The 539,678-nt window shown below is 42.7% G+C and overlaps 5 protein-coding genes and 1 non-coding gene across 6 annotated transcripts; all 6 read left to right on the top strand.

Moving 5' to 3' along the window:
* Window positions 1-86,565: 86,565 nt before the first annotated feature.
* Window positions 86,566-333,151, top strand: SDK1 (sidekick cell adhesion molecule 1). Its single transcript, XM_038762450.1, has 37 exons — window positions 86,566-86,608; window positions 89,372-89,488; window positions 91,570-91,737; window positions 92,989-93,091; window positions 99,541-99,717; window positions 106,338-106,474; window positions 118,619-118,766; window positions 120,828-120,968; window positions 126,811-126,992; window positions 146,127-146,242; window positions 146,736-146,928; window positions 152,251-152,349; window positions 159,449-159,640; window positions 163,358-163,479; window positions 195,357-195,466; window positions 198,645-198,795; window positions 199,456-199,693; window positions 210,465-210,580; window positions 211,248-211,437; window positions 214,995-215,093; window positions 228,347-228,541; window positions 236,408-236,609; window positions 240,014-240,117; window positions 242,025-242,095; window positions 253,116-253,251; window positions 255,009-255,068; window positions 259,262-259,363; window positions 280,203-280,318; window positions 287,248-287,434; window positions 290,087-290,224; window positions 293,212-293,373; window positions 296,084-296,209; window positions 305,361-305,525; window positions 310,867-311,004; window positions 315,064-315,184; window positions 320,991-321,120; window positions 329,523-333,151. Exons 2-37 carry the CDS (start codon window positions 89,425-89,427, stop codon window positions 329,793-329,795), a joined length of 5,172 nt encoding a protein of 1,723 aa, XP_038618378.1. The 5' UTR covers window positions 86,566-86,608; window positions 89,372-89,424; the 3' UTR covers window positions 329,796-333,151.
* On the top strand, window positions 248,895-249,032 carry LOC119943148. The gene has a single exon (XR_005455624.1). It is a non-coding gene; the product is annotated as a small nucleolar RNA SNORA7 (small nucleolar RNA).
* A 22,408-nt stretch (window positions 333,152-355,559) lies between the features above and the next one.
* LOC119942201 (cytochrome P450 3A24-like) lies at window positions 355,560-388,156 on the top strand. The gene is made up of 13 exons (XM_038762853.1): window positions 355,560-355,736; window positions 359,342-359,435; window positions 363,175-363,227; window positions 366,969-367,068; window positions 369,035-369,148; window positions 370,300-370,388; window positions 371,594-371,742; window positions 373,011-373,138; window positions 373,942-374,029; window positions 378,496-378,656; window positions 383,501-383,727; window positions 387,341-387,503; window positions 387,954-388,156. Exons 1-13 carry the CDS (start codon window positions 355,666-355,668, stop codon window positions 388,026-388,028), a joined length of 1,512 nt encoding a protein of 503 aa, XP_038618781.1. The 5' UTR covers window positions 355,560-355,665; the 3' UTR covers window positions 388,029-388,156.
* Window positions 388,157-399,959: 11,803 nt separating this feature from the next.
* LOC119942257 (cytochrome P450 3A24-like) lies at window positions 399,960-432,516 on the top strand. The gene is given in 14 exon segments (XM_038762939.1): window positions 399,960-400,122; window positions 403,618-403,711; window positions 407,470-407,521; window positions 411,308-411,385; window positions 411,388-411,407; window positions 413,374-413,487; window positions 414,639-414,727; window positions 415,933-416,081; window positions 417,350-417,477; window positions 418,282-418,369; window positions 422,837-422,997; window positions 427,835-428,061; window positions 431,672-431,834; window positions 432,283-432,516. Coding segments are annotated over 14 exon segments (1,530 nt in total). The 5' UTR covers window positions 399,960-400,051; the 3' UTR covers window positions 432,379-432,516.
* An 11,672-nt stretch (window positions 432,517-444,188) lies between these two features.
* LOC119942256 (cytochrome P450 3A24-like) lies at window positions 444,189-483,799 on the top strand. Its single transcript, XM_038762938.1, has 13 exons — window positions 444,189-444,380; window positions 448,192-448,285; window positions 452,083-452,135; window positions 460,968-461,067; window positions 463,059-463,172; window positions 465,179-465,267; window positions 467,182-467,330; window positions 468,625-468,752; window positions 469,577-469,664; window positions 472,556-472,716; window positions 479,704-479,930; window positions 483,113-483,275; window positions 483,725-483,799. The coding sequence occupies exons 1-13, from the start codon at window positions 444,310-444,312 to the stop codon at window positions 483,797-483,799; spliced, it is 1,512 nt and encodes a 503-aa protein (XP_038618866.1). The 5' UTR covers window positions 444,189-444,309.
* A 15,699-nt stretch (window positions 483,800-499,498) lies between these two features.
* Window positions 499,499-538,809, top strand: LOC119942017 (cytochrome P450 3A24-like). The gene is made up of 13 exons (XM_038762671.1): window positions 499,499-499,771; window positions 502,943-503,036; window positions 508,186-508,238; window positions 515,508-515,607; window positions 516,618-516,731; window positions 521,845-521,933; window positions 523,141-523,289; window positions 524,544-524,671; window positions 526,957-527,044; window positions 529,164-529,324; window positions 536,603-536,829; window positions 537,982-538,144; window positions 538,576-538,809. Exons 1-13 carry the CDS (start codon window positions 499,701-499,703, stop codon window positions 538,669-538,671), a joined length of 1,533 nt encoding a protein of 510 aa, XP_038618599.1. The 5' UTR covers window positions 499,499-499,700; the 3' UTR covers window positions 538,672-538,809.
* Window positions 538,810-539,678: the final 869 nt, after the last annotated feature.

Below are 539,678 nucleotides of genomic sequence, written 5' to 3'. Positions count from 1 at the left end.
TATATTGTACTCTCCCAAATGCTATGTAGAGTGTTTTACACACAGTAAGCGCCCAATAAATGTGATTGAATGAATGAATAAGTCCTTATTTCTCCGATTTGCCTTGCCTTCTGCACTGCCTATGCACTTGAGTCTGTATCCTGTAAACACTTTGATATTCACCCAACCCTCAGGCCCACAGTAATTATGTGCATATCCTTACACTCTGCCATTTCCCTGATCTATAGTTTGTCTGTCTCATCCTCTAGACAGTAAGTTCCATATAATAATAATAATAATAATAATAATAATGGCATTTATTAAGCACTTACTATGTGCAAAGCACTGTTCTAAGCGCTGGGGAGGATACAAAGTGATCAGGTTGTCCCACGGGGCTCACAGTCTTAATCCCCATTTTTCAGATGTAGTAACTGAGGCACAGAGAAGTTAAGTGACTTGCCCAAAGTCAGAGACCATGTGTTTCAGTCCTACTATGTTGCATTCTGTTGCACTCTCCTACAATACTATGCACACACAGTAAGGAACTCAGTAAATATCACTGTCTCAGGAGCTGGGCAACTGGGTTTGTTCAGGAATGGCATGAGTTCTTCACTAATTCTAATTTCTCTTTCTCTTCCTAAATCCTTTCTGGAAAGGAAAAAATGTGGTTGCTCTTTTTGGTATTCCAAATGTGTTCTAAGTCAAGTCAAAATATAACTTCCTTTTGTGCTATCTCCTTTTTTCTTTGTCAAATCCATAAAATTTTACATTCATTAATAATGTGGTTGTTAAAAGGTAGAGATTTTGAAATAACTGGCTATCTCTAATAAATAGAACAGGAAATATGAACCAATCTCCTTAATTAGACAAATCAATCCTCTTTCAATCTTTAAAGCAATCTTCCTTTGTTTTAATAATCTTTCAGTACCACCAAATTGTTATTCCCCATGATTTATGTTAAATTTAATCAGTTCATTACTGGAATTAAACAAAGTTGAGCATTATTTCTCCTCTTTATAAAGAAAGAAAAGAGTTACAAAAAAAAATTTCCCCTACCTGAGGTTTATTTTAGTGTCTGACTCTCCCACTAGTTTCTAAGCTCTATGAGGGCAGAGACAATGTCTACTAACTCTGTTGTACTCTCCCAAGTACAAGACCTTTTCCTATAGACTGTAAGCTTGTTATGGGTAAGGAGCGTGTCTGCTAATTCTGTTGTACTGTACTCTCCCATTCATTAATAATAATAATAATGGTATTTATTAAGCATTTACTATGTGCAAAGCACTGTTCTAAGCGCTGGGGAGGTTACAAGGTGATCAGGTTGTCCCACGGGGGGCTCACAGTCTTCATCCCCATTTTACAGATGAGGGTACTGAGGCACAGAGAAGTTAAGTGACTTGCCCAAAGTCACACAGCTGACGATTGGCAGAGCTGGGATTCAAATCCATGACCTCTGACTCCAAAGCCCAGGCTTTTTCCACTGAGCCACACTGCTTTTCATTCAGTCATATTTATTGAGCGCTTACTATGTGCACAGCACTGTACTAAGTGCTCAGGAAGTACAAATTGGCAACATATAGAGATGGTACATACCCAACAACGGGCTAACAGTCTAGAAGGGGGAGACAGACAACAAAACAAAACAAGTAGACAGGTGTCAATACTATTAGAATGAATCTAATTATAGCACCCCCCCCAAGCACTTAGTACAGTGTTCTGCACATAGTAAGCACTCAATAAATGCCATTGATTGATTTCAAGTGCTTGATTCCAAGAGCTTAGTACAGCACTCTGTACACAATAAGGACTCAGTTCTCACCTCTGTGTTGAAGACCCACAAATCTATTTCTCCAGCTCCAGTCCTTTATCTCACCTACGAATGTGCATTTCCTCCTCTCTCCAGGATATCTCCTCCTGGACACCCCACCAGAACCTCAAATTAAATGTATCTAAATTTGAATAGTTTATCTTCCTCCTTAAACTCCCTTTTCTATCCAACATTCCCATCACCGTCAGTGATGCCAGCATCTTCCCTGTCCCAGAAATCTTCAACCTTGATGTCATCCTCAATTCCTCATCAAATCTCACATTTAAGCTACTGCTCCATTTTGCTGGTTCTGCCTAACCCCAAATTTTGGCACCCACTCCTTGCTTTCCACTTACATTACCACCACCTTGGACCTACCTCTTAGAGTGCAGCTAGACTATTGTCTCAACATTCTCTTTATTTTTAATGGTATTTGTTAAGCATTTGTTATTTACCAGGCACTGTATTAATCTCTAGGGTAGCTATATGGCTTAATGTAAAGAGCCAGGCTTGGGAGTCAGAGGTTGTGGGCTCTAATCCCGCCTCCGCCACTTGTTTGCCATGTAACTTTGGGCAAGTCACTTCACTTCTCTGTGCTTCAGTTACCTCATGTGTAAAATGGGGATTAAGACTGTGAGTACCACGTGGGACAACCCAATCACTTTGTACCCCCCAGTGCTTAGAACAGTGCTTGGCACATAGTAAGTGCATAACAAATGCCATCATTATTATTATTATTATTATTACATGCTGATCATCTGGATGCAGACCATGTCCCACCTGGGGCTCACAGTCTTACTCCCCATTTTATGGATGTGGGAACTCCTGTGTGACCTTGGGCAAGTCACTTCACTTCTCTTGGCCTTAGTTACCCCATCTGTAAAATGGGGATTTAAACTGTGAGCCCCACATGGGATGTGGGCTGTGTCCAACCCGACTAGCTTATATCTGCCCCAGCACTTAGCACAGTGCCGGGCATGTGGTAAGTATTTAACAAATACCATTAGAAAGAAAAAAACGAACAGGCAGAATCATGGCCACGGAGCCTGAGCACCTCTTCGTGGGTGCAGTAACTGCACTACTACCCTTCTTCCACCCTGAAGAAGACAGTCAGGAAGACAAGGAAGACAGGAAGTCGTCTTCAGTCAAGAAGACATCAGGCAGAAACTCCTCACCCTCGGCTTCAAGGCTGTCCATCACCTCGCCCCCTCCTACCTCACCTCCCTTCTCTCCTTCTACAGCCCAGCCCACACCCTCCGCTCCTCTGCTGCTAATCTCCTCACCGTGCCTCATTCTCGCCTGTCCTGCCGTAAACGCCCGGCCCACGTCATCCCCCTGGCCTGGAATGCCCTCCCTCCGCACATCCGCCAAGCTAGCTCTCTTCCTCCCTTCAAGGCCCTACTGAGAGCTCACCTCCTCCAGGAGGACTTCCCAGACTGAACCCCCTCCATCCTCTCCCCCTCCTCTTCCTCTCCATCCCCCCCCCACCTTACCTCCTTCCCTTCCCCACAGCACCTGCATATATGTATATATGTTTGTATGTATTTATTACTCTATTTCACTTGTACATATCTATTCTATTTATTTTATTTTGTTAATATGTTTTGTTTTGTTCTCTGTCTCCCCCTTCTAGACTGTGAGCCCACTGTTGGGTAGAGACCATCTCTATATGTTGCCAACTTGTACTTCCCAAGCGCTTAGTACAGTGCTCTGCACACAGTAAGCGCTCAATAAATACGACTGATTAATTGATTGATTGATTAATACAGTGAGTAGTTGGCTCTACAAGTTCTTGGTTTTACATCTCATAATGCCAAGGAGAGTACCTCATTTGTACAAAGCAGCTCCTTGCTTTAAAGCGTTATCTAGATTGTAGTTGCTAGGTGCAAAAGACAGCAAAATAAAGAAATGTACTTAAGGGAAAATAGCCATCACCTAGGAGAGCATTTGGGGCACGCCTGATTTGTCAGTTTTTAAAGACACTGTTGAGTTCTGGAATTGGTTCTGTGGAAATGATGTTTTAACTGAGCTATTCTCTTAGAGATCAACATTGTAAAAATAAAATTTAATCATTTAAAAACAATATTCTTAATTTGCTTCTGAATTACTCAGAGGCAGAGGGTTTCCGTTCTGGAAATTCATGTACAATGCGATTGAGGTGAGAGTTAAAAGCGTATAGTGGGCGGAAAGAATGCCACAGAAATTGTATTACAAAACAATTTAGACTGGGGTTAAAATGATTGTTTGGCTTAACAATTTAGACTGGAATTAAATGATATGTTATCTTAATTTAATAAGTGGATGATAAAAATAGCTTATCACTGTTGGCCAGTCATCTATATGGAATACAAAAATGCAGTGGAGTGTCCCTTAGGGGATATGGTTTATAGAAGGAAATCTCAATAAAAATATAGAATGGATTGCTACTCCAATTTATTGTAAAAACTCTAGTTTTGATACTGCTATGTGATTGTAAATAGATAAATGGGAGGTCATCCACTTTTTAAAATAAAAAAAATAGGTTGTCATTTCATGAAGAACCTGGATTAATCTGGAAAGAGACTGTTTTGGGAAGTTTTAGTAAGTATTTCACATTTAAAATAAAGGGTATACAGTTTAAAATGTCTTGAAGTTGTATGGCTTAAGTTGACTTTAGACTCAAAGGAAAAATAGAATTTTAGGTTTTACTAGTCACAAAACAGAATGGTAAGTGAAGTTTCCCTAGTAAACTGCAGTTGAGAGACCTAATATTGTCACTGAAGGAGAGGACAATTTGTCCTTTGGATATTTGTGCAAGTAGAAATGGTGGAATTTCTCAGATCATTTGGACTTTACAACTCTCTACTGACTTTTGGTCTACAGTATGATGTGGAATTTATTTTGATGGTTGGTTGGAGGCGTTTCTACTTTATAGAATTGGAATATTGCTGGTATTACAATCCAGTTAATGGCTGAATATACGGTCCATTGGGTAGCTGAGCTATTGTTGTTTTTCAGAGTGTACCTATCTCTTTAACTTACAAGATTCATAACTAGTTCTTTGTAAAAGGATTTTGCAAAAGCTAGCAAAAGAGGTTCATAATGGAATCAATTGATCAATCAATGTTATTTATTGAATGCTTACTTTGTGCAGAACATTATGCTAAATGTCTAGGAAAGTGCAGTACAACAGAGTTGGTAGACATGATCCTTGCCCTCAAGAGTTTACAGGGAGTGGCAGACACTAAAATAGATAAGGGATGGGGGAAATAGAAGAGTGTAAGAATATTTACGTAAGTATTTTGAAGCTGGGGTGAGAGTCAATGCAAAAGAAATCAATCAGTAGTGTTTATTGAGTGCTTACTCTGTGCAGATAGATCACTGTACCAAAGAGCAAAGGAAAAGAGGGCTTAATGGGGAAGGCTTCTTGGAGATGTGACCTCAACAAGGCTTTGAAGGTGGGGTGGATGATGGAGGAAGGGAATTTCAAACCAGAGGGAGGATGTGGGAGAGGGGTTGGAGGTGAGATAGAGGTACAGTGAGCAAGCTGGTGGTAGAAGAGCATGGTGTGTGGGCTGGGCTGTAGTAGGAGATCAGTGAGGAAAGGTGAGTGGAAATGCTGACAGACCCTTAATTAAAAAGACAATACTTCTTAAATGTCCAGTAAGATATAACTATTTTAGAAGTGTGAAATTTGGTATAATAATATGATAGATACTATTACATGGATTTCAGGGGACATAATTCATCTTGTGTTATTGTGAGTTGAGAGCTTGAATACTAGAGCATGGAGAGGATGTTTAGTTTTTGTTTCTCACCCTGAAGAAGAGTCCAGAAAGTTTTTTAAACGTCCAGTTTCCCAGACTGTGGAGACTCTTTTTTCACAAGTGTAAGTGAAATAACTCATTTCACTGGTGGTTAGAGCATGGGCCTAGGAGTCAGAAGGTCATGGTTCTAATCCCGGCTCCTCCACTTGTCTGCTGTGTGATCTTGGGCAAATCACTTGACTTCTCTGTGCCTCAGTTACCTCATCCTGGGATTGAGACTGTGAGCCCTACTTGGGGCAGGGAATGTGTCCAACTCAATTTGCTTGTTTCCACCTCAGTGCTTAGTTCAATGCCTGGCACATAGTAATTACTTAACAAATTTTAATTTTAGAGTCTTAGTGGCATTTTGTCCAACCTAATTAACTTGTATCTACACCAGTGCTTAAAACAGTGTTGGACATATCATAAATACTTAATACCATAAAAAAGTGAAAATTTGTAACCTAAAATGCTCCTGTTTGTCTTCTGTTATTTTATCCACATAATCAATCAGTGGTATTTACTGTGTTCAGAGCCCTGTACTAAGGGTTTAGAATTGTTCAATATAACAGAATTAGTAATAATAATAATAATAATAATAATGGCATTTATTAAGTGCTTACTAAGTGCAAAACACTGTTCTAACCACTGGGAAGGTTATAAGGTGATCAGGTTGTCCCACAGGGGCTCACAGTCTTCATCCCCATTTTACAGATGAGGTAACTGAGGCCCAGAGAGTTAAGTGACTTTCCCAAAGTCACACAGCTGACAATTGACGGAGCCGGGATTTAAACCCATGACCTCTGACTCCAAAGCCTGTGCTCTTTCCACTGAGCCACGCTGCTTCTCCAAGACATGATCCATGCCCATAGGGAACTTGTAGTCTAGTGGGGAACATAGAAAGCACAAGTTTTCATTCATTAGCAAAACTGCCGGAAGTATCAGTGCAGCTTATTTCGTCTGCTCATAAATTACATTCGAGAATATTGGTAGCACAGAATTTCATTAGTTACCCCATCCTATTCCAAGAAAATTCTACTGATGGTGAGGCTTTTTCAACAAAAAGCAGCAAGGCATAGTGGCTAGAGCCCAGGCTTGGGAGTCAGAAGGACCTGGGTTCTAATGTTGACTCCGCCACTTGTCTGTTGGGTGACCTTAGGCAAATCACTTCACTTCTCTATGCCTCAGTTACTTCATCTGGAAAATGGGGATGAAAACTGTGAGCCCCACATGAGACATGGACCGTGTCCAACCTGATTAGCTTGTATCTACCCCAGCACTTAGTACAGTTCCTGGCACATAGTACTTAGCAAATAACATGGAAAAATGAGTGGAGATGAAAAGACTGATACCAACAACTAACAGTGCTTTCCATACCCTACAAACTTAAAGATCATATTTAAATAGTTCAGAAGTGATCAATTAAGGATAAATATGTTTTGGAGGAAGACCTTTTGTGAGAAACACATAAACTTCCTGCATTGCATCTAAATCATATAACCTACAAGACTATTCACGAAGAACAGAATTCCCAGAGTGCTGACTTTTGGGAGAAAGGGCCTTAAAGACCTATGACAAATCTTTTTTATTGAATTTTTGAAGTTGCATTGTACTTTGACCATTTTCAAGTTTTCTTGAGCTGATATTCAATTTCAACTTCATTTTTCTATTTTTCTATGTAATTTTAATTTTCAAAAAATCCCTAACTGCAACTGTTATTGCAAAATTCATGACACAGACTTCCAATAAGGGTGAAGGCACAGAGGCATCTTTGTGTGGTAGATATAAACCCTAGATTTGTCATCAGATGTTCTCTTTATTTATCCCAAGTGAACTATAGTTTAGAATTATAATGTTTATAGTATGAAAATGTGCCAGTCACTTTAAAAAACAAAACAAAATAGCCTTCAACACCAATTAAGACTAGATTTTGTGAAGTAGGTTGGGTTATGTGACATTTGATTGGATAATGATTATATGCAACCAACAAATATGCTTTTTTGAATTCTGAAAAAATGATCTTTGGATAAAGATTGGACCTGACAACCAGGTGTTTCATTGTTTTAACTGTTTTAGTAATTTACAAAATGTTTCAGACTTATCCAGTGGAGGAAGATAAGACTAAGAGAATTATCACTATTATTATCATCATTGTTATAGATGGACTTTCCCAACAAAAGCTGTACATTGTCTAAAACTTGAGAGGCTTGAAAAATCAGGCAAGAGCTAGTTCTGTAATAAAGGAAGAATCATGCTGATGTGCATTGCCAAACAATTCTTGAAGTTAAGCTAAAAAGAACCATGCAGAGAAAGGAGATTTACATTAAAGTGGAGTCCTATTTTGAATCTGACCTTTTCACAGCCAACGAAATGAAAGAACAGTTTTTCAAGTGCTCTCTGAATATAGAACAATGAATAATTTCTCATATCTTTGATCATCTTAAGATTTTTATAATTTGATTTTAACAACAAAAGTAAAACCTTTAAGCTAACAACTTACAGAGCAGAGAAAGCTGGTCAGCAGAGTGGGGGAGATGTTATACGCTATCTAAAGAATGCAATTATCTGGGGAAAAAAAGGTTGTGCATAAGAGAAAGTCACAGGTGTGAATGCATTGCTACCATTGGCCAGAATAATTGCAAGCATATAAGCATATCTGCTTGATGAGCCTTTCAAAAGACAAATAGTTGGAATAATTGTCTAAACATTCCCATTCATGAAAACCACATTTTTTGGGGGGGAGGGTGGGAAGGAAGGGGGAGGAGGTCTAATGGTATTGGTTAACCACTCACTCTGTACCAGGCACTGTACTAAGCACTGAAGTAGATATAAGCTAATCAGATTGGGCACAGTCCATATCCCACATGGGGCTAACAGAATTAATCCCCACTTTACAGGTGAGATAACTGAGGCATGGAGAAGTTAAGTGACTTGTCTAGGGTCACACAGCAGACAAGTGGTGGAGTGGGATTAAAATCCAGATCCTTCTGACTCCTGGACCATGCTGTATCTGCTCAGCCATGCTGCTTCTCAACAGTTTACTCGTTCTTAAAAGTTGATCATAAGGGAAGGATAGATTACTAAGATTTTAAACCCATTCTCAGTGGAAGCCACCTTCTTGGGTCCTTCTGGGTCTTTAGAAGAAGGGAGTGGAGTTTTCCCTACGAATCAGTAAATCAGTGATATTTGTTGAGTGCTTACTATGTACCGAGTACTGTACTGAGCGCTTGGAAGAATACAATACAGCAGAATTAGCAGACATGTTCCCTGTTCCTAATGAGTTTACAGTCTAGAGGGAGACACAGACATTAATATGAATAAATAATTTCAATTATTATTTTAAATAATAATTTAAAGATATGCACATACATGCTGAGGGATAAGGTGAATAGCAAATGTCCATAGGTCACAGATCCAAGCATGGCATAGTGGATGGAGTACGGGCTTGGGAGTCAGAAGGTCATGGGTTCTAATCCCAGCTCCGCCACTTGTCTGCTGTATGAGAAGGAGGGGTCAGAGAGATAGGAGAGGAACAAAGAGAGTATAGTGTCAGTGAATCCAAGGTTGGATAAAGTTTCAAGGAGAAGGGAGTGGTCTACAGTGTCAAAGGCAACTGATCCTAGGAGGATTAGGATGGAGTAGAGGCTGTCAGATTTGGCCTTAGAGAGGTTACCCTAGAAAAGACTGTTCCTGTGGAGTGAAGAGGAGGGAAGCCAGATTGGAGGGTATCTAGGAGAGAACTCGAGGATAGGAAGTGGAGACAGCAGAAGTAAACAACTCTCTCAAGAAGTCTGGAGAGAAATATAGGAGAGATATGGGATGATGACTGGAGGGAGCCATGGGGTCAAGGGAGGGATTTTTTAGGATGGGGATATATAAGCGTGTTTGAAAGCAGTGGGGAAGAAGCTATTGGAATTTAAACAGTTGAAGATGGCTGTCTAGGAGGGGGTTAATGTTTTAAAAAGGTATGAAGGGATAGAGTTAGAAGCACAGGGAGGGGGAGGATTCAGAGAGGAGTTGAGAAATTTAATCTTGAGTTACTGCAGGGACTATAGGGAGAGTCGAAGAGGGTGGAGGAGGAAGTGGGGATTGGAGAGAAGCTAGGGAGAATTTAGGGAGATCACATTTTGATGGTTTCAATTTTGCTGATGAAGCATGTGGCCAGGTCATTAAGGGAAAGAGATGGTGGGGGCAGGGAGACAGGAGGTTTGAGAAGGGAGTTAAATGTCTGAAACACCTGGAGAGGGCAATGGATATGGAAGTGAATTCGGAAGAAGTATTATCAGGCAGTGGAGGGGGCCAAATTGAAGCAGATAAAGTGAATTTATGGTGGACAAGGTCAGAGAGATGTCTGGATTTCCTCCAACTGCACTCTGCAGCTCAGGCACTGGAGCAGAGGAAGTGTGTAGTGGAGGTGATCCAGGGCTGTGGGTTAGTGATATGACAAGAGAGTTCAGTAGAGAAAGTGGTGTTGAGTTGGCCCTGAGTTTTCCCAAATCCCAGTATTATGAAGCTTTAAGGGGAGAGGATTGAAAGAGTTTGGCTGTTGGGATATTTTTGTAGTGTACAGTTTGCCACTTGCTGCTCTGATGGTCCAAAATGGAATGACTAGTTTAAAGGCAAAAGAGAGAGAAAGCTTAGTGTTTGCTCGCCACAGAGGACTTGATTCACCAGGATGAGTTTTTGTTGGTGGGCATTCAAGGCCCATTTGGGGTGAAAATTTTGAACTGGGTGCCAACATGATTCCCAAGTAATTCTCAGAGATTGATTCGTAAGACATTGAGAATCAATTAAGGCTTTAATCAGCGAGCAGCAAACTTCAGATGGGTCGCAGACTAATTTTACCATCTGCCATCAACGGGAACCTAAGCTGAAAAAAGCAAACAATTAAGAGGATGCAATTATCTGTCCTGATTGCTGAATTAGAATAGTTTCTGTTTATCCTTTCCAATGCAAAGGGGATAGCTACCTTGAAAACCAATTCCAAACAGCTGCTGGTGAGCAGGGGACTTCATTGAGGATTGCATACATTTAACAGAGTTCTATCGAAAGAAGATTGATTTGGATCAAAGTGGATTCTCAGCATGGCTCAGTGGAAAGAGCCCGGGCTTGGGAGTCACAGGTCATGGATTCTAATCCCAGCTCCGCTACATGTCTGCTGTGTGACCTTGGGTAAGTCACTTAACTTCCCTGAGCCTGTTACCTCATCTGTAAAATGGGAATGAAGACTGTGAGCCCCACGTGGGACAACCTTATCACCTTGTATCGCCCCCAGCACTTAGAAGAGTGTTTTGCACATAGTAAGCGCTTAACAAATGCCCTCATTATTATTATTATTCTCGAGTTAGCTAGTTTAACCCAACTAATGAAAAGTTAAAAGTGTTGAGCACTGTCTTCTATGATTTGGAGAGCGATTCAGGGAGGGCGTAGCCTCTCTTGGTGGACAGTGGCAAATGGATGCACCTAGTTCCATAGCGTGGGGGTCACATCTTGCAAAACCCTGAATTAAAGAAAACTCACGTTGTATTACTTGACCTTTTTGACTCTGTGCATGGGCAAAAATATACGTGTGCATTTACACGAACAGTGTCTTCTGACATTGTGCTATTCTCATTCCAAATGGGTTTGCATTAATCGATGAATGTGTCCCAATTCCCTAACAACTTTCCCATCTAAACCCAATGAAAGTATGCAGTATGGAAGAGCTGAGCCTGCCTTACCTAGATGAGCATTGCAAGAGTATCCCTAGTATGATTCTGTCCTTGTTCCTAATTTTGCAGCGTAGGTGCTGACCAGCCAGCTAATTCCCCAATAACTTCTGTCCATTCAGCAGACCCTCTTTCCTCAAAGAGCTCCTCTGTTTCACTGCAGCAGGAGAGAGATGGAGTGGGCAGATGGAAGGACTTCTTGATCACCAGATGATGGTGGAGGAAGCTCAGAATTCTTTGAAAAATCCTTGTGCTCTGTGTGCTGTAGGCATTCACCTACTTTGAGACTGGGAACCCAACAATATGGCCTCTGGGGAGTCCCTCCCAGTTCCCTAGTTCTGTGATGGATTAGGAATGAACATCATTTCTTGAATATTTGTTTTAGTTTATCCAAAAAGGAGAATTGTTTCAGCTTAAAGAAAAGAAAGAAAAGTAAAACAAACTTGCTGTCAAGAACTTTCTTTTTAAAATTGTATTCTGATTTTTTTAAGACTAATATTACTCTTACTCCTTCTCCATTGCATAATCAGGGCCTATTTTGATTATCGGCAAAGTAAATATCATTTCTTGACATACCATTTGTTATCTTGTATATCTTCTCAGAGATGAGCAGAAGGTGCAGATTGCACAAACCCTCTCATAAAACCCTATTTTACAACTCTCAGGAAATTTCATTTTGAATATTTAACAGAATGTTAATCCTGACATACTTAGCTGCCATGATGAAGGATTGCAGCTGGGTTGTGTGTAAAGTTCAGGATGAATGCCCGGAACCATGATGAGTCATAGGTCAACTTCAGTAATTGGAAAGAAATGTAATCAAATAACCTCAGTATTACCCAGTAGGAGTGATGCCCTTCCTTGTTTATTAATGAACAATAAATAAACCTGTCACCAATCATTCATTAGGAAAAATATGCAGTATAATTTATTCCAAAAATTGGCATTATCTCAATGGGAAAAGTGGGTCTCATGGTAGCACCATGATTATTAATTCTCATTGAGTCAATGAGAAGCAGCATGGCTTACAGGAAAGAGCACAGGCTTGGGAGTCAGAGGATGTGGGTTCTAATCCCGACTCCACCATTTGTCTGCTATGTGACCTTGGGAAAGCTACTTAATTTCTCTGTGCCTCAGTTTCCCCATATGTAAATTAGGGATTAAAGACTATGTGCCCCAAGGGGGACAACCTGATTACCTTGTGTCTGCCCCAGCACTTAGAACAGTGCTTGGCACAAAGTAAGCGCTTAAAAAATACCATCATTATTGTTATTATGTAATGAGATTAAAATAGTCTATTTAGAGAACTAAACTTTAATAAAGAGAGGAAAGGAGTCCTATCAGAGTTTACTTTATCGACTGGATATCTGGTTAGTAATTTTGCTGTCTACTTTTGAAACTTAATTTACATTATTATTAGGTAAATTAAAAATATATCGACATATTCACAGCAGTTAATGCAATAGCTTCTGAAACAGAAGCCCTACTATGGTTTCTGCCCACAATGTGTAGATCCCTGAAATACATGCAGCTTTAATACTAGTTATTTTCAGTGCATACCACCTTAATAAACAATCATTCTGTGGTATTGAGTGCATACTGTGTGCAGAGCACTGTACTCTGCCTGGGAGAGAAAAATTCAACAGAGTGGGAAATGGTCTAGAGGGGAGCTTACACCTTGCTCATTAATTGGATGACTTGGCGGGGGGCGGGGGGGCTTTCAGCTCCTGAGGAGGACAGTCTGACCAGAGTCCCCAAGGGAAAGAGGACAAACAGAAGCCTAAAGCCCCATTCCAGTTCCAACCCAACTACTGTTGAAGCGCTCATCCAACATAACTAACCTAAATCACAACATTCATGCTAAATGGAGTCCTGAGTCTAATAGTAAACTTAATCCTTACCCTTAACTACCCCAAAAGGAACCCTAACCCTTACCTTCACCTTGCCCTGAAATCTAAACCCTGGATACTGGCGGGTTTGGCCATGGCCAGGAGAGACATACAGTCACATGAACACACTGTTCTTTTGAGAAGGTTTTGGGGCTGGAAAGGGGTCTCGAGAGGGATTTCAGGACAGTGGGATCCTGAGAGGACATCTGTCAGTCAGTGCATCAATTAGTAGTATTTTTTGATTTCCTACTGTGTGCATAACACTATACTAATTGTTTGGAAGAGTACAATAGAGTAAATTGACATGGTTCTTGCCCTCCAGTAGTTTGCAATCTATCAGGAGAGATGATAATTTACAGATAGGAAGAAGAAAGGAAAGGGGATAGATATATGATAATGCTTAAGTAATAGATTGTATAAGATGTATAACTATTCATAGCAGTCTTGAGTACAACAGAGGTTAAGTGGCAATTGGGGGATATAATCTGGGAAAATTAGAAAATAATTGGGGAAGGCTTCCGGGTTAAGTTATGTTATCAAAATGGCTTTGAAGAGGGGGAAAACTGTGCTCAGTGGGATTTGAAGTGGTGGGGAGTCCCAGGCAGGGGGAAAGTTGTGAACAAGAGATCAGAGTGGGAGAGATTAGACAAAGCACTGTGAGTGGATTAGTTTGATGGGAATGAAGAGTATTAGCCAGGGTGTAGAGGGAGAAGAGAGTGGATAGGTAGGTGGGAGAGAGCTAATGGAGGGCCTTAAAACCAATGATCAGGATATTCTGCTTGATCTCAAGAGAAATGAGTAACCATTAGAAGTTTTTGAGGAGATGGGATGTGTTCTGAATGACATTTTATAAAAATAATAAGGGCAGCAGAGTGAAGTATAGATTGGAGAGGAGAGAGGGTGGTAGTTGGAAAACCAATAATAATAATAATAATAATTGTGGTATTTTTAAGCACTTATTATGTGCCAAGCACTGTACTAATCACTGGGGTAGCTACAGGTAATGAGGTCCCATCTGGGGCTCCCAGACTAAGTGAAGGGGGCCAATGCAGCAGTCAAACCAGGATATGCTAAGGGCTTGGAGCAGCAAGGTGGCTGTTTAGATGGAGAGGAAGGTGCAGATTCTGGAAATCTTGTGGAGGATTTAGTAACAGATTGACTATGGGGTTTGAAGGAGAGGAAGGAGTCAAAGATATTGCCAAGTTTGTAGACTTCAAAAAAGGGAGGGTGGTAGTGACGTTCATTCATTCAATCTTATTTATTGAGTGCTTACTGTGTGCAAAGTACTGTACTAAGCACTTGGGAGAATATACTACAGCAACAGACATACTCCCTGCCCACAATAAGCTCACAGTCTAAAGGGGAAGACAGACATTAATATAAATAAATAAATCATGGGTATATACATCTGTACTGTGGGGATGGGAGGAAGGATGAATGAAGGGAGCAAAATGGGGTGATGCAGAAGGAAGTGGGAGAAGAGGAGAGAAGGACATAGGGAAGGCTTCTTGGAAGAAATGTGCCTTCAATAAGTAGGGGAGAGCAGTTATCTGTCTAATAGGAGGGAGGGTGTCCAGGCCAGAGGTAGGTGTGGACTTCTAGACTCTGAGCCCGTTGTTGTGTGGGGACCGTCTCTATATGTTGCCAACTTGTACTGCCCAAGCGCATAGTACAGTGCTCTGCACACATTAAGCGCTCAATAAATACTATTGAATGAATGAATGACGGTAGGTCGGTGGTGAGATAGAAGAGATCGAGGTGAGAAGGCTAGCATTAGAGGAATTTACTGTGAAGTCTGGGTTTTAGTAGGAGAGTAGACAGGTGAGATAGAGAGTAAGGTGATTGATGGCTACGTTAGATGGAAGAGAGGCCTTGGGAGGGAAAATTAGTGAAGGTCGGGACATATTGAACTAACAGGACGTCAACATAGAAATAACCTGGAGATTGGATGAAAAGTGAGGTTTCAGAGAGGAAGAGAGTTTGGAGCTGATGGGATAGCTTTGGGTTTGTTGATAATAATTGTAATGTTTACATTTATATCAATGGCTGGCTCCCCCTCTGGATTGTGTGGGCAGGGTACATGTCTACAAACTCTGTTGTTTGAACTCTCCCAAACACTTAGCACTCTAAACCCAGTAAGTGCTAAGTAAATACCATTGATGATGGTGGTATTTGTTAAGCACTTACTAGGTGTGTCAACAAGTGCTGAGGTAGATAAAAAATAATCACATCAGACACAGCCCCTATCCTACATGGTGCTCACAAAGTAGGAGGGAGAATAGGTGTCAAATCCCCATTTACAGATGAGGAAATTGAGTCACAGAGAAGTTAAGTGATTTGCCCAAGGTCACAGCAGGCAGATGGTAGGAGTCGGGATTAGAAGCCTCATCCTGTGAGTCCCAAGCCCATGCTGTTTCCACTCAGTTACTGTTACTTCTCTATGGGGGTGATAGTTGAACACATGTGAGTAGGTGAGCTAACCAAGAGAGTAAGTGTAAATTGAGAAACATCGTGCTTATGGCTTTTGATAGCTTAATTAGGAGGGCCTACTATTATAGGATCTTTTTCATATTGATGTTTGATATTTTCGCTGTCCCTTAACTTCAGCATTCAAACACAGGCTTGTGAACTGGTTCCAGAAAGCGATATCTTTCCCTTTTATATGGAGAAATTACTGCCACTACTTAACTCTGTAACCAAAGCTCCTCAACCCGGGATGGATGTGATTAGTCTGTTCGTAAAAATTAAACTGAAATATCACCCTGTTGGAAGCGAGAATACAAAGGGGAACTATAAAGCCAGTCGACATTTTTGATCAACACAAGAGCAATGCTAATTGTAGAGAGTTCAGTTTAAGGGTCAATTTGTTGCTACAGGCCATTAGCAGATGAAGCTTTAGTTATTTCATTTTTTCATTTTAGCAAAATAAGCGTAAAGGACTGCATTATCAATTGTGAAGCATGGGTCTTTCCTTTCTCTCACTTAGAATTAGGTTAGAGGGCAGAGGTACTAGGAAGTAAAGCTAAGAATAAGAGCCCGGATATCTGGTTTACATTCCCAGTTCTGACTTGCCACATGCCACTGAAGCTGGCCCTTAAATTCTTTTGTGTCTTCATTTCCCCTCCTGTGAAGCTGGGGTAAAGTGCTGCTCCTACTTGCTTTCACCTGGCTTCAGTCAGGGGGAATGAATTCGTGTTTGTTAAGTGTTGGAACTTCTCAGAGAAAATCTGCCTTTTGAATTCAAGGTGATGATAATGATCTGTCTACATAAGAATGTCCTAAAACTACTAGGCAGTCCTAGGGAGACAGGACTAGGTTATACTGCAAAGAGAAAGGGGTCTGTTTAAGTGTTAAAGTTTACTTTTAAATTAAAAACTAACATAGCCCAGTAGCCCAACCTTTAACAAATATAGCATATTCGTTTCATCTAATCCCAGTAGGAAGGAGAAGACAGCACTGTCTAAATCGTATTATCAGAAAGAAATTCCACCTGAGGCCTATTGTTCCTGGAGTAGTGCATTTAAAAACCTGGTTTGGTATTACCCAGCCATTTAAGCTCCATGAAAGAAAGGTTCTGTGTCAACATATATAATTAATAATAATAATGTAATAACAGAGAAGTAGCATGGTCTAGTGGATAGAGCACCGGCCTGGGAGTCAGAAGGACCTATAATTCTATTTATTTACATTAATACCTGTTTACTTGTTTTGATGTGTATATAAATCTATAATTCTATTTATTTATATTGATGCTATTGATGCCTGTTGACTTATTTTGATGTTTGTCTCCCCCCTTCTAGACTGTAAGTACGTTGTGGGCAGGGATTGTATGTCTCTATTGCTGAATTGTACTTTCCATGCCCTTAGTACAGTGCTCTACAAACAGTAAGCGCTCAATAAGTATGAATGAATGAATTACCTGGGTTCTAATCCCAGCTCCACTACTTGTCTGCTGTGTGACCTTGGGATGTCCCTTAACTTCTCTGTACCTGTTACATCATCTATAAAATGGGAATTAATACTGTGAGTTATTCACTCATTCATTCATTCAATCATACTTATTGAGTGTTTACTGTGTACAGACCACTGTACTAAGCGCTTGGGAAGTACAAATTGGCAACGTATAGAGATGGTCACTACCCAACAGTGGGCTCACAGTCTAGAAGGGGGAGACAGACAACAAAACAAAACACTTATAGAGGTGTCAGTACCATCAGAATAAATAGAATTAGAGCTATATGCACATCATTAATAAAATAGAGTAATAAGTATGTACAAATATACACAAGTGCTGTGGGAAGGGGAAGAGGGTAGGGCGGGGGGGGCAATGGGGAGGGGAGGAGGAGGAGAGGAAAAAGGGGGGCTCAGTCTGGAAAGACCTCCTGGAGAAGGTGAGCTCTCAGTAGGGCTAGTTAGGCGGATGTGTGGAGGGAGGGCATTCCAAGCCAGAGGTAGGACATGGGCCAGGGGTTGATGGCGGGACAGGCAAAAACGAGGCACAGTGAGGAGGTTAGTGGTAGAGGAGCGGAGTTTGCGGGGCTTCACTGTAGAAGGAGAGAAGGGAGATGAGGTAGGAGGAGGTGAGGTGATGGAGACCTTTGAGGCCGAGAGTGAGGAGTTTTTGCTTGATTCAAAGGTTGATAGGCAACCAGTGGAGATTTTTGAGGAGGGGAGTGACATGCCCAGAATGTTTCTTTATAAAAATAATCCAGGCAGCAGAGTAAAGTATAGACTGAAGCGGGGAGAGACAAGAGGATCGGAGGTCAGAAAGTAGGCTGATGCAGTAATCCAGTTGGGATAGGATGAGAGATTGAACCAGCAAGATAGCAGTTTGAATGGAAAGGAAAGGGCAGATCTTGGCGATGTTGTGAAGGTGAGACCGGCAGGTTTTGGCGATGGATTGGATGTGTGGGGTGAATGAGAGAGCAGAGTCAAGGATGACACCAAGGTTGCGGGCTTGTGAGACAGGAAGGATGGTAGTGCTGTCTCCAGTGATGGGAAGGTCAGGGAGAGGACAGGGTTTGGGAAAGATAAGGAGCTCAGTCATGGACATGTTGAGTTTTAGATGGTGGGCAGATATCCAGATGGAGATGTCCTGGATGAAGGCAGGAGGAGATAGGAGCCTGGAGGGAGGGAGAGAGAACAGGGGTAGAGATGTAGATTTGTCTCATCAACATAGAGATGTTAATTGAAGCTGTGGGAGGGAATGAGTTCACCAAGGGAGTGAGTGTAGATGGAAAACAGAAGGGGAGCAAGAACTGACCCTTGAGGAACCCCTACAGTAAGGGGATGAGAAGGGGAAGAGGAGCCCGTGAAGGAGACTGAAAACAAACAGCCAGAGAGATAAGAGGAGAACCAGGATAGGACAGAGTCTGTGAAGCCAAGGTTGGATAGCGTGTTGAGAAGGGGATCAATCAATCAATCAATCAATCGTATTTATTGAGCGCTTACTATGTGCAGAGCACTGTACTAAGCGCTTGGGAAGTACAAATTGGCATCACATAGAGACAGTCCCTACCCGATAGTGGGCTCACAGTCTAAAAGGGGGAGACAGAGAACAGAACCAAACATACCAACAAAAGAAAATAAGTAGGATAGAAATGTACAAGTAAAATAAATAAATAAATAAATAAACAGAGTAATAAATATGTACAACCATATATACATATATACAGGTGCTGTGGGGAGGGGAAGGCAGTAAGGCGGGGGGATGGAGAGGGGGACGAGGGGGAGAGGAAAGAAGGGGCTCAATCTGGGAAGGCCTCCTGGAGGAGGTGAGCTCTCAGCAGGGCCTTGAAGGGAGGAAGAGAGCTAGCTTGGCGGATGGGCAGAGGGAGGGCATTCCAGGCCCGGGGGATGACGTGGGCCGGGGGTCGATGGCGGGACAGGCGAGAGCGAGGTACAGTGAGGAGATTAGTGGTGGAGGAGCGGAGGGTGCGGGCTGGGCAGTAGAAGGAGAGAAGGGAGGTGAGGTAGGAGGGGGCGAGGTGATGGAGAGCCTTGAAGCCCAGGGTGAGGAGTTTCTGCCTGATGCGCAGATTGATCGGTAGCCATTGGAGGTTTTTGAGGAGGGGGGTGATATGTCCAGAGCGTTTCTGGACAAAGATAATCCGGGCAGCAGCATGAAGTATGGATTGAAGTGGAGAGAGACACGAGGATGGGAGATCAGAGAGAAGGCTAGTGCAGTAGTCCAGACGGGATAGGATGAGAGCTTGAATTAGCAGGGTAGCGGTTTGGATGGAGAGGAAAGGGCGGATCTTGGCAATGTTGCGGAGCTGAGACCGGCAGGTTTTGGTGATGGCTTGGATGTGAGGGGTGAATGAGAGAGCGGAGTCGAGGATGACACCAAGGTTGCGGGCTTGTGAGACGGGAAGGATGGTAGTGCCGTCAACAGAGATGGGGAAGTCAGGGAGAGGACAAGGTTTGGGAGGGAAGACAAGGAGCTCAGTCTTCGACATGTTGAGCTTTAGGTGGCGGGCGGACATCCAGATGGAGATGTCCTGAAGGCAGGAGGAGATGCGAGCCTGGAGGGAGGGGGAGAGAGCAGGGGCAGAGATGTAGATCTGGGTGTCATCAGCGTAGAAGTGATAGTTGAAGCCGTGGGAGCGAATGAGGTCACCAAGGGAGTGAGTGTAGATTGAGAACAGAAGGGGTCCAAGCACTGAACCTTGGGGAACTCCCACAGTAAGAGGATGGGAGGGGGAGGAGGAGCCTGCAAAAGAGACTGAGAAAGAACGACCGGAGAGATAAGAGGAGAACCAGGAGAGGACGGAGTCTGTGAAGCCAAGGTCAGATAACGTGTTGAGGAGAAGGGGGTGGTCCACAGTGTCAAAGGCAGCTGAGAGGTCGAGGAGGATTAGGACAGAGTATGAGCCGTTGGATTTGGCAAGCAGGAGGTCATTGGTGACCTTTGAGAGCGCAGTTTCCGTGGAATGAAGGGGACGGAAGCCAGACTGGAGGGGGTCGAGGAGACAGTTGTTGTTGAGGAATTCTAGGCAGCGCGTGTAGACAACTCGTTCAAGGAGTTTGGAAAGGAATGGTAGGAGGGATATGGGACGATAACTAGAAGGTGAGGTGGGGTCAAGAGAGGGTTTTTTTAGGATGGGAGAGACATGGGCATGTTTGAAGGCTGGTCCACAGTGTCAAAGGTCCATGTGAGACATGGACTGTGTCCAACCTGATTACTGTCCATCTATCTCAGTGCTGGGATAGATACCTGGGACAAAGTAAGGGCTTAACAAATACCATAATTAACTCTAAGTAGTATGATGGATATAGTTTGGGAAAGTGCAATTATTTTGTGGGGGGTGTTAAATATAATTTATTATCTGCTCTGTGCAAAGCACTGTTCTAGACACTTGGAAGTCTACATTAAAATTAAAATCCATGGTCCCAGCCCTTGAGGAGCATACATTCTAGTAGAGGAAGGCTGGCAGGCACCAAATGTTTACATACAGTGGGGAACAGGAGGAAAAATATTCATACAACTGGCAACAGGATCAATGAAATGAATGAATGGAGAGTGTGAATCAATGTAAGCAGAAGGGCTAAGAGTGGCTGGCAAGGTGATATTCATTCATTTATTCATTCAATCATATTTATTGAGCACTTACTGTGTGCAGAGCACTGTACTTAGCCTTAGTGGAAAGACCACAGGCCTAGGAGTCAGAGGACCTGGGTTCTTATCCTGGCTCTACCACTTTTCTGTTGTGTGACCTTGGGCAAATCACTTTACTTCTACTTTACTTGAGAAGCAGCGTGGCTTAGTGGAAAGAGCATGGGCTTTGGAGTCAGAGGTCAGGGGTTTAAGTCCCGGCTCCGCCAATTATCAGCTGTGTGACTTTGGGCAAGTCACGTAACTTCTCTGTGCCTCAGTTACCTCATCTGTAAAATGGGGATTAAGACTGTGAGCCCCCTGTGGGACAACCTGATCACCTTGTAACATCCCCAATGTTTAGAACAGTGCTTTGCACATAGTAAGTGCTTTATAAATGCATCATTATTATTATTCTGTGTGTCTCAGTTACCTCATCTGTAAAATGGGGATTAAGACTGTGAGCCTCAGGTGGGACTCAGACAGTGTCCAACCTTGTTCCTAACTACCCCAGTGCTTATTATAGTGCTTGGCACATAGTAAGCACTTATCGAAGTCCATTAAAAATAGTCCCATATCTATGATACACAATAAGTACTCTGTGCTCTGTGCACAGTAAATGCTTAATCAATACTGTTGATTGATTGATCCAAGATAAAACCTCCTTTTACTGTTTACTATAACTCTGTTGCCGTTCTAGGCATTTGATTTCCAGGTGGTCACCTGAATGCTAAAACCTGAAATAAGTGTTTGGGAAGGTACAATAAAAACAGCGTACATTTCCCCTGCCTTTCAGGAGCTTACAATACAATGGGGAAACAGGCCAAGGTATAGCAGGAGGAAGTGGTACAGATATATCAAGATAAAGTAGCTGGAAGATAATTGACTATACAAAAATATATAAATATAAAAATCAATCATATTTGTTGAGCACTTACTATGTGCAGAGCACTATGCTAAGCACTTGGGAGAGTACAGTATTACAGTTCCTGCACACAGGGAGCTTACAGTCTAGAGAGGGAGACAGACCTTAAAGTATGGATCGTTACACAAGTGCTGTAGTGTTGAGGATGGGGTGAATAAAGGGTACAAATTCAACTGTGTAGGTGATGCAGAAGGAAGAGAGAATAGAGGAATTGAGGGCAAAGTCAGAGAAGGCCTCTTGGAGGAGATTTGCAAATTAAAAAGTGCGTAGGTATGTGTAGGCTGAGAGAAGAATGAACCATTAAATGCAAAGAATGGGTGCTGGGATGATATGCCTGGGGAGAATATTCCTGGAACAGGTGAGACTTCACAGGGCTTCAAACAGAGAGAGAGCTGTGGTCTGGCAGATTTGGTGGAGTGGAGAGAATTCCAGACTAGGGAAACAGAATGAGCAGTGGGTTGAAAGGGGGAAAGCCATGAGTGAGGTGCAGCTAGATGAGCTTGGGGAGAGGGAAGAGTACAAATTGGGGTGTAAAGATAGCAAATATGAAGGCTTAGAACTGCTTGAAAACCTTGGAGCCAAAAGTCAGGAGTTAGAGAAGCAGTGTAACCTTGTGAGAAGCAGCATGGTTCAGTGGAAAGAGCATAGGATTGGGAGTCAGAGGTTGTGGGTTCTAATCCCAGCTCCGCCACTTGTCAGTTGTGTGACTTTGGACTTTAATTTACTTCTCTGGGCCTCAGTTACCTCATCTGTAAAATGGGGATTAAGACTTTGAGCCCCACTTGGGACAACCTGATTCCCTTGTATATCCCCCAGCTCTTAGAACAGTGCTTGGCACATAGTAAGTGCTTAACAAATACCATTAAAATAAAAGGAGATAAATAGCCATTGAGCATTTCTGAGGAGTGGAGAGATATGTGCCAAGCAGTCACACTGCAAGATGATCTGTGAAGCTGCAAGGAGTATGGATTGAAGGGGACATTTGGTGTGAGGGACATTAAACCTGATTCTCTGTTACACTGTACTCTCCCAGATGCTTAGTATAGTTTTCTGCACACAGTAAGTGCTCAATAAATAATTGATTGATTCTCCCATTATGCAGAAATTCACCTTGAGCAGAAATGTCAACCATTGATAAATTATAACTGTCTTCCACTTCAGAACTCATTGCCTTTCATGACACAATGTAACTCACCTGAAAACCTTTTTACATAATAATGGAATCAGACTCAGTAAACAGTTAATGATGGGGTCTTTAGTAGCCATTTTCAGAATAATATTTTTCTTAAAGGGTCCTTACTGGATTTTAAACCTCAGTTATATAGGCATTAAATGCTAAGAATAGCAAAGTAAAGGAAGATTTCAGGTTTTGAAACTCAAAATTTAGGACTACAGTAGAAAGAGAAGCAGCATGGCTCAATGAAAAGAGCATGGGCTTGGGAGTCAGAGGTCATGGGTTCAAATGCTATATACTGACCACCATTCTGCTCTGTCCTAGGCTATAACTTTTCACCAAGTAGGAGAAGCGCTTCGGGCATAGCAGTATTTATAGAGGAGGCATTTGAGGTAACTGGGGCACAGATAAGTTAAGTGACTTTCCCAAAGTCACACAGCTGACAGTTGGTGGAGATGGGATTTGAACCCATGACCTTTGGGTAAGTCACTTAACTTCCCTGTGCCTCAGTTACCTTATCTGTAAAATGGGGATGAAGACTGTGAGCCCCACGTGGGACAATCTGATCACCTTGTATCCTCCCCAGCGCCTTTGAACAGTGCTTTGCACAAAGTAAGCACTTAACAAATGCCATCATTATTATTATATTATAATCATGGACTGCTTTTTTTGAGATAAAATCATCCTGTTATTTTTTCTCCCTTTTGGCTTAGTTGCACTCGTAATCAGTGTTAAGTGACTATATCTGGCATGGGATATGAACCATGTAAAACTCACTGTGGGCAGGGAAAGTGTCTACCGTATCTGTAATATTGTCCTTTCCCAAACACTTAGTACATTGAGCAGCACACAGTAAGCTCTCAATCAACACAGTTGATTGATTGATGGATGTACCTTTCTTCCTAAAGTAATCATGCCTGCTATATACTGTATAGTTACCACACTGCCTCCCCAGTGAGCTCCTTAAATGCTTTTCTTGTGGCCCAAAATGACCCTACACAATGGGGATCCTTGGTCCTCTTGGGATAGACTGGAAATCTGGAATCTCCAAAGCTCTCTCCTGCTGCCTACTGGGAGATGCAGCCTGCAGTACTGCAGACATGGGGAGCACCTGAGACACTCCTCATAATGCCTTCCTCTTCGATGAAACGCGTTTACTGATTTGGCAGGAAACTTTGGTTGCTCTGGAAAGACTGATTTTAATTCTTAGATGATTGAATTTGTTGGGAAATATTGGGGAACCCCACATCAATCAATTGATGCTATTTACTGAGCACTTACTGTGTACAAAGCACTGTACTAAGCACTTGGGAGAGTATAATGCAAAACGTGGCAGCCAACTTTCTGGTTCTACCTCTTCACTTCTCCCTTCTATGTTAGTTAGCGATTCCGTCTGCATCCCAATATGGTCACCCAGGCTGTCATGTTGTGCGCTCAGTAGCTTTCACGCTGTCTTGATTTCTCTGGCTAATGTGCCATTTTTCTTCTCTTTTTTTTTGCCTACTTTACAAACAATGTTATGCCCGAAGTACTTCTCCTATTTGGTGAAAAGCTATAGCCTAGGATAGAGCAGAATGGTGGCCTGATTAAGGTGATTAAAACTATATACAGCATGCATAATTAACCTCTGCGCTGGCTGTCACAGCGAGCTGATGCATGATGCTGATACAGTATCTATCTGTGGCAGCAGGCGTATGCTACATGACCATTTTTTTTCTGTAGAATTTTTATCACTTGAGATAAAGAGCCCATAGAGCGAGAGAGATCAAGGTTGTATTAATCCTCCCAATGGCTTTATGATTCCCCTAGTATTCTTCTGCTAGTAATCAAGAAAAATAATGCTGCCTTAATCCTGGATGCCAAGGTCAATCACTGCGGCACCCTCTGATAGTAAGAATGACATTAGGGAAATAATGTTAATGAGTCTAATTCTCTCTATATAGCTCAAGAATGGAGGTGAGGGGATGTGTGGAGACTTTATAATGGTCAGGGTTGCCTCCTTTCTGGCAAAATCATTGGAATTACCGGTCGTATTGTAAAGTAAATGTCTGGACAGCTGGTCACAGCAGCAGGGCAGTTATATGAAGCCATTGGTGGTTGAAAATTGCAGGATGTGGCTAATCCCAATCAATCAACAGGTGAGGAAAGCATCAAGGAGACCACACGTGCCAGTCAGTAGTCAACCAACACACTAGGCCATCAGCAAGGGGGGCCAAGATGCAGGAACAGAGAATCCCTGTTAACATTGATTCCACTTCTTTGGAGTGCCACCAGGACCTTAAGGAAATCTGCAGTGATGCAGAGCTGTGCAGTGACATTTTAAACTCTGCACTATTTTTTAAGGACACCCCAACAAGTTAAAAAATAAAAAATCCTTTTGATGAAAAGCATCTGAACTAAATCATAGAAGGCAGTTTGGTTCTATAGACATCCACCTTCTTTTTTAAAAAATTGATTTCTGCCCAAACACATTAATTCAGGGAAGGTAACCTGGGCAGAAAGAAGGTGTGATGGCATTAATGATTATGTTGTGGGTGTCATTTTTCTTAACTTTATGTGCTTTTGAACTACATTGTTATCCAATTGAGTGGACTTCCTAAGGAGCTGGGTTTTTTCTTTTTCTTTTTTTTAATCCCAGAGAAGATTTTTTTTTTCTTTATTTGATATGAAAATCTTCCATCTTTTAGGTGGTTCATTCAGGTAGTTACATTATAAACTGTTGTACAATTTTCTTATTTTCCCTGCCTTCATTTTTGACATCATTGTCCTTTTTATCATTTCACGTGTATCCTTAGTCATGAATATAAAATGTTTAGTTTCTTCTTTCAGCAATTCCATAAAATTTTACTCCCCGGGTCAGATTTAGCTAGAATTCTTGGTTCTTAGTTTCACAAACATAGGATACTCTTTCCGTACATGTTAACACTGCCCCTGTCTCTCCTCTCCACCCCCTAATTCTTTACCTCCAAGTATCTAATAAAAGATATTCCCGAGTCTTTTCTTAGGGCAAAATCTGTTGGTGTTACCTCTGGCCTTTTTTCTAATTTTAATTTGTAGTTTATTCTTCATCGCCAGCCATTTCACATGTTTTTGTCTCTGGTTCATATTAAACTTAGTTGTGGAGGGTTTCTTTAGTCTCCTCAGTAGGAAGACTTTGCAAGAAATATTTCTAATTCAATCCGAAGTGTATAGTACAAACATGTTCTGGAAGAAAAGTGTTTAGTAAATACCATTGATTGATTGATTAACTGACTAGGTATATCCATGCCTTCTACTCCTGGAACTGGTTAAAAAAATTAAATCAAATGTCTTCCCGAAAGGATGGAGCCTCCAAATTTGACATTAAGAAAAAGGACTATAGCAGTGGGTAGAAATCAAAGGAATATGTTGGGAGAGGCCATTTGGTGGCAACACATTGGATAACAACAAGGCTAACCACCGTCATCACATCCTTTAAAAATATCCTTTCAAACTCAAAGCTATGTAGTCTAGAGTGTGTGGCTAGTTTATATAGGAAAATGTGTCATTTTGATTAAAAAAAAATTCTTCAAGCTATTAGTGTGTTTACATTGATTTTGAGGCTTAAATGTGCATTCTGATTTACTCCAAAGGTGGGAGAAGATTCCTCTGACCTGAACCCAAGCTTTGATTAGCAGGGTGTGCTACTTATAAAGAAAACTGTGGCTCCCATTGCTTTCTTGAAAGAAGTTGGTGGGAAGATAAGAACAATTTTGTTGGGACAAAGTAATTTGCCTCGAGCTTTCTGAATGATGAAGTAGTAATATTAATTAAGCAATAATGATCAAGGCCCTGGACATTTCCTAAGGATTGATGAGTGGCTGGAAGAATTTTGCCATGGGAAGTAAATGTCAATTGCTCATTAATTCTACAGAAATGCTTAGGGCCAAGGTGGTTATTGCTAATAAAACTCATTTGTTAAGTTATTTTTGCTTTGTTTATAACTAATCATTTTCCAGTGGAGCATTGGTCCTTTAGAGCAGTGAAGGAGCAGCTAACTAAATAGCATAGTTAGTGGTCTTGAAGGGTGAATAGTCTCATTAGTGTCTACACAATCCAATAGTCCTTCAGGTTTCCTTTGTCCAATTCTTATTATAATGCTCCCTTTTTATAATGCTATGCTCCCTTGTTATAATGCTCTTTGGCTACAGCACTGTGTAATTTTAGTATTTGGCATATATTTCTTACAATGTACTCAAGATAATGCTGCAAGGTATACTTTGATGTAACCACCTTCCTTCCTCCCTCTCCTGCTCAATTTTTGAAGTAGAGTAGTATTTATTGACTGTCCACTTGGGGCAATAATAATAATAATAATAATAATAATGGCATTTATTAAGTGCTTACTATGTGCAAAGCACTGTTCTAAACGCTGGGGAGGTTACAAGGTGATCAAGTTGTCCCACGGGGGGCTCACAGTCTTAATCCCCATTTTACAGATGAGGTAACTGAGGCACAGAGAAGTTAAGTGACTTGTCCAAAGTCACTCTGGGGCAATACACTATACTAGGTTTTTAGGAAATATAGATTAAAGAAGTTCACGATTATCAGCTCACAGGGAACTCACACTGTACCTGCAGAGACAAAAATAATTGCAACTAGCATGGCCAAAATGAATAAATGTATACATGAGTCCTGGGGATGGGTATGAATAAGTTCTTAAGAGCTGAAATTGGCTAATGTGTCTGTATGGATCAGGGGATTGGGAAATTGATTGGGGAGTACTTGTTGGAAGAAGTGGGAAGATAGAAGGGATTAAAATGCAAGGAGAGCCATGTTCTGTTGCAGTGAGGATGGAGAGGGCTCTAAGATGAGAAAATAGTGCAAGAGAGTGAGGATGGAAGTAAAAGAGAAAAGAGTGAGATAAAGCTCAAAAATTGTCTCCAGAAGAATGAAGGTAGCAAAGTTGGAGAGTAGCAGGTGAAGAGAGCCAATAGGTGAGAAGCAGTGTGGCTTTGTGGAAAGAGCATGGGCTAGCGAGTCACAGGATCTGGGTTCTAATCCTCTCTCCATCACTTGTCTCCTGTGTGACCTTGGGCAAGTCACTTAAATTCTCTGTGCCTCACTTACCTCATCTGTTAGATAACTAAGACCATCATGGGACATGGACTATGTGCAGTAGGATACAAACCATATCTACCCCAGCATTTAGTACAGTGCTTGGCATAGTAAGCACTTAATCTATAGATTGATCACATATTTATTGCACTCTCCCAAACGCTTAGTACAGTGCTATTCACATAGTAAGCACTCAGTAAATACCATCAATTGATTTAGTGTCATAAATAAATACGAATACCAGTAAAAAAAAGAAATGTGAGGTGGTGGCGAGGAGATTGTTTCTGATGCTGAGAGACACAGGAAGCCAGTGTAGGGGGTTTTGTGGAGAGCTGTGGACCAAGTAACACTTAAGGAAGATGATTCATACACAGTAAGGGTTAGATGAGGAAGTTGAGGCAATAGTCTAGCAGCCGTAAGAGCAGAGCTTGTACCAGAGGCCCTTCCCAATAAAGCTTTCCTTCCCTCTTCTCCCATTCCCTTCTGCATTGCTCTGACTTGCTCTCTTTCTTCATCCTCCCTCCCAGCCCCACCACATTTGTGTACATATCTGTAATTTATTTATATTAATGTCTGTCTCCCCCTCTAGACTGTAAGCTTGCTGTGGGCAGGGACTTTGTCTGTTTACAGTTGTATTGTACTCTCCCAACTGCTTTGTATAGTGCTCCGTACACCGTAAGCACTAAATAAATACGATTTAATGAATGAATGGATGAATACCAGAGCTTGTTCCTACAATTTAAGTGGAGAGGAGGGGTTGGCAGTTCCAGGAGATGTTGTATAGGAAGAACCAGCAGATTTTGCAGGAGATGAATGTGAGGGTTCAGAGAGAGTGAAGCACCACAGCTTTAAACTGCTGGGACAGGGAGGGTGGTGGTGGTGTTGACTAAGTTGGGAAAGTTAGAGGGAGGAGTTCAGTTAGCATAATAATAATAATAATGACATTTATTAAGTGTTTACTATGTGCAAAGCACTGTTCTAAGCGCTGGGGAGGTTACAAGGTGATCAGGTTGTCCCAAGTGGGGCTCACAGTCTTAATCCCCATTTTACAGATGAGGGAACTGAGGCCCAGAGAAATTGTGACTTGCGCAAAGGCAACCAGCTAACAAGTGGTGGAGCCGGGATTTGAACCTATGACCTCTGACTCCAAAGCCTGTGCTCTTTCCACTGACCCACTCTGCTTCATAAGATAATGGCAGATCTATTTAGCATAGGTAAATAATGTCAGCTCTCCGATGTTAGAGGAAGCTGACCTTTTGCTAACTAGGACTTGAAAGGTTGGGAAATTAAATATTTACATATGCACACAAAAAATCAAATTCAAACTTTCATTATTGGTGCATTTTTACATTGCAATTTGAGCATGTATCTTTGAGTTTTAATCACCTGACAAAATCTATATTGTTTTGATCTTTTTTTGCATCCTTGGGAATGTAGTAATGCACTTTACATTATATTTTATGGGAAACTACTTTGTTTAACACTTATTCACTTAATACTGTATTTTTCATGAAACCAAATAAGAACACCAACTGAGGAATTGCAGTACCAGAGAGTCAAGGCTGCAGATCGTCATTCATTTTCATTCATTCATTCTTCATTAAGGAGAAGCAGCGTAGTTCAGTGGAAAGATCCCGGGCTTTGGAGTCAGAGGTCATGGGTTCAAATCCCAGCTCCTCCACTTGTCAGCTGTGTGACTTTGGGCAAGTCACTTAACTTCTCTGTGCCTCAGTTACATCATCTGTAAAATAGGTATTGACTGTGAGCCCCTGTGGGACAACTTGATCACCTTGTAACCTCCCCAGCACCTAGAACAGTGCTTTGCACGTAGTAAGCGCTTAGCAAATGCTATCATTATTATTATTATTTTGGTTAAATAGTTGATTAACAAATAAGTTATTTTCTTCCTGTCCTAATTTACTCATTCGTCAGCCATCGCCTCTCTCGTTCCTTAGAGTTGCATGATTGACGTCCTCCAGTTCAGTTCATCCGTGAGATGTGGGGTTCCAGTTCGTTTCGTATGTTTCATTTTTCAGTCAGGCCACAAGAATACTGTGATGTAGGCTTGCAACCTCCTCACAGCAAAGTGTGATTGATTCTCACCTGATTGCATTCATTGGGCAAAATTGGGCAAGAGCGGCCCTAGAGATGCCCCCTTCCCCGGGACCAGTGAGTTTAATAATAATAATAATAAATTACAGTACTTAAGTGCTTACTGTATGCTGAGCCCTGCTCTAAGCACTGGGGTAGATACAAGTTAAGCAGGTTGTACACAGCCCCTGTCCCACATGGGGCTCACACTCTTAATCCCCATTTTACAGGTGAGGCAACTGAGGCCCACGGAAGTTAAGTGACTTGCCCAAGATCACAAAGCAGACATGTGGAGGAGCTGGGATTAGAACCCTTGTCTTTGACTCCCAGGCCCATGCTCTATCCACTACGCCACACCAGTCCTCTGGTTTAGAAGTGGCTGTGTATTTAACCCAGCCCAGCAAGATGACAGACAGGGCAGGTATCCTGGTTGAACTGGGCAATTCTGAATGTTTTCCTCTTGTCTCAATATCATTTCACTCTTGTCTGATTGCTTAGTTTGATAAATGTACTGAATTTGGAGGGACCAGTCAGCATAGCTGTGGCCTGATTGTCATTCATTACTGAACTGTCTTCTCAAACCTCACCATCCCTTTCACTCTTGGAATCAATAGAGGCTCCTCGGGTGGGAGACATAAGAATGAAGACTTTCCTCCCCTGATCCCCTTCTTCCCCCTCGCCACCTCCAGCCGATTTAGCTGCAGGGATCTGGGTATGTCACCTGGCATTCCATGAAGTGATGACACTCTAAGACATCACTCTATGAAAAGCCTACCATAGTGGTCCACAGGTGTTTGACTAATAGTTTAAACAACACTTATTAGGAAATTTTTGTATTCTGAAATATGATAATAATAATAATAATGATGATGGCATTTGTTAAGCACTTACTATGTGTGAAGTACTGTTCTAAGCGGTGGGGTGGATACATGGCTTATCAGGTTGTCCCACATGGGGCTCAAAGTCTTAATCCCCATTTTACAGGTGAAGTAACTGAGGCACAGAGAAGTTAGTGACTTGCCCAGTCACACAGCTGACAAGCTCACCTCCTCCAGGAGGCCTTCCCAGCCTGAGCCCCCTTTTTCCTCTCCTCCTCCCCATCCCCCCTGCCCTACCTCCTTCCCCTCCCCACAGCACTAGTACATATTTGTACATATTTATTACTCTATTTTACTTGTACATATTTACTATTCTATTTATTTTGTTAATGATGTGCATATAGCTATAATTCTATTTGTTCTGATGATTTTGACACCTGTCTACATGTTTTGTTGTCTGTCTCCCCCTTCTAGACTGGGAGCCCGTTGTTGGGTAGGGACTGTCTCTATATATTGGTGACTTGTACTTCCCAAGCTCTTAGTAAAGTTCTCTGCACACAGTAAGCGCTCAATAAATATGATTGAATGAATGAGTGACAAGCGGTGGAGCCAGGATTAGAACCCATGACCTCTGACTCCCAAGCTCTTTGCTCTTTCCACTGAGCCACACTGCTTCTCTGATGAAATTTTATTATAACAATTCCTATCTCTAGTAACTGGCACAGAACAAGGTATGTTGTTCTTGTTCACTTGGTTCATTCTCTGGCTTAGCTAATTCTGGATGGTTTAAAGGATGACAATTTTACCTTTTAATCAATCAATCAATGGAATCTGTTGAACACTATGTGCAGAGCACTGTAATAAGTACTTGGGAGAGTACAATATAAGGGATTGTTGATTGATTGAAATATAATGTACAGACCTGTTTCCTGCCCACAAGGAGCTTTCAGTCTAGAGGGAGAGACAGACATTAATATAAATAAATAAATTATGGATATGTAGATAAATGCTGTGGGGTTGCGAGTGGGGTGACTATCAAATTCCCAAAGATCAGAGATCCAAGTGCTTAGACAACACAAACTACTTTTGTCTTTAAAAATAGATGTTTAGAGATTCATCGAAAAAATCCAAATAGAGGGCAGATTACCTAGGAAAGTAGTGAGAGTATTTACCTTTATTAATGATTGGAGTGTGATTTTTTTCCTTTAATCTTTGGGAATATGTTGCTCCCATTTTGTTCTTATTCAGTTACTTGTTCTGAAAACTGGGGTGAAAAAGAATCATCACTTTCCTGTTGGTGTTTTCATAACATTGCCACATTCCCGGACGTTAAAGGCACTGACTTCTACTAAAAGTGAAAATGAAGATAACTGAATCATTACCCATAGAGCAGCTACTTTGGCTAATTGCCCTAATACATACAGTAGGTTTTACAAAGACTTTTGTGGATAGAAATATAGGGCACATTATGGAATAAATCAATGGTGATACATTAACAGACCGCTGCTTTATTCTCTATTCATTCAGTGAAATTCCTTGATAATGACATTTTGTTCAGCATATAGTTGGAAACACTAGTCATTTCAGCACAATGGAAATGACTTTGATAAATTATACATGAATGTGATGCTTGAAGTTATCAGACTGATCTAATTTGGGGTTATCAGTATCTGCAGAGAACTACATACTGTGCTGGGGTGTAAAAAATCCCCATCAGAAAAATGGTTTACACTTTGAATGTTGGCAGTATTTATAAACTGCAATCTGAAAAAAAAATGACATCATTTTACATTTTCTGTGAGCTACATAGAACACTGTTTAATTTTTCATTGTATGCCAAAGTAAACCTGTATCATGATATTCTGATAAAACTAATTGTTTGAACATCCAATTCTTCTTTTTAACAAAGGATGATTTCACTGCTGTGTATTCTTAAAGACTAAAGGGGAATGGATATTGACTATTTCAGAAATCATTTTAGTTATGTTTTCTACTAGCTAGCATGACATCTCTGTTCAGCAAGCCCACAGCTCTGAACAGTAATAAGTAAACCACAGGCACACAAAGCAGGATGTGGATAATAACTAGACAGCCTAGATTTAAATATAAACCAAATATGTTTCCTAAAATTTCCTGTAGCTTTAGACTATGCTTTTCAGTCTCTAAGGAGAGGGAGCTTGATGCTTAATCAAACGCTTAGAACAGTGCTTGGCACATAGTAAGTGCTTAACAGATACCAGAATTATTATTAAAATTATTAAATGCAGTGCACCTTGATGACTCTGAATAAGGATTTATTGTTGCTAAAATGGTGCCAAGGTGGCATTTTTTGAGCACTCACTGAATGCAAAGCACCGTACGGAGCACTTGGTAAAGTACAACAGAAACATGAGACATGTTCCCTGTGGAGGAGTTTACATTCTAACCGGGGGGTCAGACAAAATTATTATCATGATGATCCTAAGATGAGCCTTTGGCAATCTATCACAATGTCAAAAACACCATTAGGAAGTAGTCCAAGAAGCAGGTCTTTAAAGCAGGCTGCTAAATTTAACTAGTAATCTTCAGTGCGTTGAGTTGGCTTGAAGAAGGATTGAAGGAACCTCAGTTTGTACAAAGGTTTTCTCACAGTGGCCACTGTGACACATCTCCTTGAGAGCAGGGGTTGTGAATTAGCACCTAATAGAGTATTCTGCAATATCATTGATTAACTGATGCATCCATTATCTTTTATATGTGCCTAATTTTCATAGCAAGAATATCATTTTTCAGGTTGTACAATGCAACATAGAGGAGATAGAGCTTCAGGAGTATGCAGTAATCTCTCTTATCAGATAGAGTTGACAAAGTTAAAAGCTCTCCACAGTTGACCTCATAAAGATCTTTTAGGCCTTTGATCTGGGAGGAGCAATAACACTTTCCTTTTCCTTTCAGTTTGCCCAGAATTCTCAAATGCTGGAAGATGCTATGTGTTTTTCCAGGGATGGAATTTTCATTTTGCCCTAAGATCATTCCCACCCCCCTGGTCTGTCAATCATGAAATTTAAAAAAAAATCTAAATTATAGATTAAAATGTTCACTACATTCTGAATTTCAACATTTACAAAAGTATAAAACCTCATCCTACTTTCAGCAAAGGAATTGATGTTTTAGGAGATCAATGACGGTAGTTCTATCACAACACATCATTAGGCTCTGGGACTTTTTCCACAGGAGATTGAAATTAGGATTTCTTAGCAGTGTAATACTAAATGTAGAACAAAATTAGCTATCCTGTGTTTAGGGTGGTCCTAGGAAAGTGGCCATGAATGAACAAGAGAATGAGATTTTTTTAAAAAATGGAAAGGATCACAAAAGACAGTACCAAAATTTAAGTTTTAAGGCAAGATTTAAAATCACTGAGGCCCCAACCTACAAGGACTAGCTGAAGATCAGTCTTAGAAATCAGAGACTCAGTGTGTTGGCTTTGCAGGCTGCCTGAGTGTTTGAGGACATGACTTGGAAACAGTTTCTTTTTCCCCTCAGGTGTTATTTAAGATGAGTGGAGTTCTTAACCATTTGGAAATCTCTTCTGGCTGGGTCTTAAGGGAACAGGCAAGGAAGCCACAGTACACCTCACCAAACAAAACTGCCTTCATTCCCCTAGCTTCTACTGCAAGAGAACTAAGCTCTGCCCACAGTGGGTTTGGGACTCTCCCACTATTGGCTGAGTTCCATATAGCAATATGGCAAGCCAGACTGAGACCCCATTTTCCTCTCCTCCCCTCCACATCACCCCCCTCCGCCCTGCCCCCTTCCCCTCTCCACAGCACTAGTATATATTTGTGTATATTTATTACTCTATATATTTTACTTGTACATATTTACTACTCTATTTTATTAATGATGTACGTAGAGCTATAATTCTTTTTATTCCGATGGTTTTGACACCTGTCTGCTTGTTTTGTTTTGTTGTCTGTCTCCCCCGTCTAGACTGTGAGCCTGTTTTTGGGTAGGAACCATCTCTATATGTTGCCGACTTGTACTTCCCAAGCACTTAGTGCAGTGCTCTGCACACACTAAGCGCTCAATAAGTACAATTGAATGAATAAATGAAGTGTAGGCAAAACCCAGCCCCTTTGAACCATAGGGTTTATAGTTCATAATCCCTCCCCTCCAATCCTCCACCAGTTATAGGATTTCTTTGTGCAGAGCACAGTAATAAACACCTGGGAGAATACATTAGAAGAGTAGCTATGGCCCCTTCCCTTAAGTATTTTACAGTCTAGGGGGAGACAGACACTAAAATGAAATACAGTTTAAAGAGATGTACATAGGTACATAGTACATGAGAAGCAGCTTGGCTTAGTGGAAAGAGCATGAGCTTTGGGAGTCAGAGATTGTGAGTTCTAATCCTGACTCCACCGCTTGTCAGCTGAGTGACTTTGGGCAAGTCACTTCCCTTCTCTGTGCTTCAGTTACCTCATCTGTAAAATGGGGATTAAGATTGAGCATCAAGTGGGACAAACTGATTACCTTGTATCTACCCCAGTGCTTAGAACAGTGTTTGGCACATAATAATAATAAATAATAATAATTACACAAAGCACATAGTAAGCACTTAACAAATGCCATTATTATTATTATTATTATTATTATTTTTAGTGAAGCAGCTTGGCTTAGTGGAAAGAACACGGGTCTGGGAGTTGGGTCTGGGAACTCAGAAGGACCTGAGTTCTACTTCTGGCTCTGCCACTTTTCTGCTGTGTGACCTTGAGTGATCACTTCACTTCTCTGTGCCTCAGTTGCCTCATCTGTAAAATGGGGATTAAGGGTGTGAGCGCCATGTGGGACAAGGACTGTGTCCAAACTGATGAACTTTTATCTACTTAGAACAGTGCTTGGCACATAGTAAGCACTTAACAAGCACTACAGTGAATATTATTATTATGACAAAGGAAGGTGGGGAGAGCTTAGGTGTTGCATAAGTGCCAAAATGGCAGTAGTGGGAGGAAATAGGGTGGGGTTATGATTGATTAGTCAGGAGAGGTCTCCTGGAGGAGATATAATGTCATAAAGTTATTGACTATGACAAGAAAAGTGGCCTTCTGGATGTGAAAGGGGAGAGAATCCTAGGAGTATGAGAACCAGACGCAGTGAGTAGATTGGCTTGAGAGGAGTGAAGCTTATGACTTGGGGTGTAATGAGAGAGGGGAGAACAAGACAGCTATTTTAAAGGCCCCTGCTTCAACTGGCCTTGTTCTCTAAAATACATCTTTCTCTATTTTTATTTCCTCTAGCATTTATATATATATATATATATATATATATTACTCATTCGCTCATTATTATGATAAATAAAACTGTAGCATAGTTAAAAGCACCATAGCCTAATAAAAAGAGCACGGCCCTGGGAGTCAGAGGACCTGGGTTCTAATTCCGGCTCTTCCCTCATCTGATGTGTGACCTTTAGTGAGTCATTTAAATTTTTGTGCCTGTTTCCTCAACTGTAAAATGGGGATTAAACCCCATACCCTCCTACTTAGACTCTGAGTCCCATGTAGACAGGGACTGTGACCAGTTGGATTATTTTATATCTATCCCAGTGCTTAGTATAGTACTTTGAACACGGTAAGCGCTTAACAAATACCACCATTATTAAAAGCATGTTGTTCCACCTTTGTGGCTGTGCTGATCCTTAGGCAAATTCACTTCCAGGTCTTGGGGTCACACCAGGGACCCTCCTGCATTGTTTACTTCATGGCAATGTGCTTGTATGTTTTGTAGGGTGCAGATTGCAAATGATGTAAAATGAATAAATGCCCTGTATTACTAATATAAAAGTTGTTAGTGTTTTATGTCTTTTTAAATTGCTGCCTTCCCTTTCTTCCTTTCAAATTTTATGTCTGTAGGCCAAGGCTTGGGAGATTTATTATGAGATCCACCCCTGAATCTCTCTGAGTTGAAACCATTGCTGTGATGATCATTGCCAAGTATGGAAGATGATTTGTATAATTTAGGATGTGCTTTTACAAAGCTAATCCTGAATGTCATCATTCTAACCATTGGAATCACCTGGGGATGACTTTGCTGTGAGATTCTGGCATCAAGCTGGCCAGGTCTGGAAGCTAAATTTATTCTGCAGGTGTTCTAAAGGTTGTGTGTGCATACTCCAGTAGGGTCAGACTTTTGAGGCCTGGGGATTGGTTGGCTGTTTTTGTTGGTCAGCTTAGCAAAATGATGCTTACAGCTGTATTAGTGTGAGAAACTTGAGAGATGGCTGATATGATTTGAATGGATTTTCCCATTTTCCTAAGTAACTCCTGTAGACCTAAAAGGCCCGAAGCAAACAACTAGTTGTACCCCGACGTGTTTCCTTCTTATGGTTTTAATGTTTTCCTCCCAACATCACCACCATATCAGTGTTTGGGAAAAGCGGCAAATTTGTGAATGTTTGATGAATGTTTTAGACTATCCATCACCTGTGATTTCCCCTTATGTGGCAGTGAGACTCAGGTTGACTTCAAGTTATAGATTGCAGTTTTAGTGAGAAGTATTTATTTTGAAATCCACAAGCACCGTTCCCAAATTCCACTTCCTACTGTCTACTAGAACATAAAGTAGTCAAGGCTTCTGGAAGCACAAAGAATGAGCTTCTCCTCATTTTCAATAGAAAATAATGAGATTCACACACCCTACTTTCCAGTTATCTTTTAAGTGAAACCATGGAGATTTGAGAGAAACAGAAATCAGTATTTCCTCCCGCACTTCGCTTTTGGAAGAAAAAAGTAATATGATATTGTTTCAGGAGATGGTATTAATATTTATCCGTGACTGAATGGTTATGCTTATGTGAAAATGTGGACCCAATTTGGCTGTACTGAGCAAGGAACAAAATCTAAGTAGCATTTACATAATCGTGGCAACCAATTTATTTACAATAGCACATTGTTACAATGTAACTTTCTTGTTAAAATCTTAAGATAAATGGAAGTTAAGAATAATACGACAGAAAATTAAGTCCTGTTAGAGGAATAACTGTTACAGTAAACCAAGAAGTAGTGTGGCTCAGTGGAAAGAGCCCAGGCTTGGGAGTCAGAGGTCATGGGTTTGAATCCTGGCTCCGCCACTTGTCAGCTGTGTGACCTTGGGCAAGCCACTTAACTTCTCTCAGTTCCCTCATCTGTAAAATGGGGATTGACTGTGAGCCCCATGTGGGACAACCTGATTACCTTGTACCCCCCAAGCGCTTAGAACAGTGCTTTGCACATAGTAAGTGCTTAACAAATGCCATCATTGTTATTATTATCAGGGCCTTCAAGTGGGTAGAGATAAACAAATTATTGGGTTATACCTTAGAAACTGCTATCATTTGATATAATGGCACCCAGCTCTGCCACACTACTGAGAGGCAGTGTAGTAATTTTCTAAAAATGAAACATTCAGAATCAGGCATCATCACATCAACTGTCCAGAGTTAATTTGTTGACAATACAATCATCTACAAATTCCAGTCATTACATTCCATCCAGTAAGCAGAAACACAGTCTAACCCAGGCCTGACTATGTGTACACCAACCCTAAGACAACAGGTCCTTTGGGTCAATAAAATCTCTTACAGCCAATGAGAGGGTGATTCATTCATTCAATCATATTTATTGAGTGCTTACTATGTGCAGAGCACTGTACTAAGCGCTTGGGAAGTACAAGTCAGCAATATATAGAGACGGTCTCTACCCAACAACGGCTCACAGTCTAGAAGCGGATGACCCGATCATTCCTTCCTCTCCTCAAGTGGAAACTCTATTAGGTGGTATCTAGTCTGGGCATCCCGGCTTCGCCAACTGTCAGTTGTGTGACTTTGGGCAAGTCACTTAACTTCTCTATGCCTCAGTTACCTGATCTGTAAAATGGGGATTGAAAGTGTGAGCCCCCTGTGGGACAACCTGATCACCTTGTAACCTCCCCAGTGCTTAGAACAGTGCTTTGCACACAGTAAGTGCTTAACAAATACTATTATTATTATTATTATTATTAGTCAACCTACAGTTTTAGGCAGTTGAAGTTGTATAGCAGTAGTAGCATTTATTGAGCACCACTTGATGTGCTGTACTAGGCACTTGTGAAATTCAGAAAAATGAAGTGACAGAATCCTTATCCACAAGAAAGTTACTCTTAGAATTTCTTTTTCAAAAATATCAATGATTGAAATTTGTAAAAAAAATTTTCTTTGTCTCATTTTTACTGTCTTGTTTCCATTCCTTTCTAAATTGCCCTCTGTCTGGGGCTAATATTCTTTCTTTATTTTATGCCCCTCTTTCTGGCATTGCCATTATTATTGTATCAGTAATCAAACCCTCGGGGCTGCAACCATGAAGAATAATTTTACTGTTAGATGTGAGCTGGCTTTATGGGAAACATTGAGGAACCAGAAGTAAAATCCTTAAAAGGGCAAAAGAATTCTGTCAGTGGCCCTGAACTTGACCTTCTATAGAAAAAGAAATCAATGCAAGGACCTTACCAGGTCCAAAACAATCCTTAGTCCTGTGCTTAGAATGAAAAACATATTCAACATTCTGTTCTCCCTCCTGCTAACAGTGTGAGCCCCATGTGGTACCCGATTATTTCGTATCTATCCCAGTGCTTAGAACAGTGCTTGGCACATAATAAGTGCTTACCAAATACCATTATTATTATCATTGTATTTACTTATGTAATTGCCTCTTCCCCATAATTGATTCTACCATGTCTACCAACTCTCTTGTACTCGTCCAAGCACTTAATACAGTGCTCTGCATATAGTAAGTACTCAATAAATACTATTGATTGATCAACCTACCCCTATTTCTCTGGAGAAAAAAATGTCTTTTTTGATCCACATAATTATAGGCAGTGGAGGAGGAGGAGCAGAAGAGTGAAACTCTCACAACATAGCAGCCAGGGAGTTGGAGGAGAGAGAGGGAGTAATTCATTGGGTACTTGCTGGTACTTAGTGTATGCACAACTTGGTAGAATACAACAATAATAATGCAAGTCAAAGTTAGTCTCAGGTGCCTTCTTACTTTCCTATTCCTTCTCTCCTTTTCTCCATTTTTCATTTTAGCTTTTTCTCCTCTCTCTCTCTCTCTCTCTCACTCTCCAAATATACATATATATTGCCCATTTACCAACTCTGATGTATTGCATTCTCTTAAGAGCTTAGTATGTACTTTGCATACAGTAAGCACTCAATAAATGCTATTCATTGATTTTTCACTGATTGCCTAACAGTTTCAAGTGCATAGTATGCACACAGTAAGTCCAACAATTTCAGTGTAAATTCAGGTACTTGTTTTATCAAGAAGTATATCATCACTTGTTGTGTAGGATTTACATGTGCATTGTATTTGGGTTTCATATTTTGAAATGAGCTCAGTATGTTCAAAAGAAAAAATGTGATTGATTTGAAACAAGAATATTGAAAACGCATGTCATTCAATCTTCTACCTAGCTCTGCGAAAGCAGTTCAATTCTGATATGTAATATACTTAGAAATGTAAAGTGAGGAATCTTCTTGTGCTGACTGACAATTGTATCTACTTCACCAATAGTTTAAAAGTGGTCAAAGACAGTGGTATAATTGATAGGAAATAAAAATGAATCATATGAAAGATATGGAAATTTATGTAAACATCACTAGACCACTGGCCCAAAATAAACTCTATGATAAATAGTATTCAGAAAGTTTTAGTAAACTTCCTGTGGTAGTGGAAAATTGAAAAGTCAATTTTCATGTAATTTAATTTTCTTCGCCTTGTAATTTAAATAAAAAATGGTGTAAACTATCCAGGGCTCTTACAAATTTTACTGTATTTTCTAGCTTTTTGGTTTAAAGTACTGCTATAGCATAAGGCTAGTAAATGAGCCATGGCTCCTTAAAGCAAAGCAATGCAATATCCATGTTTGTGTGGATTATGGTAGAAATATAACGTTAAGAGAATTCAGGGACTCAGCAAATGTTTGTTGCTATCTGTTACAAGCCCAAAAGATTTACCCATATGTTAATTTGGGAAAATTTCATTCTTACTATCAGCAAAACCCCCAATTAAAAAGTTTCTCATTAAACTCTTATATTTGATGACCATAGACTGAAAGAGTTCCTTCTGTAGGTTTGCTTCATCTTGGCTGTTTGTGCTCCTGGGCCAGTGACAGCATACCTTCTAAGATTTACTTACAAAAGGAAATTTAGTATGTGTAGAGTCATGAAAACATTTCTCAAAATGCTACTGCTGGGAAATGAAAGATCTGGTTGAACTTTTGGCTAGCGATTAACTCTAACCAGGGTTTGGTTGTTGAATGTATGAATACACAGACCATGGTCCCAGTGCCTCAGTTAATGGAGGAGGTTAAAAATCGAAGAGTACAAAGTAGAGACTCAGTAAATGTCAACAGTCAACAGCAGGAGAGCAAACTCCAAGGAAAACTTCACTGCTATTAAAAATAGCTTTTCAGCCCCCTATCTATAATCTTCAGGAACAGAGCCATCTTAACCAATGGAAAAAAATGCATCAGAGGCCCACCCACCCTCCCCCATGAGCATTTGATCAGGCTCTCCTCTTTTCATTCATTCAGTCAGTCATATTTATTGAACACTTACTGTGTGTAGAGTACTGCATTAAGCACTAGGGAGAGTACAGTATAACAAACACATTCCCTGTCTACAGTTTCGAGGGGGGAAGACAGACATTAATATAAATAAATTACTGATATAATAATGATGGCATTTGTTAAGCACCTACTATGTGCAAAGCACTGTTCTAAGCACTGGGAAGGATATAAAGTGATCAGGTTGTCCACAAGTCTTCATCCCCGTTTTACAGATGAGGTAACTGAGGCACAGGGAAGGTAAGTGACTTGCCCAGAGTCACACAGCGGACAGTTGGCAGAGCCGGGATTCAAACCCATGACCTCTGACTCCCAAGCCCTTGCTCTTTCCACTGAGCCATGCTGCTTTACATAAGTGCTGTATGGATGGGAGGAGGGATGAATAAAGGAAGCAAGTCCGGATGACTTAGAATGGGAGAAGAGGAAAAGGGGGCTTAGGAAAGGCTTCAGTAAAGCTTTGAAGAGGGAGAGAGTAATCGTCTGTCTGATTTGAGGAGGGAGGGTGTTCCATGCCAGCAGGATTTGGTTGAGTGGTCTGTGGAGAAAGAAGAGATCGAGGCACAGTGAAAAGGTTAGCATTAGAGGAGTGAGGTTTGAGGGCTGGGTTGTAATAGTAGTGGAGCAAGGTGATTGCTTTAAAGCCAATGGTGAGGAGTTTTTGTTTATGGAGTTTTGTTTTCCACTCCTTCCTCTGCCGGGTCTACTGTTTCATTTCTATCTTCCCCAGCCCTTAGCACAGTGCTCAGCACAGAAATACACCAGTAAATCAATTTCCACTGCAGGGAATGTGTCTATTGTACTCTCCCAAGTACTGAATACAGTGCTCTGCAAACAGTAAATACTCAGTAAATAATGATTGACTGATTGCCTGGATCTGCTGAGGTGATATCAACTATTTATGTGACATTATGTGCCTACTGAGTGCTAAGCACTCAACTGTACTCTTGGGAGAAGCTTACAATATAATGGAGGAGGCAGACAAATATATATGTACACACAAATAGTGGGGCAGGAGAGAACAGGGATATTACAGGCAGTGGTATGTCAAGCTGAAATAGAATAAATAATTGAATATACAGAAAGATAGCCAAAAGATTACATAAAAAAAACTAAAAATAAGTTCAGCTGTGCTGGGGAGGGGGACATACACCATGAGGCTTCAGTTCAGGAGCCCTCCAGTGAGAGCAGGTGTGAACAGATTTTGATGTAAGGAGCCCTACTGAGCCTTAATTTCTACCAGTTTCGGCCCCCATTATTAAGGAAAGCACTCCTTCCATTTCTACCCTAATCCCTTTCCCAGCCTTCATCCACCTCACTTGGGCCTTGTAGTTTTGCCACCTAATTACTTATTTAGTAGCAGTTTCTTCCAGGAAGCAAAAGTGCACCTTTCTAGGGTGTACTGCATTGAGGGGAATCTTTTAGCTTTACCTTTCTTTGATTTCGTTATTAAGGAAAAATACAGATTTCATGTTGACTGCATTTTACTAGCTCTGTTAGATTGCAAAATCAGTTAACATTCTATTTTAAAATTTGTTATTCTGTTAAAACCTGTTTTGCTTACATTCAAAAATAGTCAAAACTCCACAGTCGATATGATGTGCAGGTGGGTAATGAGCAAAATGTCCAAAAGGAAAGGATGAATTATTACTGAAATGGCAGAAAAGACTCTTTTTTTTAAAACAAGGGACGTTTAGTGTAAATATTAACATTTAAAGAAGACAGGCTTGAGTTTCTGAACAAATGTGAGTAAAAGGAATATCCCCAATAAATCTAAATAAATAATAAAGGAACCACTCTTTCCCATTTTTCACAACCCTCACTAATTTTCACCCGCACCTATTTCTGATTTTAGAAAGTAACTTAAGCTCTACAAAGTATATGGGAATCAATCACTTGCCAATAGAGGAAGAGGGTGAAGAAGTACTAAGCTCATTAAATAAGCAAACATATGAACACCCAAAGTGTGTGTTCAAAGATCAAAAGAGAATCTAAAAACAAAAGTGTGTTTTTCTTTGAAGCTGATGTGGAATAATTGTGTGTGTTTGCAGTAGATGAATGACAGACTAAATGAATGAATTTCCTGTGCTATTCTGCATCAGCAGAGTCTGCATTTTATTTTTAGTAAAGTGAGTTAGTGCTTTGTTTTTCTCTTCAGGGTCCAAAATTGAGAACCATAGTATTAGAAAAAGCACCCAAAAACATTAGGATAGACAAAACAAAAACTGTTCTGTTTGGATGTATTATTGGGCCATCCTTGCATAATAGTTTGTTCAAGACATTTATGGAAATGTATGGATTCTTTGAGCCCATAGCGTAACTACTCTCCCCACCTTAAAAGACTTACTAAAATCACATCTCCTCCAAGAGGCCGTCCCCAACTAACCCTTCGTTTCTCTTACTTCCTCTCTCTGCATTGCCTTTGCAATTGGCATAGTGAATAGAGCACGGGCCTGTGGGTCAGAAGGTCATGGGTTCTAATTCCAGCTCTGCCACGTGTCTGATGTGTGGCCTTGGGCAAATCACTTCACTTCTCCATTCCTCAGTTACTTCTTCTGTAAAATGGGGATTAAGACTGTGAGCCCCATGTGGGACAGGGACTGTGACCATCCCAGTTTGCTTGTATCCACCCCAGCGCTTAGTGCTCGGCACATTGTGAGCGTTCAATAAGTACTGTAATTATTATTATTATATCCTGTAAAAGCTTGATATTCACCCCACCCTCAACCTCACAGCACTTTTCTTAATATCCTTAATTTATTTGTATGTTTGTTTCCCCTTCTAGATTGTAAACCTTTAGTGGGCAGGGAATGTGTCTACTAACTCTGTTGTATTGTACTCTCCCAAGCTCTTAGTACAAAGCTTTTCACATAATAAGTGCTCAGTAAATGTCATTACTTAATAAATTGCTTACCTGGCTACTAAGCTAGTGGGGTGGCCTGAGAAACTTTCTACAGTTCCCAAAATGCCTAATTTTCATCAAAATAATTTCTTCCGCACTAGCATTCACTCAATGGTTGCTTGGACGAAATGATCACTTCAGAGATATTGGATATTGGATATTGGAGATACCCAATTCTCCTAAAATGTGGGAGTTGTGTTTACACAGAGTTTTTCATAAAGGAAAACTTGAATGGTAGTACTTAAATTATCTGGCTCCTCATAAACTGTTTCTCTGGCACCATAGAAACCTGGATCCAAATAGACTCATATTGTTAGACCAACATTCCCTAGTTCCTTATTAATGTTCTAGTTATTACATGTACTGAAAACATACTTTCTGACAGGACTGAATGAATAGTCAGTTCTGTAATCATCTGTGTTTGCCGTATGTATTTGGGATGGAGCATCATGGACAAATTATGGAATGTTCTTCTCACCAATATTTGGACAGATAGCAACACAGTGTTGAAAGAAATACCAATGCCTGTGCAGGCAGTGTTGGGCATGGACTGAATACTAAGACATTATTTATTCATTAGGATTTATTGGGCACTTACTGTGTGCAGAGCACTGTAGTAAGCACTTGGGAAGTACAATTCAGCAACAAATGGAGACAATCCCTGTCCACAGCAGGCTCACAGTCTAGAATGGGAGAGACAGACATCAAAACAAGTAAACAGGCATCAGTAGCATCATTATAAATAGAATTATAGATATATACACATCATTAATAAACATAAATAGAATTATAATTAGTTTCTGTTGATGTGCGTTCCATCAAGAACACAAACTTAACATTGCAGGAGAATTGGCAGTACATTTATTCCTTTTTGTTTTAAACCAGTTTGTGTGTTGCACATCAATCAAGCAATAGTATTTGCTGAGTATCTATTGTGTGCAGAGTACTCTACTTAGTATTTTGGAGAGTGCAGTAAAATTAGTAGTCATGATTCCTGCCATCAAGGAATTTACAACCTACCAGGAAATACAAACACTTAAATAAATTACAGCTGGGAGGAAGAAGGAAAAGGACATTTGTATTTGAGTTATTAAAAACTAGGGTAGGTGAGCTGTATACAAAAGTGCCATGGAAGGTTGTAGCTAGCTAAGTTGTTAGGTTGCACAAAAGTGCTGGCGAGTTAGTATAGGGGATTTAAGTGGGGAAGATTAGAAAATAATTGGAAAGGCTTCCTGAGGGAGATTTGAGTTCAGAAAAGCTTTGAAAATGGGGAGAAGGTCTGGTGAAATTGAAGGGGGTGGAATTTTAAGTCAGGGGGTATGTGGAGGCAAAAGATCAGAGGCAGGAAAGATGAAAAAAAGTACAGAGAGTATGCAAGGATGAAAGCAGTGAAGGATGTGAGCTGGGTTGTAGTGGGAGAAGAGTGTGGATAAGTCAGAGGGAGAGCTGATTGTTTCCTGCCAATGGTCAGGAGATTTGGCCCAATGTGGATGAGAATGGATAACCATTTGAGGAGTTGAGAGAGGAGAGACTGGAGGCAGGGAGACCAGTGATTAGACAGGTCTAATAGCAAAGCCAGAAATGGACAGGAACCTAAACCAGCATAATAGCTGTTTATGTGGGAAGACCCAGATCTTGGAAATGTTCCAGAGCAAAAACAAACAAGTTTTGGTGACAGGCTGAATAGGGGAGTTAAAATAATGGGAAGAGTCCAAAATAATGCCAATTTTGTGAGTTTCAGAAACTGAGAGGATGATGGTAAGGGCTTAGTACTGTGCTCTGCACAAAGTAAGTGCTCAATAAATACCACCGATTGAGTGTAATTTCAGTGAACAAATCTCAGTCATGTAGAAAGTCATTTCTTCCAATATGATCCTGAACTCCCCATGTCTTCCCCACCAGCGTCTATCATGATTGGTTATTGGGAAAAATTGATTACCAGATGTTTAGAGCTCCAATTAGCTTAATATCTCTTCTTTTTTGGGCATTTCATTTGTTCCTCCATACTGAGTTGCTTGTCTGCTGAACATTTAACAACTGCTCCGCTATCTTGAGAAAGGCCACCTGAGTCTTCAGAGCTAATCTTTCTTTTATACCCATTCAGCTACTGCAGATGAAGTAGCCCATCCATATCCACACAAAGAATGAGAACTGTCTCAGTTTCCCTCTAGACTGTAAGCTCCCTGTGAACAGGGAACAGGTCTATGAATTCTATTGTACTCTCCCAAGCACTTATTGCAGTGCTCTGCACACAGTAAATGCTCAATAAATATCATTGATTGACTTATTTCCAGGGACCATTGCCCAGGGGACTGGAACTGTTCTGTGGAATTCCTTCCCTTCCCCACCAGTTGGGATCCATATATGCCAGACCACCACTCTCCCCACCTTCAAATCATTATTAAGGTCACATCTCCTCCAAGAGGCCTTCAATCAATCAATCAATCATATTTATTGAGCGCTTACTGTGTGCAGAGCACTGTACTAAGCACTTGGGAAGTTCAAGTTGGCAACATATAGAGACAGTCCCTACCCAACAGTGGGCTCACAGTCTAGAAGGGAGAGACAGAGAACAAAACCAAACATATTAACAAAATAAAATAAATAGGATAGATATGTACAAGTAAAATAAATAAATAAATAAATAAATAGAGTAATAAATATGTACAAATATATATACATATATACAGGTGCTGTGGGGAAGGGAGGGAGGTAAGACGGGGGGATGGAGAGGGGAACGAGGGGGAGAGGAAGGAGGGGTCTCAGTCTGGGAAGGCCTCCTGGAGGAGGTGAGCTCTCAGTAGGGCCTTGAAGGGAGGAAGAGAGCTAGCTTGGCGGATGGGCAGAGGGAGGGCATTCCAGGCCAGGGGGATGACGTGGGCTGGGGGTCGACGGCGGGACAGGCGAGAACGAGGCACGGTGAGGAGATTAGCGGCAGAGGAGTGGAGGGTGCAGGCTGGGCTGTAGAATGAGAGAAGGGAGGTGAGGTAGAAGGGGGTGAGGTGATGGAGAGCCTTGAAGCCGAGGGTGAGGAGTTTCTGCCTGATGCGCAGATTGATTGGTAGCCACTGGAGATTTTTGAGGAGGGGAGTAACATGCCCAGAGCGTTTCTGGACAAAGACAATCCGGGCAGCGGCATGAAGTATGGATTGAAGTGGGGAGAGACACGAGGATGGGAGATCAGAGAGAAGGCTGATGCAGTAGTCCAGAGGGGTTAGGATGAGAGCTTGAACAAGCAGGGTAGCAGTTTGGATGGAGAGGAAAGGGCGGATCTTGGCAGTGTTGCGGAGCTGAGACCGGCAGGTTTTGGTGACAGCTTGGATGTGAGGGGTGAATGAGAGAGCGGAGTCGAGGATGACACCAAGGTTGCGGGCTTGTGAGACGGGAATGATGGTAGTGCCGTCAACAGTGATGGGAAAGTCAGGGAGAGGGCAAGGTTTGGGAGGGCAGACAAGGAGTTAAGTCTTGGACATGTTGAGTTTTAGGTGGCGAGCAGACATCCAGATGGAGATGTCCTGAAGGCAGGAGGAGATGTGAGCCTGGAGGGAGTGGGAGAGAGCAGGGGCAGAGATGTAGATTTGGGTGTCATCAGCGTAGAGATGATAGTTAAAGCCGTGGGAGCGAGTGAGGTCACCAAGGGAGAGAGTGTAGATCGAGAACAGAAGGGGACCAAGAACTGAACCTTGGGGAACCCCCACAGTAAGGGAATGGGAGGGGGAGGAAGAGCCTGCGAAAGAGACTGAGAATGAACCACCGGAGAGGTAAGAGGAGAACCAGGAGAGGACAGAGTCTGTGAAGCCAAGGTTGGATAGCGTGTTGAGGAGAAGGGGGTGGTCCACAGTGTCGAAGGCAGCTGAGAGGTCGAGGAGGATTAGGATAGAGTATGAGCCATTGGATTTGGCAAGCAGGAGGTCATTGGTGACCTTTGAGAGGGCAGTTTCCGTGGAATGTAGGGGATGGAAGCCAGACTGGAGGGTGTTGAAGAGAGAGTTGGTGTTGAGGAATTCAAGGCAGCGTGTGTAGACAACTCGTTCAAGAAGTTTGGAAAGGAATGGTAGGAGGGATATGGGGCGATAACTAGAAGCCTAAGCACCCTTTTCCCCAGCTCGCTCTCTGTTCTACATTATCTGTGTACCTCAATCTGCTACCTTTGGACACTTGATCAACTCCACATCATTTATGTACATATCTTTAGATATTATAAAATATTTATCCATATTAACATCTGTCTCTTCCTCTAGACAGTAAGCTTATTATTAGCAGGGATCGTGTCTGCTAATTCTGTTGTATCATACTCTCTCAGGTGCTTAGTATAGTGTTCTGCAAATAGTAAGTACTCAGTAAATACCAGTGATTGATTGAGCCAGCAAAAACGACTGAGAAGAAGCACTCAGAGAGCTAGGAGAACCAAGAGAGGACAGTATCAGTGAATCCAAGGTTGGATAAAGTTTCAAGGAGAGGGGGTGGTCTATAGTGTCAAAGGTGGCTGAGAGGTTTTGCAGGGTTAGGATGGAGTAGAGGCCATCAGGCAAGAAGAAGGTCACTGATTACCTTAGAGAGGGCTGTTTTTGAGGAGTGAAGAGGGCAGAAGCCAGATTGGAGGGGATTTAGTGGAGAAGTGGAGATCATGGATGTAAACAACTTTCTCAAGAAGTTTGGAGTGAAATGGTAGGAGGGAGGGATAACTGGAAAGAGCGGTGGGGTCAAGGGAGGGTTTTTTAGGAAAAGGGAATGTGGCTTAGTGGAAAGAACCCGGGCTTGGGAATCAGGTCATGGGTTCTAATCCTGGCTCCGCCGCTTGTCAGCAGTGTGACCTTGGGCAAGCCACTAACTTCTCTGTGCCTCAGTTATCTGTAAAATGGGGATGAAGACTGTGACCCCCACTTGGGACAGCCCGATGACCTTGTATCTACCCCAGTGCTTAGAACAGTGCTTGGCACCTAGTAAGCACTTAACAAATACCAACATTATTATTTTACGCATGTTTGAAAGTAGTGGGGAAGAACCTGCTAGAAAGTGAATAGTTGAAGATAGCTGTCAAGAAGGGAAGGGCGGGGGTGAGTGTCATAAAATAATCAAGGGATGGGGTCAGAAACAAGGTGGAGGGGGTAGATTTAGAGAGAAGATGAGAGATTTCATCTTGAGTCACTGCAGGAAATATAAGGGAACATAAGGTGGAGGGATTGGAGAGGAGCAGGGGAGGTTTTAGGGACACCACACCTGATTATTTCAATTTTGTTGAAGTAGGTAGCCAGGTCATTAGGGGAAAGAGATGGTGGGGGTTAGGGATGAAGAAGGTTTGAGAAGGAACTTAAATGTCTTGAGAAGCTGGTGGGGACAGTGGATATGGGAATGAATTGGGAAGGAGGAGTTTTGTTGTTGGGCAATGGAGTGGGCCAAATTGAAGCAGATAAGAATGAATTTAAGGTGGACAAGATCAGAGAAATATTTGGATTTCCTCCAAAGTGCTCTGCAGCTTGGGCACAGGAACAGAGGAAATGTACTGTGGAGGTGATCCAGGGTTGCGGGTTAGTGGTTCGATACCGGCGAAGGGACAGGGGAGCATAGGAGTTCAATTCAGTGGAGAGAGTGGTGTTGAGTGTGTCAATTTGTGCATCAGGAGATGGTATTCATTCATTCATATTTGAGCGCTTTGTGTGTGCAGAGCTTGGGAGAGTACATTACAAAGATAGACACATTCCCTTCCCACACCAAATGGGGTAGGATGGCTGTAGAATACTGGAGGGGGTCAAAAGAACAGGGGTCTCTGTGGGGAGAAAGAACAGATTTGTGGGGAAAGGGTGTATGGGAAAGAGAGTAGATGAGGAGGTTGTGGTTAGATGGAGGAATTTAAGAATCGGTGAGGGTAGAGATAAAACAGTTCCTGGAGATTATAAAATTAAGTGTGTGACTAAGATTGTGAGTGTGTGAGGTGGGGTGGAGCAGGAAGTCATTGGAGTAAAGGAGTGAGAGGACGTAGACAGTGGAAGGATCATAGGGAGGCATCATCCTATTCGTATTGATTGCCTTTGTTTCATCTGGCTAACTTTTTGTCTAACTCTGAAAAGTGTTCTTATTTGGTGGGAAATGCTGAGCTATTTCAGGCCAAGAATGTTAAAGCCAAAATGGAAATGAATCGAATTGGTACATGCACTCGGTTAAACTATATCAAAATAATTCTGAGATGAGGTTAGGAAGTGAAAACACAAGATTATCTGCTTAGAGAATTTTTCCTCCTCCTGAAACTCACAAATGGACCTGTTTGCAATTGCTTGACAAAACAGTCTAATTGCTGTAGCTATTTTAAAGAAGAAAATTAAACATGACTAAGGCAGGGAGTTCAGAGTCCTGCTATTACACATATACAGTAATCTTTCTCAACTATAATTCTGTAATGATTTTTCACTTGAGGACTTAGTGCTATGCATATGTGGCAGCCAAATTGACGTGGTAGAGTGTAACAGCTCCAAAGGAGCTATTACAGTCGATTGGGTAATTAAAAGCTAAATGGAATGTTGAGAAACAGTCCATACAATCTGATTGGTTAATTTCTTTGCTTTTGTGGATTTAGATGAGACCTTGGTGACAATATCTTTTCTTTTTAAAATGACTTCAAAAACAGTGCAAAAAAAAAAGGAGAAGCACATAGTAAATTTATGTGAGGTTGAACACATTTTATTAAGGGACTAACGTGAAAACAGAAGTTGCATCCAATTTTTCAGATAGTGATGCATTTCTTCTCTTTGAAATATTCCAGTTTCTAAGTGAGCATCTGATTGGGCATTTCATGTAGCCTTCTAAAGGCGTTGTTTCCAACACTGGTCTTGGTTCCCAAACTTTGTATTCAAGGACTGATTTTCCAATTTCTGAATTATCAAGCCCCCCTGCCCTGATTCTCCTCTTTCCCCTTGCATGACCCATCTCTTTGCAATTACATTTTTTACAAGGACCTCAATCAGGGAGTGGACAAGGGAGGAAGTTAAACTCAACCCATTCAATTCTGTTGTTTTTTTGTTTTAGTTTTAGCAAAGAATGCGTTTCATAGGAGCAATGAGCTTTAAAATTATTGGTAGATTTCTTTAGTGCCCATTGGATAATTGATGCTTGTAAGCACATGAAGTGCAGTTTTATAGAAATAGTTCTTAATATCAAGGTGTATTCTCAATAAATCCTCTCGAGATACGTTGTACATTTTAGATGCCTAGAAATGTCTCTCTTACTTTAAAATTCTCCTGTGTCTTAGATTTGTTTTTTCCATGGAAGGTTCACATTTTGGGTGGTAGAATTCATATTTCTTTCTTCAGTCCCTGGGTTATAGATGAAAAAGCTAGCAGCTTAGCTTCAGAGAATCAGAAAATGAAACCATTCTGCCATTTTAAAGTGACACTATGAAAGCTCAGAGGCAGAAACTTCGTTCTGTTTACAGTCAAAGGAATGGTTAACCATCAGCCCCCAAAATAAATTTGGTAGTGTAAAACTGAAGAATCTTCCAAGTTGACTGAAAATTAAAATTCCCACTCAGGCTAACCTTCAAACTGGGCTAATTGATAATGTTATTTTGAAATTTGTGAGGTGGTACATGGGAGAATATGACTCAGCAGTGAATTGCCCATTCCTCTCTACATCAAGGAAAAATTCCTGATTCATTGCTGTTAATTCCAATGGGAAGCAGTATGGCGTAGTGGAAAGACCATGGGCCTAAAGGTTAGAGGACCTGGTTTCTAATATCCGCTCCACCACTGTCATGTGACCTTGGGCATGTCGTTTAACTTCTCTTAGCCTCAGGTATCTTATTTGTAAAATAGGGATTAAGAATGTGAGCCCCGTGTGGGACATGGACTGTGCCCAGCCTGATTAACTTGTATCTATCCCAGTGCTTAGTACATATCCCTGCACATAGTAAGTGCTTAACCAGTACCATTAAAAAAATGCTCTCCATCAGTATTCTCTCTCTCTCTTTTCTGTCTCCTCTCTTCTCCCATGACACCCCAGCTCACACTCTTCATTCTTCTCCATCTCACCTCATTCCCACATCCAGCCTCCTGCTCATTCTCTTCTTCCTTCAAAAATAGAGCTTTCCTGTTTTTTGAACTTCCACCTCCTCTAGGAGCTCTTCCATGATTATTTTTTCTTCACTGCTGGGTCATATTCTCCACGTTGCACCTTGGCACTATCACAGTTCCTCCACAATTATGCACTCACAATTCATATTGTAGTATTTGTGTACATTTAGGCTCACTCTACTATATAAGCCATTATTCATCCACATGTCCATTCCTCCTATCTGAAATTATTCTGTGTCTCTCACTCCTAGATTAGTAGCTCCTTGAAGGCAAGTGTCATATTTTCTAACTTTATTGTACTCTCTCAACCACTTAGTACTGTTATCTGCACATGACAGGCACCATGTAAAATACTCTACAATGCTCTAGTGCAAGAAGTTAAAAACATTTCTCACTAGCGGTGTCTGGGAATATGGAATATTGAGTGAATATTTCTGGGAATATGGAGGGAGGATACAGTGTTCAGAGTGACAACTTGTCTTTCTGGGGGTGTGCAGGTAATGGCAACAGCCATAGTAGAGAGCTGACTTTGGGGGCTTTTAGGAATTGAAGTTGGGGAATTCCAGCCCAGAACAGCCATCTAGGACTTTTTCTTATGCTGAAGCTAAATTCCAGCCAATTCTGCCTTACTTCTTGCTCCTTTCCTCCTATCCCCAATTTTCAGTACAGAGGTTTGCACCCAGTGTCTGTTGAAATGTTGAATAAATACCAATTATATTACTACTTCAAAAGGACTGTACTCCAGTATCTGTGTAATTTTGTGACACCCCAAGCTGGGCAGTTCTGATTTTTTTTAATGGTATTTGTTAAGCATGCTGGGCTCACAGCCTAAGTAGGCAGGAGAACAGGTATTTAATCCCCATTTTACCGATGAGGTAACTGAGGCACAGAGAAGTGATTGCCCAAGGTTACATAGCAGAGAAGTGGCAGAGTTGGAATTAGAACCCCGGTCCTGATTCCCATGCCCGGGCTCCTTCCATAGGTCATGCTGTTTCTCATAAACCAGCACCTCTCATTTATCAAGCCTGCTGGATACAAAGACTTTTACAGTTCTGCCTGGCAGCACTCAGGCTTTGCAGCAGATAGTCCTCAGAAACCCTGAAAATTCATTTCACATTATCATTTTAATTTCTTATTGACAATGTGAACATTACTTCTAGTATGGTTTTGGGATCTAACCAAAAAAGGAAGGAAATAATGAAAAGGGAAATAGTAAGTGTGCCTTTTGGCCCTTTCGAGAACGATAGAGATTCTGTTTTCAAATCTCATGATATTGAAAAAAGACGCACAGGGAACTTTTACTGGCCTGCTGACAGACTACCTGATGAGGCTTTTTTCTACCTCAGGCCCTTGGTGTCTTAACTATTTTGATCATTGTGCAAAATGTTCCTGAGAGGGTTTGGCATGCTAATTTTGAAGTTCATAATGTTATTCTGTATGGAATATTGAGTTTTTCAACCATTGCCCTTAGACTTTTATTCTAGGTCAAGATATAATTCTATTGACAAGTTTGTTTTTCCTCATCTGGGTATATAATGAAGGTGTGTGCTGTATGTGTGTGTGGGTGTGTTGGGGGGGTGAGGAGGTGGGGAGAGAGGGGTGCAGGGGGGGCAATTCAGGGCATGAAGAAAAGGCTACAGAAGGGGTGGGGATGGATATACAGGCATACTGGTAAATTATCTCCTTGTCCACATCCTGAGTTCTCATGGATAATTATAATGGCTGCAAATTGTACTCTGCTCTGCAATGAAAGTACTCATCTATAAGTGTCTTAGGTAGTCCAAGACCTACAAGTTTTGGCCACTGTGTTTGACATTGATAATTAATTATCTTGGCTCTTATTGCACTCCCATTCTCTCCCTATGTATTTTAATTATTTTTGCACATAGGAATCCAGCTACTTGCCCAGGGAGTTTGAATTCCAAAATGTTATTTTAGGAGTTCTGTTGGCGATGTAGTTTTTGAGGCCAGTAGTTTTGCTACCAGTAGCAAAACTGGGATTAATGGGTCCATTTCCTCTGCTATCATGTTCAACTCTAGGAATACTGCAGTGAGAACATTGGCTACATTTGTCAGAAAAAATGAGCCTTTAGTGTTGTGAGAATTTTGACCCTAAATATCATTAAAGATGTACTGAAGATCAAAAGGTTTGGGAGGTGAGGTAATAGGAAATCCCTGCCCCCTGTGAATTTGCCGAAGAAAAACCTGTTGATCATATTTTCTTTAGAAAGTACTGTCAGTGGTACCTAAGCAACATATTTTATTGCTCAAGCTCATTGATGAAGTTATTATTGGCAAGGGCTGTGGCATTTCTGCAATCATTAGAAGAAACTATCACTATTAATCTCCAGTCTTTAAGGTAAACAGGTTTAATCCTGAAGCAGATTGGAAAATAATGAGAATGTTCACTTGTACTTCATTAAGTGCATTATTTCTTCATTGGTTTGCCATCCATGCAGTACTTTTAGAGGGGCATGATTTGTTCCTTAAATCTGACAAGATGTTGCCTTATCATTTACAAAACTTTGCTTTTCAACTTCAAACAGCAAAGTAGGCTAGGAAAATGCTATCATCATATTACCAGCTTTAGCAGGCTACCTAATTTATTGTATTATTTTCCTTAAATTGGTAATGTTAACTCTGAGAGCAGTATTGCTCTGAGGCTTCAGATGAAGGTTTGTTTCATTTTTTGTTTTTAAATGCATGTGTGTGTGTTTATAATAACACTAATAATGATATTTGTTAAGCGAATATGCCAGGCACCGCACTAAGCGCTGGGGCAGATGCAGGCAAATAGAGTTGGACATAGTCCCTGTCTCATGTAGGGCTCAAAGTCTCAATCCCCGTTTTACAGATGAGGTAACTGAAGCCCAGAGAAGTGAAATGACTTGCCTAAGGAAACACGGCAGACAAGTGTCAGGGCTGTTATTAGAACCCACATCCTCTGACTCCCAAACCTGTGCTTTTGCTACTATTCCATGCTGCTTCTCTAATGCTGCTTCTAATTCTGGTTCTGCCTCTCATCTGCTGTCTAAACTAGCCAAGTCACTTAACTTCTCGATGCCTCGGTTTCTTCATTTGTAAAATGGGGATTCAGATACCTGTTCTCTCTCCTCCTTAGACCGTGGTCCCTGTATAGGATAAGGACTATGTCTGGACCTGATATTTTTATATCTACCCCAGCACTTAGAAGAGTGCTTGGCACATAGTAAGTTCTTAAAACATACTACTCTTATTATTACTATTATTTCAATCAGGGGTATTTACCAAGAGCTCTGTACTAACCATTTGGTGAATATAATAGCATCAGTATATACAATTCCTGCCCTCAAGGAGTTTTCAATATAACAGGTTCATGGGGTCCTTCCAGTGAAACAATCTAAGATCATGCAGAATTTGCCTACTTCCAGTAAAAAGTGCCTGCAGTGTCATTAAGTGATGCTATGTCCAGAGTAACATATATGATGATGTCTTGTGCATCCCTTTGGTATATGGGAAAGCCATCAGTGGCCACTGTCCTGCCACCGGTCTTCGATCGCCTTCCTTGCATTCTTCCCTGTGGGCAGGGAACACGTCTACCAACTCTTATACTCTCCCAAGCACTTAGTACAGTGCTCTGCACACAGTAAGCTCAATATATACAATTGATTGATTGATTCTATGACTAGGTAACTACTTGCTGCTCTCGGGCTTTATTGTCCATAATTTTCTGTTGTTATGGACCCAAATAAAACTTCTGAGCATCCTTAGAGCCATATGGCTTGGCGAAAGTGCTCTGAACAAGCTTTCTCGTATGTTTGGCTCTCTCACCGCAGACTTAAAATCCCTGCCCTGGCTGTTTTTTGTACCCAGTGCCCCATGATCCAGTGGAGTTCAGAGCTGACCAGTAAAGCCTGGATTGTCTTAGAAGGAAGAAGAACTAGAAGCAAAGGTTCAGTGAAAGAATGTGAAGATAGAGAAAGGGTGTGTGAGGGAGTAGGACAGAGGTAGAATGTGGGGATTACGGAATGCTGTGTGAAAGAATTATCTGAAATGGAAAATCATTTTTCCATTTCAGAGTGTCGGTGAACATCAGTGTTTTGGGAAAGGCTCATCTTAAATCTGGATTCATCTTGGTTTTCATCTTCTCTTTATCTGCCTTGTTCTCTGACTGGTGCATTCAACTAACACATTCTTTTATGTAAAGAGATAGTATATACCCACACCATACCATCTTCCAAAAGAGAAACATTCTTTTATCCTGATGCTAGAAAATTAGATGTCTATCCATTTATGGAATTATTTTCAAATGAAGAAGTGTGTATATGTTGTGTTGCTTTTGTCATTTATTTATACTTAAAAATTTTAGGAGTTTTATTTTTCATTCTCGTGGCTTTCTTCTTACTATAGTACAAGTATTTATTTTTCTACCATATGATGTTGGAGGCAATCTTATAAGATAAAGCAATTAAGAGATTGATCCACCATAAGCCTGCAAAGGAGGAATTCCAGGTTGTTGGGGTTTTTTTGAGTGAGAACAATTTGTTAGAACGTTGAGTGTTTAAAAGAGAAATTACACTTACTTGGAGATCATTAATACATACAGTCTGGTGTTATTAATAATTATGGTGTTTTTTAAGCATTTACTGTGTAATAATAATAATAATGGCATTTATTAAGCACTTACTATATGCAAAGCACTGTTCTAAGCGCTGGGGAGGTTACAGGGTGATCAGATTGTCCCCCGGGGGGCTCACAGTCTTAATCCCCATTTTACAGATGAGGTAACTGAGGCCCAGAGAAGTTAAGTGACTTGCCCAAAGTCACACAGGTGACAAGTGGCAGAGCTGGGATTTGAACCCATGACCTCTGACTCCAAAGCCCATGGTCTTTCCACTGAGCCACGCTGCTTTGTGTATCAAATAGTGTACCAAGAGCTGGTGTAGATCTAAGGTAATCAGGTTGGACACAGATCCTGTCCCATATGAGTCTAGGAGAGAGAACATATATTGAATCTCCATTTAGCAGGTGAGGAAACTGAGGCATAGAGAAGCTAAGTCATTCAATCAAATTTATTGAGCACTTACTTTGTACAGAACACTATAGTAAGTGCTTAAGAGAGTACAGTATGGAGAAGCAGCATGGCATAGTGGCTAGAGCACGGGCCTGGGAGTCAAAAGGTCATGGGTTCTAATCATCATCATCAATTGTAATTCTGACTCCGCCACTTATCTGCTGTGTGATGTTGGGTGAGTGACTTCACTTCTCTTGTCTCTGTGTCTGTTACCTCATCTGTAAAATGGGGATTGAGAATGTGAGCCCCACATGGGACAGGGACTGTGTCCACCCCGATTTGCTTATATCTCCCCCCCCCCCCCCCCAGTGCTTAGAACAGTGCCTGGCACAGAGTAAGCGCTTAACAAATACCATTATTATTATTACAATATAACATTTGACTAAGTGACTTGCCCAAGGTCAAACAGCAGGCAAGTGGCAGAGCCAGGATTAGAACCCAGGTCCTCTGACTCCCAGACCTGTTCTCTTTCTTCTAGGCCAGGCTGCTTCAAGACTTTTAAAGACTTTTAGTCCTTTAGGGAGGAAAAAAAAATAATGGAGAGCAAGAGAGGTATGAGGGTGGAAGGAGCATAGTTTAGACAGTTGGATGGTGAACTTTGGCCCTTATGGAATCTACTCGAGCCCTCCCCAATCTACAGTCTATTTCCTGTCAAGTCATTCTAATTCTCTGTGCATATGCTCTCCTCTTTATTTCATAGGTCACATAACAAACAAGAGGCAGAGCCGGGATTAAGACCTATGTTCTTCTGGCTCCCAGGGCTATGCGTTATCCACTAAGCCATGTTGCTTTTCACTCTTCAGAAGTAAGAGACCTCTGAGGATAAAGTAGCAATATAGATCCCCAAGCAAGTTTCTTTTATAAATGAAATACCATAAAAGATGATCTTGGTCTGCAAGATCTGTGTAATTGATGCTTCTTGGGTTGAACAATGACTTCTTTAGCAAGCCAAAAAAGCCTCAATATAATCCAATTTTCTAAACATCTTCCTCTTTTAAAAAAGAGTGGAGGATTGTCAAGGACATGGTTTGAGGGTTTTTGATCCATTTGCGGGGTGTGACTTTCTTATTTCTCCAGGAATTTCCGATGTGGGGTCGTCTTTCTTGGTTTTCATTCCTACAGACTTCTATCCACTTACCATTCTGAAGGGGTGAATCACCTTTACATAATGTCTGTTTCCCCCACTTGATTGTCAGATTTCTTGTAAGCAGGGATCATGTCTACTTCATTGTACTTTCCCAATTACATAGTGCAGTACTCTGTGCACAGTAAGTGCCCAATAAATACAATTGATTGATTGATTGATTGAATTCAAGAGAATGCTGTGGTTTTGCAGTAGGTGCAAAGTTTACCTTGGCTCAAATGCCTTCCTTTCACACTTCCTCCTTTCCTTCTCCTCAGCCTTTGAAGTACTTAACTGACATGAATAGATAGATTGAAAGCCCATTTAAACAATTGCTTTTTCTCTGTATGTTATTTGTTTTGGTGATAGCTCTTAGCACCTAAGCCCAAGGTGTCATTGCTGAGAAGGCTACAAAAGATAACCCTGAAAATTAATTATTTATATTTAAATACAAAAAATGGAGGTCAAAATATCTTATTGGAACATATTTGCATTACTATTTGATCATGCTACTGTATTCATTGTATTTTTATCACTCGTTTTAACATATTGATTTGGCCAAGATTTGGGCACTTGGGAACACATTCAAGCACTTTCCTTTACTTTCTATGGGAATTTTTCATTTAGCATTCTTTTTCTTGAAACCATTTTTATGGCGGTAACCAGGGAATCCCTGTCATTTGGGCTTTGTGTACTTTCCTACAATCCTTCACTCAAATAATCCATTTGAACCTTGTATTCCAGGACATTATGCTAACTGAAAGACCTTTCAACACAGTGAATTGTTTGCTCCACCCTTTAAGCATTAGGATTAAAATAGTGTTTTAATATTTCTTATCATTGGTTAATTTTGATCTAAACGTTTAAAAACATTCACGATAATAATCTTGCTAGTATTTTTCTGTCTTTCATTATAGACTTTGAAAAGAACACCTTTTTTATTGTATTTCGACTACTCTTCTGGAAGCTAATATCCTTGATTAGCTTCAGTTCACACTTGTTGGGCAGGATCCCAGGTCCATTTTTTTCCATGCTGAAATTACTCTAAACTAACCTAGTTGATTCATAAAATCTTTATTATTCCCTTCAGAAAACTGACATTTATTTGTGAATGATTTCCTCTTCTTTATTTAATAGTAATGATGACATTTATTAAGTGATTACTATGTGCAAAGCACTGTTCTAAGCACTGGGGAGGATACAACATGATTAGGTTGTCCCACATGGGGCTGACAGTCTTAATCCCCATTTTGCAGATGAGGTAACTGAGGCACAGAGAAGTTAAATGACTTGTTCAAAGTTCACACAGCTGACAAGCGCCAGAGCTGGGATTAGAACCCACGACCTCTGACTCCCAAGCCCATGCTCTTTACACTGAGCCATGCTGCTACCATGAACAATAATTAGGTTGGTATTTCTTAGTAATTGTGGTGTTTAAGTGCTTACTACATCAATAGTATGTATTGAACGCTTACTGTGTACGGAGCTGTGTACTAAATGCTGGAGTAGATACAGGATAATCAGGTAATAATAATAATAATAATAATAATAATATTAATAATAATAATTGACATTTGTTAAGCGCTTACTGTGTATAAAGCACTGTTCTAAGAGCTGGGGGGGATACAGGGTGATCAGGTTGTCCCACGTGGGGCCCAGTGCTTAGAACAGGTGTCACAGTTCTGTGTTCATATGCATTTTCAAAATGTTACCTATGTAGTACATTAACCAGCAATGTCTAGATAGGCAAAACTGAATCAAAATGGCCAGCCTGTCCTTTAGGAGAGAGGCAGAATAAGCAGTCATGGGGCCTCAAACTTCATAATGATTTTAAAGGTTTATTAAGTTGACATTTCTCCAACCATTTGTATGAGATCTGGAATTACCACAGAGGGAGCATCTGGCTCTTCAAGTAGCTTCTTGAGCTCAGGAGGTATTAAACATCAAATAGTAAACCAGACAAACCAACAGTTAATTTAGAGAAGCAGCATGGCTCAGTGGAAAGAGCCTGGACTTGGGAGTCAGAGGTCATGGGTTCTAATCCCGACTCCGCCACTTGTCAGCTGTGTGACTTTGGGTAAGTCACTTCACTTCTCTGTGCCTCAGTTCCCTAATCTGTAAAATGGGGATTAAGACTGTGAGCCCCACATGGGACAACCTTAATTCCCTTGTATCCACACACCCCCAGTGCTTAGAACAGTGCTTGGCACATAGTAAGCACTTAACAAATACCAACATTATTATTATTATTATTATAAAACACAATCAGTTTACCAGGATGGAGGAAAAGTGTATAGTAGCACAGATTTTCTAGGAGAGACATGGGAGTAGAATGCATGATATGAGAATACTCAAGTAGCTGTGGTCTGATAAATTGGAACAAGGTATAGGAAGCCAGGAGGGCTGAAGTAATAATTTTTAAGACATGGGGAAGTCCCATTTTAGATAATGAGGTATAGATGTAGGCTGTTCAGAGACATCAGCAGTGTCAATCAGTGGTATTTACTCAGTGCTTACTATGTGCTAAGCACTGTACTAAGCGCTTGGGAGAGTATAGTAGAATAGAGTTGGCAGACATTCTCTGTATCCACAAGGGGTTTACACTCTAGAGGCAGTCCAGAAGAAGGGATCTCTCCATGAGTAGAAGCTTAGGGAAGAAAGGGATAGCAAAGGAAGACTATAAAATAATGACAGTTCCTGCAAGTGCAGAGAAGCAGCATGGCCTAGTGGAAAGAGCCCAGGCTTGGGAGTCAGAAGACCTGGGTTCTAATGCCGGCTCTGCCATTTGTCAGTCAGTCAGACAATCGTATTTATTGAGCACTTACTGTGAGCAGAACATTGTACTAAGCGCTTGGGGGAGTACAATATAACTGACGTGTTCCCTGCCCACAAGCTTACAGTCCCTGCTGTGTGACCTTGGGCAAGTCACTTATCTGCTCTGTGCCTCAGTTACCTCATCAGTAAAATGGGGTTTAGACTGTGAGTCCCTTGTGGGATGTGGACAATGTCCAATCTGATTATCTTGTATCTACTCCAGCATTTAGTATAGTGCCTGACATATTGTAAGCACTCAACAAATACTATTTAAAAAAAATGTGGCAAGTGTACCACCAGGGCAAAAGACTGTCTTTACCTGCACAAAAGTAGATTGGATTGTCATTTATGCAGAGACCTTTGCAGTCTCACTTAAATGCATGAATAGGTTATTACTACTTGTAGTGTCATCAAATAGTGTCAGCCATTGGTATGCATACCTCACGTTATATAATTGCTGTTAAAATTCAGTTTGTTTTACACTATCATTAAAATGTTAAATTATGAATCCATCAAACCAAGTAAAAGGTAAATTGTCAGCCGGATTTTTTTGGAAATCAGTTATTGATTTTCTTTTTTTATGGTATTTAAGGGCTTCCTATATGCCCAGCACTGTACTAGTACTGGGGAAGATCCATATGGGGTTCACAGTTTTAATCCTCACTTTACAGATGAGGTAACTGAGGCACAGAGAAGTTGTGTCATGCCCAAAGTCACACAGCAGACAAGTGGGAAAACTGGGATTAGAACCCAGTCTTCTGACTCCCAGGGCCAGGCTCTTTCCACTAGGCCACACTTCTAACTGTTTCTAGAACATTATCTGATCAGCAGTTACCAAATGCACACTATTTTAAAAAATGTAGTTCAAACTGGAGGGTTACTCCTTGTCACCTTCCTTTTTCTCTGACGAATAGAAAGCAGCTGAACCAGGATTATTTGTACATTCTATTCATTTCTGAATGTGCAAGTTTTCAAACAGATAATACGTGAGAAGGAAAGAAATAGCTAGATTGTTTGCCAAATTGTCATATTATTTTATTTATCATCTCTTGTCAAGAAAGATGTCCAGAAGTGTATTCAGATAAAAATGGATGTGCATGCAAAGGTAAAATTGTAAATGGAAGGTACTGCAGCATTTTCTTCCGTTTGTCTTCCCTTCCTACTGTTGGACAGTCAACAAGATGAATCATGAGTCAAAAAGCAAGAATATACAATTCTGAGGGAACATCAGGAACTTCTGGAATATTATTTTGCCACAGTAATCCCCTTTTTTCCCATCCCTCTCATATTATCCCATTTATCCTTCTCACTAGCCTTTATCATAATGCCACATGATGGAACTAAGGGGTGCTTGCTTCCCAGAAAATACAGAGGTTTTGATTCTGTGCCGAAATGCTACCACAGCAAACCATAAACCTACTGACAATTCATACTCGAGATCAGATGGTTGATAGACTGAGTGAACTTTGTGGGGTTAGGAGGGTTTAATATTCATTTGGTTCTTGACAGTTTGCAGCAGAAAGAAAGAATCGCTCTTTCCCAGTTATGTTAAGAAACCCATCAGAAAGTGAAATTTGAAGTTTGCTTCTGTTTTCTACTCTGCTGAGCATCTATTGCACCAGTTCTTTGAGAAATCTAAGAAAATGTGGATATACTGATCCTGTGTATTTTCAGCTGCTACAAATTTTGATAGATGCTCACATGCCTCTGTTAAGGATTTTCAGGCTGAAAATCCTTTCAGTCTGATCGTCTTATTTTACGTGAATTAATATATTGTTTAAAGACTTGTGATGTCTGGGGTGATTGATGGAGAGTAAATGATGTAAAGTCACTTTCTCCCCCTGCTGGCCTTTAGAGAAGAACAGACCTGCTGCTTTGAAAACAGAAAAGCCAGTTCCCCTCATTATCATACCATCGATTTTGCCTCCCTTAAATAATCTGGAAAAACCAGTACATACTCCAGACAATTAAAAATCTGATATTGAAACAGATTGAAAGAATTCACCCAACTCCTCTTTTGGTAAAAGGACTTGGAGCCATTTTATTAAACACCAGAAATTCTAACCATATGCCATAGGATGTGCTTCTTGCGTGGATGGGGGTTGGGGAAACCTTTTTGCTGTACATAAGGAAAGATCAGGTCAGGGACTTCCAAACTGTTCTTTTCACATAGAGAGTTATGAGAGGGCAGGTTTAGAGTGTGAGGAAAAATTATATTTGTTGTTCAAGTTCTGCTGAGCAGTCACCCTCAGCTGTATGCCTAAGCAATGGTAGAAATATTTTAGGTAAATATATGTTGTGTTTCTACAGAAGCAGATTCTTTATATCCCTTAGATTGCAACCTGTAGGAATAGGCTCAAGGTTTAACACTCTCCAGGGTAAGACAATGGGGGATTTTTTTCTGCCCCCTGTAGGAATTCCACTTTGGGGAAGTGGCATGACCTAGAGAAAAGTCAGAGGCCCTGAGTTCTAGCCCTGGCTATCCTCCTTTCCTGGTATCTAATTTTGGGCAAGTTGCCTAATTTCTCTGGTCCTCAGTTGTCTCATTTGTAAAATGGGGAGTCAGTACCTGTTCTCTATCCTACTTAGACTGTGAGCCCCATTTGGGAAAGGAACTGGGTCTAACCTGATTATCTTCTCTAGAGTGTAAACTCTTTGTGGGCAGGAAGTGTGCCTACCAACTCTGGTGTATTGTACTCTCCCGAGCACTTAGTACAGTACACCACACCCAGTAAGCACTCAGTAAACGCAGTTGATTAGGACTGCTTGGAACAATGGGGTAGAAACCTAGCAACAGTACAGACACTTCTGGGCTTGGGAAAGATAAGTAAGTGGAGGATGATTTTAAAGAGCTGCCCTGTTCTGACCATCATCAAAAAGATGTTCCTAACCATCTCACATCTATTGTCCAAGACTACCACTTTTGTCCACTGTCCAGTCTGAGTCGTGCTCAGACCTTGAAAGTGTTAGTTTGGGAATTTTTTTTTAGTAGAAAAAACGGTCAGTTTACCACAGCCCTCCTTTGCCATTTCAGTTGGAAACTCAATAAGGTAGTTAAATGTGTTTGACCAGGGCACCCTTAGACTGATAACTCTTGAAGAAAAAGACTTGTCTTTTGTTGGTTTAATTCAGAATTTATACTTCGGGAGCATTCACAAAATTTGAAATAAGCAGCTCAGTTCCTCTGAATTCCATTCATTCAGTCAGCCATATTTATTGAGAGCTTGTATGCAAAGCACTGTATTAAGCGCTTGCACTGTATTAATCACTTGCACTTTACTGAGTTCTGTCTGTCTGTAAGTTCTGTACAAAGTTCTGTCTCTCACTGTCTCTTCTTCCCTTTCTTTGTGTCCCTTACCCTGCCATCTCATTTCCTTAGCTCCATTCAAAGGTGCGAGAGTAATTGGACACCTTTCATTTTGAGCTTCAAAATTATCTTAGGGTGGGGTACAGAACAAACTCAAAATGATGGCATTTATTAAGCACTTACTATGTGCAAAGCACTGTTCTAAGCGCTGGGAGGTTACAGGGTGATCAGGTTGTCCCACGGGGGGATCACAGTTTTAATCCCCATTTTACAGTTGAGGTAACTGAGGCACAGAGAAGTTAAGTGACTTGCCCAAAGTCACCCAGCTGACAAATGACGGAGCCGGGATTTGAACCCATGACTTCTGACTCCAAAGCCTGTGCTCTTTCCACTGAGCCATGCTGCTTCTCTACTCATAACTCATAAGCATTCAGTAAATCAATCATTGATATTCATTGAGCACTTACTGTGGGCAAGCACTGTACTAAGGGATACATTTCCTGTTAATCAGGGTGAACACATTTTCTTTCCTACAAAGGGGCTCACAGTCTAAGTTAAATAAGTGGATATACATCTAAAAAAGCACTATATACATAAGTACTGAGGATAAGTGATCTTAAATTTGTAATGGCAAGAAATGCCACAAACCCTGACCAAATAAAGTCACACACCAAATCTATTCTCCTTTTCTTGAATGTGGGGAAAAGGGAGTGCACAACTCCACAGAAAATGACCTTTTTGGTTCTTGGTTCATCATTAGGTAATGAGACTGTGAGCCCACTGTTGGGTAGGGACTGTCTCTATATGTTGCTATCTTGTACTTCCCAAGCGCTTAGTACAGTGCTCTGCACACAGTAAGCACTCAATAAATACGATTGATTGATTGAGTCAGGATGCCATGTGCTGGCATTCATTCATTCATTTGTATTTATCTTCACAAATGGTGCATCCCTCTTCTCCTTGTGGTGCGTTGCCTGGGATGGGGCAGCTAATCTGACTACATCCAGTCACCTGCAGAGAGCAACTGAGTCCCCAGAGGCCTCTCTGAGTTACATTAGAACTAGCTCTCTTCCTCCCTTCAAGGCCCTACTGAGAGCTCACCTCCTCCAGGAGGCCTTCCCAGACTGAGCCCCCTCCTCCTCCCCCTCTCCATCCCCCCCTCCTTACCTCCTTCCCTTCCCTTCCCCACAGCACCTGTATATATGTTTGTACATATTTATTACTCTATTTATTTACTTGTACATATCTATTCTATTTATTTTATTTTGTTAATGTGCTTTGTTTTGTTCTCTGTCTCCCCCTTCTAGACTGTGAGCCCACTGTTGGGTAGGGACCGTCTCTATATGTTGCTGACTTGTGCTTCCCAGGCGCTTAGTACAGTGCTGTGCACACAGTAAGTGCTCAATAAATACAATTGATTGATTGATTGATTAGAAATTGCCTCCACTGCCCAGGGGGCTTGATGTCCTCAAGATGCCACAAGGATCAAGGTGGTTGTGGATGGGTCTGTCCCAATCATTCATTACTTGGCAGTCAGCACAATGACATGACTGGACAGAAAGCAAGTCATTCCATTACCCAGTGAGCCCAGTCTCCAATCATAGTGTCTTGCTTCTGTTGTATTCTCCCAATCACTTAGTGCAGTGCTTTGCACTCAGGAGATACTCAATGGACATCAATCAATAAAATGGGTAGACATATATAAACATTTCAAGCTGTTTCTAAATGATTTCAGTTCATTAATCCTAAATTAATGCTATCTGTTTTAACTGCTTCAGAATACTTGTAAATATTTTAAATTTATACACAATTTGGAGGTTTGTCATGGAAAACAACTATGCAGCCATGAACATCATTACAGTGGCTAATTATACCTTAAGATTTCAAAAATATATTTTAGTGTAGTAACATTGAAGTATTGCCATTGTGCCATTCAAGCAACAGATTTAAAACAATTTCTGTAGATCAGTGACAAGGTTATTCTTTCCCTTTTACCATCAATGGTAAGACAGGATTATGTGTATATCTGGAGGCCCCAGGTCTCTGATTCTATGGCTAGATAATCTTTTCTCCTTTACATGCATCCTCCTCTCTCTTTGTCACCATTCTTCTTTTTCTCTTTCTTGTTCTTCTTTCCTCCTTCCCAACCCTCCCTATTCCCTAGGTCTGTATTCCTGGGATACTGCCATCGAGAAAGGAGTGGCCCTTATCGAACAAAAGCTTCATAAGGAACAAAAGACAAGGATGCAAAAGAGAAAGAGCTAGGCCCTGCAAACTTTAAACATCACACAAGTGACAACCATTTTATGGACACAATGTGGCCAGGACTATAGGTCCTGCATTGGCCTTTTCAGCCTCACACATGCTTATCAGTGAATTCCACTGTGAGTGGTGTCTTTGAATACAGAGGACAGCTGTCTGTGTGTGTATGTGTGTGTTTATTACAGGCAGGGAACATGTCTGCTAATTCTGTTGTATTGTACTCTCCCAAGAGCTTAGAACAGTGTTCTGCAGATAGCAAGCACTCAGTAAATACCATTGATTTCTATCTAATTTCTCCAGCTAATGCCCCATATGTTGACTAAATGTAAATTGCACTGCAAATGTTTCCACAGAAGTGATCATGGGGAAGGCATACTGTGATTTGTCAAGGAAACATATAGGTTGTATGAGAAGCAGCATGGCTTAGTGGATTAAGTGCAAGCCTGGGAGTCAGAAGGTCATGGGTTCTAATCCCAACTCCACCACTTGTCTGTTGTGTGACCTTGGGCCAGTCACTTCACTTCTCTGTGCCTCAGTTACCTCATCTGTAAAATAGGGATTGAAACTGTGAACCCCACATGGGACAGGGATTGTATCCAACTTGATTAACTTGTATCTACCCCAGGGCTTAGTACAGTGCCTGGCACACAGTAAGTGCTTAACAAATACCACAATTATTATTATTATTATTATTATTACTATTATTGGCATAGCATATAATTGTAGATATGGCAGTTTAGCCATGTTAAATTGTGTTTTTTTAATAATCTCTTTTGAGACTTGTCACAGTGCCTAAAATCAGCATTCAATACTTTTCTGTCTTCTTGACTTTACATATTTATCAGCCATTATATCCATATAATATGTCCATTATATCAGCCATTTATATTTAATACAGTTGTGGTAGGCTGTGATCTGAATAAAAACGCAATATACATGGGTTTTCTTAGACTATTTTTAGTTATTATTGAAGTTAATAATAGAGTAGCAGACACTGACCGTAATACCCTTGTTTCGGAGATGTTAATCTGCTCTTTTAACTTCAGTGCTTATCAACTTAAATCGCCAAGAGCAGTTTTGTAGGGTAAACCTCTAGGGGTCAGCCTGAAGTCTTTTGCTGTACTCTGGGGCTCCTGCTGTCCTCTGAAACACCAGTTAGCTGATCTTGACTGTGACAAGTGCTGAGGATGATTTTCTTGTTTTGCCGCAGCAGCTAAATCATGATTAATATCCAATTACTATCTCATTCACTGACCTTTGAGCATTTACTGTTGCCATCCTTACTCTCCCCTGGCTTTTAGCAAATATTAGCTTCTAGGGTCATCTCTCTTATCAGGAACTTTCATAAGTGATGGTCAGGCCCTTAATCTGATTGACATTCACTTTATAGTCTCTGCCCTACTGTGAATGACTGTAAGATTCTCTGGGCCTCTCAGAAATGTAAGATCTAGTCCAGCATTCACAATGATCTGTTTTGGAAGGAGAGAATTGAAAAAAAGTTCTCTGAAGAACTGGAAATCCTTGAATTTTCATACTCAAACACTGTATCTCCACATTTTGTTGACAGATTCTCAAATGCTGTAATGAGGAAAAATAGATCATGGGGTGCCTATTGGAGCTTTTATTTAAATATTTATAATTTCTTTATGGAGATACGTGATTGTTCCCAGTGTAGAGAAAGGCCAACAGATCTGTGAAAAACTATAGAACCTTCAGTGTGTCAGTTTCCTGTTCTGTTATGTGAGTAATGGTGGGATTTTCAATGGCAGAAATCTTGACTCTAAGGTATTTGGTTAGATGGTTTGCATTTTCATATTTAAATGAATTTCCATTTCTCTTTTCAAATTACTTCATTGAAATCCTTTTTCTAGAAAAGTTCTATTAGTCTTGAGATGAAAGATGCTTCTTTTTTTAAAATCATCAGGTGCACATAGAGGGATTTTGTATTTAAATACTACGTGGTTAACTTTACAAACGAAATTCAAGACTGGAAGGGTTTTTTTCACCGTCTATCTGTTGACTGAAGCATAAACTAAATTATTTACAGTTTGAGTCCTCACATCAGATAAGTAGAGTTGAGTTATTTACTTTTCTGATAAGAAAAGGGATTGAAATTGTTCTGATACCACTTAGTTAACTTCATGTATTTACCCAGAGGAATAAATCGTTCTAAGAACTGATATGAAATGAATGACCTCTTTTGAAATGGTGTGTAAGTTGTTGGATGGAACCAAAAACAAGTGATCTTAAATAAAAATCAGTAAACATCTTATTATAAAAAGTGGAACAGTTGGAAAATCTTCTTGAATGCAAAATTTGTTTGGTTTATTTGCCTCCTGCCCCCTCTTTGAGAACACTTCTTGCATGTCTTGATTGCTCAATGAGCAAAAAAATGGGTGTGTTTAATCAGAGGCTTTATAAACTATAATGGAAACATTGCAAATGACCATACTGGAGGTCCCCTAATGATCAATTATATGATAATTTATGTATGTATATATACACTTTGTTAATTATACATCGTTGAATTATATAGTGTTGAATTATATATTATGTTATTAGATTATTTATATTAATGTTGACTCCCCCTCTGAACTGTAAGCTCCCTGTGGGTAGGGAATATGTCTACTCCCCTCCTACCTCACCTCCCCCTCCTACCTCACTTCCCCCTCCTACCTCACCTCCCTTCTCTCCTTCTACAGCCCACCCTGCACCCTCCCCTCCTCTGCCGCTGATCTCCTCACCATACCTCGTTCTCGCCTGTCCCGCCATCGACCCCTGGCCCACGTCATCCCCCGGGCCTGTAGTGCCCTCCCTCTGCCCATCCGCCAAGCTAGCTCTCTTCCTTCCTTCAAGGCCCTACTGAGAGCTCACCTCCTCCAGGAGGCCTTCCCAGATGAGCCCCTTCCTTCCTCTCCCTCTCATCCCCCCTCCATCCCCCCATCTTACCTCTTTCCCTTCCCCACAGCACCTGTATATATGTATATATGTTTGTACATATTTATTACTCTATTTATTTTAGTTGTACATATCTATTCTATTTATTTTATTTTGTTCGTATGTTTGGTTTTGTTCTTTGTCTCCCCCTTTTAGACTGTGAGCCCACTGTTGGGTAGGGACTGTCTCTATATGTTGCCAACTTGTACTTCCCAAGTGCTTAGTACAGTGCTCTGCACGCAGTAAGCGCTCAGTAAATACGATTGATGATGATGATGATGATACTCATTGTTGTACTCTCCCAAGCATTTAGTACTGTGCTCTACATACTGTAAACCCCCAGTAAATACCACTGATGATGATGATGATTGATGATCAATTTGAAGTACGAGATTTCTGGGTTTATTGCATTATGATAGGATAAGACATTTTATCTGTAATTTTTTCCAGTCATTATTACTTTCTCATTCAGTATATTCACACAGGTTTTTTTTTCCCCCCCTCACAGGTGAGAGTAATGCATCTAGCCCTGTGGCTCCTGTCATTGTAATCCCTCCGTGCAATACCAGTGTGGTAGCAGGAACCAGTGAAATCACATTGGAATGCATAGCCAATGCAAGGTATTATAGGATCAATAATAATAATATTCATTTAGGAATTAATTTTGGATAGATGAGAAATACAAGACTACCCCTCTATTAGATGAAGTGTAACATGTAGCTTCCCTTCCTTTGCTCATTGATAAGGAATTTTGTTTGCCTTGCTATTCTGCTAGGATAAAAGTTAAGGAATTTATAAGCATTGTGATTTTCTCTCCATTCGTATATTGAAACAGAACAATTATCTGTAGTCTATGTAAAAAGTACAATGCAGAATCCACGTTAAAATAGAACCAGAGATGGAGAGGAGTTGAGAACTAGAGATAATAATAAAAGGGTAGATTGATTTCCTTTCCTCTATGAAGTCTGTCGTGTTCCCTATGTAGTTAGTGGTATCTCCGTAATTGAGTACTAATGAAAGTACCTCCCATGCAGCTGAGCCCCATAGTAGTATTTACTTTTAATGTCCTTTTCTTAGACAAACCAGATCATTAGCACTTAAGGTCCATTGCCACAACAATTAGCTATCGTTGTTCAATAGCCCTTGAGTTAAATGTAGCCTTGATGTATGGCTTTTAAAGATGTAGAGTTGTATCACGATTTATTTCCAAGTGACCAGTGTTTAGCCTGCCATGGAAGCGGGAAGATTTAGCTTCGTCCAGTTTATGTTGAATGTATTATTGCTGTTAACGTAATTCAGATTGATAATTGGTAATGATTTTTGTCCTCACAGACCTGTTGAGGAACTCAGCATGACCTGGAAGAGAAATGGGGTGAAAATAACCAATGGAATTCACAGCTTTGGGAGACGGCTTACTATCAACAATCCAACTTCCTCTGATATTGGAGTGTATATCTGTGAGGCAAAATTGAAAAATAGTGCTTTTGAGACCACAAGAGCAAAAGCCTTTCTTTCCATCATAGGTAATGCCCGAGGCAGTGAGCTCCAGTCTCAGTAAATGAGTTTATGAACTGAGATATAGAGAAAGCCAAATGGTTCTATCTTTATTTCATTCCTGTGTGTTTGGACTCCTCAGCAAATAGGACAGAGTGGGTGAAGTGGGATTATCTTCCAAATTAATTCAGATGTTCTTGTCTATGGATTTAAACTCATTAGATATACTTCAGAACAAACATTGACTTTAAACTAAAAATCCCAGGAAATTTCAAGGTAATACGAAAGTTTAGGAATCATGCAAGTGAAATCCTCAGCATATAACTTCATCCTATTGGCTGCTTCTTCTGTGAAACCTTGATCATCTCTTAGTTTGCTCATCTGATTTTAATGGTGCATTTTTCTCATGAGTTTGTAATAATTAGTTTTTATGCTCTCAGTAATTTTGGTGTGACATTGAGGCTTCCTGGAAAATAAGATGGAAACATAGTAGTGATCTGTAAGAAACAGGAAGTAGAAAGGCTTGACCATTATGTGCCGCGGCTCTAAATGCTGGGAAGAATCTGAGCTTACATACCTAATGGAACCTTAATATATTTTTCTATTTGATTAAAATCCCATTTAATCGTGATGATTGTATTTCATTCTCCATTACCCCTGATTACTAAAATAATTTCACTCTATTTACAGAGAAATATTTTTTAGTGGCCTATTTTTCTTTTTCATGTTCAGAGATGTCACAATCCAGAAATTTGGAGTTTGCTACTATTCTCTCTATACTGGATAGTGAAATATAAGCATCAAGAGAGAACTGATTAAAGAAGATTGCCTCTATTTAACACCACCCAATTTCACCCCAACCCAAGGAAATAATAGTGCTGAGAATAAGGAATGAAAAAAAAGGAAAAGCAGTTCATCGTTTGTTTACCCTCTATATTTATACCTTTAAACTTAGTACTCTTCTGTGAATTAACAACTACCTAAGAAAACTTTCTAATATTAGCCATATCAGAGAAAATGACCTTTTTAGTGGGTTGTCTTTCGTTTTCTAATCCCTGGCAAACGTTTCTATTTACACTAAAGACTGCAGATGAGGAACAAATAAATATAATGCTGTGCAAAGCTGTCAACACCTTAACATAAAGTGAAATGTTTTAAAAGCTCAGGTAAAAGCATTTTTTGAGTCACAAATCGTTGTTGATTCCACACTAGAGATCTGAGAACATCCTTTTAGGTGCTCTTCTCATCTGTATTCTAGCTGTTGGTGCAAATACTCTATTTCTCTTCTTCTGAAAGAGATGTTTCTATCAGAGCTCATGTTTAGTTATTTATGAGTATGGCATGGTATATACAGTTTAGCCATAATTTTAAATTTGGGATGAGTAAATCTCCAGTAGTGTGGCCATACTGTATTTAAACAGTCTGTGGAACTTTGAACAAAAGAAATATATCACTATAGAACTAGTTTTATTTAAAATTTCTCTTTTAATATTTAAAAAATCTCTCATATGCAACTTGGTTTGGGCTTTCCTTCTGAATTCCAAAGCATATTTATTTTATTCTGTAGAATTATCATCTCTGAGCACTATGACTTCAACACAAGCCTTGGACCATGTTTCATTTATTTATGTTGCTGATCATAGTCCTTTTTTATTCGTAAGATTTTATTGAAGCTAATTTAATTTTCTTACCATGCTGTCAAATCGTGGTAGAATCATGTCTCAGTTGCTTCAAATTGTTTTGGTTACATTTTAACAGAAATAAAAGCCAGCTATCACTGAGCAAATTCTGTTGCAAACACATTGCCTTCTTTTAGATTAGTAAATCCTATATTTTTTGGTGTTTTATTTATTTCAATTTATGGGGCTGTCAGTGATGGAGCTATAAAAAGAGCTGTAGTTGTGAGCATGGAGAAGAAAAAAAGCAGAAACAAATTGGCCACCAATTACTTTTATTTCATCCTGATTAAACAAGACAAATACCGTTTCAGGTGTTTGCTCAGCATGTCAGCATTGTGGGTTGCATTTCTTTGTTTATGAGGCTCAAACAGTAGAATGGAAGGCTAATTTCAAAGGGAAGCAAGACAAGGAGATTAGCAGCTTATTTTCAGAAATCTAATATTTTGCCTTATAATGCAAAATATGGAGTGGAACAATTGTCTAATTAGTGGGAAAGATACCCAAGTGGAAAATGGAGACAAGTTTCAAGTGAAACAGAGAATCCTTATCATTCTTAACTTTAAGGGAGTGTGTTGGACTTGGAAAATATTAAGATTGATTTGAAAAGCACTTAAGATGCCATGTTGGGTGTTTATTTTCACCTTTGAATAATGCCAAAGAGGCACCAGTCAGTTATTGAATGTGTGACATACCCCAGAACTGATCTTTATGTTCATTTATCAACAAACAAATCTAACGGCAAGTTTTGGTTACAGAGTTACATTAAAGGAAAGGAACTTATAAAGTGAAAGGGAATCCTGAATTGCAGTCACAATTACTCCTTACTATTATAACTGAAGCTTCTGTGAAGCAGTATAGGGAAATTACATTTGACTTCAGGAAGTTAAAATATCCGTGGAGCCACAAAGAGTGAGAGAATAGAGAGAATAATGAATCAATCATTCAGTGGTATTTATTGTTGTACTGTACTCTTCCAAGTACTTAGGTCAGTGTTCTGCATGCAGTAAGCACTAAATAAATACGACTGAATGAGTGAATTTATTGAGTGCTTACTATGTGCAGAGCACTATACTAAGCACTTGGGAGAGTACACTATAACAGTTGACATGTTTCCTGCCCACAATGAACCTACAGTCTAGAGAAAGTGTGTTGGTGGTAGGGATAGGGGAAGAAATTAATGGACATAGAAATGAAAGTTCACCTTTCTCTTGTTCTGTTTCTCAAGATTTTCCTCTCTCCCCCCAATCTTCCCAAAACAAAATCAAGTTTTTCTTATTTTACATATTTTGCACACTACTGCTCCCAGACAACCCCAGAATCCATCTTCTGCCTTTTTTTGTGGTATTTGTTAAGTACTTATTACGTGCCAGGCACTGTACTAAGCACTGGAATTGATACAAGCTAATCAGGTTGGACACAGTCCACATCCCACATGGATTCACAATCTTAATCCCCACTTTACAGATGAGGTAATTGAGGCACAAGGAAATTAAGTGACTTGCCCAAGGTCACACAGCCCACAGGTGGTAGACCGGGATGAGAACCCAGGTCCACCTGACTCCCAGGTCCATGCTCTGTCTACTAGGCCACACTGCTTTTCGCTGCATCTGATGTTGAACCAAAGTATGGTGATGGGGTCAGAGGCAGGGGTGGTAATAATGCTGGTATTTAAGCGCTTACTATGTGCCAGGCCCTGTTCTAAGCACTGGGGTAGATAGAAGCTAATTAGGTTGTCCCATGTGGAGCTCACAGTCTTAGTCCCCATTTTACAGATGAGGGAACTGAGGCACAGAGAAGTTGAGACTTGCGTAAAGTCACACAGCCAATAAGTGGCAGAGCTGGGATTAGCACCCACGACCTCTGACTCCCAAGCCTGGGCTCTTTCCACTAAGCCAAGCTGCTTCTCTGGTTTACCAACCTGGACCCGGACCGGGGGCGCCTCGGTGACACATAGCATAGTCAAATCATACCTCTGATCACCAAGGCTAATGAGAAAATTTTTTACTTAGTTTTGCCAATGTGCAAGGGCGTGACACATACATGCAGTCACTCATTCCAGTCCACCAGGGGTCCAATACCAGTCTGTGGTCCAAGGAGCCCATTCTGCCAGTGCTTCTTCTTGCTTCTAAGTGCTGCTGCCTTCTGCGGCCTTCTGCTGCTTTCGAGTGCTGCTATCCTGCTGCTTCTGCTCCAGTGCTGTGTGTTCCTCTGAGCTGCTTCTCTGCATGCCTCTGTCTGCATGTCCTCCTCACCATTCAAAATGACCACCTTGTTCTACGTGGCCATCATTGATTGGTCCAGACCCATTCCTGGGTAGAGCAGGGAGAGAAAGCTCTGCTTCCCTCCATGCTCCAACCCCACAGGCCAGCAATCACCTGTCTCAGGTATTGCCCATCAGTGCCTTCGCAAGTCCCTTCTTGTTGTTTGCGCGATCACAAACAGCCACTATATGTGGGCTCACCATAACAGCTTCTCAAACTTATCATTGCCTGGATGGCCTATCAAGTCGATGCTTCAAGTAGTTGGTAAAGTGGCTGTCTTCGAAACATCAATCTTTCCCAGCTACTGCATCTTCAGACCTCCAAACAGAGGTAGTTACATTCAGGGGGAATCTTGGGTAGTAGATCACTAAACTAAAATTGAAGTTCAGGGGGTGGAACTGGTGCATCTGGAAATCTGAGTGTGAGTTAAGAGCTCCAGGCTATCCAAGGTTTGCAGGAAATCTTGCCTAGAAAACAGGCTCTGCTTACCTATGTATATGTTCCCAGAACTCAGTACAATATTTTGCACATAGAAAGCGCTTTACAGATACTGTTTGCAAATACTGTCCCTGTCTTCTAGTCCTTCTCCTAGGCCTTCCACTGAATGTGCTCAAATCTGATGTTTTGCATTGATAATAATAATAATGATAATGCTAATAATATTAGTGATATTTTTTATGACTTTACTATGTGCCAAGCATTGTTCTAAGCAGGGGGGTAGATTCAAGGTTAGACACAGTTCCACATAGGGCTCACAGTCTTAATGCCCATTTTACAGATGAGGTAACTGAGGCCCAGAGAAGTGAGGTGACTTGCCCAAGGTCACAGAGCAGTCAAGTGGTGGAGCTGGGATTTAGAACCCATGTCCTCCGACTCCCATGCTCTTTCTACTAGGCTGTGCTTCATTGTTTCAACAAAGATGAATAGTGGTGGTTCCAAACTAAAGTTTTATTAGCTGCAGTTGTTATAAATATTTTAAAAGATAAAATGAGCATAGCTTGGCAGTGTGGCAGTTGTAGACAGATTTGTTGCTGATTAGCTAAGGGGAAATTTGCTATCACACCATTTGAGGATCAAGTGATTTAAGGAGTCTCTGTAAAGCTAGATGAATTGAAAATCTTGTCTTGTTTTTAAACTAACTCCAGTTTTTTAATATTTTATTTTCTAATAGAGTTTTAAAACTTTTACCACAGATTACAGATTGGAGAAATTTGGGAAATAAGTTTTTCAGGTTGATGAAAACCCACTCTGCTAGAGCAAGAGGGGAAGGGGAAAAGTGTATGGAAGGTTCCTAAGCCTATGTTCTATGATGAAGGGAAAACTAGCTCAACAGTCTGAGTCCTTTGTGGTAGCCATTATTCTGCACAATTCATAGTTCCATGTATAAAGCCTCTTGCCCTTCACTACCCAACAACCCCTTTCTTCCAGTTGAAAGAGCAGAAAATATTTCTGTTGGGAATACCCATCCTCAGCAATCTACCCTTCCCTTTTGCCAAGATATTGCTTAAAGTTTTATGTGCTTGTAGAAATTTACAAGTGGTAATAGACAGAGAAGTGGAATTTGGACATCTTCTACAAACAGAAAACTAAGGGTGGTGTTAACTACAGAAAGAGATTGGGAAAAGTTTTGGGCAGGAGAAAAGCATAGCTTAAGTATCTGTCAGGTCAATAAATCAGTCAGTTCCCCCTAATATTTTCCCCTCCCCACAGCACCTGTATATATGTATATATGTTTGTACGTATTTATTACTATATTTATTTATTTATTTTATTTGTACATATTTATTCTATTTATTTTATTTTGTTAATATGTTTTGTTGTCTGTGTCCCCCTTCTAGACTGTGAGCTCACTGTTGGGTAGGGACCGTCTCTATATGTTGCCAACTTGTACTTACCAAGCGCTTAGTACATTGCTGTGCACACAGTAAGCGCTCAATAAATACGATTGAATGAATGAATGAATGAATAGTGTTTCCATTCTGATTTGTACTGTGCTTTCTTCAGTTTCACCTTTTTGGTCCCTAAAAATATGCATTCAGATCTGCATCTTTTATGCACTTGATATTCACCCATTTTGCAGCCCCACAGCATTTATGTACAAATCCTTGCACCCTTGCTATTTCCACTGCCTGTTACTTATTTTAATGTTGGTCTCCCCGTTATACACCAAACTCCTTGAGGCCAGGGATCATGTCTACCAAGTTTACTGTATTGCACTTTCCCAAGTGCAGCTCTGTGCACACAGTAAGCACTCTCTAAATACCAGTGATTGCTTGATTAACTTTATTAGTTGGGAGGTAATATTCAGTTATACACTCACTAAAATAACCTAAATAGAAAGGCCCCAGTGAGATTACAGGTATCCTACCCTGGAAAAATTAATTAATATCCTTATCATTTTTATTATTTGAGAGTCCATGTCTGAATGATAGAACTGCAGGTTTATGAGAAGAAATGCCTATTCAGCCAAAGCAAAGGATGAGCTTGAATAATTAATCAGTAAATTTAATAGTTTGGGAATGACTAATCTGGGTAATCTCAGTAAAAGTGGACCTATACAAATCCAAATCATTCAGGTACTTATGCAGCTCTTCACCTTGGCAGTGTACTCATTCTTCCTCGTTTGCTTTCAAATATAGGATCTTTATTTTTATTCTGAAAAGCAGACTTCACAGAGTTAGAGCTAAGGGAAGATGTAGAATCAGTAAATAATAAAATCACAATAAAAGAAAACATAGAAGCAGCCTATGAATGTCTTTGTTTCTTGTAATGACAGTGAAACCAATACAACTTGAACACATGTAGAATTTGAACATACTACTATTTTTTTCTCTGCTCTAAATTCTTGGAAAAATGTGGTAGTTTGCTTTTCATTCAAAGTCTCTTTTTAGTAATGCCCCTGTTTTTTTGTTTCTATTTATGCATAATGGAGGTTTTCTCTCAACCCGGAAGATAAATGAGAAACATTGCTTTAAGTTATTTTAACAACCATCCAAGTAATTAATCTTTATTTTGGAGAAGTAGAACTGTTAAGGCTTTTTTCATTTGAATGAGCTGCACTTATCTTCTGATAAAGAGTCACTGATGTACGATAATACTTTATCGGACGTGCTTCGTAAGATGGTGTTTAGTTGAGATACTGAAGAGAACTATCCTTAAATATAATATTTATGAACCTCTTAAGATCACTGTACTATACTGTGAATTAGCACATTCCAAGTTTCAAGTCCATAAACTGGGAAAAGTAGCCATGGCACTAAGAAATTTTTTGTTTCTTCAAACCTTAGGTATTCAGACAAATTTTGTATAGGGTATCTTTAAAATATGGAGATTGTTTTCAGTTCACAAACCACACTATCTACAAGTCTATTTGAAACATGATGGAATGCCTTCATGAAAGTAATAATAATAATTGCAGTATTTGTTAAACACTTAGTATGTGCCAGGCACTTTTCTAAGCACTGGGGTGGATACAAGCAAATTCGGTTGAACACTGACTCTTTGCTACATGGGGCTAACAGTCTCAATCCCCATTTTACAGATGAGGTAACTGAGGCACAGAGAAGTGAAATGATTTGCCCAAGGCCACACAGCAGTTGAGTGGCAGAGCCAGGATTAGAAAACATGACCTTCTGACTCCCAGGCCCGTGCTCTATCCACCTCATCATGCAGTCACAGGAATAGCGAGGAGAATAGAAAATAGGAGGGATGCTAAAATTAGCTTAGTATCAATTGGACTAGGGGATAGGTGTCAAACTGGGCCTCTTATTCCACTCTTGGGAATTACCAGAGAATCTCGTGAATTGAGACTGTTTAACACTGGATTCCAGCCCCAAATAAATGGCAGTCTTGAGAATGTGGGTAATCCCAGGAAGTTGATTACTTTGTCAGTCTCTCTTTTGTCTCTTGTTCTTTCTCCTAGTTCTCTTTTAGTCTTGTCTTAATCATGTGTGTGCATGCGTGTGGTGTGTGCATGCCGGCCAAGTGCTTCTCATCTTTCTTTCTCATCTCTCGTTCTCTCTCATCTCCTTCTGTCTCATTGCCCACTCGTCTCTTTTTCCCTCTCTTTTGCTTGTCCTGGGAGATTTTTCAGGTCTGTAGGGAGACACTGTTCAGGCCCTCCCTAAGATAATGTTGATCCTGTGATTCTAGCAGTGCCAGGATAAAGTACTAGTACAGTTATCTCTAACCCTCATAATTTTGATTTCTTGAAAAATCCTGTTTCCTCTTCAAGGGTGTGTCATATGATCAGAATAACACAGGGTTTCCTATTTAGGTGGCAGGACTCAAAACACCTAATCCCCCTATTTCCTCTTAGTTCAGTGATTCAGAAGACATCATCTTTTCCAGTGACTGAGATACCGTGCCCCATGAAGTGTTATTGAATAGTGTGATTGGCACTATATCCTTCAATTTATGTGTGCCTACCAATAGGCTTAGATGCATAAAAATTTATTATATGTTCCTAATATATCCATTTCTTTTTGGAAATTATTCTTTTATTCTGTTTTAAAGAACCACCTTATTTTACTGCTGAGCCAATGAACCGTATTGTAGCTGAAGTGGATAAGACAGTGGACCTCTTGTGCCAAGCAATGGGTAAGTGTAAGAGGTTACTAAACAAGCACGTTGACAAGAAAAAATGACAACATTTTTTTCCTTTTGGAATTTTATTTGGATCTGTTTGGGAATCGTTGTGTATTACACATTAATGTATTTTAGCAATACAACTTCGGTATTTTAGTCATCTACAGATGATAGACCAAACTATCATTGATTCCCATTTTCTCATATTCCTTTCTTTAGAGAAGAATGATAGTTGTATCTTGAAGGGCTTAAAGATGTGTTTCACCTAATCATTTAGAAGAATGTCTTTTCCAATACCCTCATAACGGTCTCTGTTCATTGGTGAGGAGAGAGCCCAAATGCAGGTGTGGTAGAGACATTCTTTGAGAAGCACAGTCATGGATCCTTGTTCCCTGCTCAATTCCTGTGGCAGTTGCTTGAACATAAACAATATCACCTAGGTACGAGGCTCAACCTTTTCCTTTTCTTTAGATATCATTTTAAGTAGGAGTTCAGCATATAAAAGTGGTGAGTTCAACATCCCATTGTACTCAGCCCTGGTCAGATTCTATCTTGAGTTGTGTGAAATATTCAAGGTTCCACCCTACTTAAGTTCAGAGCAGAGGTAATTGGGATATGAAAGGAGAAGGGCAACAAAAATGATTTAAGAGGTGGACTTTGTGACCATTTGGAGACCCTATCAGCTCTATGAGTCTATGAGGTTATAAAAAAATCTTAAAAACAAATGACTTGGTCCAAGATGTAAATTTCACTTCTTGAGGGTTTTGGAGGGAGGTAGCTATTTGCCAAATCCAACATGTAGGAGAAAGGATTTTTTTAAATTGCTTTAACAGGAAATCTACTCTCCTGTGAATTGATTTTTGCATAAGTAGGCCTATTCTGTTTTGTCATCTGCTTTTTCATTATTTAGTGATAATTTGTATTTGCCCAGGGAGATTTTGGACAGATAAATTACAAATAGAATAACAATTTACAGCACTGAACTTTACACTAGCTATGTGTGTGTTTTTGAAAGTTATTTAGATTGTCTTATTCCTGGCAATGGATTTTTTTAAAATCTAGTATTAAAATGTGCACTGACATTCCTTCCAGGACTCTTATCAACAAAGGAAAGCTGTAACAAAAATCCTAATCATGGATATTGTACTGGAAAAATTGTTCTGGAAAACAATTTTTGATTAATCCTGCATTCTTTTGCAAGATGTTTCACAATTACACCCACTTGTTATTATTATAAATTAAACTTCAAAATGAGAATAATGATTTTTAAATTAACACTATTGCCAATGTTTACACACACATAACTTTATATGTGACTATCCTCTATTACTGAAGGTGATGCAGGATGCTCCCAGAAAGGGCAGCTGTGTGATCCAGTGGAAAGGTTTTTGCATGGTCCAAGGAGTCAGGGGACCTGGGTTCTATTCCTGGCTCTACCACTTGCCTGCTGTGTGACCCTGGAAAATTCACTTCACTTCTCTGTGCCTCAGTTTCCTCATCTTTAAAATGGGAATTAAATCCTTCTCCCTCCTACTTAGACCATGAGACCCATGTGGGATGGGGGCTTTATCCAACCTGATTAGTTTATAATTATACCAGCACTTGGAACAGTTTTTGATAAATAGTAACTTAAAAACTATTATCATTTTTGTCATTATTATAACATTAATGAAGGCATCCAAATAATTTCAATGAGCCAGAGATTTTTTTACTATGGGAATAGGCACTGCTTCACATGCAGTCCCTTTTTGCTCACCTGCCCAGAGTCCACCAGAGTGGGAAAAGCTGACTTCAGACTAAACAACCTCACCCTTCAGATACCTCCAAGGAGGCCCTGAGAGAGGTGCAATGTTGTAGTTAGTGCTGCAACCACTTAGTGCTGTGGTTTCTACCACTTGTCTGCTTTGTGACCTTGGATAAGTCATTCACTTTCTCTATGCTCAGTTTCTTCATCTGCCAACTGGGGATTCAATATCTGTTCTCCATCCCCCTTTGACTGTGGAGCCATGTGTGGGTCTAGGAATGTACCCAATCATATTATCCTCAATATACCCCAGCACTTGGCCCAAAGTAAGGACTTGACACCTCTGATCTGTGTTGATGGTGATAATTCACCAGTCAAATGAAAAGGGTCTAATGGAGCTTGGCATTGAATTCCTTCTGGTGAAGGTCAGGGTCCATCTCTATTCACAGATATGTATTTATAAGACTGTGAGCTCATTTTGGGCAGGGATTGTCACTATTGTTGTATTGTACTTTCTCAAGCGCTTACTACAGTGCTCTGCACACAGTAAGTGCTTAATAAATACAATTGAATGAATGAATATATATACACATACATAGAAAGATATAGATAGTTTAATGGTATTTGTTTGTGTTAGGCACTATACTAAGTGCTGGGGTAGATATCGGCTTATCAGGTTGGACACAGTTCCTGTCTCTCATGGAGCTCACAGCCTTAATCGTCTTAATCCCCATTTTACATTCACACACTTACTGTGTGCAGAGCACTGTACTAAGTGCTTGGGAAGTACAAGTTGGCAGCATATAGAGACGGTCCCTACCCAACAACAGGCTCACAGTCTAGAAGGGGAGACAGAGAACAAAACAAAGCATGTGTACAGGTGTCAAGTCATCAGAACAAATAGAATTAAAGCTAAATGCACAGATGAGGTAACTGAGGCACAGAGAAGTTAAGTGACTTACCCAAGGTCACACAGCAGACAAGTGGCAGTGTTGGGATTTGAACCAATGCTTTCTGACTCCTAGGCCTATGCTCTATCTACTACAACTGTGCTTGGACTTCAAATGGGCAGAAGTCATCTGTGTTCAGTAACAACAAAATGAAACAAAACTGATGATCCCAGATAAAGCAACTGAATTCATTTTTTTAAAAAACATAATTATGGAAGTTAAAGAGAGCCAGCCAGATTTTGGAAACAGGATCTCTGCCATTGAGCTTTGTGTTCTGAATGGTGGAATAAGATGATGCCAACATCTGTATGTTGCAAAGAGTAAAGAGGGGAAAACCTTGAGGTAGGGTTACTAAAGAGGAGGCCATGATAATAATCCAACCAGGATTACTCTTTATACATTCATTCATTCAAACGTATTTATTGAGTGCTTACTGTGTGCAGAGCACTGTACTAAGCGCTTGGGAAGTACAAATTGGCAACATATAGAGAAGGTCCTTACCCAACAACGGGCTTACAGTCTAGAAACAAGCTCACAGTCTAGAATGGGTTTTCCTGTTCTCTCATTCAGGTAAGCTTTGTATTTTCTAAAAGGATCACCTTTTTTTCCCTTTATCTCCATCCACTTAGCTGTGAGACTGTGCCAGTTTGCCATGCAAGGTTGTTCATTAGTATCAATCAATTAATCAATCAATCATATTGATAGATTGCTAACTGTGTTCCAAGCACTGTACTAGCTAAAGAGCCTATGATGTGTTTGGTAGCAATAGCAAGAAGCAGCAGTAAAAGGAACTATACCAAAGGCATGTACAGGAGTTTCTGATAACCGACCAACATCTGCACTGAATTAATATAATAGCCTCAAATGCAGATAGGTCATTTTTCAGTTGAAAAGTAAAACCTTTGCCTTGTCATGGTAATAATATTTTGACTTTCTTGTGATAAATGCCATTTTTATAAGGTAAACAACTTGTTGCTTTTAAGTTCTGGATACGGTACTTTAAATTGTCTTGTAGGTTAGATACCATACTGTACGGTGCCAAGAGTCATTTTGGATATACAGTTTCTTTTAGCAATAAGGATCAGCCTGATAGAGGAATTGTTCAGACACTATATATTGTAAATATTATCTCCAAATAAGTCACACTCTATACTTTTCCCCTTACTTGATCATGTTGGTTTTGTACTGCATCTACAAGGATGCTTACTGTTGCAAAAACACTTGTGAAATATAGAATTCATTTCAGTGGGTACTGCTGTTATATAATTGTTTCCTTTTAATTTTGACATCTTAAATAGAATTGTATATGAATCATTTATTATAAGTCAAAGTTGCATTGGGTACAGGTAGTCTGTTCTTTGGTTTTTCATTAATTGTGTTTTTATCTTGGGGAAAAAGCATATTGTAATGAAAAGGGTCAGGAAACCCAATTAGAACAAAGAAAGGAATTTGAGAGCACATTATTTCAACGTAATTGATGACATTCACTGGGTTTATTAAACATCAAAAAACCGGTTATACCACTTTATTTCAAAGGCTTTCAAGGTATTTAAAGCCTCTAATAAAATTTTAGAACAAGTGTCCTGGCTCCCAGCCTCCTACACCCTTTCAAGAATGATTTATTGCCACAAAATGTGATTGAAATAGATAATAGCATTTGATGCATGCCACTGGGATAGTATTACTTTCTACAAGCTTTACTCAGAGGTTTGAGCTCCTGGACGGAAGATGCTGAATAAGTGCTAGTTATTATTGCTGCTATTTATCAAGAAGTGGACAAACGTGGAGGGATTGCTTTTGGTTCTTAAATGAGTATGGTGCTGTTTATCTAAAGATAACAGGACTGGCTCTGGAGCCTTCAGGGCTTATGACCAGAGCTGCTTTTCTCCACACTACTGAAAGAGCAAAGATAGCAAGCGACATGCCTATAGGAATAGCAAGAGCAGCAGCATTTCAAATACAGATTATAACAAAATAAACAATGGGAAAAGTGTGTGGTTTGGGGGTTTTTTTACTCCTTGAGGAGGACTGTATGTGTGTATTTGGAGGTGGGGGCGGTGTTTGTGTGGAGGTCAGAGTTAGGCCAGAATGAAAGTATTGCTACATACACATGAGGCAGAAAATCCTGCTCAAGCTGGGGGAGGGCTGTGGGTAAGGTTAAGCAAGATCCAAATAAAATCCAACCAGATTTGATTCCCAGTCAGAATGGGTGAGAGTGTCTTTTGGTCTTCTGGTTTTGTCACGGGAGCCTGCTGTGAAGCCAACAATCTACTATGTGCCCACAGTAAATTTAGCCCAAGGTCCTACAGTGCACAAGTGATGGAGCCTGGATTAGAACCCCGGTCTTCTGACTCCCAAGCCCATGCTCATTCCACTAGGCCACACTGCTTCCCCAATTATTTTTCATATATCTCCATGTCCCCAGGGGCAAGAGAACACTCCTTATTAAAAGGTGATGATTAGGAATGCCTTCTACCTGAAAAATGTCTTAATATATATGTATATATTTCTGTAGAAAATTAATAGCAGACCACTAATATTTTTTTAAGGGAGAAACAAAGCCCGGAAAGATGGAAGAAAAAATAAAAGGGATTGCATTCTTCCTGTGGAAGCAGGAGAGAACCAAAGGAGCCAATGTAGACCCCTGATAGTGATGTCCCAAATGAAACAGACCCTTTGGACTGGGTCAGGTGATGCTAGGACCCCACAATCATGGGTTTGGGCCAGGACCCAGCCTGGCCAGATTAGTCTGAGTCAGACCAAATGATCAATCAATCAATGGCATTTATTGAGTGCTTTCTGTGTGCAGAGCACTGTACTAAGCACTTGGGAGAGTACAGTTACAGCAAAGTTGCTAGACGTGTTCCCTAGCCACAAAGACCTTAGGGTTGAGTTTTGGAAGCAGATGTTAAAGTAAATTATGGTTAAGTGCTGTGGGGCTGAGGGTAAGGTGCATATCAAGTCCTGATAGGGTACAGATCCAAGTTCTTTGGCAGTGCAGAAGGGATAGGGAGTAGGGTAAATGAGGGTTTAGTAGGGGAAGGCTAAATAGGGAATGGGGACATGTGGATTGAACTATTTTTAGAAAAATTATCTGGGCTGTAGAGTGAAGTATGGACTGGAGTGGGAAGAGACAGGAGACAGGGAGGCTGATGAAATGGTCAAGATGGGAATTTCTTGGCTCTACATTGCTCAGTTGTGACTGTATGATTTGCATCCTGTTTATTTTGACAAAAAAAATCCATACAAACAGTAATTGCAAATATATCGTATTTTAATGCAGGGGTACCTGTCCCTAACCTTGAGTGGTACAAAGACTCTGTTCCTATCAGCAAACTACAAAATCCTCGGTACAAATTGCTAATGAATGGCAGTCTACAAATCCAGGAGCTGCATCCTGATGACTCTGGCATCTTTCAGTGTTTTGCTCGTAACGAAGCTGGAGAAATTCAGACACATACCTACCTGGAAGCAACCAGTGAGTAGAGAATTTCATTTACACTAAATGATAGAGATGAACTCTTCTAGAATAACTTTATAGAAGGATTTGCAGAGGCTTTTCTTCCATAGCTTTGTGGGAGTAGATACATTGCTACAAAAATTGGCATTTTCTGTTCTTCCAACAGACTACAGTATATGAGCATAAAATACTCTACTTTTTTGAAGAACTATTTTCAGAAAAGATATTAAAGTTTGCAGTGAATAAATTTCATTTTTCCTCCTTTTTGGTCTTTCCCCTCTTGAACCATTATTGAAAATTATAATTCTTTAATTCCTTTTATTCTTGTAATTTTTATTAACTGAAATTCCTAGGTATATATTTCTCTAGAAAAAATTAAGATTAAAATATTAGCCACTCCTTTGATAGTTAAGGTGTTCTCTTAAAATTAATGAGCTTAGTGATTTCTGAATTACAGCTTATACTCCTGCCCCATGGAAATCTCAGGAATAAAGTTTGCAGCTCCAGTAAGTAATCAACCATGTGAGTTTTAGATGATTCCCCTAAATCAAGGTTTAGCAAGAAGCGATCTGGAGGCATAGAAGGGTAAATATTTATAAAGTAAAGTATAGGGTTCTCAGCAACACTAATTGAACTTTTCCCTAGTATCTTGTCTAGTTGGTAAGTTAGCAGTATCAGAGCATGAGGCCACTCACTGGGACAGAAAGGTTTGGGTACTTCTCTGGAGGTGACTTTCTGTGGATTTATGCAGTGAACTCTTTATGCAGATTATGCAGAAAACTCTTGAATGCTCTTTTAGGATCCCCTAGAAATATGACTCTCAATAGGATACGTGTTCTACGTACTTAGATCCATACCATTTGGGCATTTGTACACCCCACAGCACTTATATGCATATCTGTAATTCATTTTTTTATATTAGTGTCTATGTAAGTTCATAATCAGAGAACATTTCTACTAACTCTGTTACACTCTCCCAAGCACTTATTACAGTCATCTGCACACAGTCAGCACTCACTAAATACCATTGGTTGATTGACCATTTGTCCAGTTTTATACGAGAGTCTGTTTTTCAGCTAGTTTATCTCAGATACAGTATTGATAAGGCACCACATGTCTGTATTTGGGGTATTTGTGTTTAAAATGCCCTGTCTCCCTCTGCCTCAGCTCCTGGTGACGCTTTCTAGGTTCTGCATATTTACATAAGATACATCTGTTATTTCGGATTGGGCAAAGGAATGTACAGTTTTTTTGAGTGTTCTCAGTGTCTGACCACTCTATTCTAGAAGTGTCTAGGGGGCAGGTGTCTCCAAGCCCCATAGTCGTTTGGGGCATATCGATGTGGAAAAAAAAATTATAAACTCTGTGTTGTGTTTAGGAAATGGTATGTCAGAGACAAGTTTATTACTACTAGCACTTCTTCCAGTAGTAGTAAGGAGTGGCGGTTGAGCGGCAGAGATTTCCCTGATAGTCAAGGCCAGCTCAACTTCAGAAAACGCAGTTACTTTACATTTGGTACAGCATTCATAATGATCGGAAGAGTACAATAAGAGAAGTACTTTAGGATAGAAAGTAGTAAGTCCCTCGGGCAATTTCCTTTCAGCCCAGACCTGCTTTGTTCTAGGTGATCTGATACTGCTGATAAGCAAGGCTGGGGGTTCTCGATTAGTTCAAGGGGGTAGTTTCATCATGTTTAGGATATGTCATAATGTGCTTGGCTCAGATCAAACTTGACTACTCAATTTGAGTCAATCAAATAACTAAGTTTGGCTTGAGTAAACCAAATCATCAGGCACACCCAGAGTGGTCAAGCAGACCTAAGGCTGAAACAACTCAGAGGGGAAGGGTAATAGAAAAAGGGATGACAAATGCAGGGCCTTGACCATTGTGCTTCCACATCAGGTATCCTAGGTTTTCCAGGTTTCAGGGTCTTCCAGATGACTGAGAGGATTAGAGTTAGTTTTCATTTCTAGAAAAGCTCCAGAGACAGCCCATTCTGTGACAAGGCAATACTATTAGAATCCAGCAAAGAATTTTGGTTCCTTCTGGTCTGATTTTGGGGTGCTGAAAACCACTGAAATACGGCTAACAGTTTGGCCTATCCCAACCTTAACATCATTCAAGGCAGTATGGACTTCAGGCCTCCTACCAGCCATTCCTAAGTAGGGCTATATAAATCCCCACAGCTATGACTGAACTGCACCAACAAAAGGCAAGCGAAACAAGTTTTATTTCAGAACATAAATAGAAGGAAACAAGTACAAAATAGATTTTGAGCCCCCTGAGAGATAATCAGATTAGACACAATCTCTTTCCCATGTGGGTCACACTGAGATTGAAGGTTTTGATTCCCGTCCTGAGAATTCTAAAGCTTAATTTGCTACATGTAGTAAGTTATTTCTCCAAGCTACATTTTGGATCAAAAGGAAGGTTTGTGTGGCTATTGTTGATGGATAATTTCACCATTCTGGTGGTCACCTATGGCTTGGCTAACAAATGCCTAAACCAAAAGCCAGCCCTGCTTTGTCCTTTCAGGAACCCCTTAGCCTCTGTGTGACTCAGAGATTCCACTGGGCTTCTTAGAACACAGCCTACAGGCAGCAGTGCTGCCCCAGAAGGCACCATTGGCCTGGAAATTTTGTGATAGATTACGTTCTGCCAGAGGAAGTCTGTGTTTCCCTCGGCAGCTCTGAGGATGCCATCTCAGGGGGCTAGACCCAATGATGAGGAAAAAAAATTCTTACTCTGCTCAAGGAAGTGATGTACTTTATTTGATCCCAATCTAATCTGTTTGCAGTAAATGTGATGACATGCCTTTTGGAGAAAGAGAAGAAGAAAAGAAAAAAAACACTTAAAAAAAACCCTTACCTGAGAATAATATTACAACTTCATTTAAGTCTTAAAGTTAACCTTGTCAATTTTCTGATGTTTCTAAAGAAGAGGAGGGCAAATGGTTTTGTGTTTCTAAATTGTATTCTACTCTAAATAATTAATTTAAATATTCTTCCTGTCCCATTCATCTTCTCAATTGTCAATCCATTACCAACATGAAATTTTATTTTCCTTTTAGATCATAAACCAAGTTTGGTAAATCCTGAGAGATGAGTTATGAAAGTTTGCAGTGACTCCTGAAAGGTTTCCATTTTTAATTGCCTTACATGTCTCTTCGATTAGCTCAGTAAAGGAGTATGTGAAAAATACTTTTGAGTTTGAGCATCTCTCAGAGTTGATCCAGTGATTTATTTTTTTAATTTAACTTTTGAATTCAGATATTGCACCAACATTTTCTCAGCGCCCAGCAGATACCACAGTCACAGATGGCATGACAGCAGTTCTGACTTGTGAAGTTTCAGGGGCTCCAAAACCTGCCATAACATGGAAAAGAGGTATGTTTTTATGTTTTTGTGACACATTCTCAATTCACTTCTTATGTGTCACATCAATTTTTCCATCTTCAGTTAGGGACCCTTGAGATAATGGAGTGACCCAGTTTTGTGTTGTGTTTTGTTTTTAATAATAAGGAGGCACCTTATAGTGTCTGTTACCCAGTGTCTTTCACACAATGGGGGCTTTAAATGTTAGTTGATAATAATTAACTGTGGTATTTGTTAAGCACTTACTGTGTTTCAAGCACTGAGTGAAATACTGAGGTAGATACAATCAGATGGGGCAGAATCCCTTCCCCATGTGGAGTTCACAGCCCAAGCAGGAGGAAGAGCAGATATTTAAATGTCATTTTTCAGATGAGGAAACTGAGGCCCAGAGATGGTAGGTGACTTTTCCAAGCTCACACAACAGGCAAGTCTTAGAGCTGGCATTAGAACCCAGGTTAAGAGTAGCAGTGTGGGCTAGTGGGTAGAGCTCAGGCTTGGGAGTCAAAAGGACCTGGGCTCTATTCCTAGCTGTACCACTTGTCTGGTGTGTGACCTTGGGCACGTCGCTTAACTTCTCTGTGCCTCAATTATCTGTAAAATGAGGATTAGTGAGAATTGCGAGTCCCACATGGGATATGGACTGTGTTCAACCTTATTACCTTATATTTACCCCAGAGCTTAGATCAGTGCCTGGCACATAGGAAGCGCTTAACAAATACTGTAAAAAAAAGTCCTCTGAAGCTTAGTCCTGTGTGATGAAGCAAGAGGAATTCCTACTCTACTCTTTCAAACATCCAAAATAAAAAAAAAAAACCGTTCAGATTCTCCTTTTTTGAACTGTGTAAGCAATATTTAACTCATATTAACCATTCTTAGCATTATGGTATTGAACCATGAGCTAAAGCAGCAACAAGCAACCTAAAGCTTTCATATTTTGAACTGATGCAGCTGCCCAAGGTGCCTGCAGTTCACCCAGCACCTAACTTATATATTTCAGCATTAGGAGCTGAGTTAAAATGTACCCTAGAGCAACATACTGTCTTTTAACTTTTTGTAGCCTCCACAGGTATCTTGTCAGAGAATCAATGGCTCTATAGATATCTCTTCCTTTGAAGAGAGTATTTTAGAGAAGAAATCTTAGTATTAATTCATTCCATCTCATTTATTGAGGACTTACTGTGTGCAGAGCACTGTACTAAGGACTTGGGGGAGTACAATATAACAATAAACAGACCCATTCCCTGTCCACAACGAGCTTACAGTCTAGAGGCAGGGAGACCGACATCAATACAAATAAATAATATTACAGATATGTGTATAAGTGCTGTAGGGCTCAGAGGGGGGAAGAGCAAAGGGAGCAAGTCAGAGGAACTCAGAAGGGAGTGGGAGATGAGGAAAGGTGGTAGTCAGAGAAGGCCTCTTGGAGGAGATGTGCCTTCAATAAGGCTTTGAAATGGGGGAGAGTGATTTTCTGTTTGATTCGAGGAGACAGGGCATTCCAGGCCAGAGGCAGAACATGAGCTAGGGGTTGGCAATGTGATAGAAGATTTCAAGGCACAGTGAGAAGGTTAGCACTAGAGAAGTGGAGTGTGTGGGCTGAGTTGTAGAAGGAAAGAAGCAGGGTTGAGGTAGGAGGGGGTTTGGAGGTGGTGTGTTTTAAAGCCAATGGTGATGAGTTTTTGTTTATTGTGGAAGTGGGTGGGCAACCACTGGAGTTTTTTGAGGAGCAGGGTGACGTGTCTTGAACGTTTTTGAAGAAATGTGATCCGGGCAGCAGAGTGAAGTATGGACTGGAGTTGGGAGAGGCAGGAGGCAGGGAGGTCAGCAAGGAGGCTGATGCAGTAATCCAGATGGGATAGGATGAGTGATTCTATTAACACGGTAGTAGTTTTGATGGAGAGGAAAAGGTGGATTTTAGCTATGTTGTGAAGGTGGGACTGGCAGGTTTTAGTGATGGATTGAATATGTGGGTTGAATGATAGAGACGAGTCAAGGATAACACCAAGGTTATGGGCTTTTGTGAGATAGGAAGGTTGGTGGCATTTACAGTATAAATTTCTCTTCTTATCTTCCCTTTCTCTTCCATTTTCCAGGAGATCAGATTTTAGCCAGTGGCTCTGTCCAGATTCCTAGATTCATTCTTCTTGAGTCTGGTGGCCTGCAGATTGCTCCTGTCTTCCTCCACGATGCTGGCAACTACACCTGTTATGCCATAAACACTGAAGGATCTCTGAATGCGAATGCTGTGCTAACCGTGTGGAGTAAGAGCCTTCTTTTGGACAAAATCTGCCATTAATCCCAGCTTAATCACCATGCCTGTTTTACTTAGGAAATGTGAACATGCCTTTGGTCTTGCTCAGTTAATAGAAATAGAATGATGATTTATTGCAGCTAATTTTCAGAAAACCATTGAGTAGTTCCCTTAACATTTCTCCATTTTGCCAAGTAGATAAAATGTGTTTTTTGCAGATAAGGAAATGGAGTTTTGTGAAAAAGACTGAAATTTTGGAAAGCTTGACAGAATAAATCTGACACTTGATTAGCAAATGTGAAAACCTTTTCCATACCCAACCGAGTAGCTTTTTTTGTTGTTGTTTTTAACTGAATTACTGGGACGATTTTGAATGATCAATTCATTTAGAGTTGGTTCAGCTTATTTTTTTTGTGGATACTGATAAGCACCTTTTAAAAGTGGTCCATTATAAAATCCTTTCCAGATGATTTATGTGCCTCAGTTGGTCCTCAGGCAAGAACCCCTTGCAGTGCAAAACATTTTTTAAAAAAGCTGTAGGCCATATAAAGGAATACTAATGAACCGTTAGCTCCCGTAGTCTATTCAGTAAGATAACTTCACTGTGACTAGGAGCTATTCACATCACTCCCTCCAATCCGTGTTGTACCTAAAGGAAAGTCAGAGCATAATGGGACAGAACAGCCCCAGGATAAGTGGTTCAGGGCTCTGTCTCTTCACAGACCATTGGCTTGGAGACTTAATGTGACTACCAGAAAATACTGTTTTTTTCCCAAGTATCCTTTCGTAGTTCTAGTATCTTGCTCATATGAGTCCCATTAGAATTCCAAGTTATACAACATGAGCACAGTGAGTTAGTCAGTGTGTGGCTTGAGCAGATCACATGCTCTTTTGAGTACCATGATGCAGGAAGCAATATTATATGGCTTCTGGAGTGGGACAGAGTAAGGCATCCTAGGGAACAACCCAAGTCTAATTCCCAGTATAGGGGTGCCTACATCCAGGTGAATGGGTTGGTAATCCTTTTTTTCCCAGGGTAGGGAAAAGGACAAAAATAATTTTCGATCTGGCTCAACACCATTTTTAGAGTGCTCTTCCTTTGTCATAATGAAAACCAGCTTTGTGTTCCTGGGGATGTTGCAGAGTTCTTCTAATGACCCATTTTGCCAAAATAAAAGGAAACTTAGTCCTCTCAATGTTTTTCATATGATATGGCAGAAATTCCCAAATTTATATAAGCTGTGACTTGTGTTTCTTCCAGATCGCACTTCCATTGTTCACCCTCCTGAGGATAGTGTTGTTATTAAGGGAACCACAGCCACTTTACTCTGTGGGGCAACTCATGACCCTAGAATTTCCATCAGGTCAGTCTAATCACTTATTGTTTTGTGACATTAATATTTAAGATATTGAAATATTTAGTTATCAGATGAGAAGGAAGCATTTTAGGAACCTAGATTTCAGTAGCAGAACCCTAATTACTGTATCATAAAGTTGTAGGCTGCATCATTAATCACACAAATCCCATTTTGTATTGCAGTCTTATGTATTGTTTACATGAGGTATGTTCCTCTTCATGGCTTCAGTGCAGCTTTTCATGATTTCACTGCCAAGGGTAATTCAATATCCATAAAACAGACTTTTTAGGACTGATACTTAATGAGAGAAATAGAGAGCGAAAAGGATTTCACAAGTGTTTATAGTGGAATTTTAGAAAATCCAGGAAAGGTCTCCTGTGTTCCCCCAAACATTCTGATAAAGCAAGGGTGGAAAAAAAGAAACAAAAGTTGCTAGAGTGGAATTAAAAATGAGTAAGCGTTTTTAATGAAATTATCCATAAAATATTTCGAGAGGTAAGGACTTAGAAGAACCAAGAGATATAGTGCACAGTGCTAGTGCCAGTTTAAATTTGGCCCAGGAGACAACTATCCAGTGTTTGGTTTTCGTTCAAAGAAAGGTACAAGAGCTCCTGTCCTGGAATCAAGCCTGACTCTGCTGCAGGGTACACGGCAGGAGTGTAAGATGCAAGTTTGCAGACTGAGGCTGGGAAGGCATTGTATGGATCAGAGTTGGCCTAGGGTCCCCAAACCTTTGGGTCTGAGTCAGATTGGTACAGAGCCAAGTCTTGCCTTGTTTGGATGATTCATATAGTTTCCAGTCTTCCCTCTAGACTGTAAGGTCATTGCGGTCAGGGAATGTATCTGTTACATTATACTCTCCTAAGCACTTAGTACAGTGCTCTGCACATACTAAGCACTCTGTAAATATGATTGACAATTGCTTCTCCCCTTCATGTTTGAGATAACAATCAATCATTCTTATTTTTTGAGCACTTCCTGTTGGCAGAGCTTTGTAAGCACTTGGGAGAGAACAATATAACAGAGTTAGTAGACACATTCACTGCCCATAAGGAGTTTAGGGTATAGATGATGAGACAGGCATTAATATAAATTAATAATTTATAATGTATAATTTATAGATTCTTACATAAGTATACATAATTTATAGATATGTGGAGTGAATATCAGAAATCAAAAGGGGTGAATATAGGATGTAAATCCAAGTTCGAATGACGCAAAAGGGAGTGGGAGAAGAGGAAATGAGGGCTTAGTTGGGGAAAGCCTCTTGGAAGAGATGTGTTTTTAATAAGACTTTGAAAATGGAAGGAGTGATCTTCTGTTGGCTGTGAAAGAAGAGGAAGTCCCAGGCTAGAGGCAAGAAGTCTTGGTGAGGGAATGAGACTTGGGGGGTGATGGTGGAGCTGTCTAGAGTGATGGGAATATCATAGCAGGACAGACTTTCAGTGGAAAGATGAGGAGTTCTGTTTTGGACATGTTAAATTGGGGGTGTTGGTAGACCATCCAGATATAGCTGTCCTGAAGCAGGGGGAATAAATGCTTAGTACAGTGCTCTGCACACAGTAAGTGCTCAATAAATATGAGTGAGTGAATGAATATGAGACTGCAGAGAAGGAGAAAGATCAGGGCAGGGAAGTAGGGGCAGTGGATGTAGATAACTTGTTTGAGGAGTTTGGAGGGGAATGATAGGAGGGAGGGAGATGGGGAAGTAATTGAAGGGAGTCGTGTGGTTAAGGGAGGGTTTGGGTTTTTTTTTAAGATGGGGATTCATGAGCATGTTGAAAGCAACAAGGAAGAATACATTGGAGAGTCAACAGTTGAAGATGGCAGTCACTGGGGAGGAGGAGGAAGTGGACATATGCTTTGATAAACTGTGAAAAGTTGAGGTCAGAGGTGCAGGTGGAGGGGGTGGACTTTGAGAGGAGGTGGGAGATGTCTTGAGATACCACTGGGAAAGATGGGAGAGTCAAAAAAGGGGCAAGAGGAGGGAGGGACTGGTGAGGAATGGGGAGATTTTAGGGAGATCGCACCTTATGGTTTCAAGTATGGCTGAGTTATTTGGAATATATGTAATTTCACATTTAAAAAGTTGGACCTTGAGTTGCTGATAATGTTGCCCTTCTCCAGTAATGAGCCTGTATCAACATCCAAAGCATTCAATCACGTTGCTGCCTCCTATCTCAGCTCACTACTGTCATACACAAATCAGCCCTCACACTTCACTTCTCTAATGCTAACCTTCTCACTGTTTCACAGTCTTGTCCATCTCACTGCCGATCCCTCTCCCACATCCTGCCTGTAGCCTGGAATGCCCTCCTTCCTTAAATCCAACAGACAATTACTCACCTCTTTCAAAGCCCTATTGAAGGCACATCTCCTCCAAGAGACCTTCTCTAACTAAACCCTCTTTTTCTCCCACTCCCTTCTGCGTCACCTTGACTTGCTCCCTTTATTCATTCCCCTTCCCAGCCCCACAGTACTTTTGTACATATCCGTAATTTATTTATTTATAAAAATTGTCTGTCTCCCCCTCTAGACCGCAAGCTCACTGTAGGCAGGGAATTTGTCGGCTTAGTATTGTATTGTACCCTTCCAAGTGCTTAGTACAGTGCTCTGCACACAGTCAGCCCTTAATAAATGATTGAATTGAATGAATGAATGAATGAATGAACTTCCACTTTGTGCCAGGCTTACCTCCAGGTCTATAGACTGTAAACTCCTTGTGGTCAGGGATCATGTCTACTACCAACTGTATTGTACTACATGTACAGTGCTCTACACCCAGTAAGCACTCAGAAAATACCATTGATTGTAGTTGGAGACTTGCTGGAGGCTGGAACTGGTTTCAGGCTGGGATTGGGATTGTCAAGGTTAGAATGACCTCAGCTTTGATCTGGACTGTGGGTCAGACAGAGTTGGAGGGCCTCAGATGACTGGTTGGTTAGTGACTGGGGACAGGGTAGCTCTGTTGGAAAAAAAATAAGTGGTGAGAGCATTTGTTAATGTAGATATTTGCTCTGCTGACACTTTCTGTCAATTCTTAATTAACATACCAATCAATCAGAGATATTTCTTGAGTCCCCGCTGGGTACAGAGCACTGTACTTGACCTTTGTCTTACACTCTTCCTTACTGCTGAGGAACCAATTAGGAGGAGTCTAGTGGAATGGTCTAGTGGAAGGAGCACAGGCCTGGGAATCAAAGGACATGGGTTCTAACCCCTGCTCTGTCACATGTCTGCAGTGTGACTTTGTACAAGTCACTTCACTTCTCTGTGCCCCAGTTACATCATCTGTAAAATAAGGATTAATACTGTGAGCCCCATGTGTGACAGACTGTGTCCAATCTGATTACCTTTGTATCTACCCAGTGCTTAGAACAGTGCTTAGCAGAGAGTAAGCACTTAATACCACAATTATTATTATTTTTATTAGGAGCCTCCCTTCTCTGAAGTCACGAGCACCCTTCTCAATGACAACTCCTCTTAACTGTTCTTATGGCCAATTTAAATATATTCATTTTTTGGCTTTTCTGTATGTGTCCAGCTCTGCTGGTTCGGTTGCAGGGTAGTGGAACTAGGACTCTTCGTTATTGGATTTTTTCCTTTCTTTTTCCTGTCACTATGACCTAGGGGAAGTGGAAAAAGGGAATGATGTTAACCTTCAGGACAGAAAAGTGTAGTACAATACACTACAGCTACAATACACTATAGCAATACAATACAACAAACGCGGTGGTATCAGAAAGGTTAGCACATCTGTGGACATAAAGCATCTTTAGAGAAACCTGTTTCTTTTCTAATAATAATAATAATAACGGCATTTGTTAAGTGCTTACTATGTGCAAAGCACTGTTCTAAGCACTGGGCAGGATACAAGGTGATCAGGTTGTCCCATGTGGGCTCACAGTCTTAATCCCCCTTTTACAGATGAGGTAACTGAGGCACAGAGAAGTCAAGTGACTTGCCCAAAGTCACATAGCTGACAATTGGCAGAGCCAGGATTTGAACCCATGACCTCTGACTCCCAAGCCCATGCTCTTTCCATTGAGCCAAGCTCCTTCTCTTTCTAAAGAGAAGAAACTGGAATCAATCATTTGCATTTACTGAGCTCTTACTGTGTTCAGAGCACTGTGCTAAGCACTTGGGATGGTACAATACATTATGCTGGAAGACACAATCCCTCCCCTCAAGGAATTTACAGTCTAGTGGAGGAGTTTACACACCAGTGGAAGAGACTAATGGGAAGGTAGTCTTCTAGCCCATTATATTATTATTATTATTATTACTGTGGGCATGAGCCGGGGGGGAATTATCTGATTATCTTGAAATCAGTTCTTTGTACAGGGCCTGGCATAGAGTAAGTGCCTAACAAGTACTACACTTATTAAAGTAAGTTTTGCTTTAGTCCAGAACAGATACAGTTATTACCTCCTCACAATTAACAATGGTAACATGGAATTCCATTCTTGTGTACTTCTTCAGAAAAACTCTTAGCAGTGTCTTAAAATGTGATGCTAAAGATGAAGTAACACAATGCCGGAAGCGGTTCTTCAGGGGGAGTTTTCAGAAATAAAATACTATCATCACAGGTGCTGATGATAATTAGGCAGAGCCTTGAAAATAAACTCCAAAAAGCACCTTCCCACTAAAATCCCTTCCCACTTTGCCCTTCCCTCTGAGGTATTCTAGGAATAAGATAAAGTAAATCAATAGTCTTTCCAAATGACTGAGAATAAACCATTACTTGTTCTGGGCATTTGGGTGAGTAGCAATTTGCAATACTGGCAGAAGCATCAAGTATGGCTGGGCTATGAAAATGAAGCTATTCTTTCCTGTCTACAGGTAATTCTTCCTGGTTAGGAATAGGGAAAGCTGATCATCATATTCCGTTTACTAGTGAACAAATAGAGAGCTTCCATCTGTCTGTGCTATCTGGAGGCTTTTCCAGGATTAAAAATTCGCACTCAGACCAAATTTAATTAAAGTTTAAAGATCTGCCAAACATGGAAGTCGGGGGCCTGGGGGAAAGTGAGAGCTGATAATTACCTTGAAAATGCTGAGAGGATACATTGGAGAAATGCATGACAAAAAGAGAAGGACTGAACTGTTTTTTAAAGTTGTCAACTAGGGGACAAAGCTGTAGTAAGGACATTTAACTTGCTCTATTCTCTTTCCAGTGAAACATATAGCTAGTTCTCCTTGCTTTTCTTGGGTTTATTTTAACTAGATTTGCATGTGATTTAAACACATTCAACCTGATTATAGTAATGAGAATGGAATAAGTTCTTCATTTGTGGCAGGGGCATTAACTCTTTCTGACTATTAGGACACTTTTTGTTGTGGATTAGCTGATTAGCTGCTGTGGATTAGCTGATTTATTCAGTGGATTGGTAAAGACCATTCTTTCCTCAAGAGAGCAGCTTATTCATTTCTTACTGGGAGAATCAACCCATTATGTCTGTGTCTGGGTGTAACAGGGTAAATAGTTTTGAAAAATTTTTCAGGCACCTTGAAGTAGTAAGGGTAATATTTTGAAATCAAACTAATTTATGCCTACAAGTAAAGACAACACTTTTCATTCCATATGGCAATGAATAATCATGTCATCTCAAAATCACCTTTGCCTTCAATTGGCTCTAGGGAGAGGACCTTAGCAGATTTCTTTTTTCAAAGAAAAAGATTCAAAGAAGAGGGAATGTGGGGGTTTTTGACCTTATTTGGGATTTACTATATATATATATATATATATACATATATATATATATAAAAGATTAAGATAGGAGATTGAACTCAGCATCTGGGCAAGGTATTTTTTTGCCATTTTTCCAAACTCTTCACAGCGTTTAGGTTTGACTCTACTCAGATGCAAACCATCTTCGAGCAGTGTTCCGGGTGCTTGCATGTAGATTGACGAAAGCCTCTAGGAACTTGTGCATTTGTTTGTACTTAAGGAATCTTCCTGGCAGCTAGCATAAAAGAGCCAATGAAATTTCATTTTAATATGGAATAGGTGGGCTGTTTCAACAACTGTAGGTAGATTCTGGCTGGAGAAGCAGTGTGGGTCAGTGGAAAGAGCACAGGCTTTGGAGTCAGAGGTCATGAGTTCAAATCCAGACTCCACCAATTGTCAGCTGTGTGACTTTGGGCAATTCACTTAACTTCTCTGTGCCTCAGTTACCTCATCTGTAAAATGGGGATTAAGACTGTAAGCCCCCTGTGTGACAACCTGATCACCTTTTAACCTCCCCAGTGCTTAGAACAGTGCTTTGTACATAGTAAGTGCTTAATAAATGCCATTAAAAAAAAGCTCTCTGGTTGTGGATCTGGGGAATAATAAGATCTGATGTGATATTTTGGAAGTTTTTGAATTCCCGGTTCTGTGTGATTTTGTAACTGTAATTCTTTTTTACCCATCTTTGGATGCTATTCATATTTTGAATCATTTTGACCCCCAGATACTTTTGGAAGAAGGATGGCATCATAATCAAATCAGCCGGCAGTTCGAGGCTCACGATAGGCAAAGATGGTTCCCTTCTCATTAGCCAGACGTGGTCTGGTGACATTGGAGATTATACCTGTGAAATTGTTTCTTTAGGAGGAAATGATTCCAAAATGGCCCGACTGGAAGTAATGTGAGTATTGCAACTGTTCATTAAACTTCCTTTGTGATCTACTTAACATCTGTATTAATGCTTATAATTTTGCCATTAGAAAATTATCCTCGCTCTGAATTCTCTCCTTGCAGCTCCAGAGACCTGCACAGTGCATCAGCAAAGTTGCAGGGAGTCAAGCCATTTTCTCTCAGCCCATAACCCTTTCATAATCTCTGCTGGATTTGGGGTTTGACTCTAGGCTCAGCCACCCACAATTCATCTCTCAGGCATGCCTATCTGTGGTTCTTGTTGAAGGGGTCTTAAGGGGAGCAAAGATGTACTCCTAGCAGAATTTCAAAAATCAAACTCCATGGTCCCATCAGAACCCAGTTTTGCTCCTTAACCAAGTGGCCTAGACTTCAGACTGTGTAATTGTTGGGTAGAAGAAATGCTACATAATATTCTTGTTCTTTATACACCAAAGGAGATACTATGCTCTCATTCTCACCTAAGTGCATAGAGGATATGATTGAGTCTCTGCTTGAATACTACAACCTGTTCTCCTATAGGGAGTAGGAGGGAGAATAGGACTCTTTCTTTATCACTTATTATGTTTTCGCAGCACCTTGGGCAAACACAAAGTATGTATTCATGCATTGTCAATCAATCAACCAATCAGTCGTATTTATTGAGTGCTTACTGTGTGCAGAACACTGTACTAAGCGCTTGGGAAGTACAAGTTGGCAACATATAGAGACAGTCCCTACCCAACAGTGGGCTCACAGTCTAAAAGGGGGAGACAGAGAACAAAACCAAACATACTAACAAAATAAAATGAATAGAATAGATATGTACAAGTAAAATAAATAGAGTAATAAATATGTACAAACATATATACATATATACAGGTGCTGTGGGGAGGAAGGAGGTAAGATGGGGGGATGGAGAGGGGGATGAGGGGGAGAGGAAGGAAGGGGATCAGTCTGGGAAGGCCTCCTGGAGAAGGTGAGCTCTCAATAGGGCCTTGAAGGGAGGAAGAGAGCTAGCTTGGTGGATGGGCAGAGGGAGGGCACTCCAGGCCCGGGGGATGACGTGGGCCAGGGGTCGATGGTGGGACAGGCGAGAACAAGGCACAGTGAGGAGATTAGCGGCAGAGGAGCGGAGGGTGCGGGGTGGGCAGTAGAAGGAGAGAAGGGAGGTGAGGTAGGAGGGGGCGAGGTGATGGAGAGCCTTGAAGCCGAGGGTGATTGTATTGATTAGGAGTAGGAATCTTCCCAAGTTTAGGGTAAATATACTCATCAATCAATTAAATTTATTTGAGTGCCTGTTGTGAACAGAACACTGGACTAAGCACTTGGGAGAGTACAGTAGAATTACTAGACATGATCCCTGCCCTCCGGGAGTTTACAGTGTAGTCGGGGAAACAGCCACTAAAATAAATTACAGTTAAGGGAAAAAAGGGAAAGGAGTTATCTGCACAAGTCAGTGCTTCAGTAAGGGATATATATACACTTGGAAGATTAGAAATTAATCAGGAAAGACCTCCCAGAGGAGATAAGATGTCAAGGGTTTTGGAGTTGTGGAGAGCTCCAGTCCATCTTGATCAAGAGGTCAGTGGTAGGAGAGATGAGAGCAAGACATACTTAGTAGGTTAGCTGAATGAAATGAAATTTTCAAGCTGGGGTGTAGTCCAAGAAGACAGTATACAAGTGGTTTAGTATGAAGTTTGTCACCAACCTACCAATCTCATTCTGTTTTCTATTTGTCTTAGCATTGTTGGAGAGTGTACTAAGTAACCAAATTCGTTGACAGCATTAAGTGCTATGTACCTTGGCTGTGGAGGCTAGGGTGAAACCTGGGTTTTCTTCTGGCTCCCTGTCAAGCCATAGCTCTGAGCCAATTCTGCTAAGTAATTCTTATCCCACACATGTCACTTTGTGTATATGCCTCAAGAGCAGTGTTTCCAGCATTCAGCAGTTCTTCAATGACTGTCTGAAAGACTTTTAACGATACTTGTAGCCTGAAGAGTTTCTTAATGGATGGGAAGCATATACTAAGTCTAGTTTCCATGTTACTGTTGGAGGTCTCTCATTGCCGCCTCCAAACATGATAGCATAGAATAGTAACAGGACTGAACTACCATCCACCCCGGCTTGTGCAGAAGTCTGAGGATCAGAGCTCTGGTCGGCTTGTAGATTTCTTTGGGAAGACCTTCACATCCAGGAACTTAACTATTTTTCTTGGCTTTGACTGCAGTAGTAACATTAAAAATTGGATTTAAGGCCACAGCCTCATGTTTTAAGTGGTTCTCCGTGCTTTTAAATGCCTCGCCCTCACTGATGGAAGGCACATTTGAGAGATCATTCTAGTGTTCGAGACAAAGTTAATTTTGTCCGTGAAAAGGGTGGCTCTCCTATTCTCTTCTATCTTCAGGGAGACTGTGATAGTCTGGATTGGGGCCAAATCAACTAATCCCCACCTCCTTAGTCCTTACGTGTGCCTTGGTTTAAATATGTCACTTATTCAGTTTTTGCTTATGTTTGTTTTTTTCCAGTTGTATCTGTTTTCCCTTTATTCCCATTTTATCTATATCCTGTGTCTGCCTATCTCTCCCATTAGATTGTCAGCTTCTCGAGGGCAGGGATTCTGTCTTCAACTTTCATTGAATGCTTCCATGTGCCTAGAACAGAGGTCTGCACACAGTAAATACTGGAGATAATGATGACAATGTTGATGGAGAAATCCCAGCCACGGATAGTGATGTGACCAATGAATTGGTACTTCTCCAAAACAGTTTCTGTCAGATAGCCATCAGGAGTGTGGCTGTAGCAAGGAGCACCATCAAAACTGTTTCTTAGGAAAGTAACTCAGATTAAAAACTACTTGTAACAAAAACATCAACACCCCGCAGCTCTTTGGAATATAATAAAAAGTCTTACCCAAGTCTCTAACAGTTCATGGAGATCATGCCTTAAAACTTATGCAGAGTTAGGAGGCTAAAGGAAAAAGAGCCAAGGATACCATCCCCTCTAGACTGTAAACTGGTTGTTTGTGGGTAGGAATTGTGTCTACTAAGTCTGTTGTATTATACTCTCCCAAGCACTTAGAACAGTGCTCTGCGTACAGGAAAGTGCTCAATAAGTACTACCATTGTTGATGATGATGATGATGATAATGAAGGATATGAAGGCCTCTGCCAAAGGACTTCGACTTACTAATTTAATCTTGGAAAATGCTGTAAACTCACCTTCCCTTCCTCAACATCCCAGAAGCTAAAATAGACTATTTCTACCTATTTGTAATCAAAATCTCTCCATTTCTGCACAACCTTGAAGCCATAATTGAAGGAATTCTTCTATCAGGTATCCAGATGTCTGTATATTAACAGAAATATTTATGATGGAGGTAAAATAATCATAAATCATTCTCAACCCCATCAGATTCTCTCTGGAGCTATTTTCTAATATAATTTTTTGTTTAGTTAGATTACTATTTCATCTATTTTAGAGATCATCTGCTTTGACTCTAAAAACTAAATTCTAAGTGGGTCAATTATTGTTCTTGTCTTTGGACTCCATCTTCCATATGAAGACTTTCTATTTGTAAGTAAGGTATTGCCTATTTCCTCAGTAGCCTTCACATAGGAAAAAACTTGAAATTAATATCAAGTAAAAGCTATCCACTATGTCTCAGGAACTGAAAATATCTCCCACTCTGTGCCAGAGCCTACTGATTGGTACCCCTTATATTTTCCCCAAGTGACTCTTACAGATAAGTTTTTATGACACTACAGAGTTGAACAATGTATGGGAAGTGCTCCATCAGTTGGGTTTATCGGGTTTCCAGGCCGATAAATTTGAGGGCTTAGGTTTCTTGAGGCTCAGCTGTTACTGAAATCAGTTTGTTCTTTTTCCAGTTTGGGCCAGTCTTAAACGAGTTTTTTGGTAGATTCATTTCTGAAAAGAGAATGCAGGAGAAATAGTAGCTTGAGGATTTGTATCATGACCTGACCTCCTGTTGGATTCAATTTACTTGTTTTGATATCTGTCTCCCCCACTTCTAGACTGTGAGCCCATTGTGGGCAGGGATTGTCTCCGTTGCTGAATCGTACTTCCCAAGTGCTTAGTACAGTGCTCTGCACACAGTAAGCGCTCAATAAATATGATTGAGTGAATGAATGAATAACCTCTGAACCATGAAGAGCACTGTACCATGCCCTGTACAGTAGAACTAGTCCAAACCATCCATCCACTCCGCTCCATCCATCCATCCACTCCATCCACTCCAACCACTCTATCCAAACTGCTACCTTGCTGGTTCAATCTCTCATCCTATCCCAACTGGATTACTGCATCATCCTCCTCTCTGATCTCCCATCCTCCTGTATCTCTCCACTTCAGTCTATACTTCACGCTGCTGCCTGGATCATCTTTGTGCAGAAACGCTCTGGGCATGTTACTCCCCTCCTCAAAAGTCTCCAGTCCATCCAAACCACTACCTTGCTGGTTCAGTCTCTCATCCTATCCCAACTGGATTACTGCATCAGCCTCCTCTCTGATCTCCCATCCTCTTGTATCTCTCCACTTCAGTCTATACGTCATGCTGCTGCCCAGATCATCTTTGTGCAGAAACGCCCTGGGCATGTTACTGCCCTCCTCAGAAGTCTCCAGGGTTGCCAGTCAACCTATGCATCAGGCAAAAACTCCTCACTCTAGGCTTCAAGGCTCTCCATCACCTCGCCCCCTCCTACCTCACCTTCCTTCTCTCCTTCTACAGCCCACCCCGCACCCTCCGCTCCTCTGCCAGGAACCTCCTCACTGTATCTCGTTCTCACCTGCCCCGCCGTCGACCCCCAGCCCATGTCCTTCCCCTGGCCTGGAATGCCCTCTCTCCGCACATCCGCCAAGCTAGCTCTCTTCCTCCCTTCAAAGCCCTACTGAGAGCTCACCTCCTCCAGGAGGCCTTCCCAGACTGAGCACCCTTTTTTGCTCTCCTCCTCCCCATCCCCCCCGCCCTACCTCCTTCCCCTCCCCACAGCACCTGTATATATGTTTGTACAGATTTATTATTCTATTTATTTTACTTGTACATATTTATTATTTTATTTTGTTAGTAATGTGCATCTAGCTTTATTTTTATTTATTCTGTTGACCTGAAACCTGTCCACATGTTTTTTTTTTGTTGTCTGTCTCCCCCTTCTAGACTGTGAGCCCGTTGTTGGGTAGGGACTGTTTCTATATGTTGCCAACTTGTACTTCCCAAGCGCTTAGTACAGTGCTCTGCACACAGTAAGTGCTCAATAAATACGATTGAATGAATGAATGAAATGAATTAGTAGACATGATCCCTGCCCTCCAGGAGTTTACAATCTAGTAGGCTTAGACATTCATCAAAATAAAAGGTAGAATGAAAAGAGTCAAGGTTTCACTGAGGAATAGTGCATTAGAAATAGCGAATAGAGTGTTAGAAATTAATCGAGAAGACTCTTTTACAATAAAAGGGAACCCAAGACATTGTGGATTTGAACTATGATTTATATTGAAGTAATTTTTTACAGTGTGTATTGTAATCATTTGTTTAAAAAGTGTGTGCATGTGGGTTGAAGATTTTTGTGCTTGATAGCCCAAATCCTGAAGTAGCTTAATAAATTTCAGAAAGTAATGAGCACATTTAAAAGATTAAGTAATAAGTGTAATTATGGTTTTTGTTCAGACTGAGGTGGGTCAACTGTAACTATTGTCTGAGAAAGTATAAAAAACTGGGTTATTATTAGTTGAGGAGGTTGTCCTCTTTTCACTGGCACTGCTTAGGAACCATAGTATAAAAGGGCATCAATCCAGAACAATGAACATAATAATGAGCAAGGCCCAGATTTATGAAAAATAAAGGTTAAGAAAGTAGCTTATGCCCTGACTATGATTTTAGAGATTTGATGGTCCTATGTGATTTGGGTTTCAAACCATTAAAAATCCAGAGGAAGCATTATATATATCCAGAAGTAACAAATATTCCAAAAGATTACAAATTTTAATTGCATTCCAGTTTTATAACAGTTTGGATTTGTCGTTTCCCACTCCCACTGGGCTCCAGCAAGTATTTTCACTATATTCTCTACATACATGTTCCAGAATAACCTCCCTTTATCTAAGAGAAAAGAATTACCCCACACAACATAGCACCACATTTGTCAATAAGTCAAGTCATTCTGTTGCCTAGGAATACATATTGTAATCTTGATTAGTAATTCTATATGGTTAGTGTCAGAATCTTATTCTTACCTGAGTATGAAAAAATCTCTGTGAAATCATTTCACCAAGGGTTTTACTGTTTCATTTCCAGTACCTAGTAATAAAAAAATAAAGTTATTGACTAATTTGTCTTCGTTAAAGAATATTGTTGGAAAATTGGCTTTTTCTGGCATTAAGAAACAGTGACACTAGCAATTTGTGTCAAACTTTGGAATTTGAATATAAATTATAATTTTAGAAGAACAAAAAGCTATATATAGATTGGAGGGGGGGCATTTTAGAGGCTTTTGCAGAATGCTGAGTTCATTTCCAAATCTAAGCTTAGAGGGTATAAATTTTTTGAGAAAAGAAAAATTCATTGATTCTGATGTGGGGTTTTTCCCATTTTCTTCCTTTCATTTATTTCACAAGTGAACTGCCTCATTCACCTCAAAACCTTGTGGCCAGCCTGAATTCTTCACACAGTCGCACTGTGATTCTCTCCTGGGTGCGACCCTTCGATGGAAACAGTCCTCTTCTTTATTACATTGTGGAACTGTCAGAGAACAGTAAGTAGAGTAAAAATTGCCATCCTGAAAGATGATCCAGTTTCTTTTTGTTCTTTTAAAGTCCTAACCTTTGACTTAGCCTGCTGACCCAGGACAATTGATGTGGCATTGCTGTCCTTGCAGGTCTTCTAGTTATAAACTGACTCTTGGTTAAGAAAAGATGAAATGGAGCAGTGGACCCAAGGAGAGGGACCAGGGGAAGAGTCACCAAGGCCTCAAATGTAAAAGAGAGAGTGAGAATAAAGATAGGGAAATGTAAGGAAGTCTTAATTAAAATAGTTAATCATTGCCATGGCATAGTGGATAGAGCACAGGCCTGAGAGTCAGAAGGTCATGGGTTCTATCCCAGCTTCACCACATGTCTGCTGTGTGACCTTGGGCAAATCACTTCACTTCTTTGTGCCTCAATTACCTCACCTGTAAAATGGGGATTGAGACTGTGAACCTCTGTGGGGCAGGGACTGTGTCCAACCCAATTTGATTGAATCCACCTTAGTGCTTAGTACAGCACTTGGCACAAAGTAAGTGCTAAACAAATACCATTTTTTAAGTGCTTACTATTTGCTAAGCACTGTACTAAGCCCTGGGGTAGATGCAAGATAGAGCCTACATGGGGCTTACAGTCTAAGTAGAGAGGAGAACAGGTATTGAATCTCTATTTTGCAGACGAGGGAACTGAGGCACAGAGAAACAAAGTGACTTGCCCAAGGTCATACAGAAGGTAAGTAGTGGAGCTGGGATTAGAACTCAGGGCCTCAGACTCCCAGACCCTTGCTCTTTCCACTCTACCATGCTGCTTCTCAGTCCTGAAGAACTAGAAGTAGTAGTAACGGTAAGAGCGCAGGAAACATGATGCACTTTGCTAAAACCTGAGGAAGTACAACAGAAGCGCAAGATATAATTCCTTAGGTTTCCCATCCTCATTCCTCAAAAAACAGGGACTTCCCCAGAGAGTAGCCCTGTGCCATAGGAGTCCTCAGTATCAGCCTTTCCTTATGTTGGAAACCAGGTTCAAACATACATTTCCTCTTGCTACAAGTGCACTTTTCAATAACGCAATCTCTAGGTTGAAGTCCAATCATATACCGTCATTTTTCATTATATATTAAGGACTTATTTTCAGTTTGTGATTTAGGTCATGCCTTTAGTTCTCTCTGCTTTTGGTTGCTTTTTGCCCATTTCACTGCTCATTAGATTCTCCAACAGATAGGGGGCAGGTGAACAGAAAAGATGGGATACCCTATTTAGTCCAGTTTGTTGTTGGCAACTCCAAGGAGAAGGTTTTGGTTGGGAAAACTAGACTATGAGCTCGTCTCTGTACTGTGAGCTCACTGTGGGCAGGAATGTGTCTGTTGTTATACTGTACTTTCCCAAGTGCTTAGTACAGTGCTTTGCACACAGTGTGTTCTCAACAAATATGATTGAATGAATGAAAGAAGGCTGAAAATAATAATAATAATAATGTTGGTATTTGTTAAGCGCTTGCTATATGCCAAGCACTGTTCTAAGCACGGGGGTAGATACAAGGTCATCAGGTTGTCCCACATCGGGCTCACAGTCTTAATCCCCATTTTACAGATGAGATAACTGAGGCCCAGAGAAGTTAAGTGACTTGCCCAAAGTCACCCAGCTGACAAGTGGCGGAGCTAGGATTAGAACCCATGACCTCTGACTCCCAAGCCCGGGCTCTTTCCACTGAGCCATGAAGTGCAATACAACTGCACAGTAAGGAAGTTGGAGAAGCAGTAGCAGTAATTACAGAATATTCACCACATGCTTTAGCTGTGTGGAGATATCGTGACCTAACAGTTATTCCTAGATCTGATCTCTGGGGGGATAATTTAATAAGGAACTACATTGAAAATCAGTATTTTCATTCACTATAAATTCAGGATGAAGAACTACTCTAAGGTATTATATATCAGTGACCGCACTGTGTATTTATATAGAGAACATTCAGTTGAAAAGTGCTCATTTTTCCTGATGACATCCCAGAAAGGTAGATTGGAGTAGATATTTTTAAATTGACTCAGGCTGGGACCTGAGACTACTGCTTCCCAGCGTAGTGTAGTTTATTGGAAAATGTACAGTCTCAGTCCATGGTGTTTTTGGAGTGTTTACTGAGTGCAGAGAATCAATTGTGTTTATTGAGAGCTTACTGTCTGCAGAGCACTGTACCTAGCACTTGGGAGAGTACAGTATAACAATTTAACAGAGTTGGTGGACACGTTCCATGCCCACAATGATCTTACAGTCTAAAGATTCTGTCCAAGCTTAGTCAGATGCTGCTTTTGACTGTCAACCTCCAAATTAGCTTTATCCAGTTGTCACCACATGGTTTTACTTCTGCAAAGTCACTTTGGCTAGTAACTGGATCTAGATTGCCCCATGCATTTCCATAGCATCCCACTTTGAAAGGGTTTCCAAAGTGGGTATTAGCTTTGCTAGTCCGTAAAGGAAGTTCTGAATGGTTACTGTGCTAATGTAATTCAGATTTAATTTTCATAGACTGCATTTTTATTGTGTTTAGCTTTACATTGATATTTTCCTTGAGTTTTGTTAGTGTGTTCAGTCGACCTTCTGGGGAGGGGTTGGTTTATTTTAGAGCAAAAAGACTTTTCTTGTGCTGCTGGTCTCAGGGCTTCTTCCACATGTCCCTCCTAATATTCCTGAATAGAGGTAATGCGTGATTTCTCCTGTTGACACAGTAGGTTGCTTGTATAATAATAATGATGGCATTTATTAAGCACTTACTATGTGCAAAGCACTGTTCTAAGTGCTGAATTCACCTAAGTCTGTCATTTCTCATGGTACATTTTCTGGGCTGTTTCACTCATGCTTTTCACTTTGTGCCACAGGTGCCTTTTCACATATGAAACCTACCAATAATCTGAAACAACCCTTCTGTGAACTGATATACTTGTATTTGCATGGATTTTTCTCGCTGTCTCCAGCAAAGCATGCTGTGCTGCTAAGCACCTTGATCTCCATTTGCTATGATATAGTTAAACACTGATGGGTGTTGTGCGATTTACCTTGCCAAAATAATAGACATTTTTTTCTTGATACTTTAGAATGCTCTAATATTGCCTTCCTTTTCCGATTCTTTTACAGGTGTTTTCTGAATAGTTGCTAAGCAATATTTTCTTTCCTGTTCATTTGTCTTTTGGCTCTGATAATTGAACCTTACTTCTTAGGGTAGTTTGAATCCTCCTTGTTGCTCATATCAAATGGACTTAACCCAACATGGATGTTGCTTGGTTAGCAGAAATACCTGCTTCTAACCAATGTCCATCCTCCTTCCCCACCAAGGAGAGATGGAAGAGTCAGGGAGAGAGCAAATCTCAGGGATCTTTGAAAAGAGCTGAGGAGGGAGATGAAGTTGACAGGGCCAGGAAGAAAACTGGCTTTGGGAAGGACGCCAGGTCATATAGAAGCACTAGAGGGTATTTTTTGCTGTAGGAGCTCACTGAAGTGGTAAGGGGTCATGGCTAAAGGAGTCACATTTGTGAAAGGCAAGAGAGCTAAGTGTCTTCGACAAGGCTGGAGCCAGGTTCCAGTAAAACTCCATATAACGTGGCTCTAGAAAGCACAAATATGCCAAGATCCAATATACCTGTTACTCCCAAACCCCTGGAAGCCTGGTGCTTCACTCCTCTAAGACAGGGTTTGACATATCCAACTTAAACAAAACTAAGCAGGAGTTTATTTGGGAGGAAAAGAAACTGGAAAGGGAAATAAAGAAATGGTCACCTTTTAGCTAATGCTTCACAGCTTTGAGATGAGAGAATGACTGCAGTAGTCAAGTTGGATCTGAACTAGGCTTCAATAATAATATAATAATATTGATATTTGTTAAGCACTTAACTGCAGTGACAAGCACGGTACTAAACACTGGGTTAGATTCAAAAGAATCACATCAGCACAGTCCCTGTCCCACACAGAACTCACAGTATAATGGGGAGGAAGAATAGGTATTGAATCCCCATTATATAGATGAGGAAACTGAGACACTGAGAAGTTAAGTGATTTGCCCAAGGTCACATAACAGGCAAGAGAAAAGGTAGTATTAAAATCCAGGTCCTCTGATTCCCAGGCTCATGCTCTTTCCAACTGGCCACACTGCTTCTCTTCTTGCTAGGGGCTGGGAATTAAGTCTCAAGGCTCTCTTCTAGGTCCCCTTCTATTCTCCACCTACACTTACTCCCTTGGAGATCTCACTCACTCCTGTGGTTTCAACTATCATCCGTATACAGATGATTCCCAAATCTACTTCTCCAGCCCTGACCTATCTCCTTCTCTACAGTCTCACATTTCCTCCTGATTCCAGAACATCTCAACTAGGATGTCCTGCCACCATCTCAAACTTAACATGTCTAAAACCAAACTCTGTATCTTCCCACCTAAACCCTGTCCTCCCCTGGACTTTCCCATTACAGTAGAGAACACCACCATCCTCCCCATCTCACAAGCCAGTAAGCTTGGCATTATCCTAGATTCATCTCTCATTTAGCCGGCATAGACCACCTCACCAAATCCAGTCAGTTCTACCTTCTCAACACCTACAGAACCCACTCCTTCCTCTCCACCCAAACTGCTATTATGTTGATCCAAACACTTATATTTTGTCTTGACTACTTCATCAGCCTTCTCACTGACTTCTCTGCTTTCTGGTTCTCCCCAGTCCTTACTTCAGTCTGCTGCCCTGATCATTTTTCAAAAAAAAAAAAAAGGTTCAGTCCACATCTCCTCACTCCTCAAAACCTCTAGAGGTTGGTTACCCACTTCCCATCAAACAGAAACTTCTTGCCATCAGTTTGAAAGCTCTCCCCTTTCTAATGATGATAATAATAATAATAATAATAATGGTATTTGTTAAGTGCTTACTTTGTGCCAAGCACTGTTCTAAGCACTGGATAGTTACAAGGTAATCAGATTGTCCCACAGGGGACTAAGAAAAGTGATTTGCCCGAAGTCACACAGCTAAGTTCATTCATTCATTCAGTCGTATTTATTGAGCGCTTACTGTGTGCAGAGCACTGTACTAGATGCTTGGAAAGTACAAGTTGGCAGCATATAGAGACGGTCCCTACCCAACAGTGGGCTCACAGTCTAGAAGTGGAGGGACCAGGATTAGAACCCATGACCTCTGACTCCCAAGCCTGTGCTTTTTCCACTAAGTCCCTACTACTACCCAATCTACAAGCCGCGCTCCTCTGTCAACCTAATCTCTGTACGTCGATCTCATCTACCCCACCACTGACCCGTTGCTTGAGTCTACCCTCTGATCTGGAACTCCCTTTTCTTTCATGTCTGACAGACCACCTCTCTCCCCACTTTCAAAGACCTAGCCCTCAGTCCCCCCCAACTCTGTGTCCTATATGCACTTAGATCTGTACCCCTTAAGCACTTTGATGCCCACTCACAGAACTTATGTACATATCTTTATACTCTGCTGTTTCTACTATATGTAATATATTTTAAATTCTGTTCCCCCTTTAGACCGAAGGCTCCGGTGGGCAGCAGTGGTGTCTGCAAACACTATTGTTTTATACTCTCCTAAGTCCTTAGTATAGTGCTCTGCATACACAATGTGTTCAGTAAAGCCAAAGATTGATTGATAATTTTTCTGTACAGATACTCTCCAAATACTTAAAATCTCCCATCCTTTAAATTTCCTTTTTGAAAAATTTGACACTGCACAGAAGTGAAATAAAACCAACTTGCGGTCGCAATGATGGAAAACCTTGGACAATCTTACAGATGTCCTCATTTGGTTTGGCAAATGGCTGCGAATACCTCACTTCTCAAGAGACCAGGCATAGGCCCAACAGCTGTCTCTTACTAAGAGGTCATATAGAGATTCCTGTTTTCTGGCATTGGCTCATCCTAACTCTTGACAGCTGCCTCGGTCCGAGTGCTACTAGGCTACAGGGATGTAAGATGGTTCAGCTGAAGCCAAGCATAAGTCCTTCTCATAATGAAAAGTTTGGCTTTGGAAATAGCATCAGCAGCATGACCTCTGAAATTTAAGGACAGCCAAAACCCAACATAAATGAATATGTGTATATTTGCTTCTATACCTACGCACATACTGAACCTATTAAATGTGGTGAATAGTTTTGAGTAGGCTATCGAGAGTTGACTCAAGATGGAAGTAGATTTTGAGTGGAGAGTTACGATTTTATGAAATGGAGAGGGGAGAACATTGCAGGCAGATGGGAGGTGGTACTGGTGTGGGGCAAGTAGAGTGAAGAGGATGATCAGGAACTTCACCTGGGCAAAATGGAAGGCATGCCCTGAGGTGTAGTGGAGAGAAGAGGGCAAGCTAGTAGAGAACCTGAAATCCATTGTGAGGAGCTTAAGTTAAATGCAGGTAGCTATTAAAAGCCTTCCTAGATAATGTTGGGCTGGATGGACTATTGGCCTAGCCCATAATGGACTCCAGTATTCATTGTTTAAAGGTGGATGGAAAGGAACCAGTTTATGGAAAGAAATTGAAAAGAACAATGAGAAAGGAGAGAAGTGTGGGGATGAGAGGGTTTAGGGGCTGAATTGAAAGTGGAGTAAAAGTAGCAGGAAAGGGGGCAAAGGTGGATGGGGAGGATAGTTAAAGTTGAGGAAGGGGAGGGGTCCCTTGGGAGTCATCTCAATTTCATTGGTAAGACTATTGAGACATGAGGGATGAGTACAAGGCCTCAAAATGGCACTATATAATATATAATTGTGGTAAACAGCATGGCTTAGTGGAAAGAGAACGGGCTTGGGAGTCAGAGATCATGAGTTCTAATACCGGCTCTGCCACTTGTCAGCTGTGTGACTTTAGGCAAGTAACTTAACTTCTCTGTGTCTCAGTTACCTCATCTGCAAAATGGGGATTGACTGTGAGTCCCGGGTGGGACAACCTGATTAATTTGTATCTACCCCAGTGCTAACAACAGTGCTTGGAACATAGTAAGCACTTAACAAATACCATTATTATTATTATTATTATATTTATTAAGGCAGCATAGCCTAGTGGACAGAGCATGGGCCTGGGAGTCAGAAGGACCTGGTTCTAATCCTGACTCCATCCCTTGTCTCGTGACCTTGGGCAAGTCACTTCAGTTCTCTGTGCCTCAGTTCCCTCATCTATAAAATGGGGATTAAGACTCTGAACCCCATGGGGGACAGGGACTGTGTCCAACTTGATTAGCCTGTATCTACCCCAGTGCTTAGAACAGTGTTTGACACATAGTAAGCACTTAACAAATACCATCATTATTATATGCCAAGCACTGTACTAAGCTCTGTGGTAGATATAACATAACCAGGTCCCACATGGGGCTCATAGTCTAAGTAGGAGGGAGACCAGGTATTGAATCCCCATTTTGCTGATGAGGGAACTGAGGCACAGAGAAATTAAGTGACTTGTCCAAGGTCCCACAGTAGGTAAATTGCAGAATCGGGATTCAAACCCAGATCCTCTGACTCCCAGGCCCATACTCTTTCCACTAGGCCAAGCTGCTTCATGTCTACTCCATCACTTGGGACCACGGATGAAGTTGTTGCTAAAGGAGGAAGTTGTAACATAGAGTTATATGACAAGTAGGCACATTTTAAACGGGATAGAGGTCAGTGTGGCTTTCAGATTCCCACCAAGAATTCTCATCAGTCTGATCTCAGGAGTGGAGAAAGCTGATTTTAGGTGTAATTCAGTCCCCTTTCAGTCTGGAGTGGCCCCAAATAGCGTGGGCCAGCCCTAGGTCATCCCTAGTCTGGAAGACCCCATTCCTACCCCATCCCCCCAGTAAAACAGTTTGGGTGTTGACAGAAGAATGCAGTTTTAAGTAGGCTATGGGCTTACTAAAAAAGCTTAGCCACTCTCTGAATTAGCTATCGGAGCATGGCAAGACTTCAAATATATTAAACATTGGCGCAAATCCTGAGCCTGGTTCTTGGCCACACAAACCCATGGCATTCCTCTTCTTTCCAGATTCTGCTTTCCACTGGGGTCCTCGGCTGGCTCAGGATCTACAGAAGTTAGCTGGTCATGCTTTTCTACTTCCCCTTACCTGTAATTTATTTTAATGTCTCTTTCTCCTGATAGATGTTAAGTCCCTTGAAGGCAGGTATCATTTCCTTTATGGTACTCTTCCAAGTGTTCAATACTGTGCTCTGCACTAAGTAAGCACTCAATAAATACTAATGATTGATTGATTGACTGAGCTACCGGGTTTATCCATGGGAGAATAAAAGAGGAGAGTGGAGGGAGGCATACCGGAATCTCCCATATGTGAAAACCAGAATAAATCTCTATTTAGTAGGTCTTTTATGAGGCTCCTCTTCCACAGCACTTAGAGAAACATTTCTTAAGGGAATGCGGTCTAGAAAGAATAGTTTAAAAAAAATTCAAAACAGTCTTTAGTTGGTCATCCCTTTTTTGGCTTCAAGCATCTTAAATTGAAAACAGAGTAGAAAAGATAACTGGGCTTGTGAGAAGATAAGCAAGTAGACATTTCTCCACCAACAGCAGTTACAGCAGATGAATCAACAGGACAGTTTAAGGTAAATGAAAGATTAGCAGTTTTTTTCCAAGAACAATAGAAGCTTAGTTAATAACTTGAAGTGGTCAGTCTTTTGTCATCCAGTAAATTTCTGGGGACTTTCTAGATCAGGCAAGCAACTGTAATCTCCGGATGGTGGAAGGAGGTGTAGAAAGTTTTATGGATTAGTACTTTATCATCAGTTCTTCCACATTCTCCATCTTAAGGTATGTATCTTGAGTGATTCTTGTGTAAACCTTGGAGGAACTGTCCTTCAAGGGGGTGGGGGCTGTTCACTGATTGTCAGGAGACAGGTTATTTAAATTTTGACTGTACTCGGCAAACTCACTGAATCCAGCACTCTATGAACAAGAAAATCCTTACCAAACCACTTTTCTGTGCAGATCAGAGTGCCCAGGAGATGAATAGGGTTCATTTGTATTAGATTTCAGTTTAATCCCTCTTCCTGCCAGATCTTTTATCTTCCAGGAGGAGAGGAAAAATAATAAACAAAGTATTCTACTGATGCAACATAAGAACAAAGCAGAGTCCAAGGTGCAGAGGAGATTAATAGGCCTTGTTTTTGAATCCAACTGCTCACTAGATCAGACTGTTTGGGTTTAGCACTTTCAAGTGATGCTTAGACTAGTGGTAAACAAATGAAACTGAATTTCTCTGGGAAATAGACCAGTGGTGATTAGAACCCATAGGGATACAAGGTGTTCTTGTTAGTATCTGCTCTATCCTTTACCTAATTAAGTTGCTTTAGGCAGCTGATTAAATCAACACTTGTTCTGGTCCTCCTTTTTTCATTTTGTTTCTTTACACTTTGTCCTGAATCTGCTTGTTGTTTATCTGAAGCCATATATGGAATTCTAACCAAGGTAACTAGCAGTCATGTGGGGTGAGAGAACAGGTTTGTGTTTTCTGACCTTTTTGGGGGTCCTCACTTCATATATTCTGGAAAATAGTAGAATACGTACCTGAGGATTAATTAAAAGATGCAACTGATTTTGGGTCTCAAGGGAGCATACTATCATCTTAAAAAATTCAACTTAGCAAGAAACAAATTAGTGGTTCGATCTGTGTCAAATTAATCATTTGAAAGTTCATTCTCATTGTCAAGTCACTCCCTTGGTGACCTCATTAGCTCCCATGGCTTCAACTATCATCTCTACACTGATGACACCCAAATCTACATCTCTGCTCCTGCTCTCTCCCCCTGCCTCCAGGCTCGCATCTCCTCCTGCCTTCAGGACATCTCCATCTGGATGTCTGCCCGCCACCTAAAACTCAAAATGTCCAAGACTGAACTCCTTGTCTTCCCTCCCAAACCCTGCCCTCTCCCTGACTTTCCCATCACTGTTGACGGCACTACCATCCTTCCCGTCTCCCAAGCCCGCAAACTTGGTGTCATCCTCGACTCCGCTCTCTCGTTCACCACTCACATCCAAGCCGTCACCAAAACCTGCTGGTCTCAGCTCCGCAACATTGCCAAGATCCGCCCTTTCCTCTCCATCCAAACCGCTACCCTGCTCGTTCAAGCTCCCATCCTATCCTGTCGGGACTACTCTATCAGCCTCCTCTCCAATCTCCCATCCTCTTGTCTCTCCCCACTTCAATCCATACTTCTTCACGCTGCTGCCCAGATTGTCTTTGTCCAGAAATGCTCTGGGCATGTTACTCCCTTCCTCAAAAATCTCCAGTGGCTACCAATCAACCTACACATCAGGCAGAAACTCCTCACCCTCAGCTTCAAGGCTCTCCATCACCTCGCCCCCTCCTACCTCACCTCCCTTCTCTCCTTCTACAGCCCAGCCCGCGCCCTCTGCTTCTCTGCCACTAATCTCCTCACCGTGCCTCATTCTCACCTGTCCCGCCGTCGATCCCCGGCCCACGTCATCCCCCTGGCCTGGAATGCCCTCCCTCCCCACATCTGCCAAGCTAGCTCTCTTCCTCCCTTCAAGGTCCTACTGAGAGCTCACCTCCTCCAGGAGGCCTTCCCAGACTGAGCCCCCTCCTTCCTCTTCCCCTCTGCCTTACCTCCTTCCCTTCCCCACAGCACCTGTATATATGTATATATGTTTGTTCATATTTATTACTCTATTTATTCTACTTGTACATATCTATTCTATTTATTTTATTTTGTTAATATGTTTTGTTTTGTTCTCTGTCTCCCCCTTCTAGACTGTGAGCCCACTGTTGGCTAGGGACCGTCTCTATATGTTGCCAACTGGTACTTCCCCAGCGCTTAGTACAGTGCTCTGCACACACTAAGCACTCAATAAATACGATTGATTGAAGTAGTACATGGTTGCATATCCATCTCTGCAACAAACAGAAACTCCTGATTATTGACTTTAAAGCACTCAGTCAGTTCTCCCCTTCCTACCTTACTTCACACATTTCCTACCAAAGCCCAGTCTGCATTCTTTGCTCATCTAGCGCCAACCTATTCACTGTAGCTTGATCTCATCTTTCTCACTGTCGACTGTTTGCCCATATCATCCCTCTGGCCTGTAACTCCCTCCCCTCTCATATCCAACAGACCACCTCCTTCCCTGCCTCCAAAGCCCTCCTAAAATCACGTCTCCTCCAAGGGGTCTGCCCTAAGCCCCGATAAGCATTTCCCCTGCCTGCCTTCCCTTCTGCAACACCTATGCACTTGGATCTGTACTCCTTTTTTATGGCATTTATTAAGCGCTTACTATGTGCAATGCACTTTTTTAAGAGCTAGGGAGGTTACAAGGTGATCAGGTTGTCCCATGGGGGGCTCACAGTCTTAATCCACAATTTATAGATGAGGTAACTGAAGCAAAGAGAAGTTAAGTTACTTGCCCAAAGTCACACAGCTGACAATTGGCAGAGCAGGGATTCAAACCCATGACCTCTGACTCCAAAGCCCGTGCTCTTTCCACTGAGCCACACTGCTCCTTAAGCACTTGCATTCATCCCATCCTCAATAATACAGCTTTTGTACAGATACCCTCTGCCATTTCCCCTATCAGTAATTTGTTTTAAAGTCTCTCTCTCCCCCTCTAGACTGTAAGCTCTTTGAGGGCAGTGATCATGTCTACCAACTGTATAGTACAGTAAGCCCTCAGTAAGTGCAATTGACTGATTGAGAGTAGATGTAGAACTCCCAGAATAAGCCTTTGAAATTTGCAAGGGCTGAGCTCATTTGCCTGACAAATCCAGTCTTCCACACCTGCTTGAAAGCTGGATGGAAAGATATTCCAAACTAGCTATGAATTTCATTCAGCCAAAACCACTCATGGGTGTGGTGGTATAATGGACTGCCAACAGATGGGTTGTGAAATATACAGCCCATCTGTCTTTATCATACTCATTTCCTCTTTTATTAAAATGTTAATGAATATAGTTTTTACTGATTATGCGTTGACATGTGCATCATCCCTTTCTGAGGGACAAATGTGCAATCTACCTAACCATGGAGGCCTACAGGAAAGCTTTTCCCATTACCTTCCAAAGGAGGGTATTTAAAAAAAATTAATTTGCTTGAAAACATTTCTGGGTTGCTGAGAAAAAAATGTGCATGGCTGTATATTTCAAATGCTTGTTTATGAGAAGTTTTATCTTTATTCATTTCCTCCACTAGACTCTCCATGGAAGATGCACTTGTCTAATATTGATCCCAAGATGATGAGTGTGACCGTCAGTGATCTGACTCCAGCCCGCACTTACCAGTTCAGGGTGTGTGCTGTTAACCAGGTGGGCAAGGGTCAGTACAGCGCTGAAACAAGCAGGTATAGTAAAAGATAATCTCTTTAAATTTTCAAGCTACAATCTGGGGGTAATAATGCTTTTAGAAATCATTTTGATTTGAAAAATTCTGATACAGTTAAATCCATAAGAAACATTTTCTTCAAGAATGGAGAGGAAAAATAATGTAGAAGGGGAGAAATCTGTGTCCATTGGCTTATTTTCTCAGAAATGAGCCCGATTCTGGTTCTTATAAGAGGAATTATCAGCTGTGTTAAGGAAGATTATGTGAAATTTAGTGGGGAGGCAAAAGTTGTCTTCCCTCATTCATTGTCGTATTTATTGAGTTCTTACTGTGTGCAGAGCACTGTACTAAGCACTTGACATCTGGCAAGGACATCATGTGGGGACCTTGCAAAGCACCCACTAAGAATGGGTCATCCAGATTGAGGATAATAATAATAACAATTAGGTATTTGTTATCTGCTTACTATGTACCAGGCACTGTACTAAGTGTTGGGATGGATACAAGCAAATCAGGCTGGTCCCATGTGGGGTTCACAGTCTCAGTCTCCATTTTACAGATGAGTTAACTGAGGCACAGAGAAGCAAGGTAACTTGCCCAAGGTCACACAGTAGACAAATGGCAGAGCCAGGATTAGAACCCATGACCTTCTATCTCCTAGGCCAGTGCTGTATCCACTACACCGTGCTGCTCCTCATTTGGTAATGAAGATGTGGCAATGTGCAGGCACTCACAGTTCTACTCTCAAAAAAGCCATTGGGCTGTCATTTGGTATCTCCTTATCCTGCTCTCCAAGAGAGAGGCTTGTTGGACAGTAATGGAACAGGCAAAGGTGCAAGCCATCTTGATCCAGGGAGCGATTTCGGGAACAAAAAATTGGAAATAAATAAATTGGGAAATAAACAAATAGATTGGGAATTTGTTGTGAAGGAGATCAAGTGAAGAGGTTTTCAATGGAAATTGTGAAAGTGGTCATGATATGAAAAAGCAGGGATGGCAGAAGGAGGGAGAAAGGCAATACAATTGTAATGGGGAAAAAGTTATTAATGCCAATATTTTATTATAATTGTGGTTGAAAATAGACAACTTTTATAAAATGAAAGAAGAATTTCTTCACTTAAAAAGCAAATAAGGGTAGGAGATAGGTTCATTTATTCAGTCATTTATTGAGCACTTACTGTGTGCAGAGCACTGTACTAAGCACTTGGAAGAGTACAATACAACAATAAACAGACACATACATTGTTTCGCCCCTCCTTTTTCTGAGGGTGTATCATTTTGCTCTCTGGAGCACTGCATGGGAGATGGAGCTCAGTTGTTTTAAGAATGAAATTCACGATAGGAGACTCTGACGTGCATAAGCACCTACTTGTTGTAGAGTTTTGTTGACAGCATAAAATTAAAAGCCAGCTAACTGACTTTTTTGAGCATTGCCACTTTAGGTAGGGTGGACACAGGTGCTCCAGTATTTACAAAGCAAACAACTAAAAGAGTTTTATTTGGGAAGGGAAATAATTGCTTCTGAAACCACGAAAGCTAGCTAGCTCCAGAATGGTCCCTGCACTTCTCTCATCACTCAAGTGCAACTTTTGAAGTTCATTCAGTCGTGGCAGAGAAAGGTGACTTCATCGAGTTTCCAATGCACCCTCCCTGGAAACAAAAGCATAAAAGGCAGACTAGTTGATCTAAATGGCTTTTTCAAAATGTAGGAGTTTGATTTGAAAAATATTGAAAGAGCTGAAGGAAACAATTTGGAACAAGTCACAGTTTCTGGACCTGAGCTCAAGCTCATTCAGGCTTGTAATCTTTTTTAAAGGGCTGAGGTAATGTGGGTTATTCAGAGAGAATAAGGTTACCCCAGCTGTCTTCCTTGTGGCTTGCTTAACTGATTTTCTGTTATGTTGATTTGTTGTAACTATTCCATGCCTAGCAGCTCAGTTGATCAGCTTTAGTGTTTTTTCTGTCATCTAACTTTAGTAAACAGTGGTGGGTCACGGATTGTAAAACTATAAAATAAAAATGTATGTCCTTTGTTCTAAGCCTCGATGTCCCTTCCCCCCACCCATTTTTCTCTGCTCAGGTTGATGTTGCCCGAAGAGCCCCCCAGTGCTCCTCCAAAAAATATAGTGGCCAGTGGACGCACAAATCAGTCCATCATGGTCCAGTGGCAGCCGCCCCCTGAAACTGAACATAACGGGATTCTCCATGGATACAACCTCAGGTAAGGGGACTATGATCAAACAGGTAAATATATAAATGCAGTAGCAACCAGCAGAAGTTTAAGAAGCCATCTAATGCTCTTAAAATTTTGGGTGAACTTCAAACCTAACGTAACCCTTTCTTTTTTACCAAAACTCGGGTGTCTGAGGTGGAACAAATGAACCTGTAGGTAGAGGGCCATTAAATTAACCTCTCATTTATGGAATCTTATAACATCTGTCCCTCCCCTTTAGACAGGGGTACTATTTGGGAGTGGATCCAGGTTTGGTAGGATGTGGTTCATGGGCTAACTCCAGAGACACTCAGGGGAAGTTGGTTTGGAATCTACTTCCCTGCTTCCACAGCATGCAACACTGTGGCTGCAGCTATGGGGAAACATGCCACTGTTTTAGGTCTTTCCAAGTGCTTCTCTCAACCACGGAGGTAGAGTTTTGCAGGAGAAAGTGGAATAAATGCAGGCTAGCAAAGAGGGTGGGAGTCGCCAGGACAGCCACTGGTAGGCCCCCAAATGGGGGCCTTTTAACTGTCACCACAGCCCTCAACTCAGAGCTTGATATCCAGGTTTGTTCATTCATTTAATCATATTTATTGAGTGCTTACTGTGTGCAGAGCACTGTACTAAGCACTTGTATTCCAGGTCCATCCTCTTCTCCACCCTTCTACCTGGAGTTTATTTTAGTGTGTCACTTCTGCTAGATGATAACTTCTTTGAGGGCAGGGACCATATATACTAACTCTACCCAAGTGCTTAGTACAGCTCTTTGCACACAGTAGGTGCTCAGTCAATCCAAACAGATTGCGATCTCCTTGAGGACAGAGATCAGGTCTTCTAATTCTATTGACCTCTCCCAAGCACTTAGTACAGCACTCTGCAACAAAATAGACAGTCTCTTGATTGATGATGGATTCATCAGTTGGTGTTCCTCATCCCCTGTCAGTTTGCAGGCTTTCTGGAGGTAGGGATGGCATCCTCCTATGCCCCCAGATGGGTCAAGCAGAGATGGGCATAGGTCAGAGGCTGGCGGAGGAGAGGGCAGAGTGAGATTGGTTCCTTGGGTGGGGACAGGGTTGATAGGACAGAGAGGGTGCATGGGAGGGGCTGTGTGGCCAGAACTGTTATGGACCTAAACAGTCCTGGAGCCCTGAGGGCAACCCTAACGCTGTCCCACATGTGGTCAGTAAGGAAAGTAGCCACTGAGGTGTCAAGTCCTCCAGCGTCCTAGAGTAGACCAATGCAAATGGATGCAGATGTGAGTGACTAAGGTCATTTATAAGGGTGGGAGTGGGAAGAGGAGGGGGGAGGAGGAAGGCCTGCTAGGGTCTGGGTTCTGATACTCCCCCATAGCTCCTTGGCCTGAACACTTCTCCCCACAGAATGGGCCACTCATTGGATCGGAGGATCCTGCCCTCCGACATCACAGTTCGCATGAACATAGCTATAAATTACTCATTTATATATATGTCCATCTTCGCTCTTGACTGTTGGCTTGTTTTGGGCAGGCAACATAGGCACTTAGTACAATGCTCTGCACACAGTAAGCGTTCAATAAATACGATTGAATTAATGAATGTCTGCCAACTCTGTTGTACTTTCCCAAGTGATAAGTGCACTGCTCTGCACACAATAAGCGCTCAATAAACACCAATGATCATAGTGATGATGGCGATGTCAGCAGAGTTGGGTTCTGGAGTACACTCTCTTTTTATCACCTAGCACAGTTATAAAGAAGGTACTAGCAGAATTTATTCCTGAGCTAGAGGAACAGTATGTCCAGAGAATGAAATGAGAATCAGTAGGTTTTTTGTTCATTTATTTTAATGATAATTGTTAAGCACTTACTATGTGCTAGGCACTGTACTAAGTGCTAGGGTAGATACAAGATAATCAGGATGGACCCCCCAGCATGGGTCTCCCAATCTTAATCTCGATTTTACAGATGACACAACTGAGAAAGATAGAGGTTAATTGGCTTGCCCAAGCTCACATAGCAGAGCAGGAATTAGCACTCAGGTCCTTCTGTCTCCCAGACCCGGGCTTTATCTACGAGGCCACACTACTTCTCTGGTTCATTCATTCAATTGTATTTACTGAGCACTTACTGTGTGCAGAGCACTGCACTAAGCGCTTGGGAAGTGTACTTCCCAACAACAAATAGAAGCAGTCGGTACCCACAATAGGCTCACAGTCTAGAAAGTGTGGAGATTTCCTATTCAGTTATTAAAAATTCTTTCCTAGTGGAATAGTATATCCTGAAGAGAAGCAGTAAGAGTTATGCCCATTTAGAAATGTGCTACTCTCTGTCTCCTAGTAAAAGATCACCCTGTTTTGCTTAATGTCTCCTGAGCAGCATCCCTCCAGTACAAATGAAATTATCTTGTCACTTCAGATACTGTGACCTGTTAATCCACCCTGCTAATATTATAATAGCACCCTAAATAACTGACCAGAGAACACAAATAGGACTGACCAAAGAGAGACCAAGGCTGAAGATGATTTGGCACTTCAAAGAGCTACAAAGAGCACTCTAAAATGATGAACTGGGAGCGACCATGTGGCTTCTCTAGCCTGCACTTCGTGTAACTCCTAGAACTAAACCAAAGTTTCATAATCCTCCTAGAAACAGAGTGGTAGTCCAGGAAGAGAAATGCATTGTCAGGGTAGGGTTTTCTTCCCAAATTGAATTGTCTTGTCTTATGCCGTCGAGTTGTCTTCGACCCATAACGGTGCCACGGACACATCTCTCCCAGAATGCCCAACCTCCATCTGCAATGGTTCTGGTAGAGTATCCATAGAGTTCTCTTGGTAAAAATACGGAAGTGGTTTACCAATTCCTTCTTCATCATCATCAATCGTATTTATTGAGTGCTTACTATGTGCAGAGCATTGTACTAAGCGCTTGGGAAGTACAAATTGACAACATATACAGTCCCTACCCAACAGTGGGCTCACAGTCTAAAAGTCTTCTTCCACGTAGTAAACTTGAGTCTTCACCCTTGAATCTCTCCCATGCTGCTGCTGTCCAGCACAGGTGAGTTTTGACTTATAGCAGATTGCCTTCAGCTTGCTAGCCACTGCCCAAGCTAGGAATAATAATGATGGCATTTAAGTGCTTACTATTTGCAAAGCATTGTTCTAAGTGCTGGGGAGGATACAAGGTGATCAGGTTGTCCCACATGGGGCTCACATTCTTAATCCCCATTTTATAGATGAGGTAACTGAGGCAGAGAGAAGTTAAGTGACTTTCCCAAAGTCACACAACTGACAAGCGGTGGAGCCAGGATTAGAACCCACGACCTCTGACTCCCAAGCCCGTGCTCTTTCCACTGAGCCATACTGCTACCTTGAGCCATGCTGCTTCCTAAAAAGAGAAAGGAGTTGAACCTGGAATCTTCTGATCCGTAGTATGCCTCTACCTGACTTTCCCTCCTGTAGTAGCAACTGGTAGAATACTGGGAACTCTCCAGGTGTGACCCTGAGAGGAGCCAAATTGAATAGTCACAGTTTTAAAACTGAATTCACATAATATGCTCTTCCAGAGTTTAAGCCTTAGTGGGTGCTTAAAGCCAGTTCATTTGTTTATCTGTTATTTTCTCTTCAAATTCTACTTGTTTCCCTATTCTTTCCCCTCTCCGTTATTCATAGGTTGGATTATTCCATTTAGGAATTACCTATCAATCAATGGTATTTATTGAGTGTTTATTGTGTGCAGAGCAGTCTACTAAGCACTTTGGAAAGTACAGCGCAACAGAATTAGTAGATGCAATCCATTCCACAAAGAGCTTACTCGTCTCTCTTTTAGGCCATTTCACTATTTATTTGTACTGCTACCAGAGAGCAGGCAGGCTAAGAGAAACTTCAATTCATCAGTCACTCACAGTAATTCCCAAGTCTTGCACAGTCATTCAACAGCCTGAACCCTAAAGGGGCTTTTCCAGACTATCTTAGCCCCACCTCGCCCACACAATCTTCTAAAAAAAGGTTTCTCCTACCTGTTACATTGATATTATATGACAGTTGCAGTTATTTCTGCTCTGCTGTGCAGCTTCTGAAATCCCTTCTACATTACGTACAACCGAACTGGAAAATTTTAATAAATGTAATGATTTGGTGCCTAATTGATATGTTGTATTGATTATCTGCAGTTTTAGGTACTCCATGCGAAGGATTTCCTCCATTACCCTGAATAATTGAGTGATCACTGTATTGTAAGTGGGCTTGCAACTTCTCTGAAAAGCTGTATTTGCTTTGCTCATCTAGAAAACCCCTTGGCTAGATGAATAGCACACTAATGATATATCAACAAAGTAGAGGAAGTATAAAGCAGAAATATTTGTCAACCAATGAGATAAAAATAATTTCATTTTGAGCAGTCATGGAATAATGATACTTCATTTGCAAGTCATTCTTTTATTTGGCCTCCTCATTTCTTCTATCATGATTAGCATATTATAAACATTCGCTATACAGCTTGTTTCCTCCAAGGCACAAACAAACAGGCTCATTGCACCTTCTTGCCATTCAAGCGCTGTTTGCCCTTTACAATTACTTTTTTTTCTTTCAGGTATTTCTCACAGAGTGAAAATGACCTTTAACAAAAAGGGTTTTAACAAAAATCCCAAATGAGCCCCCTTTTTCTATTGCAACTGCAGAAAAATATTCCACAACCATTTCCCCACTCTTTCACCTTTTACATGTTTACTTCTGTTTCTAATCTTTTCCGGAAGCACTTTCATCACAGTGTTGCTAATTCATATGGTTCTGTCATAAGAAAACCCTTCCAGTTTTATTCCATTTCATCCGCCTCCACTCAGAGCAAGCTAGGTGCTTCTGAAAGTGAAATTAACTCTTCCAGACCACTGTGGCTTTGAAGAAGCAGCACTGCCTAATGGAAAGAGTGCAGGCCTGAGAATCAGAGGATCTGAGTTCTAATCTTGTCTCTGCCACTTACCTGATGAATGACCTTGAGCAAGTCACTTGACTTCTCTATGCCTCTGTTCCCTTATCTGTAAAATCGAGATTAAATACCTGTTCTCCCTCATTCATTCATTCGATGGTATTTATTGAGCACTTACTGTGTGCAAAACACTGTACTAAGTGTTTGGGAGAGTGTAATATAACAGTAAACAGACACGTTTCCTACCCTGTTTAGTCTGTGAGTCCCATGTGATACAGGGACTCTGTCCTACCTGATTATCTTGTTCCTTACCCCAGTGCTTGACACACAGTATGCCAATAAAAATTTCTGTTACTGGTATGCATCATTAACTCAGTAAATTGTCTTGCTGTTCTTTGTATTTGAAAAGCACCTTACTACCAATCTTCAATCTTGTCATCTGTGTATGTGTGGCTGCAAAGACTAATTAAGGACTGTATTTGGGAGACTGAATAGGGGTTCTTCATTCTTCTCTTCCTCTTCCTTCTCAGGTGCAAGCCATAGGAGGAAAACATTTTTCAGGTGGATTTACAGCATCACCCTGATAATAATCATGCCTGGAAATTTTTTTCAGGCTGTCAAGCTGTTTACAACACAGGTCATATTTAAAAGGCTATATTTATTTCTGTGACCATAAAATGGGGTAAAATATTAGTTTGTTTAGCCCCAAATGTGTAATCTCATCGAGCTCAGATTATATCCATTTTATCAGTCAAGCAGTTTGAAACCTAATCATGTTTAAGCAGGAGTTTTGATGGGCTTTTAAAACATTTTATTTTCATCTCCATTTAATTCTGCAATAGAAGTCAGGATGCTGCACCTTTAGAATTGAGACTCGAGTTTCAGGTATTTCCTGTAATTAATTCTCATTTGCTATATTTGCAATTTTTTTTTCTCTTCTATGTGTAGGTATCGCCTGGCAGGCTTACCTGGGGAGTACCAGCACAGGAATATTACCAGTCCAGAAATTAACTACTGCCTGGTGAAAGACTTGATCATCTGGACCCAATATGAAATCCAAGTGGCAGCTTATAATGGGGCTGGGTTGGGAGTATTCAGCAGAGCAGTGACCGAATACACTTTACAAGGAGGTGAGTCATACAGTCACATGTCAGCGTGGAACACAAGTCAGAAAACTCATACCAAATAAATGGAATGCAAGAGCTTGCATAATTTACCTTTTCTTGGAGAGAGGTAGAGACAGCAACAGACGTCTTAGGAGCTCTTGTGAGCACTAACTAAGAAGTAAAGAGAAATTGGCCCTACTGTTTGTTTCATCTTAAAGTGTCTGCTCGTCCTCAAAATATAAAATAGTTGTAGATTTCAAGAAGTCATTTCAGCTGCCTACTACAGCAAAAAAGATGGTACCGTAGGAAGTTAGTAATGATAATAAGACTTATAGTATTTGTTAAGTGCTTGCTATGTGCCAGGCACTATTCTAAGCCCTGGGATGGATTTAAGCAAATCGGGCTGGACACAGTCCCTGTCCCACGTTGGACTCGCAATCTCAAAACCATTTTACAGAAGAGGTAGCTGAGGCACAGAGAAGTGAAGTGACTTGCCCAAAGTCATACAGGGTTTAGAACCAGTGACCTGACTCCCAGGCCCATGCTCTATCCACAACACCATGCTGCACAAGTGAAGTGAATAGAATAATTTAGAATTTTTTTGCAATTCATGGGATTTAAGTAAAGAGAAATCAACTCAATTCACCAGAGTATTAAAACCCTAAGAAAAGTGTCCAGAATGAATCTCATAAAATATTTAAATCTGAAGTAGGGAAGCAGCAGGGGCTAGTGGAAAGAGCATAGGCAGGCGAGTGAGGGGACCTGGATTGTAAACTGGGCTCTGCCAATTTCTTGCTGTGTGCCCTTGGACAAGTCACTTAACTTCTCTGTGCTTTAGTTTCCTCAGCTGTTAAATGGGGATTCATTACCCGTTGTCTCTCCTGCTTAGACTATGAGCCCCATGTGGGACAGGGACAGTGTCCAACCTGATTAGCTCATGTGTACCCCAGTGTTTAGAGCAGTGCCTGACATATAATCAGCAAACATTCTAAAAATAATGAAAAAAAATATGTTCCCCATGTGGGAAAAGGGACTATGTCTATGACTAACTCGATTTGCCTATATCCACGCCAGCACTTAGTACAGTGCCTGTCACATAGTAAGCATTTAACAAGTACCATCATCATCATTATCACTATTGGAAGCCTTGGGTTCTAGTTCCAAGTCTGCTTGTAGGTGTCTAATGTGAGTGAAGACCACACATGCACTTAGCAATGCCCTGGATCCCCACCCATCAGTTTGCCTGTTGTGCTCCATTTCCAAGCACGACTGACAGAGATGAGAGGATGCAAATGAAGCTGCATAAGTCAGTAGTCCTATAACTGATTCCTCTGAGCAGGTTTTTGGCCCTGAAGTTTCTGGGTTGAAGATCATCCTGTATTCCTGATGGGAAAATCCATCTTCAGGAGAGCTGCAGGAAATGCTGGAGGAGCAAGCAGAAAAACAGAGCATGAAAAGGGATACACATTTAATTATAAATCAAAAAATAACTTGCTTAATAAAACATGGAACAGTTATTGATTATTCACGAGGATGCCCAATAGGTGTACTGTATTATTTGCTAACATATACTGTCACTGGAGCTAGAAACACCTTTCATACCATGAGTCTTACCATCTCTCTAGACTGTAAACTCATTGTGGGAAGGGAATGTGTCTACCGACTCTATTATATGGTCCTCTCCCAAGCACTTAGTACTGTGCTCTGCACATGGTAAGTGACTGATATGACTAAATAAGTGAATAAATATGACTGATTGATCTATCTTAAAAATAGCTCAAGCCATTTTATTTTTTAAATAATACAAGACCCAAATCTGATCTTCACGAATGAAGCTTAGAAACCAAACAGCTTTAATGTTAGACATTTGTCTTCAGATTTTAATAACTTTTATCCATAAAAATCTTGGGCCATCATATATTATATGTCTATATTGTGAGGAAGGTGCCCAGCAGTTTGGAACAGACATGACAGATCCAGCAGATTACTTAGTATCACAACTGTTGGTGGCTTTATTTTGAACCTAATTAAAGGGAACGTAGTAACTAGTATTTTGGGTGGCATTTCACCATCGACAGTTTTTATTGAGTGTTTTGTGCATGGTACTCCACTGGTCTCTGTGAAGCACTGTAAAAATCAATTGGTAGCATTGATTGAGTGCCTTCTGTGTGCAGAGCACTGTACTAAGCACGTGGGAAGATGCAAACCCTGCCCTGCCTTCAGGGAGCGTACAATCTAGCAGGAAGAATAAGACTCACATCCTCTAGTATAAGAAGTGGTCAAATACAGAAACACCTGTATTCAACTTGATAAAATATGAAAGTCCTAGCAAAATGAAACTTTCATAGAAAGATATTATGCCAGATTTACCAAAGGCAGAGCTAGCTGGAGTGGATGGGCTTAACCTGATTAAAGGAAGACTAATCTGGGAAGACCTTGTGGAAGTTTTTAGTATTGCTTTAAGGGAGGGTCATCAAGGTAGGAGCAATGACTCTCTCCTTTGGCTTAAGGGCAAGGGAGTGATATGAGGGGCCTAGGGAAATGGCTTGGGCAGAGCAAGATGTAAGAGCTGGGATGGGCAATTTGGTAGGAGCCAGTCAGTGGAAAGCCTGAAAGCACTTAGCCAGGAGTTTGGTTTTGATTCAGGTGGCATCAGAGAGTCACTACAGACTGTAAAGAAGCAGAATGACCGTGATCAGCTCAATTCTTGGGAAAGTTGGTTCTTGCTGTTGGCTGGAAGCCAAAATGCAGTGGGGAAGGGCTGGAGGCAGAACCGTTGGCAAAGGGGCTGTTGTAATAAGAGACAAAGGTGAGTGGTTTCATTGAGGAAGGATCCATATACTGCTTACTTACTCAAGCCTGAGAAATGTGGCTTCTGGTAATTATTACTGTAGGTTTCTGGAGGCCAGGGCTCCTCCTTCACCTCACCACTAAGCTGTCTGTACTCTCAGGACTCCCCTGAAGTGCCAAACCAGCACAGGCATAGGAAGTCTAGGGGCACAAGCGAACCAAGTTTGAAATCATTCCTGGTAATCAGGCAGAAGTGTGGATATCAGCATTCTTTTCACAGATGGAAATAGGAAACTAGTGCAGTGAGCATCTCTAATTTTTTCTGTTATTTCCCTGCCTCTGGAAATTGGTGCTGTTAGGTCAGCATCGAGCATTTGGCTGATCTTGTGTAGGGATTTGGCAAAACAATATTTGCAGTGGAAAATCCTTCTCTCCAAGACACACTCACCGTGGGTTGACATGATTACAGAGAGAGAAAATACTCCCCAGGAAAAATAATTTTACCAGGAGAGGAAAATTACCTCTTTCAGGGACTCAAATAGTATCCTACATTGAGGTGATTTCCCTAATGATCCCATGGTACATGAGAAGATTTAATTTCCCTGATCTGGATAAGTGTGTTTCTTTCAGAGAGCATTTTACTCACCTTAGGATCTGGACCCTAATCCTTACAAATTAAACTATCGATTCTATATGTGCATTCACCTTTTCTTCATGTGGCTTTTCCAGCTGTGTCTCATCTTCTTTGATGGATTAGTGCCAGCTTTCTGCGTGGAGATGTTTTTTCTCATTTGAACAAAGTATCTTACTGGATTACTTTTTTTCCTGTTAGAACCAAATGCATACACTTGTAATGTGTCAGCACTCTGCAGAGGATTTTATGTACATGAATATTTTTTTATATGCCCTTGGGAAGTGTCTGTATTTTCTTGTCCACTAATTTTAGTGGTTAATAGTTTTCTTTACTGAAGCCTGCACATGATTAGGTATTTTCCAGGCCTTCTTTTGGAGTGGCCATTGTTTTTCTGTCAAACACCTTCAAGTTCTTCATGCAGTCCAGAGGGGGGAGCTTCTCTGATGGAGCTTGTTCAGTTAATTGGGGTGCTTTTTCTAGGGTGAAAGAGCTGCAATTGATTTGACTCCTTACTAAAGTCCATGACTCTTGAGAGAAGTGTATTTACACTCCAAATGGTCTTGGTTGAAGTGGTTTTGTAGCCCAGTGACAGGGTCCATCCATCTGGAAACCCATTTATAACTGCAGTATCAGTCATGGTGAATTCTCTTAGAGCCAACCTGTAGTGCTGACCCCATTTCCCAGCTTCTATATTTATCTTGGGTAAAGAATGGAAAATGGCTCAGTGGATGGCAATAAGACACAAGTTAAAAGCAGCAAGGCCTTAGCTTAATGAAGCCTTTTCCCTTGAGGTACAGTTATGATGTGTTCATCATTCGTAACGTTTTCATTAACCTTCCATTCAACCAGACCACAGTTGAACAAATTGGAACAAGAATACTAATTCTGACCTTCAGTAAGTGTTTTCATCTAAGAGAGGAAGGAAACAGGGAGAAGAGCACCGAACAGTGAAAGGGGAATGGGAGAATCAGTGGTGAAGGGAAAATTATCAATCATTTTAAGAAAGGGAGGTAATAGAGAAGGGATGTTGAGTAGAAGGAAATACATTGAATAGTTAGGAAAGAAATGATCAGGAAGAAGAAAATTTTCAAAAGGAAGTAATGAAGGAAAACAAAAGGAGGAAAAGGAAACCCAAGTGAGTGGTTACAGAATAAGGAGAATAAACCTGGGAGAAAATATGTATTTAAGGTATGTTTTAGGGAATGGAAATGAAGATTACATTTTTGAATACTTTAAATAATTGGCTGAAATTATCATGGAGTCTCTATTATTTATCTTTGGGAATGTAAAAAAGAGTGATTAGCCATATGAAGCCTGGAATAGGAGATGGGGTAACTCTAGCAATTATAGATCTATCAGTTACACCTTCAAAATGGAAAAAAATATTGGGTCATATCAGCAAAACTATTTGCAAGCAAGTAGAAGATCACAGGATATTGGGTAAAGATCAGTATGTCTCAGTGAACATTGAATCTTGTTAGGCTAATTTACATTTTTCTTCGGTGACAAAATGACAAACCTGCAGGGCTGGAGAAAACAATAGATGAAATTTACCTTGTTGATTGTAAGACTTGTGATTGCCCTCTGTTAGGGAACCTGTGGTCTGGAGGTCCCTTATCATTGAGGCTCTATAGACCAAGAGATGGAGGTATGCTGACAGGAACTCCCTCTCTCTCTCCCTCCATTCCTTCCTCCCTCCTTCCTTCCCTCCATCCATCCATCTTCCTGCCCACTACAGCTGAGGAGAGAACTTCAGCCCTCCCTGGAGCTGGATGGTGTGCCATAAATGTCACTCCACAATTTATTTCTAGAATGTCAAGATCTAAAATACTGGCGGGAGGCCTGCGCTTCCCTATCAGTGAGGCCTAGAGCCAAGGTGGAGAGGGGACTCCAATCAGTGGTATTTATTGTGCACTGACTGTGTGCAAAGCTCTGTCCTAAGTACATAGGAGGGTACAATACATGGTATTTGAGCACTTGTGTGCAGAGCTCTGTACTAAGTGCTTGGGAGAGTACAATGCAATAGAATTAGCAGATATGTTCCCTGCCCATAACAAGCTTACAGTCTAGAGCACTGAACTAAGTGCTTGGGAGAGTACAGTACAACAGAGTTGGTAGACATATTCCCTGACCACAAGGAGCTTACAGTCTGGACATTAGTATGAATAAATAAATTATGGATATGTACTTAACGTGCTGAAGGGCTGAGGGCAGGGTGAATCAAGAGCGCAAATCCAACTGCAAGGGTGACGCAGAAGCGGACGGGGGAAGAGGAACTGAGGGCTTAGTCGGAGAAGGCTTCGTGGAGGAGATGTGTTTTTGCTCAGGGGGTCATGTAACAAAGGATTGAAAACCCTCACCATCCTGCCTGCCTGTACCTAGAGTGGAGATTGTCTTAGCTTGCAGAAGCCTGAAGTGCAGAATCTCGACATTCATCCACCAGAGCGTTCTCCTCCCCAACACCAGGAGAGCTTAGACTACTCTTTTAGTGTGAAAGACAAAGGCTCAGGACTTTGGGTGTGTGTTTGGAGATAATATGAATCCTTTAAACCAAGCGTGTTTGCTATTTGGCTCAAATAGGAATCATACATGCTTATCTACTCAGAAGGTTTGGTTTTGCTCCTTTTCATTGTTATGACTTTCCTTGTTTTGGGAAATGATTTTTTTTTCTCTCAGTGTATTGTATCTCCCCACTTAGATTGTATGTTCTTAGTGGACAGTGGACTCTTAATTTCATCAAATCGTGTTTATTGAGCACCTACTGTGTGCAGAGCACTGTATTAAAAGCTTCCTCCCCTGTACCTAGAACTGCATGGCACACATAAAAGTGCCTTTAATTATTATTCATTCATTCATTCATTCATTCAATCATATTTATTGAGTGCTTACTGTGTGCAGAGCACTGTACTAAGCACTTGGGAAGTACAAGTCAGCAACATATAGAGACGGTCCCTACCCAACAATGGGCTCACAGTCTAGAAGGGGGAGACAGACAACAAAGCAAAGCATGTAGACAGGTGTCGAAATCGTCAGAACAAACAGAATTAACAAATTAACAAAATAAATAGAATAGTAAATATGTACAAGTAAAATAAAAAGAGTAATAAATCTGTACAAATATATACAAGTGCTGTGGGGAGGGGAAGGAGGTGGGGGGGGAAGGAGGTAGGGGGAGGGGAACAGGAAGGAGGAGAGGAAAAAGGGGGCTCAGTCTGGGTAGGCCTCCTGGAGGAGGTGAGCTCTCAGTAGGGCTTTGAAGGGAGGAAGAGAGCTAGCTTGGCAGATTTGTGGAGGGAGGGCATTCCAGGCCAGGGTAAGGACGTGGGCCGGGGGGTTGACGACAGAACAGGTGAGAACGGGGTACAGTGAGGAGGTTAGCGGCAGAGGAGTGGAGGGTCATTATTACTGATGAGGATGATAATCTCATGAGATGATTTTGTGAGAGATAATTGTTGTTGATGAAATAATTATTGCATGAATACATATTTTAAAAGGACGAACATTTGTTTTAGATCAAACCACCTTTAGGAAGATGTTCAATTGCACTGAAGTTCACTATAAATCTCAGCCTGTGATGGCTTACTGAGTGGAGGTTTACCTAAGTTGTTTTTATCATTGTCTACTTTTCAAACCTTTATCCTGTAAATGATGAACTGCATTACTGTTACTGTGGCATCTATTGAGGGAAATTCCCTCTTTTCCCCTGCTTGCTCTCCCTTCTGCATCTTCTGTGCACCTCAATCTTTGACCTCTGGACACTTGATATTCTCCCCACTGCCAATCCTTTAGCACTTACATACATATCTTTAAATTATATATTCTAAATTACTTATTTGTTCATATTAATGTCTGTGCCCTCCTCTAGACTGTACGCTCATTATAGGCAGGGAACATATGTGCTAATTCTGTAGTATTGGACTCTCCCAAGTGCTTACTACAGTGTTCAGCACATAGTAAGCACTCAATAAATACCATTGAATGATTGATTACTCTGTGCCAAGCGTTGGGGTAGATATGAAGCAATCAGATCAGACACAGTCCCTGCCCCCATGAGGACGTAATGCAAGTATTGGCATTGTTTCCTGATGACAACAAATAGGAGGGGGAAAAGAGTTCAAAAAGTACAAATATTATAGTGATTATATGATTACACTAATTTGGGTAAGTCCTCATTTTCATCTTCAGAGGTGTACAACACATACATGTGTATGTTTTCCATGTACGTGTGTGTGTGTACACACACAGAGAGTTTGGTTGTGTTTTTATATAGCCCCCAAAATGCAGTCTAACATCCCTGCTTCCCCTTTATAACCATTATGGACTGCTCAAATATGTACTTCCCTTTATCCTAAACTAAATTTATCTTTTCTGTAGTGCTGTGTTAAAGACTCACTAAAGTTGATGATTTAGCCATTTTAGTTCCTAAATTTTCAATGCATGTATATATCCATACTTAGGCCCAAATAAATTATTTCATATATATATTTTCCTTATTTCCCCTTTCCTTAATCCTTCCCATCTGTCTACCCCGTTGTCTTGTCAACCAGCCCCATTTAATAGCTTTTATTCTCTGTGCTTCCTTGACCTTTTCTGTTAAAGGCATTTTAAAACGTGACATATTAACTTACAAATAAAGCAGCCGAGTTCTAATACATTTCCGGCAAAGTGAACTTTGCAGGGATGAGTAGAAAGGTTGTGCCCTAAACTTCAAAGACATGAGGCACTCGATGTGTGGTTTCAGATTTGCACTGTGGTTCCCCAAAATGGAATTTAAAATAATATGAAATTATCCTTGGGTTTCTTTCTAAATACTGAAATCAATTTGATTTCCAGCAAAAACTAAAGAATAGCATGGGTTTTGCATAACTGAATAATCTGTATAATTAGAAACTTCCTTGGTGCCAATTTTTGTTTCAAGAATTTTCCTATCACTCTGTGTGAGGCATTATTAGTTAGACGTATGCGATCAGTCCTTGAAAGCTAATGGAAATGTCCTCTAGTTTTCAAACCCAGTTTTAGTTAAAAAGTATTGTTCATTGCCCATGGAGGAATGTAACTGTGTCATATAAAGAAGAAATGTGATCGTGGAGCTCTGAAGTAAACCTGAGGGTGTAATACTATATACACTGTTCATATATAAAAATGGATTGTGTTATGGTTGAAAACTAAAATAAGCTACCATCCATTAGCACTCTTGTTCTCTCCATCTCTTAAATGCATTCGTTAAGATGCAGATGTTGATTTTTCTATGAGGAATCCAAAGATATGTCATACTATAAATCATCATGTAGAGCACACCAAAGTTTTTATTTTCCTTCATTGTTTTTATCACTGTTCTCTCTGTAACAGGTATTTTTGTAATATGGTGATTTATCCCAGTTTCAGAACATTACCTTCTAATGAAAGAGAAATACTTCATATTTTTAAAAGTTTGGTTATCCATATTTATGAAAGATTACTAAAAGCTCTTTAACATTCACTTGTGCTTTGCAAGCTTTCCTAGAATAAGGATTATAAATGAATGTTCCATTTGCAACCTCTATTCCTTCGAAGCTCAGTTGGCAGCACAAACGACATTTCACAAAAGGTACATTTCACAATCCCAGAGTTCAGGTAGCATAGTGACAATGGTCTATAATTGAACACTGAATGGTCTAGTGAGTCATTCAAATCAAGTAATGTTATTTACTGTCAATCATATTTGAGTGTTTACTGTATGCAGGGCACTGTATTAAGCTCTTGGGAGAGTACACTATAACAATATAAGGGACACGTTTGCTGCCCACACTGAAGCTTATAGTCTAGAGGGGGAGACAGGCATTAATATAAATAAATGAATTACAGTTCAATAATATGCAAAGCTGATTGTCGATACAAAAAGGTGCTGAATTGGTGTAGTTGTCTTCATCCCAAAGGAAGAGGGTCTAGTTGTGACCTAGACTCACCTGAGGTTGCCCCAGCCCTGAAATCTGAGCATCTCCCATTTGGCCATGAAAATATTGACCGTTCCTTTTAGCAAGGCCCTGGGGAAAAGTATAAGTTGTTTGACCATCTGGGGCTCAAGAAGTTGGGAAAAGGAAAGACATTTTAAGGTAAATTCAATAAAAATAATTCAATAGTTTCAGCAACTAAACCTGCCTGACATAACTCACTAAATCAATAAATTGTATTTATTGAGCGTTTACTGTTTGCAGAGCCCTATATTATGTGTTTGGGAGAGTAAAATACAAATGTGTTGGTATAAGATGATCCCTACACACAAGGAGTTTACAATCTAGAGGGGGAGACAGTCATTAAAATAGATTACAGTTGGATATTTACACAAGCGCTTTGCGGGTGGGAGAGGGGAGAAAATCAAAGTATTTAAGGGGAAGAAGCTCAAGTCCAAAGGCCACACAGAAAAGAGGCCTAAAACAGGAAAATGAGGACTTAGGAAGGCCTCTTGGAAGATATGTGATCCTCGTGGGGCTTTGAAGATGGAGAGTGATGGTCTTTCAAATATAAAGGAGGAAAGAATTCCAAGTCAGAAGGGGGATATGAGCAAGAGGCAAGCAGTGAGAAAGGCAAGAGGTACAGCGAGAAGGTTGTGTGGGTTAGGTTGTAGTAGGAGATCCGTGAAGTAAGAGGGGATGGGGAGAGCCAATTTAGTGCCTAAAGTCAGTGGTAAGGAGTTTCTGTTTGACGTGGAGATGGATGGGCAGTCATTGGAGGTCTTTGAGGAAAGGGGAGACGTGGATTGAGCAGCCTTTTAGAAAAATGATCCATGCAGTAAAGTGGCATAAGAACTGGAAAGGGGAGAGACAGGAGGCAGAAAGATCAGTGAGGAGGCTCTAAGTGTGTTATAGGTGGGGAAAGTTGTACTCTCATAAGTATTTAGTACAGTGTTCTGAAAATAATAATAATAATGATGGCATTTATTAAGTGCTTACTATGTGCAAAGCACTGTTCTAAGTGCTGGGAAGGATACAAGGTGATCAGGTTGTCCCACGGGGGGCTCACAGTCTTAATCCCCATTTTACAGATGAGGTAACTGAGGCACTGAGACGTTGTGACTTGCCCAAAGTTACACAGCTGACAATTGGCGGAGCTGGGATTTGAACCCATGACCTCTGACTCCAATGCCCAGGCTCTTTCCACTGAGCCACACTGCTTCTCTGTATTAAGTGCTCAATAAATGCTACTGATTGATTGAAGCTGATGCAGTAGTCAAGATGCTTGGATCAATGTGGTGACAGTTTGAGTAGAGAGGAAAGGGTAGATTCTTGAGATACTGAGAAGGTAGAATGGCCTGAATTTGGTGACAGATGAAATATGTGGGTTGAATGAGAGAGACAAGTCGAGGACAATGCCAAGTTTACTGGCTTGTGAGACAGGGAGAATGGTGATGTTTACTGTAATGGGAAAGTCTGGGAGAGGACAGTATTTGCATGTGATAGTAAGAAGTTTGGTTTTGGACATGTTAAGTGTGAGGTAGAGACAGGACATCCATATAAAGATGTCTAGAAGGCAGGAGGAAATGCGAGACTGCCAAAAAGAGGAGAGGTCAGGGTTGAGGAGGTAGAATAGGAATCTTCCATATATAGATGGTAGTTGAAGGTATGGGAGCAAGTGAGTTCTCCAAGAGAATGGGTGTAGGTGGAGAATAGAAAGGGACCCAGAACTGGGCCTTGAGGGAACCCCACAGTTAGAGGATGGGTGCCATAAGCAGAGCCTGTGAAAAGCCAAAAGGAGAAGCCAAAGAGATAGGATGAGAAACAGGAGAAGAAAATGCCAAGGTTTCCAGGAGTAGGAGGTGAGTGAGAGGTTGAGGAGGATTAAATAGAGTAGATGCCACATAAGATTAGTCCTCAGGCCCTTCATCCTAGAACCAATTGTCACAACCTCAGCAACCTTCCTAAAGTAGGGGAAGGCAGGCTTCTGCCCACCCACTCCTGCAGGCAGGGGATCATCTGCTCAAAAAAACAGGAAAGGAGGAAGGGGATGCCCAGTTGTCAGACCTGTTGAGACCCTGCAGAACCCAGCACTCTATTCTCTCTGAGTCACAGATCCCATCTCCAAAAGAACTCCTACAGCCTGCTTTTGGGGTGGAATTAGCCAGCCCAGATTAGCAGATTCAGCTGCTTGGATATCAGGACAGCCTGGAGTTGTTGACCCAAATTGCCCTTCCACTAGCAGCTCCACCCTCAATTCAAGAGTGACTGTAGCAGACTGGAACTGTGCCAAAGGTTATACCAATCTAAATATTTGGATTTTTGAGGTGGGAAATAGGTGTATTTTGATTTTGAAAGTTAGACTAATTGCAATTTTTTGGCTCTGATTTCTATTATGTATTCTGGGTAATTGTCACTCCTCATTCAAACTGAACTGAGAGCATGGACTAGTCCATCAAATTCTTCCAACATTCCCTGAAGCAGTGTAGGAAAGAGCTGAGAAAGAAGAAGAAATGGGCTTTTCCATTGTTTGTTTTTATTTGTAACCATATCATTGTCTCAAATAATATGGGGCTTCTGTTTTAAACAAAACTATCTTCTACATTTGGGAATGCTATTTGCTTAAGAAATGGGGGGAAAATCTTATACCAGGAACCTTATTGTTTTTGTAGATGAAGAAATTTTATTATGCTTGTAATATGGTAGTTTCAGTAAAGCATATGTTAGTGAATTGTCACTGTTCATATTTTAAGTAATGCCCTGTAAGGAATAGGGTATATAGCTTGGTGTGGGAAATGTTGAAGTATATATCTGAATACATCGGTTTTGAAAATGAAAGAGATTCATTCATTCATTTATTCAGTCGTATTTATTGAGCGCTTATAGTGTGCAGAGCACTGTTCTAAGCGCTTGGGAAGTACAAGTCTGCAACATATATAGATGAACTAAGGTAACTCAGATAGAGATAGGTGTACTTGAGTTACCCTAATCCAGTTTTAATAGTAGCAGATTAATTCAGTTCTGCTTTTCCTCCCCAGGGACAAAACCCCACCTAGGTTATTGAGCATCCATATTTGCACTAAAGGAATGTGGGGCATACCCAAAGGCAGTATAAAAACATTTCACAGAGTCTTTTTAATAAGTTAATGGAACTTGAGTTAACTAAATATAGCAGGAGACACTGTTAGTAATTTTTCTTAGTGGTATTTATTAAGTGTTTGCTATGTATCAAAAACTATTCTAAGCCCGGGGGTAGATAAACACTAATCACATTGGACACAGTCCCCATCCCTGCATGGGCTCACAGTCTACGTTAGAGGGATTTTACAGTTGAGGAAATGGAGGCACAGAGAAGTTAAGTGACTTGCCCAAGGTCACACAGCATGCCATTGACAGAGCCTGGGATTTATTCTTATTGCCTCAATTCAGCATGGTAGGATTGAAAAATCAGAAGTTGAGGGCTTGTGATTGGGAGGTTTAAGTCTTGGGATAGGTAGGTCTTTGATTATGCCAGAATGGCCTGGAAATTTGCCTGATGGACAGGCACTACCCCTTAGTGACAGCTTTTGCTCACCCTTTACACAATTACTACTTTACCTGCACCAAGATTGGCAATAAGGGGAAGACTATGTGAATCAGTCAGTGGTATTTATTGAACAGCTTATTTTCTGTAGACCGCTGTATTAAGCACTGAAAATGCAGTGCTCTGCACATGGTAAGCACTCAATAAATATGACTGATGGTTTGAAATGCTGAAGATCAAACAGGTGTGTGTATGTAGATTTGAGATTGACCTGTGAAAAATTGGGCCAAGTACAGATTTGCATAAAGAAAAATAAGAGAATAGAGACGAATAAGAATTACAATGTGTGGATTTCACTCCTATAGGTTTTAGTTGCAGCAGAGAGAAGGAAAGCAATTAGAATGCCAAGAGATTGAACTTTGAAAATGTCCAGGGTGATTGACAAACTATATGGAGATGGGTTTTATCTCTGCAAAAAACCATCTCCTGCTCTGTTGCCAGTTGCTTGTCTCTCATCCCAACAAATAAATTGTGGCTGTCATGTACTTGCGTGTGTCTAAGTGACCTATACAAGAATCTGCCATTTTAAGGAACAGAAACGTTCGAATTAATGTCCACTCCCTGTTTTGCTTTTCCACTTTTCACCTTCTGCCATCAGTGTCCCTGTCCCTTGCACTTTCAATCCCTATGTTTGCCATTCTGCTCCTTCTTCAGCTTCGAAGTGATAAAACCTGGTTAGTTATTATGTTAATCTGCATTTTAAAGAGCTTGAGGCAGTGACAGTACCACTTCTACAGTAGAGGACAATGGACTTGTAATAATATACCTACTAGTTGCAGTTAAAAAGGGACACAGGATTTCTGGTATGAGCATTACATATTTGAATTTGGGATATGAGGAGGAAGCAAAAATCCTCCAGACTATGCTGAAGGGAATCAATCAGTGACATCAATCAGTGAGAAAGCAGCATGACCTAATGGATAGAGCAGAGACCTGGGAAGGATCTGGGTCCTAATCCCAATTCTGCCACTTGTCTCCTGTGACCTTGGGCAAGTCACTTAACTGCTCTCTGTACCTCAGATACCTCATCTGTAAAATGGGGATTACAGTGTGTGAGCCCCATGTGGGACTTGGGCTGTGTCCAGTCTGATTCTATTGCCTCTACACCTATGCTTAGTACAGTGCCTGGCACATTGTAAGCACCAAACAAATACCATATACGTGAAATGCTTACAATACATACATACTCGTGTATATATAATATATGTAAATACGGAGAGAGTGCCTACTGAGTGCTAGGAACTGTAGAAAGTGCTTGGTAGAGTACAACAGTTGCAAAGGATCTTATAATCTAAGCATTTTTGTGTAAATGTAGTTATAATGGCATGTGTTGTTTGCATGTACAATTAGAGGTCTGAAAAATGCGGTGGCAATTTGATTGCCTTATAGAAAAGAAATGAGGAAGGAGGCAAAAAGAACTCTATCTGTACCCCCTTAGCACTTGATACTCATCCCACTCTCAGGACCACAGCTTGATGTACATATTCACTGTTGATGGCATTACCATCCTTCCCGTCTCACAAGCCCGCAACCTTGGTGTCATCCTCGACTCCGCTCTCTCGTTCACCCCTCTCATCCAATCCGTCACCAAAACCTGCCAGTCTCACCTCCGCAACATTGCCAAGATCCGCCCTTTCCTCTCCATCCAAACCGCTACCCTGCTCGTTCAATCTCTCATCCTATCCCGACTGGATTACTGCATCAGCCTCCTCTCCAATCTCCCATCCTTCTGTCTCTCCCCACTTCAATCCATACTTCATGCCGCTGCCTGGATCGTCTTTATCCAGAAACGCCCTGGGCATGTTACCCCCCTCCTCAAAAATCTCCAGTGGCTACCAATCAACCTACGCATCAGGCAAAATCTCCTCACCCTCGGCTTCAAGGCTGTCCATCACCTCGCCCCCTCCTACCTCACCTCCCTTCTCTCCTTCTACAGCCCAGCCCGCACCCTCCAATCCTCTGCCGCTAATCTCCTCACCATGCCTCGTTCTCGCCTGTCCCGCCATCGACCCCTGGCCCATGTCATCCCCCTGGCCTGGAATGCCCTCCCTCCGCACATCTGCCAAGCTAGCTCTCTTCCTCCCTTCAAGGCCCTACTGAGAGCTCACCTCCTCCAGGAGGCCATCCCAGACTGAGCTCCCTTCTTCCTCTCCCCCTCCTCCCCATCCCTCCCACCTTACCTCCTTCCCCTCCCCACAGCACCTGTATATATGTATATATGTTTGTACGTATTTATTACTCTATTTTATTTGTACATATTTATTCTATTTAGTTATTTTGTTAATATGTTTTGTTTTGTTGTCTGTCTCCCCCTTCTAGACTGTGAGCCCATTGTTGGGTAGGGACCGTCTCTATATGTTGCCAACTTGTACTTCCCAAGCGCTTAGTACAGTGCTCTGCACACAGTAAGCGCTCAATAAATACAATTGAATGAATGAATGAATATCCTCACATTCCTCCACTTGCCCTGTCTGTAATTTATTTTAATGTCTGTCTCTCCATCAAGACTGTGGGCAAGGATCATATGTACCAACTCTTTAGTACATCCTACTCTCCCAAGTGCTTAATACAGTGTTCTGTATACAGTAAGCACTCAACAAATACCATTGACTGATTGATAATATTCAGATGAAAAAAAGGGAAAGGGAGAGGAGACAAGTATGGTCTGCTGCCTTTGGGAGCAGATCGTCTCAGATTTACATCAACTGAACTTTGTTGTTCTTCAGATTAAGAGATGACATTTAGGACACACAGGTTTACAGTTCAGAGTGTTTTAGCAAGGTAAAACATATCTTTCCCAGTATCACCTCAGTAACCTACCAAGACTCAGGCAGGTATTTGTTAGTGAGATGATTGTGTACAATGCTCTACCCCCTGCTTGTGTTTCCACCTCTTTACCAATACTTAGCATAGACGAGACCTGTCCCTCCCTTGCAGAAAATCTCTAGCAAATAAAATACAATAAAGTGCAATGGAAAAAATAAACATGTAGGAAAGCAGATGTTTCAAACTGAAAAATATTTTTTCATTATAACTGTGAATAGAATAGTTTAAGCGTGTGTGAAAAGTTCATTTTATAAATAACCATGTTTTGTAAATTTATAATGTAATCAAAATAGGCTAGTGAATGGTAAGCCATATTGTGATAGTGAATGCAGATGATAAAACAATCGAGAATTAATAATAAACAGTGTTTACAATTTTTAACTGCTGCATGTATAAGATTATATCCCAGGGATAATTTTTCCAAAGAAACTACGGTGAAAAACAGTCTATGTCTGTAAGAAATAGGGGGAAATGAATGATGAGTTTATTCAGCCTTCTGTTAAGTCTGAAAATGAATGATTATAGTCATTTTAGGGAAACTGCATATTTAGGACAAATCTGGGAGTCAGAAGATTGGACTCTAGTCCTAGCTCTGTCACTAGGCAAGAAAATGACTTTGGACTTGTGACTTAGACTTTTCACTGCTTTTCAGTTCTCACATTAAATCTATTGCTCGTTAGCTCATCTGTAATATAGAAGTATGTTTGAATTGTATTTTCCAAGTGCTTAGTACAGTGGTCTGCGCACAGTAAGCGCTCAATAAATACGATCATATGAATGAAGTAATAATGGCTGCCTCTCCCTAACCTACAGCAATATGAAATGAAGATAAAATACCTGCTTCCTCTCCTTAGACTGCAAGCCCCATATGAAACAGAAACTATATCTGATTTGCTTATATTCTATGTACTTCAGTGCATAACAGGCTTAGCACATAAGTGCTGAACAATGATCACAATAGTATTAGTAATAATAATTATTATTGCTATTATTATTAGAGATAAAATTGAGATGATTGATGTGAAAACACAATTTAAATTTAAGGTAGTATTGTTCAGTGTAAATATAGTTTGGAGGATAAGACGACATCATACCATAGATCCCAAACCATGGTGTTGCGGTACAAATACGATTTAAAGTTATCCAAATTTTGATATGAGTACCTGGTGTAGGAAAACCCCAGATCAATTCATGGCTTTGGAAGATGAAGGAAAGAAAATTTCTCACAGTGAGTGCTCCCCCTTCATCCTAGTAAAATTCACATTAGCTAAGTAGCTTCCAATGCCCCCCTTTACTCTGAAGCCTCACTGAAACCCAAACCATGGTGGCCATTGTAGATTAAGATCAGGTGCAAGAATAAGATATATACAATATATATGTAATGATAGAGCGGAATATCAAGCTAGAGGAAAAACTCCTCTTTTACAAAAGTACCCCTAATCTAAGTCTCTGTTAGCACGGAGAGGTGTACTAGTAAATTACAAAAGGAATTTTAAGAGCAAATTGGAGTGATTTGTCTTCAAAAGTGAATGTATTCTTCTAGTTCTTTATACTTAACAGAAAAACATAAATAATTGTAAATATTTACATTAAGAATGTCATTATGATTGTTGCTTGTATTTCCTTTTATCTTTCTATTTCCATGTTTGGTTTTGGTAGAAAAAGTCAGGTGATTAAAGTAATAAAAATAGGATTTGTAATTAATACATTTTCATAGGAAAGTTTAAAGGAACCTATTGACTTTTCAACGATTGATCTCATTAGAAAGGATCTGTTTAAATACAGAATAGAAGAACTTCAGGGTAGAGTTAGTTTCCCTCTGGTCTGTCAACAAACAAAGTGTGTGTTGTGATATTTAGTGAGGCCCCCAGCTTGGATGATATACCCACCAAACCTTTGAAGCTGCTCTGGTACATTCTTGCTCCTTTCACAAGCATATGGTGCTTAGAACACCAGTGCTTAGAAAAGTGCTTTGCACATAGTAAGCGCTTAATAAATGCCATTATTATTATTATATGGGAAAATTTGGAAATGCCTCAGATTTTGAAGTATGCCTCCAACTGTCAAAGACAAGAAAGTCAACTGTGGCACCTATAGGGGCCTCTTGATGCTGTCCATCATTCACTGGGGTTCACCAGGATATTGCTCAGCAAAGCCAATCTTGCAAATTTGCCAATGAAAGGTGGATTAAGAATATGATGTGGAACCACAAGCAGTGTCTTTGCCACAAGTTAGAAATAGCAGAATTGCCAAGCACAACATCAAAGCATCTTTGTGCCCGTGAAGTGAAAAAACAAAACCACAGACAGAAACAAGCTGTGCAGTATCCGCTGCAGCCTACATATGTAATGAAAAAGGAAAGGGTGGTATGTTTGTGCGCACACACACACACAAACACACACACACACACACACACACACACACACTGAGTACTTTAAATCATGTGTTTTCCCCTGAAATACACATCACTATCAGTTACTCATATTGTTGTCAATATGCCTTTTTATTATTAATCATTGTTATTATAGTTATTTTTTGTCCTATAAGTGTGTTCAATACTGCATGAAAGAAAAATTTGTCTCTACCAAAAGGATCTAGATTCTGTCAAATTTAAGACCAAGACTGAACTCAGTGTAGTGGGGAGATCATTTTCTGGTGAAAATTGATTTTTAAACCTTTAAAAACATATAGTAACATAACCCTATAAGCTTTAAAAACATATAGTAACCTTAAAAGACTATTAACAGGCTAAACTTCACCACGTCACTCCCAGGATGGACGGTGGATCCCAAGGTGGTCTCCCTGAAGGGTGAAGCTCAGTAAACCCACTCCTCTCCCTTTCCCCCATAGGTAGTGAAAGTGAGTGGGCTGAGCTTCAGGAGGTAGCAGAGTAAGTAAGCAGCTTACTTTCAGATAGATTATGAAAATATCAATTCATTAAATTACTTGTGTGAGAATGTGATGATGTACACCTTTGTAGTTTTTGAGTGCATAGTATTTTAGCTTCTAAAATGTTATAATCCACTGAAGGATTTTCTTAAATGAAATCTTGAATTGTCTTAAAATCTCAGATAATTGAGAGCAATGCATTCACTTGCCATTCATTGAGAATCTGTCTTGAGTAAAAACTCATATGTGGAATAATGAGTAACTAATAACTTGTCCACTTTTCCTCCAACAGTAAAGGACTCCTCAACAGAGAATGAGAAATAACCCAATTACCTATCTTTTTAATGTCACTTTTGAGTTCCAGGAGCATAAATCACACTTCTTATTTCTCAGTACTATAATTCCCTGTGATTCATGAATGGCAGCTAAGTGTTTTTATTTCATTTTTCCTCTGCCCTGTGCCTTCAACCACTGACTTTCTGATTGCAATGTCTGGTCCCAAACAGTCCCTACGGCTCCACCCCAGAACGTGCAAACCGAAGCGCTGAACTCCACCACTATACAGTTTCTATGGAACCCCCCTCCACAGCAGTTCATCAACGGCATCAACCAGGGATACAAGGTATTCTATAGTTCAATTTCCCCTCAAGGCAGTGTGGTCTAGTGGATAGGGCAAAGGCCTGGAAACCAGAAGGACCTGAGTTCTAATCCCAGCTCCCCCATTAGTCTGCCAGGTGACCTTGGGCAAGTCACTTCACTGTGCCTCAATTTCCTCATCTGTAAAATGGGGATTAAGACAGTAGTTTGACAAGAAACCCAAAAGAAAATCCACGAAGTAGCACATTTGTAATTTGAGTGGCTTCAAAAGGTGATAATTATATGGTATGAACTGTTGCATTTACAAAAATTACTTAGAGAAAAAGTTGACAATTGTAGTGGCCCTTCAGATTGTGTGCATTGTAACTTGTTTTTAAATGAGGTGGCAAATTGCACTTGTCTGGTGTTCTCTAAGATCTGCTTTTGCTGGAAGTATGAAGCCTTCATAGTTATTAACCACATTGTGAGAAATGAAATAATCTCTATTTTCTATTTTTCAACTTCATTTTCCATCCCAGCTCATGGCCTGGCCAGTCAGCGTTCCTGAAGCTAGCATTGTGGTCACCATTGCTCCAGACTTTCATGGAGTTCACAACGGGTATATCACTAACCTGAAGAAATTCACTGCTTACTTCACCTCAGTTGTGTGTTTCACAACACCAGGGGATGGCCCTCAGAGCCCGCCTCAGCTCATATGGACTCATGAAGACAGTGAGTACTTGCAAGTTCAGCTTGGTTCCCCTAAATTCTCTTCTTTAGATCATTTGTACTCTGTGATAGCAGGTGTTTGGTGCTAAGAATCTATGGAGTACGTTCAGTGGAACAGTGCTTTGCACATAGTAAGCGCTTAACAAATACCATCATTATTAACTACATATTTGGTCGACCTGCCCATTTAGCCATTAAAACGGGAAGACTTGTAAGTGAAAGGAACTTGAGAGTGAAGAAAACTCTTGTTACTGGTTTCTGTCCATCGCTTTCACCACTCTAATTCAACCTGGAATTTAGGGCAAAAAGAGAAATGTGCTTAATGTAGTCAACTAAATGTACTATTTTGGTGGATTATTTCAGTACAGTTGGGGTGTGGATTTTTTTTAAGGGTTTCATCTGATTTTAACCTAATCAGTCCCCAAATCATTTTATTTTTAGGTTGATTGAGCCCCCCAAAACTTGAATTTTTTTCTAAATTATTATTTTTTGTTAATTTTCATTTCTACAGTGAAATTAATGGGAGTATTTTGGGAGGAGTAGAGCTGTTGTTCACCTAGATTACTCATTTAGTATCAATATTCAAATCTAAAATTTTTGTATTCTGCAACCTTCTTTTAAAAAGTGCATATTAAAAGTGATTGCATGCCAATGTTGCAATGCTTAGCACATTTGAAGGATAAATTGCTACTATTTCCACTTCCATCAATATTTTGGAATATTTTATGGTGTCTGATAGGCGGCGCATTTGGTATTTTTAAGTGTATCATTATTTTTTTTTTCCTGGATGGTTTCCATTCTCCTGATTTGGTGAATAATCTGCAGTTTCCTTGGGTAACTGGCACTTATGGTTAGTTTTTGCTTTTCTCTGGTGAGATTATTATCATTCTTTGTCTTACGCTATAGTGCTATGAGCCCCAAACCAAGAATTCTATATTAATGCTTGTTTACTTTAAATAATAATAATGGTATTAAGTGCTTGCTTTGTGCCAGGCACTGTACTAAGCACTGGGGTGGATACAAGCAAATTGGGTTAGTCTCAGCAACATTTGACACTGTAGACCACACCCTTGTCCTTGAAATTTTATCCAACCTTTAATTGACTCATACCCTTCTCTCTTGGTTCTCCTCTTTTCTCTCTGATCACTCCCTTGCAGTTTCTTTTGCTGCCTCCTCTGCCTACCACTCTCTGACAATAGGGATCCCTCAAGGCTCAGCCCTAGGTCCCCTTCTATTCTCCCTCTACACCCACTCCCTTGGAGAATTATTTCGTCCCATGGCTTCAATTACCATCTCTACATGAATGATTCCTAAATCTAAATCCCCAGCTCTGACTTCTCTACTTCCCTGCAATCTACATTTCCTTCTGACTTCAAGACATATCTACGTGGGTGTCCTGCTGACACCTCAAATTAAGCATGTCCAAAATTGAACTCCTTACCTCCCCACCCAAACCCTGTCCTCCCACTGTCTTTCCCATCACTGTAGACAACACCACTATCTTCCCTACCTCACAAGGCTATACCCTTGGTGTTGTCCTCGACTCATCTCTCTCATTCCACACACATATTTGATCTGTCACTAAATCCTATACCTTCACAAAATTTTTAAAATCTGTCCTTTCCTCTCCATCCAAACTGCTACCATGTTGATCCAAACACTTATCCTACCCCACCTTGATTACTGCATCTGCCTCTTCACTGAGATCTGTCTTTACCAACTCCAGTACATACTTCACTCTGCTGCACAAATCATTTATCAACAGAAATGTTCATTTATGTCTCCCCACTCCTCAAGAACCTCCACTCTTGCCCATCCATATCTGCATCATTAGCTTTAAAGCATTCAGTCAGCTTCTCCCCACACCTCACCTCACTAATCTCCTACTACAGCCCAGCCCGCACACTCCACTCCCCTTGTGCCAGTTTACTTACTGTGCCCCAGTCTCATCCATCTTGCCACCGACCCCTTTTCCACGTCCTCCCCCTAGCCTGGAGCTCCCTCCCCCTCCACATACACCAGACCCCCACTCTCTCCACCTTCAAAGTATTCCTAAGGTCAATTCTCCTCCAAGAGGCCTTCCCCAATTAAGTCCCCAGAGCATTCTCCCTTCTGCATCATCTAGGCACTTCAATTTGTGACCTTTGGGCACTTGATATTTGCCCCACCTCCAACCCCACAGCACTTATGTACATGTCTTGAAATTATGTATTATAAATAACTTATTCATATTAATGTCTTTCTCCCCATCTAGACCATAAGCTAGTTATGGGCAGGGAACATGTCTGCTAATTCTGTTGTAATGTACTCTCCCAAATGCTTTATACAGCGCTCTGCACATAGAAGCATTCAATAAATATGATTGATTGATTGATAATGACCATCTCCTTTAAGTTAGTGTTGTTGTTATGCTTCTTAGCAGAGAAGACAAAACTTCAGATCTGCAGTCAGGCAAAAGGGCCTCATTTAATTTATTGCCAAAACATACAAAAATGATAATTATAAGAAAGGATATTACATCAGTGCTGGAAAGATTTGGCACAATTTGTGCAATTAAAAAAACAATTATTGTGGTATTTGTTAAGTGCCTATTAGGTGTCAAGCACTCTTTAAGCACTGGGGGATAGATGCATGTTAATCAGGTAGGACGCGGTCCGTATTCCACAGATGGGGTCGCAATCTAAGACAGAGGGAGAACAGTTATTAAATCTCCATTTTATAGATGAGGAAACTAATGCACAGAGAGGTTAAGTAACTTACCCAAGGTCACTCAGCAGACAAGTGCTGAAGCTCCCTCCCATCAAGGAGCTTACAGTATGGTAAAGGAGACCATCTTTAAAATAAATTACAGATAGGGGAAGCCGCAGAATACGCAGGTGCTGTAGGGCTGGGGGGTGGGGTGAGTACAAAAGTGATCAAGGAGTACAGACCCAAGTGCGTAGGAGAAAAAGGGTAAGCTGAATAAGACAACAGTTTGAAAAAACAGTTACCCTAAAATTTGAACGTTTAAATATTAAATATGCAGTGTTGTCAATCAAGTAAATATTAATCTTATATACTTATCTGTTAGAGACCCTGCAGATTTTACATCATTACTGTTTTTTGCCAGGAGCTAAGCATTTTTTGAATGTAAAATTTAAATATAGCATGGGGATGGGACAAGCCCACTAGCACCGCAAGGATCTATCAGTAGGATGCATTGGCCTCTTATTGGTCTTTTCTGCCACACTAGCAACCATGGATAAGTTCTCACTATCAGTAGCCTCATCTTTGAAAATGAAGGGACAGTGCAGAAGGGGAAGGACAGCTTGGACTACAATAGAGTGGTCAGTTTTCAGGCCCAGCTGCTGTTCATTCCTTCATTCATTTTATCATATTTATTGAGCACTTACAGTGTGAAGAGCACTATACGAAGCTCTTGGAAAGTACAATTCAGCAATAGAAATGATCCCTGCCCACAATGGGCTTACAGTCTAGAAGACTCTTCTTCCAGTTATTTCTTTTTATATAAATGTTTTTCCTTTTGTATAAATGCTTTTGATTGTTTCTTATGCCTAAAAGTTGCTAGATTTTTGGGGCTTCTACTCAGGTTAGCAAACACCAAATGACATAGTCAGCCAAGCTGATGACTGTACTTTTCCCAGGCTACGTTTATGTTTTGACAATTCATAAAGATCCTTTTAAAATCAAGGCAAACAAATTTCTGTGTGAATGAATAGACAATGACAACTTTATCCCTTTCATCTTGTAAACTGAACCTACCTCAAATTTTGCAGCCAGCAAATTTTAAGTCAAGTTTGAGTTAATTGTGGAATTTGTCAAACACTTATTATGTGCCAGGCACTGTACTAAGCTCTGGAGTGGATGCAAGCAAATCGGGTTGGACACAGTCCCTGTCCCACATTGGGCTCATAGTCTTCATCCCCATTTTACAGCTGAGGTAACTGAGGCCCAGAGAAGTTAAGTGGCTTGCCCAAAGTCACACAGCTGACAAGTGGCGGAGGTAACATTAGAATCGAGGTCCTTCTGACTCCCAGGCCCATGTTTTATCCACTAGACCATGCTGCTTCCATTTGACCTCCAGAAAGTAATGGAGGATGGGTTTGTTATCCCGAAGTGTGTCAAACTTAACATATTTTTAGAATTTACTTACTGGGCTAGAACTTTCAAATTGGATGGAATACCTCCTTTCTAGTTCTGAATTTTTAAGCCCTGCATGGAGGAGAGTGTTTTTAAGGCTAAATCTGAGTTTAACTAAAATTACTTTTAAAAGAGCTTTGACTAGTAAGTGTTGGAGAATGGTCTCAGAGCCTCCCCAGGGGGATGACAAAGAATGGTCTCAGAGTCCCCCTCCCAACCCGGGATGACAACCAATCTATGTTTCCGTAACCGGCCCAGTGACAGGTTTTCCTCTGCAAAGCTCAAGAGGAATAGAGCTTGTGTGGGGGAAAGGAAGAGGAAATGGAATATAAATTTGCTATTTAGTCATTACCAACGAGTTTCAGTAGAGCCAGAGGACAGCATATTTGGGCAGGGATCCAGGAAGCGGAAGCAGAGAGAATACAGAGTGAGCAAAAAACTCTTTTCTAGTTCATCCACTGAAGAAAGAACAGCAAGCTGGATCAAAAATCAGTCAGGATGTCATCCTTGAAGATCAAAATGGAAGGAGATTGGCATGAAGTTGACAGTCATTCTATTTTACACTCTTTTCTACACCAGGGAGCTGAAATTTTTCAAGACTACCTAAGTTAATCCATAAAATACTTTTGAAACTTTCATCCACTTGTATTATATTTTCAGAGTTGGCTTATTTTAAAGTAAGATCTGTGCTAGGAGACTGCTCAAACATGAGTTGGACTGTTCATATCGTGAGTTTGTCTTTGAAGGTAAAAATCCCCCAGCTACATTTTGCTCTTGCTCTGAAATACCCACAACTCAATAATAATCCAGTTTCTCAAAGCAGGGGAGAAGGCTACGAGATATTGTTCTGGAAGAAACAGCATCAGCAATCACTTCGCAGAATCCACCTAGCCTGATTGTTCTAATTAGACTAGTTCAAGGAGTGAAGTTGTGGGTAAGTCGCCAGTCTCTGTAGTTCTTTTCAGAGTTCTGATGAAGACTGGACAAAATACTGTATGTGACAAAGCCAGAGAATTTCTTCACACCTTGCTTTCCCTTGCTCCCTGCAGCTTTTAGCGAGTTTTCTGCAGGTTTCCTTTAGCCCTCGGCTGGGTGTTTTGTGTCCGTGGCCCTCACCTCATCACACGAATTGGATCAGAAGTAAACGGGGCTCTCGGTTAACCCCTTTCCCTTTGTGATTGCTAGAGCCTGGAGCTGTGGGACACCTGAGTTTCACTGAGATTCTGGACACATCTCTCAAGGTCAGCTGGCAGGAGCCTGTAGAGAAAAATGGCATCATTACAGGCAAGTATCACCTGTTTCCCTGAGGGGGTGGAAAATGGAAAGGAAGGAGCGTTGCCATAGTGAAAATGGCTAGATAATAGGGCATTTAGAGAATGTTGCCTAAAGGGAATGTAGACTTCCGCTTACTCTTGAGGGTAATTGAAGTGTCAACCAGGGGCATGTGGCAGAAGGTAAAGATTCAGTTACCACAAGCTCAAGATTGTGACCACTCAAAGAGGAAACAGTAAAAGAAATCAGCTGCTAACTGGGGCATCAGACTTTCAGGTCCCTCATTTGGGCTCCACTTTGTGAAAGTTTCTTAAAACTCTATTTTCTTAAGACTCCATGGGCAGAAAATCACATCAGGCAGTGGATAGTGTTCAGAGAGAAAAAATACAGTTAGTAAAGTCCTTAACCTTTGACCCTACAATTTGGTTACAGTATGAGAGAAGGAATTAGAGATTAGATTCCACATCTTATTTTCAGTGTTCTCCTTGGTCAATCTGATATTTTTCAAGGGGTGCCAAGGTCTGATTAGCACACACTGCACCACTTCAGGTTATTTAGTGCGGCCCGACTCAATGTTGCCTGACTCTTGTGGCATCCTCCTGCCCCCATGGATGTAGACACAAATCTAGAGACTCCAATATCACAAAAGTCACTGGGCCAGCCCGGTGTCAGAGAGCAGCCTCAGGGCCTAGCAGCACTGAATCTTAATTAGCTTGGACTGACTCTTGGTCTGGAGATACCTAGAGTGGGTGGCCACTTCTTAACTTCTTCCTCTCCATATGGTTGTGATTTACTTGGAGGATGGGGCAGCAGTTTGGGTCCGACTCATAGTCAAACAGTGTGGCCTAGGGAAAGAATACAGGCCTTGGAGTCAAAGGACCTGGGTTCAAATGTTGCCTCCATCACCTGCCTGCTGTCACCTTGGGCAAATCAGGTAACTTCTCTGTGTGTCGTGTCCCTGATCTGTAAAATGAGGATTCAATACTAGTTTTCCTTCCTACTTGCAATGTGAGACCCATGTAGGACCTGATGACATTGTATCTTCCGCAGTACTTGGCACACAGTAAGCACTTAACAAATAACCACATTTATTATACCACAATTATATCTTCTCCTGAGTGGAGGAGGCAGAACTGTCCTAAATCCTGTGGTGTTCTGTAGACTTTCAGAGGGTGCTGAGGCAGTGATACTCAGGGTTAACATTTTAATGGTATTTTTAAGTACTTACTATATGCCAGACACATACTAAGAACTGGGTTAGATACAAGGTAATCAGGTTGGACATAGTACCCCATATGGTGCTCACAGTCTTAATTCCCATTTTACAGATTAGGTAACTGAGGCACAGAAAAGTTAAGTGACTTGTTTACGGCCACACTTCTGTTTTGAAGCCGGGACTAGAACTCAGGTCCTTCTGATTCTCAGGCCTAGCTGCTTCTCAGACTAGACTAGATCCTAGTCACCTGCCTTAATCCTCCATCTCTCTAGAGCCATTCAGGAACTCAGAAGACTTGGAATAAGGCTGGGGACTGGTATAGCAAGAATATTCCCCATTCTCTTCTCCTCCTGATCCATCTAGCTGTTATCCAGACGTACTAGTGGCTGAACATTCTTGTATTCTGTTGTCTCATGGGATTTTAAAGTGGTATAGGACCTTGTAGTGCACATTCCACTTTTTCCCATTTTAAAACAGGTTAAGTAGAAAAGTCTGTATTTAAAAGGAGCTTCTAACTCCAGGTCCTCTCTCCCTTCAGTGGAGGCAGCCCTTCACAACAAATAGGTGTAATGTTGCCTCAGTATGATAGGATATCTAAGCTAATGGAGAAGTGGTATCCCTGCTTATGGAGCCCAGAACATCAGGCTGAACATGCCAAGAAAAATGCCAAATGGAAAAGTTGAGAAAAAGCAACATTTTAAATGTTGTTAGAGAGTAGGGGGTGGGAGGGGAGAATAAGATAAGAGTTCAGTTGAATAGTGAAAATACAAATAGCCTGTCCCCAGAATGTGACCCTGCGATGGATATCAATCAGTAGTATTTAATTTACTCTTACTGTGTATGGAGCATTGTATGAAGGGCTTGGGAGAGTGAAATATAACAGACATCAAAGCTAATCCTCCTCGACCTCTCAGCTGCCTTCGACACTGTGGACCACCCCCTTCTCCTCAACACGCTATCCAACCTTGGCTTCACAGACTCTGTCCTCTCCTGGTTCTCCTCTTATCTCTCCAGTCGTTCATTCTCAGTCGCTTTCGCAGGCTCCTCCTCCCCCTCCCATCCCCTTACTGTGGGGGTTCCCCAAGGTTCAGTTCTGGACCCCGTCTGTTCTCGATCTACACTCACTCCTTTGGTGACCTCATTTGCTCCCACGGCTTCAACTATCATCTCTACGCTGATGACACCCAGATCTACATCTCTGCCCCTTCTCTCTCCCCCTCCCTCCAGGCTCGCATCTCCTCCTGCCTTCAGGACATCTCCACCTGTTTGTCTGCCCACCACCTAAAACTCAGCATGTCCAAGACTGAACTCCTTGTCTTCCCTCCCAAACACTGCCCTCTCCCTGACTTTCCCATCACTGTTGACAGCACTACTATCCTTCCCGTCTCATAAGCCCGCAACCTTGGCGTCATTCTCGACTCTGCTCTCTCGTTTACCCCTCACATCCAAGCCGTCACTAAAACCTGCCAGTCTCAGCTCCGCAACATTGCCAAGATCCGCCCTTTCCTCTCCATCCAAACTGCTACCCTGCTCATTCAAGCTCTCATCCTATCCCATCTGGACTACTGCATCAGCCTTCTCTCTGATCTCCCATCCTCATGTTTCTCCCCACTTCAATCCATACTTCATGCTGCTGCCCGGATTGTCTTTGTCCAGAAATGCTCTGGGCATGTTACTCCCCTCCTCAGAAATCTCCAGTGGCTACCAGTCAATCTGCGCATCAGGCAGAAACTCCTCACCCTGGGCTTCAAGGCTCTCCATCACCTCGCCCCCTCCTACCTCTCCTCCCTTCTCTCCTTCTACAGCTCAGCCCGCATCCTCCGCTCCTCTGCTGCTAATCTCCTCACCGTGTCTCGTTCTCGCCTGTCCAGCCATCGACCCCCGGCCCACATCATCCCCCTGGCCTGGAATGCCCTCCCTCTGCCCATCCGCCAAGCTAGCTCTCTTCCTCCCTTCAAGGCCCTACTGAGAGCTCACCTCCTCCAGGTGGCCTTCCCAGACTGAGCCCCTTCCGTCCTCTCCCCCTCGTCCCCCTCTCCATCTCCCCGTCTTACCTCCTTCCCTTCCCCACAGCACCTGTATATATGTATATGTTTTTGTACATATTTATTACTCCATTTATTTATTTATTTATTTTACTTGTACATATCTATTCTATTTATTTTATTTTGTTAATATGTTTGGTTTTGTTCTCTGTCTCCCCCATCTAGACTGTGAGCCCACTCTTGGGTAGGGACTGTCTCTATATGTTTCCAACTTGTACTTCCCAAGCACTTAGTACAGTGCTCTGCACACAGTAAGCGCTCAATAAATACAATTGATTGATTGATCTGTCTGAGAGGTTCGATGAATTTGACTTTTCTTTGGAAAATGATAGAGAAATTCCCATATTCAAATTATTTTTTGAAGCAAACAAGCCAGAGGAAGTAGATCAAAATACGGTAATTGTACAAGGTGGTTTTAGATAATAATAATAATAATTGTGGTATTTGTTAAGCGCTTACTGTATGTCAGGCTCTGTACTAAGTACTGGGGTGGATGCAAGTCCCTGTCCCACGTGGGGCTCACAGTCTCAATCCCCATTTCACAGGTAAGGTAACCAAGGCCCAGTGAAGTGATTTGCCCAAGGTCACACAGCTGACAAGTGGAGAAGCCAGAATTAGAACCCATGACCTTCCGACTCACAGGTCCATGCTTTATCCACTAGGCCATCAAGTTGATAAACAGGATGTAAAAAAATAATTGGGTCTAGATGGCACCTATCTTTGAGTTTTAAAGGAACTTGGTGAGGAAGAACCCCTGGCAAAAGCCTGTAATCTGTCATTACAAATCACCATTATTTAGATGACCACTAGATCACCTATGGGGCTTTCATCTGTGAGCTGGGTTTGCAGGTAATCCTGTGAATTGCATCAGAGAGACTCACATCTGCCTAGAAAATTAGTAAAAATGTATAATTAAGTTTAGGATCAGGGAGCCGCTAGAAGACAACTATAAGGGGAAAATAATGCCTCTGATCTGGTGGAGTTCTTTGAAGGCATTAATAAGGATTTGGCTCCAGGAAATTCAGTGTGCATAATGCAGTTTGATTTTTTCAATTTTTGGTAAGGTTCCATAATAAAGGCTTAAAAAACAGCCCAAGTAACCCAACCTAAGGGTATGTTCTTCTATGGAGAGAATTCTAGCTTAAATATAGGAAGTAAAGGGTGGTAATCAAAGTCCATTTTTCAGGGTGGAAAAGGATAAATAGTGGGGCTTGCTTTGGGAGGTTCAATGCTAAATCAGATTTTGTTTACCACATTCACAGTGATCTAGAAGAAAGAATGTCAGAGAAATCTCTGTTGTCAAATGACAATGCTGTGCTTGTGATAAATTAGTTCATGTGTGTGTTTATGTGGGATGCACTTTGAGATGAAAGGGGCAGCATTTTAATGGAGAAGTTATTTTGATAGCCTTTTCAAATTGTGCTCTAGTAATCCCCCTGATAAATGTTGTAGTTATATGGAATAACATTTACTCCTGTTAAATTCTTGGCATCACTGAAAATGCTTCAAACTGCAGTAGAGCATGACAGTGACCCTGCTTAGGTGTACTTTATGCCCACATTAGAATATTTTCTAAAGAAATTCAACTCGATATCTAGGGTTTGTGAGAGAACCAACAACAGAAGCCTTGGGAAAAAATCCTTATTTCAAGGGCAAGATTCCTCTGAAACTTCCTAGTAATGGCTTAACTTGCCATTGATATTGACACTAGAATCATTTGATTCGTTGAATAGTTGACACCTTATGCAGTCCCTTTTTAAGAGCTTAATTCCCGGTGGAAACTACTTCTTTATCAGTTTTGGCTGATTTAATTCACTGTGACGTCTTTCATTGTGGGCCATGGAATGAGAGGAAAACAGAAAAAGCAGCAAAAAGCAGCTAGCCTCCTTTAGCAAATTGTCCATTGCTCTCATTGTAAATTTCAGTGCCTTGCCCTCTTTCTCTTTGAACCCTGATTTATGAAGGCCAGGATGTGGACAGACAGTTTGTGATTGGATGTACTGCTCTCTTGTAGAGAATTTGCTTCAGATCAACAGGAAATTATTTGTGAAACTCCTCTGATCATTAGTCTTAGTTAAGCAGTAGCTTATAGAGAAGCGAGGAATGCCAAAGCATAACAAAGATTCTGTGACACCTTTTCCTCCCCTCGCTCTCATTAGAGCCAGCTGAAACATTAGCTGCCCAGACCCATTGGATTCCAATATACACATTTCAGGAAGAAACTCAGTAAAACAGAAGACCTGTTTCTCACCCACATGTCCCAAAGTTTTCCCCATCTGTGCATTGTTGGACTTAAAATTTTTTTCTTATTGAGCATTTCTGGTTTGGAACTTTTCACTTTGTTTTATTTTTGTCTTGCCTGATTGGATTTTCAAATGTGAAAATGATTTTCTCTTAAATTTTCTAGTAGTTTGTATTATTGGTTTTAATTCAGATGGAATGCAGTTCTCCTGTAATCTAGTAAGCCCTAAACCCCCTCTTGCTCCAGGTGGGGACAAGATGCTGAATTTTCAGGTATTTTTAGGGATGAAGGATTTCAGTGCATATAACAATGCCTTTCAAATACAGCCAACAAGAACAGCAGGATCTTTTTGCAATCAGATTAGACTCTGCAAATATGATGTTGAACTTCAAATTATTCTGGGGATTGCTTCAGATAAATTCCCCAAAGCCTAGGTGATTGTTTAAAGCTTATCCATAAACATCAAGAAAATTCTGGCTTAGCATGCCACGTAGTCTCTGGAGGATTAAAAAAAATGTGAAAATCATTCCAAGCGTCTCAATTATCTACAAAGACCAAAACAAACAGAAAACTTGGTATCATTAGATGATTTAATGAATTTATTTTTCTTTTTGAGCTAAGACATCACCTTAAAAATTGGACCGGAAACAGATTCTTGTCTTTTCCCAGTTTTTCCTGGATAAATTAATAAATGAACAAATGAAGTACCTTGTCAATTACTGTTGTCACAAAGAGAGAGTTGCTTTCCCTTAGAAGAAACAACACTGGATAATTTAAAGTATTTTGTAGCTTTTCAATATCTCTAAGATTGTACACAAGGGGAAAAAAAAAGGAGTGTTTGTAAAAGTGTTTACCTTAGATTGTATGTCCACAAAATCTTTCATTATTACCATTGTTATAAGCACACTTATGTTCATTCAACCTTCTGAGGGTGTTTTTATTTAGAATTTTCATTTGAGCCAGGTGTTTTATTTTATGATCCTTCTGAACCCCAAACATGGAGGAATCTGGAGTCAAATAAAGTGGGACTATGGCTCTCTCAGGAATGGTAAGATTGAATTGAGTACAGGAGAGAATAAATTTCACTAAGGAAATGATGGACAGGAAAAGAATGTGCAAAGCCAGAAGCAAAATTCATCAACTCAAATGAAAGAAACTTCTTAAAAGCAAAGTATTTTACAAATTAGAAAATTGCTATAAAAATGCTAAATAATAGTAACCATTGAAGGAAAAGGAAGATGAAAAACATAAAAGATAAATATGTCACTTGGCTAGTCGAAATAGAAATGCAGAATTTAAGGTAACCTTATAAATAAGGACAGGAAATTTTATAAAATCTGAATGTTTGGCCTATTTTAAATGTTTTCAAAAAATGAGTCAAAGGATCAAATCAGAACAAAGCGTTACTAGACTGTAAAAGCTTACTAGACTGTAAGCTCATCTCTAGTCTGTAAACTCATTGTGGGCAGGGAATGTGTCTACCAACTCTGCTACATTGTACTCTCCCAAACTCTTAGTACAGTGCTCTGCACACAGTATGCACTCAGTATATACAATTGATTGATTGAAAGGGTTACAGTTCTTTTAATGTTTCATTTTATCTTCTAGGTTATCAGATTTCCTGGGAAGTATATAGTAGAAATGATTCTCGTCTTACACACTCCTTAAATAATGCAACACATGAATATAAAATTAAAGGACTGTCATCTCTCACCACCTACACCATTGATGTGGCAGCTGTTACCATCAAGGGCATTGGGCTGGTAACCTCATCCACCATTTCATCTGGAGTTCCTCCAGGTTAGTAAATTTATTTTGTTAATGTTGTGAATCTAGCTTTACTTCTATTTATTCTGATGACTTGACACCTGTCCACATGTTTTGTTTTGTTATCTGCCTCCCCCTTCTAGACTGTGAGCCCGTTGTTGGGTAGGGACCATCTCTATATGTTGCCAACTTGTATTCCCCAAGCACTTAGTACAGTGCTCTGCACACAGTAAGCACTCAATAAATATGATTGAATGAATGAATGAAGGAGTGAAAGTTTATTATAATGCCCATTCATTGGGACAGGGAACATGTCTACCTACTCCGTTGTATTGTATTCTCCCAAGTGTGTAGTACAGTGCTCGTTACACAGTGAATGCTCAATAAATAAAATTGACTGATTGTGCAGTTTGTAGCATTCCATGTTCATTGGTATCTCAGCACCAGCACTTGCAACTTTGCTATGTTTGGTTTCCCCCTACCCTGATTTTAGTTTTGATTTTGATATCAATTTGGATGGGAGTTGTCATGTTCTCCAACACTGTTGGAAGGAAGAGAATAAGGGGGTCATGGGCTTGGATTCCAGCAGGAGGGATTTAGGTTAGACAAAGAGAAAACTTCCTTATTTTTAAGGACCATGAAAAGCCATAAAGACCCACTAAGGAAAATTATGAAATCTCCTTCAAACAGTGATCTTTCAGAACAACTATAGCTGCTAATAATTTGCTTGGGGCTCATTTTACTTTTCCCAGTCCTGAGAACACTGCTATCTGCTCAGGATAATTGAGATACACTTCTGCCTGGAAGCAGGGAGGTAAAACTACTAACTTTGAAACATCCCCACTACCCATCTCTCTGTTCCTTTAACTAACAATGCACCAAGCACTGTATGAATACCGAGTTAAAATGAGCAAATGAGGGACACTTGTCTTAGGTAAATGGTTGAATTCCAAGGCGTGGAAGGATGTTCAGTTGCATTTGCTACATTTTCAGGGCTGACCATCCATCATTTGAAGGGAAGTCTGAAGTGGCATTGGACAGTCGAATAATCAGATTAGGGATTTGATGATATGACTTTTTTCCATTCGATGCTTAACATCTACATCCCTTTTGTTGAGCAAGGAGATGCTTAAAACACCAACAGATGCAAGAAATATAAACGAACGTTTTAAAATCTTACTTTTGCCTTTGATTGGGCATTATTGGTCCCCAAATCATTACATGTATTCAAAGCCAGCTCTTGGAGAGGGTGAACTTTTGTTTATATGTACATATCTACTTTTGCAAATGTTCTTATAAACTACTATTTTTCCTAGTCTTAATGTCTGTGTCTCTCTGTAGACTGTAAGCACCATGTGGGCATGGATCACATCTGCCAACTCCGTTGTTCTCTCCCAAGTGCTTAGTACAATGCTCTGCACACAGTAAAAACTCAATAAATGCCATTGATTGATGGATTGGTGAACCCAGGGCCACCGGTTTGAAGGAGATGTCATTTAGGGTCCCTTCACTCCCCAAACATAGGAGATCCCAAGGGCCAAGGCCTGGGATGTCTACCTGCTGCTTCTTTCCTTACCCCAAGGGTGGCCCAGACTGGGGATGGAAGAGGAAAAGAGAAGACTTAAAGACCATAGTGTCTTGACCCTCCCAATAGTTCAGTTCTGTAAATCACCCACTTCCTGGATTGGGCACAGGAAAATTAGTTCTTCCATGATGTGGTTTAAGGGGTGGCTTAGGGACTGGAATTGCGGATAATTCCTTTCTTTTTGACCACCCAAACTTTCCATTTTGTAAATATTTTTGTCTAGCTCTCAGTTAGAAGGTAAAGTCTAGACTGACAGGGAATGTATCCTGTGCATCTATCGTGTTTTCCCAAGCTGGGTACAGTGCATTGTACCCAACAGGTGCACAATAAATACCTTTACTACTTCTTTCCTTCTATCTGGGACCACAAATCCAGTTTATCTAGGATCATCAAACTGCTATCAGCCCAGCAATTAGAGGTGAAAAGGGCCCTTGAAACCCTTTAATACTCACAGATGTCAATATCAGATTGATAATGTTATTTTATCATCCCTTTGTGAAGCTTCAGCCTGCAGGAAATTTGGAAATTGTTCCCCTGACTAACACATAATGCTTCTAAAAGCTTTTTATGCTATTCATTACATTTCCTTTTCCTTAATTTTATCCAATTACCCTTCATTAGTTTCCTTTGCATTACACTAATTCTGCTACTTCATTTTTATTAGCACCCTTCAGATTAATTACTGTAAAAAATCTTTTTAAAGTCAGATTGTCACTCCAGGCAGAATGATGTTGGACCAAATGTGGATTGTTACTCTGGTGCTTGTATCCTGCTAGATCAAGGGTGACCTCATGTTATAAGAATCTCAATGCCCCAAACCCAGCCATCCCCATATTTTGTGAACAGGATTACAAAATGCCGAATCCTGTACATTGGTTTGAGTCTTGGATACTGATCTTTTACCTGAGGCCACACTCTTCTCATCTACATCCTGTTGCCAAGGCAAGTAGGTAAAGGCAACAGGACATAGCTAGGCATACTGGGTTCAAGGCTCCTGGCCCAAGGCTAGAGCTTCTCGGTCAGGATTCTGAGCCATTGAAGTGATAGGAAGAATTGTGCCCCTACTGCCTCCTCATGTGACTGGGGGTGTATGTTAGCAAGCACAGTTCCCGGTCTAGATGTCCTCCTCCGTACCCCACCATCCCTCCTCCTCCGGTTCATCTGGGATATTCTGGAAATGAGAATCTTAGCTTCTTGCCCAATAGGAGGAAAGCTCCCACCCTCCTTGGGAACAGAGCCTAGCCAAGCTGTCGTAAAGGTGAAGGGGAGTGAGAAAGTTGGAGTTTGTTGTTTGCTGTGAGGTCCTGGCTTCCTGTTTTCCCTGAGATCCAGCCAGAAGGGTGGGGTAATGTATTTTGCTCTGCCCAAGCTTTCCACAGATGAAAAGGAAGTTAGAATGGGTTAATTTGGTCATTATCTAAATTCAGAGGTTATTTTAGAACAAAACCTAATTCCCAGTTTTCCCCCAAACAGAGCTCTCCACAACTCCTGTCCTAGCCACATGACTTGTTAATCAGATCTCCAGTTTGGCCCTGGCAATCTTAAAGCTCCAGGGCTCTAAGTATTACTGTGCAGATCTTGTCTTTAGTAGTCTCGATTGTGGTTTTCTCCCATTTTTAGTACCAATTAAATCCTGACTTTGATCTTGGCTGGTTTGGGAGTCTGTTCTAGTCATTGTCGCTGGTGTCTAAATTGGATCAGTAGAGCTCCTAATTCCATAATTCCTATAGTTTTAAATATAGAATAGCTGGTAATGGTCCTTATTTATGGTTAGAAAGCAAAGCAAGTCCACATTTTGATCCAATGAGTAAAAATCTTCACTGAAGTGTGATAAGCAGAACTACATGGATGTGTGTCAGTCAGTCAATCATATTTATTGAGCACTCACTGTGTACAGAGCACTGTACTAAGCACTTGGGGGAGTACAATACAATAGATTTGTTAGACACGATTTCTGTCCACAAGGAACCACCACAAAATATTTCTCATGAAGCCATGCTCCTCCTATTGCCCAGATTTCTGCTAGTAAATTTCTCACAGGTTAAGATGCAGGGTGTCAATATTTACCTCTATATGAACACAATCATTGATACATATGACATATTTTTCCCTATATTCCAACTTGATTTAAGTTTCCACTTCTTCCATAATTTTTTCACCTTTAGAACTTCCTGGCGCCCCATCAAATCTGGTGATTTCCAATATCAGCCCTCGCTCAGCCACTCTTCAGTTCCGGCCTGGTTATGATGGGAAAACCTCTATTTCCAAGTGGATAGTTGAAGGCCAGGTATGTGTTTCATTTGAAACCATGAGGTAAGGTTCCTAGTGTACACTTTTATCTTTCTTGGCATTGCAGCAGAGGGATAATTGGGTGACATCTTATCAGGTGGTAGGACTTGGGGTTAGTTTCAGACACAGGGAGAGTTGAAGTATTTGGGAACCTGGAGAAGGTTTGGGGGAAGGGCACAGAGTGGAGGCAAAGGAATGGAGACTCCTGGGACAACTGGGTGGATACGAGGCAAGGGAAGAGATGGGGCTGGGCTTCAGAACGGAGTCCATATTAGCTATCAAGAGTTTCAATACAGCACTACCAATGAGGAATTTATATTAGATCCATTGTCTTGATTAAATGCTAATTACACAGCGTACATGGCATATTTAGTCAAAATTGTGGGTGGTCTTGTGATAAATGAATTCCAGTGCTTAGTTAAAGGTGGTGATTTCTAATGTAAACCTTTCTTGTTGTTATTGTTAAAAATGTTTAAGTTGAGGCTGTAAAAGAAAATAAAGTCCCCACTGATGGAGTCTGAAGTCCATAATGCCCAGTTGAACTTCTTTCATCTGTAAATAGAAACTTGGTTTTTAATTCCATTAAGTTGGAATTGCAGGCTTCCACCCAGATTTTGGGGATGAAGCCAGGGTCAGATTAATGTAGGGGCTCAAATGTTTATGGGGGCCTCAGCCAACCCACAAAGTCACATCCCCTCTTGACCTAGCCAACGTAGCTGCTGCTTGAGACATTATGAAGGTGGAGTTCTTCTCAAAACAGCCTCAGCAAGGTAGCCCATGCCAGCTTATAGCTCTGACTCTTTATGGAGACTCCATCCTTTAAATTGCTGGGAGTGGAATCTGCATGTCCCCAGGAGCTCCTTTAAAATCCCAAGTACTTCAGCCTCCCCTCCTTTCAGATAGGTGCTAATCATCACTACCCCTGACCCTAACTCTTCATCTCTGGGGGGACTCTTGCTGGTTCTTGGTTGCAGAGATTATTAAACTGATAATGAGCAGGAGAAAAGTGTGTTTGATGTTCAAATAGTGTAGCAATAATAGTATTAAGCATTTACTGTGTGCCCTTACTAAACCCCTGGAGAGTACACAGGTAGGAATTAGACATGGTCCCTGCCCCTCAGGGGACTCACAGTCTAAGACCTGTCACGTGTGTGTGTGTGTGTGTGTGTGTGTGTGTGTGTGTTTACTCATTAGAGAAGCAGCTCAGTGGAAAGAGCCCGGGCTTTGGAGTCAGAGGTCATGGGTTCAAATCCCAGCTCCTCCACTTGTCAGCTGTGTGACTTTGGGCAAGTCACTTAACTTCTCTGGGCCTCAGTTCCCTCATCTGTAAAATGGGGATTAAGACTGTGAGCCCCCTGTGGGACATCCTAATTGCCTTGTAACCTCCCCAGCACTTAGAACAATGTTCTGCACATAGTAAGCACTTAATAAATGTTATTATTATTATTATTATTATTATTATTATTATTATTATTATTATGTACTGCTGCTGAAGTGTGACTGGGGAAAGATTACTCTACCTTCCCGACACCCAGTCCTGCAGCAGCCTCTTTTACTTTCAGAAGAGCAAGCCGCAGGCCAAAGCTGGGAAAGGGGAGGAGAGACATGTCTGGAAATGCCATTTGATCGTGGCAGGGTCCCACCTGTATCCTGTTCCCTCTTTTCCTCTCGACCTCTCCCCTTCACCCCCATCCAAATAAAAGAGCTCTTTGTTTCAGCTGTTGAGACCACCTACTGTTTCCCTCCAGTAAACTCCTTGTGGGCAGGGAACATGTCTATGGAATCTATTGCACTGTATTAATTCTTTCAATCATATTTATTGTGTGCTTACTGTGTGCAGAGCACTGTACCAAGTGCTTGGGAAGTACAAGTTGGCAACATATAGAGATGGTCCCTACCCACAATGGGCTCACTGTATCCCCTCAAGTGCTTAGTGTGGTGCTCTGCACACACGAAGTGCTCTGTAAGTATGATTGATTGATTGATCAATCGATCCTTGCCACCCCTTTGGTGGTGTTGTAATGTCATCAAGAACGTCTTATCTCCCCACCCAAACCCTGTCATCCCCTTGTCTTTCCCATCACTGTAGGCAATGCCACTATTCTCCCTGTCTCATAAGCCTGTAACATTGGCATTATTTTTGACTCATCTTTTGAATTCAACCCACACGTTCAATCTGTCATGGAATTGTCAGTTCTACCTTCACGACATCTCTAGAATCCACCCTTTCATCCCCATCCAAACTACTACCACCTGATCCAAGCACTCATTATTGCTCACCTTGAATACTGCATCAGCCTCCTCACTGCATCCTGATTCTCCCCTCTCCAGTTCCTACTTTACTCTGCTGCCCTGGTCATTTTTCCCAAAAAAAATTCAGTCCCTATCTCATTGCTTCTCAAAAACCTTCAATGGTTGCCCATCCACCTCTGCGTCAAACAGAAATGCTTTACCATTGGCTTTAAGGCACTCAATCAGTTATCCACTTCCTACCTAACCTCACTGATCTACTACTACCCAACCTGCATACTCTTCTTCTCTAACACCAACCTACTATCTGTACCTCGATCTCATCTACATTATCCTCTTGCCCACGTTCTTCTTCTGTCCTGGAGCTCCCTCCCCCTTTATATTTGACAGTCCACTACTCTCCCCACCTTCAAAATCCTCCCAAAGGCCTCCCCATTGTAACCCCTATCCACCCTTCCCTCAGCATTGATTATGAACTTGGCTTTGTACCTGTTAAGTATTTTGATACTCACTTCAGCCCCACAGAACTTACAGAAATATTCTTATACTCTACTATTCCCCCTGTCCCTAATGTATTTTAATGTCCGGCTCCCCCTGTAGACTGTAAGCTCCATGTGGGCAAAGATCATGTCTACCAACTCTGTTGCATTGTACTTTCTCAAGTGCTTCGTGCTCAATAAATATCATTAATTGATTGATTGAAAGATCACATGTGTGTGTGTGTGGTGGGAGGGGGTTCATAGATGATGCAGCCCAGGACCCCAACTTGTGTTAATTATGCCCTGCGTGCAGCATCAAGTAAATAAAGAAATCCAATATAATGAATAATGATTTGTCATACAAAATATGTAATTACATTCAGGCTCCCCCTACCCCCACCCCTTCTAGACAGTGAGCCCATTGTTGAGAAGGGACCATCCCTACATGTTACCAATTTATACTTCCCAAGCTCTTAGTACAGTGCTCTGCACACAGTAAGGGCTCAATAAATATAATTGAATGAATGAATGGTTTTGGACAGTGTATTCCTTCCCTGCAATGTGCCAAGGTTTTTGGTGAAGACCTTTTCAGTGATCCTGGATACAGTCTTTGTTTGCTTATAACACTAGCCCTCTTCATTCTGCTTTATGTTAAGAAATATAGATTTGTCTTTCATTCTCCAATATCAAATACTGCTGCCATACTGTAGTTTCATTGAAATGATTAATTCTCTTCTCCTGAGCAGGTTGAACTAGCTTTCAAATACATATGCATTTATCAGAAAATAATATTACTTAATTTTGTTAGCTAATAAAATTTTAACCTTCTGTAAAGTGGCAGAGAAAGGTTTAGGGAGAGAGAAACCACCTCATCTCACTGTAATTAGCCACAGAGTTTCAGTAGTTTGGGGCAAAAGTGCAAATATTTGTGCATTGTGGCTTAGTGGAAAGAGCACAGGCTTGGGAGCCAGAGGAAGTGGGTTCTAATTCTAACCCCACCACTTGTCTGCTGTGTGACCTTGGGTAAGTCACTTCAGTTCTCTGTGCCTCAGTTACCTCATCCTTAAAATGTGGATTAAGACTGTGAGCCCCATGTAGGACAACCTGATTACCTTGTGTCTATCCCAGTGCTTAGAACAGTGCTTGGCACATAGTAAGCATTTGACAAATACCATCATTGCTATTATTGTTTATGGTCACAGATGGGACAACAAGCACTTAGTCCCAGTAATCCAGTGGGAGACATTTTGCAGTGCACACCTTCTGCGTTTACTGGGTGCTGGTGCAGTGGATTGTCCCTTGGTCATTTTGGGAGAGCTGAGAGTGGGGTCAAAAAAGAGGCAAGACCAGAAGAAGGATGAGAGGATAAAAGAAAATAGATGGGACAGAAGAGAGAGGAGCAAAGTGGGAACATTAGATTGTAAACTTCCAAACAGAAACCATGTCTTTTACTTATGTTGTATGTTCTCAAGTGCCTAGTACAGCACTTTCCACCCAGTAGGGCTTCAGTAAGTAATCTTGATGGGAAGAAAAGAGATGAAGAATGAGAGGGAGAGAGGGGAAAAGGAGGGAACAGGTAGAGGGAAGAAATAGGGGAAGAAGAGTAAATGAAGGGAATCGGAGAGCATGCCACCAGTACCCCTTATCGCATATTTGGGGTATTTGTTGAGCACTTTCTCTGGGTGCAGAGCACTGTACTGAGCTCTGAGAGTACAGTGAAGTTGGTAGACACCATCTCTGCCCTCAAGGCTGTTACAATTACTGTGTACGCCTGCATCAAAGTGATGGTGGCTGTGACAACTTGGCCCAGAATAGGCCAACATACTGAGAGTTTTCCCAGTCATGTAAGTGCCACCAGAACCCAAGTGAAAGGAATAGACTCCACATGATATATAATTCTTCCCCAAGAAGGGACAAAAAACCATGGTGGCCATGAAAACATCCTTTCTACTAGCTACTTACTTATTTATGTTAATGTCTGTCTCCCCCTCTAGACTGTAAGCTCATTGTGGGCAGGAAATGAGTTTGTTTATTGTTGTATTGTACTCTCCCAAGCACTTAGTACAGTGCTTTGCATCCAGTAAGTGCTCAATAAATGCGATTGAATTAATTATTTCTTATCCCAGCACACCAGGGTGTCCTGTGTATGGCAAGCTGAAGGGTTCATAACCCCAGCAGAGAAAAAGGAGACCTTTCTACAGTGAGTTTTAGCAGGAAGCCCTGGGCCAAGAGGGAGGATGTGTTGGCTAAATCAATCAATCAATCAATCAATCGTATTTATTGATTGTCCCATAGGCCTCTAGTCCATAGTAATAGCCACATCTGTCACACAGTACTGCAGCTGGGTGTGAGCCTGCCTGCCACCAAAAATTGTGAGGGCAGACTGAAGAGTGGCTTTTTCCCCTTCTGCAGTTCAGGAGTCCACATCCTGTGCAGTGTTTTGGGAGAATTAAACACTGGAATTTTGGGGGACTTGTTAATTTATAATCTACTATGTTATGAAACACACCTCACAAATACAGGTAGCATGAATGTGAATAATGATAATAATGATAACTGTGATATTTGTTAAGTTCTTACTATGTGTTGAGCACTGGTACTAAGGTCTGGAGTAGGATCAGAATGATCAGGTCCTACATGGGACCTCACAATCCAAGTAGATGAAAGAACAGGTATGAATCCCCATTTTGCAGATGAGACACAGAGAAGTGAAGTAACTTGCCCAAGGTCACACAGCAGACAAGTGGTACAGCCAGGATTAGAACCCAGGTCCTCTGACTCCCAGGCCCGGGCTCTTTCCACTAGGCCACACTGCTTCTCCTAGACCACCCTGCTTCTCCTGAATCTGCCTGAAAGATGTACAACCAATGTCCATTCTAATCTTGTTTTCATTTTTCTGTCCCAGGTCCTCATCATCTTGACTTCATTTTTTTCCCCATTACATCTCACCCTAAGAAAAGTTCTCGTTTCACAGCAAGCATTTTGTAAAACCTGCATCAGCTTAGATTTTTATCAAGATTTGTCTTACTTAGATTTCATTACATAGATTTTGATGGCTTTAGTGAATTATAGAATGAAAGATCCAAATCAACAAGAAGCTCATTGAAAGCTCCAATGATAAGCTCATATTCTATCAAGCAAACACAGCGAGTTTAAATATAGGTATTTCTAATCTAAGAAGGACTTTGTAAATCAGTGACTTGTGGCATATTGTGAGCAAACATCTTCCAACTCATATTTTTAAGGCAAAAGCATTCAATTTTAATGTTATGAATTTTCATTGTCTTACTACAGCTTGCATACTATTGCAGCAAATAAGCAAATAAGATCACATTTACATTTTTGAATTTTACAGACCTTTCCATTGTAGAGATTTTCATGGTACAGTGTTTCATACAAAGAAAGCTGTGCTTTAGTTACAGTTCCCCCCCCCCCAAAAAAAAATTGAAAATTTTGCATAACAGTTGCCATTTCGTAAAATAACCTATCTGACAGAGGTTTTTGAAGTGAATGAAATAAACCTGGATTCTCTAGCAGTATTTTCTGTAATTAATAAGTGAAATGTATTCCTGTAAATAGTCACTGAGGAATCCACACAAACTATTTATATAAATTGGCAATTCTCAGCCCCTGAGCATTGCCATTGTGGATCCTTCCTGCTTTATTTATTCTTGCTTTAATCAATGCATTGTATTTTATTAAGCACTTATTCTGTGCAGATTACTGTACTTAGCACTTGGGAGAGTACAAAAAGCTAATAGACACAATCTGCCATCTACAGAGTATAATTATGGTATTTGTTAAGGGCTTACTATGTGCCAGGCACTGTACAGAGAAGCAGCGTGGCTCAGTGGAAAGAGCCCGGGCTTTGGAGTCAGAGGTCATGGGTTCAAATCCAGGCTCTGCCAATTGTCAGCTGTGTGACCTTGGGCAAGTCACTTCACTTCTCTGTGCCTCAGTTACCTCATCTGTAAAATGGGGATTAAGATTGTGAGCCCCACGTGGGACAACCTGATCGCCATGTATCCCCCCAGCGCTTAGAACAGTGCTTTGCACATAGTAAGTACTTAACAAATACCATCATTATTATTGCTAAGCACTGGTGGTAATACAAGTAAATTAGGTTGGACTCAGTCCTTGTCCCACATGGGGTTTATAGTCTTAATCCCCATTTTACAGATGAGGTAAGTGAGGCACAGAGAAGTGAAGTGACTTGCCCAAGGTCACACAGCAGACAAATGGCAGAATCGGGATTAGAACCCATGACCTTCTGAATCTCAGCACCTTGCTCTCTCCTCTAGGTCACAATAAGCACAGCCCCAGAGCATTTAGGTGACATATCCTTATACTCTGCTGCTTCCCCTATCTGTAATTATGTTAATGTGTGTCTCTCCCACTAGACTGTAAACTCTTTGAAGGCTGGGATAGTATCTTCCAACTCTGTTGTATAGTTCTGCACATAGTAAGCACTCGATAAAAACCACTGACTACACCTAAGTGCTGCAGGGATGAGGGTGAGTTGAGAGTCATTGACTCAGAGATGGTAGATGTGAGAGCAGATTTTTCTCCCAAGGGAATGGGATGAAAAATAGAAGGGGACCCAGAACAGAGCCTTGTGGGACTCCCACAGGTGGGATTGAGTGGCAGAGGAAGATCAGCAAAAGAGACTGAGATTTAGGAAGAGAATCAGGAAGAGGGCAGTGTGAAACAAACCAAGTTTAAGTAGTGTTTCCCGGAGAAGGCGGTGTTCCACAGTAACAAAGGCTTTCTTAGAGATCAAGGAGTAATGGGACAGAGTAGAGAATTTTTAAATGTTTGTGAGCAGATCCCTTTGGCTGGCACAGTTTGAAACAAGTTAAAAAAAAATAGTATCCCTTGTTTTCTCAAACCAATAACACTAACAAAACCAACACTTCTGCCACAAAGGCTATGAGATTTCCTTATGCAAGTTCATAACCACAAAGGGATTATCTGAAGGCTCTTTCTCTTAATCTTAATCTTAAAGGAAGCAGCGTGGCTCAGTGGAAAGAGCACGGGCGTGGGAGCCAGTGGTCATGGGTTCTAATCCCGGCTCCGCCACTTGTCAGCTGTGGGACTTTGGACAAGTCACTAAACTTCTCTGGGCCTCAGTTACCCCATCTGTAAAATGGGGATGAGGACTGTGAGCCCCACGTGGGACAACCTGATCACCTTGTATCCCCCTCAGCGCTTAGAACAGCGCTTTGCACAGAGTAAGTGCTTAACAAATGCCATTATTATTATTATTAATTATCTGTTCCACTCAGTTGAGGGAATCTCTTCTGTCCATCATTGAGAGAAAGACTATTCCAAGTGACCCATGATATCGTGATTGCTATTTTTAAATGCATTCATATTGAGGTGTTTGAAAGCTGGGTCCATATCAGACATGATTGAAGGCCCCAAAATTTTCTCTGACCAACTATGGTGAGTTTTATCAATCAGTCAATATCTGGTATTTATTGAGTGCCTACTGAAATCAAAGCCACGTGCTAAGTGATTAGAAAGCATACAGAAGCAAACCACAGCTTCCCTGACCACAAGGTGGTTACTGTGTCATGAAGAAGAACCTGAGAACCTTATTTTCAGATATTAGAAAAGTAGGAAAAATGCTTATCTAAGCACTTATTCTGTCCTGCCTGGACTACTGCATCTGCCTCCTTGCTTGACACCCCCTTGCCTCCTGTCTCTTCCCGCTCCAGTTCATACTTTACTCTGCTGCCTGGATAATTTTTCTATTAAAAAATCCTATTCAGCCCATGCCTCCCCAGTCCTCAAGAACCTCCAGTGGTTACTTACCCATCTCCACATCAGACAGAAACTCCTTACCATTAGCTTTAAAGAACCCAATCACTTTGCCTCGTCCTACCTTGCTTTCCTACTACAACCCAACCTACTCACTGTACCTCAGACTCATCTATCTCACAGACAACCCCTCGCCCACTTCCTCCCTCTGGCCTGGAACCCCTTTCTCTTTGTATTCAACAGGTTGTCCCTCTCCCCACTTTCAAGGCCTTATTAAAATCATATCTCCTTCAAGACGTTTTCCCTAACCAGGTCCTCATATCCCCTACTTCCTCTCCTTTCTGTATCATGTATGCTCTTGGATTTTTATCCTTAAACACTTGGTATTCACCCCACCCTCGGCTCCACTGCACTTCTCTACATATCCATAATTTATTTGAATGCCTGTGTCCCTTTCTATATTGTAAATTCCTTGTGGGCTGGGAACATGTCTATCAACTCTGTTGTATTGTACTCTCCCAAGAGCTTAGTATGAGGCTGTGCACACAGTAAGTACTCAATAAATCTCATTGATTGATTACTGGATCATGAAGGATTTTGCCTGATGAATGTGTGGTAGCACAAAATCGTCAGTACCTCGTGGAATGGAGTCATAATACCTCATCTGTACAGACCCTCAAGTATTCCTTTGAATTTATTAGGCCCAGAGTGCATCTCAGCATTGGCTGTGCTAGGTGGTTTTGCCTGGCTTTGCTCTGAGCTCAGGAGGGAACTTTTCTCCCCGGGTTTTCCTCCAGAAGGAAAAAATCCTTCCCTTCCCTCCCCTGTTGGTTGGTCCCTGTGTGCTTCCTTCAAAATTTACTACCTGCCCTCTTCCACCAGGAGGTAGCATAGCCTAGTGGAAAGAATGAGGGACCATTAAGCACTTAGTACAGTGCTCTGCACACAGTAAGCCCTCAATAAATACGATTGAATGAATGGTCAGAAGATCTGTGTTCTAATCTCAGCTGGGATTTTGGGCAAGTCACTTAAACTCATTGGGCCTCAGTTTTGTCATCTGTCAAATGGGGTTAAGGCACCTGCTCTCCATTTCCCTTAGACTGTGTGCCCCTTTTAGGACAGGGACAGGATCATCTTGTAAACACTTGAATGTACCCCATTGCTTAGCACAATGCTTGGCTCAGAATAGGCTCCGTATAAGTACAATGATCATTATATGATCAACTAGCGTCGCCTTTTTTACACTTTTTGCAGTGGCATGTGAATTTGCAAGGACATGGCTTTTTTCTGATCCATTGAGGATCTTGTAAGCCTTAAAGCCTAAACCTAGATACAGGTCTGGGTTATAGGAAGGAATCTCTGTATTTGGGGTTCATTCAAGTAAAATGGTGACATCCCCTAGCTGAAAGTCAGGGTATGCAGGAATTCTCAGCTTTTCTCAAGGTGTCAATACTAAACTAACCTAAGTAATGTTTAGGAAGGATTGCCACTTGGAAGTGCCACCCTGACCCTCTTGATTTCATTTTGCATAATAATGTATATAGACTAGCATAAATTAAATACACAGCAGTGTAGAGGTTCATTCTTAAAGAGTTGCTATCACTGGTGCATTGTCAACTTAGAAAGACATAACAAGTGGTATTCAGCAGGGATCAGTCCTGGGCCCACTGCTATTTAATATTTTCATCAGCGATCAGGATGATGGAATGGAGAACAGGCTCATTAAGTTTGAAGATGAAGTTGAGCTGGGAGGGGGACCGGCATTTTAGAGGATGGGATTAAAATTCTAAATTACCTTAGTAAATTGAAGTAGCCAGAAACAAACTGGATGAATTTCAGTGAGGTTCAAAACAAGGTAGTCCTGTAAAGGTGGTGAAACACACTGCACAAATGCAAAATGGGGAAGCAAATGACTTGCATAAATATAATAGAAAACTATTCAGGGGTTATAATGGATGATAAACCAACGTGTGTCAGTAGGTAGTACTGTTAATTTCAAAGAAAAGGTGCCTAGCAGAAAGATAGGCTGTAGGTTTGGGCAGTGAGACTTCAATCATATTCCTCATTTGTCCGACCCTTGCTAGTGACCTCGGCTCCACAGTTCAATAATGATGATGATGATAAAAATGGGTGTGGTATATTAAGCACTTACAATGTACCAAGAATTGTACTAAGCACTAGTTTAGATACAATAAAGCAGATAGGACACAGTCCCTGTCCCACTTGGGGCTTGCAGTCTAAGGGGGAGGGAAAACAGGTATTCAACCACATTTTACAGATGAGGTAACAGAGGCATAGAAAAGTCATGTAACTTGCTCAGTGTCACCCAGCAGCCAGCAAGCAGAGCTGGGATTAGAATCTAGGTGTCCCGACTCCCAAGCCAGTGCTCTTTTCACTCCATGCTAATTCTCCTAGTATGGGAAATTTGTATTCAGGTTTAGAGAGATAAGTAAATCTTTCGTGAAAACGTCAAGATCTCTGCACACAGAATGTGTTCAATAAGGACCATTATTGATGGATTGGGTGCAGTACATTGTGAAGTGCACATGAAGAGTTTTTTTGTTGTTTTTTTTTAATGCAGGACCCATTTATGGCCAAAGCTACCACAGCCAAGTGCTGATGCTCTGCCATAGCTCCGTGTATTTGATGACTGCAACCCACACATGGAAAAACAAAGATATTTTTCATTCTCCTTCCAGCTCTCCCCACAAAGCATTTTCTAACCATGCTTAAATATCCCAGAATCTGGATTTTGATCAGCTAATTGGGTCACTCCATTTCTTCACTGTAGACAAGTGCTAGGCACGGAAGATAAGTGTCTGTCCGTATTTCCATTGTAATAATCCCCTGCTTTATAGCTGAATGTCTTTTTTGTAATATAAAGGAAAAGTGGACATTATTTTTGAATAGTCTATCATGTGAAGGATGGAGAGCTGTCATCAGTTCTAATGACTCCTTCAATAATAATAATAATATGGTCAGCTGTGGAAATTCATAGAGACCGCCCTCTCCTTTTGTTCTACTATAATGTCCCTGCCTGGGTGTTTAGGTGCAATGATGATAGATGTGAATAAGATACCTACTTAGATATTTCTAAATGTTTATTGTTTTCTTGATTGTCCATAATAACACCTTTACAATGATTTCTTTCTCTCATTTCTGGCCCTGGGCAATAGAGAAAATCCGTAGAAGTTTAATGGTTTAAATTGGCTTCATTGTCCATTAGGGTATCATCCTCTTGGTGCCAGTGTGTGATTTTTTTTAAAAACACTACATCAAAGTAAAATGCCCCTATAAAATTGCAATCTCAAAAAGAACTTAAAAGAATTGTTCACAAAAGGGATTTTTTTATGGCAGTATAATCTAGGGGAAAGAGAGTGGGTCTTGGATTCAGGAGCCCTGAATTCTAGTCCTGGCTCTACCACTATCTTATGTGACCTTGGATAAACCATTTAACTTACCTGGGATCAGTTTCCTCATCTGTAAAATGGGGATAATTTCAGTTTCACCCTACCAAAAGAGGGCTTTTGTGATGATTAAATGAGGTACCTGACATGAAAGCACTTGGAACAGTAAAAGGGCTATACAAAAAAGGTATTAGAAAAATGTAGACACACACTATATATAATCCATAAACATACAAATTTCATTCATCAAGCAAAATCCACTTCTGTACCTTTAAACGTCCCTCTGTTCATTATTTTTTCAGGAATGCTTCAGGTCTGTGGCTATGTTTCATCGTAATAGCCTTATTGAATTTTGAGGTTTTCTGGGGTAATTTTGAGAAGCTGAATTTGCCAATATTTGTGCCTTATATTTATCTAATTGAGAATTTAGGGCATTCTAGGTATATTTGCATCTCTCTGAGTGTCTTATAAGAGAGAAAAAGGACATAATGTACCCTAAAACCCAGTTGGGAATCAAGATTGCAGGATTTTAGGTAAACTAATGTTCCTGCTTCTCCTATTGTTGTGCCGAGAATCAGCGAGTGAGACCCAAGTAGAAATTTAGAAGTGGATTTTATTAGCGCGCGGCTGCAAGGGGCCAGGGACCCAGATCAAGCAGCCCCGATCCCATTCTCACTGCGTCTTTTATTCAGTTACAGCAACATGGGAGGGAGCATTTAGGAATTTCAGGAATCCAATTAGGACCAACAGGATGCTGTAAATTCTCTGTTTTTACTGCCTTGTAAAGGTTGTTGTTATCTGCCATATGGCCTTGCATAGATAGGTGTGTAAATTCTGTTATCTTCTGTTGTCACTGTCTTGTCAGGATGTCATCTGACCTAGGACCTTACATAGATAAGTGTTACTTGTTTAATGGCCTTGAAGGCATCTGTTGCAGACAATACAAAAAGGAGTTGTTCTCTTAGCCTGCACAAAATGGAGTCAGTCATGTCAAGTCTGCTAGTGGACAACAGGGATGGCTTTTGTCAGGCAGGTCAGGGTGGGGGAGGCCTTGGTTAGGCAGGTTTTGTGGCGGGAAGTTTTTGCGGGCATTCTTCTTCCGTGAAGAAGGGTGTACAAAGGGATGGGAGGAAGGGATGTGAAAACAAAAATGGATATCAGACAAACCCGATCACAACATTCCCCACTTCTTATGGACAGAGTGTCAAACCCTTGACACGTTTGTGGCGACATCGTCATACCGGCCAACGGGCTCAGTTTGTAGGGATTGATAGTGGAGATCCCTAATGAGGAGCAGCTTAACCGAGTTGATGCGGGACTTAACAAATTCTAGGAGGCGATTCACTAAGCAGGGTCCGACGAGCAGGGCAACTACGAGGAGAAACAAGGGGCCAGCTAGGGCAGACACAAGCGTGGTTAACCACGGGGATGTCCGGAAAAGACTCTGGTACCAGGTTTCGGCCCCTTCACGCTCCCTTTGCCTGTCTGCTAAATTTTTCCTCACCCGAGAGAGGCTCTCCTGAACAACTCCAGAGTTATTCGCATAAAAGCAGCAGGCCTCTCCCAGGGCGGCACAGAGGCCACCCTGTCTCAGAAACAATAAGTCCAAACCCCTCCGGTTCTGGAGGACCATCTCCGCTAGGGAGTCAACCTGTCACTCCAGAGTGGAAATGGAGTGCTCAAGGTGGGTGAGGTCAATATCCACCTGGGTGCGGAGTTCTCTGTAGCTAGCCTCCCCCCGCACCAGTGCGGTAGTGCCCAGGGCGGCAGACCCCGCTAAACCCAACCCCACTAGAATGGGGATGAACAGCGGGGCAGCCCGCTTATGACAGAGGGACCAATCCTCCCGCAGGGAAAAGTGGTCCCACCCATCAGCACCAGGCAACAAGGACACTCTGGGGACGATGGAGACTAGCACACAGAGAGGGCCACTGGGGTGAGCAAGGAAAACTCGGGCTGAAACACATCGAGTGATTCCGTTCAAACACACCCACCAGGTGCCCGGTGGGGCGGGGAAGTAAGCAGAACCGGAGGAGGACCGGACCATCACATTGAGGGAGCAGACAGGCGAGTATGGGGAGGCATGGAGGTTCGTGTTATCCGAGATTAAGCAAACCCTAGAGCCCTGGACATCCCCAAGAGTCAACCCTGGCTGGTCCCATTCACAGTTGTCAGAATCGGAGGTGGTAGACACAGGGTTATTGATAGCCACTCCAACATAGTATGGAGGCTGGGCATATATGCATAGCCAACAGCTTAGGCCCAGGTCCGGTCGAGTGGAGTTGATCACCCCCTAAACGGCCTGTAAGAGGCCCATGACTGAAGGATGAGGGGGTTTCTGGCTGGAGGACCCCCCTTCACCTGGCTCTGGAGAGATAATTTCCCCGGCGGGTGTCTGAGGGGGTGGGACAGCAAAGGACGGGGCCCAAGGACTAGGGAGGATTTTGGGGGGCAGAGCTGATTTCCCAAGGGGGCCGATTGGCAAGTAGAACGTTACGGGGGATTGCTTAGCAATGGTAAAGATAATCCAAGGGTCCACCCAGGCCCTATTTCTGCCATCTAATCTCATGCCCCATGAATGGGGAGTATTCCAGAACCTACTCTCAGGGTCACGAAGGGTGAGAAACAAGGTTGTGGATACGGGGGTTGGGTCCTTTTGGATAGTCAAGTGCGGATCCATCCCCACGCGGCCTTCTTTGGCCCCACAAGCCTCCCCGCGGAACGAGGATACTACAATGGCGGTCACACAGGCACATTTCGGGCAGAAATGGGACGACCTATCCAGGCACCTGGCATCCCAGCCATCTGTAAGGAACCCCGGGCACATTCTTACTTCAGAAAACGGATTACTACAAGGGGAAGCGCCTCCGATCGAGGTGGGGAAGAGGGAGCATAAATCCAACCGGAAATACCGGCCATCATTCAAACCTTGGTTATGGGTCCATGTACCATCTTCTGCATAGAATGTCCAGAGTACCTGATCCCCCTTTTTCATCGTCCAGGTGTTTTTGGGTTTTGGGGCATGAGGGTTGAATGACATCGAGGGAGAGGGGGTCATTAGGGAGGTGAGGAGGAGGAAATGCGGGAGAGTCTTAGCTTTAAGGGGTCAGCCTGTGCCTCCACCTTCCATGTCGGGGCCGCAGCAGGTTTCACTCGACTGTGATGGAGCCAGACAGGAACAGAGTCAACCTTGATGGCTGTTGGCGTGGTCAGGATGACGGTGTAAGGGCCCTTCCACTTAGGCTCCAAGCCGGAGGCGGTGATTTTCTTGACCAGGACCGAGTCCCCAGGTTGGAAGGCGTGTGCGGGTGCAGAGGTGGGAACTGGCAGGGCGTTTCGGACAGATTTCAGGAGTGTTCCCTGTGTTTTCTGGAGACCCTGCCGGAACTTAATCAAGGAAGAATTAGTAGCGTCCGCCCTGAGTTCCTCCCTGATTAGAGGGAGGATTGGCGGGGGTCTACCAAACAGAGACCCGACTTATTGGGGGTACATCGGCTTCGGAGTAGGGCCAGTGGGAGGAGCATGACCCAATTTTCCTGAGTTTCAAGGACCAGTTTGGTAAGGAATTCCTTAAGAGTTCGGTTGGTCCTTTCTACCTGACCTGAACTCTGTGGTTGATAGGCACAGTGTAATTTCCATTCTATTCCTAAGGCTTTGGCTATGCCTTGGGACACTTTGGCTATGAATGCTGGACCATTTTCAGACCCGAGTCCCAGTGGGAGACCAAATCGTGGGAGAAGTTCATTTAGAATCTTTTTCACCACTACCATGGCTGTTTCGTGTTTAACTGGGAAAGCTTCTACCCACCCTTAAAAGTGTCAACAAATACCAGGAGGTATCGATAGCCTGCCGCGGGGGGTTTCACCTCTGTAAAGTCTACCTCCCAGTTTTCTCCTGGCTGCAATCCCGGCAATCTGACTCCTGAGGGAGCAGCCTTCCCCTGCTTCGCATTTACCTGCGCACATGTTCCACAACGGATGGTTATGCTAGCTAAGGGGCTGTCCAAGTGTGGGATAAAGTACCCATCTCTCAACAACAAGCCCATCTTTCGTGCCCCCAGATGGGTGATCTGGTGTAGCCACGTGATCCATTCTCTCCCTACTGCCTCAGGGACAAAAATTCTTCCCTCTGGAAGGCCCCACCATCCTGACCCGTCTCTAGTCCCCCGTTTTTGTTTTGCGAAGGAATCATCCGAGGGGGAGTAGTGAGGGGCCGGTGTATCATTAGGGTCAAAAACAGGGCATAAGGGGGCAACGCCGGGAGGGGACTTTGCCGCCTCTCGGGCAGCCTCATCCGCCGCCTGATTGCCAGTGGCCTTGGGTGAGTCCCCGTGCTGGTGCCCGGGGCGATGGATGCTGGCCACCCGGGCCGGCATCCAGACTGCGTCTAGTAAAAACAAAATCTCCTTATTTTTAATGGTTTTTCCCGCCGAGGTTAAGAGCCCTCCCAACAAGTTTACCCCGGCTTCGGGTATGATTAGGAATTTTTCCGAGAAGTTTGACCCTAGGTATTCTAGTTCTAAGGTCTCTGTAACAGGTACTGGGAAGTTCTGCCTCTGCACCCCCGAGATCCTAATGATTTCCCTCTCGATTCTGGCCCCGATCGGCAGTCTGGTTAGAGACGATCGGGTAGCGCCCGGGCCTATCAAAGATATAACATTGTTAATCTTGTTTTTCTCTGCCCACCTTCAAATTTGTCAAGGGCTCAGGGTGGGCTTGTTCTATGGGCTCCTGATCCCCCTAGTCTTCCCCCTCCACGAAGGAATTACTAAAATTATCTCCTGTCCCTTCTCTTTCTCCTTCACACACACTACTCTAACCTTCATACACATACAATTTCCTTCAGAGGCAATCTCTCCACCCCTAATTCCCCCCTTATGGGACACCTGCTTCGCAGGGTGTAGATGCCTGACCAGACAATTTCCTTCAACTGCAATTTTTTCACCTTCCCTTTTCCTTCATGTACCTAGAACTCTTTTCTTTTTCCCGCTGAGGACACTCTCTTTTCATATGCCCCTGCCGGCCGCAGGTGTAACAAGTCATGATCAACTTTGCCACCATCTGCACGATTTATATCATAATCTTTCTTTGCTTTTCCTGTTGTTTTGGAGTCTGCAACATCACTTTGGTGTGCCGGTTTTTCTCTTTTTTCCCCCTCTATCTTTCTTCTCATCTATTTCCTTCAGCACAAATTTACCCACCGACGGCCGCCAGACTGCGGCATACACAAATTCCCCATCATTCCGGGGTTCCCTCATAATTACATAGATGTTCAATTCTTGGCAAACCCAGTCCTCGGAGGATCCGTACTTTGGCCAGAAGACGTTCCCTCTGAGGTGGGCGCCAGCCCAAGTTAGGCAGTAATATGTAATTATTTAATAATAATTTTTATAATTAATTTCTTCTCTTTTCTCTTATACTTTGAAAGTTCATCGGACTGCCTTCCGGAATTTCCGGGAGGGACTTCCCACCACTCGGTTTTGACTGAGATTTTTCCTTTTCCCACCTTCGTTTCCTCAAGTCAAACAGACACTCCCGTCACTTTCTAGTATCTAGAGAACTTTAACCGTGCACTGACCACGGTACTAAGCGCTTATGGAAACACGTACAACGATAAGTAACCTCCCCCGTCCATATTTTGGAGGTCCATCCCAATACTCGAATCTGGGTACCTTTAATGGGGCCTATGCCACTCGACTCTCTCTGAGAGTCCAGGGCGGGCTCTCAAACTGCGGGACGTCCCAAAGGGCGCCCGGGTTACAAGGAGGGGGAAGATCATCCTCCTAGGACTCCTGGAGGACTTTTTGGGGGGGGGGGGTCCCTGGAAGGGGGCCCTTTTTTAGGTTGGGCAAAAAGAACTCGGATGCCCCTTTTCAGGGAGCAATTTTTCAACCAGGGAGGGGGGTGGGTAATGAGGTCCAGCCAAACGTCAATATAGGGGAACTGATCGGGGTGGCCAGGGGTCCCAGTCACAATTCTCCAAACCTTGTTTACAATTTGCTTATCAAAACTACCCTGAGGGGGCCACCCCACCCCCAAGGTGGGCCACTCATTCATGCAAAATAGAATGAGCTTCTGTTTCTTTAGGGTAATCCCATAATCATACCCATCCCGGTATCCTTTTTTAAAGTGACTGAGCATACAGTTCAAAGGCGTTTCTGGCGTGCTGGCTGAACCTCCCATTCATACAACACAGAGACACAAACAAACAACAACCTGGAGGCGAACACATCCTTCCAGTAGACATTGGAGAAGTTGCCCTGAAGATATTCGTCCCCGATCCAGGTGGAAACCTGCCTGGCAGTCTGTGAGCGAGGAGGTTTCAGACAGAGGATCGTAAAACAGAATTTCCTAAAGGCAACGCTTCCACATATAGAACAGATTCACAGACAACCGCGGAACCAGAACCAGAACCAGAATCGGGCAGAGACCCAACGTCTTGGGGTGCCCGGGGAATCGAGGCGCAAAGCGCTAACTGCCGCGTCCGGCACTCGTTCCCTCCAGAAAACAGAAACCAGGTTACCTCCGGAAGCAGTTGATCGTTGCCGATCCCAGGATCCACCAGGCCGAAATGAGGATCAGTCGGCGTCAGGGGACAGTTGAGACCTCTCAGCCTTGAGTTCCGGGGCCCTGGAACGTCTCAGGGGCCGGCCCCCCTAGAAGTCAGAGCAGAATGGTCTCCTTCCCCCGAGGCCGAGGTCCTCCCAGGTTGGGTCTCCACGGTGACACGGGACACCGTGCAATCTCGCTGGGGCCTCCAAATGTTGTGCCGAGAATCAGCGAGTGAGACCCAAGTAGAAATTTAGAAGTGGATTTTATTAGCGCGCGGCTGCAAGGGGCCAGGGACCCAGATCAAGCAGCCCCGATCCCATTCTCACTGCGTCTTTTATTCAGTTACAGCAACATGGGAGGGAGCATTTAGGAATTTCAGGAATCCAATTAGGACCAACAGGATGCTGTAAATTCTCTGTTTTTACTGCCTTGTAAAGGTTGTTGTTATCTGCCATATGGCCTTGCATAGATAGGTGTGTAAATTCTGTTATCTTCTGTTGTCACTGTCTTGTCAGGATGTCATCTGACCTAGGACCTTACATAGATAAGTGTTACTTGTTTAATGGCCTTGAAGGCATCTGTTGCAGACAATACAAAAAGGAGTTGTTCTCTTAGCCTGCACAAAATGGAGTCAGTCATGTCAAGTCTGCTAGTGGACAACAGGGATGGCTTTTGTCAGGCAGGTCAGGGTGGGGGAGGCCTTGGTTAGGCAGGTTTTGTGGCGGGAAGTTTTTGCGGGCATTCTTCTTCCGTGAAGAAGGGTGTACAAAGGGATGGGAGGAAGGGATGTGAAAACAAAAATGGATATCAGACAAACCCGATCACAACACTATCTCTTATGCAGAAACATTTACAAGAGTCAGTGCTAGAAATTTCTGTCCCTTGTCATTAGCAAGCAGACCTTGGGGTTAGATGCTGACTGAGAAATGGAAGAGGAGTATTTGTCAAGAATACCCATTGCCAATTCAGATTTGCTGCCATCACCATCTTGACTATAAATACTAAATTCCATAATCCTAGGAATATATAATTTCAGGTGGTTCCTTAATCGTATAACAAGGAACAGAGAAACCAGTATTATAGGTAAGATGGTTCTTCCAGCAACAGTGACCTGACCCAGCACTATCAGTCAATCATTTTATTAAGCACTTACTGTATGGAGAGCACTCTACTAAGCACCTGGGAGAGTACAGTACAACGGAGTTGGTAGACATGTTCCTTGCCCACAGTGAGCTTACAGACTAGAGGGGGAGGCAGACACTAATATAAATAAATATATGAAATAAATTATGGAAACGTACATAAGTGCTGAGGGGTGAATACAGGGTACAAATTCAAGTGCAAAAGCAATGCAGAAGGGAGTGGGAGAAGAGGAATTGAGGGCTTTATCAGAGAAGGTATCTGGAGGAGATGTACTTTTTGTAAGTCTTTGAAGGTGGGGAGAGTGATCATCTGTAGGATGTGAGGAGGGAGAGCATTTCAATCCAGAGGCAGAAGGAGGGTGAGAGGTTGTCAGTAAGATAAAGGAGATCAAGGTACAATGAGTAGGTTGGCTTAGAGGTGCACAGTGTGAGTCGCTAGGAAGTCAGTGAGGTAAGGTAGGAGGGGCCAAGGTGATGGAGTGCTTTAAAGCTTCTGGTAAGGAATTTCAATTTAATATGGAGGTGGATAGTAATAATAATATATTACGGTATTTGTTAAGCACTTACTATGTGCCGGGCACTGTAATAATAATGATAGTATTTGTTAAGCACTTACTGTGTGCCAAGCACTGTTCTAAGCTCTGAGAGGGATACAAGGTAATCAGGTTGTCCCACTTAGGGCTCACAGTCTTAATCCCCATTTTACAGATGAGGGAACTGAGGCACAGAGAAATTAAGTGATTTGCCCAAAGTCACACAGCTGACAAGTGGCAGAGCCATGGTTAGAACCCATGACCTCTGACTCCCAAGCCCATGCTCTTTCCACTGAGCCACGCTGCTTCTCACCGTACTAAGTGCTGGGGTGGACACAAGCAAATAGAGTTGGACACAGTTCCTTGTCCCATGTGGGGTTCACAGTCTCAATTCCCATTTTACAGATGAAGTGACTAAGGCCCAGAGAAGTGAAGTGACTTACCCAAGGTCACACAGCAGACAAGTGGCAGACTGGGATTAGAACCCATGACTTTCTGACTCCCAGGCCCTTGCTCTGTCCACTAGGCCATGCTGCTTCTGCTGAATGGACAATCACTGGTAGTTCTTGAGGAGTGGAGAAACATGGACTGAATGGTTCTGTAGAAACATGATCCAGACAGCAGAGTGACATATGGACTGGAGTTGGAAGAGACAGAAGGCAGGAAAATCAGCAAGGAAACTGATACAGTAACCAAGGTGGGATAAGATAAGTGCTTCCCTTAAGATGGTAGCAGTTGGGATGGAAATGAAAGGTCGGATTTTAGCAATTTTGTAAAGGTTGAACCAACAGGACTTGGTGACAGATTGAATATCTGGGTTGAATGAAAGAAATGTTGAGGATAACGTCACGGCTCCAGGCTGTGAGACAGGGAGGATATGGTACTGTTTACAGTGCTCGGAAAGAATAGGGAGGACAGGTCTTGGGTGGTAAGATAAGGAGTTCTGTTTTGGATATGTTACATCTAAGGTGTCGCAGTACAACCAATTAGAATTGTCCTGAAGGCAGGAGGAAGTGCTAGACTTCAGAGAAGGAGAGCCATCAATCAGTCAATCATTCAATGGTATTGAATATTTACTATGTGCAGAGCACTGTACTAAGAACTTGGGATGATACAGTATGAGGGAATTAGCAGACAAACTTAACAAATTTACAGTCCAGGGGGAAGGGGAGATCAGAGATAGAGATGTAGATTTAGGAATCATCCACACAGAGATGGTAGAAGCAGGTATGGGATCTGAAGAAAATGATGACCCCAGCTTGAAGATAGAGACATGATTAGAAATGTCTAAATGCTCCAAATTTCCTTGTCCTACCATACGTGGAAATCATATCAGTATAAACAGTATTTCCCAATCTCATAATGTGTGGAGCAAAAGTACAAAGAAGCCAAGCACATTGTACCTGCCTTCCAGGAGTTTATAATCTAAAGGGCAGAAGTACACATATATTGATAATTATGTGATCATTCAGAGTGAGAAAATAGATATGAATGATGTACAAAAGTGGATAAATAAGTCAAAAATGAATGAATGGAAAGATAAATTCTTAAGGCAGGGTTGAGACTGAATCGGTTTTAAGGTACTCAGTCAGCTCTTCCTTCCCCTCCTATCTAACCTCACTCCTCTCCCACTACATCCCAGCCTACACACTTCACTCCTGTAAACACCAGCCTGTATTCATTCATTCAATCGTATTTATTGAGCGCTTACTGTGTGCAAAACACAGTACTAAGTGCTTGGGAAGTACAAGTCGGCAACACATAGAGACGGTCCCTACCCAACAAAGGGCTCACAGTCTAGAAGAATAATAATGATGGAATTTGTTAAGCACTTACTATATGCCAAGCACTGGTTTAAGCACTGATGTAATCAGGTTGTCCCATGTGTGGTTCACAATCTTAATCCCCATTTTACAGATGAAGTAACTGAGGCACAGAGAAGTGAAGTGACTTGCCCAAAGCCACACAGCTGATAAGTGGCGGAGCCATGGTTAGAACTCATGACCTCTGACTCCCAAGCACTGGCTCTGGCCACTAAGCCAAGCTGCTTCTAATCTGTATACTGTATCTCTGACTCATCACTCTCTATTGAATGTACATTGTGTGCAGAACTATTCTGTTTACTTGTCCTGATTGCTTTGGATTGTTGCCCCCTTTGCTTGTTATTCTTTGCAATCTACTGTATCTTGTTTGTATTCCTTTTCCTAGATTGGAAATCCTGCAGTAGGCCAGGGATTGCCATCTAATTTGTTACATTACCGCAGGGTATGACACATAGTAAATGCTCAATTAATGTCTTAAACTAATGAATGCTATGGTGACTGACAGTATGTTCATTACTTGGAAGATGGGAGGCATTAATCGAGGAATACATCCTGGAGGAGGGGTTATTTTACAAGGACTTTGAAAGAGAATAGGCAAATGATTTGGTGGTGGTGGTAGTAACAATAATATGCATTAAGCTCCTACTGTGTGCTGAGCATTGTGCTAAGCACTGGGAAAATGTATACCAGTGGGAAGTAGACATGGACCCTGTTCTTCAACAGGCTCACAATCAGAAGTGGAAAGGGAAAGCTTTTCAGGTAAAAGTTTTAGGAATAATGCACATTTATAATAATAATATTAATGATGGCATTTGTTAAGCACTTATTATGTCCCAGTCACTGTACTAAGCGCTGAAGTGGATACAAGCAAATCAGGTTGGATACAATCCCTGTCTCTTTTAGACTGTGAGCCCACTGCTGGGTAGGGACTGTCTCCATATGTTGCCAACTTGTACTTCCAAAGCGCTTAGTACAGTGCTCTGCACACAGTAAGCACTCAATAAATACGATTGATTGATTGTCCCACCTGGGGCTCACAGTCAGAATCCCCATTTTACATGTGAGTTAACTGAGGCCCAGAGAAGCCAAGTGACTTGCCCATGGTCACACAGCAGACAATTGGTGGAGCTGGGATTAGAAATTTACTTTAGAGCTCAGGAAGTCTTTGAAAATTAGTTGTATGCAAATTTCTAGATAAAAGAATTGTAATTTCTAGTAAGCACTTACTATGCACTATTGTAGATTCAAGTTTATTAGATCAGAGAAAGCTCCTGGTCCACTTGGGGCTCGCATTCTATCTTATCCCCAGAGGTTAAGAGGTTTACCCAAGGTCATACAGGAAGTTAGTGGCAGAGTTGGGACTAGAACCTTGATCTCCTGATTCTCCCTGCTCTTTCCATAAATAAAATATTTCTCATTAAGAAAAAAAGCAGTCTAACATCTGACAGAAACTAAGTTTCAAAATGACTGTAGGTGGGCCATCCGCAAAATAGATTGAGAGCCATTTTGTTCTAATAATAATAATAATTGTGGCATTTGTTAAGCACTTACTGTGTGCCAGACACTGTGCTAAGCACTGGGGGTGGATACAAGCAAACTTTGCTTGAACTTGCAGTCCTGGCCAAGACTTGAGAGTGAAGAGTTTAATGTAAGAGGGGGCTATGAAGATGGGCTATGACTCTGTAGCTGAACTGATTTATCTGTGGCTGAAACATTTTGATTGGAAAGAATATGCTTGTTATTAAATATTCTGAAATTGAAATTGAAATGTTCAAAGACTCTAGGTCTGGCAGCTTTCATGATTAAGCTTTCAGGGAACATTTAAACAAAATTTAAATCTCAAAGTTAATCATTGGTAGTAATGGCTAAAGCTGACAGAATCTGTCATGCTAGATTCTGGTTTATGGGAACTCTGAGCAGTGAGGGGCAACCATAAGGCTCCCAAGCCAGGAATGGGGAGGAAGCTTTCAGTTGAAGGCACTTGTAATCCCATTTGCTTTAACTGGGATGGGAAGCTGCTGTTGGTTCTATACTGGCTTTGATAGATGCCTCTGGTGAAATTAAAATGGCCCCACCCACCACCTCTGGTGCAGAGTTAGTTTGATTTTGTTACACAGGGCTTTGCCAGCCAATATCAGCAATTGGTGAAACTACATGTTAGGTGTGTAAAAATCAACAACTTAATATACAGTTTAGAGTAGAAATTTCATGGAAGTAGAGCTGGATGGTGTGGGTGTGATGTCGTGATGGGGTGGTGAAAATTTCAAAGGCAAGAGAAACAGAGAAAGCAGAGGAGGTAGATATAAGAAGGAGTGGGAAGGAGACATAAGATAGACATAAGAAGAAGGATGGAAGAATGGGGAAAACCAGGGAAATAAAAGAAAGGGGGCCTTACTCCCTACCCATCTGACCACTCTTTTTTAGTCTCGTCTGCCTGCTCTTTATCCTCTCCTCGTTGTTTAACTATGGGAAACTTGCATTGCTTCATCCTAGGTCCTCTCTTTTCTATTGCTAGGCTCGTGAGCATGTAGAAGTTTAGGTACCTTGTCTCTCTCTCACCAGGGTAATTTTTCCCAGCATGTAGTACCATGCTTTGTGAACAGTAGGTGCTTAAAAATAATCTGCTACTACTGCTACTCATGATTTCATATGTCCCCTATCTGAAGGTGATTCCCAAATATACCTCACCATCTTTATTTCCCAAGTGCTTAGTACAAGGCTCTGCACACAGTAAGTGCTCAATAAATCTGATTGAATGAATGAATGAATCTTTGTCCTCACATTTGCTTTGTAATCTCATATCTCTTTTGTCCTCCAGGACATCTTCACCTAGGTAGTTTACCTACTCCTTAAACTCAATAATTCAAAAAGGAACTCTTCATCTTCCCACCTAAACTTTCTTCTCCTAGCTTCCTAACTTCCAAATCACTATCTAGAATACCGCTATCCTCTCTGCCCCACAAATCTCTCAATCATGGTGTTATCTACGACTCCTCCATCATTTACTTACTATATTACTGGAATCTATATCTTAGTAGTTTTTCCTCTATAATATTTCTCATATCCTCTCCCTCTCCACCCCTATGGCTACCATCCTTATCACCTCCTGGTTGGATTGCTATAATAGCCCTCTTACTGTCCTTCCTCCTAAAAGCTTCTCCTTTCTTCAGTTTTGATGAATTTCAGCTGTACATCATCTACTTAAATCACTATTCTTGGAACTTCCCTCCTTCTTGAAAACCTCCATTTCTTTGCACAAGAAACCAAAATAACTTATATTACTTTACACTCTTTTCTCCTGGTACTCCCCAGATCAACCTCTTTGGTCTCCTAAATTCACCTCCCAGCTGTACTTCTCAAGTGCATCTCCTCTGTCCAAACCATTGCTTACATCTTTCCCGCTGCTTGGAACTCCCTCCCAGCTCAGATCCTCCAAACCACATCCCCTCTTCATTTTAAAAACTCTCTAATCCGCATCCCTCCCCACTTCCAAACCCTCCTAAAAAAAAAAAAAAAAACAAGTGATCATCCAGAATACATTACCCAACTAATCCTCCCATCCCTGGATATCTAAGCCCTCAAATATATCTTTCTCTTGTTTTCTTGCCCTTTGTTTCTAACTTTTTCTTCCCTTTCTTTTTCTTTATCTCTTATTTTCTTCTTGCTTCCTTTCTTGGCTTCCTAGTTTGATTATAAGGACCCTGAAGGGAGATATATATATATATTTTACTTCTGTTATATATTTTCAAGTGCCTAATGCTTATATCTAGGACTCTCCACAGAGGTATTCCACAGAGGGACACCTAGAGCACAGGCCTGGGATTCAGAAGGACCAGGGTTCTAATCCTGGCTCCTCCATTTGTCTGCTATGTGACCTTGGGCAAGTCACTTCTCTTCACCTCAGTTACCTCTTTGGTAAAATGGGGATTAAGACTGTGAGCCCCAGTGGGACATAGACTGTGTCCAAATTGATTCTCTTGTATCTACCACAGCACTTAGAACAGTGCCTGGAACATTATAAGTTCTTAACAAATAATATTTAAAAAGTTCCCATGCATTTTCAAATGCTACATTAGGATGGTGATCAAGGAGGGCACTAGTCATGTTCCTCCAGACATCTTGTTGCAGGTGTTGGAGATAGATTAGTGGACTGGATGGATTGACCTTAATAGCAATCCCTGTAAAGGAACTTAAAATGTGACCAAAGTTTACCAAAATTTACCAAATTTTCACCTGGATGTTGTGGCACATAGTAATGGAATGAATTTAAAAAGATGACCATTAAACAGTGCTTATTGGGTCACTTTCGGTATGCAGAGAGCAATACTAAGATGTGTGGGAATTTAAAAAGGAAGTAGAAGGCATGGTTCCAAAGGGAACTTGACTACCAACTGTTATGTTGTACTCTCCCAAGCACTTATAACAGTGTTCTGCACACAGTAAGTATTCAATAAATACCACTGACTGATTGATTGAGGAGTAGTTTACCACCTAATACAGAAAGCCCAAATACCTATTAAATAGGGTACCGAAACACAGTAAAAAGCATAGAAACATATACATAGTTGATTGGAGCTCCCCAGAGAGAAGCTGTCTCGACATCACCCAACTTTGAAACAGTAGAGTATCAGTCCATCCCACATCTGAAGGTGGATATGGTTAGTTAATTAGCAAGAGACTCTAATACCTAGCTGGAAAGTCATCCTTCCATCTCTTCCCCTCCAAAAAACCAAGGGAGGCAGCTATTTTACCATTTGAAATACTCCGCTAAACCCAGATCTATGAGCTACTCAGATAGGACAGTTTAAAAATTCGTTAGGTTCTCAAGCTTCTACTTGATTTCCTGAGATTGCCAAAGGGCTAGAGTTGGCCTTGAGTGGAGCTGTTCAGCTCTGTGGCAGTTTGGCCAGAATTATGTCTCTACACAAGTTCCCAATCTGTTCACACATCCCCTGTGCCCTCCAGTGATCTTCATTTGGGGAAGCTTCATTTGGCTCAGACACAGGGGAGCTTCCCAAAGAACAAAAGGGGATTCTATATTTGTGGAACTAGCAATTTGTGCAACTTTTCCTGCTGACACCAGGATTTTGGATAAGCAGGGTGCCGCTAGTTTGGCAAGTTTTCATGGAAAGAGTTTGTGGAGTCTCTTGTCTTTTTTTTTAAGTTACGGATGAAAGAAGTTTCTATGCCGGTTAAGCTTTGTGTGCTCTTTCTTCCCTTCTTGTTATTACCTATTTGGCACTTTTCAGGTCACAGTGAGGTTAATAATTATTGGCTGTACAGCCATTTTGCCTGTGGCCTCCCAGGCTCTGAAGCAGGTCATGTGGCACCTGTTACCCAGCTGGCTTGAGAGTGAGAAACCTACGAAAATGTTAGACAACTTGAGACACAGCATCTCCTCAGAGACTGCCCCCATCAACTTCTTTGGTGAAGGGTGGCATTGTTCTGATAGCAAATTCTCAATTGAGATGAACTAGGGACCTCAGCAAAGTCTAGGACACAAGATTATGTCATAAGAAAAAGTTTCTCACAGTGATCAGAAATAGAAAGGGAAATGGTAACCCCAGGCCTCATTCAATGCTAGTTGCTTACCATCTTCCATGACTTTAGTGGTTGACTGATGTGGTCCATAGTGCTCTCTAGATGCCCTTGGCATCTCTGCTTTATGACAAGAATCTTCAAGAGCTGTTTATTCTTTCTGTAGTTTAAGAAAAAATTTCGAATTTCAACTCCCCACGGAAGGTAACAAAGGCTAAAATAACTTTACCTCATTGTGGATTATTCATCATCTGGGTAATTGGTACTGCTAGCCCTTTATCCTGGTATTAAATTCTAAAATGGCCCAATATGAGACATTTGTTAAAATTTTTGGTTAGTAGTATAATGATTCCTCAAATCTTTTGATCAAAATGAACTCTTTTTATATAACAATTTGAAACCTCTTCCTGCTGTTTTTTAAAGAGAAGTTGTATTTTGCAATTACTACCCTCCCTAGCTCATTATGTCAGAATTATTCAGTTTCAGAATGAATTTGGAATTTCTTTCTACTTTTCTGTAACCCCATGCCATCTCATAATGGAGATCTTCACAAAAGTGTTCCTTACTGGCCAGAATTTCAGTCTTGTTCATTTAAAAAGCACTGTTCTAAGCACTGGGGTAGATCCAAATGAATTAGGTTGGACACAGTCCTTTGTACTTCCTGGAGCTCAAAGTCTAAATTGGAGGGAGAAAAGGGGAACTGAGGCACAGGGAAGTTAAGTGACTTGCCCAAGGTCACACAGCAAGCAGCTAGCAGAGCTGTGATTAGAACTCAGATCCTCTGAGTCCCAGGCCTATGTCCTTTCTCCTAGGCCATGCTGTATCTGACGAGGAGTATACAGTAAAAGTAGAAATCAGGGTCTCTGCTTTTGAGAAGCATGCAATCGAATGGAGGAGGTGGCAGGCAGGGATAAAATACATACTGTCAGGCCATATAAATACATCTGGTAAAAAAAAATGTGTGTGTGTGTGTGTGTGTGTGTGTGTGTGTGTGTGTGTGTGTACACTAAGGATGGTTAGAGTTTGACCTGTTCAAAAGAGTGGGATTAGTCAGGAAATGCTACCTGGTGGAGAAGGTTTTTAAGGAGGTTATGATTATACTTGGGGATTGTCAGAAGCTTTTAGTATTTTAAAATTGGAATGTAGAGTTTGCAGAAAGTGCCTAGAAGCTGAAATCTTTTTTTAATCTACAGAACAGTTAAAGTACCATTAGCAATAATGCAAGCGTCCCAAACTGCTTGCCAGTATTTGAACTGCCTCCTTAACTGACAGGATCCATCCTGGATTTACTTGTCTTAATGATTGCAAGGCTCTGGCCAAGCTGCCAACATCAATTCTTGTTGAATATTGGAGATGATGATGTTACCTGGCTGTTAACCTGTTCATTTGGCAAGCAATAGACCATCAAATAGTTAAAAATGAAAAGACACCATCTGGGCCCAATTAAAACTCATGATATAAAAATGACAATTGAGAACTGGTTCTGTTCACCAGGTGCAACCCTAGCCTACAGAGGATGGTTAAATCCTGTCAAGGCTCTCTGTTTTAATCCGTCTTTATTTTTGGTTACATCTACTTCCCTCAAATTCAGTTAATCAACATTAGTTTAGGAAGGTAATGTTAAATATTTTTCATACTTCTGTGGTGATAGAAGTGGTTGCTTTGGCGCTTTTGATTTTGAGTCCCTAGATATTCAACTACTTTTAGATAAACTGTGGGTGAACGTAACAATCAGACTGGGGTCATGAATCACTTTATATTATTTCATTTGAGAAACTAAAGTGAGAGCGTGTATACATGTATTATTTAAGGTTTGAAGATGAAGCTATGGATGATGAGTATGTATGTAGATCTAGCACACTAATAATTTGGACGGCAAAAATATTTGCTGATAAGAGATTCATAGAATCAAAGATTATAAGGAATCCTGAAAAGTTGTGTAGTGTAACCCCCCCTACCTTCAACCAGGTTGTGACTGAACTTTGGAAGACCAGGGCAGCTGTTTATTTTGGCTTCTTCAGGTCCCCTTCACCACTGGACTTGGACTCTGAACTTTGTTTTTTATCTTGTTTTTGTATTTCTGTTATTTCATCTTCCGTATTGTGTCTTTCACCAAACCTCTCCCCACCTTATTTTTAGAGTGTGAGGCCCTGAATGGTCAGGAACCACATCTGTTTTTCACTTACCTGATCTTCTCCAGTACTTTAGCACAGTGCAGTGCACACAGTCAACACTAAACTATTATTATTATTATTATTATTATAGTAACTATTATTACTAGTTCCCCTAGACAATTGGGCATATGCCCTACTTTTAAAAGTCACTTTCCTCACTAAGCTAGTCTGTTCCATGTTCTCAGAAAAGATTTTTGTATATTTAACCTAGTCCTCCCGCATACTAAAGCTTGAAACACATTCCTTTTTATTTGGTTTTCAGTAGTTAGAAAATATAAGGTCACAATCTTTGGTGTAATAACTATTCATGTCCTTGAATCCTATTATTTAGTCACCCTCAGCCTTCTCTTATCTGGTAGGAATACTATCAGATCCTTTTCCTTTTGCCCTTTAGTTATGGAAGTCAGAATGGACAAAATACTCAGTGGTCTTATCTGCAAGAGATAAATTTCTGGTTTTGTCCCAACCTGCTCAGGGCAAACCATAGATTAAGCACTTGCCTAATGTGAGTGGTGACTGTGATGGCAAGAGATTACCATGATTGGGGCACACGGGGCCTCTAGGCCTGTCTGTGAGCCCATGCTAGGGAACTTGAAAACAAGATATCTTCCTGATTGATGATAGCGTTTCAGAAATTTCCCTCTCCTTTACTGGCACTTGCTCTGAGTTGTCTCAGGGCAAGCAAGACCCAGAGTTCAGACAAGCAGTTTGAGGAAGGAGGAGAAATGTTAATAGAAGACTTGATTCTCCCAGACAGAACTGGGCTAATTAGTAGGTAGTACTCGGTTGGCAAATATTCTGTATCCTACAGCTCAACTGAATGTTTTTAGTATTTCTGTGCTGAATTATACAAAAATGAACTGGTATAAGACCCCATTAGCATTACCTGGTTATTGACTCTAATGTTGTTTGTCCTTTTACGACACAGACAGAATCTGAGAAATGTTTGCAACCTGTCCTTAGCTTTTCCTTATTCAGAGTCATTGACAATCCACCAGATATAGTGAGAGGATTACCTCATGCTTCCTCTAAACCTATTTTGCATCTTTAAACAACTGCCCAGCAACTGCTCACTCTTTATCTGCTTATTATCCTTTATGACCTCTAATCCTTTTTCAGGAAGTCATTTTCCTTCTTGTATTTGCATTGCTTCTATTTGTATAGTGTCATTTTTTTCCTTGAGTGACCTACCTTGTACTCCTACTTATTGAACTTCTTTTGTTTTCTTCTGACCACTTCTCCAGTTTACCAAAATCATTCTGAATTCTGGTGTTATGCTCCAGAGGGCTGGCCTCCTGCCAACTCATTGTCATCTGCCAAGTTAATGAGCATGTTCCCTATTCCATCATCTAAATCCCAAGTGAAATGTGAACCTATACTGGGCCCCAAAACCTTCCCTACTCAGTGCTACTTTCAGAACATCATAACCTCCCTATCATAACCTCCCCCTTCATTATCCGATTCCTTGGCCCCAAAGTCACTCAACCCTCAAAGAGTAGGGCCAGGGGAATGTTGCGGGCAGGCTTCAAGGGCACTAGTCATCAGGGAATAACACCGTGGCCCAGAGGAAAGAGCAGAGGACTGGAAGTCAAGAGAACAGTTCTAATCCCAGCTCGAGCCCTTGCCTACCTTCTTACCTTAGGCAACTCACTTGTCTTCTCCGTGCCTCAGTCTCATCATCTGTAAAGTGGGGATTAATTATCTGTTTTACCTCCCAGTTAGAGTGTGAGTCCCACAAAGGACAAAAACTGACTAATCTGATTCTATCTACCTCAGCATTTAGCTCAGTGCTTGGCACATTGTAAGTGCTGAACAAGCATTACAAGTATCTTTATTATTATCATTACTTTTCTAAGATTCTCTTACAAGAGCTGTGCTACAGATAATTCTTCCTAAGAGGAAGGCTATGCTTCTGTCAAGGTGTGTACAGACTTTATCTTGTCGTGGTAATCTGCTGGGATTAGCTTGTATCCTCCCCTTTAGTGAGCTGTGGGGCTGACACTGATGGGGCATTCTGTGGGGAGATTTAGATTGTCTGCATGACCAGGAGAGTCCATAGGTCTGTGGCTGTCAAATTAAGGGATAAGGCTACTATGTCCTTCCAGATGTCTGCTTTTTCACTGGAATTATTGAGGTAAATGTAAATTTTGCAAGGAGGCTTTAGTTCCTTAGGGTTTGAGTAAACCTTTGTTTTTATTGTACTTTCCCCACCCAGGTTGGTGCAATAGGAGATGATGAAGAGTGGGTTGGCCTCTATGAGAAGGAGAATGAGCCTGATGCCCAAATGCTGGAGATTCCAAACCTCACTCCCTATACTCATTACAGGTAAACAGTGGGTGATCAACTACCACAGGACAAAGTTTTCCCATTAATGAGCAGGTGGTTAGAGCCTGCAAAAACAATGTGGTGAAAAAGGATGAGTTTACAGCTAACAAAAATCCACCTATCTGTATGTAAATTAGAACTTTTAAATCTCAATAAAAGCTAATCAATCTGTAAAGAGAAATGGTAGGCAAAATGCCTGATTGAATTTTTTTCCAAGAGAAAAAATTACAGCTGAAAGGAATGTTATTTTGATCAATACTAAACTGGCAAAAAAGTATCCTTTAGATAAATCTCCACTACTGTAGAGGACTTAGTAGATGAGAGCCTCAGGTAATCATAGAGTGACACATTTCTCAACAAATTCTGGTAAGGTGTCTCAGTAATTTACCAACCTGCCAACGGAATACTCCTCAAGGTACAAACGGAAGAGATAGTTAATGAATATCCTTTTGTTTGATGTTATAAAAAGGCTCAGAAGTGACTAACCTTACTAGTCTGGCACTTAGTGTGCCAATTGAACTTCTGTTTCTTGATCCTGGAACTTGTCTTGGCAGTAAATCGTTGCCCTTAACAAAGAGTAGAGTGGTCCTAAGCTGTTAGAAATGTTATAACTTCCCGTAAGATCAATGAAGGATATGAATTTTCCAGTTATCACAGATGTCGAGCTTGATAATGTCATTATCCTGCCAGGAGGAATGCATTTTGTAAGATCAGGAAAGAAGGATTAAAGGGGTGAAATTGCTTCTTTGTCAAGAGAATTTTCTTTGTAATATGCCAGCAGCTTGAGTGAAAAATTAAGATGCATTCTCCTTACTGTACTTCCTAAAGAAGATTAGGCAAAGAGAGTCTATACTAGGTACTTCAACCTTTAGATTATGCCAAATACTTTATTTTAGAATGTATGCCTCTTGTAGGCAGGGAGTATGTCTACCAGCTCTGATGTATTGTACTCTCCAAAAAGCTTAGTACAGTGCTCTACACATAGTAATACTCAATGAATACAACTGATTGATTGATTTTAGAGAGCTCAGTAAAATGGCAAGATATAGCACCTATAAAGTCTAATAGGGAATTAAATGGAATGCAGAGTCTGGACATCCTAAGACATTTTAATGCCATTTTGAGTCTTGAGGAGCATGTCAGATTGTCATTTTGAATGATTACCCTCTCTCATGTTTGTGCCTGGAACAGAGAACTGGGCCTGGGGTATCCCCAGATCAATGATTCTACTGCGTTACCCTGGGAAATCTGGTCCATGTGCTCTGTACATACAAATAAAGGAAAATGCAGCGTAGTTGTTTCACCCTATTGCTGTGAAATTTCCAGTGTGAAATTTACCCTGAGAAAATTGAGAATCAATCAATCATATTTATTGAGCACTTACTGTGTGCAGAGCACTGTACTAAGCACTTGGGAAGTACAAGTTGGCAACATATAGCGATGGTCCCTACCCAAGAGTGGGCTCACAGTCTAGAAGGGGGAGACAGAGAATAAAACAAAACATATTAACAAAATAAAATAAATAGAATAGATATGTACAAGTAAAATAAATAAATAGTGCAATAAATATGTACAAACATATATACATATATACAGGTGCTGTGGGGAAGGGAAGGAGGTAAGGTGGGGGGGATGGAAAGGGGGAGGAGGGGGAGAGGAAGGAGGGGGCTCAGTCTGGGAAGGCCTCCTGGAGGAGGTGAGCTCTCAGTAGGGCCTTGAAGGGAGGAAGAGAGCTAGCTTGGCGGATGTGGGGATGGAGGACATTCCAGGCCAGGGAGATGACGTGGGCCGGGGGTCGACGGCAGGACAGGTGAGAACGAGGCACGGTGAGGAGATTAGCGGCAGAGGAGTGGAGGGTGCAGGCTGGCTGGTGAAGGAGAGAAGGGAGGTGAGGTAGGAGGGGCCGAGGTGATGGACAGCCTTGAAGCCGAGGGTGCAGTGTGGCCTAATGGATAGAACATGGGCCTGGGAGTCACAAGGTACCTTGGTTCTTGTCCCGGCTCTGCCACTTGTCTGCTGTGAGACTTCGGGCAAGTCACTTCTCTGTGCCTCAGTTACCTCATCTGTAAACTGAGGATTATGACTGTGAGCCCCATGTGGGACATGGACTGTGTCCAGCCTGATTAGCTTGTATTTACCCCAGTGCTTAGTACAGTGCCTGGCACATAGTAAGCGTTTAGCAAATACCATAAAAAACAACTCCAGCTGCCTTGCTGTTGGAGTGGATCTACAGAGGGTCCCAGCACAGGCAGTTCTCTCCCACTGGAGCCTTCTGGTACCGTATGGTAGTTCTGCCCCATAGAAGCAAATCTATTCCCATGTTTATCTGAATTGTTATCAATTTATATATGCATTTTTAAAAGCAGGATCCTTCCATTGTAATTATAGTATAAAGAAGGAAAAGACTGTAAGCTGCAGGTGTGATCAATGAAGGAAATTATCCATGGCTATTGAAGAGAAATTTAACTTTCCAAGATCTCTTTTTATTGCAACACTAGGAAATCCTGCTAATGCTAATAAGCAGCCGTTTGAAGCCAATCACATGACAAGGAAGCAGCAATACCTGGTGGAAAAATCCCAGGGTTGGGAATTAGGAGACCCAGGTTCTAGTCTCAGTTCTGCCACTGGCCTGCTGAGAATCTTGGACAAATCATTTAATCTCTATATTCTTCAGTTTCCTCATCCGTAAAATGGGGAAAAGTTGCCAGTGCTCCCTCTTTGATTTTGAGCCCCTGTTGGAACAAGTTCTGTGTTCAATCTGATTATCTTTTATATACTTCAGCATTTAGCATGCTTGCTAAATGCCCTAATTATCCTTACAGAGCCCAGAAACTGAATCAAGAGGCTCAACTTCAGATCTGATATAATTAACACACTGTCTAATTGTTGAATTCCAACAGAGGTAACAGAGCACAAATGTCTGATGACAAACTGCTAGAATTGAACAGCAGAATTAGAAATTGTTAGATTGTGATGACTCCAGAGCCATGTATTGCATATTTTCAAAGAAAGCACTAAGTTGTTTACATAAATGAAATCTGCCGGAAAGAGGGCATCCCTGAGAAATGACCTTTTAGATTCATCTTGGCATAAAACTGAGTCTTACTTCTAAAATGACTTATCCTTTCCTTTATTGCGTTATGTTTTAGAATCACTTTGTTACATCATTTGACTTTAGGTTTCGGTTGAGACAAATGAATGTCGTTGGCCCAAGTCCCTTCAGCCAATCATCTCGTGTTATCCAGACTCTGCAGGCCCCACCGGACAGCGCGCCTGGGAGTATAACCGTACGAACTGCCAGTGAGACCAGCCTGTGGCTCCGCTGGGTGGTAAGTTGGAAAGAATCACAGAGAACAGGCCGTTCACAGAGCAGGATTGAGATCAGGAGGGCATTTGAAATGAATCAAAGCTTAGTGGTTTTTTGTCATCCTTTTATTCTCGTCAACACTGATCTCAACATCAGAGAGAAAAATCTTGCATTCGCAATTAGTCTTATAGCTCAGGCCTGTCCAGGATGATTTATTAGTCATCAGCAGTCTTCTCTTCCTCCTTGCAACAGAAACGATATCCCTCTGTGAGAATGCCAAAAATGTTACACGCCGATCAGCAAGTTCTTAAGCTGGGTTGACATCAAACCAATATTCAATATTTGAATGAGGGCCAGTTTTATATTTAATCAAAACGATCTCCCACAAAATTAAGACAAAATGTATTGAAATAAATGATGCGTTGAAGTTGGTGACAAGGCTACATTTAATTAACAAAGGATATATACTGGATAAAAAATTGGGTTCAAGAATTATGAGTATCTACCAAAAAAGACATGATCAATAAAGGTAAATAAAAAACAACACCAGAAACTAGTTCTTTCCTTTCTGATGGTTGAGATGCTCTTCAACCCCATTGTTGCAAAATGTCATTTGGAGTGCAGTTACAAATCCACAACATTGACCGATTTTTATTTTACTGTTATCATTACTCATATCCAGCCGCTTCCAGATTCTCAGTATAATGGCAACCCTGAGTCAGTAGGCTACAGGATTAAGTACTGGCGAACTGACCTCCATTCTTCAGTGCTGGTGCAGGTGATCAACAACAGGCTGGAGAGGGAATGTACCATTGAAGACCTAGAGGAATGGACAGAATATGAGCTGCAGGTCCAGGCATTCAATGCCATTGGGGCAGGCCCATGGAGTGAGGCATTGAGAGGTCGCACTCGGGAATCTGGTAAGTCTCAAGAAAATTCCAAGAGGGGGAATGGCATGAGTAGGTAGTCATAAATGAGAGGTTTTGTGTGGAACAATAAACATATTTGGTTGGATTCTTGATGACTCGGGTCAGGCCCCTCTCATGGGTGAAAATTGCCCCAAATTTCTGAAATGAGGGAAATGTTTGGTCCCCCACCACCTCCAGAACCTCTCCTAACTTGATAACATCAGCTGGAGCACAGCCAATTCCAGGGGAAGAATTGAGCAAGGTGGCAAGGGTAGAGAAGTTAATTCAAATCCCCAGAGCCTGGAAGGAGAAGAGAGATCATGCCCGCCTCCCAGAAGGGAAAAATGTAACTGGTGTTCATTCATCAGGTGGACTGTGTTTCAGTAGGGTGAGCTAACAAGAAAAATTGTGTGGATGATGTACCCACAACAGAGCCTCTAGGAGAAGTAGAACAGGGTTCCAAAGGTGGTTGGGAGCCTTTGGGTTTCACCTAAGAATAAATGCAAGGTCAGGGATTGTGTGTTTATTCCCGGATCAGGTTTGCGGTTCGGTTGTACAGCTACTGTTGCTGTTGAAATCGCTTTTTAAGTAAATACCGCTAATAACCAAAAAGACTCCCTGTTCAGTCCTTGTGTGCTGACCCTGAAAGTTGGAGCGATTCGCTCTCAAAGGGATGGAGCTGGGCATTTGTCATTTACTCCCAACTGCAGCTGCCACTCTCATGAGTACAGGAGGGTACAGGACCAGTAGGCTGTATTCCAAATGCTTTCCATGCCTTGTAGGGGACTCAGTCTAAGAGACATGGGATGGTGACTCTCACCAATAATATGGAGGGGGAAAGCAACTGACATTAGAAAAGCCAGCTAATTGATGGGTGTGATAATCCAGACATGAGTAAAGTGTGGATTGACTGCAGGAAAGTGTGGATTCAAAAAAATAGGGGTCACTGGCCATTTAGCTGACTTTCTAATTTTTTTCTTAAGAAATCAGCATTTGTATGTTAAAATTTCCACTTTCCACAGTCTTCTTCCATTACCAAAGGTGCAAGCTAATTAATAATGGGTTCTCTTTTCATAAATGGGCACACTGTATGATTTAAGTAATATTGGATAAAGGAAAGAAGGTTAATAGGTTGGATGCCTTTTAGGAGATAATTCCTTTCTTCCTTCTCACTTCCTGGCTGCCCATTTTGCTGTCCCTGATGGGCTGTCAGTGGCCTGAGGCATTTAGAAGTGGGAACCTTCCCTCTTAAATGCCTCTCTCTGATATATCTAATGAAAATAATTTTATTGTTTGGAACATTTTAAACAAAATGCCTTTTATTAAGGTTAGAGGTAGTATGACTTAGAATAATTCCAAAATAGGCATCAGAGTAGTACTTCTTTCCCTCTGAAAAAAAAAATTCAAAGGAATTTAGCACTCTAATGTTATTTCCTAAAATTGGGAGGTTAGAGAGGCATTGATCATCATTTGAAAATACAAAATGTGCTCAGATTTTAGCACTTCCGTTGGCAATATTCAAGGAAATAGCTTTAAAATGGAAGCTGGGGTCTTCTTGCCAACCAGGGGTCAGTCTTCTGCACATTTCCATTGCATGTGGTGAAGGCTGGCCTGTATGAGGGTGGTTGGAACAGGCCAGAATGGCTGGAATCTAAGCTAGTAGATTGACTTAGAGGACCGACTTCAGTTTGTTTTTGTTTTTGTTTTTCCAATGGTATCTGTTAAGCATTTTCTATGTGGCAGCCACTGTACTAACACCTGGGGTAGATACAAGATAATCTTGTTGGACACCGACCCTCACAATCTTAATCCCCATTTTACAGATGGAGTAACTGAGGCACAGAGAAGTTATGACTTGCCCAAGGTCACAAAGCAAAAACAGTTGTTCCTTCCTCACTCATATTAATTCCAGAAGTATTTATTGAATCCTTGCAGGATAAATCACACTATCATGGACATCATTTCCCTATCAGCCATTAGAAACAGGGATGTAAAATATTTTGTTTGTTGTTGACTGACTTTTCTACTATTAGAGAAGCAGCATGGAGCAGTGGATAGAGTACAGGCCTGGGAGTCAGAAGGTCATGGGTTCTAATCCTGGCTCCACCACTTGTCTGCTGTGTGACCTTGGGCAAGTCACTTAGCTTCTCTGGACCTCAGTAATCTCATCTGTAAAATGGGGATTGAGAGTGTGAGCCCCACATGGGACTGGGTCTGTGTACAACCTGATTTCCTCATATCCATCCCAGTGCTTAGTACAGTGCCTGGCATATAGTAAGCACTTACCAAATACCGTTATTAATATTATTATATTCTCCTTCTATCCTTCTTTGCTCCTTATAATGTTCACACTTTAATAATTTTTACTATGCAAATATTTAAAACTATTAAAAAATCACTGTCAGCTTGTGGGGAAATGTCATGTGTGTCTTTCTAGGGATTTGATAAATTAGGGCCCCAGTTTTTTTGTTGTTGTTGTTTTTCTTTTTCTTTTCCTTTCTTTTTTTTTAATAAAAGAACATGATGGCATAGGATGCATGCTCTTTTCAGAGGTACCAAGATGGACAGGTGGGGTGGCCACACCTTCTAGGAAACTGTCCATGGTAAATTGGAGAAGTGACAAAAAAACAGTAGAATAAACTTCAGTAGGAAAAGCTTAGGTACTTATGGAGGAGAAATTACACCAATCCAATTGTAGCCAAATGACAGCACAGGCCTTATGGTGAAGGGATCTAGGATTTAGAGAAGATTAGTAGCTGTGAAGGGCCAGGTCTGCACAATGAAGAAAGAGTACTTTTTGAAGATTATTCTATTTTACTTGATTCTTTTTCCATTGTCATTCAAGCAAGACGAGCACGAGCCATCCTTCCCATATCCAAGCTTGGCTGCAGAACCCTGACACCAGTTTATCCGTCTGATTCACAAAGGGCCTTTCAGATCTTTCCAACCCACATACTGTTCTTTCGCACCTGCTGCTGCTCCATATATCCCTAAGGCAGCCCTTTGATGATGGGAAGGTAGGGACTCACCCCAGTTCTCCCCAAGGCAAATTGCCTGGTTAACATATTACAAGGATATACTCTCATGGTCAAAATACCATTTCCACAAATTCAGCCTAACAATTTTCCATTCTGTAGTACAGGGATATCCTAGGACGGGCATGACTCAGAGGCTCATGCCCCACGAAGTGATGTCAGCAATATTATGCTGTCAAAAAAGCGAGCACAAAATCCAAAAGCATAAATGCAAATATAGGAAGCGTGAAGTGATCCTTTGGTCATTCATTCATTAAGTCATTCATTCAGTCGTATTTATTGAGCACTTACTGTGTGCAGAGCACTGTATTAAGCGCTTGGGAGTACAAGTCGGCAACATATAGAGACCATCCCTATCCAACAACGGGCTCACAGTCTAGAAGGGGGAGACAGACAACAAAACAAAACATGTAGACAGGTGTCAGAACCATCAGAATAAATGGAATTATAGCTATATGCACATCATTAACAAAATAAATAGAGTAGTAAATATGTACAAGTAAAATAAATAGAGTAATAAATCTGAACAAATATATACAAGTGCTGTGGAGAGGGGAAGGAGGTAAGGCTGGAGGGGGATGGGAAGGAGGAGAGGGAAAAGGGGTCCCTATTAAGCCCTATTATTGCTAGAGTGGTATTTGGTATTTGTTAAGTATTTACTATGTGCCAGGCACTGTACTACGTAGTGAGGTAGATACAAGAAAATTGGATTGGACAAAGTCCCTGTCCCACATAGGGCTCAGTCTTAATCCCCATTTTACTGATGAGGTGACTGAGGCATGGAAAAGGGAAGTGACTTGCCCAAGATCACACAGCAGACAAGTGGCAGAGCCAAGGAGTAGCACCCAGGTCCTCTGACTGTCAGGCCCATGCTCCTTCCACTAGGTCACATCATTCCAAATTTGAAATTCGAAATCGTTAGAGACTTCGACCACTTCCAGTCTCCGTAATTAATAAGCAGTGTAGAGTACTTAGGGCTTTTAGCCACAAAGATGATTAGGGAGTTACAAATAAGACATAAGAGAAAAGGAGAAAGACATTAGATTAACCTGAAAAAAAGACAATTTAGAACAGTCTTCAAGTTCATTAATGTGAGTAGCATTCATTGAGCACCTACTGGATTCAGAGCATAATACTAGACAAGTGGGGAATAATAATAATGATGGTATTTAAGTGCTTACTATGTGTGAAGCACTGTTCTAAGTGCTGGGGGGGATACAAGGTGATCAGGTTGTCCCATGTGGGGCTCACAGTCCTCATCCCCATTTTACAGATGAGGTAACTGAGGCACAGAGAAGTTAAGTGACTTGCCCAAAGTCACACAGCTGACAAGTGACAGAGCTGGGATTAGAACCCATGACCTCTGACTCCCCAGCCTGTGCTCTTTCCACTGAGCCATGCTGCTTCTACCCCTCTAGCTATGAGTAGGGAGAATGTCTATCAGCTCTGTTGTGCTTTCTCAAGCTCTTAGTACAGTGTTCTGCATGAAGTATAAACTTGATAAATACCATTGATTGACATCTTGTCTTATGCCTTTGCGTTGTTTCCAACCCATAGTGGCACCACAGACCCATCTCTCCCAGAACGCCCCTGTGCAATTCCTGAGTGCTGGGAGCTTGCAAGACACTGGAGAAAACACAAAGACATAAATTGATGAAAATATATTGCCGAAAGAGGTGGCAATGCAGTGGTTGCGTAGTCAGTATGAGCACGGAACTTATCAGATGATGATCTGTCCAGCACTCTGCTCCAAGCACATGTACTGCCATTTATATATCCTCAAGACACCACTCCTGAACTTGTATGTAGTCCAATGCTATTGTTTAGGTTCTTGAAGGCCTACAAAGCTGTTATGTTGTCCGACTTTGAACCTGGCTTTGAGACCTGGACTTATAATAAAAGACTCATCCGGAATCCATTAGGAGCCATACTCTACATCAAGTGACATAATGAGAAGCAGCATGGCATAGTGGATAGAGCACAGGCCAGGGAGTCTGAAGATCATAGGTTCTGGTCCTGGCTCCACCACTCGTCTGATGTCACTTCACTTCTCTCTGCCTCAGTTACCTCATTTGTAAAATGGGGATTGAGACTGTGAGATCCCACATGGGGCAGGGACTGTGTCCAACTTGATTTGCTTGTTGTAATGATAATAATAATAATAATAATATTGGTATTTGTTAAGTGCTTACTATGTGCCAAGCACTGTTCTAAGCACTGGGGGGATGCAAGGTAATCAAGGTTGTCCCACATGGGGCTTACAGTCTTAATCCCCATTTTACAGATGTGGAAACTGAGGCACAGAGAAGTTAAGTGACTTGCCCAAAGTCACACAGCTGACAAGTGGTGGAGTATATCCACTCCAGCACTCAGTGCAGTACCTGGCACATAGTAAGCGCTTAACAAATACCATCATTATTATTATATGACTGACAGTGAGGCTCACTCAAAAATGCAGTCAGCTGTGCAGCATTGAAGCAGATATCTCAGGAATACAGCCCTGCTGGGTGGAATATGTGAGTAGAATGGAAAACAGCATGTTACTCAAACAGCTGCTCTATGGGAAACTAAAAGAGAACATATGAAACCCTAAGGGGCCAGAAAAACATTTTAAAAACACGATAAGGCCTCTTCTCAAATAATATAATTTAGAAATGGATCAGTGGGAGACCACAGCAGAAATCAGGAGAGGGGTTGCTCTCCTGGAACAAAGGCTTTGTGAAGATCGGTATATAAGGTTCTTGTGGGCAGGGAACATGTCTACCAACTCTGTTGTATTGTACTCTCCCAAACACTAAGTACAGTGCTCTGCACACAGTAAGCACTCAGTAAATACCATTGATTGATTGACACAAGAAGGCAGAGTCAACATAAAAGAGGTATTCACAGATCCATTAGTACAGCTAGGTTCTATCTTTGTAAACAGTGTGGGAGGTATGCCATTCCTGCATCTGTGTTTATAGCCTCATTCACATACACGGAAAGCACCTCACCAGATGTCACTTTTGAAAATGAAGGCTAGTTATGTGTATGTTCTCAAGTGTCTAGTTCAGTGCTCTGCCTGCAGTAGGAGCTTACTAAATTCTGTTGTTGATGATGATGCTATTGATGAGGAAGACTTTAGAAATGAGGTTATAGCACAATGTTTTGTTCCTGTCTTATTGCAATACAGCATGTTTAAATTCAGGAATAGAGGGAGGTGGACTTTCCATGGAAAAATGCTCAGTTTGAGGATTGAAAAAGCTTCTATCGAGGCTGGAACTCAAACATAACTGTCCTTAGATAAAGCAATGAGGAGGTCAACCTATGAAAGAAGAGTGAGGAAAGGAGGTTACACAAGCTTATGGCTGTTAATCAGTATTTGAACAAGTGATTTCACCTTTCCAAGAACTCATCATTCTTTCTGACTGAGAAGTAGGGACCAATCTCGGTCTCAGTTGGAACACACTTGTCTGATATTATTACTTGTTTCAAAACCTCAGCTAAAAGAAGAGACGTAGAATTTGGCGGACATGAGTTATTTCAACCTGAAGTTGTTTTTGGCTGAGTTGTGTGAAGGAAACATTTTCACTCAAATGACTTAGTGAAGTTGTGATTATGATAACTGTCAAGCAAAATGTAAGCTCCTATAATAAAATGTTTAATTAAGAAGAGTTCCTTTCTAATTCTACAAAGTTTTCCAGGAAGCTGGAATACTAAAACTATTAACATGAAGAGACTTCTATAGAAGCTTTTGTGTACTTTCAATTTCATATTGTTTTGAGGCTTTGAAATACCAATATCCAGATCTAGTATTGTATGGGGACTATAAGTGCACTGCTCCCCAGTAATTTTACTGTCTCCAAGCAGAGCAGGAAAACTTTGATCCCATTGATGAACTGCTTGATTCAGTTTCCCATTTGACTAGAAATGTGATCTTTCTCCAGAGGAATTAATGAGATACTATCTCTAGAGCTGTATCTTTGGTGGTGCGACTGGGATGGCTGCCTAGCACAAACCCAAAGGTGTGGAAAAACTAGACAAGCATGAACTATCAATGCTCAGTAAAATTAATGTTAATAAAAAACTTTGAGGAGGGTGCAAGTTTTCTTTCTACCTCCAGGTAATTTGATGCCTCATTAGGGAATGTCTTTTATAATGTTATACTGTACTCTCCCAAGCTCTTAGTACAGCGCTCTGCCCACAGTAAGCATTCATAAAATATGAGTGATTGTAGTGTTGATCACAACAATCTTCACACAGAACATATTAATATTTTTAAGTATTTGATAGATCAATCAATTAATCAGTCAATCAGTGGTATTGAGCACTTACTGCATGCAGAACACTGTGCTAAGCACTTGGTGGAGTACAATAGAACAGAGTTGGGAGATAAGTTAGCTGGGCACAAGGAGCTTACAGTTTAGAGGAGGAAATAGACATTAATATAAATAAATAATTTATTACAAATATTAATGTAAATAAATAATTTATAATAAATATTAGTGTAAATAAATAATTTATAACCAATGATTGTCTTCAGCCATTATCAACCTCAGAGTTATCAGTTGAAAAACACTTATTGAATTCTCACTGTGTTTGGGGTCTGTAATAATACCCTAAACAGTTACGTAGTAGTAATTGAACTTGGTCTTCAAGGAGTTTAAAGACTTGTGGGACCCATTTAGTTCACTGCTGCATTAGTGATGCCCTGCATGTATCCTAGAGGCCTACCAGAATTAGTACCTCCATTCAAAGTTCCTAACATTACTTAGGGCCCATATAGAATCTGGCTGTATAAACAGGACAAGACTGCAGATGAAATTATCCCATCCCCATTAAGAAGTATTATTGGTACCGTTGACTATCACAACTAAGAGAAGGGGTAAAGGGAAGGAATTAAGACTGTGAGCCCCCCTGTGGGACAGGGACTGTATCCAACCTGATTTGCCTGCATCCACCCAAGCGCTTAGTACAGTACATGACCTATAGTAAGTGCTCAACCAATCCCATTATTTATTATTATTATTATGAAAGATATGCAAATGACAAACAGGAATATAGACGTTTATATGCAACCCACCAACCTAGCCTGCTTTCACTTAAGGCATTGCAAAGGGAGAGGGTGTCATTCATCCTCACTGGTACCAGCTGGAGCATGAGGCCCCTTTGTAAGACAAGTGGCCAGTGGCCAGGTGTACCAGTGCATCCTGAACTCAGGAAGAAGCAGGAACAGTTATGAGCTATGGGATCCAATGATCAGGAGAAGAAAGAGGTAACGTCTTGGTGGTATTTTGGAAAGCCCTTTGAAGGCAATGGGAAGTTGTACCACTCTACCCCGGAAGTATATATCCTCTTGACTTGGGCTTAGATCTTCCCCCAAAAGCTTGGCATGACTGGCGGGGATCTGAATAGGCTGTGGATAGGAGTAAATCAACCTTTAAAAAGGACTTCCCAACTAAGCCCTCATTTCCTCTTCTCCCACACCCTTCTATGTCACCCTTGCACTTAGATTTGCACTCTTCATTCACCCCACCTTCAGCCACACAGCACTTAAGTACATATCAGCTATTTATTGTACATTATTGCCTGACTCCCCCACTTCCCCTCCTTGTAGGCAGGGAATGTGTCTACCAACTCCATTATATTGTACTCTTCCAAGCTCTCAATACAGTGTTTTGCAAACAATAAGTGCTCAATAGATATGATTGATTGGCCAGGGGGTTATTACTATTATTATCAATAATAATAATAATTGTGGTACTTTTTAAGTGCTTACTTTGGGCCAAGCACTGTACTGAGTGCTGGGGAAGATACAAAGTACTTCAGACACAGTCCCTTCTCCACATGGGGCTCACAGTCCAAATAGGAAGGAGAACAGATAATTAATACCTACTTTAAAGATGACCCACAGAGAAGTTAAGTTACTTGCCCCAGTTCACATGGCAGACAAGTGGAGGAGCAGGGATGAAACCCGGTTCCTCTGACTCCCAGCCCATGCTCTTTTCACTAGGCCACACTGTGAGGAAGAGATGAGGACTTTTCAGTTATTATGATTTTCATCCTTTTATCCTCCTTTTCTCCCTCTATAGAAATGGTTGTTGTAAGAGTCAGTCTTCAGATCCTTAGATAAAGTTTTTGCTATCTATCTAAAGACATTCAAGGCTCCTGGAAATCTATTTTCCTTTAATATAATTAGGTTCTTGAGTGGAATGAGTCTAAAGGAAGATAAAAGCACTTCAGGAAAGCACACTGAAAAAATCAAATCATCACATGCACATTATTATATTAAACAGCTTTTCCTTATGTCCTAGCTGATAATAAGTTAACTTAGAAATGAATTGGGAATTTTGTTTAACCTGCCATGTCTTGTATTGTATCCCTGTCTTACCACCAGGGGCCTCAGGATCTGTAAACTTTGGGCATAGGGCTGGCACAAGCTTCTTAGGATCGTGGGCAAACTATTTTGAGATCTGACACTTACATATGGTTGGTAAGGGGAAGGGATGGTTGAGGAGCAGAACTTCTGAGGCATTAAGCACTTTAAGCACTTGATATCCCTTTAAGCACTTCACCTCATCCTCAGTCGCCCAGCACTTATGTACATATTCATAATTTATTGATATTAAAGTCTGTCTCCTCTTCTATACTGTAAGCTCTTTGTGGGCATGGAACATGTCTACCAACTCTGTTGTACTCTCCCAAACACTTAGTACGGTACTCAACACACAGTAAGCACTCAGTAGACACCATTGATTCTGATGATAATGATGATGATGAAAAAGAGAGAGGGAGGGGACCAAGAATTGTGACCCTTCAGTGTCTCTGGGGACCAATCATCTTTACTCACTCCTAAAACTGGCTTTGTGTGGAGCCAGCAATGAAGCTGGCCAGATGAAATTGGCCACAGTATCTTAACAATATAAAAGTCTCTCTTTTTCAGTATCTTTGCTTATAGTGTATCTGAAGAAAATCACATTTGTTGAGCATATCAATAATTTAGTGGCTCTTAAGACTAATAAGAGAGTCATTGGCTAATTCTGCTGTGAGCAGGGCTTGTCTCTATTGCCGTATTGTACTTTTCAAGCACTTAGTACAGTGCTTTGCACACCGGAAGTGCTCAATAAATACGACTGAGTGGATAAATCTTTTGTGGTTATTATTTCCTAACTTTGATTCCATAAAGCTGTGTTTGATTGAAAGAAAATAACCATATCTCTCATCTTGATGAAGTAGATTCATTTTTCCTGAACTTCCATCCCCTCTTCACCAGAGCAAAATACCCATCGGATAGCAAATGAAACAACATTCTGACCTACTATGACATTTTGGTATTTTGTTGCTGCTGGATTTCAGTATATATGATATCTAGGCAGATTTCCAGCTCTGACCTTTCCCCTGTACAGAATCCTTATGTATAGGAGCAGTTCTCTATGTATCAGGTCACTTGGGACCTCTCCCAAACTGAGGTTTTGTCTCTGACTCGAGGAGAAAGAGGTTTCAATTTCTAGTAAGGTAATAAACCAAGCCTAAGGAGATAGACTCGGGTGTTTTGCTGAACTCCTAAGATCTATGGATTTTTTTATACCCACCCTTGATATTGGGGAGATTAATATGTATGATATTCTAATCCAAATTCAGTCCTGCCTCTCATAAAGCACACAGGTGTGATTTGAATTCCAAGGTCAGTATTAGAGCTTGCAATCAGTAGAAAATATTGAACCATGTCCTAGTTTGCCAACATCTTAAGTGCTCTCTGATCCATGCAGTTCCTTCTGCCGCTCCTGAAAATGTGTCTGTTGAGGCTGTCAGCTCCACTCAGATACTGTTGACATGGGCTGCTGTTCCTGAACAAGACCAGAATGGACTCATCCTCGGTTATAAGGTAACAATTCAAGAGTCTTTTGTTTTGTCAAATGTTTCTTGGATTTTTCAGGTGGCTGTTAGTTCTGTGTTTGTAATGGGTGTCAGAGTTATTTTGCTGGGGAAGTTCTCCTCCTTTTACAGCATTGCCTTGTGCCCTGGAAACTGAAAGTACAGAAAGTCCTTCCAGAGAATTGTCCAAAAAAGTATGCCTTCACCCCTAAATTGCTAGCTGATGGGCTGGTTATCTTACCTCAATAAACCAGCTCAGAAGACTGTTTTAGATGAGCACATATTTTCCCGGGACATGGGCAGAGTGCAGAGGCATCATGCCTCTCTCAAGGGCCATGTCTTTCATTGTCCATCTCTGTGGCTGATTTTATACTCCCTGTCTGGGTTTCTGAGTTAAGAAACTTCTGTTCCTCCAATTAGAGCATAAGCAACTTATTTGCCCTCTGTGGACATAGTTTTAGAAGCAAGCAAAACTCTCAGGAAAGTGCACACATGCAAAATTGCACTCCCCAGAAAACATCATCTCCAGTGAGTTTGAGCCAAACCGTTACAATCCAGTTGTCCTGTAGGGGATGTACCACTAAGATTAATGCTTTGTTTGCCAGCTCTGCAGGTTGGAATTTACTTATAGCCATATTCTATCAAATGAACTGTTCTCCCATGTATTTATTCTGTAGATTCTGTACAAGGCAAGAGATTTGGACGCTGAACCCCAGACTTATGTGGTGAGGGGGAACCATACGCAGTCAGTTCTCTTGGCGGGATTGCGGAAATACGTGTTGTACGAGATCCAGGTTCTGGCATTCACCCGAATCGGAAATGGGGTCCCAAGTGCTCCTCCCATAACCGAGAGGACAAAGGATGATGGTGAGTGGCTGATGGCCTTCTTTTTGTCATTTCCCAAACTGTATTTTCAAATAAAAAACATGGATTTTTTTTACCATTTAAACTCAATTTTCCAACCAAATTTTTTCACTTAGCATTAGCTAAACAAAATAATCTTTCAGTGTCACAGTTTATAAACTCAATTTCAGCTAGAGTGAATTTTTATGACCTACTTATAAACCTATATAGAATTGCAGTCGTAACTCTGAGGTAGACTGCGGCAGTTGGAAGTGGTGAACTAGCAGGCTTTTGCTTGGCCCTGTGAAAGATGAAAAGTTTCTGTCTCTTCTGGCTCTTACAGAACTAGTGAATAAAAACGAGATATTGACCTGTGTGCCTCAATTCTTTTAGTCTTCTCTGTAGTTTACATTGTTTGCATGATAAGGAATAATTAGAATTTCCCATATACAATTTGATTGCTTACAGGGCTTTGCAACTCACCTCGTTCCGTTTGAAGAAGGCTTCAGAGCAAGCAAATTCTGGCGGTTCAGTTTTTGTGGAAGTTTTAAATTAGCAGAAGTAGACTTTTCTCCTTTGCAGACGCCAAACACGTAAAGGCTGGCTTCTTTACATTTTCATTATTAAGTAGAGATAATGAATATGTCAAGGGAGAAAAAATATTGATCCTAATAATGAAATTACCTTGGGTATAAAAAGCACCCAGTGGAAAAGAAATAACCATAGTTTTTCTTAAGTAACATTGTTAAAATAATTAAGTTACCCTCCAAACATGTTCAAACTGCTGTGTTAAAACCAAAAGAAAATAGATTTTGGTTTATTTCGAAGCTGCTCATCTTAGCAGGTTCCTCGTAAGGTACATGTTGGCAAGTGATACAAATTGTTCTATCTTCATCCTTATCCCATAAACATGTTTTGCCTCTTCTCAGTTCAATTTAATTAAAAATCCCAGCCTGAGGGATAATGCAGGTGGGATTTATGCTTCAGGACATTTGCAGGCCTTATCTTTGAATTAGTATAAACTTGTGAACTCAAGACAGATGACTCGACTGCCTGTTGCAGTTACAATATATATCAGTATGCCCCAGTTTATAGAGCACGGGCCTGGGAGTCAGAAGGACCTGGGTTCTAATCCTAGCTCTGCCGCTTGTCAGCTGTGTGACTTTGGGCAAGTAACTTCATTTCTCGCCGCCCTCCTCCCCACCCCCGGCTCTGCGGTTCTGGATACTCAGCATCCAGAGAAGCTGTGTGGCTCAGTGGAAAGAGCCCGGGCTTTGGAGTCAGAGGTCATGGGTTCAAATCCCGGCTCCGCCAACTGTCAGCTGTGTGAATTTGGGCAAGTCACGTCACTTCTCTGGGCCTCAGTTCCCTCATCTGTAAAATGGGGATTAAGACTGTGAGCCCCTGTGGGACAACCTGATCGCCTTGTAACCTCCCCAGCGCTTAGAACAGTGCTTTGCACATAGTAAGTGCTTAATAAATGCCATCATTATTATTATTATTATTATTTCTCTGTGCCTCCATTACCTCATCTGTCGAATGGGAATTAGAACTGTGAGTCCCATGTGGGACAGGGATGGTGTCCAACCCGATTTGCTCTTATCGACCCCAGCGCTTCGATAAGAAGTGATATGTGCTTAGCACATAAAAAGTGATTCACAAATACCATTATTATTACTGTTATTGTTATTATTAGTGTTTAAAATATACTTGTGTTAATGTGCTTGTGACATTATTGAGGTACTTATTGCGCTCAAATGAAGACATTCATTATGGAAATGCAAAGTCACAAAGATGGTCCTGAGTGTAAGTTGCCTTTAAGGTTAAAGGATGTAGTTCAGTGGTCATTAAATAGTGGAAACTGATGCTTTATCTAATCTAGTAACGTCCTATGCCTCATCTCTCCATGTGAAATGGGTTATTAAGTTGCCAAGAAGAAATTGGATGATGGAACCATTCTTTCACAGGTCACACATCCAGTTTGTCTAATCATTTCAGTAAATATATATTCACCAAGCAGTGAAATACTCTGGAGAGATTTGTAATTCAAATAACTGTTTCTTTGGGTTTTTTTGGTGTCCTCAAATCTCACAAAAAATCAAGGAAATGCCTCCATAAAACTAGCTTTTGTCCTGGGAAACTAAAAATCAAAGGTAATGCCAAAATGTATCCCAAATGTTTTGCTAAATTACTAGCTTGTCACTACTAGGAAAATGAAGTGATTCTTGAAATTTCCTTCCTTTCCCTGCCTTCTCTATGGTGGAACTGTTCACCCACAGAGACACTGCTTAAAGGCAGGGACCCAGGAGAGAGAAGGAACACGAGTGTTTCTTCATTAAAAACAGTTCATGCAAATGAAATTGCTTTGGTAAACTGTTAAAAAAAAACTGAACCATGCTTCTTTCTTTCTCCTGTCTTCTTTGCCAACTTGTCATCGCTGTCTTCATCACTTCATATCCAGCTCCAAGTCTTACTCTAGAAATCTCTTCATTCCAGTTCTCCTATAAAATAGCAATTCCTAGAGCAAGTTTCAACTGCACTTCACAGTTCTGAGGTTTAAAGGTGTCAGGAATCCTTTCATTGCAAATTAAAACCCCCAACTGTAGAACCGCCAAATCCTTACCTTCAGCCCTCCAAATGCCTTCTGCCACGTAGCATTCAGGAAGAAACTATTCCAATAATAATTGTTAAGTGCTTACCTTGTGCTTACTACATATCAATTATATTTTTAAAGTAATAAAATACTGTAACTGTAGTTTCATGCTCAACTAGCAATGTCAATATGTAGTAGCAATGAAATATTTTGAATTAGAACTTTTTGTGCACATATGTAACGGGCCTGGGAGTCAAAAGGACCTAGGTTGTAATCCCAGCTTCATCACATCGGCTGTGTGACCTTGGGCAAGTCACTTAACTTCTCTGGGCCTCAGTTACCTCATCTGTAAAATGGGGATTTAGAGTGTGAGCCCAGTGTAGGACAGGGACTGTGTCCAACCTGATTACCTTGTATCTACCCCAGTGCTTAGAACAGTGCTTGGCACACAATAAGCACTTAGTAAGTACCATAATCATTATTGATTATTATTGTTATTATGTAAAAACTTAATTTTCAAAGTGTTATCTGTCACACCTTATTCAGCACAAAGGCACCAGGGACAGATCATTTTGAATGTTAAATAAATCTGCCATTTTTCTAAATTGGTTTGCTATTATCTATGATCAATGTATCTGTCATTATCTAATCCTAAATTGAATGAGCTTTAAGGAGAAGAAAAGGGAGTTGTTTAAGCCAAAATAAACCCTGCAGCAGTATCTGGAGGTGAGAGACTACTTTAAGAAAACTGGCAATAAAATTCAGTTGTAGTATTATTATTATTTACTAGAAGAGCCTAATCACCTAGATGGTTGTATTTTGTATGTCAGTCAGGAAGATTCCAAGGCCAGTCAGGAATTACAAACAAGGACATGCACACGAAAAACCTGCTGCCCTGTTTCCATACAAAAGCCATTATTATTCTTATTATTCTTCTTATTATAAGCCTAGGATAGTTGATTCACTTTTTTCGGTTTGTCATCCACAGCCCCAGGTCCACCTGTGAGACTGGTGTTTCCTGAAGTTAAACTTACATCAGTGCGGATTGTTTGGCAGCCACCAGAGGAACCCAATGGAATAATTTTGGGTAAGGTCAAAGCAATAGGTAGATTTGTAGGCCAAAATGAATACGGGAATGGGAAGCAAGAAAACAGTTGGACCAGGTACATTTTGTAATTCTTCAATCAGAACTAGAAATTACATCTACATTCATTTTTTATTATAGAAAGGGTGACGTGAAGTTGTCTCCCGTAATGTGAGATTCTCACCCTCTGAGCTAGAATTGTTTTCTGCATCCCTCTGATTTCTTGTTGGCTAAGATGTCAGATTCCCCTGAAACTGTATTCACACTCTTCTAACCCCCATAGATTCCATTTCTTCCTCTCCCTCACATTCATTATTCTTTATGGTAGTATGTAATGAAATTGACTATACATTCAGATTTGAACTCAAGCAAATAATTTTGACTAGCTTTCAGTTCTTTTATATTGTGGGGATTACATTCTTGTTGAATTCCACAGTAAGGAAAACTCATGTTAGGATACACATGCCTCGATTGATGCCACCAACATGTGCACAGCCATTGTCTTCCAACCTTGTTCCATATCCTATCGAGGTAGATGTGTATTGTTGAGACTGTTCATCATTTTCTTACAGCATTGTGTCCAGAGTATTTAGCAAAAACACATACTGAGAAAAAAACAAGTATTTGATCAATAATCTTTCCACTCCTGATAAAGGATAAAGAATTGTTTTTGCTCTCTTGGTCTCAACAGCATCTAAGTGATTTGCTTTAAAAATTTTACTTGGGAGAATATTAACCATCAGCTTCAAAGGGATTAATTCACTGCGGCCTTTTTCGTCAGGTTAAAGTAGCTAAGTAGCTATTCCAATAGCACTTTGCCAAACTGTTCCTGGCCCCATTTTCTAAGATGGCTAATTATTTTAACTGAAAGTTTCTGTATTTAAAAGAAATAGTAGTACTACTAGAAATTCTATATAAGGAGAAAGACAATAGATTATTTTATTTCTGACTCTATTCCTTCACTTGGATTTGGATTCTAGAGCTGGGTTTTTTTTTTGTATGTCATTACCTCATTTCTTAGTTAGGCCTCATAAGTTTGGCTTACCTTTTTAAATGTCAAGATTTTTATTAGCAGTACAAATTAGGAGTTGTATAAACCACTGGTCTAGGTGTGCCCTAGCTGAGAGCTTTTAGCTAGTACAGATGAGCCTAGTAGCAATAGGGAAGTCATCTGATGTGATCTGAAGACAAAAGTGGTCACTCAGTGACCAGACATGTGGGATATTTGACCTATTTGTGGTCAGAAAAGGATGTTTTATTTTTTCAGTGTTTAGATAACACAGTCTAAGTTCCCAGCCAGGGCTGTTCCCTTAACCACAAGGTTGTCCCATTCTGCTCCTCCCAGAGTCCTGGGAGGAAAATTGTGGCTTAGTGAAAAGAGCATGAGCCTAGGAGTCAGAGGACTTCCCCAGCTCTGCCATTTGCCTGCTGTATGACAGTGGGCAAGTCACTTAACTTCTTTGTGCCTCAGTTTTCTCATCTGTATATTGGGGATCCAATACCTGTTCTCCCTCCTCCTTAGACTATGACCCTGTCTCGGACAGGGACATTTGTCCTACCTGATTATCCACTGCAGCACTTAGTAAGGGCTTAAAGTATCACAATTATTATTATCATTTTTATTATTATTGTCACGGGGCATTAGGTAATACACCTCCTCCAGAGACCTTCCCTGACTAAGCCCTCCTTTCCTCTTCTCCCATTCCTTCCTGCATCACCCTGACTTGCTCCCTTTTCTTATTCCCCCCCCAGCCCCACAGCACTTATGTACATATGTGTAATTTTATTTATTTATATTAATGTCTGTCTCCCAACCTAGACTGTAAGCTCATTGTAGGCAGGGAATATGCCTGCTTATTGTTATATTGTATGCTTCCAAGCACCTACTACAGAGCTGTCAGTACAGTAAGCACGCAATAAATACGATTGAATAATAATAATAATTGTGGCATTTGTTAAGTGCTTACTATGTGCCAGGCACTGTTCTAAGCACTGGAATAGATACAAGATAATCAGGTTAGACATAGCCCCTGTCCCATGTAGGGCTCACAGTCTTAATCCCCATAGTGGATAGAGCACAGACCTGAGTGTCATGAGGTCATGGGTTCTAATCCCAGCTCTGCCACATGTCTGCTCTGTGACCTTGAACAAGTCACTTCACTTCTCTCAGCCTCAATTACCTCATCTGTAAAATGGGGATTAAGACTGTGAGCCCCACGTGGGACAGGGAGCTGTGTCCAAGCCAATTACCTTTTATCTACCCCAGAGCTTAGTACAGTACCTGGCACACAGTAAGCACTTAATAAATAATATTAATATTATTATTATTATTATTATTATTATTATTATTATTATTATTATTTTACAGGTGAGGGAACTGAGCCACAGAAAAATGGAGACTTGGCTAACCAAGGTCATGTTGACTCCCTGGTCCATATTCTATCCACTAGGCACACTGCTTTTTTCTACAATTATGTAGAATTAAATCCATGAAAATATGCAGACAGGGTATTTTTTTCCATGAGATTTTACTCTTCTGCGTATGTCTTGATGTGTTTGCATGTCTGCCTGGAAAACAACTACTGCTCAAGCATTGGTGGGGGCTCTGAACTTTTCACTAAACTCCCCCCCCCCCCCCACCACCTCACCTAGACCTATAGACACTCTGAACATTAACAATGCCATAATGAATCGGACCAGAACCCAGCCCAACCCAGTAATTCATAACTGAAAGTAGCACTAATGGGTGAATGATGGAACACTGGTTGCCTTCTTTGATATCTATCTCTTAGGTATAGCTGTACTATAACCTAGAAACATCCTGGCCTAGTAGAAAAACCAAAGGTCCAGAGGTTGAGGTCTTGGGTTCTAATTTCAGCTCCTCCACTTGCCTATGTTACCTTGACAAGACACTTAACTTCTCTGTGCCTCAGTTTCTTCATCTGTAAAGGGAGATTGAATACCTGTTCTCCCTCCTACTTATACTGTGAGAACAATGAGGGATAGGGACTGTGTCCTCACTGATTATCTTTGGCAACTTCAGAGGTTAGTACATTGGTTGGCATATAGTAAGTGCTTAAAAATGCCACTTATTACTATTATCATAAATTGCCCAACATTTCTCTCAGTGAACTTGTGGTAGTCCCTAATATTCTCAACTTTTCTCTCTGCTGTGCATAACTTTCTAATGAGACAGTATAGGCCTCTGCTTGCACAAGTTTCTGGGGTAACAAATTCCACATCATTACCAAACAGTGTATGGCGGGTTAGGGGACTGGAAACCCTGAAATGCAGTATTAAATGGATCATGGGCTAACATGGTTGTTGGGCTGAGCTTGGAAGTGGAACTAGTGGCACAAAACTCCAGAAATATTGGTCCTGCCTGTAAGCATAACCCCATTTAATATTGGGCTTGCACTTACCATTCGATTTGTCCCAAAATTAATTTTCTCTAGGAAAATTATCTCTTAAAAAGCACATGATGGCCAGTGTCAGAAGCGTGTGAAAAATAAATGAATATATATTGATGTTAAGCCCTATTGAACCTATTTTATAAGAATGACATAGAAACATAATTGCAATAAACCTTCAGGAAGTGACCTGTCACCTTGCGATTATTGTAACTAGTGTACTAAACTAGAAAGAGTAGTGGAAATAGATGAGAACATTTCCAGTATAAGCAAGCCAACCATACTTTGGGGAGGTGAGAAAACAGATTTTTACAGTAGTAACTTTAGCTCCAAAGACCTTGAGTCAATGTTTTTGCTCTCATAGCATGGCCTTCTGAGGATGCAAACACCTTTGCAGCTAGTGGGGTTTTTTTATGATCTATAGCAAAACATGTTCTAGCATTTCAAAAAGAGATTAACAGCTGAAACACCAGCAGATGCCTAAAGGGAAAATTGCTTGCATATTTATTTGAGTATTTTACAATGGAGAAATTGTAGTATTTAAAGCCTTCCATTTGGGAATCTTATAGTAATCACCTTAGCTCAACCAACCACTCCCTCATTCCTATTCCATGTTCTCACTAGCACACTAGACAAACTCTTAAATGCTATTAAACTAAAGTGATGTATTACTATGGGCTTGTCATCTTCAAGCACATGAGTGTTCACTGGCTCTAAAAGCCATTTTCTGCACTCTGCCAGACCCTGGTTAGTATTCCCCATGGTATCTCCGTGCCTAACATTTACTTGAAGCTTATTACAAAAGTTTACACAAGAACCGTACGAGAATTTGAACCAAATTGAATGTAATCCTTGTTTGCAAATTCAGATTTTGATCCCATGTTTCATTTACATGCTCCCAGCCCTCAAATGGATGTTATACAATCAACAAATGGCACAAGTAACTGTGCTAGGTGGACTGCAACCTTTTAGTATGTTTATAGCCTTGGTGCATCGGAGCCAGGCCTTGGTTTTCTTGATGATGTAGGCAGCTGGTTTAGTATTCCCCCTGAACTGCAGTCCTTCTGCCTGTTGGCTTCTGGGAATCATGGTGTATTACAATAACCTAACACATTACTGACAATTGAAACTGTGATCTTTGGTTTATCCAGAAATCGCAAATGATATGAAATTGCTTGCAGTCATGCAAAACAAATTTTAAAAGAGAACTAAAGCAGTTAGAAATGAAGCTTTTACAAACAGAGCTTAACTTTCTAAGAAAGGCCATAGGTCTATTCAAATAGATAAGAAGAGAGGAGACAACCCAACAACCAGAAATGGTGGCTCGCTCATGCTCCCACTGTAATGTATTTTGTCCATAAATCACTCTTACGTGCTCTATTGTCTCAAATACTGCCTTCCTGTTTCCCTGTGCTCTTCCCGAAAAAAATTTGTATTTTGGTAACCTTATGGGTAACTTTTCTTTGGCCTCTTAATAGTAGGAATCATAGTAGTGGTGGTAGTAGTGGAGCTGACTTTTGGTTTGACGATGACCCTGATGATAGTGAAATTACATCCTTTAGTGGCCTCTTAACATTCTTACAGTGACACAGCAGACAAGTGGTGGAGACAGGAGTAGGACTCAGGTCCTTCTGACTCCCAGGCCTGTGCTCTATCCAGTAGGCAACACTGCTCCTTAAGGCAGGAAGGGATTGCGTGGGTGGCAGGTCAGCCGCCTTATCCCCAAATGGGCCAGCCACAGGATGCTGTACCCATAGACAGTGCAGAAGACCCTGTTCTTGGCTAAGTAGGAATGTGTGATACCCTCACTCCCCATACACCTCCTTCAAACTCAGCAGGCAGCCTTCACGATTATAAATTACTCAATCTCCCTCCGTTCAAAATATATTTTTTTCTGACTCCCTCTCAAATACCCTAAATGTAACATTCTTTTTTTTCACCAAAGTGTTTTCATTAATTTGCCTTTCCAAAGCTTCTGCTTTGTTCTTTCCAACTTGGATACTTGGGAATATCTCCTTTAGATTATAGTGTTCACCCTTTCTATTCTTATTCTTATTCTTATTCTTATTATTATTATTATTATAGTATTTGTTAAGCACTTACTATGTGCCGAACACTGTTCAAAGCTCTAGGGTAAATACAAGGTAATCAGATGTCCCACTTGGGGCTCACAGTCATAATCCCCATTTTACAGATGAGATAACTGAGGCATAGAGAAGTTAAGTGGCCTACCAAAGGTCACACAGCAGATAAGTGGTGGAGCTAAGATTAAAACCTCTGACTCCCAAGCCCATGCTCTTTCCACTGACGTGCTGCTTAATATGGCCTTACGGAAGGATTCCAGGCCTGAGAGTCAGAAGACCTGTGTTCTAATTCCGGCTTTGCCACCTGCCTGCTCTGTGTCCCAGGGCAAATCACTTAACTTCTCTGTGCCTCAGTTTTTCCGTTTGCAAAATGGAGATTAAATACCGATTCTCTCTCCTACTTAATAATAATAATGATATTTGTTGGGTGCTTACTTTGTGCCAGGTACTGTTCTAAGCCCTGGGGTAAATACAAGGTTATCAGATTGTCCCACGTGGAGCTCACAGTCTTAATTCCCATTTTACAGATGAGGTAACTGAGGCACAAAGAAGTTAAGTGACTTGCCCGAAGTCACACAGCTGACAAATGGCAGAGATGGGATTAGAACCCACAACCTCTTGTGATTGTGATATCTTTGTGATATTATAATTATTATCATTATCATCATTATCTTAGCCATTTGTAACCCCATCCTGTTTCCAGATAATTCCTAAAACATATTTGTACAAATTTACCTACCCCCCTTCAATGTCTCCAGCTCAATCTTCTCATGCTATTTGACCTGGCATTTATGTCTCCTAACACAGCTTCTCCTCCTAGAGTCCAGCCCACAATAATTTCTTATCCCACTTATCATAGGGTGGTTTTCTATTTTCTCTGATCCCTTTCTGAGCAGTCTGATTCTTCTGTATTGAGCCTCCACATTCTGAGATTTCCACTTGTCCACAGTGTTTGAGCTAAGCCTCATATTATTGAAAATCCCTCTATGCAGGAAGTGGTTATTTCCATATTTTCTCTATAATTTACCTTATACTTTCTTACAACTCACCTGGAAAGCATCTCTTGAGTGACTTTTTCTGGCTTATTTCCCTCTTTCTTGACTTTCCTCCTAAAAAGGGAGCTGAAAAGGTTTTAAAGGACTAGATGCAAAATAGGGAGAGAGTTGTCCTTTGGTTCAAAGATGACACTGATGAGGGCCAAAATTTGTCCATGAGTGTGAGAATCTTGTGCACTTCGTTGATGAAAATACAGCAGTACCCTTTCCCAATCATCGTGAGTGCTGTTCAGATATCAGTGGTTACAAAGGGAATGATAAATCCAACCGTCTGCCAGGCAGAAACTTGAGTTGCTTTTGCACTAGTAGTTAGGTTTTGGGCTGAGCCATCAAAATTCTCTCCCCTTGATGCCCCCTGTGTCCAGTGGCACATTTCTAGTTTGACACCGAACTTAATTCCTATCTGCAGTTCCTTCTGATTTTTCCAATACCAGAAGAGCACATTTGACAAAAGCTTAACAAAGTGGAGGTCTGTTCCATTCATTCATTTCATTCATTCATTGTCATATTTATTGAGCACTTACTGTGTGCAGAACACTGTACTAAGCGCTTGGGAAGTACAAGTCGGCAACATATAGAGACAGTCCCTCCCCAACAATGGGCTCACAGTCTAGAAGGGGGAGACATAAAACTTGGACAAAGTCCATCAGATTTAAGGAAGAGACTGAATTGAAATATTTTTAAAACATGAAAAATGGTGTTTCATCTAGGCCCTGATGTGATCTACAGTTATGTAACATTCTATAGATTCATGTTTGATCTTTTTCTCTTCTCTCATGAATTCTGGTCCCTGATCATGTCTATTGTGATACTCTAATGCAGAAGTCTTAGGCCTTCCTGGGTCCCCTCATGCATTTCCTTTTTTGAAGTTATAGCTGATGCTTGTATTTTGGGAAGGATCCATCTGCCGAATTTTATGTATCACCAGTTTCTAAATTGTGGTTGCCCCATCTGCTGGCTTTCAACAGATGCCAACAATTGCCAACCAGGGAAATGCCTGAATTATTCCAATCCAGCTAAAATAAGAGTTTTTATTCCCTGTTCAATTTTCTGCTTTGCGTATCTGAAAAACTGCTCTCCCTGTACTCCTTTCCCATTCATAGACATCTGTTGGATAAACTCCTTATGTGAAGAGAAAGTGTGTATCAACTCTGTTGTATTGAGCATTTGCACACCGTAAGCATTTAATAAATACTACTGAATGATTTATCGTGACCCAATCCCACCCCTGTCCATCTCTCTCATCACCTGCCTTCCCTCAGGCTCCCTCAATCTCCAGCTCAGCTGTTTTTCCTGATAGTTTGTTGATATTTTATTCCAATATATAAATTTATTTGGATCCTCAATGAAGGTGTTCTCTTCTTGAAGTTCAAATCCCAATTATGAAGCAATTTAGTCCTCCCTTTAAGTAATAGACCTTATTTACCTTCAGGCCTTTTCCAAATAAATGTCATTTTTAAAGCCTAGGAAGGGTTCTGGACTCAACTTGAGTATTATTTAACAAAATAGCCAACTCAGTATAGGCATCAGCAATAGATAATTCCCTCTGTTTATGATGGCATGAGATTTGTTGGTATGTAGGTGCTCAGCCTCCCAAACTTGAAGATTCCAGCTGTTCTCAGGCCTTTTTCCACCTGACTCCTGAAACTATCCTTGACATAGTTTTAATATGCCTTTAAAAATAGGTTTCATAACTCATCTTCACTACACTGAACTACAACTAGAAGTTAAATACCTTGGCCAGATTGGAATGAAAACCCCTAGGTAAAAACCTTACAGGATTGCCATTTAGGATTCCATGAGCTATCCAGCCTTTAAGTGCTGCTTCACTTCCCTGAACATTAGTTTAACTTGCAAAAATTTTCTGCTCTTTCGGCTACTTTCACCCTTTTCATCCAACTCTAATTTGATCATTTGAGATGTCAGTGACTTTATCTGCATTTTTTTCCTAGGCAAACCAAATGTTTATAGCCAACCTAATGTCAGTGGAGATAATGCCTTGCAGATAAGGCAAGTGTTAGTGGAGCCACATACCCTCAGGCCCATGAGAAGCAGTATGGTCTAGTGGAAAAAGTGCAGGACTGGAATTCAGGAAACCAAGGTTCAATCATTCATTCATTCAGTCGTATTTATTGAGTGCTTACTGTGTGCCGAGCACTATACTAAGCGCTTGGAAAATACAAGTCGGCAACATAAAGAGACAGTCTGTACCCAACAACGGGTTCACAGTCTAGAAGGAAGAGACAGACAACAAAAAACTTGTAGACAGGTGTCAAAACCATTAGAATAAATAGAATGACAGCTATATGCACATTATTAACAAAATAAATGGAGTAGTAAATATGTACAAGTAAAATAGAGTAATGCATCTGTACAAATGTATACAAGTGCTATGGGGAAGGGAACGGGGTAGGTGCTGGGGGGTGGGGAGGAGGAGAGGAGGAGAGTTCTAACTCCATCTCTGCCACTTGCTGTGTGACCTTGGGCAAGTCACTTAACTTCTCTGGCTCAGTCTCATCATCTGTAAAGTAGGGATTAAACACCTCCTTTTCCTCCCCTTTAGATTGTGAGTCTTGTGTGGGTAGGGGCTGTGTCTGATCTGATTATCTTGTGACAACCTCAGTACTTAGTAAGTGCTTGGCACATAGTAAACACTTAACAAATAACACAGGTATTGTTATAATATTATTTCCCTAGTCCAGTCTTTAAGACTGCTCCAGAACCTGTAATATTAGCACAACAGTTCCTGTTAGTCTCATTTGGGGCTTGTCCATCTAAGGAAGTGGTGTGGCCTAGTGGAAAGAGCACGGGCTTGGGAGTCAGAAGGTCATGGGTTCTAATTCTGGCTCTGCCACTTGTCTACCATGTGCCTTGGGCAAGACACTTCAGTTCTCTGTAACTCAGTTCCCTCATCTGTAAAATGGGGATTAAGATTGTGAGCCCTATGTGGGACAGGGACTGTATCCAACACAGTTACCTTTTATCCATCCCAGCACTTAGAACAGTGCCTGGCACACAGTAAGCACTTAACAAATACCATAATTATTATCTTCCAGCTCCCATTCTGCTGCCACAGCTCTGGAAAAATTTAGGGCAGTGCCCAGACTTCCAGCTGATGGGCAACAAGGGGAAAAGAGCAGCAAAAAATGACTAGCATTCATGCAGTAAGTGTCTGTCAGGCAGAGGTGCTGACCAATGCGATACATGCTCTTCCAGCATAAGAATCCTGTGTGCCCCAGCACAACTGCAAGCCTATCGACTAGAAGTCCTATATAAAATCATCACAGCATTAGGACCAGACATAGAACTGTCCATGAATTTTTTCACCCAGGCAGTAGTTTTGCTCCATGCAGACAGTCAGCGTAGCATCGTAAAACAGTGTCATCTTCATTAGGAAGTTGGGGCTGGACTTTGAAAGTGCTTACTCTGAATTTAAGCAATGGAGATTGGACAGTTGGTAAAGCCAATAAAATGGTGGAATGGTGAGATGGTGTTTCCTAGTTTCTAATCGATGTCTAGTTCCAAAAAATAAAGCATTCCTGATTATGTGCTGGTGAGCTCTTGGAGTTCAGGGGGTTTGTTACTTTCTAAGGTCCATTTGCAGGACATCCATTTCTTCCTATTCTCTGATAACAGATGGAATGAGATCATTGACATATCCCCAGCTCCTGTCCTATGAAATGTGCACTGCTATGAAATATTACTCCCTGTGCTGATTTATAGGATATTCCACATTAACAACCATATGAAAGTTTGACCTGGGAGCTAGTCACACATTAAGGCTCCCATTGCTGCCAATTGGCAGTAAAACGTCAGTGATCTCTGGCATTAGAAAATCTTAAAGGGAAGGAAAAAGACACTGACATAAAATGAAGGGTACTTCATCCTTTTTCGTGTTCCACATCTATCTGTGGAAGAAACATTGATATGACCCCTGTAGACTACAAGTTCGAAATGGGCAGGGAACATGTCCACTAATTATCTTGTATTGTACTCTCCCAAGTGCTTAATACAGTGCTCTGCACCTAAGTATTCAATGAATGCCATTGATTGATTGGTTGATGACATTCATCTTAAGGTTTGGGCACAAACCCAACCCCACTGAATTTATTTTGCATATCGTGTAAATTATTTCTATTAATATCAGTTTCCTCACTAGACTGAAAGCTCTTTGTGGGCAGGGAATGTGTCTGTCAAGTCTGTTGGTTTGTAGTCTCCCAAGCTCTTAGAACAGTGCTCTGCACACAGTAAGCACTCAGTAAATACGATTGATTGATTGATTGATTAAGCATTTTCGTTTTAGCTTCCTTTACCTTCCTCAAAGGATGATTTGGTTAGTTTTCAAGTCCAAAGTAGGATAAGAGATCAAGACCAGGGTATTTCCTTTATAAAAGAAAAGCTATTTTTAAAGTATTTTTCTAAAACTAAAGAAAGATTCAAGAATTAGCTAAAATCAGTAACAGCAACAGATAACAGGACAGCATTGGTGCCGAGTCAGGAGAATATAAAATAAAATCTAGCCCCTTGCCATAGGCTTTTCCTCACCAGGTGGTAGAGTTTCCAAGGTTACACACCCAGTCCCTGTGTGCTGCTTTTCTTCTCCTCTGCCATAGGCTTTTCATGTAGCATGGATTTTTTCCCTCCAGTCCCTCTGACCTAGACCTACTCACTTCTTCAGAGCTCTAACAAAAGCCCTGAATTTTCTGTCTCCATTATTATCATTTAACAACTTTCCCTGGGTCCAGTTCCTGAACTGGCCTTGGCCCAGTCTACGGCCATGTGACTTAGATTTTTTGGGGGTGGCGTACATTATTTACTTTTAGGGGATTGCTTCCTCAAAATCAGGTAGGCATTTTCAGCCAGTGGCTTCACAAATAGCCTTTAGTCGCCTCCACCCTCTTGCCATTAGACTATTGACTAGGCCAGAGGAAACTCCAAGGAACAAATAGGATTCATTCAATCGTATTTATTGAGCACTTACTGTGTGCAGAGCACTGTACTAAGTGCTTGGAAAGTACAAGTCGGTAACATATAGAGATGGTCCCTACCCAATAACGGGCTCACAGTCAAGAAGGGGGAGACAGACAACAAAACAAAACATGTAGACAGGTGTCAAAATCGTCAGAACAAATAGAATTAAAGCTACATGCACATCATCAACAAAATAAATAGAACAGTAAATATGTACAAGTAAAATAGAGTAATAAATCTGTACAAATATATATACAAGTGCTATGGGGAGGGGAAGGAGGTAGGGCTGGGGGAATGGGGAGGTAGGGTGGGCAGATGGGGATTCAAAGAGTTTTACTGAGCCCTCACCTAACCTAGTTAATAATAAACCCTATCCAGGCTCTTTGATGGGATGGAAATTATTCAAAGCAGAATTCCCTATCTTAGAGGTCATCTGAAGTCTGGGAGTGGAGGTATGCAGGAAGACATTGTGACCTAAAAATAATAGGAATAGATTTAGGCCATCACTCATTGCTTTGAGAAAATGGGCTCAAAGGAAAGAAGAAAGGGAGTAACAGAAAAGCAGATGTGAGTGTCAGTTGACTATGTGAGGTGGATATCCAGAGTGATTTGCTGTCTAAAAAGTCTCAGCCTTGAATATTTTAAGGAATTGTCAAGTAGCATGTTCTGATCTCCACCCCTGAAAGGGTACATATGTTTAAGTAAAGGAATGATGGTGTTGATATCAAAAAAGAGATGTGTTTTTAGGGACTGAATCACCCAGTCAAAAACAATTACGATAGACTCTGCTGATCTTGTGGCAGGGAATCCTCAGCATATCGGTTTGCTTGAGAAAGATGAAACTGTTTTCACATCTTGTTCCTGTGAAAGATGAAGAGTGAAACAAGTTTCATGGTGGATACAGGCTTGGAAGGATTTTTCTTTTCATCACTGTGGGTATAATCCCCCCTGTAATTTACCTCATTTGTCTGGGGGATGTTGGAGGGGATGGGGTGAGAGGAGAGTCTGGACAGGGTGGGAAAAGCTGAATTGACAAATAGTAGGGAAACAAATTTCTCTTTTAGCTTTGAACAAGTAAATAATGATTCACTAGGAATCATTAAGCAGCATGATCTAGTAGAAAGACCACAGGCCTGGGAGTCAGGGAACCTGGGTTCTAATCCCAGCTCTGCCACTTCCCTACTGGGTGAATTTGGGCAAATCCTTTCATTTATTCAATCATATTTATTGAGCGTTTACTGTGTGCAGAGCTTCTCTGTGCCACAATTTCCTCATCTGTAAAATGGAAATTAAATATCTGTTCTCTCTCCCTCTCAAACTTAGAGCCCCTTTCAGGGAAGGGACTGTGTTCAACCTAATTATTTGTGTCTATCCAAGTATTTAGGACGGTGCTTGGAACACAGTAAGTGTTTAATAATACTTGGGTTTTCTAAAGCACTTTTATTCCCTAAGTGCTTTCACATTAAAAATCTCATTTTATCTCTCACTACAGCCCTGTGGGGTAAATTGGAAAGGCAGGTATTATTATCCCCATTTTGTTGATGAGGAAACTGAGGTACAGAGAAATGAAGAGACTTGCCTACAGTCACAAGGCAGTTCGCTGGCACAGCTCCTAGACCGGCGCTCTGCCACTTCACCATGCCACATTATCATGATTGATTTTATTTCTTATTATTATCATTATGAAAATGACAAAGCATCTATTTCCCCTTTTGCCTTTGTTCATGGGTACACAGGGTACCAGATTGCTTACCGTCTTGCAGCCAGCAGCCCTAATACGTTCACCACCGTGGAAGTTGGCTCCACTATCAGGCAGTTCATGGCAACTGATCTCACTCCTGAATCAGCATACATCTTCCGGACATCTGCCAAGACAAGACAGGGGTGGGGGGAGCCTCTGGAAGCCACAGTGATCACTACCGAAAAGAGAGGTAATATTTGCAATTTGTTTAATGTATCTAGATGGCACCTCTTTGCCATTGACAGACTTTATTTTCCGGGGTTCCCTAAACTTGTTAACACTTCAGGTTTTTCGATTAAGCCTTATTTGAACCTTTGTAGCCACTTCTAGAGTCAAAGCTTCTCACGCAAGGCTCTCTGTTTAATTTTTCACGCCATATTAAGAGAGCCTGGATGGAACTGACAAGATTATAATGCAGTGTTGAAAGACCATGATTATGCTGGAGGCTTCTTTGACTTTTTCATTGCGAGGACACTTTCTCCTTGTTCCACTTTCTTGCTGTTAGAAATCCAAGCCTAAATTGATGGTGTTATTTTTGTGGAAATGTTTTCACCACAGAGCCCCACCCTGAGCATGTGTCTTCTTTCCCCACCCTCTCGGGGATGGTGGGAATGTTACGGGTGGAGAAGCAAAGAGAGTGTAGGCAGAAGAATCTGATAGAGCCTGACTGAAAGCATGTCTCCTCCAAGAGGCCTTCCCTGACTGATACCATCTTTCCTCTTCTCCCACTCCTTTCTGTATCCCCAGACCTTGCTCCTTTTGTTCATCCCCTAACCCAGCCCCACCAAAGGTATGTCTATATATGTAATTTATTTATCTTAATGTCTGTCTCCCCTCTAGACTGTTAGCTCATTTTGGGCAGGGAATGTGTCTGTTATTTTGTACTCTCCCAAGCACTTAGTACAGTGGTCTGCACACAGTAGTGCTCAATAAATACGATTGAATGACTGAATGAATAGATCTTTACCATAAGTTTGAGAGTTCGGAGAGCCTGAGAACCCAGTGTCTAGCGTGCTCTGCCCTGGATGGGGAAGTCTGAGAAATTAAAGTGAGAAAAGAACTGCTGGGGGACAACCATCTAGTCAGAATAGTAGTAACTCTTGAGTATTTATACGTTTTCCTAAAATCATCCAAGATTGCTTTTGGAAATCTAAAACTGTCCTGCCTAGATTAGTACTTGTCTTTGGGACCTAGATCTCTAAAAAAATTTGGAGCTTTTTCCATGACACCTAGCCCCAGGAGGCTGAATGCCCTGTTTTCTGCTTTTAGATCCTTTTCTTAGCTTAACAATCAATGGTCATCACAAATTCGAGATTTCTGATGTCTAGTTACAGCACTAACATAATAATAGCAATAATAATAATATGATAGCATTTGTTAAGCGCTAACTATGTGCAAAGTACTGTTCTAAGCACTGGGGAGGTTGTCCCACGGGGGGGCTCACAGCCTTAATCCCCATTTTACAGATGAGGGAACTGAGGCCCAGTGAAGTGACTTGCCCAAAGTCACACAGCTGGCTATTGGCAGAGCTGGGATTTGAACCCATGACCTCTGACTCCAAAGCCCATGCTCTTTCCACTGAGCCATGCTACTTCTCTAACATCCTAAACTGATTTAACTGATGGACTTCAGAAGAAAATGATAAGCATTCTGTATTGCCTTCCATTTGACTTCTACAGAAGCCAATGATAATGTTAATAATTCCTGTTCCTGAGCATGAAGATTTCTAGTTGCACATTATTACAAAGTGGCTTTTGCAAAACAGTGCTTTAATGGAAAATGTTCACAGAAGGAAAGTTACTTTCAGGTATGCAAGGGTATAGATGTCTTGGGAAAAAAGTATGAGACCTTTAGAACATGCCTGCCTTTGAGGAACAGATTTCTGTTTTAATATCTAAAAATATTCTCAGTGTCAAGGTCCGTAGGTCCATGGACAGCAATCCCCAAACCCACAAACAACTTAACCTTGAATGTTTCATTTATGCTGGGCAGTTAAAGGGAACAATGGCTTATTTATTGTACTGTGTTTAGTCTGGAGAGGGGTCACCCTGAAGGCAAAGATTGTCATCTACTGGCATGGTTATGTCTCTGTGAGGCATGAATGTCATGCCAATAGCATTTCAAACAACCAGTTCCATCTAAACTATTTGAGACAGCTGACATAAAATGACAAGATTGAGCACCGGACACTGAAGTCCTACAATCCTGTGGAATCACAGACATCAAGGAAAATAGGATGGCAGAGTTGATAGAGCACAGCCTTGGAGTCAGAAGTTTCTAATCCCGGCTCCACCACTTGCTGGCTGTGTGACCTTGGGCAAGTCACTTCACTTCACTTCTCTGGGCCTCAGTTGCCTCATCTGTAAAATGGGAATTGAGACTGTGAGCCCCACTTGGGACAGGGTCTTTGTCCAACCCAATTTGCTTGCATTCATCCCAGCGCTCAGTGCAGTGCCTGGCACATAGTAAATAAAATACTTAAAAAATACCATAGTTATTATGATTATCAAGGTGATGACAAATAAGCTATGTGGTGAACTCATCTGGTATGGATGATAAATAAAAGGATAATCAAGGTGATCTTTTGTGGCAGGCTCACCCCTAGCCAAGAGAAAGGTACAAAGACGTCCTGAAGGCTAACCTCAAAACCTGACACTGGTGTCAGTGGACTTATATGCTCTGAGACAGGTGCTTTCAATATTAGATCTGTCATTTGGCTTTTAAGTCCTTTGGGGACAAGCGCATTTCTGCAGCCAAGAAATATGCACTTTCTGCAGTCAGCCATGCACTTCGAGCCTTGGCCTCTATGCTCATTTCATAACCCACCTAGACTGAGCCTCATCCATCATCTTGAGGAGACTCTGGTATCATCGTTATCCAAAGAGTGTTCAGGCAGGCAGGCAGGCAGACAAAATATTTTTGAAGTCTGGAAAATGCCTCCTTCTCAAGGTTATCATTGAATAATATGCACAGAATGGACTTTGCCCTACATTCCACAGACTGAGATTCTTTTAGAACTTTTTAGGCAGGTTGAAGAGAATTGCAAAATTCATGGGAAACTCCCTCTATAAGCTTCTTGAGGTTATATTCATGGAAATTTCATAAGAGTAATCTTGATTTCCTTAAGAATTCACAGGGAGAAACAGAAGCTTTTAAGAATCTGGACCAGATGAACCTTTGTTTATGGCTCAGAATGGACCTAAATCCCACTTTTATGCATACCATGTTGCTCTAAAGTGATCTTTCATTATCCCTGAGGTTATCCAAATGGAATGCCAGAAGAATTTTCATAGAAGTTAGGCATGTAATAGTAAACCTTACTGTTTATAGTGAAGTGACTGGTGATATACACCAACTATTTAACCAATAAGGAAGAAACACAATGTGATCACAGTGCTGGAGATAGCAAAGTGGAGTATGGCACACATACTATATTCTGGATCCACTACTATCCCTTGTCCTCTGACCACCCCCCTGTACCTGCCCCATATTTGCAAAAAAAAAAAAAAGTTTATTTACCTGCCTTGCTCTGCAGCTTTGCAGCGAATATCTATAAGACCCCTGTAGTGCAGGAGAGGTAAAACTGTGGGCTTTTACACTAGGACAACTATGCACAGACAAAGAGGTTTAAAGATGGCTTCTCTGCCCACCCTACTCTCCTTTCCTTGAGATTGACCAGTGCTAGCCATGACTGAGATAGGAGTTTGACTGAGAGAATAAGGGAAAAGGAGGATGGGATGGGGCAGCCTCTGGATGGGTCCCCAGCTCAGTCCTGGCCAATATGACAGAGAAGCAGCAGGGCCTAGTGGATAGACAAACTCCATTTTCTTTGGTTCCCTAAACTTGTTAACACTTCAGCTTTTTCGATTAATCCTTATTTGAACCTATTTAACCCCTTCTTGAGTCAAACCTTCTCACACAGTGTTCTCTGTTGAATTTTTCACACCATATTAAGAGAGCCTGGATGGAACTGATGAGATTGTAATGCAGTGCTGAAAGGGTGTGATTATGCTGGATGGAGCACAGGCCTGGGAGTCAGAAGGACCTGGGTTCTAATCCTCGCTCTGCCACTTACCTGCTGTGTGACCTTGGGCAAGGCACTTAACTTCTCTGTGCCTCAATTACCTTATCTGGGGAAAAAGTATGAATTAAGACTGTGAGCCTTATGTGGGATAGGGACTGTGTCCAACATGAATACTTTGTATGTACCACAGTGGCACATAATAAGTGCTTAACAACTACCATTTTAAAAAAGAAAAAAAATTGACTCCAGGACTCTGGATGGCCATGGCGATGACAACTCTTGTTACGCATTCAATTCAGATAAACTGATCTTATTCCTACCCAATCTGATCCTATTTGCTAGTCCTGACCAATTGGTCTAACCCACCACTTTGTAACAGATTCCTACAGATTGGGTGGGGCCCAGTGTAGGCTTAGCAAGAGACAGAGCCGTGGACTTAAATCAGGCTTAGATAACTTTCTTTTATTTTAGAAACCTTCTTGAATTTCCCCTGATGTGATGGCAGCCCAGAGTTTATAATCCCCATTTACCCCATAAATATTTGGTCCTTCCAACTGTAGTTTATCAACTACGGGACTTTAGCAAGAGAAACCTTTATATAGAACCCAGGACTTGATATTTACTCAATGTTAAAGTGAATTTGAGTTTATCAAGTGCCCAAGATTGAATGGGATGAACAAAAGAAACATTGTAAATATACAGTGACATAAAACCTCAAATGATATTATATGGCAGTGAGTAGTTGGAATACTGATTAGCCTGATATATGGCAATTAAAACCTGGATGATCCTTGAAGAATGTGGCAGCAAAAGAGAAAAACACAAAGATTATCACCCACTACATGTGGGTAGTAAATGCACCAAAGCAACAAAGGGAAAACTTTTCATGCTGACAGTCTGAAAGGAGTTGTCAATGCTGTTTACAGAGATAAAGATCTCATGCTTAGAAGAATCATCCTCACACCTGAAGTACAGCTGTGGGTAAGGCAAATCAAATCTGAGTAGTAAGTATTAGCATGGGAGTCCCTTAAATGCCTTCTAATTAGCCCCTGGTGGCATTATAAGACATAGTTTCCCTAGAAATACCTATACCTAGCCACAAACACTTTAAAAAAATGGTTTGCATTAAGCACTTACTATTTGCCAGACACCATACAAAGATAAACTCACTTCTACCAGATCTGGGATAGAACACCACAGCAGACATAGGGAATGTTCGTTCTTCCAGCAACATGGTTCAGTGTGGTCACATAGTGATACAATGTTGGAAGAAACAGTTGTAAGCATATATGTGGAATTGGATCTGGGATAAGTTCAGCATACATTTTCCTTAATGGGTATAACCAATCAATCCAGAGTATTTATAGGGTACCTGATGTGTACAGAACAGTGTACTAGCTGCTTGAGAGAGTCCACTAGACATGATTCCTGACTTCAAGGAACCTAAACTCCAGGGGGAATTAGGAAAAGCAGCATATCTTAGTGGAAGGAGCTCAGGCATGGAAGTCAGAGAACCTGGGTTCTAATCCTGGCTTTTCCCATTGCTTGCTGTGTGACCTTGGGCAAGTCATTTAACTTCCCTGTGCCTCAGTTTCCTCAACTGTAAATTGGGGATTAAATACCTATTCTCCCTCTTACTTAGATGTGGGACAGGGACTGTGTGCAATCAGATGGTTATATCTACCCCAGAACTTTGAACTGTGCTTGACACTTAATAAATGCTTAACAATAATAATAATAATATAGTAGAATTGGGCATAGATGAGGTTGAACATTTTCTGTGACATTAACTAGTGGAGCTCAGCTAACAGAATACCATTCTTTTAGCCCCCCTGGGTCAACAACAGAAAATTTCCAGAGAAATGTCAAACCGTGAAGAAGATGAAAAACAAAGTACTCTCATAACAAAGCTGTGTAGAAATCACTCAGTGAGAGATGTCTTCTCATGGAAGCAAAGGCTGATTAAGTTTAATCAAATAGCTTCTCACAGACAAGGCACTGTGGTGTCTACAATCAATTGCTGCTTTATTCCATGCCACACATTTTAATCAGAATCAATAATCTTCATGATAAACAATTAAACAATTATTCTTCACTCTATTGAGTCTCTGTATTGAAATCGATAGGGTGAGGAGACATGGTGACGGAGGGAAGAGCTCTAGTCAGCTAGTGAGGTTCTGGCATCTGCTATGTCTGAATTCCCTCTCTACATTTCAGGAAAAAAAATGTAAATAGTTATTGCCCTAGAGAATTCCTTACAAATATTGGGACAGATTTTTTACCTCTTCAGATGCAAATTTTTTAACTGTCCATATTGAAGAAAGAAAAAAATGTGTTCTTACTGACATACACACAGTCCAACCTGGTAAAAAGAAAAGTGAAAAACAACCTGAAGGTATTAGAAGAGAACTCAAATCTATGGCAGTACTAAACTGATTGTCACTCAAAGACGCTTCCCTTTGAAGATATGCATGCAATGGTAAATTCTTCATTGATTCTGTTATGTTTTCTACTAATAACCTACTGGTCAGAATGATGTTTTGTGAAGAATTGGGTGTTTTCCAATTAAAGTATTTAATGATCAGAATCTGCAGTAGTTTTAGCATTTTGTAATTGACTGTTCAGAAGGGGTCTGTATTCCTTAGGTGATTGTAGATCACTTTTGATATTATTTGAAATTCTCATGTAAATTCCTGCTGCCTAACGATCAACCTGCAGTATACACAGGTTTCCTACATTGTGAGGCTTGCATTCTTCCAAAACCCAACATCTCAGAAAACCTGTGCTGTAGTTCTTACTCATTCTGACATCATGCACATCTCTCCCTTCTAGACTGTGAGCCCGTTGTTGGGTAGGGACCATCTCTATATGTCTCCTACTTGTACTTCCCAAGCGCTTAGTACAGTGCTCTGCGCACAGTAAGTGCTCAATAAATACGATTGAATGAATGAATTAATGGGCCCTTTTTCCCCCCAACACAGAAGTACACCATTACCAAACAAAGTTCTCTCCAAAAACACAGTCTAAAGTAGGTATGATGAGAGAACTGCAAGGCACTGTGACCTAAAGGAAGAACACAAAACTGGCAGTCAGGAGACCCAGGTTCTAGTTCTATCTCCATTATTTGCCTTCTGAGTGACCTTGTTCAAGTCACTTAACTTCTCTGTGCTTCTGTTTTCTCAACTGTAAAATGAGTTCAAATATCTGTTCTACCTCCCTCAGTCCTTAGGGATAGGCTTATGTCTTAAGACTGTTTGCCCCACGTGGGAAAAGTACTATGTCTAACTCAATTAGCTTGTATCTACCCCAGCAGTTAGAACCGTGCCTGGCACACAGTAAGGGCTTAACAAATACCATCATCATCATCATCATTATTATTGTTATTGTCTACTTTATCACTAAGCACAGTACCATTTAAGTGCTTAATAAATGCCATCTCTATTACCAGTAAATGAGTGAATATACGAAAGTAAATGAAGAGCCAGAGTTTCAAAGTCTTTCTCTGCCTTTGAACTCCAGATAAGAGTTCATTCATTCATTCAATCATATTTATTGAGCGCTTACTGTGTGCAGAGCACTGTACAAAGCGCTCGGGAAGTACAAGTAGACAACATATAGAGATGGTCCCTACTCAACAATGGGCTCACAGTCTAGAAGGGGGAGACAGACAATAAAACAAAACATGTGGACAGGTGTCAAGTCATCAGAATAAATAGAAATAAAGCTAGATACACATCATTAACAAAATAAATAGAATAGTAAATATGTACAAGTAAAATAAATAGAGTAATAAATCTGTACAAACATTTATACAGGTGCTGTGGGGAGGGTGGGAGGTAGGGTGGGGGAGATGGGAAGGAGGAGAGGAAAAAGGGAGCTCAGTCTGGGAAGGCCTCCTGGAGGAGGTGAGCTCTCAGTAGGGCTTTGAAGGGAGGAAGAGAGCTAGCTTGGTGGATGTGTGGAGGGAGGGCATTCCAGGCCAGGGAGAGGACGTGGTTCCTGCTAACATCATATAATTGTGTTCCTTTCCAGAGCGCCCTGCCCCGCCCAGAGAATTGCTAATTCCTCAGTCAAAAGTGTCCTCTCGGAGTCTACAGCTTCATTGGATTCCTGGCAGTGATGGGTCCTCACCAATCCGGTATTTCACTGTCCAGGTGCGAGAGCTGCCAGATGGAGAATGGCAAACCTATTCCTCTTCCATCAGCCACGAGGCTACCATCTGTGTCATTGAAAGGTAACACATATGGTCACAAAGCTTCACAGCAGAAATGAATTACGTGGTTTTGTCATTAGCTTATTCCCAAGTGTTTTTCTTAGGAAAGCCCAAAGGTTCCAACTTCGTATTTGGATTTATTCACTCGCTAAATTGAGCTTGTTCTATCCAAAATTTGAAGGGTTTGTGAATTCAGTTACCTGGGGCTGTGGGTGGGAACAAGGAGGTATGAACTGATGGAATTGATATAGGGGCATAGGGTAGGCAGTGCAATCTGAATCCAGTAGGACTTTTTGTCCCCCTGGGTGCGTGAGTTCGGCTAGCCACCTACAACCTTCCTCAAGCCATATCAGAGCGCTACTCTCGGGCCTCCATTAGAGATTCTGCCCAATCTACTTGGCATATCAAGACACTTGTACTAGATAGCATTATTCCCTAATAATAATAATTATGGTACTTGTTAAGGGTTATGTTCTCGGCACTGTTTTCAGTGCTGGGGTAGATACAAGTTCAGATTCGACACAGTGCCTGTCCCACATGGAACCCACGATCTAAGTAGGAGGGAGTAGGATTTAATCCCCATTTTATAGATGAAGTAACTGAGGCCCAGAGAAGTTAACTGACTTGCCTAAGGTTACAGAGCAGATACATAGCCAAACCAGCATTAAAATGCAGTACCTCTGATTCCCAGGCCCATGTTCTTTCTAGTAGACCATGTTGCATTGCTGCTGTACTGCTAACCTTCTCACTGTACCTCTCTGTCTCATCTTTTTTGCCTCTGACCTCTCTCCTATGTCCTGTCTCTGACCTGGAATGCCCTCCTTCCTCATATCCAGCAGTGCTCTGCACACAGTAAGCGCTAAATAGCTTATTATAATAGCTTACTAGCTAAAAAGCGCAAGTTCTTTCTAGACTGTGAGCCCGTTGTTGGGTAGGGACCGTCTCTATATGTTGCCAACTTGTACTTCCCAAGCGCTTAGTACAGTGCTCTGCACACAGTAAGCGCTCAATAAATACAATTGAATGAATGAATGAACTGGGGCAGAGAGCTAATTTGTGGGTGTTTCCAACACCTTCCATTTAACCCCACATAATTTAATGGAAACTACAGAAGCTTGTTTGTCCTACAAAGGGAACTTGACACTGGACAAAATGCCCCAGATTGGGGGTGCATGTTGTAGGGAAGACACATGAAGATGATGATTAAGGTTATTATAGAACTTCATGTTTGCGGTTGCCCATAGCCATTAAATTAACTCCAATTTGCAGATATCAGAGTGGTTTTATGTGGAAGTGTCAGTTTCTTCCAGGTTGCTGCCTTTATGCATCCAATTCCCACTTTTAGGAGGAGAAAAAAAGCACATCCCTCCTTCATCCCTATCATTTCCTGAGAATGGGATGGAGCCAAATAAGTCTCAATTCCTGTTCTCCCCTGTGAGCTCCAGGGCTCTGTGCCACTTCGATTTATGCTCATGGCTCAATCACATTTGGGCTTGTCTCACAGGTGGCTGACAGAATGGCTCAGTAAGTTTGTCTTTTTTAAACTCAATCTCACAACACCATTAAAAGGTAAATCAGTAGTTATTCACTCCATTGTAAAAGTGAGGAAATTGAAATTGCCTCACTATATGGAATCTACAGTTTTACCAGTTGTAGACTGTGAGCTCATTGTGGGCAGAGAATGTGTCTATTCATTGTTGTATTGTACTCTCCCAAGCACTAAGTACAGTGCTTTGCACACAGTTAAGTGCCCAATAAATGCGATTGAATTGAATGAATACCACCAATAATTGCTTCTGGAGTGTGCAGCTACCTTGTCAAAATGAAATCAAATATAACAAATTAGCACTACTTTAAAAAGTGCAGATTCAATAATGAGCTACATGTATCATCTCGGGATATTCAAGGCATTTCTGGTAAGTCTTCTTTCAGTTGAGCATTTCGGAAGTTATAGAAATTTCAGCCTGATTCACTAAATGGGATAGCGGAAGAAACGGGATGTGCCCACTTTTCTGCAAGTGGTACTTAGAAATCAGTTATCCTGGCACTCAGTAGGTTAACGTTTCATTTTCTCCCTACAAAAAAATGTTGTTTTAGAAGCAACACCCTCACAATTTAAACATAGGGCAAATAATTTTTCATGGTTTGAAGCACTGGAAATCTAATTCAATTAGCTCTGTGCTAAGGGGCATAAATAATCTCACCTCTTTGTGAAACCATCTGAAAAGAAGTCCCCAGTGATGTCACTCTAGTCAAGCCCTCTGAAATCAAACAGACTAATTGTGTGCTGTGGACTTTATGTTGAAAATGAAAGGTCCGTGTTTCAGGACAGACAGTTTAATTTGGTAGAAGAGAGACTCTTGTCAATTTCCTAATGGGGTAGAACTGGGACAAATACTCACTCTGCCTGTCAATAAACACATTCAACTGTCAGATCCAAGGAAAGCAATTTTTTGTGGGTGTGTGTGCACAGCTAGAGTGTATTGCCTCTTAATACGTAATAATCCCTACCTCTTAATATCACTTGCAAAAACTGTTAACTCATTTAGCCCCAGTGACCTGAAACTAGAAATCTATTCACCATTAAATGCAGTCGTGTTTGAAGATTTAAAATGCCTCCAGGTCAGCACAAGCTTTCCTAGGCCCTCATGGTTCTTTCCACAGAAATGATATGTTAATGTAATGCACATCATTACCCTGAAAAAGATCATCCTGGTGCTGTGAATTGTATTTGCAACTACTATTAGCATTTTTATTGCCCCATGGTATAATTTCTCTAAGATTTTACCTAATTTTTTGTAGGTCCTGGTCCTAATTGCTAAAACTAATTTACATGTATTTAATGAGTAGCTTCTATAAAACAGTATGAGAAAAGTGTTGGGTAAATTTGTTTGTCTGTTTGGAGTAAACCCGTTTGTTTGAATTAGACCCAGTCTCTCACCAAATGTAAGGGAATATCCCCAAACTGGGCCAGTAGAAGTGAACACTGTGACTACTAAAGATTGCTCTTGTCTTATCTTTTAGGACTATCAAGAAAGCCACAGTGATTCTGCTACTCAGGCCTAAACTAAAATTGATGAAATGGCCTTACTGTGAAATGTTCCTGAATTTACTACTTCAGTAGCAATACCAAACCAAACACTGATCACAGATTTTGTCAGTCAGACCATGGAGTTTACTGGATTTTCACTTAGGAAAGTTATTTAGAAAAAATCTGCTAATTCTCACCAACAGGCTTCCAGAAAAGAAAATAACAGCTGAATCTAGCTGCCCTAGCAGATGACAGCAGGAAGCATAAGCGTGGAATAATAGGGAAGAAACATAGAAAAACAATGGACACTTTGACTAGGCTCTTTGGGAGGGGTTTATCTCCTGAAGTCTGTGCTGGTTTGAAGAATATTCACAGTAACTCTTACATTTTACAGATTGAATCCATTCACATCCTATAAGCTACGATTGAAAGCCACCAATGACATTGGAGACAGTGATTTCAGTGTGGAAACAGAGGCAGTAACTACGTTACAGGATGGTAAGAGAGCAGGACCTGAAGTCTTATCTGGGTAAAATGTATTTAAGTTGCTTTATTTTGGAACACTTTCTCCTAAAAATTTTTGATCAAATTATTGATCCGTTTTGGGTCCAGACATGGAAAAGGTCACTCATAACTCTGTTCATAGTGAGTTGAATGGTAAAAAAAAAATCAAATTGCATTCATAGGCAGTTTTGGCTGTGCCCTGTAGTCATAAATCAGAGAATTTCAAGGGCCTCCAAATGGAATTGAAGTTTATTTTGTTTGGCTTCCAAAATCCCTAGTAATCATTACCATTCCAGAGATTGAATAATTTACAAAGGATTGTTAAAAATACATGTTGATAGGTGGCTATATATTAGGTTTCTTCAATTGTTTTCATTCACAATGCCCTGTTAGCTTCACTGCAGAGAAGTGACTGAAATACTTAAAAAAATAAAAAAAACCTCTATCTGAAAGCTGGAGTATTATTCATGTAGGTTAGAAGATTTAGACCAAAAGGGGCATCATAGTTTTACATGATACAATCCTGATGACATAAAATAAAGTGAAACGGAAGGACAGCACCATCAAATATGAGCAGGATTAGGGTTGCAATTCTATTAAACACAGAGAAAATGCATATATCGGCCATCAAAAGACCTCCTTTGATCTTAGGAAGGAAGATCTGTACATGGAATGATGCTTTATAATAATCCAGAGTCTTAATGTTTCTAGAAAAAAAAGTTTCTTCATTGAAAATAGGGGGATAACAATCTTCAAATTGAACAACTCTTCGGTGGCTGACTAACCCAGTTATGCAGTCTTGTTTTTTTTCTAAACTGGGTGTTTAGTTACTAAATGCTGGAATTTGGCTGACTTCCTTTTGGGATATCAAAGTTGTTGATAAAGATAAAGGTAAAGATTATTTCGTGGACTCAGTGCTATCATCAGAATATTAAACCCTGGGGGACCTAAAGCTGGAGTAAGATTTGTCGTCCTTATTCTGGGATTAAAGCAAGGTGGATGGGCTCTGTAAATCTGATGAGTAAAAGTCAGAGAATTGGGTAGTTGCCCCTCTAATAAAGATCATGATAATTATACTCATCACTTCTCACATTGAAACCATTCCATAAGCATCAACTAATTGTTGGAGCTACTTTATGGATGATAAACTGAGCATGTAGGAAAAGGGTAGTTGAGAGAATGAAAGATTTACATAGTATCATGAAGAAAATTAAAACTAGAGGCTTAAAACACCAAAGGATGTGTTTAATCAACTAGTCAATCATGTATATTGAGTGCTTACTCTGTGCAGAGCACTGTTTAAGCGCTTGGGAGAGTACAATAAAGCAGATTTGGTAGACGTGTTCCCTGCCCACAAGGAGCTTACAGTCTAGAGGGGAAGACAGAAGTTCAAATAAATTACAGATATGAACATAGGTGCTGTGGGTCTAAAGTGGGGTGAATAAAGCCTACAAATCCAAGTGCAAGGGCGATGCAGGCAGAAGAGACAGGGAGTGGAGGAAATGAGAGCTTAGTTGGGATAGGCCTCTGAATGAATGAAAGAAGATGTGATTTTAATAAGGCTTTGAAAATGGAGAGTGATCTTCTGATTGATATGAAAGGAGAGGAAGTTCCAGGCCAGAAGCAGGATGTGGGCGAAGGGTCAAGGGTGAGATAGATTACACTGAGGTTCAGTGAGTAGGTTGGTATTAGAGGAGTGTAGTGAGTGTATTACATTGTAGTAGGAAATCAGCAAGGTAAGATAGAAAGGGGCAAGGTGAATGACGGTTTTAAAGCCTGTAACAGTGTGTTTGGGAATGCTGGGAGAAGGTCTGAGGACCTGAGCATATAGAATATTCATGAATTTTCTTGTTTGCTTGTTCTTCTTTCATGTCCTGTTTCATGTCTTTATGAAACTTCAGTTCCTGGAGAGCCACCAAGTTCGATATCAGTAACTCCCCATACCACTTCTTCTGTCCTGATTCAGTGGAAGGTAAATTATTTTTTAACATTTTCTAAAGTATCATATATTTTTTATTATTTTTTCTGATGTAACTAGAATTTCAGGTCCAGTTGCCCAGCAAGATGAGTATATATAAAAATGTGAAACCTGGTGATTGAGCTAAGCTTTGACATGCCATTTAACTACATTTGGCAAAATAAGGAAGAAATAAAGCCATTTCTATAGATAGCTGAGGACTTTACAATTCAAAGCCTGGTATTTCCATAGCATCTTTCATCTAAAAGTCTCAAAAGTTTTACCTTGGCGTTTTTATATTCGAGGACAGTGATCTTAACTAAGATTTTCCCAGAGACCTCATCCCAATTTATGAAACATTTTAGAAGTCTAGTATTTTATTTTGCAGAATAATCTGAATGTTTGATTATGATTTGTGTTGTGTGTGGTCATTTCAGGCAACTCGCAAGTTGAAACGGGATTGTGCTGCCATTTCATCTTGGTTTTTTTGCTTCTATCCCATCTCGTTTTTTTCTCTATCAGAATAGAGGTAGAAGATACCCAGAGAGGGGAAAGAGCAACATAGGCCACTGAAACCTTTTCCCATGGCTTAGCAAAGAGCAGGTAGTGCTAATGGGGATCAATGAAAATTAGTCACCTAGGTCACAAGACTTTCTACTGTTGCTTACAGCAGATAGCACATCTTTCCCTGTGGTCTATTTTGTAAAGTAAAGACTCATTTTCTCCCCAGAACTGCTATCTCAGGTCATTACACAAAATATTTGGTAAACTTGGTGTCTGGTCTCCTATTCTTTCAATGATAATAACAATAATAGTAATAATAATAGTTGTGGTATTTATTAAGCGCTTACTGTGTGCCAAGAACTATAATAGGCACTACAGTAGATGCAAGATAAACAATTCGGACACATACCCTGTCCCTCATAGGGCTTCAATTCCAGAGCTGCTCAGGCCCATTGTTCTTTAATAATAATAGTAATAATTATGGCATTTGTTAAGCACTTACTATGTGCCAGGCACTGAACTGAGCACTGGGTTGGATGCAAGCCAATCAGGTTGGACACAGTCCCTGTCCCACATGGGGCTCACAGTCTCATTCCCCGTTTTACAGATGAGGGAACTGAGGCCCAGAGAAGTGAAGTGACTTGCCCGAGATCACACAGCAGACAAGTGGTGGAGCTGGGATTAGAACTCATGACCTTCTGACTTCCAGGCCCATGCTCTATGAACTGTTCCTTGCTGCTTCTCCTAGAAACCTACCCCCAGCTTGGGTGGTCTTAAAAGGGTCAAAGCTAGGGCCAAATTAATGTTGGGGTCTCCCTTGGGGTTCAGGTTACAGGACCTGCTGGCATGCACGTGGGAATTAGGGAACAAATGGGCCTCACTGGTCCATCCAATAGTGGCCATTTCCCACCTACCCAGATCCCTTAGGGTCAGGAGCCTCCAGACAGAACTGCTCCCAACCCACACCTAAGAAGCTTGGCCAGAAATCTCCTTAGTTCAGAATTTAGCTACTTCGGTTTACCGCATTGAGCCCCAAGTCACTAAGCAAGTTCTCACTGCAGATATTATGACTTGGTATCAGCAAGTGGAATTTTTGGCCTTGTCCCAACCAGCTCAAGACTCTGTGTAGGAAGCAATAGGGATGTTAAAAATGGATGCAGCCAAGGTTTTACAATCTTCAAATGCTCAAGTAAGCTCAGTTTGGCCTGCTTCTTCAGACATTTTCTATCAAAAAGTGATGCTTCTCTAGGGCAGTGGGACAGAGAATAGCAGTCAAGAGAAATTTCAGGTCCTTAGAAGTTGTAATGCTGAAACTTACTAAATCAGGATATTGTGGTCTCCTCTTCAAAGAGGGATGAGGGTAGAGAAGCAGTGTGGTCTAGTGGATACAGCATGAGTCTGGGAGTCAGGAAGACCTGGATTCTACTCCTGGCTCTGCCACTCGCCTACTTTGTGACCTTGGGAAAGTCACTTCACTTCCCTGTGCCTCAGTTCCTTCATCTGTAAAATGGGAATTAAGACTTTGAGCCCCGTGTGGGACAAGGACTGTCCAAGCCAATTTGCTTGTATCCACCCCAGCATTTAGTACAGTGCCTGGCACATAGTAAATGCTTAACAAGTACAAATACCACAGTAATAATAATAATAATAATATATCATTATAATATAATGACGATGATGATGATAATTATTATTAGGAAAATAAAGGAGCTGAGCCCAGGAAAATAGTGGCAATGTGGTGCCCAGAGCATTGTTACGTAGGGAAGAGCTGAAGCAGGACAAAACGAGGACTGAGAGCATTTAACCGTAGGTACTCGAGACACAGTTGCCACAAGTGGTTCTCACTTCCCTCCATCCCCATTCCCCATCTACTGTGAAACAGAAGCTACTGAATTGTCCCATCCTGTACACTTGTTCTCCACAAGTATGCTTTCCAGTCAAACCTTATCAGGCCATTCATATTCAGTTACTTCCGGGAGACTTTTAGGTGAACCTTACTTACCTCCTGATTGAACAAAGAACCAGAAGTAGAATATGTTACGGGTAGATTTCTCCTCATTCCTCTCATTGAGAGATTACTCAGAGAGCAATTTTTAAAAAAACTACCTTTTCTGATAGACTAAATTCTGCTGTATAATAAAGTAAATTGTCAGGGAAGGCCTGGGTCTTGGCACATTAGGCAGAACAACCTCCTTTTCAGCATACGGGAAGCACAGTAGTGAAGAGTCATTTGTCGTAAACAAGAGGCCATCAAATGAAGAGTGGCCCTGTGTCCAAATAGCTTAATGATGTGAACCACTCACAATTGTAGGCAGAACAAATTTGCATTGTTGTGAAGTGTTTCGCCAAAGGAACTAGCCATATGTGTCTATCAGCTGTCCCCCTTCAGATCAGAGTGAATTAATTGAAAGAAAAGAAGAAAAAAAGGTGGTAAATATGTACTGCAGAAACAAATGCTTGTCTCCCAGCTGGCCATTCATGCATAATCAAAAGGACACTTTACTAACTGGGATAATCAAAGCAAAGAAAATTGCTTAAATTTGAATTTGCATTGGGAAAGGGGTGCTTCACCAGTAAATTTGAAGTCTGAAAATGCAAAAACAATTTGTATTTTCAATTACATTGAACTGGTAAAAATGTTTTCTTTCACTTTAGTTTTTAACTCTTGGTTTTGAAATCAAATGTTTTCAAAGAACATATTTTAGATGGAATGTTAAAGCTAGGCCGAGTCTGTCTCTGCTGTTAGTACTGACCCTTCTGGCCCTCTTTGTGCCTTGCCTCATTTCCCTTTAGAATTATTTTTCTTCAGCCACTATTTAATGTATTATTATTATTATATTATAACATAATATATAATAATAATATATAGTAATAATAATAATTGTGGAATTTAAGTGCCTATGCTGTGCCAAGCACTATACTAAGTGCTGCAGTGGGCACAAGATAATCAAGTTGGGCACAATCACTGTCCCATACAGGACTCATAGCCTAACTAGGAGGGAGAACAGGTGTTTACCATTTTACATTTGAGGAAACTGAGGCACATTCAAGTTAAGTGACTTGCTCAAGATCACACAGCAGACAAATAGAAAAGCCAGGATTGGAGACAGGTCCGCTGTCTTCCAGGCCCATGCTCTGTCCACTAAATGTGCTGTTCCTATAATTCTTTGTCCCTTTCCTTGGGTGTTCTTGTCTTTCCCTTGAATCCTTTCTCCCAGTTTTTCCCCTTTCACTCACTGACCTCTCCATGCTCCTCTTCCTGTCCTTTTATTCTTTTGCCTTTTCACTTGTTTTTCTCTCCTCCCCTTTCCTCCTTTCTTTTTCTTTCCTTCCCTCTTTCATCCTTCCCTTTCTCCTTCTCCTTCTATCTTCCACACTCCATTGTATTCCCCAGCCTACTCTCCTTGATAGTTTAGAGGCCAGGAGGGAGGAGAATAATAAAAATAGCTCTGGTGTTTGTTAATCACTTGCTATATATGCTAATAATAATTATGGTATTTGTTAAGCACTTACTATGTGCTAGGCACTGTACTAAGCACTGGTGAATACAAGCAAATGGAGTTGGACACTGTCCCTGTCCCACACTCATTCATTCAATAGTATTTATTGAGCGCTTACTGTGTGCAGAGCACTCTACTAAGCGCTTAAACATGTGGCTCACAGTCTCAATCCCCATTTTACAGATGAGATAACTGAATAACAGTAAAGTGAAGTGACCAGCCCAAGGTCAAACAGCAGACAAGTGGCAGAGCCGGGACCTTCTGACTCCCAGGCTTGTGCTCTATCCACTTCACCATGCTGCTTCTCAAAGAGTGAAGTGACTTGCACAAGGTCACACAGCTGATGAAGATACACTAAGATCAAATTAGGTACATTACCTGTGCCATATATGTCTCATTCTAAGGGGGAGGAAGAACAAGTATTATTACCACTTTACAGATGAAGAAACTAAGGCACAGAGAGGTTAAGTGACTTGCTCAAGGTCACACAACAGGCATGTAGCAGAGACAGGATTAGAAGCCAGGTCTCCTGGCTTGCAGTCCAGTGCACTTACATTCATCCCCAGCTCCTTCTGCCCATGGGCATACAGACAGAAAGCCTCAGTGGTGAAGGAGCCTCCTGAGGCTTCATGGCTTCCTGTCCAACTTCCCCTTCGTGTAAGTTGGGGAGATGGCAGTGGGAGGGAAAGAGACACTCAGTCAATAGCTCCCCTCTGTGAGGTGCCAGGAGCCCCTATGGGGAGGGTCTCCTGCCCTGTTGGCTATTGCTTCAGTGTGGGGAAAGGAAAAACCCTTTACAAGCTCTCTTTTTCTTCAAAGGCCAGCCGCTCAGTGGTTTGGCTTGGGCTAAACTCCAGTGTGCATTTTGGTTCGTGGCTCCTACAGTGGATTCCTTTCCACTGGTGATAAGCAGGAACAAACAATGCCCACCCCCAGCATGCAAAAACCAATCCTCGGCCTGACAAGTGGAGACCCCACACCAAACAGTCTGTAGCTAGGGTGACAGACTGGTTACTTCAACATCAAGCTTATCTCAATGTACATACATAATATATAATGTACCTACAGGTGGTTGGGTACTTTTCGTTATGAGGTAACAATAAAAACAATAGTAATTTTGGGATTGTTAAGCGTTTGCTATGTGCAAGGCACTGAACTAAGCTCTGGGGTGGTTAAAGTAAATCGGGTTGGACACAGTCCCTGTCCCACATGGGGCTCACAGTCTTAATCCCTATTTTACAGATGAGAGAACTGAAGCCCAGAGAATGAAGTGATTTGCCCAAGGTCACACAGCAGACGAGTGGAAAAGCTGGGGTTAGAACCCAGTTCCTTCTGACTCACAGGCCCATGCTCTATCCACTAGGGCATGCTGCAGAAAAGTATGCAGGAAGATGTCCATAAAGCAATGTTCATTTTATCTGTTCAGATCTGTTTCATGAAAATTCAGTTTCCTTACACAGGTGTGAAGTAGGATTGAGCTATCTTAATGGCAGTTTCCAGGGGAGAAGTTTAAATGTACTAAATTTCTGTGTAGCTGTTAGCCATATTTTCAGTTCCTTTTCTAGTTGAACATTTTTTCACACTAGAGTCGTCAACCATATGCTCTGCTCATTTAAACCTACAAGATCAGGTAGATGGAAGAGGGAAAGGACTCATTTTGTGGCACAATCTTTTTATTCATCTTTATAATACCCAGATATTAGATCAGTTGCAAATTTGCAATATGTTCTAGAGGTGTCGTAGATGTCTGAGCACAGGGAAAGAAAAGTTGCATTTATAATTCTTTTCATAGGCAAAAATAATGGCACTTTTCCAGATGACAAAATATTGTGCAAAATGAATGTCTCAAGCGGTCTCAAATAACATCCCTAAGTGCATAAAATATTAGCTTAATTAGAACAGTTGCTCTAGTATAAAATTTATCCTTTAAAATGTAAATGAACATTTTGCCTGGGAAAACAAATTCTGATCCTTTCAACTCCACAGGAATGCAGTCCAACATATGGAATGTTTTTCTTGATAGGATTGCCCTTCTGCCTTGTCATGCCTTTCCCCTGAAACTTCAAGGGCTCCATGCTCTGGAGATACCACATGTGCCGTGTGCCGTTTGAATTTTTTGAGTATCCCCCATTTCACAGATAGAAAAACTGAGTTTAAAAGAGGCCTTTTATCTTGCTCAAAGTCAGAAATCATTGACCTAGCCATAACGATAAATCCAGCTGTTCTCGCTGTTACTCCCAAGCATTCTTTTCTGAAATAGAAGGGAGGCAGCATGGCCTCATGGAAAGAGCCCTGACCTTGGAGTCAGGAGACCTGGTTCTTAACCCCTTCTGTGACACTTGTCTGTGGCGTAATTTTGGGCAACTCACATTCCTTCTCTGTGCCTCAGTTTCCTCACTTGTACAATGGGATTAAAATTCTCTGTTCATGCTCCCTCTTAGACTGTTAGCCCCAAGTGGGTCAGAGACTGTGTCCCATCTGATTATCTGTTATCAACCCCGGTACTTAACACAGGGCTTGGCACATAGTAGGCACTTAGTAAATGCCACTGAAAAGCTTAGCTAGAAACTGTTCTTCAAAAATGAAGCATAATTATCTCGGTCAGAGATATCGATATAGATGGATATACCTATAGATACTTCTGTAGAAGTATCTGTAGAAATCTATAGGTTGCTGCCTACATGATGCCATTGATGTAAGATCCTATTCATGGGGGTGAGGGCCGGTTGAGAAAACTGAAGCATGACTGACATTCCTTTATCCTGGCCCACCTCCTTGTATAGAACTTTTGTTTAGGGAAGGGAAGGGTTCCCTTCTCAGGGTCGCACCTGGAGAGTTTCCAGTATTCTACCAGTCTCGACTATGGGAGGGAAAGTCAAGCAGAGGCATACCAACTCCATTCCTAGCGTGGGCAGTCACTAGTGAGTGTAAGGCAATCAGCTACAAGTCAAAACTCACCTGTGCTGGGCAGCAGTGGCATGGGAAAGAGTCAAGTGTAGAGACTCAACTTTATTGTGTGGAAGGAGGCAATGGTAAACCACTTCCATATTTTTACCAAGAAAATTCTATGGATACACTACCAGAACGATTGCAGATGGAGGTGGGGTGTTCTGGGAGAGATGTGTCCGTGGAGTCCCTATGGGTCGGAGACGACTCGACAGCATAAAACAAGGGAAGCGATGAGCAGGAAGACATGCACTGGAGTTGCATTTCCACTAGTGCAGGGAACTTGTCTACGACCTTCATTATATTGTATTCTCCCAAGGATTTAGTACTGTGCTCTGTACACAGTAAGTGCTCAATAAATACAAATAAATAAACAGCACTTAACAAATACCATAATTATTACTATTATTCCAATCGATCAGTTGCTTGATTGGTGATGTTTTGCACTGAGCCAATCATTCAAGCAGTCAAATGTTATTTGTTTTTTTGTGGCATTTGTTAAAGCCCTTACTGTGTACCAGGCATGGTACTATGTACTGGGATATATAATAACTAATTAGGTTGGACACAGTCCATGTCTCACATGGGCCTTGCAGTATTAATTCCCATTTTAACAGATGAAGTAACTGAGGCACAGAGAAGTTATGTAGCTTGCCCAAGGTCACACAGCAGACAGATGTAGGAGCCAGAATTAGAACCCAGGTCCTTCTGACTCCCAGTCCTATGTTCCCTCCACTAGGCCATGCTGCTTCTCAGCATGAACTCTGTGCAGACCACTATACTAAGTGCTTGGGAGAGTACAATAGAGAGACATGATCCCTGCCTTCAAGGAGTATACAGCCTAACCACCCATACTCTCTTGCCCAGTCCCTCTGGTCCAAGCAGTAGGCTCTGTGAGCTGGCAGTTTGTGGTTAAGGGGACAGTTTATGGGAGTAGGACAGGAAGTTTCTCCATGCCCTCTGCAGCTGCAGATACTGTTGTGACCTCATTTGCTTTTTATAGTGTTGTTGAATATGATCCTCAAATCCACCTTACAAACCATTAGTCTCCTTTTTTTGTTTAGACTACTGAAGAGATGATTACAGACTATATTGCTTCTTTATGAATAAATATTCTGCTAGAATGTCATGACACGTTTCCGTAAGGTCACAAAGTAAGACCTTCTATAAAGCTAATGAAGGTCAATAAAGATCCCATCTTTCACATTTTTCTTTATAGATAGTGACGTGGCTAACTTAACTCCGCTTGGCACACTCCTTGTACATTTCCCCTTAAAATCTGCTGTAGTCCTTTTTTGTCTAATATAGTACATTGTTGCCTCACAGCTATAGAATAGTACACTTTATTCCTTGGGAGGCTGTCCATTCTTATGTTGAATCTGTGAAAACATGTTAGTTCACTAGGCCCTGCTGAGAGCTCACCTCCTCCAGGAGGCCTTCCCAGACTGAGCCCCTTCCTTCCTCTCCCCCTCGTCCCCCTCTCCATCCCCCGCATCTTACCTCCTTCCCTTCCCCACAGCACCTGTATATATGTATATATGTTTGTACATATTTTTTACTCTATTTATTTATTTATTTTATTTGTACATATCTATTCTATTTATTTTATTTTGTTAGTATGTTTGGTTTTGTTCTCTGTCTCCCCCTTTTAGACTGTGAGCCCACTGTTGGGTAGGGACTGTCTCTATATGTTGCCAATTTGTACTTCCCAAGCGCTTAGTACAGTGCTCTGCACATAGTAAGCGCTCAATAAATATGATTGATGATGATGATGATGATGACCTCTTTGTGAGTAGGGATCATGTCAGCTCTGTTGTGCTCTCAAAGGTGAATACAGTGTTCTGCACACAGTAAGAACCCAATAACTACCATTGATTGATTAATTGGGTCCCTACTGAGTTGGAAGCATTTTGTAAAATCAAAATTATTATCCTTGCCCCCTTGATTATTTCCCTCTTAAGCGCTTACTAAATGCCATCATTATTATTCAGCACAGGGATTTTTGACAAACAGCCCCAGGGTTTTTAATTTCTCTACCAGAGTAACCTTCTTTCACATCCAGGAAATGTCCTTTGCCAGATATTTTGTTTCCCATCTGTATTCTGAATTGTACTTATCAAGTGCTTAGTACAGTGCTCTGCACACAGTAAGCACACAATAAATACGATTGAATGAATATTCTGGATTTTAAAACATCAACACTCAGTGTAATCAATTCTTAGATTTATGGGTAGCTAGTTGGAAAAAAGGCCTGAGGGCCAGCTGAATTTTTTTTTTCTGAGCACAGTGTTGGTTAGTGGCATTGTGTGTGATCTTGAGAAATAGAGCAGTTTGGAGGCTGCCTCTCAGACTCATAATAGTAATAATAATTATGGTATTTGTTAAGCCCTTACTGTGTGCCAGGCATTGTACTAAGCGCTGGGGTGGATACAAGCCAATCAGGTTGGATTCAGTCTCTGACCCACATGGGGCTCACAGTCATAATCCCCCTTTTTTCAGATGAGGTAATTGAGGCCAGCAGACTAGTGGCAAAACTGGGATTAGAACCCAGGTCCTTCTGACTCCCAGGCCTGTGCTCTATCCACTAGGCAACACTGCTTCCACACTATAAGAGATACAGATTACCAGACTATCTAGTCTCTTCTTCCTTCCCTTACTCTTTTTTGATGGTATTTGTTAAGTACATGCTATGTATAAATCACTGAACTAAGCGTTAGGGGTTGATCAGTCAATCCATCATTGATATTTATTGAGCATTTACTATGTGCACAACACTGTACTTAGCGCTTGGGAGAGTGCAATGCGACAGAATTAATGGAAACTTTCCCTGCCCATAATGAGTTTACAATGTAGTGGTTAATCTAAAAGACACAAGATTATCGAATTGGACATAGTCCCTGTCCCTCTCATAGGGCTCACAGTCTTAGTCCCCATTTTACAGATGAGGCAACTGAGGCACAGAGAAGTTAAGTGACTTGTCCAAGGTCACACAGGAGGCAAGCCAGGGAGCTGGGATTAGATCCCAGGTCCTCTTATTTCCAGGCCCATGCTGTTTCCTCTGGGCCTTTCTGCTTCTCACTAGGCCATGCCCTTCCAGATCAGCTCAAATACTAAACAGCTGGGATTATGATAGTCTGCCAAGTTCTTATAAGAGCTGCCATCCAGTGCAAAACAGGATCATGGTACTCCAAAAGAGCCCCAGTGAGCTTTCGTCAACCAGGAAGAAAGTTGCCATTAAGCAGTCAGAGTTAAGGAGTTATACAGGAAGCTGTAGATTTGAATGTGCATATCCCATAATTTTAAGATTTAGAGGGAACACAATATCTGTGTGAAATAACCAGGGATCTACTCATTTTCTCCCCTACTTTGGGAGATGATTGGATTGATTTGAGTGGCAAGGTTGGGGTAAGTCTAGGGAGCTTGGAAAAAGTGGCCCCTCATGTCAAGGCTGTTGGTGATCCTGTCAGTTGCCAGGGTAGAGTTTGCTTCTTTGTATGCCTCATTGTCGTTTTTATTTTGAGATCAAAGATATAATGTCCACTGAATGTTTCAAATCAGTGATTATTCTGTTTCTTTAAAAAATACCACAAACTCCATTTGTATTTTCATAATGCACTATCCCCCACCACAAACTGAGACCTGACATTCAGCCATCACAACCGCCTCTTCTGCTCATCCATTTTCAATAATCCTGATATAATCCAGGATCTCCCTAGGAAAAAATGAGAGCTTATTTAAAAGTTTTGCCAAAACAAGACCACATAACCAAGCCAGTCCTGGGATTTTTCCTTCTTCTGCTGTGCTCTGTACACAGTAAATGGTCAATAAGTGCTATTGATTGATAGATTTCATACCACTCCCTCCTTTTATCTTATATTTTGTGGACTTTCTACATTTTCTCCAGTTTTTTAAATATCAAAAGCCACTTAAATCTCTCTAGTTTTTACTTTATAATGCTATACCTGGACACTATTTACCCATTTGTTTTAAGACAAGCAACAGGAAAATACAAAGTGTGATACATTCCTAATGTTAGTCAAGTGCCTTATTTTGTGAGATAAATACCAAGCTTGTCCCTTTTGCAGCCACCAAGAGATAAGAGTCTGAATGGCCTTCTTGTGGGGTATCGGATTTATTATCGGGAGCTGGAATATGAAACTGGATCTGCGCCTGAGTCCAAGACTGTTACAAATCCTTCTGCTCTAAGAGTAGAGATCTCACGTGAGTACCTGCCTCTTCTACTGTGGTCCATTTGCTGTACTTTTTATACCAGACACGATGACCATTCAGCTGCAGGCAATATCCCTTCGGACAAAACTTATAAAAGCGCCAGGAATGGTAAGTTTTTTAAGAGGGTCAGAGCAGCTATCTATGCTATTGCTTTTGCACCAAGCAGCATGTTAACTGATGGGCCTAATATCTGTCAGTATGCCACAGCAGTCGCGTCATCAGCAAAAAAAAGCACTTCAGAACTATTCAAAGGAATGCTTCTCCTTTCATCGGCACCTAGCCGTGGGGCAGCTTTGGGATTTTTAAATTTCCCTGTTTTTTCTTGTTCTTGGAATAATGACTACCAGCATTTCTTCCCTTGTGACATTTTGGTGCCTCATCAAAGTGGATTGCATCAGGAAATTCAGCAATTTGATGGCAGTATTATTACCTTCTGCCACACTTCTTTCTCTGTCAACAGTTTTGCATTATAGCATCAACTGTTTGATTCCCTCCACAAACCTTACTTTCTGTTAAGTCGATCTGGTCATGATCTGGGGTTAGAGTGTGGTTCTTTACATTCTGGGAATCTGTAAAAACAGAGGAAAAGTAGTTTTTTAAGTCAGCCTTTTCCAGTTCACTTATGGTAATATTTGCTTGTAGAGTAGAATATCATTTAATCCAGCTATGATCTGAGGATGGAATTTTATAAGGGAAAATTGTTTTTCAGATACTCTGTTGTCATTAAATGACCCTTCAACCAGAGAAATACGGTGAGCTAATGTCACTGTAATTGGTTTTTATTAATTGATGCAATTACCCCTACTAGACTGTAAGCTCCTTGTGGGCAGGAAACGTGCCTACCAATTCTGTAATGTAATACTCTCTACTCTCCCAAGTGCTTAGTACAGTGCTCTGCACACAGTAAGCACTCAATAGATGCTGTTGATTTGGTTTCCGAAATGTTATGTCATGAAACCAATATTTGGAGTAATTTCATTGATGCTAAAGAAATACATTTTCCAAGATTCCAGAAACGCTTTTATTTCATGGTTTTGTCTCCAACTTTTAAAACCAATGCCAAGATTTGTGCATGAGCAGACTGAAGACTATGCATACTATAGAGTACACTCAGTTCTGCTATAGTGCATGTTTTCATTATTCATTCAATCATATTTATTGAGCGCTTACTGTTTGTAGAGCACTGTATTATGTTTTGTTAAATGCTGCTAGAAAATGAGGGAGCTTCCATCCAATGTGAGCCTGTTTGGATGCAGAGTTTTTGGACTAAAAGCTTTCTATACACATTCATGAAATTGGAAAAGGTTGAGTACTACAACCCACTTTTCCCTGAATATGATGTTCTGCAAGAACACAACCTCTGTGTTTTAGGAGAACTGGGTGTACTGGAAAAGCAATTTTCCCAGGAGTCAGAGTTTCTAGCTTCAGGATGCTACTCTGTGATGTGATCCATCACACCAGATACTCGTTTGTTCTATTTAGCCAAATATATCAACTGTTTCCCCAGGTAGGGCATTTGAACGATTTGCTGTCATTTTGCAAGAATTAAATAATCTCCGGGCAGCACAATCATGTCCTGGGTTGTGGGAGGGCGAGGTGCTTTTACTGCTCTTTGAGGTGTGGTCTTAGTGCTATGACTGTGTCCATTAGTGGGGAAGCATCATCTCCCTCATCTTCTGCTGAAAATAATTTATGATAACTACTTCCCTGCTCTGTAACTAGCTTTCTGCTTTGCTTACCCTGAATAGCCCAAAGTAGCTTCAAGATGGTGAACAGCAGTTCTGCATTAACAACATATGAATTAACACGTAAGTACACACAGCCTTTAGCTGGGAACCTATGTAACAGTTGAAAATACACCATGGATAAATCCCCATTGTCCTTCTGAGCCAAACAGAAACTAGCACCAGTTGATACTCTCCCAAGCACTTAATACAATGCTTTCCACACAGTAAGCACTCAATAAATATGATTGAATGAATGAAAACCTCTGCCACCTTAAATCCCGCTTATCCTGTTCTTCAACACATCTGAAGAAACAATCTAGTTTTAAACATTTCTTCCACAGATTGTTGTTTGTCTTAAAGTCATAGTATCTCACTATTTTGGGTACTAATTCTCTAATGCTAACCCTACAGTTCAGGCTCCATCTAAATCATTATTGATTAATTAGGCACTAGGATTTTTTTTGACTGAAAGACCAGGACTAGTGAGGAAATCAAAGAATTTGGTACAGAAAGGTGTGCTGGGGTAGAAAAGGAATAAAACAGCGTTTAAAGGCAAGTCACTTCAGTGTGATGATGGTTCACTAGGCAGGTCTTGCTGCAGGCTTTTGAGTTATAGATTATGACGAGGGAGAGAAGTGAAGCTCAAACTCACCAAGTTACATGCCTGCATGCACTCACATATGTTTCATTTGCTTCCCAGTTGGCTTTTCCTCTCCTCTGCTGGCTTTTTCAATAACATAAGTTTCATTGTTTACACAAAGAGGGACACTATGAATGAAGAAAGCGGGCTCCTGTGTCTGGGTATTATGGATAAGCCTGCACAGTTCCAGTGGCTCATCAGATGGCATTTACTGTGTATCTGAAACCAGGGAGATGCTGGATCCCTGACTCAGAAATGTGGGCGGAACACTTGTAAACAAAGCAAAACTGGAAGAGCCTCAGAGATCTGAGTCACTGAGCTCATACTGAGCTGATGGATTGCTGGGAACCATACAGTTGAGCGTATACTAGAGTTCCCCATCGAGGTGGGGAGGGGTCAGCACTATGAAAAGTCTCTACTTTTGTGTAGTAGAACACACACACACACAAATCTGGGATCTTGAAAGAACAGAGATAACATCATTTTAGGAGTTTTTAAAGTTGTGATGTAGTTCTGCAGTTCAGATTTGTACCAAATTTAACCTGCCCACAACCATTATGTCAGGAGTGAGTCTTCTGCACTTGATAGAAAAGTGCAGAAGACTTAACCAACAATATTCTCAAGTTCCACACTTACACTTACTTCTCCTGTTTGCAAGCAATTTAAATGCAAAATAATTCATATTTGTCAATCATCAGGAATGGGGGCCCTACCCTATAGGCAGATTCTCTGCTAAACGAGCCTCGTGATGAGACAAAACAAATTTAGCTGTCTGTGACTTCATTTGCCTTTGTGATGAAATTGGTTTTTAGTTTAATTTTTTTCTTTAATTTCCACATCACCAAACTTCCGAACTAGAATTTGTCATCGAGTCCCTCTCTACTTCCATGCATCTATTCAGCTTCTCCACTGAACGTGTTCATTAATATTTTTAAAACCCTCATTAACAGTCAATCAGTGCTGTTTATTGGACACTCACTGTGTGCAGAGCACTGTACTAAATGCTAGGGAGAGTACAGTATACTGCAGATTTGGTAGACATTTGGCATCACTTATACTGTCTTCTCCTGGTTTTCCTCCTATCTCTGTGGCTGCTCATTCTCAGTTTCTTTTGTAGGTTCCTCCTATTTCTCCCATCCCCTAACTGTGGGGGTCTCTCAGGGTTCGATTCTGGGACTCCTTCTATTCTCCATCTACACCTACCCTCTTGGAGAACATATTTGCTCCCATGGCTTCCGCTACCATTTTTATGTAGATGATTCCCAAATCTACATCTCCAGCCCTGATCTCTCTCCCTTTCTGCAGTCTTGTATTTCCTCTTGCCTTCATGACAGCTCTACTTGGATGTCCCGTGAACACCTCAAACTTAACATGTCCAAAATAGAACTCATCTTCCCACCCAAACCCTGTTCTCTCCATGATTTTCTCATCACTTTAGACAGCACCATCATCCTCCCTGTCTCACATGCCTGTAACCTTGGCATCCTTGAGTCATCTGTCGTATTCAACCCACATATTCAGTCTGTCACCAAATCCTGTAAATTCAACTTTCACAAAATCACTAAAATCCGCCCTAACCACATCTCCTCCAAGAGGCTTTCCCTGACACAGCCCTCATTTCCTCTTCTCCCACTCCTTCTGCTTGCTCTTGCACCTAGATTTGCACCCTTTATTCCCCCTTCCCTCAACCCCACAGCACTTATGTACATATCCATAATTTATTTATATTAACTTCTGTCTCTCCCTCTAGACTGTAAGCTCACCGTGGTCAGGGAAAGTGTCTGCCAACTCTGTTATATTGTACTCTTCCAAGCACTTAGTACAGTGCTCCACACACAGTAAGCACTCAATAAATATGATTAATTGATTGACTGTGTTAGGTTTTCTTTCCCTGATGTCTTTGTCTCTTCCTGCCTTTAAGCTAAGAATTGGGCAAATGGTACATTTGAGTCAAAATTCCAGTTTCAAAATCAGAGACCAGACTGCTGTAGTAAAGGAGACCTGGGGCAGACTTTATTCCACTGAACTCTCCCCCAAGATGTAATAGTATGTTAATAATAGGAGTTTTAACAATATAACTAATTGTACTCATACTGGTGTAAGTTATTTCCCTGTTGGTAAGTTAGGCACTTGGAACTCTTTCAGTTTACTCACACCTAATTAGTCATGGTAGGTCAAACTCCATCCTGAGGATGGACCTATATTTTATGTGTTTCCTCATTCTTGTGTAGTCACACTCTCAAGAAAAGGTGTGAATTGCTAAAAGTTATTCATAAAATTAATAGGAACCTAATAGATGATCATTAAATGAAATAAAAGAAAATGGAATTGGTGAGTAGAACTATATTAACGTCCTTGCAGGAAGAGTTAACAAGTGGGGTTTCCGTGGGGACAGAGAGAGTAGTAGATAATTTTAGAGGTCAGGAGATGGTTGCACACTCTCTCTCTGTCTCTCTCTCTCTGTCTCTGTCTCTCTCTCTCTCTGTCTCCCTCTCCCTCCCCTGTGTGGGCATTGAGGGCACACAGGCAGTCATGCAAATAACCAGATCTTCCCCTCCAGCTAGCTGGAGAAGAGTAAAAAGTGTCATTCAGTGGAGGCTACCCTGCCTATTCTGTTAGCTGGACTCTGGCCTGAAAATACCGTTGCTGCTTCCTCAAAGTCACCAGCAAATCAAACTGCATATATTGTAACCCCTGTCTGCAACAACACACACTTGGGCTTTTCCCTGAAGTTAGCAGAGGGTAGGCTTGACCCTAGTTGTCTCTCTTTCCCTACTCCTGCTTCCTGCTAATTCTGAACAGGTCACATACAATCTAACAGTAGGACACACATTTGGCATTTCTGGCCTCTGCAAGAGTGTATGCTCAATATATACAGTAATGTACTAAATAGTACACTGTGGTCTTAAGTAGTTAATACTCTTTTCTAAAGTGTTTAATTTTTTACCAGGGGTTAGAAATAATGGGCACTGGGAGAATTGACTCTGGGGTTGGGACCATGGTCATAGACATCATGGATTTACTAAGCACTGAGTGCAGAGCTCTGTACTAAGCAGCGTGGCTCAGTGGAAAGAGCCCGGGCTTGGGAGTCAGAGGTCATGGGTTTGAATCCTGACTCTACCACTTTTATGCTTTGTGACCTTGGGCAAGCCACTTAACTTCTCTGTGCCTCAGTTACCTCATCTGTAAAATGGGGATTAAAACTGTGAGCCCCACGTGTGACAATCTCATCACCTTGTATCCCCTAGTGCTTAGAACAGTGCCTAGCACATAGTAAGCACTTAACAAATACCATCATTATTATTACCACTAGGATGGTAGATATGATCCCTGCCCTGAACAGTCTAGTTAGAACATTCACAAACGTGAATGATCATGTTTGTGACCATTCCAGTTTCATGAAGAAATTCTGGAGAATGGTTTCAACTCTGCAGGCTCCAGCTTTATCCAAGAGGGGGAGTTTGCCATATGGGAAAATGGTTAGGACATTCATGTTTGTGACCATTCCAGTTTCATGAAGAAATTCTGGAGATTGGTTTCAACTCTGCAGGCTCAAGCTTTATCCAAGAGGGGGAGTTTGCAAAATGGGAAAATGGTGAGGAAGTTGCTGTAAGTGTCATGCTTTACTTTTCAGATCTGAAGAAATACAAGAAGTATGAGGTGATAATGACCGCTTATAATGTCATTGGGGAGAGCCCAGCAAGTGTGCCAGTTGAAGTCTTTGTAGGAGAAGCAGGTAAGCCAATTATAGATCCTCTGTTTGGTGTCTCCAGTTGGAAGTAGCTGATATTAGGGACTTAGAAGCCAACCTCAATGGCATAATCTTTCTATAGTGATGCTCTGTCTTGAAAGTGAAAGCCTGAATTGAAATTATTTGGTGTCTTCCCCTAACCAGTATTTCCCCAGTAAACCAGGCTTTGCCACAAGGATCTGGCCCTCTTAAAATCAGTGATTTCCGCTCTGCTGAAGTGAGCATAATCAAGTTTTCTTCCTGCTTCCCCAACCCTCAAATTGAGCTTTAAAGGTTTTATTTCATCTCTGAACTTAGCATATTTATTACTTTGCTGTAGAATATTGATTTCCTGATCAGAGAAAAAGAAGTTATTAATGCACAGAAAGCTAAAGCCGCATGAATGTTAAATCTCGATGGCCCCGTAGAAAGCCAAATGCTAAGGTTGCCAGAAGCATATGGCTTGTGATAGCCAGAGGGACCTGGGTTCTAATTCTGGCTCCATTGCCTCTTGCTGTGTGACTTTGGGCAAGTCACTTAACTTCTCTATGCCTCAGTTACCTCTATGAGCTCTATGTGGGACATGGACTGTGTCCAAACTGATTAGCGTATTTCTCCCCCAGTGCTTAGTGCAGTGCCTGGCACATAATAAATGCTTAACAAATACCACAAAAACAAGGAAAAAAACAAACAAATGTGGCTGTCTTTCTTCCTCCTCATAGAAAAGATGTGCTCCGTCTGAGGAGTTTTCTGTCCAAGAAATTCCTCTATATGGTTGAATCAATGTTCTGTCTAAACCCGCATCTCTGTTCTCCTCATTAGTGAAAGAACTCTAGACAGGTACAGATAAATGACAGAAAAATCTAAGTTCGCATCAGATAAATTAAGCAGGGAGTCCGAGTTCCTAAAGCAGTCCTACCACCTTCATTTCTTATTTACTCATTTAACAGTTCAATCGCAGGGCTCAATCTTGATCGGAAAATCAGTGGATATTCAGTGTGGATGCAAATTCAGAAGGAATTAAAAGTAGAGGGAAGCAGAGCTTAAATACAAGTACATGGGTGCTACTTGGGTGGGGCTGGTGGAGTGGGGAGATGGTACCTCAATGCTTAGATGACACCGAAGTGCTGAAGTGGCAGTAGGTTAGGAAATTTTGAGGATTAGTTTTTTTCCCTTTATTAATTCCTTACGTTCTATGCCCCCAGATTTGGAGGTTGGTACTAGAGGAGCAAAGTATGCTGAGTTGCTCTGAAAGTGGAGCGATGATTGAGTGCCTTAAAGCCAATGGGAATGAGTTTCTCCTTGGTGGTTCCTAGATCAAGGACTGGTCAGTCTAGGTGCTGAAGGAAACCCTGTAATGCCATCCTGCTAGATTAAAGGCCAGGGCCAGAGGAGCTATGGATTGTACTATATATTGAGGTGTGACTGTTACAATATAGAATGCATGGGGAATAACGCTCTCTTTCAAATCAAAGGATTTGAAAGTTGTAACTTTAGATTATCTACTTGCTCTTGATCTCAAGCTGCTAGAGTCCATGAAGAAACTGAAGAAGTCCTTGAGAAAGAGAGGGTTTCTTGAATAATGAAACATCTGTCTTTAGTTTTCCATTGAAGATGAATTCTCTTTCCTAAAGTATGGTCATTCAGTTTTGGCTGTGTAGTCAGGCTAGATAAGAAAACATCCCAATCTTTGCAATAGCCTGCAAAATAAAGTAGCTCTCTGTGGAGGGAAGCAGGGAAGCAGCATGGCTTAGTGGAAAGAGCACGGGCTTGGGAGTCAGAGGTTGTGGGTTTTAATCCTGGCTCCACCATTTATCAGCTGTGTGACTTTGGGCAAGTCACTTAACTTCTCTGTGCCTCAGTTACCTTATCTGTAAAATAGGGATTAAGACTGTGAGCCCCACATGGGACAACCTGATTACCTTATGTCAACCCCAGCTCTTAGAACAGTGCTTTGCATGTAGCAAGTGCTTAACAAATGCTATCATTATTAAGAGTACTGTAGCGACAACTATGCCTTTGATGATTCCCACACCCAGTAAAGTTGCAATAAAAATGAATCCAAGTATTCTTTTTCTGTAACAGGTACTCTTGAGTGAATAGGAAGGGTTGTGTGTAATCAAAAAGGTAAAATATACTTGTGGTTGCAGTTCTCTAACCAGATGATAAAATCACCTGCAGATAGGAGGGGAGAGTGATGTATGTCATTACCACTGATGGTGCCAAGATAATCTTTCCCCTTCAAAAGCACAGATGGAGAGGTAATTGTTTTTTTCTTTTAACTTTTAAAATGATAAATTCTGGTGGCAGTCACTGTGGAGGAAGGAAAAAAAGAGAAGAAAAGGATGAAGGGCTAGGCAATCTAGAGAAGCAGCACAGCATAGTGGATGGAGGAAAGGCCTGGGAGTCAGAAGATCATGGGTCCTGATCCCGTCTCTCCCACTTGTCTGCTGTGTGATATTGGGCAAATCACTTAACTTCTCTGTGCCTCTGTTCCCTCATCTGTAAAATGGGGATTGAGACTGTGAGTCTCACGTAGGAGAAGGACTGTGTCCAATCCAATTTGCTTGTATCCACTCCAGTGCTTAATACAGTGCCTGGCACATAGTAAGCATTTAAAGAATATTCTAGTAATTATTATTTGAGTCATGGTGGATTTCTGGACAGGTAATGGAACTGCTTTCCTCCCCTCTTTCCTTTGCTGTTTCTTAGTCTTTAGAATAACGTTTTGAAAGCTGCTGTTGGGTGGTTTTCCTCCCAAATACTTTTCTTGGAACAATTCATGCTACCTTTCCCATCTTCTCCAGTTACTTTAGGATGAAAAAGTACTAACAGGTGAATAAGAAGAGCACACAAGCTAGGGGAGTTGAGACATGCAACAGATGCCATAGGAATAAGCAATTTCCTCTTCTTTCTAGCAGAATTATTCTGCAACAGCATCCACAATGGGCTTTCACAGCCTGACAGTGAAAACATTTCAACACATTTACAACTGACAGGTGCAGTCACTCTAATTGGCCTTTCAGCTGCTTTGCTTCAGCCTGAATATCAGTTTGGAATCCTTGTATTGTGTTTATGCATAGGAAGGGATGGGGAAGGCAGAAATTGCAGTACTGGCAGCAATGTTCCTAACTTTTTGTTTCTTTATTCTGAATCCCAGTTTGGGGTTTCTTAGTTGTCTCACATCAGAATAGGCAGTTTATTGCCCAAGAAATGCAATACTTATACATTTTTGTCTGACAAATGTTACTAACTTGTTGATTTAAGGAAGTGCTTCAGACCTTCTTAAAATGGAATTTGGACCAGTTTCAGTTAAGTTTTGGCCAAACCTAAACAACCCCCAGCTTGAGTTTATCAAAAAAGTAAACATTAAACTCCCTCGAAAAATGAACAGAATCAATCATTTTAGTTTGTGGGGAAGAAAGAAGTTCACACTATATTGTTTGTGAACATTGGCATTCATTGTTTCTCATGGTACTTTAGGTAAAAAAAAAAACCACTTCTTTACAGAGCTCGTTAAAATGTTCAATAGACTTTATTGATAGTGACATCAGGACAGTCACCGTGTCTTTAAAGAAGGCAGAGGAGCTTTTCAATATGGACAGTGCTCATCTCCAGGTTCTAGTAATAATAGTATCTATTAAGCACTTATTATGTGCAGAGAAAGCAATGGGAAAATACTCAGGTGGAAAATTAGACATGGTCTCTGGCTCATGTGGGGCTCACAGTCTTAATCCCCATTTTACAGATGAGGTAACTGAGGCACAGAGAAGTGAAGTGACTTGCCCAAAGTCACACAGCTGACAAGTGGCAGAGTCAGGATTAGAACCCATAACCTCTGACTCTCAAGCCCGGGCTCTTTCCACTGAGCAACACTGCTTCTCCAGTAATACAGTACTGTACTGTAATACTGTACTCCAGTAATAATAATAATTGTGGTATTTAAGTGCTTGCAAGCACTTAGTACAGTGCTCTGCACACAACGCTCATTAAATACGACTGAATGAATATGTGCCAGGCACTGTACTAAGCGCTGGGGTGTATACAAACAAATCAGGTTGGACACAGTCCCTGTCCCATTATGGGCTCACAATCTCCATCCCCATTTGCCAGATGAGGAAACTGAATCCCAGACAAGAGAAGTGATTTACCCAAGGTCACCCAGCAGAAAAGAGGCAGAGTCAGGATTAGAACCCATGACCTTCTGATCTCCAAGCCCTGGCTCTATCCACTAGTCCACACTGCTTCTCCATTTACAGTAATAAATTGGGTGCTATATCCCTGGGTATGAGGAGGTTGTTGAAGGGAGTGGGAGGGGAGGGTGGAGATTAAAAGGCCAAAGTTATACAGAAGATTTCTCTCCCTCCCTTCCCACTCCCCTGCAGTTTGTCCATTGTGTTTGACACAATAAGAATCCCAATAAGCCCCCTTTTTCCTCTCCTCCTCCCCATCCCCCCCACCACCTCCTTCCCCTCCCCACAACACTTGTATATATTTGTACAGATTTACTGCTCTATTTATTTTACTTGTACATATTAACTATTCTATTTATTTTATTAATGATGTGCATATAGCTATAATTCTATTTGTTCTGATGGTTTTGACACCCATCTACATGTTTTGTTTTGTTGTCAGTCTCCACCTTCTAGACTGTGAGCCCGTTGTTGGGTAGGCACCGTCTCTATATGTTGCTGACTTGTACTTCCCAAGCACTTAGTACAGTGCTCTGCACACAGTAAGCACTCAATAAATATGATTGAATGAATAAATGAATGAATGGCCCTCAGGGGGCTCACCTCCTAAGAAATTATCTAATTATTGCACATCTACTTTGTGTGGTGACTTGTACCTGTTCTACTTTTCCTTCATGAACAGTTGTTCTGGGCTGTTGACTGAACCCTTAATCCCAACAGTTCACTGAGGTGCCTGCACAAAGAAAGCACAGGTACAGTAGCACCACTGAGTCGTGAGGCTCTCGACCCCTTTCGAATCATATTTGCACCTCTGACTTTGTGTTGCAAGTCCAGGCTAGAAATTTAGTAGCCCACCATCCTATCCGGTTTCCCCTTTGCACTCTTCCATCATCTTTGGTACTTATTCTAGAAAGAGCAGTAGCACTGCTGATTGAAGTGACTTTTGAGCATGGGTGTGGGAGTCAGAAGGTGATGGGCTCTGATCCCGGCTCTCCACTTGTCTGCTGTATGACCGTGGGCAAGTCACTTTACTTCTCTGTGGCTCAATTACCTCGTCTGTAAAATGGGGATTGAGACTGAGAACCCCACATGTGACACCGGATTTGATTGTAACCACCCCAGCACTTAGTACAGTGCCCAGCATATAGTAATTGCTTAACAAATACCACAATTATTATCATTATTATTATTATTAGTAGTAATAATAATAATAACCCTGCCTACCTAGTGCCTTTTAGTGGACACTTTTTTATGGCATTTATTAAGCGCTTACTATGTGCAAAGCACTGTTCTAAGCACTGGGTGGATACAAGGTAATCAAGTTGTCCCACATGAGGCTCACAGTCTTCATCCCCATTTTACAGCTGAGGTAACTGAGGCCCAGAGAAGTTAAGTGACTTGTCCAAAGTCACACAGCTGACAAGTGGCGGAGCTGGCATTTGAACCCATGACCTCTGACTCCAAAGTCTGTGCTCTTTCCACCGAGTCACGATGTTACTTCTTTCCCCATGCCATTTGAAGGGCTTTTCATGCCTGTTAGACTTTTCCTTCTTTATTAACTCTTTCTTTAATTTCCACCTCCAATGTAGTTCTAGGAAAAAAAGGATTTAATGAAGGGGTCTCTTTTGTCATGACCGAGAACTCTGTTAGTCCAAATGGATTCTCAGTGTTTCAAAAACTGTTCATTTCTGGTCACTTTCCTTTAAATCACAAAGTTGCTGACTACTTTAGTTTCCTGTGCCCACAATGCAAGCTGCACTTGCATTTCTGGAACCCCAGTAATTTTGTTTAAAATGATTATTGTGCAAGAGAAAACATGTTTGAGTAAACGGAATTATGGCCACCAACTCTACCATATGGTACTCTCCCAAGGGCTTAGTTCAGTGCTCTGCACTCAGGAAGTATAAATACCATTGACTGATGGATAAACCTGGAAACAATCATGAGTCTAGATTCTCTTGACAGATTAAGTGAAACAGTAGCAGTGTAAATTATTGGAAGGAGTGATCTGATGGTAAAAACAGATGTTTGGAGACTGTGGAGTTAGCCTTACAAAGACAAGACAAAAAAAACATAACCTGAAGGTTATTTAAATTCCAAAAGAGGTAGTACTTCTTTCAAAAAAAATCATACAGTTTCAGAATTCTGTTCCCATATCTAAAATTACTGAATAAATTTATCTGGCATTCTTAGCTCTGCCAAGGGTCAATAAATCAATCGTATTTATTGAGCACTGTGTGCAGAACATTGTACTAAGTGCTTGGGAGAGGACAATATAACAGTTGTATAACTTGTTATAATGATATAACAAGTCACACCTGACTTGTGATTCAGCATCCAAAATGAAATAATCATTCACAGACCATTTAAGAAGGGGTTTTGATCCATTTTCTCCCCTCTCAAAGGATGCATTAAATATTTCTCCCAAATTTTACGTCAGTGTTCTGGCTGGCAACTTTGTCAAGATTAAGTCCTGATCTGAATAGATCAGAACTATAACTAATTAATGACTGTAAAGCACTTTAAAAATACAAGCACTATATAAATGTTAAAAATTTATTAAGATTAAATGGCTTCCAAATCCAAGAAGGCACTAAGCCAGCCTGTTTATTAAGCCTGGTTTCTTGTATTATTTCTCTGTCCTCAAGTAAGTGTTCATGGCACCCTCCAATTTAATATCAAGGCTGTAATTAATGTCCTGATTACCTTTTTTTCCAGATCATTAATAATGATTTTAAATAAAACCAGACCTTAAGCAAGTCCATGAAGCAACTTCTCCACTGACACACATGAAGCGTCATTGCCTCATGAAATGGCAAGTTCATGTATTGGCAGAGGAGAAGAAGATGTTAGAATCAGTGTCATCATGACAAAGAGGACAAGACTTTGCAGCACTTACCTCTCAACTCTCCTCTCTTGACTCTCCCCTAGACTTTGCACACACCAAGCACCTCAGGACAATGGAAACTCTAAGGCCAATATGATTGTACTCTGACCCCTTCTCAAGTACCAGAGGTTCATTGAATCAATCAGTGGTATTTTTTGAGTGCTTACTGTGTGCAGAGCACTGTACTAAGCACTTCGGAGAGTACACTATAGCAGAGTTGGTAGACACATTCCCATTAAAAAGCCATGGAGAGATGCCTTAATCAGTCAGTTGTATTTATTGAGCGCTTACTGTGTGCAGAGCACTGTACTAAGAGTTTGGGAGAGTACTATATAGCAATAAGCAGACACACTCCATGCCCACTATGAGCTTACAGTCTAGAGGAGGAGACAGACATTAATATAAATAAATATTTATTTATGTAATATAGCCTTAAGCACTCCCTTTATGTAACAGGAATAAAACTATTGTCACTGTGCTTCTGGATGGCAGAATCGTACTCCAAAGAAAGTAAAAGGGACTGAGTTGCTCTCTTCTGTAAAAACCACTGCTCCTGGTTTAGGACTGGTAGAAAATGAGAGAAGTTTCTTTGGTGCTAGTTGATGTGATAGATGTTTAATAGAACACAAAGATCTTTTGGGTGTAAAGGACTGTTTCTCTTTCCACAACTGATGTTGGAAAGGGAAAAATTGTATGCCAACACTATAGGAAGCTACAATTTTATAAAGCATTTTCAGCCTTTAGGTTTTAAATTAAATGTGGGAATTTTCACTTCTCATTAGTTTAAATGAGGGAAAAAATAGTCTTCAAAATTTCCAAGTGTTTGAGCTCCCCCTAGTGACAAAGTCGATCTCTGAGCCTCTGTGGAAGAAAGGACAAGGATCCAAATTTAGGGAAATTCGAAAACATCAGTTTTTGATTCACAGTACATGGGAGTAATATAAGGAAAATATTATTAGTATATAATTCTTAATATTGCAATGCCATTTTATTGCCCTTGAACTAACTCCCTTGGTAACCAGGTCTGTTATTTCTGCTATATGTTCCGAAGTGCCTAGTAGAGTGCATTGCACACAGGTCCTCAACAAATGCAATTAACATAATGATGCGCAATATATATAATATTAAAATAGTGAAAACAGCAGGAAACTCTAAATTTGTCTTCTGACCCAATAAGAAATGTTTCATTTGCACATAAAAATACATTAAAATTCATATGTTAAACTACAATTCTTGTTGAAATAAATTTTCCTAACAAATGACCTAGGTAGAATATTGTTCCAAATCTTAGGAGTATCACTTTACTAGTCATGTCATCCCATCAGCCATCCTTACTGTTTCTGTGTGCACATAAATTTGCATATTGATTGTTGCTTACATTGGTTGTGACAAGTTGCTTCTGTTTTGCCTATTGTTTCTACTTTATGTATACAAATTATACCTGCCTGCCCTTCCACATTAGATTGTTTGTGTGCTTGTGTGCGTGTGTGCGTGTGTGTGTGTGTGTGTGTGTGTTTATAATTTATGTACTCCAAGAAGATGCTACAGATAGGGAAATTCCCCATGAATACATGAGTGAAAAGACCAATAATAATAATGATGATGATGGTCTTTGTTAAGTGCTTACTATGTGCGAAACACTGTTCTAAGCGCTGGGTTAGATACAAGGTTATCAGGTTGTCCCACATGGGACGCACAGTCTTCATCCCCATTTTACAGATGAGGGAACTGAGGCACAGAGAAGTTAAGTGACTTGCCCAAAGTCACACAGCTGACAAGTGGCGGAGCTGGGATTAGAACCCAGGACCTCTGACTCCCAAGCCCGGACTCTTTCCACTGAGCCACGCTGCTTTGTGCATAGGCAGAGACTAACCTTTTTTGTGCTATCATGTTTGTAGTTTGGTGCTTTTCCACTATTACCTTTTTGTATCCCAATCCTTACACAACTTTTGCTCCACAGATGAGTATACTTCTTCCTGAGAGCAGTGTCCTGTGCTGGCCTCTCTGTAGCTATTGATTCATAGTTTTCATCTGCGATACAGCATTGTCTGAGGATTTATATTACTATATTCTTCATGCTTTTGGTTTCCCAATTTCAGCTCACTACCCAGCAGCTGCTTGGGTATCCTGCTTTTGTTCATTAATCCCATGTGCCCCATCCAGTGCAGCTGAGTTACAATGGTCATAGAGTCAAAGCTAGAACACTGAGATCTCATTAGGAGTTCACTGTTTGTGATTCTGACCTGCCATTGATTTTGAGTATAGCCTGTAAGTGACACTGATGAAACTTCTCAAGGGGTTGCATATGAAGTCTATGTGGGACAGGGACTGTGTCCAACCTGATTATCTTGTATTTATCCCAGTGCTTCGTGCAGTAATGAGCTCCTCGTAAGAATTCAACAAATATTATTAATATTATTATTATTAGGAATCCAGAGTTCACAGCTGTAGAGAAGGTTGGTTAGCACTACATCTCTGCAGACCTTCAGTTTAGTCTGGAGCCTAATACCCCATTGCTATCACACTCTGACAATTCTCCAAAGGATATACTGACTTAAGTTGCCAACTTGTACTTCCCAAGCCCTTAGTACAGTGTTCTGCACACAGTAAGTGCTCAATAAATACGATTGAATGAATGTTAACTTAATTTTCTACTTCATTCCCTGTTGTTGAACTTTTGGAAAGTGCCCTCCCTGTGTAACAGAATTCTGTTAAGCGTTTAACCATGTTACCAGTAAATATTTTGGGTTGTGTGTACAGCTTCTCTTGAGCAGGTGGGCATATTATCTCAATTTTCTTCGACTTATCACAGAATGTTTACCAACTCTGTTATACTCTCCCAGGTGCTTAATATAGTGTTTTGCACACAGTAAGCACTCAGTAAATACAATTGATTGATTTATCACCAGTCAAAATTCCTGACTAACTTTTACAATCGTATGCAGACCTTCTTGGCTGTGCATCTCTCTAGGGCAGAGTCAACTACAAACAATAATTATTAAATGATTTTCTCAAACTTTGGATGACGTTCAAAGTCATCCAAAGTTGGAAGAGTTTCCGAGAGGAAATCTATTCCATATTGTGTGCTTATAAACTGCTGCATTAATGCATTTGCCATTTGCAGGGCCTCTATTTTAGAGACTGCCTCTTGGAAGAAGAATAATTGTGACATTTATTAATAATAATAATTTATAATAATCTATGACATTTATTAAGCATTTGCTACATGCTCATTGCTAAGGGTAGATACAAATTTGTGAGTTTGGACAGAGTCCTTGGCCCACACAGAGCTCATGGTCTATCCCAAGCCCGGGCTTGGGAGTCAGAGGTTATGCGTTCTAATCCCGGTTCTGCCGCTTGTCAACTGTGTGACTTGGGGCAAATCACTTAATTTCTCTGTGCCTCAGTTACCTCATCTGTAAAATGGGGATTAAGACTGTGAGCCCCGTGTGGGACAACCTGATCACCTTGAATCCCCCCAGCACTTAGAACAGTTTTTTGCACATAATAAGTGCTTAACAAATACCATCAATATTATTATTATCTTATTCCCACTGTACAGATAAGGAAATTAAGATAGATTGTGAACTCCATGTAGGCAGGTACTGTATCCGAACTCATAAATCATGTCTCTGTTGTCCTGCCAGTTCATGTTGAGTCTGGGTCATAGGTGAAACTAGGGAAACTGCCTTAGAAGCCAGAAAGTACAAGTCTCCTAGAATTCAATCAATCAGTCAGTATTTATTTAGCACTTACTGTGTGCAGAGCACTGTACTATCATTTAGAAGAGTACAGTACAGCAGAGCTGGTAGACATGTTCCCAGCCCACAATGAGCTTACAGTCTAGAGAGGAAGGCAGACATTATTATAAAAAAGTAAATTATAGATATGAACATAAGTCCTGAGGATGGGGTGAATATTGAGTGCTTAAAGGGTACAAATCCAAGTGCAAAGACAACACCTAGGAGAGAGGTGGTCAGGGAAAAGAGGATTTAATTGGGGAAGGCCTCTTGGAGGAGATGTGACCTTAATAAGGCTTTGAAGGTGGGGAGAGTAGTGGTCTGATGTACATGGCGAGGGATGGAGTTCCAGGCCAGAGGGAGGGTGATGGGATAGATGAGATCAAGGCACAGTGAGTAAACTGGTGCTAGAAGAGTGAAGTGTCTATGATATAGAGGAGACTGTACACTGCCGTAGCTTTAATGTCATTTAGTTTGATATGCAACTTGATACCCCATTGTCACTAAATTCCATCTCCTAAATGCTACACTGGTTTTCTTCTACTTTGTTGATTCTTGCATCTGTGGATTTTTGTGCTGCCTAGATAGCAAAATTCAATGACAGTGTTTTAAATTCAGTGTTGAGGATGAAAATCTCTGATGGTGTGTAAGGTTTCCCAGGTGAAGGCTGGTAAGTAATGCACATTTTAATTCAGGCTTATTGTTACTCCTTAACACTATGTTGAATCTGCTAAGGATTACTCTGCATGTCTTATACATATATACAAACATATTCTGCACACAGTAAGCACTCAATAAATATGATTTACTGACAAGATACAAGAGACTCCAAGACTTTTGATGACCCTTATAATCGAGTCGGGAGGGTTTCCCGGTGGATCAAAGGTATATGTGACTCCAATTTCCTGGTTCTTGGTCCTATCCTCAAACATCACAGCTATAGGGAAGGAGAAGGCCCTAGGGAATAGAGCCCAGGCCTGGGGTCTAACCCCAGCTCTGCCACTGGTCTGCTGTGTGACCTTGGGCAAGTCACTTAACTTCTCTGTGCCTCAGTTCCCCATATCAGCAAAATAGGAGATTTAATATATGTCCTCCCTCCTACTTAGACTGTGAGCTCCATTTGAGACCCAACTATCTTACATCTACCCCAGATTTTAGTATAGTGCTTGGCTCACAGTAAATGCTTAAATTATTATTATTATACTAGGTTGAAGCAGCATCTCAGTGGAAAGAGCACGGGCTTGGGAGTCAGAGGTCATGGGTTCTAATCCTGGCTCCGCCACTTGTCAGCTGTGTGACTTTGGGCAAGTCACTTAACTTCTCCATCCCTCAGTTACCTCATCTGTAAAATGGGGATTAAGATTGTGAGCCCCACTTGGGACAACCTGATCACCTTGTATCCCCCCAGTGCTTAGAACAGTGCTTTGCACACAGTAAGCGCTTAGCAAATACCATCATTATTATTACTACTGAATCCATCACATAGCTCTGCTTAGGAGTAATGGTATTTATTGAGCACCTACTGATTGCAATACAATGTACTAAGCAACTCCTACTTATCCATTCTTTTCTCCCATTTCTCCCAGCTCACCCCCTTCATTCCTACCTAGTTAACCTTCTCTCTGTGCCTCATTTTCATCTCTCCTGCTTCCGACCACTTGCTCATGCCTTTCCCTTACCATCTTCAGCATTTCCTCATTCTGTGCCACATTTGTATACTCACGACCTCCCATAGCACTTCTGGTTACATCGACTTGTATCAAATGGCTACTCTAACTCTTGTCTACTTGTCTACTTCTTCTTCATGCTATCTGTCAGTTTTTTCAGCATGTGTCTCTCTTGCTATATTGTAAGCTCTTTGGTGACAGCAATTGATTCTATTAACTCATTCATTCAATCCTATTTATTGAGTACTTCCTGCGAGCGGATCACTGTAGTAAACGCTTAGGAGAGTACAATACAACAATAAGTGGTACTCTCCCAAGCACTTAGTATACCGCTCAGCACAATAGGTGCTCAGTAAATGCTATTGATTAATTGGTAGTGGAATTTATTGAATGCCGGATGGGTGCTATGACCTGTATGAAGCTGTAGAGAAAGTACAACAGGAACCAAGATAAGTAGGGAATTACTTCCAGGTTCTAAACACAGATCAATCAGTGGTATTTATTGAGTTCTTACTGTGTGCAGAGCCCTGACTTAAGCACCTGAGAGAATACAATACAAAGTGGTTGGTAGATATGTCCCCTGCTCACACACAAAATCTTCCTACTCTTTCACTCTAGGCTAGAAAATTTTAAGAAGATATTATGGTAGCTTGTCTTCCACCCCATCCACTGCTTTTAATGCAGCATTTAAAAATCAAACATCAGGAACATCCTGCTACCAACTCAGAGAGGAGGCAAGATATCAGTAAAGAAAGTATTCATGTTAATTTCAAAATCTCTGTGAAATTCACTGGTGGGGAAAAAAGTCAATATTTACCTAGAAGAAAGTGAAATGATCTGAAAGGGAGGAGATTCTAGTCTTGCAGTAATATGAACAAATGTAAAAGCAATAGTAACATTTTCTAGGACAGAGGTACAGAATCAGTCAGAATGCCTATAAAATGTCATAGCAACTGTCACTAGGGTAGAGATGACTAGGGCAAATCGTGGCATTGAATTTCAAAAACTTCCAAATTGCCTCATAAGTGGCAATCACACACTAACACTTAGAAAAAAGTGCTTCAGCAAACCGTAGGTGAAAGGATAGTTTTGTATGGGAAAGCTGATTAATACATTAAGCTCATTATCTCATACATATCTATCCATAATTGATCTGTCATTGTGTGGGTATTTATTGAAAGATACTGGGATCATTTCCACTCCTCAAAAACCTCCAGTATGAGTCCCTGAGGGACAGGGACCATGTCCATTTCCCACCTGTGTATTGTCTCCCAGTACTTAATACGGAGCTTTGCACACAGTAAGCACTTAATAAATACTGTTACTACTAAAATTAGTTATCCAGTCATCTTTTTTAGCAAACTTCTAACTACTAGCTTTAAGGCATTCCATCAGCTCTCTTACATATGCACTTTTTGCTTGTACTACAGTCCAGCTAGCACTTTCCATTCGTCTCAAATTCACCTCACTGAACCTTGTTCTCAAATCTCCTCCATCCTACCCCTGGCTCAAGCCTTCCTCCTGCCTGTAACTCCTTCACTTTTCAAATCTTCTGGATCACAGTTCTCTTCATCTTTAAAATCCTTCCGAAATCCACCTACTGCAGAAGGTTTTTCTGACTAATAATTTTTCTTCTCCTGAGATAACATCCATCTTACTTTCATCTCAACACTTTCGCTTCTCCTACTTTTGCTTCTCCTTAGTCCTTTTGCTCTCACTACTTCCTGCTGCACTTTTATATAGCTTTACAACTCTACTTTTGTAAATTATTTTATATGTCTCCTCCACTAGATAGTCATGTCTTCTTCTATTTGGGAATCATCCATGTAAAGGTGGTACTTGAAGTCATGGGAGCAATAAATCAATCGTATTTACTGAGCACTTTCTATGTGCAGGCTATTATAGAAAATAGGAGAAGGAAGTGTTGGCAAAAGAGATTGAGAAGGATCAGCTGGAGAGGTAAAGAGGGCCAGGAGGGAATGATACAGCTTCAGGAATATCGAGGTTTGACAGTGTATCTAGGAGAAGGGAATGATCCATATCATCAAAGGCAGGTGAGAAGTCAAGAAGGATTGGGACCATGTGCAGTCAGACTGGGCAAAAAGGCAGTTATTGGTGACCTTGGAAAGAACAGTCTTCCTGGAGTGCTGGAGGTGGAAACACTGGATCATAGAGGTTCAAGAAGGAAGTTGGTGAGAGAAGAATGGGAGGCATTCATGGAGTTTGGATAGGATTGGGAGGAGGGAGATAGAGTAATTGCTGGGCAGTGCAGAGATGTCCAGAGAAGGTTTTTTTATTTTTAATATAGTATTTTTATAACAATTTTTATTCAGACCTGCTGCACTCCTTATGTGTAAATAGCTATTCTTTTTTATAAAGTAGAACAACAAAATAGAAATTGTTTAAAGATTGAAGTCTTCCTCTCCCCCTCCCTGCCCCCAGGCTTATTGGCTTTCTGTCTCTGACATTGTTTTGGTAGGTGCAATTCAGTCTGCTCTCTGTCCCCATTTGGATGATTTTAAGTAGAGTTCTTTAGTCCCAGCAAACCTAGATTAAAAGTTCAGATTAAGAATTTTTTAAAAATTGGATTCATGTAGTGCCTCCTTTCTAAAGAACCCAAGAGACTAAATGCCTGAGATCTTAAAGGAAAAATATGTTTTCTAAGCAAATCATTTACAATCAGTTGGCTTGTTAAGACCTGAGTGAAATATCTCAAATGTCCAAGTTTCTGTCACTCCTGAGGGAATGTGAACAATTTGTGGACTGAGAATTGCAGCTAATAGTGAACGTTTCACCTCAATAGTGAAATGGCTCATGTGGTAGGAGAGATTCCCAAGCTATGAACCTTGAATTTTCTCTGCTCACCTTTGAAAGCTGTTTATTCATGAAATCAGTGATAATGGACAGTGTTTCAGTGGGTTTTTGCTGTTTTTAGTAGTTTCATGGATTTGAAAAGGCATTTCAAGTTATGTGGGTTCTTTGTCCAATGACAAACCTCAGAGTAATCAAACAAAAAGATAATGACTCAGCAACCACTCTATTAGTTTTGAAACTTAACAAGTTGTACAGAGAACAAGAACTACGTTTTGGATTGTAAGAGCAATGCCTTCCTTAGAGCACAGCTCTGTTGTCAGTTTGTGAGATCAGGAGGTTCATAATTCAAGGAGCCAATCCTTCCTGAAATAAAGTAAACTTTGCTCTCTATATATATTTCTTAAAAATCCACAGTGCTTTGGTGAGATCTTTTGAACATATCACTGAGGCCCAACATTTTGACAAGGTTTTTTTTAAATGTTTCTCAGCAAGAAAATCAGTTGCAGCTGACTTGCCCAGTTAACAGCTGGCAGGAGTGTTTTGACTGTGTGGTAGTTCCCTAGGGAAGAGAAGCAGACAGGAGCCAGGGCTGGACAGAAACAGGGTAGGGAGAAGTAGTGTTGCCAGTGGGTAGAGGTAGTGTTGCCTAGTGGGTAGAGGGTGGGCCTGGGAGTCAGAAGGACCTGGGTTCTAATTCTAGGATCACCACTTGGTATGACCTTGGGCAAGTCACTTCACATCTCTGTACCTCAGTTACCTCACCTATAAAATGGGGATTAAGATTGTGAGCCCCATATGGGACAGGGACTGTGTCCAACCTGATTAACTTGAATTTATCCCAGTGCTTAGAAAAGTGCCCAGCACATAGTAAATGCTTAACAAATTCCATAAACAAACAAACAAACTAAACCTCTCAGTAAAGGCTCGATTCTCATGGGGTGGGGCTCTGGATTGGGTGTAAGGGGTTTAAGTCCTGGGCATTGTTTGAGTTTGTTGAAACCAGATCCAGGCACTCAGTTTCTCTGTCTGTAAAATTACAGTAATTCTTGCCTCAGCCTCCTGGTCTCTCTAGGTTGGAATGGAGATGAATCTGACAATAGATGGGAAAGAATGGTGGAAGAAGGATCTAAAGCACTATTATTTGGGGAAGGTAGGAAGGAGTAACTCCTGAATGATGAAAAATATATGAAAATCTTTCCCTATGGTTTGGGGTGAAAGCCACTGGAAAGGTGAGAAAAGTTAAGCAGTTTCCTTGCTTTGATGACCATGATGAAGCATTGCTGGCCAAGGGCAAGTTAAAATGACCTCTTCAGTTAGTAGTTCCCTGAGCATGTTTGAAAGCAGGTGGCAAACAGCCACTGAGGGCAGGCATGACTCTTTTCACTTTGGGATAATAATAATTATGGTTTTTGTTTAGGCTTTACTATGTGCCGAGCACCGGGGCAGATGCCAGATAATCACGTTGGGCAGAATCCCTGTTCCTCATGGGGCTCATAATCTAAATAGAAGGGAGAACAGGTTTAGAATGCCCATTTTACAGAGGAGGAAATTGAGGAACAGAAAAGTGAAGTGATTTGTCCTAGGTCACACAGCAAACAGATGGCAGTCAGAATTAGAACCAGGTCCTCTGACTCCTGGGCCAGTTATCTTTCTACTAGGCCATTCTGGTTTAGATTTTAAAAAAAAGAAGACCACCTTAAAGTCAGAAGAACTTTCTCTTTTGCCTTATCCATTTTCTGCTGTATCTGTGATAAAAGATTGATTACCAATAGATAGGAGAAGGAAGGAAGATTGATAGAAGAGAGAAGGAGTAAGGAGATAAAGACAGAGAGATGGATGGGTAGATGGGAGAAGGGGGAAGGAAAAAGATAGGTGGGAGGAGGAGGAGGGAAAAGATAGAAGGAAAGAAAGAAATGGGAGAAGGAAGGAAAAGAAAGATAGATACATAGATAGCTAGGAAGGACAAAGATAGTCCAGTGGGGTCTGGTTGTACCATCGTACTTCCATGCCTTGAATACTGTGGGCAGCTGTTGTCTCCAAATAATAATAATAATAATAATAATAATAATAATAATAATAATAATATTTGTTAAGCGCTTAACTATGTGCCAGGCTCTGTAGTAAGCACTGATATCTCAAGGAGGGTACAGTAGAGCTGGAGAAGATTCAGGGTAGAGTAACCTAGTGGATCAGGGGAGTAGAAAAGTTTCTGGTTGAGGCTAGAGGAAAGAGATCCAGCATGGCCAAGTGGAAAGAGGCCAAACCTGAAAGTTAGAGGACCTGGGTTCTAATTCCAGCTCTGCCACTTGCCTGCTGTGTGACTTTGGGAAAGTCACTTAATTTTTCTGTGCCTCAGTTTCCTCATCTGTAAAATATCCATCAATCATATTTATTGAGCGCTTACTGTGTGCAGAGCACTGTACTAAGCTCTTGGGAAGTACAGATTGGCAACCTATAGAGACTGTCCCTACCCAACAGTGGGCTCACAGTCTAGAAGGGGGAGACAGTGAACAAAGCCAAACATATTAACAAAATAAAATAAATAGAATAGGTATGTACAAGTAAAATCAAATAAATAAATAAATAAAATATGAATTCAATACCTGTTCTTTCACCCACTTAGATTATTGATCCCGAGAGAAACAGGGAGTCTATCTAACCTGTTAAACTTGTATCTACCCCAGCACTTAAAATAGTGCTTGCCACATAGTAACTGTTTAACTATTATCATTATTACTACTTTCCCAAGCACTTGGTACTGTGCTCTGAACACGGTAAGTACCCAGTAAATACCACTGATTGCCCCTGACCACATACATACACTCACACACTTATACCAGCATCAGAAAGTCCTAGTTAGTCCAGGTATTATATACTGAAATATTCTGTAATGTAATTGGACACTGTACAACTTTTCGGGGAGCAGCGTGGCTCAGTGGAAAGAGCGCGGGCTTGGGAGTCCAGGGGTCATGGGTTCGAATTCCGGCTCCGCCACTTGTCAGCTGTGTGACCTTGGGCAAGGCACTTCACTTCTCTGTGCCTCAGTTACCTCATCTGTAAAATGGGGATTAAGACTGTGAGCCCCATGGGGGACAACGTGATCACCTTGTATCCCCCTAGTGCTTAGAACAGTGCTTCACACATGGTAAGCACTTAACAAATACCGTCATTATTATTATTTATTATTATTGGAACATTTCCCTTAAATAGTGATGATACTTATTAAACACTTAGTAAGTCTTAAGCAGTGTGCTAGGCACTGGGGTAGCTACAATAATCAGATCAGATGGACCCTGCCCCATAAGGCACTCACCATCTCTGATAGGTGCCGTGTGCTGTCCTGAATGAAAATATCATGTGCAAATGAATTTGCATGTGCAAATGAAAACGGCTGATTCTGCAGCTGTATAGCTTCACTTAAGTTGCCAAGCAAGTCTAGTTCTTGTTTTACTTACCCGAGACCTCTTAGGACTTTGACAGTGTCATTGAAAGGGAACTCTAGAAAAAATAATGCCCAGTTTTAACTGAGTACCAGGTTAATGGCTACGTTCAATTTTGCCTTTCAAATTTTAATTGTACAACAGTAATTTTGCAATAGAACTGCCGATGGCAAACATGCAAAAGACATTAACTTTATTTATGTTTTGGATTATTAATGTGGCTGTTAAAATTCCTCCAGTTAGTTTTGATTGAATTGTTTTTTTGTACGATTCTGTTGTTTAATGGAGCGGTAAATAAGAATTTCTGATAATGAGCCCGAGCATCTGTCACAACAACCTGGCGCTGGTTATTAACATTTCCATTAACGGCTGGGTGGGCAGTGATAATATGGAAACCACACAGTTAGAACAAAATAAATAGTTGGTGTCAGACTGAGTGGGTGTTAATTACTATTTTATTTTACAACCCTGGAGGGGCAAGTGAAAAGGGGTGGGGGGGAAGAGTGACTTATGAAGGTCATTCTCTCCAGGAAATAGATAAGCAGGGCTATCTCTTTTGACTAGTGAATGTTTTATCGCCTCCATTTACTGTCTATACACAGGCACAGAATAAATAGGCCGTTCTCATGAGCGAAAGCTGCGGTAACCACTCCTGCCCAAGGAAAGGGAGAAGTGCTACTATTTAACACTGTGCCTTTCTTTTCCCATTTCGGAAGCTGGTGAGGAGATGTGTGCTTAGATGGCACTTTGGTAAGGTGGCTATGGATGGCCTAAACCCCTGCAGGAAGCAAATATAAGAGGAATATAAGCGCTCCGTTTGTGTGATCCTTTACTCACGAATGCATTTCATCTGGGCATCAAGGAAATCAAACAGTGGTATTTATTAAGCATTTATTGTGTGCAGAGCACTTTGCTCAGCACTTTGGGAGAGTACGGGACAACAGAGTTGGTAGACATGTTCCTTGCCCACAATGAGCTTACAGTTTAGAGGGGATTACAGGAAAGAAAGTGTGTCCCAGATGTGCTATGCCCCATGGGGCCTAGAGCAATAAAAGAAGAAAAAAAGGAAACAGTGAAAATATTAACCACTAAACCCAAAGAGCAGATCGTAGGAGTCATATGTTTCAAAAACGGACTGAAAACAAATTCTTAAAAACTATAACTCTTTACTTTCCTATTCAACTTGTGTTTTGAAAGAATCGTGAAATGATTTTAATCCATCACCTCTTATTTTGTAGAAAATGTTAGTAACTACAGTGATGTAAGCACAATATATCTATGACCCCTTTTGGATACAGAGGGTAAGGGGGCCCGCTTATATCACTTAAGAATACTAGAAATGCCTTTGCTGAGCCAGAGGCAGCAGATGTATGCTTATACTTTATGTAATGGTGTGAAGTAAAGCCAAATGAAAAGATCTTTTGTGAAAATCTGCAGAAACTACAGCTTGTTGCCCATGGTTCCCCTGACCACCCCCACAAACACACTCACACACACACATACACACACACTTTACTGCAGAGCCATACATTGAATTCCTAGATCCCTGTATATAGTATTTGGCTACCAGGACCAAGGTGGGGTGAGCACTTAAGATAAAAATATTGGGCATAAAAATGTCTGTTGCCACATCAGTATTAAATGGGACAGTACAGCTGAAAACCAGACTGTCTGGTGTAAAGCAGTATGAATGGCCACTCAAAGAGTGGGCATATAGAAAAGTCTCTTAAATTAGTTGTCATCTGAAATTGGTTAGAAACAAAAATTACAGCCAAAGGGAAATTTTGAATTACTGATTTTATCTACCTGAAAATGCTCATGTCTGTAGTTTAAGCAATTAGCTTGTGTGACTGGATCCTGATTCACTTTAGATAGGGTAAACAATACCACCTTCATTCAGGGAAATAGAACTGGTACCATTTCTGCAGTTATTGTGAGTTTATTTGAAACTTTCATAATTTTGAGTTGGTTTCAGAGCTTTCAAGTGCCACTTGTAGTATAAACTAATAATAGCCTAATTCGCTCAACACATGGAATATTAGCAATACGGTTTTGACTCTGGCTCCAATCCTTCCATTTCCTTTATTTTCTGTTCATTTTCCAGCTCCAGCAATGGCCCCACTGAATGTCCAAGTGAACATTCTTACAGCAAGCCAGCTAGAGATAACCTGGGACCCACCACCCTTGGAGAGTCAAAATGGGAACATACAAGGCTATAAGGCAAGACAACATTTTTCTATCCTCATTCTGTTTCACATTTTTTGTGCTGGAAAGGTGAGTAAGCTAGTCCATTCAAGATTTCACCTGCCTCCTCATTGGTAAATTGTACCACTATCTCCTGGGATGTTGAGGATTCACCACTTATTTTAGTGCATGTGTTTAGTTACAGAGCACGTGATCTGGCCAGATTTTGAAGTGGGGTAAAAATTAAAAGGAAAAAAGGCTCTAAATAAAAATATGATTCAGAAAGGATTAGGACAGATGGATGTGGCTATTGTAAGTACATCCCTAATGTGTTCCAAGTCTGGAGCTGAATCTCAGCATTCCCATACTATAAATCCCCCACAACTAAGTTTGCAGCAAGCATATTCCACCCTAGATTTAGAAGAACAAGCATTTAAAGTGAGCAAGAGGCAACTGGGACTCAGCATGTGCAAGGTAGGTTGAAGAGTTTAGCTGGGACCTTGCCAATTCTGAGGCATTTCAATACTTTGGAGACTTTTCCTAGGATAGTATTCATGGATCCCAGACTATCAACTTCATCTGGACAAACAGAACTGCTTTTGGCTAACCCAAACAGGACAAGGCCCCAGAAAACCTGTAGCATTGTTTCAAATTTAAAAATGGGCATCTCAGAGAGCATGAGATCACTGAAAATCAATCAATCAATCAATCATATTTATTGAGTGCTTACTGTGTGCAGAGCACTGTACTAAGCACTTGGAAAGTACAAGTTGGCAACATATAGAGACAGTCCCTACCCAACAGTGGGCTCACAGTCTAAAAGAGTGAAAATCAGTATGAGGTACCTTCTAATTGTTTTCATTTGAGGTCTTGGGGGAATTCAAGACTTTCCAAGAAAGACCCAAACCTCTGGAATCTTTTGGTGTTTAAGATGAAAATTTTCCCCCTTAAATTTGAACTTTGACTTTGTGGATTTGTTATTGGAAACAGCCAGGGGTAGGGATGGGGTTTAAGGGGCCACAACTGGACAAACTCCCCAAACTCTCTGAGCTTTTAGTAGGGCTGCAAGGCTCCCTGTATCAGTGGGTTATCTCCAAATCTGTTCCAAGTAAATTCCACCTCTCCTACAGCTTTCTGGTTTCCCAGAGGGATTTGGGGATCCATTTAACTATTCTGCAGTATCTCAAACTGGCTCCAACAAAGTCCTTCTGGAAGGCTAAGTGGTCAGTGTTTGCATTAGGAGAATTGTATATCTGAGTTGCTATTAACTCTAATGGTTAATTTGATTAACTAATGGATAAAGCCCCTCTGGAAGGGACTGTGCTTATGTGGAAGACTGTTGCCGAACACATTCTCTAAGAGTTTGGAGTCCTCTGAATATAGGCAGCTTCTACCAGACTTCCAGAGGGATTCCACTGACTCACCCCAGTGTATTATTGGTTTGGCTTTTCTCGCTGATGGAAACAGACTAAAGGCAAAGGCAGAAACAGTGACCCAGACAGGTACTCACAAGCTAAGGCTCCCTGATTTTATCCTGGCAGTGATACTCAAGGTCATCTCACCTTAAAATGAAGGGTAGAAAAGAGAAATTAAGGCAATTCAATACGTATTCCACCTTAATTTAGAGCTGGAAAATGAGGTAATTTCCTCCTTTTGTAAATTTCCTTTTTGCAACAGAGCCTCCATTTATCAGCCAATTAAATATTAATTTTAAAGTGATTTCTATATGTGTTTTGTGAAAAGTAATCCTTCCCTTCAGGGCTATTTAGATGATGAATGAAGTAATACACACCATTAAGCACTTCGAGCTTTGAGTCCTGAGGAAAGGTGCTGTTGTAAAATATATTTTCTTATTTTTTTATTGATAAAGTCATTGAGTTTGATTCTGAGTTAGCGGCACCTTCTTGTGGAAGAGCCATGTTTGGTTAGTTTAGTGAGGGAAAGGTGGGCTGCATCTGTCAGAATGGAAACCAATAGTCTTGCCTTGCCAGTACCTAACTGTATTACTGCTTCTGACTCTGCCTCTTCTCTGTTTCCATCAGTGAGAAAAGACAAACCAATGAGAATTTTCTGGCATTTTTTCTTGGCTGTTTCCTTTGATCTATATGTAGACCACTTAGGTGGTTTGGCTTCTGTTTCCATTCATGAAGCCAAGGTAGATCTTTGGATTGGCATCTTTTACTGTTTGGGCTAGAATTATTGGCTTTTTGAAGCACTGTTTCAGTCCTTGTAGTCTGGGAAAAATTTGGCACCTGCTGTAGAGGTGACCTCTTCATATCTCTCAACCTTTCTTCCTTGAAGTTAAGCTTGGTGTTTTCTGATGGACACGATGGTAGAGAGGAAGTTAAACTTTTTTGTGGAATGACTAATTGTAAAGAGGGTGGAATGAAGAAATGCTTTACAGTCACAATGAAGCAAAGCCTCCAGTGATGTGGCAAAGCTGGGGACATTTGGGACACAACAGCAGAAGACAGACCAGACCGATGTGCAGCAGTGAGAAATGGGATAAGTATCTCTCCCTAGTGGCTTATTGGGTAACAGATGCAACAGAGCAGCATGGGGCAATATTTAGACATAAGCCATATAGAAGGGACAGTCAAACAGCTGTTTGCCCAACACTGATCAAATTTTATCAGGAGTGCCATCTTCAAACCTGCAGGACAGTGCATGCATGCAAACATACACACACACACACTCTTGACCTTTATTTCATATCGAACTAAAATAAAGATCATCGTCATCAATGGTATTTATTGAGCAATTACTATATGCAGAGCCCGGTACTAAGTACTTGGACGATGCCTTTTCCTCCCCCATAATGCTAAGACCTTCTCATGTAGCACAATCTTAATCAGATGGTGAGGAGCAACTCACAAATACTAACTCCCTTTGGGCTGTATTGACAATAGCCCAATATGTGGTTTCTGGGATGAAGTGGAATCAAGTAGAGAGCTTATTTTACATCTAGGTTTTGGATAGATCATTATGGTATTATTAAGCATTTATAATTGCCAAGCACTGTAATAAACACTGAGGTAGATATAAGATAATCAGGTTGGACACAGCCCCTGTCCCACATGGGGCCCAAGATAACCTTGATCTCCTGATAGTAGCTGTGACTTCACTCCCACTGGAGTATTTCCTTCACCCAGCTATCAGGGCAAAGGCCACAAGCATACTGAAAGATGGCTGTATACTCCTAATCTTTCCTAAACCAAAATCTATGCAACTAAGTAGCTCAGGATATTTGTTGTTCAAATACTGAATAAACATTAGCCGAGTTCAGCAGCACCCCGAGATCTGAGCACCCCTATTTAAAAATACATCACTCAACCTAAATGAGGAAGGACCTAGAACAGATGCCCTAAAAATTCCCTGCCTAACTCAAAAAGAGTGTGCCTCAACAACTGAAAACTAACAGATTTCAAGAAAATAATCATTTCACCTTGGAAACTCGGGATGCTCAGCATCTGCCCAAAATGGAAATTGGTAGTAATAATAATTATAATAATAATAATGATATTTGTTAAGCACTTACTATGTACCAAGCACTGTTCTAAGTGCTGGGGTAGATACAAGGTAATCAGGTTGTCCCTCATGGGGCTTACAGTCTTAATCCCCATTTTACAGATGAGGTAACTGAGGCACAGAGAAGTTAAGCGACTTGCCCAAAGTCACACAGCTGACAAGTGGTGGAGCCAGTATTAGAACCCATGACCTATGACTCCCAAGTCCATGTTCTTTCCATTAAGCCAGTAGTCTTGAACTGATCATCTATTGGCCAGTGCTGTTGACATTACAGCCTTGAGCAAAACCAGGCTATTTAATGGAGAGCTTAAAGGATCATGATAGAGGGCAGCTTTCCAAGATATCAGTGGTGAATTCGTCATCTTTATAAAACAGTTTGATGGCAGCACACTGAGACTCTGGTCAGTAGTAAGGAAATGTGGCACCCATTGAAGATTCCAATACTTTATCCCCAACAGTATGATCAATCAAACCAAACTGGATGACGTCCCATCTGATATTACCTCCTCTACCAATGGAGTGAAAGCTGTGCTCTAAAATAAGTTCAGTTCTGTTCACTCTGATTTTCATTGCCGAGCTTGAGTACCCACAAGGGACCTAGCATCAGATTACACTTCCAATCCACTGGAAGACTCTTCACTCAACCATCTACAAGAATCATTGAAAGTCCTTGAGAACTCTCCAGGAAGCTGCTGGATGCTGTTGGCTGTGCTCTGAAAGCACAAACAAAATAAGAAAATGATGATTAAGGACCACTTTGCAGAGTATTACAGGATGAAATATGCCAAAGGAGATTGAGGGTTTGCATCAATCTGCAATAGTGAAATTCTAGCCATAGCTAAAGATTTTCATCAGCAATACAGAGTTGAATCTGGTCAACAAATTCTGCTTCCAAGACAGTACTCTAGCCATAAAAATGCAGGTAGACAGAGGAATAGCAAATGGAGATGATAATAATAATGATAATTATGGTATTCGTTAAGCTCTTACTATGTGCCAGACACTGTTCTCAGTGCTGGGGTATGTACAAGATAATCCGGTTGGACTTAGTCCCTGCCCCATAATAGGGCTCACAGTCTTAATCTCCATTTTACAGATGAGGAAACAGAGGCACAGAGAAGTGAAGTGACTCAACCAACACCATACAACAGACAAGTGGCGAAGCCAGGATTAGAACCCAGGTCCTTCTGACTCCCAGGCCCATGCTCTATCCATTAGGCCATGCCACTCCTCAGAACTTGGCAATAACAGAAATCATGTTGGTTTCCCTTCTGCCTAAAACTCCCTCCCCCTTCACATCCACCAGATCTCCACTGTCCCCATCTTCAAAGCCCTAATAGATTTATATCTTTTCCAGGAAGCCCTCCACACTGATCTCTCATCTCTCCATTCTATTTTCCCTTCCTATTATGTCACCTTGGAGTTTGAATCTATATCCCCTGAGCACCTACTCATCCTATCCCACTCATAGTACACATATGTACAAATCTTTATACTCAGTTGCTTCCGTTCTCTGTTATTTATTTTTTGCCTGTCCCCCCACTACATTGTAAGCTCCTTGAGGACAAAGTTTGTGTCTATTTAGTCTTTCCTGCTCTCCCAAGTTCTTATTACAGTGCTCTGCACAGAATAGGCATTCAAAAAATTATCACTGATTGAGTGATGTCTCATAACTAATTGAAGACCAAAAACTATAATAACTTCCAAACTTCTACATGGCTGAAAGACTTGAACCACTCAGAAGGCATCTGTGGCTTCTGGAACCATTTCATTAGACAACTGAAGCACTTCAGCAATCTGGCCAGATTGGGATGAAGCATCTGAATCAAGGGGGCTTCTCTCTTTGAGTGGAGACTTCCAGGAGCAGATTTGCTAATTGTAACAGATGCTGCAAGTGAGAACTGCATCCAAGACAGCAAAGAATATTTTTTTTTTGTTTGCACAGTGCAGAATGAATTGTCCATTGCATGTGTCTTTCCAGTTCTGTCTCACTGTCATCACTAGAGAATGAAGAGCAGATAGATGTTCATACATACACATGTTCAGAATGGATTTGCAAGTGATGCTGCAAAGGAGAATTACATCCAGGGCAACAAAGTACATAGTCTTTTTGTGTTTGTTGTGGAATGAGTTGTTCATTGCTTGTGTCTTTCCAGTTCTAGCTCACTGCCAACACTGAGTGGAGAAAAGATAGATGCAGTTACATACACTCACATGCATCCACTCTGAAAATAGACTCTCACTGGGTCTGAGTTGTTGTTATTCAGGGGATTAGGTTGAGTTCGGGTGCAACAAATCTACCAGCTAATTGATTGTAGATGGGGGAACAATTTAGAATTCAGTGCACAACCAAAGTCCCTTGGCTTTCCTCTCCTAATGACCCGAAGGAGCAATAGGGGAGGAGAAGGTGATGCTGCTGATGGTGAGATGCTGTCTCTTCTGCTTACCTGGCTCCCCATCCTCAGTCAGTCATTTATTGAGTGCTTACTCTGTTCAGAGCACTGTACTAAGCTCTAGGGAGAGTACAAGAGTAAACAGACATATTCCCTGCCCACAACCATCTTATAGTCTAGAGGGAGAGACAGACATTAATAAAAATTAATAGATTACAGATACGTACATAAGTGCTGTGGGACTGGGAGGCAGGATGAATAATGATGGCATTTGTTAAGTGCCTACTATGTGCCAGGCACTTTTCTAAGTGCTGGGATAGATACAAGATCATTAGGTTGTCCTATATGGGGCTCACAGTCTTAATCCCTATTTTACAGGCAAGGCAACTGAGGCACAGAGAAGTTAAGTGACTTGCCCAAAGTCACACAGCTGACAAGTGGCGGAGCCGGGATTAGAACCCACGACCTCTGACTCCCAAGCCCAGGCTCTTTCCACTGAGCCACACTGCTTCTCATAATAATGATGGTATTTGTTAAGTGCTTACTATGTGCAAAGCACTGTTCTAAGCGTTGGGGTGATACAAGGTAATTAGGTTGTCCCACATGGGGCCCACAGTCGTAATCCCCATTTTACAGATGAGGTAACTGAGGCACAGAGAAGTGAAGTGACTTGCCCAGTCACACAGATGACAAGTGGCGGAGCCAGAATTAGAACCCATGACCTCTGACTCCCAAGCCCATGCTCTTTTCCACTGAGCCATGCTGCTTCTCCAATAAAGGGAGCAAATCAGGGCAACACAGAAGGGAGTGGGAGAAAAATGAGGGCTTAGTCAGGGAAGGCCTCTTGGAGGACATGTACCTTCAATAAGTCTGTGAAATCAGGTAGAGTCATTGTCTGTTGGCCAGAGTTCTGCTCCACAATGTGAGTGTCACCCATGCTGCTGCCTCAGTGATAGTAGAAGATGAGGCCTTATTGGGAATTAATATTCCAATGAGCTCACCCTTCTCAGACTCCACCTCACATGATTTTTCTCTTCTCAATAGATTTATTACCAGGAAGAGGACAACGCAAACACAACAGAAAAAATAAAGGTTCTATTCCTCCCAGAGACAACAATCAAACTGAAAAACCTGACCAGCCATACCAAATACTTGATCAGCATATCGGCCTTCAATGCAGCAGGAGATGGACCGAAAAGCAGCCCCAGACCAGGGACGACATATCAGGCCGGTATGAGATGGTTTCTGGTCTAACAAAAGGGTAGTTGGGCTGAATGGGTTTTGAAGCATAATGTATGACTGAGGTTTCCCTCCTTCCACAGTAATATGGGATTTGCATATATGAATGTACACATATAGGCTTTAAGAGCCTTCCGCCTATTCTTTAAATCTACCATTTCTATCTGCAGCTGTCCTTTCTCAGCTCTTGAAACTATTAACTCTCACTCTCTTTAAATAATCTGAGCAGATTCTCTGCTGTTTGATGGTCATTGCAATCCCACTGTTTAATGAAAATGAGTGGGCACGAGTTATTTTAACACAATTTAAGTGAGGCCTTCGAAGACAAAATATTAAATCTGTGGAATAGTTGTCTTTGGTGTATTTCTCTATAAACTTAAGAGAATGCATGGTTTTCAGCTCATTACCCTCCTTCCCCTCTGCTGCACTGGCTGGGCTCTGAGACCACACAGGGGTAGAAGGGGAAGTAAGAGATCCAGAAACAAAAAGACCCACAATCACACAAACCTTTGAGCACCAATATGATGAATTCCAAAGGCCATGAACAATCAATCAATCTCCTTGAACACACCCTGCATCAGGGTTCCCTGACACGATCTGGGGTGGGACCACTGATCTGTTGTTTCTGAAATGTCATAGTCATCTACGAGGAACTTTCCTTGTTAGGGTTAGATTAATCAATTGATCAGTCAAATTTATTGAGCATTTTCTATGTGCAGAGAACTGTACTAAGAACTTGGGAAAGTTCAGTATAACAGAGCTATTAGATACGTTCACTGCCCACGGCGAGCTTACAAGTCTAGAGGGAATTGAATTGGCCCTAAGTATGAGTGAGCCCCATACACATTCTGGTTACAGAAAATGTGGTCTTCTAATGAGACTGCAAAAACTGCCACTGAGATGATTCAGGGTGTATTTCGGCATACCTAAAGCTCCACAAGCTCTTATTTGCTTAGATGGAGAGTACATAATGCTTCTTGAACTTGAAGAGTTCTCAAGATAAGTAGCAGCTTTGTCGTTCAATTTTAGTCCATAAACTGTTTCAGTGAAGCAAAGTCCATTTACCAATGTAAAGCTGAAGGCAGTTGAGATTAAGTGACTAGGCAGCCTCTTGAAGGCTTTAGCTCAAAAACCTTCCTTGAAATTGTCATCATTTTTAGATTTCTTCATAAGTACAGATCCTGGTTTCTAAAAACTTAATCATTCAATGGTACTTATTGTGTGCTTTCTATGTGCAGAGCACTTTACTTAGCACTGGGGTGAGCATAGAGCAGTAGAGTTGGTAAATGTCATCTATGCCCTCAAGGGTCTTAAAGTGCTTTTGCCTATTTGATGGTCTCCCAAATGAGTCCCCTCAAAGAGTAATCCCTTAGTATTTTCTGAGGAAATATATTCCATAACTTGTTTTTCTTCCCTCCTCTTCTCTTTCACCATTTTTTTTGGAGAGGGGTTGGTGGAAGCTGAGTCCTTTCCTCTTGGGACCAGAATTGCCAGAGCAATTTGGCTCAAAGAATGCCTAAGTTAATTAGGCACTGAAGGAAAAAAACTACACTGGCTTTTTACAGTGAGTTATTCCCTCAGTACAGTTAATAGTACCCTAGTGGCCTAAAGAGTTAACGTTCCTTCTCAAAGAACCAGGCTTAAAATTAGAGATATTTTACTAGAGTCTGAGCTATTCCTTAATTTGAAATTCAGCGCTTTGGGAAGCAGCATTAACTCTTTAGGTCTCAAGGGTACTACTTGCCGCACTGAGGGAGCAACTCACTAAGTAACTTAATGATGTGAAGAAGTCAGGGCAGATTCTAAAGGAGCCTAACACAAAACCAGAATAATTTGGCTCAGTGAATGCCTGACAGGAAAGTATTCACTTCCCCCAGAAAAGAAGAAAAATGGTAAAAGGAAGAGAGAAGGTTCCTCTAAAGGAGTCGAGCTCAGCCTCAAGGAAGATGTCTATATCTGTATATGTATGTAATCCATCAAAACCTTTTCTGAAAGTAATAACCTGGTCCTTTAAGACTTGCAAAGAGGTTCAATTAATTTTCCTTTACCTCTCCAGACAGAAGGGGAAATACAGTAACGTGTCACAGAGCAGGCAATTTATTCTTGTAATAATTTTGTCCAAGTGGGAACCAAGGAGTATTGGGACTCATATGAGACCATCTGTTCTCTTGAGATTTCTATCCTCACTTCAACAGAGAAGAGATGTGGATAAGCATCCAGTCTGTATCCAACAAAACCTTTAAATTGTTTGTAGCTCATCTAGGTCTAATTCTTACATCATGGACCTTCTTTCCACTAAAAGTAGGCAAAATGAAAATCCCTCAGAAACACTCAAGGAGCCCCAAGGAAATGAAGTTTCCCCCATTTCCTATTCTGCTTTCATCCATTTTCATTTTTATACTGTTGTCATTTTCTTCTTCATGCCTCTTTTGTTCAAACTATGTGATTTTATCTTTGTATTGGAATGGTCTATATTCCTGATTATGTGGAATTCTGCACTGATCAATAAATCCTGTTTTTATCTCCTGGTTTTTAGTCTTCACTGGATAATAAATCAAATTTTACATTACCTAGAGTTTTGTATATACCAATGTGACCCATGAAATATCCCTAATAAAAGTCACTGCAATTGTCATTCTTTCAGCCCCTAGTGCTCCCAGTTTCCTGGCATTCTCAGAAATTACTTCCACAACCCTTAATGTTTCCTGGGGAGAACCAACAGCAGCAAACGGAATCCTGCAGGGTTATCGAGTGGTTTATGAACCCCTAGCACCTGTCCAAGGTAAGACAGTCACTGGAGGAGATGCCTGTCAATCAGTCAATTGTATTTATCATATAATCGCTGTCCTTATGCAAATACTCAAACCCTTTCCTCCTCTGCCCTTTCTGTCTCCAAATGTTAAAAATCCACAGGTGACAGGAATAATCATTAGTATTTCTGGCATTAGAAAAAGCTCTCTGTAAATTCTGTAATAACTTCTTTCCATTTCATGTCCTTGGCTTTGCAAAAAGTCTTTGTGTAGTATAAAAAGTTATTGCCCTCCTTCATTACTCTCTTTGCTAATGCAAAGTTTAGGGAACTTGTATTTCTGTGCTACTCTAATCTCTGCACTTGGACTGTATCAGACTTCCTGCCATATAACTACAAAGCATCCTGTACTCAATCCCTTTGGGACTGTTGCTATGGCTAGTAAGAGATCCAGTACACTCTGTTTATGCCTGTGTGTTGGTGGTGTGTAGTGTTATGTAAAAAAAACAATGCTAGAAAAGTTAAATGGGAATTTTATAGATTTTTGTTTTAAACTTGTGTGTGCTGTTTTCAAATGGCATGTCAAAGCTCCCACCAGACGTAATCCTGCCTGATTGATTGTGCATGCCAGCCAAAAAAATATTAAAGTAATGAGCAATCTACCAGGGAAACAGGGCTCTTTTTCTCAAATTAAATGTAAAATCATTTTAAAGATGAGCTCAGAGAGATGAAATAGTTTGGGGAGGGCATCATTAATATTGATTCTATTCAAGGGAGCTTGCTGGTTTTCCAACAGGCTGTCCAATTTGGCAGAATTAGATCTGGTGGAGTCATTTCATCCTCTGCTGATTCACTTAAACTCTTTCCATAAGTAATAAGGATTCTGATCGGTAGCATTGTCTTTTCTGAATGGAGAAAGGGTGGTTACCATTTTAGGTTGAATTTTCCTGGGATTGCATGGTGCATATAATGCTTTCAAAGGAAAGCATGAGGGTGACAACCACATCATGGGAGGCAGCGTAGCCTCGTGGAAAAGACTTGGGGCTAGGGGTCAGGAGACTCAGGTTCTATTCCCAACTACACCATTGGTCTCTTGTGTGACCTTGGGCAAATATCTTCACCTTTCTGGGCCTTATTTTCTTCATCTGTTGAATGAAGATAAAATAGTGAGCCCTGTGTGGAACAGGGACTGTGTCTGATCTGATAATTGTGTATCTACCTCAGCGCTTAACACATAATAAGTGCTTAATAAATACCGTAATTATTAAGAGCACTGTCAGTCCTCCATTTGGACTAGGAGGGCATGAGAAAGCAATGACTGTACCCAAAAATCTGGTCAGCACTAAATGTGCAACACTTAGAGGTCCTCCTGTTACCTATTTTGATGAGATGCCCGAGAGATTTTCCCTTTAATGAGGACATTCCAGTCACTATATTATATAGCAAGTAGATCATTTAAAGAAGCAGCAAACTTGCTATGGAATCAAATTCTCTGATCTAGTACACGAGTGACAACACATCTATGATGTTGACTAGCTAGTTCATAAGGGCAAAAATCAAATGCAGGACATGGAAATTTAAGAGGAAACCAGGATAAAGATAAATCAATGGGTTTTTCTAAGGGAAAATGCCTTAGGGATATACACAGAGGGTATTGAGAGCTGGCTGTGACACTACTTGGGAAAGCCAGTCTTAATTCAGAGACTCCCTTTGTAGTGAGGCAGAAGCTTCCAGTACTACTCACTGAAAGAGTTTGCCCCCAAAATACATCTGCACAAGCAAAGTGAAGTGCAGAGCTCAGTTTTTACTCATGAATTTGATAAATGAAAATCGCACACTGGATTATTCAGGTCAAAGTCTTCAGTTTTGAAAGTTTGATCCTGATTTATATTGACAGTTTCACTGGTCCTCTATTTCACTCTGTCTGCATGAGCACAATTTAGTCATCTAACCGTTCAGGGAATACTTGAGTTTTCCCTAGGGTTTAGCAGTTTTTTCAATAGTTTCTATTTTGATGTTTCTTAAAATGTGTTAAACAGAGATATTTTGATGTAACTGTTCCCTGAGGATTTGAAATGCATGGCACAGTTTAAAAATTGTCTAAATAAATAAAACCCTGACACTTTGAGATGGGAAAGGGCTGGCTGGATTTGTTACCTCCTGGTGAGAGAGAAGTCAGAAATGTTAAGTGTCGGGTGTTATTGCTCTGGGGAGGAGGACAGAATTTGAAAAAGCAAAATAATTGCACTTTAAGATAACTTTCCAGCAAAATCCCATCCACAAACCTGTGACAGACATATGTATCAACTGATATTTTCCAGCTTTAAGCCTTGTTATGGAACAGAAAATTGTAGTTACATGTCTGTCTCTCCCTTCTAGACTATGAGCCCGCTATTGCATAGGGACCATCTCTATATGTTACCAACCTGTACTTCCCAAGTGCTTAGTACAGTGCTCTGCACACAGTAAGCGCTCAATAAATATGATTGAATGAATGAATGAATCTCCCCAAAATGTGTAAAGTTTGGCATACTTTTAGTATTTCAGTCAACAGAACAGGAATGAAATGTGTAAATGACAGGAAATGGTGAAATCATAGTTTCACTCCTGTAGATGCCTGAAAACAAACAATTTGCCTCCAGAAACAGCTTATAAAGTGTCCAACTTTGGAGACATAGCACAATAATGCAATCTTACACAAGGCTCAGTAGCTTTTGATTCACTTTGCTTTCCTCCTCCCTTCCCATTGTAATTAGTGAGGTTATGTGTCTCTTGATAATTTCCCAGTTGTGTTGTAAGGTTTTTTTCTTGTCAGTACCCAGTTATCAAGCCTAAACTCTAATTATGCTTGTCTGTGCTGAAAATTGGTGATTATCACTACTTAAACTTCTGCTAATTATAAGAAATACTTTCTTAGAAACTCTAAGATAATTTTACTTATCTGAGCCCAATAAACTACACTCAGTTGCTTCTCTCTATTGAGACCTTTCTTTGCTTTTCATCCTGGATGGATGTATTAGGAGTGAGTAAGGTAGTAACAGTGAACATTAAAGGAAATTGGCAGCGCTGGTTGAAGGTACGAGATCTTACGAAAGGAGTGACCTACTTCTTCAGAGTGCAGGCCAGAACCATTTCCTACGGGCCTGAACTACAAGCCAACGTCACAGCTGGGCCAGCTAAGGGTAAGTGAAACTCCATTTTCAGGTAATGTACCTCTATCCAGCTGCAGCGTGGTAACTCAACAACAGAGACACACTGTGTTTCTGAGGAAGCCCATTGTAATGGTCGATTACGTAGACGATTCGGATCAGTCAGTCATGAAGCACTTACTCTGTTCATAAATGCTTGGGGGAGTTCAGTAGGGTCAGGAGGCGTGACCTGACCCTTACAGTCAAGCTACCACCTAGAAGATAGAAAGGATCAGCTTGATGAAAGGGTGAGTCTGGGTTTATTTGATAAGGTCAATAAACAGAGACAGTGGTAGATTGAGCCTGCTAGAGTTGCTGTGAAACTAATTCGCACACCTGTGTATATTACCTGGTGCTGTGGAAGTTCAGAATATGAGTTTTTGATCATATTATACTGTGAAAGGAAGGATGCTAGGAAAATCAACGGAGAAAAAAATAGAATGCCAAATTTGAAATAACTGGAGAAGCAGCAATAAAAATAATCAAAATAGACATGGAAGGGACTGCCAGTCTGAACAGAAACTTTCGCATGCACTTATGAGCATCTCTCCCTCAGTTATCCTCGAACCCAAGAAGCGGCAATGTTTTTTTTGCAGAAGAGCCAAACAAAATGAAGTTGGAGCAGTTGGTGCATAAAAATTCATATAATTTATGGCCCCCCAGCCCCACAGGACACATGGCATCATTGTATCATGGTTGCGCACAGCACAATGTGATGATGTCATTGTACCATGCAACCACTTCATAGCAACAGGTGTGCCTGACAGCAAGGATGGGAAAGGAGAAGGACAAGAGGGGAGTAATGGGGGAGGGAGAAAGGGGGGAGAAGGGGACAGCACTGGGTGGGAGAAAAAGAAAAGGAACAAGGGAAGGGAGCAAAGCAATCTATCAATCAGTGGTATTTATTGAGTGCTTATTCTGGACAGAGCACTGTACTAAGCACTTGGGAGAGTAAAATAAAACAGAGTTGGTATATATTTTCCCTGCCCACAAGGAGGTTAAAGTCTAGAAAGGGAGACAGGGAGAAATTAAAATAAATTACCAAGAGAAGAGCTTTGAGTGGGGAGAGGAGGAGAAAGAAAAAGGGGAGAGGAAGGGATGGGAAGGGAAGGGAGAGAAGGGGATGCAACAGAGAGGAAAGGGAGTTGGGGAAGCAGAGAAGATCACTGGATTTGCACTGGTGGAGGGCTCTCTGCCCCCAGGAGCCCTCATGTAGCCCAAGACCCTCCTCAAGAGCCACTCTTAGCCCCCAAAGGAGCCAGAAAAGGTGCTAAAGCCATAAATTGAAGACCCCCTTTCTAACCCAAACGGTAGTTACATTTTAAATTGTTCAATATCCCTCCCTCAAAAAAGTATTTAGTACTTACATTCATCTGAGGATGTCAGATAACTTTACAAGCAATAGCCTCAGATTTCCCTCATCTCTATGAAGCAGAGGAACATTTGTATTACTAATTTAGTCTTTTCAAGGGTCTAGAAACTGGCATGGTGGAAGTAGTCATTTGCTTGAGAGGAGGGGCTTTGCACAAAATTCTTCAACTGCCCTATCTTTCTCCCTGTCAGCTCTACTTCTCTTAAAATGAATGAAATTTGCCTGATATATAGATATTCATAGCACTTCCTCATCCCTTGCTATCTCCAGTAAAATTTGGTGCAGCCGTCATAGAAAAATGTGATTCAGGTTTTATTTGTTTTTTCAGTGCAGCACAAATGCTAATGTAGTCACAATCTGTGTCTTAATTGAGGCATAGCTCTTTTTTATAATTACTAAAATTAATAGCTGAACATATAAATTTAACTATTCTCTGCTTAATCTCCTGTCCACATATGACATCAACCCATCAATTTTTCCCATACTCCCTCCTTCCCTCTTGCTAGATTATCACTTCTGTCCATATCTCTGATCCCACACCCCTGTTGCTGTCATATCTCTTTACTGCAGTTGGAGTCCACTAAAAATGCCTCTTTCAGCCATCTGCTTTTAGTTTAGATGAGTTTTAGAATACCTAGTAAAATAGTTGTGGCAATAAATTCAGATGTTCGTGGTTTTAATGCTGTTCATTCTTGCATCAAAGACAAACGTGTCCTCAAGTTCAGTGTTAAAATGCTAATTGCTTCAGTAGAACCAGCAAAATTCTGGGCATTATCAGGAAGGGCATCCGAAACAAAAATGGAGTAGTCTGCTTGGTATAGTAATTAAGGTATATTTTTTTCTGGCAGGGGGAACAAATTTTACCCTAATTTCTACCCCCTGATTATTTTTTAAAAATTTAGATTAACTCTTCCCGCCCTCACTCAAAACCTAGATTGTGTCTCTGTCCTCAGAACTCTGAATAGCACTGTCTGAATGGGTTTTACCCAGCAGGGCATTGGTTCTATGTTGATGATGCTGTGTGTCTTGATTCAGAAAGCTGATGGCAGCAGAAGGGAAGAGTTTTACTTTTCTCCTTGGTCATCCACTTCCCCAGTAAAATAGACCCTAGGATTTTTCAACTGAAGACTTTGGATAAGAGTTGCATAGGATTGATTGAAGTTGTGTCACTGAACAATTAAATCAATTTATGCTCATTTCTAATAAGCAAACTTTGCCTCTCTATCCACTAGAGATTCATTAAAGTCCAGAATACAAAATGAAGAAACTTTTCCAAAGACCAGTTTTCTAACCCTGGCTTTTGTTTGTTTTTGGGTTTTTTTGACACCTCAGGATCTCCTGGTTCTCCTCAAGATATTTTGGTTTCAAAATCAGCCTCTGATCTGATTTTGCAGTGGACAGAGGGAAATTCTGGAGAAACGCCCACAACTGGCTTTATTATAGAGACAAAGCCTTCAGGTAGGAATTGAACTCTGATAATCTGAAAGCCCCAAAGAGCACCTCTCTAATACTATTAGGCAAGACAGTCCAGACTTTGATGGCCAGAGGACTACAGACTAAATAGACATTTAAGCATTCTCCCTCCTACTTAGACTGTGGGTCAGGGACTGTGGCAGACATAATTAACTGCCTCAAGTGCTTGGAACAGTGCTTGACACAGAGTAAGTGCTTATCAAATACCATGATTATTCATTATTAGGCACATCCTAACATCATTTTATCATTGATTTTAGTACTTTTGGGTGCAGAATATTTTACTAGGTGCTTATGAATCACAGAAAAGAAGTGAAAAAGACACAGCCCCTATTCTCAAAGAGCTTTCTATTTCCTTGGAAAGACAATCATAAATTGATAAATATATTGTAGATAAGAGTAGGGGAATGGATATCAATCATTCAGTTGTATTACCACAGTACCACTTACTGTGTGCAGTCCACTGTATTAAGTGCTTGGGAAAGTACAACAGAGTTGGTAGACATGCTTCCTGCCCACAGGGAGCTTACATAAACAACAGGATAAAATAATAGCAGATAAACAGAGTAATACAAAAGTGTGCTGAAGTGTCTTAGGGGATGGTTTTCCTTTCAGATTTTTATTGTTCGAATACATTTAACTATTGCATCAAAGACAAAAGCTTCCTCAAGTTGCTTTTCAGATTTAAGTGTTAAAATGCTAATCGCTGAAGCTAATGAGTTCTCCAAAACAGTTTAGGGCAAGAAGCATAGGGGACGCAAATCAGAGCCCTGCCAAACACCCATAGCTAGGAAGTGGGGAGGCAAAGGATGGCAGACAGAAGGGCAGACAGTAAATGAAATTGAAAAGGTGTAGGAGAATTGAAAAGAGGTAGGAGACTGAAAGCTCCTTGTGGGCAGGGAACGTGACTACCAATTCTGATATACTGTAATAATAATAATGATGTTATTTGTTAAGCACTTTCTATGTACCGAGCACTGTTCTAAGCGCGGAGGTAGAAACAAAGAAATCAGGTTGTCCCACGTGGGGCTCATAGTTATAATCCCCATTTTACAGATGAGGTAACTGAGGCACAGAGAAGTTAAGTGTCTTGCCCAAGGTCACACAGCAGTGTACTCTTCCAAAGCACTTAGTATAGTGCTCTGCCCACAGTAAGCACTCAACAAATGCCATTGATTGACTGATGATGATAGTAGTATTTATTAAGTACTTACTGTATGCAGAGCACACAGTAGAATGAAAAGGTGGAATGCAGATTTTCAGCAATTTTCCTTTTCTGATCATTCAGTGAATCCAAGAGGTTTTCTTCAGTTGAGATCTTCCCCTACAAAGGCAGAAAGATAAGCCACCCTTAGTTCTGTGAACAGGGCAGCAGTATCAAATCATCAAATGAAAAGTGCTTCTGTGTTGTCAATATTTGAACACCTTGCCATTACCTTAGGGTTTTGGATCTCAGCTGTCATCTATTACAGGCCTCATTACCCCAGATATTAAATGCTGCATCATCTCGTTTTTTCCACTGAACTGCTCTGCTAAGACTCTTTCTGGACAGGGAAGGGAGTGGCTAGAGAAGCAAGTGTGATTCTTTTCTCAGTTCACTTGCCACATTCTCCCTGCCTGAATTTTCAGCAACACCTGGACTGTTTATATTTTCCTCAGAATCGTTCCATTTTCCTCATGTAGATTGACCTGCCTGATAACAACCTCGGTGAGTTAACCAGATACACCTAAAGCATTCAGGAGACAAAGCTGCCTAATGTCATCAGGCAGAACCTTCTCACCCTGGGCTTCAAGGCTCTCTATCACCTCACCCCCTCCTACCTCACCTCCCTTCTCTCCTTCTACAGCCCAGCCTGCACCCTCCGCTCCTCCGCCGCTAATCTCCTCACCGTACCTCGTTCTTGCCTGTCCCGCCATCGACCCCCGGCCCACGTCATCCCCCGGGCCTGGAATGCCCTCCCTCTGCCCATCCGCCAAGCTAGCTCTCTTCCTCCCTTCAAGGCCCTGCTGAGAGCTCACCTCCTCCAGGAGGCCTACCAAGACTGAGTCCCTTCCTTCCTCTCCCCCTCGTCCCCCTCTCCATCCCCCCCATCTTACCTCCTTCCCTTCCCCACAGCACCTGTATATATGTATATATGTTTGTACATATTTATTACTCTATTTATTTATTTTACTTGTACATATCTATTCTATTTATTTTATTTTGTTAGTATGTTTGGTTTTGTTCTCTGTCTCCCCCTTTTAGACTGTGAGCCCACTGTTGGGTAGGGACTATCTCTATATGTTGCCAATTTGTACTTCCCAAGCGCTTAGTACAGTGCTCTGCACATAGTAAGTGCTCAATAAATACGATTGATGATGATGATGATGATGATTAATGTTCTGTGCACAGTAAGCACTCAATAAATACAATTGAATGAATCAATCTGAAAAGGGAAGAGATGTCAGCTTCAAGCACCAACCTGGAATAAAAAAAGCCTCCTCTTGCCCTTCCTCACCCTTGCTCAAACTTTTGAAAATGCACGTGTCACTTTCTGGCACTGCAAGAACCCATGGAACTACTCACAAATACCCTTTGTTGGAATTAGCAGCTCTGTTCTAAGACCAATTTCCCTTCTCATGCTTAGAAAATGGCAGTCAGTGGGTGCACAGGACAGAAAAACTATGTTTCAATCAATCAATCAATCAATCGTATTTATTGAGCGCTTACTGTGTGCAGAGCACTGTACTAAGCGCTTGGGAAGTACAAAGTGGCAACATATAGAGACAGTCCCTACCCAACAGTGGGCTAACAGTCTGAAGAGGGAGACAGAGAACAAAACCAAACATATGAACAAAATAAAATAAATAGAATAGATATGTACAAGTAAAATAAATAAATTAATAGAGTAATAAATATGTACAAACATATATACATATATACAGGTGCTGTGGGGAAGGGAGGAGGTAAGACGGGGCGATGGAGAGGGGGATGAGGGGGAGAGGAAGGAGGGGGCTCAGTCTGGGAAGGCCTCCTGGAGGAGGTGAGCTCTCAGTAGGGCCTTGAAGGGAGGAAGAGAGCTAACTTGGCAGATGTGTGGAGGGAGGGCATTCCAGGCCCGGGGGATGACGTGGGCCGGGGGTCGGTGGCAGGAGAGGCGAAAACGAGGCACAGTGAGGAGATTAGCAGCAGAGGAGCGGAGGGTGCGGGCTGGGCTGCAGAAGGACAGAAGGAAGATGAGGTAGGAGGGGGTGAGGTGATGGACAACCTTGAAGCTGAGGGTGAGGTGTTTCTGCCTGATGCACAGATTGATTGGTAGCCACTGGAGATTTTTGAGGAGGGGAGTAACACGCCCAGAGCGTTTCTGGACAAAGACAGTCCGGGCAGCGGCGTGAAGTATGGATTGAAGTGGGGAGAGACACAAGGATGGGAGATCAGAGAGGAGGCTGATGCAGTAGTCCAGACGGGATAGGATGAGAGCTTGAACAAGCAGGGTAGTGGTTTGGATGGAGAGGAAAGGGTGGATCTTGGCAGTGTTGCGGAGCTGAGATTGGCAGGTTTTGGTGGCTTGGATGTGAGGGGTGAATGAGAGAGCAGAGTCGAGGATGACACCAAGGTTGCAGGTTTGTGAGACAGGAAGGATGGTAGTGCCGTCAACAGAGATGGGAAAGTCAGGGAGAGGGCAGGGTTTGGGAGGGAAGACAAGGAGTTCAGTCTTGGACATGTTGAGTTTTAGGTGGCGGGCAGACATCCAGATGGAGATGTCCTGAAGGCAGGAGGAGATATGAGCCTGGAGGGAGGGGGAGAGAGCAGGGACAGAGATGTAGATCTGGGTGTCATCAACGTAGAGATGATAGTTGAAGCCGTGGGAGCGAATGAGGTCACCAAGGGAGTGAGTGAAGATTGAGAACAGAAGGGGACCAAGAACTGAACCTTGGGGAACCCCCACAGTAAGGGGATGGGAGGGGTAGGAGGAGCCTGCAAAAGAGACTGAGAATGAACGACCAGAGAGATAAGAGGAGAACCAGGAGAGGACGGAGTCTGTGAAGTCAAGGTTGGATAGCGTGTTGAGGAGAAGGGGGTAGTCCGCAGTGTCGAAGGCAGCTGAGAGGTTGAGGAGGATTAGGATAGAGTATGAGCCGTTGGATTTGGCAAGCAGGAGGTCATTGGTGACCTTTGAGAGGGCAGTTTCCATGGAATGTAGGGGACGGAAGCCAGACTGGAGGGGGTCGAGGAGAGAGTTGGTGTTGAGGAATTTGAGGCAGCGTGTGTAGACGACTCCTTCAAGGAGTTTGGAAAGGAATTCATTTCCTTCATCACCAGCCTCTTTGAGAGATTCATCTTCTGGGAATGTGTAAATTTCTTTCAGTACTCTGGCAAGAAAGCTCCCTAAAAACCAGTGGAAAATTTTAAGTTTGAAAATTGTCCACTGTGCATATGCAGGTGATTTATTTTCACAAATTATCCCAAGGTATTTTACTGTGTAGATCATGCAGCATAATTTACATATTTACACAATAGACTGGAAGTGGCACTAACCGAACTGTAAATATATTTTCCCCTCCAAAGCAGCCATGAAATACATATTTAGGATGTATACCATGCAGGCAGAGCTTGCATTGTTTCTTACAGATAATGCATCTAGGCCAGAAATGGGAATTGTTCTGAAGAGATGTATCTGATGCTTCAGCCCAGTGAGTTGCTTCTCCTCCATTATTTAGGGCTTAAGGAGTCTTTTTATATTCTCCAGGTGAGCCCCCTGGCACTCTGAAAGAGTTTTGGATTTCCCTTCCAACTCATTTGCTTGTTTTCTTTTCATCGAGTTGTAAAATGAACAAAGATGGGAATTCAGGAGTTTCTAAAGTACTGAATGCATCCATGAAGCTGTAGCACTCAGCAGATTCAAAGTAAAAGCTGCAGATACAGTTCAAACTCATGCCCATAGCTCTCTTTCTTTTTTCCCCTCGTCCCAAACACATTTGTTGATGTTTTGTAATCCATCACAGTGCATCTCTCTCTTGAAGTGGTTTGGGTCAAGTTCAAACTTTTTTTTTATTAGTTTTTAAGTGTTTTCATTTTGTCTATCTTCTTTTTGAAATGTCTTGAATTAATAAGCGGATCAGAAGACATTTTTTATGCACCATTTACTATTCCCAAATTTAATCCACCATCAATCTGCCCTTGTGCCACAGTTCAGTTTCAAAATCTTTGGCCTTTGTACAACAGGAAAAATGGCCATGTTTATGAAATAAGCAATTGACGGGTTTCCATCTACTCCCAGGTTCAGGCTGACAGTCATTTGTTGGTCGACTGTGTTGGCAAAACCAGAGGTCTCAATTAGTGAATGACAGTTTCATTCAGCATGGAGACCCTGCTTAATTGTCCATGAAATCAAACTTTAGTGTTGGTGTAGCATCCAGCCTGATACCTGCAGTGCTCGGCCCTGGTTGGTGCCGAAGAGGGATAAAAGGAGTGCGTTACCCACAAGGGTAGCTGAGCTCAGATGGAATTTAGGAAGGAGGAATGGTGACTTCCAAGCTTATCCAAACGTTCTTTCCGATCACACCCAACTCCTGACTCCTGGAATTGAGGATGAAAGGTGTAGAGGTCAGTGTTCTTGTGAGCAGAAACCGAGGATGGTGAAGAAGCCTTTATAATAGGAGAGATTCATTTCTCTAAACATTAGCCATTTCCCCTTTCACCATTGATAAATGATGAGCAAGAAGAAGCACAGGAAAGGGGAGGCTTTTGGGATTTTTGAGAAATAAGCAATGCGTACAGGCTTTGCTACTGTACCATGTAGCCTGATGTGTTGAATCTTACACATCATTAACTTGTAATTGAGTGGGAGAAGCTAGGTGTGTTATTTAGTGATAGATGTGTTTCAGATTTAATTTCTCTCTGTGGTTTTCCTGCTCTAGTGAATCACAGCAGTGCAGCTTTGCATTTTTATGGTGCCTAGGATCTTAGACTGGCATACAGCAGGCCCGTCTAGCAAATGGAGATACTGAGGCACAAGGTTAAGGGGTTGATTCTTCCTCCACCCCTTCCCTGCCTCCCCATCCCCCAAGCCATTCACTGCCTGCCAGCATGCTCAATATGTATCACTAAATTCTACAGCTCAGAGCTAGTTATGGGCAGGGAATGTGTCTGTTTTTGGCTTTGTTGTACTCTCCCAAATGCTTAGTACAGTGCTCTGCACCCAGCAAGCCCTCAATAAATACAATTGAATACCGCTTCTCTCCCCTCTTTATCCTGGATTGAGGAAATGGAATTCTGATGTTTTTTAAGCCAACAGTTTATCCGAATTTCCCTGAGAAAAATGCTAACTGGCAAGTTCATTCATTCATTCAGTTGTATTTATTGAGCACTTACTGTGTGCAGAGCACTGTATTAAGTGCTTGGGAAGTGCAATTTGGCAACATATAAAGATGGTCCCTACCCAAAACCTGGCTCACAGTCTTGAAGGGGGAGACAGACAACAAAACAAAACTTCCTACAGGTTGGAAAGCAACTCAAAAATTTTACCTTCTGCCAGGAGGATTACCATCTTAAAAACAGTTCACTTATCACTTATAAATAATGTTTCTTTTTACCAGAATGAGTCCCTGCTGCCTTAAGTGTTCATTGACATCAAAATCCAGTGAACTGGGAATTTAGGCGGGTAGGAAATAACTTGTGGAAATCTCGTTACTGTTAATGTTTTTGTAATGTTACTGCTTGATAATTTGTGGAGGCAGTTTTTTCCGTCATTGATTTATTGAGATATTTAACATTATAATCTAAATTAGAAACACAATCCATGAGAGAAAATAGGATGGCCAGTTGAACAGCATCCAAGCTCTTTTTCATCTATGACAATAATTTTGTAGTAAATATTAGTTGGAATAAGTAGCCCAGTGAGTTATAACTTGCATTGAAAATACCCTGTGTACTAATTCTTCCACTGAAACAATTAAGAAAAATAAAAGGTGGACAAGAGAATGGATTTTTCTTTTCTAGTTCAGGTGCTGGAAAATTATCACCTGGCATTTTTTTCTTCCTTCCTCACTGTAAATGGATTATCAGGTAAATCAGTCTTTGTTGAGATACCATATCAATATTTTTAAATGTTTTATGAAATATTTGTGCAACTCATGGAGCTATGACAGTATGCTTAAAATAAATTCATCCTTTAGGGAATGGTGGAATATTGATTTTTTTCATTATTAGGAAAAACATTATCCAAACATTAATGCAAAAGATATGCAGCAAACTAACTCCAAAATGTGTGCCTGCTTTCTCCTTCCAACCCTAAGATCAAAATTTTTGAACTCTGCTTTTCCTTGACTGTATGTAATTTTAGAAAGAAAAAAAGCAAACAGGTTTATACAGTACTTTTTTAAAAAGCCAGTATATGTCTTTTTGAATTTATTTATTGTGTAAAAAAAAACCCAAAATTTTAGAATATTAATGCATAACAAGAATATCCAGGTGGCTTTGCTCACCCATATGCAAAACATTCAATGGCAAGTTATATGGTTTCATTATTCTAAGTTTCAAATAGGAATTTTAGAAAAGAAAGCTTTTAATCTATGAAACCCCTTTTGAGTTTCCTAGTGTTGATAACAATTTTGCTAGAAAATTTACATATTTAAATGAAGACAAGTATCTTCCCTTGTAATTTCAAAAGGGCAATTCACAGATTAAAAGCTTATCTTCTAAAATTGTTCCATTTTAATCATACCATACCCAGTACAATAGGGTCTTAGCAGAGTATGTCTAAATTTTTGAAGATATGTCTCTACAAATATATTCACATAAGAATACATTTACATAAAGTTGCTCACAGCATTTGCATTTTCCAAATTTGTATATTTTCCCAAGAGAGCTCATAACAGTCTTCTGTTTGCAAATTTCACCTCTTCAAAGATTTCTTGCCCTTTTCAAAAGTTCCGTTAATACTTGCCTCAAACAGAAGGTAGAATTAGATGATCAGTGATGAATCATCTTTTAAAAATAGAAACTACTCATATCTAGTCCAATAAACTCTCTCAATCATTATGATTGTGAGCCCTACGTGGGATAGGGACTGCGTCCAACATAGTTAACTTTTATCTACCCTAGCGTTTAGTACAGTGCCTGGCACATAGTAAGCACTTATCAAGTACCATTTGAAAAATTGTCATATAGAGTAAAAACCTGTCATAACCCCTGGGTTAGGGGCTGCCTATCCTTTAATTAAATAGGAATAGGGCTGATGGGGACTGTCTCATGGCCGAAACATAGCAGGATAGAAATTTGGTGGGTGGTCCTGTGAAGAAAATTAGTACTTGCAGTGGAAGAATAAGAGGAGGAGCAGTGGGAATTCTTGCATTGCCAGACAGGCTCATTCCCCAAGTAGGGAAGCAGTGTGGTCTAGTGGATAGAGCAGAGGCCTGGGAATGAGAAGGGCCTGGATTCTAAACGTGGCTCTGCCACTTGTCTGCTGTGTAACCTTGGGCAAGTCACATCACTTCTCAGTTACCTCATATGGGGATTAAGACATTGAGCTCTATGTGGGACAGGGACTGTGTCCAACCCGATGAGCTTGTATCTATCCCAGCACTTAGTGCAGTGCCTGGACCATAGTAAAAACTTAACAAATACCATAAAAAAGCATAACAAGGTACCATTCCCAGGGTACACAAGTAAGTTGTAAGCAAATGTAGAATCAACATTTGTATGAATTATTTGAAATAATGCTCAGAAGCATAGAAAATGCTGCAATTACTGAGCAGTACAATCATAACAAAATGAGCAATGCTTAAATATTGCAGTGCTGACAAATACCAATTATGTTCTCTATGATAGTCATATGTTGTGAAAGCACTTGATTTATTCTCTCAAGCCTCATGTAGAGGTTATATGACAATACTTTATGATGCAGTAGTCCTGAAAAGATGAACTGATGGGAACAATAGGAATGAATGGACTTTAAATATCCCTATTGTAACTCTCTCTCTTTCCTTCCCCAAAGAAATGGTCAAAAATGGGGAAAATCAGAGAATGCCCATTCCTGAGATGGCCTCAAAGTAAATTATGTGGTATTACATGAGTAATGGAAACAGCAATTGATATCAGTAGGTTAGCACAAATAAAGGAACTATTTAACTCCTTTTGTTGTCTCCTACACAGATGAAGGATTATGGGACATGTTCGTGAAAGATATTCCTCAGAGTGCTACCTCCTACACAGTTGCTCTGGATAAACTTAAACAAGGAGTGAGTTATGAATTCCGAGTTGTGGCAGTCAATGAATTTGGCTACGGAGAGCCTAGCAGCCCCTCTGCAGCAGTATCAGGTACTGAGGCATTTTGCAGTTCATCTTCACTACTTGAATTTTATTTCTGCAGATCGAGTCTTGGTCCCATTCTGTTCTCTCTCTGCACTCACTCCCTTGGTGAACTCATTCGCTCCCACGGCTTCAACTATCATCTCTGCGCTGATGACACCCAAATCTACATCTCTGCCCCTGCTCTCTCTCCCTCCCTTCAGGCTCAGGTCTCCTCCTGCCTTCAGGACATCTCCATCTGGATGTCTGCCTGCCATCTACAACTCAGTATGTCCAAGACTGAACTCCTTATCTTCCCTCCCAAACCCTGCTCTCTCCCTGACTTTCCCATCACTGTAGACGGCACTACCATCCTTCCCGTCTCACAAGCCCGCAAACTTGATGTCATCCTTGACTCCGCTCTCTCGTTCACCCAGTCCGTCACCAAAACCTGCCAGTCTCAGCTCCGCAACATTGCCAAGATCCGCCCTTTCCTCTCCATCCAAACTGCTACCTTGCTGGTTCAATCTCTCATCCTATCCCGACTGGATTACTGCATCAGCCTCCTCTCTTATCTCCCATCCTCCTGTCTCGCCACACTTCAGTCTATACTTCACGCTGCTGCCCGGATTGTCTTTGCGCAGAAATGCTCTGGGCATGTTACTCCCCTCCTCAAAAATCTCTAGTGGATGCCAGTCAACCTACGCATCAAGCAAAAACTCCTCACTCTCGGCTTCAAGGCTCTCCATCACCTCGCCCCCTCCTACATCACCTCCCTTCTCTCGTTCTACAGCCCAGCCCGCACCCTGCACTCCTCTGTCACTAACCTCCTCACTGTACCTTGTTCTCGCCCGTCCCGCCGTCGACCCCCGGCCCATATCCTCCCCCTGGCCTGGAATGCCCTCCCTTCGCACATCTGTCAAGCTAGCTCTCTTCCTCCCGTCAAAGCCCTACTGAGAGCTCACCTCCTCCAGGAGGCCTTCCCAGAATGAGCCCCCTTTTTCCTCTCCTCCTCCCCATCCCCCCCGCCCTACCTCCTTTCCCTCTCCACAGCACCCGTATATATGTTTGTACAGATTTATTACTCTATTTTACTTGTATGTATTTACTATTCTATTTATTTTGTTAATGATGTGCATCTAACTTTATTTGTATTTATTCTGATGACTTGACACATGTCCATGTGTTTTGTTTTGTTGTCTGTCTCCCCCTTCTAGACTGTGAGTCCATTGTTGGGTAAGGAAGTCTGTATATGTTACCAACTTGTACTTCCCAAGCGCTCAGTACAGTGCTCTGCACACCATAAACACTCAATAAATACGATTGGATGAATGAATGAATGAATGAATTACTACACAAAGGAAAACTTAGTCATGAACAGCATTTATTGAGCACATGCCATGTTGAAGAGCATCATAGTAGGCAGTTGAGTGAGTGCAAAAGTGTTAGAAGACAGAATCACCGCTCTCAAGGAGTTTACAATCTGGCAGGAGAGACAGACACTTAATACATTGCAGATAGGGGAATAAATAGAGTGTATAAATTACTCCAACATCCTTAGCGCTTATGCACATAAGTGGCGTGGAAAGATTAAGGGGGCAATTAGGGGGATACACAGTAGAAAGACTAGAGATTACTAAGGAAAGCTTTCTGCAGTTGTGATCTCAGGGAGGGCTTTGATAATGAGGGAGCTGTGGTCTATCAGATATGAAAGAAGAGAGAGGACACTGTAGTCATAGACGAAACTATTTCTTCCCAGCTTTGCATTGTGTTCTACAAAGAGAGACACATATTGTCTAGCATTTTTTATAGCATTTTTCCCTTTTCTTATTCTCTTCTAGCATGGTTTCATTTTATAAATAACACCTGGTAGCAGAGCAGCTAATTGTATTTTCTTGAGCTGATAATTCCAAGTTCAATATACTGCTGTGAGAAGGATAGTTATAAATACCTTTGTCACTTTCTTAGTTCATGGGGAGATGGCTAAAATTTTAACACCTAAAGTTCTGATGTGGTTTTTGCATATTTTTTAGGAGTAAACTGAACTGGAATCGCTTGCGCTTTGCTGAAAGCCAAGCAACTAGATATTGGGTAGTGACGTGCTTTAGTGAGAGAATTGCCACTTCCTTTCCTAATAGAATGGGTCAAGCCTTTTTTTCCCTTACCTGAGCTAATTTCACCCTATGCTACTTTTGGGCAGTAGGTTTCAGAGTTGTTTGGATTTGCTAGGTGGAACGTCCTAATGGGAAGAATGAAAACCAGCTTACATCTTTGGATTCAGAACACTGTCATCTCATGAGAACCCTGTAGTGACACTTATCTGAAGCAATATTCCTCCACTGTTCCTGGAGTGAACATATTCCATACTTTCCCAATGACACAGGTCTGAGCCAAAGGAAAAGTTCAGTTTGTATTTGCAGTTATAGCTCAAAAATTGAGCCCATTCCTTCACACTTTAGGATGAGTATAATTCGTCATACTGGATATTGAAGCATTAATTGCTCATGGTGATGATGGTAAAATCTCAGGAATCACATAGATTTGGACTTCTTCCAAGGTAGGAGGAGCAGGAGAGAATTTTCCCCAATTTATTTGGAATACTGCAAATTTTAGGAATCGTTCTCTGGTCAGAACCATGTGGAATTTTGTTTCTTCTTTGAATTCTCAAGAACCTTACCTTCTTTTTAAATAAATAATTTCACTTATATTTTCTTTTGAAGGAAACATTTAGTGAAGGTTTATTTTATTGACTAATGCCTAACAGTTACACTTTCAAGTAAGAAATGCTGCTACACATTGTTTACACATCAGTCAGTCAATTATTTATTGAGTGCTTACTATGTGGAGAGCACTGTTCTAAGCACTTGTGAGACTACAGAATAACAGAGTTGGTAAACACATTCCCTATCCGCAATGAGTCTACAGTCTAGAGAAACAGACAGATATTAATATAAGTAAAATTTGGATATGTACGTAAGTGTTGTGGGGCCGAGGGAGGGGGTAAATAAAGGAAGCAAATCAGGGTGATGCAGAAGTGAGTGGGAAAGAGGAAATGAGGGCTTAGTTAGGGAAGGCCTCTTGGAGAAGTTATGCCTTCCTTAAGATTTTGAAAATGGAGAGAGTAATTGTCTCTTAGATATGAAGGAGGGCATTCCAGGCAAGAGGCAGAATGTGGCTGAAAAGAACAGTGAGTAGGTTGGCATTAAGGAGTGAAGTGTGCAGGCTGGCTTGTAATAGAAGAATAGTGAGGTAAGGTAGGAGGAAGTAAGGTGATTGAGTGCTTTAAGCCAATGGTAAAGAGGTTTTGTGTGATGTAGAGGTGGATGGGCAACGACTGGAGTTTCTTAAGGCGTGCGGAAACATGTCCTGAACATTTTTGAATCAAAATGATCTGGGCAGCAGAGTGAAGTATGGACTGGAGTGGAGAGAGACAGGAGGCTGGGAGGTCAGCAAGGAGGCTGATACAGTAACCAGGGCAGGATAGGTTAAGTGATTGTATTAACGCAGTAGCAGTTTAGGTGGAGAGGAATGAGTGGACTTTGGTGATGTTGTGAAGGTGAACTAACAGGATTTAGTAATGGAAGGAGTATGTGGGTTGAATGAGAGACAGATGTCAAGGAGAATGCCCAGGTTACTGGTTAGTGGGACAAGAGGCTGTTGGTGCCAACTACAGTTATGGGAAAGTCAAGGGGAGGACAGGGTTTGGGTGGGAGATAAGGAGTTCTGTTTTGGACATATTAAGTTTGAGGTGACAGTGGGACATCTTGAAGGCAGGAGGAAATATGAGACTGCAGAGAGGGAGAGAGATCAGGGCTGGATATGTAGATTTGAGAATCATATGCAAAGAGATGGTAGTTGAAGCCATGGGATTGAATGAGTTCTCCAAGGGAGTTGGTGTAGATAATAATAATAATTATTATGATGGCATTTGTTAAGTTCTTACTATGTGCAAAGCACTATTCTAAGCACTGGGGAGGATACAAGGTGATCAGATTGTCCCATGTGGGGCTCACAGTCTTCATCCCCATTTTACAGATGAGGGAACTGAGGCACAGAGAAGTTAAGTGACTTGCCCAAAGTCACATAGCTGACAATTGGGGGAGCTGGAATTTGAACCCATGACCTCTGACTCCCAAGCCCATGCTCTTTCCATTGAGCCACGCTGCTTCTCTGGAGAATAGAGATGGAGAATAGAAGGGGACCTAGAACTGAACCTTGAGGGACATCCACAGTTCAGGGTGGGAGGCAGAGTAAGGGCCCACAGAAGAGACTGAGAACAAGCATCCAGAGAGATAGGAGGAGAACCAGGAGAGAACAGTGTCAGTGAAGCCGAGTTTGGGTTATGTTTCCAGGAGAAGGGAGGTGATTTGACAGTGTTGAAGGCAGCTGAGAGGTCAAGGAAGATTAGGATGGAGTAGAGGCTGTTGGATTTGTCAAAGGGAGATCATTGGTGACCTTTGAGAGGGCAATATCTGTGGACTGAAGTATGGAAGCCAGATTGAAGGGGATCAAGGAGGGAATTGGAGGATAGGAACTTAAGACAGTGAATATAGGCAACTCGCTCCGGAGGAAGCTGTGGGGTCAAGGGAGGGCTCTTTTAGGATAGGGGAGACATGGGCATGTTTGAAATCAGTGAGGAAGAAGCCACTGGAGAGTGAACAGATGAAGATGGTGTTCAGGGAGGGAAGAAGGGAGGGGACAAGTGCTTTGATAAGGTGTGAAGGAATGGGGTCAGATGTGCACATGGAGAGAAGGCAGGAGATTTCCTCTAGAGATACTGCTGGGAAAGATGGGAGAGTTGAAAAAGGGGCAGGAGGAGAGTCAGACTGGAGAGGATCAAGGGAGATTTTAGGGGGATCACAGCCGATAGTTTCAATTTTCTCAATAAAGCGGGTGGCCAGGTCATTAGGGGTGGGAGGTAGGGAGGCAGGGAGCTTGAGGAGGGAGTTAAACTTCTAAAACAATTGGTTAGGGCAATGTGCATGGGTGACAATACAGCTGGAAAAATAATTTTGCCAGGCAGAGGGGAGGGCAGAGTTAAAGTACACAAGGATGAAATTGAAGTGGACAAGATTGGCCTATTATCCAGGGTATCTAGGAATGTAAACTCATTATGGGCAGGAAGTGTGTATGAGAATTCTGTTGTATTGTACTTTTCCAAGTGCTTTTTACAGAGCTCTGCACATAGTAAGTATTCAGTAAATACTATTGATTGATTTATTTTCATACTTGACTGCAATGGGTCAACTTTTCTTCACATCTTTTCACCTTCACTAACCTTATGGTGAAGGAAAAGGAAAGCTTTCCAAAATAGGAAACCCATCCTTTGGGATCATTTTTTCTCCTAAACATGTTTTTCATTTTCCTGTAGCCCAACTGGAAACTCCATTCTATGAGGAGTGGTGGTTCCTGCTGGTAATGGCTCTTTCAAGTTTAATCCTCATTCTTTTGGTGGTGTTTGCCCTGGTCCTGCATGGACAGAATAAGAAACACAAGAACTGCAATGCAGGTGAGATTTCTGGCTTCATGTTCAAATTTGGCTACTTAAACCAACAATGTTTTTGTTATTGATGTTTGAAAGAACTACTATAACAACATAAAGTGTACCATTCTGCCCATTTCGTAGCTGATAGAATTGATAAAATGGATCTGTTTTTTTCTGAAAATTAATAAAGATTATACTGCTTCTTAGGGATTCTGAAACAATCTTGGAAGTTTGGGTTTCAACTGATGTTAAAAGCTGATACCTGCAGTCAGTTATAATCTGTTTTTCTCTCATTCTTGAGCTGGGTCTGTGCTTGATAGTGGCTTCCTTTTGAAAGTCACCATCTTCTGAAAGCCATTATCTACAGTGTTGACAGAACCCTCTTTCCTCAAATCTACTCCAGAGTTGGGAGCTTCCAAACCATTTTTTATTTTTCTTCTTAAAAATGAGTCCTGATCAAGTAAGGGACTATTGCATACCGAGCTTTGTTCTAGTTTCCAGCAGGTTTCAAAGCTGCTAACTTCCAGGTTGAATCCTGGCTGGGGACACAGAGAAGCAGATAAGATTGAGGCTCTTCATAACTGTTGAATAGTGGGCAGGTCAGGGACCTATTTTGGAAAAAAAGTCCCGCCTCATATCTTTTCTTGGCCAGAATCATTCACTTCCTTGCTGTGACTGAGAAAAATGTGGTTGATGCATATGTGTTTTCTCAGATAATTTTTTTCACCCGCAATTTCCACATCTGATTTAAATCTGTGTTAACACTTTCTATTATTCATTCAATTCATTCACTCAATTGTATTTATTGAGGTTTGCTGTGTGCAGAGCACTGTACTAACCTTTTGGAAGAGAACACCACAACATAATAATAATAATAATAGTGATTGTGGCATTTGTTAATCACTTACTATGTGCCAGCACTAAGCACTGGGGTGGACACAAGCAAATTGGGTTAGGCACAGCCCCTGTCCCACATGGGGCTCGCAGTCTTAATCCCCATTTTACAGATGAGTTACTGAGGCACAGAGAAATGAAGTGACCAGCCCAAGGTCACACAGCATACAAGTGGTGGAGCCAGGATTAAAATCCAGGTTCTTCTGACTCGCAGGCCTGTGTTCTATCCACTAGGCCAACTGTTGTTCCCAGGGAGCTTAGTGTGTGGGTGAAAATTGTGTCCCATTAATAATAATAGTAATAATAATTTTAGTATTTGTTAAGCACTTACTATGTGCCAAGCACTGTTCTAAGCACTTGGGGAGATACAAGGTTATCAGGTTGTCCCACATGGGGCTCACAATCTTAATCCTGATTTTCCAGATGAGGTAACTGAGGCCCAGAGAAGTGAAGTGACTTTCCCAAAGTCACACAGCTGACACGTGGTGGAGTTGGGATTCGAACCCATGACCTCTAACTCCTAAGCCCATGCTCTTTCCATTGAGCCATGCTGTTTCTCTATTAGTTATGCCCCAGAGCCTACCCATAGAACCCCAAATGACTGAGAGTGCTCCAGGATTTCCCAGCCCTCCTTGATATTCTCCTGCTCTGCGGCCACCCTGGGAAGCATCATGGGAATCTCCAGGGCCCAGACAGACCAGTGTTAGGATGAGGAGGGCAGAGCAAAACACCCTGCACTCATAGGCTGCAGATGTCACTTGGTGGGGCCTTGGCTCAATGTGGAGGTTCTCACAGCTGGACATCCCATTCCCCATGTGCTAAGACCAGTGGATTCCAGCCTATCAAGTGGTAGACTGGGCTGTCAATCTCACTTTCACGTGATTAACAACATTGCAGGAACTATGTTGGTAAACTGGACTGGACTGTCGCTCTCACTGTCTGTTGATCAACAGTGTTGCAAGAACTATCTAGGCAGAACTGTCAAAACCATTTTCTCTTGATCGGCAATGTTGGAAGAACTATCTAGGCTGATAAACTGGACTTGACTGGATTGTCGATCCCTCTTTCACTTGATCAACAATGTTGCAAGAACTATCTATACTAATAAACCTACGATAGAGACTTTGGGTGGGGAGGAGGGTTTCCCTTGCATAGACTCAATCGATCAGTCAGTCGTATTTATAATTGCTATGGGATTTGTTAAGTGCTTACTATGTGCCAGGCACTGTACTAAGCACTGGGGTAGAATACAGTGCAAATAGAGTTGGACACAATCCCTGTCCCAAGTGGGGCTCACAGTCTCGATCCCCATTTTCCAGATGAGGTAATTGAGGCATAGAGAAGTTAAGTCACACAGCAGACAAGTGACAGAGGTGGGATTAGAACCCATACCCTTTTGTCTCCCAGGCCCGTGCTCTTTACACTGCGCTATGCTGCTTCTCAATTTATTTATTGAATCCGTACTGTGTGCAGAGAACTATATTGAGCACTTGGGGGAGTACAATAATAATATAACAGAGTTGGTGGGCATATCTCCTGCTCACAAGGAGCTTACAGTCTAGACTCAATGACCACGTTTTTCACCTCCTCCCTTGAGATCCTACAGATAAAAAAAAAAAAAAACCTTGTGTACAGGTACACAACACTTCTATGTTTACCCTCTGTTGCTAAGGTCATCTCTCCCAAGCACTTAGTACAGTGCTTTGCACACAATAAGTGCTCAATAAAAAAGAATGCTAACCTTCCAGTGCTTAAGGGGTTAACAAAATACAAGGAAATATGAAACATTTTCCATTTTTTTCCAGCCCTTCTTGATGGTCTCCTGCTCTGTGGCCACCCTGGGAAGCATCATGGAAATCTCTAGGGCCTAGACAGACCAGTGATAGGATGAGGAGGGCAGAGCAAAACACCCTGCACTGCACTATGCTGCTTCTCAATTTATTTATTGAGTCCTTACTGTGTGCAGAGAACTATATTGAGCACTTGGGGGAGTACAATATAATAATATAACAGAGTTGGTAGGCATATCTCCTGCTCACACGGCGCTTACAGTCTAGACTTAACAACCATGTTTTTCGCCTCCTCCCTTGAGATCCTACAGGTAAAAAAAAACCTTGTGTACAGGTACACAACACTTCTATGTTTACCCTCTGTTGCTAAGAGCTGGGAATTCTTGCTACACCATATTATCTTCAGTCACTCCTAGAGGTCATCTCTCCCAAGCACTTAGTACAGTGCTTTGCACACAGTAAGTGCTCAATAAATATGATTGAATGAATCAATCAATCGAAAAAGAATGCTAACCTTCCAGTGTTTAAGGGGTTAACAAAATAAAGGAAATATGAAACACTTTCCATTTCTTTTTGTAATGTTAAACAATCCATCCCCTGAAGAAAGGATTTATTTTTTCCATATAAATACATTTTCAACAAGTGTTCATGAATCAGATTTTATTCCTGTGGGGCTTAAAATATGTGAATGGCATGGCATTTTATGAAGTTTATGTTATTACAGATTCTTTTTCCTGGCACATAGAAAATCTCCCCATTTCTCTCTCTCACTATATCTCCACTTCTCACTCTCACTCACCATCTGGAAAACAGACATGAAAGAGAGAGTTGACCTGCAGCTTCTGTTCTTCAGGCTCACATTCGAGTATTAATGAAACATTGTAGCTTCTAGAAAAGATGAATACTCATCCACTAGAATGGTATTAAATGACCAGTGTTTCTGCCCGTGAGGCAAGCAGAATTTAAACCTTCAGGGCTGATGCTAGGCTGAAAAGCCTCATGCTTACATTCCTTCATCTCTAGCCTTTACACCATTCTTTATGCTCCCCTCTGTCCCATGAATCCCTTCCTTCACTCCTAGTCTTTCTCCTCACCAATTATTTCCTTTGTATGTTGCCAAACACCTAGCACAGGACTCTGTCCAAAATATGCACTCAGTAAATACCTTTGGTACTTCCTTTTGCATTAGCCCTTGCTGAGATTCACTGAAAATATTTTCCCCTTTTCCCAGCCCTTACACTCTCTACGTTTTCTGGATCCTTGACACTATGCTATTAATAATTGCATCCCCCACAAGGCAAATATAGAACTCCAGGAAATTTTGGAGTAGCTCTCCCCCAGCAAGAGAGTTTAGTAGTCCTTTCGATCAGCTGCATTTTTTTGTTTGGTTTGGATCCAGGTAAAAACATCTCCACCATGGAGGAGACTGTTACACTAGATAACGGAGGATTCACTGCCTTAGAGTTAAACAGCCGGCATCTCACTGGAAAGAGCACATTTTCCAAGAAAAACGGAACAAGGTATGTACACAGTATTTCCCTGGATGAAGTAAGCGCTCAGGAAATATGGTTGAAGGAATGAATGGATGTGTAGCCTATGGAAGGTCATTCTTTGCCTCTGGAGAAAGAACTTCAGTCAGTCATATTTATTGAATGCTTACTGTGCAGAGCACTGTACTAAGTGCTTGGGAGAGTACAATATAACAATATAACAGACACATTCCTTACCCACAATGAGCTTATAGTCTAGAGGGACTTCAGAGGTGGGAGGTCATGGCTAAGCCTCTCAGGGGAGGCATCTCTAACTCTTCTTGGGTGTTACAGAAGGTTTAGAAATTTGGGGGACTAATGATTAGTAAAAAAAAAAAAATAGGGAATTTTCTGTTCATGCAGTGTGCTGTTTGATATGATCACAAGAGACTCCAGAAGATTTGATAACTATGCTCTATGGATTGCCTTAACTGGTTCTGAGTTCTAAATACATATTCCCATTTTCAGTGTTCAACTTATACATCAGTCATTGAGAGTGCTAGGAGAAAATCGGCGGAGGGGGTAATTAAACCACAGTGGTCTTTGGAAGGCCAAATGACTTGACTTCTGTTAGCATATTTTGGACACATAATCAGGAGGACTAATTCTTTGGGGAAGACACTAATAATAATAATAATTATGGTATTTAGTAAGTGCTTACTATGTGCCAAGCACTGTTCTAAGCGCTGGGGTAGATACAGTGTAATCAGGTTGTCCCACATGAGGCTCACACTTTTAATCCCCATTTTGCTGATGAGGTAACTGAGGCACAGAGAAGCTAAGTGCCTTGCCCAAGGTCACACAGCAGACAAGTGGTGGAGGTGGGTTTAGAACCCACGACCCTCTGACTCCCAATCCCGGACTGTTTCCACTAAGCCAGGATATTTTCTACAGTGCTAGGAAAAGTCCAGGGAAAATGTGGAAGAGGCAGACCAGCAGCTAGGTGGATAGAGACCATAACAGCGATAACAGAAGAACCACTAGAAAGGTTGTGGATTATGGCAGAGGACAGAACGTTCTGGAGAAAGTATATCCGTGGAGTTACTATGAATCAAAAATGACTTGATGGCACTTAATAATAATAATAAACATTCACCCCTAGTGTCTTAAATGTCTAGTACTTGGATTGGCACCCTTTGTTCAACCCTTCCTCAGCTCCACAGCACTTAGGTACTTACCCATAATTTATTCATTTGTACTAATTTCTGTCTCCCCCGCTAGACTGTAAGCTTGTTGTAGGCAGGGAATGTGTTCCTGTTATATTGTACTCTCCCAAGCACTTAGTACAGTGCTCTGCACAGAGTAAGCACTCAATAAATAGGATTGATTGATTGAAATTCAGCAACTTCCATGCACTGTTATAGGATGTAGAACTGCTTCCTGCCTAGTCTGTGAGCCCCATGTGGAACAAGGACTGTGTCTGATGTAATTATCTTGTTTCTATCCCAGCACTTAGTACAGTACTTGGTGCTGAATAGGTGCTAAATGAGCACAACAATTATTTTTTGTTAATTGAAGGATGAGGGTGTGAGGGACTCAGGAGCCCACAACAGCAGTCAGGATTAAGGAGAATTTTCCTAAAACTCTGTACAATTTGGGTCTTGGTGAGCCTTGTGGAATATAAATAAAATGAATAATAATTTTAGCATTTATTAAATGCTTACTGAATGCCCAGGGCTGAACTAAGCACTAGGAAGATACAACATAATCAGGTCGAATACAGTCCCTGTCAAATACAGTCTAAGTAGGAGGGAGAATGGGTATTTTAATTCCCATTTTACAGATGAGGAAACTAAGGCCCAGAGAAGTTTAGTGACTTGCCCAAGATCATACAGCAGGCAAGCGGGTTAGTTCTTGTGTCCTGTGCCTCCCAGGCCTGTGCTCTTTCCACTGGGTCACAGGGTTTCTTATTGGAATGAGAAGTCATTGGAATGCAAATGGAGAAGAGCCAGAACCTTGTAAGACTTCTCCATCTCCCCAAAGGACCAGAGCAGGGACTTCACTGGATAGATCTTAATATAGAGAGGCAAATCTTATCACAGTCATATTATTTAGATTGTTTTGTGATTTTTTTGAATAACATTTAATAGCTGAAAATGTTCATTAATTGAGATTCTAAATAGTTCTCATGAAAATGATAAAATATCAAATACAATTTTTCCCCGCCTCCATTACCATGAAATTAGTTGTTGGGCTTCAATAAATGCTAAGCCCTCAATCCCTCTGGATATCTTGAGACGTTCTTAATTTAGCAATTACTCAAAATCTACATTTTAGACAAAAAAAATATACGTATATATACACGCATAAATAGGTTGCACCCAGAAGACTGTCATCAATGGCTCAGTGTCAACCTGAAGTGACATAGCAAAAAGCTAGGCTTAAAATCAATTTTATTCAGTATCTTTATTGATGACCTGGATGAAAGAATCAAGAACAGACATTTCAAATTTATGATTGATGCTAAATTGGGCAGATTTGCCAACACTTTGGAAGACCAGAACAGAATTCAAAGCAAGCTAGATAAAATGGAAAAATGATCCTCCAGACACAAGATGAAATTTAGTGGGGACAAATGCAAGATAGAAAATAGAGAGAAAAAACACACACCATAAATACAAGATGGGGAAAGACTTGCTAGACACAGGTTTTGGAGATTTGGGAATACTAGCCAACCAGAAGCTCAGTAACAATCTGCAATATAAGGCCATTAATAAAAAGCCAATGTGGTATTGGAATATAATCCCAAGAGTATGCCAGGAGAGATTACTTCCACATCCTTTCAACTATTTTCTGCACTGCTCAGACTCTTTTAGAGTCTCGAGCCCAGTTTTGGTCACTGTATTTAAAAAAGGATGTGAAGAAACTGGAACAGGCCTAGAGAAGAGGCAGAATGGTCAAGGGGATGGAAAATAGTAACATTTAGGAATGATTAAAAAAAACTGGGGTGGTTTAACCTAAGGAAGAGGAAGTTAATGGCTGATTTTAGAGCTGTTAGAGTATACAAAATTTTTTTGTTGGGAGGGAAGAAAGTAACTAGTTGTTCTCCACATACACAAAAAATCAAATGGAGGAAATGACTTATCCAGGAGAGATTTGGTTTGGAAATAAGGAATTTCTTGGTGTTGGAATGATAGAATTCTGGAAGAGCCTCTCTTGGAAGGGAGGGTGTGTAGTCTCTGTCCCTGGAGGCCTGTAAGGAAAGAAGAGACATTCATCTACCTTGGGGGTTGCAGATATTAACATGCCTGGAGGCAGGGGACTTGACTTGATGGTCTCTCAAAGTCCCTTTTTAAGCTGTAATATTTTGACTATAATGTCCTAAGTCATATTTGGGCCTTAATGAAGAGCCTGAAGCTTTGTTCTGGAGCCTTAAGAGAAACCTAGTGGCCTAGTGTCAAGAGAATTAGGTTCTAGGGCCAGCTCTCTGACTGGCCTGCTGTAGTGACCTTGGGCAAATCACTGAGCCTCTCTGTGCCTCATTTGTCTCATCTGTAAAATGAGGATAAAGCATCTACTCTTCCTAATTGTTAGAGTGTAAGCCCTATATCTGATCTGATGATCTGGGATCTACTCCCAGCAATTAGCACAGTGCATGCCATAGTGTGAGCACTTATTAAATACCAGTAAACCCACAAATGGCTGGAAAGTAGGGGAATGATTGAAAGCAAGAATGGAGTGGTAACTGGACCTTGCCAGCCAGGAGGTAAATAGTTTCTTTTGATCTCAGCAATGGATTACCAAAAATGTGGCAATAAAATCTGCATTGCTAGTTTTGAAAATAATTTTGCACTGGTCACACATAGCCAATCAGTAATTAGCTTGTGCCTAGGTAAAGATGGTCATAGAGAACTTGAACGTCAAGACAAGTCACCCTGACTTGCTCCATTTATTCATCCTCCCTCCCAACTCCACAGCACTTATGTACATATCCATAATGAATTTATTTTTATTACTGTCTTGTCTCCCCCTGTACTCTGCAAGATCACTGTGGGCAGGGAATGTGTCTGTTATATTGTACAGTGCTTAGTACAGTGCTCTGCACACAGTAAGTGCTCAGTAAATACAGTTGATTTGATTGATTTGAGGTTTTTGGGTTGAATGCCAATATTTAAAGCTACATTGATACTTACCAACTAAGAGACTATGCATGAAGAATAGATCTCTCCCCAACATCTCACTGTCTGAATATTTTAGAACTCATGTTAGTAAAGCAGAACTTAACTTTGTAAAATTAAAAAATGTCTCCCAAATGATTAAATGATAGGTGAGGTTTTATTGTTGGGGTGGGAAGGATAATTCCCTTTCAGTCAATGGTATTTATTGAGTACTTGCTCTGTCAGAGCACTGTTCTGAGTGCTTAAACCTTTTGAGATGGAAAGAGGTTATTTGCACAGGTGGATAACAGTCCTGAGACTTGGAGCCTCAGAGCTGGAGAGGGCACTGCAGAGGAGGGGGGTACAAGGCCAATGGGTGTGTCTCCTTTGCTCTTGCTCTTTATAATGGATTTTTTGGCAAATAAGTGAATTCCTGTTTAGTGATGTCTCCTTGAAATGATCTCCTATGAGTCATTTTTGTTTCCTTCCGGTAAAGAAAGGGAGGGTGTTTAGCCTACAGATGGGGATTGCACATGGGGATTTGAGCCCAGCCAGAATGAAGGTTTGTTCTTTAGCCAAAGACTGTGCAATAAGAAAGCAAAAAGGGGAGGTTGAAATCAATAAAACTGTCCTGAATACGTTGCCAGCAAGAACAAGTCCATACAGATGATCCTGCCATCAGATCAGTGCCTTGTTATTTAGCACGAGAAAATCTGATGCAGGAGAGAGACAGAAAATAAAAAGGAGTGCCTTAGACTTTCTTGCAGGAAAAAAATCACAGTTGACAACACAGGATCTCGGGCTTTCAATTGAAGGGATAAGTTTTCTCACCTTTCCACTTTCCCTTCCACAGGCTGTGCCTTCCCAGTGACAGCCCCTAAGGCAGAAATACAAACAGGCAAGAAAACCATTTCTGGGGTCAAAGTCCTGATCACACAATGCACAGCCTGTCCAGGAGGAAGATGACAGGATCTGTATCATGCTGATGGCTAATTAAATATTGGTGATGTGTCAGAATGTCATGGGCATAACTGCCTTCTCCCCGTATAAATTTGTTAGTGTTTATGACTGAGGCAGAAACAACATGCCCTAGTGGATAGAGCACAGGCCCGGGGGTCCGAAGATCATGGGTTCTAATCCTGGCTCTGCCACTTTTCTGTGGGGTGACCTTGGGCAAGTCACTTCACTTCTCTGTGCCTCAGTTACCTCATCTGTAAAATGGGGGTTAAGACTGTGAGCCCAATGTCAGACAGGAACTGTGTCCAACCCAAGGCTTGCATTCCCCCTCAGCACTTAGTACAGTACCTGGCATATAGTAAGTGCTTAACAAATAGCACAATTATTATTATCATTTGCTGCTGGAGGCTTAGTCTTGTAGCCTCAGAATCATCTTCCCAGATATACCCTAGTGACTGTCGAGGTGGCCTCATAAAGCAACAGACACGCTGTAGCAGAGTAACCTTGGAAAGGAGTGAGAGATGGAAGATTGGTTCAGTAACTTTTCATTTCAGGTTTGAAGGAAAAAATGCAAGGCACATGGTGAAAGATTCATATTTCCCCTGGAGCAAAATTGCTAGGGGAAGATGCCTCACAAGAGCAGGAGCTGGTTTGAGGAGTCTCTGGATTAAGCGTATTTCATGCCTAATGCTAGCTGTGTCACAGTTTAATTTGCTACATGCTATCTCTTTTAATTCCCACAGGTCACCCCCTCGCCCGAGCCCCGGTGGCCTGCACTACTCCGATGAGGATATCTGTAATAAGTACAATGGGGCCGTGCTCACCGAGAGCGCGAATCTGCGTGAAAAATCCATCAACGCATCAGAATCTGAGGTGAGTGCCCCCTTCTCCCCTCCAGTGCAGCATACAAGTGCTAATCCTCAAAACACATGTGTGCCCCCCTCTCTGTGATTACTCCAAGAACAATAAGCAGGGACTCAGCTGTCCATCCTGAAGATAGGAAAACAAACAAATATCCCGCATTCTCAGTATCCAAGCCTAGAATGCAAGGGGAATCCTCCCACCATCCCAACCGCTCCCTGTCTGCACTTATTCCACTGGCCAACCTCAGCTGCCATCCACCCCATTTGCTTATGGTTGAAGATTGAACCAAACATAGGTGGGTGACTAAGACCTCACACTCTCTGGATCTGGGATGGTGATAGTAGAAGAGCTTGGCAGAAAAAATGGAAAGAAAGAGGAAGGGACCTAGAGAAATGTGGCCAGAGAATACTGGGACCCCCTTTTTCCTCTCGCCCTCCTCATTCCCCCACCCCACCCTACCTCCTTCCCCTCCCCACAGCACCTGTATGTATGTTTGTACAGATTTATTACTCTTTTTATTTTACTTGCACATATTTACTATTCTATTTATTTTGTTAATGATGTGCATCTAGCTTTACTTCTATTTATTTTGATGACTTGACACCTGTCCACATGTTTTGTTTTGTTGCCTGTCTCCCCCTTCTAGACTGTGAGCCCGTTGTTGGGTAGGGACCGTCTCTTTATGTTGCCAACTTGTACTTCCCAAGTGCTTAGTACAGTGCTCTGCACACAGTAAGCGCTCAATAAATACGATTGAATGAATGAATGGATAGGGCAGCCAGAGAGGAGGGAACTTCCTGTGGTCTTTCAGAATTCCACTTCTCACTTCGTAGTTCTGTGTGGCCCAGGGTATTTTATCCCCTTATCCTTCCTTCCTTATCATGTATGGCACCAAAGTTTCTTGAGCCAGTTCTGCATAGGAGTCATTTGAGGGAGGGTTTTATGGAAGCCAGTTAATGAGGACAAAAAGAAACAGTTGCAGCATGAGGTCCAGAACTGGTACCGAGCCTGAATAAAGGTAACAAGCAACTTAAAAACCCAGTCCCTTACTCTCTCACTGAATCACAAAATCATTGTCCTTGCCTCTTCCTCCATCCCCCTAACCTTCCTGCCTCCTGTCTCTCTCCCCTCTCTAGTTGGTATTTCACTCTGCTGCCCAGATCATTTTTTCTAAAAAAAAAACATTCAGTCCATGTTTCCCCCTTCCTCAGTAACCTCCAGTGGCTGTCCATCTACCCCCACATCAAACAGAAACTCCTGGCCATCAGTTTTAAAGCACTCAAGCACCTCTCTCCCTCCTACCTTACCTCCCTCATTTCCTACTACAACCCAAAGCACAAACTTTGCTCCTCTAGTGCCAACCTACTCACTATACCTCAATTTCATCTATCTCACTGACCTCTCATTCACATCCTACCTCTGGCCTGGAATGAGCAGTGTGGCTTGGAGGATGAAACACAGGCCTGGGACTCAGAGGACCTGGGTTTTAATCCCAGCTCCACTTCATGTCTGCTGTGTGACCTTAGGCAAGTCACTTCACTTCTCTGTGCCTCAGTAACCTCATCTGTAAAATGGGGATTCACTACCTCTTTCCCCTCCTAATTAGATTTTGGGATGGGTACTGTGTCTGATTCGATTATCTTGCATCTTCCCCAGTGCTTAGAAAAGTGCTTGGCACATAGTAAGTGCTTAACAGTTTATTATTATTATCATTATTATTATTATCATTATCTAGACAATAAACTCATTGTGTCCACCAATTTTGTTGTTTTGTACTCTTCCGAGCACTCAATACAGTGCTCTGCATAGAGTAAGCACTCAAATATGATTTATTGATCTATCAGTCACATATTCTATTTTATTTGGTTTATATGTTTTGTTTTGTTGTCTGTTACCCCCTTATAGACTGTGAGCCCGCTGTTGGGTAGGGACCGTCTCTATATGTTGCAAACTTGTACTTCCCAAGCGCTTAGTACAGTGTTCTGCACACAGTAAGCGCTCAATAAATATGATTGAATGAATGAATGAATGAATCAGTCAGGCTCTTCAGTACACATCCCTGCACCAGCAGGGATTTTCCAGGTTTTCAGCTTGATTCTCCTGTCCCCTGCTGTAAAGCCTAAGGAAATGCAGTCCATGCTCTGTGTCCCAGTGCTTGCTCATTAGTAAAAAAGAGGTGGGGAGATTTTCACCCTTTCACCCTCTCACCCTTGTAGGAACAAATGCCAACGAGTGAGTGATGCCTTCCAGAGGCAATAGCTATGTATCACCCTAAAACTCATAAATCCTTAGTCTCTGAGAAATTCTGAATGGTCAACCCTCCAGGAACATCCCATCTCAGAAGTTCAGAGAACAGTTGCCAAAGAGTGCTCGCTCTGTTCCGGGGATGTGCTTAGAAAGTCAGTAGCCCTGATCACTCCAATTTGTGGCTCCGCTTCCAGGATGAACCAGGGCCACGTCAAAACATGGGCATTTAAGAAGCAGGATTACTTGCTAGTGCATTAGTTCCCCTACTTAAAACATACCCTTCCAGTCCTTTTACTTCCAGGGGGCCAATATTTCCCCTTACAGTGACCCATGGCTGCCACTGGCCTCATTTGTTCCTCTCTTGCCCTGACAACAGGGATTTTATTTTTTTCTATTTAAATTGTACTTATTAAGTGCTTACTATGTGCTAGGCACTGTTCCTATCACCATCTAAAGGATGGTGGGACAGCTCTGATGACACACTTCTCCCAGAGGCCTTCCCTGATTAAGCCCTCATTTCTTCCTCTCCCACTCCTCTCTGTGTCACTTTTGCACTTGGATTTGCTCCCTTATTCAACCCTCCCTCAGCCCCACAGCACTTAGGCACATATCCATAATTTATTTATATTAATGTCTGTCTCCTCTTCTAGACAGTAACCTCTTTTTTTGTGGTATTTGTTAAACACTATGTTCCAGGCACTGTACTAAGCTCTGGGGCAGATACAGTCTAATCAGGCTGGACACAGACCATGTTCATTTATTCATTCATTCAATCGTATTTATTAAGCACTTACTGTGTGCAGAATACTGTACTAAGCGCTTGGGAAGTACAAGTTGGCAACATACAGGGACGGTCCCTACCCAACAATGGGCTCACAGTCTAGAAGGGGCTCACAGTCTTGTCTTAAACCCCATTTTACAGGTGAGGTAACTGAGGCACAGAAAAGTTAAGTGACTTGCCCAAGGTCACACAGCAGACGGCGGAGCTGGGATTAGAACCCGCATTCTTCTGACTCTCTGTCCATTCTTTATCCACTAGTCCATGCTGCTTCTCACTGTTCCCTGCTCACTGTGGGCTGGGAACAAGTCTACCAACTCTGTTACATTGTATTCTCCCATGCGCTTAGTACAATGCTCTGCACACTGTAAGCCCTCAATAAATACTATTATTTATGAATGATCAGCAGCAGAGATAAGGGAAGCTCCATCCATTCAAGATCTCAGAAGCAGTTCAGTGCCCTACTCTTCCTGAAGGGGCAGTTTTAATATGTTTGCTTTGATTTCCACTTTGGGCAAATATTGACAATTGGATTCAGACATACTCCTCTGCAATCAAGTAGCCATCCTGTATCAAAAGTGCAAAGTCATCTTGTGTAGAACTCTCAGGATGCTCACTCTCCTGTCAACCTCTGAATCAATACTTCATCCAAAAGAAGCTTTCATTTTGGCTTGAGTCAAGCCCAGGCTGTTCCTATCCACCTTTTTGTAAAATAATCCCTCCAATATTGCCATTTGAATATGGACCTCCAGGCTAGAGACGAGTCTAGTGAACTGATTTGTGTTCAGGAGTCCTCTGCTGTTTTCCGGCTGTTTCCCAGATTACAAAGCCAACATTCATTTGGCAATGCAGAATTGCCAAAAGGCCCATTTCTATCTAAAATCTAGGAAGGTCAAATGAAATCCTAGAAAACTATGAGCTCACCCTATGCAGAAAGCAAACAGAGTCAGATATGAAAAATCTGCCCTTTCTAGAAGGCTTGAACCAAGAGCAGCGAGTGAGGAAAAAAATAAAAGTTTTCATCATTCATTCAATCATATTTATTGAGTGCTTACTGTGTGCGGAGCACTGTATTAAGCACTTGGAAGAGTACAATATACCAATAAACAGAAACATTTCCTGTCCACAGTGAGCTTACAGTCTAGAGGAGGAGATAGGGAGTGGGAGAAGAGGAAAGAAGAGCTTAGTCAGTGAAGCCCTTTAAACATTGACTTCCAGCTTTTACCTCTTACTCAAGAGTGTCTCCTGCAGGGTATTGCCTTATGGTCTTTCAGGGAGAGGAGAGTTAGCAAGAACTTTGCAGTACTATCTTCTGATTAACACTGTACCATCTTTGGTCATGACTTTAGAGGGACCCAATATTAGATTTACTCAGTTGCAAATTTTGAACTCCTTTGGGAGTATTTTCAGTAATGGGTAATCAGTGCTTAGAACTGTGCTTGGCACACAGTAAGGGCTTAACAAATACCATCATTATTATTATCATTATCAGCTTATCCCATTTTACGTTGTTCTTCCTCCTTCTCTATGTTCCTGTGTTGACTCAGTCCTGCTATGCTAAGGCTTCTGTAGGAGCCGGTATATTTGGGTGCATTTGGGTAAAGTATGCTATTCTCCACTTCTTATAACTATTTTGATATAGAATCCCTCAACATTCTGACTTTGATGTTTGTTTATTTGAGGAACTTTTATTTATTTGAGGAACTTTTAGGTGTAGAGTGTTAATGGACTCCCATTAGAAATGAAAGTGAGGACCCTAGCTTTTGGTCAACTTGGAAGAGGCAATTTTTTATGCTTTGTGATTCTGTTGGGATTTGATCACTTTTACTTTGTAATTTATTTACATATTTTATCTACTTTATTTTTGGCTTTGATCTTCCACTAATTTATGTTCTTCCAGAGTTTGTGAAAGGACAAGCTTCATTTTCTCAAAGGTTTTGCGCCTTGAGCTTCAGAAGAAATGAAATATTTTGCTGCCTAATGCTTAGAATTAAAAGGACACAAAGTCTAATTTCCTTGAGGCTATTTCAAAAGCTCAGTGTTTTGAAATAATGTATTTTTCCCTGCTGTGTGTGTCCAGGCATTTCATAAATTCCAGCAGATAAATTCCTTATGTTCTCTAGGTTCTGACACACAGAAATTGTAGTTGGTAGCAGAAGCTTAAATGGAACTTTTGGATTCCATTCTGTGACTTCGTCCCTGTGAGCCCCATGTGGGATGACCTTGATGACCTTGTAGCCCCCCAGCACTTAGAATAGTGCTTTCCACATAGTAAGCGCTTAACAAATGCCATTATTATTATTAGTATTATTATTAGTTATTTTCCCTTAGAAGTGAACCAGTGACAATAATGTATTTACAGTGGAGAATTGCTTTGGAGGATGTTTTATCATCATCAAGGTCAGGTCCTTCAAAGTCCTTTCCCCACCTTATCAGGGGCAAGTAGATTTTTCCAACACGTGAGGTCCTGTGTCTCTGCTGATGATGCCTGCCCCTAATCAAATCCTTAGACAAAAGTGAGAAGACAAGACTAAGAGAGAGGTAGCATAATTTCACCTGCTTCCTGGATACTCTAAGGCAAGCTTAGTGAGAAAGGGAGCTTTGGGAGAAATCAAAAGCCAGGCCTGAGGGAGAGTGGGGAGCACTTTCTTTATTCAGTTTTGCAATACTATAATAAGCACTGACACATAATTCTATTGAGCAGCAACATCCCAAGAACCACAAAAAGTTTTCAAACACAGATGGTCTACTGTTTCATAAGTGTTGAATTTATTTTATTTTTCAATGGCCCAGAGTCATACCTCCATCAGCTTTGTTGAATCAATATTTCAAATAGTAGCCAGATCTCCATCCTGCTCTTGGAAAACCACCCAAGACGGTTTGACTCAAAGCCATTTGCAGATGTGATCCTGCATCTGCAGCACGAGGAATTACCTAGGCCGCACTGGATGGCACAGTGTTATAGGGAGACATCAACTTTTTCACCTACTTCTGAAAATGAAAACTTCATAAACTATGTTTGAATTCTCACCAGCATCAGTATCTGAGTGCCTGAGGGCAGAGGAAACATTGAGGATATGATAAAGCAAAACTTCAGCTGAAAACTGGGAATCAACTACCGAGTATAGACCATTCATTCATTCATTCATTCATTCAATCATATTTATTGAGCGCTTACTGTATGCAGAGCACTGTACCAAGCGCTTGGGATGTACAAGTTGGCAACATACAGAGACGGTCCCTACCCAACAGTGGGCTCACAGTCTAGAAGACCAGCATGGCACACTGCTATCTAGAAAGAAATGGCTCTCTGAGCAAAAGCTGCATAAAGGAGGAGACACAAGGAAGCAAAAAAGAAAACAGCACCAGGTGCTACAACCACTAAGTCAGACAACTCAATAAGGGACAGCCTTTTAGTATGCACATTGTGACTGGGGCTGTTGGGGTCTCACTTTGGCCTTTTTAGTACCACACACACTGCTAGATAAACAGACAGTGGGAAATCCATGTAGGCAGGAGTCTGCTCACGGCTAGCATGAGCCATGTGGTGGCAGGTGACTTTTCCATTGGACCACTTCTTGGGTAAATTTAGGAAGCCAAGGCTTCCACCAGGAAGTCCTAACACTCCCAGGCCCTTGGGATTGAAATTGTAGTCCAAAGTCCAAAAGGCTTTCTGTATGCTGGAAAAGGACTTTTTGACCACGAGCGATGATGTGACCTTTTATCTGAGCAGAGGCAGGACTACCCTGGATTAGCTGCCCTTAGACAACTGAACTAGACATCCCAAACCCCAGTACCCCAGTGCTACGTGAGGATGCTAAAAATCATGCTGCAAAGGGTGTCCTGTCCCTGCCATCATTCTTCTGTCCTTCCCTCCTCCCCCAGGGGAAAAAAAAAAGAAAACAGGTCCAGTGTTGTAAAAGAGTTGCATCTCTGTAAAAGAGACTGCATCTCTGTCTCCAGATCCCATTTTTTGATCTGATCAAGTTAGAAGCATTAAAGAAGAGATGTGAATGCAGGTGCCAGACCAGAAATATAATTTCTCTTGTTAAAAAAAAAGGTGAAAATTTTGAAATTCCATTTTGCTTGCATTTTAAAAAGAAAATCCAGGTCCTCATAGCTGCCTTCATTTTCAGTTCATATTTTACAGCGTCCTTAAATCTTTTACTTCTGGCCAAATATGCCATAAGATATCTTCAAGGACTTCTGAAAAAAGTCTGATAGAGGAATGATATAGATTTGGAGAACTTCTCATTTCAAGGATGGCAACACAAGAGTAGAACAGAGAAAACAGGGGGAAGAGACCAAATCTTCAGGTTCTGTAAGGAAGAGACTGTAAGGTTGTTTAGCTTCTTGGCAATCTCCCCACATATGTCTCTTTCATCTCCTGAAATATTCTTTTGTAATTTAAGGAAGAGGGCTAATTCCATCTGATGAATCATGAGAGCCACCCCTCTGACTCCTATAGCACAAGTACACAGAAATGATTTCTCGTCTGTCTCCAGCAATAAAGAAACCCCAGATAAGGCGTGCTAAATCAGGACACGGGGCTTCGTCCCTCCGATATCACTACTCTGTGTGCTGCTTGGAAAGAGCAGATCTAAAAATGCCACTGCTTTGGATTTCAAAATCTTGGACTGGCTCATTTTATGTAGTATGTCTTAGAGAGAAATATACCTTAGAAATAAGTCAGTCCTGCAGAAAGTTGGCAGAAATCATCAAGCCACAGAAATTCAAGTTGGATGGAAAAATTTGCATTGACTCCATCCACACCAGTGAGGTCTGGAGATACTGGGGAGGAGTTGGGGAAATCAAAGAGAATACATATAGCTACCTACAGCACATTGGTTCCGAATCTCTCCTGTCCTATGTAGAATTCCATTCCCGCTTTGCACATAGTAAGCGATTAACAAATATCAAAATTATTAAATTATTATTCCAACTTATCACAAGGGGACAGGGGAAGAGAGGTAGGGAACATTATAATAATAATTGTAGTATTTGTTAAGTGCTTACTATGGGCCAAGCCCTTTACTAAGCGCTGGAGTTGTTACAGCCAAATAAGGTTGGACCCAGTCCCTGTCCCATGTGGGGCTCAGAGACTCAATCCGCATTTTACAGATGAGGTAACTGAGGCACAGATAAGTGAAATGACTTGTCCAAGGTCACACAGCAGACATGCAGTGGAGCCAGGATTAGAACCCATGATCTTCTTACTCCCTGGCCAGTGCTCTATCCAGTTAGCCATGCTGCTTCTCTCTACACTATGATAATCTTGGGCCCACAGTCCCACTTGCCCTGGACCCTGAACAGCCATGGGGTGGGCTAGCCACAGCTCTCCTGCACATTGTGAACTGTAACGGCTGTTTCCTCTCTGTCACTGCAGGCCACAGATTCTGATTATGAAGATGAGCTGCCGAAGCATTCCTTTGTTAACCATTACATGAGCGACCCCACATACTACAATTCTTGGAAGCGTCAGCAGAAGGGGGTGAAGCCCCCTGCCACCTACAGGTACCAGGAGTGTGTAGCCGGTGAGGCAGAACCATACTTCCAGACTGTCATCACAACGCAGAGCACCGGAGGAGTCTATACCCCAACGGGACAGCAGGCACCAGGCTCAAGGACTCCAGTCACGGGTTTCTCCTCTTTCGTCTGACACCCCCCAAAGCTACAGCACAGCAGGACCTCCTGCCGGGGCCAGAGCAGAGGCCCCCTCTTTCCCCTCCCCCTCATAGAGACAGCGGTGGGATCTGGGCAGTGAACTGTGGGTAGATTTCTCCTCCATCAGGGTAGAATGGATGTGAACATTAAAAGTGTCCATTTTTTTTTTTGGAAGACAATCAACTCAACTGACAGAACTGAAGTTGTGTGGAAAGAAATGTTGGAGAAGTGACCATTTTAACCACTTATGGATAGTAGGATTTCCATTTGAAGGGATTTTATTATTGGCAGTTTTGTAAAGTCCACTTCAGTAAACAGCTGCCTTTTCATTTTTTATGAGATGAATTCCACCAGGGCAACAAAAGACTGGCTCCTTTGGGACTCCCAATCTGTCCTGTCCTTTCTTTCTCCATTTTAGAAGTCCACTAGGAAGGTTAAAGGGTGGAAAGAGTATGAAAATGTGCTTCACAGAACATTAGGCCTCTCTCCCATCCTAGGAGTTTCTCTTTTCTACCTCCCTCATTAGGAACACCAGCTGATGAAATTGTCTCCATGGTGAGACATCTTGTCGGCTTGTGACGCTGTAAGAATCTGAATACTGTAATACCTGGGTCCCACTTTTTAACCCCAGTTCACCTCATCCTAAAATATTCCCACTCTGCAGCTTCACTTTTAGGAGAGAAAAACAGCTTGAGCACACTTTCATGGGCCAAGGTGATTCAGCTGGCAAGCCAGTCTGACATGGTGCCATTTTGTCTCTGTGGAGACTCCAATCCACCCTCCTAGAATGCATGTACTTTTCGAGGACAAGAAATGCCTGGATTAGGACAGGGGAGCCACTTGGATTAGGGCAAACTTGTCCTTTAGAGTAAAGCCAGCTAAGTGAAAGGAAGGGCAGTGTTTTCTGAATTGCCTGGTGTATAATAAGTACATGTGTTTGTTTTGTTTTTAAATCATTTTGATACAACACTAAATGAGTGAGTCTTTGGTGTCCTCAGGTGCCTTTTTAATCAAATGTTTAGCTTTGTATATGAGAAAAGCAACAAGATGTCTCTCCAAATAAAACAAAACAGCTTTGAAGAAAGTCCAGTTGTGAATGATCTTGTGCCCAGTGGAAGGCTCTATTTGTGCCCACTGGCTCCAGCTCTTTTGCTCGAGAGGTGTCTTTCCTTTTGTTCCGTATCCTCTCCCTTCCCCTTTCCCTCTCTCTTTCCCCTCTGGAGGGGCTATGACTTCCTCAGTGAACGATGGGCAGCTCTCTCCAGCTCCAAATTTGTTCTCTCAAGAGGTGCAGTATGCAGTGATTACTGGGAAGACTCCTGGGACCCAGATATGACTTCAGTAGGTGATTGGAGGGGCAGGTTTGCAATTATGCTGCTCACCATTGTTTCCTCCTCCTTGACCAGGCTGAACACAAATGCTCTCCTGGCCATGGCTGTGACATTAGAGTCATTGCAGAGCTGTGCTGTAAGGCTCCTGGTCACCACCTTTGAGCTAAGGCTCTAGCTTGGACTGGTCACTGCACCCCAAGCGCTGATGTGGAGGATACACTGGCCTGTGCCCTGAGGAACTCTGGGTTATTGAGGAATTATTCTTCTGGACAAATGAGGACCATGCCAGCCTCTCCTGGATGGCACCCATTAGTGCCTCCCAGACAGAGTCTAACCCACACTACTTCGCCTATGACAACCCCTCAGGGTACTGCTGCTCTAGAACGCTATGGTGCAGCTCAGGAGATTGAACCCACTGAGTCTTTGTGTTGGTTAATGTTTCTTTTTTGGTGCTCCAGACTGGGGAGCGGGGAGACAGAGAAGGAGATTCTGTTTTGAAAAATAATCAAAAAACCTAAACCAAATATCCCAGAGGGTTCTTCCAAAGGCTTTTTGACATGTGATAACTACCCACAGTTCACTGGACAGGAAGTGACAGACTCAGTGATTGGAGCCTTGGTCTTGGATGAAGCTTTTGTTTCGTCACAGTGACAGATTGCTAAGGGAGTCACAGGAAAACAACTTGAATTTCTTTGGAAGACAAAAGCAGAGGTGGAGAACATGGACAAAACCACTTCCTGTCATGCACTTTGACTGCTCTTTTAAGCCATATGGACATTGCTTTAATGGACTGAAAAAATGAATTGTTCGAAATGTCTGGGGCTGATTTGAGGAAGGTTTAGTGACACTGACCTGACAGTTTTTGGTTTTTTTTTTTTTGGGCGGGGGGTGTCATGATATTTCTTGTACTATCTATTTTTAGACAACTTTTTTGTATAGATTTGTTTATATAATGTAGCTGCCTTGGCAGGTGATTGTCCTGGAAATTTTAGTGCCTGCACTGGTCTTTTGCTGTTGGAGAGCCAGGACTGCCATCCAAAAGTAGTTTGGGAACCAGGGAAATCAGCTGTAGTGATTAGGGGTTAGACTCAAAATGGAATAGAGCTTCCCAGAGCAGGTGGGAGATGGAAAAGCAACACCTTCTGAACTCTCATCTTCTGAAAAGACAGAGCAGGGATGGACTATCACACGAAAGGAATATAAATGTCTTTCATTCAATATTCACAGATACAAAAAAAGAAAAGAAGAAATAGATTTTCTCCCTCCACCTGTCTGACATGCTAAAGAATCTTATGTCAATGGTCTAGTGAGTTGGCAGTGGGATGCTGCCTCCCAAATAAAGCCCTCAGTGAGATTCTTTCAGATCTGTTGACGTTAGCAAAGTCACCTAATAGAACACTGTTTTGTTTCCTACATGCCTTTAAAAGCATATTTAATGTCATGCATCAAAAGACCATAAGATGGTGGCCAGTAGCAGAGTCCTTGTAACAATTTAAGAAAATGGCCTGAGACAGACAAGCAACCTGGGAAAATGGATACCTCTGTGGATCACGTTTTTGATGCTCTTCTTGAACTCGATAATGCCTGAACTGTTACATGGTTTTGCGAGATGAGTTGTTGTACCATGTATCTTTGTTTTATTTTTTAATTCTTAATCCACACTTCAGTACTCTTTCCCCTCATTTAATAGTCCATATATTTAAACAGACAGAGAAAACGGGGAAGATTGAAATATTAGACTATGACAGAGTAGACATCTAGCCAGTAGAATGATGAGTTGCTTTCAATGCCTAGGTCCAACCCCTCCTCCCCAACCCCCAGTGACTCCTTTATCCTCCTTCCATTCATCAAGCCTTGAAATCATTTGGGAAGTTAAGAAAAATTTACAAAGTCTTTTGTTCCCTTGCAGTGTTTCTTGTGGCTGTGCGGAACACCAGATCTGGTTCAAAAATGAAACAAATCTGTAGGAAGAGAGGCTTTAGGAGTATGTCTTTGAATAAAAAAGGTTTTTCCTTAAAAATCTGGTGATTTTTCTTCAAACAGAGATGAAACACCACATAGAAAGGGTGACAGCATGGGGTTGGGGATGGGGGGTTGTAGTGACAAGACTAGAAGATACTGAAGCTTCACTCTGATATGTACTAAATCACATTGTCAGAACACAAAAATGGCATTTGCTGAGTGCTTATTATGTGCCTGGCACTGTACTAGCACTGAGGTGGATACAAGCAAATCAGGTTAGAAACAGTACCTGTCCCACATGGGGCTCATAGTCTTAATCCCCATTTTACATATGAGGTAACTGAGACCCTGAGAAGTGAAGTGATTTGCCCAAGGTCACACAGCAGACAAGTGGCAGATCCAGGATTAGAACTCATGACCTTCTGACTCCCAGGCCCATGCTGTATCCACTATGCCATGCTGCTTCTCGTTTTATGCACACAAATATATAATAATAATAATAATGGCATTTAATAATAGGATGAGAGCTGTCTTGGCAGATGTACAGAGGGAGGGCATTCCAGGCCAAGGGGAGGACGTGGGCTGGGGGTTGATGGCAGGACAGGTGAGAACGAGGTGCAGTGAGGAGGTTAGCAGCAGAGGAGGGAGGGTGTGGGCTGGACTGTAGAAAGAGAGAAGGGAGGTGAGGTAGGAGGGGGCGAGGTGATGGAGTACCCAAATATATACTATACGCTATATAGAGTCCAGGTGTGCACCTTAAAGTATTGAAATTCTGATAGCTTAAGAGAAAGGTGAAAGTGTCCTCTGTAAACACTTCCCCTGAGTGCCTAGCTAGGCAGATTCCTCTCATACAAGAGTGGTTGTTCCTTTGCTTTATTTCAAGCACACTAGTATTTGCGGATCTGATCTTTGTTTCCAGACTATTCTCGTGATGTTATCCCAAAGCTTTTGCAGTCTCCCCTCCTCCCTCATCCAGCCCTCCCACCACCAGCTGCAACAGCTTCTCTCTGCCTTTGCAGAATCATTTCCCTGAGTCAAACTCCCTTGGCTTCTCAAATTCCTTAAGAATATTTTGTCATGTGGCTTCAATGGAAGCAGCTTGGCCTAGTGGAAACAGCATGGGCCTGGGAGTCAGAGGACCTGGGTTCTACTTCCAACTCCACCACTTGCCTGCTGTGTGACCTCAGGCAAGTCACTTAACTTCTCTGTAACTTGGGGATTTAATACCTGTTCTCCCTCCTACTTAAACCGTGAACACCGAATGGGACAGGGACTGTGTCTGACCTGAGTAATTTTTATCTACCCCAGCACTTAGAATAGTGCTTGACATATGGTAAACACTTTTCAAATAACTTAAGTATTATTATTATTCTATAGTTGTGCTTTCTTTAGGCCTAGGACACACAGCATAACCTGACCTGTAGTAGGACACTTACACCACTGACCTGGCCACTTAAGGTAGTTTCATTCGCCAAATAACTTGTCAAATGGAATAGAGAGAGGAAGCCTCTAGATCCAAACATGGGAAATCACAATATGCTGAAGCTGAGATCTCCTCTGTCACTCCCATTGAAGCTAACCCTAAGCCCACTTGGCTTGCTGTTAAGGCAAATGGTTTTAATACAAGATCGGCTTTTGAAAATAAGCGTCAACGATCGCTACTTTATTCTCTCATTTTCGTTTCAGGAAAGAGACGTTCCTTCCCGGATCCCATTCCCATGGCCCCCATGGGATGCTAGTCAGGGATTCCGTTGTAGCTTTGAGAGGATGCCAGGAGAGGGCACTGTTTCCCTATAATCACCAGGCCGTCGCTTCAACATCCTCTTCTGGAAAAACACAAAGGAACAGCTGATGGAGAAGCTGTTCTGGGAACGCAAGGAGTGAAAAGCTGCGTCGATATTTGCTAAAAAAAATCACCATTTTTTGTTGAAGACAGACGCTTCTCCTGAAGAGGAAGGAAGGAGCTCTTAGTTCTCCAAAACACCAGGTAAATGCCCCTTCCTCTCCCCTCTTCCTATCTATCATCAATCGTATTTATTGAGCACTTACTATGTGCAGAGCACTATACTGGACTATCTATCTAGTCCATCCTCCACAATTAGCCAAAAATCCAACAGTTGAAAGCACAATCTAGGTGGGACAGACTAGATTTTATTACATCCTATCAAGCCACAGAAGCTGCTCTACTAAGGTATCTATTTCTTTTTTTCTCTGTAAGAATTCAGTCTCATCCTTGGGTCACAGCCTTGGAAAGGAATCAGTTTATCAGTTTCTCTCCCACTCCCCCCCCCCACCCCCCCGGCCAGTTCAGCAAAGCATATAACTCTGGGCTGTTTCTCATGACAGCAGCAAAAACGTCCGTGGTGCTGCTGGTCAACTGTTTTCATTCTCAGTCAAAATGAGGTTTCTGCCTTTTAATGAAGAAGTGCAGTCAATGAACATGCACAGCCCTATGGAAAGACACCCCATGACCTTCCTGTCATTAAAAAAAGAACAACCAGTGTGGTCTAGTGCTTACAGGATGGATCTGGGAGTCAGAAGAACCTGGGTTCCAATCCTGGCTCTGCCACTTGTCTTCTCTGTGACCATGGGTAAGTCACTTCATTCATTCATTCAATCGTATTTATTGAGCGCTTACTGGGTGCAGAGCACTGTACTAAGCGCTTGGGAAGTACAAGTTGGCAACATATAGAGACGGTCCCTACCGAACAATGGGCTCACAGTCTAGAAGGGGGAGACAGACAACAAAACAAAACATGTGGACAGGTGTCAAGTCGTCAGAACAAACAGAATTAAAGCTAAATGCACATCATTAACAAAATAAATAGAATAGTAGATATGTACAAGTAAAATAGAGTAATAAATCTGTACAAACATATATACAGGTGTTGTGGGAGGGGAAAGTGGGGAGGAGGAGAGGCAAAAGGGGGCTCAGTCTGGGAAGGCCTCTTGGAGGAGGTGAGCTCTCAGTAGGGCTTGGAAGGGAGGAAGAGAGCTAGCTTGGCAGATGTGCTGAGGGAGGGCATTCCAGGCCAGGGGGAGGACGTGGGCCGGGGGTCGACGGCGGGACAGGCGAGAACGAGGCCCGGTGAGGAGGTTAGCGGTGGCAGAGGAGCAGAGGGTGCGGGCTGGGCTGGAGAAGCAGAGAAGGGAGGGGAGGTAGGAGGGAGCGAGGTGATGGAGAGCCTTGAAGCCGAGAGTGAGGAATTTTTGCTTGATGTGTAGGTTGACAGGCAGCCACTGGAGATTTTTGAGGAGGGGAGTTACATGCCCAGAGCGTTTCTGCACAAAGATGATCCAGGCAGCCCCATGAAGGGTAGAATGAAGTGGGGAGAGACCAGAGGATGGGAGATCAGAGAGGAGGCTGATGCAGTAATCCATTTGGGATAGGATGAGAGATTGAACCAGCAAGGTAGCGGTTTGGATGGAGAGGAAAGGGAGGATCTTGGCGATGTTGTGGAAGTGAAACTGGCAGGTTTTGGTGACAGACTGGATGTGAGAGGTGAACGAGAGAGCGGAGTCGAGGATGACACCAAGGTTGCAGGCTTGTGAAACAGGAAGGATGGTAGTGCCGTCTACAGTGACAGGAAAGTCAGGGAGAGGGCAGGGTTTGGGAGGGAAGATAAGGAGTTCAGTCTTGGACATGTTAAGTTTTAGATGATGGGCAGACATCCAGATGGAGATGTCCTGGAGGCAGGAGGAGACACAAGCCTGAAGGGAGGGAGAGAGAGCAGGGGCAGAGATGTAGATTTGGGTATCATCAGCGTATAGATGATATTTGAAGCCATGGGAGCGAATGAGTTCACCAAGGGAGTGAGTGTAGATAGAGAACAAAGGCGGACCAAGAACTGACCCTTGAGGGACCCCTACAGTAAGGGGATGGGACGGGGAGGAGGAGCCCACAAAGGAGACTGAGAATGAATGGCCAGAGAGATAGGAGGAGAACCAGGAGAGGATGGAGTCTGTGAAGCCACTTCAGTTCTCTTTGCCTCTGTTACCTCATCTGTAAAATGGGGATTAACACTATGAGCCCTAACACTGTGTCCATCCTGATTAGGTTGTAGCTAATCAGTGAAGCAGCATGGCTTAGTGGATAGGGCATGGGCCTGGGTGTCAGAAGGACCTGGGTTCTCATCCTGGCTCTGCCACATGGCTGCTGTGTGACCTTGGGCAGTCACTTAACGTCTCTGGACTTTAGTTACCTCATCTGTAAAATGGGGGTTAAGAGTGTGAGCCCCCTGTGGGATAGGGACTGTATCCAGCCTGATTAACTTGTAGCTACCCCACCACTTAGAACAGTGCTTGGCCCATAGTAAGCGCTTAACAAGTACCATAATTATTATTATTATTATCTAATCCATCACTTGGTACGGTGCCTGACACATAGTAAGCACTTAAATACTATTTTTAAAAAACCAAAATGTTAGAAATGAAGAGCATGAGACTTTGACTGCATGCTATCTTTGATCTCAACTCCTTTCTGTTCACCTGTCACAAAGGGTCTTCTCTGTATCTGTGGGGCTGGGGTGGGGATGGGAGAACCCTCTTGGAGAAAGTCAACAACTACCCTGATTCCCATCAGATCATTCTGTGAACATACTCATGTAAATTGTAGACTGCAAACCCAGAGGCATCATAAGGCACAATGCTTTGTTTCAGCTTCTCCGACTGTAGACCAAGCTTGGCTGACCCTACGGCTTCCGAGTTGAGTCCAAAGCTGGATGCCCCAATTTTCTAGAGGGCCACTGGGGCTCCCTTCCCTCTCTCTCTCTCTCTTCTCCCTACAAATGGATCCAAACTAAGAGAGGAGGAGGGAGAACAGGCTCATCCCTCATCTCCTGGGGATCCAGGCTCTGGACTTCTTGAAAGGCTCAGAACAAAAGCAAACCACCTCAGACCCTCATACCTCCAGGGGTCAGACAGGCCTGCCTTGCTCCCAAGAGGCTGGCCCTTAGGCTCAGTCCTATCCATTTACCAACCGAGAAAAGGCATAGACAGGAGGTTTGCCAAACACAACCGAATTTGAGTCACTAACACATCAAGCCAAACCTAAACCATAATGTCCCTCGTGGCTGATTGAAAGAGGTCACGTTTTCAATAGAAAAAAATATTCTGAGCTAAAACACCTTTCTAAAAATGATTCACTTCAATTCAGTCATATTTATTGGGCACTTAATGTGTGCAAAGCACTGTTCTAAGTGCTTAGGAGAGTACAACATAACAATAAACAGACACATTCCTGCCCACAATGAGCTCACTGTCTCGATAGCAGAGCCAGAGTTAGAGCAGTGCTTCCCTGAGTTTATGGTAGAAGGCAGTATCCTGCTATTATTCACAAAGTACTATTGAGCACTGAAATATTTTGAACAAGATCACTATAATGAGTAATTTCAAAAAACAAGAGTGTTATCTGAGAACTGCAAGCTTTATTTGGAAAAATGGTCTGGTTAACTAAGAAAGACTCCCTATCTTTCCAGGCCACACAAATCCAGACCAAATTGGTTTGTTTCCCCATAGAACCAGGTCAACTTTGATGCATATATTCACCCTATGTAGAGCACCCAGAGGTGCCTGAGTTAAATGGAACACCAAAGCAATCCCCTCCCCCAGTTCCATGCTGGTAAAATAAAGGGTCTGCCCTACTCTCACAGGATTGACTGAACTGGTTTCAGGAATAGTTCCTTCCTAGTTACCTTTTCACAGTTACAGACACGGTAGCAAAAAAAAAAAAAAAACCTTGACAATTTTCTCAGGAGCCTTCTTAACTCTGTGCTATGAGGCTGCTGTTCGAGAGCTGCCGGGATGACCCCTGTTAGCCACTGGAGTTCCGAGGGGCTTGTAAGGAAACCATTAATTTGGAACTGTTGGAAAGCATCCATAATGATCCCAATGGGTGAAGTAAACTTCCGGCTGCGGTGAATATCATTTGGGAGGTAAAAGTGATACTGCCCACTTAAACATATGAATGAGTCTCTCTTTACTTTGAGAGTTTGACACACTTTAGTGGTTTACTGACATTGTTTTATGTCCCACATGTGTGTCCTCCTTCTTCGACACCACCATCTTACATGGAGAAAAAAATGGTGTAATTTGCAAATCTCCTAATTAAAAGAAACTGTTTTCCAGGAGCCTGTCTTCTCAGTACACTTATTTGTAAATGATCTGAAGGTATCTGCTGGGTTTTGCTTGCCCAAGCATCCCTGCACCTTGCCAAAATTCCCTCATTTTAACAGCTTAAACCAATTAGCATGCTGCATGAGTAAAACTTACAGGCTGTTAATTCTGTGTTCTCTGACGCTAAAATGGTCTGCTCCTACTCAGATAAGACTATGCTCTTGAGCAGTTAAACCCCAAACAGACTTCTACATTATTCTGCTGAACTTATTCCAGATTCTTAAATAGTTTTAATTTAAAACAAAATATCATGGTGCCAAGCTAGCTTGAAGGCGCTTCCATTTTTGGTGAGATTTAATAGTCACTGAGGATCTGACTAGCTGTGCAGCAGATCTGAATTTTCTCAGCAAACTGATAACAGCCTACTCATTTTGTCAGATGGGGTCATTTTGTGATTTCTTTCTATCAAGTCCATTTCTGCCTTTTTACCACTAATTTTCCCTCATCATCGTATTCCAGTATGCATGCTCCTCTGACTGATTGTTCAATAAAGCAAGTTGTGCAGGATCCATGATCTCAATGTTGATAATCTGAAATGGCTTTCCATTACCTCTCCTATCCTTTCCCTTTTTATTGTTGCCCCTTAAATTCTATCATCCCACCCCCATCTGTTTTGGCTCTACCCTCCAATGGGTGTCACCAAATCAGTTCCCCTCAGCACAAAACTTCTAAACTTTGACCCTCTTCTGTGGGTTTGGATTGGACAAATCCCGAGGGTAAAGAAATATGGGATAAAGGTCAAATGGATAAGGGATTGCGCAAAGAGCAGCCTTCCATGACCTCCATTGGAGGCAGACAGCCAACCACCAGAGAAGTAGCGTGGCTTAGTGGATAGAGCACAGGCCTGGGAGTCAGAAGGACCTGGGTTCTAATCCCAGCTCTGCCACTTGTCTGCTGTGAGATCTGGGGCAAGTCATTTACCTTCTCTGTGCCTCGGTTATCTCATCTGTAAAGTGGGGATTAAGACTATGAGCCCCATGTGGGACAGGGATTGTGTCCAACCTGATTATCTTGTATCAACCCTAGCCCTTAGAACAGTGCCTCGCACATAGTAATCACTTAACAAATACCACAAAAAATAACCCCACCAAGGTCTTGTCCGTTTCCAGGTACAGGCCTTTCCTTAGTTATTAAACCACCCCCTTTTCCAAGCCTGATCTTCCTATTTCTGTTTTAACTAGGCTGTGGCCATGACGTCTGCTTTGTTAAATCAAATAAATTGATTTCCCTGAACAACTCTGCTGTCCACGCCAAGGTGCCAACTTGGTGGACCACAGAGCAGTTAAACAATCTACCCAACATAACTGGATGTAACAATCATTCTCGCTGTGCTGCAAGTCTGGGCTATTGTGTTGGGAGTTATGGTGAAATTTTCATTGTAATCTAATGTGATCACTCAATCGATCATATTTATTGAGCACTTACTGTGCGCAGACCACTGTACTAAGCCCTTGGGATAGTACAATATAAGAGAATTGGTAGACAAGCTCCCTGAAGCAGAGTGGATAATTGGAAAGGGCACGGATGTGGGAATCAGAGGACCTGAGTTCTAATCCCAACTCCAACACTTGTCTGCTGTGCGTCCTTGGGCAAGTCGCTTAATTTCTCTGTGCCTCCATTACCTCATCTGTAAAATGGGGATTAACACTGTGTAATCAGGTTGGATTAGCTTATATCTATCTCAGAACTTAGTATGGGGACTGGCATGTAGTAAACACTTAAATAGCATTAGCGAGTATTAGAAATTTCTGGTCAACTGCAATGCAAATTAATGAGTCAGAGAGGGATGGTCTGCTTAAGCAATTTTAATGCCTCTCAATAACATGAGTCAGCAAAGTGACTAGTAAAGTCTATCATGGAATTCCATCACATGATAAAGCCACAAGATGACTGTTCATAAATTATAGTCCAGTCCCTCAAGCAATCCTCAAGGATTTCAGGTTATGGCTAGAGCTGAAAGCCAAGTTTTCGTGAGGGCCCTTATCTCCTAGTTTGAGTATCTGGACACTGCCCTAGCTGTATTCAAGTACATCTTTGTGGACTCAGGATTTGTTTATAGTCAGTGATAAGATATACGGAGTTGAGCAAAACATACTTTTCCATTGTTGTGGAGCAGAAGCAAGACAATCATCGTACCATCTAGGGGTCAATGTGACTGAACTGATGCTGCCATTAGATTTCACTGTTAAAACAAATTGATACAATTTGTTAAAGCCGGTAGTTCAAGGTTCACACCATGCATGGGTCACACAGTTCTCTCCCTTCTGGTGTCATGCAGATGCCCCACTTTGAGATCAAAACCAAATAAGATCTTTGGTCTAAGGCCAGGCAGGCATACTACTCCTTGGGGGACTGACCAATAGCCCTGCTCAAAAAGCAAGCCCTCAGCAGCAACTTCTTCCCTTCCTGCTGCTTTGCCTCCTCAGCCCTCTTCTTGTTCCATTTCCCCACAAGGCCTTCTCTGCCTGAAGCACTTAACTCCACCTCCCCTTGTGATGAACTTTCTTCATGCCTTCTCTTGGCTTCTGCTGGTTCATTTAAATATGATGTTTAGTTCTGTGTCCTCTCCCTGTTGGTCTGAATTTGTGGCACCCATTTTAGAAGGAAGCTCCATGGAAGTAAGGTTGAAATCCGGGACCTTGAGGCAATCTCTTGGTCATGTGTGTCAATCGCTGCTGACCTTAGCGATTGTTGGTGAAGGTGAAGATCACGGCAGGCACACCTCCACAGCATCTTCACCACCAAACACAGACGACTATAGCTCCACATGTCTTAATACCCCAGGGCAAAAGTCATGGCAGGAAGACAAAGGTTTGGGTAGAGGAACAACATGGCCTAGGAGCATGGGCATGGGAGTCAGGTTCTAATCCCAACTCTATCACTTACCCTTTTCCAAGCCTGATCTTCCTATTTCTGTTTTAACCAGGATGTGGCCATGAAGTCTGCATTGTTAAAATCAAAGAAACTGATTTCCCGAAACGATTCTGCTGTCCACGCCAAGGTGCCAACTTTTAATTCTAAGTGCAGGGGTCAAAACTGGGGGAAGGGATTCTAAGCAAGTGGCAAGCTGGGAAGACAGGCTCAAAAAAACAGGCCAGAAAACCCCATTGAGTATGTTTTACTCAGCCCTGATTAAAAACACTCTTTCAGAGACCTAAGAAGGGAGAGGTTAAGGTTAAAGTCCAGCTCAAAAAGTTGTGGGGTTCTCAAAACTTTGGAACTTACATTCTATGACAAGTGGCCAATTCCCAACTGTCCATCATTCAAAAATGTGCTTATTGTCCTTTATATACAGAGATGAGACAGTGAAACTAACCCTGGGTTGAGGATGACTGAAAAGGCTGATGATCCCTACTCCACCATGCCCCACAAAAGTGTTGATGCTCTACCGGGTTGCTATTTGCTTCACCCTGCACTGCCTTGAGTTTTTAACCCTTAGATTTAGGAATATCTTGAGATTTCTGCAAAAAAAACAACCTCTCCTGTGTTGATCACAGGGTTAGGCTGGTCAGTATGCCTCTGTGCCTCTCCAACCTTCAGTTGTCACATTGGGTTGCCAAAGGCAGCCACCAAGTCCTGTCAGTTCAACCTTCACAGCATCCATCCTTTTTTCTCCATCAAAACTGTAACCATGCTGATCCAAGCATTTGCCATAGCCCACCTCAACAACAGCATCACCCTCCTCACTGACCTCCCTGCTTCCTGCCTCTCTCCTTTCAAATCCATATTTGGCTCTGCCTCCTGGATCATTTTTCTATAAAACAAAACTAAAGAAAACACTAAACATTCTTTACATGTCTCGCCACTCCTCAAAAACCTCCAATGGTAGCTCAACTCAACATCCTCAATGTCAGCTTTAAGACATTCAGTCAACTCCCTTCCTCTTACCTATACTCTCCTCCACCTACAACCCAGCCTGCTCCCTTCACCCCTCTAGCACCAACCTACCTATGTGCCTCCGTCTCATCTCTCTCACTGTCAAACTCTTGCTCACACCCTCCTACCTGACTGGAACTCCCTTGCTCTTCATTTCCACCAGACCAGCAGTGTTTCATAGCAGATAGAGCACAGGCCTATGAATCAGAAGGACCTGGGTCCTAGTGTCAGCTCTGTCACTTGTCTGCTATGAGATCTTGGCACAAGTCACTTAAGTCCTCTGTGCCTCAGTTACCTCATCCATAGAATGGGGATTGAGCCTGGTAAGCCCCATGTAGGACGGGAATTGTGTCTAACCTAATTAGCTTGTATCTACCCCAGTGCTTAGTACGGTGCTTGGCCCATAGTAAACAAAAATGACAATTAAAAAAAACTTTTAAAAAGACCACCACTCACCCCATCTTCAAAGCCCTACTAAAATGATGTCTCTTCCAGGAAGCCTTCCCTGATTAACTTCTCATCTCTCCACCCTATACACTCTCCCTTCTGCATCACCTATGCATTTGCATCCATAACTCGAAGCACTTTAATACTCACTCCAACCCCAAAACACTTATGTACAGATCCTTTTCCTCTGCTGTTTCTCCTAGGTGTAATTTATTTTATTGTCAATCTTCCCAACTCCAAACCCACAGCACTGACATACAAATCCTTATACCTTGCCTTTTCCCCTATCTGTAATCTATCTTACTTCCCATCTCCCTCACTAGTTCATAAGTTCCTTTTAGGCAAGTATTTTCTACCAACTTCATTTTACTCCCTGAAGCACTTAGTGTACAGTGTTCTGCACACAGTAAGCATGCAATAAACACCACTGATGACTTGATTCAGTTCATGCTCAAATTGTTTTCCTCTGACCAACTTGCTTTTGGTCACTTCATTTCAGCTCACAGTTCAGCAGTAATTTCAGCACTAAGACCTCCAAATATTTTCTTCCCACATCTCTCCCAGAAGCTCCATTCTAGGACACTAAGTTCAGACAGTTCGTGAGGAAAGGCCATTTTAAATGGCTCCACCTATGTAAGGAAGTTCTCGTCATTAAAGCAAACCCAATTTCCACCAGAGGTTTTGTCATTAGGAAACACACCCTAAGAAATTATTTTAGGCAATTGGAGGAAAGTCTTTAAGTACCTTCCCAGTGTACTGACACTGCCATCAGGTGTCAATTTTGTGATAAAAGAAACCTGTTTTTCTTGTCAGAAGAACGAGAAAGGTGAGTCATCATTCGAAACTACTCTTTCCAATTATACTTTGGCTTTTCAATAGTACTAGGTGTAGGCTGACTATATCAACCAGCAAGAATACCTCTTTTCAATCAGTCAATTGTGTTTATCTAGGGACTACAGTGTGCACAGCACTGTAATGAACACAAGAAATGAAACACCACCCTCAAAGAATGAAATAGCATTATGCCTCACGGCATTATGCAATCAACAAATCAATGGTATTTACAGAGTGCTTACAGTCCTAAGCACTTGGTAGACCACAGTATAGACATTACAATAAATTACATATGTGTACATAAGTAGGGTGAGGTGGGATAAGGTTAGTGACTTAGCTACCTTAGAAATTTATTCCATTGCTTAGTTGCTCTATCACTACTCCTTCTCTGATCGCCTAGTAGACTGGTCAGGGCTTGGTGCTGACCTTGGGTAAGTCACTTCCCTTCTTCATGCCTCTGTTTCCACATCTGTAAAATGGAGATTAAGACTGTGAGTCCCACATGAGGCAGGGACTATGTCCAACCCAATTATCTTGTATCTACCCCATGATCATGAATCATATTTGTTGAATGCTTACTGTGGGCAGGGCAATGTCCTAATTGCTTGGGAGAGTACAAACCATAATATAACAGATAGATACATTCCCTGCCCATAGTGAGTTTAAAGTCTAGCTTGCAGTCTACCCCAGCACTTAATTCAGGGCCTGGAACATAGTAAGTATTTAACAAATATCATAGCTATTAATTATTATTACTACTACCTACTGCTTGAGCTGTTAGGAGCACTACCACTGTGGTACCAGTTGAATTCATTAATGAAATCTTTTATCCTCCCAAGCAAGCTAATTTCTTATACTTATCATTCAAAAGCAAGCTCAAACAGATGGCTGTGATGCTGTGGAGCTTGAATGACAAGTTCAACTATGGTGAAGAGAATTTCATAAAATAAACTTGCTACTACCTGAAAATCACCTGTTTCCTCTGTACTAAATTCTGAGTGCCTTCCTTGGGGCTTCTCTAGCTGGTCCAGTGGGAAGGTTAGATGGGGAAGAGCATTTCCATTGTCCTGATTCCTGATAACTTGGGGACATTGAGTTAAATAGTAGGGATGTCCCTGAAATCAGAAAGATGGAGGACAAATGTAGCTCCCTGGTGATCAGAACTTATACATTTCCTCACGTCTCCTGGCCAAACAGCTACTGACCAGTTCAAAAAGAGAAAAGATAACAAAATGTTGGGGAAGGTGAGGTGAAATTAAGCATGTGGACTTCCTGAGAAAAGCTGAGAAATGCCTCAGGATGCCCTGAAAGGCACTCTTAAACCTTAGCTGGACTGTAAACTCATTGAGGGCAGATAATATGTCTGTTATATTGTACTCTCCCCAGAGCTTAATGCAGTGCTTAGTCCAGAAGCTCCATTCTGTGGCACTAAGTTCAAACAGTTCATAAGGAAAGGTCATTTCAAAGGACTCTACCTATATAAGGAAGTTCTTGACATTGCAGCAAACCCAGTTTCCACCAGAGGTTCTGTCATCGGCAAACACACCCTAACAAATTATTTTAAGCAGTTGGAGGAAAGTTTAGAAGTACATTCCCAATGTGCTGACACTGCCATCAAGTGTAAATTTTGGGACAAAAGAAACCTGTTTTTCTTGTCAGAAGCATGAGAAAGGTGAGTCAACATTCTAAGCTACTCTATCCAATAGTACTCTCTCTTAGAGTAAGCATTAAATAAATACAAATGACTGACTGATTGACTGACTGGATCTTTGCTGCCAGGCAGCCTGAATAGTACCAGACTACAATACAGTTGGTAGACAAAATCCCTTACCTCAAGAAATTTACAGTCTGATGGATTATATTAGTAGTACTAATAATGGCATTTATTTAGGGCAATGAACTGTTTTTTCTGGGTTTTTTTGTGGTATTTGTTAAGTGCTTACTATGTGCCAGGCACCATACTGAGCGGTGGGGTAGATACAAGCTAATCAGGTTGGACACAGTCCCTGTCCTACATGAGGCTCACAGTCTCAATCCCCATTTTACAGATGAGGTAACTGAGGCACAGATAATTTAAGTGGCTTGCCCAAGGCCAAAGAGCAGACAAGTACTGGAGCAGGGATTATAACCCAGGACCATCTGACTTTTAAGCCCTGTTCTAAGCACTTGGGAAAGTACAATAGAAGCAAGAGATGCTTGAACCCCAAAGTCATAAAAAATATTTGCAAATAATTAGAATTGAATGTCCAGTGGTATTACACAAATCCCAAGGTTGGAAATGATAATAGTAATAATAATGACGATGATATTTTGTAAGCGCTTACTATATGCAAAACACTGTTCTAAGCACTGGGGGTTGCATACAAGGTGATCAGGTTGCCCCACATGGTTCACGGTCTTAATCCCCATTTTACAGATGAGGTAACTGAGACCCAGAAGTAAAGTGACTTGCCCAAAGTCACACAGCTGATAAGTGGTGGAGTTGGGATTAGAGCCCATGACCTCTGACTCCCAAGCCCGTGCTCGTTCCACTGAGCCACACTGGTTCTCTATCAAGTGAATAAAAGAATATGCAAGTGCTCGGAGTGGCTGTTGGGTTGGTATGATTTGAAGTGTTGGAAAGTAATCAAGAAAGGTTGGTTGGAGGAAGTGGGGTTTGAGGAGGGCTTTGAGCCTAGGGAGAGTTGTGATCTGACAGAACTCTATGGGAGAAAGGGGGAAGGAGTTCCCGGCCAAGGAAACAGCATGAATGAGGGGTGGAGGTGGAAGACTCAGACCAAGGTTCAGGGAAAAATGTTCATTTGGGAGGAACCAAGAGAGCAAGACCTGGGGAGCAGCAACTGAAGGAAGCCAATATGTAAGATGGGGAGAAGTGGTGAAAAGCTTTGAAGTTGATTGTGATGGAATTTTTACTTTGCAGTTAGGACGGATCATTTGAGAGTAACATAGTACTAGTCCTACCTCCCAGCCGGCCCTGGGTACCTTCACACATGCAGAAGCAGTGTGGCCTAGTGGAAAAAGCATGGGTCTGGAAGTCTGAAGGATGTGGATGCTAATCCTGGCTTTGCCACTTGTCTGCTGTGTGACCTTGGGGAAGTCACTTCATTTCTCAGTGCCTCAGTTCCCTCATCTGTAAAATGGGTAATAAGATTGTGAGTTTTATATGGGACAGGGAGGCTACCTGACCCGATGATCACATATCTACCCCAGTGCTTAGAACAGTGGCTGGCACATAGTAAACCCTTAACAAATACCACAGTAATCATTATTGTTGTTACATCCAACTGACTGGCATTTCTAGCCCCCCAGCCTGACCCCCACCTTGGGGTTCTTTGAGGCAATCCCCACACCCAAGAGAGGCTGGCAGCCGAATAGAGAGAGGACACAAAACGACTAGTCTCCCTCTCTCAGACTGCAGTAGCGCATTGGGAATCCTGGCCAATCATAAGGCACATGGTACTCTCTGTGTATCTCAGGGCAAGCTAACGTGTTTGAGTCCCTTCAGACTGAAGTGAATAATGACAAAAGGGTCTAACAGTAAAGCCCCTTCACCTCTGCTAAACACATGAGTTATTCTTTGGGTGGGTTCCAAGAAATGTTGTCAGCCTGCCATTAAGCTTGCCTCCAGCAATAAACAGATAAGAACTACATGAATGTTTCCCCACTAAGACACTCCTGCTGAGTTGCCCAATGAACATCCAGTGATCTGATGCTTGAGATTTCTTCTCCACCTATTTTTCTAGCCTGCTGAGCTGGAATAAAGGGTGGATTCTAAACCCTGCCCGCTCCCATTACCCCATTGTTATCTGAATTGAATTTTGTGTTGGGATTAGTTTCTGTTTCCTCTCTGAAGGTCACCAGTCCTCCTGCAACTGAAGAGGGAGAAAAGAAGAGGAAGTGAGTCATGATGAGGATCCCAACAGGACAATGGAGAACTCATGACCAATGTTAGTGGTCTTATGAGAAGTAAAATTAGTAGGAAGGGGAAATGTGATGCTAATGGCTCCACCACGTACCTGCTATGTGAAATAAGGCAAGTCCTTTAAATTCTGTGTGCCTCAGTTCTCTCATCTGCAAATAGGGATTTAATACTTGATCTCCCTCCTTTTCAGACTTGAGCCCCACATGGGACCTGATTATCTTGTATCTATTCCAGTTTGTACAATGTTTGGCACATAGTAAGCTTTTAAATGTCCTTATTATTGTGTGTCAGGATATTTAATGCTTCCTCTGGTATAGCATATACCCTTTCAAAAGGATTATCATTCCAAACTGATCTCTCACAAATTAGAGAGTAATCAAACAATCAATCAAATGATGGTATTTGAGAGCTTACTGTGGGCAGGGCACTATACTAAGCACTTGGAAGAGTAAGCTTCTTAAGAGCAGGGATTGTATCTACTAACTGTATTATACCCTCTCAAGTGCTGAATACAGTACTCTGCACACACAGTAAATGCTCAATAAATAACACAGATTGAATGACAGTACAGTATAGTAGCGTTGGTAGACCTGATCCCTGGCCTTAAGAAACTTTATGACCAGCAATCTTCCTTCCATGGAGCAATCTGAGCTTCTTATAACAATGCTAGAGTTAGAAAGAGAATTATCCAAGCAAGGGAAGGATAAACAGAAGAAAAGGATTTGGCAAGTTGGGTACTAGTTAATACCCAAGTACAAGAGTTCAACCTCTGTAAAAAGTCATCATTCCATGCTAATGAATGTCCAATGACTGTTCAATTCAAGGAAAATCTTGCCCAGTTTATCTAAAGATTGTAGGAGCCACTTCATCAAACTTTAGTGGCATTCTAAAAATTAATTAGCAAACATCTATTCATTTTCATCCTAGAGTAAGATCCTTCACCCATTAGGAGTAAAGCAGGACTGTGTACTAATCTGCCATATTTAATACAGTCTATGTGGCCAGGCACAAAGATGCCACAAAAATCTTCGATCAGAAAAGCCTTCCAGTTCCCTGGGAAACTCAATTCAACAGGCTGATAGCATCATCAAGAGTCCTAGAGTCATACATAAAGAATCAATCAATCAGTTGTATTTATTGATTTCATAAACACTGCAAGCATGCACTCCAGAAAACATGTGGGCAATTATGAACAGCTACTCAGGATTGGCAGAGCACTATGGACTTAAAATTAGTCTGAAGATGAACAAAGTTTTGAACCAGCCAACGCAGAGCTGATGCAATCACTGAATTCTGTTACCTAGGGAGCACCTTGTCCAGCAAAATCAAGAGAGACGAGCTGGGCAAAACTAGATTTTTAAAAAGCAAGTATGACTTTTGGAAGGTTCAAATACTATTGAATGAAACCAAAATGGCAGAATAATTTAAACCAAATTGAGGGTTTATAGGGCGATTCTTGGGTCCAACTTTGTTTATGGCTGTGAGAGCCGCACCTATGGCATCTGTTGCTGAATTATACTTTCCAAGTGCTTAGTACAGTGCTCTGCACACAGTAAGTGCTCAGTAAATGCAATTGAATGAATGAATGCCACGTTTGACTTCTGAAACAATCCCAAATGATGCCTTCTGCATGCAATCCTTTTTGAGTAACAAGACAGGATCAAAAACAATGAGGCCCTGGAACACAATCAAACCAACAGTAACAAAGCACTTTTCATCATATCATACCTTCACTCTGTGGATTGTTTGAAAATGGTTGGCAGTGGGATAGCCAAATAATTCTCTCTGATGAGCTGAATTAAGGTGAGGTTAAACAAGGAGGAAGGAGAAACTTTCTAGTCAAAAATGAAGCAAAACCTCAAAGGAAATGGCATAGCAGGAAGCCACTTGGAAAGAGCCACAAAAGACAGGTCAGCTGGACATGTAACAAGGAGAAATGAGGGTATTGCCTTGGAGCAGAGGTTGTAGGAAGACTCTAACACCAGAGAGAAATGAGATAGATGCCAGGCACTTGAGTAAACAAATGCAAGAGCACGGTTGCACTGTGCCCCTTGCCTACTGTGTGACTTTGGGCAAGTCACACCTTCTCTGTGCCTCAGTTTCTTCATCTGTAAGGAAGGGAATATGACATATCTGAGAAACAGCATGGTATAGTGGAAAGAGCACAGGCCTGGGAGTCAGCAGGTCATGGGTTCTAATCCCTGCTCCACCACTTGCCTGCTGGGTGACCTTAATCAAGTCACTTAACTCCTCTGTGCCTCATTTGCCTCATCTATGAAATGGAGATTAAGACTGTGAGTCCAATGTGGGACAGGAACTGTGTCCAATCTGATCAACTTCTATCTACCCCAGAGCTTAGTACAGTGCCTGGTACATAGTAAGCACTTAACAAATATCATTTAAAAAGTGGCCGGGAGGAGGGCAGGGTTCTGCACATAGTAAATTCTTTATGAATACCACTGATTGATTGGTGATATCTATCTGCTTCCCACTTAGATTGTGATCCCTGTGTGGGACAAAGGCTGTGTCCAACCCGATTTCCTTGTATTTATCCCAGTGTTTAGTATGGTGCTTGACATATAGTAAATGCTTAACAAATACCACAATTGTTGTTACATTAATTGTACACAATACAGAAAGAACTGCCAGTTACACATCCATTTGATAGCTACAACAGCATGAACACAGCAATGAAAATCTCATCAATAAAATCTCACAATGTCAACTTTAAGCCTGAAGGATATATACATTATTCATTTCAGCTTTTGCTTCTATTTAATATCTGCCCAGCACCCCCACCAAAACTAGAGGGTTTCCTATTACAAAATGTAAAAGGGACAATATTCGCAGTTGATGTTTGTAGGGTTTTCCACTGATGTCTACATTTACTTGTGTGATTGTGTCATATTTCCTTATCAACTACATTCTGTTCAGCATAGAGCACATTGGGAGTACCCAAAATGCATTAACAAAGAAACCGTCAAACCTTCACCTGAGTACATACAATGACTTTTTCAAAGGAATAATAAGGATAATAAAAATAGTGGTATTTGTTAAGCACCTACTATGTGCCAAACGCTGTACTAACTGCTGGGCTAGAAACAAGACAATGAGATCCCACATGGGACTCACATTCTAAGTAGGAGGGAACACAGATATTGAATTCCCATTTTGCAGATGAGAGAACTGAGGTTCAGAGAAGTGAAATGATTTGCTCAAGGGCACACAGCAGATAAGTGGCAGATGTGTCGAAGTGGAGATTAGAACCCAAGTCCTCTATCTCCCAGGCTTATGCTGTATCCACTAGGCTTTGCTGCTTCCCTAAGGCACCAAATGTGCCACAGAGAATCTCTCCTCTAAAGGCTGTTCTCCCTGATGTCCCTGGGCACTCCAATTTCCATCCACACGGAGATTATTGACAGAGACTGGAGAGGCACCAAGAGGATATCTGGGTGTTTAGAAAGGCCCTTCCCTCTATTATCTGGTGTGGCCAGGTCACAACAGTGTAATTTCCAGAGTTTCTCCTCAACGAATCCCAGACATCCTATATAAGGCAAGACCATCACAAAATCTGCCTGCCTATTTCTGCAACTTGAAAGACTGCTGGCAGCCCACGTCCATATCCAGCTGTGGCTAGAGCAGCCAAGCAGAGAAGCCAGGGAAAAGGAGAAGCCCAGTGTCTATTGCAGTCCTCTCTGCAGGGCACGGCATCCAGGCTCTTGGCAGCATCCAGGGTTCCCACCACAGCTGCCCAGCCCAGAGCCCACAGAGAATGACAGAGGCAGAAACTCCAGGCCACTGCAGCATTGTGTGCTCCATGAGTAGCTGTAATTTCCCTCCCTAAAATAGGATTGCACCAAGTCAATCCCTGACTCTTGGAGGTTCAGGAAGAGGGGACAGCTGGGAAGGACCCTTGAGGCTCGCTGCAAGGTTTGGGGGCTGACATTGAGGGCCCCCTCAGTGGCCCTAAAAGCCAGATAAACCCACATTGGAGCAGCAGGTGAGAAAGGTAAAGTGAACCTTTCTGCTCTCTGGGTCGGTCCAGCCTGCTTCTGTAAATCAAGCTTCCAGATTTGTGCTTTTGGATTCAGGAGCTTTTTCTGTAGAACCACAGAGTTCAATAGCCTGTTGTCCCACAGATGAGGAATCACTTAGCAACTTGAGAAGCAGCGAGGCTTAGTGGAAAGAGGCCGGGCTTGGGAGCCAGAGTTCCTGGCTTGTAATCCCAGCTCTGCCATTTGTCTGCTTTGTGACCTTGGGCATGTCACTTCACTTCTCTGGGCCTCAGTTCCCTCATCTGTAAAATGGGGACTAAGAGACAACCTGATTACCTTGTTATCTACCCCAGTGCTTAGAACAGTGCTTGGCATATAGTAAGGACTTAAAAAATACCATTATTGTTATTATTATTATTATTATTATTATTATCATTGTGATGACCACCTATGCATTCTGTTAGGCTCGTGCAGAGAGCAGAGTCCTTTCTAAATAACTTTCTCTGCAGGGATCTTTTAAGGCTGGAAAGACATTAAATATGATGAAAAATAAGAAGGTCCAGATACAGGCCCTCTATGCTGTGGAATGGAGGTAGCTGGTCATCTAAACTTGTACACTGCTCTGCTGTGAGGTAAGGAGGGGCTGTGACTCTTCTCCCCATTTTACAGGTGAGCTCATCAAAGCTGAGAGAGAGACTGAGCTCACAGGGCTCACAACCAACAGCAGAGCCCAGTCTAGTTACATTTCTCCTTCTACTTCACTATTCCACAACAGGAACGGGCATATTTCATCATTTATTCACGTGCTTACAACACTCAATCTTCTTTTTTTTTTAATGGTATTTCTTGAGGGCTTATTATGTATCAGACACTGTACTAAGCACTGGGGTAGATACAAGATAACCAGGTTGAACGCAATCCATGTCCTACACGGGGCTCATAGTCTTAATCCCCATTTTACAGATGCAGTAACTGAGGCACAGGGACGTTAAATGACTTGTGCAAAGTCACAAAGCAGATAAGTGGCAGCGTCTGTATGAGAACCCAGGTCCTCTGACTCCCAGGACCGTGATCTTTTCACTAGGCCATTAGGCTTCTCAACATGGTTTCCCTCAAATTGAGTCTACTTTTTTTCAGTCCCTGGAGGTAAATGCCTTGGCTAATTTACCAGGCTGGTGGAGAGCACCTGAAATTCTGTTTTAGATCTTATCACTATGTCTGCAATTAAACACCATGATGGCCAGTCTGTACTGAGTGTGTGCATATGGAGGGAGGTAAATAGAGAAGTGGTGGTCAAACACTCAATAATAATAATAATAATAATAATAATAGTAATTATTATTATTATTATTATTATTATTATTATTATAGCATCAATAATAGTAGTGATATTTGTAAAGTGCTTTGGGGGAGGGGGCGGCAGGGGAATGGAGGGGCGCATATCAGGATTCCCCAAAAAAGACTCTCTAGTTTCAGGTGGACTTCCATGCAATGTAAATTCAATGTCTGAAGCCAATCCTGAACCTGACATGGGATTATCTACTCTGATCGCTTTTGTTTCATTTTTTTTTAATGGTATTTGTGTTGATCATCTCCTCTGACCCTGGGGCAGGGACAAGGCCCTCTCTGGCTCGCCCTGCAGCCTGGGGAGGACAACAGGGGAACCCACAGATCCCAGGGTCAGGGACTGATTCCTTGATAGAAGCCAGGAAGTGAACCCATCATCTTGGGTCCACCTGGCTACACTGTGGGGCTTGGGGTGCCGTGTGCCAGGCTGACAGCCACCAGTGGTGCCACCCACTACTCCGGTGGCCCTGAGGGCCTTAGTTATCTCATCTGTAAAATGGAGGTTAAGAATGTGAATTTCATGTGGGACAGGAACTGTGTCCAACCTGATTTGCTTACCACCACTCCACAGCGCTTAGTACAGTGTCTGGCACATAGTAAGTGCTTAACAAATACTATTATTATTATTATTATTATTATTGTTGTTGTTGTTGTTGTTTTTCAGCACTTAGCCCTGCTCCCAGCCCCTGCCCCAGGAACTTTGGGTTCAATCAATCAATCAATTGTATTTATTGAGCACTTAGGCCAGGACACTGTACTGCATGTTTGGGAGGGTACAATATAACAGAGTTGGTAGACATATTCTCTGCCCACACCAACAACTGCAGTGTTCCCCATTCCCAATTTCATTTTTGAGAGCTGCCCCCTTAATGTTAGACTCTTCTCCAACCCACAGAGGAGACCCTGGCTCAGAACCTCAGATCCAACAATGCACTACAGTAACCATAGTGGTGGACTTCCAGCTTTATGATCCTACACTGACTCCAGTTTCTCTCCTATTCATTAAGCACTTACTATCAACCAATCATTGGTATTTATGGAGCATTTACTATCGAACATTGATACTTACCGAGCACTTACCATATGCAGAGCACTTGGGAGTGTACAATATGATAGAAATGATCCCTCACCTCAAGGAGTTTACAAACTATGTGACAGGCACTATGTTAAGGATTGGGATAGAGAGAAGATAACCAGATCTGTCACAGTCCCTGTCCTAACTTGGAGGTGGAGGTTTTCACAATCGAAGAGACTATTTTCAGAGGGCTGGTTACTTTTCCTGAACCTAACTTCCCTTCTCTAAACTGTAAGCTTATCCTGGGTAGGGAATGTGTCTGTTATATTGTTGTAGCGTACTCTCCCAAGTACTTAGTACAGTGCTCTGTACACAGTAAGTGCTCAATAAATATGATTTACTGACTGGCCTCCTTAATTAGGCACAGGGCTACAGAATTCAGTTCTTATCAAAGGTAAACACAATCGACTCCAGATTTGACTTTGGGTCCAAGAAATATGGAAAGTGCTGTGGGCAAAATAGTCTGGCCATTGGAAGCTTTGACGCTGGCTGTTCCAGAATTCCCTCGTGTTCTGAGCTGGATTTTGAGACTTGATCAGAAGGGTGGAAGCTGTAGGGGTGGGGGTATTGTGAGGGTAGGATACACAAGGGTATCTCCCAGTTCTCTGAAGCACCGGTGTTGTTTTAGTAGTTCAGAACCCAACATCTAAGGGCTCTCAAGAAACCTCTGTTCAGGGTTGCAAGAAGTCAAAGACAAATTGGCTTAATTAATAACTAGTAAACACGCTTGTTCCCTGTTCTCTTTCCTATTTGATCAGAAGGCCAGTGACGTGACAGCACCAGCAGGAGGAGGAATAAAAACAAGTTGCTGGGGCCCATGCCTTACTCAGAGGGAAGCAGAGAGCAAAAATCTCAGGCGAGAAAACAGGGAGCCTGGAGCAGAAAACCTCCCCAGGGACAAGATGAATTTCTTCCCAACTCTTTCACCAGAAACCTGGACTTTACTTGCTGCTTTTGTGACACTTCTGATTTTGTAAGTAGACTTGATTTTCTTTCATGGTACAATCCACTAAGTGCTTCAAAGTGATCTACAGTCTTTGTTTCACTGCAGTGAACTTTCTGTCATGGACAAGATCCTCTGATCCCTGTACAGGGTGTAGAGGACAGAGGGGAAAAGGTTATGTGATCTATGCATTATCATAAAGCAGTCCCTTTCAATCAACCAATCAATCAATCATATCTATCGAGTGTCCTCCCCAGACACCCCAAACAGTAAGCTCATTGTGGGCAGGGAATGTGTCTGCTTATTGTTGTATTGTTCTCTCCCAACCACTTAGTACAGTGCTCTAGACACAGAAAGTGCTCAATAAATATGATTGAATGAATGAATGAATGAATGTGTGTGTAGAACACTTGGGAGGGTACAATATAGCAGAGTTGGTGGATATGTCCCCTGCCCACAAGAAGCTTACAGAATAGAATCCCTTTGCTACACAGAAAATGAAGATTGAGACACTGGAGAATTGATATATCTGTCACCTTTCTCTGTCGTTCCATGGTGAGTGATAGAGAACTCTCTGGCCTGGCTCATAGTGTTCTGAGTCCTCACTGCAGTGCAGAGCACCATATCTCAGTGGAAAGAGCCCAGGTTTGGGAGTCAGAGGTCATGGGTTATAATCCCTGCTCCACCACTTGTCTGCTGTGTGACTTTGGACAAGCCACTTCACTTCTCTGGGCCTCAGTTGCCTCATCTGTAAAATGGGGATTAAGACTGTGAGCCCCACATGGAACAACCTGATCACCTTGTATCCCCCCCCACCCCCAGTGCTTAGAACAGTGCTTGGCACATCGTAAGCGCTTAACAAATGCCATCATTATTATTACAACAGGGAACATCCTGAATCTGCTACAGGAGTGGTGGTTCATAATGTACCAGGCGATAATGAAGAATGGCTGTTGCATTAGGATTCTATTGGGTCATTAACTTCTAGACTGTGAGCCCACTGTTGGGTAGGGATTGTCTCTATATGTTGCCAACTTGTACTTCCCAAGTGCTTAGTACAGTGCTCTGCACACAGTAAGTGCTCAATAAATACGATTGAATGAATTAACTAATAATAATAATTAGTGTGGTATTCGTTAAGTGCCTACTGCATTCCAGGCACTGTACTAAGCGCTGAGGTGAATACAAGCAGATGGGGTTGGACATAGTCCCTGTCCCACATCAGGATCACAGTCTCAATCCCTGTTTAACAGATGAGGTAAGAGGCACAGAGAAGTGAAGTGACTTGCCCAAGGTCACACAGCAGACAAGTGGCAGAACTGGGATTAGAACTCACAACCTTCTGACTCCTAGGTCCAATGCTTCTATCCACTCTGTACCTATTCAGAGCGGCGTCATTTAGCGGAAAGAGCATGGGCCTGGGAGTCAGGGGACGTGGGTGCTAATCCTGGCTCTGTCACCTGCCTGCTGTGGGACCCTGGTCAAAGTCACTTTCTTGGGGCCTCAGTTTCCTCACCTGTAAAATGGGGATTCAATTCTTGTTCTCCCTTCTACTTAGACTGTGTGCTCAATGAGAGACAAAGACTGTGTCCAACATAATTATCTTGTTTCTACACCAGTGCTTTGTACAGTGCTTGATAAATATTATCATTATTATGATTCAAAGCACTTGCCTCAGGACTGGGTTAGACTCTCCCATCCCACCTGATCCTGGAAGCCTGGCAGTGAGGGTGAAGCACTGAGAGAGAAGCTATGGCAGAAATTTGAGAGACAAGGTGATGGAAAGGAAAGATGCCCTTTTTAATATAACTAACAGGCCCCTGATACTGATGAATAACCTCTCATCCAAGGATAAACCCACCATCAGGCCATACAAGGATTTCCTACCCCAAAAAGTCTGGATACAAATTTCTTGCCTGAGAAGGAAGAAGTCAGACTAATGACGAGATTCCCCTTTCCTAATTATTGCATTTATTTGTGCTCAGGCTGGGAAAAGACCTGGGTTATTCCTCTATTGCAAAACAGAACTGGTTTCATGGATGTTGAAAAATTTCTTCCTTCTATGGTCTCAGACTGTCTTTCTCTAATAGATGACATCATCCTTAAAATCAACATAGACGAGAAGCATTGACTTTTGTTTCCTAGAAAGAAGCTCCAGAAAGGCACGTGGTGGAATTTCAGGGTCTTGAAAAACTGCAATCATTCAGTGGTATTTATTGAGTACTTACTATGTGCACAACACTGTACTAAGTGCTTGAGAGGGTACGGAACAACAGAGTTAGCAGATACTTTCCCTGCCCACAGTGAGCTAGCAGTCTAGAGATTGGAGTTCAGAACATTGGAGAGTGGAGAAGCATGCATGGAGTTGGGGGTGGGCTGATGACCGGCTGTAAGTGGGGACCAGTGGCAACTGAGATCTGGGACCCCTTGACTCTGCATACCCGGTCACCTGTCTTCCCACTGAGCTACTATGATAAATTTATTGTTTTGTTTTTGTTTTTAGGTGTTTTCTTCTTTTAAATGTTTTGCCTTACTATGTGCCAGGCACTGTACTAAGTGCTGAGGTAGATACAAGCTAATCAGGTTGGACACAGTCCATGTCCCACATGGGGCTCTTAGTATTAGTCCCCATTTTACAGATGAAGTAACTGAGGCACAAGAGGGCAACTGATTTGCCCAAGGTTACACAACAGACAAGCAGAGGAGCCAGGATTAGAACCCAGGTCCTTCTGACTCCCAGGCCCATGCTGTATCCACTAGGCCATGATGCTTCTCATTCCCTCATACTCCCTCTGATCTGACTCTTGGCTGAACCCTATTCTCTGTCTCCTCCTCCTCTCTCGCTGCTGTCCCACCTTCTCTCCCCTCTTCCCTAACCTGGGACTGTGCAGCCCCATCCAGGTCAGCTATTAGCTCTCTTGAGCAGCTGCCACTTCCTCTCCTGTACTGCATCTCACTGTAACCCAACCTGCCCGTCCGGAGCCCAGAGCTCCAGCGCCCAAAACAAAGATTACCACCTAATCACACAAACAGGCCAGGTCTACCCAATGAAGTGGTGGTCTGGCAAGTCGTCCAGTGAATTTGGGATGTGTAGTTAGCCATTTCTTGTACTATCTCCACAGAACTGGTTACCTGTCATCCCTCCACTTTACTTAACCCCATCGAGATCAGGTCAAATTTCTTTCATAAAGTTTCAAGTAGCTTCCAAATCCTTAGCCTCTCTCAAATCTGGGAGGAGGAGAAGGGGATGCAGATCCATTTCCAGTTACCTGGGAACAGAGCCATAGTTTAATGGCTTGCCCCAAATTAAATGACATGCAGGAGAAGGACTCAGAATAGAAACTTATTCAGGAAATCTATCCTTGTTTTCCCTTTCGGGGACGCATACAACGAAATGCTGTTGGACAGCAGTCTTGTGTGGCTGAAGAAGTGGATGCAAGCTTCGTGGTCCCTTGTTGAAACTGAAAAGTAATCTTACCTCAGAGATCTAAGTAGAGTTTGAACCAGGGTGTGGAATAACTGATTCAGCTAGATGTGCAGCATGGCAGGGAGAGACTATGTCTGACTGAACCAGATGGATGATTCCACTTTAATATTTCAATTACTCATTTACCATCCTGGTGTTTACATTACAGATATGGGATCTGGCCATATAATACTTTTAAGAAGTTGGGGATTCCTGGACCAAGGCCTCTGCCGTTTTTTGGGACATTTCTGGAATATCGAAATGTAAGTAATAGGAACAGTTTCCCCCCAGGTATTTTAAACTTTTAACTCATCCATTTATTTCTGATTCAGATTCTGGGTCTTGTATCCCTCAGAAGAGGCTGGGTAAGTGGTGCAAGGAGGAAAGGAATGGTGTGGAATCAGGGATTGGGAACGGATTTTTAATCCAATTTCTCAGTAATGACATAATGGCTGATTCTCATTGTCCAAATGGGTTGGAAGCGTTATAACTCTGCTTATTTCCTCCTTGTATACATCCAAGGAAATCCAAGAGCATCCCCACTGCTAGCTGAATTATCTGGTTTGGCTGCACAGAGAAAAAAAAATAAATTAATGGTGTTTAATGAGTATCTTCTGAGGGTTAAGTACTGTATTAAGCACTTGGAAGAGTACAGTATAATAGAACTGGTAGACACATTCCCTGCCCACAACGAGCTTACAGTCTAGAGGGTGTGACAGACATTAATATAAACAAAAATAGTAACTAGCAATAATAATGGTATTTGTTCAGTGCTTGCTATGTTTCAAGTACTGTTCTAAGTGCTGGAGTGCATACAAGGTGATCGGTTTTTACACATTTCCTACCTCACATGGGGATCACAGTCTTAATCCCCATTTAACAGATGAAGTAACTGAGACACAGAGAAGTTAAGTGACACATCCAAGGTTGCACAGCAGACAAATGGCAGAGCTTGGGTTTAGAACCCAGGTCCTTTGACTCCCAGGACTGTGCTCTCTTTCTATTAGAGCACACTGCTTCACACTAGGCCATGTGCTTAACAACTGAACTGTATAACTGTAATAATAATTATTATAATAATTATCATGGTATTTCTTAAGTGCTTACTATGTGCCAAGTACTGTTCTTAACACTGGAGTAATAATAATAATTATTATTATGGCATTTGTTAAGTGCTTACTATGTGCAAAGCACTGTTCTAAGCACTGGGGGGATACAAGATGATCAGTTTGTCCCAGGTGGGGCTCACAGATGAGGTAACTGAGGCTCAGAGAAGTGAAGTGACTTGCCCAGGGTCACACAGCAGACACGTGGCAGAGCTGGGATTAGAACCCATGACCTCTGACTCCCAAGGCTGTGGTCTTTCCACTGACCCATGCCGCTTCTCCTAGCATGCAGTATACTGTGCTGTAATTTCTTGGTCTGTAAATTAGTTTTGTTTGTAAAATTTTCACAATATAGTACAACTCTTCCCTCCCACTCTCCAACTGCTCCAGTGACAGCACGCCTGGCAGGGATGTCGTGCAATCCTCTGTGGCTGGAACAAATCCCTCACATAGATTCTTGCTCCTGAAGTCATCCCAACTCTTCCAGGGCTCTTTCATATTTGACTCTATTATCGTAGATGCCTGCTCAATCAGGCTCAGCCTTAGTGTCTGTATGGTGAGGGAAAGAAGTCAATCCTGGCCAGAATTACAGGATACAATCAAGGCATGAGCTGTGCAGACAAGTGAGCACTGATATATGCCTGTGTGTGTCCAATTTCTAAAAGAGAACTCAGTGGGGGCTGTGAGCGTATGGGGTTGGGGGGTGCCCGTTGTGAGCAGGGAGTGTATCATTTGCTTGTTCTGTGCTTCCTAAGTGCTTATACAGTGCACTGCACCCAGTGACGATGATGACGATATTTACTAAGTACTTACTATGTGTCAAGCACTCTGCTGAGCACTGGGGAAATTGTGAGATAATCAGATTGGATGCAATCCCTATCCCACATGGGGTTCGCAGGCCAAGAGGAAGAGAGAATAAGTATTTTATTCCCATTATATAAACAAGGGAACTGAGGCATAGAGGTTTTAAGGGACTTACCCAATATCACACTGCAAGGCAATGGTAAGGTCAGAACTAGAACCCCTGATTCCTAGTCCTAGACTCTTTCCCCTTGGCCACATTGCTTAGTGGGTACTTAATAAATCCTCCACCTCTTTCTCCCCCTCCTTCTTCTACTTCTCCTCCTCCTCTTCCTCCTACTATCCTGCTACCACTGAGTTGGGACCGTGGCTGCCCATCATGACCCTGGAACACAATAGGGAGGGCTTGTGGTCATGGTGAACTGCCTCCACGGGCTGGTGGGATCCATCTAGATCCCCAACAAAACTACAAAATGGAAACCTCAACTCCTTAAAACAGTTGGCAGAGCACAAATCTAGCTTAAGTGGGGTAATGAACCCTTCAAAATGGGTGGAATTTATAGAATCTGTCTGTTCTTTGCCCCATGGTTAGGTGGGAGACAGAAAAAAATATTCTAGATCTCTGATCTCCCTGGAGGGGTGCTTTGGTGGAAGGAAGCTCCCTACTCCTGGGAAGCCACAGTGACTAAGAACGTAAGCAAGCACTGCCATTAGTGAGTCAAACAAGACATGGACCAACACAAAGAATGTTGTCCTTTATTGAAGAGGGCCTTACCAAAATGAGACCTTACCCCTACACGTGAATATGGGTGGAGAAAATGGTACCTGACCAACATTCTCTTTCTTGTTGTTTGTAGGGAATGATTGAATTTCGATTTTCTAATTCATTTGTCTCTTAAAGGGACTGTCTCTTTTTCAGAGTCTGCTCCCAGTAACCTATGTGCTCAAATAGAGCAACTCCTTCCTTGATAGCTATTCTAGCTCCCTGTGGACAGGGATCATGTCTACCACCTCTGTTCAGTTGTATTACACCAAGCATTTAGTCGTGTATTTCACCTAAGTAAGCTTTCTATAAATACAATTGAGTACATTTATATGATAGTTTTTATATTTATATATATGTGACTATATAATATTATTATTATTATTATCCCAGTATTTGTTAAGTGCTTACTGTGTGTCAAGCACTGTTCTAAGCCTGAGGTAAAAACAAGCTAATTCAGTTGGACACAGTTCCTGTCCCACATAGGGCTCACAGTCTAAGAAGAAATGGAATTTAATGCCCATTTTAGCAGTGAGGGAACTGAGGCACAGATAAATTAAGTGATTTGCCCAAGGTCACACAGCAAGCAGTTGTCAGAGCCAGGGTTAGAACCCAGGTCCACTGACTCCTAGGTCTGTACTCCTTCCACAAGGCCACGCTTCTTCTTTGTTTATAAATATTTAATTAAAATATATAAATTCAGAGTTTTGGCAAATGAGGTTGAGTCCTCATCTGGGGAGCAGCATCTTGTAGTGGAAAGATCACATTGTGTGTGCTTAACAAATACCATTAAAAATATATATCTTGGGCCCTCTCTGTAGCTAATCTGTCCTCGCAAGAGGAAAGCATCTGTTGCCCTATTGCAGCTCATAGTGAGATGAATTAAATTATAGACTAAGAAATCCTAATCAAGAACACTAAATAAGTCCCCAAAACACTATTAAGTTCCGCACTGCTCCAGGCAGTGGTCCTGGATGTGACATCCTTCCTTCTAGAGATTTAAAAGGTAGGCTTCACTCCTTCTTTGCTGGGGGATAGATGGTAAACCCATCAGCCATTTCCTGGTGGACCCTGTGGACACTGGAGCTCCTGCTCTTAGAAGTTCCCCTTCCTTTTTCATAGCTCTAACACCTGGATCAATCCACTAGACTTCAAGCTCCTTGTGGGCAGGGAAAGTTCCTGCTAATTCTGTTGTACTCTCCCAAGCACAGTGATCATACTAAGTGCTCAATAAATATGATTAATTGATTAAACACCTGCCTTCTTTCTACAAACTTTCTCCCTGTGCACCACAATATCTGATGTCTAACCAAATTCTTTATTCTTCTTTAGGGAGTTTTTGAGTTTGACCAGATGTGTTTTGAAAAATATGGTAAAGTGTGGGGGTAAGTATTTCCCAGTAAACCTTCCCAACATTTTTTTAATGGTGTTTGTTATGCGCTCACTAAGTCCCAGACACTTTACTAAGCACTAACCACTTCTGTACATACGTGCTTATCAGGTTAGACACAGTCCATGTCCCAAAATCTTAATCCCCATTTTATAGATGAGGTAACTTAGGCAAAGAGAAGTTAAGTGGCTTGCCCAAGGTCACATGCTGGATTTTACCCCAGGTTTTAGGTCTGAGGATGAGATTTTGAAACATGGTTGAACATGCAGCAACCAGCCAGCTTCTGCTGCTTACGCAGGAAATACTCTCTCTCTCTCTCTCTCTCTCTCTCTCTCTCTCTCTCTCTCTCTCTCTCTCTCTCTCATTAGCATTAACTGATTCCACAAAAAATACTATTCTGAGCAAAAAAATCCATACGGAAATAGTTACTCATAGAAAACAATAAAAGGTTCATTAATGCATTCCCAAAATCTAAAAAATGGAGCAACACAATATGTCTACAGTATATGTAAAACCAGTTATAAAATAATACAGTATAGTTATATAATCAGCAATGTAAATAGATATAATAAAAATTTTTGAATTACATCAATGGCATTTATTGATTGCTTACTATGTGCAGAGCACTATACTAAGCACTTGGGAGAGTACAGAACGCAGAATTAGCAGATACATTCCCTGCCCATAATAAGCTTACAGTCTGGAGGGGGAATCGTGTGTATTTACATATGTAAATACTTAATTTTCAAAATGTTCTCTTTCACATGTGATTCACTAAAAAGGCTCCTTGTGCTAATGAACAAGAAACCTCTCAACTAATGGTAAAATGAAATGGACTTTAATCACTTTATTCAAGTCAACGGAAATATTTCTATGGTAGGATAGGAGAGGTTGGGAGGTGTTTAAGCAAAGTAAACTTGGCATCATTGTCTAAAGCAGTAAAATAAATACCAGCTTGAAAATCCAGGAGTGCTATTTTGAGAGAGTATTAAAAGAGTGGCATTTATGACCACAGATTGTTGAGTGTGTGTGTGTGTTTGTGTGTGTGTTTGTGAGTGTGTGTCTATCAATCAATGATATTTATTGAGTCCTTTCTATGTGTAGAACACTGTACTTAGTGCTTGGGAGAGTACAACAGAACTGAATTAGCAGACACACTCTCTGCCCATAGTAATTTTACAGTTTAGAGGGGGAGACAAATTAGTATAAATAAATAATTTATAATATATAATTTGAAGATGTGCATGTAAATTCTGTGGAGTTGAGGGTGGGATGAATATTAAATGCTTAGTACAGTGCTCTACACACAGTAAGCACTCAATAAATATGATCGAATTAAATGATTAAAGGTCAAAAGTCTAAGTGCATAGATGACACCGAAGGGATAGTGAACCCGGGAAAGGAGGGCTTAAACAGAGAAGGCCTTTTTGGAGGAGGTGTGACCTTAATAGTGCTTTGAAGGTGGGATGAGTGGTGGTCTGGCATATCCCGAGGAGGAGAGAGTTCCTGGCTAGGAGAAGTAGGTGGAGAGGGGTCAGTGGTGAAATGGATGAGATCAGGGCACAGTGAGTAAACTGATGATAGAAGAGCAGAGTGTGCGGGCTGGGCCATAGTAGGAGAACAGTGAAGTGAGGTTTGGTGGGGAAACTGATTGAGGGCTTTTAAATCAATGGTATAGAGTTTATGTCTAATACAGTGGTGGATGGGGAACCACTGGAGATTCCTGACAGGGGGGACTGGGGGAGATATGGACGAAACGTTATTTTAGAAAAACAGTATGTGCAGCAGAGTGAAATATGGGACTGGAGTCAAGAGAGACAGGAGGTTGGGAGGTCAGCGAAGAGGCACACGCAGTTGTCAAGGTGGAAGAGGATGGGTGAATCAGCATGGTAGCAGTTTGGATGGAGCAGGAAAGGTGGATTTGAGCAGCATTGTGAAAGTAGAACTGACAGGATTTGGTGACAGAGTAAATACATGTGTGGAATGAGAGAGATGAGTCCAGGACCAATGCTTGTTCTCCCTCCTGTTAAACTCCCAGTTGGTGAGTGTGTGAGGTGGGTAAAACAGGACGTCATTGGAGTAAAGAACTGAGAGGAGGTGGGCAGTGAAAAGATCGCCAGGTACATCCACATGCGTACTGAACTCCCCAAGGATCAACATAGGGATGGAGAATGAGAGGAGTAATGTGAGAAAAGTATCAAAAATGTTCAGAAAGTTGGAGGAGGGTCCTGGGCAGGCAGTAGATGATTGGGACTAGTAATTGGACTGGGTGGTAGAGATGGGAGATGTGGACTTCAAAGGAAAGGAAAGAGAGAGATGGGGGAGGTGGGATGGTGCAAAAATAGCATTGGGCAGCAAGGAGAAAGCCCACTTCTCCCCTCAGTGGAGGAGTTCAGCAGCCTTTGTGCATGGCTCTGGAGGGACTGCCCCAACTTAGATCTCTGGCACTTTCATTGCTGCCTCTCACAGCCTTGCTACCGTGTTGGGAATTATATTATTATATTAATCAAGTTCATGTATATGAATATATAAATTGTCCTTCCTTTTCTGTGGTGTTACTGATTGTGAAATTCCATCCCGGTGTGCAACGGTGACTGCAAAGATCAATGCCTGAACACCACCTCTTCCAGCATCCGTTACTGAGCTTGTGGGTTTGTCCCATGTATAGCAGACCTATTTTCAAACCCGTGTCGTGGTACCCTGATCCCTGCAAAGGCTCTGCCCAAGAAGCAGCACTCCGTCTCCCAATGACTGCCTTCCAGCCTAGTCCATCGTTGCATTGCTATCTCATCTCACATTGTGTGAGACTCCAGTTTCCGGTGCCTGTCAGTTATTTGTTCAGCTTCCCACAAGGTTGTAAATGCTCACTTTAGGTTCATGATGCTACTGCTCCCACGAATCTTCTTTACAGTTCTGTAGCTTCATGTCCCATGACTTAGAGTCATGTTTACCATGATTTTACCAGTGAACAGTCACAACCCAATAATGAATTTGGGCAGCAAGACAGATGCTATTTATTTTCCTGACAACCAAGATTAAAAACAAACAAAAAACCAACAAAAACACACTTTCTAAAAATATTCCAAGCATCATCCCTTAGGTTCTGCCAGCAGTAGCTTTAGAAGTGCCATTTTTTTTGTATTTAGAAACAATTTCAACTTTAGATAACAGGGCAGAACTTCAGTAACTCTGATAAATCTGTATTATATTTGTCCCTGTTTGTATCCCTACTTTTAATTTTCTACCACCTACACCTCTCCAAAAATATCCCAGGCACTGAGGGATATTGATTGGATTGAGGGATGCTATCCTTCGCCTGCCTGCTGAGAAATTGTTGTAGCACTAATTAAGGTGATGGGGAGAAAAAGGGGCTGACGAACTCAGAGAACACTGTTAGCCTCTTCCCATGATGACAACTATGATCCAGCCTAATTGGGATGTTCCTTAGAAATTCCAATTTGAGGGAAGTTGATAATTTATTTGGAAATCCTAAGGTTTCAAAGCTAGGTAGTCTTTCCCATGTCCATTCTTAACTCTCTTTTGTAACAATGAGGGTTTTTTTTAAAGCAAATATTGTGATTTGGTGAGAAGGGAGGTTGGGTTATAGTTGACTCATTATGTGCAGGCATTCAGGAGAATTAATTTGATTATGAAATTACCAAGGTGCTCCTGCTCCAGGGATTCCTCGAAAATACTCATTAAAATTTTCATTTTCTTGTTTTTCTGTTCTCAATAGGATTTTTGATGGTAGACAGCCAATCCTGGCCGTTCTGGATCCTGACATCATCAAAACTGTTCTGGTGAAAGAGTTTCATGACTCTTTTCCAAACCGGCGGGTAAGTTCCCAAGCCTGAAAAGATTTCCTCTGCAGAGCTCTAACGTGGTTTCAGCTTTCTCAGTGACACCAGTCCAAAAGTTGCCTTGAGTTTTCCTCCAATGTCCATCTTTGACTGAATCTTTTATTGTTTTTAATGATATTTGTTAAGTGCTTACTACATGCCAGGCACTGTAATTAGCACTGGGGTGGATACAAGATAATCAGGATGGACACTATCCCTGTCCCACATGGGACTCACTGTCTTAATACTCATTTTACAGATAAAGTAATGAAGACCCAGAGAAGTTAAGTAACTTGCCCAAAGTCACACAACAGGCAAGTGGTGGAGCCGGGATTAAAACCCAGGTCCTCCTACTCTCAGGCCCATGCTCTTTCCACTAGGACATGCCACTTCTCAGGAAGTCCTCTCCTTTCTCTCTCTCTCTCCCACTGGCCAAAAATAGTATTTTCTTTGGCCACCCATGAATATCACACTTGAGACTGTGTACCTAGCCAGAACCTCTGCCTCGTTGGCCCACAATGGACATTTAAAGTGTGATCCTCTAAAAGCCATGCTGGAAGCCAAAGAGTTCTTTGCCATTGCCAGCAGATGAGAGCTATAGTGCTGAGGGCAGCTCTCCCCATGGCAAAATGACAGCTGGGCTATTTCTGGCCGCTTATAAACGATTCTGTTAATTGTTGGCTTCCTCAGTAGCGGACTTGGCTGGGATACAAAGGCAGCACCATTTCCTGTCCAGGGCTTTGTGCTGGACCTTGCTGATTTTTCAACCCCCAGGACCTGTGGGTAGGACCCTGATAGCTGTTCAGGAGCCCATCTATGGACAAGTGCTTGCCCTCTGCTACCAAGGGGCCACGAGCCAAGGAGCTCAGGGCCAGTAGGAGCTGCCTTGGAGGGGAGTCAACAAGCTTTTGCTCTTCATTCACCCCTCCCACTGCCTGAAGAAAATTGATGGATGATGGGAAAGGTGCCATTTTCAGAGCCCTGGCACCTCTCCAGGTTCTGCCTCTGGCAGAAATATTGACACAATCAAAGCAATTTTGGTTGCTGGATTATTTTCTCAGAAGAGACTAACTGGTGCTCAGTAGGAATAATTATGTATTTGTTAAGCACTTACTATGTGCCAAGCACTGTTCTAAGCACCAGGGTAGTTACAAGTTAATCAGGTTGGATACAGTCCCTGTCCCACATGAGGCTCACACTCTTAATCCTCATTTTACATATGAGGTAACCAAGGTACAGAAAAGTTAGGTGACTTGCCCAAGGGCACACTGCAGACAAGTGGCAGAGGCAGGATTAGAACCCACAACCTCTAATTCCCAAGCCCATGCTCTCGTCACTAGGCCATGCTGCTTCCCATAATATGTCCTCATTATCACACATTTCTGTTCTGTCCTACTGACTTTTTTTATTGGAAAGATTTTCCTATTCATAAGTGATTTATAATTTCACTTAACATGCACTATCAAACCCTAGTTGAGTCCGTGAACACCGTCAGCCTGCAACATTCTTCCTGTCCTTTATGAAATCACATCTCCTCCATAAGTCAGTCTTTCCAGGCTTCTCTAAGAGCCAATCCTCCTAGTGTAGATCTAAGACACCTTGGGTGAACTAAAATATAATAATACTAATTGTGGTATTTAAGTGCTTACTATGTGCCAGGCACTGTACTAAGTAAGCACTGTGGTAGGTACAAACAAATTGTGTTGGACACAGTCCCTGTCCCTCATGGGGCTAACAGTCTTCATTCCCATTTTGCAGCTACTGAGGCACAGAGAAGTGAAGTGGGTTACCCAAGGTCACACAGCAGCTGTGGCAGAGCCGGGACTAGAACCCAGGGCCTTCTGACTCCCAGGCTTGAGCACTAACAGTTTAGGCACAATATACTCAGTCCTCCCTAGGGCAAACCTGAAAGCTGCCTGCCCTGGCCTAAGTTCCGCCTGATGACTCGCCTTCTCTTTCATAGAATTTTGGTCTAAATGGTGCCTTGGACTCCAGCCTCACCGTTGCCGAGTATCATACTTGGAAGAGGATTCGCACCATCATCTCCCCGACCTTCACCAGTGGGAAACTTAAGGAGGTGAGGTCCATGATCCTGCTGCCCAGCCTGGCGTGCGAGTCACAGATGGAGCAAAGTTTGGACGAGTGGCCTCTGCCCATCCCTCAGCTGTGGGGAAAGTGACTTTTCTGTTCCCTGCCTGTTCCCCAGCACCCGAGCCATTCATAGGCAAATCTATTTCTGCAGAATCTAGCTCACTTTCTACACCTGCCCTCCCTTTTATTATTGTCAAGCACTAGGATAAAAATTTCAGGCTTTAAGGAGTATTGTAACAGTCCCCAGCCTTTGTACCAAAATAGCCCAAATCAAGACTTTTCTGAAAGACATTTTAGAGGAATTTGAAGCCCCTAAACTCCCACTGTTATCCTCCCAGCAACACCGCTACCCCCAGCCAAGTGATCCTCTCTCCACCCTCCTCCGAGGCTCCAATAACTCCTCGGCCAGTCATTTCTATTTATTGAGCACTTACTGTGTGCAGAGCACTGTACCAAGCAATTGGGAGAGCAAAATATGACAATATAACAGATATATTCCCTGCCCACAATGAGCTTACGGTCTAGAAGGGGAGCCAGACATTAATATCAATAAATGAATTACAAATATGTGAATGAGAGCTGTGGGCTGGGAGGACAATAAATATATTTAAAGTCAGAAATTGAATCCCGTGGGTCGTCACACCTTATCCACTATTGCACTTACATATTAATCTTTATTGTCTATTGTTTCCTCCTATCTGAAATTTATTTTTCCATTCATCGTATTTCATTCTCCCAAACTATCTTCTCATGTGCCTCATATTCAACTATCCTCCCTCTGACTCATTGCTCTTGCCTATCCTCCTGCCTGGAAAGTCTTCCCTTTGTCAAATATTGTACTGTCCCAAGCTCTTAGTTCAATGCTCTGCCCACCGTAAGCACATACTAAATCCTATTTATATCTGTAGATTGTAAAGTCCTTGAGGGCAAGGATCATGTCCATTAATTCTACTGTATCTTCCCAAGCCCTTACTGTTCTGCACGTAATTATTATTAAGTGCCGTTGTCTCATAAGTACTCAGTAAATTATATTCATTGATGTATTTAAATATGAACCCTCGAGGAGCCAATTGCCTGTGTCCCTTTAGAGCAATCCAAACATAATTGAGGGCTGACTGATTTTGGATTATGTTTCAGATGTTCCCAATCATCAAGCATTATGGAAAGATTTTGGTGCAAAATATTGAGAAGAAGGTGGAGAAGAATGAGCCAGTGAATATGAAGGAGTGAGTAGGATTGTCTCTGTTTACCTTTCCTTTGGGACTGTATTCTTCCAAGCACTTACACTTAGCACTTAGTACAGTGCTCTGCACATGGTAAGTACTCAGTAAATACCATTGATCGATTGACTCTCTGGGACATGGGAAGAAAAGCAACAAGAGGGTCTGGGAGGTCTAGTCTGTAAGCTCATTGTGGGCAGGGAATGTGTCTGTTCTATTGCACTCTCCCAAGCATTTACTACAGTGCTCTGCACACAGTAAGTGCTCAATAAATATGACTGACTAACTTAAGCGGGTGGAGGGGGAGGGTTCTCATAGATGCTGAACATCGAGCACATTGTCAGGATACTCAAAGAGTTCCTGACTATCATAGCCCCTTGGGAATGGAGGGAGATCTAGAAAGTGACCCTGAATAAACTCTGAATCCTGAAAATTATATTAATGTAAGCCATGGTCCTCACTCTAATCAGACAGCTCTTCGGGGAGGTGGTTTTTAAAGCCTAATGTTAATGTTCAAGTCTCTCTAAGAATGTTCTCCACTCCAGGCTCTGAAGCGGCTTGAGCATTAGACATCGTGGGCAGGGAATGTGTCTACCAACTCTGTTGTACTGCACTCTCCCAAGTGCTTAGTAAAGTGCTGTCCAAGTAATAAGCATGTAATAAATGCCACTGACTGATTGATTAGAAGTTAACTCAAGTAGATCGTTTCAGTCTCTGCAACATGGTCATTAAAGCATCCCAGAGATCATTCAGAAGTGCAGGTGAGCTGACTTGTTTCAGGCCATGGCTCCTCCTCCCAGCCCTGTATTTCCTGTACTCTCAATGGAGTGGGGCTACCCATGCCCTTGAGACAATAGGTTGGCAAAGGTAGCCACTTCCTGTGAGAACGTGATATTCCATCCCAAGTGATGGATTGTATGGCAATCCCCCTCTATACTGTAAGCTCACTGAGGGCAGGGAATGTGTGAGTTTATTGTTATATCATACTCTCCAAGTGCTTAGTACAGTGCTCTGCATATAGTGAATGGTCTATAAATACTATTGGCTGAGTGACTGGTAATGAAGACCTGGCTTTTCTGAAATAAATGGCTTCTTAGGAGAATAGTGAAGAGGTTTTTCTTAACAAAAATGTCCAGTTTCATGAGGGTCCAGAAGGATGTTATAGTCATGTCGACTGGATCTCTTTCTAACCTGAGTTCTCTGTCCTTCAGAATCTTCGGGACATACAGTCTGGACGTGGTCACCAGTACCTCCTTTGGAGTGGACATAGATTCGATGAACAACCCAAATGACCCTTTTGTTAAACAGATCAAAAAGTTACTGTCTTTCAGTTTCATAAGCCCTCTGATCATTTTCTCAGGTAGGACATTCAGCCCTCTTTGCCACATAAGGCCCATCCAGAGAGGAAGCCTGAGAAAGAGACACTCTTTCGATCCCAGTCATAAAGTAAAAGCTAGAAACTCGGAATCTACAGCTCCATTTCCCACAGATAGCACTAAGGGCAAGACGTTTAATCGAGCAGAAGGTTAGAGACAGCTCTCTAGTGTTAGATTGTTGTCTTTAATGATACTGATGGTATTTATTAAGCTTTTACTATATGTCCGGCACTGTGCTCAGCACTGGGGTAGATTCAAAATAATCAGGTCTGGCAGTTCCTAGCTATTATGAGGTTCGCAATCTAAGAGAAAGGGAAAATGGGTATTTTATCTTCATTTTACAGATGAGGAAACTGAGGTAGAGAGAGGTTTAATTACCCAAGGTCACACAATAAGTATGAGACTAGAACCCCAATTTCCTGATTCCCAATCTTGGGTGGCTTGATGCCTAGCCACTGAATAATAATAATAATGATATTGAAAATAGTGATAATAATAATAATGGTATTTGTTAAGTGCTTACTATGTGTCGAGCACTGTTCTAAGCACTTGGGTAGATACAGAGCAATCAGGTTATCCCATGTGGGGCTCACAGTTTTAATCCCCATTTTATAGATGAAGTAACTGAAGCAGAGAGAAGTGAAGTGGCTTGCCCAAGGTCACACAGCAGACAAGTGGGGGAACTGGGATTAGAACCCGCATCTCCTGAATGTTCAAAAAGTAACAAAAGACCAACTTAGAGGTCCTCACACTTCTTAAATCCATGCTTCAGGATAGCGTGTCAGCGTGTCAGTTTGCAAGAGTAGGTAATTTTCAGAAAGTGCATTCTTGGGCTGGAATCAATAGTATTTATTGAGCACGTTCTGAGTGCAAAGCACTGAGCTGAAGGAAAAGACCCAATCGATCCCAGTCCTCTAGAAACTTGATAGAGTGAATTGGGGGTGGGGGGGAAATTACTTTTTCATAACCTTTGGCCTCACTCAGCCTGTTTGCTATGTCTAGAGAAGGATTCTGCTCTTAATTACTTCTTCAATCTAGCCCTGCTTCCAGATTTTAGCCAGACACTTTGCAGAAACTCTAAATATTTCTGTTTTCAGTGGTAAGGGATTGATTGTTTTGTGAGAGCCCCAGAAACTCTTCTCCCCTTAGTTTTTCCTCCCAAGACTGTTGCCCTCATCCCCAGCACTCTGAGCTCCAGAGAGCTGCACAGATGCACATGCCATTCATAGATTCCCTCTCTCATTCCTTTCAGCGGTGTTTCCTTTCCTCGTGCCAGTTTTGGAAAAGATGAACCTGTCAGTGTTTTCCCGGGACGCTTTGGAATTCTTTGTTGGTGTCACCCACAACTTCAAAGAGAAGAGGCAGAAAGGTGTCCACAAGGTCAGTCCACCTCCATCACTCCCAAATCAGTGGCCCCTATAGCAGTAGCATCCAGATGCCAGGTTGTAAAAATAATAATAATAACAACAACTGTGGTATTTATTAAACACTTTGTGCCAGGCACTTTACTAAGCACTGGGGTGGATACAAGCAAATTGGCTTAGACACAGTCTCTGTTTCATGTAGGGCTCACAGTCTCAATCCCCATTTCACAGATGAGGAAACTGAGGCCCAGAGAAATGAAGTGACATGCCCAAGGTCACACAGCAGACAAGTGGTGGAGCCAGGATTAGAACCCATGACCTTCTGATTCCCAGGCCCCTGCTCTATCCATTATGCCATGCTGCTTCTCTCGTAGAACGGGGGCCAAGCCGCAATCATCAGTGCTCTTTACTGAGGCTTACAATGTGCTGAGCGCTGCACTAAGCACTTGGGAAAGTACAGTATGACAGAGTTGGTAGACACGTTCCCCGCCACAAGGAGCTTAAAGACTAGAGGCAGAGATAGTCAGTAAAATAAATTACGGCTATGTACGTAAGCACAGTGGAGCTGAGGGTGGGGTGAATATCAAGTGCTTAAAGGGGACAGATCCAAGTGAATAGGTGACACAGAATGGATAGGGAACTGGGGAAATGAGGTCTTCGTTGAGGAAGCCCTCTTGGAGGAAATGGGATTTTAATAAGACTTGGTCCAGGGTGGAAGACGTAAAGGCAAATCTGGGAAATACTGGTGAGGAAAAACCAGCAGGATTTAGAGGCACCCGTCCCATGCCTGCTCTTCTGAATCTTCTTCCTCATTTTCAGGGCCGAGTGGATTTTCTGCAACTGATGGTTGACACCCAGTCCTCAGATGGTAACCCTGAAGCCAGTGAGAAGAATCACTCCTACAAAGGTAATGCTATGACAGCAGAAAGAGTTCTCTCGGGTAGGATCCAGAGTACAAGAACAGCTCGTCAGTGATTTTCTAGTGCATGTCCTTGGCAAAAATCCCGTGGCCCTCTAAAGGGCCAGAGAAAAAGGGAGGAGGAGATAGGGCCTCCTTGGAGGGCCTCATGCCAAGGGAAGCTCCATGCAGGCCAAGATCATGAAGCAACAGCTACCAACTCCACATCTGGAAATGGGTAGAAGCATTTGAGAGGAGGTAGCGCTTCCCCAGGAATGGAGGAATTTGGCATTGTAGAAATGGCATCACAGCTCTAGGCCAGAGTCTCCTCATGGCAGGAACCCAGCCAATCCAGGACCCAGCAGCGACCCTAGCTTTGCAGACTGTTCCAGTCCAGCAGGAGATGGGCCATCACCATGGCTGCTGAGCCCTCGAAGCAGGAACGCCAGCTTAGATGGGGCAGCTTGCAAGGGCAAGGATTCTGCAGCACTCTATGTCAAGAAATCAGAACGCCATCCCCTTTAAGGGGTGGATTATAAATTGTTCATTTATGTTATTAATATTACTACTACTACTACTACTACTAATAATAATAATAATAATAATGGTATTTGTTAAGCACTTACTTTGTGCCAAGCACTGTTCTAAGCACTGAAATAACGGTACTTGTTTGGCACGTACTATGTGCCAAGCACTGACCTAAGCACTGGGGAACCTATAAATTCATCGAGTTGGACACAGTCTCTGTCCCACGTGGGGCTCACAGTCTCAATCCCCATTTTACAGATGAGGTAACTGAGGCACGGAGGAAGTGAAGCATCTTGCTCAAGGTCACCTAGCAGACAAGTGGTGGAGCCAGTATTAGAACCCATGACTTTGACTCCCAGGTCCATGCTCTATCCACTAAGCCACACACTCTTTATGTTAATGTCTGTCTCCCTCTCTAGATTGTAACCTCATTGTGAGCAGGGAATGTGTCTACCAACTCTGTTGAAGCAGCGTGGCTTAGTGGATAGAGCACAGGCCTGGGGGTCAGAAGGATCTGGGTTCTAATCCTGGCTCTGCCATTTGGACAAGTCATTAAACTTCTCTGTGCTTCAGTTACCTCATCTGAGCCCCATATGGGACAGGGACTGTGTCCAACCTGATTGGTAGCCTCCAGTGGCTACCAATCAACCTGCGCATCAGGCAAAAACTCCTCACCCTCGGCTTCAAGGCTCTCCATCACCTCACCCCCTCCTACCTCACCTCCCTTCTCTCCTTCTACAGCTCAGCCCACACCCTCCGCTCCTCTGCCGCTAATCTCCTCACCATGCCTCGTTCTCACCTGTCCCGCTGTCAACCCCCGGCCCACGTCATCCCCCTGGCCTGGAATGCTCTCCCTCTGCCCATCCGCCAAGCTAGCTCTCTTCCTCCCTTCAAGGCCCTACTGAGAGCTCACTTCTTCAGGAGGCCTTCCCAGACTGAGCTGCCTCCTTCCTCTCCCCCTCCTCTCCCTCTCCACCCCCCTGCTTTACCTCCTTCCCTTCCCCACAGCACCTGTACATATGTATATATGTTTGTACATATTTATTGCTCTATTTATTTTACTTGTACATATCTATTCTATTTATTTTATTTTGTTAATATGTTTGGTTTTGTTCTCTGTCTCCCCCTTCTAGACTGTGAGTCCACTGTTGGGTAGGGACCGTCTCTATATGTTGCCAACTTGTACTTCCCAAGCGCTTAGTACAGTGCTCTGCACACAGTAAGCGCTCAATAAATACAATTGATTGATTGATTGATTAACCTCTAGACTGTGAGCTTGTTATTGGGTAGGGACTGTCTCTGTACGTTGCCGAGTTACCTCCCAAGTGCTTAGTATAGTGCTCTGCACACAGTAAGGGCTCAATAAATGCTATGGAATGAATGAATTAACTTGTATCTACCCCAGCACTTATTAACACTGTTTAACAAGTACCATAATAATAACAGTTATTATTATTATTACTCTCCTATGTGTTCAGTACAGTGCTCTGCACACAAGTAAGCATTCAGTAAATACTACTGATGATGATCAATCAATCAATCGTATTTATTGAGCGCTTACTGTGTGCAGAGCACTGTACTAAGCGCTTGGGAAGTACAAGTTGGCAGCATATAGAGACAGTCCCTACCCAACAGTGGGCTCACAGTCTAAAAGGGGGAGACAGAGAACAAAACCAAACATACTAACAAAATAAAATAAATAGAATAGATATGTACAAGTAAAATAAATAAATAAATAAATAAATAGAGTAATAAATATGTACAAACATATATACATATATACAGGTGCTGTGGGGAAGGGAAGGAGGTAAGATGGGGGGATGGAGAGGGGGGCAAGGGGGAGAGGAAGGAAGGGGCTCAGTCTGGGAAGGCCTCCTGGAGGAGGTGAGCTTTCAGTAGGGCCTTGAAGGGAGGAAGAGAGCTAGCTTGGTGGATGGGCAGAGGGAGGACATTCCAGGCCCGGGGGATGACGTGGGCCGGGGGTCGATGGCAGGACAGGCGAGAACGAGGTACGGTGAGGAGATTAGCAGCAGAGGAGCGGAGGGTGCGGGCTGGGCTGTAGAAGGAGAGAAGGGAGGTGAGGTAGGAAGGGGCGAGGTGATGGAGAGCCTTGAAGCCCAGGGTGAGGAGTTTCTGCCTGATGATTACATGGGGCTTCCCCGGGTCTCCATATTTTGGGCTGGGGGCAAAGCCTCAGGCTGTCGGTCTCTTTTTGAAGACCAACTCCCGGCTATAACATTGGGTCCTCTTTACAAACCACATAATAATAATAATAATAATAATAATAATAATAATAATAATAATAATAATGGTATTTGTTAAGCACTTACTATATGCAAAGCACTGTTCTAAGTGCTGGGGAGGTTACAAGGTGATCTGGTTGTCCCACGGGGGGCTAACAGTTTTAATCCCCATTTTACAGAAGAGGTAACTGATGCACAGAGAAGTTTAGTGACTCAGCCAAAGTCCCACAGCTGACAGTTGGCGGAGCCGCGATGTGAACTCATGCCCTCTGACTCCAAAGCCCGTGCTCTTTCCACCGATCCATGCCATTGCTGAAATGCTCCTGGGGTTCAGTGCTAGTGAAAAGTTGTCCTGACAGATTGCTGTCACTATCCCACTGCTCTTAGATTTAATCCTTCTGGTTCAGCTAACCAGTGCTGTATCTCGTGGGTCTAGGGGCTGCAACAGAATACTAGATGTCCAACTTTCTCCCCATGATAGAAAGTGAGCCGGCACTTCTTTAGGTTGTGAAAAGACAACCAGTACTCATTTACTTTCAATATTTATAGTACTTTCAACAACAACCTCTGCCGTTCAAGAGAACCACAAATCAGTTCCAGAACAAACCCACCATTCCTGTTCTCGCACTTTGTTAATTAAAATCCAGAAATTCCCACCATCCCAAAATGCTGCTCTACTTCCCTTTCCTAACTCCTCCGTGGTTACACCGTCCACAAGTCTTTCCTTCCCTGTGCCTCAGTTACCTCATCTGGTAAAACGGATTAAGCCCCTTGTTTCCTCAACTGTAAAATGGGGATTCAATACCTGTTCTCCCGCCTACTTCAGACTGTGAGGCCCATGTAGGACAGGGACAGTGTCTGACCTAACTGACTTGTACTTCCCCCAGCACTTAGAACAGTGTTTTACACATGATAAGTGCTTAACAAGTACCATAAAACAAACAAACGAATGGATTACCCAGCTGGAACTCAGCCCTTCTGGTCAAAGACAATGGCTAAATTCTTGCTCTCTCAGAAGCAGGTAAGACCTGATCCATTCTTTCCTGGTTCCAGGTTAAATGAACTTTTCTCTGTCCTTTCTCTTTGTCCATTTCCTCCCCCACAAGTGACTGAGGTCATCAGCTTTCCTTCTGAGAAGGGTCCTGAGGAGTGAGTGTTCTCTTGTACCTTACGTTCTTGACATTTCCCTCATAAGTGAGCAAAGCCCACCACCGAATAGAGACAGAGCATGACTTTCCCTCAGAGCCAAAGACTTGTGCAACAGTGACAGTAGGAACTGAAGTTTGATTACTCAAACCACCTCCCTCCAACCCCTACCATTAGCCCAGGGCAACCTCGATCTGACCATGACCCTAAAAAGTGCTCCAGTGTATTCCGGTTCTGTGCTTTCCTGTGAAGGATCACTGAGCTGTCACAAGACATCAAATTACCACCATACTCTGCAGGACAGTTGTTCATACATAACTCAACCATCTGTATCTGATGGTTTTTGGTTTCATCTCTATCAGATAGACAATTCATACAAATCGGGCAAGGGCTGTAAATCTAACGTGACACTTTTCAATTGAGGTTAAATAACTGAAACCACACCAAACCAGGGTGTGGAGCAAAATGTCTCACAAGGGGATGAGCAAAGGAGCCAGACAGTAGCTCTCCTGCTGGTTTCTTTGTGTTAATGTGTGTGGCTTTTTTCTTTCTTTCCAGAAATGACTGATGTGGAGATCTCAGCTCAGGCCATCATCTTTATTTTTGCTGGATTCGAAACCACCAGCTCAACTCTCAACTTCGTGTCTTACAACTTGGCTACTCATCCTGAAGTCCAGAAGAAACTGCAAGAAGAAATAGACAGCATTCTACCTAACAAGGTAAGATGACAGCCCGTTGTTGGGTAGGGTCCGTCTCCATATGTTGCCAACTTGTACTTCCCAAGCGCTTAGTGCAGTGCTCTGCACACAGTAAGCACTCAATAAATACAATTGAATGAATGAATGAATGACCAAGGGCCAGTTATCCAGTGGTGCACCAGTCTAGTAATTGTTTCGTAAAAGTCTGTTTTTCTCACTTTGCTAGGCTGACTCTGAACTCAGAACCAGGTCTGAGTACCTAGTGTTAGTACCTTTCACTGGACTGAGGATAATAGAGTAGAGCTACTGCCAAAAAATGAATAATGTTTTTAATACCAAACCCACTAGAGACCACAAGAGGTCTACTCCATCTATCAACCAATGACTTCTTGCTGTGTAACATCACTATACTTGAGTTTCTTCATCTGCGAAATGGGGGATTACATTCCTGTTCTCCCTCTTACTTCGACTGTGAGCAATATGAGGGCTAGGGACTGTGTCTGACCTGATTATTTTGTATCTAACCCAGTGCTTATTATGGGGACTTGGCACACAGTAAGCACTTTTTTTATGGTATTTGTTAAGCACTTACTGTGTACCAGGCACTGTTCTAGGCACTGGGGTAGATACAGGGAAATCAGGTTACTCAGTCCCTGTCCCACATGGGGCTCACAGTCCTAATCCCAGTTTTGCGGACAAGATAACTGAGACACAGAGAAGTTAAGTGACTTGCCCAAGGTCACACAGCAGATAGCACTTAGAACAGTGCTTGGCACAGATGCCCTCAGCATCAAGTGATGGAGCCAGGATTAAAACCCAGGTCCTTCTGACTCCCAGAACTGTGCTCTATCCACTAGGTCATGCCGCTTCTCTAAGAACTTAACAAATCCTACAGTTATTATTATTACCATTCTAAGGGCTTGGGAGAGTGTCTGGCCTAGTCAAAAGAATAAGTGGCTGAAAGTCAGGATACCCGACTCTGCCACTACTGGGTGACCTTTGGTGAGTCATTTAACCTCTCTGTGCCTCAGTTTCCTCATATATAAAATGGTAATAAATCTCTGCTATCCCTTCCTCTTAGACTGTGAGCCTCCCATACACAGCCATTGGCACTGGATGATATGAAAACGTGGCAGAAGGAGGGATAGGGGCTTTTAAATCGGCAGCCCTCCACCCAAGCTCTCGGGAATTCATCCATCCTTAAACCCAGGCTAGGCCAAACCATTCAGAGGCCCACCTAGCAGCAGCCCATGGCAGAAAGAGGGCTGGAGTAAGTGAGAGGCAGCCAGAACATCTCGGGAGGTGGTTACCTACATTCCTGGACCTGCCCAGCACCGAACACTCCCGCACTAGTCATTCATTCATTCAAATTGTATTTACTGAGAGTTTACTGTGTGCAGAGCACTGTACTAAGTGCTTGGGAGAGTACAGTACAACAGTAAACAGACACATTCCCTGCCCACAACGAGCTTACAGTCTGGGAGGGGAGACAGATATTAATGTAAATAAATGTATTACAGATATGTGCATAAGCTCTGTGGGGCTGGAAGGGGAAAAGAACAGAGGGAGCAAGTCAGGGAGAAGCAGAAGGGAGTGGGAAAGGTCCCTTTGGCAGCCTCGATCCTGTGTTCGCTGGAGCCACTGCCCCCATTCTCCCTCCTTAGACAGCCTCCCTGCAGGCCCTGGACAGATGCAGATCCTGAGTGGGGAGACTGAAAGGATCTCCCAGTCACATCTTATAATAATTATAATAATAAGAATATTAAGAATAGTACTTGTTAAGGACTTACTATATGCTAAACACTGTTTTGAATGCTGGGGTAGATGCAAGTTAATCAGGTTGGACACCGTCCCTGTCCCACAACGGGCTCACGCTCTTAACTCCCATTTTACAGATGAGGGAACTTGGGCCCAGAGAAGTGAAAAATGATTTACTCAGGTTCACACAGCAGACATGTGGTAGAGCCCAGGTCCTCTGACTCTCAGACCCATGTTCTCTAATAATAGTGATAATAATAGTAATAATAATAATAATAATAATAATAACAATAACAATAATGGTATTTGTTAGGTGCTTACTATGTGCCAAGCACTGTTCTAAGCACTGGGGGGTTACAAGGTAATCAGGTTGTCCCACGTGGGGCTCACAGTCTTAATCCCCCATTTTACAGGTGGGGTCACTGAGGCACAGAGAAGTTAAGTGACTTGCCCAAAGTCACACAACTGACAAGTGGCAGAGCCAGGATTAGAACCCATGACCTCTGACTCCCAAGTCCAGGCTCTTTCCACTGAAGCATGCTGCCCTGGACCAGTCTTTTGGGCTTCGCATCCTTTCGCCCACCCCAGCCGGTCCCCAGTCTCTCCAAGCTAGCAGTCCCTGTAAAAGTTAGCCATGCCAGGCTCGGGTAGTAGCAGTGGCAGGGCCAGGGTACAACCTGAAGGACAAAGCCAAGCTTCACCCGCAGGTTCCCCAAAATGATTTCCAAACACCCCCTTCCCATGTAATCCACAGTGTGAAGACAGTTAAAGTGACCACTGAGCTTGTCAGTTAGTCAATCAAATATATCTACTGAGCACTTACTGTGTGCAGATCACAATACTAAGTGCTTGGGAGAGTACAATATAATAATGTAATAGACACATTCCCTGCCAACAACAAGCTTACAGTCTAGGGCAGCAGGAGGGGGTGGCAGGGCAGTACCTGAAATCCCTGCTGCTGATCTCCTGCTCTTCCCTTCACAGCACATGCACAGTAGTTATCTTGACATCTGCCTATTTCAGGCTCCATCTTTGTGATGTTACTGGGTAGGGACCATCTCTATATGTTGCCGACTTGTACTTTCCAAGCACTTAGTACAGTGCTCTGCACACAGTAAGCGCTCAATAAATACGATTGAATGAATGAATGAATATTCACAGGATCACGAGACTTCTGACTGCCCCTCACTGGGGGAGGAAAATGTGACTCGGGGTTCCTCCCCATTGAGCCCCTGCAGTAATCTGGTCCTGAATGTGGCCCACACATAATAGTAACAATAATAATAATAATAATAATGGTATCTGTTAAGCGCTTACTATATGCCAAGCACTGTTCTAAGTGCTGGATATAAAAATAATTATGGTATTTGTTAAGTGCTTACTATGTGCCAGGTAATGTACTAAGTGCTAGGGTGGTTACAAGCAAATTGGGTTGAACACAGTCCCTGTCCCACATTGGGCTCACACTCTTAATCCCCATTTTACAAATGAAGTAACTGAGGTCCAGAGAAGTGAAGTGACTCACCCAAGGTCACAGAGCAGACATGTGGTGGAGCCATGACCTTTCAATTCCCAGGCTGGTAGTCTATCCATTATACCATCCTGCTTCATATCTTAGTAGTTGGGTAACCAGGAGAGTTCCAATTTCTCCCTGCCCCAAAATTTAGCATTTTTATTTTGTGAAAAGGGCACATTGCTGCGTGGGCTAGTGAACACTAAGGAATAATTATGGCCCTTGTGAGTTCTTCCTCTTGATTGTAAACTCTTTGAAGTGCAGGGATCATGAATATCAAGGCTATTGTACTTCTCCAAGCACATAATACAGTGCTCCTCTCAAGGTCAACAGACAATAAATACCATTGATTGATTGAGAGGCCTGAGCTGGCAGAGGCTAGCACAGAGCATCTAATTAGAATCTCCTCAGAAGTGATTTAAGGCAGCTACAAATCTATTATGGACAATTACATGGCCTTTAGGAAAATTGTGAACTCTTGGTGCAGTGTCAAGTTAAAGAAGCTACTCCTTCTGAAGAAATGCCATCTCATGTGGTCCTAGTGGTATAGGGAGGCAATGTGTCTGTTTATTGTTATAGTGTGCTCCCCCAAGGGCTCAGTACAGTACTTTGCACACAGTAAGCGTTCAACATATTGATTGAATGAATGATGCTAGGCCATGGAGACAAATATTTGGTCACTCAGCAGTGCCCCTCCTTCAGGGCAGTGGGGGCACAGCCAAGGGAAAACCTTATGTTTCTTTCTTTTTTTTCAGCTGTCAATCCAAACCTTTCAATGTCTTAACCCTGTTTAGAAAGCAATAGAGCTTGGTTCTCCTCTCTTTTATTAAAGCACTAATAGTGGGCAGAGCACTTACAAAGAACTGGAAAAAATACATGGATAGTAATGCAGATAAAGCTTCTGGCCCACTGATGACTCACAATCTAAAGGAGGAAGATAAAGAAGGCACCAGGGAGGGAAACAAACACGGGGAAAGGGAGAGGAAAAGAAAGGAATAGAAAGCTAAAATCAAGAAGTGAAGAATGTCAATAGTAAAAGGAACAGTTCATTCATGATTAGAAGGCTGAGAGAAGCAGCTTGGCCTAGGGAAAAGGGTACAGACTTGGGAGTCAGAGGACTTGAGTTCTAATACTGGCTCTGTCACTTGCATGTTGTGTGACCTTGGGCAAGTCGCTTAACTTCTCTGTGCCTCAGTTACCCCATCTGTAAAATGGAGATTAGAATCTACTCCCTTCCACTTAGACTGTGAACTCCATGGGAAAGAGGGACTGCGTCCAACCCAATTATCTCGTCCCTACCCCAGCGCTTAGACAGTTCATGGCACATAGGAAGTGATTAACAGATACCATTGTTATTGTTGTTGTTATTATTATTATTATTATTATTATTATTATTATCACTAAAGCTTCATCCTCAGCTCCTCATGCTACCAGGCAGGGCCAAACCACAACAACCTACCCAGAGTCTGAAAGTTGGGAAAGCTGGCTTTTGCATACTTCTGCTCAGCTTTGTGTGCGTATGTGTAGGGGTGGGCTGGGGTGACTTTTCATTGTGATCTGGACTTTCACCTTCCCAAATCTCTCTCTCCTCTAGGCCAGCCCCACTTATGAGTCCATCTCCCAGATGGATTTTCTCGATATGGTTGTCCAGGAGACCCTCAGGCTCTTCCCCCCAGGAGGTCGAATAGAGAGAGTCTGTAAGGAAACAATCCAAATCAAAGGGTTGACCATTCCCAAGGGGACAGTGATTACTATACCAGCCTTTGTTCTGCATCGGGATCCAGAGCACTGGCCAGAGCCTGAAGAGTTCCGCCCTGAGAGGTAAGTTAAGAAGTAGCTAATAATTATGGCATTTGTTAAGCGCTTATTATGTGCCAGGCACTGTTCTGAGCACTGGGGTAGATACAAGATAACTGGGTTGGACACAGTCCCTGTCCCACATGGGGATCACAGTCTCACTCCCCATTATACAGAGGAGGGGACAGAGGCACAGAGAAGTCAAGATCACAGAGCAGAGAAGTGGTGGAGCAGGGATTAGAACTCATGACCTTCTGACTCCCAAGCCTTCCAATCATGAGTGGACTGTTCCTTTTACTATTGACATTCTTCACTTCTTCACTCCTATCCCCTTACTGAGAGGGGTTCCTCAAGGATCGGTTCTTGGTCATCTTCTGTTCTCCATCTATACTCACTCCCTTGGTGAACTCATTCACTTCCATGGCATCAACTATCATCTTTATGCTGATGACATCCAAATCTATATCTCCACCCCTGTTCTCTCACCCTCCCTCCAGGCTTGTATCTCTTCCTGCCTCCAGGACATCTCCACTTGGATGTCTTCCAGTACCTAAAACTCATCATATCCAAGACTGAGCTCCTTATCTTTCCTCCCAAACCCTGTCCTCTCCCTGATTTTCCCATCACTGTAGATGGCACTACTATGCTTCCTGTCTCACAAGCCCACAACCTTGGTATCATCCTTGACTCCGCTCTCTCATTCATCACACACATCCAGTCCGTCACCAAACCCTGGCAGTATCACCTACACAACATTGCCAAGATCCACCCTTTCCTCTCAGTCCAAACCGCTACCTTGCTTTGCATGTTCAATCTCTCATCCTATCATGACTAGATTACTGCATCAGCCTTCTTTCTGATCTCCCATCCTCCTGTCTCTCCCCGCTTCAGTCTATCCTTCACTCTGCAGCCTGGATTATCTTTGTACAGAAGCACTCTGGGCATGTCACTCCCCTCCTCAAAAATCTCCAGTGGTTGCCTGTCAACTTTCGAATCAAGAAAAAACTCCTCACTCTCTGCTTCAAGGCTCTTCATCACCTGGCCCCCACCTACTGCATCTCCCTTCCCTCCTTCTACAGCCCAGCCTGCACCCTCTGCTCCTATGCCGCTAACCTCCTCACTGTGCCTCGTTCTGGCCTGTACCACCGTCAACCCCTGACTCACATCTTACCTGTGGCCTGGAATGCCCTCCCTCCACACATCTGCCAAGCTAGCTCTCTTCTCCCCTTCAGAGCCCCACTGAGTGGTCTCCTCCTCCAGGAGGCCTTCCCAGACTGAGCCCCCCCCTTTTCCCTCTCCTATTCCTCCCCATCGCCCCCCATCCCTTCCTCTGCTCTACCCCCTTCCCCTCCCCACAGCACTTGTATATATTTGTACATATTTAGTACTCTATTTTATTAATAATGTATATATAACTATAATTCTATTTATTCTGATGGTATTGACAATCTGTCTACTTGTTTTGTTTCGTTGTCTGTCTCCCCTTCTTGACTATGAGCCTGTTGTTCGGTAGGGATCATAGCTATATGTTGCCGATTTGTATTACCCAAGCGCTTAGTACAGTGCTCTGCACAGAGTAAGCACTCAATAAATAGGATTGAATGAATGAATGAATGACCAGGAAAATCCATTACAATGCTTGAATGGGACAGGAATCCTGGTTATCCAATCCCAGCATCTCCAGCCAGAGGCTTTATGATATCCCTCCACACTCTGGACATAGACTTTCACCAACAGAACTGAAGAAACGGCCACTGAAGCCAGCTTCTAGCCGCTTGTGACCTTATTTATAGTAGAGTCGCATGGGTGTCTGACTTGGGCCAGGCAGATTAGAAACAAAGGTAAAAATAAAGCACAATTTTCCCACTGTGGTTATAAGCCAGTTTTGCTCGGGTAAACGTTCATGTAATTTGTAATGGCATCTGAGTCCTGGGTACACTGACCCAAATGTTATAAGTGTGGTCTTCATGGTAGCGACTGTAGTGTAATTAGTCCGTCAGTTGTAATTATTGAGCGATTACTGTGTGCAGAGCACTGTACTAAGTGCTTGGGAGGGGTACACTACAATAATAAACAGACACATTCCCTGTACACAGTGAGTGTACAGTCTAGAGGGGAAGACAACTGTAATTGTTATCAATGCACCTTGTACTGAGCCTTCATGTCTCAGGACCTCATGTCTGGGGAAGGAAGGTATAGACAAGCAGTGTTGCCTAGTGGAAGGGGCTTAGAACTGAGAATCCAGGGGAACCTGGGTTTGAATCCCCCTTCCACCATCTGTGATCTTGGGCAAGTCACTTAGCCTTTCTCTGCCTCGGTTTCCTCATCTGTAAATTGGTGATTAAATATTTGTTTTCCCTCCCTCCAGGACAGTGAGCCCCAAAATCAGAGGGGGGAAAATGGATGGACTTCATCCAATCTTATTGTGTTGCATCTCACCCAATGCTTAACACAGTGCTTGGCACATAGTAAGTGCTTTACCGATGCCATTATTGTTACTGTTCAGAAACTTAGGAAAAGAATCCACTGTTCATTTGAAACAGCAGACACAAGACACTCTTGGGTTTGTCTGGGTGAGGAGAGAGAGAACTTTCTGTGAACCATATGCAGGTTTGCCCTGGGCTTAGGTGGGTTTTTGAACAGACAACTAGCATGGTCTAGTGGGAAGAGCATGGGCTTGGAAGGTAGAGAGACCCAAGTTTAAATATGGCTTGCCCCTTGTCTGCTGTGTGACCTTGGGCAAGTCACTTCACATCTATGTGTCTCTGTTACCTCATCCTTAAAATGGGGATTAAAACTATGAGCCCCATGTGGGGACAGCTCTCTTCCTCCCTTCAAAGCCCTACTGAGAGCTCACCTCCTCCAAGAGGCCTTCCCAGACTGAGCCCCCTTTTCCTCTCCTCCTCACCATCCCCCCCACCCTACCTCCTTCCCCTCCCCACAACACCTGTGTATATATTTGTACAGATTTATTACTCTATTTCACTTATACATATTTACTATTCTATTTATTTTGTTAATGATGTGTATATAGCTTTAATTCTATTTGTTCTGATGACTCTGACACCTGTCTACATGTTTCGTTTTGTTGTCTGTCTCCCCTTTCTAGACTGTGAGCCCCTTGTTGGGTAGTGATCGTCTCTATATGTTGCCAACTTGTACTTCCCAAGCGCTTAGTACAGTGTTCTGCACACAGTAAGCACTCAATAAATACAATTGAATGAATGAATGAATGACATGGACTGTGTCCAACCTGATTAATTTAAATATGTGCCAGTGCTTAGTAAGTGCCTGGTACATGTTACGCGCATAACAGATACTACTAAAAAAACATAATGCATATGAACACAGGCAGATTGACTAGTGAAAAGGGATGGGGGGCATTTCACCAAGAAAGAGACAGAGGGGGATATTGGCTGGGTTAGACCAGCTGATTCCTGTTTATCACAGATTCCAGGAACTGTCAATTTCCAAGATCAGACACTCCTAATTTCGGCTAAGCAAAGAGCAGCCTGGGGTTTTGATATGAGGGGTGATAGTGATGGAGGGTCATGGAGTGCTGGTCTCTGTCAAAACAAAAGGAAGACCTCACCGGCCTCCTCCTCATCTTTCTGACCATCTCACTCATTGGCACCAGGTTCAGTAAGGAGGAGAAAGCTTTGCGCGATCCCTATGTCTACCTGCCCTTTGGAGCCGGTCCCAGAAACTGCATTGGAATGAGATTTGCCCTCCTCAACATGAAAGCTGCTCTGATTATCCTGCTGCAGAATTTCTCCATGGAGCCTTGCAAAGAGACCCCGGTGAGAACCCACTTTCTGCTCCACCCTGGTGCTAATGACTTCCAGGAACAACTGTTGATCTCCACATTGCTCCCTCTAGAGGTTAAACCAGTCAGCTTAAGCCCAGTGTGTCTGAGCCTCTAAGACTAGGAAGCAACATGTGCTGCTCTTCACCTTGTCAGCTAGGCTTGTTGAGAAGCTACAGTTTCTCTTGTGGACAGGGTTTTTCATTGCATTTGTCCACACAGGATCTGTTGCTTGAGTTGGAGACATGTTTTGCAGTAAGCCACAACTCTTGGCTCTACATGAAAAAGAAATAAAATAAAAGGATGAAGGGCTGTATGACCACTGGGGAATTCTAGTTTATTTAGAAGGTTTTGCTTCAGTCAGCATGTCAGAGTGTTAGTGTTACAGCTGTCCATTTTGAAATCTTTCCTCTATTTACTGGCTTCCTTTTCCTTTTCTCCTCAGATCCCCCTAGAAGTGGATTCAAAAGGTATTATGAAACCCAAGAAGCCGATCCTTCTGAAACTTGTCCCCAGATAAAAAATGGATTCTGAAGACTAGAAACAGAATTAGGTCTGTTGGGAGAATGCTTTTCCCACTTTCTCTGAAAGCAAGAACTGGAAATCTTGAATCTTACACTCAATGGAAATGATAACCTTAGAATAAACTGCTTGTCCATTTGGGGCAGGAATCATATCTACCAACTCAGTTATATTGTTTTCTCTCAAGCACTTAGTACAGTGCTCTGCCCACAGTAAATGCTCAACAAATATAATTGATTGCCTGCTTTTCTTGGGAGAATACTGCATGCTGGAAGAGTAGAATGCTTTTTTCATTTCTTAGTCTAACAGAAAACCATTCTGGGGGAAAATGAGGGTAGTAAAAATGGGTTTTGGGCTTGTTAATTATTTGATTTATTTGCAAGGCTAGCTTAGAACAACCACAGATATTTTTTCTTATAATCAACAATGCACCTCTTAATTAAGAAACTTCCCTTAACTACATTCAGGAGATGTCTTCATTGCTTTGTGGTTTAAGCAGTGAGTCTCCCTGGGCTGAGTAGAGGGAAGGGGGCAGCAGAGTAGTCGGGGAAGAAAATTAGGGAAAAAGCCTAACTGGTGAGAGAGCTTAATTAGCAGATGAAGATAAGTCTGTCAAATATCATTAAGGGACTGATAGTAATAGTATTTAATAATAATAATGATGGTATTTGTTAAGTGCTTATTCCGTGCCAAGCACTGTTCTAAGCACTGGATTTATTAGGTGCTTCGAGAAGCATTACCTAATGGAAAAAGCATGAGCCTGGCAGTCAGAAGAACTCGGTACTAATCCTGACTCTGACAGTTGTCTGCTGTGTGACCTTGAGCAAGCAACTTAACTTCTCTGTGACTCAGTTTCCTCATCTGTAAAATGGGAATTAAATCCCTCCTACCTAGGCCTGTGAGGCCCATATGGCACAGAAACTGTGTCAAACCTGTTATCTACTACCTGTCCAGTGCTTAGTACAGTGCTTGGCACGTAGTAAGCACTTAATACCATAATTATTATTACTGTGTATGGAACACACTGCATAAGGATTTTCAGCAATTTTCCTTTTCTAATCATTAACTGAACCAGGGGAGGACTTCTTCATTTCAGGCTTCACTTTTCAGTTATGACTTTCTCTGAGTCCTCAAAAAATCTTGGGCACTTTAAGCATTGTTGATAAGTACCCATACGTAGTCCAGACTGCAGTGAGATAACTAGTGGAGCTTGGACCCAGATAGTGGGCTGCTATCATCAACAACCTGGGCATGGAGCGGTGTCTACCAATTCTGTTATATTGTACTCTTCCAAGCACAATGTACAGTGCACAGTAAGCATTTAATAAATACGATTGACTGATACTCTTAATGGCTTTTGTTTATCAGTGACTGAGTGGGAGGGAGCATGGTGTTGGCTATGAGATTGCGTGGTCCCAGTTTTCCAAGTGCTGTCCACTGGCATGAGGATTTTAAGCATACTTAGTCTTGTATTTTGTCCTTTTTAATATTCTATCATTTTGCTCATCCAACATTTTCAGGGGAGAATTCTTGCTCATGTAGAAGGCACAATATTTGGAAAGTGAGAGGCTCTGACACAATATCTAGTGTATAATTTATGATGCTTTAATCTTCTTAATTAGTTTTAATAAAATATACTGGATTAAGCTTCACCTTCAGTCACAGATAATGTTGTGCTTTATAAGTACCCTGGACAATTTCCCAAACAGAGATGGCTCTCAGTCAGTTCAGTGGTACTTACTGAGGTCTGACAGTGCAATGTGCTGTACTAAGTGCTAGGGAAGAATGCAATAAGAGATGAATGAAATTAGTCCTTATCCCACATGGGCTTTATTAAATGTTCTCTATGATGCATAAAAACATAAGATCATAGAACAATGACATTGTTCCTCTAGACTTGTATCCTTCCTGGGGGCAGGGAATGACTCTGTTATATTGTACTCTTCCAAGTGTACAGGACTCTGTGCACAATAAGTACTCAATTGATACAAATGTCTAATTGATTGACATTACCGTGAGGGTTAATAGAGATGGTTTGCCTGGTTCTCAATGGACTCACTCAAGGGGCAATTTTTTTATGGTATTTCTTAAGTGCTAACTATGTGCCAGGCACTGACCTAAGCACTGGGGTAAATACAGGCTACTCAGGTTGGACATAGTCCTTCTTTCAATTGTGGCAGTTCGAATCCACTGTTGGATTGTGGGGAGGAAGGGAAACCCAAGGGGACAAGAAGGAGCTGTAGAAGTTTCCATAAAGCTGAGGAGTCCAGCCTCCTACCTATTGGTTTGAAATAGTTGTGGGAGCTGGAGCAGCAGATAAGGGGAATACCTGCCAGCAGGTAGCAGGTGAAGACATTGCTAAAATCTGCCCTTTCCTCTTTCATCCAAACTGTGTTAATCTAATCACTTATCCTATCCCTTGATTACTCCTGTCAGCCTCCTTGCTGACCTCCCGGCTCTTGTCTCTCCCCACTCCAGTCTATACTTCACTCTGCTGCCCAGATCATTTCTCTACAGAAGCATTTAGACCATGTTTCCATACTACTCAAGAAAACTCCAGTAGTTGTCCATCCACCTCTGCATCAAACAAAAACTCCTCACCATTGGCTTTAAAGCACTCAATCACCTTGCCCCCTCTTACCTCACCACATTATGCTCCTACTACAACCCAGCCCACACATTTCAATCTTCTAATGCTCACCTATCTCGCTGCCAACCTCTCACCTACTTCCAGCCTCTGACTTGGAATGCCCTCACTCCTTATATACAACAGACAAACTACTCGCTCTCCATCTTGAAAGTCTTAATGAAGGCATATCTCCCCGAAGTGCCTTCCCTGATTAAGCCCTCCTTTTCCTCTTCTCACACTCCCTTCTTCTAAGTCTCACTGACTTGCTTCCTTTGTCATCCCCCCTTCCAGCCCCACAGCACTAGGTACATATCTGTAATTCATTTATTTATTATTTATTTATATTAATGTCCTGTCTCCCCCATAGAATGTAAGTTTGTCATAGCAGGGAATGTGTCTGTTTATTGTTATATCGTACTCTCCCAAATACTTAGTACAATGTTCTGCACAAGGTAAGTGCTCAATAAATACGATGGACTGACTTGATCCCAGAAGTAAAAATGGGCTTTCTTCTGGCTACCTTAATGTACCATTAAGACTTTAGACACCATACCCCATTAAATGTTCCCCCACACCACAATTTTTCCTCCAATTAAGAGTTTTCTGATCATAATAGGAACCATACACTTATTTCTTAAGGTCTCTAGCCTCTCAACAGAGGTAGAGAAGAGATATGGCTTAGTGGATAGAGCGTGGGCCTGGGAATCAGAAGGACGTGGGTTCTAATCCCGGCTCCGCCACTTGTCTGCTGTGTGACCTTTGGCAAGGCACCGTTACGTCTCTGGGCCTCAGTTACCTCATCGGGAAAATGGGGATTGAGTCTGTGAGCCCCATGTAACCCAATTTGCTTCTACCCATCCCAGCACTTAGTACAGTGCCTGGCACATAGTAAGTGCTTAACATATACCATTATTATTAATTTTTTTTTACATTGAACCATAGCCCCAACGTGTAACAGATTGTAAACTCCTGGAGGGCAGGGCTTAATACAATGCTCTTCATACATTAGGATTCTTTTTAAATTGGTATTTGTTAAATACTATATGTCAAACCCTGTTTAAGTGCTGGGGTAGATACAAGTTTACCAACTGGACACAGTCCCTGTTCCACATGAGGCTGGCTCACAGTTTCAGTTGAAGGGAGGATGATTTAATCCTCATTTTACTGATGAGGTAACTGAGGCATGGAGGAAATGACTTGCCCAAAGTCACACAGCAAGAAATCGGAAGAGATAGGTTTAGACAGAAGTCCTCTGATTCCCATGCCAGGGATCTTTCCATTAGGACATCTTGCTTCTCAATACTATCAACCCCAGTACTTAGTACAGTGCCTCGCACAGTTAGTGCTTAATAAATACCACTAAAAAATACCATTGCTTAATGGTTTTCCTTTCTACCTCAGGAGAATGGAGCCACCAAGAAGATGACTGTAGTCCCCCATCAATTAGTAGAATTTATTGAGTGCTTACACTGTGCAGGCCACTGAAATGAGCCTCTTGGGAAAGTGCAATACAGTAATAGACATGAATCCTGCCCACAGGGAGTTTACAGTTTAGTGGTAGGAGCATGTTATTGAGTGTTGTCAAACCTTACTGGGGAGAGAATTCCTGACCATTTGTATAACCAGAGATGTGGGCTCATTTTTTTATGGTATTGGTTAAGGATTTATTATGTACCAGGCACTGTACTAAATGCCAGGTTAAATTCAAACTAATTGGGTTGGACACAGCCCCTGTGGGCTGTGAGCCCCACATGGGGCTCACGTCTTAATCCCCATTTTACAGATGAGGTAACTGAAGCACAGAGAAGTTAAGTGACTTGCTCAAGATTACGCAGCAGACAAAGTGGCAGAGTCAGGATTAGAACACAGCTCAACTCACACTACTTTATCCAGATTCCCACCATATACAGTGTTGAATTCCCAATTTCTGAATAGTAGGCATAACAAAGAAAGCTAGAAGGGTATCAAATATATGGAAATTAAAAAAAAAGAGGGCATAGCAGAGTTGCCAGAAGTAGTAGCCAAAGCATGAGTTTTGGGCATGATCCCTTGAAAAGCCACCTTCACTGGAAGAGAGACATTCCTAGTTTAAAGGTCAATGTTTTTCCCCTACTTAGCTCTGCTTTTCCAGCCTGTAGCCATGGGAAAAGGATAGAGTTGGGCAGAAGAGGCTGGTTGTAGATGGAAAATCAACTGTTTCCTCTATACTAAAGTCTGAGTGCCTTCCTCAGTGCTTCTCTAGCAGGTCCAGTGGGAAGGGTAGATGGGGAAGAGTATTTCCATTGTCCTGACTCCTGATAACTTGGGGACAATTTAGCTAAATAGTAGGGATGTCCCGGAATCAGAAAGATGGAGGACAAGTGTAGCTCCCTGGTGGTCAGAGCTTATACATTTCCTCACATCTCCTGGCCCAAACCACTACTGACCGTTTCAAAAAGAGAAAAGATAGCAAGGTGTTGGGGAAAATGAGGTGAAATTGAGCTTCTGAACCTCCCTGAGAAAAGCTGAGAAATGCTTCAGGATGCCCTGAAAGGCACTCTAACCTTAGCTGGACTGTAAACTATTGAGAGCAGGTAATATGTTTGTTATATTGTACTCTCCCCAGATCTTAGTGCAGTGCTCTGCACACAGGTAAGCATTAAATTAATATGAATGACTGACTGCTGATTGACTGACTGGATCCTTGCTGCCAGGCAGCCTGGTTAGTACCAGAATACAATTCAGTTGGTAGACCAAAATCCCCTTAACCTCAAGAAATTTACAGTCTGATGGATTATATTAATATAGTAATAATAATGACATTTATTTAAGGCAATGATCTTTTTTTTCTGTTATTTTTTATGGTATTTGTTAAGTGCTTACTATGTTCCAGGCACCGTACTGAGCGTTTGGGGTAGATACAAGCTAATCAGGATGGACACAGTTCCTGTCTTACATGGGGGCTCACAGTCTTAATCTCCATTTTCAGATGAGGCAACTGAGGCACAGAGAATTTAATCGACTTGCCCAAAGCCACACAGCAGACAAGTAGAGGAGCAGGGATTATAACCCAAGACCATCTGACTTTTAAACCCTGTTCTAAACACTTGGGAAAGTACAATAGAAGCAAGAGATGCATTCTCTGCTTGCACCCCAAAGTCATAAAAACATTTGCAAATAATCAGAATTGAATGTCCAGTGGTATTACACAAATCCAAGAATGGGAATAAAAGAATAGGCAAGTGCTTGGGGTGATTGTTGGGTTGGTATGACTTGGAGTGTTGGAAAATAACCAGAAAAGTTTGGTCGAAGGAAGTGGGGTTCTTAGGAGGCTTTGAGCCCAGGGAGAGTTGTGTTCTGACAGAAACTCTATGGGAGAAAAAAGGGGGGAAGGCATTCCGGTCAAAGAAAACAACATGACGAGGGGTGGAGGTGGAGATTCAAGACCAAGGTTCAGGGGAAAAAACGTTCATTTAGGAGAACCACGACGAGAAAGAGCTGGGGGAGCAGCAACTGAAGGAAGCCGATATGTAAGATGGGGATAAGTGGTGGAAAGCTTGGGAAACTGATTGTGATGGAATTTTGACTGTGCAGTTAGGATGGATCATTTGGGAGTAACAAAATACTATCTTACCTCCCAGCCTGCCCTGGGGTACCTTCACACACGCTGAAGCAGTGCTGCCTAATGGAAAAAGCACGGGTCTGGAAAGTCTAAAGGATGTTGGATGCTAATCCTGGTTTCAGCACTTGGTCTGCTGTGTGACCTTGGGAAATCACTTCATTTCTCAGTGCCTCAGTTCCCTCATCTATAAAATGGGAATTAAGATTTTGACTTCTATGTGGGACAGGAGTATATCTGACCCGATGATCATGTATCTACCCCCAGTGCTTAGAACGTGGCTGGCACATAGTAAGCCCCTTAACCAATACCACCAATAATTATTATTGTTGTTACGTCCAACTGACTGGCATTTCTAGCCCCCAGCCTGACCCCCACCTTGGGGTTCTTCGAGGCAATACCCACACCCATGAGAGGCTGGAAGCTGAATAGGGGAGAGGACCCCAAAACGACTAGTCTCTGCTCTCTCAGACTGCAGTAGCACATTGGGAATCCTGGCCAGTCATGGAGTCACATGGTACTCTCTGTATATCTCAGGGCAAGCTAACGTGTTTGAGTCCTTTCAGGACTGAAACTGAATATTGACAAAAGGGCCCTAACATTAAAGCCCCTTCACCCTCTGCTAAACACATGAGTTATTGTTTAGGTTCCATGTTGTCCAGTCTGCCATTAAGCTTGCCTCTAGCAATAAACAGGTAAGAGCTACGTGAATGTTTTCCCACTAAGACACTCCTGCTGTTTCTTTGTTTAATGCAGTTTGGGGTACTCCCAATGTGCTCTGCTCTGAACATAATGTAGTTGATGAGGAAATGTGACACAATCATCAACTACATTTTTGTCAGAGCAGAGCACACTGGGGAGTACCCAAACGGCATTAAACAAAGAAACAGTCAAACCTTCACCTGTGTACATAAAAAGGCATTTTCAAAGGAATAATGAATAATAATAATATAGTGGGATTTGTTAAGCGCCTACTATGTGCCAAGCACTGTCCTTTACTACCTGCTGGGCTAGATACAAGACAATGAGGTCCCACATGGGACTGATGTTCTAAGTAGGAGGGAACACAGGTATTGAATTCCCATTTTGCAGCTGAGAGAACTGAGGTGCAGGAGAAGTTAAATGACTTGCCCGAGGGCACCCAGCAGCTAAGTGACAGAGTGGGGGATTAGAGCTCAGCTCACCTCTTCTTCAGGAGGGCCTTTCCAGACTGAGCCCCCATTTTCCTCTCCTCCTTCCCATCGACCCCCGCAACTCCTTCCCCTCCCCACTAGCACCTATAAGTATGTTTGTACAGATTTATTACTATATTTATTTTACTTGTACATATTTAACTATTCTATTTATTTTGTTAATGATGTGCATCTAGCTTTACTTCCTTTTTTATTCTGATGACGTGGACACCTGTCCACATGTTTTGTTAGTTGTCTGTCTCCCCCTTGTAGACTGTCAGCCTATTGTTGGGTAGGGACTGTCTCTATATGTTGCCAACTTGTAATTCCCAAGCGTCTTAGTACAGTGCTCTGCACACAGTAAAGTGCTCAATAAATACGATTGAATGAATGAATGAATAGAACCCAGGTCCTCTGACTCCGAGGCCCAGGCTGCACGAGAAGCAGCATGGCTCAGTGGAAAGAGTCCGGGCTTTGGAGTCAGAGGTCATGGGTTCAATCCTGACTCCACCACCTTGTCAGCTGGTGTGACTTTGGGCAAGTCACTTAACTTCTCTGGGCCTCAGTTACCTCATCTGTAAAATGGGATTAAGACCGTGTGCCCACATGGGACAACCTGATCACCTTGTAAACTCTCAGTGCTTAGAACAGTGCTTTGCACATAGTAAGTGTTTAATAAATGCCATAATTATTTATTATTATTATCCACTAGGCCCTGATGCTTCCCTAAGGGACCAAATGTGCCACCAGAGAATGTCGCCTTAAAAGCTATTCTCCCTGATGTCCCTGGGCATTCTACTTTCCATCACTTGGAGATTATTGACAGAGACCTAGAGAGGTACCAGAGAATCTCTGGGGGGTTTTGAGAGGGCTCTTTCCTCTATTATCTGGTGTGGCCCAGCCACAATAGTGTAATTTCCAGAGTTTCTCCTCAACTAATCCCAGACATCCTATATAAGGCAAGACCATCACAAAATCTGCCCGCCTATTTCTGAAAACTTGAAAGACCTGCTGGCAGCCCATAGGTGCTCCACGTCCAGCTATGGCTAGAGCAGCCAAGCAGAGAAGCCAGGGAAAAAGAGAGGCCCCAGTGGTTGACTGAGTCCTCTCTGCAGACAGGGCAGACAGGCTCTTGGCAGCATCCAGGGTTCCCACCACAGCTGCCCAGCCCGGAGCCCACAGAGAAGGACAGAGGCAGAAACTCCAAGCCACGGCTGCATTGAGTGCATCCATGAGTAGCTGTAATTTTCCTCCCTAAAATACGATTGCACCAAGTCAATATCTGACTTTTGGAGGTTCAGGAAGAGGGGAGAGCTGGGAAGGAACTTTGAGGCTCCCTCCAATGTTTGGGGGCTGATACTGAGTACCCCCTCAGTGGCCCCTAAAGGCCAGATGAACCCACATTGGAGCAGCAGGTGAGAAAGATAAAGTGCACCTTTCTTCAATCTGGGTCGGTCCAGACGGCTCCTAGTAACTCAAGCTTCCAGATTTGTGCTTCCTGGATTCAGGGGCTTTTGCTGTAGAACCACAGAGTTCAACAGCCTATCGTCCCACAGACGAGAAACACTTAGCAATATGAGAAGCAGCATGGCTTAGTGGAAAAAGCCCAGGCCTTGGGAGCCAGAAAGTCCTGGCTTTATTATCCCGGCTCCGTCATTTGTCTGCTTTGTGACCTTGAGCAAGCACTACTATCTGCTTGGCACATAGTAAGCACTTAAAAATATCATTATCATTATTATTAATTATTAACACAGTGTGTCCACATATTCTAAGCATCCTGTTAGGCTCACACAGAGAACAGAGTCCTGTCTAAATAATTTTCTCTGGAGGTATATTTTAAGGGCTGGAAAGACATTAAATACAATGAAAAATAAGAAGTCCAGATACTGACACTATGCTGCGGAATGGAGGTAGCTGGTCATCTAACTTGTACACTGCCTGGCTGTGAGGTAAGGAGGAGCTGTGACTCTTATCCCCATTTTACAGATGAGCTAATCAAAGCTCAGAGAGAGACTGAGCTCACAGGGCTCACAACCAACAGCAGAGCCAGTCTACTTACAGTTCTCTCTCTGCTTCACTATTCCACAACAGGAAGGGGCAAATTTCATCATTGATTCACGTGCTCCATGACATTCAATCTTCTTTTTTTAAATATATTTCTTGAGGGCCTTATATGTTTCAGGCACTGTACTAAGCACTGGGGTAGATGCAAAATAACCAGGTTGGACCCAATCCATGTCCCATACGGGGGCTCATAGTCTTAATCCCCATTTTACAGATGCAAGTTACTGAGGCACAGGTACGTTTAAATGACTTGCCCAAGTTCACAAAAGCAGATATGTGCAGTGTCTGTATGAGAACCCAGTCCTCTGGCCCCCAGGACCGTGCTCTTTCCATGAAGTCCATTAGGCTTCTCAATCTTGTTTCCCCTCAAATTGAGTCTACATTTTTTTCAGGCCCTGGAGGTAAGGGTATTGGCTAATTTAACCAGGCTGATGGAGAGGCAGGCTGCAATACTGTTTTAGATCTTACCACTATGTCTACAATTAAACACCACGATGGCCAGTCTGTACTGAGTGTATGCATATGGAGGAGGTAAATAGAGAAGTGGTGGTCGAACACTCAATAGTAATAATAACAGCAATAATAATAGTGGTGATATTTGTAAAAGTGCTTACTACGTGTCAAGCACTTCTTTGGGGGAGGGGGTGGCAGGGGAATGGAGGAGTGCATATCAGGATTCCCCAAAAAAGACTCTCTAGTTTCAGGTGGACTTCCTTGCGATGCAAATTCAATGTCTGAAGCCAATCCTGAACCTGACATGGGATTATCTACTCTGATCGCTTTATGTTCATTTTTTTTTTAGTGGTGATTTGTGTTGATCACCCCCTCAGACCTGGGGCAGGGGACAAGGCCCCTCTCTGGCTCGCCCTGAAGTCTGGGGAGGAAAACAGGGGAACCCACGGATCCCAGGGTCAGGGACTGGTTCCTTGGATAGAAGCCAGGAATTGAACCCATCATCTTGGGTCCACCTGGCTACACTGTGGGGCTTGGGGTGCCATTGTGCCAGGCTGAGAGCCACCAGTGGTGCCACTCACTGCTCCGGTGACCCTGAGGGCCTCAGTTACCTCGTCTGTAAAATGGGGGTTAAGAAATGTGAGTTTCATGTGGGACAGGGAATGTGTTCAACCTGGATTTGCTTACCGCCCCCCCCTCCCCAGCGCTTAGTACAGTTCCTGGCACATAGTAAGTGCTTAACAAATAATATTATTATTATTATTATTGTTATTGTTGTTTTTTCAGCAACCTAGCCCTGCCCCCAGGCCCCTGCCCCGGGGGGACTTTTGGGTTCAATCATCATCAATTGTATTTATTGAGCACTTAGGACAGGACACTGTACTGCATGCTTGGGAGGGTACAATATAACAGAGTTGTAGACATTTTCTCTGCCAACACCAGCAACTGCAGTTTTCCCCATTCCCAATTTCATTTTTGAGGACTGCCCCCTTAGTGTTAGACTCTCCTCCAACCCACGGAGGAGACCCTGGCTCAGAATCTCAGATCCAACAATGCACTACAGTAACCACAGTGGTGGACTTCCAGCTTTATGATCCTACACTGACTCCAGTTTCACTCCTATTCATTAAACGCTTACTATCAATCAATCATTGGTATTTATGGAGCATTTACTATCAAACATTGATACTTACTGAGCACTTACCATATGCAATATACATATGGAGTGTACAATATAATAGAAATGATCCCTCACCTCAAGGAGTTTACAAACTATGTGACAGGCACTATGTTAAGGATTGGGATAGAGAGAAGATAACCAGATCTGACACAGTCCCTGTCCCAACTTGGGGGTGGAGGCTTTCACAATCGAAGAGACTATTTTCAGAGGACTGGTTACTTTTCTTAAACCTAACTTCCCTTCTCTAGACTATAAGCTTATTATGGGTAGGGAATGTGTCTGTTATATTGTTGTAGCATACTCTCCCAAGTATTTAGTACAGTGCTCTGCACACAGTAAGTGCTCAATAAATATGACTTACTGACTAGCCTCCTTAATTAGGCACAGGGCTACAGAATTCAGTTCTAACCAAAGTTAAACACAATCGACCCCAGATTTGACTTTGGGTCAAGAAATATGGAAAGTGCTGTGGGCAAAATAGTCTTGCCATTGGAAGCTTTGCCGCTGGCTGTTCCAGAATTCCCTCGTGTTCTGACCTGGATTTTGAGACTTGATCAGAAGGGTGGAAGCTGTAGGGGTGGGGGTATTGTGAGGGTAGGATACACAAGGGTATCTCCCAGTTCTCTGAAGCACCGGTGTTGTTTTAGTAGTTCAGAACCCAACATCTAAGGGCTCTCAAGAAAGCCTCTGTTCAGGGTTTGCAAGAAGTCAAAGACAAATTTGCTTAACTAATAACTACTAAACACACTTGTTCCCTGCTCTCTTTCCTATTCGATCAGAAGGCCAGTGACGAGACAGCACCAGCAGGAGGAGGAACAAAAACAAGCTGCTGCGGCCCACACCTTACTCAGAGGGAAGCAGAGAGCAAAAAATCTCAGGCGAGAAAACAAGGGAGCCAGGAGCAGAAAACCTCCCAAGGGACAAGATGAATTTCTTCCCAACCCTTTCACCAGAAACCTGGACTTTACTTGCTGCATTTGTGACACTTCTGATTTTGTAAGTAGACTTGATTTTCTTTCATGGTACAATCCACTAAGTGCTTCAAAGTGATCTACAGTCTTTGTTTCACTGCAGTGAACTTTCTGTCATGAACAAGATCCTCTGATCCCTGTACAGGGTGTAGAGGACAGAGGGGAAAAAGTTATGTGATCTATGCATTATCATAAAGCAGTCCCTTTCAATCAACCGATCAATCAATCATATTTATTGAGTGCCCTCCCCAGACACCCCAGACTGTAAGCTTATTGTGGGCAGGGAATTTGTCTGTTTATTGTTGTATTGTTCTCTCCCAACAACTTAGTACAGGGCTCTACACACAGAAAGTGCTCAATAAATATGATTGAATGAATGAATGAATGTGTGTGTAGAACACTTGGGAGGGTACAATATAGCAGAGATGGTAGATATGAAGCTTACAAACTAGAGGCCCTTTGCCACACAGAAAATGAGGATTGAACACTGGAGAACTGAAATATCTGTCACCTTTCTCTGTCGTTTCATGGTGAGTGATAGAGAAATCTCTGGCCTGGCTCCTAGTGTTCTGAGTGAGCACTTCAGTGCAGAGCACCGTGGCTCAGTGGAAAGAGCCCGGGCTTGGGAGTCAGAGGTCATGGGTTATAATCCCTGCTCCACAACTTGTCTGCTGTGTGACTTTGGACAAGCCACTTCACTTCTCTGGGCCTCAGTTACCTCATCTGTAAAATGGGGATTAAGACTGTGAGCCCCACATAGGACAACCTGATCACCTTGTATTCCCCCCAGTGCTTAGAGCAGTTCTTGGCACATAGTAAGCACTTAACAAATGCCATCGTTATTATTACAACAGGGAACATCCTGAATCTGCTACAGGAATGGTGGTTCATAATGTACCTGGTGCTAATGAAGAGTGGCTGTTGCATTAGGATTCTGTTGGGACATTAACTAATAATGATAATTATTGTGGTATTTTTTAAGTGCCTACTGCATTCCAGGCACTGTGCTAAGCGCTGAGGTGAATACAAGTAGATGGGGTTGGACATAGTCCCTGTCCCACATCAGGATCACAGTCTCAATCCCTGTTTAACAGATGAGGTAAGAGGCACAGAGAAGTGAAGTGACTTTCCCAAGGTCACACAGCAGACAAGTGGCAGAACTGGGATTAGAACTCACAACCTTCTGACTCCTAGGCCCAATGCTTCTATCCCACTACACCATGAACTACATGGGACTGTAGTGGCAGTTGGAGAAGACTGTACCTATTCAGAGAGGCATCACTTAGCAGAAAGAGCATGGGCCTGGGAGTCAGGGGACGTGGGTGCTAATCCTGGCACTGTCACCTGCCTGCCTGTGGGACCCTGGTCAAAAGTCCTTCTCTTGGGGCCTCAGTTCTTCCTCACCATGTAAAATGGGATTCAATTCTTGTTCTCCACGTCTACTCTAGACTGCTGTGTGCTCAATGAGAGACAAAGACTGTGTCCAACATAATTATCTTGTTTCTACACCAGTGCTTTGTACAGTGCTGGATAAATATTATCATTATTATGATTCAAAGCACTTGCCTCAGGACTGGGTTAGACTCTCCCATCCCCACCTGATCCTGGAAGCCTTGGCAGTGAGGTTGAAGCACTGAGAGAGAAGCTATGGCAGAAATTTGAGAGACCAAGGTGATGGAAAGGAACGATGCCCTTTTTTAATATAACTAACAGGCCCCTGATACTGATGAATAACCTCTCATCCAAGGATAAACCCCACCATCAGCCATACAAGGATTTCCTACCCCCAAAAAGTCTGGATACAAATTTCTTGCCCTGAGAAGGAAGAAGTCAGACTAATGACGAGATTCCCCTTTCCTAATTATTGCATTTATTTGTGCTCAGGCTGGGAAAAGACCTGGGTTATTCCTCTATTGCAAAACAGAACTGGTTTCATGGATGTTGAGAAATTTCTTCCTTCTATGGTTTCAGACTGTCTTTCTCTAATAGATGACATCATCCTTAAAATCAACATAGACGAGAAGCATTGACTTTTGTTTCCTAGAAAGAAGCTCCAGAAATGCACGTGGTGGAATTTCAGGGTCTTGAAAAACTGCAATCATTCAGTGGTATTTATTGAGTACTTACTATGTGCACAACACTGTACTAAGTGGTTGAGAGGGTACGGAACAACAGAGTTAGCAGATACTTTCCCTGCCCACAATGAGCTTGCAGTCTAGAGATTGGAGTTCAGAGCATTGGAGAGTGGAGAAGCTTGCATGGAGTTGGGGGTGGGCTGATGACCGGCTGTAAGTGCGGACCAGTGGCAACTGAGATCTGGGACCCCTTGACTCTGCATACCCGGTCACCTGTCTTCCCACTGAGCTACTATGATAAATTTATAGTTTTGTTTTTGTTTTTAGGTGTTTTCTTCTTTTAAATGTTTTGCCTTACTATGTGCCAGGCACTGTACTAAGTGCTGAGGTAGATACAAGCTAATCAGGTTGGACACACATGGGCTCTTAGTATTAGTCCCCATTTTACAGATGAAGTAACTGAGGCACAAGAGGTTAAGTGATTTGCCCAAGGTTACACAACAGACAAGCAGAGGAGCCAGGATTAGAACCCAGGTCCTTCTGACTCCCAGGCCCATGCTGTATCCACTAGGCCATGGTGCTTCTCATTCCTTCATACTCCCTCTGATCTGACTCTTGGCTGAACCCTATTCTCTGTCTCCTCCTCCTCTCTCACTGTTGTCCCACCTTCTCTCCCCCCTTCCCTAACCTGGGACTGTGCAGCCCCATTAAGGTCAGCTATTAGCTCTCTTGAGCAGCTGCCACTTCTCTCCTGTACTGCATTTCACTTTAACCCAACCTGCCTGTCCGGAGCCCAGAGCTCCAGCACCCAAAACAAAGATTACCACCCAGTCACACAAACAGGCCAGGTCTACCCAATGAAGTGGTGGTCTGGCAAGTCGTCCAGTGAATTTGGGATGTGTAGTTAGCCATTTCTTGTACTATCTCCACAGAACTGGTTACCTGTCATCCCTCCACTTTACTTAAGCCCATCGAGATCAGGTCAAATTTCTTTCATAAAGTTTCAAGTAGCTTCCAAATCCTTAGCCTCTCTCAAATCTGGGAGGAGGAGAAGGGGATGCAGATCCATTTCCAGTTACCTGGGAACAGAGCCATAGTTTAATGGCTTGCCCCAAACTAAATGACACACAGGAGAAGGACTCAGAATAGAAACTTATTCAGGAAATCTATCCTTGTTTTCCCTTTCGGGGACGCATACAACGAAATGCTGTTGGACAGCAGTCTTGTGTGGCTGAAGAAGTGGATGCAAGCTTCGTGGTCCCTTGTTGAAACTGAAAAGTAATCTTACCTCAGAGATCTAAGTAGAGTTTGAACCAGGGTGTGGAATAACTGATTCAGCTAGATGTGCAGCATGGCAGGGAGAGACTATGTCTGACTGAACCAGATGGATGATTCCACTTTAATATTTCAATTACTCATTTACCGTCCTGGTGTTTACATTACAGATATGGGATCTGGCCATATAATACTTTTAAGAAGTTGGGGATTCCTGGACCAAGGCCTCTGCCGTTTTTTGGGACATTTCTGGAATATCGAAATGTAAGTAATAGGAACAGTTTCCCCCCAGGTATTTTAAACTTTTAACTCATCCATTTATTTCTGATTCAGATTCTGGGTCTTGTATCCCTCAGAAGAGGCTGGGTAAGTGATGCAAGGAGGAAAGGAATGGTGTGGAATCAGGGATTGGGAACGGATTTTTAATCCAATTTCTCAGGAATGACATAATGACTGATTCTCATTGTCCAAATGGGTTGGAAGAGTTATAACTCTGCTTATTTCCTCCTTGTATACATCCAAGGAAATCCAAGAACATCCCCACTGCTAGCTGAATTATCTGGTTTGGCTGCACAGAGAAAAAAAAAAAATTAATGGTGTTTAATGAGTATCTTCTGAGGGTTAAGGACTGTATTAAGCACTTGGAAGAGTACAGTATAATAGAACTGGTAGACACATTCCCTGCCCACAACAAGCTTAAAGTCTAGAGGGTGTGACAGACATTAATATAAACAAAAATAATAACTAGCAATAATAATGGTATTTGTTCACTGCTTGCTATGTTTCAAGCACTGTTCTAAGTGCTGGAGTGCATACAAGGTAATCGGTTTGTACACATTTCCTACCCCACATGGGGATCACAGTCTTAATCCCCATTTAACAGATGAAGTAACTGAGACACAGAGAAGTTAAGTGACACATCCAAGGTTGCAGCAGACAAACAAATGGCAGAGCTTGGGTTTAGAACCCAGGTCCTTTGACTCCCAGGACTGTGCTCTCTTTCTATTAGAGCACACTGCTTCACACTAGGCCATGTGCTTAACAACTGAACTGTATAACTGTAATAATAATTATTAAATAATTATCATGGTATTTCTTAAGTGCTTACTATGTGCCAAGTACTGTTCTTAACACTGGAGTAATAATAATTATTATTATTATGGCATTTGTTAAGTGCTTACTGTGTGCAAAGCACTGTTCTAAGCACTGGGGGGATACAAGATGATCAGTTTGTCCCAGGTGGGGCTCACAGTCTTAATCCCCATTTTACAGATGAGGTAACTGAGGCTCAGAGAAGTGAAGTGACTTGCCCAAGGTCACACAGCAGACACGTGGCGGAGCTGGGATTAGAACCCATGACCTCTGACTCCCAAGGCTGTGGTCTTTCCACTGACCCATGCCGCTTCTCCTAGCATGCAGTATACTGTGCTGTAATTTCTTGGTCTGTAAATTAGTTTTGTTTGTAAAAATTTTCACAATATAGTACAACTCTTCCCTCCCACTCTCCAACTGCTCCAGTGACAGCACGCCTGGCAGGGATGTCGTGCAATCCACTGTGGCTGGAACAAATCCCTCACATAGATTCTTGCTCCTGAAGTCATCCCAACTCTTCCAGGGCTCTTTCATATTTGACTCTATTATCGTAGATGCCTGCTCAATCAGGCTCAGCCTTAGTGTCTGTATGGTGAGGGAAAGAAGTCAATCCTGGCCAGAATTACAGGATACAATCAAGGCATGAGCTGTGCAGACAAGTGAGCACTGATATATGCCTGTGTGTGTCCAATTTCTAAAAGAGAACTCAGTGGGGGCTGTGAGCGTATGGGGGGGGGGGTGCCCGTTGTGAGCAGGGAGCATATCATTTGCTTGTTCTGTGCTTCCTAAGTGCTTATACAGTGCACTGCACCCAGTGACGATGATGACGATATTTACTAAGTACTTACTATGTGTCAAGCACTCTGCTGAGCACTGGGGAAATTGTGAGATAATCAGATTTGATGCAATCCCTATCCCACATGGGGTTCGCAGGCCAAGAGGAAGAGAGAATAAGTATTTTATTCCCATTATATAAACAACAGAACTGAGGCATAGAGGTTTTAAGGGACTTACCCAATATCAAGACAATGGTAAGGTCAGAACTAGAACCCCTGATTCCTAGTCCTAGACTCTTTCCCCTTGGCCACATTGCTTAGTGGGTACTTAATAAATCCTCCACCTCTTTCTCCCCCTCCTCCTTCTATTTCTCTTCCTCCTCTTCCTCCTACTATCCTGCTGCCACTGAGTTGGGACCGTGGCTGCCCATCATGACCCTGGAACACAATAGGGAGGGCTTGTGGTCATGGTGAACTGCCTCCACGGGCTGGTGGGATCCACCTAGATCCCCAACAAAACTACAAAATGGAAATCTCAATTCCTTAAAAGAGTTGGCAGAGCACAAATCTGGCTTAAGTGGGGTAATGAACCCTTCAAAATGGGTGGGATTTATAGAATCTGTCTGTTCTCTGCCCCATGGTTAGGTGGGAGACAGAAAAAAATATTCTAGATCTCTGATCTCCCTGGAGGGGTGCTTTGGTGGAAGGAAGCTCCCTACTCCTGGGAAGCCACAGTGACTAAGAACGTAAGCAAGCACCGCCGTTAGTGAGTCAAACAAGACATAGACCAACACAAAGAATGTTGTCCTTTATTGAAGAGGGCCTTACCAACAATGAGACCTTACCCCTACATGTGAATATGGGTGGAGAAAATGGTACCTGACCAACATTCTCTTTCTTGTTGTTTGTAGGGAATGATTGAATTTCGATTTTCTAATTCATTTGTCTCTTAAAGGGACAGTCTCTTTTTCAGAGTCTGCTCCCAGTAACCTATGTGCTGAAATAGAGCAACTCCTTCCTTGATAGCTATTCAAGCTCCCTGTGGACAGGGATCATGTCTACCACCTCTGTTCAGTTGTATTACACCAAGCATTTAGTACAGTGTATTTCACCTAAGTAAGCTTTCTATAAATACCATTGAGTACATTTATATGATAGTTTTTATATTTATATATATGTGACTATATAATAATATTATCATTATTATCCCAGTATTTGTTAAGTGCTTACTGTGTGTCAAGCACTGTTCTAAGCCTGAGGCAAAAACAAGCTAATTCAGTTGGACACAGTTCCTGTCCCACATAGGGCTCACAGTCTAAGAAGGAATAGAATTTAATGACCATTTTAGCAGTGAGGGAACTGAGGAACAGATAAATTAAGTGACTTGCCCAAGGTCACACAGCAAGCAGTTGTCAGAGCCAGGGTTAGAACCCAGGTCCACTGACTCCTAGGCCTGTACTCCTTCCACAAGGCCATGCTGCTTCTTTGTTTATAAATATTTAATTAAAATATATAAATTCAGAGTTTTGGCAAATGAGGTTGAGTCCTCATCTGGGGAGCAGCATCTTGTAGTGGAAAGATCACATTGTGTGTGCTTAACAAATACCATTAAAAAATATATCTTGGGCCCTCTCTGTAGCTAATCTGTCCTAGGAAGAGGAAAACATCCGTTGCCCTATTGCAGCTCATAGTGAGATGAATTAAATTATAGACTAAGAAATCCTAATCAAGAACACTAAATAAGTCCCAAAACACTATTCAGTTCCGCACTGCTCCAGGCAGTGGTCCTGGATGTGACATCCTTCCTTCTAGAGATTTAAAAGGTAGGCTTCACTCCTTCTCTGCTGGGGGATAGATGGTAAACCCATCAGCCATTTCCTGATGGACCCTGTGGACACTGGAGCTCCTGCTCTTAGAAGTTCCCCTTCCTTTTTCATAGCTCTAACACCCGTTCAATCCACTAGACTTCAAGCTCCTTGTGGGCAGGGAAAGTTCGCCTGTTAATTCTGTTGTACCTCCCAAGCACAGTGATCATACTAAGTGCTCAATAAATATGATTAATTGATTAAACACCCCTGCCTTCTTTCTACAAACTTTCTCTCCCTGTGCACCACAATATCTGATGTCTAACCAAATTCTTTATTCTTTCTTTAGGGAGTTTTTGAGTTTGACCAGATGTGTTTTGAAAAATATGGTAAAGTGTGGGTGGGTAAGTATTTCCCAGTAACCTTCCCAACATTTTTTTAATGGTGTTTGTTATGCGCTCTACTATTGTCCCAAGACACTTTACTAAGCACTAACCACTTGTGTACATACGTGCTTATCAGGTTAGACACAGTCCATGTCCCAAAATCTTAATCCCCATTTTATAGATGAGGTAACTTAGGCAAAGAGAAGTTAAGTGGCTTGCCCAAGGTCACATGCTGGATTTTACCCAGGTTTTAGGTCTGAGGATGAGATTTTGAAACATGGTTGAACACACAGCAACCAGCCAGCTTCTGCTGCTTATGCAGGAAATACTCTCTCTCTCTCTCTCTCTCTCTCTCTCTCTCTCTCTCTCTCTCTCTCTCTCTCTCTCTCTCTCTCTCTCATTAGACATTAACTGATTCCACAAAAAATACTATTCTGAGCAAAAAAAAATCGCATACGGAAATAGTTACTCATAGAAAACAATAAAAGGTTCATTAATGCATTCCCAAATCTAAAAATGGAGCAACACAATATGTCTACAGTAATAGGTAAAACCAGTTATAAGAATAATTACAGTATAGTTATATAAGCAGCAATGTAAATAGATATAATAATAATTTTTGAATTACATCAATGGCATTTATTGATTGCTTATCTATGTGCAGAGCACTATACTAAGCACTTGGGAGGTACAGAACGCAGATTTAGCAGATACATTCCCTGCCCATAATAAGCTTACAGTCTGGAGGGGGAATCGTGTGTATTTACATATGTAAATACTTAATTTTCAAAATGTTCTCTCTTCACATGTGATTCACTAAAAAGGCTCCTTGTGCTAATGAACAAGAAACCTCTCAACTAATGGTAAAATGAAATGGACTTTAATCACTTTATTTCAAGTCAACGGAAATATTTCTATGGTAGGATAGGAGAGGTTGGGAGGTGTTTAAGCAAAGTAAACTTGGGCATCATTGTCTAAAGCAGTAAAAATAAATACCAGCTTGAAAATCCAGGAGTGCTATTTTGAGAGAGTATTAAAAGAGTTGGCATTTATGACCACAGATTGTTGAGTGTGATGTGTGTGTTTGTGTGTGTGTTTGTGAGTGTGTGTCTATCAATCCAATGATATTTATTGAGTCCTTTCTATGTGTAGAACACTGTACTTAGTGCTTGGGAGAGTACAACAGAACTGAATTAGCAGACACACTCTCTGCCCATAGTAATTTTACACGTTTAGAGGGGGAGGACAAATTAGTATAAATAAATAATTTATAATATATAATTTGAAGATGTTGCATGTAAATTCTGTGGAGTTGAGGGTGGGATGAATATTAAATGCTTAGTACAGTGCTCTACACACAGTAAGCACTCAATAAATATGATCGAATTAAATGATTTAAAGGTTCAAAAGTCTAAGTGCATAGATGACACCGAAGGGATAGTGAACCCGGGAAAGGAGGGCTTAAACAGAGAAGGCCTTTTTTGGAGGAGGTGTGACCTTAATAGTGCTTTGAGAGGTGGGATGAGTGGTGGTTCTGGCATATCCCGAGGAGGAGAGAGTTCCTGGCTAGGAGAAGTAGGTGGAGAGGTGGTCAGTGGTGAAATGGATGAGATCAGGGCACAGTGAGTAAACTGATGATAGAAGAGCAGAGTGTGGCGGCTGGGCCATAGTAGGAGAACAGTTGAAGTGAGGTTTGGTGGGGGGAAACTGATTGAGGGCTTTTTAAATCAATGGTATAGAGTTTTGTCTAATACAGTGGTGGATGGGGAACCACTGGAGATACCTGACAGGGGGGGACTGGGAGGAGAATATGGACGAAACGTTATTTTAGAAAAACAGTATGTGCAGCAGAGTGAAATATGGACTGGAGTCAAGAGAGACAGGAGGTTGGGAGGTCAGCGAAGAGGCACACGCAGTTGTCAAGGTGGAAGAGGATGGGTGAATCAGGCATGGTAGCAGTTTGGATGGAGCAGGAATGGTGGATTTGAGCAGCATTGTGAAAGTAGAACTGACAGGATTTGGTGACAGAGTAAATACATGTGTGGAATGAGAGAGATGAGTCCAGGACCAATGCTTGTTCTCCCATCCTGTTAAACTCCCAGTTGGTGAGTGTGTGAGGTGGGTAAAACAGGACGTCATTGGAGTAAAGAACTGAGAGGTAGGTGGGCAGTGAAAAGATCGCCAGGTACATCCACATGCGTACTGAACTCCCCAAGGATCAACATAGGGATGGAGAATGAGAGGAGTAATGTGAGAAAAGTATCAAAAAATGTTCAGAAAGTTGGAGGAGGGTCCTGGGCAGGCAGTAGATGATTGGGACTAGTAATTGGACTGGGTGGTAGAGATGGGAGATGTGGACTTCAAAGGAAAGGAAAGAGAGAGATGGGGGAGGTGGGGATGGTGCAAAAATAGCATTGGCAGCAGGAGAAAGCCCACTTCTCCCCTCAGTGGAGGAGTTCAGCAGCCTTTGTGCATGGCTCTGGAGGGACTGCCCCAACTTAGATCTCTGGCACTTTCATTGCTGCCTCTCACAGCCTTGCTACCGTGTTGGAATTATATTATTATATTAATCAAGTTCATGTATATGATATATATAAATTGTCCTTCCTTTTCTGTGGTGTTACTGATTGTGAAATTCCATCCCGGTGTGCCAACGGTGACTGCAAAGATCAATGCCTGAACACCACCTCTTCCAGCATCCGTTACTGAGCTTGTGGGTTTTGTCCCATGTATAGCAGACCTAATTTCAAACCCGTGTCGTGGTACCCTGATCCCTGCAAAGGCTCTGCCCAAGAAGCAGCACTCCGTCTCCCAATGACTGCCTTCCAGCCTAGTCCATCGTTGCATTGCTATCTCATCTCACATTGTGTGAGACTTCCAGTTTCCGGTGCCTGTCAGTTATTTGTTCAGCTTCCCACAAGGTTGTAAATGCTCACTTTAGGTTCATGATGCTACTGCTCCCACGAATCTTCTTTACAGTTCTGTAGCTTCATGTCCCATGACTTAGAGTCATGTTTTACCATGATTTTACCAGTGAACAGTCACAACCCAATAATGAATTTGGGCAGCAAGACAGATGCTATTTATTTTCCTGACACCAAGATTAAAAACAAACAAAAAACCAACAAAAACACACTTTCTAAAATATTCCAAGCATCATCCCTTAGGTTCTGCCAGCAGTAGCTTTAGAAGTGCCATTTTTTTTGTATTTAGAAACAATTTCAACTTTAGATAACAGGGCAGAACTTCAGTAACTCTGATAAATCTGTATTATATTTGTCCCTGTTTGTATCCCTACTTTAATTTTCTACCACCTACACCTCTCCAAAAATATCCCAGGCACTGAGGGATATTGATTGGATTGAGGGATGCTATCCTTCGCCTGCCTGCTGAGAAATTGTTGTAGCACTAATTAAGGTGATGGGGAGAAAAAGGGGCTGACGAACTCAGAGAACACTGTTAGCCTCTTCCCATGATGACAACTATGATCCAGCCTAATTGGGATGTTCCTTAGAAATTCCAATTTGAGGGAAGTTGATAATTTATTTGGAAATCCTAAGGTTTCAAAGCTAGGTAGTCTTTCCCATGTCCATTCTTAACTCTCTTTTGTAACAATGAGGGTTTTTTTTAAAGCAAATATTGTGATTTGGTGAGAAGGGAGGTTGGGTTATAGTTGACTCATTATGTGCAGGCATTCAGGAGAATTAATTTGATTATGAAATTACCAAGGTGCTCCTGCTCCAGGGATTCCTCGAAAATACTCATTAAAATTTTCATTTTCTTGTTTTTCTGTTCTCAATAGGATTTTTGATGGTAGACAGCCAATCCTGGCCGTTCTGGATCCTGACATCATCAAAACTGTTCTGGTGAAAGAGTTTCATGACTCTTTCCAAACCGGCGGGTAAGTTCCCAAGCCTGAAAAGATTTCCTCTGCAGAGCTCTAACGTGGTTTCAGCTTTCTCAGTGACACCAGTCCAAAAGTTGCCTTGAGTTTTCCTCCAATGTCCATCTTTGACTGAATCTTTTATTGTTTTTAATGATATTTGTTAAGTGCTTACTACATGCCAGGCACTGTAATTAGCACTGGGGTGGATACAAGATAATCAGGATGGACACTATCCCTGTCCCACATGGGACTCACTGTCTTAATACTCATTTTACAGATAAAGTAATGAAGACCCAGAGAAGTTAAGTAACTTGCCCAAAGTCACACAACAGGCAAGTGGTGGAGCCGGGATTAAAACCCAGGTCCTCCTACTCTCAGGCCCATGCTCTTTCCACTAGGACATGCCACTTCTCAGGAAGTCCTCTCCTTTCTCTCTCTCTCTCCCACTGGCCAAAAATAGTATTTTCTTTGGCCACCCATGAATATCACACTTGAGACTGTGTACCTAGCCAGAACCTCTGCCTCGTTGGCCCACAATGGACATTTAAAGTGTGATCCTCTAAAAGCCATGCTGGAAGCCAAAGAGTTCTTTGCCATTGCCAGCAGATGAGAGCTATAGTGCTGAGGGCAGCTCTCCCCATGGCAAAATGACAGCTGGGCTATTTCTGGCCGCTTATAAACGATTCTGTTAATTGTTGGCTTCCTCAGTAGCGGACTTGGCTGGGATACAAAGGCAGCACCATTTCCTGTCCAGGGCTTTGTGCTGGACCTTGCTGATTTTTCAACCCCCAGGACCTGTGGGTAGGACCCTGATAGCTGTTCAGGAGCCCATCTATGGACAAGTGCTTGCCCTCTGCTACCAAGGGGCCACGAGCCAAGGAGCTCAGGGCCAGTAGGAGCTGCCTTGGAGGGGAGTCAACAAGCTTTTGCTCTTCATTCACCCCTCCCACTGCCTGAAGAAAATTGATGGATGATGGGAAAGGTGCCATTTTCAGAGCCCTGGCACCTCTCCAGGTTCTGCCTCTGGCAGAAATATTGACACAATCAAAGCAATTTTGGTTGCTGGATTATTTTCTCAGAAGAGACTAACTGGTGCTCAGTAGGAATAATTATGTATTTGTTAAGCACTTACTATGTGCCAAGCACTGTTCTAAGCACCAGGGTAGTTACAAGTTAATCAGGTTGGATACAGTCCCTGTCCCACATGAGGCTCACACTCTTAATCCTCATTTTACATATGAGGTAACCAAGGTACAGAAAAGTTAGGTGACTTGCCCAAGGGCACACTGCAGACAAGTGGCAGAGGCAGGATTAGAACCCACAACCTCTAATTCCCAAGCCCATGCTCTCGTCACTAGGCCATGCTGCTTCCCATAATATGTCCTCATTATCACACATTTCTGTTCTGTCCTACTGACTTTTTTTATTGGAAAGATTTTCCTATTCATAAGTGATTTATAATTTCACTTAACATGCACTATCAAACCCTAGTTGAGTCCGTGAACACCGTCAGCCTGCAACATTCTTCCTGTCCTTTATGAAATCACATCTCCTCCATAAGTCAGTCTTTCCAGGCTTCTCTAAGAGCCAATCCTCCTAGTGTAGATCTAAGACACCTTGGGTGAACTAAAATATAATAATACTAATTGTGGTATTTAAGTGCTTACTATGTGCCAGGCACTGTACTAAGTAAGCACTGTGGTAGGTACAAACAAATTGTGTTGGACACAGTCCCTGTCCCTCATGGGGCTAACAGTCTTCATTCCCATTTTGCAGCTACTGAGGCACAGAGAAGTGAAGTGGGTTACCCAAGGTCACACAGCAGCTGTGGCAGAGCCGGGACTAGAACCCAGGGCCTTCTGACTCCCAGGCTTGAGCACTAACAGTTTAGGCACAATATACTCAGTCCTCCCTAGGGCAAACCTGAAAGCTGCCTGCCCTGGCCTAAGTTCCGCCTGATGACTCGCCTTCTCTTTCATAGAATTTTGGTCTAAATGGTGCCTTGGACTCCAGCCTCACCGTTGCCGAGTATCATACTTGGAAGAGGATTCGCACCATCATCTCCCCGACCTTCACCAGTGGGAAACTTAAGGAGGTGAGGTCCATGATCCTGCTGCCCAGCCTGGCGTGCGAGTCACAGATGGAGCAAAGTTTGGACGAGTGGCCTCTGCCCATCCCTCAGCTGTGGGGAAAGTGACTTTTCTGTTCCCTGCCTGTTCCCCAGCACCCGAGCCATTCATAGGCAAATCTATTTCTGCAGAATCTAGCTCACTTTCTACACCTGCCCTCCCTTTTATTATTGTCAAGCACTAGGATAAAAATTTCAGGCTTTAAGGAGTATTGTAACAGTCCCCAGCCTTTGTACCAAAATAGCCCAAATCAAGACTTTTCTGAAAGACATTTTAGAGGAATTTGAAGCCCCTAAACTCCCACTGTTATCCTCCCAGCAACACCGCTACCCCCAGCCAAGTGATCCTCTCTCCACCCTCCTCCGAGGCTCCAATAACTCCTCGGCCAGTCATTTCTATTTATTGAGCACTTACTGTGTGCAGAGCACTGTACCAAGCAATTGGGAGAGCAAAATATGACAATATAACAGATATATTCCCTGCCCACAATGAGCTTACGGTCTAGAAGGGGAGCCAGACATTAATATCAATAAATGAATTACAAATATGTGAATGAGAGCTGTGGGCTGGGAGGACAATAAATATATTTAAAGTCAGAAATTGAATCCCGTGGGTCGTCACACCTTATCCACTATTGCACTTACATATTAATCTTTATTGTCTATTGTTTCCTCCTATCTGAAATTTATTTTTCCATTCATCGTATTTCATTCTCCCAAACTATCTTCTCATGTGCCTCATATTCAACTATCCTCCCTCTGACTCATTGCTCTTGCCTATCCTCCTGCCTGGAAAGTCTTCCCTTTGTCAAATATTGTACTGTCCCAAGCTCTTAGTTCAATGCTCTGCCCACCGTAAGCACATACTAAATCCTATTTATATCTGTAGATTGTAAAGTCCTTGAGGGCAAGGATCATGTCCATTAATTCTACTGTATCTTCCCAAGCCCTTACTGTTCTGCACGTAATTATTATTAAGTGCCGTTGTCTCATAAGTACTCAGTAAATTATATTCATTGATGTATTTAAATATGAACCCTCGAGGAGCCAATTGCCTGTGTCCCTTTAGAGCAATCCAAACATAATTGAGGGCTGACTGATTTTGGATTATGTTTCAGATGTTCCCAATCATCAAGCATTATGGAAAGATTTTGGTGCAAAATATTGAGAAGAAGGTGGAGAAGAATGAGCCAGTGAATATGAAGGAGTGAGTAGGATTGTCTCTGTTTACCTTTCCTTTGGGACTGTATTCTTCCAAGCACTTACACTTAGCACTTAGTACAGTGCTCTGCACATGGTAAGTACTCAGTAAATACCATTGATCGATTGACTCTCTGGGACATGGGAAGAAAAGCAACAAGAGGGTCTGGGAGGTCTAGTCTGTAAGCTCATTGTGGGCAGGGAATGTGTCTGTTCTATTGCACTCTCCCAAGCATTTACTACAGTGCTCTGCACACAGTAAGTGCTCAATAAATATGACTGACTAACTTAAGCGGGTGGAGGGGGAGGGTTCTCATAGATGCTGAACATCGAGCACATTGTCAGGATACTCAAAGAGTTCCTGACTATCATAGCCCCTTGGGAATGGAGGGAGATCTAGAAAGTGACCCTGAATAAACTCTGAATCCTGAAAATTATATTAATGTAAGCCATGGTCCTCACTCTAATCAGACAGCTCTTCGGGGAGGTGGTTTTTAAAGCCTAATGTTAATGTTCAAGTCTCTCTAAGAATGTTCTCCACTCCAGGCTCTGAAGCGGCTTGAGCATTAGACATCGTGGGCAGGGAATGTGTCTACCAACTCTGTTGTACTGCACTCTCCCAAGTGCTTAGTAAAGTGCTGTCCAAGTAATAAGCATGTAATAAATGCCACTGACTGATTGATTAGAAGTTAACTCAAGTAGATCGTTTCAGTCTCTGCAACATGGTCATTAAAGCATCCCAGAGATCATTCAGAAGTGCAGGTGAGCTGACTTGTTTCAGGCCATGGCTCCTCCTCCCAGCCCTGTATTTCCTGTACTCTCAATGGAGTGGGGCTACCCATGCCCTTGAGACAATAGGTTGGCAAAGGTAGCCACTTCCTGTGAGAACGTGATATTCCATCCCAAGTGATGGATTGTATGGCAATCCCCCTCTATACTGTAAGCTCACTGAGGGCAGGGAATGTGTGAGTTTATTGTTATATCATACTCTCCAAGTGCTTAGTACAGTGCTCTGCATATAGTGAATGGTCTATAAATACTATTGGCTGAGTGACTGGTAATGAAGACCTGGCTTTTCTGAAATAAATGGCTTCTTAGGAGAATAGTGAAGAGGTTTTTCTTAACAAAAATGTCCAGTTTCATGAGGGTCCAGAAGGATGTTATAGTCATGTCGACTGGATCTCTTTCTAACCTGAGTTCTCTGTCCTTCAGAATCTTCGGGACATACAGTCTGGACGTGGTCACCAGTACCTCCTTTGGAGTGGACATAGATTCGATGAACAACCCAAATGACCCTTTTGTTAAACAGATCAAAAAGTTACTGTCTTTCAGTTTCATAAGCCCTCTGATCATTTTCTCAGGTAGGACATTCAGCCCTCTTTGCCACATAAGGCCCATCCAGAGAGGAAGCCTGAGAAAGAGACACTCTTTCGATCCCAGTCATAAAGTAAAAGCTAGAAACTCGGAATCTACAGCTCCATTTCCCACAGATAGCACTAAGGGCAAGACGTTTAATCGAGCAGAAGGTTAGAGACAGCTCTCTAGTGTTAGATTGTTGTCTTTAATGATACTGATGGTATTTATTAAGCTTTTACTATATGTCCGGCACTGTGCTCAGCACTGGGGTAGATTCAAAATAATCAGGTCTGGCAGTTCCTAGCTATTATGAGGTTCGCAATCTAAGAGAAAGGGAAAATGGGTATTTTATCTTCATTTTACAGATGAGGAAACTGAGGTAGAGAGAGGTTTAATTACCCAAGGTCACACAATAAGTATGAGACTAGAACCCCAATTTCCTGATTCCCAATCTTGGGTGGCTTGATGCCTAGCCACTGAATAATAATAATAATGATATTGAAAATAGTGATAATAATAATAATGGTATTTGTTAAGTGCTTACTATGTGTCGAGCACTGTTCTAAGCACTTGGGTAGATACAGAGCAATCAGGTTATCCCATGTGGGGCTCACAGTTTTAATCCCCATTTTATAGATGAAGTAACTGAAGCAGAGAGAAGTGAAGTGGCTTGCCCAAGGTCACACAGCAGACAAGTGGGGGAACTGGGATTAGAACCCGCATCTCCTGAATGTTCAAAAAGTAACAAAAGACCAACTTAGAGGTCCTCACACTTCTTAAATCCATGCTTCAGGATAGCGTGTCAGCGTGTCAGTTTGCAAGAGTAGGTAATTTTCAGAAAGTGCATTCTTGGGCTGGAATCAATAGTATTTATTGAGCACGTTCTGAGTGCAAAGCACTGAGCTGAAGGAAAAGACCCAATCGATCCCAGTCCTCTAGAAACTTGATAGAGTGAATTGGGGGTGGGGGGAAATTACTTTTTTCATAACCTTTGGCCTCACTCAGCCTGTTTGCTATGTCTAGAGAAGGATTCTGCTCTTAATTACTTCTTCAATCTAGCCCTGCTTCCAGATTTTAGCCAGACACTTTGCAGAAACTCTAAATATTTCTGTTTTCAGTGGTAAGGGATTGATTGTTTTGTGAGAGCCCCAGAAACTCTTCTCCCCTTAGTTTTTCCTCCCAAGACTGTTGCCCTCATCCCCAGCACTCTGAGCTCCAGAGAGCTGCACAGATGCACATGCCATTCATAGATTCCCTCTCTCATTCCTTTCAGCGGTGTTTCCTTTCCTCGTGCCAGTTTTGGAAAAGATGAACCTGTCAGTGTTTTCCCGGGACGCTTTGGAATTCTTTGTTGGTGTCACCCACAACTTCAAAGAGAAGAGGCAGAAAGGTGTCCACAAGGTCAGTCCACCTCCATCACTCCCAAATCAGTGGCCCCTATAGCAGTAGCATCCAGATGCCAGGTTGTAAAAATAATAATAATAACAACAACTGTGGTATTTATTAAACACTTTGTGCCAGGCACTTTACTAAGCACTGGGGTGGATACAAGCAAATTGGCTTAGACACAGTCTCTGTTTCATGTAGGGCTCACAGTCTCAATCCCCATTTCACAGATGAGGAAACTGAGGCCCAGAGAAATGAAGTGACATGCCCAAGGTCACACAGCAGACAAGTGGTGGAGCCAGGATTAGAACCCATGACCTTCTGATTCCCAGGCCCCTGCTCTATCCATTATGCCATGCTGCTTCTCTCGTAGAACGGGGGCCAAGCCGCAATCATCAGTGCTCTTTACTGAGGCTTACAATGTGCTGAGCGCTGCACTAAGCACTTGGGAAAGTACAGTATGACAGAGTTGGTAGACACGTTCCCCGCCACAAGGAGCTTAAAGACTAGAGGCAGAGATAGTCAGTAAAATAAATTACGGCTATGTACGTAAGCACAGTGGAGCTGAGGGTGGGGTGAATATCAAGTGCTTAAAGGGGACAGATCCAAGTGAATAGGTGACACAGAATGGATAGGGAACTGGGGGAAATGAGGTCTTCGTTGAGGAAGCCCTCTTGGAGGAAATGGGATTTTAATAAGACTTGGTCCAGGGTGGAAGACGTAAAGGCAAATCTGGGAAATACTGGTGAGGAAAAACCAGCAGGATTTAGAGGCACCCGTCCCATGCCTGCTCTTCTGAATCTTCTTCCTCATTTTCAGGGCCGAGTGGATTTTCTGCAACTGATGGTTGACACCCAGTCCTCAGATGGTAACCCTGAAGCCAGTGAGAAGAATCACTCCTACAAAGGTAATGCTATGACAGCAGAAAGAGTTCTCTCGGGTAGGATCCAGAGTACAAGAACAGCTCGTCAGTGATTTTCTAGTGCATGTCCTTGGCAAAAATCCCGTGGCCCTCTAAAGGGCCAGAGAAAAAGGGAGGAGGAGATAGGGCCTCCTTGGAGGGCCTCATGCCAAGGGAAGCTCCATGCAGGCCAAGATCATGAAGCAACAGCTACCAACTCCACATCTGGAAATGGGTAGAAGCATTTGAGAGGAGGTAGCGCTTCCCCAGGAATGGAGGAATTTGGCATTGTAGAAATGGCATCACAGCTCTAGGCCAGAGTCTCCTCATGGCAGGAACCCAGCCAATCCAGGACCCAGCAGCGACCCTAGCTTTGCAGACTGTTCCAGTCCAGCAGGAGATGGGCCATCACCATGGCTGCTGAGCCCTCGAAGCAGGAACGCCAGCTTAGATGGGGCAGCTTGCAAGGGCAAGGATTCTGCAGCACTCTATGTCAAGAAATCAGAACGCCATCCCCTTTAAGGGGTGGATTATAAATTGTTCATTTATGTTATTAATATTACTACTACTACTACTACTACTAATAATAATAATAATAATAATGGTATTTGTTAAGCACTTACTTTGTGCCAAGCACTGTTCTAAGCACTGAAATAACGGTACTTGTTTGGCACGTACTATGTGCCAAGCACTGACCTAAGCACTGGGGAACCTATAAATTCATCGAGTTGGACACAGTCTCTGTCCCACGTGGGGCTCACAGTCTCAATCCCCATTTTACAGATGAGGTAACTGAGGCACGGAGGAAGTGAAGCATCTTGCTCAAGGTCACCTAGCAGACAAGTGGTGGAGCCAGTATTAGAACCCATGACTTTGACTCCCAGGTCCATGCTCTATCCACTAAGCCACACACTCTTTATGTTAATGTCTGTCTCCCTCTCTAGATTGTAACCTCATTGTGAGCAGGGAATGTGTCTACCAACTCTGTTGAAGCAGCGTGGCTTAGTGGATAGAGCACAGGCCTGGGGGTCAGAAGGATCTGGGTTCTAATCCTGGCTCTGCCATTTGGACAAGTCATTAAACTTCTCTGTGCTTCAGTTACCTCATCTGAGCCCCATATGGGACAGGGACTGTGTCCAACCTGATTGGTAGCCTCCAGTGGCTACCAATCAACCTGCGCATCAGGCAAAAACTCCTCACCCTCGGCTTCAAGGCTCTCCATCACCTCACCCCCTCCTACCTCACCTCCCTTCTCTCCTTCTACAGCTCAGCCCACACCCTCCGCTCCTCTGCCGCTAATCTCCTCACCATGCCTCGTTCTCACCTGTCCCGCTGTCAACCCCCGGCCCACGTCATCCCCCTGGCCTGGAATGCTCTCCCTCTGCCCATCCGCCAAGCTAGCTCTCTTCCTCCCTTCAAGGCCCTACTGAGAGCTCACTTCTTCAGGAGGCCTTCCCAGACTGAGCTGCCTCCTTCCTCTCCCCCTCCTCTCCCTCTCCACCCCCCTGCTTTACCTCCTTCCCTTCCCCACAGCACCTGTACATATGTATATATGTTTGTACATATTTATTGCTCTATTTATTTTACTTGTACATATCTATTCTATTTATTTTATTTTGTTAATATGTTTGGTTTTGTTCTCTGTCTCCCCCTTCTAGACTGTGAGTCCACTGTTGGGTAGGGACCGTCTCTATATGTTGCCAACTTGTACTTCCCAAGCGCTTAGTACAGTGCTCTGCACACAGTAAGCGCTCAATAAATACAATTGATTGATTGATTGATTAACCTCTAGACTGTGAGCTTGTTATTGGGTAGGGACTGTCTCTGTACGTTGCCGAGTTACCTCCCAAGTGCTTAGTATAGTGCTCTGCACACAGTAAGGGCTCAATAAATGCTATGGAATGAATGAATTAACTTGTATCTACCCCAGCACTTATTAACACTGTTTAACAAGTACCATAATAATAACAGTTATTATTATTATTACTCTCCTATGTGTTCAGTACAGTGCTCTGCACACAAGTAAGCATTCAGTAAATACTACTGATGATGATCAATCAATCAATCGTATTTATTGAGCGCTTACTGTGTGCAGAGCACTGTACTAAGCGCTTGGGAAGTACAAGTTGGCAGCATATAGAGACAGTCCCTACCCAACAGTGGGCTCACAGTCTAAAAGGGGGAGACAGAGAACAAAACCAAACATACTAACAAAATAAAATAAATAGAATAGATATGTACAAGTAAAATAAATAAATAAATAAATAAATAGAGTAATAAATATGTACAAACATATATACATATATACAGGTGCTGTGGGGAAGGGAAGGAGGTAAGATGGGGGGATGGAGAGGGGGGCAAGGGGGAGAGGAAGGAAGGGGCTCAGTCTGGGAAGGCCTCCTGGAGGAGGTGAGCTTTCAGTAGGGCCTTGAAGGGAGGAAGAGAGCTAGCTTGGTGGATGGGCAGAGGGAGGACATTCCAGGCCCGGGGGATGACGTGGGCCGGGGGTCGATGGCAGGACAGGCGAGAACGAGGTACGGTGAGGAGATTAGCAGCAGAGGAGCGGAGGGTGCGGGCTGGGCTGTAGAAGGAGAGAAGGGAGGTGAGGTAGGAAGGGGCGAGGTGATGGAGAGCCTTGAAGCCCAGGGTGAGGAGTTTCTGCCTGATGATTACATGGGGCTTCCCCGGGTCTCCATATTTTGGGCTGGGGGCAAAGCCTCAGGCTGTCGGTCTCTTTTTGAAGACCAACTCCCGGCTATAACATTGGGTCCTCTTTACAAACCACATAATAATAATAATAATAATAATAATAATAATAATAATAATAATAATAATGGTATTTGTTAAGCACTTACTATATGCAAAGCACTGTTCTAAGTGCTGGGGAGGTTACAAGGTGATCTGGTTGTCCCACGGGGGGCTAACAGTTTTAATCCCCATTTTTACAGAAGAGGTAACTGATGCACAGAGAAGTTTAGTGACTCAGCCAAAGTCCCACAGCTGACAGTTGGCGGAGCCGCGATGTGAACTCATGCCCTCTGACTCCAAAGCCCGTGCTCTTTCCACCGATCCATGCCATTGCTGAAATGCTCCTGGGGTTCAGTGCTAGTGAAAAGTTGTCCTGACAGATTGCTGTCACTATCCCACTGCTCTTAGATTTAATCCTTCTGGTTCAGCTAACCAGTGCTGTATCTCGTGGGTCTAGGGGCTGCAACAGAATACTAGATGTCCAACTTTCTCCCCATGATAGAAAGTGAGCCGGCACTTCTTTAGGTTGTGAAAAGACAACCAGTACTCATTTACTTTCAATATTTATAGTACTTTCAACAACAACCTCTGCCGTTCAAGAGAACCACAAATCAGTTCCAGAACAAACCCACCATTCCTGTTCTCGCACTTTGTTAATTAAAATCCAGAAATTCCCACCATCCCAAAATGCTGCTCTACTTCCCTTTCCTAACTCCTCCGTGGTTACACCGTCCACAAGTCTTTCCTTCCCTGTGCCTCAGTTACCTCATCTGGTAAAACGGATTAAGCCCCTTGTTTCCTCAACTGTAAAATGGGGATTCAATACCTGTTCTCCCGCCTACTTCAGACTGTGAGGCCCATGTAGGACAGGGACAGTGTCTGACCTAACTGACTTGTACTTCCCCCAGCACTTAGAACAGTGTTTTACACATGATAAGTGCTTAACAAGTACCATAAAACAAACAAACGAATGGATTACCCAGCTGGAACTCAGCCCTTCTGGTCAAAGACAATGGCTAAATTCTTGCTCTCTCAGAAGCAGGTAAGACCTGATCCATTCTTTCCTGGTTCCAGGTTAAATGAACTTTTCTCTGTCCTTTCTCTTTGTCCATTTCCTCCCCCACAAGTGACTGAGGTCATCAGCTTTCCTTCTGAGAAGGGTCCTGAGGAGTGAGTGTTCTCTTGTACCTTACGTTCTTGACATTTCCCTCATAAGTGAGCAAAGCCCACCACCGAATAGAGACAGAGCATGACTTTCCCTCAGAGCCAAAGACTTGTGCAACAGTGACAGTAGGAACTGAAGTTTGATTACTCAAACCACCTCCCTCCAACCCCTACCATTAGCCCAGGGCAACCTCGATCTGACCATGACCCTAAAAAGTGCTCCAGTGTATTCCGGTTCTGTGCTTTCCTGTGAAGGATCACTGAGCTGTCACAAGACATCAAATTACCACCATACTCTGCAGGACAGTTGTTCATACATAACTCAACCATCTGTATCTGATGGTTTTTGGTTTCATCTCTATCAGATAGACAATTCATACAAATCGGGCAAGGGCTGTAAATCTAACGTGACACTTTTCAATTGAGGTTAAATAACTGAAACCACACCAAACCAGGGTGTGGAGCAAAATGTCTCACAAGGGGATGAGCAAAGGAGCCAGACAGTAGCTCTCCTGCTGGTTTCTTTGTGTTAATGTGTGTGGCTTTTTTCTTTCTTTCCAGAAATGACTGATGTGGAGATCTCAGCTCAGGCCATCATCTTTATTTTTGCTGGATTCGAAACCACCAGCTCAACTCTCAACTTCGTGTCTTACAACTTGGCTACTCATCCTGAAGTCCAGAAGAAACTGCAAGAAGAAATAGACAGCATTCTACCTAACAAGGTAAGATGACAGCCCGTTGTTGGGTAGGGTCCGTCTCCATATGTTGCCAACTTGTACTTCCCAAGCGCTTAGTGCAGTGCTCTGCACACAGTAAGCACTCAATAAATACAATTGAATGAATGAATGAATGACCAAGGGCCAGTTATCCAGTGGTGCACCAGTCTAGTAATTGTTTCGTAAAAGTCTGTTTTTCTCACTTTGCTAGGCTGACTCTGAACTCAGAACCAGGTCTGAGTACCTAGTGTTAGTACCTTTCACTGGACTGAGGATAATAGAGTAGAGCTACTGCCAAAAAATGAATAATGTTTTTAATACCAAACCCACTAGAGACCACAAGAGGTCTACTCCATCTATCAACCAATGACTTCTTGCTGTGTAACATCACTATACTTGAGTTTCTTCATCTGCGAAATGGGGATTACATTCCTGTTCTCCCTCTTACTTCGACTGTGAGCAATATGAGGGCTAGGGACTGTGTCTGACCTGATTATTTTGTATCTAACCCAGTGCTTATTATGGGACTTGGCACACAGTAAGCACTTTTTTATGGTATTTGTTAAGCACTTACTGTGTACCAGGCACTGTTCTAGGCACTGGGGTAGATACAGGGAAATCAGGTTACTCAGTCCCTGTCCCACATGGGGCTCACAGTCCTAATCCCAGTTTTGCGGACAAGATAACTGAGACACAGAGAAGTTAAGTGACTTGCCCAAGGTCACACAGCAGATAGCACTTAGAACAGTGCTTGGCACAGATGCCCTCAGCATCAAGTGATGGAGCCAGGATTAAAACCCAGGTCCTTCTGACTCCCAGAACTGTGCTCTATCCACTAGGTCATGCCGCTTCTCTAAGAACTTAACAAATCCTACAGTTATTATTATTACCATTCTAAGGGCTTGGGAGAGTGTCTGGCCTAGTCAAAAGAATAAGTGGCTGAAAGTCAGGATACCCGACTCTGCCACTACTGGGTGACCTTTGGTGAGTCATTTAACCTCTCTGTGCCTCAGTTTCCTCATATATAAAATGGTAATAAATCTCTGCTATCCCTTCCTCTTAGACTGTGAGCCTCCCATACACAGCCATTGGCACTGGATGATATGAAAACGTGGCAGAAGGAGGGATAGGGGCTTTTAAATCGGCAGCCCTCCACCCAAGCTCTCGGGAATTCATCCATCCTTAAACCCAGGCTAGGCCAAACCATTCAGAGGCCCACCTAGCAGCAGCCCATGGCAGAAAGAGGGCTGGAGTAAGTGAGAGGCAGCCAGAACATCTCGGGAGGTGGTTACCTACATTCCTGGACCTGCCCAGCACCGAACACTCCCGCACTAGTCATTCATTCATTCAAATTGTATTTACTGAGAGTTTACTGTGTGCAGAGCACTGTACTAAGTGCTTGGGAGAGTACAGTACAACAGTAAACAGACACATTCCCTGCCCACAACGAGCTTACAGTCTGGGAGGGGAGACAGATATTAATGTAAATAAATGTATTACAGATATGTGCATAAGCTCTGTGGGGCTGGAAGGGGAAAAGAACAGAGGGAGCAAGTCAGGGAGAAGCAGAAGGGAGTGGGAAAGGTCCCTTTGGCAGCCTCGATCCTGTGTTCGCTGGAGCCACTGCCCCCATTCTCCCTCCTTAGACAGCCTCCCTGCAGGCCCTGGACAGATGCAGATCCTGAGTGGGGAGACTGAAAGGATCTCCCAGTCACATCTTATAATAATTATAATAATAAGAATATTAAGAATAGTACTTGTTAAGGACTTACTATATGCTAAACACTGTTTTGAATGCTGGGGTAGATGCAAGTTAATCAGGTTGGACACCGTCCCTGTCCCACAACGGGCTCACGCTCTTAACTCCCATTTTACAGATGAGGGAACTTGGGCCCAGAGAAGTGAAAAATGATTTACTCAGGTTCACACAGCAGACATGTGGTAGAGCCCAGGTCCTCTGACTCTCAGACCCATGTTCTCTAATAATAGTGATAATAATAGTAATAATAATAATAATAATAATAATAACAATAACAATAATGGTATTTGTTAGGTGCTTACTATGTGCCAAGCACTGTTCTAAGCACTGGGGGGTTACAAGGTAATCAGGTTGTCCCACGTGGGGCTCACAGTCTTAATCCCCATTTTACAGGTGGGGTCACTGAGGCACAGAGAAGTTAAGTGACTTGCCCAAAGTCACACAACTGACAAGTGGCAGAGCCAGGATTAGAACCCATGACCTCTGACTCCCAAGTCCAGGCTCTTTCCACTGAAGCATGCTGCCCTGGACCAGTCTTTTGGGCTTCGCATCCTTTCGCCCACCCCAGCCGGTCCCCAGTCTCTCCAAGCTAGCAGTCCCTGTAAAAGTTAGCCATGCCAGGCTCGGGTAGTAGCAGTGGCAGGGCCAGGGTACAACCTGAAGGACAAAGCCAAGCTTCACCCGCAGGTTCCCCAAAATGATTTCCAAACACCCCCTTCCCATGTAATCCACAGTGTGAAGACAGTTAAAGTGACCACTGAGCTTGTCAGTTAGTCAATCAAATATATCTACTGAGCACTTACTGTGTGCAGATCACAATACTAAGTGCTTGGGAGAGTACAATATAATAATGTAATAGACACATTCCCTGCCAACAACAAGCTTACAGTCTAGGGCAGCAGGAGGGGTGGCAGGGCAGTACCTGAAATCCCTGCTGCTGATCTCCTGCTCTTCCCTTCACAGCACATGCACAGTAGTTATCTTGACATCTGCCTATTTCAGGCTCCATCTTTGTGATGTTACTGGGTAGGGACCATCTCTATATGTTGCCGACTTGTACTTTCCAAGCACTTAGTACAGTGCTCTGCACACAGTAAGCGCTCAATAAATACGATTGAATGAATGAATGAATATTCACAGGATCACGAGACTTCTGACTGCCCCTCACTGGGGGAGGAAAATGTGACTCGGGGTTCCTCCCCATTGAGCCCCTGCAGTAATCTGGTCCTGAATGTGGCCCACACATAATAGTAACAATAATAATAATAATAATAATGGTATCTGTTAAGCGCTTACTATATGCCAAGCACTGTTCTAAGTGCTGGATATAAAAATAATTATGGTATTTGTTAAGTGCTTACTATGTGCCAGGTAATGTACTAAGTGCTAGGGTGGTTACAAGCAAATTGGGTTGAACACAGTCCCTGTCCCACATTGGGCTCACACTCTTAATCCCCATTTTACAAATGAAGTAACTGAGGTCCAGAGAAGTGAAGTGACTCACCCAAGGTCACAGAGCAGACATGTGGTGGAGCCATGACCTTTCAATTCCCAGGCTGGTAGTCTATCCATTATACCATCCTGCTTCATATCTTAGTAGTTGGGTAACCAGGAGAGTTCCAATTTCTCCTGCCCCAAAATTTAGCATTTTTATTTTGTGAAAAGGGCACATTGCTGCGTGGGCTAGTGAACACTAAGGAATAATTATGGCCCTTGTGAGTTCTTCCTCTTGATTGTAAACTCTTTGAAGTGCAGGGATCATGAATATCAAGGCTATTGTACTTCTCCAAGCACATAATACAGTGCTCCTCTCAAGGTCAACAGACAATAAATACCATTGATTGATTGAGAGGCCTGAGCTGGCAGAGGCTAGCACAGAGCATCTAATTAGAATCTCCTCAGAAGTGATTTAAGGCAGCTACAAATCTATTATGGACAATTACATGGCCTTTAGGAAAATTGTGAACTCTTGGTGCAGTGTCAAGTTAAAGAAGCTACTCCTTCTGAAGAAATGCCATCTCATGTGGTCCTAGTGGTATAGGGAGGCAATGTGTCTGTTTATTGTTATAGTGTGCTCCCCCAAGGGCTCAGTACAGTACTTTGCACACAGTAAGCGTTCAACATATTGATTGAATGAATGATGCTAGGCCATGGAGACAAATATTTGGTCACTCAGCAGTGCCCCTCCTTCAGGGCAGTGGGGCACAGCCAAGGGAAAACCTTATGTTTCTTTCTTTTTTTTCAGCTGTCAATCCAAACCTTTCAATGTCTTAACCCTGTTTAGAAAGCAATAGAGCTTGGTTCTCCTCTCTTTTATTAAAGCACTAATAGTGGGCAGAGCACTTACAAAGAACTGGAAAAAATACATGGATAGTAATGCAGATAAAGCTTCTGGCCCACTGATGACTCACAATCTAAAGGAGGAAGATAAAGAAGGCACCAGGGAGGGAAACAAACACGGGGAAAGGGAGAGGAAAAGAAAGGAATAGAAAGCTAAAATCAAGAAGTGAAGAATGTCAATAGTAAAAGGAACAGTTCATTCATGATTAGAAGGCTGAGAGAAGCAGCTTGGCCTAGGGAAAAGGGTACAGACTTGGGAGTCAGAGGACTTGAGTTCTAATACTGGCTCTGTCACTTGCATGTTGTGTGACCTTGGGCAAGTCGCTTAACTTCTCTGTGCCTCAGTTACCCCATCTGTAAAATGGAGATTAGAATCTACTCCCTTCCACTTAGACTGTGAACTCCATGGGAAAGAGGGACTGCGTCCAACCCAATTATCTCGTCCCTACCCCAGCGCTTAGACAGTTCATGGCACATAGGAAGTGATTAACAGATACCATTGTTATTGTTGTTGTTATTATTATTATTATTATTATTATTATTATTATCACTAAAGCTTCATCCTCAGCTCCTCATGCTACCAGGCAGGGCCAAACCACAACAACCTACCCAGAGTCTGAAAGTTGGGAAAGCTGGCTTTTGCATACTTCTGCTCAGCTTTGTGTGCGTATGTGTAGGGGTGGGCTGGGGTGACTTTTCATTGTGATCTGGACTTTCACCTTCCCAAATCTCTCTCTCCTCTAGGCCAGCCCCACTTATGAGTCCATCTCCCAGATGGATTTTCTCGATATGGTTGTCCAGGAGACCCTCAGGCTCTTCCCCCCAGGAGGTCGAATAGAGAGAGTCTGTAAGGAAACAATCCAAATCAAAGGGTTGACCATTCCCAAGGGGACAGTGATTACTATACCAGCCTTTGTTCTGCATCGGGATCCAGAGCACTGGCCAGAGCCTGAAGAGTTCCGCCCTGAGAGGTAAGTTAAGAAGTAGCTAATAATTATGGCATTTGTTAAGCGCTTATTATGTGCCAGGCACTGTTCTGAGCACTGGGGTAGATACAAGATAACTGGGTTGGACACAGTCCCTGTCCCACATGGGGATCACAGTCTCACTCCCCATTATACAGAGGAGGGGACAGAGGCACAGAGAAGTCAAGATCACAGAGCAGAGAAGTGGTGGAGCAGGGATTAGAACTCATGACCTTCTGACTCCCAAGCCTTCCAATCATGAGTGGACTGTTCCTTTTACTATTGACATTCTTCACTTCTTCACTCCTATCCCCTTACTGAGAGGGGTTCCTCAAGGATCGGTTCTTGGTCATCTTCTGTTCTCCATCTATACTCACTCCCTTGGTGAACTCATTCACTTCCATGGCATCAACTATCATCTTTATGCTGATGACATCCAAATCTATATCTCCACCCCTGTTCTCTCACCCTCCCTCCAGGCTTGTATCTCTTCCTGCCTCCAGGACATCTCCACTTGGATGTCTTCCCAGTACCTAAAACTCATCATATCCAAGACTGAGCTCCTTATCTTTCCTCCCAAACCCTGTCCTCTCCCTGATTTTCCCATCACTGTAGATGGCACTACTATGCTTCCTGTCTCACAAGCCCACAACCTTGGTATCATCCTTGACTCCGCTCTCTCATTCATCACACACATCCAGTCCGTCACCAAACCCTGGCAGTATCACCTACACAACATTGCCAAGATCCACCCTTTCCTCTCAGTCCAAACCGCTACCTTGCTTTGCATGTTCAATCTCTCATCCTATCATGACTAGATTACTGCATCAGCCTTCTTTCTGATCTCCCATCCTCCTGTCTCTCCCCGCTTCAGTCTATCCTTCACTCTGCAGCCTGGATTATCTTTGTACAGAAGCACTCTGGGCATGTCACTCCCCTCCTCAAAAATCTCCAGTGGTTGCCTGTCAACTTTCGAATCAAGAAAAAACTCCTCACTCTCTGCTTCAAGGCTCTTCATCACCTGGCCCCCACCTACTGCATCTCCCTTCCCTCCTTCTACAGCCCAGCCTGCACCCTCTGCTCCTATGCCGCTAACCTCCTCACTGTGCCTCGTTCTGGCCTGTACCACCGTCAACCCCTGACTCACATCTTACCTGTGGCCTGGAATGCCCTCCCTCCACACATCTGCCAAGCTAGCTCTCTTCCTCCCTTCAGAGCCCCACTGAGTGGTCTCCTCCTCCAGGAGGCCTTCCCAGACTGAGCCCCCCCTTTTCCCTCTCCTATTCCTCCCCATCGCCCCCCATCCCTTCCTCTGCTCTACCCCCTTCCCCTCCCCACAGCACTTGTATATATTTGTACATATTTAGTACTCTATTTTATTAATAATGTATATATAACTATAATTCTATTTATTCTGATGGTATTGACAATCTGTCTACTTGTTTTGTTTCGTTGTCTGTCTCCCCTTCTTGACTATGAGCCTGTTGTTCGGTAGGGATCATAGCTATATGTTGCCGATTTGTATTACCCAAGCGCTTAGTACAGTGCTCTGCACAGAGTAAGCACTCAATAAATAGGATTGAATGAATGAATGAATGACCAGGAAAATCCATTACAATGCTTGAATGGGACAGGAATCCTGGTTATCCAATCCCAGCATCTCCAGCCAGAGGCTTTATGATATCCCTCCACACTCTGGACATAGACTTTCACCAACAGAACTGAAGAAACGGCCACTGAAGCCAGCTTCTAGCCGCTGTGACCTTATTTATAGTAGAGTCGCATGGGTGTCTGACTTGGGCCAGGCAGATTAGAAACAAAGGTAAAAATAAAGCACAATTTTCCCACTGTGGTTATAAGCCAGTTTTGCTCGGGTAAACGTTCATGTAATTTGTAATGGCATCTGAGTCCTGGGTACACTGACCCAAATGTTATAAGTGTGGTCTTCATGGTAGCGACTGTAGTGTAATTAGTCCGTCAGTTGTAATTATTGAGCGATTACTGTGTGCAGAGCACTGTACTAAGTGCTTGGGAGGGTACACTACAATAATAAACAGACACATTCCCTGTACACAGTGAGTGTACAGTCTAGAGGGGAAGACAACTGTAATTGTTATCAATGCACCTTGTACTGAGCCTTCATGTCTCAGGACCTCATGTCTGGGGGAAGGAAGGTATAGACAAGCAGTGTTGCCTAGTGGAAGGGGCTTAGAACTGAGAATCCAGGGGAACCTGGGTTTGAATCCCCCTTCCACCATCTGTGATCTTGGGCAAGTCACTTAGCCTTTCTCTGCCTCGGTTTCCTCATCTGTAAATTGGTGATTAAATATTTGTTTTCCCTCCCTCCAGACAGTGAGCCCCAAAATCAGAGGGGGGAAAATGGATGGACTTCATCCAATCTTATTGTGTTGCATCTCACCCAATGCTTAACACAGTGCTTGGCACATAGTAAGTGCTTTACCGATGCCATTATTGTTACTGTTCAGAAACTTAGGAAAAGAATCCACTGTTCATTTGAAACAGCAGACACAAGACACTCTTGGGTTTGTCTGGGTGAGGAGAGAGAGAACTTTCTGTGAACCATATGCAGGTTTGCCCTGGGCTTAGGTGGGTTTTTGAACAGACAACTAGCATGGTCTAGTGGGAAGAGCATGGGCTTGGAAGGTAGAGAGACCCAAGTTTAAATATGGCTTGCCCCTTGTCTGCTGTGTGACCTTGGGCAAGTCACTTCACATCTATGTGTCTCTGTTACCTCATCCTTAAAATGGGGATTAAAACTATGAGCCCCATGTGGGACAGCTCTCTTCCTCCCTTCAAAGCCCTACTGAGAGCTCACCTCCTCCAAGAGGCCTTCCCAGACTGAGCCCCCTTTTTCCTCTCCTCCTCACCATCCCCCCCACCCTACCTCCTTCCCCTCCCCACAACACTTGTGTATATATTTGTACAGATTTATTACTCTATTTCACTTATACATATTTACTATTCTATTTATTTTGTTAATGATGTGTATATAGCTTTAATTCTATTTGTTCTGATGACTCTGACACCTGTCTACATGTTTCGTTTTGTTGTCTGTCTCCCCTTTCTAGACTGTGAGCCCCTTGTTGGGTAGTGATCGTCTCTATATGTTGCCAACTTGTACTTCCCAAGCGCTTAGTACAGTGTTCTGCACACAGTAAGCACTCAATAAATACAATTGAATGAATGAATGAATGACATGGACTGTGTCCAACCTGATTAATTTAAATATGTGCCAGTGCTTAGTAAGTGCCTGGTACATGTTACGCGCATAACAGATACTACTAAAAAAACATAATGCATATGAACACAGGCAGATTGACTAGTGAAAAGGGATGGGGGGCATTTCACCAAGAAAGAGACAGAGGGGATATTGGCTGGGTTAGACCAGCTGATTCCTGTTTATCACAGATTCCAGGAACTGTCAATTTCCAAGATCAGACACTCCTAATTTCGGCTAAGCAAAGAGCAGCCTGGGGTTTTGATATGAGGGGTGATAGTGATGGAGGGTCATGGAGTGCTGGTCTCTGTCAAAACAAAAGGAAGACCTCACCGGCCTCCTCCTCATCTTTCTGACCATCTCACTCATTGGCACCAGGTTCAGTAAGGAGGAGAAAGCTTTGCGCGATCCCTATGTCTACCTGCCCTTTGGAGCCGGTCCCAGAAACTGCATTGGAATGAGATTTGCCCTCCTCAACATGAAAGCTGCTCTGATTATCCTGCTGCAGAATTTCTCCATGGAGCCTTGCAAAGAGACCCCGGTGAGAACCCACTTTCTGCTCCACCCTGGTGCTAATGACTTCCAGGAACAACTGTTGATCTCCACATTGCTCCCTCTAGAGGTTAAACCAGTCAGCTTAAGCCCAGTGTGTCTGAGCCTCTAAGACTAGGAAGCAACATGTGCTGCTCTTCACCTTGTCAGCTAGGCTTGTTGAGAAGCTACAGTTTCTCTTGTGACAGGGTTTTTCATTGCATTTGTCCACACAGGATCTGTTGCTTGAGTTGGAGACATGTTTTGCAGTAAGCCACAACTCTTGGCTCTACATGAAAAAGAAATAAAATAAAAGGATGAAGGGCTGTATGACCACTGGGGAATTCTAGTTTATTTAGAAGGTTTTGCTTCAGTCAGCATGTCAGAGTGTTAGTGTTACAGCTGTCCATTTTGAAATCTTCCTCTATTTACTGGCTTCCTTTTCCTTTTCTCCTCAGATCCCCCTAGAAGTGGATTCAAAAGGTATTATGAAACCCAAGAAGCCGATCCTTCTGAAACTTGTCCCCAGATAAAAAATGGATTCTGAAGACTAGAAACAGAATTAGGTCTGTTGGGAGAATGCTTTTCCCACTTTCTCTGAAAGCAAGAACTGGAAATCTTGAATCTTACACTCAATGGAAATGATAACCTTAGAATAAACTGCTTGTCATTTGGGGCAGGAATCATATCTACCAACTCAGTTATATTGTTTTCTCTCAAGCACTTAGTACAGTGCTCTGCCCACAGTAAATGCTCAACAAATATAATTGATTGCCTGCTTTTCTTGGGAGAATACTGCATGCTGGAAGAGTAGAATGCTTTTTTCATTTCTTAGTCTAACAGAAAACCATTCTGGGGGAAAATGAGGTAGTAAAAATGGGTTTGGGCTTGTTAATTATTTGAATTTATTTGCAAGGCTAGCTTAGAACAACCACAGATATTTTTTCTTATAATCAACAATGCACCTCTTAATTAAGAAACTTCCCTTAACTACATTCAGGAGATGTCTTCATTGCTTTGTGGTTTAAGCAGTGAGTCTCCCTGGGCTGAGTAGAGGGAAGGGGCAGCAGAGTAGTCGGGGAAGAAATTAGGGAAAAAGCCTAACTGGTGAGAGAGCTTAATTAGCAGATGAAGATAAGTCTGTCAAATATCATTAAGGGACTGATAGTAATAGTATTTAATAATAATAATGATGGTATTTGTTAAGTGCTTATTCCGTGCCAAGCACTGTTCTAAGCACTGGATTTATTAGGTGCTTCGAGAAGCATTACCTAATGGAAAAAGCATGAGCCTGGCAGTCAGAAGAACTCGGTACTAATCCTGACTCTGACAGTTGTCTGCTGTGTGACCTTGAGCAAGCAACTTAACTTCTCTGTGACTCAGTTTCCTCATCTGTAAAATGGGAATTAAATCCCTCCTACCTAGGCTGTGAGGCCCATATGGCACAGAAACTGTGTCAAACCTGTTATCTACTACCTGTCCAGTGCTTAGTACAGTGCTTGGCACGTAGTAAGCACTTAATACCATAATTATTATTACTGTGTATGGAACACACTGCATAAGGATTTTCAGCAATTTTCCTTTTCTAATCATTAACTGAACCAGGGAGGACTTCTTCATTTCAGGCTTCACTTTTCAGTTATGACTTTCTCTGAGTCCTCAAAAAATCTTGGGCACTTTAAGCATTGTTGATAAGTACCCATACGTAGTCCAGACTGCAGTGAGATAACTAGTGGAGCTTGGACCCAGATAGTGGGCTGCTATCATCAACAACCTGGGCATGGAGCGGTGTCTACCAATTCTGTTATATTGTACTCTTCCAAGCACAATGTACAGTGCACAGTAAGCATTTAATAAATACGATTGACTGATACTCTTAATGGCTTTTGTTTATCAGTGACTGAGTGGGAGGGAGCATGGTGTTGGCTATGAGATTGCGTGGTCCCAGTTTTCCAGTGCTGTCCACTGGCATGAGGATTTTAAGCATACTTAGTCTTGTATTTTGTCCTTTTTAATATTCTATCATTTTGCTCATCCAACATTTTCAGGGGAGAATTCTTGCTCATGTAGAAGGCACAATATTTGGAAAGTGAGAGGCTCTGACACAATATCTAGTGTATAATTTATGATGCTTTAATCTTCTTAATTAGTTTTAATAAAATATACTGGATTAAGCTTCACCTTCAGTCACAGATAATGTTGTGCTTTATAAGTACCCTGGACAATTTCCCAAACAGAGATGGCTCTCAGTCAGTTCAGTGGTACTTACTGAGGTCTGACAGTGCAATGTGCTGTACTAAGTGCTAGGGAAGAATGCAATAAGAGATGAATGAAATTAGTCCTTATCCCACATGGGCTTTATTAAATGTTCTCTATGATGCATAAAAACATAAGATCATAGAACAATGACATTGTTCCTCTAGACTTGTATCCTTCCTGGGGGCAGGGAATGACTCTGTTATATTGTACTCTTCCAAGTGTACAGGACTCTGTGCACAATAAGTACTCAATTGATACAAATGTCTAATTGATTGACATTACCGTGAGGGTTAATAGAGATGGTTTGCCTGGTTCTCAATGGACTCACTCAAGGGGCAATTTTTTTATGGTATTTCTTAAGTGCTAACTATGTGCCAGGCACTGACCTAAGCACTGGGGTAAATACAGGCTACTCAGGTTGGACATAGTCCTTCTTTCAATTGTGGCAGTTCGAATCCACTGTTGGATTGTGGGGAGGAAGGGAAACCCAAGGGGACAAGAAGGAGCTGTAGAAGTTTCCATAAAGCTGAGGAGTCCAGCCTCCTACCTATTGGTTTGAAATAGTTGTGGGAGCTGGAGGCAGCAGATAAGGGGAATACCTGCCAGCAGGTAGCAGGTGAAGACATTGCTAAAATCTGCCCTTTCCTCTTCATCCAAACTGTGTTAATCTAATCACTTATCCTATCCCTTGATTACTCTGTCAGCCTCCTTGCTGACCTCCCGGCTCTTGTCTCTCCCCACTCCAGTCTATACTTCACTCTGCTGCCCAGATCATTTCTCTACAGAAGCATTTAGACCATGTTTCCATACTACTCAAGAAACTCCAGTAGTTGTCCATCCACCTCTGCATCAAACAAAAACTCCTCACCATTGGCTTTAAAGCACTCAATCACCTTGCCCCCTCTTACCTCACCACATTATGCTCCTACTACAACCCAGCCCACACATTTCAATCTTCTAATGCTCACCTATCTCGCTGCCAACCTCTCACCTACTTCCAGCCTCTGACTTGGAATGCCCTCACTCCTTATATACAACAGACAACTACTCGCTCTCCATCTTGAAAGTCTTAATGAAGGCATATCTCCCCGAAGTGGCCTTCCCTGATTAAGCCCTCCTTTCCTCTTCTCACACTCCCTTCTTCTAAGTCTCACTGACTTGCTTCCTTTGTCATCCCCCCTTCCAGCCCCACAGCACTAGGTACATATCTGTAATTCATTTATTTATTTATTTATTTATATTAATGTCTGTCTCCCCCATAGAATGTAAGTTTGTCATAGCCAGGGAATGTGTCTGTTTATTGTTATATCGTACTCTCCCAAATACTTAGTACAATGTTCTGCACAAGGTAAGTGCTCAATAAATACGATGGACTGACTTGATCCCAGAAGTAAAAATGGGCTTTCTTCTGGCTACCTTAATGTACCATTAAGACTTTAGACACCATACCCCATTAAATGTTCCCCCACACCACAATTTTTCCTCCAATTAAGAGTTTTCTGATCATAATAGGAACCATACACTTATTTCTTAAAGGTCTCTAGCCTCTCAACAGAGGTAGAGAAGAGATATGGCTTAGTGGATAGAGCGTGGGCCTGGGAATCAGAAGGACGTGGGTTCTAATCCCGGCTCCGCCACTTGTCTGCTGTGTGACCTTTGGCAAGGCACGTTACGTCTCTGGGCCTCAGTTACCTCATCGGGAAAATGGGGATTGAGTCTGTGAGCCCCATGTAACCCAATTTGCTTCTACCCATCCCAGCACTTAGTACAGTGCCTGGCACATAGTAAGTGCTTAACATATACCATTATTATTAATTTTTTTTACATTGAACCATAGCCCCAACGTGTAACAGATTGTAAACTCCTGGAGGGCAGGGCTTAATACAATGCTCTTCATACATTAGGATTCTTTTTAAATTGGTATTTGTTAAATACTATATGTCAAACCCTGTTTTAAGTGCTGGGGTAGATACAAGTTTACCAACTGGACACAGTCCCTGTTCCACATGAGGCTGGCTCACAGTTTCAGTTGAAGGGAGGATGATTTAATCCTCATTTTACTGATGAGGTAACTGAGGCATGGAGAAATGACTTGCCCAAAGTCACACAGCAAGAAATCGGAAGAGATAGGTTTAGACAGAAGTCCTCTGATTCCCATGCCAGGGATCTTTCCATTAGGACATCTTGCTTCTCAATACTATCAACCCCAGTACTTAGTACAGTGCCTCGCACAGTTAGTGCTTAATAAATACCACTAAAAAATACCATTGCTTAATGGTTTTCCTTTCTACCTCAGGAGAATGGAGCCACCAAGAAGATGACTGTAGTCCCCCATCAATTAGTAGAATTTATTGAGTGCTTACACTGTGCAGGCCACTGAAATGAGCTCTTGGGAAAGTGCAATACAGTAATAGACATGAATCCTGCCCACAGGGAGTTTACAGTTTAGTGGTAGGAGCATGTTATTGAGTGTTGTCAAACCTTACTGGGGAGAGAATTCCTGACCATTTGTATAACCAGAGATGTGGGCTCATTTTTTTATGGTATTGGTTAAGGATTTATTATGTACCAGGCACTGTACTAAATGCCAGGTTAAATTCAAACTAATTGGGTTGGACACAGCCCCTGTGGGCTGTGAGCCCCACATGGGGCTCACGTCTTAATCCCCATTTTACAGATGAGGTAACTGAAGCACAGAGAAGTTAAGTGACTTGCTCAAGATTACGCAGCAGACAAAGTGGCAGAGTCAGGATTAGAACACAGGCTCAACTCACACTACTTTATCCAGATTCCCACCATATACAGTGTTGAATTCCCAATTTCTGAATAGTAGGCATAACAAGAAAGCTAGAAGGGTATCAAATATATGGAAATTAAAAAAAAAGAGGGCATAGCAGAGTTGCCAGAAGTAGTAGCCAAAGCATGAGTTTTGGGCATGATCCCTTGAAAAGCCACCTTCACTGGAAGAGAGACATTCCTAGTTTTAAAGGTCAAGTTTTTCCCCTACTTAGCTCTGCTTTTCCAGCCTGTAGCCATGGGAAAAGGATAGAGTTGGGCAGAAGAGGCTGGTGTAGATGGAAAATCAACTGTTTCCTCTATACTAAAGTCTGAGTGCCTTCCTCAGTGCTTCTCTAGCAGGTCCAGTGGGAAGGGTAGATGGGGAAGAGTATTTCCATTGTCCTGACTCCTGATAACTTGGGGACATTTAGCTAAATAGTAGGGATGTCCCGGAAATCAGAAAGATGGAGGACAAGTGTAGCTCCCTGGTGGTCAGAGCTTATACATTTCCTCACATCTCCTGGCCAAACCACTACTGACCGTTTCAAAAAGAGAAAAGATAGCAAAGTGTTGGGGAAAATGAGGTGAAATTGAGCTTCTGAACCTCCTGAGAAAAGCTGAGAAATGCTTCAGGATGCCCTGAAAGGCACTCTAACCTTAGCTGGACTGTAAACTCATTGAGAGCAGGTAATATGTTTGTTATATTGTACTCTCCCCAGATCTTAGTGCAGTGCTCTGCACACAGTAAGCATTAAATTAATATGAATGACTGACTGCCTGATTGACTGACTGGATCCTTGCTGCCAGGCAGCCTGGTTAGTACCAGAATACAATTCAGTTGGTAGACAAAATCCCTTACCTCAAGAAATTTACAGTCTGATGGATTATATTAATAGTAATAATAATGACATTTATTTAAGGCAATGATCTTTTTTTTCTGTTATTTTTTATGGTATTTGTTAAGTGCTTACTATGTTCCAGGCACCGTACTGAGCGTTGGGGTAGATACAAGCTAATCAGGATGGACACAGTTCCTGTCTTACATGGGGCTCACAGTCTTAATCTCCATTTTACAGATGAGGCAACTGAGGCACAGAGAATTTAATCGACTTGCCCAAAGCCACACAGCAGACAAGTAGAGGAGCAGGGATTATAACCCAAGACCATCTGACTTTTAAACCCTGTTCTAAACACTTGGGAAAGTACAATAGAAGCAAGAGATGCATTCTCTGCTTGCACCCCAAAGTCATAAAAACATTTGCAAATAATCAGAATTGAATGTCCAGTGGTATTACACAAATCCCAAGAATGGGAATAAAAGAATAGGCAAGTGCTTGGGGTGATTGTTGGGTTGGTATGACTTGGAGTGTTGGAAAATAACCAAGAAAGTTTGGTCGAAGGAAGTGGGGTTTTAGGAGGCTTTGAGCCCAGGGAGAGTTGTGTTCTGACAGAACTCTATGGGAGAAAGGGGGAAGGCATTCCCGGTCAAAGAAACAACATGAACGAGGGGTGGAGGTGGGAGATTCAAGACCAAGGTTCAGGGAAAAACGTTCATTTAGGAGAACCACGAGAGAAAGAGCTGGGGAGCAGCAACTGAAGGAAGCCGATATGTAAGATGGGGATAAGTGGTGGAAAGCTTGGAAACTGATTGTGATGGAATTTTGACTGTGCAGTTAGGATGGATCATTTGGGAGTAACAAAATACTAGTCTTACCTCCCAGCCTGCCCTGGGTACCTTCACACACGCTGAAGCAGTGCTGCCTAATGGAAAAAGCACGGGTCTGGAAGTCTAAAGGATGTGGATGCTAATCCTGGTTTCAGCACTTGTCTGCTGTGTGACCTTGGGGAAATCACTTCATTTCTCAGTGCCTCAGTTCCCTCATCTATAAAATGGGAATTAAGATTGTGACTTCTATGTGGGACAGGGAGTATATCTGACCCGATGATCATGTATCTACCCCCAGTGCTTAGAACAGTGGCTGGCACATAGTAAGCCCTTAACCAATACCACAATAATTATTATTGTTGTTACGTCCAACTGACTGGCATTTCTAGCCCCCAGCCTGACCCCCACCTTGGGGTTCTTCGAGGCAATACCCACACCCATGAGAGGCTGGAAGCTGAATAGGGGAGAGGACCCAAAACGACTAGTCTCTGCTCTCTCAGACTGCAGTAGCACATTGGGAATCCTGGCCAGTCATGAGTCACATGGTACTCTCTGTATATCTCAGGGCAAGCTAACGTGTTTGAGTCCTTTCAGACTGAACTGAATAATGACAAAAGGGCCTAACATTAAAGCCCCTTCACCTCTGCTAAACACATGAGTTATTGTTTAGGTTCCATGTTGTCAGTCTGCCATTAAGCTTGCCTCTAGCAATAAACAGGTAAGAGCTACGTGAATGTTTTCCCACTAAGACACTCCTGCTGTTTCTTTGTTTAATGCAGTTTGGGTACTCCCAATGTGCTCTGCTCTGAACATAATGTAGTTGATGAGGAAATGTGACACAATCATCAACTACATTTTGTTCAGAGCAGAGCACACTGGGAGTACCCAAACTGCATTAAACAAAGAAACAGTCAAACCTTCACCTGTGTACATAAAAAGGCATTTTCAAAGGAATAATGATAATAATAATAATAGTGGGATTTGTTAAGCGCCTACTATGTGCCAAGCACTGTCTTTACTAACTGCTGGGCTAGATACAAGACAATGAGGTCCCACATGGGACTGATGTTCTAAGTAGGAGGGAACACAGGTATTGAATTCCCATTTTGCAGCTGAGAGAACTGAGGTGCAGAGAAGTTAAATGACTTGCCCGAGGGCACCCAGCAGCTAAGTGACAGAGTGGGGATTAGAGCTCAGCTCACCTCTTCTTCCAGGAGGCCTTTCCAGACTGAGCCCCATTTTCCTCTCCTCCTTCCCATCGACCCCCCGCAACTCCTTCCCCTCCCCACAGCACCTATAAGTATGTTTGTACAGATTTATTACTCTATTTATTTTACTTGTACATATTTACTATTCTATTTATTTTGTTAATGATGTGCATCTAGCTTTACTTCTCTTTATTCTGATGACGTGACACCTGTCCACATGTTTTGTTTTGTTGTCTGTCTCCCCCTTGTAGACTGTCAGCCTATTGTTGGGTAGGGACTGTCTCTATATGTTGCCAACTTGTACTTCCCAAGCGCTTAGTACAGTGCTCTGCACACAGTAAGTGCTCAATAAATACGATTGAATGAATGAATGAATTAGAACCCAGGTCCTCTGACTCCGAGGCCCAGGCTGCACGAGAAGCAGCATGGCTCAGTGGAAAGAGTCCGGGCTTTGGAGTCAGAGGTCATGGGTTCAAATCCTGACTCCACCACTTGTCAGCTGTGTGACTTTGGGCAAGTCACTTAACTTCTCTGGGCCTCAGTTACCTCATCTGTAAAATGGGGATTAAGACCGTGTGCCCCACATGGGACAACCTGATCACCTTGTAAACTCTCCAGTGCTTAGAACAGTGCTTTGCACATAGTAAGTGTTTAATAAATGCCATAATTATTATTATTATTATCCACTAGGCCCTGCTGCTTCCCTAAGGGACCAAATGTGCCACAGAGAATGTCTCCTCTAAAAGCTATTCTCCCTGATGTCCCTGGGCATTCTACTTTCCATCCACTTGGAGATTATTGACAGAGACTAGAGAGGTACCAAGAGAATCTCTGGGGGGTTTGAGAGGCTCTTTCCTCTATTATCTGGTGTGGCCAGGCCACAATAGTGTAATTTCCAGAGTTTCTCCTCAACTAATCCCAGACATCCTATATAAGGCAAGACCATCACAAAATCTGCCCGCCTATTTCTGAAACTTGAAAGACTGCTGGCAGCCCATAGGTGCTCCACGTCCAGCTATGGCTAGAGCAGCCAAGCAGAGAAGCCAGGGAAAAAGAGAGGCCCAGTGTTGACTGAGTCCTCTCTGCAGGACAGGGCAGACAGGCTCTTGGCAGCATCCAGGGTTCCCACCACAGCTGCCCAGCCCGGAGCCCACAGAGAAGGACAGAGGCAGAAACTCCAAGCCACTGCTGCATTGAGTGCTCCATGAGTAGCTGTAATTTTCCTCCCTAAAATACGATTGCACCAAGTCAATCTCTGACTTTTGGAGGTTCAGGAAGAGGGGAGAGCTGGGAAGGAACTTTGAGGCTCCCTCCAATGTTTGGGGGCTGATACTGAGTACCCCCTCAGTGGCCCTAAAGGCCAGATGAACCCACATTGGAGCAGCAGGTGAGAAAGATAAAGTGCACCTTTCTTCAATCTGGGTCGGTCCAGACGGCTCTAGTAACTCAAGCTTCCAGATTTGTGCTTCTGGATTCAGGGGCTTTTGCTGTAGAACCACAGAGTTCAACAGCCTATCGTCCCACAGACGAGAAACACTTAGCAATATGAGAAGCAGCATGGCTTAGTGGAAAAAGCCCAGGCTTGGGAGCCAGAAGTCCTGGCTTATTATCCCGGCTCCGTCATTTGTCTGCTTTGTGACCTTGAGCAAGCACTACTATCTGCTTGGCACATAGTAAGCACTTAAAAATATCATTATCATTATTATTATTATTAACACTGTGATGTCCACATATTCCTAAGCATCCTGTTAGGCTCACACAGAGAACAGAGTCCTGTCTAAATAATTTTCTCTGGAGGTATATTTTAAGGCTGGAAAGACATTAAATACAATGAAAAATAAGAAGGTCCAGATACTGACACTCTATGCTGCGGAATGGAGGTAGCTGGTCATCTAAACTTGTACACTGCCTTGCTGTGAGGTAAGGAGGAGCTGTGACTCTTATCCCCATTTTACAGATGAGCTAATCAAAGCTCAGAGAGAGACTGAGCTCACAGGGCTCACAACCAACAGCAGAGCCCAGTCTACTTACAGTTCTCCTTCTGCTTCACTATTCCACAACAGGAAGGGGCAAATTTCATCATTGATTCACGTGCTCATGACATTCAATCTTCTTTTTTTAATTATATTTCTTGAGGGCTTATTATGTATCAGGCACTGTACTAAGCACTGGGGTAGATGCAAAATAACCAGGTTGGACCCAATCCATGTCCCATACGGGGCTCATAGTCTTAATCCCCATTTTACAGATGCAGTAACTGAGGCACAGGGACGTTAAATGACTTGCCCAAAGTCACAAAGCAGATATGTGGCAGTGTCTGTATGAGAACCCAGGTCCTCTGGCCCCCAGGACCGTGCTCTTTCCATGAGTCCATTAGGCTTCTCAATCTTGTTTCCCTCAAATTGAGTCTACATTTTTTCAGGCCCTGGAGGTAAGGGTATTGGCTAATTTACCAGGCTGATGGAGAGGCAGCTGCAATTCTGTTTTAGATCTTACCACTATGTCTACAATTAAACACCACGATGGCCAGTCTGTACTGAGTGTATGCATATGGAGGGAGGTAAATAGAGAAGTGGTGGTCGAACACTCAATAGTAATAATAACAGCAATAATAATAGTGGTGATATTTGTAAAAGTGCTTACTATGTGTCAAGCACTTCTTTGGGGGAGGGGGTGGCAGGGGAATGGAGGAGTGCATATCAGGATTCCCCAAAAAAGACTAGTTTCAGGTGGACTTCCTTGCGATGTAAATTCAATGTCTGAAGCCAATCCTGAACCTGACATGGGATTATCTACTCTGATCGCTTATGTTTCATTTTTTTTTAGTGGTATTTGTGTTGATCACCCCCTCAGACCCTGGGGCAGGGACAAGGCCCTCTCTGGCTCGCCCTGAAGTCTGGGGAGGAAAACAGGGGAACCCACGGATCCCAGGGTCAGGGACTGGTTCCTTGATAGAAGCCAGGAAGTGAACCCATCATCTTGGGTCCACCTGGCTACACTGTGGGGCTTGGGGTGCCATGTGCCAGGCTGAGAGCCACCAGTGGTGCCACTCACTGCTCCGGTGACCCTGAGGGCCTCAGTTACCTCGTCTGTAAAATGGGGGTTAAGAATGTGAGTTTCATGTGGGACAGGGACTGTGTCCAACCTGATTTGCTTACCGCCCCCCCCCTCCCCAGCGCTTAGTACAGTTCCTGGCACATAGTAAGTGCTTAACAAATAATATTATTATTACTATTATTGTTATTGTTGTTTTTCAGCACCTAGCCCTGCCCCCAGCCCCTGCCCCGGGGACTTTGGGTTCAATCAATCAATCAATTGTATTTATTGAGCACTTAGGACAGGACACTGTACTGCATGCTTGGGAGGGTACAATATAACAGAGTTGGTAGACATGTTCTCTGCCAACACCAGCAACTGCAGTGTTCCCCATTCCCAATTTCATTTTTGAGGACTGCCCACCTAGTGTTAGACTCTCCTCCAACCCACGGAGGAGACCCTGGCTCAGAACCTCAGATCCAACAATGCACTACAGTAACCACAGTGGTGGACTTCCAGCTTTATGATCCTACACTGACTCCAGTTTCACTCCTATTCATTAAACGCTTACTATCAATCAATCATTGGTATTTATGGAGCATTTACTATCAAACATTGATACTTACTGAGCACTTACCATATGCAATATACATATGGAGTGTACAATATAATAGAAATGATCCCTCACCTCAAGGAGTTTACAAACTATGTGACAGGCACTATGTTAAGGATTGGGATAGAGAGAAGATAACCAGATCTGACACAGTCCCTGTCCCAACTTGGGGGTGGAGGCTTTCACAATTGAAGAGACTATTTTCAGAGGACTGGTTACTTTTCCTAAACCTAACTTCCCTTCTCTAGACTATAAGCTTATTATGGGTAGGGAATGTGTCTGTTATATTGTTGTAGCATACTCTCCCAAGTACTTAGTACAGTGCTCTGCACACAGTAAGTGCTCAATAAATATGACTTACTGACTGGCCTCCTTAATTAGGCACAGGGCTACAGAATTCAGTTCTTACCAAAGTTAAACACAATCGACCCCAGATTTGACTTTGGGTCCAAGAAATATGGAAAGTGCTGTGGGCAAAATAGTCTGGCCATTGGAAGCTTTGACGCTGGCTGTTCCAGAATTCCCTCGTGTTCTGAGCTGGATTTTGAGACTTGATCAGAAGGGTGGAAGCTGTAGGGGTGGGGGTATTGTGAGGGTAGGATACACAAGGGTATCTCCCAGTTCTCTGAAGCACCAGTGTTGTTTTAGTAGTTCAGAACCCAACATCTAAGGGCTCTCAAGAAAGCCTCTGTTCAGGGTTGCAAGAAGTCAAAGACAAATTGGCTTAACTAATAACTACTAAACACACTTGTTCCCTGCTCTCTTTCCTATTTGATCAGAAGGCCAGTGACGAGACAGCACCAGCAGGAGGAGGAACAAAAACAAGCTGCTGGGGCCCACACCTTACTCAGAGGGAAGCAGAGAGCAAAAAATCTCCGGCGAGAAAACAAGGGAGCCAGGAGCAGAAAACCTCCCCAGGGACAAGATGAATTTCTTCCCAACCCTTTCACCAGAAACCTGGACTTTACTTGCTGCATTTGTGACACTTCTGATTTTGTAAGTAGACTTGATTTTCTTTCATGGTACAATCCACTAAGTGCTTCAAAGTGATCTACAGTCTTTGTTTCACTGCAGTGAACTTTCTGTCATGGACAAGATCCTCTGATCCCTGTACAGGGTGTAGAGGACAGAGGGGAAAAAGTTATGTGATCTATGCATTATCATAAAGCAGTCCCTTTCAATCAACCAATCAATCAATCATATTTATTGAGTGTCCTCCCCAGACACCCCAAACTGTAAGCTCATTGTGGGCAGGGAATGTGTCTGCTTATTGTTGTATTGTTCTCTCCCAACCACTTAGTACAGTGCTCTAGACACAGAAAGTGCTCAATAAATATGATTGAATGAATGAATGAATGAATGTGTGTGTAGAACACTTGGGAGGGTACAATATAGCAGAGTTGGTAGATATGTCCCCTGCCCACAAGAAGCTTACAGAATAGAGTCCCTTTGCTACACAGAAAATGAGGATTGAGACACTGGAGAATTGAAATATCTGTCACCTTTCTCTGTCATTCCATGGTGAGTGATAGAGAACTCTCTGGCCTGGCTCATAGTGTTCTGAGTGAGCACTTCAGTGCAGAGCACCATGGCTCAGTGGAAAGAGCCTGGGCTTGGGAGTCAGAGGTCATGGGTTATAATCCCTGCTCCACAACTTGTCTGCTGTGTGACTTTGGACAAGCCACTTCACTTCTCTGGGCCTCAGTTACCTCATCTGTAAAATAGGGATTAAGACTGTGAGCCCCACATAGGACAACCTGATCACCTTGTATTCGCCCCCAGTGCTTAGAGCAGTTCTTGGCACATAGTAAGCACTTAACAAATGCCATCGTTATTATTACAACAGGGAACATCCTGAATCTGCTACAGGAATGGTGGTTCATAATGTACCTGGTGCTAATGAAGAATGGCTGTTGCATTAGGATTCTATTGGGACATTAACTAATAATAATAATTATTGTGGTATTTTTTAAGTGCCTACTGCATTCCAGGCACTGTGCTAAGCGCTGAGGTGAATACAAGCAGATGGGGTTGGACATAGTCCCTGTCCCACATCAGGATCACAGTCTCAATCCCTGTTTAACAGATGAGGTAAGAGGCACAGAGAAGTGAAGTGACTTGCCCAAGGTCACACAGCAGACAAGTGGCAGAACTGGGATTAGAACTCACAACCTTCTGACTCCTAGGCCCAATGCTTCTATCCACTACACCATGAACTACATGGGACTGTAGTGGCAGTTGGAGAAGACTGTACCTATTCAGAGCAGCATCACTTAGCAGAAAGAGCATGGGCCTGGGAGTCAGGGGACGTGGGTGCTAATCCTGGCTCTGTCACCTGCCTGCTGTGGGACCCTGGTCAAAGTCACTTTCTTGGGGCCTCAGTTTCCTCACCTGTAATATGGGGATTCAATTCTTGTTCTCCCTTCTACTTAGACTGTGTGCTCGATGAGAGACAAAGACTGTGTCCAACATAATTATCTTGTTTCTACACCAGTGCTTTGTACAGTGCTTGATAAATATTATCATTATTATGATTCAAAGCACTTGCCTCAGAACTGGGTTAGACTCTCCCATCCCACCTGACTCTGGAAGCCTGGCTGTGAGAATGAAGTACTGAGAGAGAAGCTATGGCAGAAATTTGAGAGACAAGGTGATGGAAAGGAAAGATGCCCTTTTTAATATAATTAACAGGCCCCTGATACTGGTGAGTAACCTCTCATCCAAGGATAAACCCACCATCAGGCCATACAAGGATTTCCTACCCCAAAAAGTCTGGATACAAATTTCTTGCCTGAGATGGAAGAAGTCAGACTAATGAGTAGATTCCCCTTTCCTAATTATTGCATTTATTTGTGCTCAGGCTGGGAAAAGACCTGGGTTATTCCTCTATTGCAAAACAGAACTGGTTTCATGGATGTTGAGAAATTTCTTCCTTCTATGGTCTCAGACTGTCATGCTCTAATAGATGACTTATCATCCTTGAAATCATCATCATCATCAATCGTATTTATTGAGCACTTACTGTGTGCAGAGCACTGTACTAAGCGCTTGGGAAGTACAAATTGGCAACATATAGAGACAGTCCCAAAATCAACATAGAAGAGAAGCATTGACTTTTGTTTACTAGAAAGAAGCTCCAGAAATGCACGTGGTGAAATTTCAGGGTCTTGAAAAACTGCAATCATTCAGTGGTATTGATTGAGTACTTACTATGTGCAGAACACTGTACTAAGTGCTTGAGTATGGTACAACAGAGTTAGCAGATACTTTCCCTGCCCACAATGAGCTCGCAGTCTAGAGACTGGAGTTCAGAGCATGGGAAAGTGGAGAAGCTTGCATGGAGGTGGGGGTCGGCTGACGACCAGCTGTAAGTGGGGGTCAGTGGCAACTGAGATCTGGGACCCCTTGACTCTGCATACCCGGTCACCTGTCTTCCCACCGGGCTACAATGATAAATTTATTATTTTGTTTTTGTTTTTAGGTATTTGCTTCTTTTAAATGTTTGGCCTTACTATGTGCCAGGCACTGTACTAAGTGCTGAGGTAGATACAAGCTAATCAGGTTGGACACAGTCCATGTCCCACATAGCGCTCTTAGTTTTACTCCCCATTTTACAGATCAATCAATCAATCGTATTTATTGAGCACTTACTGTGTGCAGAGCACTGTACTAAGCTCTTGGGAAGTACAAGTTGGAGACAGTCCCTATAGAGTCTATAGTCCCTATAGAGACAGTCCCTAACCAACAGTGGGCTCACAGTCAACTGAGGCACAAGTAAGTTAAGTGATTTGCCCAAAGTCACACAACAGACAAGCCGAGGAACCAGGATTAGAATCCAGGTCCTTCTGACTCCCAGGCCCATGCTGCATCCACTAGGCCATGATGCTTCTCATTCCCTCATACTCCCTCCGATCTGATTCTTGGCTAAACCCTATTCTCTGTCTCCTCCTCCTCTCCCGCTGCTGTCCCACCTTCTCTCCCCCCTTCCCTAACCTGGGACTTTGCAGCCCCAGCCAGATCAGCCATTAGCTCTCTTGAGCAGCTGCCACTTGGACTCCTCTACTGCATCTCACTGTAACCCAACCTGCCCGTCCAGAGCCCAGAGCTCCAGCACCCAAAACAAAGATTACCACCTAATCAAACAAACAGGCAAGGTCTACCCAATGAAGTGGTGGTCTGGCAACTCATCCCGTGAACTTGGGACGTGAGCCCAAGACTGTGAGCCCACTTTTTAGACTGTGAGCCCACTGTTTGGCAGGGACTGTCTCTATATGTTGCCATCTTGTGCTTCCCAAGTGCTTAGTACAGTACTGTGCACACAGTAAGCGCTCAATAAATACGATTGATTGATTGATTGATTGGTGTAGTTAGCCATTTCTTGGACTATCTCCACAGAACTGGTTACCTGCCAACCCTCCACTTAAACCCATCGAGATCAGGTCAAATTTCTTTCAGAAAGTTTCAAGTAACTCCCAAATCCTTAGCCTCTCTCAAATCTGGGAGGAGGAGTGGGGGATACGGATCCATTTCCAGTTACCTGGGAACAGAGCCAAAGTATAAAATGAAATGCCGTTGGACAGCAGTATCATGTGGCTGAAGAAGTGGATGCAAGCTTCATGGTCCCTTGTTGAAACTGAAAAGTAATCTTACCTCAGAGATCTAAGTAGAGTTTGAACCAGGGTGTGGAATAACTGATTCAGCTAGATGTGCAGCATGGCAGGGAAAGACTATGTCTGACTGAACCAGATGGATGATTCCACTTTAATATTTCAATTACTCATTTACTGTCCTGGTGTTTACATTACAGATATGGGATCTGGCCATACAATGTTTTTAAGAAGTTGGGGATTCCTGGACCAAGGCCTCTGCCATTTTTTGGGACATTTCTGGAATATCGAAATGTAAGTAACAGGAACAGTTTCCCCCCAGGTATTTTAAATTTTTAGCTCATCCACCTATTTCTGACTCAAATTCTGGGTCTTGTACCCCTCAGAAGAGGCTGGGTAAGTGGCGCAAGGAGGAAACGAATGGTGTGGAATCAGGGATTGGGAAGGAATCTTTAATCCAATTTCTCAGGAATAACATAATAGCTGATTCTCATTGTCCAAATGTGTTGGAAGAGTTATAACTCTGCTTATTTCCTCCTTGTATACAACCAACTAATTCAAGAACATCTCCACTGCTAGCTGAATTATCTGGTTGGTTTGGCCACACAGAGAAAAAAAATAAATTAATGGTGTTTAATGAGCATCTTCTGAGGGTTAAGGACTGTATTAAGCACTTGGAAGAGTACAATATAATAGAACTGGTAGACACATTCCCTGCCCACAACGAGTTTACAGTCTAGAGGGGGTGACAGACATTAATAGAAACAAAAATAGTAACTAACAATAATAATGGTACTTGTTCAGTGCTTACTATGTGTCAAGCACTGTTCTAAGCACTGGGGTATGTACAAGGTAATCGGTTTGGACACAGTTCCTACCCCACATGGGGATCACAGTCTTAATCCCCATTTAGCAGATGAAGTAACTGAGACACAGAGAAGTTAAGTGACATGTCCAAGGTCGCACAGCAGACAAATGGCAGAGCTTGGGTTTAGAACCCAGGTCCTTTGACTGTGCTCTTTCCATTAGAAAACACTGCTTCACACTAAGCCGTGCTGCTTAACAACTGAACTGTTTAACTGTAATAATAATTATTGTAATAATTATTATGACATTTCTTAAGTGCTTACTATGTGCCAAGCACTGTTCTAAGCACTGGAGTAATAATAATAATAATAATAATTATGGCATTTTTTAAGCACTTACTATGTGCTAAGCCCTGTTCTAAGTGCTGGAGGGATACAGAATGATCAGGTTGTCCCAGGTGGGGCTCACAGTCTTAATCTCCATTTTACAGATGAGGTTACTGAGGCTCAGAGAAGTGACGTGATTTGTCCAAGGTCACACAGCAGACATGTGGTGGAGCTGGGACTAGAACCCACGACCTCTGACTCCCAAGCCCGTGGTCTTTTCACTGACTCATGCCGCTTCTCCTAGCATGCGGTATACTGTGCTGTAGTCTCTTGGTCTGTAAATTAGTTTTGCTTGTAAAAATTTTCACAATATAGTACAACTCATCTCTCCCACTCTCCAACTGCTTCAGTGACAGCACACCTGGCAGGGATGTTGTGCAAGCCATAGTGGCTGGAACTAACCCCTCACACAGATTCTTGCTCCTGAAGTCATCCCAACTCATCCAGGGCTCTTTCATATTTGATTCTATTATCTTAGATGCCTGCTCAATCCCCTGCATGATTGGGGTCTGGGAGGCTTATCCTTAGTGTCCCTGTGTCCCTGTGTCCCTGTGGTGAGGGAAGGAAGTGAATCCTGGCCAGAATTACAGGATACAATCAAGGCATGAGCTGTGCAGACAAGTGAGCACTGACATAAGCCAGTGCATGTCCAGTTTCTAAAAGAGAACTCAGTGGGGGCTGTGTGTACTGGGGAGAGGGGAGCTGCCCATTGTGAACAGGAAGCATATCATTTGCTTGTTCTGTACATCTGAAGTGTTTAATACAGTGCACTGCACCCAGTGATGATGATGACAATATTTACTAAGTACTTACTATGTGCAAAGCACTCTGCTGAGCACTGGGGAAGATGTGAGATAAGATTGGAGACAATCCCTATCCCACATGGGGTTCGCAGACTAAGAGGAAGAGAGAATAGGTATTTTATTCCCATTATATAGATGAGGGAACTGAGGCATAGAGGATTTAAGGGACTTGCCCAATATCATACTGCAAGACAATGGTAAGGTTGGAACTAGAACCCCTGATTCCTAGTCCTAGACTCCTTCCTCTTGGCCACAGTGCCTAGTGGGTACTTAATAAATCCTCCACCTCTTTCTCCCCCTCCTCCTTCTCTTTCTCCTCCTGCTGCCACTGAGTTGGGACTGTGGCTGCCCATCTTGACCCTGGAACGCAACAGGGAGGGCTTGTGATCATGGTGGAATTGTCTCCACAGGCTGGTGGGATCCACCTAGATCCCCAACAAAACTGCAAAATGGAAATCTCAGTGCCTTAATAGAGTTGGCAGAGCACAAATCTGGCTTACATGGGGTAATGAACGCTTCAAAATGGGTGGGATTTATAGAATCTGTCTGTACTTAGCCCCGTGGTTACGTGGAAGATGGAAAAAAAAATATTCTAGATCTCTGATCTCCCTTGAGGGGTGCTTTGGTTGAAGGAAGCCCCCTACTCCTGAGAAGCCACAGTGACTAAGACCGTAAGCAAGCACTGCCATTAGTGGGTCAAACAAGACATGGACAACACAAAGAATGTTGTCCTTTATTGAAGATGGCCTTACCAACAATGAGACCTTATCCCTACATGTGAATATGGCCGGAGAAAATGGTACATGACCAACATTTTCTTTCTTGTTGTTTGTAGGGATTGATTGAATCTTGCTTTTCTAATTCATTTGTCTCTTAAAGGGACTGTCTCTTCTTTTGAGTCTGTTCCCAATACCCTTTGTGCTCAAATAGAGCAACTCCTTCCTTGATAGCTATTCTAGCTCCCTGTGGACGGGGATCATGTCTGCTACCTCTGTTCAATTGTACTACATCAAGCATTTACAGCATATTTCACCTAAGTAAGCGCTCTATAAATACCATTGATTGAGTACATTTATATGATAGTTTTTATATTTATATATATATATATATATATGACTATATAATATCATTATTATTATTATCCTGGTATTTGTTAAGTGCTTACTGTGTGTCAAACACTGTTCTAAGCCTGAGGTAAAAACAAGCTAATTCAGTGGGACACAGTTCCTGTCCCACATGGGGCTCACAGTCTAAGTAAGAAGGAATAGGATTTAATGCCCATTTTAGCAGTGAGGGAACTGAGGCACAGAGAAATTAAGTGACTTGCCCAAGGTCACACAGCAAGCAGTTGTCAGAGCCAGGGTTGGAACCCAGGTCCTCTGACTCCCAGGCCTGTACTCTTTCCACAAGTCCACACTGCTTCTATGTTTTTAAATATTGAATTTAAAAATATAAATTTAGAGTTTTGGCAATTGAGGTTGAGTCCTCATCTGGGTAGCAGCATCTTGTAGTGGACAGATCATGTTGTGTGTGCTTAACAAATACCATTAAAAAATATATCTTGGGCCCTCTCTGTAGCTTATCTGTCCTAGGAAGAGGAAAGCATCTGTTGCTCTACTCCAGCTCATAGTGAGAAGAAATAAATTATAGACTGAGCAATCCTAATCAAGAACACTAAAATAAGTCCCCGAAATGATATTCAGTTCTGCACTGCTCCAGGCTGTGGTCCTGGATGTGACAGACTTCCTTCTAGAGATTTGAAAGGTAGGCTTCACTCCTCCTCTGCTGGGGGATAGGTGGTAAACCCTTCAGCAATTTCCTGATGACCCTGTGGACACTGGAGCTCCTGCTCTTAGAAGTTCCCCTTTTTCATAGCTCTAACACCTGGTTGGATCCTCTAGACTGTAAACTCCTTGTGGGCAGGGAAAGTGCTTGGTAATTCTGTTGTATTGTACTCTCCCAAGCACAGTGCTCTGATCAGACTAAGTGCTCAGTAAATATGATTAACTGATTAAACACCTGCCTTCTTTCTACGAACTTTCTCCCTGTGCACCACAATATCCTATGTCTAACCAAATTCTTAATTCTTCTTTAGGGAATGTTTGAGTTTGACCAGAAGTGTTTTGAAAAATATGGTAAAGTGTGGGGGTAAGTATTTCCCAGTAAACCTTCCCAACATTTTTTTAATGGTATTTGTTATGCGCTCACCATGTCTCAGACACTTTACTAAGCACTGATGTACATATATGCTAATCAGGTTGGATGCAGTCCATGTCCCAAAATCTTAATCCCCATTTGATAGATGAGGTAATTTAGGCAAAGAGAAGTTAAGTTGCTTGCCCAAGGTCACATGCTGGATTTTACCTGAGGGTGAGATTTTGAAACATTGTTGAACATGCAGTAACCAGCCAGCTTCTGCTGCTTACGCAGGAAATACGCACACACACACACACACACAGAGAGAGTGAGAGAGAGAGAGAGAGAGAGAGAGAGAGAGAGAGAGAGAGAGAGAGAGAGAGAGAGAGAGAGAGAGATTCCCTGGTTAGCATTAACTGATTCCACAAAAAAAACTATTCTGAGCAAAAAAATTCATAAGGAAATAGTTACTCATAGAAAACAATATAAGGTTCATTAATGCATTCCCAAGATCTAAAAAAAAGAGCAACACAATATGTCTACAGTATATCTAAGGCCAATTATAAAAATAATATAGTATAGTTATGTAAGCAGCAATGTAAATAGATATAATTAAAAATTTTGAATTACATCGATGGCATTTATTGATCGCTTACTATGTGCAGAGCACTGTATTAAGCACTTGGGAGAGTACAGAACAGCAGAATTAGCAGATATGTTCCCTGCCCATAATGAGCTTACAGTTTAGAGGGGGAATTGTGGGTATTTACATGTCAATACTTAATTTTCAAAATATTCTCTTTCACATGTGATTCCCTAAAAAGGCTCCTTGTGCTAATGAACAAGAAACCTTCTCTCAACTAACGGTAAAATGAAATGGACTTTAATCACTTTATTCAAGTCAACCAAAATACTTCTGTGGTAGGAGAGGAGAGGATGGGAGGTGTTTAAGCAAAGTAAACTAGGCAGCATTTTCTAAAGCAGTAAAATAAATACCGGCATGAAAATCCAGGAGTGCAATTTTGAGAGAGTACTAAAAGAGTAGCATTTATAACCACAGAAAGTTTTGGGGGGGTGGGTGTCTGTGTATGTATCAATCAATGGTATTTATTGAGTCCTTTCTTTGCGCAGAACACTGTACTTAATGCTTGGGAGAGTACAATAGAACTGAATTAGCAGACACATTCTCTGCCCATAGTGATTTTACAGTCTAGAGAGGGAGACAAATTAGTATAAATAAATAATTTATAATATATAATTTGAAGATCATATGTAAATCCCATGGAGTTGAGGGTGGGATGAATATCAAATGCTTAAAACTTAAATGCTTAAGTACATAGATGACACCGAAGGGAGAGTGAACCCCGGGAAAAGAGGGCTTAAACTGAGTAGGCCTTCATGGAGGAGATGTGACCTTAATAATGCTTTGAAGGTGGGAAGAGTTGTGGTCTGGCATATATCGAGGGGGAGAGAGTTCCTGGCTAAGGGGAGTAGGTGGAGAGGGGTCAGTGGCGAAATGGACGAGATTAGGACACAGTGAGTAAACTGATCATAGAAGAGCAGATTGTGTGGGCTGGGCCGTAGTAGGAGAACAGTGAAGTGAAGTATGGTGGGGAAAACTGATTGAAGGCATTAAAATCAATGGTAAAGAGTTTATATTTAATACAGTGGTGGATGGGGAACCTCTGGAGATTCCTGAGGAGGGGAAAGATATGGACAAAACATTGCTTTAGGAAAACAGTGTGTGCAGCAGTGTGAAATATGGGACTGGAGTCAAGAGAAACAGGATGATGATGATGATGATGGTATTTATTAAGTGCTTACCGTGTGTAAAGCACTGTTCTAAGTGCTGGGGAGATTACAAGGTGATCAGGTTGTCCCACGGGGGGCTCATAATCTTAATCCCCATTTTCCAGATGAGGTAACTGAGGCACAGAGAAGCGAAGCGACTTGCCCAAAGTCACACAGCTGACAATTGGCGGAGCCGGGATTTGAACCCATGACCTCTGACTCCAAAGCCCGTGCTCTGATCCCCACTCCGCCACAGGTCAGTTGTGTGACCTTGGGAAAATCACTTCACTGCTCTGTGCCTCAGTTACCTCCTCTGTAAAAGGGGGATTAGTACTGTGAGCCCCATTCATTCATCCAATCACATTTATCAGGTGCTTACTGTGGGCAGAGCATAGTAACAGGGTCGGGCTGTAAGCAGGTGGCCAGAGGTCAGTGAATAGGCACATGCAGTTGTCAATGTGGGATAGGATGAGTCCTATGTCATCCCCCTGGCCTGGAATGCCCTCCCTCCCCACATCTGCCAAGCTAGCTCTCTTCCTCCCTTCAAGGCTCTACTGAGAGCTCACTTCCTCCAGGAGGCCTTCCCAGACTGAGCCCCCTCCTTCCTCTCCCCCTCCTCCCCCTCTCCACCTCCTCATCTTACCTCCTTCCCTTCCCCACAGCACCTGTATATATGTATATACATTTGTACATATTTATTACTGTATTTATTTATTTATTTATTTTACTTGTACAGATCTATTCTATTTATTTTATTTTGTTAATATGTTTGGTTTTGTTCTCTGTCACCCCCTTCTAGACTGTGAGCCCACTGTTGGGTAGGGACTGTCTCTATATATTGCCAACTTGTACTTCCCAAGTGCTTAGTACAGTGCTCTGCACACAGTAAGTGCTCAAAAAATACAATTGATTGATTGATTGAGTGGATCAGCATGGTAGCAGTTTGGATAGAGCAGAAAGGGTGGATTTGAGCAACATTGTGAAAGTGGAACTGACAGGATTTGGTGACAGAGTAAATACATGGGTGAAATGAGAGAGATGAGTCCAGGACCAACACTTGTTCTCCCTCCCTGTTAAACTCCCAGTTGGTGAGTATGAGGTGGGGTAAAACAGGACGTCATTGGAGTAAAGGACTCAGAGGAGGTGGGCAGTGAAAAGATCTCCAGGGACATCCACATGCATGTTGAAGTCTCCAAAGATCAATGTATGGTTGGAGAATGAGAGGAGGAATGTGAGAAAAGTATCAAAAAGTTTCAGAAAGTTGGAGGAGGGTCCTGGGGCAGGCAGTTGATGATTGGGACTAGTAATTGGACTGGGTGGTAGAGATGGAAGATGTGGACTTCAAAGGAAAGGACAGAGAGAGATGGGGGAGGTGGGATGGTGCAAAAAAGGCATTGGGTGGCAAGGAGAAAGCCCACTACTCCCCTCAGTGGAGGAGGTCAGGAGCCCTTGTGCATGACTCTGGAGGGAATTCCCCAACTTAGATCTCTGGCAGTGTCATTGCTGCCTCTCACAACCCTGCTGCCATGTTGAGAATTATATTATTATATTAATCAAGTTCATGTATATGAATATGTAAATTGCCCTTCCTTTTCTACAGTGTTACTGATTGTGAAATTCCATCCCGGTGTGCAACGGTGACTGAAAAGATCAATGTCTGAACACCACCTCTTTCAGCATCACTTACTGAGCTTGTGGGTTTGTCCCTAGTATGGCAGACCAATTTTCAAGCCCACCTCGTGGTACCCTGATCCCTGCAAAGGCTCCACCCAAGAAGCAGCACTCCCTCTCCCAGTTACTGCCTTCCTGCCTAGTCCATCGTTGCACTGCTATCTCATCTCACATTGTGTGAAACTCCAGTTTCCAGTGCCTGTCAGTTATTTGTTCAGCTCCCCACAAGGTTGTAAATGCTCCCTTTAGGTTCATGATACTACTGCTCCCACGAATCTTCTTTACAGTTCTGTAGCTTCATGTCCCATGACTTAGAGTCATGTTTACCATGATTTTACCAGTGAACAGTCACAACCCAATAATCAATTTGGGCAGCAAGACAGACGGTATTTATTTTCCTGACAACGAAGATTAAAAACAAACAAAAAACCAACAAAAACACACTTTCTAAAAATATTGCAAGCATCATCCCTTAGGTTCTGCCAGCAGTAGCTTTAGAAGTGCCATTTTTTATATTTAAAAACAATTTCAACTTTAGATAACAGGGCAGAACTTTAGCAACTCTGCTAAATCTGCATTATATTTGTCCCTGATTGTATCCCTACTTTTAATTTTTTACAACCTACACCTCTCCAAAAATATCCCAGGCACTGAGGGATATTGACTGGATTGAGGGATGCTATCCTTTGCCTGCCGGCTGAGAAATCATTAGAGCACTGATTAAGGTGAAGGGGAGAAAGACGGGCCAACAAATTCAGAGACCACCGTTAGTCTTTTCCCGTGATGACAACTATGATCAAGCCTAACTGGGATGTTCCTTTAGAAATTCCGATTTAAGGAAAGTTGATAGTTTAATTGGAAATCCTGAGATTTCAAAGTCATGGGCTGTTGCCGTCTGCCTCCACGCGTCCGGCGCAGTGGAGAGACGGGCACTCGCAATGAAAGAACGCAGGCCAGGCGAGTCTCAAGGTGGACAAGGAGACTGTTTATTCAGCACACTGTGGAGGATTTTATACAGTGAGGAGCCTCAAGGGAGTCAGGGGACAGGCGGATGACTGCAAATTTCTCAGCAAGGCTGAGCTTATCAGCAAGGCTGAACTTATCAGCAAGATTGAGCTCATCAGCAAGACTGAGCTCATCACCAAGGCTAAGGTTATCAGCAAGGCTGAGCTCATGCCTAGATCTGCACGTTCCCATTCTCAGAACAGCGTCAAGTTATTCATCTAGCAGTCTGACTTCCTTCATTGCTCCTTGTAAGTCTTCCTGTGAGCACAGAAGGCCAGGTGGCCTGGCTTACTACCTAGGCCCAGATGTTAGGTCTGCCACAAGTCCCCCTTTTTGTTTTTGAAACAATTGCAAAGCATGGAGTTGAGTAAGAAGCAGGCGAAGGAAAACAGATAGCCATCGGGCAAGGCAGGGCAGGCAAAACAGGGCCAAGATCAACAAAATAATATATGGGAGACTATGAAGCAGCATTGAGAGCCAATTAAAAGGATTAACCGCCTCAAGGGCAGAAATGATTGGTGAAGCAATATTGGCAGGAATGGTCAAGGGAGGGGTATTTTGCATAGCATTGGAGAGTAAGGCAAGGTGTGACAAATCAAGGGAGACATTTGAAGAATGCCAGGCTCCTTGGAGCCGATTTCGGATCGCAGACCACGAAAATCCGGGAAATGTGGCATTATAATAATATGGGGTCACACAGATATGAGGGTAACGATAATCACAATGTTGAAAAGAAAGTTGAGTGTGAGTGGCAAGGAGGGAGACATTGACAAGTGCCTCTTCTCCTGGTCCTTCCCATTGAATCGCATCCCCCTACAAGGTCAGAAGCATTAGTGAGAATATCTCCCACCGGGTCCTGCCACGTAACTGGCCGCACCCACGGAGGGTACGGAACAAAAGTCCAATAGTCCTCAGTAATCACAACAGTGGAGGAGGCGAGAATCAGGAAAGCGATAATCATTTTTAGGAACTTTGCTGCTGATCCTCCAGAGGAAGGGTCGCGAAGTCTGTATCCTGGTTCTCTGCCAGCTCCTGAAGTATGCAGGGTGAGGGAAGGCGTGCTGTAGAAAGGACGCGACGTATGTTCTTTGTAAGTATCCAGATTGGGCGGTCCTCAGTTTCTGGAAAGACACAAGCATAACCTCGGCCCAACGTTAATAAGGGATCTGGCCCTCGCCACTGTCACGTGAGAGGGTCCTTCCATTTTACTCTTTCGGGGTGTTCTTTAGTGTCACTGCCACCCCATTTTTCAGTAGGGTTGAGACCTTTGTCATCCATAGTTAAAAAATTAAGGGTATATATAGCAGATTGTAATTGTCTATGGGGAGAGGTCAGTTCATCTCCCCCTTTTTGTTTTTCCAAAAAAGCTTTGAGCCAACGATGACGGTTTTCGACAATGGCTTGACCCGTGGGATTGTATGGAATACCCGTAACATGGCGAATAGCAAAAATATTACAGAAAGACCGGAACGCTTTAGAAGTGTATGCGGGGCCATTGTCGGTTTTCAATACCTGTGGAATTCCCATAAAGGCAAAAGCAAGAAACAAATGATCCATAACATGTTTGGCTGATTCACCAGTGTGAGCCGATGCAAAAGTAAATAATGTACAGGTATCAACAGTAACATGAATAAAAGCCAATCTGCCAAAGGGAGGGTAATGCGTGACGTCCATTTGCCACAGCTTTCTTGGTGCAAGACCACGGGGATTCGTGGCTTCAGAGGCTGCGGGTAATGTAGTAACACAGGAGGTACAAGCTTTCACAATAGCCCGCGCGCTTTCCCAAGAGTACCACAGTACCCTTTGGGAGAGGGCCAGCGACCCCCGTGGGGATTCGTTGAACCCCCATTTCAGGGGTTATAATCAAGTGTCCCACCACGGGGAGGTCGAGGCCAGTGGAGCCGCTAGTGGCTTGCTGCAATTCGCCGATGGTGGACAGTTGTCGGGAGAAGTCAGAGCCTGTTCCTTTGGAACAGCTGCGCGTTGCAGAGAGATTGCTGCCCCTATTGTTGTTGGGGCCTGGGGCCGGCCCCTGCGTCTGTTTCCCGGCACAGGGCTGTCATTATTTGAGAACATCGAGCGGCATTCAGAAGCCCAGTGGCGTCCTTTTTTGCATTTTGGGCATACTGAGGCTGGTAGCGGTCTGGAAAAGTTCTGTCGTGAGCTACGACAATCCTTCGCCATATGTCCGCTCTTTCCACAGTGAAAGCACGCCATGTCTGTCTTAGTTTGTCTTTGCATTGCTGCAGCCATTAGATTAGCATTGAAAGAGGCTGTCCCTACATCCTGACATCGGCGTACCATGTCAGTGATGGACAAGGTCCGTTTGCCCCCAGCTAAGGCACGCTTGCAGTCTTGCTTAGCATTGTCATAAGCCAGCTGTCTTAATAAAATAACTCCCGCCGCATTATCACTGACGCTGCACTGGATAGCCATTGTCAGGCGGCTGACAAATTGTTCAAATGGTTCTGACGGTCCTTGTAATATTTTTGTAAAACTGGAGTTTTGTTCTCCTTTCGCCGGGAGCTTTTGCCATGCAGCTTTCCCCGCTATCATTATTTGTTGATATGCTTGCAGAGTGTAAGTTAATTGATTGGCAGTGTCCGCAAAAGGCCCAGTCCCTGTAAGCATCTCAAAAGTGATTTGAACTGGAGGTTGGGCGCGATCATTGCGACGCGCTTGCTCCGTGCACAAATCAAAAAATTCTGCCTTCCAAAGCAAATACTCTCCGCCATCCAGGACAGTCTTGGCTAAGGTTTGCCAATCATACGGGCAAAGAATTGAGGAAGCAATACTTTCTATGAGTGCCAGCACATAAGGAGCCGTGGGTCCATATGTCACAGGACCCTGTTTCACTTCTTTTAATAATTTGAAATTCAAGAGTTCGTGGGTACGTATTATCTGACCAGGATTACCAGGGTCAGGTTGCTCCATCACAGGGAAACCCATCAACAGTTCAATAGGTATCTCCTCTCCCCCGTCCATAGCAGCCCCCATCGCTCACTGCAGAGGTGTTTGTGCTGCTTTCGGGACCCATGGAGGGTGTGGTGGAGGTGGTGGTGCGGACGGAGCTGGCTCAGTGAAAGGATTCCACTTTCCTTTCGGCCATAGCTCAGGATTACAGTCTATCAATGCAGATTCAGGCGGGGGAGGCAAAGGGGGGCCGGACAAATCATAGTTTTGTCCGGGCCGGAGACCACATCTACCCCCGCCAACTTTTCCTTCAAGGGAATTTTGTGTTCAGGAGTAAGGCAAATCTTTAATACGTTCCATAAGGAGAACGCAGCGATAGGAAAAGCCTGGGGTCCTTCTTCTTGTAGTCTGGAACTCATCTGCCTTCCCACTATTTCCCATCATTCTAAATCCACTATTCCTTCCTTTGGAAACCAAGGGCAGCATTTTTCCACGCATTCCAAAAATTGTTCAATCTGGGCAGTGGTGATAATCAACCCACGCTCCTTTACAATATCCTTAAGTAGTTGGATATAATGATTCCGAGAACGGAATTGAATTTGTCCCATTTTCTTCCCTGCTGTAAGCCTGGTGTTTGAAAATGAAAGTAAACTTAAATGCCCTCACCTCTTCCGTTTCTTTGGTGAGTCACTGCGCAGTGATGAGTTGCTTCGTGAGGGTTGCGGTGCTGAGTCTGAGGGTCCAGGCTTCTTGTCCCTGTCCCTGTTCGGGCGCCATTTGTTGCCGTCTGCCTCCACGCGTCCGGCGCAGTGGAGAGACGGGCACTCGCAATGAAAGAACGCAGGCCAGGCGAGTCTCAAGGTGGACAAGGAGACTGTTTATTCAGCACACTGTGGAGGATTTTATACAGTGAGGAGCCTCAAGGGAGTCAGGGGACAGGCGGATGACTGCAAGTTTCTCAGCAAGGCTGAGCTTATCAGCAAGGCTGAACTTATCAGCAAGATTGAGCTCATCAGCAAGACTGAGCTCATCACCAAGGCTAAGGTTATCAGCAAGGCTGAGCTCATGCCTAGATCTGCGCGTTCCCATTCTCAGAACAGCGTCAAGTTATTCATCTAGCAGTCTGACTTCCTTCATTGCTCCTTGTAAGTCTTCCTGTGAGCACAGAAGGCCAGGTGGCCTGGCTTACTACCTAGGCCCAGATGTTAGGTCTGCCACAATGGGCCTTTCCCATGTCCATTCTTAACTCTCTTTTGTAACAGTGAGATTTTTTTTAATAGCAGATACTGTGAATTGGTGGGAACAGAGGTTGGGTTAAAGAGAGGTTGGGTTATAGTTGACTCATTATGTGAAGGCATTCAGAAGAATGAATTTGATTATGATATTACCAAGGCACTCTGCTCCAAGGATTCCTCAGAAATACTCATTAAAATTTTCATTTTCTTTGTTGTCTGTTCTAAATAGGATTTTTGATGGTAGACAGCCAATCCTGGCCATTCTGGATCCTGACATCATCAAAACTGTTCTGGTGAAAGAGTTTCACAACTCTTTTCCAAACCGGCGGGTAGGTTCCCAGGCCTGAAGAGATTTCTGCAGAGCTCTAACGTGGTTTCGGCTTTCTCAGTGACACAAGTCCAAACGTTGCCTTGAGTTTTCCCTCCAATGTCCATCTTTGACTGGATCTTTTATTTTTTTTAATGATATTTGTTAAGCACTTACTACATGCCAGGCACTGTAATTAGCACTGGGGTAGATGCAAGATAATCAGGATGGACACAATTCCTGCCCCACATGGGACTCACAGCCTTAATACCCATTTTACAGATGAGGTAATTGAGACCCAGAGAAGTTAAGCAACTTGCTCAAAGCCACACAACAGGCAAGTGGCAGAGCTGGGATTAGAACCCAGGTACTCCTACTCTCAGACCCATCCTCTTTCCACTAGTACATGCCACTTCTCAGGGAGTCTTCTGCTTTCTCTCTCTCTCTCCCACTGGCCAAAGATAGTATTTTCTTTGGCCACCCATGAATATCACACTTGAGACTGTGTACCTCACTAGCGCCTCTGCCTCGTTGGCTCACAATGGACATTCAAAGTGTGATCCTTTAAAAAAACCATGCTGGAAGCCAAAGAGTTCTTTGCCATTGCCAGCAGATGAGAGCTATAGTGCTGAGGACAGCTCTCCCCATGGCAAAATGACAGCTGGGCTATTTCTGAAGAGATAGGCATGGCCGCTTGTAAATGATTCTGTTATTTGTCGGCTTCCTCTGTAGTGGACTTGGCTGGGATACAAAGGCAGCACCATTTCCTGCCCAGGGCTTTGTGCTGGGCCTTGCTGATAGTTCAACCCCCAGGACCTATGGGTAGGACCCTGATAGCTGTTCAGGAGCCCATCTATGGACAAGTGCTGGCCCTCTGCTAGAAAGAAGTCATGAACCAAGGTGGAGCTCAGGGCCAGTAGGAGCTGCTGTGGAGGGGAGTCAGCAAGCATTTGCTCTTCAGTCACCCCTCCCATGGCCCGAAGAAGATTGATGGATGATGTGAAAGGTGCCATTTTCAGAGCCCCAGCACCTCTCCGGGTTCGGCCTCTGGCAGAGATATTGACACACTCAAAGAAATTTTGGTTACTGGATTATTTTCTCAGAAGAGACTAACTGGTCCTCAATAGTAATAATTATAGTATTTGTTAAGCGCTTACTATGTGCCAAGCACTGTTCTAAGCACTGAGGTAGTTACAAGGTAATCAGGTTGGACACAGTCCCTGTCCCACATGAGGCTCACACTCTTAATCCTCATTTTACATATGAGGTAGCTGAGGCACAGAGAAGTTAGGTGACTTGCCCAAGGGCACACAGCAGACAAATGGCAGAGGCAGGATTAGACTCACAACTTCTGACTCCCAAGCCCGTGCTCTTGTAGCTAGGCCATGCTGCTTCCCATAATCTGTCCTCAATATCACACATTTTCTTTCTGTCCTACTGCCTTTTTTTATATTGGAAAGATTTTCCTATTCATAAGTGACTTACAATTTGACTTAACATGTGCTATCAAACCCTAGTTGAGCCCGTGAACACCATCAGCCTGCAACGTTCTTCCTGTCCTTTCTGAAATCACATCTCCTCCATAAGTCAGTCTTCCCAGGCTTCTCTAAGAGCCAGTCCTTCTAGTGTAGCTCTAAGACACCATGGGTGAACTGAAATATAATAATACTAGTTGTGGTATTTAAGTGCTTACTGTGTGCCAGGCACTGAACTAAGTAAACACTGGGGTAGGTACAAGCAAATTGTGTTGGACACGGTCCCTGTCCCACATGGGGCTCACAGTCTTCATTTCCATTTTGCAGATGAAGCTACTGAAGCACAGAGAAGTGAAGTGGGTTACCCAAGGTCACACAGCAGCAGTGGCAGAGTCGGGATTAGAACCCAGGGCCTTCTGACTCCCAGGCTCAAGCCCAATGGGTTTAGGCACAATATACTCAGTCCTCCCTAGGGCAAACCTGAAAGCTGCCTGCCCTGGCCTGAGTTCTACCTGATGACTCACCTTCTCTTTCGTAGAACTTTGGTCTAAATGGTGCCTTGGACTCCAGCCTCACCTTCGCCGAGTATCACATGTGGAAGAGGATTCGCACCGTCATCTCCCCGGCCTTCACCAGTGGGAAACTTAAGGAGGTGAGGTCTATGACCCTGCTGCCCGGCCTGGCGTGCAAGTCACAGAAGGAGCAAAGGTTGGACGAGTGGCCTCTGCAGATCCCTTAGCTGTGGGGAAAGTGACTTTTGTGTTCCTTGCCTGTTCCCCAGCACCTGAGCTGTTCATAGGCAAATCTGTTTCTGCAGAATCTAGCTCACTTTGTACACCTACCCTCCCTTTTAGCATAGTCAAGCACTAGGACAAAAATCTTGGGCTTTAAGAAGCATTGTAACAGTCACCAGCCTTTGTACATAAAAAGCCCAAATCAAGATTTTTCTGAATGACATTTTAGAGGAATTTGCAGCCCCTAGGCCCCCACTGTTATTCTCCCAACAGCACTGCTATCCCCAGCCAAGTGATCCCCTCTCCACCCACCTCTAAGGCTCCAATAACTCCTCAGCCAGTCATTTCTATGTATTGAGCACTTAATGTGTGCAGAGCACTGTACCAAGCACTTGGGAGAGCAAAATATAATAATATAACAAATATATTCCCTGCACACAATAAGCTTACAGTCTAGAGGGGAGGCCAGACATTAGTATAAATAAATGAATTACAAATATGTGCATAAGTGCTGTAGAGCTGGGAGGGCGGCTGAATAAAAGGCACAAGTCAGAGCGACATAGAAGGGAGTGGGAGATGAGGAAAGGAGGGCTTAGTCAGGGAAGGAATCTGGTAACTCCTCTTTGGGAGGTTTGGGGAGCCAGGAAAATACAGCCAGGAGGAGAGTGCTCACTCTCCCAGGAACTAAGGAAAAGGTACTATAAGAAATTTTACAGTACTCCTGCTGCCAGGGGTGGGAGTGAGAGATGAAGTTCTCTGGAGCTGGGCATAAACCAGGATTCAATCTTTCTGCCAGCCTTAGTATATGATTGTCATACCACATGGTGGGTTATACCATTATTTGTTAGTGGGGTTGACCAAATGTCCCCTCTAAGGATAAAGAGAAGATGGGAATTTGCCAAGATGGGATTGATTTGAGCATTAGGGCAGGGCAGTAATTAATGGTTCTGGGGGTTCTAGCCAACAAACAACTGGAGAGGCATAAGGTGGATTGGTAGGCTAGTACCCCTCAGCCACGGTGGCAGTAGTGGTAACCGTGATGACCACAGAGGAGGAGGAAGAGTGTTTAGCCTCCAAGACCATCCCAGTTGAGCTGCCCCTTCTGGGATGTGCAGTGGGATTTTCCAGCGTGGCAGAAAGTTAATTACTGAGCCATAGCAGATATATCTGCAAGATCCAGTTGTGACATGGCTGAATGTTTAGACAGTTTCAGAACTTTCCCACAGGCCACGAGTTTGACAGATCAATCTTATGGTCATCTTAAGTGGGATAGACATTTAGCTGGAAACTAAATTTCCTCTCAACCATATTTCAGTAATTAATAACAAGAGGTAGATGTGTGGAGGGGGTTAAAGCCAGAGAGCCTTGCTCCTATTATATTGCTTATTTAAAGGCAGACATTGGATCCCATGGGTCCTCACACCTTATCCACTACTGCACTTAAGTATTTATCTTTATTGTCTATTGCTTCCTCCCATCTGAAATTTATTTTTCCATTCATTGTATTTCATTCCTCCCAAGCTATCTTCTCACTGTGCCTCATATTCAACTGTTCTCCCTCTGACTCATTGTTCTCGCCTCTCCTCCTGCCTGGAAAGTCCTCCCTTTGTCAAATATTGTACTGTTCCAAGCTTTTAGTTCATTGTCCTGACTACTGCAAACACGTAATAAGCCCCGTTTATATCTATAGATTATAAAGTACTTGAGGGCAAGGATCACGTCCATTAATTCTACTGTATTCTCTAAGCCCTTAGTATTCTGCACATAATTGTTATCAAGTGTCATCAAGTCACATACTAAGTACTCAATAAATTATATTAAATTGATTTATTTAAATATGAACCCTCAAGGAGCTAATTCCCTGTGTCCCTTTAGAGCAATCCAAACATAATTAAGGGCTGACTGATTTTGGATTATGTTTCAGATGTTCCCAATCATCAAACATTATGGAAAAACTTTGGTGCAAAATATTGAGAAGAAGGTGGAGAAGAATGAGCCAGTGAATATGAAGGAGTGAGTAGGATTGTCTCTGTTTACCTTTTCTTTGGGATTGTATTCTCCCAGGAGCTTAGTACAGTGCTCTGCAAATGGTAAGTACTCAGTAAATATTATTGACTGATTGACTCTCTGGGACATGGGAGGAAAAGCAGCTTGTATGTGTGGCTTCCTTGGTCAGAACCAGAGTCTGGGAGGTCTAGACTGTTTGCTCATTGTAGGCAGGGACTGTGTCTGTTCTATTGCACTCTCTCAAGCACTTAGTACAGTGCTCTGCACACAGTAAACACTCAATAAATACAACGGACTAACTTAAGTGGGTGGAGTGGGAGGGTTCTCATAGATGCTGAACATTGAGCACATTGTCAAGATGCTCTGAGTTCCTGACTAGCATAGCCCCTTGGGAATGGAGGGAGACTTAGAAAGTGACCCTGAAGAAACTCTGAATCCTGAAAATTATATTAATGTCAGCCATGGTCCTCACTCTGATCAGACAGCTCTTTGGGGAGGTGTTTTTTAAAGCCTAGTATTAATCAATCAATCAATCAATCAATCGTATTTATTGAGCACTTACTGTGTGCAGAGCACTGTACTAAGCACTTGGGAAGTACAAGTTGGCAACATATAGAGACAGCCCCTACCCAACAATGGGCTCACAGTCTAGAAGGGGGTGACAGAGAACAAAACCAAACATATTAACAAAATAAAATAAATAGAATAGCTATGTACAAGTAAAATAAATAAATAAATAAATAAATAGAGTAATAAATATGTACAAACATATATACATATATACAGGTGCTGTGGGGAAGGGAAGGAAGTAAGATGAGGGGATGGAGAGTGGGATGAGGGGGAGAGGAAGGAGGGGGCTCAGTCTGGAAAGGCCTCCTGGAGGAGGTGAGCTCTCAGTATGGCCTTGAAGGGAGGAAGAGAGCTAGCTTGGCGGATGGGCAGAGGGAGGGCATTCCAGGCCAAGGGGGTGACGTGGGCTGGGGGCCGATGGCGGGACAGGTGAGAACAAGGCACGGCGAGGAGATTAGCGGCAGAGGAGCAGAGGATGCGGGCTGGACTGTAGAAGGAGAGAAGGGAGGTGAGGTGAGAGGGGGCAAGGTGATGGAGAGCCTTGAAGCCAAGGGTGAAGAATTTCTGCCTGATGCGCAGATAGATTGGTAGCCACTGGAGATTTTTGAGGAGGGGAGTAACATGCCCAGAGCATTTCTGTTAATGTTCAAGTCGCTCTAAGAATGTTCTCCACTCCAGGCTGTGAAGCTGGCTTGAGCATTAGACATCGTGGGCAGGGAATGTGTCTACCAACTCTGTGGTACTGTATTCTCCCAAGTGCTTAGTACAGTGTTGTGCAAGCAGTAAGTGTGTAATAAATATTACTGACTGATTGATTAGAAGTTAATTCAAGCAGATCATTCCAGTCTCTGCAACATGGTCATTAAAGCATCCCAGAGATCATTCAGAAGTGCAGGTGAGCTGACTTGTTTCAGGCCATGGCTCCTCCTCCCAGCCCTGTATTTCCTGCACTCTCAATGGAGTGGGGCTTCCCATGCCCTTGAGACAATAGGTTGGCAAAGGTAGCCACCTCCTATGAGAACGTGATGTTTCATCCCAAGTGTTGGATTATATGGTAATCCTCCTCTATACTGTAAACTTACTGTGGGCAGGGAATGTGCACGATATTGTTATATCATGCTCTCCAAGTGCTTAGTACAGTGCTCTGCCTATAGTGAATGGTCTATAAATATAACTGGCTGGCTGACTGACTGGCTGGTAATGAACACCTGGCTTTTGAAGTAACCGGCTTCTTAGGGATATAATGAAGAGGTTTTTCTTAGCAAAAATGTCCGGTTCCAAGAGGGTCCAGGAGGTTGTTATAGTCATGTCGACTAGATCTCTTTCTAACCTGAGTTCTCTGTTCTTCAGAATCTTCGGGTCATACAGTCTGGACGTGGTCACCAGTACCTCCTTTGGAGTGGACATAGATTCGATGACCAACCCAAATGACCCTTTTGTTAAACAGATCAATAAGTTACTCTCTTTCAGTTTCTTAAGCCCTTTGCTCTTGTTTTCAGGTAGGACATTCAGCCCTCTTTGCCACATAAGGCCCATCCAGAGGGGAAGCCTGAGAAAGGGACATTCTTTCAATCCCAGTCATAAAGAAAAAGCTAGAAACTCTGAATCTACAGCTATGTTTCCCACAGTTAGCACCAAATGCAAGACATTTAATCGAGCAGAAGGTTAGAGACAACTCTCTAGTTTTAGATTGTTACCTTTAATAATACTAATGGTATTTATAAAGCTTTTACTATATGTCTGGCACTGTGCTAAGCACTGTGGTAGATTCAAAATAATCAGGTCTGGCAGTTCCTAGCCATCATGAGGTTCACAATCTAAGAGAAAGGGAGAACGGGTATTTTATCTTCATTTTACAGGAGAGGAAACAGGTATAGAGAGGTAAATTGCCCAAGGTCACACAAGTATGAAACTAGAACCCCCAATTCCTGATCCCCAGTTTTGGGCAGCTCGATGCCTAGCAACTGAAAATAATTATAATAATGATAGTAATGATAGTATTTGTTAGTGCCAAGCACTGTTCTAAGCACTAGGGTGGATGCAGAGTTATCAGGTTATCTCATTTGGGGCTCACAGTTTTAATCACCATTTTATAGATGAGGTAACTGAAGCACAGAGAAGTAAAGTGGCTTGCCCAAGGTCACACGGCAGAGAAGTGGTGGAGCTGGGATTAGAACCCACATCCCCTGAATGTTTAAAAAATAATAAAAGACCAAGATAGAGGTCCTCACACTTCTTAAATCTGTGCTACAGGATAGAGTGTCAGCATGTCAGTTTGCAAGAGCAGATAATTGTCAGGAAGTGCATTCCTGGGCTGGAGTCAATAGTATTTATTGAGCACATTCTGAGTGCAAAGCAATGAGATGAAGGAAAAGACCCAATCGATCCCAGTCCTCTAGAAGCTTGATAGAGTGAATTTGGGGTGGGGGTGGGGGGTGGGGGGCGGGATGATTACTTTTTTCATAACCTTTGGCCTCACTAAGCCTGTTTTCTATGTCTAGAGAAGGATTCTGCTCTTAATTACTTCCTCAACCTAGCCCTGCTTCCCGATTTTAGCCTGATGTAGACAGACTCTAGTGTCTCTAACTAATTGAGAAAACAATCACTTTGCAGAAACTCTAAATATTTCTGTTTTCAGTGGTAAGGGATTAATTGTTTTGTGAGAGCCCCAGAAACTCTTCTCCCCTTAGTTTTTCCTCCCAAGACTGTTGCCCTCATCCCCAGCACTCTGACCTCCAGAGAGCTGCTCAGGTGCACGTGCCATTCATGGATTCCCTCTCTCATTCCTTTCAGTGGTGTTTCCTTTCCTCGTGCCAGTTTTGGAAAAGATGAACCTGTCACTGTTTTCCCAGGACTCCTTGGAATTCTTTGTTGGCGTCACCCGCAACTTCAAAGAGAAGAGGCAGAAAAGTGTCCACACGGTCAGTCCAACTCCATCACTCCCAAATCAGTGGCCCCTATAGCAGTAGCATTCAGCTGCCAGGTTGTAATAATAATAATAATTATTATTGTTATGATAACAACAACTGTGGTATTTATTAAACACTTAATATGTGCCAGGCACTTCACTAAGCACTGGGGTGGATACAAGCAAATCGGCTCAGACACAGTCTCTGTTTCATGTAGGGCTCACAGTCTCAATCCCCATTTCACAGATGAGGAAACTGAGGCCCAGAGAAATGAAGTGACATGCCCAAGGTCACACAGCAGACAAGTGGTGGAGCCAGAATTAGAACCCATGACCTTCTGACTCCCAGGCCCCTGCTCTATCCACTATGCCATGCTGTTTCTCTTATAGAACCGGGGCCAAGCCACAATCAATCAATACTCTTTATTGATGCTTACAATGTGCAGAGCACTGCACTAAGTACTTGGGAAAGTACAATATGACAGAGTTGGTAGACATGTTCCCCTCCCACAAGGAGCTTAAAGACTAGAGGCAGAGACAGAGAGTAAAATAAATTACGGCTATGTACGTAAGCACTGTGGGGCTGAGGGTGGGGTGAATATCAAATGCTTAAAGGGGACAGATCCAAGTGAACAGGTGACACAGACTGGATAAGGAACTGGGGAAATGAGGGCTTCGTTGAGGAAGCCTTCTTGGAGGAGATGTGATTTTGATAAGCCTTGATCCAGGGTGGAAGACATAAGAGAGGATCTGGGAAATACTGGTGAGAAAAAACCAGGAGGATTTAGAGGAACCCATCCCATGCCAGCCCTTCTGAATCTTCTTCCTCATTTCCAGGGCAAAGTGGATTTTCTGCAACTGATGGTGGACACCCAGTCCTCAGACAGTAACCCTGAAGCCAGTGAGAAGAATCACTCCTACAAAGGTAATGCTATGATAACAGAAAGAGTTCTCTCAGGTAGGATCCAGAGTGCAAGAATAGCTCATCAGTGGTTTTCTAGTGCAGGTCCTTGGCAAAAATCCCATGGCCCTCTAAAGGGCCAGAGAAAAAAGGAAAAGGAGATAGGGCCTCCTTAGAGGGCCTCATGCCAAGGGAATTGCTGTGCAGGCTAAGATCATGAAGCAACAGCTAGCAACTCTACATCTGGAAATGGGTACAAGCATCTGCCAGGAGGTAGTGCCGACCGAGGAATGGAGGAACTTGGCACTGTAGAAATGTCATCACAGCTCCAGGCCAGAGTCTCCTCATGACAGGAACCCAGCCAATCCAGGACCCAGCAGCGACCCTAGCTCTGCAGACCATTCCAGTCCAGCAGGGGATGGGCCATCGCCATTGCTGCTGCCCCCTGGAAGCAGGAATCCCAGCTTAGATGGGGCAGCTTGCAGGGGCAAGGATTCTGCAGTGCTCTATATCAAGATACCAGAATGCCATCCCCATGAAGGGGTGGATTATAAATTGTTCATTTATGTTATTATTGTTACTACTACTACTACTACTACTACTACTACTACTACTAATAATAATAATAATGGTATTTGTTAAGCACTTACTTTGTGCCAAGCACTGTTCTAAGCACTGAAATAATGGCTCTTGTTCGGCACGTACTATGTGCCAAGCACTGATCAAAGCACTGGGGACCTATAAATTCATCATGTTGGACACAGTCTCTGTCCCACGTGGGGCTCACAGTCTCAATCCCCATTTTACAGATGAGGTAACTGAGGCATAGAGGAAATCAAGTGACTTTCTCAAGGTCACCTAGCAAACAAGTGGTGAAGGCAGTATTAGAACCCATGACTTTGACTCCCAGGTCCATGCTGTATCCACTAAGCCACACTCTCTTTCTGTTAATGGCCGTCTCCCCCTGTAGACTGTAACCTCGTTGTAAGCAGGGAATGTGTCTACCAACTCTGTTGAAGCAGCGTCGCTTAGTGGAAAAGCACAGGCCTGGGAGTCAGAAGGACTTGGGTTCTAATCCTGGCTCTGCCATTTGGACAAGTCATTAAACTTCTCTGTGTCTCAGTTACCTCATCTGTAAAATGGGGATAAGAGTGTGAGCTGGGGGCGAAGCCTCAGGATGTCAGTCTCTTTTTGAAGACCAACTCCCAGGTATAACATTGAGTCCCCTTTACAAACCACTTAGTAATAATAATAATAATAATAATGGTATTTGTTAAGCGCTTACTATGTACAAAGCACTGTTCTAAGAACTGGGGAGGTTACAAGGTGATCTGGTTGCCCCACGGGGGGCTCACAGTTTTAATCCCCATTTTACAGATAAGGTAACTGATGCACAGAGAAGTTAAGTGACTTGCCCAAAGTCACACAGCTGACAGTTGGCGGAGCCACGATGTGAACTCATGCCCTCTGACTCCAAAGCCCATGCTCTTTCCACTGATCCATGCCATTGCTGAAATGCTCCTGGGGTTCAGTGCTAGTGAAAAGTTGTCCTGACAGATTGCTGTCACTATCCCACTGCTCTTAGATTTAATCCTTCCGGTTCAGCTAACCATTCCTGCATCTCGTGGGTCTAGGGGCTGCAACAGAATACTAGATGTCCAACTTTCTCCCCATGATAGAAAGTGAGCAGGCACTTCTTTAGGTTGTGAAAAGACAACCAGTACTCATTTACTTTCAATATTTGTAGTACTTTCAACAACAACCTCTGCCGTTCAAGAGAACCACAAATCAGTTCCAGAACAAACCCACCATTCCTGTTCTCGCACTTTGTTAATTAAAATCCAGAAATTCCCACCATCCCAAAATGCTGCTCTACTTCCCTTTCCTAACTCCTCCATGGTTACACCATCCACAAGTCTTTCCTTCCCTGTGCCTCAGTTACCTCATCTGGTAAAACAGGTTTTAAGCCCCTTGTTTCCTCAACTGTAAAATGGGGATTCAATATCTGTTCTCCCACCTACTTCAGACTGTGAGCCCCATTTGGGACAGGGACAGTATCTGACCTAACAGACTTATACTTCCCCTAGCACTTAGAACAGTGTTTGACACATGTTAAGCGCTTAATAAGTAACATAGAACAAACAAACAAATGGATTACTCAGCCAGAACTCAGCCTTTCTGGTCAAAGACAATTGCTAAATTCTTGCTCTCTCAGAAGCAGGTCGGGTCTGTTCCATTCTTTCCTGGTTCCAGGTTAAATGAACTTTTCTCTGTCTTGTCTCTTTGTCCATTTCCTCCTCCACAAGTGACTGAGGTCATCAGCTTTCCTTCTGAGAAGGGTCCTGAGGAGTGAGAGTTCTCTAGTTCCTTAAGTTCCTGACAATTTCTCCCGTAAGTGAGCAAAGCCCACCACCGAACAGAGACAGAGCGTGACTTTCCCTCAGAGCCAAATAGTTGTGCAACAGTGGCAGTGGGAAAAGAAGTTTGATTACTCAAACCACCTCCCTCCAACCCCTACAATTAGATCAGGGCAACCTCGATCTGACCATGACCCCAAAAAGTGCTCCAGTGTACTCTGGTACTATGCTTTCCTGCAAAGGATCACTGAGCTGTCACAAGACATCAAATTGCCACCATACTGTGCAGGACGTTGTTCATACGTAACTCAACCATCTGTATCTGATGATTTCTGCTTTCCAATTACCTTCATCTTTGTCAGATAGACAATTCATACAAATCGGGCAGGGGCTGTATACCTTACGAGACACTTTGCAATTGAGGTTAAATACCTCAAACCACACCAAACCAGGGTGTGGAGCAAACCGTCTCACAAGGGGATGAGCAAATGAGCCAGACAGTAGCTCTCCTGCTGCTTTCATTCTGTTAATGTGTGTGGCTTTTTTCTTTCTTTCAAGAAATGACTGACATGGAGATCTCAGCTCAGGCCATCACCTTTATTTTTGCTGGATTCGAAACCACCAGCTTGACTCTCAACTTTGTGTCTTATAACTTGGCTACTCACCCTGAAGTCCAGAAGAAACTGCAAGAAGAAATAGACAGGATTCTACCTAACAAGGTAAGATGACCAAAGGCCAGTTATCTGGTGGTGCACCAGTCTAGTAATTGTTTGGTGAAAGTCTGTTTTTCTCCCCTAGCTAGGCCTGACTCTGAACTCAGAACCAGGTCTGAGTACCTAGTGTTAGTACCTTTCACTGGACTGAGGATAACAGATTAGAGCTACTGCCAACATATGAATAATGTTTCTAATACCAAATCTGATAGAGACCACAAGAGGTCTACTCCATCTATCAACCAATGTCTTCTTGCTGTGTAACATCTCTATACTTCAGTTTCTTCATCTGCGAAATGGGGATTACATTCCTGTTGTCCCTCTTACTTTGACTGTGAACAATATGAGGGTTAGGGACTGTGGCTGACCTGATTATTTTGTAACTGACCCAGTGCTTTTTATGGGACTTGGCACACAGTGAGCACTTTTTTATGGTATTTGTTAAGCACTTACTATGTACCAGGCACTGTTCTAGGCATTGGGGTAGATACAAGGAAATCAGGTTACTCAATCCCTGTCCCACATGGGGCTCACAGTCCTAATCCCGGTTTTGTGGATGAGATAACTGAGGCACAGAGAAGTTAAGTGACTTGCCCAAGTCACACAGCAGGTAGCGCTTAGAACAGTGCCTGGCACAAATGCCCTCATCATCAAGTGATGGAGCCAGGATTAGAACCCAGGTCCTTCTGATTCCCAGACTCATCCTCTATCCACTAGACCATGCTGCTTCTCTAAGCACTTAACAAATCCCACAATTGTTATTATTACCATTCTAAGTGCTTTGGGAGAGTGTCTGGCCTAGTTGAAAGAATGGGTGACTGAAAGTCAAGAGAACCGGCTCTGCCACTACTGGGTGACCTCTGGTCAGTCACTTAACCTCCCTGTGCCTCAGTTTCCTCATATATAAAATGGTAATAAATCCGTGCTATCCCTTCCTCTTAGACTGTGACCCTCCTGTACACAGCCATTAGCACTGGATTATATGAAAAGGTGGCAGAAAGAGGGATAGGGCCTTTTAAATTGGCAGCCCACCACCTGCGCTCTCAGGAACTCATCTGTCTTTAAACCCAGACCAGGCAAACCATTCAGAGGCCCACCTAACAGCAGCCCATGTGGTACCCTCCAGGTCCAGGGCAGAAAGAGGGCTGGAGTAAGCAAGGGGCAGCCAGAAGGTCTCGGGAGGAGGTTACCTACATTCCTGAACCTGTCCAGCACCGAACACTCTCGCACCAGTCATTCAAATCGTATGTATTGAGAGTTTACTGTGTGCAGAACACTGTACTAAGTATTTGGGAGAGTACAATACAACAGTAAACAGACACATTCCCTGCTCACAATGAACTTACAGTCTGGGAAGGGAGACAGAAATTAATGTAAATAAATGTATTACAGATATGTACATAAGCTCTGTGGGACTGGAAGGGGGAAAGAACTGAGGGAGCAAGCCAGGGAGATGCAGAAGGAAGTGGGAAAGGTCCCTTTGGCAGCCTCGATCCTGTGTCAGCTAGAGCGACTGCCTACATTCTTCCTCCATAGAAGGCCTCCCTGCAGGCCCTGGACAAATGCAGATCCCGAGTGGTGAGACTGAAAGGATCTCCCAGTCACATCTTATAAAAATATATAATAATAAGAAGAATAGTACTTGTTAAAGCACTTACTATATGCTAAGCACTGTTTTAAATGCTGGGGTAGATACAAGTTAATCAGTTTGGACACCATCCCTGTCCCTCAAGGGCTCACACTCTTAACTCCCATTTTACAGATGAGGGAACTGAGGCCCAGAGAAGTGAAAAATGATGTACTCAGCTTCACACAGCACACATGTTACAGCAAGAATTAGAACCCAGGTCCTTCTGACTCTCAGACCCATGCTCTCTAATAATAATAATAATGATGATGATGATGATGATGGTATTTGTTAGGTGCTCACTATGTGCCAAGCACTGTTCTAAGCTCTGGGATAGATTCAGGGTAATCAGGTTGTCCCACATGGGGCTCACAGTCTTAATCCCCATTTTACAGATGAGGTCACTGAGGCACAGAAAAGTTATGTGACTTGCCCAAAGTCACACAGCTGACAAGTGGCAGAACCGGGATTATAACCCATGACCTCTGACTCCCAAGCCCGGGCTCTTTCCACTGAGGCACGCTGCCATGGACCAATCTCTTGGGCTTCCCATCCTTTTGCCTACCCCAGCCAGTCCCCAGTCTCTCCAAGCTAGCAGTCGCTGTAAGAGCTAGCCATGCCAGGCTCGGGTAGTAGCAGTAGCAGGGCCAGAGTAGAACCTGGAGGACAAAGCCAAGCTTCACCCGCACATCCCCCAAAACAATTTCCAAACAACCCTTTCCTATGTTATCCACAGTGTGAAGACAGTTAAAATGACCACTGGGCATGTCAGTCAGCCAATCAATTGTATCTACTGAGCATTTACTGTGTGAGATCATGGTACTAAGTGCTTGGGAGAGTACAGTATAATAATGTAATAGACACATTCCCTGCCAACAACAAGCTTACAGTCTAGGGCAGCAGGAGGGGTGGCAGGGCAAGACCTGAAATCCCTGCTGCTGATCCCCTCCTGCTCCTTCCTTCACAGCACATGCACAGTGGTTATCTTGACATCTGCCTATTTCAGGCTCCATCTTTGTGATATTATTGGGTAGGGACCATCTCTACATGTTGCTGACTTGTACTTCCCAAGCACTAAGCACAGAGCTCTGTACACAGTAAGCGCTCAATAAATACGATTGAATGAATAAATGAATATTCACGGGATCACGAGACTTATGATGGCCCCTCACTGGGGGAGGAGGATGGGACTCAGGCTTCCCTCCCCATAAGCCAGGGAGATGCAGAAGGGAGTGAGAAAGGTCCCTTTGGCAGCCTCAATCCTGTGTCCGCTGGGGCCACTGCCCCCATACTCCCTCCAAAGAAGACCTCCGCGCAGTCCCAGGACAGAAGCAAATCCCAAGTGGGGAGACTGAAAGGATCTCCCAGTTACATCTTTTAATAATAACAACAATAAGAAAAAGAATAGTACTTGTTAAGCACTTACTATATGCTAAGCACTGTTTTAAATGCTGGGGTATATTCAAGTTAATCAGGTTGGACACCGCCCCTGTCCCACAAGGGGCTCACACTCTTAACTCCCATTTTACAGATGAGGGAACTGAGGCCCAGAGAAGTGAAAAATGATTTACTCAGTTTCACACAGCTGATGTGTTAGAGCAAGAATTAGAACCCAGGTCCTTCTGACTTTCAGACCAGTGCTCTCTAATAATAATAATAATAATAATAATGGTATTTGTTTGGCACTCACTATGTGCCAAGCACTGTTCTAAGCACTGGGGGGATACAAGATAATCAGGTTGTTCCACATGGGGCTCACAGTCAATCCCCATTTTACAGATGAGGTCACTGAGGCACAGAGAAGCTAAGTGACTTGCCCAAAGTCACACAGCTGACAAGTGGCAGAGCTGGGATTAGAACCCACGACCTCTGGGCTCCCATCCTTTCGCCCATCCCAGCTGGTCCCCAGTCTCTCCAAGCTAGCAGTCCCTGTAAGAGCTAGCCATGCCAGGCTCGGGTAGTAGCAGTGGCCGGGCCAGAGTAGAACCTGGAGGACAAAGCCAAGCTTCACCTGCATGTTCCCCAAAACGATTTCCAAAAACCCCTTTCCCATGTTATCCACAGTGTGAAGACAGTTAAAATGACCACTGAGCATGTCAGTCAGCCAATCAATTGTATCTACTGAGCACTTACTGTGTGAGATCACGGTACTAAGTGCTTGGGAGAGTAGAATATAATAATGTAATAGACACGTTCCCTGCCAACAACAAGCTTACAGTTATGTTATTGGTGAAGGCCATATTCACAGGATCACGAGACTTATGATTGCCCCTCACTGAGGGAGGGAGACGAAACTCGGAGCTCCCCCCCACATTGCCAAGATCTGCCCTTTGCTCTCCATCCAAACCGCTACCCCGCTCATTCAATCTCTCATCCTATCCTGACTGGATTACTGCGTCAGCCTCCTCTCTGATCTCCCATCCTCCTGTCTCTCTCCACTTCAATCTGTACTTCACGCTGCTGCCCGGATCATCTTTGTGCAGAAACACTGTGGGCATGTTACTCCCCTCCTCAAAAATCTCCAGTGGCTACCAATCAGCCTACGCATCAGGCAAAAACTTCTCACCCTCGGCTTCAAGGCTTTCCATCACCTCACCCCCTCCTACCTCACCTCCCTTCTTTCCTTCTCCAGCCCAGCCCGCACCCTCCGCTCCTCTGCCTCTAACTTCCTCACTGTGCCTCATTCTCACCTGTCCCACTGTCGACCCCGGCCCACATCCTCCCCCTGGCCTGGAATGCCCTCCCTCCACACATCCACCAAGCTAGCTCTCTTCCTCCCTTCAAAGCCCTACTGAGAGCTCACCTCCTCCAGGAGGCCTTTCCAGATTGAGCCACCTCCTTTCTCTCCCCCTCCTCCCCCTCCCCCTCCCCATCCCCCCGCCTTACCTTCTTCCCCTCCCCACAGCACCTGTATTTATATATATGTATATATGTTTGTACATATTTATTACTCTATTTATTTATTTTACTTGTACACATTTATTCTATTTATTTTATTTTGTTAATATGTTTTGTTTTGCTGTCTGTCTCTCCCTTCTATACTGTGAGCCCGCTGTTGGGTAGGGACTGTCTCTATATGTTACCAATTTATACTTCCTAAGTGCTTAGTACAGTGCTCTGCACACAGTAAGTGCTCAATGAATACAATTGAATGAATGACTGAATGAATGAGCCCCTGCAGTAATCTGGTTCTGAATGTGGCCCACACATAATAGTAATAATGATAATAATAATAATAATAATGATGGTATCAGTTAAGTGCTTACTATATGCCAAGCACTGTTCTAAGTGCTGGATATAATAATAATAATCATAATAATTATGGTATTTGTTAAGTGCTTACTATGTGCCAGGTACTGTACTAAGTGCTAGGGTGGAGCCAAGCAAATTGGGTTGGACACAGTCCCTGTCCCACATTGGGCTCACACTCTTAATCCCCATTTTACAAATGAGGTAACTGAGGTCCAGAGAAGTGAAGTGACTTGCCCAAGGTCACACAGTAGACAAGTGGTGGAGCCAAGATTAGAATCCATGACCTTTCGACTCCCAGGCCCATAGTCTATCCATTATACCATCCTGCTTCATATCTTAGTAGTTGGGTAACCAGGAGTGTTCCCAATTTCTCCTGCCCAAAAATTTAGCATTTTTATTTTGTGTAAAGGGCACATTGATGCATGGGCTAGTGAACACTAAGGAATAACAATGGCCCGTGTAAGTTCTTCCTCTTGATTGTAAACTCTTTGAAGTGCAGGGATCATGCATATCAACTTGGAAAGAGCCCGGGCTTGGGAGTCAGAGGTCATGGGTTCAAATCCCGGCTCTGCCACTTGTCAGCTGTGTGACTTTGGGCAAGTCACTTTACTTCTGTGAGCCTCAGTTACCTCATCTATAAAATGGGGGTGAACACTGTGAGCCCCCCGTGGGACAACCTCATCACCTTGTAACCTCCCCAGTGCTTAGAGCAGTGCTTTGCACATAGTAAGCATTTAATAAATGCCATCATCATTATTATTAATAATAATAATGATAATGGCATTTGTTAAGCACTTACTATATGCAAAGCACTGTTCTAAGCACTGGGGATAAGCACTTAACAAATGCCATCATTATTATTATTACTACTACTTGAGCTCTGCTCAAGGTCAACAGACAATAAATACCACTGATTGATTGAGAGACCTGAGCTGGCAGAGGCTAGCACAGAGCATCTAATTTGAATTTCATCAGAAGTGATTTAAGGCAGCTACAAATCTATTATGGGAAATTATATGGCCTTTAGGAAAATTTTGAACTCTTGGTGCAGTGTCAGGTTAAAAAAGCTACTTCTTTTGCAGAAATGCTATCTCATGTGGTCCTAGTGTTATGGGGAGGGAATGTGTACTCCCCCAAGGGATCAGTACAGTACTTTGCACACAGTAAGCATTCAACATATATGATTGAATGAATGAAGCTAGGCCATGGAGACAACTATTTAGTTTGCTGTGTCCCTCCATCAGGGCAGTGAGGCATGGCCAAGGGAAAACCTTATGTTTCTTTTTTTTTCAGCTGTCTATCCAAACCTTTCAATGTCTTAACCCTGTTTAGAAAGCAGTAGAGCTTGGTTCTCCTCTCTTTTATTAAAGCACTAATAATAGTGGGCAGAGCACTTACAAAGAACTGAGAAAAATACATGGATAGTAATGCAGATAAAGCTTCTGGCCCACTGATGACTCACATTCAGTCACAATCAAGGGGAGGATAAAAGAAGGCACCAGGGATGGAGACAAACCCTGGGAAAGAGAGAGGAAAGAAATAGAAAGCTAAAATGAAGTGTAAAATGTCAGTAGTAAATGGAACAGTTCATTCATGATTAGAAGGCTTAGAGAAGCAGCTTGCCCTAGGGAAAAGGGTACAGGCTTGGGAGTCAGAAGACCTGGGTTCTAATAATGGCTCTATTACTTGCATGTTGTGTGACCTTGGGCAACTCACTTAACTTCTCTGTGCCTCAGTAAAATGAGGCTTAGATTCTATTCCCTTCCACTTAGACTGTGAACCCCATGAGAAACAGGGACTGCGTCCAACCCAATGAGCTTGTCTCTACCCCAGCACTTGGAACAGTGCCTGGCACAGAGTAAGTGCTTAACAGATACCACTGTTATTGCTATTATTAATAGTAGTAGTATTATGAAAGCTTCATCCTCAGCTCCTCATGGTACCAGGCAGGGCGAAACCACAGCAACCTACCCAGAGTCTGAAAGTTGGGAAAGTTGGTTTTTGCATACTTCTGCTCAGGTTTGTGTGTGTACCTGTGTTGGTGGTCGGGGGAGGGGGTGGGGGGTTTTAATGTGATCTGGACTTTCTCCTTCCCAAATCTCTCTCTCCTCTAGGCCAGCCCCATTTATGAGTCCATCTCCCAGATGGATTATCTCGATATGGTTGTCCAGGAGACCCTCAGGCTCTTCCCCCCAGGAGGTCGAATAGAGAGAGTCTGTAAGGAAACGATCCAAATCAAAGGGTTGACCATTCCCAAGGGGACAGTGGTTATTATACCAGCCTTTGTTCTGCATCGGGATCCAGAGCATTGGCCAGAGCCTGAAGAGTTCCGCCCTGAGAGGTAAGTTAAGAAGTAGTTAATAACTATGGCATTTGTTAAGTGCTTACTATGTGCCAGGCACTGTTCTAAGCACTGGGGTAGATACAAGATAACTGGGTTGGACACAGTCCCTGTCCTACATGGGGATCACAGTCTCACTCCCCATTATACAGATGAGGGGACAGAGGCACAGAGAAGTCAAGATCACAGAGCAGAGAAGTGGTGTAGCAGGGATTAGAACTCATGAGCTTCTGACTCCCAAGCCTTCTGATCATGAATGCACTGTTCCTTTTACTATTGACATTCTTCACTTCTTCATTCCCATCCCCTTACTGTGGGGGTTCCTCCAGGGTCAGTTCTTGTTCACCTTCTGTTCTCCATCTATACTCACTTCCTTGGTGAACTCATTCGCTCCCACGGGGTCAACTGTCACCTCTTCACTGATGACACACAAATCTACATCTCCACCCCATTTTCTTTCCCTCCCTCCAGGCTTGTATCTCCTCCTTCCTTCAGGACATCTCCACCTGGATGTCTGCCCGCTACCTAAATCTCAACATGTCCAAGACTGAGCGCCTTAACTTCCCTCCCAAACCCTGTCCTCTCCCTGACTTTCCCATCACTGTGGATGGCACTACCACCCTTCCCGTCTCACAAGCCTGCAACCTTGGTGTCATCCTTGACTCGGCTCTCTCAATCATCCCACACATCCAGTCCGTCACCAAACCCTACCAGTCTCACCTCCACAACATCACCAAGATCCACCCTTTCCTCTCCATCCAAACTGCTACCTTGCTTGTTCAATCTCTCATCCTATCCCACCTGGATTACTGCATCAGCCTCCTTTCTGATCTCCCATCCTCCTTACTCTCCCCACTTCAGTCTATACATCACTCTGCTGCCCGGATTATCTTTGTACAGAAATGCTCTGGGCATGCCACTCCCCTCCTCAAAAATCCCCAGTAGTTGCCTATCAAGCAAGCAAGAACTCCTCACTCTCGGCTTCAAGGCTCTTCATCACCTGGCCCCCACCTACCTCACCTCCCTTCTCTCCTACAGCCCAGCCCACACCCTCCACTCTTATGCCACTAACCTCCTCACTGTGCCTCATTCTGGTCGACCCCTGACTCACGTCTTACCTCTGGCCTGGAATGCCCTCCCTCCATACAGCCACCAAACTAGCTCTCTTCCTCCCTTCAAAGCCCTACTGAGAGCTCACCTTCTCCAGGAGGCCTTCCCAGACTGAGCCCCCCTTTTTCCTCTCCTGTTCCTCCCCATCACCGCCCCCTGCTCTACCCCCTTCCCCTCCCCACAGCACTTGTATATACTTGTACATATTTATTACTCTATTTTATGTGTACATATTTATTACTCTATTTATTTTATTAATAATGTGTATATAGCTATAATTCTATTTATTCTGATCGTATTAATGCCTGTCTACTTGTTTTGTTGTCTGTCTCCCCTTCTTAACTGTGAGCCCATTGTTTGGTAGGGACTGTCTCTGTTGCAGATTTGTACTTCCCAAGCGCTTAGTACAGTGCTCTGCACAGATTAAGCACTCAATAAATACCTCTGAATGAATGAATGAATGAATGACCAAGAAAATCCATTACAATGCTTGAATGGGACAGGAATCCTGGACATCCAATCCCAGCATCTCCAGCCAGAGGCTTTATGATATCCCTCTACACTCTAGACACGGACTTTCACCGATACAACTGAAGAAATGGCCGCTGAAGCCAGCTTCTAGCAGCTGTGACCTTATTTATACCAGAGTCACATGGGGGTCTGACTTGGGCCAGGCAGATTAGAAACAAGGGTAAAAATAAAGCACAGTTTTCCCACTGTGGTTATAAGCCAGTCTTGCTCGGTTAAGCATTCATGTAATTTGTAATGGCATCTGAGTCCTGGGTACACTGACCCAAATGTTATAAGTGTGGGCTCCATGGTAGCAACTGTAATATAGTCAGTCAGTCAGTCGTAGTTACTGAACGATTACTGTGTGCAAAGCACCATACTAAGTGCTTGGGAGGGGACACTACAATAATAAACAGATGCATTCCCTGTCTACAGTGAGTTTACAGTCTAGAGGGGAAGACTCTTCTTGTTATCAATTCCCCTTGAACTGAGCCTTCTTGTCTCAGGACCTCATGTCTGGAGGAAGGAAGGTATAGACAAGCAGTGTTGCCTAGTGTAAGGGGCTTACAACTGAGAATCTAGGGGAACCTGGGTTCGAATGCCCCCTCCACCACCTGCGATCTTGGGGAAAGTCACTGAGCCTCTCTCTGCCTCAGTTTCCTCATCTGTAAATTGGTGGTTAAATATTTGTTTTCCCTCCCTCTAGACAGTGAGCCCCATAATCTCAGGGTGGGGGTGGGGGGCAAGTTCATCCTATCTTATTGAGTTGCATCTCACCCAATGCTTAACATAATGCTTGGAGCATAGCAAGTGCTTTATCGATGCCATTATTGTTACTGCTCAGAAACTTAGGAAAAGAATCCAATATTTATTTGAAACAGCAGATGCAAGACAATCTTGGGTTGGTCTGGAGAGAGAGAACTTTCTGTGAACCATATGCATGCTCACCCTGGGCTTAGGTGGGTTTTTGAACAGAGAAGCAGCGTGGTCTAGTGGAAAGAGCATGGGCTTGGAAGGTAGAGAGACCCAACTTCTAATGTGGCTCACCACTTGTCTGCTGTTTGACCTTGTGCAAGTCACTTCACATCTATGTGCCTCTGTTACCTCATCCTTAAATTGGGGATTAAAACTTTGAGCCGCATGTGGGACAGGGACTGTGTCTAACCTGATTAATTTAAATATATGCCAGTGCTTAGTAAGTACCTGGTACATGTTAAGCACATAACAGATACTATAAAAAAGATAATGCATATAAACACAGGCAGATTGAATAGTGAAAAGGGATGGGGGGCATTTCACCAAGAAAGAGACAGAGGGGACATTGGCTGGGTTAGACCAGCTGATTCCTGTTTATCACAGATTCCAGGAACTGTCAATTTCCAGACATTCACAACCCCAAGATCAGACACTCCTAATTTCAGCTAAGGAAAAAGCAGCCCGGGGTCTTGGTAAGAGGGGTGATAGTGATGGAGGGTCATGGAGTGCTGGTCTTTGTCAAAACAAAAGGGAGACCTCACCGGCCTCCTCCTCATCTTTCTGACCATCTCACTCATTGGCACCAGGTTCAGTAAGGAGGAGAGAGCTTCACGCGATCCCTATATCTTTCTGCCCTTTGGAGCTGGTCCCAGAAACTGCATTGGAATGAGATTTGCCCTCCTCAACCTGAAAGCTGCTCTGATTACCCTGCTGCAGAATTTCTCCATGGAGCCTTGCAAAGAGACCCCGGTGAGAAACCCACTTTCTGCTTCACCGTGGTGCTAATGACTTCCAGGAACAACTGTTGATCTCCATGCTGCTCCCACTAGAGATTAAATCAGTCAGTTTAAGCCCAGTGTGTCTGAGCCTCTAAGATTAGGAAGCAACATGTGCTGCCCTTCAACTTGTCAGCTAGGCTTGTTGAGAAGCGGCAGTTTCTCTTGTGACAGGGTTTTTCATTGCATTTGTCCACACAGGCTCTGTTGCTCGAGTTGGAATCACGTTTTGCAGTAAGCCACAACTCTTGGCTCTACATGAAAAGAAAAAAAATAAAAGGATGAAGGGCTGTTATGACCATTGGGGAATTCTAATTTATTTAGAAGGTTTTGCTTCAGTCAGTATGTCAGAATGTTAGTGTTACAGCTGTCCATTTTGAAATCTTCCTCTATTTACTGGCTTCCTTTTCCTTTTCTCCTCAGATCCCCCTAGAAGTGGATTCAAAGGGTTTTATGAAACCCAAGAAGCCGATCCTTCTGAAACTTGTCCCCAGATAAAAAATGGATTCTGAAGACTAGAAACAGAATTAGGTCGGTTAGAAGAACGCTTTTCCCACTTTCTCTGAAAGCAAGAACTGGAAATCTTGAATCTTACACTCAATGGAAATGATAACCTTAGAATAAACCACTTGTCATTTGAGGCAGGAATCACCATCATCATCATCAATCGTATTTATTGAGCGCTTACTATGTGCAGACCACTGTACTAAGCACTTGGGAAGTACAAATTGGCAACATATAGAGACAGTCCCTACTCAACAGTGGGCTCACAGTCTAAAAGGGGGAGACAGAGAACACAACCAAACATACTAACAAAATAAAATAAATAGAATAGATATGTACAAGTAAAATAAATAAATAACTAGAGTAATAAATATGTACAAACATATATATATATATACAGGTGCTGTGAGAAAGGGAAGGAGGTAAGATGGGGGGATGGAGGGGGGGTGAGGGGGAGAGGAAGGAAGGGGCTCAGTCTGGGAAGGCCTCCTGGAGGAGGTGAGCTCTCAGTAGGGCCTGAAGGGAGCAAGAGAGCTAGCTTGGCAGATGAGCAGAGGGAGGGCATTCCAGGCCCGGGGGATGACGTGGGCCGGGGGTCGATGGCGGGACAGGCGAGAACGAGGTACGGTGAGGAGATTAGCGGCGGAGGAGCGGAGGGTGCAGGCTGGGCTGTAGAAGGAGAGAAGGGAGGTGAGGTAGGAGTGGGCGAGGTGATGGAGAGCCTTGAAGCCCAGTGTGAGGAGTTCCTGCCTGATGCGCAGATTGATTGGTAGCCACTGGAGATTTTTGAGGAGGGGAGTAATATGCCCAGAGCATTTCTGGACAAAGATAATCTGGGAGGCAGCATGAAGTATGGATTGAAGTGGAGAGAGACACAAGGATGGGAGATCAGAGAGAAGGCTGATGCAGTAGTCCAGACGGGATAGGATGAGAGCTTGAATGAGCAGGGTAGTGGTATGGATGGAGAGGAAAGGGCGGATCTTGGCAATGCTGCGGAGCTGAGACCGGCCGGTTTTGGTTACGGCTTGGATGTGAGGGGTGAATGAGAGAGCGGAGTCGAGGATGACACCAAGGTTGCGGGCTTGTGAGACAGGAAGGATGGTAGTGCCGTCAACAGAGATGGGAAAATCAGGGAGAGGGCAAGGTTTGGGAGGGAAGACAAGGAGTTCAGTCTTCGACATGTTGAGATTTAGGTGGTGGGCAGACATCCAGATGGAGATGTCCTGAAGGCAGGAGGAGATGCGAGCCTGGAGAGATGGTGAGAGAGCAGGGGCAGAGATGTAGATCTGGGTGTCATCAGCGTAGAGATGATAGTTGAAACCGTGGGAGCAAATGAGGTCACCAAGGGAGTGCGTGTAGATCGAGAACAGAAGGGGACCAAGCACTGAACCTTGGGGATCATATCTACCAACTCAGTTATATTGTTTTCTCTCAAGCACTTAGTACAGTGCTCTGCCCACAGTAAACACTCAACAAATATAATTGATTGCCTACTTTTCTGGGGAGAATACTGCATGCTGGAAGACTAGAATGCTGATTTCATTTCTTATTCTAACGGAAAACCATTCTGGTGGAAAATGAGGTAGTAAAAATAGGTTTGGGCTTGTTAATTATTTGAATTTATTTGCAAGGCTAGCTTAGAACAACCACAGATATTTTTTTCTTATAATCAACAATGCACCTCAATTAAGAAACTTCCCTTAACTACATTCAGGAGGTGTCTCCTTTGCTTTGTGATTTAAGCAGTGAGTCTGCCTGGGCTGAGTAGAGGGAAGGGGCAACAGAGTAGTCTGGGAAGAAACTAGAGAAAAAGCCTAACTGGTAAGAGAGCTTAATTAGCAGATGAAGATATGTCTGTCAGAGATCATTAAGTGATTGATAGTAATAGTATTTAATAATAATGATGACGGTATTTGTTAAGTGCTTACTACGTGCCAAGCACTGTTCTAAGTGCTGAATTTATTAGGTGCTTTGAGAAGCATGACCTCATTCATTCATTCATTCATTCATTGTCGTATTTATTGAGTGCTTACTGTGTGCAGAGCACTGTACTAAGCGCTTGGGAAGTACAAGTCGGAAGCATATAGAGACGGTCCCTACCCAACAACAGGCTCACAGTCTAGAAGGGGGAGACAGATAACAAAACAAAACATGTAGACAGGTATCAAAGTCATTGGAACAAATAGAATTATAGCCATAGGATAGGGAGGTGAGTGCCGTGCCATGCAGCCGGGGAGAGTATCGAAGTGCTTAAGGGGGACACGGCCAAAAGCGTAGTTGATGCAGAAGGGTAATACATAATAAATGCTTAATAAATGCCATCATTATTATTATTACTCCCTTGGTAGTCCCTGGAGCAATCCCCAGAGGAGCCCTCAGAGCCACCTCAGAGCACTCCCAGACCAGTCTCCAGAGCAATCTTGGGGCAGTCCCTGGAGCAGTCTCCAGAGCAGTCCCCAGAGCAATCCCAGAACAATCCTGAAGCAGTCCCCAGAGCAATCTTAGAGCAGTTCCCAGAGCAATCCTGGAGCAGTCCCTGAAGCAGCCCCAGAACTGGCAACGTGACCTCTTTAGCTGGATAGTTCTTCTCTTCTGCCCCTCCATACTCCCCAGGGGATGAAGGAGAGCAGCAAGTGAGGTGGTTTGGAGACTCCAGAACATGGGAGGCAGCCTCGAGCTGCACTGCCCAGATTGTGAGTGAATTCTCTGGGTCCTCCCTTCCTTTCTTCCTTCCTCCCAGGCTGTTCCTCCCTCCCACGGGGCAGACGTGTGCACATTTCCTGGCCCAGCTGAGATAGAGGCGCAGGCAGGGGGATGGGAGATGGGGCCAGGGCAGCTGGCGGGGCAGAGACTTTGTGTCAGGGTGTGTCATTCTCCTTGCCACTGCAGAGCTGACAGATCCCGGGCTGCAGCCAGGAAAATTCTCTGTGACTGTCTTTGAGCCAACTTTGGTATAATCCCAAGCATCTGCCATGGTGCTGAGGCACTTCTGGGTGGGGTGGACACAAGATAATCAGATCCCACATGGGCTCGCAGTCTAAATAGGAGGGAGAACAGGTATTAAATCCCCACTCTGCAGATGAGGAAACTGAGGCCAGAAAAAGTGAAGGGGCTTGCAAGCAAGTGGCGGAGGTACGATTATTGTCCAGGTCCTTTGATTCCCAAGCCCAGGCTCTTTCCACTGTGCTGTGTTGCTTCTCCTGGCAGAACATCCATATTAATGGAACAAGCACAGGCCTGGGAGTCAGAAGAATTGGGTACTAATCCTGACTCTGACAGTTGTCTGCTGTGTGACCTTGAGCAAGCAACTTAACTTCTCTGTGACATAGTTTCCTCATCTGTAAAATGGGAATTAAATCCCTCCTACCTAGGCTGTGAGCCCCATATGGCACAGAAACTGTGTCAAACCTGTTATCTACTACCTGTCCAGTGCTTAGTACAGTGCTTGGCACTTAATATCATAATTATTATTACTGTGTAAGGAACACACAGCATAAGGATTTTCAGCAATTTTCCTTTTCTAATCATTAAATGAACCAGAGAGGGCTTCTTCATTTCAGGCTTCACTTTTCAGTTATGACTTTCTCTGAGTCCTCAAAAAATCTTGGGTATTTTAAGCATTGTTAGTTAATAAGTACCTATACGTAGTCCAGACTGCAGGGAGATAACTAATGGAGATTGGACCCAGATAGTGGGCTGCTATCATCAACAGCCTGGGCATGGAGCGGTGTCTACCAACTCTGTTATACTGTACTCTCCCAAGCACAAAGTACAGTGCTCTGCTCACAGTAAGCATTTAGTAAATACAATTGATTTATATTCTTAATGGCTTTTGTTTATCAGTGACTAAGTGGGAGGGAGCGTGGTGTTGGCTATGAGATTACGAGGTCCCAGTTTTCCAGTGCTGTCCACTGGCATGAGGATTTTAAACATACTTAGTCTTGTATTTTGTCCTTTTTAATATTCTATCATTTTGCTCACCCAACATTTTCAGGGGAGAATTCTTGCTCATGTAGAAGGCACAATATTTGGAAAGTGACAGGCTCTGATGCAATATCTAGTGTATAATTTTTTGATGCTTTAATCTTCTTAATTAGTTTTAATAAAATATATTGGATTAAGCTTTGCCTTCAGTCACAGATCATGCCTTGCTTTATACTGTACCCTGGGCAATTTCTCAAACAGAGATGGCTCTCAGTTCAGTGATACTTACTGAGGTCTGACAGTGCAATGTGCTGTACTAAGTGCTAGGGAAGAATGCAATAAGAGATGAATCAAATTAGTCCTTATCCCCCAGGAGCTTTATTAAATGTTCTTTATGGTTCATTAAGACATAAGATCATAGAATAATGACATTGTTCCTCTAGACCCAAGTGCTTAGTACAGCACTCTGCACACAGTTAAATACTCAATAAATACAAATGACTCATTGACTGACATTACCACGAGGGTAGTAGAGATGGTTTGCCTGGTTCTCGATGGACTCACTCAAGGGGCAATTTTTTTTATGGTATTTGTTAAGTGCTAACTGTGCCAGACACTGACCTAATCATTGAGGTAATCAATCAATCAATCAATCGTATTTACTGAGCGCTTACTGTGTGCAGAGCACTGTACTAAGCGCTTGGGAAGTACAAGTTGGCAACATACAGAGACAGTCCATACCCAACAGTGGGCTCACAGTCTAAAAGGGGGAGACAGAGAACAAAACCAAACATACTAACAAAATAAAATAAATAGAATAGATATGTACAGGTAAAATAAATAAATAAATAGAGTAATAAATATGTACAAACATATATACATATATACAGGTGCTGTGGGGAAGGGAAGGAGGTAAAATGGGGGGATGGAGAGGGGGACAAGGGGGAGAGGAAGGAAGGGGCTCAGTCTGGGAAGGCCTCCTGGAGGAGGTGAGCCTACTGAGAAGTAGGGCCTTGAAGGGAGCAAGAGAGCTAGCTTTGCAGATGGGCAGAGGGAGGGCATTCCAGGCCCGGGGGATGATGTGGGCCAAGGGTCGATGGCGGGACAGGCGAGAACGAGGCACGGTGAGGAGATTAGCGGCAGAGGAGCGGAGGGTGCAGGGTGGGCTGTAGAAGGAGAGAAGGGAGGTGAGGTAGGAGGGGGCGAGGACAGCCTTGAAGCCGAGGGTGAGGAGTTTCTGCCTGATGTGCAGATTGATTGGTAGCCACTGGAGATTTTTGAGGAGGGGAGTAACATGCCCAGAGCGTTTCTGGACAAAGACAATCCAGGCAGCGCAAGAAGTATGGATTGAAGTGGGGAGAGACATGAAGATGGGAGATCAGAGAGAAGGCTGATACAGTAGTCCAGACGGGATAGGATGAGAGCTTGAACCAGCAGGGTAGCAGTTTGGATAGAGAGGAAAGGGCGGATCTTGGCAATGTTGCTGAGCTGAGACCGGCAGGTTTTTGTGATGACTTGGATGTGAGGGGTGAATGAGAGAGTGGAGTCGAGGACGACACCAAGGTTGCAGGCTTGTGAGATGGGAAGGATGGTAGTGCCGCCAACAGAGATGGGAAAGTCAGGGAGAGGGCAGGGTTTGGGAGGGAAGACAAGGAGTTCAGTCTTGAACATGTTGAGTTTTAGGTGGCGGGCAGACATCCAGATGGAGATGTCCTGAAGGCAGGAGGAGATGTAAGCCTGGAGAGAGGGGAAGAGAGCAGGGGCAGAGATGTAGCTCTGGGTGTCATCAGCGTAGAGATGATAGTTGAAGCTGTGGGAGTGAATGAGGCCACCAAGGGAGTGAGTGGGTAAGTGTAAATACAGGCTAATCAGGTTGGACATAGTCCTTTTTCAGTTGCGGGAATCTACTGTTGGATTGGGGGGAGGAAGGGAAACCAACGGGACAAGAAGGAGCTTCAGAAGTTTCTATAAATCTGAGCTGTCCTCCTGCCTCCTCCCTATTGTTTGAAATAGCAGTGGGAGCTGGAGGCAGCAAATACGGGGAATACCTGACAGCAATAGCAGGTCAAGACATTGCTAAAATCTGCCCTTTCCTCTCCATCCAAACTGTGTTAATCTAATCACTTACCCTAACCCGCCTTGATTACTGTATCAGCCTCCTTGCTGACCTCCTGCCTCCTGTCTCTCCCCACTCCAGTCCATACTCACTCTGCCGCCTAGATCATTTCTCTACAAAAGCATTCAGACCATGTTTCCCCACTCCTCAAGAAACTCCAGTAGTTGCCCATCTACGTCCACATCGAACAAAAACTCCTCACCATTGGCTTTAAAGCACTCAATCATCTTGCCCCCTCTTACCTCACCACATTACTCTCCTACTACAACCCAGCCCGCACACTTCAATCTTCTAATGCTCACCTATCTCACCGCCAACCTCTCACCCACTTCCAGCCTCTGATTTGGAATTCCCTCCCTCCTTATAGACAACAGACAACTACTCACGCCCCGCCTTGGAAGTCTTATTGAAGGCACATCTCCTCCAAGTGCTCTTCCCTGATTAAGCCCTCCTTTCCTCTTCTTCCACTCCCTTCTTCTGAGTCCCACTGACTTGCTCCCTTTATCACCCCCCTTTCCAGCCCCACAGCACTTAGGTACATATCTGTAATTTATTAATTTATATTAATGTCTGTCTCCCCCCATAGAATGTAAGTTTGTCATAGACAGGGCATGTGTCTGATTATTGTTCTATCATACTCTCCCAAGTACTTAGTACAGTTTTCTGCACAAGGTAAGTGCTCAATAATTATGATGGACTGACTTGATCCCAGAAGTAAAAATGGGCTTTCTAATGGTTACCTTAATATACCATTAAGACTTTAGACACCATACCCTGTTAAATGTTCCCCCACACCACAACTTTTCCCCCAATTAAGTTTCCTGATCATAATAGGAACCTTACACTTATTTCTTAAAGACCTCTAACCTCTCAACAGAGGTAGAGAAGGGAAGCAGCATGGCTCAGTGGAAAGAGCCTGGGCTTTGGAGTCAGAGGTTGTGAGTTCAAATTCCGGCTCCGCCAATTGTCAGCTGTGTGACTTTGGGCAAGTCACTTAACTTCTCTGGGCCTCAGTTAACTCATCTGTAAAATGGGAATTAAGGCTGTGAGCCCCCCATGGGACAACCTGATCACCTTGTAACCCTCCCAGTGCTTAGAACAGTGCTTTGCACATAGTAAGTGCTTAATAAATGTCATTATTATTATTATTATTATTATTATTATTATTATTATTACATGGCTAAGTGAATAGAGCGTGAGCCTGGGAATCAGAAGGACATGGGCTCTAATCCCGGCTCCACCACTTGTCTGCTGTGTGACCTTGGACAAGGCATGTTTCTTCTCGGGGCCTCAGTTACCTCATCAGGAAAATGGGGATTGAGTCTGTGAGTCCCATTTGGGACAGGGACTGTGCCCAGCCCAATTTGCTTGTACCCATCCCAGCACTTAGTACAGTGCCTGGCACATAGTAAGTGCTTAACATATACCATTATTATTATTAATATTATTTTTACATTGAACCATCGCCCCAACGTGTAACAGATTGTAAACTCCTGGAGGGCAGGGCTTAATACAATGCTCTTCATACATTAGGATTCTTTTAAAAATGGTATTTGTTAAATACTATATGTCAAACCCTGTTTTAAGTGCTGGAGTAGATACAAGTTTACCAATTGGACACAGTCCCTGTTCCACATGGGGCTGGCTCACAGTCTCAATTGAAGGGAGGATGATTTAATCCTCATTTTACCGATGAGGTAACTGAGGCACAGAGAAATGACTTGCCCAAAGTCACACAGCAAGAAATCGGCAGAGCCAGGTTTAGACAGAAGTCCTCTGATTCCCATGCCCGGTATCCTTCCATTAGGCCATCCTGCTTCTCAATACTATCAACCCCAACACTTAGTACAGTGCCTTGCACAAAGTTAGTGCTTAACAAATAACATTAAACAATACTATTGTTTAATGGTTTTCCTTTCTACCTCAGGAGAATGGAGCCACCAAGAAGATGACTGGAGTCCCACATCAATCAGTAGAATTTATCGAGTGCTTACAGTGTGCAGGCCACTGAAATGAGCTCTTGGGAGAGTGCAATACAATAATAGACATGAATCCTGCCCACAGGGAGTTTACAGTTGAGTGGTAGGAGCATACTACTGAGTGTTGTCCAACCTTACTGGGGAGAGAATTCCTGTCCATTTGTATAACCAGAGATGTGGGCTCATTTTTTAATTGTATTTGTTAAGCATTCACTGTGGGTCAGGCACTGTACTAAGTGCCAGGATAGATTCAAACTAATTTTGTTGGACACAGCCCCTGTCCCACATCGGGCTCACATCTTAATCCCCATTTTACAGAAGAGGTAACTGAAGCACAAAGAAGTTGTGACTTGCTCAAGGTTACACAGCAGACAAAGTGGCAGAAGCAGGATTAGAACACAGGCCCAACTCACACTACTTAATCCACATTTCTTCCATCCACACCACTGACTATCCAGTTTCTGAACAGTAGACATAACAAGAAAGCTAGCAGGGTATCAAACATGTGGAAATGAAAAAAAGAGGGCATAGTAGAGTTGTCAGAGGTAGTAGCCAAAGTACATCAAAAACTTTAAGCATAAGTTCTGGGAATGGTCCTTTGAAAAGCCACCTTCACTAGAAGATAGACATTCCTAGTTTTAAAGGTCAAGTTCTTCCCCAAATTTTGCTCTACTTTTCCAGCCTGAGCCATGGGGAAAGGATAGAGTTGGGTGGAAGAGGCTGGTGCAGATGGATTTCTGTGAGTAAGAGGCTCTAGGAGCTTTGCCCTTTTAGGGTCACACGGCTGAAGACGGTGATAGGCAACTAAGTTCAACTTAGGTGAAGAGAATTTCATAAAATAATCTTGCGATTCCCTGAAAATCACCTGTTTCCTCTATTCTAAAGTCTGAGTGCCTTCCTCGGGGTTTCTATAGCAGGTCCTGTGGGAAGGGTAGATGGGGAAGAGCATTTCCATTGTCCTGACTCCTGATAACTTGGGGACATTTAGCTAAATAGTAGGGATGTCCCTGAAATCAGAAAGATGTAGGACAAGTGTAGCTCCCTGGTGGTCAGAGCTTATATATTTCCTCGCATCTCCTGGCCAAACCACTACTGACCGGTTGAAAAAGAGAAAAGATACCAAAGTGTTGGGGAAAATGAGGTGAAATTGAGCTTCTGGACCTCCTGAGAAAATCTGAGAAATGCCTCAGGATGCCCTGAAAGGCACTCTAACCTTAGCTGGACTGTAAACTCATTGAGAGCAGGTAATACGTCTGTTATATTGTACTCTCCCCAGATCTTAGTGCAGTGCTCTGCACACAGTAAGCGTTAAATTAATACAAATGACTGACTGATTGACTGACTGGATTGTTGCTGCCAGGCAGCCTGGATAGAACCAGAATACAATGCAGTTGGTAGACAAAAATCCCTTACCTCAAGAAATTTACAGTCTGATGGATTACATTAGTAGTAATAACAATGGCATTTATTTAGGGCAATGAACTTTTTTTTCTGTTTTTTTTTATGGTATTTGTTAAGTGCTTACTATGTGCCAGGCACTGTACTGAGCATTGGGGTAGATACAAACTAATCAGGATGGACACAGTCCCTGTCCTACATGGGGTTCACAGTCTTAATCCCCATTTTACAGATGAGGCAACTGAGGCACAATGAATTTAAGTGACTTGCTCAAAGCCACACGGCAGACAAGTAGAGGAGCAGGGATTATAACCCAAGACCATCTGACTTTTAAGCCCTGTTCTAAGCATTTGGGAAAGTACAATAGAAGCAAGAGACACATTCCCTGTTTGCACCCCAAAGTCGTAAAAACAGCTGCAAATAATCAGAATTGAATGTCCAGAGGTATTTCACCAAACCCAAGGATGGGAATAAAAGAATAGGCAAGTGCTTGGGGTGGCTGTTGGGTTAGTATGACTTGGAGTGTTGGAAAATAATCAAGAAAGTTTGGTCGAAGGAAGTGGGGTTTTAGGAGGGCTTTGAGCCCAGGGAAAGATGTGATCTGACAGAACTCTATGGGAGAAAGGGGGAAGGAGTTCCCGGCCACAGGGACAACATGAACGAGGGGTGGAGGTGTTAGATTCAAGAGCAAGGTTCAGGGAAAAACGTTCATTTGGGAGGAACCAAGAGGGCAAGAGCTGGGGAGCCGCAACTGAAGGAAGCCAATATGTAAGATGGGGAGAAGAGGTGGAGTGCTTGGAAGCTGATTGTGATGGAATTTTTACTGTGCAGTCAGGATGGATCATTTGAGAGTACCAAAGTACTAGTCCTACCTCCCAGCCTGCCCTGGGTACCTCCACACATGCAGAAGCAGTGCTGCCTAGTGGAAAAAGCACTGGTCTGGAAGTCTGACGGATGTGGATGCTAATCCTGGCTTCTCCACTTGTCTGCTGTGTGACCTTGGGGAAGTCACTTCATTTCTCAGTGCCTCAGTTCCCTCATCTGTAAAATGGGAATTAACATTGTGACTTCTATGTGGAACAGGGAGTATATCTGACCCAATGATCATGTATCTACCCCAGTGCTTAGAACAGTGGCTAGCATATAGTAAGCCCTTAACCAATACCACAATAATTATTTTTTTTGTTACGTCCAACTGACTGGCATACGTCCAACTGACTGGACCCCCAGCCTGACTCCCACCTTGGGGTTCTTCGAGGTAATCCCCACATGCAGGAAAGGCTGGCAGCCGAATAGGGAGAGGACCCAAAACAACTAGTCTCTGCTCTCTCAGACTGCAATAGCGCATTGGGAATCTTGGCCAATCATGAGGCATATAATAATAATAATAATAATGGCATTTGTTAAGCACTTACTATGTGCAAAGCACTGTTCTAAGCTCTGGGGAGATACAAGGTGATCAGGTTGTCCCACGGGGGGCTCACAGTCTTAATCCCCATTTTACAGATGAGGGAACTGAGTCCCAGAGAAGTGAACTGACTTGCCCAAAGTCACACAGCTGACAAGTGGCGGTACAGTGACAAGTGATATGGTACACTCTGTGTATCTCAGGGCAAGGAAACATGTTTGAGTACTTTCAGATTGAACTGAATAATGACAAAAGGGCCTAACATTAAAGCCCCTTCACCTCTGCTAAACACATGAGTTATTGTTTAGGTTCCATGTTGTCAGTCTGCCATTAAGCTTGCCTCTAGCAATAAATGGATAAGAACTATGTGAATGTTTCCCCACTGAGACACTCTTGCTGAGTTGTTCAGTGAACATCCAGTGATCTGGTGCTTGAGATTTCTTCTCCACCTGTTTCTCTAGTCCACTGGTGTCTACATTTACTTAGGTGTGATTGTGTCATATTTCCTCATTCCTCATTCTGTTCAGCACAGAGCACATTGGGAGTACCCAAAATGCATTGAACAAAGGAACAGTCAAACCTTCACCTGTGTACATACAATGACATTTTCAAAGGAATAATAATGATGATAATAACAGTGGGATTTGTTAAGTGCCTACTATGTGCCAAGCACTGCTTGGGCTAGATACAAGACAATGAGGTCCCACATGGGACTGATGTTCTAAGTAGGAGGGAACACAGGTATTGAACTCCCATTTTGCAGTTGAGAGAACTGAGATGTGGAGAAGTGGAATGACTTGCCCGAGGGCACCCAGCAACTAAGTGGCAGAGTGGGGATTAGAACCCAGGCTCTCTGACTTCGAGGCCCAGGCTGTATCCACTAGGCCCTGCTGCTTCCCTAAGGGACCAAATGTGCCACAGAGAATCTCTCCTCTAAAAGCTGTTCTCCCTGATGTCCCTGGGCATTCTAATTTCCATCCACATGGAGATTATTGACAGAGACCAGAGAGGCACCAAGAGGATCTCCGGGTGTTTAGAGAGGCCCTTTCCTCTATTATCTGGGGTGGCCAGGTTGCCACAGTGTAATTTCCAGAGTTTCTCCTCAACTAATCCCAGACATCCTATATAAGGCAAGACCATCACAAAATCTGCCCGCCTATTTCTGCAACTTGAAAGACTGCTGGCAGCCCATAGGTGTTCCACGTCCAGCTATGGCTAGAGCAGCCAAGTGGAGAAGCCAGGGAAAAGGAGAAGCCTAGTGCCTATTGCAGTCCTCTCTACAGGGCACGGCATCCAGGCTCTTGGCAGCATCCAGGGTTCCCACCACAGCTGCCCAGCCCAGAGCCCACAGAGAATGGCAGAGGCAGAAACTCCAAGCCACTGCAGCATTGAGTGCTCCATGAGTAGCTGTAATTTCCCTCCCCAAAATAGGATTGCACCAAAGTCAATCCCTGACTCTTGGAGATTCAGGAAGAGGGGACAGCTGGGAAGGAACTTTGAGGCTCCCTCCAAAGTTTGGGGGCTGATATTGAGGGCCCCCTCAGTTGCCCTAAAGGCCAAATGAACCCATAGTGGAGCAGCAGGTGAGAAAGATAAAGTACACCTTTCTGCTCTCTGGGTTCAGCCTGCTCTGGTAACTCAAGCTTCCAGATTTGTGCTTCTGGATTCAGGAGCTTTTGTTGTAGAACCACAGAGTTCAATAGCCTGTCATTCCACAGATGAGGAATCACTTAGCAACATGAGAAGCGGCGTGGCTTAGCAGAAAGAGTCCAGGCTTGGGAGCCAGAGGTCCTGGCTTGTAATCCTGGCTTCTCCATTTGTCTGCTGTGTGACCTTGAGCAAGTCACTTCTCTGGGCCTCAGTTCCCTCATCTGTAAAATGGGGACTAAGACTGTCAGAAAACCTGATTACCATGTATCTACCCCAGTGCTTAGAACAGTGCTTGGCACATAGTAAGTGCTTAACAAATACCATCATCATCATTATTATTATTATTATTAACATTGTGATGGCCACCTATTCCTACAGCATCCTGTTAGGCTACCTTTCTCTGGAGAGATCATTTAAGGCTGGAAAGACATTAACTATGATGAAAAATAGGAAGGTCCAGATACAGAACCTCTATGCTGTGGAATGGAGGTTGCTGGTCATCTAAAGTTGTACATTGCTCTGCTGTGAGGTAAGGAGGGGCTGCGACTCTTCTCCCCATTTTACAGATGAGCTAATCAATGCTCAGAGAGAGACAGTGCTTTGCACCAGGGCTCACAGCCAACAGCAGAGCCCAGTCTAGTTACGGTTCTCCTTCTGCTTCACTGTCCCACAGCAGGAAGGGGCAGATTTCATCATTTATGCATGTGCTTACAACACTCAATCTTTTTTTTTTAGTGGCATTGGTTAAGGGCTTATTATGAACCAGGCACTGTACTAAGCACTGGGATAGATACTAGATAACCAGGTTGAACCCAATCCATGTCCCACATGGAGATCATAGTCTTAATCCCTATTTTACAGATGCAGTAACTGAGGCACAGGGAAGTTAAATGACTTGCCCAGGGTCACACAGCAGATAAGCGGCAGCATCTGTATGAGAACCCAGGTCCTCTGACTGCCAGGACTGTGCTCTTTCCACTAGGTCATTAGGCTTCTCAATACGGTTTCCCTCAAATTGAGTCTACTTTTTTTCAGGCCCTGGAGGTAAGGGCCTTGGCTAATTTACCAGGCTCCTAGAGAGGCAGTTGCAATTCTGTTTTAGATCTTATCAATATGTCTGCAATTAAACACCATGCTGGCCAGTCTGTACTGAGTGTGTGCATAAGGAGTGAGGTAAATAGGGAAGTGGGGGGTCAAACACTCAATAATAACAATAATAACAATAACAATAATAGTGATATTTGTAAAGCACTTTACTATATGTCAAGCACTTCTTTTTGGGAGGTGGTGGCAGGGGAAGGGATGGGCACATATCAGGATTCCCCGAGAAAAACGCTCTAGTTTTAGGTGGACTTCCATGCAATGTAAATTCAATGTCTGAAGCCAACCCTGAAACTGACATTATCTACTCTGATCGCTCATTTCATGTTTTTTTTTAATGGTATTTGTGTTGATCATCCCCTCAGACCCTGGGTTAGGGACAAGACCCTCTCTGGCTCACCCTGCAGTCTGGGGAGGACAATAGGGGAACCCACAGGTCCCAGGGTCAGGGACTGGTTCCTAGACAGAAGCCAGGAAGTGAATCCCTCATCTTGGGCCCACCTGGCTACACTGTGAGCCTGGGCTGCCATGTGCCAGGCTGTCAGTCACCAGTGGTGCCACCCACTGCTCCAGTGACCCTGAGGGCCTCAGTTACCTCATCTGTAAAATGGGGATTGAAAGTGTGAGCTTCATGTGGGACAGGGACTGTGTCCAACCTGATTTGCTTGTACCCACCCCAGTGTTTAGTGCAGTGCCTGGCACATAGTAAGTGCTTAACAAATACAATTACTATTATTGTTACTGTTATTTTTCAGCACCTAGCCCTGCCCCCAGCCACTGCCCCAGGGACTTTGGGTTCAATCAATCAATCAATTGTATTTATTGAGCACTTAGGACAGGACACTGTACTGCATGCTTGGGAGGGTACAATATAACAGATTTGGTAGACATGTTATCTGCCCACACCAGCAACTGCAGTGTTCCCCATTCCCAATTTCATTTTTGAGGGCTACCCCCTTAGTGATAGAATATCCTCCAACCCACGGAGGAGACCCTGGCTCAGAACCTCAAATCCAACAATGCATTACAGTAACTAGAGTGGACTTCCAGCTTTATGATTCTACATTGACTTCAGTTTCTCTGCTATTCATTAAGTGCTTACTAGCAATCAATCATTGGTATTTATGGAGCATTTCCTAATGATCATTGATACTTATTGAGCACTTACCATATGCAGAGCACTTGGGAGTGTACAATACAGTAAGAGAAATGTTCCCTCCCCTCAAGGAGTTTACAAACTATATGCCAGGCACTATGCCAAGGATTGGGATGGAGAGAAGATAATCAGATCCGACACAGTTACTGTCCCAACTTGGGCATGGAGAGTTCACAATCTAAGAGACTAGTTTCTGAGCACTGGTTACTTTTCCTGAACCTAACTTCCCTCCTCTAGACTGTAAGCTTATTCTGGGTAGGGAATGTGTCTGTTATATTGTTTTAGCACACTCTCCCAAGTACTTAGTACAGTGCTCTGCACAGAGTAAGAGCTCAGTAATAATAATGATAATAATAATAATTACATTTATTAAGCGCTTACTATGTGCAAAGCACTGTTCTAAGTGCTGGGGATGTTATAAGGTGATCAGGGGGTTCACAGTTTAATCCCCATTGTACAGATGAGGGAACTGAGGCACAGAGAAATTGTCACATAGCTGGCAATTGGCAGAGCGGGGATTTGAACCCATGACCTCTAACTCCAAAGCCCCGCTCTTTCCACTGAGCCATGCTGCTTCTCTAAATATTCAGTAAATATTATTGACTTACTGAATGACCTCCTTAATTATGCACAGGGCTACAGAATTCAGCTCTTATCAAGGTAAACACACTCGACCCCAGATTTGGCTTTGGGTCCATGGAAAATGGAAAGTGCTGTGGGCAAAATAGTTTTGCCATTTGAAGCTTTGCTCCTGGCTGTTCCCGGATTCTCTGGCGTTCTGAGCTGGATTTTGAAACTTGATCAGGAGAGAGGGAGCTGGAGGGAGTATTGTGAGGGTAGGACACACAAGGGTCTCTCCCAGTTCTTCGAAGCCCCAGTGTTGTTTCAGTAGTTCAGAACCCAAGGTCCAAGGGCTCTCGAGAAAGCTGCTGTCCAGGGCTGCAAGAAGTCAAATGCAATTGGCTTAACTAATAACTGGTAAACACGCCTCTTCCCTCTCTCTTTCCTATCTGATCAGAAGGCCAGTGATGTAACCGCACCAGCAGGAGGAGGAACATAAACAAACTGCTAGGGCCACCCCTCACTCTGAGGGAAGCAGAGAGCAGAAAAGCGCCTGAGGGAAAACAAGGGAGCCAGAAGCAGAAAACTTCCCTAGGGACAAGATGAATTTCTTCCCAACCCTTTCACCAGAAACCTGGACTTTACTTGCTGCATTCGTGACCCTTCTGATTTTGTAAGTAGACTTGATTTTCTTTCATGGTAGAATCCACTAAGGTAAGTGCTTTGAAGTGATCTACAGTACTTGTTTCACTGCAGTGAACTTTCCGTGATGGACAAGACCCTCTACTCCCTGTAAAAATTGTAGGGGACAAAGGGGAAAAAGTTATGTGATCTGTGCGTTATCATAAAGCAGTCCCTTTCAATCAATCAAGTAATCAATCATACTTTTTGAGTGCCCATCCTAGACTGTAAGCTCGTTGTGGGCAGGGAATGTGTCTGTTTTTTGTTGTATGGTACTCTCCCAAGCACTTAGTACAGTGCTTGACACACAGGAAATGCTCAAGAAATATGATTGAATGAATGAATGTGAGTGTGTTTAGAACACTTGGGAGGGTACAATATAGCAGAATTGGTAGATATGTCCCCTGCCCACAAGAAGCTTACAGACTGGAGTCCCTTTGCCATACAGAAAATGAGGATTGAGACACTGGAGAACTGAAATAATAATAATGGCATTTGTTAAGTGCTTAGTATGTACCAAGCACTGTTCTAAGCGCTGAGGGGGATACAAGGTAATCATGTTGTCCGACATGGGACTAAGTCTTAATCCCCGTATTGCAGATGAGGTAACTGAGGCACAGAGAAGTGAAGTGACTTGCCCAAAGTCACATAGCAGACAAGTGGTGGAGCCGGTATTAGAGCCCATGACCTCTGACTCCTCAGCCCGTGCTCTTTCCACTGAGCCACGTTCCTTCCCTTAATATCTGTGACCTTTCTCTATTCTTCCTTAGTAAGTGATAGAGAAACCTCTAGCCTGGCTCAGAATGTTCCAAGTGAAAACCTGAGTGCAGAGCACTATATTACAACAGGGAACATCCTGAATCCTCTACAGAAATGATGGTTTATAATGTAACAGGTGCTAATGAAGAATGGCTGTTGCATGAGGATTCTATTGGGTCATCAACTAATAATAATCATTACTGTGATATTTGTTAAGCACCCACTGCGTTCCAGGCACTGAAGGAAGCGCTGAGGTGAATACAAGCAAATGGAGTTAGACACAGTCCCTGTCCCACTTTAGGATCACAGTCTCAATCCCTGTTTAACAGATGAGGTAAGAGGCACAGAGAAGTGAAGTGACTTGCCCAAGGTCACACAGCAGACAAGTGGCAGAGTCGGGATTAGAACTCACAACCTTCTGACTCCCAGGCCCAGTGCTTCTATCCATTACGCCATGAACTACATGGGACTGTAGTGGTAGTTGGAGAAGACTGTACCTATTCAGAGCAGCGTCACCTAGCAGAAAGACCATGGGCCTGGGAGTCAGGGGACGTGGGTGCTAATCCTGGCTCTGTCACCTGCCTGCTGTGGGACCCTGGTCAAAGTCACTTTCTTGGGGCCTCAGTTTGCTCACCTGTAACATGGGGATTCAATTCTTGTTCTCCCTTCTACTTAGACTGTGTGCTTGATGAGAGACAAAGACTGTGTCCAACATAATTATCTTGTTTCTACACCAGTGCTTTGTACAGTGCTTGATAAATATTATCATTATTATGATTCAAAGCACTTGCCTCAGGACTGGGTTAGACTCTCCCATCCCACCTGACTCTGGAAGCCTGGCTGTGAGAGTGAAGTACTGAGAGAGAAGCTATGGCAGAAATTTGAGAGACAAGGTGATGGAAAGGAAAGATGCCCTTTTTAATATAATTAACAGGCCCCTGATACTGGTGAGTAACCTCTCATCCAAGGATAAACCCACCATCAGGCTATGCAAGGATTTCCTACCCCAGAAAGTCTGGATCCAACTTTCTTTCCTGAGAAGGAAGAAATCAGACTAATGAGGAAATTCCCCTTTCCTAATTATTGCATTTAGGTATGCTCAGGCTGAGAAAAGCCTGGGTAATTCCTTTATTGCAAAAGAGAACTGGTTTCATGGATGTTAAGAATCTTCCTTCTATGGTCCCAGACTGTCATGCTCTAATAGATGACTTATCATCCTTAAAGTCAACATAGAAGAGAAATGTTGACTTTTGTTTCCCAGACAGAAGTTCCAGAAATGCACATGGTGAAATTTCAGGGTCTTGAAAAACTGCAATCATTCAGTGGTACTTACTGAGTATTTACTATGTGCAGAAACTGTACTAAGTGCTTGTCCATGTCCCACATGGGGCTCATAGTATTAATCCCCACTCAACAGATGAAGTAATTGAGGCACAAATAAGTTGAGTGATTTGCCCAAGGTCACACAACAGACAAGCAGAGGAGCCAGGATTAGAACCAAGGTCCTTCTGACTCCCAGGCCCATGGTCTATCCACTAGGCCATGATGCTTCTCATTCCCTCATACTCCCAATGATCTGACTCTTGGCTTCACCCTATTCTCATCCTCTCCCACTGCTGTCCCACCTTCTCTCCCGCCTTCCCTAACCTGGGACTGTGCAGCCCCAGCCGGGTCAGCCGTTAGCTCTCTTGAGCAGCTGCCACTTGGACTCCTCTACTGCTTCTCACTGCAACCCAACCTGTCCATCCAGAGCCCAGAGCCCCAGTGCCCAAAACAAAGATTACCACCTAATCACACAAACCAGCCAGGTCTACCCAATGAAGTGGAGGTCTGGCAAGTCGGCCGGTGAATTTGGGATGTGTAGTTAGGCATTTCTTGGACTATCTCCACAGAACTGGTTACCTGCCATCCCCTCACTTTACTTAAGCCCATCGAGATCAGGTCAAATTTCTTTCATAAAGTTTCAAGTAGCTTCCAAATCCTTAGCCCCTCTCAAATCTGGGAGGAGGAGAAGGGGATGCAGATCCATTTCCAGTTACCTGGGAACAGAGCCAAAGTTTAATGGCCTGCCCCAAATTAAATGATGCACCGGGGAGGACTCAGAATAGAAACTTACTCAGGAAATCCATCCTTGTTTTCCCTTTTGGGAAGGCATAAAACGAAATGCCACTGGATGGCAGTCTCACGTGCCTGAAGAACTGGATGCAAGCTTGGTGGTCCCTTGTTGGAATTGAAAAGTAATCTTGCCTAAGAGATCTAAGTAGAGTTTGAACCAGGGTGTGGAATAACTGATTCAGCTAGATGTGCAGCATGGCAGGAAAAGATTATGTCTGACTGAACCAGATGGGTGATTCCACTTTAATATTTGAATTACTCATTTACCATCCTGGTGTTTACATTACAGATATGAGATCTGGCCATACAGAGTTTTTAAGAAGTTGGGAATTCCTGGACCAAGGCCTCTGCCATTTTTTGGGACATTTCTGGAATATCGAAATGTAAGTAACAGAAACAGTTTCCCCCCAGGTATTTTAAACTTATAGCTCATCCACCTATTTCTGACTCAAATTCTGGGTTTTGTATCCCTCAGAAGAGGCTGGGTAAGTTGTGCAAGGAGGAAAAGAATGGTGTGGAATCAGGGATTGGGAAGGGCTCTTTAATACAATTTCTCAGAATAACATAGTGGCTGATTTTCATTGTCCAGATGTGTTGGAAGAGTTATAACTGTTTATTTTCTCCTTATATACATCCAAGGAAATCAGAACATCCCCACTGCTAGCTGAATTATCTGGTTGGTTTGGCCACACAGAGAAAAAAAATCAATTAATGGTGTTTGATGAACATCCTCTGAGGGTTAAGGACTGCATTAAGCACTTGGGAGAGTACAGTGTAATAGAACTGGTAGACATCTCCCCTGCCCACAACGAGCTTACAGTCTAGAGGGGGAGACAGACATTAATATAAACAAAAATAGTAACTAACAATAGTAATGGTATTTGTTCAGTGCTTACTATGTGTCAAGCACTGTTCTAAGTGCTGGGGTACATACAAGGTAATCGGTTGGGTCACATTTCCTGTCCCACATGGGGTTCATAGTCTTAATTCTTCATTCTTCATTCTCAGCCTCTTTTGCAGTCTCCTCCTCCCCCTCCCATCCCCTTACTGCGGGGGTTCCCCAAGGCTCAGTGCTTGGTCCCCTTCTGTTCTCGATCTACACGCACTCCCTTGGTGACCTCATTCGCTCCCATGGCTTCAACTATCATTTCTACGCTGATGACACCCAGATCTACATCTCTGCCTCTGCTCTCTCCCCCTCTCTCCAGGCTCGCATCTCCTCCTGCCTTCAGGACATCTCCATCTGGATGTCTGCCCGCCACCTAAAACTCAACATGTCCAAGACTGAACTCCTTGTCTTCCCTCCCAAACCCTGCCCTCTCCCTGACTTTCCCATCTCTGTTGATGGCACTACCATCCTTCCCATCTCACAAGCCCGCAACCTTGGTGTCATCCTCGACTCCGCTCTCCTGTTCACCCCTCACATCCAAGCCGTCACCAAAACCTGCCGGTCTCAGCTCCGCAACATTGCCAAGATCCGCCCTTTCCTCTCCATCCAAACTGCTACCCTGCTGGTTCAAGCTCTCATCCTATCCCGTCTGGACTATTGTGTCAGCCTTCTCTCTGATCTCCCATCCTCATGTCTCTCCCCACTTCAATCCATACTTCATGCTGCTGCCCGGATTGTATTTGTCCAGAAACGCTCTGGGCATGTTACTCCCCTCCTCAAAAATCTCCAGTGGCTACCAATCAATCTGCGCATCAGGCAGAAACTCCTCACCCTCGGCTTCAAGGCTCTCCATCACCTCGCCCCTTCCTACCTCACCTCCCTTCTCTCCTTTTACAGCCCACCCCGCACCCTCCACTCCTCTGCCGCTAGTCTCCTCACTGTGCCTCATTCTCACCTGTCCCGCCATCAACCCTCAGCCCACGTCATCCCCCTGGCCTGGAATGCCCTCCCTCTGCCCATCTGCCAAGCTAGCTCTCTTCCTCCCTTCAAGGCCCTACTGAGAGCTCACCTCCTCCAGGAGGCCATCCCAGACTGAGACCCTTCCTTCCTCTCCCCCTCGTCCCCTCTCCATCCCCCCATCTTACCTCCTTCCCTTCCCCACAGCACAGGTATATATGTATATATGTTTGTACATATTTATTACTCTATTTATTTATTTATTTTACTTGTACATATCTATTCTATTTATTTTATTTTGTTAGTATGTTTGGTTTTGTTCTCTGTCTCCCCCTTTTAGACTGTGAGCCCACTGTTGGGTAGGGACTGTCTCTATATGTTGCCAACTTGTACTTCCCAAGCACTTAGTACAGTGCTCTGCACACAGTAAGTGCTCAATAAATACAATTGATTGATTGATTGATTAATCCCCATTTAACAGATGAAATAACTGATACACAGAGAGGTTAAGTAACACATCCAAGGTCGCACAGCAGACAAATGGCAGAGCTTGGGTTTAGAACCCAGCTCCTCTGACTCCCAGGCCTGTGCTTTTTCTATTAGGGCACACTGCTTCACACTAGGCCGTGCTGCTTAACAAGTGAACTGTTTAACTGTAATAATAATAATTATTATTATTATGGTATTTCTTAAGTGCTTACTATGTGCCAAGCACTGTTCTAAGCACTGGAGTAGATACAAGGTAATCAGGTTGTCCCATGTGGGGTTCACAGTCTTAATCCCCATTTATAGATGAGGTAACTGAGGTACAGAGAAATTAAGTGGCTTGCCCAAGGTCACACAGAAGACAATCAGAGGAGCCGGGATTAGAACCCATATCCTATGACTCCCAAGCCCAGGCCCTTCCAATTAAGCCACACTGCTTCTCCTAGCATGCTGTATACTGTGCTGTAGTCTCTTGGTCTGTAAATTAGTTTTGTTTGTAAAACTTTTTACATTATAGTACAAATCTTCCCTCTGACTCTCCAACCGCTCCAGCAACAGCACGCCTGGCAGGGATGTTGTGCAAGCCGTTGTTGCAAAGATTTTTGGTCCTGAAGTCATTCCAACTCGACCAGGGCTCTTTCATATTTGACTCTATTATCGTAAATGCCTGCTCAATCCCCTACTTGATTGGGGTCTGACAGGCTCAGCCTTAGTGTCTCTATGATGAGGGAAGGAAGTGAATCCTGGCCAGAATTACAGGATACAATAAAGGCATGAGCTGTACAGACAAGTGAGCACTGATATGTCAGTGCGTGTCCAGTTTCTAAAAGAAAATTCAGTGTAGTCTGTGGGGTGAGGGTGGGGAGGGGGGGTGCCCCTTGTAAGCAGGGAGCATATCGTTTACTTGTTCTGTACTTCCGAAGTGCTTAATACAGTGCACTGCACCCAGTGACGATCATGACGGTATTTACTAAACACTTACTATGTGTCAAGCACTCTGCTGAGCACTTGGGAAGGTATGAGATAATCAGTTTGGGTACATGGGGTTCGCAGGCTAAAAGGAAGAGAGGATAGGTATTCCCATTATATAGATGAGGAAACTGAGGCATAGAGGATTTAAGGGACTTGCCCAATATCATACTGCAAGACAATGGTAGGGTCAGAACTAAAACCCCTGATTCCTAGTCCTAGACTCTTTCTCCTTGGCCACAGTGCCAAGTGGGTACTTAATAAACCCTCAGTCTCTTTCTCCTCCTCCTCCTCCTCTTTCTCCTCTGCATCCTCCTACTATCCTGCTGCCATTGAGTTGGGACCATGGCTGCCCATCATGACCCTGGAACACAATAAGGAGGGCTTGTGGTCATGGTGAACTGCCTCCACGGGCTGGTGGGATCCACCTAGATCCCCAACAAAACTGCAAAATGGGAATCTCAGCTCTTTAAAAGAGTTGGCAGAGCACAAATCTGGCTTAAGTGGGGTAATGAGCCCTTCAAAATGGGTGGGATTTATAGAATCTGTCTGTACTTTGCCCCATGGTTAGGTGGGAGATGGAAAAAAAATATTCTAGACCTCTGATCTCCCTAGAGGGGTTCTTTGGTGGAAGGAAGCCCCCTACTCCTGGGAAGCCACAGTGACTAAGAACATAAGCAAGCACTGCCATTAGTGGGTCAAACAAGACATAGACTAACACAGAGAATGTTGTTGTTTATTGAAGATGGCCTTACCAACAATGAGACCTTAACTCTACACATGAATATGGCTGGAGAAAATGGTATCTGACCAACATTCTCTTTCTTGTTGTTCATCTGGTATGATTGAATCTCGCTTTTCTAATTCATTTGTCTCTTAAAAGGACTGTCTCTTTTTGAGTCTGCTCCCAGTATCCTATGTGCTCAAATAGAGAAACTCCTTCCTTGACTATTCTAGCTCCTTGTGGACAGGGATTGTGTCTACCACCTCTGTTCTATTGTACTATCCCAAGCATTTAGTACAGTGTATTTCACCTAAGTAAGCTCTCTATAAATACCATGAATTGAGTAAATTTATGATAATTTTTATATTTATATGTATATGTGACTACATAATGTTCATTCATTCAATCATATTTATTGAGCATTTACTGTGTGCAGAGCACTGTACTAAGCGCTTGGGAAGTACAAGTCATCAGCATGCAGAGACGGTCCCTACCCAACAACGGGCTCACAGTCTAGAAGGGGGAGACAGACAATCATTATTATTATTATCCTGGTATTTGTTAAGTGCTTAGTGTGTGTCAAGCACTGTTCTAAGCCTGAGGTAAAAACAAGCTAATTCAGTTGCACACAGTCCGTGTCCCACATGGGGCTCACAGTCTAAGTAGGAAGGAATAGGATTTAATGCCCATTTTAGCACTGAGGGAGCTGAGGCACAGAGAAATTGTGACTTGCCCAAGGTCACACAGCAAGCAGTTGTCAGAGCCAGGGTTAGAACCCAGGTCTGCTGACTCCCAGGCCTGTACTCTTTCCACTAGGCCATACTGCTTCTATATTTTTAAATATTGAATTTAAAAATATAAATTCAGAGTTTTGGCAATTGAGGTTGAGTCCTCATCTGGGGAGCAGCATCTTGTAGTGGAGAGTTCATGTAGTATGCACTTAACACATACCATAAAAAAATATATATCCTGGGCCCTCTCTGTAGCTAATCTTTCCTAGGAAAAGGAAAGCAGCTGTTGCTCTACTCCAGCTCATAGTGAATTTAATTAAAGACTAAGCAATCCTAATTAAGTATAGTGAAATAAGTCTCCAAAACAATACTCAGTTCCGCACCGCTCCAGGCAGTGGTCCTGGTTGTGACTGTCCACATCCTTCCTTCAAGGGATTTGAAAGGTAGGCTTCACTCCTCTTCTGCTGGGGGGTACATGGTAAACCCTTCAGCCATTTCCTGACGACCCTGTGGACACTGGAGCTCCTGTTCTTAGAAGTTCCCCTTTCTTTTTTATAGCTCTAACATCCGGTTGGATCCTCTAGAGTGTAAGCTCCTTGTGGGCAGGGAAAGTGCCTGGTAATTCTGTTGTATTTTACTCTCCCGAGCACAGTGCTCTGAATATAGTAAATGCTTAATAAAGTGCTTGATTAAACCCCTGCCCTTTTTCTACGAACTTTCTCCCTCTGCACCACAATATCTGAGGTCTAACCAAATTCTTACTACTTCTTCTTCAGGGAATGTTTGAGTTTGATCAGAAGTGTTTTCAAAAATATGGAAAAGTGTGGGGGTAAGTATTTCTCAGTAAATCTTCCCAACATTTTAAAATGGTATTTGTTATGCACTCACTACCTCCCAGACACTTTACTAAGCATTGGTTTTACATACATACTAATCAGGTTGGACACAGTCCATGTCCCAAAATCTTAATCCCCATTTTATAGATGAGGTAACTAAGACAAAGATAATTTACGTGGCTTGCCCAAGGTCACATGCTGACCCAAGGCTTTAGGTCTGAGGATGTGATTTTGAAGCATGGTTAAGCACACAGCAACCAGCCAGCTTCTGCTGCTTAAACAGGAAATACACACACACAAACACACACACACACACACACATATATATACATATATACGTATGTGTGTGTGTGTGTGTTTGTGTGTGTGTTTGTATGTGTGTATTTCCTGTTTAAGCAGCAGGAAATATATATATATATATATTCCCTGGTTAGCCTTAACTGATTCCACAAAAGGAAAAGCATTCTGAGCAAAAAAATGCTTAAGGAAATAGTTTCTCAGAGAAAACAATATAGGGTTCATTAATGCATTTCCAAGATCTAAAAAAATGGAGCAACACAATATGTCTACACTATATTTAAAACCAGTGATAAAAATAATATAGTATAGTTATACAAGTAGCAATGTAAATAGATATAAAAGATTTTGAATTGCATCAGTGGCATTTATTGAGCACTTACTATGTGCAGAGCACTGTACTAAGCTCTTGGGAGAGTACAAAATAGCAGAATTAGCAGATACATTCCCTGCCCATAATGACCTTACAGTCTAGAGGGGAATTGTGTGTAAATGTAAGTGTAAGTGTAACATGTGTAAATACTTAATTTTCAAAATGTTCTCTTTTACATGTGATTCACTAAAAAGGCTCCTTGTACTAATGAACAAGAAACCTTCTCTCAACTAATGGTAAATAAAATGGACTTTAATCACTTTATTCAAGTCAACCAAAATATGTCTATGGTAGGATAGGAGAGGATGGGAGGTATTTAAGCAAAGTAAACTTGGCAGCATTATCTAAAGCAGTAAAATAAATACTGGCGTGAAACTCCAGGAGTGCTATTTTGAGAGAGCACTAAAAGAGTAGGATTTATAACCACGGATAGTTGAGTGTGTGTGTGTGTGTGTGTGTGTGTGTGTGTGTGTGTGTGTGTCTGTCTGTCTGTCTGTCTGTCTGTCTGTCTGTCTGTCTGTCTATCAACAGTGGTATTTATTGAGTCCTTTCTATGTGCAGAACACTGTACTTAGTGCTTTGGAGAGTACATTAGAACTGAATTAGCAGACACAATCTCTGCCCATAGTGACTTTACAGTCTAGAGGGGGAGACAAATTTGTATAAATAAATAATTTATAATAAATAATTTGAAGATATGTTTGTAAATCCTATGGAGTTGAGGGTGGGGTGAATATCAAATGCCCATAGGTCAAAAGTCTAAGTGCATAGATGACACTGAAGGGAAAAGAGGGCTTAAACAGAGAAGGCCTTTTTGTAGGAGATGTGATCTTAATAATGCTTTGAAGGTGGGAAGAGTAGTGGTCTGGCATATATCGAAGGGGAGAGAGTTCCTGGCTAGGGGGAGTAGGTGGGCAGAGGTCAGTGGCGAAATGGATGAGATCAGGGCACAGTGAGTAAACTGGTGATAGAATAGCAGAGTGTGAGGGCTGGGCCATAGTAGGAGAACAGTGAAGTGAGGTATGATGGGGAAAACTGATTGAGGGCTTTAAAATCAATGGTAAAGAGTTTATGTTTAATACAGTGGTGGATGGGGAACCACTGGAGATTTCTGAGGAGGGGGGAGATATGGACAAAACATTGTTTTAGAAAAACAGTATGTGCAGCAGAGTGAAATATGAGACTGGAGTCAAGAGAGACAGGAGGCTGGGAGGTCAGCGAAGAGGCACATGCAGTTGTCAAGGTGGGACAGGATGAGTGGATCAGCATGGTAGCAGTTTGGATGGAATGAAAAGCGTTGATTTGAGCAGCGGTGTGAAAGTGGAACCGACAGGATTTGGTGACAGAGTGAAAACATGGGTGCAATGAGAGAGATGAGTCCAGGACCAAAGCTTGTTCTCCCTCCCTGTTAAACTGTATGTACCCAGTTGATGAGTGTGTGAGGTGGGGTGGAACAGGATGTCATTGGAGTAAAGAACTGAGAGGAGGTGGACAGTGAAAAGATCGTCCGGGACATCCACATGTATATTGAAGTCCCCAAGGATCAATGTAAGGATGGAGAATGAGAGGAGGAACATGAGAAAAGTATTAAAATGGTTCAGAAAGTCGAAGGAGGGTCCTGGGGCAGGCAGTAGATGATTGGGACTAGTAATTGGACTGGGTGGTAGAGATGGAAGATGTGGACTTCAAAGGAAAGGAAAGAGAGAGATGGGGGAGGTGGGATGGTGCAAAAATAGCGTTGGGCAGCAAGGAGGAAGCCTACTTCCCCTTCCCCAGTAAGGCTGAGGAGTGGGCGAAGATAAAGCCTCCTCTAAAGAGAGGGGTGGGGGAGACTGTGTCATCTGCAGAAAGCCACACTTCAGGGATGGTGAGGAGGAGTCATCTACACGCGCTGCCTCGAATTCCTCAACACCAGCTCTTTCCTTGACCCCCTCCAATCTGGCTTCCATCCCCTACATTCCATGGAAACTGCCCTCTCAAAGGTCACCAGTGACCTCCTGCTTGCCAAGTCCAACGGCTCCTACTCTATCCTAATCCTCCTCGACCTCTCAGCTGCCTTCGACACTGTGGACCACCCCCTTCTCCTCAACACGCTATCCAACCTTGGCTTCACAGACTCTGTCCTCTCCTGGTTCTCCTCTTATCTCTCCAGTCGTTCATTCTCAGTCTCTTTTGCAGGCTCCTCCTCCCCCTCCCATCCCCTTACTGTAGGGGTTCCTCAAGCTTCAGTTCTTGGTCCCCTTCTATTCTCGATCTACACTCACTCACTTGGTGACCTCATTTGCTCCCATGGCTTCAACTATCATCACTATGCTGATGACACCCAAATCTACATCTCTGCCCCTGCTCTCTCTCCCTCCCTCCAGGCTCGCATCTCCTCCTGCCTTCAGGACATCTCCATCTGGATGTCTGCCCGCCACCTAAAACTCAACATATCCAAGACTGAACTCCTTGTCTTCCAGTCCAAACCCTGCCCTCTCCCTGACTTTCCCATCATTGTTGACGGCACTACAATCCTTCCCATCTCACAAGCCCGCAACCGTGGTGTCCTCCTCGACTCCGCTTTCTTGTTCACCCCTCACATCCAAGCCATCACCAAAACCTGCCGGTCTCAGCTCTGCAACATTGCCAAGATCCACACTTTTATCTCCATCCAAACTGCTACCCTCCTCGTTCAAGCTCTCGTCCTATCCTGTCTGGACTACTGTATCAGCCTCCTCTTCAATCTCCCATCCTCCTGTCTCTCCCCACTTCACTCCATACTTCATGCTGCTGCCCGGATTGTCTTTGTCCAGAAACGCTCTGGGCATGTAACTCCCCTCCTCAAAAATCTCCAGTGGCTACCAGTCAACCTACGCATCAGGCAGAAACTCCTCACCTTCGGCTTCAAGGCTCTCCATCACCTCGCCCCCTCCTACCTCACCTCCCTTCTCTCCTTCTGCAGCCCAACCCGCACCCTCCGCTCCTCTGCCGCTAATCTCACCGTGCCTCGTTCTCGCCTGTCATGCTATCGACACTCGGCTCACATCATCCCCCTGGCCTGGAATGCCCTGCCTCCCCACATCCACCAAGCTAGCTCTCTTCCTCCCTTCAAGGCCCTACTGAGAGCTCACCTCTTCCAGGAGGCCTTCCCAGACTAGGCCTTCCTTTCTCTCCCCCCATCCCCCTCTCCATCCCCCCTGCCTTACCTCCTTCGCTTCACCACAGCACCTGTATATGTGTTTGTACATATTTATTACTCTATTTATTTTACTTGTACATACCTGTTCTATTTATTTTATTTTGTTGATATGTTTTGTTTTGTTCTCTGTCTCCCCCTTCTAGACTGTGAGCTCACTGTTGGGTAGGGACCATCTCTATATGTTGCCAACTTGTACTTCCCAAGCGCTTAGTACAGTGCTCTGCACACAGTAAGTGCTCAATAAATACAATTTATTGATTGATTGAAGAGCGTTGAGTGATAGGGTCAGGATCAAGTCATTGGTGAAGGGAAGCTTTCCCATGATGGATTGGGGATTCCACAGGCCACACTTGGCTGAGGATGGGATAGGAGGGGTGATTGGGGTGGAGATGGTGAGAGGGGTAGGAAGGGGTTGGATGGGAAAGGGCTAACAGGGGCCAGTGCCAGGGTCGGGGGACAGCCCTGGGACAGGATGGGTTGAGGGATTGGATGGGAGTACATTTAGGAGGGTTGGCTGGTGTTAAGGAGGTTGAGGAGGTGTTCTGGGCATGGGGATCAGGGGTGGAGGGATTAGAGATGGAAAAAAGTGAAAGCACAAGGGGGCCAGGAGAGGAGCTAGGGTGTAAGAGCAAGGTAGCAAGGTAGGGTGTAAGAACATGGGGAGCAGCATGGTATAGTGGTTAGAGCACAGACCTGGGAGTCAAAAAGTCATGGATTCAAATCCTGACTCCACCACTTCTCTACTGCGTGGCCTTGGGCAAGACACTTAACTTCCAAGTACCTCAGTTACCTCATCTGCAAAATGGGGATTAAGACTGTGAGCCCCATGTGGGACATGGACTGTGTCCAACCTGATTTAATTGTATCCACCCCAGTACTTAGTACAGTATCTGGCACATAGTAAACACTTAACAAATGCCATCATTATTATTATTATTATTAGTCCAGAGCTGCAGCAGTTGATCCCGGCTCTGCCACTTGTCTGCTTTGTGACATTGGACAAGTCACTTCACTTCTCTAGCCCTCAGTGTTATTATCTTTAAAATGGAGATTGAGATTGTGAGCCCCATGTGGGACAGGGACTGTGTCCAACTCGATTTGCTTGTATCCACCCCAGGGTTTAGTACAGTGCCTGGCACATAGTAAGTACTTAACAAATACCATCATTATTATTATTATTAACTGTAATCCCAGTGGCCAAATCATGTTCCTCTCATAGGAGGTGACTCCACTGCTTCCAGCTGGGGGAAATCCGCAAGGTCTGGGACACGATTTATGGGTCATTAAAGTGTCTGTCCAGAGTGAATGGGCAAGCGCTGTCATGTTGTTGTTGGTGGGCAATCATTGACACATTTGTTAACCTCCTTTCACATCAGCCCCTTGTCTCCAAAGGGTGGCAGTCCCTAGGCCCGAGTACATGGTTGGGGGAGAGGGTGTCCTCTCCCTTGATGGAGTTCTAGGCTCATGTTTTGTTTTGTTGTCTGTCTCCCCCTTCTAGACTGTGAGCCTGTTGTTGCATAGGGACCACCTCTATATGTTGCCGACTTGTACTTCCCAAGCGCTTAGTACAATGCTCTGCACACAGTAGGCGCTCAATAAATACGATTGAATGAATGAATGAATGTTGCACTAGGGGGAGGGACCCAGAAGGCCAGAGTCTCATCCCCCTGAGCAATCCCAGGCTTCTGTTGGGCAGGCCTGAGGGGACGACAACCTTCCCCTTGCACAGTCCCCTGGTCCCCACACGTTCAGGGTGACCCTTCCCTCAGGCCTAAGCCTGGTCCTCCAGGGTGAGGGGTTAAGGTCTGGTTCCCACAGGACAGGCGGTGGCAGAGACTCCCTCCTTGATTCAGTTTATGGCCCCTCCCTCGTGGAGTGGGTTCCGGGGTTGTCGGCAGCCTCTCTATCCCTGGCAAGGTCAGAGGTGGGGGGCGGTTGTAGGGGAGGGGCCAGAAGGCTCAGCATACCCTCCTTCTGTCACAGACCTAAACCCCCTGCATGTGTGGAGGTAGCTTGGGGGCCGGGGGGCAGCGGGGGGACGGTTGGGGAGGAGGATTGGAGAAGGTCAGCAGCCTTTGGGCATGGCTCTGGAGGGAATGCCCCAACTTAGACCTCTGGCACTGTCGTTACTACCTCTCACAGCCCTGCTGCCGTGTTGGGAATTATATTATCATATTAATCAAGTTCATGTATATGAATATATAAACTGTCCTTCCTTTTCTATGGGGTTACAGATTGTAAAATTCCATCCTGGTGTGCAACAGTGACTGAAAAGATCAATGCCTGAACACCACCTCTTTCAGTATGCCTTACTGAGCTTGTGGGTTTATCCACTATATAGCAGACTTATTTTCAAGCCCACCTCATGGTACCTTGATCTTTGCAAAGGCTCTGCCCAAGAAGCAGCACCCCCTCTCCCGGTGACTGCCTTCCAGCCTAGTCCATCATTGCACTGCTATCTCATCTCACATTGTGTGAGACCCTAGTTTCCGGTGCCTGTCAGTTATTTGTTCAGCTCCCCACAAGGTTGCAAATGCTCCCTTTAGATTCATGATACTACTGCTCACACGAATCTTCTTTACAATTCTGTAGCTTCATGTCCCATGACTTAGAGTCATGTTTACCGTGATTTTAACAATGGACAGTCACAACCCAATACTCAATTTGGGCAGCAAGACAGACGCTATTTATTTTCCTGACAACCAAGATTATAAACAAACAAAAAACCAACAAAAACATACTTTCTAAAAATATTCCAAGCATCATCCCTTAGGTTCTGCCAGCAGTAGCTTTAGAAGTGCCATTTTTGTGTGTTTAAAAACAATTTCAACTTTAGGTAACAGGGCAGAACTTTAGCAACTCTAATAAATCTGCATTATATTTGTCCCTGTTTGTGTCCCTACTTTTAATTTTCTACAACCTACACCTCTCCAAAAATATCCCAGGTACTGAGGGATATTGATTGGATTGAGGGATGCTATCCTTCGCCTGCCTGCTGAGAAATCATTGCAGCACTGATTAAGGTGATGGGAAGAAAGAGGGCCCGAGGAATTCAGAGAGCACCATTAGTCTCTTCCCATGATGACAACTATGATCCAGCCTAACTGGGATGTTCCTTTAGAAATTCCAATTTGAGGAAAGTTGATAGTTTAATTGGAAATCTTGAGATTTCAAAGTCAGGTTGCCTTTCCCATGTCCATTCTTAATTCTCTTTTGTAACAGTGAGATTTTTTAAAAAAGCAAATACTGTGAATTGGTGGGAAGAGAGGTTGGGTTATAGTCAACTCTTATTATGTGAAGGCATTCAGAAGAATGAATTTGATTATGAAATTACCAAGGCGCTCCTGCTCCAAGGATTCCTCAGAAAGATTTATTAAAATTTTCATTTTCTTGGTTGTCTATTCTAAATAGGATTTTTGATGGTAGACAGCCAATCCTGGCCGTTCTGGATCCTGACATCATCAAAACTGTTCTGGTGAAAGAGTTTCACAACTCCTTTCCAAACCGGCGGGTAAGTTCCCAGGCCTGAGGAGATTTTGTCTGCAGAGCTCTAACGTAGTTTTGGCTTTCTCAGTGACACCAGTCCAAAGGTTGCCTTGAATTTTCCCTCCAGTGTCCTTCTTAGATTGAATCTTCTATTTTTTTTAATGATATTTGTTAAGCACTTACTATGTGCCAAGCATTATTCTAAGTACTGGGGTAGTTACAAGGTGATCAGGTTGGACCCAGTCCCTGTCCCACATGAGGCTCACACTCTTAATTCTCATTTTACATATGAGGTAACCGAGACACAGAGAAGTTAAGTGACTTGCCCAAGGGCACACAGCAGACAAGTGTCAGAGCCTGAATTAGAACCCATAACCCCTGACTCCCAAGCCTGTGCTCTTGTCACTGGGCCATGCTGCTTCCCATAATCTGTGCTCAATATCATAGATGTCTGTTCTGTCCTACAGCCTTTGTTTTTATTGGAAAGATTTTCCTTTTCGTAACTAACTACAGTTTCACTTAACATGCACTATCAAACCCTAGTGGAGTCCATGAACACCGTAAGCCTGCAACATTCTTCCTGTCCTTTCTGAAATCACATCTCCTCCAAAAATCAGTCTTCCCAGGCTTCTCTAAGAGCCAATCCTCCTAGAGTAGTCCTAAGACACCATGGGTGAACTAAAATATAATAATACCAGTTGTGGTATTTAAGTGCTTTCTATGTGTCAGGCACTGTGCTAAGCACTGGGGTAGGTACAAGCAAATTGTGTTGGACACAGTCCTTATCCCATGTGGGGTTCACAGTCTTCATTCCCATTTTGCAGATGAGGCTACAGAGGAACAGAGAAGTGAAGTGGGTTGACCAAGGTCACACAGCAGCCGTGGCAGAGCCGGAATTAGAACCCAGGGACTTCTGGCTCCCAGGCTCGAGCACTATCAGTTTAGACACAATGTAGTCGGTCCTCCCTAGGGCAAACCTGAAGGCTGCCTGCCCTAGCCTGGGTTCCGCCTGATGACTCACCTTCTCTTTCGTAGAACATTCTTCTAAATGGTCGCTTGACCTCTGGCCTCACCGTTGCTGAGTATCACACGTGGAAGAGGATTCGCACCATCATCTCCCCGACCTTCACCAGTGGGAAACTTAAAGAGGTGAGGTCCAAGACCCTGCTGCCCAGCCTGGCATGCGAGTCACAGATAAAGCAAAGGTTGGACAAGTGGCCTCTGCCCATCCCTCAGCTGTGGAGAAAGTGACTTTTCTGTTCCCTGCCTGTTCCCCAGCACCTGAGCCATTCATAGGCAAATCCGTTTCTGCAGACTCTAGCTCACTTTCTACACCTGCCCCCACTTTTAGCATTGTCAAGTACTAGGATAAAAAAATCTCAGGCCTTAAGGAGCATTGTAACAGTCTTCAGCCTTTGTACCAAAAAAGTCTAAATCAAGATTTTTCTGAAAGACATTTTAGAGGAACTTGTAGCCCCTAAACTCCCACTGATATTCTCCCAGCAACACTGCCACCCCCAGCCAAGTGATCCCCTCTCCACCCTCCGCCGAGGCTCCAATAACTCCTCAGCCAGTCATTTATATTTATTGAGCACTTACTGTGTGCAGAGCACTGTACCAAGCACTTGGGAGAGCAAAATATAACAATGTAACAGACATATTCCTTGCCCACAATGAGCTTAAAGTCTAGAGGGGGAGCCAGACATTAATATCTATAAATGAATTACAAATATGTGCATGAGTGCTGTGGGACTGGGAGGGGGGCTGAATAAAAGGCACACATCAGGGTGACACAGAAGGGCGTGGGTGAAGAAGAAAGGAGGGCTTTGTCAGGGAAGGCATCTGGGAACTCCTCTTTGGAAGGTTTGGGGAACCAGGGAACTACGACCAGTGGAGACTACTCAATCTCCCAGGACCATATGGAAAAGGGACTATATGAAAATTTACAGCACTCCCAACACCAGGGGTGGGAGTGAGAGATGAAGTTCTCTGGAGCTGGGCATAAATGAGGATTCAGTCTTCCTGCCAGGCCTAGTATAGGATTGTCTTGCCACATGGTGGGCTATACCATGCTTTGCCAGTGGGATTGACCAAATGGCCCCTCTAAGGGTAAAAAGAAGATGGGAATTTGCCAAGGTGGATTGATTGGAGCATTAGGGCAGGGCAGTAATTAATGGTTTTGGGGGTTCTAGCCAACAAACAACTGGAGAGGCATAAGGTGGGTTGGTAGGCTAGTACCCCTCAGCCACAGTGGCAGTAGTGGTAACCGTGATAACCACAGAGGAGGAAGAAGAGTGTTTAGCCTCCAAGACCATCCCAGTTGAGCTGCCCCTTCCGGGATGTGCAGTGGGATTTTCCAGGATGGCAGAAAGTTAAGTACTGAGCCATAACAGATATATCTGCAAGAGCCAGTTGTGACATGGCTGAATGTTTGGACACTTTCAGAACCTCCCCACATGCCACGAGTTTGAAAGATCAATCTTATGGTCACCTTAAGTAGGATAGACATTTGAGTGGAAACTAAATTTCCTCTCTTAACCACATTTCTGTAATTAATAGCAAGGGGTGAATGTCGGAGGGGGTTAAAGCCAGAGAGCCTTGCTCCTATTACATTGTTTATTTAATGGCAGACATTGAATCCCATGGGTCCTCACACCTTATCCACTATTGCACTTATGTATTTATCTTTATTGTCTATTGCTTCCTCCTATCTGAAATTTATTTTTCCATCCATCTGATTTCATACTTCCCAAGCTATCTTCTCACTGTGCCTCATATTCAACTGTCCTCCCTCTGACTCATTGCTCTCACCTCTCCTCCTGCCTGGAAAGTCCTCCCTTTGTCAAATATTGTACTGTCCCAAGCTCTTAGTTCAATGCTCTGCCCACCGTAAGCACATACTAAACCCCATTTATATCTGTAGATTGTAAAGTCCTTGAGGGCAAGGATCATGTCCATTAATTCTACTGTATCCTCCCAAGCCCTTACTGTTCTGCACATAATTATTATTAAGTGCCATCGAGTCAAATAATAAGTACTCAATAAATTATATTAATTCATCAATCATCATCAATCGTATTTATTGAGCACTTACTGTGTGCAGAGCACTGTACTAAGCGCTTGGGAAGTACAAATTGGCAACATATAGAGACAGTCCCTGCCCAACAGTGGGCTCACAGTCTAAAAGGGGGAGACAGAGAACAAAACCAAACATACTAACAAAATAAAATAAATAGAATAGATATGTACAAGTAAAATAAATAAATAAATAAATAGAGTAATAAATATGTACAAACATAAATACATATATACAGGTGCTGTGGGGAAGGGAAGGAGGTAAGATGGGGGGGATGGAGAAGGGGACGAGGGGGAGAGGAGGGAAGGGGCTCAGTCTGGGAAGACCTCCTGGAGGAGGTGAGCTCTCAGTAGGGCCTTGAAGGGAGGAAGAGAGCTAGCTTGGCAGATGGGCAGAGGGAGGGCATTCCAGGCCCGGGGGATGACATGGGCCGGGGGTCGATGGCAGGACAGACGAGAACGAGGTACGGTGAGGAGATTAGCGGCAGAGGAGCGGAGGGTGTGGGCTGGGCTATAGAAGGAGAGAAAGGAGGTGAGGTAGGCGGGGCAAGGTGATAGAGAGCCTTGAAGCCCAGGGTGAGGAGTTTCTGCCTGATGCGTAGATTGATTGGTAGCCACTGGAGATTTTTGAGGAGGGGAGTAATATGCCCAGAGCGTTTCTGGACAAAGATAATCCGGGCAGCAGCATGAAGTATGGATTGAGGTGGGGAGAGACACGAGGATGGGAGATCAGAGAGAAGGCTGATGCAGTAGTCCAGACGGGATAGGATGAGAGCTTGAATGAGCAGGGTAGCGGTATGGATGGAGAGGAAAGGGCTGATCTTGGCAATGTTGCGGAGCTGAGACCGGCAGGTTTTGGTGACGGCTTGGATGTGAGGGGTGAATGAGAGAGCAGAGTCGAGGATGACACCAAGGTTGCGGGCTTGTGAGATGGGAAGGATGGTAGTGCCATCAGCAGAGATGGAAAAGTCAGGGAGAGGGCAAGGTTTGGGAGGGAAGACAAGGAGTTCAGTCTTCGACATGTTGAGCTTTAGGTGGCGGGCAGACATCCAGATGGAGATGTCCTGAAGGCAGGAGGAGATGCGAGCCTGGAGAGAGGGGGAGAGAGCAGGGGTAGAGATGTAGATCTGGGTGTCATCAGCGTAGAGATGATAGTTGAAGCCGTGGGAGCGAATGAGGTCACCAAGGGAGTGCGTGTAGATCGAGAACAGAAGGGGACCAAGCACTGAACCTTGGGGAACCCCCACAGGAAGAGGATGGGAGGGGGAGGAGGAGCCTGCAAAAGAGAGTGAGAATGAATGACTGGAGAGATAAGAGGAGAACCAGGAGAGGACGGAGTCTGTGAAGCCAAGGTCAGATAGTGTGTTGAGGAGAAAGGGGTGGTCCACAGTGTCGAAGGCAGCTGAGAGGTCGAGGAGGATTAGGACAGAGTATGAGCTGTTGGATTTGGCAAGAAGGAGGTCATTGGTGACCTTTGAGAGGGCAGTTTCCGTGGAATGTAGGGGATGGAAGCCAGACTGGAGGGGGTCGAGGAGAGAGTTGTTGTTGAGGAATTCTAGGCAGCGAGTGTAGACAACTTGTTCAAGGAGCTTGGAAAGGAATGGTAGGAGGGATATGGGGCGATAGCTAGAAGGTGAGGTGGGGTCAAGAGAGGGTTTTTTTTAGGATGGGAGAGACATGGGCATGTTTGAAGGCAGAGGGGAAGGAACCAATGGAGAGTGAGCGGTTGAAGATGGAAGTTAAGGAGGGGAGAAGGGATGGAGCAAGAGATTTCATGAGATGAGAGGGAATGGGGTCAGAAGCACAGGTGGCTGGAGTAGCACTTGAGAGCAGGGAGGAGAGCTCCTCTGAGGATACTGCTGGGAAGGATGGGAGAGTAGCAGAGAGTGTTGAGAGCCGGGGGGTTGGAGAAGGTGGGGAAGTGACTTTGGGGACGTCTGACCTGATGGATTTAATTTTGTTAATGAAGTAGGAGGCCAGATCGTTGGGGGTAAGGGAAGGAAGAGGGGGAGGAACTGGGGGTCTGAGAAGGGAGTTGAATGTACGGAGGAGCTGGCGGGGGTGATGGGTATGGGTGTCAATAAGGGAGGAGAAATAGTTTTGTCTGGCAGAAGAGAGGGCTGAGTTAAGGCAGGAAAGGATAAACTTGAAGTGAACGAGGTTGGCATGGTGTTTAGACTTTCGCCAGCAGTGTTCGGCAGCTCGAGCATAAGAGCGAAGGAGGCGGACAGTGGCAGAGATCCAGGGCTGTGGGTTAGTGGTACGAGAGCGGCAAAGGGAAAGGGGAACGAGTGAGTCTAGCTGAGTAGAAAGGGTAGAGTTGAGAGCAGTAATCTGATCATCAAGACCTGGTAGAGAGGAGAGGGTGGCAAGGTGGGGTGTGAGGTGCTCTGAAAGATGGGTGGGGTCCAGAGAACGGAGATCTCTGTGAGGGAGTAATACAGATTTACAGGGGAAAGGAGTGTGAGTGAGGAGGCAGGTGAGAAGATTATGATCAGAGAGAGGGATTTCAGAGTTGGTGAGGGTGGACACAGTGCAGTGATAGGAGATGATGAGGTCGAGGGTATGACCAAGTTGGTGAGTGGGTGAGGTGGGGTGGAGGAAGAGGTTGGCAGTGTCAAGGAGAGATCGAAGGCGGGCAGCACAGGAGTCGTCAGGGATATCCATGTGGATATTGAAGTCTCCGAGGATCAGAGTGGGCATAGAGAAGGAGAGAAGGAAGGTGAGGAAGAGGTCAAAGTCGTTAAAGAAGTTGGAAGTGGGTCTGGGAGGGCGGTAGATGACGGCTACAAGAATCTGGAGGGGGTGGTAGAGGCGAATAATGTGGGCTTCAAAGGAAGGGAAGGAAAGGGAAGGGGGAGGAGTGATAGTGCGAAAGCGACATCGGGGGGCGAGAAGGAAACTGACACCTCCTCCTTTTCCGGTGAGTCTGGGGGAGTGGAAGAAGAAGAGGCCTGCACTGGAGAGAGCAGCAGAAGAGACCGTGTCATCCGGAGACAGCCATGTTTCAGTTAGGGCGAGGAGGAGTAGAGAGCTGGAAAGGAATAGGTCCAGGATGAAAGGGATCTTACTTAAAACTTAATACCTGATTCATTTAGGTATGAGCCCTCAAGGAGCTAATTGCCTGTGTCCCTTTAGAGTAATCCAAACATAATTGAGGGCTGACTGATTTTGGATTATGTTTCAGATGTTGCCAATCATCAAACATTATGGAAAAATTTTGGTGCAAAATATTGAGAAGAAGGTGGAGAAGAATGAGCCAGTGAATATGAAGGAGTGAGTAGGATTGTCTCTGTTTACCTTTCCTTTGGGATTGTATTCTCCCAGGTTCTAAGTACAGTGCTCTGCAAATGGTAAGTACTCAGTAAATACCACTGATTGATTGACTCTCTGAGACATGGGAGGAAAAGCAACTGGTATGGTGGTTTTGTTGATCAGAACAAATGGATCTGGGAGGTCTAGAATGTAAGTTCGTTGTGGGCAGGGAATGTGTCTGTTCTATTGCACTCTCCCAAGCACTTAGTACAATGCTCTGCACACAGTAAGCGCTCCATAAATACAACTGACTAACGTAAGTGGGTGGAGGGGGAAGGTTCTCATGGATGCTGAACATCGAGCACATTGTTAAGATACTCAGAGTTCCTGACTAGCATAGCCCCTTGGGAATGAAAGGAGATCTAGAAAATGACCCTGAAGAAACTCTGAATCCTGAAAATTTTATATTAATGTCCGCCATGGTCCTCACTCTGATCAGACAGCTCTTCGGGGAGATGGCTTTTAAAGCCTAATGTTAATGTTCAAGTCACTCTAAGAATGTTCTCCACGCCAGGCTGTGCAGCTGGCTTGAGCATTGGACGCTGTGGGCAGGGAATGTGTCTACCAACTCTGTTGTACTGTACTCTCCCAAGTGCAAACAATAAGCACATAATAAATACTACTGACTCATTGATTAGAAGTTAACTCAAGCAGATCGTTCCAGTCTCTGCAGCACGGTCATTAAAGCATCCCAGAGATCATTCAGAAGTGCAGGTGAGCTGACTTGTTTCAGGCCATGGCTCCTCCTCCCAGCCCTGCATTTCCTGTATTCTCAGTGGAGTGGGTCTACCCATGCCCTTGAGACGAGAGGTTGGCAAAGGCGGCCACCTCCTATGAGAACCTGATGTTCCATCCCAAGTGATGGATTATATGGTAATCCCCTTCTACACTGTAAGCTCACTGTGGGCAGGGAATGTGTGAGTTTATTGTTACATCATGCTCTCCAAGGGCTTAGTACAGTGCCCTGCATATAGTGAATGGTCTATAAATACAATTGGCTGACTGACTGACTGGTAATGAACACCTGGCTTTTCTGAAGTAACTGGCTTCTTAGGGAAATAATGAAGAGATTTTTCTTAGCAAAAATGTCCCATTCCATGAGGGTCCAGGGGAATGTTATAGTCATGTCGACTGGATCTCTTTCTAACCTGAATTCTCTGTTCTTCAGAATCTTCGGGTCATACAGTCTGGACGTGGTCACCAGTACCTCCTTTGGAGTGGACATAGATTCGATGAACAATCCCAATGACCCTTTCGTTAATCAGATCAATAAGTTACTCTCTTTCCGTTTTTTAAGCCCTCTGCTCCTGTTCTCAGGTAGGACATCCAACCCTCTTTTCCACATAAGGCCCATCCAGAGGGGGAGCCTGAGAAAGAGACACTCTTTGGATCCCAGTCATAAAGAAACAGCTAGAAACTCTGAATCTACAGCTCCATTTCCCACAGATAGCACCAAGGTCAAGACGTTTAATCGAGCAGAAGATTAGAGACAGCTCTCTAGTGTTAGATTCTTAAGCTTTTACTATATGTCTGGCACTGTGCTAAGCACTGGAGAGGGTTCAAAATAATCAGGTCTGGCAGTTCCTAGCTGTCATGACGTTCACAGTCTAAGAGAAAGGGAGAATGGGTATTTTATCTTCATTTTACAGGAGAGGAAACAGGTATAGAGAGGTAAATTGCCCAAGGTCACACAAGTTGAGACTAGAACCCCCATTTCCTGATCCTCAGTCTTGGGCAGCTCGATGCCTAGCAACTGAAAATAATGATAATGATGATAATAATAATAATAATAATAATGGTATTTGTTAGAGCCAAGCACTGTTCCAAACACTAGGGTGGATGCAGAGTAATCAGGTTATCCCATGTGGGGCTCACAATTTTAATCACCATTTTATAGATGAGGTAACTGAAGCACAGAGAAGTAATGTGGCTTGCCCAAGGTCACACAGCAGAGAAGTGGTGGAGTTGGGAATGGAACCCACATCCCCTGAATGTTTAAAAATAATAAAAGACCAAGATAGAGGTCTTCACACTTCTTAAATCTGTGCTACAGGATAGAGTGTCAACGAGTCAGTTTGCAAGAGTAGGTAATTGTCAAAAAGTGCATTCTTTGGCTGGAGTCAATAGTATTTTTGAGCAAGTTCTGTGTGCAAAGTACTGAACTGAAGGAGAAAACCCAATCAGTCCCAGTCCTCTAGAAACTTGACAGAGTGAATTAGGGGGAAAAATCACTTTTTTTCATAACCTATGGCCTCACTAGGCCTGTCTGCTATGTCTACAGAAGGTTTCTGCTCTTAATTACTTTTTCAACCTAGCCCTGCTTCCAGATTTTAGCCAGATGTAGACAGACCCTAATGTCTCTAACTAGTTGAGAAAACAATCACTTTGCAGAAACTCTGAATATTTCTGTTTTCAGTGGTAACGGGTTAATTGTTTTGTGAAAGCCCCAGAAACTCTTCTCCCCTTAGTTTTTCCTCCTAAGACTGTTGCCCTCATCCCCAGCACTCTGAGCTCCAGAGAGCTGCTCAGGTGCACGTGCCATTCATAGATTCCCTCTCTCATTCCTTTCAGTGGTGTTTCCTTTCCTCATGCCACTTTTGGTAAAGATGAACCTGACAGTGATTTCCCAGGAATCCTTGGAATTCTTTGCTGGAGTCATCCACAGCTTCAAAGAGAAGAGGCAGAAAGGTGTCCACACGGTCAGTCCAATTCCATCACTCCCAAATCAGTGGCCCTATAGCAGTAGCATCCAGCTGCCAGGCTGAAATAATAATAATAATAACAAAAACTGTGGTATTTATTAAACACTTACTATGTGCCAGGCACTTTACTAAACACTGGGGTGGATACAAGCAAATCGGCTTAGACACAGTCTCTGAACCATTTAGGGCTCCATCAATCAATCAATCGTATTTATTGAGCACTTACTGTGTGCAGAGCACTGTACTAAGCGCTTGGGAAGTACAAGTTGGCAACATATAGAGATGGTCACAGTCTCAATCCCCATTTCACAGATGAGGAAACTGAGGCCCAGAGAAATGAAGTTACATGCCAAGGTCAATCAATCAATCAATCAATTGTATTTATTGAGCTATTACTGTGTGCAGAGCACTGTATTAAGCGCTTGGGAAGTACAAGTTGGCAACATATAGAGACGGTCCCTACCCAAGGGCTCACAGTCTAGAAGGGGGAGACAGAGAGCAAAACCAAACATATTAACAAAATAAAATAAATAGAATAGATATGTACAAGTAAAATAAATAAATAAATAGTGTAATAAATATGTACAAACATATATACAGGTACTGTGGGGAAGGGAAGGAGGTAACACAGGGGGGATGAAGAGGGGGACAAGGGAGAAGGGGGGGGGGGGCTCAGTCTGGGAAGGTCTCCTGGAGGAGCTCTCAGTAGGGCCTTGAAGGGAGGAAGAGAGCTAGGTTGGTGGATGTGGGGAGGGAGGGCATTCCAGGCCAGAGGGATGACGTGGTCCGGGGGTCGACGGCAGGACAGGCAAGAATGAGGCATGGTGAGGAGATTAGTGGCAGAGGATTGGAGGGTGTGGGCTGGTCTGTAGAAGGAGAGAAGGGAGGTGAGGTAGGAGGGGGCGAGGCGATGAAGAGCCTTGAATCTGAGGGTGAGGAATTTCTGCCTGATGTGCAGATTGATTGGTAGCCACTGGAGATTTTTGAGGAGGGAAGTAACATGCCCAGAGCGTTTCTGGACAAAGACAATCCAGGCAGCGGCATGAAGTATGGATTGAAGTGGGGAGAGACACGAGGATGGGAGATCGGAGAGGAGGCTGATACAGTACTCCAGACAGGATAGGATGATAGCTTGAACGAGCAGGGTAGCAGTTTGGATGGAGAGGAAAGGGCGGATCTTGGCAATGTTGTGGAGCTGAGACTGGCAGGTTTTGGTGACGGCTTCGATGTGAGGGGTGAACGAGAGAGCGGAGTCAAGGATGACACCAAGTTTGCGGGCCTGTGAAATGGGAAGGATGGTAGTGCCATCAACAGTGATGGGAAAGTCAGGGAGAGGGCAGGGTTTGGGAGGGAAGACAAGGAGTTCAGTCTTGGACATGTTGAGTTTTAGGTGGCGGGCAGACATCCAGATGGAGATGTCCTGAAGGCAGGAGGAGATGTGAGCCTGGAGGGAGGGGGAGAGAGCAGGGGCAGAGACGTAGATTTGGGTATCATCAGCGTAGAGATGATAGTTGAAGCCGTGGGAGCGAATGAGGTCACCAAGGGAGTGAGTGTAGATTGAGAACAGAAGGGGACCAAGAACTGAACCTTGAGGAACCCCCACAGTAAGGGGACGGGAGGGGGAGGACAAGCCTTTAGAAGAGAGTGAGAATGAATGACTGGAGTGATAAGAGGAGAACCAGGAGAGGATGGAGTCTGTGAAGCCAAGGTTGGATAGCGTGTTGAGGAGAAGGGGGTGGTCCACAGTGTCGAAGGCAGCAGACAAGTGGTGGAGCCAGGATTAGAACCCATGACCTTCTGACTCCCAGGCCCCTGCTCTATCCACTATGCAATGCTGCTTCTCTTGTAGAACCAGGGCCAAGCCACAATCAATCAGAGCTCTTTATTGAGGCTTACAATGTGCAGAACACTGCACTGAGCACTTGGGAGAAAGTTGGTAGACACGTTCCCCTCCCATGAGGAGCTTAAAGTCTAGAGGCAGACACAGACAGTAAAATAAATTACAGCTATGTATGTAAGTACTGTGGGGCTGAGGGTGAGGTGAATATCAAGTGCTTAAAGGGGACAGATCCAAGTGAACAGGTGACACAGACTGGATAGGGAACTGGGGAAATGAGGGCTTCATTGAGGAAGCCCTCTTGGAGGAAATGTGATTTTTATAGGACTTGATGCAGGGTGGAAGTTGGAAGGGAGGATATGGGAAATATTGGTGAGGAAAACCAGCAGGATTTATAGGCACCCATCCCATGCCTGCTCTTCTGAATCTTCTTTTTCATTTCCAGGGCAGAGTGGATTTTCTGCAACTGATGGTTGATGCCCAGTCCTCAGATGGTAACTCTGAAGCCAGTGAGAAGAATCACTCCTACAAAGGTAATGCTATGATAGCAGAAAGAGTTCTCTCGGGTAGGATCCAGAGTACAAGACGAGAACAGCTCGTCAGTGATTTTCTAGTGCACATCTTTGGCAAAAATCCCGTGGCTGTCTAAAGGGCCAGAGAAAAAGGGAGAAGGAGATAGGGCCTCCTTGGAGGGCCTCATGCCAAGGGAAGCTCCGTGCAGGCCAAGATCATGAAGCAACAGCTACCAACTCCACATCTGGAAATGGGTAGAAGCATCTGCCAGGTGGTAGCGCCGCTCCAGGAATGGAGGAACTTGGCATTGTAGAAATGGCATCACAGTTCCAGGCCAGAGTCTCATCCTGGCAGGAACCCAGCCGATCCAAGACTCAGCAGCGACCCTAGCTCTGCAGACCGTTCCAGTCCATCTGGGGATGGGCCAGTGCCATTGCTGCTGCCCCCTGGAAGCAGGAATCCCAGCTTAGATGGGGCAGCCTGCAGGGGCAAGGATTCTGCAGCACTCTATATCAAGATGCCAGAATGCCATCCCCGTGAAGGGGTGGATTATAAATTACTCATTTATGTTACTATTATTAATAAGAATAAGAAGAATGATGGTATTTGTTAAGCACTTACTTTGTGCCAAGCACTGTTCTAAGCACTGAAATAACGGTACTTGTTCAGCGCTTACTATGTGCCATGCACTGATCTAAGCACAGGGTACCTATAAATTCATCAAATTGGACACAGTTTCTCTCCCACGTGGGGCTCACAATCTCAATCTCCATTTTACAGATGAGGTAACTGAGGCACGGAGGAAGTGAAGTGACTTGCTCAAGGTCACCTAGCAGACAAGTGGTGGAGCCATTATTAGAACCCATGACTTCGACTCCCAGGTCCATGCTCTATCCACTTAGCCACACACTCTTTATGTTAATGTCTGTCTCCTTCTCTAGACTGTAACCTCATTGTGATCGGGGAATGTGTCTAATACCTTTGTTGAAGCAACATGGCCTAGTGAATAGAGTACAGGCCTGGGGTCAGAAGGACCTGGGTTCTAATCCTAGCGCTGCCATTTGGACAAGTCATTCAACTTCTCTGTGCCTCAGTTACCTCATCTGTAAAATGAGGATAAGTGTGTGAGCCCCATGTGGGACAGGGACTTGTTCAACCTGATTGACTTCTAGACTATGAGCCCATTATAGGGTAGGGACTGTCTCCATAAGTTGCCAATATTTAATTCCCAAGAGCTTAGTACAGAGTTCTGCATACAGTGAGTGCTCAATAAATGCGATTGAATGAATGAATGAACTTTATCTACCCCAGCACTTACAGCAGTGTTTGGCACATATTAAGTGTTTAACAAGTACCATAAAACAAACAAACGGATGGATTACTCAGCCAGAACTCAGCCCTTCTGGTCAAAGACAATCACTAAATTCTTGCTGTCTCAGAAGCAGGTAGGGCCTGTTCCATTCTTTCCTGGTTCCAGGTTAAATGAACTTTTCTCTGTCCTGTCTCTTTGTCCATTTCCTCCCCCACAAGTGACTGAGGTCATCAGCTTTCCTTCTGAGAAGGGTCCTGAGGAGTGAGAGTTCTCTACTACCTTAAGTTCCTGACAATTTCCCCTGTAAGTGAGCAAAGCCCATCACCGAACAGAGACAGAGAGTGACTTTCCATCAGAGCCAAATAGTTGTGCAACAGTGGCAGTGGGAAAAGAAGTTTGATTTCTCAAACCACCTCCCTCTGATCCCTACATTAGCGCAGGGCAACCTCGATTTGACCATGACCCCAAAAAGTGCTCCAGTGTACTCTAGTTCTATGCTTTCCTGCAAAGGATCACTGAGCTGTCACAAGACATCAAATTGCCACCATATTCCGCAGGACAGTTGTTCATATGTAACTCAACCATCCGTATCTGATGGTTTTTGGTATCCAATTACCTTCATCCCTGTCAGATAGACAATTCATACAAATCGGGCAGGGGCCGTAAATCTAATGTGAAACTTTGCAATTGAGGTTAAATAACTGAAACCGCACCAAACCAGGGTGTGGAGCAAACCGTTTCACAAGGGGATGAGCAAATGAGCCAGACAGTAGCTCTCCTGCTGCTTTCATTGTGTTAATGTGTGTGGCTTTTTTCTTTCTTTCCAGAAATGACTGACATGGAGATCTCAGCTCAGTCCATCATCTTTATTTTTGCTGGATTCCAAACCACCAGCTTGACTCTTAACTTTGTGTCTTACAACTTGGCTACTCATCCTGAAGTCCAGAAGAAACTGCAAGAGGAAATAGACAGCATTCTACCTAACAAGGTAAGATGACCAAAGGCCAGTTATCCAGTGGTGCACCAGTCTAGTAATTGTTTGGTGAAAGTCTGTTTTTCTCCCTTAGCCAGGCCTGACTCTGAACTCAGAACCAGGTCTGAGTACCTAGTGTTAGTACCTTTCACTGGACTGAGGATAATAGATTAGAGCTACTGCCAACATATGAATAATGTTTCTAATACCAAATCTGATAGAGACCACAAGAGGTCCACTCCATATATCAACCAATGTCTTCTTGCTTTGTAACTTCTCTGTACTTCAGTTTCTTCATCTGCAAAATGGGGATTACATTCCTGTTGTCCCTCTTACTTTGACTGTGAACAATATGAGGGTTAGGGACTGTGTCTGACCTGATTATCTTGTATCTATGCCAGTGCTTATTACAGGGCTTGGCACACAGTGAGCACCTTTTTATGGTATTTGTTCAGCGCTTACTATGTACCAGGCAGTGTCCTAGGCGCTGGGGTAGATACAAGGAAATCAGGTTACTCAGTCCCTGTCCCACATGGGGCTCACAGTCTTAATCCCAGTTTTGCGGATGAGATAACTGAGGCATAGAGAAGTTAAGTGACTTGCCCGAGGTCACACAGCAGATAGCACTTAGAACTGTGCTTGGCACATAGTAAATGCATAACAAATGCTCTCATCAAGTGATGGAGCCAGGATTAGAACCCAGATCCTTCTGACTCCCAGACTTGTCCTCTGTCCACTAGACCAGGCTGCTTCTCTAAGCACTTAACAAATCCCACAGTTATTATTATTACCATTCTAAGTGCTTGGGAGAGTGTCTGGCCTAGTGGAAAGAATAGGTGACTGAAAGTCAGGAGACCCGGCTCCGCCACTACTGGGTGACCTTTGGCCAGTCACTTAACCTCCCTGTGCCTCAGTTTCCACATATATAAAATGGTAACAAATCCCTGCTATCCCTTCCTCTTAGACTGAGAGCCTCCTGTGCACAGCCATTAGCACTGGATGATATGAAAAGGCAGCAACAGGAGGGATAGGGGCTTTTAAATCGGCAGCCCACCAACCGAGCTCTAGGAATTCATCCATCCTTAAACCCAGACTAGGCCAAACCATTCAGAGGCTCACCTAGTAACAGCCCATGTGGTACCCTTCAGGCCCGGGCAGAAAGAGGGCTGGAGTAAGCGAGGGGCAGCCAGAAGATATCGGGAGGTGGTTGCCTACAGTCCTGAACCCGCCCAGCACCAAACACTCCCGCACTAGTCATCCATTCAAACCGTACTTACTGAGAGTTTACTGTGTGCAGAGCACTGTACTAAGTGCTTGGGAGAGTACAATACAACAGTAAACAGACACATTCCCTGCCCACAACAAGCTTACAGTCTGGGAGGGGAGACAGACATTAATGTAAATAAATGTATTACAGATATGTACATAAGCTCTGTGGGGCTGGAAGGGGGAAAGAACAGAGGGAGCAAGTCAGGGAGATGCAGAAGGGAGCGGGAAAGGTCTCTTTGGCAGCCTTGATTCTGTGTCCGCTGGGGCTGCTGCCCCCATTCTCCCTCCATAGAAGGCCTCCCCACAGTCCCTTGAAAGATGCAGATCCCAAGTGGGGAGACTAAAAGGATCTCCCAGTCACATCTTATAATAATAATAATAATAATAAGAAGAAGAAGAAGAAGAAGAGGAATAATACTTGTTAAGCACTTACTATATGCTAAGCACTGTTTTAAATGCTGGGGTAGATACAAGTTAATCAGGTTGGACACTGTCCCTGCCCCACAAGGGGCTCACACACTTAACTCCCATTTTACAGATGAGGGCACTGAGGCCCAGAGAAGTGAAAAATGATTTACTCAGCTTCACACAGAAGACATGTCATAGACCAAGAAATAGAACCCAGGTCCTTCTCACGCTCAGACCCGAGCTCTCTAACAATAATAATGATATTTGTTAGGCGCTTACTATGTGCCAAGCACTGTTCTAAGCGCTTGGGGGATACAAGGTAATCAGGTTGTCCCACGTAGGGCTCACAGTCTTAATCCCCATTTTACAGATGAGGTCACTGAGGCACAGAGAAGTTAAGTGACTTGTCCAAAGTCACACAGCTGACAAGTGGCAGAGCCGGGATTAGAACCCATGACCTCTGACTCCCAAGCCCGTGCTCCTTCCACTGAGGCACGCTGCCATGGACCAATCTCTTGGGCTTCCCATCCTTTCGCCCACCCCAGCTGGTCCCCAGTCTCTCCAAGATAGCAGTCCCTGTAAGAGCTAGCCATACCAGGCTCGGGTAGTAGCAGTGGCAGGGCCAGAGTAGAACCTGGAGGACAAAGCCAAGCTTCACCAGCACGTTCCCCAAAACGATTTCCAAACACCCCCTTCCCATGTAATCCACAGTGTGAAGACAGTTAAAATGACCACTGAGCTTGTCGGTCAGTCAACCAATTGTATCGACTGAGCACTTACTGTGTGCAGATCATGATACTAAGTGCTTGGGAGAGTACAATATAATAATGTAATAGACACATTCCCTGCCAACAACAAGCTTACAGTCTAGGGCAGCAGGAGGGGTGGTGGAGCAGGATCTGAAATCCCTGCTGCTGATCCCCTCTTGCTCCTTCCTTCACAGCACATGCACAGTGGTAATCTTGACATCTGCCTATTTCAGGCTCCATCTTTGTGATGTTATTGGTGAAGGCCATATTCACAGGATCACGAGACTTATGATTGCCCCTCATTGGGGGAGGGAGATGGAACTCGGGGCTCCCCTCCATGAGCCTCTGCAATAATCTGGTCTTGAATGTGGCCCACATATAGTAGTAGTAGTAATAATAATAATAATAATAATAATGGTATATGTTAAGTGCTTATTATATGCCAAGCACTGTTCTAACTGCTGGATATAATCATAATCATCATAATAATTATGGTGTTTGTTAAGTGCTTACTATGTGCCAGGTACTGTACTAAGTGCTAGGGTGGATACAAGCAAATTGAGTTGGACACAGTCCCTGTCCCACATTGGGCTCACACTCTTAATACCCATTTTACAAATGAGGTAACTGAGGTCCAGAGAAATGAAGTGACTCACCCAAGGTCACACAGCAGACAAGTGGTGGAGGCAGGATTAGAATCCATGACCTTTTGACTCCCAAGCCCGTAGTCTATCCACTATACCATGCTCCTTCATATCTTAGTAGTTGGGTAACCACGAGATTTCCCAATTTCCCCCGCCCCCAAATTTAGCATTTTTATTTTGTGTAAAGGGCACATTGCTGCATGGGCTAGTGAACACTAAGGAATAACTATGGCCCATGTAGGTTCTTCCTCTTGATTGTAAACTCTTTAAAGTTCAGGGATCATGAATATCAACTCTATTGTATTATACTCCTCCAAGCACCTAATACTGTACTCTGATCAAGGTCAACAGACAATAAATACCATTGATTGACTGAGAGGTCTGAGCTGGCAGAGGCTAGCACAGAGCATTCATTCAATTGTATTTATGGAGCGCTTACTGTATGCAGAGCAATGTACTAAGTGCTTGGGAAGTAAAATTTGGCAACATATAGAGACGGTCCCTACCCAACAGTGAGCTTACAGTCTAGAAGGGGAAGACAAAGAACAAAACAAAACATGTTAACAGATTAAATAGATAGAATAAATATGCACAAGTAAAATAAATAGAGTAATAAATACGAACAAACATATATACATACAGGTGATGTGGGGAAGGGAAGGAGGTAAGGCGGGGGGTACGGAGAGGGGGAGGAGGGGGAGAGGAAGGAGGGGACTCAGTCTGGGAAGGCCTTCTGGAGGAGGTGAGCTTTCAGTAGGGTCTTGAAGGGAGGAAGAGAGCTAGCTTGGCGGATGGGCAGAGGGAGGGCATACCAGGCCAGGGGGATGATGTGGGCCGGGGGTCGACAACGGGACAGGTGAGAACGAGGCACAGTGAAGAGATTAGTGTCAGAGGAGCGGAAGGTGCAGGCTGGGCTGTAGAAGGAGAGAAGGGAGGTGAGGTAGGAGGGAGCGAGGTGATGGACAGCCTTGAAGCCGAGGGTGAGGAGTTTCTGCCTGATGCGTAGGTTGATTGGTAGCCACTGGAGATTTTTGAGGAGGGGAGTAACATGCCCAGAGCGTTTCTGGACAAAGACAATCAGGGCAGCGGCGTGAAGTATGGATAGAAATGGGGAGAGACAGGAGGATGGGAGATCAAAGAGGAGACTGATACAGTAATCCAGACAGGATAGGATGAGAGCTTGAACGATCAGGGTAGCGGTTTGGATGGAGAGGAAAGGGTGGATCTTGGCAATGTTGCGGAGCTGAGACCGGCAGGTTTTGGTGACGGCTTGGATGTGAGGGGTGAATGAGAGAGCGCAGTCGAGGATGACACCAAGGTTGCGGGCTTGTGAGACGGGAAGGATGGTAGTTCCAGGAACAGGGATGGGAAAGTCAGGGAGAGGGCAGGGTTTGGGAGGGAAGACAAGGAGTTCAGTCTTGGACATGTTGAGTTTTAGGTGGCGGGCAGACACCCGGATGGAGATGTCCTGAAGGCAGGAGGAGATGCGAGCCTGGAGGGAGGGAGAGAGAGCAGGGGCAGAGAGGTAGATTTGGGTGTCATCAGCGTAGAGATGATAGTTGAAGCCGTGGGAGCGAATGAGGTCACCAAGGGAGTGAGTGTAGATCGAGAACATAAGGGAACCAAGAACTGAACCTTGAGGAACCCCTACAGTAAGGGGATGGGAGGGGGAGGAGGAGCCTGCAAAAGAGACTGAGAATGAATGACCAGAGAGATAAGAGGAGAACCAGGAGAGGATGGAGTCTGTGAAGCCAAGGTTGGATACCGTATTGAGGAGAAGGGGGTGGTCCACAGTGTCGAAGGCAGCTGAGAGGTCGAGGAGGATTAGGATAGAGTAGGAGCCGTTGGATTTGGCAAGCAGGAGGTCATTGGTGACCTTTGAGAGGGAAGTTTCCATGGAATGTAGGGGATGGAAGCAAGATTGGAGGGGGTCGAGGAGAAAGTTGGTGTTTAGGAATTCGAGGCAGCGCTTGTAGACGACTCGTTCAAGGAGTTTGGAAAGGAATGGTAGGAGGGAGATGGGGCGATAACTAGAAGGTGAGGTGAGGTCAAGAGAGGGTTTTCTTAGGATGGGAGAGACATGGGCATGTTTGAAGGCAGAGGGGAAGGAACCAGTGGAGAGTGAGCAGTTGAAGATGGAAGTTAAGGAGGGGAGAAGGGATGGAGCGAAAGATTTCATGAGATGAGAGGGAATGGAGTCAGAAGCACAGGTGGCCAGAGTAGCACTTGAGAGGAGGGAGGAGAGCTCCTCAGAGGATACTGCTGGGAAGGATGGGAGAGTAGCAGAGAGTGTTGAGAGCTGGGGGATTGGAGAACAGGGGGAAGTGACTTTGGGGAGGTCAGACCTGATGGATTTAATTTTATTAATGAAGTAGGAGGCCAGATCATTGGGGCTGAGGGAAGGAGGAGGGGGAGAACCGGGGGCCTGAGAAGAGAATTGAATGTACAGAAGAGCTGGCGGGTGTGATGGGCATGGGTGTCAAAAGGGAGGAGAAATAGTTTTGTCTGGCAGAGGAGAGGGCTGAGTTAAGGCAGGAAAGGATAAATTTGAAGTGAACGAGGTTGGCATGGTATTTAGACTTTCGCCAGCAGCGTTTGGCAGCTCGAGCATAAGAGAGAAGGAGGCGGACAGTGGCAGTGATCCAGGGCTGTGGGTTAGTGGTATGAGAGCGGTGAAGGGAAAGGGGAGTGAGCGAGTCTAGCTGAGTAGAAAAGGTAGAGTTGAGAGCAGTAATCTGATCATCAAGACTGGGTAGAGAGCAAAGAGCATCTAATTAGTATCCCATCAGAAGTGATTTAAGGCAGCTACAAATCTATTAAGGGCAATTATAGTGTGAGAAGCAGCATGGCTCAGTGGAAAGAGCGTGGGCTTGGGAGTCAGAGGTCATGGGTTTGAATCCTGCCTCCACCACTTATCAGCTGTGTGACTTTGGGCAAGTCACTTAACTTCTCTGGGCCTCAGTTACCTCATCTGTAAAATGGGGATGAAGACTGTGTGCCCCACATGGGACAACCTGATTACCTTGTATCTCCCCCGGTGCTTAGAACAGTGCTTGTCACATAGTAAGTGCTTAACAAATGCCAAAAATATTAATTATATGGCCTTTAGGAAAATTTTGAACTCTCGGTGCAATGTCAGTTTAAAAAAGGTACTCCTTTTGCAGGAATGCCATCTCATGTGGTCCTGGTGGTATGGGGAGGGAATGTGTCTGTTTGTTATAGTGTACTCTCCCAAGGGCTCAGTACAGTACTTTGCATACAGTAAGCTTTCAACATATATGATTGAATGAATGACGCTAGGCCATGGAGACAAATATTTGGTCACTCAGCAGTGTCCCTCCATCAGGGCGGTGGGGCACGGCCAAGGGAAACCCTTATGTTTCTTTTTTTTCAGCTGTCTATCCAAACCTTTCAATGTCTTAACCCTGCATAGAAAGCAATAGAGCTTGGTTCTCCTCTCTTTTATTAAAGCACTAATAGTGGGCAGAGCACTTAAAAGAACTGGGAAAAATACATGGATAGTAATGCAGATAAAGCTTCTGGCCCACTGATAACTCACAGTCTAAAGGGGGAGGATTAAAGAAGGCACCAGGGATGGAGACAAACACTGGGAAAGAGAGAGGAAAAGAAAGAAATAGAAAGCTAAAATCAAGAAGTGAAGAATGTCAATAGTAAAAGGAACAGTTCATTCAAGATTAGAAGGCTTAGAGAAGCAGCTTGGCCTAGTGAAAAGGGTACAGGCTTGGGAGTCAGAGGACCTGGGTTCTAATACTGGCTCTGTCACTTGCATGTTGTGTGACCTTGGGCAAGTCACTTAACTTCTCTGTGCCTCAGTTACCCCATTTGTAAAATGGGAATTAAATTCTACTCCCTTCCACTTAGACTGTGAACTCCATGGGGAACAAGGACTGCATCCAACCCAATTATCTCGTCCCTATGCCAACGCTTAGACAGTGCATGGCACATAGGAAGTGCTTAACATATACCATTGCTATTGTTATTATTATTGTTGTTATTATTATTATTATTAAAGCTTCATCCTCAGCTCCTCACGGTACCAGGCAGGGCCAAACCGCAACAACCTACCCAAAGTCTGAAAGTTGGGAAAGCTGGTTTTTGCATACTTCTGCTCAAGTTTGTGTGTGTATGTGTGTTGGGGTGGGGTGGGGTGACTTTTTAATGTAATCTGGATTTTCTCCTTCCCAAATCTCTCTCTCCTCTAGGCCAGCCCCACGTATGAGTCCATCTCCCAGATGGATTATCTCGATATGGTTGTCCAGGAGACCCTCAGGCTCTTCCCCCCAGGAGGTCGATTAGAGAGAGTCTGTAAGGAAACAATCCAAATCAAAGGGTTGACCATTCCCAAGGGGACAGTGGTTACTATACCAGCCTTTGTTCTGCATCGGGATCCAGAGCATTGGCCAGAGCCTGAAGAGTTCCGCCCTGAGAGGTAAGTTAAGAAGTAGCTAATAATTATGACACTTGTTAAGCACTTATTATGTGCCAGGCACTGTTCTGAGCACTGGGGTAGACACAAGATAACTGGGTTGGACACAATCCCTGTCCCACATTTGGATCACAGTCTCACTCCCCATTATACAGATGAGGGGACAGAGGCACAGAGAAGTGAAGGTCACACAGCAGAGAAGTGGTGGAGCAGGGTTTAAGAACACATGACCTTCTGACTCCCAAGCCTGTGCTTTCCCCACTATGTCACGCTGCTCCTCTAACTCTGATATTAGCCCGGCCATGACCTACGTAGAGCAACCACCCCGGACTCTCCTTGCCATTAGCCTTTATGATTTGACTGACCCATGGACAATTCAACCTTCTGCTGTGGGCATCATCTGCCTATTTTATTGTTGCTATTTCATGTTAATTGCTAACTGCTCTATGTGATGCCATCATCTGCTTATTTTATATTTGCTATTGCATGTTAATTAACTGCTCGCTATGCCGTCATTTACCTCGCTGACCTCACCATGAACTATCAATTCCCCTGCTCCCATCTGCCCTTCCCAGTCCTTGCCTTCCAATCCCCTCTCCCACCCAACTTTTGCCCCACCTCTTTCTGCCGCCCACACCCATCCTCCCCACCCCCTTCCCAGAATCCCTCTGTACCAGCATCAACCCTCAACTCCTCCCTTCCAACCTCTTCCCTCCCCTCCTCTCTGCCCCCGCCCCATCCCAATTCTCCTTTCTCATGGCCACCCCTCTTCCTCCTCTCCCAATATATGCCAGTGCTTAGTACAGTGCTTGCTGCATGTTAAGCGCATAACAGATACTATAAAAAAAATCATAAACACAGATTGACTGAATAGTGAAATGTGATGGGGGCATTTCACCAAGAGACAGGGGGGACATTGGCTGGGTTAGACCAGCTGATTCCTGTTTATCACAGATTCCAGGAACTGTCAATTTCCAGACATTTAAACCCCAAGATCAGACACTCCTAATTTCAGCTAAGCAAAGAGCAGCCTGGGGTCTTGATAAGAGGGTGATAGTGATGGAGGGTCACGGAGTACTGGTCTCTGTCAAAACAAAAGGAAGACCTCACCGGCCTCCTGCTCGTCTTTCTGACCATCTCACACATTGGCACCAGGTTCAGTAAGGAGGAGAAAGCTTTGCGCGATCCCTATGTCTTCCTGCCCTTTGGAGCCGGTCCCAGAAACTGCCTTGGAATGAGATTTGCCCTCCTCAACATGAAAGCTGCTCTGATTACCCTGCTGCAGAATTTCTCCATGGAGCCTTGCAAAGAGACCCCGGTGAGAAACCCACTTTCTGCTAATGACTTCCAGGAACAACTGTTGATCTCCACACTGCTCCCACTAGAGGTTAAACCAGTCAGCTTAAGCCCAGTATGTCTAAGCCTCTAAGACTAGGAAGCAACGTGTGCTGCCCTTCAACTTGTCAGCTAGGCTTGTTGAGAAGCAGCAGTTTCTCTTGTGACAGGGTTTTTCATTGCGTTTGTCCACACAGGATCTGTTGCTCGAGTTGGAGTCATGTTTTGCAGTAAGCCACAACTCTTGGCTGTACATGAAAAAAAAATAAAAGGATGAAGGGCTGTATGACCACTGGGGAATTCTAGTTTATTTAGAAGGTTTTGCTTCAGTCAGTATGTCAGAGTGTTAGTGTTACAGCTGTCCATTTTGAAATCTTCCTCTATTTACTGGCTTCCGTTTGCTTTTCTCCTCAGATCCCCCTAAAAGTGGATTCAAGAGGTTTTATGAAACCTATGAAGCCAGTCCTTCTGAAACTCATCCCCAGATCAAGAATGGATTCTGAAGACTAGGAACAGAATTAAGTCTGTTAGGAGAATGCTTTTCCTACTTTCTCTGAAAGCAGGAACTAGAAATCTTGAATCTTACACTCAATGGAAATGATAACCTTAGAATAAACCACTTGTCATTTGGGGCAGAAATCACATCTACCAACTCTGTTATATTGTTTTCTCTCAAGCACTTAGTATAGTGCTCTGCCCACAGTAAACACCCAACAAATATAATTGATTGCCTGCTTTTCTGGGAAGAATACTGTGTGCTGGAAGAGTAGAATGTTGATTTCGTTTCTTATTCTACCAGAAAACCATTCTGGGGGAAAAGGTGGTAGTAAAAATGGGTTTGGGCTTGTTAATTATTTGAATTTATTTGCAAGACTAGCTTAGAACAACCACAGATATTTTTTCTTATAATCAACAATGCATCTCTTAATTAAGAAACTTCCCTTAAATGCATTCAAGAGGTGTCTCCTTTGTTTTGTGGTTTAAGCAGAGAGTCTCCCTGGGCTGAGTAGAGGGAAGTGGCAACAGAGTAGGAGGGGAAGAAACTAGGGAAAAGGCCTAACTGGTAAGAGAGCTTAATTAGCAGATGAAGATAAGTCTGTCAAATATCATTAAGTGATTGATAGTAATAGTATTTAATAATAATAATGATGGTATTTTTAAGTGCTTACTACGTGCTAAGTACTTTTCTAGGCTCTAGATTTATTAGGTGCTTCGAGAAGCATGACCTAATGGAAAAAGCACAAGCCTGGGAGTCAGAAGAACTGGGTACTAATCCTGACTCTGACAGTTGTCTGCTGTGTGACCTTGAGCAAGCAACTTAACTTCTCTGTGACTTAGTTTCCTCATCTGTAAAATGGGAATTAAATCCCTCCTACCTAGGCTGTAAGCCCCATATGGCACAGAAACTGTGTCAAACCTGTTATCTACTACCTGTCCAGTGCTTAGTACAGTGCTTGGCACATAGTAAGCACTTAATACCATAATTATTATTACTATGTACGGAACACAAAGAATAA

The sequence above is a fragment of the Tachyglossus aculeatus genome, chromosome 21 (genome assembly GCF_015852505.1).
Source record: "Tachyglossus aculeatus isolate mTacAcu1 chromosome 21, mTacAcu1.pri, whole genome shotgun sequence".
NCBI lineage: Eukaryota > Metazoa > Chordata > Mammalia > Monotremata > Tachyglossidae > Tachyglossus > Tachyglossus aculeatus.
This window is presented reverse-complemented; position numbering and strand designations above follow the sequence as displayed.

What these genes read in the sequence shown, in the direction of transcription:
- SDK1 (XM_038762450.1), top strand. Translation starts at nt 89,425, where the DNA reads ATGACAGCAGTTCTGACTTGTGAAGTTTCAGGGGCTCCAAAACCTGCC. An exon ending in CATATGGACTCATGAAGACA is followed by an intron (nt 146,929 to 152,250) that starts GTGAGTACTTGC and finishes TGTGATTGCTAG; the next exon opens with AGCCTGGAGCTGTGGGACAC. An exon ending in CACAGCTGGGCCAGCTAAGG is followed by an intron (nt 293,374 to 296,083) that starts GTAAGTGAAACT and finishes TTGACACCTCAG; the next exon opens with GATCTCCTGGTTCTCCTCAA.
- LOC119942201 (XM_038762853.1), top strand. Translation starts at nt 355,666, where the DNA reads ATGAATTTCTTCCCAACTCTTTCACCAGAAACCTGGACTTTACTTGCT. An exon ending in AAATATGGTAAAGTGTGGGG is followed by an intron (nt 363,228 to 366,968) that starts GTAAGTATTTCC and finishes TGTTCTCAATAG; the next exon opens with GATTTTTGATGGTAGACAGC. An exon ending in CCCTCTGATCATTTTCTCAG is followed by an intron (nt 371,743 to 373,010) that starts GTAGGACATTCA and finishes CATTCCTTTCAG; the next exon opens with CGGTGTTTCCTTTCCTCGTG.
- LOC119942256 (XM_038762938.1), top strand. Translation starts at nt 444,310, where the DNA reads ATGAATTTCTTCCCAACCCTTTCACCAGAAACCTGGACTTTACTTGCT. An exon ending in AAATATGGTAAAGTGTGGGG is followed by an intron (nt 452,136 to 460,967) that starts GTAAGTATTTCC and finishes TGTTCTAAATAG; the next exon opens with GATTTTTGATGGTAGACAGC. An exon ending in CCCTTTGCTCTTGTTTTCAG is followed by an intron (nt 467,331 to 468,624) that starts GTAGGACATTCA and finishes CATTCCTTTCAG; the next exon opens with TGGTGTTTCCTTTCCTCGTG.
- LOC119942017 (XM_038762671.1), top strand. Translation starts at nt 499,701, where the DNA reads ATGAATTTCTTCCCAACCCTTTCACCAGAAACCTGGACTTTACTTGCT. An exon ending in GAGCCAGTGAATATGAAGGA is followed by an intron (nt 521,934 to 523,140) that starts GTGAGTAGGATT and finishes TCTGTTCTTCAG; the next exon opens with AATCTTCGGGTCATACAGTC. An exon ending in ACAGCATTCTACCTAACAAG is followed by an intron (nt 529,325 to 536,602) that starts GTAAGATGACCA and finishes TCTCTCCTCTAG; the next exon opens with GCCAGCCCCACGTATGAGTC.